Source organism: Cygnus olor, chromosome Z (assembly GCF_009769625.2).
Source record: "Cygnus olor isolate bCygOlo1 chromosome Z, bCygOlo1.pri.v2, whole genome shotgun sequence".
NCBI classification, from domain to species: domain Eukaryota; kingdom Metazoa; phylum Chordata; class Aves; order Anseriformes; family Anatidae; genus Cygnus; species Cygnus olor.
The window spans coordinates 17,571,569-18,139,163 of record NC_049198.1 but is presented as its reverse complement, the minus strand read 5'-3'; the positions used below and the strand labels follow the sequence as shown (position 1 = coordinate 18,139,163).

General features: G+C 38.9%; 6 protein-coding genes and 5 long non-coding RNA genes across 18 annotated transcripts; 7 read left to right on the top strand and 4 right to left on the bottom strand.

Annotated features, from left to right (window-relative positions):
* Window positions 1-1,312: 1,312 nt before the first annotated feature.
* Window positions 1,313-9,842, top strand: ESM1 (endothelial cell specific molecule 1). The gene is made up of 3 exons (XM_040542269.1): window positions 1,313-1,894; window positions 5,648-5,803; window positions 7,987-9,842. Exons 1-3 carry the CDS (start codon window positions 1,594-1,596, stop codon window positions 8,085-8,087), a joined length of 558 nt encoding a protein of 185 aa, XP_040398203.1. The 5' UTR covers window positions 1,313-1,593; the 3' UTR covers window positions 8,088-9,842.
* A 15,384-nt stretch (window positions 9,843-25,226) lies between these two features.
* On the bottom strand, window positions 25,227-40,707 carry LOC121062360. Its single transcript, XR_005815527.1, has 3 exons — window positions 40,566-40,707; window positions 27,300-27,475; window positions 25,227-25,705 (listed from the first exon to the last, which is right to left on the bottom strand). It is a non-coding gene; the product is annotated as an uncharacterized LOC121062360 (long non-coding RNA).
* On the top strand, window positions 29,251-36,104 carry LOC121062359. Its single transcript, XR_005815526.1, has 4 exons — window positions 29,251-29,294; window positions 29,773-29,959; window positions 31,441-31,549; window positions 35,941-36,104. It is a non-coding gene; the product is annotated as an uncharacterized LOC121062359 (long non-coding RNA).
* Window positions 40,708-42,539: 1,832 nt separating the features above from the next.
* Window positions 42,540-80,319, top strand: LOC121062358 (chondroitin sulfate proteoglycan 4-like). The gene is made up of 10 exons (XM_040542268.1): window positions 42,540-42,717; window positions 50,860-51,023; window positions 51,646-55,212; window positions 56,094-56,564; window positions 57,300-57,476; window positions 62,802-63,000; window positions 66,591-66,722; window positions 70,803-70,975; window positions 73,965-74,148; window positions 74,675-80,319. Exons 1-10 carry the CDS (start codon window positions 42,642-42,644, stop codon window positions 76,726-76,728), a joined length of 7,197 nt encoding a protein of 2,398 aa, XP_040398202.1. The 5' UTR covers window positions 42,540-42,641; the 3' UTR covers window positions 76,729-80,319.
* A 58,042-nt stretch (window positions 80,320-138,361) lies between these two features.
* Window positions 138,362-154,636, top strand: LOC121062357. Its single transcript, XR_005815525.1, has 3 exons — window positions 138,362-138,421; window positions 138,958-139,029; window positions 154,524-154,636. It is a non-coding gene; the product is annotated as an uncharacterized LOC121062357 (long non-coding RNA).
* Window positions 154,637-167,217: 12,581 nt separating this feature from the next.
* Window positions 167,218-188,921, bottom strand: SNX18 (sorting nexin 18). 2 transcript variants are annotated; one of them, XM_040542266.1, is made up of 2 exons: window positions 187,083-188,921; window positions 167,218-170,292 (listed from the first exon to the last, which is right to left on the bottom strand). In XM_040542266.1, exons 1-2 carry the CDS (start codon window positions 188,695-188,697, stop codon window positions 170,039-170,041), a joined length of 1,869 nt encoding a protein of 622 aa, XP_040398200.1. In that variant the 5' UTR covers window positions 188,698-188,921; the 3' UTR covers window positions 167,218-170,038. The 2 variants fall into 2 exon arrangements, with proteins under 2 accessions (XP_040398200.1, XP_040398201.1); XM_040542267.1 differs by lacking the exon at window positions 167,218-170,292 and adding an exon at window positions 184,771-185,383 and having other exon boundaries at window positions 187,083-188,802.
* Window positions 188,922-189,027: 106 nt separating this feature from the next.
* Window positions 189,028-196,579, top strand: LOC121062354. The gene is made up of 2 exons (XR_005815524.1): window positions 189,028-189,690; window positions 196,271-196,579. It is a non-coding gene; the product is annotated as an uncharacterized LOC121062354 (long non-coding RNA).
* Window positions 196,580-202,798: 6,219 nt separating this feature from the next.
* On the bottom strand, window positions 202,799-204,127 carry HSPB3 (heat shock protein family B (small) member 3). Its single transcript, XM_040542265.1, has one exon. The coding sequence runs from the start codon at window positions 203,332-203,334 to the stop codon at window positions 202,885-202,887; it is 450 nt and encodes a 149-aa protein (XP_040398199.1). The 5' UTR covers window positions 203,335-204,127; the 3' UTR covers window positions 202,799-202,884.
* A 23,680-nt stretch (window positions 204,128-227,807) lies between these two features.
* ARL15 (ADP ribosylation factor like GTPase 15) lies at window positions 227,808-443,184 on the top strand. Of its 6 annotated transcripts, XM_040542260.1 has the most exons (8): window positions 228,074-228,093; window positions 237,552-237,567; window positions 239,398-239,485; window positions 240,123-240,179; window positions 305,567-305,711; window positions 308,415-308,474; window positions 315,201-315,409; window positions 439,335-443,184. In XM_040542260.1, the coding sequence occupies exons 4-8, from the start codon at window positions 240,126-240,128 to the stop codon at window positions 439,485-439,487; spliced, it is 621 nt and encodes a 206-aa protein (XP_040398194.1). In that variant the 5' UTR covers window positions 228,074-228,093; window positions 237,552-237,567; window positions 239,398-239,485; window positions 240,123-240,125; the 3' UTR covers window positions 439,488-443,184. The 6 variants fall into 6 exon arrangements, with proteins under 6 accessions (XP_040398198.1, XP_040398193.1, XP_040398192.1 ...); XM_040542259.1 differs by lacking the exon at window positions 237,552-237,567 and having other exon boundaries at window positions 227,984-228,093; XM_040542258.1 differs by lacking the exons at window positions 237,552-237,567; window positions 239,398-239,485; window positions 240,123-240,179 and adding an exon at window positions 274,613-274,779 and having other exon boundaries at window positions 228,055-228,093.
* Window positions 443,185-493,979: 50,795 nt separating this feature from the next.
* On the bottom strand, window positions 493,980-541,909 carry NDUFS4 (NADH:ubiquinone oxidoreductase subunit S4). Its single transcript, XM_040541457.1, has 5 exons — window positions 541,641-541,909; window positions 518,474-518,552; window positions 501,220-501,392; window positions 497,464-497,537; window positions 493,980-494,186 (listed from the first exon to the last, which is right to left on the bottom strand). The coding sequence occupies exons 1-5, from the start codon at window positions 541,706-541,708 to the stop codon at window positions 494,083-494,085; spliced, it is 498 nt and encodes a 165-aa protein (XP_040397391.1). The 5' UTR covers window positions 541,709-541,909; the 3' UTR covers window positions 493,980-494,082.
* Window positions 541,910-542,700: 791 nt separating this feature from the next.
* Window positions 542,701-549,583, top strand: LOC121061963. 2 transcript variants are annotated; one of them, XR_005815352.1, is made up of 3 exons: window positions 542,701-544,514; window positions 547,825-547,906; window positions 548,625-549,583. It is a non-coding gene; the product is annotated as an uncharacterized LOC121061963 (long non-coding RNA). The 2 variants fall into 2 exon arrangements; XR_005815351.1 differs by lacking the exon at window positions 542,701-544,514 and adding an exon at window positions 546,314-546,718.
* Window positions 549,584-567,595: the final 18,012 nt, after the last annotated feature.

The following is a 567,595-nucleotide window of genomic DNA, read 5'->3' as shown; positions in this document are numbered from 1 at the left end:
CCTTCCCTTCCCTTCCCTTCCCTCCCTTCCCTTCCCTTCCCTTCCCTTCCCTATCCTATCCTATCCATCCAGGCTCTTATGGCCACATATACCACATATACCAAAAACATTTCCTAAAATGCAACAAACAGTATGTTGGTTTTCTTTGCCTCTTTGCAAGACAGAAGAGTCAAGCATTTTGTTTTGGACCTATCAATAAACATTTGCATTCATGAATAAAAGGCTTTCCTGATCTCCTGTATTTCCAGCATATTTCCAGTCTTTCCTTCAATTTGGCAGCCTGCTGGCAGCATCCTCAGCCCACGCGAGATGCAGGATTCCCAAATGGCAAGCTAGCCACATACAAGTTTACATTGACTCTCTTCCCACTAACTTTGGTGGCAGCAATTTTTGCTGTTCAGAGATTTCTTTATGTTTAGGTTTGTTCCTTTTCTCCTTTCCTGCAGATCTTTCTCTAGAGCAGAAATTTCCATCTCTCTGGTGGCTCATCTGTTGTGCTGAACTCCTAGCTTGTTTGCTGTTTCTTGTCAAGTCTCTGGCAGCGCGAATGAAGTCTAAGAGGGGGTGGGGGGAAATTGAGGCTTATTTTCAGTTTATTTACATTAGTTTCATTGAGGAGCAACACCAGGGCATCCCACAGAGCTTGGTCAGGGTAGAGGTGGTGTAAAGGAGAGGAGAATCAGTCCCTCCGGATCCACATTTGGGCTGTGCAGCCGGTGTTGGTGACAGATGGGGATTTCCCCCTTTGGCTGTGAGGTCAGGGGCATCTCATTGATCATTTTCCTCAACTTCCTGCGGAAGATCCCACAAAATCCTGGTTTCTGTCTGACCTGTTTCTAGCAATAACCTCTGAGTGAAATGTTTAATTCATCCCCACCTAAATACTTATTAAAAAGTACCATTTCAGAGCAGGCAGGAAAAGCACTGCTGAAATATCTGAACTCGGACATTAAATGTCATGATCTCACTTTGCGCTTTGCAGCAACTGCCCACCTCCCCTCGGAGGGGAAAGCGAAGGTTTGCTCTTTTCAAAATTATCCTTTCAGCTGGGAGGCGAGTCGGTGTGATTTTCCTCTGGCCACAGGAGCTGTGTGTGCAGGGCAGAGCGGTGCTGTCAGCAGCACCCGCCTCAGAGCCATCCCTATCCTGAAGGAAGGTATGCAACCTACTTGTCTCTTTTTTTTTTTTTTTTGGTTGTGTGTGGGTTTTTTTCTTTCCTTTTGGCAGACGTCCTTGAGCATTTGAGACGGATGTGAGAGAGTTTTCAGTCCTCATGCAAAACAACCAACTAAACATAACAGATTACATCAGCTCAGGCTTTTCAATTCCTGGATGGCAGCAGAGTGCTAATCCAACCTTCATCCTGGATTTCATAAACTGAAACAGGGGAGGCTGGCAGGAGCAGCGCTGCCGGATTGAGGAAGCTGACGACGGTGCAGCATGTGGGCAACACGCTGTATAAAGCTCATAAACTTGTAGGCTGATGTGTGCAGCTACCGCTTTGGATTCTGTACTGCTGCTTCCCTCAGCACCAGGCACCGGGCTGAACATTAAAACCTGCTCTTTGGGACCGAGCATTGACCCCTGCAAGACATGAAGGTCTTCCTGCTGCTCACACTCCTGCTGACACCCATGCACGCTGGAACCGCTTGGAGTGCGAAATACGCAGTAGATTGCCCCGAGCCCTGTGAGAGCAATGCGTGCAAAAGCACCTTGCGCTGTAAGCGGACGGTGCTGGATGACTGCGGCTGCTGCAGGGTGTGCGCGGCTGCACTGGGGGAGACTTGCTACCGCACCGTCTCCGGTATGGATGGTGTCAAGTGTGGCCCTGGGCTGAAGTGCCAGTTTTACACTGAGGAGGATGACTTTGGTGATGAATTTGGTATCTGCAAAGGTAACGACCTTCACTTTGCATGCACCCGCTGTGGCAGTTTGGCAGCAGCCTACCCGTAGGACTTGCCTCCTGCTTGGAAGGTCTGAAGCGGGCCCTTAGCCAAGAAGAAAGTGAAAAATACCTGCTGGTATTGACAGGTGTTACGTGTAGGAAGGAACAGCCTTGTTGATGGGAGAGTGTTGTTTAGAGCTGGGGACACCCGTGAGGAAATCTGGATGGGGTGTGCACAGAGATAAGGTTTGTGACGGGGACTTTGGAGACCCAGGTGCTAGTCCTGACCCTTCTGCTGAGCGGCTGGGTGCCTTTGCGTAACTTGCAAAGACCTTAATCTTGCACGTCCAACCTTGCCACGGGAGGTTGTCGTGTCTAATTCACTCCTGCCTTTGAGGTACCCAGCTGCTCCGGGGATGTGGTCAGGGGAGGCAGAGACCCTCCTGCGTGACGGGCAGGGATAAAGAGCAGGAGCTGGAGGGGAGAGGAGCAGGCAGCCACTGCTCCCAGCTGACGCCAGGTAGGCTGCATGCTGATGTTTTTCATCGTGATGGCATTTTTCAGTTAAGAGCTCTTGTTGTTCTGTGCAAAAAGGAGAATCTTCTAAAGGAGAGGGGGTATCAAGCTGCTGAGAGGTAGGAGGAAAGCTTTTAAAGTAAGTAATTAAAAATAATGCTTTGCAAAGCATGGAAGCAGTGAGTTTTCCTGTGTTCGTGTACCACTTCAGTAAGCAGATACAGATATGCCTCTGAATAACTTCCTTAAACACAGGGATGTTTTGGCAGTTAAATGTTAGGAGTATTAATAGTCTCAGTTAAAGGCACGACTTAGGACCAGATGCTGCAAAAATCATTCAGGATGACTTGCATAGAGCGCACATTTATTTACTTTGGTATGTAAAAACGTATTAACGTGCATGTTTGAGGGTGAAATTGAAAACACTCCTCTTGTCTCTAAAGGTTAGAATTTATGCATAAAGATCGTAACTTTGGTGCACCCATCAAAATAGTATTTTCCAGAGATAGCTGACTGATCTTCAGTTTATTAAAAATGCTGTAGTGCAAGGTACCATCTCTAGTTCTTTTAACAGTTTTTTGAACTATTCTGTACTTTTCAATATCCTCATATAAATGTATTTTCAATAGAAAGCTTAAAAAAGCAACATTGAGGGACATGAGATCTGAATCTCTGTAGCTGAGTCTTGGAAGCTCTGTAGAAAATGTAAAATCCTTTCTCCCAATGAGTCAATGAAAAAACTCTCATTGATTTCAATAAAGCCATAGCTAAACTTTGAGTTTTAAGCTGGTATTTAAGGCTTGTATTCCCCATATACAGATTTGCACTAGATATTATAGATATATAATATTAGATATATATCTCATTTCTAATTCTTCTTTTTCATCTCAGCTCTGAGATAGTACGATCTCTTTCTGTACCTATGTAAACTTCATCAGACCAAGTATTATTATTTTAGGTATGCATTTATAACCATGATAGTAGATCACTCACTCATTTTAATAACTTCCATGCTTGTAATAATTTATTTAGCCAGGGTGATTGGATTCTCTTTAATGGTATGTGACTGATTTACTTTGAACTTGTAGACAAATAACCTGAGTTCTCTTTTCTTCAATTTCTTAATTCTAGAATGGGTAGAATATGCACCGTGTGTGTCAGAGCAGTTTTCTGAGTATTAATTAACATTTCAGTGGTTCTTATCTAAAAAGTGTTATAAGAGTGTATCGTACTCTTATCAGTAGCAGTGTTATTATTGTCCAAAACAGACTAAGCAAGAAAGGTGCTCTGCACTTCTATTTGTAAATAGGCTCTTAATTAGGGATATTTCTGTCACAGTGAGAATCTGCTCTTGTTTCTCTTAAATCACTGTAGGCTACTTGCTAATTTATGTAGGAGCATGCTCCTGCTGAACATAACCTTTGAATGGCAGAATTGACTCAGGTCTCTCAGTCTCATCAGACCTGACGAGCATCATCGATGCTAGGATTCCTACACATGGAGCCAAGCACTGTGGACTCAGTCTTGTTTCCACTCTGTTGTGCCCAGCTTTGCAACCCGCATCGCTGAGCTGGGTGGCTGAGCAGACACAACACGCAGATTAATGCCCCATAGGGTGTGTGGTCTCAGCCCTCGCTGCTTGTCCTTCAGGGAGGACACTGCACAACCAGACTGTTTTGTTTTGTCAGGATCTGGGTTTTGTTTTATGTGGACAAACTGTAGATCAAAGAGCATCCTTGCTTGGGAAGGGAAGGGTGGCAAAGCTCAGTGAGGTCCTCTGGGCTGGAGGGATTCACTGCACAGTGCCCGGGAGGGAGCTGGTTGTTTTTAAGGTGCTTTTCCTTTACAAATGCATACCCATTGGGCATGCAGAGAACTGTCAAATGTTGGCTTCATTTTGGGGCTTTAGCCTGATTTTCCAGATAGTCTAGGTTGTATAGCAAAACTAAATATTTGCATTGGTTCAAGAGGAGACTGGACAGAGAAGGATAACCTTGTTGTGGGATGTTAAATGCACAGAAACCATGTCTGGCTTGGGAATTCCCAGAGCTTGAAATGGGGGAGGAAAGGAGGACATGACAGGGAGGTATCATATGTGCTATGATCATTGTCTTTCTGAAGTATTTTGTGGCAGCATGGGCTAGATGGATCCTTGGTCCAACACAGAATTCATCTGCTTTTACGACTTGAAAGGGAAAATCTCTGGGACTTGTCATTTAGGGTGACCATGCACCCTGGGTTGGGAAGGATAGTTTGAGCATACAGATCCTTCTCCTTGTACACCCCAAACATCACTTGGGATGATCTGTTCTTGGGGGGTTTGGAAAGGGAATGTTGGAGCTGGATTTTCCTTGTCTCCATCATTTAAGCTTGGGTCCTGGAAATGTACAAACAGTAAATGAGATGAAAACAGAAAAAGAGAGAATGACAAGGGCTGTGGTCTCAAACCTAAACACTCTGGAGAGTTACACAATCTAGCAAGGGCAAAGCATCCCCTATCGAGCAATCTGTATCTGTCATGGGATGGGGCAAACCTTCTGCACCCGATTTAATCTTTGCCAAGTAACTTTATTTTCCGACCTGACATTCTGCCTTCTGGTGCTTCTCTGCCAGCTTGCTCAGGGATGGGAGATCAGAAACGGGGCAGTATATGGCCAGATGCAGTATATCAGCAGGCAGACCTTTTAGTGCCGTGATCCTTTTCGAGCACATTCACTCTCTAGGCTGGAGATGTGTGAGAGCTCACTGCTGTTGGCCAGCGGAAGGCAGACCTTTGCTGTTTGAGAAGTCTTTTCATACGGGTGTGCACATCTCTGGGAGCGTTCCTCATCTCACCAGGGTGTGGGGACAGGAGGATGCACTGCCACCCTGGAGAGCTCCTCGAGGTCACGCTGGCGGCCATCTCCCAGCCGGTGCCGTGTTCCTGCTGCAGGCAGCCTCGGCGCTGGCAGCTCCGAGTCCTGCGGGTCCCCCAGGTCAGGTAAATTCGTGCCCAAGCAGCGGGCTCAGAAACTTTCGGAAGTGTTCTTTTCCTCTAAATGCAATGCTAATCCTTTAACGACATCCTCTGTGATTGCATGTTCGCATATGCATATTGCTTTATATTTGCAATTTAATACTACAGGAGTTTCAGGCCAGCTATTATATGCAGGACAGCTATTCAGAGTGCTGACTTGGTTCACTGATGACTGCAGTGATATACGACCTTACGATCTTTTTTTTTTTTTTTTTTAATTTTATTTTCAGAGTGTCCCTACGGTACCTATGGCATGGAGTGCAGGAAAACCTGCAATTGCCCGTCTGGCATCTGTGACAGAGTAACTGGGAAGTGCTTGAAGTTCCCGTTTTTTCAACTGTCTGCTTCAAAGCCTCCAAATCGACGAAAAATAATTTCACACACAGGTAAGACTTTGTGGGGCAAGTGATTTTAGCATAAATTGCCTTGTACGTGATCTACTAGCCCACTGTGCACGCTGTGCATGAGTGGTGTGTGCTTTTGTGGAGCTGTGCAAACAGCTAACAACACAAGCTACGTAGTTTTTTTTTTCTTTCTTTCTTTTTCTTTTTTTTTTTTTTTTTTTCATTTTCCCTTGTTGGCAGCTCTCTTAACATAAGACAAGGATTTATGTGAGCTGTAAAACATGGGAAAAGCATTTTGAACTCCTAACATGGGCAAAATACTTTGCAGCTGTTGAATGCACTAGCAGCGTGATGCCACCTGTGCAATGGGAGGATACGCTAGGACTTGCATTAGCCAGTTCAGATGAAATCCAAATACGACTTCACTAGATTACATTACCACTGTCAGCTATATACAGTAAAAATAATATCTTTTTCTCATGAAGACAGAGTTTTCTACATTTTCAGATGTCAATGAGCTGTTTTATGAAACGCCTTAGTTTAATTATTCCAATATCTTTGGAATAAATTATTATGTTTAAGACTATTTGTGAAGCCTGTAACAGATTTTTCAAGTGGTTTTTTGTTTGTTGTTTGTTTTTAAAAAAAGATGTGAAAAGCTGGAATATTTTCAGGCAGGAGGAAGTGACCACTGATTTTTTTGATAGCTGGGATTAATTTTTCTTCCTCTTTTGACTCTTTTTCTTGATGATACTGAGGTATATCTAACCAAACTATATTTACCCTAAATTTAAACACAAATCAAAATGAATAGAAATACAAGCATTTTAAATATCAGAGACTTAATCCTAGAACTACTGGCTTCTTTAAAATTTCACCCTAAAGTTTTTGAATTTTATTTCTCCTCCTGCTACAGTTTGTTTGTCTTGGTTTGATTTTCTCCTGTTATATTAAAGCATCTAGAGTTTGTTGCCTTGACACTTATCTTTCTCCCACTCTCTAGTTAGAAAAGCTTAGACGAAAACAAACTGCTTGAGGTTATGCTCCTACTACATTTAAAAGGATTTTTGAAAAACACTTTGCAAGATGGATCAGTCCTGATCCTTCCTGATTTTCCTCTGTGATTGTGTTCTTTTGCCTTTATTATTAGGTGCTAAGATACCATGAAAATCATTCCTGCCTTGCTTTTTTTCTGTGCCTAGTCTATATTCCAGGTCTTCCCAGGTAGCCTGTTTTCCTCGGTGCTTCCACCCCTTTCCTCTTCCTCGAGTTTTGTCCCAAGCCTTCTGCACGCTCAGTGTTTACCACATTGCCTGATAGCAGCCAGGATGAAATCCTGACCCCATGGAAACAAATGGAACTTTTTCACCCATGCAAAGATTTCACGCTGAAATCTGTCCCTCAGAAGTTCATCACTGGACCAGGACCTCTGTGTGCAGTAGTTCATGGGATGATCATGCAAGATTTGATTTGACTGTGGTCTTCAGAGTCAACTCTATAATCTAGAACAGATTCTCAGCTAATTAAAACAGCTGTGAATGCTTCTGTATTTTAACTGTATGAGTTTCTGGCCCGTATATTTTATAAAGGCATTATAGCTACATGTACTCCAGTGAATTAAAGGGTGCCAAAGTGTGTTCCTGTGTATTGCAATGTGATCACCTTCTTTGTCAAACAGTAGGGCAGCAGCTGGCGTGCTTTGCCCCAGGCCAGCCAGCCCTGCCAAGCAGCCTCAGCCGCAGCTCAGGAATTAGCGTGAGCCAGGAACCACTTCCAGTAGACAAATGGGATATCTTTTACTTTTTTATTTTTATTTTTTTTGGAGCACAAGAGAGCTTAATGGCATGGATCAAGCTATTGTATGCCAGCTGGCCTCAGCCAGAGAATAGCTGCAGGCATCTTTAATTTACTGCTGTAGCTATCCCTGTGAGGATGTGTGGTTTGGTCCCACGTCACATGTGAGTGCTACAGTGAGAACTGGAAACTGAACTCAGGTCACCTGCCTTATGCTTAAACTATTAGAAAACACATCTGACTTATGCCATAATTTAGCAGAAATTTTGTGACTGGCTAACTAGAGACATTCAGCTTGATTCCTGCAAGAAGAGTTGTCAACTGACCTTTTTCTAGGTGTTCCCCAAGACAGAAACATTGCTGCAGGAAAATATTCTATTTTTCTCATTACCATGAAATTTACTATTTATTTATTTTTATTATATTTTCAGAGAATGACATGGCATCAGGGGATGGCAATTCTGTAAAAGAGGAATTTGTTAAGGAGAAAGCAATTCGGTCTCCGGTAATGAAATGGCTAAATCCTCGCTGATATTTACTGACGCTAATAAGACTGTCAAGTGAATGCATTTCTCACAGATTATTGAATATGCAACAACACACTTTAAGAACAAAGTAGATCTATATCATATGAAAATGTAACCTCTGAAGGGCAATTGTGATTCTGTTTTTCATGAGAAAAATGTTTACTTAAAAATAGACTGTACAGTGTATATGATTTTTGATATTTGTTTTGATAAGTATTTGAACAGAGAAACATATTGCGGATTGCTGAATGTATAGTAATATTAAAAAAAAACACAACACAATTCATTTAAATAAAGTCAAAGGCTGATTCTTGCAGCCTCAGGCCAGGAAAGCTCTCACTGAATTCAGTGGACAGTTTGGGTGTGTGAAACCACTGCAAAAGAAATGCGCATCAACAAATGCCAGGATAGAAAGCAATGCCCCTCCTGAGTCACACTGACAAGAATAATAAATAACAATGTAGGAGCGCAAAGGTGTGAATGAAATAAGCCAATGTTAGTCACCCATCATTTTATGATTTTTTTTTTTTTTTTAAATTTGATGACAATCCCTTGGAGATAAATACACCTTTCTTCAGGAAGAAAACACCCAGCATTTAAGTTTATATCTTATGAAAAACTTAGTTGTTTACTGCAGTCATATATTGTATTAAGGTAGATTTCTAAAGTTAAATTCTGTACAGAGAAACAGATGCTCTGTAAATTATACAGATTTGTAGAGGAAGACCTGAAAAAAAAAAAAAAAAGCTGTTTAGCATTACTTATATGTATATGTTTCTACAAAGCAGCTATTTTGGTGCCATTAAGGCAATGCTTGCATTCCTTGGGGAAGAGTGGGACCAAGGCCAGACATCAGCAAGTGGGTCTTCGTACTTTCCATCCTCATCACTGGCTCCTGCCCCATAATTTATCTACTTTAGAGTGCTGTAGGAACTGGCAGTCCACCATTCAGCCCAAACTGGATTATGAATTTGCAACATAATAATCCACACTTTGATGGGTTTTCTAATACATTTAGAAACAACCGGATCCTCAGAAAATGGAAATGAATGCAGCTATATCTGAGTGACCCTGGATTGCATGAACTGCCTCCTAAGGCAGAGCACTCTCATTGGAAATGCAGTTTGAATTATTTCCTCTGAAAGCAACGTGAGCTTTGACAGTGACCTCAGTGAGAGAAGGAGCACGCAGTACCACAGGCAAGGTTTGGTGCAGAATCTCAAAACATACCTTAAAACTATGAACAGGAAACTTCAAAGACTTTCAAGAGTCCAAACCCTGATCCAAAGCCAGCTTCAGTGAAAGCAGTGTGCTCTCACCTGGGAGGGAAGCTCTGAGCCACGCCGTGTCAGAACTAACGGACAATGACAGCAGCGAACATCCAGACATCAGTAGGGCAACACGGGTCCTCTTGCCATGACAGTCAAAGAAACATAAATATAAGTCTTGAACTAGCATATACCACATTTTAACCTGTAGAGAGAGCATAATATTATCTGGGGATATTTACAGGCAAAGATATTGCTTCTCGTCTATTGATATAAAAAGTAATCTTTTCTCAATTTCAGTGAGAGCAGGATCAAAACCATGTTCCTTCAGCAGACTGAAGAGAATTATTTAAAGAATGTAGTAAATATTTGCATACATTATTACTATTTTGCAGGTGTCATAAATGACATTATGAGTTCTTGAATGTAAATCTAATAAGCTGGTTGATTTTTAAAAGTATATGTTATTATTGTTCAATAAAAAAAAAAGACTGAAAGCATCACTGTTGTGTCTATCCATTAGTGACAGAGTAAGACCGGTGATGGCAGAGCCACTACACATGCAGGCTCAGCACAGTTTTGCTCCCGAATCCATAGAAGTGATTTTACATTGCCTGCATCTACTTGGGTGAATTTGCTGGGGACCATTCTTTGCTGAAGCTGAGTGGCAGGGAACGGCTTGTGTCCAGAATGGCTTGTGTCACTTTCAACCACCTCCATCTCCAACACAAGGCATCTGGGCCAGGTTGCCCACTGGGGATGGTCCCTCCTTGGCCAAGCACACGAAAGGTCTGGGAGCCCTCTTGCTGGTCAGGCCACTGCCATGCCAGGGACCAGCAGCTGTGATTCCCTGGCACTGTTTGATCTACCATATGGGTGTAACTCATAGATTCACACGTGGCAAATAAAGGATGAAAGGAGAAAGAGGGGGACATCTGCAAACTGGTTTGGGATGCTTTCTTTTCTTTTCCATGCAATTTATAAAACGCTTTTGTATTTCCTCAGCTGCTCTTGTGAGAGATTGCTCCACACACAATAGCTTCCAACATGAAATTATAATGGAAAAAAATTGTACCCATTGTCATTTGAAACTTCTACCTGTTGGTACTAGTGGCAGTGAAATTAACGTCGTAGAAGAAATGATGCAAATGATGAAATGATGATCATGGGACCAAGGGCTCTTAGCCTGCCTCTTTATTTTCGACCCTTTCATCTTTTGACCTTTCTTTTCACGTCTGTCCTGGTTTCCCACTGCACACTCCCCTGTATTTGCGTATGTGGATTTTCTTAGACATTTTCCCTTTCTTCACCTAACCCTGTGTGTTTCAGGCATTCTCTTTTTAGCTGACCTTCCTTTCCTTCACAAGCCTCAAGTTAGGTAGTGTCCTGGTTTTAGCTGGGAGAGAGTTAATTTTCTTAGTAAACAGTGGGGTTCTGTGCTTTGGATTCACGACGAGAATAACTCTAACACACAGATGCATTAGCTGTTGCAGAGCAGTGCTTGCACAGAGCCCAGGACGTTTCAGCTCCTCGTGCTGCCCTGCCAGCGAGGAGGCTGGGGGTGCACCAGGAGCTGGGAGGGGACACAGCCAGGACAGTTGGCCCAGGCTGGCCAAAGGGGTGTCCCACACCGTGTGGTGTTGTGCTGAACAGCAAACTGGGGGGAGCTGGCCAAGGTGTGCTCTTCCTTGGGATATGTCTGGGCATTCGTCAATTGAACAATTACATTGTGCACCACTTGCTTTGTGTATTCTGGAATTATCGTTATTATTGTTATCATTGTTATCATTGTTATCATCATCATTATTATTATTATTATTATTATTGTTATTATTATTAATAATAATAATAATAATTATCATTATTATTATTATTATCATCACTTCCTTTTCTGTCCTATTAAACTGCCTTTATCTCAACCTATGAGTTTTTACCCTTTTTTCCCCCACTTCTCTATCTCATCCCGCTGTAGGAGGAGGTGAGCAAACAGCTGTGTCATGCTCAGCTGCCTGCTGGGTTAAACCACAACAGTCCTTTTTGTGTCCTATTTGGGGCTAGAAGTGTTGAGATAATGACAGGTCCGATCACAGCACGTTAGAACAAATTTTTTCTAAGCATTATATTAATTTAATAGTAGCTGGTCACAATGCTGAGGTTTTGCTCTCTGAGTTGTACTTGTTCTCAGAGTTCTTAGGTAACACCTTACTGGCTGTCTACACTCCCTGTCATGCTGTTTATCACTTCTTGGGGCTGATTTATGTTTGTCATTTACTGTATTGTGCAACACTGGCTTATGGTATGTAAGTATCATAAAAAGTACCAGTCATGCTGGACTAAAACTTGTGAGAAGATGCAGGTGGGCCACCAGTTCATGAAGTGACCAGGCTGAGGGCTGCCCAGTCTCTCCGCTCACAGCCAAGTCTTTCAGGGCTGTTTTGGGGCACAGCACAAGCATCTCTGCCACCTCCAGTGGTAGGTGCCATCCGGGATGGTTCCTTACCTGCTGGGAAAAAGAACGGCAGTCTGGCTGGATGTGAGAGAGCTAAGCGCCATTATGAAGAGAATATGGGGCTAGAAGGATCTTCAGCCTGTCCTGGTACAACCATTTTAACTCTCTCCTATGTTATACTGTTCACTGAAGTTAGCAGCAGTGTTGAAAGATGGCTCTACTTTACCTAATACCAGAACAGAGACCAGCTACCATGCACTTACTGTGTGAAATTTTCAGGTTTCTGGTGTCCCATTATTTCCCCTTATGCGTTGACCAAGCCCAATCTCACCTTCTTCTTAGTGTGTGTCCACCCTGGCAATCAATAAAAGCTTTTTAAAGTAAGGGGAGGAAAGGTTCAGGAGGGAAGCAGATACTTTCACTTCTTTGCTATGTACTCTGATTTCATAGTTACTGTTGGACAGTATCAATATTGCCAGCCCCAAGCTTTCAGTTTCTGTTGGAAGCCAAGTCCTAGAAATCATGATACCAATTTCAAAATCTTCCAGTTTTTGTTTTTGTTTTTTAACACCTTTTGGACTAAACAAGTGACTACAGATTTCTGAGTCTATTTGTGCACACTTGCAAGCCTTCCCCTGCAATTATGTTTATTGTTGGGGAAATTAAGTCTTTTCCCCACCCACCAGCCCCCAAATATCTTTTTTAGACCTCAACTGATGTTCTTAACAAATTCTGTGTGGATAGGTCCTGGCCTGAAAGCAAAGTACTCAGAAATGGGGTATTTGTAGTACAATTTTAAGGGGTGATAACATTTCCTGTTCTAAGACAAACTGTATGTCTGTACAAGATTGCAAATACTTCAATATATAAGTATGAAAGAAAAAAAAATAATAATCGTAATACAGTGTTTTAAAACCATTTTTGTTCCTTTTTTTTTTGTTAAATGCTGTCCTGGAACTGTAATATTGGTCCAGACACCATCAGTTTCCCAGGTGCAAAGTGGACCAGGACATACCAAAGTGCGGACTTGCATTCTCCTTGTGAGCTGATGTTTTTCTTATGCTTATAAAGCCTTATCATGTTCAAAGCTGAAAACTAGCAATGTAAATTTCCTAAATGCCTTCAGAAAACCAAGAACTCAACGACTGCCAGAAGAAACATAAGTTCCTGAAACTGGACAGTACTGCCTGGGTTTCCTTTGAAAAAAATAAATAAATAAATAAAGAGAGAAAAAAAAAAAAAAAGAGAGAAAAAAAGAGCCATGTGCCTGAAATATGTAAGAAAGAGCTATACAGGAGTTAAAGGGAAGCTGCATAGGAAGCAAAGCAAAGCCCAAAATAAAAAGCGGGAATAGAAAACTAAAAATAACAAACAGGAAAGTGTGACACAGCTGCAAGGGCTCTTGTGCATTCTCCCTCAGTATTGTACCTTTTTTTTTTTTTCAGGAACATACTAATATTGTGTTTGGATTTCAATGGCATTCCAATCCATTATTTGTTCTTCAAAAATAGATGTTTCTCTTGTGAGGAAGAAAGATTTTTTTCAAGTAATGTTCATATGATTTTGGCTGTCCTAATTTATCAAATAACTCTTTTGTATGCCTAACGTTTGCTCAAAGCAGAAGGACTGTGTGAATTATGTTGTTTCATGAAAAAATCAATTGAGTCTCATTAGAACAGTGAAGATCAGCTTATGCACAATTAACTGTTGCTCTGAATTTCAGTAGAGTATTTACTTGACAGCTTTCAAAAGCGAGAAGGGAGCCAGCACATGAGTCTGAACTGCGACTGCTTTGGGAGCGTGGTGGATGGGAGGGGATCAGGGAGGATCAGGAGGACAGCATACTAATAAAGTTAAGGAAATCTCTGCCTTGTTCTTCATCCAAACACAGGTTTGTTTGTTTACACGGAGCATCTTGCCTAACCCACAAATGCACATGGTGCTGCTTGAGAGACAGGAAGGAATGCTTCAGCTTTCAGAGATCTTGCTGTATTGTCACCTATATAATTGCTATACTCACCCATTCTGCAAAAATTAAGCCACGCAGCTGGGTTTTGCATCATTGGTGGCTGCCCAGAACATAGATACACGAATGACTATGCTTGAGTAGCACTGGTGCCTATTTTGGGAGAGCAAGAAAGCAAGAACATGCTGTTTTGTCAGCACAAGGATAATCCAGGGCTGTCCAGCCCTTGAATAGTCACAAACCCCAATGAAAACCACATTAAGACCTGCCAGACTGGGGATCATGGTGCCTGTCAAGTTATCTGTTCCAACTTGTAAAATTCCTATTTTCAACAGACACAACAAAAACAGGAAATATTTACCAACTCTGCAGGTGTCAGGAAATACCTTCAAAACACTGCTGTGACCTGACAGTCCATTTAAATAGATATCAAGCATGTACAGAGATGATAATAAATACATTTTCCTTTAAAACATATACTTTGGTGTGTTTGCACTAATGCATATGTCTGAGTAGATCACAGAGGCAAATTTATACTGTTAATCACACTCTGGTGATTAGGTAGTGATATGTCTCACAACACTTGCGTGAATGTATTTGTACAAGGAAATTGAACTTAGTGCATTAAAGATGTTTTGCACAGTTGAAGCTGATACAGCTGTTTGTCATTAAAAGTTGGTCTACGCTGGAAATATATTTTTGATGTATTATTTGAATTGTGGATGGGATATAGGCTTTTTTATTCCTCTGTGAATTTCAGATATCACTCTAAAATGGTATATTGTTTGTACTGTAATGGTGTCTGCAACATCCTATTGTTCCGGCTGTAATAGAAAGTATTATATTGCATTGCAGAGTACTTATCAGTGTCTTTACATATCAGGGGGAAAAAAAAAGGTAAGAGGTAGTAAATATATTGCTAGCTTACTGTTCAGTAATTGAGAAAATTAACGACTAAAAATGAGACCTATGGGTCCAGTCCAGAAATAGACTGCCATTCTTTTTCCCAGGACCTCTCCCGTATGCTGGTCAGCCTCTCCAGTGACCAGGTAAAAACATAACCAAGAAGGTAAGGAACCAACCTGCGTGGCACCTACCAGTGGAGGTGGCAGAGATGCTTGTGCTGTGCCCCAAAACAACCCTGAAAGACTTGGTTGTGAGCGGAGAGGCTGGGCAGCCCTCGGCCTGGTTACTTCATGAACTGGTGGCCCACCTGCATCTTCTCACAAGTTTTAGTCCAAGACAGGATGGATTCCTGGAAACCCTTGTTTTTCTGGTATCATAAGTGATTTATCTGGGAAAGAGGCACCATCCAACCTTAACCCCCAGCCCCACAGTGTTCATTCTTTGACGTGATCCCAGTAAGCCTCCCAGCTGCCCACGGCACATTAGCAAACGCAACTGTGGTGCCTGCAACTGGCCTGTTCCCCCTTGCCATCCAGCTAGGCAGAACCCACCACACAGCTTTGTGGGTGCCTTTGCAGGGGAGTGGGTGCTGAAACTCCCTTTCTAGCCACTTCAGTTTAAACTTCCTTTCTATTTTTTATTTTTAAACTTTTCTTTCTTTTCCTTAGGCTCTTAACTTTGCAGTAATAGAAAGAAAAGACCAGGCTTTAAGGCAGCTAAAAGGCTGCATTTCAGGGGCAGGCCGCAGCAAAGTGACACAGCAGTGGCTGGAATTAATGGGAGGCAAGAAGACGATAAACCTAATTCTCCACATAAGCCTGAGCCTATAACTGGCTCAATGGCCACACACTGGCCTTTCTTGTGATATACTGGATAAGAATTCCTTCTTAGGACACTTAATTCCCTAGGATCAAATTGATATGTCAAAAACATCTCTCTTGGCTGATATATATGTCTTACCTGGTTCAACATGTGAGAGTTTATGCCCACTCCATGTGTTACTATCCTGGAAACTGCTGCAATACCATAGTACTAAAATGTCTCATTTAAAAAAAAAAAAAAAAAAGTTACGTTTTTAAACACTGGGATGGAGAGAATAGCTCTTACCTTTATAATATTTTTCCCCATGATGTTAGGAGAAGCTGAAGAACTGAAAAACAATGTAGAAAGGAGAAAAGCATATCACGTCACGTAAGGGGACTCTTGCTCTACCAAGACATGATTAATTTTGTAATACATGGGGAATTTGGTGGAAGAAAAAAATAGATATAATAAGTGATATATCCACATAAACTGACATTTTACTATATACAGCATCTACCATCTTCCTTTTCCATTTGGGTTTGTAGGTTTCCAAATCTTTTGACTCCATCCTGCATCCAAAAAAGAAAATAGCAAAATTGCTGAAAGAGAAATAATGGGATCAGTAGCACAGCCTGAGGAAGATGAAACTGTCCAGAACTTCATATATTGTTAGTAGCAGAGAGGACCTGCTGCAAGAAATGCAACCATAAACCTGCGTTAAACATTTGATTGAGATAAATGCCCTTTACTTGCATTTATGTATATTTATTTGTGTTTATTACTTGGATATTCTTTATTTTCCTGCATGCATTTGAATATCCTTACTATCCCATTTTTTTTCTGGAACTCCTTGGATTTTCAGCCAGGAGTGAGAAGTACGATCTGTCCATTATGTTATGCAGGGAAAAGAATTTTTTTTTTTATGAATCAAAAAATGTGCTCTCCATTTAGAAAAACACAATATATCCTCACTCTATGTAAACAATCTGATCCTCAGGTGGAATGCAGCCAAAGGGGCTATAAATAGCATCCTTAATAAGGAAGGAGACAGAAGCATTTAGAGTTCATCTGGCAGCGCTCACATACAGAGAAATAGCAAATGAGCTACCTGTAGCTCTTGCGCTCTAAAAAGCACCGAAGTGATTTATAAAGAAACTCAGATGAGGCTGTGCTGACCAGACAAGAACATTTTACATGTGAAAACTACAGCAGGGAGCCCGATGGATAATAAAAAACTTTCATTACGTTATGGTGCTTCCTTTAACATTTCATGAGCATCTCACCGCTGTTAGAGTATTCCCCATTGCTGCTGTCATAGACAGGAAGGCACTACAGATTGCAGATGGCAAACTGAGGAAGAAGGAGGCCAGCTGTCCCACTCATGACTCCGCTGGTACCCTGTGCCAGGGCAAGGTCTCCCACCAGATAGCTATTGCAGGTGACCTTTATGTTGGATTATCCTCTTCCACGAAGTGCTTGCAGAACATTTGTGAGGCAAGCCTCCAACACTTTAATAATAAGAAGGATGTGTATTAGTCTGACTTCTGGTTTCTATGGTTTGGCATGGGGGGACTTGATTACAGAGGAGGATGTGTAGTTACTCTGTACCTTAGAGCCTTGCAATTTTAATGAAGAACCTCTAAGCAAGGCATGGATAATGTTGGTTTGATTTATTTCAGCTCAGTAAGTTTGCAAAAGAGTCACGAATGCTTTCTCCAGCTCTGGCCAGATGTTTGCTTCTAGCAGGCTTGTTCATTTACAAAACTGTTTCTCCAGGAAGATTCATGTGAAAGCATTCTTGTTCACATAGATATTTCGGGACCAGCATTTCTTCACACAAATATGCTTTTAGATAAGACAGAAGGTATAAGTGAATTTTGCTAATTGTCAGCTGCAATTAAATTTTATTTATTTCTTGGGGAATATAAATTAAATCACAGGAGGATCCTCTCTACTCCAAAATATATCCCTGTCCAGTATATCCTCCCTGCCCAAATATATCTCTGAGCCTGCTGAGACTTCAGAGGTGGAAAAGTCTAGAAGGACAGATAATAAAAACAATATCTGTTCCTGTTGTATTCCTCAGACATGCTGTAAAAAACACCACTGTATGTCCAATGTTTCATCTTATTTCCCAAACCATTGCAGTGGCATGGAAACCTGGAAGTCCTACTTCCCTCTTCAAAACCAGGCCTCCTTCTTCTATAAGGCAAACAACATCCTCCACATCAGAACAAAAACTGAATAGACAGACCATCAAAGCTGTGTAAAAGCAACAGCTGCCCGGACACATCCCAGGACAGTAAAGCTATTTACCCGAGGAGCCTTTCAGATGATTCAGGTCAATTCTATTGTACATGGAGTTGACTCACGTAACTGTGAGACCTCATTGTCCCTTTCCCTCTCTGCTTCCCTCCTTTTGTTTCATGCCATTGTTTCTACGTAGACATTAAAATGCTTTGGGACAAAGACCATGTCTTCCTGTGAGCTTATGGAGTGAAGTACAAAGAAGTCCCAGTCCTGTGCGGGGCTGTTCAAACCCCATGCTGCTCCGAGAAAAGCACACACGTATTAACCCCAGTAGCTGAGCATGCAAATGTGTGGCTACATACACTCGAAAAGTTAACATGCATGGGGACTTATCACACCTATAGCTCATAATCTTTATTCAATATTCCTGATATTCCCTCTATGACTCAATAGCATGAGTTGCAGGCAAGAAAAATCAGGCTAGCAGTATGTTCACATGTATGGATAACGTTATATTACTGTCGTCTGTATTGCAGGAGCTCTTCAGGGTCCTATCCAGTGTTCTCTTCTTGCCTCTTGCTGTGCTAAAGTAAATTCAGTCTCTCTACTATGCTAATTTGTTTCTTCCTGCCTGATTTTTTTTCCTAATTCTTGTTCTAAAAAGATCTTTTATATTTTTATAACCAGAGATGTTTTTCCAAGGTGCAAAGAAAGTAATTTCAGCAGAAAAACCATGTCTCCTTCACCTCAAATTCTGTACAACAGAAAGACATCGTAGTCTAAAATTCATTATCTATTTCCTCTCCCACACCACAAGTTTAAATTATTTACCTTAATTTAATTTAATTTAAAATGTTTACTTTTTATTCTATTTCTGTCCAATTTTTCCTGATAAAGGTAATTTTTCCTGATAAAGGTAAGTTTCCTTCCATGATCCGGAACACACAGTAAAGAAAACAGAAAAAAATAGAAAAATATTGAGCCAGTGTTTGAAGCTGAGAAGCTTTTAACGCTATAATGAAAAGACTATGTCCTGCACTGGTAATAAAATTTGTAGCCATATCTACCTCTTGTATAATAACTGCATCTTTATCTCTAAACCACAATTCCCTTTCCTGTTTAAAAAGAAAGAAAGTGAGACCCAAAATCCTGGTGCATCATAGCCAAGTTTACCCATCAGATGTGGGAGAGCTGGAAACAGACTCGGGTCTCCTGCTAATCCTTCAGATGTTGAAAATTGTCATTTTTTTTTTTTAAAACTGAAGCCAACACATTAGGATTTTTCTCCTTGAGAACAAATGGGTCTGTTTCTGCAGTGCTTCCCCCGTGAGTGCTTACAGAAGGCCAAGTGGAGTTTTGTATCAGGGAGTAAAGACTGCAAGAATGAGTCCCTTGGCCATGGTGCCAAGTTTCCAAGCAGCAGCTGAAAACGTCTCCAGAATCTTCTCATTGCCATCATGCCTTCATGAAAGGTAAATATTTTTCTTTCTGATTTGTACACTTAGCACTTTCAAATGTTTTCATCAGCCCCATGATGTCCTCCTGTTTGAAATAAATGATTCAGTCAAAAGTTATATTTGAGAAATAGTCTATTAATAATAAAGTACATTAAAAAAAAAAAAGCCAGACATCTTGCTTGAACTCAGACGCATTACCAACTAAACAGCAAGTCTTCTTGTGCCTGAGGTTTTTCATTTACCACTTATTTTGTTAAAATGAGGCATCATTTTGTGAAAAGAACTTTCTTTGTGTCTTGCAAGTTGGAATTTTGGAAAATCCCCAATCCTGTAGAGTATTTCCAAGTTTGGAAGAAAACGGACTTCCATTGAGTACCCACCCATCCTTGATCTTCTGAGAAGAAATAAAAACAAGCAAATATGTTTCCCAAACCTGTGCCCATGCTCCCCCCCTTGCACCTCATTCACAGCCCTCCTGAAGTGCTTTGGGTGTAGCTACATGGGCCGCAGAGGCGTTACCCTCCAGATGCAGCATACTGCCTGTATGTACCACAAACCCACAGTCCCACGTGGCCGCTCCTGGGCTGGAGGTGCCACCTCTGCAGTGTCTGGGCACCGCTGTGGGGTGATGTGAGCGCAGACAGCAGTGCTCTTGTGCATGTGGGTTGAGGGGAGGACGACCCATCCAAGCAGCCTGGCTGGGACGTGACAAGTGGGTCCTTCTGAAGTCCACCTGAAGCCATCTCTTAAGACAAAACAGACTAACCAAACCAAGAAAAGATTTCACCAACAGGCTGCGGTCAGGGTAGGCGCAAGGGACGACCATATTTCTGTGATGTGCTTTAAGCCACATCCACGCTGCACATCTTGGCAGGGGACCAGCCGGGCTGCATGCGTCCCCCAGGGCTCACCCCACGGGCATGTAATGCGAGCACGCTACAGGGCTATCTACACCTCAAAGGTGTTTTATTTCAGCAATACTGGCACCATCCCTTCACCTGAGCAAGAGAGTACTTTTCCTGGCATAGCTGAAATCAGTTTGAAAGTGGAACAAGGTCTGCTGGCAGGAGACTTTTTCTGGAATAACTGCATACCCATTAAGGCTTTTGTTGGCAATTTTCTTCAGGTTCGGAGCCAATGTTACCATGATGCACCAGCCCACTGTGGAGTGGCAATTTGATCAAATTATAATGCCAACAAAGCCTGTTTTCCAAGGGGAAGAACCAAGTGCTCTGCTCTCTTCTTGTCATTAAGAATGAAATCATTTATTTACCTGTGCAAACTTCCCTGGGACTGTACTGTACAACCTCTGCTGAAATGTATTGCTTAGCTCATGCTGATTTAAATCTCCTCTTTAAATTGGATTTTTGCTGGATGGCATCACAAGAATCTAAAATGCAACGGAAGACAGCGGGTAGGATCAAACAAAGAATCAACAAGTGATGCAACCTTGAAATTATGAATTATCAGTTTGTTATTTTTCCTTGAAATCAGCAGCAAAGGGTTCTGGGAACAGTGCAGGTTTGGATTCTGCTGGGCATTTTTTTCAGTAGTGGCTTCCTGAATTTTATGTGAAATTCAGTGAAAAAATAATGAAAAACATATATACTTGTATCATGACATAATTCACTCTAAGTGCAAATATGTATTTTGTGCTTTAAAGGGAAGTTCTATAAATAAAATCAACGCATATTACTGTGATAATATATATATTTTTTAAACTAAGATCTGTTTTAGCGGCATCCATATTGTTCTTCATTTTTCCCAGAATGTTTTTGGTAACATTCACGAGTGATTTGTGGTTATAATAACAATGGGTAACTATTTACTTTTGAAAAGAAAAAAAAAAAAAAAAAGACAACAGATAAAGGATTTTCTGTTTCTCTTTTCATTTGTTTGTTTTGTGTGGAAAGGAAGAGTTTAATATTGTACTCAGAGCCAGAATCATAGTAAAATGACATTGGCACCAATATCTGAAAAATGTTGGAGAAAAACAAAGCTTAGGAAAAGCAAGAATAAATATTTTGCAAGAGAAGAGATAGTGGGTTTTTATGTTTTAAAAATGGACTCTCTGTGGTAGACCTAAGTGCCTGGGAGTGCAGTTCTCCATTGGGACCATCTCTGACTGGTGTGTTTAGGTTTAAGCATATAAGTAATATCGTAAACCTTACTCAAATGTGAAACTTTAAAAAGTATTTGGACATTTCCCTCCACAAGATGAGAGTGCTTTGCAGCTCACAAGTGTGGGGCATCATGAACATCTCTGGAATGAATGGACAGAGTGTCTGCACACAAACACTCTAATTTCTGTGTCAATATCCCTATTGCTATGGCTCAGCTCTCATTAGCTAAGTAAGTCAGCAGAGGACATCACCACAGCTGAAACGTCTTCAGCGCTTGGACTGGAATAGACCTGTATTCTCCTTTCTCAGCTAAAACTAACGCTGTTTGGAAATGCTACATTTAAGCATTCAAACTGGCAGAGTTTCACAGAGACTTTTTTGGGTCCCAAGATCACTGAAATCCTTAAACAGAGCAGAGTGAATTTATATCCACTTTTCTTTTTCTGCGTTGGGTTTGAGCAGTGTCTCAATGCAACCTTGATGCCTGCTGGGAAACAAAGCTGGCAGCTTTGAGAGCCTCGCTAAGTAGGATGGTAACTCTTGGCTTTACGCTTTGCTTTGCTTGACTCAGGTCAAACTTCAGCCCACATTCATCTTCAGATCAACCAGTTCTACACACTAAGGGACACTGTCTTCAGCCTTCCTCTTTGCCAACAATACAGCAGATGAGGGGGATGCACGTGTCACCCATGGGTATTTGCATATCTAAAATCCCACCTGCGTAATTGCCCTTTCAGGTGGACCATAGATTTTTTAACTGTAAAACTGAGATCTTATTTAGGGATTTAAGTCAGCACACAAGTCCACCTAAGACTGGTCTGCTGTTCTTACCCCACACTTTGGATGCACTGGAAAAGGTATTTGCCATTCTTTATAACTGTGACTGAACCCTCCTAGCATTGATTTCAGAACCTGGAGAAAATGTTTGCAGAGAGAGCACTCCATTTGCACTGCCTGTGGTGTGCTGGGTACCTCTGCATGCTTGAGTTCACAGCTAAATCACACTTACTTGATGAACAATGCCAAAAACAAACAAACAAACAAACAAAAAAAAACAGCAATGATGAAAAACTGCCAAAATGAGAAGAAGGGAAAGCACATACACTTAGAGGAACCAGAGTGGGACTTACCACCCTGAACAGAGAGATGCAATGGAGACCAAGGGACTAAGAGAGGTCAATGGTGTGTCCAGTTTGTCTGTGTTAGTCCTAGGTCTACACATGGCTGCACAAAGCTATGGATGACCTGATCTAGTGATACTGAGCCTTGTCTGGAGTGGATGGGACTCAGGTGCTCCAGATGTCCCCTCCACCCAACACTTCCGGGTGTAAAACCTCCATATAGTTGCAGCCATAATCTCGTTTGCTTTCATGCTAAATCTCTATGCTTCTAAACCCACAACAGAGCTGTGACCTCTACACAAATCTTCTAACCTATTTTTGTGTCCTCTAGAGGGTGAGAGGATTGATAGCTCAGAACTCACTCTTCTTTACAGAATTTCAGCAGAACAGAAGAATAGATGGGCCGTAGCTGTCAACTCTGCAGTTGTTTGAGCTAGGTCACATGAATACCATCCAAAGCTTTCAACTTAGATATATACCACTGTATTCTTTTTCATTTCTGTGGTAAAATAGCTTTTGTAGGTATATCAAGGTTGGAAATGGTGAACAAATATCACGAGGGCAACACTGATTTAATCAGCTGATTTAACAGATAAGCGTACATCCTGTGTGAAGTTAATCTTTCCCCACAAGATAATGAACTGTGGAAACAGGAGAGACTTGTGAGCTTTTAGTTTCCCAGAATTCGGATATATCTGAAAATTGGAAGGGCTTGTAAATCTAACATTTCTTTTTATCTAACATTGCCCTCCAAATACCTTCTAGCCTTCATCAGTTATTTAGATCATTTGTCCTCCTAACTGTGACAAATATGAGAGCAAACAGTTGGTCAAACAAAACCAACCAAAGTGGCCACGAGCATCTATGCAGAGAGGAAGGTGTCCCTCTCTGGTGCCATGATTTTGTCATGATCCTAACTGATGTCTTTGCTTCCCAAAGGCACTTAGCAATAATAGAAATAACTTTTGACCATGCCAGGAAAAAATAATAACAATTAAAAAAAATAACAACAAATATCTCCAGAGAGATAATAAAAATACCCTAATCACAGACCATGTAGATATATAACAAAGTACAATCTAGTCTCACCATCTTGGTGGCAACGGCTCCTGAGGTAGCTAGCAGAGAACAAGAACCACAGAGCAACAACAACAAAGTGGTCAGTGACTCAGAGAAATGATGCAACCTTTCCCTTCCTCTTTGCTGAGGACTGGGCCCAAATACCAACCCCAAACATTCAGTCCAGGAGGAACGAAGAGCCTGAAACTTCTTGGATGAAATGTAATTCCGACTTCCTTCCACCCTGTCTGGAACTTAAATAGAAGATCTAGATTCCTATCTTAAACCCTTACCGAGGAAGGAAGAACTGTGTTAAAACTCTGAGCGTTCAGAGGGTGAGTAACTGCGGATATGACAACTGAATATGGAATTTCATTCATTTGTAAAACATTTTAACGAGGTCCATCTTCACCAGGTCGATCAGCTCTGATGGCAGGTTAAAGGACACTTCAACTGTATCAAGCAAATGCTAAGCCACAGTTTTATGCAGACCACACTATTGCTCAACCATAGCTAGGCCATGGAACTAAGTAGAAATCTGAACAGGTGCTAATAAAAGGGCAACATGCTGGAGAAAGTAAAAGGAGAACCCTTTTAGAGGTCTCCATGTGTCTCTGCAAGCAAACAAGGTCTTCAAGTGTGGTATAAAAGGGAAGGAGGTGAGCTTGCTGGTGCATGTGGGAGTTCCTCTGTCAGTGGTGAGTTTTACTTAGGATGGAAAGAACTTCATTTGTGGGAATGCATGCTTTTATGGTTTGAGTGATAAATGTGCTTGGAGAACAAAAACAGATAGGAAGTTTTGTTGTGGATTTCTTCATAATTTTATTTTATTTTTTTCTTTTTCTAGTGGGAATTTCCAGAAAGAAAAAGGTTTCTTTTGCTCAGGTTGTGAAATCTTAAACTGATGCTGCTGGGAGGAATGTCTGAAACAAATTGAAACAAATTGTTTTCAAGGCCTGGAATTACAGAAGATGAAATGTCACAACTAGAATAACCTTTTAACCTGAGATTTCTTAGAATTTCCTGATCCATGAAGTGGCCAGACAACACTTGGCTGAGCTTACAGACGAGGACAAATTGACAGGAATCCAGTAGAAGCAGGACTGTGCTCTTAATGTGCATAGAGAAAATTTTACAGAGCCTTTTGCGTTCCTTAGACTTCTGGAAAGAGTAAAAGTGAATGTTTAAAGAATTTAGATAAAATCTACAGGTGATCTAGAAGTTAAATACTCTGAAAGGAGACAGCAATGTACTTAAAAAATGTCATGTAACATGGATTTTTCTTCTGATTTTATCACGTACAGCTTTTGTTGGCTGATCCTTAGTAGTTCGCAGTGCTAGCAGCAGTAGTGAAGGAACATAATGGTGTCCGTCACTTAAAGCAGAGCGGTAAGCAGCAAACATGATGAATCTGCAGACACTAATAGGATACGGACATGTAGCCTTGATTGAGAGATTTTGCTCTAAATCTTACAACACAATTTCTCAGAAAGATGCTACTTACCAAGACATGAACCAAAAATATGAAACATTGAGGTTTTGGTAGTGAACCTGAATAGCTACTGTGTTGCTTGTGATATTCCTTGAATGACTTCTCAAAAGAATCTGCTGGCCAAAGCCAGCAGATCTGTTTGTCCCTCAGTGGTCTTGCTTGTGTGGGTTCTGTGGGAGATGCTGCCATTTTGCCTTTTACCACAAGATTTCTACAATCATTTCAAAGAAAAAGATCTAAATTTTCCAAACTCTGGTTTGATATTAAATTTCTTGGTTGCTCTGCTATAACTCTGTATTGCAAAATCAAGATACTATACAAAGGTCACTGGATAGGAGTGCACCACAGGTCCACAGAGACAGAAATAAAAGTAGGATAGCCAAAAACTGTGAAAAAAGATTTAAGATTTATGTGTTAGATATGTGTTACTACCCTGGTTATTATGCTGGTGCCTTTTGACATGCTAGTGAATATAATTTACACACTACCTTTCTGTAGAATGTAAATGGGCTCTCCACAACTGAAATCTTCATTTATCTATGAAGAAAAGAAATTGGCAAAGCATCTTGAAAAACACATTTTTTGGCCACATTTGCTAGTATTTGCTGAAAGAACTCAAGATTTTTGAATTACTTCTGTATCTGCACACGACCTGTATTATCTCTTCAAAGGACACAAATGCAAAACTTTCAAGGTTGTCTTCATAAACTTTTGAACCTCTTTGGCTCCTAAAAGGGAACACGATCACAAAAGAATTTTTAAGAATTATTGGAAACATTTGTCAGAATAGGAGACTCAGTAAGAAGGAACAACAACCAGTCACTGGTGCTCTGGAAAGATCCAAGCCCAGTTCACAGTTCCACACTGCTAGTATTTGTGAGACCTCCAATACGATACCCAAAGGAGTGTGATTAATGTCGTGTGCCTGTTTATTTTTCCCCTGAGAACCTGAAAGGGTAAAAAAAAGATCACAACTAAACAAAAGCATATCAATAACAGGAAACTGTTGGTGAGAAATACCCCGATCTTCCTGTAAATTCACGTCACCACATTCCCCAGGGACAAAGGTGCGTGAACAGCATGGTAAATAATTATGATTTAATATGAGGCCTTGCAATGCTGTTTACAGTTGAACAACAAAAAGGAATTGTTTCTCAAGGCGCAAAATAAGCAAATAATAGAAACACATATCAATATAATCAGGAAATGATGATGTTATGTCTGGGTCAGCTGCTGAAAACAGATTGCAATCTATCAAAGTATCAACCTGATATCTCCGTGCAGCCCACAGAGAAACATCAGGGATGGGAGAGAGTCTTTCCCTCTTCTGCATGCCAGTCATGTCACTTTGATCCAGTTATGGAGGTGCAGGAGACTGGCTTCTTGCAGAAGGCTCTCCATAGATATTTGCACTTGCTGATGTTTAGGGACATCAGTAGGGAATTTGATATATTTGTTGAAAGCATCTGAAAGGATTTATTGCACTTCACATTACAAAACTGAAAATAAAACGCTTTATGTTAAGTGAGGAGGAGAGATTGTAAGGAATAGTAACAGCTGGTCTCTTTCAGGAAGATTATGTTGTTGAATATAGCCAGCAAATAGAAGAAAATCTCATTGCAGAAACATCACAGTGAATTTCAACAGAGAGGAGTGAAGCTTCTTAGTTCCTCATTAAAAATACATTTTAGTGAGAAATATAAAAAGCACATAGGATGTCAGTTTGCAGCAATTTTTCCCTACAGAAATATTTTTAGGGATGCCAAGGCAAAATCCGCTATGCAAAACCCAAACAGAGCAATGAGTCTTGAATAGAAGACTAACATTTTTAGTAGAAGGCTTAAAGCATTTAAAAATGCATTCAATCCTTAGTTACAGAAACATAATTCCAGACTATGCTCGTCAGATTTTAAAGTTAAGCAGGGTCAGGTCAGGTCAAAGCCTGAATGTGAAAATATCAAGAATTTTCTTAGTGTTGTCTGAAATAGCACCAGTGACTGTGGAAGACTTTTCTCCATCACTCAGGGCTGAAATAAAGCATCAACACTTGCATCCTGATGAGTACCAGTTATAAGTTCTGGGACTTATAGACGTTCCCTAAAGCTCCCAGTGATGGACTAGTATTTGAAGATTTTTTTTTTTTTTTACCTTTATCCAAGCTATTATCTTCAGAAGTATTTTGGTGCTTAGCACCTATGTAAGTGTCAGCTCCTGCTGAATGAATCAGCGCGTGCACAACTGCCATGAATAGGATGTCTAGGAAATAAGCAACAAGCTTTGCACAGCCTCCTTGAATTACACCATATGCTTTATCATACTCACTGCAAATTGAAGCTGATGTTGATTTTGTTTGGATTGTGCCTGCTTGCCATCCCAAGCAGATGATTTTTACACTGTTGTCAGGATAATGCCAATCATCTTAACAGATGCTCGTGCTTTTATCTGTGCTCTGCATCACATTCCTCCGAGAGAAGGCTGCCAGCAACAAACAGGTTTTTCTGAAAGTACATAAGGGAACAATAGACAATAGGAGCTGTTTTATACCGCTGGGTATAAACAAGAACAAAACCCAGTTCACATGGAATGAAAAACATGATTTATCAAGATGTAAGTTGGTGGCTGGTAGGCTGCAGATGACTTTCGGGATCTGACAAACCACTGGAGCAGGCTGCAGACATCCAGTTTGTTAAAAAAGTCACTGCTGGGGCTGGATGGAGCTATCTGTGCATTTTAGGTTGATTCTCTAAACAGCCTTGGAATGAAAAAAAGCAGATGATTTCTATACTTTTAGAAAATTCAAAATGCGTCATTTAAAAATTTTCCATATTAAATTTTTCAAATGTTCTTTTGAAATGACACTTCAAGACACTTCTCTGTTTTCCAAATACTGGACTAGAAAGGATAAAAGTTTAAAAGAAATTAACGGTGGCTAGCAGATAAGCCGTCTTTCCCCTCTAAGGCAGGCAGGATGCTTAGAAAGTATATAATGATCAAGAGAAAACATCTCTATCCTCTCCATACCTCAAATGCTTTCATCTCCTCCCTCCCCAGCTGCCTTCCTGTGTGCTTCCAGGCCCCAGCCCCAGGGCTTGGTGGAAGACATGGCTGGATAGAGGAGAAAGAGAGGAAGGGAAGTGCTTTTCAGAGCTGGTTGGGAAAGGGAGGTGGTGTTGGCAACAGAGGTGTTATTTTTGGCTTTTGAGTTCTTAAAAGTATTCTTTCAATTGATTATTTGTTATGGTCAAAAACCAAAGCTGAAAGGCATGCTTAAGGTCAAGCTCAGCTAATGCAATTAAAAATGTTTTAAAGCTGCCTCTTATCCCTTCTGCCCCCGAGAAACAAGAAATTAGTGCTGCTGTGGTAAATGAAGTCTGCAAACTCATCTGCTTGGTATTTAGGAGAAATGCTTCAACATCCTTATGCTATAAGCAGACCAACTCTATTTCACCATGCTTACATTTTTTTTTCAAGGTAGACCCAAAACACTTTTCCTCATTTTTTTATTTATTTAGTCCCTGAATTGAAAAATCGAACAGTTCACACCATTCTGCAAGCATTTGTGGAAGAAACAAACACTTTAGAGCAAACTGCTTCTTTGACTGTTTTTAGTGTTTTCCAGAAAATCATTAACAAAGAGAGATAAACTATTTCAAGCTAAGCATTATTCTCCAGTAGCGGAAAAACAATGTGACAACCCTGCATGCTTCCTATGAATTTCTTAAAGCACCTAGTGAACAACACCTAGGTATCAAACCAGCCCTGAGAATTAGAAAGGACTGCATATATTTTCTGATTTCCATCTGTAGAAGTCAAGATGAGCAGAAGAGGGGAATGAGTCATCAGAAAAACTAGGAATGAATCACATATATGTCGGTAAATGAATGGTATATAATACCCTTAGATTTTGATCTTTTGCCAAGAGCTGTAGGTAGTAGATCCTGGAAAACACCAAAATATTTGCAGACAAATGTGGCCAAACATCCCAGCTTGCTGTGGCTATATCTCAACAAATGCAAGTTTGTAAAAGTTACTCATAAAATATTGTCTCAGTATTTCTTACCTCTTTTTCATGTTACTCTTCCTGTTGCTTGTAATATTAACAAGACAAAGAGAAAATGAAGAGCTCTCTCTTTTCTATTGGTAGGATCTGTAATTTGACTTAGTACTACTAGAAAAAATAAGAATTAAACCCCAGAATGCTATGTTATTCAGTTAGCTCTCTGGATCACTTTGCCACCATGGTAACACGTGGCAACACCAACACAGATGCTCAGATGGGATAAATCAGCATTGCTGCATTTGCTGGAGCAAAACTCAGTCAGTTTCTGTCGCAACTGGCTTTGGGGTCCTGTTAGTCTGATGCACAAGTTCTGCAAGGAAAAGCAAATCACTGTAGTGTTCAAATGCCAGTGATTAATTATTGGACGTTTTTTCATGAGTCTAGATGATTCCCACAGCATCTCCATTCATATTTACAAACATTTCTTTGCATGATACTGCTTTGATGCCTGCCACATCTGTGCTGGCTTGTGCATATCCTCACTAGTCAGTTACCAGTTACTCTAATTTTAAAAGCAGAAATACTGGATGACTTTGTGGTGTCTTTGACAAACTGCAAGTTTAGTACAAGTTCTTCCACTGAAAATTAACATAGGAGGGAGGTGTTAAACAGTCAAAATACCACAATTGCTTCATCTGGCCATCCGAAACAGCAGCAGCCAGGGAATATTAAGTTCCAAGACGTCATACCCTTTGGTTTCGATGTGTACAACTCCTAACGCCTTTCTCTCAGCAGGTGAACAGATTGCCTGGGTTTTGAAAACAGCTGAGCACACAGCAGTTTGATTAGGAGCTGGAAGGAGCTGGTGGATGCTCAACACTTTAGGGAAAAAGGGCTGGAAGCTCTAAGGAAATTCTTCCTTCTGCTGGATAATAGGGAGCTCAAGTCTTGCAGGCCCTGCATGGTGGTATTGTCAAAAGAGGTGAATAATAGAATAAGTACATTTCCCTTTGTTTTTCTTTTCTCTTGAGGACTACTACACAGATGTGGGAATATCATACAGAGAAGATTATATATCAGGGAAAGAAATGCTCTCACTGGGTCTTTTTTTGAAGTCACATTGCATTTAGAGGCTTCTGACCAGTTGCAAAATACAGCCCCAACTCTGCCTGTACTGGTAAAATCCCTATTTGACTATCAGGTGGAGGATTAAAACTACCTCGGTGAGTAAAACCAAATGTTATGAACATTTTTACAATAGATGGATTCTGATGGTCAAAACAGCAGGTACTCATGAAGTCAAAGAAACTTGGACTGCTACAATCCATAGGGATTCCCTTTCCTACTTCTAATTATTTTCATTGGATCACATGGCTAAAAGCTGTGGCTTTTTTTTTTTTTTAATTAAAAAAAAGCCTCCACACCATATTTGAGGGAAAAATGACTATCTGCAACATAACACTATTCAAATGTCAGCTATCAAATGACTAATTCTGTTTTTTCCATATGAAAAACCGCATTCACACAAAGGAAGGCAACCAATTGCTTTCTTTCAAAACTCTTCACTCTTTAAGAATTACAAAAATATCTCACTTGATCTATCAAGCATTTTATTTTATGAGCATCAGTTTTATAGTCCTGAAGCGGAGTCAGAAGCGGTTTGGAAAAAATTACTCAGACCTGTAAAATGCAGAGCAGTGGGGGGTTGGATTCTGCTCTTGTTGTCAGTGGATTTTGAATAGTGGGATTTGACTGGATTCAGTGGTGCCACACGAGTATGAGTGAGGAGGGAGTCAGGCAGTCTTCATGGGCAGTCTATTCTGTAGGAACCACCCACACAAGGAGTTAGGCTTGAGAAGTCCTTGCAGGGATCGTATTAGATTTGGCTGACCTCTGCCACTGTTAATGGGAAGATTGGGACGATACTGGGAAAACAAAACTTGTTCTAGTTTTGGGACATTTTGGTCAATATCTGCCTCAAAGGGGTCTCACTGGCAGCACAAGATCAACCCTGCCAGAAGAAGCAACCTTGTCTCCAGAAAATTGCACAGCTGTGTGCTGAGAACACAGAGCTGAGAAGAGCGCAGTGGAGATGCATGTCTATTTTCCTCATATCCTGGGCAAAAAAGTGTAAGGAAGCCAAAACAAACCAGACATGCTGTGCTTAAAAGTTAAAGTATTTGCAGAAGAAGCATGGCTGGAGTATGCTACAATAAAAAGTTTTGTTCTTCTACACAAACAATAGAGCTTCAGAAAACCATACTTCATTGGCAATGTGAAGAAGAGCGGACAGACTTTCTCTGCTTTCGAAGGGAGACAGGACTGTGACTGCCTAGGAAATAATTATAAACTGCCTATGAAATAATTATAAACTCTCTGTATTACCCCGGCCATAAAGAAGATGCTGACAGACAGTAGAAATAAATGATCAGTGAAACCTCTTCTGTTTTCTCTTCTTTCCAGTACCTACATCACAGCCACACACATATCTAGTACCTTCAAAGCAGACGGGAATGAAGGTAAGGAAGGAAACAAGGAAGCAAGCAAGGAGGAAAAGCAAGGAAGCAAGCAAGTAAGAAATTCTTTCACTTCTGCTCCTTTTTCCACTTTTTTTTTTTTTTCATTTCCTTGTCAACAACTCTTTCTCTTTATTTTCTTACCCACCACCCACAACCCTTTCCAGACCTCCCTGATTCCTGCAGAAGTTGGACAGACCACGAGCACCCAGGTTCTCTCTGTTTTGAAACAATTCATCTCTGGTTGCTTGTGACTCCTGTGGTGCTGATGTGAAGAATCTTATAATTTGAAACTGTCTCAGGGAGTGGACATATTTTCAAAGCTGCCTGGGTACAGTTCAGGATGTAGTACTGGCAGTCGGCTCATCTGGCCCTATTTCTGTTCTCAGCGCTAACTCAGGTCCACTTGCCATCCAGAGTGCTGCTGGGTCTCCAGGCTTCTGTTTCAGCCAGCATATCAATAAGTTGTTCTGGCTGGGAGGACCATACCTAGTGCTTTGGTTGTCACTGCAAGTTTAGAGATCTGGTTTAAAACAAGGACAGAAGTTTTACTAATGCTGATGGTGCTACTGATGGGTTGAGCACAGCTGGAAAGTGTGGAAAAGTCTTCTGAGATGAGAGCTGTCATTTCTAAACTACCGAAGAGAAAAGCAATCCCTGTCTTCATAGGACCTTGAAGGACTAGCTGAAGAACAGCAGGACCACACAGATCTGAGATGACCAGTAAAAGATGAAAGGAGTAACTAAATATCATACTATTTGATCAATATTTTGCATTGAATGGCATTGCAGATTCATCCTACCATCACCTCTGATCAGAGAGGGTTCGCACTCACATTTCTTTTTATACAAGCAGTCCTTCGTGAACACAAACGGGTGATTTGGCTATGGCAGCTCTCAAGGGTGAAACCTGATGTCTCTCAGAAGATCCTTTTGCCATACATTGTTTTGTGCCAAACTCTCCTAGCTGAATAACAGCAAGGGAACAAGCTTCCACCAGGGATCAGCCTAAAGCAGATGCACAGAATGGCATGTGACCAGACTCAGTTGGAAAAAAACAGAAGAACAGTGTTACTGATACTGGAGCAGATGCAGCCCCTACCTGAATGGGTGGCTGGGCAGGTGCGTAGGAGATGTGGGACTATGTGCACTGACACTGGGGCAGGCGATTGTTAGGTTTATCGACTGCTTACACACAAGCCGGGTAAGGAATTAAAAGTCCAGTATATCTCCTATAGCAGTCTACAGGTATACTACCTCAAGATATTCCATAAAATGGAGCAGGTACCATTGCCACCATTTATAGATGTGAAAGTCTGTGCTTATCCAAAACTGTAACTCATGCTGGTTTCAAAGTATGTCTTTCTCCCTCCCAGCTCCCACAGGGCCACCCAAACCACTAAAACATTCCTCAGTCGTAACAGTGCGGAGTGAACTGGCTCCCATTCAGATGGTCTGGACGGTGGGGTGGGATACAATAACCGGGCTGCTTCCAAAGTGTAATCTCAGGGTTGAATACCACACACCAGAACGAAGTGTTCACAGCGGGTTTATTAGGGCACTGAAGGATCTGCCAGACAGGATGAGTCAAACATGCTTGAAGTGTTAAGAGGTGGCTTTAAAAACTGATCTCCTCCTTCTTAAGGAAATTAAGGGATTAAAAATTAAAACAATCTTGTTCTTTTTTGTACGAGGAACTGACCTGGCTGGGAAACACTGAGAAACCTGAATGGATGACAAGTTAGCCACAGAGTGACAAAAACTGAAGCTATGAAAGGACTTGTCCCTCCAGCCTGCAAAATCTCTAGCTGTTTGGAATCAGCTTTTACTGGTGACCATGGCACCTCAAGACCTGCCATATCTCCGTTTCTGTGTGTACAAGATTCAAACATTCTGGATTAAATCCCAGCCCTGTCAATCTCAATGAAAATGTTTTTCCTGGTGTTAGGAGACCTTTAGTTCAGTCCTATTGTTTGTTTTCCCACTCAGACATACATCTCTGAGTTTGTAGTGTTTACTTGATCAAAGACGTTAATTTAACCTTCTTTTTGATGTTGTTCTTATCTCTTCTTCAGTCAAAGTCCTTCCTGTACTTTCCCAGATCCTCTCACCTGCTCCCAAACACCTTGGCACCGAGCCACCAGCCCAACCTTCAAATCCCACTCTTCCAAGTTCACTTCTGTGGCAAACCTAAACATATATAAAAAAACATTGCACAAACATATCCCCAACATATTCAAAACCTAGATACTGTTCTAAATACTGTCCACTCTGCAACTCAGTCCCCCACACCTCATTTCAGTCTACCATTTTACTATTTTACTATTCCCTGACCCACTGGGCTACAGTTGTTTCTCAACTGCTTACCAGAGCACTTTGGTTACCCAAGGCAAATAAATGTTTATGATGAAGTGACAAAGGAGAACTGGCAGAGTCCTCGAGAAAAAATTGCAGTGAGGCAACTTGTTTAGATATGGCAAAAAACAAACAGCAAGGCTTTGAAAATGCATGCGAAATAAACGGTGATGTCCAAACATTAAGGAATAAAGAGGCACAATAGTGCACATGATGCACTGTGTACTAAACAGGTTCCAGGTTGCTACAAAAAGTGTGCTAAATCCTACCATGGCACAAGGCCAACACCAGTCCCCGCGGTGCTTCACACATCCAGCTTTGGGAAGCATGGTTGTAGTCTGGCAATTCCTATCAGGGTGAACTGCCATGGGGAGACGGCTGTCAGCACAGAGACAGAAAACTGCAGCCTCTGGATAGCAGAGAGATGACAGCCATCAGGGTGATAACGGGAAGGGTATGGGGAGCCAAATTTACGAGAGGAGGTTAGGTGAGCTAGGCTTGCTCAGCCAGGCTGAGAGAAACCACTGCTCTCTACGAATACATTGAGGAAAGGTCTCAACACCAAGGGGCTGGTAACTGTTCTGATGAAAAAGAGTGTTGGCATAAGTGAGATACCAGCTGCCCATAAGGAACTTAAAATCAGAAGTTTCCAGACCATGAAGATAACCATGTCATGTGGCGGTTTTGTAGAGGGGGAGTCAGGCTTGGGACAGGGATGAGACCAAGCCATCTGAATGTTTTTAAGATAGAGCTCAATAAATGAAAAACAGAGATTATTACATGAGGTAATGTCTGCAGTAGTTGGGATTGGGATTTAATGATCCAGGTGGTCCTTTCCATCCTATGCTGTTATGCTTCCACAGCCAACACTATTCTGTACCCATGGCCAACAGAAAAAAGAGCTCATTACTTCCAATGCAAGTGCTTTAAAAGAGCAAAACAGTCAAAATTGTGGGGACTGTGAAAATACCTAGCATGAGTCAGAGATAATTTAGCAAGCCCAGCAGCACTTGTGTAAAATGGATGCACAACAGGAATCCAATTCAGATGTAAAAGCTACTATCAACGGAGGGTATTGATTTACAGGAAGAGACAGCTTTCTGCATAGTAATGGTGTGAACCTACTACAGCTGCAATTTGGTAAGTAATTTCAAAAGCAAAGCCATACAAAATACATTTGCAAATGCACTTTTTAAAATAGGCAACAAGAATTGGAGCCATGCGAGTATGAGAGCATAATGGCTGTAAAGACAGCAGTCATTTCCAACGATGTTAAAAGCAGCACATGCAAAGGCACCAGATGTTTAGACAGGATAACAATGATGCTGAGGACAATTCTCACTAATCTATGATTCACATGGTGAAAGAAAGATATATTCCCATTATTGGAAGAATCTGGATTGTTTGCACAGGCAAATGAGAAAAACAGGTCAGTATAGATGAATATTAATGATTTTCCTAGAGAGTAAGGGTCTGACTGAAGATGTATGAGTTACAAACAACAAAGTTATTGAGCAATCGGAGTAGCATAAAAAACCTTCAGAAACCAAAAAGATTAGTGCATCAGAAAAGAAAAAACAAAACAAAAACAAACAAGCAAAAATCAAAAACAAACAAACAAAAACAACAACAAAAAAAACAACTTAAAAGGCAACCTGTATGAAAGGTTCTTCTCAGTTTCACTACTTCTATTCAGTATTCTGATACATGTTGCTTGTAAATGGGCTGCTGCAGTGTCTGATCCCTAGGTAGTCACTAAATCAGCCATGCCATGGAATTAGATGATGTTTTTCACTAAAACCTAAGAACTTAATTTCCTCAGATGTCCTGAGGGAGTCCACGTGCCACTGCCCTGGAACTGAGGCCCTCCCTGGGGATTTGCTTCTCTCTTTCAGCGTGCTGAAGCCAGGGGAATGAAAGCATTTTCTTCAGCACCATCCCCTCAAGCTCCTCTCCCTCCTTTGACCTACACAAAGGCTGAATTCTAGTCGTCTCCCTGTGCTAAGATAATTTGCATAGTTTTGCTGTAGTTATTTTTCTGTTTTTCCTTTGTTGGACTTCTGGCTGACTGCAGGTTGTTTTGCTTTGGCAGACAGGGGTGAAGACCTTGTTCAAGACTCCCAGTTCCGAGAGATTCTCTCTGGGGAAACTTCTGGAGTCGGAAGCTTTACACAGGTTCCCTCAAAAGAAATGACCTGAGACTTGCATATGGATCTGCAGAGGAGAGGACGCTCAACTACAACACTTAACACTGAACTTGGGGCAAATAAATATTTTCTTTACGCCAGTGTGACTGTTCAGACTCTTGCACTTATGTCTGTAACTATCTGAGATAAAGAAACACATCTCCACATACTGAAACTGAACAAACAAGAAAAATAACACAAATTAAGGATGCTGCATCATTCAGTGCACTGAATGAATTACCACATCTGTTTTAATAATCACAGATTTTTTAATAACACTTATTATGCAAACTAATATACTCATTAGCATATCCTGTAAATTAAGAAAATGTGTTGCTAAGAAATGATTAGAGGTTGTGCTCAAAATCAAAATAAAAAGAAGGAAGTTTTAAGCTGTTGCTTTTAAAATAACTCTGGGTGGACAGATTCTTATGCCTAATTAATTTGAGCCGGTACCCCAAAATTCAGCTGACATTACTAACACCCTCTGATAGCATTACCGGATTTTCTAAGGACCTGATTTTGGGAACCAGTAGGCTGGGTGGGCTGTGATGATCTAAAGATATTCTGTCCAAACACAGTATCTGGTGTCCCAAAAGAAAGGCACCAAACACATGTACCTTTTCCTGTTAACTCCTGAATGGTCCTCCATTCCAAAGCTGCCTATAGGTCACACTCTGGCTCTTGGAGCTTCTTCAGGATTGTCAGGAGGGCATCCCCAACCCTTACCACAGGGGTGAAACCGCTACAGTACCCAGCCATTGCAATAAATCTGGCACTATGGTTGATCTTTCACTAGAAGAGACCACACATAGAGCACCCTGTGTTTGCTAACACATATCCTGTGGGGATTAAAGCAGAGTCTACACCATAGCAGCCTCATAATACAAACTCATGCTTCTTCATGGCATGTTTTTTCTAAAACTGTAGTGTACTGTCAGGAGGTGCATCTTTCAGTGGGGCAGTGAAGCAGCCGTGATAGTTGAAGCACAAACTTGAGGAGAGCAGGTCCATCACACAGCCTGTGTACACAGATGCAAACTGATTACTTGGGCCTTATTATGCACAGGGCAAAAACAAGGAGGAGGAGAATGCCTAGGCCCACACCCCATGATTAGCTAAAGAGAGAGAAAGGACATCAGCAGGCCTACTAGGTGGCTGTGACTTTCCTCTTGCCCTTGTAACATTACTACATCTCTTTTGGGCTGACCACATGAACAGTCCAGGGAGGACTACCATTGAGAACTTCCCAATGGCACACCGTTGCTGTGCAAAGGGCACTGCTGCCCACCAGTGTCATCCCACCAACTTCTTGTCTGTGTCCTGCAACAGCAAAACCACTTCCTCCTGGTAGCAGCTGCAGCCTCCTGTACTGAGCCTCTAATGTTGTGCCAGTCTGGCTGTAACAGAGGAATATTTTTCTTTTCTGGATGATCTATTACAGAACGCACCTTCAAATCTCTCTAATAGAGCTCACTCAACATCAGGAGAGGAGCAAGACCTGAGCACTCGCTCTGTGACGTCTTGGAAAGGGCAGGGATTGTATGGAGAATACCTGAAGCAGGCTAAGAAATCTTGGTTTGAGGCATGAGCCACCAAGGGGAAGAAAGGCCAACACTATCCTCTTCCTTTGTACAGAACACAGCATATTGCCTTGCTTTAGGCTATCTCACTGGCACACGATGAACTTTCAATCTGAGCTGCTGAGGACAGCCAGTCCTGGGTGCACACAAATTTCTCTTTCAGACACCTAAAACAGAATTTTCAAAGTTGCTGAAGTGGTTTAGGAACATGCATGGATCAGCATCCCACAGTAACCTGTGCTCCCAACTCACCTATGCAGTTCTTGGAAAATTATTTTTATTATAAATATGTAACCTGATCTTCAAGGTAAATAAGAGTTCAGTTGTCCAGCTTGAAAATTTACATGGTCTAACTTGCGTAGGATCACAAGATAATGAGGGATCACAAGAAGAGCACAGATTTTGTAGAGAGATTTTGTATCTCTAGTAAGACAATTCACAGAAAAAAAATCTAAGAGACTCTTTTACTACATTTTGAATGGTGACTTTAAATATTCTCTTTACTGGAAAAATAACGTCCTTATTAACAATGCCCTTTTTAAAATTCACTTGGCTTGGTAAAGAATCATTGGAAAACTTGGAATTTAGAATTTGAATACCATTTGATCCCACTTGAATCGAATGACCTCTTCATTTTTCCAAGAAGCTGTATTTTTAAGAAGTAACGTTTTTATTTATAAGGTACTATTTAATTAAGAAATTGTTACAGGAATAAGATTATCTTGCAGCCTCAGGACTCCCTCTAGTGTCTTTACAGCCAAGCTCTTTACGGAACTGCATGGACCACTGGAGTTTTGTGTCTGTTTTTGATGACTACGGAGCATACATCAGTAACTTCTTATTTGCGTCTAACATGCCTAGAAGCTTCAGTCCACTGTGTTGACCCTTCACTCAGAAAATCCAAGTGAATATTTACCACCTGATACAGTGTTAAATTAAAATTAAGACTGAAATAAATAAATAAATAAATAAATAAGCCATTTTAATGCAATAAAATATTCATTTTCCACTGTTTTTTTCTAAAGATTATTAATTTCTTCTGTTTAGCTGGAAATCTTTAAGTTATTAGGACAGGACATCTCCTGACTGCTTGCAGGCAGCATTCAATCTTTCCCATCAGAATAATTAATATTTGTTTTCTCAGTGTTTGTTATAATTACACTACTGTCATATCAGCATAAATTAACCAAAACCAAAGAAAACTGATATAATTTTTTTCAAAATGTGGGGACAGTTTTGGCTTCTGAAATTGGTTGAAAACCTATGAGGACCCTAAGAAAGTCTTGGCTGCAGCAACAATTTGCAAAGAGTACTGTTCGTTGAAAATTGAATAGAAACTAATTTCTAAAGTAGTTTCTGGTATGACATGAAACTGCTTTCTTCTCAGTAAAATCTTTATCCAACCAAATCCAATAGAAAGAAATTGATGTGCAGGGTATTATAGAGCTCAGTGATACCATGCATTCTGCTTTAACCGATATTCTGATTGACTGTCTCCTGCAAGCAGGCTTATCTTCATTATTAATAGGAAAGAATCTATTAACTAGCTGGAAAATTTTTCATATTTTCACAGAAATATTCCACATGGAGGTCAAGACTACAGGATATTCAGTTGGCATACAGGAACAATCCTACAGAGGAGGATGAATAAACAGAAAACAGAAAAAATTACATACTGGATTTCTGCCTGTCTGACTGCATGACCAGGAATTTTGTTTAGGGAACAAGTCCTGTTACACTTTGAAGACATAAGAAATCCTTCAGTAATAAATGCCAAAGATGATAAAAACAAAACAAACAAACAAAAACCCAAACCAAACCAACAAACCAAACCAACAAACAAGCAAAAAATAAATAAATAAAAGCTTTTCAGGAAATGCAGGTGCAAGGCTTAAAATCAAAGAATTCAGATTTACATTTCTTAAAAAAAACACAAAAGTCTCACTGAAAGCAAGTAGGACTTTGGTTTGGGAACTCCTGAAGGACTTAAGAAAATGTGGCTTAAAGCTATAGGTCATTCGGGCCATTGTCAGAATGTGGCCTTTCTTTTCTCAGAAGTCTCTTAATACTTGTTTTGCATGGCCGTGGAAGTACCTGCCTGAGTCACGGCATCACAGGACAGCAGAGGCTGGAAGGCACCTCTGGAGGCTATCTTGTCCGATTCCTCTTCTCAAAGTAGGGTCACCTACATCAGGTTTTCAGGGCTGTGTCCTGCAAAGTTTTGAACATCACTAAGGATGGAGTCTCTCCGGGAGACCTGTTCCAGCGTTTGATCACCCTCAATGTGAGAAAGATTCTTGTATTTAAATGGAATTTCCTTTATTTTTTTCCATTGTCTTTTATCTTTCCACTGGATACCGCTAAGTCTGGCTCCTTATTCTGCATACACTCTTATCAGATGTTTGTACCCATTGATGAGATTCCCACTGAGCCTTCTCTTCTCCAGGCTGAACTTTCACATATGTCAGAGTGGATTACTTTTCTTTGGACAAGAAGTAATGTCATAATGAGCATACTAAAAAATATTAATTTAATGACAAAATTAGTTCAATGATTGCTGAGTTACTCCGTAGAGGTACAGACAACATTGACTGAGTACATTTTTGTGACTATATCAGTGGAACTACAATGTGGAATAGACTTTAAATTGTACATACCTTAAAACAAATGTATCGTCCTCCAATTTCATCCTATGACATGAATCACAAAGTATTAAAAAATAATGTCTAGTTCTACACCTCCACAGGTACAGGATACTGCCATTTACCTGTCTCTTGCCTCTCATCCAAGTGTCTTGCTCAGCACTACCTTTCTCCTAACATGCTTAGAGAAGACAAATACTCCTAACTGGGGATACATTGCCATACCTGTGCAACACATGGTCAGTGCAAAAGCAATTTTTTTCCCAAGGTTTTTCATCAGAAGCACAGAGTTTCACTGCCACGCACCTGCAGGCCTGCTTTTCCAGCTTCAGTCACATTATGGATCTTTATTCCATGCTATATCCTTTTTGCTTTCGACCTTCTTGTTCGCATCTTGGACTCTCTTGATACTTTTTTAATATTTCCTTCTCAAAGTTTGCACAAAACTTCTTCTTAGAGCACCAGTCTGAAAAGAATGAAGTTTATCAGGTCTCTGCCTTTGAGATTTTTAATAAATCTGTTAAATAATATCTGGGTGAAGATCACTCCCTATGATTTCCCACTGGACATGGCTTCCCCCCAAGTACATTATTTTAAAATTGTGAAGACAGCAAAGCCTGCCAAAAATTGCTACGGAAAATCTAGACTAAATGATGACTACAAACCTCAAAGGAAGAGAGGAACCAGACGGCTGACCCAGAAGAGATTCATTCCATCACAACTTTTCTTATTTCTGCAGCCTTGGAATATTATCTAGGTTACTTATTCTGCTTATTTAGTGTAAGATTTCATCTCACAAATTCCAGTTCTATGTGTAAGTGGAGTAACAAGTTAAAAAAACAACTGACCTGTTGAGACACATTAGAAAGCACCCTGCCAGCTGATTATATCAGAGAAAATTTTATGACTGCAAGGCTGTTCCTGGCATGGATGATGTATGCAACTGAGGGTATGTCTGCATATTTGAATTAAGTATGATAAGTGGCTTATACACAAGTAGTTCAAGTATGCTCTTAAAAAAAATTTAAACTAGAACCTTGTGCTTTCAAGTACAGGGCACCATTGATAAGGTGAAAAATGCAGAATTTCCTCTGTCTAGTTTAAGTTCTGTACAGCTTATAATCATTTTACTTTGTTTTGTCTACTTGCTATATACTTATTCGACAACAAAACATGACTTACTTCTTTATGCAAGTATGATTGTAGTTACATACCGTATCTGGTACAAAAAGAATTAGTAAGAAAGCTGTATATAAGCTGTATAATACTTCTTATTTCACGATTATAAAAGCCAATAGTATTTACAAGGTTACAAGTACAACATACCTCCAGTACTTGCTTCTATTCTTTGAAGGGACTTTAAAGGCACTGTGATGTGCTGTTTATTACCTGTTATATGTCCATTTCAGACTTCTTTTCCTTGTATGTATATAGCACCCTCACTAGAGTATTCAATCAGTGTACAGTTTAATTTATTTATACATAAATAATTTTCTGAAGTACAAAAACCATAGTTTATCAATTTTAGATGTGAGGATCTGAGTCATACAGTGCCGTCAGAGAATTAGCAATCCAAAACTAAATTTTTGAAACAAAATGAAAACATAAAAATTACAGGTGAAATGTTTACTGATCCTAATGGTGTGCTTAAGACAACTCACCTACAGCACAAGGGCTGTGTGTGCCATCCATTCCCAGGACTGTCAGTTAATTATTCCCAGGTCTGTGGTTAATGGGTTGCATATCATGAGAGCTGGTTAAAGGTGGAGAACCAAAGGGGCTTAAAGGTTGGACCTGGTGATTGGGAACATGGTTTAGTGGGTGACATAGACATTGGTGGAAGGGAGATGGTTGAAACAGTTATCTTGAAGGTCTTTTCCAGCCTTAATGATTCTATGATCTTGTTAGGAATGATCTGGAGGGGACACCAGAACAGACCTTTGGAAACGCGTGAGGACAAGGCCACATTTGGGAGTGCTGACCACCAGTGGCCCCTTCCAGCCTGAGTGATGCGGCGATGGTGGCAGACTTTAAGTGTTTGCTGAGTGTTAGAACACAATAAAAACGGCGAGTGCTCTGCACAGGGCTTCACATCCTTCCCCTCCTGTGCTCAGCTGGAACAACCGGGGAACCGCCGGCAAGCCCTGCAACGCGTCCTGGGCGCTTGAAGGGAAAAAAAACTATGGAAATAAAGCGCGAGGAGCCACCCGTATTTCGGAGGACGCCTGTGGCAGCCCCGGGGCCGGCCCTCCACCCACACGGTGCCGCCCCCGCCGTGTTTCTGTAGCGGGAGGCGGGACTGGGTGCAGGGGGAGGGCGGCGAGCTCTGGGCCGGGCCCCCGGTTCCTCAGGGCGGCTGGTGGTGCCCGGCCGGTCAGCGGCATGGCGGGCGGGCCCAGCGCCCCGCTGCTGGCGGCGCTGCTGCTGCTGCTGGCCGCCGGCCGGCCGGCCCTCGCAGGTAGGGGCTGCCGCCATGTCGCGGGAAGCCGCCGGGCTCCGGGCAGGCCGGCACGGCGCCGGCTGACGGGGGGGGTCGCGGTGGGGCTTCGTCTGCGGTAGAGGAGCCCCCATGGAGGGGCACCCCACGGGGGTCAAGGCTCGGGGGCTGCGGCGGGGCGATCCCCGGACCCAGCCCCCGGCGTGTGAGGCCTGCGGTGGGAGTAGCCGGGCTTACCTGGCAGTAGGCGTGCAAAAATACCTTTGTTTTCGACAGCAGGCGTTTTGGGGGGGAAGGGGGAAGGTGTCTCTGTAAAGGGGAGGCCGAGCCTGTCAGCCGAGGTGTGATTCTCTTTTCGCCTGCTGCAGGGTTGATGCTGGGACTTGACAGAGTCCCAGAGTCTTTTTAATAAAAACAAATACCAAACAACTGGCATGAAATTCTTTTTTTAACAATCGTGAGTATGACTGTAATTATGTGCCATGAGAAAAGCTCTAAGGCATGTGCAAAGATATGCCCTGTGGTTCCTTCCACCGTTTTGGCTTGCAAAAAGCCTTGATGTTCATTACCGACCAGTGACAATGGGTGCTGGTTTTTGGCATCCAAATTGAGCTTACGTCTGGCTTCCCACACATGCCAAGGGCCTGCCACTCTTCCTGATGGTGGTGCAAGATCAGGTGCTACTCTAGAGCTGTCACCAAAACCACTGGCACAGCCAAAAACTTAAGTTTGAAATTTCTTTGTTTTCATCTTCAAGTGAACTGTAAGTACAGCATCAAGGAATCATAATCAAATTTACTATTTAAATATCCGCTTAAATATTTGACCAGTAAACAGTTGCGGAATCGACCTGTCTGGTATGCTTTGCAATCCCATGTGACATGAACTAACTGCTGTAACTCCCTTTCCTTAAAAATTAGAAGTGTCTCAGTGTCTATGATTGTACTGTGAATGTTTTCTCTAGATCAGTATACTAGCCAGGAACTAATGCCTAATGTTTAATTGTAACTTTAAAAAAACTATCTTCAGTTGTTCAGAGATTGATCAAGGCTTATTTGGTAATCTTAAAGGATTAACTTCAGATGTTACAAATGAAATATGCCTCTCTTGTCTTTTTGCAAGAGAATTTCAATGTATGTTGTTCTAAACAGTGTTCTTACAGGTTTTATGGACAAGAAGCGTGTATCCAGAGTAGGGAGGATATTTTATTGCTCATGGAAGTGTCTCTGAGCTATCACAGATGTGTGGGAGATCAGATTGCCACTAAAATTTCTCTAGTGCTGGTAGCATTGTCATAAATGTCATGGTCTAAAGGTTTCATCAATGATTTTGCTGGCAGGAATATTAGGCCAACTAGTATGGTTTTGCAAACAGTACTTTGAGAAATTGACAAACCACTTCATGCCTCACTGTTGCGGTAAGAGCCGTCCGTGCCCGGCATTCCGGGCAGTGCACGGTAAATCCAGAGCTGGAGGAAACATTTCCAGATTGCAAGGTAGGATGTCAGAATCACAGCCTGCTGCTTGTGCTAGCCCAAGTGCAGCAGCGTAGGATGCTTCAGCGGAGCTGTCATGCTGAGCTTTACCATCCCATGTGGGCTGGCATCTGTACCAGGCCAGAGTGTCAAAATCCAGCTCTTGTCTCTTTACTACAGTTGCTGCTATAACTGTAGCCATACTCAGAGACAGAGAGATTCTTGTCCCAAAGATCTTAGAGTGGAATTGAAAAACAATTGGAGGCTGGAAGGAAAACAAAGCACTGAAAACTTTTAGGCAGTAAACTGAAGTTAGGTGTTAAGTGATTCGCACAATTCTTTGGCATGTTTCTTTGATGGAACCAGAAATTAACATTACATTTGTTCATTTGATGTTCACTGCTTTGACTGTAGGACTATCTTTTATCTGTAAAGCTGGTGTGTTAAGCACATGTGGATGCAACACAGGGATGTGTCTTACTGTGTACGTTTTGCATTACATGCAAGTATCAGAGGCTTACAGACTTACTAGCATTTGATTTACCCACAAAATCTCATTGTAAATCCAACAGCGATAAAGTGTGAATCAGCCCTGAGAATTCACTTCAACATTATGGTTACATTACCTGTAAATGGCTTTCCCAGCAAATCTGGCAGTCCTTTTCCATGTCCATTCTTCCTGTGCCCCTAAAGTGCTGTCAGTGTCATCTGCTACTAGCTTGAATAAGAAATGAAAGAAGTAGTATTTTTCCATTATGAAGTGTCCTTTGGCTCTCTGTTTTCTTTCTGTCATTCTGCTGCATTATTTCTTCTGTTTGTCCTCATAGCAAAATTTCATTAACCAAACTCCTGTTCTATGAAGTATCGGGACTGTGTGTTGGAGAATGTAGTTTAGACTGTGTGATCTGGGAAGAGGCACTTCCAACATTAACCCAACAGTCCCATGCCATGGTATTTGTAAGTATCAGCATGTCTTCTGCTTTCAGGTCTTTAATAAATGCATCCTCCAAAGTGCAGTTTGACAGCTTCTGTTTTTTTTTTTTCTTTTTTTTTTCTTTTTTCTCCTGATTAATATTTTGATCACCCCCGGGCTGCTCGTGCAGGTGTGATCTTTGCATACCATTCAAGTGGAGCAGAACGCAAGCATTTTAATAATGAAATATGTTTGTACTTTTTAGACACGGTACCATGAAAGTGTTTAGGCAACCTTGCTAAAGAGAGAAGGAAGCAATGAGTATCTCCATGTAATTTAGTCATCAGGCATATTTGGAAGAAGCGCACCTGAATTCTGAGAGACTAAAGTTTAAATCCCCTTCCCCGTGTTTAGAACAAGGTTTTTAACCAGTTTCCCACCAAAGATTTGTGAGCATGCCATATGACATAAGATATTCAGTAGTGCTGATAGTGTTTTTCAATCTCACCAGTTGATTTAGATCATATCTATGATGTAGTAAGTACTTAGTTAAAAATGGAATATTTTAAATATGGTTCCATCCAGCTGTACGGTAAAATGAAGAAGACAAGAGTGTATTTTTAATTGTGAGGATAGAGGATATGTTCTGTGATTATTTTTCCAGGTGATTACTAGTGAGTGCTGCTGAATCAGGCTGGAAGGAGGTTCACATTTTCCTCTCACTGCAAGAGAGAGAGGCATTGAGATTCACTGTAAAAGACAGTGTTATTATCAACATCAGATTACACCTGTGTAAGGTTATTATTCACTTCATCGGGCTAATTATGTTCTGGTTAATATTCTTAAGCCCGTTCAATCTAGTTTTGACGGGCAGACACTAACGATAAGTTTTTCTAACATGAGGCCAAGTTTCAATCAGGAATGTGAGAAAAATCAGCTACCGATCTGATTCTTCTTCATTACTTATCAGAAGCAAAAAGAGAATGTGAAATTACTTAAAGTATTTGCTGTCGATTTTTATTTTTCCAACTTGTAGTTTGAGTGAGCTTTGAATAACCAGAACTGATCTAGAATTGTAGCATCATTTAGTTTGGAAAAAACCTCTAAGATCATCTAGTCCAACCTTTAACTTAGCACTGCCAACTCCACCACTAAACCATGTCACTAAGCACCACATCTGCACGTTTTTTGAAGACCTCCAGGGATGGCGACTCAGCTGCTTCTCTGGGCAGCCTGTTCTAATGCTTCACAACCCTTTCAGTGAAAACATTTTTCCTAATATCCAACCTAAACCTCCGCTAGTGCAACTTAAGGCCATTTCCTCTTGTCTTATTACTGTGCAGCTCTTGAGGACTCCATGAAACCTATGGTTTACTGTAATGGTAGTTTCTTTTACTATTTGTATTATATTTAAAAAAAAATAGTGATTTTTATCACCGATGTACTATAAAGTATATGTAAACCTTTCCAAAAGTTGCAAGAAAATGTTAGTCATGCTTGTGAACGTTAGTGAGAATATCCTGCCTGAAAGGATTATTTTTTAGTGAAGATTGCTTCATCTAACAAACACTTCACTTTATCCTAATTTATCGTCTTTTTCACATCACTCAGCAGGTGTATAATTCAAAAGGTTTAGTATAAATTACTAACTTTTAAATAGTTGTGTAATGGTGTTGGAGCCCAATATTTATTTCTCTGAATTATTTTTATGTACTCTGATATTAGGCTTCTCCTGTAGTCACAGTGATTTCAAATTTACTAATGGCAGCTTCAAGGTGAAAGGAAATACAACTGGATATGACAATAAACACACGAATCACAAAATTTTGGAAAGGATGCTTGCAGCATGTGAACGAATCACTTCATCTCTGTTGTTCTGATAAATGGTTCTGGCTACCTCAGCACAAGCGAAATATGCTAAAATATGCTATAAAATCTTATGGGAGTAGAGTCAGTATTTTGGACATTACGGAATTCCTTTTGGAGAGAGCTGACATCTCTTCTGGTGGTGCAGTAGCTGGATTCTCAGACCTGGATGTTAAGCTCTGTTACCTGGAAGCAGCTAGAGAAGTTGTTTTTGTGGGCCAGCTTTAGGCATGTTTATAGTGGAGACCATGTGCAATAGTTGCAGATGTATTTAATCCTTCATTCTGCTTTGTTTTCTGGTGGAGGGCTATAAGAAGTTTCGTACATTAGATACATGGAATTTGGTACACCTTCTCTGAAAGCATCTTCCTTTTTAATGTCTTCACTTGTGCTGTGCAATCAGAAGAAGCAGAGCTTTTAAAAGTTATTAATATCACAACAGCTTACATTTGGTATTAATAGGCTCCAAACACTTGCTTCCATCACTCAAATTCTATCCCAGGGTAGAGACTTCCTATTATATCTATGTGTGAGGTTGCATGCTGTTTTACCTCTAGCTTAATAGAAAAAGGGTTGGGACCTGCAGAATGTACAACTAGCAGTTCAGCCTGCATCGAGGGATATTTGGTGTTTATCACATCTGTTGATACAACTCTGCAATCCAATACCAGGAAGAAAAAACAAAACGGTAAGACGTAGTAAGGCACCATTGTTTTTTATACCCTGCGTGCTGGTGCTGCCCATTCTCTTGCTCTCCCTTGCCAGGCCGTTGTGTTTTTTCACTCCCATTTTTTCATCTTAGTTACAGCAGAAGCATGTTAGGACTAAAGGTGTCTCTCATTGTTTACCTCAGTTGCGTCACTGAGGGCATTTAATGGGACTTCAAGCTGTACTTTCATAAAGCCTGAAAGTATTTTTACCGATACCTCCTGAACACATTGAAGACAAAAACATTGTCCAAATACTCTCATGTATGAAAATACTCCAAATGTCCAAATACTCTCGTGTTGTCTTTTTCTTTTCTGCTTAAAGATCAAATCATGTATTTCAAGATTTTCATACAAAAGGTGGCAGGGAAAGCATCTAAAAATGCCCCTCTTTTTCAACTGACATGAATTTAAAAACCTCTGTGGCACAACTATAAAAGCCTTTTTGGGTTACAAGTCCAAGCCTAAGCCTTCTCTTACAACTTTCTTTGGGAAGAAAGGGTACAAGGGTACTAAGGAAGGGTATGGTTCAGATACGCAGAGCTTTGGCTGTTTTCTTCCAACAGTGGAGACTGAAAGGTGTTGAGCAATGTGAAGCCTGCATTAAATTACTTCCAGTTACGAAGTGAACATTGGATTGTGATTCCAAGATCAGTTCTTCCTTATACATTGCTGAGAACATGTGCCATTGAGTCTGTAGTGAGAAATACAGAAAGATGTGGAAAAAATAGCATCTTTCAGTTAGGTCTTTAGTCTTGATTTTGGTTTTGGATGTATGCGCACTGCACATGTAATAACTGTGTAGTGAGTTTGAGTTTGTTTCTTGTAGGTACATTTTGGAGGTTATTAGTTTTGGAAATGGAAAAGAGATGAGGCTTTGATTGCTTTGCACAATGAGGAGAGAAACCAAGAGAAAAATAATTCAAAGTGTAGCTGAATTCAGTAATTTTTTTCAGCAGCAGAGAAAAGAAGCTGAGCAAAAGGTTAAAGAGCCAGCCTAATGGTTCTTCTAGGTAACAAGAGTGAAGACTCCCTTGCTCTGTGATTCTGAAGCCTTTTGCTGTGTCTGGCCTGGCTTCTTGTGTTTACTTCTAAGAAAGGTTTTATGGATGGAGCTGGACAGGAATATTCAGTAAAATTACTTGAAACAAAATTCTCAAAACTTACGGTCTTCATATAAGTGTAACTTGTCATGATGGAAATATTAGGAAGGATTTGTAGCCCCTGTGTGGTTTTTCTAATCAGAGTTGGGAGTGTGCTCTAGTGAAGAAAGAAAGGAGATGGAGACCACAAATTAACCAGTAACTCAGGTTGAGCAGATCTTTAAATTTGTGTCCCAAGCGATTTGACCTCTGTTTTTGAGGCCTTGTATATCTGCGTTGGGAGATGCCAGTCTCTCTCCCTGGTAACTGATGGCAGGATGCACAGGATAGGCACAGAGCTGCAGCAGGGGAGGTTCAAACTGGACATTAAGAAAAATTTCTTGACCTTGAGCATGGTCAAACACTGGAACAGGCTTCCTAGAGAGGTGGCTGATGCCCCATGCCTGTCAGTGTTCAGGACATGTTTGGACAATGCCCTCACCAATATGCTTTAACTTCTGGTTAGCCCTGAATTGGTCAGGCAGTTGGACTTGAGGATCTTTGAGGGTTCCTTCCAACTGAACTGTTCTGTTCTATTGTATATATAGTATATATAAATACCCACAAAGGGAAATTATAGTTGAACTAGATCAAACTCTCAGCTGCTTCCACCCTTCTTTTTCCCTTTGGGGCGTGGATTGATATTGCAAAATGGATTGTCTGCCCACGCAGTCCGAAGGAATTGTTTCCTGTATGATATGCTGAATGCATGTGTTACAGCGTCAAGGGAGCTTTCGGGGATGGTATTGCTGGTGAACTCCACCTATTTTCCATGGTGGTACAGGTGGCATCAGATGGCTCAGGACATAATGTCCCCTTTTCTAAAACTGTGGCACCAGAGTCATTTTGAGGTCACTCATAATGTGGTTTCAGCCAGAAATCATTCTAAAAGAGGAACTTGATTCCCATATTGTAATAACATGCTGCCTAGTTTGGTGGGTACTGAAGCAGAAATCACGCCAAGGCACAGTAGGTGGTCTTGGCCCAAGATCTCCTTTGGTGTTGGATCACTGCCTAGGCTGATGTTGAGTTTCCAGTCCCACCTTCAGTGATGGATTCTGATGCTGAAGTGTTTTGTGGAAGGCAAAAGCTTTAGCTTACATTTATTTTTTTCTTTTTCAGGAAATGCAGTTTAAACACCAAACTGTTGCCCAGTGTCAGTGAAAAATATTGTCTCTGCAACTTCATATCTAGTTGTTCTAAATGGCACTGAGTGATAAGTTTTAGATTAAAAGGTAGGAAGAAGGGGTAAATGATATTTTGCATAGGAGAGAAGTTAACAGCTGGGCTCTGCAGGAGTAGCTCTTGCAATTTGTGCCGTTCAGTAATGAAGGAGATGGCAAAGGCAGTGAGTAGTCAAATGAGGAAGTTTACTGATATTACTGTTCAAGACAGTAAAGAGGGGAGAAGAGAGTGAAGTATTGCAGGAGTTCTATACAAAACTGAGTGACTGGGCAACAGGGTAGCGGGGATGGTTGCAGGAGGTTGAAGGCTGCATATAGGAACCAAGAGAGCAAGCTAGGACTCTTCAACCTAAAAAGAGACAGATGAGAACATCTGGAGGGATATGGTTCTGCAGGTGGCAGGAGACCTGTGCGTCTTCTCATCAGAGGTGACAGAGGATGTCTCTGACAGAGACATAGGGAAACATCTTAAAGATGAAGACGTTTACATATGCCCAAAGAGAAACTAGATGAATACTTCAGAGAGAAATCTTGTGGCAATTAGAAGACAGACGGACTGTGACAAGTTCATGAAAATCTGAAATAAAAAATAATTGGAAACTAGGAGAGTATTTGAAGGAAAATGTTAAATATGCTTCTGCCATGATTCCCTGTGGTCATTGTTGGAGATATTATACTGGGCTATATTCAGTTCTTGTTCAAACTGGTATGGCCACTGGGCTCTTACCCAGTTGCTTGAACTGGGTGAATTTAATATATGAGGTCTATTTTTATACATATATAAATAAATATATAGAGAGTTAATATGAGTTTTTGATATATGTATAAAAGAAATTCTGCATGTGTGACTAAATCTGCTTGTTTTCCTTTCTTTTAGTATCATTTTATGGTGATAGCTTTGTGACATTGAAGAAGGCAGAAACATCCTCACAGACAACCCTACAGTTGCGGTTTCGAACAAGCAAGCCACATGGAATGCTCTTTCTTGCAGCTGGGAGGACAGATTATTGTTTAATAGAGCTACAGTCAGGAAAGTTGCAGGTAAGATTTGTAGCTATGGTAAAAAAGAAACGCATAGCCTCTAATGTTTAGTGTTTTCTTTAAGATGTTGTCTCTAACAATTCTCAAAGCTTATGTTAAAAAGAATGGAAAATTTGTATAATATAATTGATAATTTCAAAACATGGTATGTGTTTCTTACAATGATAATTATTAAAAATCTAGTTACCTAGAAGCCTCTTAGATCTCTAGAAGATCTAAGATCAAGATCACTGTTCAATGCATGAGGTTCAGTAAGGACAAAATTTCAGATTTAATGCTGTTAGCATCTTAGAAAATGTTGGTTCCAAATAATAGTTATTATGCAAGGCAAGTTCTTGAAACATCATTGTTATAAGGGTTCTCAGGAGTTGTTGGTCCTAGCAGAACTGGAGTGTAGTTCATTCCCTCTTCTGCAATTACCCAAGTCAATTTTGTGATGGCAGGTAAACCCAGACAGAATTTTAATGGGATTTCTTTTTTATTTTTTTTCCAGTTACATTTGATAAATGATATGCTAAATATGAAAATTTATGAAAATCAACTGTTTAAGTCTATATGAATATATGATTGTAAAAATACGACATTGGATTTTGATGTATTTTAAATATTCTGTCTCTTGCAGTTGAGAATTAACTTTGGCATGGGGGAGCGAGTACTGCATTCTCAGCAAAGATCTCAGCTGAATGATTTAGCTTGGCATCTGGTTGAACTGCATCATGAACATGATAATGTCACCTTGGTAGTTGATAAATATGATAGAACAAGTGCAAAAATGCCTGGAATTCTCCATGACTTAAATATTGATCATGGCTTCTATGTAGGTGGTACTAGTGAACTTGACATTCCTTACCTTGTTGGAGCACTGCCCAACTTTCGAGGATGTATTGATGACGTGTCATTTAATCAGCTAGACATCCTGATGCCCCTGAGACCTTCTCCTGGCTTTAAAAGTATTCATGAAGTTTCGGTGGGATGCAGTGATGAATTCTTTGCAGGTGAAGATGAACCCATCAGTTTCTTCAGTTCCAGATCTTACGTGTCTTTCCCATTGTGGAATGTTGATGGTGAGGGAATCTTGGAGTATGCATTGCAAACCTCAACTGCACGTGGCTTGCTGCTTTATCATCCTGGACAAGCAGGAGATTTCATTGCAATGGAAATAGAAGATGGATTGATTAAAGCCTGTATTGGAAGGCATCAAAGTAGAACCCAGCTTTCCTCTCGTATGCCAGTCAACGATGGTCATTGGCACTATGTGAAGCTGAAATTTAGCACAGAATATTTACAGCTGACATTGGATGAAGAAACTGTGAAAGAATCATTCCCTCTGCAAAGCAAGCTGCTTCTGAAGGGGTCTCTCTTTGTAGGTGGTGTAGATGACAGTACACGATCAGAAGCGATTAAGTTAGAGCTAGCGTCAGTGTCTGGGAAATATGCCAGAGGAGGGTCCTTCAAAGGTTGCTTAAGAGACCTAAAAGTCAATTCAGAAAAGAAATCACTGAAGAATGTTCTGGTAACAAAGGACATTTCAGCTGGATGTGAAACGGAAAGTGCTTTTAATACAAATCTTTCTTTAGAGATGGCTTTAAAATATCCTACTGTGAAAGCAGCCCCAACATTTGCCATTTCTCTTGAAAGCTCTGTCTCACTGGGCCAGGGAGATAAAAGTCACCTTTTAGTTCTGAGTAACTTGATTGTGCTAGAGGGTGGACAAGCTTCACTTGAATCTAAACACGTTAAAGTCAACTTAGACTTTCAGAAACTTGGGATCCATCTGTCACAAGTTCTTTTTGAAATAAAGGAACCACCCTCACGTGGGAACTTGAAATTAGATATTGAAGCTGTGCAGGAGGTAAATAAATTTACTATGCAGGACCTGTGGCAAGGGAAGGTTCTGTATGTCCATGGTGGCTCTGAGGACACTTATGATCATTTTAATTTCTCTGTTTCTGCCAGCAGCAGAAATACTCTGCCCCTGTATTTGCAAGGAAATGAGCAGTATGTGTTTGGCATTACTATCGTTCCAGTAAACGATGCTCCTGAGATCACACTGCCTGAGGGAAACGTACTTCTTCTGTTAGAGAACTCAAAGAAACGTTTGACTAGTGACCTGATAAAAGTTTTAGATAATGATACAGATCCTCTGGACCTCAGTCTTTCAGTTCTTGGAAATATGAATGCAGATGCAGGATTTTTAGAAAATTCAAAGCATCCTGGAAAAGCTATTGCTACTTTTTCTAATGAGGACTTAAGAAAAGGCAGTATTTTCTTTGTTCACACAGGTGTCAAGAACTCGAGGATTGTTCTGAGGGCAAGTGATGGTGAGAAAGTGAGCAACACTGTTGTGTTACGTGTTATGGCAGTTCCTTTGGATTACAAAGTTGTCAGCAGCTCAGGAATTAAGCTGTTGCAGGGTTCTGCAGCCCTGATCACACCTAGGCATCTGGCAGTTGAGACAAATGCCAACCTCCAGGAGCTGGAGGTACGGTACGAGATCACAGAGCCGCCCCAGTTTGGGGAAGTCCAAAGGCAGCATTCAAGGGGGGAGTGGAAGCAAGTCAGCTCTTTTTCTCAACGCTCTGTTCAGCGCAACCGTGTGAGATACTGTAGCACTTTCAAAGAAGTTCAGCTGGAAAATGTTACTGACCAATTTAAATTCAAAGTTAGCTTAGGAAACAGAATCAGTGAAGAGTATGTGTTTCCAGTCCAAGTGAAATGGTTAAGGTACAGCTTGGTGAAATATACTCCTCTAGAAATTGAAAAATCAAAAAGGAAGTACTTGAATTCAGATCATCTTTTTGCTGTGCTGGTGGATCTAGAAATACCTGAAGATGAGCTTCATTTTAAACTACTGTCCCTACCAAAGAGTGGACAAATGCTGCTTAATGACCAGCCTTTGAAAAAATATTCAGTCTTTAGCCAGAAAGACATTACTGATCAAAAAGTGGCATATGAATTAATCAGCAGATACCATGAAGACAAATGTGATTCATTTAAATTCCTCATTTCAACAAAATATCTGGAATCAAATTTCTATGAATTTGAAGTCTGCATCAAATCAGATTTCAGAAACATTATGTTGATTAACAATGGCTTGACTGTTACTGAAGGTGAAGGAGAATTAATAACAAGCACAAAATTGTTTGTGCAAATGCTGGATAATAAAACTTTCAAATATAAAGTTTTAAAGTTTCCTAAGCATGGGAAATTAAAACTCATTAATTTTTCAGGTTCATTTGAGAGTAATGACAATCTCACCACTTTCACTAATGAAGATATAAGTAATAAGCGCCTTATGTATATGCATGATGATTCTGAGACAGTGTTTGATGAATTTGTTGTCAGAGCTTTCAGTGAAGAATCAGGGGAGTGGGCAAACTTTGATCCAGAAGCAGGATCTTTGTCAGTAGAAATTAGATTCAACATTTCTGTCCAGCTGAAGAATGATGAAAAACCAGTACGTGTAGTTGATAAAGTTTTTAGTGTAGTGAGAAATGGTCAGCGATTGTTAACTTTGGCAGATCTTTGCTATCACGATCCTGATTCTGACTTTGAAGATGGACAGCTGCTGTACACTAGACGTGGCATTTCCAATGGGGATTTGGTGCTAACAAATGATACATTGCACAGACTCTACCAATTCAGGCAAGCAGACCTGGAGCAAAAGCAAGTCCTGTTTATACACCGTGGTGCAGATTTTGGGCGTTTTGTGCTCTTTGTGACAGATGGCAAGCACTATACATCTTTCCTTCTAGAAGTTAATGCCACTGATCCTTATGTTAGGTTGGCAAATAATACGGGCCTGTTGGTTCAAAAAGGAAAAGAAGAAATTGTTACAACAGCTAACCTAAGTGCTGTTACAAACCAAGACATCAGAAATGATCATGAGATTACCTACGAGATATCCACTTTCCCAAAATATGGAAGAATATGTGTAAATAATTTAATGACAGATTCCTTCACTCAACTTGATCTGATAAAGGGATATGTGACCTACAGGCATGATGACAGCAACAACCTTATTGACACATTTAACTTTACAGTCCGTGCTAAAGATGTCCTTCTGGATGCTGGTGTACATGTTCGCATGTATTTGGAAAGTCATCAATGGCCACCCAGGATTGTGAACAATAACAATCTCTTAGTTGAAGAAGGAAAACCAGTTAAAATCAGTAAAGGAAAACTGCAAGTAAGTTAACTGTATTAAGTTAGTTAACTGTGTTGTCCATTTCTCCAATCTTGTAGTGGGTTTTCTTCTCTCCTTTCTCAGCCATTGCAGTCTGTACTCTCTCTGTTCACCAAAACTGTCTTTAGTTTTTAACTCTTTTTGTTTTCACTAGCATGTCTTTGTTCTGGATGCTTGATTCTATAAGGAAACTGACACTAGGTAGCTTCCACTCCTAGGAAAGAAATCCAGTTATGTTAAAGAAAGAGAAGGACTGACTGTATTCTTTGACTGTTACATACTGGTGCTTGAGAAAGTTAAGATTTGTAGATGCTTTACTTGTGTATTTGCTTTAGTTGTGGCAACTATTTGTATGTATGTTCATTAGTTGAACTGGTGGGATATGCCAAGGAAGAAAGAATTTCATTTCATTCAGTTTGGAGCTATCCCCATTAACATGGAGGATTAGATATAAGATTTTAAAAATATGAAATCATTAACAAGAGATTGTATTTTGTTGGTTAATACTTTCCTCCCTATTGTTTGCATGTAGCCTTACAGTAACCACCACGAGGGGGCAGCTGCAGCACATTGCTGTGCTGGCTGAGGTCTTCATTTCAAGCAGGAGTCTATAGGTCTTAGGCAATTAGTTAATTACACAGTGTGTTTCTTCAAAATCTGCAAAACATATTCGGAGTTACGAAACACTCCCATGCCATTTAATGCACGTGTACTTGAAGAATTTTTATATATTAGAAATGTGCAGATATACCTGTAACCAAACTAAGGATGCCGATTAATTAGGTAGACAATCCCAGTGTTAAAAATGAGAAATTTGGAAGATAATTAAATAATTTCTCGTGTTTCCATTTAAATAATCTTGGGGTGTGTTTTTCAAATTTAAGGTTGCTCATGAAAACAGCTCTTCATCTGAGATTGTGTTCACAGTAAGACAGCTACCAGTACATGGATACATTCGGAAATTTTCATCAGAAGGAAGTTATCTCGGTGCCGACCAAAAGCCAGTTCTGACCTTCACACAGCAAGATGTTGATGAGGGCAAGGTTCAGTATGTGCAGACAGTTTCTGACCAACTAAATGACCATTTTTCTCTGGATGCGACCAATGGTGTCCAAACAGTGAGTGGAATAGAAATATCTGTAGACATCATTCCCAGAGTGATTCCCTTGGAAGTACAGAACTTCACAGTAATTGAAGGTGGCTCAAAAGCCCTGTTGGAAGACTATCTAAAAATTTCCAGTAGACACTTTGCAGGACTCAGCTGTGAATTTATTTTAGTTGAGCAGCCAAAGCATGGGTATATTGAAAATTCTCGTGTTCCTGGAATAAAGTTAACCAAATTTAGCAGAAAACAGGTAATGCCTTTAGATTCACTGTGCTGTAGTAACGATTCTTGTTTGTTTGTATTGCTAAATGTGAATTTTTGTCTCAAGTGGGAGGGTTCGGTGGGAGGTGGTGAGATGCATGAGTTTGAGCTTTGTTTTTGTACCAGAGATAGTGCTGCAGTTGCTCTCTTGTCAATTTGAGTAGAGAGGTAGGTGGACAGTTTTCGTGCTTCACTCCCTTCTGTGCCACTGGTCACACATACTAGTGTGCCATAATCATAAGAAACCAATGAGCAGCTTACGCTAGGTAAAAGATGTTGGAACTGTGGAAACCTAAGGCAGGCAGAGATTACATCGTGGAAAAAGTTGACCAGAGGAAATGGTATGTAGATTGAACAAGGAGGGAAGTGGAAACAATATGTATATTTTTAAAGTTATTTCTTTGCTCACAGAGAATGTGTATATGCATGATAAGCTAATTTTCAGTTTGTTAGTTCTAAGAAGCAAAACTATATAATAAGTTACCATCTGTTACTACTCACTATTTTCAGTTTATAACTCCAAGGAAATGTTGTGGTAAACACAGTGGGATTGGATTTTCCGTTTTTCCTTGAAGGCGAGTGCAAATGAATTCTTGGAAGTCATAAAAAGTTGAGGCTATAAATCCAGATGGGCCTGACTAGATTTACATGCTTATTTTTTTTTTTTAATGTCACATTCATTTTCTTTTAGCTTCCTCATTTTTCAGTTTGTTCTATTTTTCAGGTGGAACAAGAATTAATCTACTATATTCACGATGACAGTGAGGAGCTGACGGACAATTTTACTGTTATAGTAAATAATACAGAATTGTGGAAACAAAGCTCGCCCCAGACTGTGTTTGTAACAGTTAAAGCAGTAAATGATGAAGCTCCTGTTATAAAAGTTAACAGAATTCTTCAGGTATGTTTGTCATCGTTTTAAAATGTTGATTTCTAATCTGGTATCATTGAATTTACTTTCATTAGCAGAATGTGAGGTTTGCATCTCTTGGAATATTCAGTGCAATAGTATTGGAATATTCGTTGGAATGCAGTCCTGGGATTTAAATCAAATAGTTTTAATGAAGGGATACAGTACATGGGTAATTTGTATTTAGGGTGAAGAATGAGGAATGTTTAGGGGAGGTCATGAGGAATGTTTTCTGCTGCCGTAGTGTAAAGCAGACTAAGTTTATCTAGAGGGCCCACTGAGCTTTTTTGTAACTTTAAGGATACATGAAGTCTCTTGGGCTAACAGAGGGCTTTTGGGGTTGGGCAGCTTGTACCTTGAGCAATGCTGTGTTTCCATGTTCTTCGCTAGGGTGTCTTCAGGGCTGTTAATAAAGACAGCTAAGAAAAGTACCAAGAGTACTGATAATGAGTACAAACATCTTACTGTTGCCTTTGCATGGCTTTCAGCTCCTGTGCATCTTGCTATTAAATATACCGAAGGGCCAGACCTGCTGAGGTCTGAGGAGCAACCTGCTGTTGCTCTTCCCTGAACCCCCAGTGGGACAGAACTGGAGAAGAGAACAGCATTCTCACTTGCACATCATTAGATAATTGACTACGTGTTGGGTATTCCTGATACAGAACAGGAATGTTCCCTTAGTAAGACTTTCACAGACTTTAAAAAAGTTCTAATTATATAATAACACAATGCAGTCAGTGAAAATCTAGGCTGGTGGAGATCACTGAGGTATTATTGCAGACACTGAAGCTATTATTGTTTGATATGGTGAGGTAAAAAAAGCATGTGTTAACTTGTTTCTAGTTCCTTCTCCCTGCCAATTACTGAAGAAAATTGTAAAATTGTAGGCTGATGCTATGTTTTTTACTCTTAATAACCATATCTGGCTTTTTAATCTTCCAGTCATGAAAAAAGTCACTACTGTCACTTCAGTGCTTTTGTGGTTTTGTTTTCTTTCTCTTTTGCTCTTTTGTTCTTTTATTGTCTCATTCTTCCTCATCCCCCTTTCTCTCCCCTTCCCCATCAGGTTATTTTGAGGCTGCGTCATTCCCAGTGCTGCAGTTTAAAAATTGGTGGCACCTAAAACAAACATTTAATTTTACATGTTTAGTCACGTGTGCCTTAGGCAGAATGGATTACTGTGGAGATGACCATAGCTTTGAGTTGTGTATGTAGCATTTTTGCAGCAGAAAAGACGTAATTTTTAAGCAGTGATAGTGGTAATACCGTGCATCTTCACAGTGATGGCAGCAAGCCTGTGATAAGCTGCAGATGCCCACAGCACAGGACACCCTACCCTATGCAGACAGTGCTGGTAGAAGGGCAAACTGTCTTCGCAAGCATTCAAGTGGTAAAGTAAAATCTTCCTTGGTTAAATTAATCACATTTTTACTCTGTAGATGTCAGCACAGCACATGGTAATGTTTAGTAGCAGACAAGGGGGATGTATGTCAGTCTGATCTCTTTCTGTGTCTCCCCTCTGGTACAGTGCAGGCTTTGAACTGCCCTCTGTTCAGAGCACTGAGCCAGTGTAGTGCACTGCAGTGCATCCTGTGGCTTTTTCTAAAAATGGCTTTTAAGTCCAGGCTTCACAAGAACAATGTAACACAGCTGAACTTAGCCAAAGCTGGTCCTCTCTGCTGTGCAGGCAGTTTGCATATCCAAAGCCATGATGCTGCCTTTGTGCCTGTGGCTCTGCCGGTCACGCGTAAGCTTTTGCTGAGAAATAAGCTTTAGTTTTGTTGTGAGTGTGTACTAATAACACACATATGTTGGATTTGTGTGCACGCTGAAATAAAGGTGGCAGTTGAGTTACGTACTGGGAGGAATACACTAAAATCATCCTTCTTCAAAGCAACCTTGCACATCCCAAATAGGTGGGAGAAAATGGATTTTCCATAGTGCTGCTAAATACTGAGATGAGCTGGGCATTCCTGTGTAGGGTGGTACTTGGTGGCCTGATGTTCTAGCCAAGCAGACTCTGCTCCTCAAGGACACTGCTAGCGGTGAATGAATGTTGAGTAATAAACTGTGCATTGCTTTCAAAAAGGCGGTACTTCTGGGCATCTGTAACATCCCTTATTCAAACCACTGTGTCACAGAATCACAGAATCATCTAGGTTGGAAGAGACCTCCAAGATCACCCAGTCCAACCTCTGACCTAACACTAACCAGTCCTTCACTAAACCATATCACTAAGCTCAACATCTAAACGTCTCTTAAAGACCTCCAGGGATGGCGACTCAACCACTTCCCTGGGCAGCCCATTCCAATGCCTAACAACCCTTTCAGTAAAGAAGTTCTTCCTAATATCCAACCTAAACCTCCCCTGGCGCAACTTTAGCCCATTTCCCCTCGTCCTGTCACCAGGCACGTGGGAGAATAGACCAACCCCCACCTCGCTACAGCCTCCTTTAAGGTACCTGTAGAGAGCGATGAGGTCGCCCCTGAGCCTCCTCTTCAACCATTGTATATGTTGAGGTTATGAACACCACAGAGGGTTTCAGAAGGAAACACAACCCAATATTTTTGGGGTTGTTTATGGTATTCTTTAGGAAGTGAAAGTAATTTATTTATTTTTTTCCTTTGGCTGAGAATTTATGACGTGCTGAAGTATTTACATTAATGTAACGTATGAGATACAGAAAGTTTTATTCTAGTGAAAGCTTTTGTTGTGCGTGCTAGTAATCCTTGCATTTATTCTATAGCTTTTCCATTAAAGCAATAAATGCTTGTGGGATTCATATACAGCAATTTATACATCATCTCCTAAAATTCTGGTTGGTTGTATTGTTTTTTTTTATGTTTTGTTTGTTTGCTGTAGTGGGGACGGGAAAGGGTAATGTGATAATTCTAAGATAATCAGTATCCTGGCCTTATTTGCTCCATTTATTTCTGCATTTAAACATATTTATCAGTAGTGATGCTCTGAAATGACTGCATCATCTTGTTGCCACAAGAGGGCCATATTTTCCTAATAATAGATTTGTTTTAAAAAAAATCAAACACTGATTTTTTTTTCTTTTCTTTAAATCATTCACTTAGTAGAGTTTTAAAATGGCTGTGAATATAGAGTGTCTGGTGGAGTATGTAGCACGGAAGGAATAACTGATAAGCTGAATGCTGTAAGCAGAGCAGAATGGATCATTTCCCAGTGGGCAGGGTCATGAGCCTTTTTTTGGACCAGGTCTGTGGAATGTGTTAGGCAAATGCACAATTAGTGTATTGCTACATCCTAGAAGTTCAGGTACAGTTTTCATGGTGCTCTTCAAGGAGGACTTGATCCCAGATGTGGAAAATAAGCCACTTGCACAGTATTTGCAGCACTCTGAGTGTCCGCTTCCCTGCAGCCCTTTCCAGCTCTTGTATCTCCTTTCATTCCTTGAGGATCATGTTACAGGTCACAGAGGACCTCAGTATGTACAGTACTTTAAAAAGCATTGTGTGTTAGTGTGCTGGAACAATTGAAATAAACACTGGCTTTATAGGAAAAAAAAGCTGATTGTTTCCTTTAATAAGATATTTTTTTTCGAACTTACATTTAACCCGAGTCATATGTAATAACATTTGCACGGTCCTTTCTTGTGCTTTTGCATATTCTGTATGTGATGTCTTATTTTCTGTGCAGAATAGTCTGAATTGAGTGCTACTGGCATGAGTCAGAAGGGTCTCATTATGAAACTAGTGACACTGATGTACTCATTTGGTGCTGCTTTTGGTCAATCAGCCTTTGCTTAGTTCTCATCCTGTGTTTTCACAGGTGGCATCTTCTGTCAAACCTAGATACTAGTAATTGCATTTCAGAGAAATACATATTTCAAGGGAGAAAACAATTTCCTGGTTGCAAGATGTTTTCTACTACAAAATGTAACGCATACGTTTCCAAACTTATTTTCCTAATTAGAAAATACATAATTTCATTTTAGTATCTCTTCTCCTGTGGAACATATTTTGAGCCACAATCTAGGCCAAAATCTTTCTTCTGTTGAAGTGTCATGGAAAAAATCCCAGTGTGTTTAAAAAGAAAAACCCACAGGGTTTCATCCATAGTTTTTATTAAAAAGTAATATTGATACTTAAGGAAAAATCTGACTGATGATTTTGTTTCTGGCAGAAGTAAAATGCCCTTTTCTCAAGGATCACATTTCCTCTTTAATCATTTGGTATGATGTTTCTACCAAATATTTGTTATGTGAGGCCCTATGAAGATAGAGAGGAATGATGCAGTATGTGTTTTGAACCTCAGTATAAGTTTTTTAAAGGCTCAGACTTTTAAGATTATACACTGTGATACGAACTCTGAATGGGAAGAATTGACATGGACATTCTGAATATTTAGAAATTTTACTTCACTTCGAGACAAATACATATTGTCCTTTGTTAGTCTTAGTACTTTTGTGTATATTCTAACAATATACAGAAGAGATGAAGAGCAAAGTGAGCTGTTGCTTATCGTTTCCAAATAAGAAATGATCTAGTGAGATGTGAATGAAGTTGAAACATCAGTTCTTTCTGCTCAAAAAAAGGATCTGTCAGTTTGTGTGTATCTTAAGCTAAAAATAAATAAATAAATAAATAAAGCATGTTGATTTACTAGAAATAAGTGCTAGGTTTTGTAGCATCTTCCCAAATACTAGTTATTTATTTTATCTGTCTGCATGACCTTGCAAAGTGCTAAGCAGCTGTTAGAGGTGATGGTTCTTTCCTCTGCCACTAGACTGAGCATCTCTGTGGTTTGGTACACTGAAAAAGGGCTTTTAGTGCACTGTTAAAAGGAAATAATGCAGCAACAAGTGTTCCATTTGTATTAGAGATTGTGCTGTCCTTGGACTGTTTTTCTTTCTTCTTTTTTTGCTAGTGAAAGTGGAGTGTATTGAATGCTGTGACTGCTGTGAAGTACATGACTCCAATATTCATGTGTATGTGTTGGATGGGAACTCCTTGACTCAGTTATCAAAATACAATTTTGCTATGTTTGTAAGAGTTTGGGTAGTGCTTGACAAATAGAGCACTTGTGCTTCAGCTTTCAAAAACCGAAACTGATGCAGTGTATGTTTGCTTGTCTTATTTTGTGATCTTGTTTTCTGAAAACCACATGCCAGCATTAACCATTCCAGTCCATAATCAGAAATTTGGATGGACAATAAGGAAATCTGTCATAGCTGCCAGTGCTGTACAGCATAAATCTTTATTCTTTTTTTTTTTTTTTTTTGTCTTCTGTGTTTCATTTGCATGCATTTCTTATTCTTTATTTTTTATTTATTTTTGTTTTTCTAGGTCTGGGTGGGTTCAGTCACAGAAATAACTGCTGATGACCTCTATGCAGAAGATAAGGACTCCTCACCATCAGAACTGATATATTCAATTACTCCACCTAGCAATGGGCACTTGGCTCTGAAGGATTCTCCAAACAAGAGCATCCTTAGTTTTACTCAGGCTCATATAATGGAAGGGCAGCTGTTATTTGTACACAATGGTATGTAGTTTCAAAAAATACCACCTGTTGACAGTATACTGCTCCTATTCAGTCTATTTGTGTTTGTAATCCTTTGAGGATCTCCTTGTCATGTCACAAAAATCTCAGACTGCTAGTTATGTGATACATGGTCTCACAACCTAGACAGGAAGGGTCTCATACACTTAAACATATGCTCACCAAGAAAGCCTGGTGTTCTGTTGGAAGAAGTACTAGTGGTTCAGTTGGTAGCAGTCTTCTCACTGAACCCTTTGTTTGCACTAAGGGAACATCACCATGCAGCTTTCAGAGATATAAAATCATTGTTTTTGACCATTGTCATTGAGAATCATGTGATTTTTTTATTTTTATTTTTGACTTGGTGCACCGCTGAGTTATTCATGGACTGGTAGTCTCTCAGATACATGTCACAGTACCCTCATGTTCCTAAGGAGCTCAAGGCAATAAAGTCATGGCTCACCTGGGTAATGTGAACCTCCCTTCACTCTGTGAATGAATTCAGCTTTAACCATTGACTCTTTTACGCCAGTGGTAAGAGCTAGAGATTGGGTTATTTATGCTGCTGCTACAGAAAGAATGTGTGGACCGTATGAAAGAAGTCAGAGTAGCCTCCTGGATCCTTAAGTGGCAGGCAGTGCTTAGAAGCTGCAGGAATGAACATCCCAGGGGGGTTCCAGTCTGAGGAACACGTGGGGCTTTTATGAGGCAGTAGCTGCTATTCTCCTGGCCCAGCTCTATTGCTGTATTGTACCAGCTGGAAGGAGGAGAAAGGAGGTGCTAGAGAGGGAATAAACCTTTCTGCTGTGGGCAAGGAGATGGAAGAGGTCCAGAACTGCCTCACCAGCCCTCGGGTGAGATGGAATTACTTCCAGGGCTCCCTTGGGTCCCGCAGTCACTTTCAGGTCTGTGTTGTGGCTCCATGAGGCTTGCTGCAGGTTAAAGTGCTCTAAAGTGCTCTTCCAGTGCAGTATCTTGCTGAGTGCATATGTGTTGTTGAGGTTGCTTTACAAGCAGCCGTTGGTGAGCTGTTACTATCCTACTCAAATAATTTGGTCAGGAGATGAAAGGTCAAGCACATAGCAAAAGTGAGCCAAGCTGTTTATGTTGTTCCAAGAGAGGCTTTGATATGTAAAAAAACTCAGTGGTGGTAGGAAGATGGTAGCCTGAGTGTGAGGAAATGAATTCACTCTGTGTTCCAGAAAGGGTGAATGCACATCTGTAGCCTTAGGAAGTGAATCTTGATTAACAAAAGTAAAAACAATAGCAAATTTCATTTTTCAGTGAGTGGGAGTGTGGGATGTACAGTAAATTTGAAATGTAAAATTTCCCAGGTCATGCATCAGCTCTTGCAGCTGCTCTGGCAGCATCATCACCTTCAGTGTTTCAGAAAGCACTCTTGACATTTCACTTCTTTTCCTTCCTCAGTCTGCAATTTTCTTTCCTTCTTCAATCTGGACTGTTGTTGTAAGTGTGCTTGCTATGCTAATCTTATTCCCAGCCTTGTCCTGGAGCCTTCCCTTACCTGTTGGTGTCACGATGCTTCTTAACCTCCTTTTCAGCTGCTCTGTCCCTCACCTTCAGTCTTCTGTTGCCTATGAGCTTCCTTGGCTCCTCCTGGGAAGTACGTCCATTTCATGTTCTCCACAGTCTGGCTTCTACTTTTCCTATTTACTGTGAGCCTTTCCAAGGGGAAGAGCAGCATCATCTCAGTTGACTGGCTCTTCCGCCCACTGGCATTGCTTGCTCCAGCTGTCAGAGGGCTTTTTTAACTGTACATGGCACTGACTCTCTATCCTCAGGGTCTTTTACAGTACAAAAGAAAGATTGCTTTTATGCCTTTAACATTAGTCTTCATAAATTTTTCCCTTCATCTTTGCTGCCTTGTGAATTACATTAAGCTGCTTATTGTCTGCTGTGAGTTTCAAATCTGCCCCTTTGTTCTTAGGTTTTCCCCTTAAATCTTTTGTTTGCTATTGCATAATACAGAACCAGATCATACCTTTCCTTTTCTGTACCACTCTTTCAGTGTGAGAATGCCTTCCCTTTTCCACCCTCGCTTCCCTCCAGGGTGATCCCGTCCAGCTTTTGCAGTTTGGGGTCCGCCCTTAAACCCTGCCGCTGTTTTTTCGTAGTGCAGAACTGAACTGACCTCTTGTGAGTTCTGAAGCCTCAGTGTCTTCTCAGTGCGGTTTTTACAACACTCATTCTGGTGTCCTTTTTATCACCTTTGATCAGATATCCCTTTAAAAATTAATTGTGTTAAAACAATGCATGCTCCTCCCTAGCAGCAGGATTTAGTTATCTTCCTGACTCTGTCAATGACAAAATGTCTGATTGTGTCAATCAGACAGTTGCTCTACATTAGCCAAAAAAACAAGTGAAGCTGAGTAAGCCTTTTTCGACCAACTTGAGGCAATTAGTAGACTCTTAAGTGCCTCTTTAAATGTGCAACTGCTTGTACATTTTTATGAAAAGAAAACATTAGAGAATAAAGACTTTAAAAATAAGAAAACAATATGGCATGATTTTTCAGAGCTGCTTTGGTGCCTGGCTGAATATAAGAGCATTGCTTAGGGGAGTTGTGAACTATAATCTTAGAACCCACATTTGATTCTTCTGGTAGGTTAATTTAGAGTTAGGCAAGGAGTTCTGATCTTTAAATTAAAATACGTGGCAACATTTCACTTTCAGGATACGTATTCATGTAGCAATATCTCGTAGCTACATTAGGCAAAACAAGCAGGAGGGTAATGGTACCCATTTGCAACAGTTAATATTTTAATTTTTCATTCTTTCTTTCTACCTAATTAATCACTCTGGGCACCGTCAACATAAAGCCAGTCTTAGGAAGCAGTATACACCTCAGTAAGTCAGTTTTGAAAGATGCACTTTTACAGGAATCTGCCCAGTCTCTTGGAGGTATTTTGCCATTACTGTGTGCCAAAGTACATATAGGTCCTAAGATTAAAGAAAAAAATGTGCATTTATTATGAGTAAACATAACCTCTGAAATAATTTAAGCTGTGACAACATATCCTATTCAACAAAGCTGAAGGAGAGCAAAGAAGCAAAGCAAACAACCTGTGATTTGATCCAGTCCTTTAAATGTAAATTGAGATGGAAGAATATTCTAATAGTTTTTCTCCCCAAATTACTTTTATGCCAAAAATGACTGCTTAAGTGCTTGGGTCCTTCTTAAGAGGTAAAAAGAGTAGAAAATTTGGGAGCCAGTGTCTCTCCAAATTTAACTGGGTATCATGTCTGCTGAGGTCAGTGAGGGAAAAAGGGAAGGGGCACTCTGCTTATTTGTAGCTGTGTTATATATGGCTTTCAGTGTAAGTAATAGCCAGTGGTTCCTCGTTGGTGTGCTGTTCTCTGCATTATGAATTTATGTAATTCTAGTTAAGATACAAAATTGCTGATCAAAAACTGCTTTAGAAGGATTCGGGATTTATTTCACTTGTAGCCTACAGCAAAAGGTGTCCAGTGTGTATGTGTTTGGATGAAAAATAGAAAAATAAAAATAAATGTAATTAAAAAAAAGAAAATAAGATTAAAAATAAATAAATTTATGTTTTTGTTATCTACAGGAGCAATGTCTGGAGGCTTCAACTTTCAGGTAACAGACGGCTTGAACTTTGCACCACGACAGATTTTTAGCATCACAGCTCGGACTTTAGTTGTTAGTCTTGAAGTGAACAAAGGACTCGGAGTCTTTCCAGGTCTGTGTTTAACACCTTATCATGATTTCGTGCACTTGATAAAATTACATAGGTGACCATGTATAGCTGTACTTGGAAAAAATCTATCTCTGTGCTTTTTAAAAGAACAGTTATGTTGTCTCAAATGTTTTTATTTTACGGTCTTTACATTTTTGATATGCCTGTGTGCTTGGGGTGATGGAATTTGGCAGTAAAATATATAAGCACAGTGTGACAATAAACACTGTCTGCCTAAGCTCTCAACATTCCTCATTCAGATTAATTTAAAAGCTCTATATAATATTCATAGAATTAGAGGTGCAAAGTGCTGCTTAGAGTATTCAGGCTGCTTTAGATGGTTGGGATTTTTGCCTGGCAAAAACAGTGAAGCTTGTGTCCATTGAACTCTGAATAGCACACTTAAGCTCACCAGGTTTCTAGTTCACTTTCGTACTGTTTGAGCAGAGTTATGGAGAGCGGTGGAGACTCGCTGATGGATCAGAGGGATTGAACAATTTTAATTTGTATTCATGCATTTGCAACAAGCTGTATCAGCAGCTAAGTACTATGTTTAAAGAAGTTGTACTCCTGCAGGAGTTGATGAGTATGGAGATTCTCACCAGAGCCATATATTGCTTTGCATTAGCAAGAGTAATCCCTCATTGAGTTAGTAATCTAACATTAATTGCAGAATTAAAGGAGAAAGAAAGATTAGCCTTCTCTCAGCAACATCTTGTATCACACTTCATGTTTGTGCTGCCTTCTTTTTTCTCTGAACATGGTTCATACAGCCAGAGGGAGATGGGAAAGCTCTATAGGTATTAATCTGTGTCTTGATTTATTAATTTCATGCAGAAGAGGAGCACGTCAGTTTCTAAGACTTCCTGAACATAAACTGCATAAACAAAGGCTTGCAGCAAAAGCTATTTAAACACAGGCAACAGAAAATGAGATTGTAGCAGCATGATCTTCTTCAGTCAATATAAATGAGATTCACATAAATCCACTTAAAAGGCTTATTAATCTGTGATTTCAGTGTGTAAGGTTGCCTCAGGCACAGGGATTTACAGGAATTCCATCTTAAACCAAAGATGGTTGTAAGAAAACTGTGCCTGATACTTCTATAGAAGGAATAGTTTCTAGATTTTCTGTCCATTCTCCAGCTTGGAAGATAACAGTACTTCCTTCAGCGCTGCAGGCTGTATTTGTCCAAGCCTACAGTTTCTGCTGAATTGTTGCTTGCTTAGAGTTAGCAGAATTCCTTTAGTGGTTTTAAAAAGTACTACTAGCTTTTGTACCTGTTCTCTTTCTGATATTTTTAAAGACATTCTGGAGCTGTACAGGTTTCAGTGGTACTTGCTCATTGTGGAATGACAATTAAAACGGTGATGGTGCCAGTTGCTTAACTCCTACACATAAAGACAATAGCCAGTGTTTTGCTATATTTTATAGCACTGTGGGAAATGTTAAGAAACAGCTTGAGGAATCTTCCCTATCGGGAAGTAAAACTTGAGTATTTTCTGAAGAATTTGCCGTGTTTTCATGACTGGGTATAAACTATTTTCTCAAGCATATTGTTTTGCAATTTTATAACAGCATGTACTGCTCTCTTCTTGTGAATTGAATATAGCAGGTTTGTTTATATGGTTTAGAGATTTCTTCTATCCAACAGCAGGTCATCTTATTCAGTGTGCTCAGTAAACAGACTGATAGATACATGAGTTTGTCTTACGTACACTAAATAGCTAAAATGTGAAGAATTGCTCTCTTCAGGGAAGCAATTGACTGAAGAAGGAATGAGATGAGTTGTGCCTAGAGAAGAAAAAACATGCAGGTATTCAAAAGCAGAGCTGTCAAGGCCAGTCAGCACACATGATGATCCATAAGTATTTAGCAGTGATAGGCAGAATGCTCATACCAGAATAGTTTCCCAATTGTAAAAGTAGGCAGTAAAAACAGAGGCCAAAATTATTAGGTACTGATAACAGCATTACGCCATTGTGTTCTGCATGTATACATTAGCTTGGCCCTACTCTGTCACCCATCCCCTGTCTTTGATTCTTTCTGCAGAATTTGGGTGGTGTTATTTTGTGATCTCTCTGCTCCTGCGTGGGGGAAGAGGCAGGCTGTGCTCTCACTTCCCTTTCCTTTACCCAGTCTGCTGGCTGGCAAATAACCGTCTCCTCCCTCTTGAGGTGTTGGACCAGAGCAGAACCCCTGCAGGTGCTGGAGAAGGTTTTTCATGTCTCAGGAGAAAAGTGTTCATCACTCACAGGAGACAGTTATATTTGGGGAGGTTCCCATTTCACAGGAGAGTGTGAGAGACTTCAGTGTCCATGGCCCTGCTTGGTATTTCAGCCTCTGCTGTGCAGTGAAGTCCCTCATGGTCGAGCCCCAGCTCCTGAGAGAGGTCAGGGCTGTTGGGAAGGACCAGGGGCTTTGTGAAAACTTGAAGTAGTTATATCCATCAGTACAGTGTAACCGTGTTTGCGATTTACTCTGTCTTAATTTGTTATGGCACTGGGGCCTGATTTGCATAAATAAAGTTATTGAGAAATAACTCTGTTTGCAGATACACGTGGTCTGATGAACTTTTGCTCTCTGTTCTACATTCCTGATCACATCTGGTGTAGACTGAACATGTGGTCAGGCTTCCCTTTCTGCCTGTCACATAGAAGAGGGAGAAGAACAGTAGAGAGAAAAGAAGGGAGACTTCTTGTATTGGATAGTGTGAGAGGATTTTTCAAGCCCTAACGGACTGCTTCACTTTTCTAAGCAATATGGATACAGAGTGGCAGGGGAAGGTAAAAATGGGAAAACAGCCAGAACATTTCATTTTGTAATAGCAACTCCATTTCAAAGTAGATGTGATTTGAGCCAGGGCACAACTATTTGTAAACACGCAGAATCCTGAGATTATGGGTGGCTTGCAAAACATTTGCATTCTCCAGTTTGCTTACTCACTCCCTCCTCCAGCCGCACCCCACCCCACCCCCCCGCCCCTGAATTTTACAGGAAAAAGATCTTATTTTGGTTTACTCATCTATAAACACTGAGCTTAAGTGGAGATGGATTGATAATGCAAACCTGAAGGATATGTATTGCTAGTGTCTGAAATTCTGCATTGATACCTATAAAAGCTTGTTGATGAGGAAAAAAATGTAAAAAGGGAGGCAGAATTGGGGTCAGGGAGAACAGGCTATTGCTCTTCTAAAAGTATTAGTTAACATCAGATTTAGTTTTCTGAGTGTATATCATCAGGAAACAGTACATCAAAAAATCACTAAACCATTTTTTTTTTTTTTCAATTTTATTCTAGGAAACTATTAAATTTGGTTTTATCACAGCTATGTCAAAAATTGTCATAGTTTGGCTAAATTCCAGAAAGCTCTTTATAATCTTTAAGTCAGAAGGTACTGGTTAATGCAGTGCTGTGTATTAAAAGGATCCCTCAGTCCTCCATCCATCTTAATAATACTTTATTTCAGGCCATTATTTCTATTGTACAGTGTCCTTCCTGTTTGTTTAATTCAGTATTTACTTTTAAACTTCATTTAATGAAAATTGTCTTTCATATTAATAAAGTGTTGTTCGAGTTTCAGATAATAATTTATTTTGGTGTGCGTGCATTCACTAAAAATTTGCTTTGTTAAGGCTTTTCTCAGCCAAATCACCCAGCCTTCTGTGCGCAACTGGGATTACTAAATACATTGCCAGTGGTCACTTCAGCTGGAGTTTGAATTCAGTTCTAGACATGTGATACAGGGACAGGGCTTCTTACATGTGCACTACTCCTCGCTTCGGGTTGCCTTTGCAGAAACTAGAATTTAGCAATTACATGTGCTGAAGAGAACTGTACTTTTTCATTGCTGTAAGACAAAGATACTTCATACTGATGTGCTTTTTGATTGAAAACATTGTGGAAGAATTGTGTTATTTGGAAGTAACTGGAAAAAGGGTAAACCTGCTGATCTTACAAAACATTATTAAAATGCTAAATAGAATAGCTAGATGAAAGGGTGATTTGTACATATAAAAGTTTACCATTTTGTGAAAAATTGCTGTTGCAAATCTAAGGTACTTTTAATTGATGGTTTTTAGGTTCCAGGAAACCTATTTCACAACGTGATCTGAAAGCTGTAACCAGTGATGTGACCAATGCAGGAAACAGAACTATAACTTTTATGATTGTAACTTCCCCCAAACTTGGAAGGCTGATCAGAGTAAATTCTGATAATACCACTCAGGAAATCCTCAGTTTTACACAGTCTATGGTAAGCATTTACTTTATACTGAATAGTTCAGTGGTAGATTGTTACTTCAAAGGGCATCCCAATTGCTTTTTCCTTGCCTGGTCCATGTATATCTGTTTAGTAACTGAGCATATGTGACCCATCAGTGCGATTGCCCGGATTTGCTGTGTCATTAAATATCTGGCATGTAGTAATGAACGCAAGAAGGGCCTTTGTTCCCCTCTCTTTGGATACTAGCAGAGTCTTGGCAATTTCCACTGTTTTGCTTGTAACAGTATTTTTTGAGAAGAGCTGTTTTGGTGCCGTTAACGGGCAGTCAGAGGTTGGAAGCCTTGACTTTCTGGCAGAAGGAGTAGCCTTGTGCCGTATGAAAAGTCCAAGTAACAGATTCATTTCAGCTGTGCACAGTCCTCATGGGTGTCCCCAAGAGGACTTTTATTGACTTGATTGGCTGTGATATTAAGTGTTTAAAGAATCTTAACTGTGATGCAGGGTCCCGTACTTGAATGACTAAAACATGGCAGCTCATGTAACTTGATGGAAAACATTCTTTTGCAACTGAAATGACTTACGTCTGTGTGCTAAGTCTTAATGTAGCTGTATGCTCTGCGCACTGTAAGTTGTTCTCAGAAAATCTTAGCAAGGGAGATAGAAGGAGCTCGACCATCTGACTTTACAGAAGGAAAAGTTAAGAAACAATTTGGATTTAATCTATGTTTACGGATTTAAAAAGTGACTGTTTGACCCGGTAAATGAAATCATTAGAAAATCTGTTGTTTAGAAATAGAAACTTGACCAACAAGACCGAGAAAAAAGTTGGCATTCTTATTAGTTATTACCAAACTTTGAAACAACCTGACTAATGACACTGTTTTCTTCTGTTCCTAAAATGAACGTTTTTTATGAGCATTAAATGAAACAGTTAAGCATGTCAGACAAGATCTTTCAGGTGGAGTTTTGAAGTTTAAATCTCTTTGCCTACAGATATAGTCTACATATGTTTATTTGATAGTGTCATGTCAGAACATGCCACTTTTTCTCTATAGCTTTAATTCTTACTAATGTGTAGATAACTTTGCTTTGAACTTTGTAAATTGTGTAAGGATCTGAGCTGTAATAATGTGCGTGCGTCTTTTCTCTGTTGGAGGTATTTGTATTGGCCACTTTCACTTCAAACAAGTAGAACTAAGTGATTTATTGCAGGTAAAATTAAGGTATCCTAACCAGCTCACTGTTTGTTCTGGCAGAGAATGAAGAATAAGAGGAAGAAAAAAGATCCAAAATAAACTTTCACTGTCTAGTGTGTTATAGCCACATGAAGTTAAATATCAGTGAAAAAATGACAATGATATTGCAAGCATTGTATATTCTCCATTACACAGAGAATAAGAATTTTGATTTCTGTTTGGTAATAAAAGGCTTGTAAATCTGATTTAATCTGAAAGTTTTTGAGTTAGTTTTGTTGTTTGGCTTCATTGGCTTCATTCTGTATTATAGAACTTGGAATTTTACTTCTGAAAAGTAGTATGCAACTAGATTAAAAAAGAATTTATTACTTTTGCTGAGGTGCATCTTCCTTATGTCCAGTGGCTTATTGCCTTGTGGCCAAAAAAAAAAAAAAAAAAAAGATAGAAAAAGAAGCTGAAATCAGTATTGCATTCCAATAGTTTTTCAAGAGCAGTTGCCAACATAAGGAAATTAATTGTTCTTTAAATTCAATTGAATAACAGTAGTTCCTGAGTTGTTTTTTCTCTTGGACAGGATGTTCTATGATAACTTAGAAGTATTTTCATTTTGCAGCAAGCCACAATTTCATCATTACATGTAAAGTCATGTCAGAGGTAAACAAGGCGATGCTAACCAATTCCATTTTCCTGTCAGTGCAGATATTAGCATGGACTTGCGACTTAGTAAAAAAAATTAGAAAGATTAACAGTTGATAGCTAAACACCACTGAATTTATAGGATGTCATGCCTATTCTTGTCACATTAATTTGCTTTCTCCAAATTGAAGTCCTAGAGGCATGCTTTGGAAGGTTATCTTGAAACAGCACAACATTTTAATACCACTTCTGTATGTTTTGTTTTAATAACCATTAAGGATTAAATCAGTATAGGGAAAGCATAAACCTGGTGAAGTGCATGTAGGATTTTATCACATCAGTCTGAATTCTATGGACAGTATGGTCAGATGGTTTTGAAACTGGTGAGAAAACTTGCTCCTGGAAGCCTGTTTCCCTATACTTGGAGGGGTCTGTTTCAGTGGTTTCAGGATTAACTCTGTCAGTAGTTACAGATTCTGTAGTGCTAAAGTGCTTCATCCATGATAGCAGCAGGGATTTTTGGATTTCTTTTTCGTACCTTTCAAGCATATGTCATGGGAACATGTGCTAATAAGTTCCTTCAGTTTGTTTGCAAAGCTGTGTAACCCGTGTTACAAGTTGTAGACTTAAAACTGACACCATCTTAGACAGGGATCTCTTTGGCAACTACAAACTAATACAGGCAAGCCAGGTCAGTAGTTGCCTGGGAAGTTGCCAAGGCTTTAATAGGTAGCTGTCTTTTCTCGAGGTCAGAGAAGAATTATCAGGCAAAGCTGGAATCTAGTGAATGAGATATAGCAAATGTTCTAGTCTTGTAGCTCTTAGGAATCCTATTGAAGTTTCAGTGTATGAAGGTATTGATCTTAAACTTCTGGTGTAGTTTCAGCTGATGAGAATCCTAGTATGATAATACTGGCTTTTGCTTTTGGGTCTGAACAGATGAGTGATTATATCCAGCATAAATCTGTTTTTCAAGTATGCTTGTCTGGCAACACTGAGTATGTTCAAAGAGAGAAATGCAGGATAAGAAAACTTCATAATATAAGCTACGTACACAGCCATTGTGTGTGAACTAAGCTACAAAACCCTTTCTTGAACAATGGTCTTACATTTTTTTTCTGTCCTTACACTTCTGTATTTAAATTTAATCTCCTCATATACCTATTACTGTCTTTACCCCAAAACAGGTGAATGAAGGTGTGATCATGTATGAGCACTTAGATGCAGAGTCAGCTGGCTGGAGTGCAGAAGATTTCTTTACGTTTACTGTCTCCTCTCCACCGTCAGCTCTGGACCTCCAGGTGTTCCATATTGTCATTTCATATGAAATTACCAGGCACGGTCAGAACAGTCGTCTTCTAGCAAATACCGGTAAAGATGCTGTGCTGTTTGGGCCTTCTGATTGTTTAGGATCTGTCAGCATTCCAACAAACAAATGAGAAAAAATGAAAGATAATTTTTCTTTGGTAGCAAATGACTGGAATACTTTCATCACAAAGTATAGTGTAGATAGTAGTTGCATCACTGCATCTTTAAAAATGCGATTAACCACCTATGTTAGATTCTTCCTACTGCTGTAGTGGGTACCCTCCACTTTGCTGTAATGATAGAGATAGTGAAAGAGAGTCGTCTGGAGATTTGAGATACTGATATTTCTTTAATCATGCTCTATGATCAATAGAATATGTAATCTCTTATATGCAAGTCTATTTTAAGAATAGTGATAATATATTTCTAGCCATGACGTTTGGGAATCAAGGATACCATGAAAGAGAAATATTTGATTCCATACTCTCTTTTTTGAGCGTCATAAATTTTTGAAACAGATTACCTAATTTCTGAAACGTTGCAACTATGAAACAAGCAGTTTCTAAGACTCTCTTTTTCTTTCTACTAGGTACCGTAGTCCAGGAAGGAGGTAGAGTGTTAATCAACAAAACAAATTTAGATGCCTCAAATCTGTTGATAAAGCTACCTGAGGTACAGCGCTCCATGTATGAAGTCTGGTATCAAGTTGTATCTTTACCCCTACATGGCGTGATTATTGTCGGAGAAAGAAATGTTACAAAAGAAAAACCTAATTTCTCCCAATACATACTGGACAAATTTGGAATTGTGTACGTGCATGATAATTCTGAATCACTTAGTGACAATTTCACTTTTGCTGTGTGGTTAAACCTAAAGACCAAGTCTGCAACAAAGCCCCAAAGTGAAGTTTTGGAGGAGATATTTAATATCACTGTTGTTCCAGTGAATGACCAAGCTCCAGAACTGAAGACTAAAAGGCTGCACTTGAAAGTCCTGCAGGGAGATGTGTCAGTGCTGGGGTCAGAGAATCTGAAAGTTGAAGACCTAGATAACAACCCAGCTGAGCTTAAATACACCATAGTTAGCAACCCCAATAATGGTTATTTAGCAATGAAGAGCAATCTCAGTGTCTCTATACAGGATTTCACACAAGCTGATGTCGACAATGGTATGGTTTGGTTTGTACAGGATGGCAGTTCTTCCTCTGGCGTGTTTTATTTCAGTGTGACTGATGGTAAACATCGTCCTGTATACAAACTTTTCAGTCTTGAAGTAATACCAATTGCTCTTGTCCTGGTCAACCTTACCAATGTTGCACTTCCACAGGGTCAGACATCTGTCACTATTACTAACGTGCAGCTTTCAGCTGTCTCAAATGGAAAACGCACTAATATCATGTATGAAATAACTCAGCCTCTAAAGAATGGGCACCTGATGATTGGAAATGAGAAGGTTAGTAAATTTGAGCAGGCAGATTTGTACTCAGGAAGACTGTCTTACCACCTGACAAATCTCACTGTGTTCAAAGAAGTCCTGGAGTTTATGATATTCACTGCAGAAAGTAATCTGACAGGACAAGTACTGAACATCACAATGAAGCCTTTAGTGCAAGTTGTATCTGACATGCAGATTTCAAATAAAGCAGTGTATAAATTCAGAAGCAGTGACCTGGATGCTTCTGAGCTAGCTAATTTAACAAACAGTAATCCTAGATTTGAAGTGTTGGTGCCCCCATCTCACGGAAGAATTGTAAAAAAAAGGTTTGTGAATGATGCAGAGTTTGAAGATATTCAGACATTCACCCAAGCTGACATTGATAGAGGTGTTGTGCTTCTTGACATAGATACAAATATGACAGATGTTGATCTGTTAAATGATTCATTCACATTTATGCTCAGGGCAGATGATGTTCAGCCTGCTGTCGGCCATTTTGAGTATTCCATAGTGCCATATAGTCCTCCACTTGGGCAGGGTTTTACAGCTGAAGTGCCTTTAATAACCAGCATGACCACTTTAAAAATTCACAGTACCTCAAAGGATGATGCACCAGTTTCCTCCCATAATGATGAACCCACAGTAGCACCACAGAAGACCGTCCCAAGCGTGTTCCCAGGTCAGAATCGCTGGGGAAATCTACACGAGGAGGGTCCCTTGCTGAATCTAGCACTGGGAACGAGGGGATCTGCAGGGATTGAGGCCACAGATCGGGCTGATGCCAAGAGTCCCAGAGGGCAAGCAGGTGAAAGCAGCAACCCTTGGTACATTATTATCCCCCTGGTCCTGGTTTCTGTGCTACTCATCATTGCTGTTATTTCTGTGTGCATTTTGCTAATGTGTCAGAAAAAAGAGAAGGCAAAACCACTTGTCAAAAATCAAATGGATGTAATCCTCAGTAGTCCAGGTCATTGTCTGGAACGAAGCTTGACTGTACCTACTGTTACGGTGACCCCTCTCTTGAAGGGAGCTGAGCAAACTACAGCCTCGACACCGATGGCAGTAAGACACGAACAGTTACTTCCTACAGTGGTTGCTCCGACTGTCGAACAGCCTTTGCAAAATAGCTGGTTAAACCTTGATCCTGAAATGATCCAATATTGTCGAAAAACAAACCCAACTTTGAAGCGCAATCAGTACTGGGTGTAGTTCATGGTCAGTTTTAGTCATGCTAATTGAGGTAGAATGGAAAAGAGAGTATACATTATTGACATATAATTTGTTCTTTATCATGCTTATTTATTATAAGTCAAATGATGCACTGTTTGTTAGGTGAAACCCAAATACCTGCGAAATAATAATAAAAATCCTACTGGTTACAGAGGCCATAAAATAAGATTTCCAGTTCATACTTCAGCAAAATTCCCACCTAATTCAGTGCAGAATTTGTCACCGTAGATTTTGAGTGCATCCTGTGTATACAATATTTTTTATTTCCCATGACAGGGGTAAAGTAGAACCTTCTGTTGTGGATTATATATATTTTAACATAATTATTATTTTGAAGAACTAAGTTTGCTATAAAGATTTTGTGTACTCTCCTGAACTGTCATTTCTATTGTAAGAACTTTCAACTGTTTTTACAAGTAATTGTCAAGGTGCTAATCTCTTTAATGTCATTTTGACCTGGAGGCTGTTCAAAGGCCAGTACTAAAGAAACAAAGCTGTTTTATTTTGCCAAGTGTTCATCCGGGTCAGCAAACTTGAAATCTAGAATTCATCTCAGCAATAATTCTACAACAGTGGCAGTGGATAAGTGTTCTGGTAAAACATTATGAGGTGGTTTTTTTTGTTTGTTTGTTTGTTGCTTTTTTCTTGTTGTTTGTTTTGTTTTCCTTATTTGTTGCTGAAATCTAGTCTGTGATGTCTGCAGACTGGTAAAATGCATCCGTGACCTCTAATCTACATGGCAAAAACTATGTATCTGACAGCCTGTCTGCTGATTTATCTTTAGCCTTAGGTTATGTCTGGAAGTACATATCAAGTTTTCTATTCCTGACTAAGGGCTACATTCTGCCTTCAGTGAAGCAAGCACATCTATCTCTCTCTAGAGTCTGTGAGTTCAGCTAGATGACAGTAGCATCAAGTCCTTTGCTGCACACTAGCATGTGTTGAGGAACTAGAGACAGAAACAATGCTGTGGCTAAAAACACTCCCTTCTGAAGTTTCGCAATTTACCCTTCATCTCCTAGAATGCAGATCAAATGTGCCTTATACCCTATGACAAATACTACCTACTCTAATTTAGCTCTGCTAATAAGATGTGCAATAATTTCTCTGTAAAGGGGATATTTTTATATTTATGGAAATCCAAGCTCAATAGTGATATGCAGTCTCCTGTTAAGGTCCGTTCTTTCTTCCACTGAAAACTGCAAAATTCTTGTTGACTTCAGAGGACAAATTGACCACTGAACTTCTCATCTATTTTTGTACTTTCCTTTACAGCTTCCAATTAGCTTGCCTGTAAAAACACTGTGCTCAGTACTAAGATGTCTCACTGCTGCATTATTATTATTCACACTGGAATGGCATTTTCATCTGAGCCCAAGTACTGCTGGTCTTGCTTTTATAGAGTGAATGTATGGGACTGAACATCCTTGGTGCTATTCATTTCATGGTACATATTTGTTGTTGTTGCTGCTTGATTGTGTTTTTGACATTTATATATTTCAGCTGAGGGAAATTTTCACCCATGAGGAGGGCCAGACTAAGTCACTGCTTACTGCTGTGTCCCAGGAACAAAACACATGTCCAGCGGGGGCAGTCCTTCTAATCTTTCCCTCTGCCGCAGGCAGCCTCAGTTGGCGCATTTTGAAGCAGCGCATTGTTCAGAGCCCACTTCCAGGAGAGAGGTCAGTGTCTATGAGAAATATACAGGACACATCTTCAGCTGGTTGAGTTAGTACAGCAATAGTGAGTAAGGATGTGAACCCTTTATATGCTCAAACTAAAATACATTTGAGCCCAAATACACAATTTTATTTGTCTGTCATTACCATTTTCCTTGGTGCCACTGTAAGCAGGCTTGAGCTCACCCAGCACTGCCAGTGTAAAAGGCTGGGATGTTGAGATGTTCCAGATGGACTGCTGCAGCCCTGTGTTATAAAACTCTATATAGAGACTTTTTTCCACTTTTCCAAAGAAAATCTTTGGGACTGTTTTTAGAAACTCTCAGTCAGAGGGGTGGTACTGTCAGCTGTTGAAAGAACAACCCAGGATCCTTTGTGGAGGTGCAGTTGCACATCTGCAATTTCCTGAGACCTCTTCTGCTAGCAGCAAGCAAACAGCAGCTTCCTCCAGATCCCAGCTGTCAGCGGAGCATTTGCAAAACCCTTCTTCCAAAGCCTTTTAGCTGGTAGCAGGAACCTGATCCCTTTGTACCTCCTTCAAGGCTCCACTCCAACAAGGAATAAAGAACTATAATCCAACACTTCCTGGACACTTAAAGAAGCATGTCTAACACTTCTCTACCACTGAGACCTTCCTGTCAACAGCAAAACAAGTCATACTCCAACACCTACCGTGAGACTAAGTGATGTGTTTCCAATGCGGTACCAAAATAATGCTGCTGGAGTCAGGTGACAAAGTCCTGTGGACCCCTGAAAAACTGAATATAAATATGGAAGTGAAATATGTTGCTAACTGTATCATTGTAAAGATGAAGAAGCCCAAAGCTGCTGTGTTCATTGTGCAGTGGAGATGTAACATAAAGCTGCAGTAACGATGATAATGGCAAAAAATGAGATCACAGCATAATATTGAGTGAATCAAAATAACAGCAATGGATTTAGAACTCCAGAACAGAATGGACCTGTTGAATGTCTGTATTTATATGCTCAGAGCAAGAAATTGTACGTGAAAAATACTGAAAAGGCTTGTGCTGGCTCTTTTTTATGTAAGCGTAATGGACTAAACCCTTGTTTTCTATTTCAGAACATGCTTTTGCCTGTCAACAGATATTCAAGTAGATCAGGCAGTATGGAATTGTATTTTGAGTATTGGCTCAATTTCAAAAGCACTGAGATTTATTTATTTTTTTAATTATTATAAACAATGTAAAGGCCTAATTCATCAGTGAAGTGTGCCAGCAATGAGTTTGCTCTCTCAGTTGGTGCTGCTGTGATACAGCGTTGCCATAATACCTGCCATAGGTTGGAACATTCTGATGAGAACTCTATATGGAGAAGTATATTGTATCAGTCGTTACTGGGTTTCATATAAAATATTCTATTGCAAATTGTATTTGATAATTACATATCGTTTTTACTTTAATATCCTATCCTGAATCTGTATTAAAAAATCTGAGTGCCTTCATGTAAGCTCTCCCTGTGGACAATACAGAATAGTCTCTGGCAGAGGAGAGTTCATCTTTTTTTTTAACGTAGATATTTAATACAGGTGAGGTGAGCTGTTCTTCTGAGGTGCCCATCTCTTCTTGTCAACTCTAAATGAGTAAGTCTCATCCTCTGTTTCCCAAATAACTATCAATCAAAAAAGTCTACTGGAAAACAAATGATTTGTACTTATGGATTCCTTCTGTGATTCCAGGAACATAGTTAGTTTATGGTCAAGATCTGGTTTGAATTTTTTGGTTGTTTCCTTAGCCCTGCAGCTGTGTGTTTTATTTCATGAAGATGTGGTTTATGAAGGAATTTCTTACCAAATGGAGTTTTAAACTGCAGCAAAAAAAGTGCCTTGAAAATATATATAAAATCAATAAATTGTTTTGTTTATAATCCACACAGTTAGGTTTTTGTGTTTTCTTTGAAGACATACAAAGAACTGCAACACAAGTAGAGAACAGGATCCCACTGCCAGTAACAGTGTTCTAACGAGCTTTCAGATGTTTCTTTTTTAAATTAGACACGTGCTGAGGTCTGTGTTGTACTGTGCCCAGCATTGTGCCTCTAACATAATGCACATGGCCGGAAAAAGAGAGAAACTTCATCATGCATCCACCTGGCTGTGTGCAGCACTGGCATGAACATAACATGAAAATTAACACATTCGTTTGAACTGGCACAAGCAGCACTGTGTTTGGTGTATTTCAGGATTAAATTTTTTTTTCTCTTTCAACGCACTTGCTTAGAAGGTCTTGAAATATCAGTTTCTTAAATATTAATATACTAGTGCTGGCTTGTCTCTCTTTCATAAGGCAGTAGAGAAGCCTCTCATTACCTGTCAGCCATTTGCCTCAGTAGTGCTGAATTACTAAGCTGTTTTAATATTAATTGTGGGCCCGGTGTCTAACCAGATACTGAGAAAACTTAAGCAGTTGGTCTTACGGAATAAACTGGTGTGCATCTTGCTTGGCTGCCTCTCTGGGGAAGATCTGAGCATCTGAACTCACACTGTGAGAGTCCTGGCCCAGTACTAGAGCTGATTATAAATCGTTCTTCAAATGTTTTAGGTCAGAAAATGCTGATCAGTTTGACTTCAACAATGAAGAGGCCTGATATTGTTCAAATAAACTTTCTACTCCCGTTATACAAGAGCAGGATTGTTAAACTGGAGGAAGAATGACAATTTGAACAATTACGTGTTTTAGGTTGATACAATTTTAAACTTAATTTACATTAAAACTGCCTCCCAACTTCAGGATACTAAATTAAGATATTATTACCCACTTACCACATTAAATGCTTTGTTTGAGCTGTTTCTCATTTTTATTTAATCAGAACTCAGATGGTTTGTGGTTGTTTCTGTAACTTGAGATGAGGAATTTCTTTTTTGAAATGTCAGAAATTTTGGTGGCAGCCAGAGAGCAGCTTCCCCTGCACCATGATGCATCTCCTTGACTGTCAGCAAACATAGAAATCCATAAGCACCAGCTACAGCTTTTTCTGCAACAGTCTGTTAAGACCTGAGAGGCCAAATTCAGAAGTGAATCCACTTCAGTGTCCTAAGCTACAGGCCTACATTCTGCTTGCACCATTTTTTTTTTCAAGTCCACCCTCGTGATGTTATGTTGAAGTACATTCTGTGAATATTTTTAAATGGGCTGAAAATAATTGTCCTGGCATATTCAATGGAAACTCTATTAATTTATCTTCACTTGTTCGAAACAATCATTCCTGCCAGAGCTTGCGTATCCCAAATGCAGTCCCAGAACAAAATGTTCTTTCATTGGAACTGGTGAAATCTATAGTTTCACATCTGTTTGTAGGGAGACTCGGTATGGTGAAATGCTTGCTTTGCACGCCCATTTCCTCAATTCCAGTCTTGCTTCTTAGTTATTTCTGTGGTAATGCTTTTTACGTGCTGGTAACCATTACCTAAACATGAAGTTGTTTGCAGACTGAGGTTTTAGCTGCCTCACATTTTCATGGCTTCACAGAGAGGCGTCAGATCTCATAAATTCATTGGGGAGAAATGAAGACTGAGTTGACTGAGCACTGGTATGGAACGGGACTGAGCCTCAGAGCTTCCTGAAAGAGTAGAGGCAATAGATCCGAATAAATAAGTTCAGTTAATAGCAGATGACTGATTAAACTTTATCTTACATATCAACTTTTATGTATAACACAGGAAAACATAATGCTGAGTGAGATTCTAGAGAAGATTACAGATAATCAGAAGCATCAAAAGTGTGTATTTTATATACAAGTATAAGCTCAAATATGTATAAATGAGGTTGAATCAGTAAGGCAGAGACACATAGGAAGTTGGTTTCAGACATGCAAAGCCACCAGGGAAGCTGCCTTGTTAGCAGGAGCACTGGGGAAGATGTTAATTAAAGTCGGGTAGCTAGGAGGACAGGACAGAAGTGAATTTGCTGGGGTAGATGGGAAGTTTTAAAACCACAGAAGGTCATTTAGCAGTAGAGCCATGGGCTTGTTTGAAAGGCAGAGGTGGTGTGCTGAGCTGTGCCTGTGGGAAGAGAGCTATGACACGCCACAGGGCTTGGTGAAATCACCTCACTGCCAGGGAAGACCTGGAATCAAGATGACGTTTTCTTGACATTCAAGGAAAAAAAGCAGTTTAGCATTTTGCCTTTTTTTTTTTTCTCTTTTTTTTTTTTTTTTTTTTTTTTTTATGCATCTCTTTGTGGCTGGCATAAGACTTAGTTGAATTAAACCTGCCATGGCATGAACATATTGAATGTTGACTTAGAAAGGCTGTCAAGATGTCCAGTTGTGGGGATTCATCAGATCACTAAAATCCTTCCTTACATAACCATTGCCCAGTCTTGCTGAGCAGGGTTGGACAGGGTATAACAGATATTAAAGCCTGTTGGCATGAATATTGCCTCAAAAATAGAGCTACAGTGTTCCCAGTGTCTTGGTCAAAGTGCAGAAAGGAGCAGGGTAAACTTTCCTGAGGTTTTGACTGATTGTAATCACAATTACTGATTAGTGGTAAATCTCGTTAGTTGTAAATGCTGGAAGGTATTTGAAAGCGTGGTGATAAAGGTCCTGACTTGGAGCACTGAACTAATGCAGATGGAGATGGACCTGAACTTGGCCCCTGAAAGAAATGAAAGTAGCTTGAGGACTATTCACATTTACACATGGCTGCACAAAACACTGTTAAAGATCAGCTCTAGGACTAAGATTAGATCAGGTGCAGAAGCAAGCAGAAGTGGTACGAATCAGCTGGAAGAGCAAACAGCTCCCTGCTTCATACTGTCTCTTGGTCAAACAGGATTATCCAGCCACGATCCTATATGCTGCTAGGAATGCTGCAGCTTAAGAATCAGTGAGACAAGTTACCGATTTTCCCACCCTAAATCACCTTGCTCCTGGTTGTAGGACTTAGGATCATATAGTCTTTCCCCTTTGTGCTAATTCCTGGGATGCTGGGATATCTGTTTGGTGGTTCTTGCCTCCAAGCATGGGATTTGGCCTCAGAAGCCCAGCACTTTTTACCACCTAAGAGCCAGCAGAGTGGTCATAACTGTTGGTCACCACTGAATGGAGATGTGTCCTGCCCTAATCTGAACCCACAAGTTACACTTAAAGACACGTTATACTCCATTCCCATTTCTTTGGTTCCCAAGCTACCTTAAAGTTTCTAAAATGGTGGGTTTGGGATGTCCCTCTCAGCAACTAAGGGCAAAGTCTTTGCTCTGTGAGACCTCTCTGCACCGCTTCAGGCGGCAGGGAGAGGTCCTCTCCTGCGCCCCGGTGAGCACAGCTGCGGAGGAAGGGGGTGCTCCGAGGGGCTATTGCGTAGCAGAGCTCCTTTGCTCTGGTTTCACAGATTTCCCACTTCCACCTTGCTGGGAAATTCTCAGGCTGACAGCTGTGACCAGAAGGCAGTTCTTTGCTAAGAAACCTAGACATACTCAGTTCCTGCTTTAGATTTTAACTTCCTTTTTGTGCTTTTAAAAAACTTTTAGTTATTCTTTCTTTTTTATTACGAGGAAGGCCTAGCACAAATTGAGAAAAAGAATTTTTAAACACATACATAAATCAGAGCTTTTGCCAGAAGAAATTGTAATAATCTATTTGTAAACTGTGCATCACCTCCCAGGCTTTAGAGATACGAGCTATGGATCTAATAGATCTACATATCTGAACTCATCTTCGCCCGTTACCTCACCGACACTGTCTGTCATGGTCAGTTGTGATTATTGCCATTTCCTTCAAACAGTTCTGGCTGCTGAGGGAGAGCATTTATTTGTCTCCACTATGGATCTGTCACACGGTTTAAAGTTCACTGTTCACAAGTCACCAATACACGTTACTTTTCCTTATGTAAGAGTTCAGTGAGAAGCAGTTCCAGTGCATAGATTTTGTAACAGTAAGTTTCTAATACTCTGATGACTGAAGGACTTTGTAGCTATCCCCCCAGGGCTCACAAGCATGGCTGCTGTTGGCAACTTCTCCGACCTTTATTCCTTTGGGGAAAAAAGGAGACCAGCTCTTCTACATATAGTTAACTCTGTCTTCCAGTGGAGTTGTTTTAAAATAAGTAGCAATAACCACCTTTTTTGTATTCCTTCCCGATGATGTGAAATATAGATGTTTTTCTTTCTTAGCATTTGATATCATCCATACATGAAAGCAAATATGATGAAGCTGGTTGTTTGTGTGACCTCTACAAACAGGTGAGACTACAAACAGGTGAGAGTGCGACTGCCCTTCTGTGGGAAGTGAGGAGCTGGAAATATCCCTTGGGTACCACATGGGGAAGTCATGCTACTGGTTGTGCTGACAGCACATGCTTAAGAAATGTCAAAGGTGGATCTAGCGAGTATCTCACGAAGCTATTTTATTTCCATTTTTACAGTTTCCATAGAGGAACGGAAGTTGTTGCTTTGTTTGCTTGCTTGTTTGTTTTTCTACCAGGAGGCATTTATATTTACAAAGAACTGCTCTGAGTTCAACCTTTTGTCCCCTTCTGGAACAAGTGACACAAGTGACTAATGGCTTCCGTACGAGCACGTGGCTTGGAGCAAAGGAGACGCCTGACGCAGGGCCTCTGCAGCCCGCCTTGAAGACTTCCCAGACACAGGAAATGGCCTGGTTTCTCACTCACCCTGGGCAGACACGCAGGACTGGTACGTCCTTTGAAAATCACACAGTGTTTGAAACACATGCAGTTACACAGCTGACTGGTAGCTTGGCTGGTTAGAAATACTTCTCTGTGCCAATTTTCTCTTTCAAACCCAGTGCAGAGAGGTCTGTCACAGGGGGTGAAACAGGAGTGAATGCTGTCGACACCAGGATTTTGCTCTGCGTTAACCACATACACTGTAAAAAGGATGAACATCTAATGATTGCTTACTGCATTCAGTTTTGGGTCTCTCACTACAAGAAAGACACCAAGGCCCTGGAGCATGTCCAGAGAAGGGCTACGAAGCTGGTGAAGGGCCTGGAACACAAGTCCTGTGAGGAGCGGCTGAGGGAACTGGGGTTGTTTCCTCTGGAGAAGAGGAGGCCCGGGGGAGACCTTATTGCTCTCTGCAACTACCTGAAAGGAAGGTGTGGGGAGCTGGGGGTCGGCCTCTTTTCACAGAGAACTTGTGATAGGACAAGAGGGAATAGCCTCAAGTTGCACCAAGGCAGGTTTAGGTTGGAAATTAGGCGACATTTCTCCTCAGAAAGAGAAGTCAGGCATTGGAACAGGTTGCCCAGGTAGGTGGTGGAGTCATCGTCCCTGGGGGTGTTCAAGGAAAGGTTGGACCTCATGCTTAGAGACATGGTTTAGTGGGTGATATTGGTAGTAGGGGGATGGTTGGACCAGATGAACTTGAAGGCCTTTTTCAACCTTAATGATTGTATGATTCTATGCTTCATTCAGAGGTAAATCAGGAAAAGGACTTGGGTGTCACTGCACCTGCTGCATCATCACTGTCCAGCAGAGAGTGGCACACATCAGCATGCATGAAACTGTGGGGAGAGGCTGCCATCACACTGGCCAGTTTTTGGGCTTGCCTTAGACTTGACTCTGGGCTGGGGCCCAGGACTAGCAATTCAGTGTAAAAAATGACCTGAATTTTTCATCATTCTGGCAAATTTACTGTCTGGCAGCAGTGACAATGAAGCTAGACAGCAATAACACGTCCCAAAATCTCTCAATAGTCCTATTTCTGCTACTGGGCATATAAATGCAGCAGCTGAAGAATAAGCAAAGTCTTGGCCCCTTGATGTAGCCTGCACCTTGGCTAGGTTAACAAAGTGAAATACAAGCTCCCTTGCCACTGTGTTTGCAAACCCCTACACTCAAGCAAAGTGGTGGTGGTGGCAGGTAGGGATGGTTTTCATACATGTAGTGACTGGGGCATCCATGCACCACTGGGGAAATCTGGATTTAAATCTTATTCCTCCCTGACTGAGAAAGGTGTCACACCCACCTTCTGAAAACCCACTAGTTTACAGACTTTATTAATTTATTTTTTATTATATACAAAACTGCTAACTGCCAGAGTGGTGGTGTCTGAGCATTCAAACACACTCTCACAAAGGCATTGCATAAAGTTCTTCTCCAGAGAACTGCCCTTAGATGTTAATGACGGGCTTTTTTCCCCATTGTTTTACAGCTTTTGATGTTTTTGTTTTCTACTTTCAGATAAACAGTCTCACAGAAATCATATCACAGCTTTCCTTGCAGTCTCAAGCAAAGCAAATTTTCTGACATTTTACTGTCACCCAGCAGTTACCCAACAGACACTTTTTCCCATTGCTTTTGCAACAATGCTTACTTTGTTTTCCAGTTTTAACGAGTTATATTAATCTATGCCTGCTTCTTTCTTGACAAATTGTTTTCCCATTGCAGCTCCAGCTTCTAATGTTATTCTAACACCCGATAAAAGAGCTCAGCTGGCAGCAGATGTGAATCTACCATAGCACATTCTCTCTGTCAGATGTGTGCAGTACGAAATCACTGTTTCATATAATCCATGCTGGTTTTGAGCTGCCTTGGGACCACTTTATAAGAAGGTATTTTGGATTGTTTTTAAAAATACAGGAGATAGCCTTAACAGAACACTGCCTGACCTTGCTGCAGACATAACTTTTATTAGAAGTTGCTTTTATGAATATAGAAATAATATTATGGAATCATAGAATTATAAAGGTGCTGGTTTCAATGTCAAAGTCCCTTGTGACTTCCCATCAGTTTTCTCTAGTCAGGGTATTTCAAAACCTGTTTCTGTATTAATTTGGAAGTGATACAAGCAGATGTATGTGTCTAAGCTACAAATAGATTAGCAACAATATTGCTAAGCACAAAGAAGGGAAGAAAGGCCCCTCACCAAGTATAATGAGAACAATATTTAATAGGAAACTGATGTAAAGTTTGGTCAGCTCAGACATTTCATGCACACTGCATAGCCAGCCATCTTTTGCATATGGCAACAACAGTGTGATGTGGTGACAGAATGCACTGGGACAGATGACACAGAATGTGTATTAGTATAATGCTGTCATCTTTTCATAGATTTTTGTGAGCTCCCAAGGAGTTTTCTAGTTTCTCATCTGTGCTGATACTCCTTTTCTGTTGTATGATAGCTAACTAAAACCAGTGGTGATCTGACATTGTAGCCAAAAGTTACCAGTGGTTCTCCTTTCCTTGTCCTCATGAAAAAGGTGGTCGTATCTTTAAAAGGAATCGCTGAAAGATGATGAACAGCAAGATGAACAAGACCTAGCTTCCCACAGAGTCGTGTTTTACAGGCTCTGCGTTTCTGCAGGGTCGCCTTCAACTCCTTCCTACGTATCTTGCACAGTGAAGTTTCAGTGTATTCTCTGGCTGATGCAGAGCTACCCGTCCTGCCAAATTGGCCAAAATCTGTGTATGCACTGGCCAGATGGCCGCTGCCTCTTCAAACAGAGAAGATGCTGATTTGACCATGTCTTTCACTCATCAGGAGATACTAAACTGGGCTTCTTTCCTCCTTCCAGCTGCCGTTTTTCATGGAGTTTGCAAGAACATAATATCTTATTGATCTTTGCACCACTTTCAAAGTTGGATGAAGTTGGCTGTAGCACTGATACTGGAGTTGGGAGGCAGGTAAATGGCACAGTTGCACAGGGGTTGTTCCCGTAGCAAACCAGGCTAAAAATGGAGAAGGAGAATTTTTAGTTCAAAGAAGTTTTCAAGTGTTGCATATGTTGAAAGACTGAAATGTGTAAAACAGCTACACAGAAGCAATATGCTAGAATGGTGTTTTGTAGGTGGCTGAAGAATGAGGAATTAAGTTCTAAAATGTGTTCTCTGTGATTGTCAAAGATAATGGTACCATGCTGCTACAGTTTCTCCTCTTCCCTGTGATACTCTGTGGTGGTTTCACCCATCTGGGCAGCTGAACTCCACCACAACCACACTCTCGCTCCTCCTCCTCAAAGGGAAAGGGAGAGAAAATATGATGAAAAGGGCTCAAGGGTTGAGATAAGAACAGGGAGATCTCTCAACAATTATCATAACAGGCAAAAGAGACTCAGCATAGGGAGATTGATGTCATTTATTGCCTATCACTAACAAGTGAGAAACTAGAAGCAAACCAAAAACACCTTCCCCCATCCACCCTCTCCTACCTCCTCCCCCCGAGTGGCGCAGGGGAACAAGGAATGGGTTCTGCGGTCAGTCCCTGATGCTTTGTCTCTCTGGTCACCGTCACTCTCTGCCCCTGCCCCATGAGGGGTCCCTCCCACGGGATGCCGTCCTTCCTGAACTGAGCCTGTGGGGGCTGCCCACAGGCAGCAGCTCTTCAAGACCTGCTCCCACACAGCTCCGTACCACGGGGTCCATCCATCCCCCAGGAGCAAACTGCTCCAGCACGGGTCCCCCACGGGTGGGCGGCAGCTCCCCCCAGAGCCCCTGCTCCTGCGTGGGCTCCTCTCCACGGGCTGCAGCTCCGGCCCGGGGCCTGCTCCTCCGGGGGCTCTCCATGGGCCGCAGCCTCCTCCAGGCCACATCCACCTGCTCCACCGGGGGCTCCTCCACGGGGGGGCTGCAGCGTGGAGATCTGCTCCGTGTGGGACCCATGGGCTGCAGGGGGACAGCCTACTCCACCAGGGGCCTCTCCACAGGCCGCAGGGGAACTGCTGCTGCATGCCTGGAGCACCTCCTGCCCTCCTTCTGTGCTGACCTGGGGAGCTGCAGTGCTGGTTCTCACTCCCCACTCTCCCAGGGAACTGGCCCTTATCTAACACAGGGCAGCTGCTGGGCTCTTCTTATTGTGGCCTCCCCTGCAGCCCCCCGCTACCAAAACCTTGCCATGTAAACCCAATACAGGTTGGTATTGAGAGACTGAACTTCTGAAAAACCTGCAACCAGCTTCACACATAACCATGTCTGAAGGAAGACTATAAGTCAGAGTGGAGTTTGTCTCCTAGAAAGCAGTGACATTGACCAGGAACTGCAGATGACTATAGATGACAGCAAAAAAGCAGTTCAACCTGGTCTGCAATGTCTTGCATTAGATCAAAGACAAGGATAATCCTTGGCCTTATAAGCAGAAGAACATCCAAGTGGCTTAAGGATGAATTATTATCTCAGTACTGGATTAAGAAGAGCAGAAAGGAGCAGATTTTTCCAAGCTGTTGTGCATGTTTGGTAAAAAAGCTAAAGTAGGAAAGGAATATAAAACAGGGTGATTTGGTGAAGGGGAATACTTGAGGAAATCAAACCTCACGCTCTTAGGAGAAGACTAATAAGTGGTTTTCTCTTCACAGGGAAAAAAGTGACCGAAGTCATTTGCATTGATGATGGCCTAGAAGATTACAATTCTGGAGAAGAGATTTCTGACTACCGGTGACTCTTCACAAAATCAAAACAAAACAAAAAAGCAGAGTAAAATTTGAAGCTGACTGTGAAGAAATGATGGGAAACATTTCTGGGTGCAAAACTTAACCATTGCAAAAATATACTTGGGAATGTCATCCTGCTTGTGTTTACTTGAAAGTCTTCAAATTAAGCCTGAAAGTCTTTCTTAAATATGTATTGTAGCTCCAAGAGAGTTACAGGCTTAAACAGGCTTAGAGCCTTAAATAGGCTTAGAGTCTTAAAATCTATGAATTCATGAAAAGCCTTGTCAAACAGAAGTGCTCTAGTGATACAATGAGGTAGAAAAAGGAATGCCAGAAGCCAAACAAAGGGATCCTGCCCACCTCATCTGTCTGGGGAAGAGGAAATGAACAGGCTGGCATATCTCAGTGCCCAAACACATCCCTGCTTCCTGATCTGCACTTTCTCCCACCCTGACAGTCTTCTGCCTCTGACTTGAGCTGTGATGGGAATTGTCTACCTGAATATATGGACTTCTGAAGTGGTAGGATGAAAGTGCAGCCTTTCACTAGGTTCTTGCCTAGTTCACACCTTGCTGTGGCAAGTAAAATTATCCTGACGTCCTCCAAAATTCATAAAAGAGCTATAGTATGCCCTTTACATTTTTGTATTTGACTATTGTATAGGTATCCTGCTAAGGATTTTGATGCCTAGCTGAAGATGCCTTAGGTTTTGAATGGGAGCCCCAGTGCACATATTCACTGTCATCCCAGATGTTTTTCTCAATCTAGCAAGGCTCTGGTTTGGAAAGGAAAAAGCATAATGGGAAAGGTTGCCTAATACTTGCTTGGAATTTTGTTAACTAATGATTACACTGAAAGAGTTAATTTGCCTTCTGGTTGCAACCACTTGCCTGTGCCACAGTTCAGCAATGTCCTCACAGTGCAGTACTTCAAGAGCACAGCTCTTCTTCTCCTGCCCTGTTGGACACATTTCAGGTGCTTCAGCACTTCTAAACAGAAGAAATTAATAATCCTTTTGAAAATGAAATGGCATTGGCATTTATTCATGAAATAACTTATTTATTACCCTAGAAAGTCAGGCTAGAAAATGTCCGTTTCACATGAGGAAAATGTTTTAGCTGTTTTGTACGGGATTTTCACAGTATGAATGCAGCTCACTCTCTTGGGAAACTCAGAAAAGCATACTTTGTTTCCCACTTTGGATTCAAATTCCTAAAAAGCTTATAATATGTAGCCATCTGGCTGCTGTTTAGTGTCCCAGATGAAATAAGGATGGTAGCCTGAACCATGTGTCCAGAGAACAGGTGTCCCTATCATTGAAATTACCACAGTAATTGGTAAAGAGACCAGAATCTCTGGGGTATATGCAGTCTAAGTAACCTTTCCATAATGAATGGGGTTAATTTAATTTTTTAGGCCATTGAACTATGGAGGTTTTCTGTTTGATTTATTTAATTTGCAAACAGAAGCATCCTGAGTGCCCCTAATGCCAAGTTTTTGATATTGTTGTATTTCTAATATTAAACCTCACATGACGGGTGCTGTGTGCCTGTCCTGAGATTCCTATTCTGGAAATAAATGTACTTGTCAAATTAAAGGAGACAAAATACATAGGCAAGATGATACTTTTTTAAAAAAAAATCTCACATTCTTCCTCATTGCTATTTTAAATTGTGATAGTTGAACTGTTGAGATGAAAACAATTGAGAGAATTCTTTTAACACATAAATCACAAATTAACATTAAAAGCCTATTTTTAGGAAGAACATATTTGTAACAGGTTTTCTACCTGATCTCTGAGTGGAGTTTAAATAGATTCAGTAACTCAGTAGTTTTACGCTTTTTAGAGCCATTTGATGGTAATGCTATCCAGAAGAAACCTTTTTGCACTTCAATTAGAAAGACAAGCAACCCCAAATGGGGTATTCTTCAACACTCTGAAGAGCCTGGATTACATTGCTAATGTCCAGAACTGTGTACTTTAACATATATATAGAGGGCAGGGTATTTATATTTCAGGGGGTTATAGCAGAAGAAAGAACCACAATTTTACTAATAACCTGAAAATGTTTTGAATATGACCTTTAGCTTTGAAATGTTAAAGGCAGACTAGCTTTCCCCTCTCAGCCTCACAGTGAATAATGAATGACACACGCTTGTGGTTAGTCCTGTCTGAGACCTCTCCACCATGAAACCTATCCTTTTCATTACCCAGAAATTACTGGTGGTCACTTACTGTCACAGGAAAATTTATCTTCTATTTCATTCATGCTTACTTCAGTTGAAGTTGATGTACTAATGTCCTTTTTAAACAAGAAGAATGTTTTTATTCAAGGACTCAAGCTTAACAGTATGCAGTAACAGAAGAGAAAGAACTCAGATTTTTTCCATATACTACTCACATACCAGTTCAATATAAAACCCAAATATTTCATTGTTTTAACACGTGGGCAAAATGTGTAGCTCTTTGGTTCCTCTGTGATCGCATGATCTGAAAAGGGGGGAATAGATAAATAGAGGTAGTTAAACAGGAAAATGACGATTTTGGAAATCTTGGCTTCTAATCCTAACTGGCACTGACTTAGTCCGTGTCTTTAGATAAAGTGCTTTATTGGGGACCATTTACACACATCTTCTGACCCTAACAATGAAGTTATAAGAAAGCAATAAGCCTAGGAAATGAAGGTGTTAAAAAGCAATGGCTAAATAAACTCCTTAACTTTTCTTTGCCTCAAATTTTTCAATTCTGAGCAAGAACCTTCATCTTCATTGAACTTTGAACTTGAAAGCTTTATATACTAACATTAAAAAAAAATATTTTTTTTTGGAGTTCTTTTTTTTGTGTAAAGCGGTGTAGTTCGGCCATATTCCTTTCTTGGGAAAATGGGAGATGATGAAAAATGAATTGCTGCAAATAGGGAAACATAAGGGAGAGGATAAAACTGGTCAGAAAGTAGAGGTAGCTGTAGCAGACTTAGCAGTGGACTGGGATGCAAGGGCAGGTGTACAGGCTCAGCTGTCCTGCCTTTGCACCTCTCACTCCCACTGCCACTTGCACAAACCACACCAATGTGCTGCACGCAGATGGTCCCATGCCTGCAGTGACACTCACCCCCTCCTTTCTCACCACAAAGGGAAGAAGCTACCCATAACACCAGAACTCTGTAAGGTCCCACATCTGCTATTTCTTTTTCTATTCATGTCCTTGCCTTGTTCATTCTTGTCAAATAATGCAGCTCATTCTTCTTTTCCTCTCCTCGGTTCATGACACAGAGCCCTCATACAACATATATCCAGTTCTGTAACTGCATTTAACTGATTCAGTCTTCCATATATCCAGTTACTGCTGCTTCAGTGATGACTTCTAGTTATCAAAGTGTGGTGTAGGCATAAAGGCATTTAATTGTTCAGGCTTTTGATATTAAAAGAGAATTCTTGAATATAGGACTAATGTCTCTTCATGGTCATTTAAATTCCTTTAGATGTATATTAACAATAGGAGCTGGAGGAATAAGATACCCACCCATATCTGAACATGTCCTGGCAATTCTCTGCAATGCACCCTTCCTTGCCATAAACCTATTCTCTTTTCACAAGGTACATCCTACCACAGGCTCAACATTCCCTTTCAACGTATTCAAGGAAGACACTGTTTTGTTTCATGCACGAACAAAAAAGTTGGTGCCTGAGTGTCACAATTGATGTCAAGACAAACGAAAAGTTGGTATTAATGTGAATAATGTTTGTGCAACCTTGCTTGTGATGCATCTAGTTTGGAGAATGACTAATGTTTAGGTTTTCTTACTAACTCCATTATGTCAACATTTCCTGGTTGCAAGAGTCATGGGTTTTTCTTTCATTGAAACAAGCCAAGTTGGGCAATGTGGCCTTTTGCTGGGCAGTCTGGAAAGGCAAGGCTACAAACTGCATGAATTTACAGCTGAATCCACTGTTGTGCCTTCCCTCCATCCTCCACCCACATGGTGTTTATTTTTCCTGGTTGTTCCACGGGCACCTCTCCTTCTCAATTTTATTTTTCCTTGACCTGATGTAGGGTTAAAGAATGAAAGGGAAACACAGAGGGAAAAAAATGAGAGTGGAAATGATCAGGACAAGAAATATGACCAGCTGTTTAAATAACAAAGCACTCTGGAAGCACACAAAGAATAAATTACTCCTTTTCTATTTTTAATTTTTTCTTAATCTATTTATTTCTATAGCATCCTAGATGATTTATGTGAATGATAAAGTGACCAAAGAAGACTATCTTCACGCTACTCCCTTTTTCTGAAAGTTGTACAGCATTGCTGTACATAAGCCAAGTTGTTAAAAGAATGTTTGCCACAATTGTACCTAAAGAGCTGTACAATTGAAAATTTGAAAAACAGCTACCATCCATTGAGTTTTTCTAAGAATTATTCATCTTATATATGCAGTCTGCTCATTAAAAAAAAAAAAAGAAAAATCAACAAAATTGGCTTCACTGGATCATGCTGCTGTTGACTGCATTTGTGCTCTCTTCCCATCCAGGAAAAATAAGTTTTATGTTTCATTCCAAAGGCACAATAACTTGTCAGTGTTTCTAGTTTTTTTCCAAAGGCAAGTTCCATTTTCCTGTGTTAGCTGCCCAGAAAGCTGTGTGCTGGGGCTCGCAAATCCCCCTGGTGCACTTAGACGTTCTGGTGTTCCAGTGGAAGGTGCGGGTGGAGAGAGAAGGCCTCTCATCATTTGCATCAACTTCAGAAGGAAGAAGGAAAAGTTGGGAGGAAAAAAGGAGGAAAAAAAGGAAAAGTTCTGGGAGTCCTCTGGAGCAGGTTTAGGAGCTATAGTAACATCTATAGACACCAGATTTTGAAAAAAATCTGAAGATCTCAATTATAGAAATCAGGTGGGAGCTCCGCTTGCAGCTATCCTGGTAAATTAAACATGACAGAGATCTTTACCTGGAACAGGAGCCAATTCTCTTAGGAGAGCTCACAATCTATTAACCCCTCTTGCCTTCCCAGACACGATGGCTACAACACTCTCCTAGGAAAGGCTCCTAGCCAAGGAAATTGCTATGTCTAGGAAGTTTGGGAAGTCTTTCAGTTGTCCTGGACCAAAGCCTTGCTGAGGACAATTCTGGTGATGTAATAACATTGAGTGCCAGTGCCTGGAACATCCCATGGCATTGGTCTAGCTAACACCACGTTTGCCTCGTACTTCAATGCAGTACACAGCAAGTACAACACAGGACAGAACCCCTTTACATAACTTTTTCGGTGAGCCTGCGTTCTTGGACCCAATATATAAGTAAGTACACAAGCTCCAAATACTTAAGCCTTTTTGAAAAGATAACTTTTCCCTGTGCACTGGAGAACTGTACTCTAAGAGGTTACAACATAGAAACTTCAGAGTCCTGTGGCTCACAGCTGTGTGATGCACTGATCTGGTATCGTCAAGAATCAGAAAACAATAACCCCATCTTCTGCTGGTGTACAAAGTCCCCAAGGAGATCTCCTCTTATAAAACCAGGCTGGGATTCTGTTTATTGTCACACACACGAGAGAGAGAGAGAGAAAGAGAGAGAGAGAGTTCACACCAACATAATACATGGACAAAATGTCTAAACTGGGTTACTTGTGGTAGAGGAGGAGAATATAAAATACCAGTAGCTTCACAGACATGTATAGTTGTTGTGGTCTATCCCAGCAGGCAGCTCCTCAGCATCACACAGCCATATCCTCACTCTGCACACCCCTGCAGTGGGATGGGGGAGAGAACTGGAAAAAAAAAAAAAAAAAAAAAAAAGGTAAAAATACTTCTGGGTTAAGATAAGGACAGTTTAATAGGAAATAAAAGGAAGATTAATAATAATAATACTAATAGCAAAAGAATATGTGATATGTAAGTGATGCAGAATGCAAATGTTCACTACCCACTGACCAGGACCCAGCCAGACCTTGAAGACTGCCCCATCTCCATCCCAGCCTGTCACCCCAGTTTCATTTCTGAGCCACATGGTGTACGACATCACTTCGGTCAGTTTGGGCCAGCTGTCCTGTCTGTGTCCCCTCCCAGCTCCTGGTGCACCCCCAGCCTCCTCGCTGGCAGGGCAGCACAAGGAGCTGAAAAGCCATGGGCTTTGTGTAAGCGCTGCTCTGCAACAACTAAAGAACCAGGATGTTATCAACCTTATTCTTATCCTAGACCCAAAACACAAGACTATGCCAGCTACTAGGAAGAAAATTAACTTATCCCAGCTGAAACCAGGACAATAGCTTACTTTTGTGTGCTGCTTAAAAAACACGTCTTCTCATGTACAGTTTAGCTTCCCTTTAGAAGATGTTATTTCTCACACTAAATGCTTATTTCACACATTAGATGCTTATTTCTCACACTAAATTCTCATGCAAGACAAGGAGGGAATGGCTGTTGTACTTTTTTTATTTGTGAAGTAAGTCCACTGGTCAGTTATGCACTAAAGGATATCAAGTGTGAAGGAAGTAAGAGAGAAATGAGTGATCGGAGTGGTTGTCATGACTGGAAGAGCAAGGAAGACAAGTGACTTGTGTCCTGTTACTCACAAATACTCCGTCTAGGGAAAATGAGTCCTGTGAAACTACTTGATTTTAGGGCAGAAAAAGAAGAAACAGCTGAGTCACTGAAAATAAACAGGAATTTGAGATTGTGACCACAGATATCCATCATCTGATGCGAAATGCTGAGTAAGGTTGAAAAGATTGCTCTGCTAGCAAGCAGGAACTGTTTACTAACCTAATGGCTTTGCTCTGATATATTTTTAAATGAAATGTCATAATCCTTGGGGCTGGTGGTTGTTCTGACAAAATAAAGTCCAGAACCTACCAGTTGCCACACGTCACAAGCGCTGCTGGGGCTGTCTGCACTAAATTCAGCTTATGCCACTGAGTACTATTCTCAGGGTAATTTTTCTCAGGTGGAAGAAAACAGATAAAGTGAGTTCCTGTAGAAACAAGGAGAGGTTGATCACTTAAACACAACTGAACTGAATGACCAGGTACACCTGTAGTATTGTCTAACAGTTCTGGTGATAGGAAACCTGACCCATGCTTGAGAATGAAGAACGTAAGTGTTCGTTTCCTGGGGAATTCAGATTATTTCACTTCAGTGGAAAGAACCTGATACATGCAGTTCCTGATCCCATACTGGTCTATTCTGTCCTTCACTAGGTACAGAAGTTTAAAAGTATGGTTTAAATATTCAGAATTAATACTGCAGTTATCGCATTGTTTGAGAGTGATCAGATTTTTGAAGAGACAGCTGGGAGCCTGGCATAGGGGTTTCAATGATGTAAAATTATTTAATGGAGTTTGATGAATTATTCATTGTGAATCATTCATCTGACCAATGTGGGAACTTCTCTGTCTATAAATTATTCATATATTTTTTTTAAATTTTAAAATTAATATTCAACCTGCTTTCACATTTATCAAGGCTTAGAATTCAGCTGTGCATGCATTTGGTATGTTAAAAGGTACAAATTAAAGAACTTTTACTTTACACTAGCTGCCTAATTTTATTTTTCTTTCTTCCATTTGTCATGATATTTCGAGGTAGCATGAACAAAAAAAACCCACGAGTTCCAAACTGAAAGAAACAAGTGAGAGAGCATGAAAGTTCCTTGTCCAGACGTTAGGTCATGAATGTTTGTGCTGTTTTATGCATTAACAGCTAAAATGCAGGGAAGGAATTAATTTCCATATGCAGCTTCCCTTATTGAGCATTGCTTAACAAAAGCACAGTGCACCCCTTCCTGCTTCTCTGCAGTTGTAGTAGTATTGAATTAATTGGTAAGTCACTTCCTTGGTCCCTTGAATTAAACAGGGGCTGCTTTTGGAGAAAATGATGTATTTAGTAAATTCTGTCTGAGGTGGCACAATTTAATCCTACTTGATTTTCTGATTTGCTGAGCTCCCCAGTCTTTCCAGTGGACATGTAGTTCATTTAGAGGGAATTTAAGCCTGCTGACAATTGGCTTGCTCTTCTGTTTCTGTTTGTGAGTATCATAGAAAGAGTTCACAGATCATAAACTAAAGACAGTAAACCAGGAAACAGTGTTGGAAAATGCTTTTAAATGACTTTTGTGGTTTCGTCTGTAGGGCACACTGATTTCATACACAGGACACAGATGAAAACGATGAAGAGAGTGCTTCCTGTCATATAACTGTAGTGCTTAAAGTGCTAATTCAGGAAGGCTGAGACATTCATACACTAAATGACACTGGGAGTAGTTATCTATCTTCACTGATGTTCAAAAAAAAAAAAAAAAAAAACAAATCACAAACCAACCAACTAAACAAAAAAACAACCAATAGTAATTATGCATCCCAAACTCTACTGTAAAACGTGCTGAATCACTACATTAAGAAGTCATGATTTGCATAACAAAATCAAAGTATTTTCAGTTGTTGCTGGACAGTACCAAAACCTGCATGCATCTTTGTGCATCTGTGCTCTCCTGGGACCATTTTCATCACAGCCCAATAATCCGATTAATCCATTATCTGCACTTAGCCTTTATCAAGATAAAGTGACATATTGATTTTCAAGCATTACACAAACTGAAAAAGCAGAGAGTGCCATTTGAATGCAAGTATGCCAGAAGTCACATTTATCCCTGAGGTTCACAAGGCCTTTCTTATTCTAGACCTGTTTCCTTCTGAGTAAACAGACTCATTTATAGAGAAAATGTGTAATATATGACAGAGGCATAGCATGTCATGTTAATGTCAAAACTCTCACTTGCGTGACTGTTTTAAGATATTTGGGTGTGCAGTTCACACCAATAGCATAAAAAATTCTGCCCATTTCTTCCATGTTAGCAGCAATTTACTAAGATGCCATGTTCTGCACTGAGTGCATGTATGATAAATATATATGTGAAGAGTGCGATAATTCCAACAGACCAATGCAACAGTGATTTAAGAATGTAGATATGTAACATACTGGCACAAAGGTCCATCTACTCCATTATCCTGTGTCCAGCACTGGCTGATCTTGGAAAACTTCTGAAAATGTAAATCAAGAGAGGAACCTTATATAGTATTTGTCCACACGCTCCAACAATCTGTGGATTTTCAGAGGCAAAGGAGTGATTTTATATTCAAAAAAAAAAAAAGCCTGTGATGGTTTTCTGTTCCATAAATATGTTTAGTCCCTCCTTAAATACATATATACATATATATATATGTATATTTGCATACATAAGATCTTATGGTGAGGAGCTCCACAACTGTACTTTGTTCAGATAATAGGAAAGAGAACAGTCTAATCCCAAATCTCTTCATGGTACTTGTGACTTTATTGGTGTTTACAGTATCACTTCTGATTTGCCTCTTTCCAGTCCAAGTCTATATTGCCCTTCTATATTTTCAGTCACTTGAGTCTGTTCAGGATCTTATCTATTAGATAGCATTATATCTGTCTAAATGCATGTTGAATGCCTTGCAACCTTCAAAGTAGGTAGTCTTGTCCATGACAAGGGAATGGAGACACAACAATCCACAAAAAAAATGAATTCAAGTGCTTTGTCTCATGTGGAATCCCTGTAAGTGAAAATGTGCTTGCTGACAGAGACGATTTGCAGGCTAATCCCACCTATATGACTTTCTCTACAAAACAACCCCTCCAACCCCAAAAGGTAGAGTGTGTAGAGAATTCTATGCTCAGCTGCTAAGCTCTTTTTAGAATTGGCAGTGAACGTGCACTGCTGTGCTTTTTCAACCAAGCTTGAATATTAAGCCCAGCTTCAATGACACCGCTGTTCAGCAGAGGCCCACCACCAGCAACAAACTCAGACTCAGAACAGTGACTGAACTATTTATTCACAAACACAATTTCTGGTTACACATGGTTGGTCATTGCACATGCGTTTCCAGTTGCATGGAAATGACTTGTTTCCTACTAGGTGTTATTTCTACTTCAGTTGCTTGGCTCTGACTTATGCTCCTGGAGCCAGACTGCCAAGGGAACAAAGACCAGTGCCAGATCTTGGAGACAGATGCATTCTTTTCAGGCAGATCAATGAGCAAGGTGGAGGGCAGAGCAACTGTCTTGTACTGTTGCTCACAAAGCTGTGATTTATGGTCACAGCTCTAAGAGATAAATGAGGTCCTGAGTCAAAGTGAATCTTCTAATTGAATTATGTCACTTCCCAGATGGCGATGACCTTAAAAGCCCAGACTACGCAAAGATACAATCTGAACGGAAATCTGGCTCACATTGCACATTAACCTGTGCATCTTCCTGGGTTTTAGTCTATTTATGTCTCAATGAAACCAGCAGCTGCTATTTTTAATGTAGTAAGATAAACATTATTTCTATTTCTGGTACTGAGCAGATAGGAAGCCCTTTTGCTCAAACAAGGGAAAGCCTACAGTGATCTCTTGAGCCATTGGCAGCTCTCAAGCAGTTCAGGTGGGACTGCCACCCAGAGCTCATTTGAGTGCCCAGCAATGTCTTCAGTGATGGAACAAGGTGAGGCTGGGAATGTAGTGAGGCCTGCGCTGCCTGGTCCAGCTGCACACCCTGCACAGTGCAATGCAACCTGTCTCTGTCCCAGGCTCCAAACCCAGCATTTGAGCAGCTGTCAACCCTAATTATTGCTCCTGCTTGCAAATCCTTCCAGGATATCCTTGTCCCCTGGTATGGTCACTTGTCCTCCTGAACCTCTGACTCCGTGGCACTTATCCACATGGGAAAGTTTGGGATGCAGCTTGTGGACTCAGGGAGATTGGCCACAAGCTTTGTAAATGTTGTGGCCCTGTCCTATAAAGCAATCAATGCTGGCAGAATTTTATGACCAAGTCTTGCCATAAGGGCAGAGGCTGCCTGTGTGCCATAAGGTTCAGGAGCAAGGAAGGTAGAGTTGATCCTGTAGGAGGTAAAATCAGACAACAAGCATTCTTATCTTACTATGAGGAACCTGAGGCACCAAACTCACAGGACTTGCCATTTCATGTGATTAGACCACACCATTCCTGACAATTTCCTTCAGATGTTTACCATCCAGAATGCTAGAAAAATAAAGTTCCTCATTTATCACACATAGTTGTTTAGCTCCAGCTTTCTGCCACAGAAACATTTGCTGTTTGTGTTTACCAAGGTAACAATGTTATCCAAATTTCTGCATAGTTGTTCTGGTTAATATTTTTGTTAATTTTACTTTTGTGATATTTGTTTTGGTTAATATTTCTTGCCATGTGTACATCATCTACTTCCAGTGACACAAATGAGAAGCATGAAAATAGTAACCTTTATAAATAAAAAGTGAAGTAAATCCATTTTCAATCAATGTGATGTTAAATATTAGAACTCCCCATGTGGAAAAACACACACAACTCAAAGATGTATCAGCAAAAAGTAGAAAGAAAGATTCTCTGGGGTTTTTAGCTGGTCATTTTAAACTACTAGAAGGTTTGAAGTGAAAAAGATAAATCCTGCTCTACAGAACTCAACACACCTTTTAGATGGTGACTCAAAAAGTCTTCAGAACCTGCAAGTTCATTTAATCTCCCCCCTCCCATCCCCTCTTTTTTTTTTTTTTTTTTTTTTTTTTTTTAAGGAAAAAGGGGAAAGGCAAAAATTCATTTTTTTTTTTTTTTTTTTTTTTTTTTTTTTTTTCAGGAAAAAGGGGAAAGGCACAAAGTCCTTTTGCCTTTTTTTTTTTTTTCTAAATAATCTTTTGGAGTGTGGTGGTTTTGCACAATTTTCGTTTGTAAAAATTTAAAAACTATATGTAAAAAACATTTATGTTACACGCAGGTGCCAGCTAAAGGAGGCCACAGAGCAATACTCTAAAGAGTCTGTTTTGCTGTCCTCTGAAAAACACATTTCTCTTGATTATGGCAAACTACTTGTGAGCTGCTAAATATTAGCAGCTATGTATCACATAAATATTTAAAAAGCTTAGACTTGTTCTTATCATCCCCAAATCTCTGAAGCAAGGTTTCTGTAAAGAGGGGACTTGGCAGGTGTATCAAACATTCTCTAAATATTCATCCAATTGTATTAATGTATGTTAAGATCAAAGCTTAGGGAAGGGGAATGAATGATTTTTTAAAAGCAGTGGATAACACCTGAGACTGGGTTATTTCATAGTGCTATGTCTGAAAGCATGCCAATTTTTCAGTCTACATGGTACAAAGACATACCATGTAGATTAAAATACTACAGAAGGTTTGACTTAAAACAATAAAGACTGGAAAATTAAACAGTTGATCTCTGCCTTTAAACCATTCACTGAAACAATAAAACCGCTGTCTTGGACTTCCGGAGGGCTGACTTTGAGCTGTTCAGGACACTGGTTGGCAGAGTCCCTTGGGAGGAGGTTCTGAAGGGCAGAAGAGTCCAGGAAGGCTGGGCACTCTTCAAGAAGGAAATCTTAATGGCTCAGGAGCGGTCTGTCCCCATGTGCCCAAAGACGAGCCGGCGCGGAAGAAGACCGGCCTGGCTGAACAGAGAGTTGTGGCTCGAGCTTAGGAGAAAAAAGAGGGTTTATAATCTTTGGAAAAGAGGGCAGGCCACTCAGGAGGACTATAAGGCTGTTGTGAGGCTATGCAGGGACAAAATTAGAAAGGCCAAAGCTCATCTGGAGCTCAATCTGGCTACTGCCGTTAAAGACAACAAAAAATGTTTTTACAAATACATCAACACAGAAAGGAGGACTAAGGAGAATCTCCATCCTTTACTGGATGCGGGGGGAAACTTAGCGACGAGAGACGAGGAAAAGGCTGAGGTGCTTAATGCCTTCTTTGCCTCAGTCTTTAGCGGCAAGACCTGTTGTTCTCTGGATACCCGGTACCCTGAGCTGGTGGAAGGGGATGGGGAGCAGAATGTGGCCCTCACTATCCATGAGGAAATGGTTGGTGACCTGCTACAGCACTTGGATGTATGCAAGTCGATGGCGCCAGATGGGATCCACCCAAGGGTACTGAGAGAACTGGCAGAGGAGCTGGCCAAGCCGCTTTCCATCATTTATCAGCAGTCCTGGCTATCAGGGGAGGTTCCTATCAACTGGCGGCTAGCAAATGTGACGCCCATCTACAAGAAGGGCCGGAGGGTAGACCCGGGGAACTATAGGCCTGTCAGTTTGACCTCAGTGCCAGGGAAGCTCATGGAGCAGATTATCTTGAGTGTCGTCACGTGGCACTTACAGGGCAGCCAGGCGATCAGGCCCAGTCAGCATGGGTTTATGAAAGGCAGGTCCTGTTTGACTAACCTGATCTCCTTCTATGACAAAGTGACACGCTTAGTGGATGAGGGAAAGGCTGTGGATGTGGTCTACCTTGACTTCAGTAAGGATTTTGGTACCGTTTCCCACAACATTCTCCTCAAGAAACTGGCTGCTCGTGGCTTGGACTGGCGTAGGCTTCGTTGGGTTAAAAACTGGCTGGATGGCCGGGCCCAAAGAGTTGTGGTGAATGGAGCCAAATCCAGTTGGAGGCCGGTCACTAGTGGAGTCCCCCAGGGCTCAGTACTGGGGCCAGTCCTCTTCAATATCTTTATCAATGATCTGGATGAGGGGATTGAGTGCACCCTCAGTAAGTTTGCAGATGACACCAAGTTAGGTGCGTGTGTTGATCTGCCCACGGGAAGGAAGGCTCTGCAGGAGGGTCTGGATAGGCTGGACCGATGGGCTGAGGCCAACTGGATGAAGTTCAACAAGGCCAAGTGCTGCGTCTTGCACCTGGGGTGCAACAACCCCAACCAGATCTACAGGCTGGGAGATGAGTGGTTAGAAAGCTGCCTGGCAGAGAAGGACCTGGGAGTGCCGGTTGATAGTCGGCTGAATATGAGCCAGCAGTGTGCTCAGGTGGCCAAGAAGGCCAACAGCATCCTGGCTTGTATAAGAAGCAGTGTGGCCAGCAGGGCTAGGGAAGTGATTGTCCCCCTCTACTCGGCTCTGGTGAGGCCGCACCTCGAGTACTGTGTTCAGTTTTGGGCCCCTCGTTACAAGAAGGACATCGAGGTGCTCGAGTGAGTCCAGAGAAGGGCGACGAGGCTGGTGAGGGGTCTGGAGAACAAGTCTTACGAGGAGCGGCTGAGGGAGCTGGGATTGTTCAGTCTGGAGAAGAGGAGGCTCAGGGGCGACCTTATAGCACTCTACAGGTACCTTAAAGGAGGCTGTAGTGAGGTGGGGGTTGGTCTATTCTCCCACGTGCCTGGTGACAGGACGAGGGGGAATGGGCTCAAGTTGTGCCAGGAGAGGTTTAGGTTGGATATTAGGAAGAACTTCTTTACTGAAAGGGTTGTTAGGCATTGGAATGGGCTGCCCAGGGAAGTGGTTGAGTCACCATCCCTGGAGGTCTTTAAGAGACGTTTAGATGTAGCCCTTAGTGATATGGTTTAGTGGAGGACTTGTTAGTGTTAGGTCAGAGGTTGGACTAGGTGATCTTGGAGGTCTCTTCCAACCTAGATAATTCTGTGATTCTGATTCTGTGAAATAGTGCCCACCAACAACGCCTACTCTGTTGGATGTGGTGCATGTGACAGGGCAGCTCTGGAGCCTGAACTTCTACACATACCAAAAGGAGAAATAGAAAATGCTTAGTGGCAGTGAGGCGTTTTGAGTATTTTTAACAATGCAGCTGAGCCCTGATCTGGTGCAATCATTTCACAGGTCCCTCTTTGAACATGTTCAGTACTGAGCTGAGTCTAAACGTGATGGCTCTTTCAGTGGCTATAGCAGTGTACATTCATTCCCTTTGGTGATTTGAGTTCAAGCCACAAAATATGGGAAAGCAAAATGACTTTTTACTCATTTTTACTTATTGGCTCTAACCTGGAATGAAGTTAAACTACCAGGTATTGAAGTGTTCCAGTCGTAATCCCAACTACAGAACAGCAAAGCTGCATCACTGCCAATCCCTGAACACTGGATGGCACTTGAAATCCTGTCCAGCTCATGACCCTTCCCCTAATGGGGTCTTAGCCAGTCCCTTTATTTCAGTCTTTTTCAATGCACAGACTTTCATGTTCTTTTTTTTTTTTTCTTTCTTTTTTCTTTTTCCTTCTTTTTCTGAAAGGGTAGTGTTTCCCTTAGAAATTTCACAAATATGTAGAGATATATAGAATGCATATGGACTTACTTATTTCAGTTGTCATTTCATGGCCTCTTAGAAGTACACACACATTCACATAATTGAAAATTATGTGTCCTTTTTGGTAAGAGAAAAAACTCTTCTGTGTCTATGGCAATACACATTCACAAAGCAGTGGATTAAGGGTGATCCTTCCTTTCCGGCTTGTCCTGTTTTCTGCTGCTGTTTGCTGGGTATCCGTTGATTACTAAGGAAGGACATGTGAGCATAATTCTAGTGTGCTTCCCTTTCTGAAAGGACCTAATCCTGCTGGCACTGTGGTTGCCCAAAGCTCCTTTGGGTGCCATGCCATGTTGCTGGACCTACTGGGACATAGTGATGGTTTAGGCAATATTATTTGTATACAGCTGTACAGCATGTGATGGCTGCAAAATTATCTTGGGTTGTGGATGTAATAATATAACATTTTCGAGTCTTGGGACATTGGCACTTTGGGATGGGTTGTGTCTTATAGGTACTTTCAGTAGGTCTACTGAGTGAACTGTTGGAGTCCTTGTGGTTGGCCACGTCTCTGCATCTGTCCATAGCAAGGGCTCTAGACCCCAGTGAACTCACTGGGAGTCTGGACGATAACAGAATAGGTCTGATGTCAGACCTTGATTTCCAATTAAAAAAAAAAAAAAAAAAAGAGAGAGAGAGAGAGAATAACGAGTAAAACAAAACAATTAAAATGCTTGCTGAATTTGAATTTTGCTGTGCAAGATGGACCAGATATGTTTTCTCAGTTACAGTACCAGGGTATCCAGGAGGCAAGTTATTTCTCATACACTACAAAAATGTTTTGCTCACTTGATTTCAAATGCAAACATTAAGACTGTATATAATTTTTCATTAAGTCTGTGGGATTTAATGGAGGTGTCTCTTTTTGTAGTAGTGCAGACAGTAAATAGGAAAATACAGAAAATAGCCAGAAGATAATGCAGAGAGATATCAGAGAAAACATGGAGAGCGTGATGGAAGTCACTGCAAGTTCAATGTGGTTTGCTGATAGCAGAGGAGAAGCTTGTGACTCTAACTGAGACTGGAGAAAGCCTTGACCAGGGATTGGACAAAAGTAGAAATAGTGCAATGAATAGGAAGGACATGGACGTGCTCGAGTGAGTCCAGAGAAGGGCGACCAATCTGGTGAGGGGTCTGGAGAACAAGTCTTACGAGGAGCGGCTGAGGGAGCTGGGATTGTTCAGCCTGGAGAAGAGGAGGCTCAGGGGCGACCTTATCGCTCTCTACCTTAAAGGAGGCTGTAGAGAGGTGGGGGTTGGTCTATTCTCCCACGTGCCTGGTGACAGGACGAGGGGGAATGGGCGAAAGTTGCGACAGGGGAGTTTTAGGTTGGATGTTAGGAAGTACTTCTTTACCGAAAGGGTTATTAAGCACTGGAATGGGCTGCCCAGGGAGGTGGTGGAGTCACCATCCCTGGAGGTCTTTAAAAGACGTTTAGATGTAGAGCTTAGCGATATGGTTTAGTGGAGTACTTAGTGTTAGGTCGGAGGTTGGACTCGATGATCTTGAGGTCTCTTCCAACCTAGAAATCTGTGTCTGTGTCTGTGAATACTCATAGCTTTTAGGTGAGAAATGGGAGTCCTGGGCCTGAGTTCAGTCTCCTCACATATCTACTGATGGTGACAAGGCACAAAGTAGCAATTTTTAGCAGTGCCTTGGTGTCATCACCGGTTTCAACTGGCACAAGCTACCTCTGCAGCCTCAGAGCTGGCTGGGGAGGCACTGCCACCCACCCCTCCTGGTGGATCTCCTTCCTCATGCCCCACTTCTGCCCTTGTGCTTATCACGACTGTGTGCTGCACCCAGCCACATAACTGACTTTGGCCAAAAATAATCTTTGCTTCAGTTGTATGTTCCCTGGGTCAGAGCACAGCCCCGTGAGCTCAGGGGAGGGAGGAAGTAGCCAAGGATGCTGTGCTGAGGGACGAGGTGAGAGAAACTGTGCTAGGTCAACATACGCATTCCTAGCTGGAATGATTTTCTATTTCAGAAAAATAAAATGTGGTGAGTAGTAGCAAATGGTTGTCATAATCAGATGAGGGGACTGCTTGTGAGGAAGAAACTGTTTTTGTTTCTAGATGTTTTTGATGAATCACATTCATATCATGATGCCCAAATATTCAAAGTTTATGAGTAGACAATGGGCTAAAATGTGGAGGGAAGCAAGGAAAACTTAGAATTACATAGGAAATTGACAGAAAAAATAGGAAAGAGGAAGGAAAAAACAACTAAATTAAGCATAGGGGTGAACAAGGAGGAAGTATGAAGCAGTGAGTAGATAGCAGAATGCCTCAAGGAAAAAAATAAAAAATAAAAAAAAATAACAGGAAGAATAATACCAGGAGAAAAATGGCAGGATAAAGGGCAAGCTCCAAAAGGCAGTGGAAAAAGGTCATTGTGAAGTCATCTCTGAGCATCAATAAATAAAAGCAGATAACCATGAAGCCTGGAGATACTGGTGGAAGCATGTTATGGCTGATGCCTGTCAAACTATCCTTTTCTGTATTCACGTTATCACAATAGAGGGAAATGTATGCTGTTCTACCAGTAACATCTACATACCATCATGTTTTTTTCTTTTAGTTCTATTTCCTTTGCATACTTGAGAGAACTATAATTAGCTTTTGATGGGGTTAGCATCTCTGACTGCAACACCATTTAAGCAATAAAAACACTTTACAATCCCCACCTTGATGAGCATCTGAAATAGTCTCAAGGTTGTCAAGCCCCACCTTGCTGATGAGGGCTTGAGACATTTCTGGCAACATGAGCCCTCTAGAAGTAGCACTAGATAGAGATCCCACGGCAAAACTCTCCCAGGGCTACACAAATGCACATCAGGGCAGCCTGAGGAAGCAGCAGGCATTGTTTGAAAAAAGGCATCTAATGAGAAGAGCACAAGGCAGTGCATACCAGTGATAAATTTGGGAGTTACTACACCATGAAAGGGAGAGTTGAGCAGCTATCTTGGTCCTTGGGGAAATTAAGGGGTAGTATGGGCACTCAGTGCTAAACGAAGAGGTGCTATTATAAACTTCACAGCCAAACATCAATATATGGAGGAGACCACAAGGACAAAGGCAACAAAAAATCAGGTCTAAGGAGCATGAGAGAAAGTGCTTCTTTTCTTCCAGACCATCTGAGACTGTCTGGACAGAGGCGCTTCCAGCTCAGCCCTGGCATGTGCTGTTACAGCATCTCACCCTGTCCACCTCTCCCTCTAGTGACCTATTCAGCATTGCTGTTTCCTTTAGTTGTGCCTTTGCTACTCTGCTTTTGACTTAGAGATGCAGATAGAGCAAACACTATAATATGTTCTAGGGTAAAAAGCTTTGTAAGAGGTATACAAAATGTATTAAGGTATATTAGGGGTAAATCTGGTGGAAGGTGTGGTTTGTATTGAAGCTGTGTTAGCATTTGCAGGAGTAACAACTCAGCTACAAGCTACACCTCTATGTGAGGTATCATCCCTCAACCACCTCTGGGATGGGACTGAGCAAGTACTGGAAGTACTACACTAGGGAGAAAAGGAAGTGAAGGCAAAAATTTCCAGTCTGAAAAGCTGACAGCATGCTATCTAACTTGAATTTTGGCCGTGGAAGTGAATACATATGATTTTTAAAAAGTACTATGAAACTTTGAATCACCATAACTGACAAGGGCCTAATTTTTTCCCCCATCATGTATACTCTGGATGCCTTCATCCTTTAAATAGCATTTATCATCATTATATCTAAATGCTGGCATCTAAGAGGCACTTATTTCCCATGAAAGGAATAAGACTGTATGAAGGAAATCCAAGAGTTTGTGAAAGGAAGTTTGTGGCAATGAGCTAGTAAGGGATTTTGTGGCAGCGATCTGGTCCAATTGAATGGGCATGAGTTGCAGCGCACAGATCTTTTTTTCTGTAACATGCACAGCCACTTCAAACTCCGTCAAACTGAGAGTCTGAAGAGCTTTCCACTTGCAAACAAAACTATTGTGTTTGATGAACTTAGATTTTTTTTTTCTAAATATACGTTTAACTTTTGTTACTCAGCCAGTTTCCTCCAGATCTGCTATCAGAGATGAGCATAAACTGGCCAAGGTAGGATGCTTCACATTCATTTTTCCTGGAGGCACAGACTGCTTCATACTTGTTGGGGCCATGACCTCCTCTATGGAACTGACCTGAAAAATCACCTCTCACAAAGAAGTGCACTAGCTGCCCCTGTGCTAGGTGCAGGTGAAGGGTTTATCCCACTCCCTGGGATGCGTACAGAACAGATCTATTCACCGAATGAAAATGTGGGTAAGAGATGTGCACAGAGTGATGTGTGGAAACTAATGATATCAGCCTTTGTTCCCAAGGAGTCAAGAGGTAACAGATGTTGGAAACTAATGTAGATTTCCCAAGGGAAAAAAATAAATAAAAATAAATAATAAAGGAATAGAGCTGTCATCAAAGTCATTAAAATTACAGGGTCGTACAGGAACACCTCAGATTAGAATGTGTGTATAAACTATCTTTTTCCACAGGAGAGATACTGGTGTTTTTTGTAAGATGGAAGGAGCCTGCCAGAGCAGCAAGACAACTTCCATAATTTAGAAAAGGCACCGTTGAAGCTTAGCTTGCACTATGTGGGAAGATACTCTGTGGTCTTTAAAACATAAATTTTCAGCTTAGTAAACTAAAATTTAAATGTTTAGTCATATGTTACTCTGAAAAAAACACTTTGTGTACATCAATACTCAGCTGTGTGGTTAAAAGGGCCTATGTCATAGCATAAATATAGTATCTATACCAGAAAATCTGAAAAATAAAAGACTTATTCAAATTATCTTGAATTATATCAACATGCAAAGGTAACTCAAACTTTGGCAAGTTGCAAAGCTCAATGTCTGCCTTCCTCTGAGCCTTTGATAATGTTTGCTACCCAACAGTAGGCATGACCACCAAAAGGAGACATGTCATGTCACAACAGGCTAACAGCTCCTGCTTTCCTAAATCCAGTAATCAGTGTGGACCTGGGGTTCCGTGTCCAAACAAGCTCATACATATTCTCCGTTAGTGACATTTGTCAATCTTTGCCATGATTCATCCGTCTTCTGTTGTATACAGTTGTAGTATGTTACTGCATAGCAGGATGCCAAAAGGGACTAAAACTTCCAGAAAACCAAAACCAAAACCAAAACCAAACCAAACCAAACAAAAAAAAAACAACTTTGATGTAAAACAACTTGATCTTTTATGAAAATCCACCAGCCTACAAAGTACACTGACATTTTTAATAATTTATGATAAAGTGAAGATTAGCTTACAGAGTTTGTTGTTGTTGTTGGGTTTTTTGTTTGTTTGTTTTTTGGGGCAGACTTGAAAATAAAAACAACAGTAACCAGTGATTTTGAGTAACAATCCAAACTGCTTGTAAGTCTAAAGATAGCCTCATGGGATCTGGGTGAAGCATGTGTGTGTGAGGGAGAGGGCAAACATGAGAGAAAAAAGTATAAATAAATTCTGGGCCGCTGCTGAAGTCTCAAGATAGAACTTTTGAGGACTTTGTGACTTTGTCTCAACAGCAGAAATGAAACGATTAGTATCAGTCAGGTGACTTCCTACTAGTGAGATTTCAAAAAATAAATGGGATTGATAGTTATCCTGTCCTATCTAAACACCCTGAAACTAGTGGATACATGATTAATGCACACTGGTACGCTTGGATGTTTTATTATCCCTGACACAACATTAATTGTTGTTTCTCCTGTGGTTGGTCCCATGGATTTAAATTGAGTTAATGATGATGTCCATGGTGTTCTTGAATCTGATCACTCTGAACAGGATCTTGCTATCTCGGTAGATATTGAAAGCCCAGGGACATTAGGTACATCCTCCACTTTGCTGTAAATTGCCTGCAATGGCACTGTGTCAACCTATATGCTGGGGAGTCCCACTGAAACCCTGCCTGTGTCTCTGGGATACGAAGAAAAGGAGGACATAAGGGGGAGAGGCTGCAGTTTCATTTTGTGTCCAATAAACACCCAGACGCCTTCCAAGTTAAGCTGTTCTTCAGAAACTAATAATGCCCCACATGCCTCCACCCAGAAACCCTGTGGCAGCTCTGGGAGGCAGGAGAGGCAGCTGAGGCCTTCCATCCCTGAGGCCTTCCCTTCCACTGCCTGCCAGAGCCGTGGCTCTGCACAAAAGTCCCTGGGGCCCTGGGGGCCAGCAGCAAGGGCCAGCAGCATCGGGTGTGCAGCCAGGAGGTGGAGGGAGGTGGCAATCCCCTTCACTTGGCACTTCTTAAGCCATACCTAGATGCTGCATCCTCTGGTTTGTGCTCCCTGATCCAAGGGGGACATTGCAAAACTAGAGTGAGCCCAGCAGAGGCCCACCAGGATGTTCGGAGACTGGAGCACCTGACCTCTGGGGGAAGCCTGAGGGATGGGGCTGCTTCTGCCTGGAGAAAGGAAAGGTTTAGGGGCACCTCAGAGCAGCCTTCCCCTGCCTATGAGCAGGTCACTGCCAAGGTGGAGCCAGGCTTTTTTTCAGTAAAAAAGAGAGAGCCTGTGGATGAGGCCTTCTTGCTTCAGCTACAAGAAGCATCGTGCTCGCATGCTCTCATCCTGATGGGGGACTTCAACCTCCCAGATGTCTGCTGGAAGGCAATACAGAAAGCTGTAAGCAATCTAGAAGATTTCTAGAGTGCGTTGAAGATAAATTCCTGGTCCAGGTATCAGACAAACCAACCAGCGGAGAAGTGTTACCGGACCTGGTGCCCACCAGTGTGGATGAACTCATTAAGAAGGTTAAGACTGGAGGCAGTCTGGGCTGCAGCTACCACTCCCTGACTGAGTTTGTGATCTCAAGGAATACAGGCCTGGTGAAGAGCAGAGTCAGAGCCCTGAATTTTAGAAAACCAAACTTCAAGCTATTTAAATACCTTGTAGATGAGATCCCCTGGAGCACTGTCCTTAAGGACAAAGGAGCTGGACAGAGCTGGCAACTCGTTAAGGATGTTTTCCTTAGAGCACAAGAACTCTCCATCCCCCTGTGTAAGAAAGCGGGCAGGGACCGCGAGGGACCTCCTGAAGTTCTTTCCAGACTGAATTTTCCCATGAGCCCGTGATTTTCCTTCTCTCTTTCCACACTGATTCCTCACTCATCTGTCTGGACCCATCCCATTCCCCCACCTCAGGGCCTTCCCCAAGACATCCTGGTATGAGCCTTACACACTTCCAAAAGCTCCTTAAAAGCTTTCCCTTGTAACATTTATCAGCCCCAAACACTTTTGTCCCTCTCCCTCCTCAGAAATCTTAAAATACCTGCAAAATACCATAACCCCCAGAGCCACATGTGCTCCCCCTGCCCAGGCCCCTTTGCCCAATGCCAGCCTTGTTCTGGTACAGGCACAAGAGTTTACGCTGGTGTTTCTGGATTCTGTATTTGACATTTTGTGCCAGTTGTCACCTCACCAAAGATACTGGGTCCCTCTGAGTGCGGTCTGGGGTGAACATAAGGGAAGTCGAGACTAGAAAGCTGGGAAGAAAATGTTCGATTGTTTATGGTCTCTGTTTTTTACCCTCAGTACCCAAATCAGTGCTCAGAAGTTGGTGTGGTAGAAGTAGTAGTTATTAATGAAATAAAAATCCCCTGTGTGGAGATTATTTTGCTCACAGCATAAGCACTGAGGAAGCTCTGGAGCACAGTGACTCTGCTGCAATGGACAACGTGACCCAGCTGCACCAGGCAGGGCAGTCAGAGTAATCAGCAGGCTGCTCATGGCCCTTCTGCCTGGGCACCATCACCAGCTCAGCCTACATGGTCTTCTTCCATTGCATCTGCTTTGCTGGCATCCAGAGGAGGGCCACAAGAAAGTCTGCATGCCTTCTGACCACGTCCTGCTCATGGTGTACCCATGAATTAGAAGACAGTTCTTCTCCTGCCATGGGAAGAATGCTTGTGGCTGGGCCGGAGACAGACACCAGGTCTGGTGCTGGAAAGAGGGCCTGGAATAGAACACCATGGTGGGACATCACCTGCACAGCCAGTTTGTGGCCACTGAGGGGTGTGACAGGGAAGCTGCAAGGAGGAGGAAGAGGCAAAGGAGACCTACAGGAGTGACCAAGCTTTCCGAGATGATGCAACTCAAGAGCCTTCAAATGCCATGTCCCAGCATGCTCCTGTAGACAATGCTTCTCCAATGCAAACCCTGCCAAGTGCTGACAAATGAGCAGAAAAAGACAGTTTATCCATTTTCAAACTAAACTTTATCTGATTGTTTTTTGGGTAGTAATTCCACTGCCAGCATTTGCTGAGCAAATCCAGCTATCTAAAGAATTGGTGAAACAACAAAGGAAAGTTACTCAGACTTCTTAATTCCTTTTCCTATTTTTATTCTACTCTGTACTTGTAAGATTACACTTACACTTGGTCGCTAACTAAAACACAGATTTTTAAAAGAAAAATACAACATTGTCTGGAGTGCCTTCCTAAATTCATCTGAAAAGAATTCTGGGAGAAAGGATTACAAAACCCTTAAGTTGAAAAGCTTTGTAGTCAAGCAGTGACCACAAAGCCTGCAGTCCAAATTCTGATCTCAGAGCAACATAAATCTAGTGTAATACCAATGGTTTTGGTGGAGTTACTCCAGTTTTACACAGCAGCAACTGGGAATTGAAATTGGGACTTTGCCTTTAATTTTGTCCAAAAAAATTGAAAGTAGAAAAGTATCATTTTTTCATGGAGTCCCACAGGAATTTAGAGGGTCATCACATTGAATCATTTTCCCAACCTCTCCCCATGCCTCCCCACAAAAAAAAAAAAAAAAAAAAAAAAAAAAAAAAAAAGCACTCAGAAAACTTACTGTTTTATAATTTTCCTGATATTCACATTTAGAGGTTAAACATAGTTCTGAAACATTTGCAGTGTGATACATCTGATAGTCTTCTCTACGATTTGATATCCTTCTCTACAGTAGTGTTGTGGAGATTAATTAGTTAATTTTTCAAAGGCTTTTTAAAATGGCTGTGTGAAGTATGACAGCTATCACATTAATAATTGTTGTAAAGTCTTGAAGTTAATAGTAGATCTCTGGGTACCTACCCTTTGACCTTTGTTAAGTTTGAATGCTCAGGTTTAGACTGTAGCATAAAATCACGGTGCTGAGGGAGCCTGTAGCAAAGTACCCAGGATGTGGTTAGAGGCCTCAGCATCTTTTAGAGTGGTACATTTAGCGTGAGGGCTTGTCTGCATTGGGACTTACCCCTGATTAACTCCATGTGTGGACACTCCTATTCCAGAATAGTGGGAGGAGAACAGGCCTTAGGCTTGGGAAGCATTGTCTCCCTCTTGGTATTATCCTTGGCCGTGACCCCAGTGAGGGGTCGACACATCTGCTGAGGAAGCTGAGGATAATCTGGCAAGCGAACACAAGGATCAGCTCCCCAGGCAGTAGAAAGGACCCATAGGCTGGGGTGCGCTCCGAAACAAAAGCCTGTCATGATTGCTTTTACATACAGGAATATGGCAGGCTTCCCCAAATTGCTATGCATGAAAAGGAAAATTGGAACCGGCTGTGTCTACATGTCCCATAAATAGAATACATTTCTCAGGGAAACAGCCAGCAAAAATAGAGTATAATAATCTTCACTTAGTATTTGCGTATTACTAATGCCAGAATAAAGTATTAGAAGGGACAATGGAAGAGGATTATTCTCATTCAAAGAACAAAACATTAACAGGGATGATGACCATGGTATTAGGCCACAGTAAGTCTTGACAAAGAGTGAGCAAGTCTGTGACAACAGATAAAAATTCAAGAGCAGTATTATGGTTATTAGGAATAGCTCAAATCACTATAGACCTGAAGAATTTAGCTGGGAATCCACCCACTGTGGCATTTAGCCAAGACGAGCTTTTGAACTTCCAAATCCTTTAAAGAAGCAGTTTATAAAACAGAATGAAAAAGAGACTGCGGTCTTTTATCAGAATCTCTTCTGTGAGACTATTGAATCTAGGTGGTGGATCCCCAAAGGAAAGAAACAGCCCAACCCAATACATAGGCATCGGCATGACCTCGCAGCTGTAACCTCCTTGGTTGTAGTTTCTGCAGTGTGAATTTCTGGATGTTTTCATCTTCGTTACCAGCTGGCTACTTGGTCTTGCATCTGAGCACACCTTACAGCAGTTTTGTGTGTTATTATGGGAATGTTTGCTACAGGAAGAGGGAAATGAAAGGCGAGGCCATAGCATTTTTCTTCTCTGTTGAGGATGCTGAAGGTGGCACTTGTGTTGATTTTTCCTTTTCAGTGCTGCAGCATGAGATGCAGATGCAATGGAAAGACAGTTTTGTTGAGTTATTTTCACAGGGAATAAGACTGCTACTTCCTCTATACACACTAGAGAAATTGACTCTGCTTAAAAAAAATAAGGTAAGCAGATATTTTCTGAGCTAGTTGTCTCTCTAAAGTAACTTTATGACACCCGCACATTCAAATCTAGAAAAAGGTTGTCAGTGACTGTAAATAGATTGGCTTTATTGTTATGCTAAGCAGCAGAAGAGGAATTTGGATTTATTGTGAAGGTGGGAAAATGGCAACCAGCCCAGTGGTGCAGCCACTGACTGATAGCATGGCCCCATTTTCTTACATCTCTTGTAGCAGGCTTGAGTAGCTAATTCATTTGATGGAACAGCATATGATATCGCCCAGTTTTAAAGATAATCACATTTTGTGTTTCATTCACTAAGCTGTGGTTAGAGCTAGTCTAATGAATGATTATTCATTTGAAGTAATTCAGGTTTTTATGCATCTAGCACTCCTGTTTGGGGACTAAACACATACAAAAGCTGATTTCAACAGTGGATTACTCATTTGGAATTGCATGACTCATACAGTGTGTGTAGATATTTCTCTGTCTGGTTTTGGGTAGTTTATGCAAACTTTTGCTATTTATGACTGGTACTGGCTATCAAAGTCAAACAGTGTCTTCAGCTTCAGAAGGAGGAGGAAACCCATTCTAATTCTTTGATCTTGGAAGATGATTGTAGAGTCTGATGCTTATAAATTTCATTAAAATTTGAAGGATTTAATTTAAAGTAAAACATTAATTACTTAAACCATAGACAATTAAAAGTACAAGAGCGTATCTCTTTTCATCTCCCTAAACCAAAATCTTACACAGTGAATCAGTGGGAGAGGCTCCCCAGATACAGACTAAGGGGTTATGGCCAGGGGGCAGGGGACGCTGTGGAAGATTACGGGATGTTCAGGGGAGGAAACAAAGGCATGTAAAGGGAGGGATCAAGGTGGTTTGGGAGGAACAGCATGGGGAAATTGAAGGACAAGTGCATGAAGGAGGCTGGACCTGTGTAAAGGTGTTGTTTGGTCAGTACACTTGGCTGGCCAGCTGGCTTCACACAACATTAAAAGAAGAGTGAAAGAAATAGGGAACTTGTCTCTTTTTATTAAAGATACAGAAAATGCAGAGTTGTCTAAATAATAACATTGAAGGTACTGGTACCATTAGCCATAATAGGAAGTCCAGGTGGATCATAGAATCACAGAATCACAGAATTGTAGGGGTTGGAAGGGACCTCTAGAGATCGTTGGGTCCAACCCCCCTGCCAAAGCAGGTTCCCTAGAGCAGGTTGCCCAGGTAGGCGTCCAGACGGGCCTTGAATATCTCCAGAGAAGGAGACTCCACAACCTTCCTGGGCAGCCTGTTCCAGTGCTCCGTCACCCTCACCGTGAAGAAGTTCTTTCACATGTTGGTGCAGAACTTCCTGTGATCCATTTTTTTGACCATTGCCCGCTGTCCTGTCCCCACAAACTACTGAAAAGAGGTTGGCCAAATCCCTCTGTCTCCCACACTTAAGATATTTGTAAACATTGATAAGATCCCCTCTCAGTCTTCTCTTCTCCAGGCTGAACAGACCCAGGTCACTCAGTCTTTCCTCATAGGGAAGATGCTCCAGGCCCCGTATCATCTTTGTTGCCCTCGGCTGGACTCTTTCCAGAAGATCCCTGTATTTCTTCTGGGGAGCCCAGAACTGGACACAGTGCTCCAGATGAGGCCTGACCAGGGCAGAGTAGAGGGGGAGGATCACCTCCCTTGACCTGCTGACCACGCTCCTTTTTATGCACGCCAGGATCCCATTGGCCTTCTTGGCCATCAGGGCACACTTCTGGCTCATGGTCAACCTGTCGTCCACCAGGACCCCCAGGTCCTTCTCCACAGAGCTCCTCTCCAGCAGGTCATCCCCCAGCCTGTACTGATACATGCGGTTGTTCCTTCCCAGGTACAGGACTCTACGCTTGCTCTTGTTAAACCTCATTAGGTTTCTTCCTGCCCATCTCTACAGCCGGTCCAGGTCTCGCTGAATGGCAGTACAGCCTTCTGGCATGTCAGCCAGTCCTCGCAGCTTTGTATCATCAGCAGGGCAGACACTATTCCCTAATCAAGGTCGTTGATGAAGATGTTGAACAAGACCGGGCCCAGCACCGACCCCTGGGGAACACCACTAGTCACAGGTCTCCAGCTGGACTCTGTGCTGCCGATCACCACCATCTAAGCTCAGCCAGTCAGCCAGTTCTCAACCCACCTTACTGTCCACTCAACTATCCCACACTTTCTCAGCCTTTCTAGCAGGATGTTGTGGGAGACAGTATCAAAAGCCTTGCTAAAGTCAAGGTAGATGACATCCACTGCTCTCCCCCCATCTACCCAGCTGGTGATGCCATCATAGAAGGCAACGAGGTTGGTCAAGCACAACTTCTTGGTGAGTCCATGCTGACTACTCCTCATAACCTTCTTCTCTTCCAGTTGCTTGGAGATGGCATCCAGAACAAGCTGTTCCAACACCTTTCCAGGGACAGAGGTGGGACTGACTGGCCTGTAGTTTCCCGGATCCTCCTTGCCCTTCTTGAAGACTGGAGCGACACTGGCTACCCTCCAGTATTCAGGCACCCCTCCTGTTCTCCAGGACTTTTCAAAGATGATAGAGAGCGGTTCAGCAATCACCTCCACTAACTCCCTCAGCACACATCGATGCATCCCATTGGGACCCATGGATTTGTATGCATTGAGCCCACTCAGAACGGTTGGTTTCAGTGAATTCTTCATTTTCCCGAAGAAGGTTAGATGTGAAGAGCCAAGTTTCTTCTGATCATCCGGTGGCTAATATTCCTACATTGCAGAGATAGCAGAGCAAACAAACACCTGCTGACATCAGGTTGAGAAGTCAGAGGAATACTTTTTAGGTAAAAGGAAAAGTAGTCAAATCCCTTACTGAATACTTAATATTTGGTATTTTAAGACCTGATTTTTCAAGACTTGATATAGTTATTTTGAACACCTGGTAACATTTTAGTCATAGTGGATGGGAATTATCTCACCTTGTTTGTGGTTTAAGCTAATGCCTCTAAGCTGTCACTATAGTCGTGGATGACAGAGAAGAAAGAGGTAAGGATTTAATAGGATTTAATTTACCTATTTCCTCAGATGGACAAGGTGAATTACATCTAAAATGTGTTTCTCTTCATTAGCACTAAAAAGAAGCCCAGGTTTATTTGTTCACCTGCAGACATACTCATTTGCAGGCGTCAAGCAAGATGATCCGTTGCTGTTCAACTTGCCCTGGAGGAAGAAGTTTGCTTTTCATGCCATGCTCTTAATTAAGTGTATTAAGTAGCATGTACAGAATTTGGTAACAGCCAAGGAAGATATCATAATCATATTTTATGTTTTTTATTAAATTCCAGAAAAAAAAATCTATTCTGAATTATATATTATGCAACTTTTAAAATTTAAAAGTGTAGGAATATATTGGACCTCAATTTTATTTTGTGTTTCACACTAATTAGGCTGCCTTTGCCAAGCTCTTTTGGAGCCTGTCCCATGTCCCCCTCCATCCCACCCACCTCTTTTTTTTTAAAATAAAAGTTTTTTTAGAGATTGCTATGGCACTGTGTTTTAAATTGACAGTTATCATTTTTCTTCAGGAGATTTTGAACCTTTCTAGCCTGATTATCTTTAATTTCCTAGGAGGCAGTTTCTGTCATGACCCTAGCTGCCAGAAATTCTCCAGGCAAAATGATGAGTTTGCATAATATTAATTGGGACATCTGCATTTGATTGATGACACAATGGAGCCCTTAAAGTAGCTATTATTTTGGCCTGACAGTATTTAATATTTTACTGTGGCAATTCCCAAAGCGAATCCCCATGCAAATGAATATACTTCTGAAACACTTGGCCTATATTCTGTGCTTTAGATGATGCACAGAGAAACATCTTGTTCACAACAACAGGCCACATCAAGAGAGGTTCATGCTAATCATAGCCAGAATATATTTCCATTATAGTAACAAAGATAATCCTAGAGAGAGGAATGGATGTCAACAAAAACTCTTTGAAAGCTCCCATCTTGTGATAAAATCAGTTAGCAGAGTGTTTCACACAGTTAACAGAGCAGTCTGTACCACCACATTTGGAGTAGATATTTCCCAAGTGCAAGATGTGTCAAACTCTTTGGCAGTTCACCAGCTGGCAACAACTAGCAACCACTCTTCATGGTTACTTTGCACCTGCACCTGCATGCACTGACTTCTTGTCATCTTCCAAAAATGTCTGTAATTTGCTGGGGTAATTTTAAATTTTATAAAATCTTACAAGTCTGAGATACATGCAGCAGCCATGGCAATGTATGTTTGCAAAGCGTCTGTGAGAGATGATGTCTTTATTCTGCTCATAAGATGATGGATGGTATTTCCTGTATGTGTTTGGGAAGGGATTATTTTCAGCAATAGCAGTTAGTTCAGTGCTGCCCAAAATGTACAGAAAAACAGCGGAGTTAGAATCATAGAATCATGGAAAAATTAAGGTTGGAAAAGACCTTTAAGATCACCTGGTCCAACCATCACCCTACTACCAATGTCACCCACTAAACCATGTCTCTACGCACCAGGTCCAACCTTTCCTTGAACACCCCCAGGGACGGTGACTCAACCACTTCCCTGGGCAACCTGTTCCAATGCCTGACCACTCTTTCTGAGAAGAAATGTCTTTTATTTGTTTTAATTGTTGAAGAAGAGTGCTCTTTGTTCGATTCTTTGTTTTAATCGTTGAAGAGTAGGGGCATGACATTTACATTTTTCCACTCACCAGGGACATCACCCAAATGCCAGGACTTTTCAGCTATGATGGAGAGAGGCTTGGCAACTACATCAGCCAGTTCCCTCAGGACCCTGGGATTCATGTCATCAGGTCCCATAGACTTGTACCTGTTTAGATTCATCAGGTGGTCTCAAACCTGCTCTTCACTTACAGTGGGTGGGACTTTGATCCCCCAGCCTCCATCTATGGGTTCATGGAAATGAAAGACTTGGGAAGCCCGTCTACCAGTGCAGATGGAGGCAAAGAAGTTGTTGAGTACCTCAACCTTCTCCATGTCTGCCATTACCAATTACTCAGATATAGAAACTCACTCCTAATATAAGAAATTAGCCACCTTTAATCGCTTACACACTACTATTTTCACCCCTCAGTCTATTTTCACAAATGTGAAAGGTGCATGGTGGCCCTCGGGGACTCCTCCTGTCACCCCAACATAGCAGTCCGAAGGAAGCTGGGTCCTCTCTTGTGTTCTTCCTCGAGGCTCTGTGCAGAAGGGATGCCACCTCTCACACAAGGGCTGGGGAATGGGAAAGAAGCACTCACGCAACCCCTGAGAATTGGCAACAGAGTTCTTTATTGCCGGGACATCTTGCAAGTGAGCCTGCAGGATGTCCATGGCGTTTGGCGGCTCCAAGCTAATGCTTGGGATGGAGCTTGAGCGACGAGTAGGGAGCTCACCGGGCACTCCTGCGATGCTGTTGGTGCACTCGCATGGCAGAGAGCGAAGACATGGTGGGGTAGTCAGAGGTCTGGTCTGGCCGAGGGGGATCCACTTCTGTCGGTTCCTCCACATCTTCTGGTGGAACCAACTCCATGGACTCCACAGTGTTTGGCAGAAGGATGAGCCAGTCCTTTCCTGGGACTGCCCAGACAGGATGCCTTCCATCTGGAATGTTTTCAGGCCAGGGTGCCGAACCAGGAGGTTGTCCAGTTCCACGCACAGGTCCCATGACACTGTCTGGTTCATTTCCATGCACGGTTTCAACACTGCTGTCTGGTTTACGGCCATGGCTGAGTCCCACGCTGTATTCTGGACGATAGACATGTCTCTGCTCCACATGGCTGTCTGCCTGATGTTCCTGCCTTCGCCCCACGCCACCATAGTGCCAGTGGGAAGGCCCAGGCCCCCTGTCGCTGCATGGCTGCAGGGTTCTGTTGCTGCAAGGGTCCTGTTTTATAGGGCCCGCAGCAAAGGCGGGGCAGTGGTGGCCACTGTGACCTCAGCAAGCCTCTGTGATGGAGTGGCCCACGCGTGGCCAAAGGAGGCTGTGTTGGGAGCAGCCTGGAAGATGCCCTCATATGGAAGACGGAGGAGGGTTGTGGGGGGCTGAGGGCCCCTTTTGTGGGGCTGGCTCCCCTGGGCCAGTAGGGCTAGTTGTCCCAGAGAACTTCTCTTTGTTTCTTTGTACACCACCTGAGCCACAGCTTACTAGGTGATGTAATCACCTTGCAATGCAAGCACATTTTATGAAATCTGACCTAAGCTTCACACACTAGCAGGCTGGTTCTTCATGGTGTATGTTTTATAAGTGTACCACTGCACCAGTCTCTGTAAGAGAGAAAGGCAGGACTAGAGCTGCGTTTGAAGACCTCTTATATTTTCAAGCTCCTGCAAGATTTAAAGTAAAGCATGGCACTCCCTACATGTTTCGTTCAAGGTATTTCGTTCATGGAGGTGTATTTCTTCCTGAAGTTTTGAAAGCTTCACTGTTTTCCTTTTAGAAATACGACTGTGTATTCCAAGGGAAGTGTTTGCTCATTAAAGTCAAGGGAAAAAAGGAACTGCGGTACCCAATGGAGGTTTAGGATCACAGACATTGAACTTAAAATAACAAAGTTCATTGTCAGATCCTGAAGTTTCCATTGTCTTGTTGATGACAGTGGTGGATGGAAGACATATGGCCCGCAGTGAACACACTTCTCAGCTAAGTGGTACCCACAACACCTAAAATCCACACATTCTTCCTTTTGAGCAATTACCAAAATCCAACACTTTCAAAAGTCAAAGCATTCCTATAAATAGGTCAAGTAAGTCCAGCTTTTTGACTCCAACATATGTTCCCAGTCAGAGTTTCTATTTAAGAGCCAAGTTCTTATATAAAGTGGCAAAACTTTGTCAGCACTTTGTGACAAAGAGTCTAGCTCTTTTAGAAGCTTGCCATCATTGAAAACAGCAGTAGAGGACACCAGATCTGTCCACTCATTCTCAAGCTGTCACTAGTTTAAGTTGTTTTGCTGAACAGCAGCTGAAGGTGTTCAATGCAATACGGTGAGCAGACAGAACAGCTCATCCCTGTCAAAGAAGAAATTCCACTTCCCTCTCTGTCCTTGGTATGGCTGGTGGGTGCTTATCTCCCTTCCCTTGTTCTAGTCCTGACACTTGCCTGATCTCCCAGTTCAGCTCTCCCATGCAGCATAAGGGGGGCAACAGCAAGCTGTAGCTCAGCAGTCAGAGGTGAGTCTTACCTAGCAGCAGCCCAAAGTTATGGCTCTGCAGATGTATCACGAGAATTACTAATTTACTTGCATAAAAGACTGCCCTAGGAAGGAGGAAAAATACTTTACTGCTTGGCTGGTTGCCCACATTGCATTTTTAAGATAACCTGGTGGAGAAAAGGCACTGCATCCTTTCCTGCACACCATGTGTACCCCATGTAAAGAGTACCTGGTCACCAACTGATGGATGACCCTGCATCTCCCTCAGTAACTTGCCTTCACCTTCCCAGCCACAACACTGTTTCTGCCTCTGCTCTTCTCTGAGTGCATACCCTGATGAGTCATTAGCAGAGAAATTTTGAGAAGCAAGTGTTATTGCATAAATCAGTACGACTTCAAACATATGCATTTACATTTGAGGCATGAAATAATCTTAACAGTAAGACACATTATATGTCAATTCACCTTAATAATTATCAACCACAGCACATCAGGTGTGTTTTGAGTAATCTTATGATTTTGCACTGGGCACTGGAAATTTATTTATTTATTTTTTACTTATTTATTTGTTTGTTTTCTCCTGTGTTGTATATTTATGTTGATTGAAATATCTGTGCTAAGAAACTCATCTCCAGTTTATATATCATGGCCATTTCTGACATCAGTAGTCTTCATACAACGTGAAAGTTACAGTACTGAAGTAGTTCAGTAAATAGAGATCTATAACTCCAGGAGCCTAGGTTTTGATTCAGGCCTCAGTGACCAGGTTTAGCCACAAATTGAAAGACTGACACTGAACCTGGATCTGAAAGCTCAGAATGCTCACACAAGTCTTGTGGTTCAAGAATATCCTCAGGTAAAATTTGACCAGACAAAGTTAGCACATTGGCATCTGGTCGCCATCAAACTGCAATGGTGAATCTGGGTGTCTGAAAAACTCTTAGAAATTCAGAAGCTCAGCTGCCTTAGAATGAACTTTAGAATTATTCCTGCTGTTTCTGGCCTTGAAAAGAAAGAGTCAGATAGTCTCCTTTCTCTTATTACTCATTTCCAACATAATTATAATACCTGTGGTTCCCAGAAACATCATGAATGTTTCCATACTGTAGCTATATATGTTAGGGAAGTGTGACAATTTTCATTTTATAAACAGAGGCTAAGGTGTAGAGGTGATACAGCCAGCCTGATTGACAGAAAGATTGTTTTGGAGTATGGAACTCAAGTTTTACCTCCAAGAGAGAGAGAGTAACTTATGCTAATATAAAGCTGGTTTTTGTGTGTTTTTTTTTTTCCTTGTTGTTGTTTTTGTTTGTTTGTTTTGTTTGTTTGTGTGTTTGTTTGTTTGTTTTGGTGTAAGTTTATACTAGTGCTCCAGGACAGCTTTATCAATCTTTAACACTGGCTTCTGAACTGTTTGCAAAGTTACAGAAGTTACAGAGATTCTGTGGAGATAACAGTCTCTGCTTACTGCTTAACTCTTGCCATTTTTTCCCTACTTCTAGCATTGCATGTAGAACAGGCCTGAAAAAGAGCCTTATTCCTCAGGAAAAAAAAAAAAATTAAAAAATTATATGAGCTAAGAAGACAAAGCAAAAATCTTCTCTTTAGATAAAACATTAGTTAATGTAGTTAAAATGGAAAAGCAAGAGTTTAAAAAGCTTTAATTAGACCTGAGCTATCCTCAATATTACAAATAAATTTCAATTCACCCTAGGCATTTCAAGTAAATACAGATGGCAAGGCAAAGGGAAGTGGAATTAAAAACAGTCCTCAGGAAGTATTTTTCTTGAGAATAAGCTATAGAAGACAATTCACAGAATGAGAAACATAGGATTAGTTATGAAACATATGAAAGTATTCTGAAATATTTTAACAGTATTTGCATATCAAAAAGTACGTACAGAAAATAATATTTTTTCAAAACTCATCCTGAAGAAGAAATGTGTTTATTACAAAGCTACAAAAAGGAAAGTTTTAGAGCAAGACAGAGCAAGACCCTTCACTGAAGAGCACAGCAAACGGACAAGAGGCTAAAGGCACCTATCCAAATTTCAGTTGGATCTAAGGCAAGAAAATCTCATGATGAGTGCTATTAAGCATTGGCGCATGTTCCCAGAAAGGCTGTGGAATCTCCCTCCTTGGAGACTGTTAAAACTCAGCTGATAAAAGCGCTGAGAAGCCTGTCTTATCTTTGAAGCTGGCCCTGCTTTGAGCTGGGAGGTGGACTAGATGAGCTGCAGAGGTCCCTCAGAGCCTGGAGAACTACGTGTTTTCATGGCCAAATTCTGAAATAGTCAAGCAGAAGATAATCTCTGGTAAATCTCCAGTAGAGAAACCAGATTTCAAACACTTGAACAACTTGTGGAAGAGTAATATGTGAACATGTGTTGACCACGTCATTGCAGTATACCCCCCATACATTCATTTTCTGTTGAGTTACGTGGCTAAAGAAAGGTAAAAAGCACAAACTTAACCCTTTGTGAAAGAGACTTCAGCTAATTATTGTCATCTGTAGTTCTGGCATCTTGAGAGATGTTAGATTATGTGAACAAATGGTTTGAATAACAGAATATGTTCTTACTAGAGAGTTTAGCTCCATAATTCATTTAAATTCAAACACATCCAAACACTTCTAGTCCTCCTGAATTCATACACCATCAGCACGAACAAGGATTTTTTTTTCTTCTGAAAAGCAGGGACAGGTAACATGGATGTCTTAAAAGAAGAGCCCCTGCTCCAGCATCACCCACAGCAGTGACCGAGCAGCAACTGTCGCACTGCAGCAGATCCTTGCTCAGCCACCACTGTGGCACGGCAGTCCTGTGTTCTGCTCACAAACCATCAAAGCCTTTGTAAAGAGAGGTCCCTGCTGCAGCAAGGGTCTCTTGATGGCTTTGCAAACACTTGCCATTTGAGGCTTTTTCAGTCTCCACAGAAATGTTTCCTGTAGTGATTTCCACAGACAGGAAACGTGCTCGAGAAAGAGAAGTTGGCGGTTGTTGATTACACAAAGCATGATGAGTAAAAATGCTTGCTTTTGCAATTCATGTAATGTAATTTATCAGCAAATTAGAGGACAAATGGGTGAAATGATTAGAGAAATCATTAAACACATACAAGATATTTTACTGTGGGAAGCTCCCAGACACCTCAGCTGTGCACTTGTGTAGGATTACACATTTCTCTTGGCAAAGAGCAGCCTGTGACACACCAGTTCTGCATCATGAATTCACAGTGACCCCAGTATTCCAGGAAGGAGTGGTGACAGGGAGGATCCATGACCTAATAGCAATGATACACTTATATTTAGTAAAATCTTTTTGTTTTCTGCTAAGTATCCTTCAAAGCCATGTAATTCAAAGCCCAGGTATTTAATTAACATCTAAACTGCCTCTCATTTGGCTGCAAAGTCATGTATGTAATGTCTTCTATCCAGTAGATAAAGATTCGAGAAATGGAAGGTCTAGCACGTATTACTGCAGTTGTTTATGGCTAATGAGCAGGGCACAGAACTCCCAATGTCCCTGACAGCTGCTTTGCAAACACAGCAAAAAGTGGTCTGTACCCTTAGTTTTTCATTTCTTTGAGGGTACTGATGTAATGCAGCACAGATGCCAATGGGTACCACGATTTCAAATTGAATTGAGTTTAGTACAATCCATTTTTAAAGTACAAAATGCAACTAATACGTCTCCAGATTGAGAAAACACACTCAGAGTAATCCCAAGTACACATTTTCAGAGATTTCGCTAGTTTCAATTTATTTAGATCTAAATGTGACTGCTTCACTTGATCAAGATAAGAAGATAGATTGAGGCAAGGACCCAGGCAGATGCTTGGGTGCAGCCCTGTAGTTCCTGGATCCATGTCTTATCTGAAAACTCTGGGTTGCCATACAAAGACTTCTCTTTCCCTAGGGAGCTTGTGAATTATTGTGAACAGCAGATGCGGCCAGTACCAGGGATTTCTTTTTGTGTGGATGTCTTGTTAAACAGGAAGGTTGGATTTTTGTCCAGAAACTCTGTGTGTATTTTAAATCTTGACGGGAAAAAAAAAAAAAAAAAAAAAAAAAAAAAAGTTTATTCTTTGCATTCTCTTAGTGCTCCTGTTTTGTGGAGGAAAAGCAACTTTGATTTTAAATAATTTCCTTCATTTGAGAAACAAAGTGGGGAAAGGGAACAGTTTCCCCTTATATTTGTCATCATCAAGTCAGAGACTTCTCTGTGTGATTTTTTACCTTTAAAAATATACAGCTACTAAATCATTTCACATTTTAAACACATTTTCTAACAGAAATAGAAGGGAAATGGAATTGGAAAGGAAAAAAAAAAAAGAGATTTTTTTTTCCTAATTAATAATGATTTTTTTTCTAGGATATTTACATGTTAGATCCTTTTGAAGAATTACATTGCTTGTGAATAATTTATAAAGCGGATCTTAGATTAAATCCTGTTGAAATATTCATTGGAAAGTATTCAGCCAGCTCTTACAAATAGCCTTGAGCTTTATAAATTTCATTACAGTCTGTTTTGTTATCTAATCAGCAAAAGCAGTGAAGCAGATCCCATCTACATACCAGGCATGCAAAGAGAGAATATCTCAGTGATGCGATGCAAAACACAAATGCAGCCTAAAAATGCATCTACAGAATTAACTGGACAGATTTCATTACTTCTATTTTTAAAGGAGGGGTTCTAGCTCCTGTTACAAGTAACACTAACTTCCCTTTTAAGGTCACTCAATGTTTTCGGCAACATTCTCCTGTTCTTCAACACCACATCGATGGAAGCATGTTTCAGCAAGCTTAGATAAAGCCTATGTTCCCTGCTTCCTGCCTTTGTTAGCTTAAAGCTAAATTGCTGTTGGCCTGTTTCCAGCCTTGACGTGATGCTGTGCACTGGCAGTGCTCTAAGAACTTGGTGTAAAAGCCAGAAAATCTGGAAGTGATGACAGGCACCTGTTTAGAGGCAGCCAGATCTGATACTTGAAGTCACTGGTACCACTACCAGTTCAGAGAAGGATTTCAGGATTTAATCAAGTGGTTAATCACAATTTCACAAACTCTCTCCACGGTATATATACTTGAATGCTTTGTTGGGTAGCAAACATTTCAATTAGTGTTTCAGAATCTCTGATAAAATATTTGTATTTCAGATAGATCCTAATGTTCTTCCATATTATCTGTGTGATTAACAAACCAGAGGTTGAATATGCTGTAAAGTGAATGATTCCTTAAGGAACTGACGGGCTTGCAGGAAACCAGCAAGGGAAATGTGCATCAGCTCTAAGCTATGCATGACGTTTCCCTCTGAATTAAATAGCTGAAAGTGTGCTTGGAAGGATTTTCCTTGGGGAATTTTATGAATAAAAATGAAGGTCCTAAGCAGCTTATCTTAAAAGTAAAAGACTCTGACCTGGACAGGAAGAAATAATATTTACTTTTACTGCTTTGGATTTGACACTGTGGTGCTTATTGAATGACTTCACTGGGAATTTTATTCAGCTTTAAACTACAGGAAGAAATTTTTATAGTTAGCACCAAATGTACACGGAATTTGGAGAGGATGGGTGATGACTATTTCCTACCTCTGTGCAACATCCTTTTGAAGTTGGTCCTTTTCTCCTTTATCATTTTAAAGCTTTTCCTCTAAGAATTTACACATTTTCTCAAAAGGATAGGCCTATAGGTCTTCAGAGAGAATAAGGATATTTATTCTGTAACTGAAGTTTATCCAAATTTAAAGCCATTTTCTTGGATGCCATGATAAGGAAAGTTAGGATGCAAGGACCTGCTATGAATTATATTAGCAACCACTATTTCTGCACCCTTGATTTCATTCTGATAATAGCTGTCAAGGTTAAACCAACTCATTACCTCATTCTTACTGCCAACAAAAATTAAAAGAATTTTAGTAGAAATAAGATAGGATGTCATTGTGCAAAATGTGAGGGAACATATTACAGAGCAAAAATATTTTTTTTACAAAGTCACAGACTTCCTCTTCTAGAGGAAAAGAATAATATATATGTATATATATACAGAAAAACAAACAAACAATAAATCAGACTGCAAAATACAAAATGCAGCAAGATACGATAAATCAAACTACATTCCACCAGTCTCTCCTTATAATGTATGTTTTAGAACTGATATACACAGCAGCTGCAAAGTTCATCCAGGAAGAAACTAAAGACCTTCTATATAAGTTTACTGCAACTTGTTATCCAGTAGTCCGTCCTTGAGGAATGCTTTTTGGAAAACATAAGACTTTGTACCAAAATCTTATATTAATTTCTCTAATTGTGGAATTTAAATTTTGAAAAAATGCTTTGGAAAACACTCAGTACTTTCTGCTTCACGTAGCTAAGTCAACAATAGAAAAAGACGTGCTAGCTAGTCTGCTCCTTCTGCTGCAGAATGGTGTGATTGGTACTGGAACCTCACTGAGAAAGGGTTGCCTGCCTATATGCAAAAGCCACAGCAAGGAAGCAGGACAAGACAGAATGAAATGAAACTCAGGGATCTGAGCTATTATTTGACTATTCTTCCTGTGGTACAGTGTGCCACAAATGTTCCTGTCTACCTCAAGGTCTCGTATGTGCAACAAAAATAGGAGCAGGGATGTTAGAGTCTGAATCCAATAATAGGTAGACTTTGATTTATCTAGTAGGGAAAGACCACTCTCTGAATGTTACCTTAGCGGTTCTGTACGTAAGGCCGTGTGATTAGGAAAGAAAAAAATCTACTTGTAGAAATTATTCTGTGTTGTGGTTTAACCCAGCAGGCAGCTAAACACCATACAGCCATTCATTCACTTCATCCCCTTGTAGTGGGATGGGGTAGAGAATCAGAAAAATGTAAAACCCTTGGTTTGGGATAAAAGTTGTTTAATAAAACAAAAAAGGAAGGGAAAGTAATAATAATAATAATAATAATTATTATTATTATTATTATTATTATAATTATATATGTATATATATATATACACAGAACAAGTGATGCACAATGCAATTGCTCACCACCTGCTGACTGATGCAAGGCATCAAGCAGCAGCTGCCCCTCACACACCCCCAGCCAACTCCCCACGTTACTGTTCAGCAGGACACCATACGGTGTGGGACACCCCTTTGGCCAGCCTGGGCCAGCAGTCCTGGCTGTGTCCCCTCGCAGCTCCTGGGGCATCCCCAGCCTCCTCGCTGGCAGGGCAGCACAAGGAGCTAAACTATCCTTTACTTAGCGTAAGTACTGCTCTGCAATAACTAAAACATCTGTGTGTTATCAGTATTATTCTCATCCTAAATCCAAAACAAGGTGTCATACCAGTCACTATGAAGAAAATTATCTCAGCTGAAACCAGGACACTGCTACCAGCTTTTCCATGATGTGTAATCTTCAGGAAGAAAATGATTCAAAATTATTTAAACCAGGCGTTTTGTTCAGGTAATCAGGGACATTCTAGTCTAATCCAGCCATCTGTCTCAGTTGAAGTTTAGGGCTTTACTGCTGCAACCATATCCCCCTTTCTTCTCAAGAAGGACGCAACTTTTGGTGTTGGAAATTATGTCAGCATTGTGCAATGCTGTTCTGAGACAATTGAGTGGTTCCATTGCCAGTCTAGAAACAGTCCTCTAATTGCCCTGTGCATCTCATTATAAAATTCAGTGTTAATGCATATTGTAGAAATGATGAAAGTAAAGGTGGTGGACTCCAAAAAATTGAATATTTAATGGGAATCCTGAAAGGGGGAAAAAGGGACTTGTTTTTACAAGTGATGTAAATCCTGCTGTTAAAATGAGTCAATATAATGCAACAGGCTGAGTAATATTTGTCATGCACAGTCATATAATATTCACTTCTGAACCTAACAAGGAGTACACCAGCAAATTACACAGTGACATTCCTAGACACCAGTGAGAGAAGAAAGCATACTGAAACTTTTGCTTAGAGCGTATCACAGTGAGTATATTTTTATCTTCCAGTTTAAGACAGAGGAAAAGGAAGTACCTAGGGCTCTGTGCATTCCCAGACAGCTTCTGAGTTAATACTAGCACAATGATCTGAAATTTTCATGGTTTGTGCTTCTGCGGGTGATGTACACAGTGTGTCGGCACAAAACACTATCCCTAGAAAACATCCAGTGTTTCCTGCTGTCCTCAAAAAGCATAAAACTAATGCCATGATGGCTATTAACTGGTCTTTATTCAAGCTTACCTGCTTCAGAGAGTGTGACTTTCGCATTAATAGCTTTACTATTTATGTAAACAGGCAGAATTTTGCATCCCACTAGAGGTATTTGACTACAGTTTCCCAGAAACTCTGAAATATATAGCCATGTTCTTAGAACTTTAGAACAAAAAATATGAAAGAAGATTTTGCAGTTACCCTGAACTGGAACAGAAAACTATTTACAGTTCTAAATCATACTTAGATTTCTATTATTCCTATTATTATTTCAGGCTTCCATAAGTTTCCTGCTGATAATTGCAGCAATTCCCTCCCCCTAACATTTGGGAGGCTGTGTTTTTCAATAGCTCTTGACATACAGCCACATATTCTCATTCTTGCTACAAATACATGCTCTGGGTTTTAAATACTTGTTAAACACAGATGGAGTAACATTGGGTGGAAGCATCCAGAACAACCTCTGCAAGCTTGAAACAAAGCATTCAGTATACAATAGGCAGTGGACAAAGTTTCCCAGAAGAATGAGCTTTACACGTGATACAATGGATTTCTGTGGCTTAAAAACCACTTTTTTTTTTACCAGGAAGTAAGTTGTAAAAGGCTTGGTTTATTTATTAATAGAACATAAATGTTTGGATGTTCATGTGATCAACAGCATGAATTGCTCAAAGCAGATGCTCGTAAAGATCAGTCCAAATTCTCCTCTCTCTTGCATCAGTGTACACCTTCAGTGACACCCCTATTTTATGATAATTATGATGATTAATGGCTTTTATGAAAATTTTGCAGCAATGGGAGAAGAAAACCAGGATCAATATCATAGCTGGCCTTTTTATGCAGTATTATTTAAGATAGGAATTTGCTTAATGGTGGTCTCCTTTCTTGGTTTCTGTTATCCCTTAAATAATGTTGAAACAAGCATGACTGTTTTTTGTTTTGTTTTGTTCTGTTTTTTAGGTATCTCAGCTTTTGCTGACATCAACAGATTCAATCATCAGGAAAAGCTCCATAAAAAGAGTAGGCCTAATTCTTCTCTCATTTCTTTCTGTTTTTAGTGAGTCTGGAAGTCTTGATTTCGGCAGACTGACTCCTGAGTTAGTCCTGTCCCAGCCAAGTGCTGAAGTGCTTTTGCTTAACCTCAAGTACATAGGAGATCCCCTTCCTGTTCAGCAAAGTGCCTGAGCACAAATTAAAAGTTAAGCACATGATTTAGTCCCACCGGAGTCCCAGGGACTGACTCATGTGCCCAGAAGTTAACCACATGCTTGAAAGTTTGGCTGAATAAGCACAGAGCAGCTCAACCACAGCTTTAAGCCAGCATGGGGAGAAGTCTTGCATCGGCGTTTGAGGTCTGCTAGGAAGAGGCAGAGCACATTACAGCTGCTTGGCTGTCCCACTGCACCTGGCCACATTTCCACACAGATCTGGAGCAGTGGCTGGGGCCCAGGCCCACAGACACCCTTCCTCCTCAGTGCCTGCGGCTCTGCAACTGGCAAGGCCCTGGACCATTTGCCTCCCTCCGGCACATCCCACATGGCTGCACTCTGCTCCCATCTCCTTTAATGCAAGAGCTCCTGGTTGAATTTCCCTCACAGCGTGTTTTGCAGGCCCCACTCAGTCCTTCCCTTTCCCAACAGCTTCATCTAAACCTCTCGTCTCTAAATACTACCAGTACCCACCACGGGCAGGCCCTCTGCTGCCGCTCCCTCAGACGCCCAGCTGTGAAGGCAGGCCACTGCCCTACTGGGGATGTAGTCCTTCCTTCCACCCTCCTGTGTGTTGTCCTCCTCTTTCCTCATGGTTCCCCTCTCCCTGCTAGCAGCAGGCTCCCCAAGCCCTCCATGGTGCATTTCCTATACATCAGAGCTCAGGAAAATCAGGGTGCCCAAGCCCTGCAGCCTGCCCTGTTCCTTGGGTGCTGGTAGGGCCAGGGAGTGCATGCAGCCTTCATGGACTTGGCCAAAAGATGGTCAGAGGTCTAGTCTGTCCTGCCCAGCAGAGCAGAGCTTTGTGTTTGTTGTGACCATGGCTGAAAATCAAAAAGCCCAAGTGCCATCCTTCTCCTCTTCCACCTCAAGTCTTTGCCCTTGTGAAGAGTGGGAAATCCTCACACATGCACACACACAAAACCAAACCAAACCAACCAACCAACCAAAAAAAACAAAGTAAAAAAAAAAAAAAAAAAAGCTCTCTGGGTTTGAACTAATCATACTTTGGTTTTACTCAAACCATTGTAGGAAGTGCTCACTCTGATCATGCATCAGTTTCAAAGTTTTGAAATTAAACCAGTGCAAAATACCATGAATTGGTGGGTGGCTTGTATATAGCACACATATCGGAGCATGGTTGGGTTCAGAGTTTGGAAGAGTATTAGCTGTGGAGTGTTAAGTTTGTTAACTGTATGTGGTCAAGATTTGATGTAATCCAGAATAATAAAATTATACACAGAGCAAACTCAGTTGTTATTGTGCCACCGTATGCTTGACTGACATCCATAAATATATTAGCAAACTCTAAAATGCTATTTCTCAACTTTGTTTACAGCAGATTTTTTTTTTTTCAGTTATGTTCAATTAATTAAATAGGTATATTAACCTTTATTTTGAGCACAGCTGGACTATACACTATTTCTTCTAAGGAAAAGTACTTCAGAAAAAAGAATCATGATGATTCATACAGAACATGTTTCTGCCTGCAACCATTTTGGCCAGCAAGAACCTTAGGTCTGTCTAGAATGCCCTGTAGTCCTCAAGACCCCCTTGCTGGAGTCCACGTCAGAGTACCTGGGGAGCACATCTCAGATCCCTGCCAGGGGGGCACACAACTACATCCCACCCCAGCACAGGCTTGGGATGTGGCTGGGACACATCTCCAGGCACTTCTCATTGTTACAAAACAGGTAAGGAAGTAAACAATGGAGGAAAAGGGAAAATCCAGGCAAATGATATGTAGAGCTGGGGGAAACAAAGAGCAGCAAATAAATATTGAGTATGAAGACAGGGCCCAAAAGACAAGGCTCACAACCTTTTTCAGGTTGAAGAGGCACACAAGAGCTGTGTTGCAGCTGGCCTCTGAAAAGAACCACTCTTGGGAGAAAGAAACTATTTTAAACTGCCCTCGTGCTCCTGTCCTTTCCCAGTGACTCATGCTGTCCCGCCTGCTCTGTTTCAAGGTTTAATTCTGTACTAGGACATCAATTGAAAACAGCTGGAGGCCTGTCCATACCTACTGACAACATGCTCATTTTGACTCCTACAGAAACAGGGAGAGGGAGCTTGAAGGACCCCAAGCAATTCAAAAAACAAAACAAAACAAAACAAAACAAAAACAGACATAAAATTTTAAAAATAAAATTACTGACTGCTAAGGAGTGCAAAGTGCTTTGTCAACCCTGGCACTGTGCTTGCCTACTGCACTGGCAAAGGTTAGGGAGGGCAAATAACTTTGTTTGTAGCCACAGGGTGAGACCTTACTGCAACTGTGAATAGCCTGTTCTGGACCCTAAGAAGTAGCTAGAGCAGTATCATTTAGGTAAAAATGAAGTCAGGAGCTTAAAACTGCAGGATTCTTTTTGCTATATTGGTCTGGGGAGAAAACGATTTAAAGTCCCATTTCCCATCAACTTTTAGAGTAGAAAGTGTTTAACCGTTAAATGCTGAATGAAATAACTTTAGCCATGTGGTTAGGTCTAGTACAGAGTGTCTGCTCTGAAATAATCTTCCACAGAAATAGTGGTATATAAAGAGTTGAAGAAAGAAAATGCCAAAGAGCAATAAAATATATGCCCTGACTCTTATGGTACAGCTGCCTTTGCATGCAGTCAGCCAGTGCCAGCAGTTATACTGTTGCCACTGTTAAATCATTTTCTAAATTCTGACAGTTTTTGTTATTGTAGCAAATCTGACCTCATCGTCATCCCATGCCAGGACCAAAGAGCTGCTCTATTTACCCACTGTTGATGCAATATTTAAACTCAAAAGCTTTCCAATAGCCATTTTGGATGGAGAAGAAAAAAGCAGTTCTAGAACAGCAACTTCTGCCTGAAACATAATTTAAGGTATTAGCCATTTTGTCTCATCTAAGATGGTGAGTAAAGCCTTCTTTTTCTTTTTTCTAGAAGCCCATACTTCTAGAACAATTTTCTGTCTTTTCAGTTCAAAAAGACTTTGCAGGGGAGGAGGGATGCTTCAAAACCAGATTTAAGTCCAAATTAAAATCCTGGGTCCTAGCAAAGAGCTGTTTTATTTACTTCCTTGTGCTTTTTTTTTTTTCTTTTTTTTTTCTTTTTTTTCTTACATATTTTAAAAGACCAAAAGAACCACTAGAACACTTTATTTGACCTCTTGTATCACTTTTTTTGACCACAGAATTTTTGTCTGTTAAAGACATGCTTGTCTGGGGAGCATCTTCTGGGTATTTTGCTCTCGATCTGAAGATCTCAGATCACTACTTGTCTTGACAGTGACAATAATACAGCTATGGTAATCACCCTTTTCTCTCCTCTGATCAGATAGAGATTCAGTATCCTTCATCTGACTGGGACACCAATGGTAGCCTACTGTGAAATAGAATAAGGCTACCCACCATCTCAATGGCACAAAAAGTGCTGCTCCGCCTCTCCTATCACCTTGTGCCCAATTCTTCCCAAGCAATTAAATTCAGCAATTGAATAACAAACAAACGAACTAACTAACTAACAAAAACACCTCAGATTGGTTTAGTCTGATTATGGAAGGGTCAGACAAGCACCAGCACCTCAGTCTAGGAGCAGTGATGGCAAAGCAAACCCTTCCCTTACACTTGTTGGATTGGCTCTGCTGTAGCCTCAAATTGCCAGGAGTGAGGGGGAAAGGCTTTTGAGCTCAAGGTTCCTTAACACACATGCAGAAAACGGTAAAATCCAAGCTAAATTCAGGCTCTACAGGACTGCTGTTAGTTATATTTAATTACATCAACTGAGTAGAAAAAAAGTGCTGTTGCATCCTGAGTGATACAGAGGGGAAATCAGGAAGGTCATAACAAATACTTAAACTAGTATCTCTCTTGAGTCCTTAATTTTCAGTACAATCCAGGATTTTAGTACCTGAGATGCCTATTTTAATTTCCTCCTCTGAAGATTATGACCAAGAAATCTGATATTGCATGGCTGTTTTTCAAAGAGAAATTCTCTGAGTGGTAAGTGTATGTCTGTTTTTTTGGCTCGGTATGAGTTTGCTGTAGTGGTTGATGAGTTTCAGCCACATCATTTCCTTGGGTCTTTGGTATACTGGAAATACACCACACTTCAGAGTAAATGTGATAAATTATATATCATCACTCTTTTTGTGTGTTCACAGCTTACTATGTGTATGATGTGTGGTGGCTTTCATTAAAAGGGTGCATCTGAGCAGCAGGGCAGCAGGGCTGCAATTGCCCTTTTTGGCTTCTCTTTGTGAAGTCAGATAAACCCCTGGGGAGGAAACTGTGACTGTTCTGAGACCTGAGGGTTCAGCAGGGGGATGGAGAGCCGGGGGAGGCCACGACACATTACAGCAGTTACAGAGCCCTGTCTGTGGCAAAGAACAAGCTGCAGCCAAGCCTCAGAGGTGCTGAAAGAACAAACAGATGTCCTCAAGAGCTAACAAAGACTCTGTACTCTTTATTACAAAGCCATCAGGCTGCTGGAGGTTGTTAGAGTGAGAGCAGAAACAAAAAAGTATGGACACTGCAGGGTTACTATGGGTGGAAAGAAACATGGTGTTTGGGATGCTTGGTTTTGGCTACTCATCATGTTTTTAAAGTTTGTCCTTACACAGTTTTAAAAACTTTCAATAGTTTTAAAAAATATTTTAATAGGCAATTTTTAGTGCTTCTGGAAGCATTCTGAGTCCATATTTGTATAATTAAATTTAAGCATTGACTTTGCAATAACTTCATATAACACTCTTTGGCTCTTTGATGGGCTTTATTTTAAGTAGTAAAACTTGCAAGTCAGGGAGCAACAAGACACTCTTTTTGAGGCTGGTGTGCTTCCAAAAACTAGAAAGAAGGTGGTAAAGAGAATCAGAAGAGCTATGCGTGTCTATCCCTACCTCCAAACCAGGTCCCACGTGTGCTGTCCAGGCCATTTGATTCTCTCTCTTGCTTGACCCAGGCCCTTAGTCCCCAGATCCTCCAGGTTCCCATTCTGCAACCTCTCCCAATCCAGAAGCTGTACCACTTGTATCACTTGCCCTCCAAACTTTCTTCCAAACCCTGTCCCAGTTTAAATCTGCCCCAGCTCCTAGCCTGGTAGAGGCTCTTGTGCTCCACCACTGCTGTCCACCGATATACCCCTCGCCCGCCAATAATGTCCCCCATTGCCAGGTTCTCCAGGGACCCAAGCCTCTACCAGCTCAAAGCTGAGCTTCTCTGACAGTCTGTGCCCAGAAGAGACTCTGGAAACTAAAGCTAGGGTACAGGCAGATAGAAAGTGAAGTGCTTATTTTACTCATGTGAAATATAGAAAGTTTTAAAGCGGACTCCCTTTTAAGTTTAAGCTCTGAGAATTCCTAAGGATATTTTCATCCTTTCGTCTTTTCTTCTGCTTGAGCTAGACCACTTCACAAAAGGAACAATCCTCCTGCATCGATGCATGCACTGAGCACTCTGCCAACCCTCTATCTTCTAGCTTGGCACATTTTTCCTTCTGTGCAAATTCCAGTAAATGTTTTTGTTAAACAGAGAGGAAAATGTTTGATAGATGCCATGAAAAACACTTTCTCTCTCTTAGCCAAACCACAGTAACTTTTTAAAATGAATTAAATTTCCATAATGCATCAGAGAGACTGTGATCAATAAAATTGAGTGGAAAATAATCTTTTTTTTTTTTTTTTTTTGACAAGGGAATTACAAAAAGAGCAAGAATGAATGTAATCTATATCTGATAATTAGCACAAGACTTAACACACACTCACACTATATCACAAAATCTCTGAAGCTGAAACTGAGATCATCTGAATCACAAATGGTGTGTGAACCTAATGAAAGTATAAGGTATATATGATAATTCAGTTATTTTATCACAGAGAGGTGGTTGTTGTTATTATTATTATTATTGTGACTGTTACTGTTACTGTTATAATACTTTGGAAATTCATTTTTATCTGGTCAGATCATCCTGTTATTCAAATCAAGCTTATATTATCACTGTCATCTTGTTATAAGTTAATGACTTTGTAGCTTGTATTGATTTTTTTAAGAGCAAAAATATACAACAAATGCTCAAGTTCCTTCTGCTGATGTTACCCTGCTAACTCTACAAAGACCCAAGCAGGTTATTATATTTGCTCCTAGTAAGGAGCAGAAGTAAAAAACAAAATATTTTCAAAATATTTTCAAATTCCATGCCCACTGATTTGCAGAATAAATCTAAATTCCCTACTCTTTTCTGTGAATATTGGCATAGCAAAGAAATGAGCAAAAAATCAGCAGAAATAGTGCTTCAGGCTGGAAAATAATTAATTAATTAAATAAAAGGTCTAGAATGCTCACATGACAAACTTTTCAAGGCTACTATGTTACCCAGTCTTTGCAGTGACTTCGTTTCTTATTTTGTTGTTGTTTTTCATAAATATATGAAATACATTTATAACATCATATAAATTCTTCTGAAATTTTCCTTCCTTTGCAGATTGGTGATCATCTGCAAATATGCTTGTGTTTTTCAGCATCCAGAAAATGTGTGCATTTGCCACTTGCATTTGCAAAGCCTAAGTCCTTCATCAGTGTAAGTAATGATACCTCTGCAGAACTGCCTGTCCCAAAATCACAGAATCACAGAATCAAAGGGGTTGGAAGGGACCTTGAAAGATCATCGGGTCCAACCCCCCTGCCAAAGCAGGTTCCTTAGAGCAGGATGCCAAATCAGTGTGCAGCCGGACACCACCACTACCTGCTCTGTTTCCTTTTGCTATTTTTCCATTCTGTTTCTAACTGATGCAACTGCTAACCTGCTACTCAGTGACATTTGACAATCATAACCTTTCCCAAGCATTTCATCTAGGTTGAAATTTTGTTAGTGGGTGTGTAGCACCCAGGAAAAAAAAAAAAAAAGCTCCAGGGATCTTCTTCCTCAGTTCCCTCTAGTGTGTCAGCAGGACAGCAGATTATAGAGATGAAGCCAGTAATAGTTATTTTCTAATTCTTAGTCCTAAAAACCTCTGCACAGCAGAACTTTGTTCTGTCTCAAAATGCTTTGTCTCTCCTCAGGGCTTTTAACACCCTAAGCCTTTCTGGTTTGCTTCAGATCCTTTCCTCCATCAGGTAATCTTGCCTGGACTCCTAGCAGCTCCAGTGCTCCTTCAGTGAACTCCTGGCTCAGTTAAAACCAATGATGTAAGTTCTCTGGCCTGCAGGAAAGTCAGGGTTTTATCTCTCATTCTTGTAAACTTTTTTCACTCTACCCCTTCATTCTTATTTTTCATTTCCTCTTGAAATTTCATAAACCTCGTTCTTCATTGCTGGTTCACAGACATTTGCCTCAAATTCTCCATTTCCTTTGTTTTCTTTGCTCTTCAGAGGCTCCACGTCTCATAAGCTTTGAAAAACAAAACAAAACAAAATGTTGTCCATGTCCTGTTTCAAATACTATCAACGGAGCCCTTTTATTGGCTGGGTACATATAGTGCCAAGTCTCATTGCAAAAGTGAATGTTTGCTCACCTTCCAGGACTAGCTGTCTGTTCCTTTATAACACCATACAGCTCCCATTTTCACATCCTTGCCTGACTATTTTATTGGGTTTTAGGCCATTTCTAAAATACTGTTTCTTACAAATGCAAACAATTCTTGGCATTTTCTTTCCTGAATGCAAACTAAACTTCTGATATCCAGACCCACGCACATTTTTAGTTTATGATGCCCAAATGATGCAATAGGCACAGTCTCAAAGAATGACCTTTTGCTTTGCTGGAAGGATGCCCAAGCCTCCTCCTCTTCATGGTTCTCTGTTTAGAGGTGGTTTAAGTGCCATGGTTTTGAGGGTGTTATTTTGTGAATTGTTTTGACTGCCAGTCCACAGCATGATAACCACGTGTCCTTAGTGATTGCTCCTTGGATAAAGCAAATTAGACTGAAGGTCTTTCAAGCAGGAGCTTACAGTTATGTGTAAAAGCAAGCAAGGAGAAAGCAAAGAGTAATACTGCAAGCCCGAATGGTGACCTGCTGTATTCTTATGTGAAAGGGAGGAGGTTTGGGAAAGATTGATTCAATCAATCAGCTAGTGGGTAAATAGTTACTTCTGTAGATGCAGAAAGGATGTTTATTAATGAAGATCTCTGTACTTAGAACACACTTGTTTTATCTTTAAAACCATCAAGCTGTGAGCTTGCAGCACTGCTCCTCCTGTTTACCCTACAGACTTGGAATTTTCTCTTGGGAGAAGCCTTCACACCACAGCAAGATCCAGAACTTTCTTTGAAATGCCTCCAAAAAGTATCTCTCTGTCCTATCCATATTCTGACTCTTTGAGAATTCAAAATCACTGCTCCTGTGGATAAGGAGCTTGTAGGTGCTGTTTGAAACTTGAGTTTCAATTCCTGACTCAAACAGCAGTTGGCTTAAAATAAATGGCAGTTCTGTGAACGTGTGTTTTCTGGTTAGGAAAATATCACCTCCTTCCCTGCAGGGATCAGAATAAAAGAGTTTTCTCTCCCTTTCTCTCTGCCCTTTCCCACCAATATTCATGTTCTTGAGGAAATTTCCTGTTTAATTTAGTTTACACTTGCTGCTTTTTCAGAGTTTGAAGCTTGTTAGCATTTCTACCAGCCTTTGCAAATGCTAGAAAACAGTGATCACCTTTGGGGTGTGGGATGTGATAACCAGAACTGTGCTACAGTCTGAAAACAAATTTAGAAAATGATAATTATAGATGTTGTGGCTGAAGTTACAGCTGCATGATTTTGATTCCAACTTCTCACTTCAGAATTACACTATAGCTTGAAAACCAAGAGCTGGCTGAAGGATCTTTTAAGAACTTTGTGCTGTGCTTGTCATACCTTCTTAAGACACATTACAGATACCTAGGGATTTATGTCTAGATCATTTTACTCTTAACACCTGGGTACAGGCCTATAAAAATGATTAATTACGAGTCTGGTCATTTCCATTTTCTGCTCAGAACAAACATGATCAGTTATAAAACAGTAATTAGTAATCAGTAGTTAATTAAAATGCAATCTGATTGAACAGGTGGTAAGAAACTAGGAATGAGTCATGCTTGTCAAGTCTAGGATAGACTCAGAAGTATAAGCTTCTTCACTCCTTTGCTGTCAGGTGTTGACAGCCTGTATCAGATTTTGTAGCATCATTTAGACTGTTTCTGAGTTTTCCTCCTTGCTTTCAAGTCAAAACTGGCAGAATCTGGACACCAACAAATATCCCAGCCACACTGTGAGTAGTGATGCCAATGGTGCTTGTACTTGACAGTCTCCTACTGAAGAGCAAACACAGTTGTTTGGTGCCTCTGAGGTACCACTTTATTTGACTTGTCTTTTGGGAGTGGTCCTTGGAGTCAGCCATCTCCCTGCCTGTGTCCAAACCTTGCTTTGTAGGGACTTGGCTGGAAGAGCCCTGAGCTGAGCCAGATGCAGACAGTGTAGACAATTAGGCTGCCAGCATTCAGACTCACTTCTGGCCCTCTTTTATTTGGCAGATAGGCATAGCCTTTGACTCATCTTCTAATGATGCCCTAGGGTTTATGTTTATTGTTTCTGCAGCTCCGATACTTAAAACTAGGTTAACAAGATTAAGTCTGTGTACTTCATTCAGACTGAACTCTTCACAAGTCCTTGAATTGTAAATGAATAGTGGCTGTAGGCCAGAGTATTGTAAGAGGCCACACCTGGAGTGCTCTGTCCAGCTCAGGGCTGCTAAGCACAAGAAAGGCAGACCTCTAGCAGTGTGAGGCCAGCAAGGGGCAATGAAGACGATGAATGAATCAGAGCATCTGATATACAAGGAGAGGATGACAGAGCTGACAAGTCTACACTTTTGTTAACCTATTTGACACACGTGAAAGTGCATTCACAAACCTGTTAGATACTTAGGTGGAGAAAAACCCAGCTTTGCTGAGCTCATCCAGATTATTTACATCCAAATACTTTGGACATAATACTTTGGTATTTTAGCTTTGAAAATCAGTGTCAGCTGTATGTTCTGCAGAATATTTTTCTCCCTCCCTCTCCTTTTGATGGAATTGCTCTCCACAGACAGCATTTTCAACCACACTGGGCTGAGGAAGTAATTTTCATAGAATCCCAAAATGGCTTGGGTTGGAAGGGACCTTAAAGATCATCTAGTTCCAATCCCTCTGCTAGGGGCAGGGATGCCACCCACTAGATCAGGTTGCCCAGGGCCTCATCTAACCTGGTCTTGAACACTTCCTGGGACAGGGCATCCACAGCCTCTCAACAACCTCACCACCTCCTGAGTGAAGAATTTCCTCCTAACATCTAATCTAAATATCCCCTCATTTAGTTTAAAACCATTCCTCCTTGCCCTGTCATTATCTGACTGAGCAAAAAGTTGTTCTTCATCTGTTTTATAAGCTCCCTTTAAATATTGAAAAGCTGCAATAAGGTCGCCCCAGAGCCTACTCTTTTTTAGGCTGAACAGCCCCAGCTCTCTCAGCCTTTCTTCATAGAAGAACACAGGCTCCTTTAAGGAGGGGTGAGGAGAAGCCACATCTCCTCTGATATGCTGTGTGTTGCAACCAGCCCTGCAGGGTTTCCTTTCCCAAGCTCGAGCTCTGACTGGTACCAGCAGCAAAAATTTGTGCTCACAAGTGAAAGGGGCAACCTTTGTAAGGGTGGTAAGGGGCAGCTTTTTTACAAAAGCTGGAAGCAGCAACAAGCTGTACTGCTGCTACTCTTCCTTGAATTTCCTCCAGATAGAAACTTTTGAAAGATTTAACATGTGAGCATTCATTTAAAAAAGTTAATAGCCTGGGGTCCAAAGCTGACTACAAGCTTACAGGCTGCCTGCAAGGTCATCATGGAAGGTCGTAAACCGAAGAACTGCTATGGATATGATATGCCCAGGAGTGATGGACAGAACAAAAACAGGAGCTGTCAGACCCAGAGAGACAGTCACAAGGAAAATAATGAATGATATTCACAAAAAAAGTAAGGTGTAGGAACTAGGAAGACTAGTTCTGATATTAAAACAATGTGGTCATTTGTAGGAAAAGGGCAGGGATAGAAAATTTTTTAATGACAGTCATGTGCTTTTTCTGCATTTTCCCCAAGGGCAGTGGAGTATTTTCATAGATCTACAACTAATTTTCGAGTTCTGGATTTCAAGCCAACTCTTCAATTAGCTAAACACTTCAGTATTTTTAGAAAGAGTACTAAATGTGTGCTTTCAGCCAAGTTAGTCACACACATGAGCACATTTTTTTTTTTTAAACTAAACAGTCTATTATTCATGAAAGGCTAATAAGTACATTTGGGGAGATAGGGAAGGAATTAATACTTCTTTCTGTAACAGCAATGATCATATACTTAATGTGGTATGTCAAAACCTACCCAGAACTAGGGCAGAAAATAAACAATGTTTTTACAAACAAAATGCCTATCCTGAAAGACTTGGCTTCTTCCACACAAACATTACAGAAGATGGGAGGGGTTTCTTTTGAATGAAGTAAAGCTGAGTATTTCTCTGTGTAATTAACTGGTGAAGATAACAGTGAAGCTATTACTAAACAGAAGTGATCTAGTGTGCTGGTATTACCTGGCTGAATGTGAATCTACTTAGGATGCCAACCATTTTAGCAATATGACTTCAATACTAGTTTTATCTCATTTCAAATTAGTCTTTTAATTTTTCTGTAACATTATGTTATTATATGATTGAATTCCTATATTTAATGATAGACCTCACTTTTATTTTTTTCTCATCTTTAAGTTAACTTTTTTAAACTCCAAGTTTTCTTCTGAAGTCTTTCAAATCTGTGAAGCTCCATAAAGATCTTTTTCTCATGAGCATACTGAAGTGACTGAGTTATGTTGTGTCTTGAGAAGTTTTAGCAACTATTTCAACAAACGAAAGTCTTACCAGATGCATATCTTCCATAACACTGAAAATTATTATGCTGTTTAAAAAAATAACATTGTGAGTAAGTAGCACGATTCTCACGGTTAAGGCATTTAAAATTTATTACAGGACAAAGCAGTAAAATTTTACATTAGACTATGTCTTGGCAAAGACACCTCATGGATTTAGTTCCTGTGTAGGAGTGATTTATTTAGTTCAGGCTTCTTGGGTCCCTGCTCACTGTTCTTTTTAGGAATTCCATACTGTTAGTAGCTACCCTATATCCTAGTAAAAGGAATTGTTATGAGGACTGTTCCCAGATCAGTTTATTTAGAGGTATCTAATTCTGTGCTCCTACTACAAAAACAACTAGGCTTGAGGGCTGTAAAATTTGAACTTCAAACTTGTTTTATCTGTACTGTATTAAAAATATGATCCAGAGTTTGAGTTACATTCACACAGAGTGTACAGATTTATTTTCTGCCATTAGGGCATCTTACATGCCCTTGCTAAAATTCTTAGTGCGAAACTTATATTACAAAATGGGAATTTAGAAAGCAGAAAAAATGTGGTGATATATGAATTCTCACAGCAAGTGTGGTGTCTTTGCTGCTACAGACTTTGTTACCTTGGTCCTCTGTAGACCAGTAGAGCTCAGCATGGTCCCCTGAGTTGTATCTTGATCACAACTTGTCTCTTCTTAAAGCACAAACACTAGATGAAAGTGAGCAGAGAACTGAAACCCTCTACTATGCTCTCTCCCATGATCATTAAATTGAAAACTCAGTCTTCTCAGCTCAGTTGGCAAGTGTAAATATCCTATATGGCAAATCCAAGACCCTGGAGTATTTGAGAGATGTAAATGAAACACAATAGATGCTTCACAGCAGGAAAAGGTCTTGTTTAGTAGTTTCTGTTTTTCCTATTGAGAGTGTTTCCAAACCCATGCTGCTGTTTTGTTCATGGTCATGTTATAAGGTTCTTAATTAATCCCTCTTTGCTCATACTGCAGCAGCACTGACATGCTCCAGCGTCATACATTGCACTGAGAAAACCCATAACAAAGGGCTGGAGATCCTTTCCTCCTCTCAAATGACACCAAGTGAACAGCTCCAACAGATGGAAAAGGTACAAGGGATAGGAGGCAATGTATGGACAATATATAATGTATATATGTTTAATATATGGACAAGTTTGGGCCCATTTTTGTGGGTAACCATGGCAGTGGAGAGGTGGTGACTCAGTTCAACGTGTACCGGCGATGAAAGTAAAATAACCCTTCGGCCAATATAGCTACTAAGAGCTAAAACATGGGTCGCTGTGACTTCACAGGGGCTAGATGAAGACAACACAATTTTAGCAGCTGACATGGCTTTATCTTCATTTTTGTCTTGTATATGTATATAACACCAAGTAATAAACTGACAGGCCTCTGCATGCCAGCTGTCTAATGACTCAGTGTTTTGTCGGCTTTAAGGCAGAGGCAACTGAAGGAGGAAAGTGAGGGAAGATGAAGAGAGTGATGACTTGACTTTAATCGTTTTTATTTTCCCTCCACCGCTGCCTGGGTTCAACAGCCTAAGGCTGGGGTGTTGAGCTGATGATATTGTTGCAGCTGTATGGTTTGTCCTGCACATCCACAAAGAGCAATTTCTTGATTTAGGGTGAGAGCTTGACTTATTTACTGCCTTGATATTGAAAGGTGCTTTTTGCCTTTTAAAGCAGAACAGAAGATTTCCAGTAACTTACAAAGGGATTAAAGAATAAAACATTTTTTTTTTTGCACAGATTAATAAAGAGGAATTTGTGAGAGAGCCTTCCTTAATTAAAGTAATGAGATTATGTAAGCATTCTTTTTTATTTTTTATTAAAAAAAAAAAAAAAAGAAGAAGAAGTTGTTCTTCTCTGGTAAAACTCATGTGCTGTTGAATATGGTCTTTCCTAAATCTGACAAGATTTGGGAATTGTTGGGCTTCAACAACTGCTTTGCAAGGCACAACTTGGGTCCAAGTTCACATTATTTGAGGTAAAATATTTTTCTGAAATAGAGTAAGTTTTTATTTTTTATTTTTGGGGGGGGATTCTTGTGGAAATGACAACAAATGTGAAGCCTGTAAGAGAAACCTTGAGCTCAGATCACCTTACCTTTAGCAAATGCAATCCGAATAATTATTACTGGGAGATCATATATAAGATTCATGATAATAAAATCATGTGATAACCTACCATACTGTAGTGATCGTGTAGCATCTTTTTGTGATTCATAACACAGACATTTTATTCTGGCAGTCAGACTAATCTTAAACGTTTCCAGCATTTCTGCTGGCCAAACTAATAAAAAATATGTATATATCCTGCCAACTAACTGGCCTAATTAAGAATGAAATCTTGAAAGTACACCTCACTAAAAACAATTGGTAGTAGAAGATAATCTTTCTTACACATAGGCCAAATACTGTAAATTCTACTTGATGATAAAGCTCATCTTTCCTGGAAGCCTCCACTTTCCTGTGGATCCCAAAACCTGTGTGTAAGGTTGTGCCTGTCCCATGCTGATATCTGCTTTGGCTTCTGGCCCGCCTGATTTAGTCACATCTCCTGCTGGTGGGTGCATGAACCATCAGCAGGTCCAGTTGGATATCTTCTTAAGGGCATCAGGGACCTGACTCGCACACTTATCCTTCACTTTTTGCCATGGTGCTTGCAGTACCAGGAGGGAATGGGCTGTAGGATTTCCTTTTGGGAAGCCAGTAGGAGAACTGACTGAACTGGGGAAACTTGGGTGTAGATAAGCAGCAGTTGTCAGCTAAGCATAACAGATGACTGTGTAGTCTTTATTTCACATTCAGTGTACTGTGTATACATACTGGCAAACATTTAATCTGCAAATTACTTCGTTTCAAAGATTAAAATCTTCAATAAACTCAAGAATAAGAATACTGATACACTTTGTTTAATCTCTAACTGGGTTCTTTTTTGGAAGTCCAAACATTCCTAGACAAAGATTGTTTTTCACCCTGTACACTTCTTGGGAAAAAATCTTCCCACTTGAAATATTAGTTCTGCTTTATATGCTCTACATCATTAGAGATCTGGTTTCTTTAGATATAGCAGCATTAGAAATGATTCCTGGAGCAAATATCTAAAGTCTGGAGGAGGGCTGGAAGCTTAAACCTATTCTTATCCTCAGAGATTTTAATTTTAGGCATCTCCCAGATCAGCATGTAGTGTTTTGGGATTGTTTGTCTGAGGCAGTGAAATGATATGAAAAGATTCTTATGTTTTATTTGGAGACTAATGCAGGGAATATGAAGTTATTTGGGGTCAACTAGCAGCACGATGGTATGGGACACTGTGTGTCCACCAGGACAGGTGGGCAAAGGCAAGCATGCAGAGCAAACGTGGGTGGGCACTTGGGCTTCCCCTCCTGTGCCATCCCAGTGCTGCCAGCCCAGCCCAGCCCAGCAGCTGGCTGCCTGCAAACTGCCTGATTCTAATTCATTTCCCAAGCTGTGGGGAGGAGGCTGTGACCAGTGACAAGACGGTGTCCTCTTCTGCCAAAGCCCAAGTCCTGAGGAAAAATATTTGTTAACCACTTAGGCTGTTTTGTAAAAGCATGTGATGAAAGAAAATGCTTCCTTCAATGACTTCTACAAACATCACAAAACCTGTTACTGGACCAATGCTATTTAGCTAATTCATTTACCACTGGTGTCAAACCTTTCTTTCTTTTGTTTTCTAGCATAACTCCATCTCACCTTACTCATTTGACATATTAACTGAACTCATTAGTGAAGAAGAGATCTGAGCCAGCTGGACTTCACTCAAACTGGATTACTTCATAGGGACATGCAATCCATCAGACAGGATAAAGTAAACACTCTGTTGGGTCATAGTCTTCCTGCAGTCCAGTCCATTTAAAATCCTGTATGAGATCATTGCAGTCACTAAGCAGATTACACACTTGCCATTGCAACATGGGGGAATGTGTCAGGAGCAAAAGGTTTGCATCTAGGAACAGATGATTGGCTGTTCTCACCCTGGGCAGCCCTGCTCCTGCTGGTGCTGTCAGACTGTGCCTGCCTGAGGCATTTAGAGTGTCCCCATCTGATGGCAATGCATCATTTAAACAGAAATGGGATATTACTATTTCAGTTTTATGGATGTATGTTTTATTATATTGAAATATTTTAAAAGATTGACCTGCTTCCTATTCTTCCATCAACACAAGGCAAATCTTAAAGATGCATATGACCAAATACCCACTAATCAAATGCCAGTGGCAGATGGAAAGCAAACAGAGAAATAGTTGCTGTCAACGCGTTATTAGCAAAGAGTATTATAGTCATGGAAGCTAGTCCTGCCAAACCAGGTGCTCAGGTATCCCTGCTTGCCCCTGTGAGCCCTCTGAGGTCAGTGGAGGCCCTTGCAAGGCTCTATCTATCTTGTGCCACTGGCTATGGCTCTGACGGGAAAGCCCTCCTGCTGCACCAACATTCATGTGCATCGTTAGCCTAATTTGCTAAATCGTCCATAAATAATGCCTACCAGCTGCACATTGCTCAACACCACACCTCAGTATCTATGGTGGCAGGCTGCAATGTGGACAGGGTCTCTGCTCCATGCGGGGCTCTCACAGCCGTGGTGGGAGTTGTTCCTTTGTGCCTGGCTGAGGACCAGACTGGCTGCAGCCCAGCTGAGAGCATTCAATGGCACTGTCTCTCTTTTTCCTGCCTCCGGGGCTGCCAAGGCAGCAGCTTCTTCGTATGGCAGGAACATGAATTATTTGAGTATTTATATTTCAGCCAATGAGAATGTTCAAAATACCATACTGGTATTCACTAAGAAAAGACTCTTCTTAAGCACATACTAAAATCACTGTAAGGATCTATTTTTTTCTTTTTATTTTTTTCCCCTCCCCCCTGCCCCAGTTGTAGAGAGCAACAGTTTGGGGAAATCCGGAGCAATGAGACATAAAAGATCTGCTTAGAGCTCACTAGAGGGACGTTGTAGAACAGCATTTCTCTGAAATGTGCAATTGCAACAAAATCCTTTATAAAGGAAACAAAGTACACTGGAATTGTTTAAAAATGGAAAAAATGTAGTTGTTTTCATTGTCTTTTTGGAACAGCTTTTTAAAAAGTATATTATATTGAAACCTAGCAGCTTGGAAAATGCTTTGGCATTTCACTAGGAAGAAACCTGAATTTTTGGGCTTTTATCCAGCTTAAAATGAAGTTAAACTTCAAAATGTGAAAAACTTTTCTAGCTAGAATTTCCGTTCTTCATATGACTGTCGTATTTTCCGTGTCCTACTTACACTGCAAGAACAGGACATGAAAGCAGTTGCAAGCTAAGATTTTGTTAGCAGGCAGATTCCCGGAGAGTTTGTTCTTCCATACATTAAAATTGCCTAATTCTATTCTCTAATTACTTTTTCCAGCTGCTGAGAGATTTTGTACTGATTTCCTATTGGCAAGGAAATTCCACTTGAATGTGGAAAGAAGGAAAATCAGAATGGGAAGCCAGTGGCAGATTAAAGAAAAAATGTTTTGTCAGTATTACACATGTGGCAAGAAAGGAGCATAATTCTTTTTAAGCAGCAAGTCTATCACAGATGCCATGTCAAACTCTGTTCTTCCACATTTATGAGAGTTTCCACATGGTATTTCAAAGGACAACACAAATTTGTCAGATACTTTTTTTCTGTATGAAATCCTTTGGTTTTGCCCATTTTATGGTCCTAGCCTTGTGTTACAGTCTTGATGATATACAGGAATATTCCATACAGCACCCCTTTTCTCCCATTCAGGAATACTCCTTGTAAAGGGTCTGTATGCAAATCCTTCTTAACTGAAGTCATTGGAAACAAAAATTCCTCTGTCTCTCTTATCAAATTGCACTGTGGGATAAGATATATATTCACCTCACCCGTAAGCTTACTGATTGATTTAATTGCTTATTATTGCTATTATTTTTTATTGCTTATTATCAACCATTGCAATCAAAACCAAATGCAAAGGGAAGATGTGCAACGTCCTCACTCCTTGCACTAATCAGCCCAGACTCCGTGCCTTGGAGAGGCCCCAACTCCATGGGTGCTTCTGACAGCATCTGTAGTTTATAGAAGCCCGAAAAAGCAGCTAAAACTTTAGAGTTAACGTTCATCTCTACATGCCAGAGTAAGGTTACCACAGTGCTGCACAGCCAGGTTTTTGTGATGGGATACTCTCTCTGATTGTGTTTATGTGTGGTTACATCTTAAATGTGTTTGCAAGCCTTCTGCTTGCTAGAGGTGGCTCCACTGAAATGAACTTATCCCACATCTTTTAAAATTCCTCTCTATAGACTCCCTTTCAATAGGACACATTCACCTTCTTTTTCAATATGTTCAGAAAAACCACATTCCTCAGTAGACTGTCTTCTCGTTTGTGCTGGTTTTGCTGGTATGGCTTCTCCTCTGCATTTTCTCTAATGTCAGCCCAATACATATTCTGAATGACTTGGAAGCTCTCCCCTCCCTGGATGCCTCAAACATTTGACAAATCACGCACATAATCAACAACGTATCATCCAATTGCCAAAAGCTGACTCTTCTTCAGCTTGACCAAATCACAAATCCCATGTGAATCCATCTCCTATCTAGGCCAAGGATTTAAAAGGCAGCTGTATCATGACTGTTAATCAGTTGTCTGAAGTATTACACAAACCATACAAACAATTACATAATTTATCCTTTGTTTAACATTAACAGATAACCCTTATTGATCATGGGCTACTCTTTCTTTGAATAATCTGTATGCAAAGTTATTTAAATATGTACCCACATTTAATATCTTTTCAGGGAACTATCATAGAAACCTGTCCAATAGGAGTCCCTTAATAGACTCATTTTACAGTATCTTTTCTCAAAACTCAGCTCATTCCCTTCATTGACAAAACCACAATGGAACATTCTTTAAGTGAGTGCAAATTATTTGAATGTTGGGGTTTTGTTTGGTCCTTGGCAGGCTTGGCATCCTGTGGTAGCAGTGGCATTACCAGCTGACTCTTCCCACCGCAGGGGAAGCGTCAGTGCACACTGGTGAGGTTTTGGTCTCCGTGCCCCCCCTCTAGTTAGGAAGGATCCAAAAATAGGGTGTAGTAATGCCTCACCTTTTTTACAGATGGGACTTACTGCAGCCTCATTGTGTGGGCAAAACAAATGCAGCAAGATTTAGACTACAAACCCCAGCTCAGCTGTCCAGAGCTGCTTGTGGATCCCTGATCCAACAGCATCCCTGCTCCCAGGCAGCAAGCAGTCCTGCAGCCTGCCAAGAAGCTCCTCCACAGCTTTGCATCTGGACTCATGGGATCCAGATGTGCCCCTCACCTCCGTAGAGTGGTCCTGCCACTTCTGCACCTGCTGAGCTGGCAGCAGGGGTGGCGTGGAAGTCAGCTGTTGGGTCCTTGTTCATCTGGACCAGTGCACTGTCAGCTAAGTGAGCTCATCTCCACCAATTGTTGTTGAAAAAGGGCTTTCACAGTCTGTAGGGGGATGGATCCCATCTGCCTCCGAGCAGCGACACGCCTGTCCTTGCTGAGATGTTGGATCCGTTCTGGTGCCAGATGTTTTGTTAGCTGGGCTGGCCAGCCGGAAAAATTCTCGTGGTTTCATGGGGAGTGTGATAGCTCTTCCGTCAGCTGGGTCTGCTTGTCTACCGGGCAGAATTTAATCAGCGTCAAAGGTACTAAAGAAGAGCACAGGAAATACTGCCTGCTTTTTGGCTTTATAGGTAAAATCTGATATGCGTCAGGTCTATTTAGCTGCTTTAGTAAGGTTAAGTTGAGGTAACATCAAATTTCAGGTTTGATCCTAGGGTTCTCTTGATATGCCAACTTTATATTGCTTGCCAACAGCCAACTACTCATAAAGAGGTTAAGTTCTGTGAACCTGGAAAGAAATTAACTCCTTCCATTACACTGCCTCACTTCTTCCATCACTTGTCCTGGCAGAAGTGTTAGTGTCAAGACTCTTTTGACATTTTTCATGTGTCCGGCCACAGATGTCCTCAACATATTAAAGCTCTTTTGAAATAGTCATTGTGAATATATATAGTCCTGCCCTTGCTATATACATTCTTAAGAGTATTCCTGTACCTCATCTAGGCAAGGTGTGTAGATAGGATGGACTTACACAAGTCCTGAATGTTTGGTGTGTATGTGTGTCATGAGGCAAAGTTTTCTCAGTCCTACTTATATCTTAGCAAGTCACAGTTTTCTATAGGTACTTGGCAGGGCTCTGGTGAAAAGATATTGACATAGAAACCATAATTTGTAAAATAATGGTAATCTCAAAGAGGGCTGGTTATGGCAGAAATTTCAGGTGCCTGGCAGAGTGCTCCCATGCAGCAGTGAGACGAAGATGGAAGAAGCCATTCAGAGAGCAGAACAAAGACTTGCTCACTGCTTGGGGCTGCAAAGAAGCTGTAGTTTGCAAAGGAGAGGTGTTTCTAGGAGACATCTGCTGTTTCCGCCTGTGTGCAGCTCTTCACAAGGCAGTAAGGGGGTTTCTATGACCCATCAGTGAGCTGGCTTAGCTCTGTATACCAGGCTGGAAATATCAACTCTGTTACTGTCAAATGAGGTGTTCTGGACAAAAGATAACAAATTGCAACCTCAAAGTTTGAGATCACTTGAGATGGTCACAGCGACACAACAAGCAAAAGGAAAAAAGCTGAATCCTGATTTTGGTTTCCTTTTCCTTCTCTAGTGCTGGGGAAGTGCTGCTCCAAGCAGAGGAGCCTTTCAGCTGCAGATACTGCAGGAAGGATACAGGGCCAAAAGGAAATCACAAGAAGCAGCAGCGAGATTGAGGCCCAAACCCCACACGCTCATTCTGCAGTGTCTGACTGTATACGTATTAACCAGGCACAGTTTAAGTAGTGAGGTATGTGTTAATTGACATGAAACAAGCACTTGCATGTATATAAGGGGCAATGTGATTGTATCTGTAGCACAAGATGGAGCAGAAGTGCTCTGGCTCCTGAAGGCAGCCAGATTGTCCAGCAGATGTTATAGCCTGTTGCCGTTCATTCACCTGCTCATGTGAGGTCCCATTCTTGTGCTCCTGTAAAAGGCCCTGTTTGAGTTTACTACATAGCTGATTTGCTTGACCTTTGTTCTTGCCTTTTTTTTTTTTTCTCTCTTTGTTTACTCATCTTTAAGCTTGAAAATGCTCTCATCTACAGCTGAAAATCTAACCATACCTGTCTCTCACATTACATGCCATACAATACACATGCCATATAGACCCATTCAGGCCTATAAATCTCCTCAGCTTCAGCTTGGCTGATACAAGATCAGGTTTTCCCCAGTGGGCCAGAGGACCAGGCTGACATACTTTACAGGACTGGAGACCTTCTACAGCCCAGGCAGGAGGATCTGCTGCTTGTTGCAAGCTCTGCTGCCCCCTGACCACCTCTGCTCCACCAGCACAATGACGCCCTCTGCTCCGTGATGCAACAAGTTTTAGCTCATCATGAATTTATTCCTTCTTCCCTGTCAAGGGAAGACCAAGGGGAGGGCAGCTTGTGCTCCCTCCAGGGGAAAGAAGAGCCAAGAGCATCTCTGCCTGTAGACAAGGATTTTTGCATTTAGCACAGAGTGAGCTTTTCATTTTCCTCAGCTAACATAGGAAACAGCCAAAAAAAATTCTTCTTATGCCAACTTGAGCTCATCGAGACACTGTTTAATGCAGAGTTTTTTTGGTTGGAGTTGTTTCTATTTAGTTATGTCTCTTACAAATTCTTGCCAAAGTATAAAATTTTCTGTTGATAACTTCAGCACTGGCACTGTGACCTTACGAGCAAATATCAAGGTTTGAAACCTATAACAGTTGTGGTTGCATTTGCTTGTGCTAATCCCTCTACCATCTTGTTTAACACACAGCAAAGCTGAGCGCTATGTTATTGCGGCACATCTAATTTGAAATAATCCTCAAACTTGTTACAGAGATTCAAAGTAAGATTTCAAGTGTGCAAAGTCTGAGAAGTGTTTAGATTTATGTTCTGATTGGTGAACTCCCAACTGAAAAAATCAGGTTCAAGTTCGCTGTTCCTCCAAGGTTTCTGAGCATTTAACTTCTGTGGTTTCAGATATATTGCCAGCCACCTCAACCAGGCAAGGTTCCTACTTCTGTTTCCCATCCTGTCTTATTTCAGTAATTATGAAGTGAGGAAAAACTTCAAGGAAAAATATATTTTGGGAAGTAAATAACTTCTGTCAGGAACAAAATATGATTTCTGAACAGGCACTACAGAGGAATGAATGTATTCATCAGCCTGTTAATATCTCGTCATGGATGATGGCCCTACCCTTGAATGTGGTTTTGAACAGTGCATGCCCCTGAATATTTTTCTCTCCCGGTCCTGTTCTCTCTTTCCTTCTCCGCCCATGCAGTTCCTCCCCAAATGTTGCACAGATTGTCACTTTAAGATATAAGGTTAAATCCATGCTCCATGAACAACAAAGCAATTTAGGCTTTCCCCTTTATTTGAGGCCAAAAGTTAGAGCACTGTTAGTATCCAAAAAGAAAAATATAAAGCCATCTGAAATAACCTTGAATTTTTCCAAGAACTCAGTATAGAAATTAGCATTGTCTGTAGATGCAATTTTCCCTCATATATTTGTCTGCTATTGCAACACAAACACTGCAAAGATTTATGAAGGTGTTTCTTGCCCATACTGTTTATTTCATTGTTGAAAATGAAGAATTTGCTGAGTAACCTCTTTACAAATGTGTCTATTTTCATACAGGAGGTTCAGTTTGGACAGCAGCCAATCCATTAATGCAGGAAACTGGTCAGCTGGTACGTAATATTTGCTAGTCCCTGCAAGATTTATGCTCCTCTAAAACACTCCCCATACATTAACTGCAATACCAGAGAAAACACTCACATTTTTCTTTATGTAGCCATGAAAAAGAACACATTTTAATTGTCAGCACAGATTACACTAAAAGCATCACATGACTCAGGTTCTGTCCTAGCCTGCTTTATCTGGTTGTCCTGGTGTGCTCCTCTTACAGCAACCACAGATGTCTTCATGAAACAGCTGTTTTGGGGAGACCAAATATTCAAAATGGATACTCTCGACAGAAGTATCGATAAGCAAAAATTTCACTTAGTAAATTATCCATTAAATGCATCTAGCAGATTTCTTACACTGGCTTTGATGAGGTCCGTGTGGGTGCTGCAGTGAGCATGAGGAAAGAGTGGGCCTTCAGCAGAACCTCCTTCTTCTGCCCTGCATGCCTCCCTCCACTTTGTGCAGTAAGATACCTGCTGATAATTTTAACAATGATGTGAGGAATGAGGTCTGTGCAATGCAGAGCAAGTGGATCCATTCGCTACAAATTACGAATTGTTGTTTGTATTTTCCTAGCAGTTGTAGCGCTGCGCTTCATCCCTGGCTGCTGAGTTGCTGGAGCTGGAAGTGGCTCACCTGTGCCTGATGCCAAGCTCCATTTCCTTACTAGGAGCAGACTTGCTCCCTTCTTACAGTGGTTCATAGGTAGAGCAAAGCCAGACTCGCTGAGCAGAGCCTGAGCTTTCTGCATTGTTGAAGGAGCACCCCAATATTTTTTGGGCTTCTTCCAACCCAAAAAATCCTCAGCTGTGGATCCAGCCCTGGAAAACTAGTGTGTGTGTTTGTTTGCTTTTAAAGATATGCTTTGTTCATGCATATTTGCAATCTGCCACTATTGAAGCTTCCTCTCGTTAATATTAACTCAGATATCTGACTAGTACACACTTTTATGAAATAAAAACTCAGCTAACTCAGCAGTGCAACTAAATGAAATGGTAAGGCATACTCTGCTTCCATCATACCATTCATTGTACCTGCATACATCTCAGTTTTGGCTTTAGAGAAAGACAATTTAGTGAGTACATCTTTCAAAAGCTAATATAGATGCAAAATACGTGTTTCAGGCTAGATGGCATGTATCATTTGTTTGCACCAGATCCTAATGCAAGTAGATTTTATTAATTATTATTTATTTAATTATTTTTTTTATTGAGAAATACATCTAAACCCACGAAACTTAATACCGATCCTGAAGACATTGTATTCTATTCTGGTTCTTTCTCAAAGTGCCGTATATAGGACTTCTGGCATATGTATAGAATGAAGTAATTAACTTCAAATCTAGGAGACCACAAATCAGGACTAAATTTAAATTATGTGCATATTTGGAGAAAAAAAAATGGAAGAAAAAGAAAACTGCACTTGTGCAGTGGGTGGATATGCAGTAGGATTCTGCATTTTTTGGGAGACGTTGCTCAGTAATCAGAATGGTGCACAAAACATCTGCTGGCGACAATTATTATGTATAAGCATTTATTTTGCACATGCATCTATTTTCAAAGTGCACCAAATGGATATGAACATGTGGATATAACAGTGCAGGCATTCATAACTTGAAATCGTGGCCCTGGTATTTCAGGCGACATAAAAGGCGATATGAAATAGAGGTTCGTTTCCCTGTAACCTTGCTCTGCACCCTGCCTGCACACCCTGCATGCATGTCTGTATCCACGTACATGCTGTGTGATGATGTGCTCTGTTTGAGCAAAGCCCTCACTTTGCATGACAGCACAATTGTGCCTTTATGGCAAGCGGTGCAGCGCGTGGCATTCTCAGAGGCATAGAAGCTCTCAAAGGACAGCAATAGTAGCATTATTAGGCTGGAAACCTGCCTTCAAAAATACAAATATACAGTTATTTCCTGGTAAGGCTACCATCAGACGGTATCTGTAATGAAAACCCTCTCTTCCCACATCCATCTCCTTCTGCCAAAGCTGTAATGAATTTTCCACTCTTCCCTGACATTTCAAACAGACCTCTGGTCCTCTGATGTTTCCAGCTGCACAGCAGTATTTCTTGCAGTTGAACTCAGTTTAACATATAAACACATCTTTTCCCAAATGGAAGCGCAGCTCTTTCAGACGTGGCCAAAATTTCCTGTTGGTCACCCCACTGTGACTTCAGCATCTTGTTTTTACTGGTAAGAAAGTTGTACTTTGACCTTGAGGTATTCCTGTGGATGACAACTCCTGGGGCAGAACCAGGGAAGAGACAAAATACTTTGTCTTCAAAGGTCATGGCCAGGCAACTCCCTGGGATGTTCAGTTTATATCCTCCCATTCCTGTAGACAAGGATCAATGTGATTATTATAATTTTTTTGCCTGCCTATGACTCCCCAGCCCAAAAGATTGAAGTTAAATCTCTCTTTTTCTGCACCTGCAGCCCACAAACTCACCAATAGCTGTGGTTTTCTGGGGTGGTTCAAGACAGGAAATATTTTGCTTCTTTGGGAAACAGGGTCTACAAATTAATTCACACACACACACACACACACACACAAAAAAAAAAAAGACCTGGCAAATAGCTTTTAGAGGACAATTGTTCTGCGTAGCCATGCAGTCTTTCTAGGTACTGGGACAATGAGCTCAGAGGGCTTGTCCGTCTTGGCTTAGGCACTCCCAAAATGCCAACAAACTTTTCATTTTGTGGGCGTGAAATAACAAACTGCTACATTCGAAGTCTTGTTTGTGGGCAAAGAGGAAGCATGCCCTATATATATAAATAAAGGCAATAATTTATTGTTATTTAATGTAAATCTTATCAGTCTAATTAATGAATCATTATTACTCTATAAGTTATTATGGCAGAAACAGGGAGACTAATAATGCAGTTAGAGCATTTCTTTACAGAAAATGTCTCAATAACAGCAGTAATAGAATTAAAATTGCAACACATATATTTCTCAGTTTGTGTCACATTTCTTAGAGGTGTGGTCACCCTTCCTCTGCTCCTCTGGATCTTTAAGTCAGGGGCAGGTCAAGAGAAGTTCAGACAGAACAAGCCTGGCAAGTCTCAGTCTGAAGGTCTTGCAAATTCACTGCTAAACTTATGGCCTCTTACTAGAAGGCAGTGTAGCTACACAAAATATAGTTACACAAAAAATAGACAAAATGTGGTTGTCTCTGGAGGTACTTGTGTTTCCATAACAATTCTCTAATAGCAATACATTTGCTCAGTTTGTGAAACATTTCTGAGTGTCATCATCCAGCTGTGAAGTGTGTGCAGGAACTGGGAAAGCTCTCTTAGAGGTGGCCAGGACCCAAATCCTGCAACAGAGAAGCAGAAATCGCCCTCTGAAATGCTGGTTTGGGAAGAGCCCTGTGCAGATGGAGTGCCCTACATCCAGGAGCAATGAGAAGCAAGTTGGCATGGACGACCTGAAAACAGGAGGAGACGCAGTTGAGAGAGAAGTGGAGAAGTGGGATTCATTGTACTGAGCAAAGTCATCTCTAATGAAGACCTGCTTTACTTATTTGTGATACTTTTCATGAAACTGAATGTCCTCTGTTCAGATTTTCTAGTCCAAAAACACGTTTTTCAATATCTGGTTTCTTTTCTTAATTTTTTTAAGCAAATGGGTTGCACAAAAAATCCATGCAGTGAATTTCAGTCTTGTGTCTCTAAGAGGTAAAGCTTAGCTATTTTTGCAAAAAATGACTATGGTCTAAGATAGCCCTAAGCCATGGTGGTACTCGCGTGGTCTGGGAAGTTCTGGGGGCAGCAATATCCCCTGCAGAACCTGTTGTACTCAGTTTTTCCCTCTGGATATTCCTTGCTTTTCTTAGTCACCCCTTTAGCATATAGTCTAGGCCACTGTTTTTGGAGAAGTCTCTTGTGGTTAAGTATAAATATTTCAAAGCCCTTTCATGTTGTTCCATTCCTAGCAAGGATAAATACATAAATAAATAAATAAATAAATAAATAAATAAATAAAGCTTCTAATTCCAGTGGTTTATCACATGAAAGAAATCATATGACTTACTCAGAAAGCATTAAGACTTTGGAGAAAAGTGTTTCTACAAGATCACACGATCAGCTTGCCTGGCCCAGCACATTTTGAACTCTTCACAGAACAGGACTTGAAGTCTAGAGCTGCAACTGCTGGATATCGTGCAGGAGGGCAGCCTGGTGCCCTGTGCCACCCAGCTCCAGGCGAGTGGAGCTGGTCCGCCAGATCTGCCTGCCCACCGCTCACCCACCAAGGCAAGGACCAGCAACCTGCTCTGCCTCTCTGAGCATTTCTCTTCACCTTTTCCACCCCAGATTTACTTGGGAGTGAAGGGAAATGCACTGTGGAAGGGCATGGCCTGTCCTGGCATTCCAGAAATACCACAGAAAGTGTAATTACAGTGTTTCCCAAAACAATCCCCACTTCTACTCATCAGTCCAAGTCTTTCCTGCATTTTTGTCAAATGCAGCACCCATATTTTCAGCCTGTCGTTTGCATGTCTTAATCATCTTTCAAAAAACTTAAACTCCATCTTAATTGCAATTAACTTAAATTGTTCTTTCATAACAAACACACAATATAGTCTGCATTACTTTACATCATATCAGAATTTCAAATTGGTTTGATTTGCTGTCATATTATTCAACTGCTTTGGTTATATTTTATACATATGCATTTAAGACATGGAGAACTCTGTTCTTTGTTGCTGAAAAGATCCCTGTAATTAACAGTTAGAAGGAGCAGGAGAAAAACAAACACACCTTATAAAATATTTAAAAGTTGTTGTTTTCTTATTAGGATGCAATATGTGAAAAGACCTCTACAAGAAACACATAACAGGCTTGCATGTGTTTAAACACAAGTCTATTAAAAAATAATAAATCTGATCATTTTTATTCCATCTCAGAAGGCTTTGAAAGGTTTCTCACATGCTATACTTGCCACATAACCACATGCTTCCATAAAAAATGAATTCAAGAGAGAAAATATAATTTATTACCCCAGAGTAATACGAAATGTGGTGATTCATCTCATCTAAAAGCAGCTGCTTTCTTTGTCATCTTTGCAAGTAGCATTCATTTTCCTGGCATGAGCACAATTTACAAACTCATCCCGATCCTCCCAAGATTCAGATAGCATCATTAGCATATATTTAGTAGTAGCAGACAGTGAGCAGCAGGTACAAATGGCTGGCTGATGAGCTAATGCTTTGGGCGCTTTTCCAGCTTGTATGATAAGAGAAAAATGCACCGCTTCAAAGCCTGTCAGTCGCAAAGCAATTAACAGAAAAGAATAATAAAGTGACCTAAAATTTCAGCACTGAGGGACGGATATAGATGTATGGAGGTGTTGTTAATGTATAGAATTCTAGTTAAGACAAGGAGTTACCACCTAAGTGAGGAGATGCTTCACCATGTTTTCTTTTCATTTAGCCTTTTTGTCTTCCTATTCAGTGATTAGTCAGTAATAGAAACGTACTGTACATCTGCTGCCTGCTGGCAGCGTGGGTAATAAATATCCAACAAACCAAGCTGGCAGGTCCTGCTGTCAACACAGATTGATTATTTTTATTTTGGCAGATGATTGTAACATATGTTGCTAAATAAATGTGCACAGGAGCTGAGCAAGTGTGTCCCTTACGTTGTTTTCAGCCAGTGTTAAAACGGAGGTGTTACCTGCTGCTGAGGGACAGCAAGCCCTTTTCACCAGTGGGCTTCAGCAGGAACTCAGAGACCCCCAGATCAACACCCCTCTGGCACAGGGTCAGACTCCAATTCGAATCATGCCAATAATTAGCCTTCTAATATCTTATAAATACACACCTACAGGATTACAGCCTGTGTTTTACTCTAATCCATTTTCTAATGGTTGTGACATGATAGCCAACAAAACCTCTGGTGGTTTATAGGTATGTTAAGTCTATGATTTTTATTTGCACCACTATGAGCGGTAACATCAAAAGGAAAACTGGACGGAAAACAGCTCAATGGCCCTTGTTTGTTCCGTGTAATGTCAGTGACCAAGGAGGTATACCTGAATTTGAATTTGTTTTGCTTCAGAATTTTATTTTTATTTTATATTATTTTATTTTATTTTATTTTATTTTATTTTATTTATTTTTTATTTAATTATTCTATTTTACTCAGTAAGAACATTTCAAACATATGCACTGTCCTCAGACAGACTGGAAACCTTTCTAGAGGAAATTCTCTTTTGTAAACACTTGAAATTTTGGTCACTAGTTTCAGAAGTACTTGCTGTCTGAGTCAGAATGAGGCAAAGTCACAGCATTTCATATGTGAAATACTGGGTGTTAGTCTCTTTAGCTATCATGCTGTGCTTGGCAGTTCTAGTAATTACTTGATAACAAGTTTGATACACACGACTTCATTCTTTTTTCCTAGACTCAGAGAAATCATTTCACAAAGTTTTAGTCTAAGACCTATCTTGAAGAAGGTTAATTGAGAAGGAAGTGAAAAATCAATACAAGTGCTTGCTATGATGCTATGAACCAGATGTACAAAAAGAAAGGAGCAGCATAGTTCACACTGCAGGCACTTCAGTACTCTTTAATCTAGACTTTGTCTTCTTTTAGATGGCCACAACCAGGCACAACCATCATAACTGTAAGGAACTCCAGCAGAGAAACACCCAGTTAACCTGGACTGATGGGTCTGAGGGACACGTTAAGCAATCAGATGCTTGACCATACAAAGATCTGAGCAACCTTCAGGGAGGCGCGCAGTGCACCTGCAGCAGCCCAGTGTTAAGGATTAGGCGCTTCCAAGACTGAGCGTTGGCTGATGAGGGTTTTTAAAGTACATAATTTGGGAATTAGGTGCCTAATTGCCTCCTTGAATGTAGTCCCAAACATTCAAGTTCTGCAGCTCACTCCTGTGCATTGGCTTTGCTGCATCACTGCCCTGCAATCCAGGACACACCTCTGGTCTAGCGTGCTTGGTGTTCATTAGGACCTTGAGATGGGGGAAAAAAAATAATAATATATATATATGCGTATATGTATATATATAAACTGGGTTATCTCCCTTCTTATTGATAGAAATTAGGTTCTGCTAATCAAAATACAATTAGATTCCGCTAATTAAATAAAATGCTTTTAAATTACCAATCACTGAGCAGGAATTAAAAATAAACTAAGAAAGACTTCAAATTCACCACTGAAACAATATCTCAATGACAGTTATACACGACACAAAATAGTATCCGAAACGTAAAAGCTTGAAAAAAAGGTTTCACGAACACTTAATGTAAGTTCCAATTAAGAATGTTACATGCCAAACTGGAGTAAAAAAAGTGAATGCAGAAGAGATGTTTATAAGGTAAATTTATATAAAAACAGAGTTGCTACAGCCAGAACATTACTGGTGCACCAATAATTAGGAAAAAGTTAAGTCACCTCTGCCCACACTCATAGCCCACTTTGCCAAGTGCCACAGACCACAGGTTTTGTGGGCATGGTGACAGCTCTGTGGGAATGCGGTCCAGCAGGGCGTTAGCAGAAGCGTGGCATAGTGGTGGGAAGGGCAGAATGCAGGACATACCTTTTATGTGAGGAAGTGGTGTTTAGAAAGATGTTAGCCTGAAATCCCAGTGTAGAAAAGGTGCTCAGATTTTGCAAAAATCCCGGAATATATGGCAAACTACCCGGGGGGTTTTCTATGCAGGAATTTTCAGTATGCTGTTGTCAACTAGGGATGTGAATTTAGGTTATTGGAGCTGTGGACATTCTTGTTCAGAATTGAAGTAAACTTAATTTGATTTGCTTTAATTCATTAGCCGAGTAAATTAACCCAAATGGAAATAACATTAATTCTGAATGAAAACATGCACACAAGGCTTTAACAAGGTTTAGCTAATCTACTTTAGATCTAATATGGACAAATTTTCTTGAGCCTCCAAGTAGACAACTCATTAGGGCCAGATCCTGTAAAGAATGCAGATTTTGTAAGCCTAACTTAGGGTACCTGGCTTGAGGAGGGGACCTCTGTGTCAGGCGACTTGGCTTCCTAAATATGTTGCCTTCACAGTCCTGAAGAAGACAAGCAAAAGGACTCCTAGAAGCAGCCCACAAAGGACCGAGCACTGGGGCCATGGCCAGTGCTGCCCCTCTGGGAACTTACACGTCTTTCCCTTATGGCTTTAGAAGAATGTTTTTGATAACCCTGGGACACAGTCTGGTGTCCTCTTTGGCAGGTGGTCACCTTCAGCAGCAATATCTGTGATCAAAGAGCTGGCCAGGGCTCTTCCTTCCCTCGTTGCCTCCCAGTGCAGAGAAGAGTGCAAAGGGAGGCTGGGAGTTGAGAGCCTGACCTAGAGGCCCATCGCCTTGAGTACGTACTGCCAGGAGTTCCTGCTCCCAGGGCCTCTCCTGCATTTTACACCGTGGTTATTCAATAATGGATTTTAAAGAGAAAGTGGCCACAACTGCCTCCTGTAGGAAGCTTCATCCTTTGGGTGGGCACTCATGGTCTCAGTGTGGCCTAGACGGAAACCCGCAGTGTCCTCTGGCTTCTTTCCCTGGCCATCAACACATTGCTCCCCAGCCTGCTGCCTACTTGGGCTGCACGGGAAGAGAAAATCGCTTCCTCCTTCCTGTCCTCCTGCCCTAACAAGTTCCAGTCTTTTCTGGCCAGCGGAATACTGAGAGCAATGCTCCTGGATGCAGAGGCTGCCCTTTATCTGGTTACCACTGCGAGCTTCCCTCCCCACCCCCAGGCACGGGACGCATGTTGCTCAACCCTGTCGGCCAGCCACATTCTTTAGCTATGTTTCAAAGTGTGAGTAATCGATTCGTGAACTCTGGTGTGCTTCTTGTGCTAGTGGCGTCCCTCTATGCTATGGACAGCTAAGCCTGGAAAACCACATCCACCTGGACAGGGAGACAGGCAGAGCAGGGTAACAGCCCCAGCGCAAACAGTGCAGGTGGATGCATAAGCCACTGCTTTATTCAGGGTTCAACCTGTGCCATTTCAGGTAGTGGGGAAAATAAATACATAAAATATAATAATAATTAAAAAAGCATATGCTGTATTTTTGAAATTTAAGTCTCTGCTAAAGAAGGCACTTGAGCTTGTAGTCAGGTTTTTGTTAGCATCTAGCCATCTTTCAGCCTTGTTTGCCTGAATCCAGTATTTCCATATTTCCATTTTCATAGCTACACATGGAAACAGCACCCAACTGGTGCAACACACTGACAGCAGACACGTTGCCTCTGGTGCAGCTCACCTTATGGATGCTGAACAACAAGCTGTTTTGCTTGCATCCCCAAGGTGCTCTCCTGAAACAGCTGAGAGCTCCTCAAGGTCAGAGGAGGAACAGAACCACCTCCTACAACTCTTACCTAAGAGTTAGTGACCAATCCCCCTCCTCCCTCCCTCCCTCCCTCCCTCACAAAGATTTTTAGTGAAAGAACCAGTTCTTGCATTTTTTCCCCCTGAAAATAAGAATCTTAAAAAACAGCATGGGGTGAATCAACACCAACTGTGAGAAGTACTTGCTAAAAATAGAAGTTTATGCTACCTCAGCTCTTTAACTTTTTGTGTATACTCTCCTCATCTGCACTGTTATTCATCAATAAAATCCTAGCTCTTAAGGTCAATCATATGGATCAAAAAAGAAAAAAAAATCAAATTAAAAATTCCTGATTTTATCTTCTGACAGAGGATGTTTTCCTGCTCCTTGGAAATGTTTTCTAAAACTACAAGAGGAGGGGACGGAGGAGGGAAGAAGGGGAACAAAAAAAAACACCTTGTTCCTTCAGATTCTTTATTTCAAATGATAATTTCATATATCCTAAAACAGCCAGAGATTTTTATTAAAATTATGTGAAAGAGCTTTATAACGGGGAACTTTAGAATCTTTGGCTTAGATTGAATTGTACCTTAGCAAGGAGAGGAACACCGCACTGTGTTGACAGGGAGAGCCTAATATTCTTCCCAGGGGAGTCAAGCAGAAAAAAAATTCCCCTGGATTTCAAAATGGAACCATGTTAAGTGCTTAGTTTTAAATGGGGTTGCAAAGCAGCATGGCTATCAGACAGTCTGGATAAGAATGCCTTTTAACTTTTAAATCAGAGCTTTTTACTCTATCCAAAAGTCTTATGTATTAATTTCATGCATGCCTGAGCTCTGCTGCCAACTGTGTAAGTTCAAAATAGAGTGAACTTACACTGCTTGTATTTATTACACATATTACCCAATTTATGTTCTTGTGATAGTACTTACTATACTGCATTGTGTTACGTTAAGAATTTACCGAAGCTACAAAAGCAGTATCTCATAAACAAGGCAATGACAGAAGTAAGGTAACCCATGCAACTCAATTCAGCTTTCCTGTGGATATGCATCAAAATTGTGCTGCAATGACACAGTCACACAGGATTTTCCTGTGAAAGTCTTCTTCGTTTTCAGTTCACTGTATGAATAGTAACTGAGTGAGTTTCCTCTAGAGGCTTATTTTATCCCAAATAATACTCACACCTCATTCTGAAGACAGAGTATTAATTTCCTTATGAGGTTTTTATTTTTTATTTTTTTTAACTTAATAATGCAGTGTCTAAAAACTATTTCTTGTTAGTAACATTCCAGAAAAATGAACTGGGTTTACTTTTCTCTTTTGCAGCTGATAGAATAGAAGTGTCCTCTAACTTGTGGTGCTCTGCTTAGAGAACAAATCCAAGAGCTGTGCATTTTGTAGCATTTTCTCTATTCAAAGCAGAATGTCCACAATCTGCAGTGAAAACTGTGAATTCTAAGCACCTTTTTTTTCAGGTTTTAGCTTTAATCTCAAGCCTACACAAAAATTGATATAAGTAATTTAAATGACTTTTGCAGCTTACATTGCATAGAAGAGCATGGGTGCAGGCAGGGATGGACTCTAGCTCTCTAAGTACCTCTCTACAGGCTGGAGACCCTTACTTTTCTTTCTCACTGCACACAGTACAACCAGTGCTGCAAAAGAGGTAAGGATGATACAGACAACACCCTCCCTGACAGATCTCCACAGGCCAGCAGACCTCTGTATATGCTGTGCACTCAAAATAGGCATGGAAATGATGGAAAAACATTCATATGATGGCGTTATCAAGGTGTGTCTTGATACACTAGTTACACAGGCAACTGTATTTTTAATTTTTTTTTTTCAAATCATTGGTCAAACTTAGCATTTTTTGTTATTTAACTTTCTAGTGTGCAGACTCCTAAAACAATTTAGAACATAAATTGTGGTATGGATACTCAGAACTCCAGCACAATCCTTCAGTCCCCAAATTACCAGAGTTTATCAACTGAGTCAAAACTTTTCAACTAACGTATCAGACCTTTGACCACTGAACAAATAAATTTATACATATATATATAATTTATAATGAGAAAAACGAGCTGTTGCCATCCTCAACACCAGAAGAACTTAAATTATCCATTTTGCATCAAAAAAAAAATTTGCATATTTTGGCTCCCTGGTGACAGCAAAAGGCCAAGATGCTTTGGAAGCCCAAGGTATAACGAGGGACTGGAGGAACTTTCTGCCCTAGCCTTTCCCTTATCTTTGTCCCCATGTTCCCCTGTATCAGCCCCGATGTCCACATTGCTGTAGCTGCCAACCTGCCTTCCAGGCTGCCACTTCTCTTCTCCCAGAGCCAGGTACCAAGAACAGCAACGCCAGGACCTACTGACAGCTTCTTTGCTCAGCTTCTGCTCTGGGAGGCTCAGCCCCTTCTAGATGAAGGGACAAAACAATGACAGAGAAAGTCTCATGTAGCTGCTGCTGACTGAGGTTAGACAAAAAGATGGCTTGAAGCAAATGGGAGCTACAGAATAATTATCTGTCAAACTTTAGCTGAAGTGAGTCTGAAGAAACCTTAGTTTAACTTTGAAATATTTGGGCAAATTTTCACAGTGCAGCAAGGCGTATCTGAGGATGCAAAAGGTAAAAAGTCTGCCAAATTTCAAGTCCTTGTTCCAAAGCATGAGAGAACTAAAGCTTTTCAGCCAAAGGATCTAAGAAGAAGAAAAACTTATTTTAATTTTTTATATTTTTATGATCTCCTTCTCAGAAATAGCTGAACAGCTTGAAGTTTCCCTGAAGAATTCAAGCTGGAGCAGACAACCAGCATGGAAGATATTAGCTGGAATCGTGAAAGTTTGACAAAATAATAATATAGTGCATACAGTGTCTTGTAATTCACCAAAAATATATCTGTACCTCACAAAATAACATAGGTATTTTCAGTGTACGCAGTTCATTAACATCTTATAAAAGCGTATGAATTTTATGTCACATATACTTCCATTTTGATTTTTTTTTCAGATTTTGTTGGTGCTTGTCTTAAATGTTTCATCATCACAATTTTACTGCTGATCTCTCTAAGCTGGGTTGTGCAACGCTCCTAAAACAAATGTACTCTGCCATTGGATCATGAAACTGGTGGGGAGTATCTAGAAAATGTGCACAGGTCACAAACCGAGACAACTGTTTTCTTTGCAAGCATCACACAACAGCAGGGCTACAACACAAACATGAAAATGATTAGATAATCATTTTCACAGGTTGTTAATTTCTAAATGTAAAGCCTCTAATTTAAAAAGAAACATTACTCACTCACCATTTGCTGATCATTTTAAGTAGCTATATTCCACTGATGGGTTTATTCTACATTTTTCATTGGATACAGCACTTTCACAGAAACCAATACATCAGTGAATCTTTTTGCAGCTTTCAATTAATCCCCCTAAACTCCCAGTAAATATAACAGACACATATTACTATCAGCACAAAAATTGTAATGCATCAAACACAAATTACAGGAATGGAATAAAACAAATGCGTTTATGTTATGGAGCTCATTTCCTCTCTTCCACATTTATTCATTTAAGAGGTTTTGTTAGATTTCCCTCGATACCTCCACAGTCCCACACAATATACATTCACCTTCCTGTAGAGTACATTCGGACCTCAGGTCGCACCATCCAGTAGTCTGTCAGCATGGGTGGTCAATGTGACACTTGGTTCCAAGTAAAACTAAAATAGTAGATCTCACGGAGTGCAGTAAGCATGAACTGAGTTCTGGCTCCCTACATCTGCTTAACTCCAACTCTCTCTAAGCGAGAATAAAAGCAAGATGCTAATGTGCTAATACCTTTTCAAACTTTGCAACACCTCAGATCCAGGACTGCAGTCAAGCATTTTGGTACATCAAGTTTAACAAATTAGCACCCCTACTCTCCCTCTACCCCAAAAATTCACAAATGAGAAAGTAAGGTGAAGGCCATGACAGTTTATTTGGGAAAACTGTACCTGTCTGATAATGTTTTATGTATACATATCACAGCTTAATTTCCCCTGGGCATGTACACTTCATTAATACTAACCTCCTAGAATACCTCAACTGGACCAAGATAAATTTCTGATCAGGTCTTAATACCTCTACATAGAATTACTTCAATTGTAGCCTGATCTAATTACTGTAAAGTCATTTAACAAAATACTATCTGGCTTAAGCAAACGTAAGCCACAGAACAGCTCAAACCCAGCTCACTGCTGTCTCAGGTAATTAAACAGTATGTGGGAAGTTGGAGCACTGGTGGGAAGAGCTGTTATGGGAAGTGGTGAGTTTTGAATGTAGAACAAGACACCATGAGGAAGATAAAGAGCAAATCAGCCCTATGACTATGATCCTTATTTTACAGTCAACATTGCTGTTTGCAGCACACTTTAGCCTGCAAATGGATTCTTCCCTCACTGATTGTCCTTCTGTTACAAACACTGTTGTTTTTTCTTCCTCTTCACTCTGTATTTCATTTCTTTGGGTATGTATTAGCAGCACTGCTGAATGCAAAGTGGTCAAAATAGCAATCTTCCAAGCATTTTGGGGCAAATCTTAAACCCAAAACTACATTCTTACATTTATTCCTCTGAAACAGAGGTGTGGGGTTAAGCTACAGAATCTCCCATGATTGAATAAAAGAACTGTACGTTTCTGCTGCATAGGTGAGGAATGATTTGTACTTAAATGTAACTATTGCTTAACTTCCTTTTCCAGGCTTTAATTTGTTTAAGCTATCTTTGATTAATTTAATTAAAAAAAATAAAGTAAACATTTTGCTTCCTTTGAAGGTTTTGTTATTTTTGTTTAGGACAAGAAGGCTAGGATAAATAAAAATCCTCTCTCATACTGACCTCTAAGAAGGGAACCAATAGGTTATAAACACAGACTTCAGACTTAATTCAAGGGAAATAAGCCAGAAAACTCCTTAAAAGATAGTGTTTACATACATATAAATGCACCCTGCTTGTCAAAAATATTTATACAAAAATTAAGACAATTGTTAATTCTTGAGTGTTATAAACATAAAAATGCCACCTGTTTTCCAAGTCAGTTCAGCCAAGACTGATTTCAGATCATTTGTATTACTGAACATCCCTGAAAATTTGTAACCGAGTAAACTAATGAATCACAGTGGAGTCTCAACTCAGACAACCGGCAATGTAGATGCAAGTCTGAAGTTAAACTGAATCAGCAACTGAGCAATGAGCAGATCTTTTCCTACTTATAATAAAAAAAATGTTCTAGCCACATAGCCTGCATTCATATCCTTTTGATAAACATCACTTTTATTAGGCTATTTCTTCAAATTTCCACTCACAGTAATGCTTTATCCTAAAAAAAAAAACCCTCACTGTAATATTCATTTCAGAAAGGGAATTCAATGGTGTATATTTGTATATGTGCTTAACAACCTAGTACATGTAACAAGTAGTCTCCATTTTCAAGGAAAGTGTGAATAGATTTAATTTCTCCTTTTTGAGCCAACGTTTGTCATAAGACAGTACTTGCTGTGCAAACTGGATGGCAGCTGATTTTTTTCCAGTTAATATGAGGTTTCATTATCAGTTCCTCTCATAGGCATCAACCCTTCATTCATTCAATCATAAAAATGTGACTTACTAGAAAAGGAAAAATAGAGTCTAAAGGCACAGAATCACATAGCTGCTCTAGTAGGAGTCTGTAAACAGAGAATTGTTTGAATTTAGGAAATCCAAATCTAGGAAAGTAAAAAGGCATCTGAAGCAGGCTTATCTAGCCAACTTCCTTAAAGACCCAAAGGGTTTTGAGGTCTACAAAGTATGCACTAAAATACCGTATTTCAAAAAGCAATAAGGCAAATAGTATATTCATTATTTCAAAAAAGTTACAATGGTAGTGTAGGCATACACAGTATAACTTAGTTACAATGTGTGGTACTGTTTCTACTACATAGCCCTATAACTGTTTCCTTCCTACATATCAGAGATTAAACCGGGATTCCAGGTAAACACAAACCATCCTTGTACCACCATCTACCACTGGCAATAGCTCTTTAACAGCAGCGATGTTTGCTTCGCTGCTTAAGTCATGTTCAAATTGAGCAAAGTCCACAAATCAATGTTCAGAGATTAAACACTGTCATACTTGTGAAGAGCTTCTTCTAGCTTTTGTGTCACTTTTTGAAAAAAGAGTATTTGCTGTTGCAAGAAATGCTGCATCTGTGATTTAAAGTCCCTCACACGGATTTTGTGGAAATGATTAATTTCTGCTAGGGTTGCAAAAGAAATAATGTTACAGCGTTCTTGAATGCCCTCTGCTTTTTGGAGCTCCATCTTCCCCTCTTCGACATGCCGCTTGCTCTCCTTTACTTTGGTAAGGGCTCCTGTGTAAAGAAGAAAACACAAGAGTACAACTGTGAGGAAAATGTAGACTTTACCGCACTTTAACAGGTCATTTAACAACAACAAGGATTTGTATAAGGCTCATTCTGAATGTATTCACGTGTTTATATGAATGAAAAGTTCTTTCAAATAAAATCACAAAACAGTGTATCTTGCTAAAAAAAAAGCAATTTTTAAGGCTGTAGCTTGCAAAAGTCAGTAAGAGAAAAACATGCCTATTTCATAATCTTAAGAAATCAGATGGTGTCCTTCAGAGAATAACTGATAAATACACCGGCAGTGGAGAAAAGCACTACAAAACGAGTCAGATTTAAGCCTACATAAACACCAGAAGAGTAACATCATTCAGAAACCTTTGTGAAACACCATACACTTTCACAATCTTTGTGAAACATCAAAAGGAGATCCGAATACACAAAATAACAGTATACCATTCTGCTTCTACACTACAGAAACCCCAAAATACACTGAATACTAGAGAATCTAAGAGTTTATTTCAAAGTTGTAGACTCCAGATAGAGATAACACAATTTTGGAAGAGCCTGAAGAAAAACAAAGCAAGAAGGTTGATAGCCTTCCTCCTCCAAACAGCTGATTAAAGCACACACGCTACAAAAACACAACATCACCAAAACAGACTCATATAGTGACGCAGAACACCGAGAAGCATCTTGAACATTCATTTTCATGAGCTCAGTTTCCCACAGAAGCAACTTCTTTGCCTTAGATATCACACATATATCTTCATAGAATATCCAAGCTGGAAGGGTCTCATTGAGTCCTACTCCTGGGTCCCCAAAGGACCACCCAATAAATAAATAAATAAATAAATAAACAAAATCAGACCAATCAGATCATGTGTCTGAGAGCATTGACCAAATACTTCTTGAACTCTGGCAGGCTTGGTGCCATGACCACTGCCGCCCTGGGAATGTATCTTATTCATATACATAAGAACAGTCAGATCAATACATCTTTATCTTCTCAAAAATATTATAGTGATACATTTGTCAAAACTCTTATGATCACACAAGTTTCTTGTTCCTTCAGCTACTTGTAATGTCTCAAATGACTCTCTCCTTTCATATTACGCTTTACATCATACAAGTGCCTACAGTTCATGAACAGGACTCCCTTTACGTTGCCTTGAAGAAATGCATTTCTGTACTCCCTACAGCAAGCTTACAGAGGAACCAAGCTAACAGAGGAGACTCTCTACCTCTGTCTTTAAGGAGGAGGACCTCCAATTTGTCTGTTGGAGGACTAATTTCATCTTGTCAGCCTGAATCTCTGTTTGTAGTGAACATTATTCACCAGCAAAAAGAGTTCAGCAGCAGTCACATCACCTTCCATCTTTTCCTTGCCTGTTTAGTTGAACACCCGTCACCCTGGCATTTCTCACAGCCTGGTGCAGTTGTCCCTTGTCTCAACTCTAAGGTCACAGAATCATTAAGGTTGGAAAAGACCTTCAGGATGACCACGTCCAACTGTGCACCTGAGCTGCTGAGCCCCTCCACCAAACCATATGTCACTTAAATACCTGCAGGGGTGGGGACTCCGCCACTTCTCCGTGCAGCCTGTTCCAATGCCTAACCACTGTGTCAGAGTGTGCTCTTACTAGAGGCAAGTGAGAATACCAGAGGATTTAGAGAGGACCTGGGGAAAAAGAGTTTGTTTCAGACCCAGTATGTGCTCTCCATCAGGAGCTTCAGAAAATCCTCTCTGGTGTGCAGGAACCATATGGACTGTTCCTGCTAGGGCAGCAGGAAAGTCATGAGCACGACAAGTTTAGACCAAAGACTGCTTCACAGAAAGCGCAGGTATTTGAGCGATGGTCCCCAGGACAGTGTGGGGTGGTTAGTGCAGCCTGGCCCCTCCACACCTTTCCCGATGCCACAGCCCTCAGGCGTGAGGGCCAAAAGCTTGGCACCGGATGCTACAGCTGACTGACATCATCCCCAGCCTGTCCCAAAAAAACAGAACTGAAAAAACACAGGCAGTGCTGCAAGTGGCAGGCCGCGCCAGAAGATCTGTGCTTTCCCCTTCAAAGACTAAGTAATCTGGGAGGCAGGATACAATGTAAAAAAACAGTCAATCTATTCTACAAAAAGGACATTGCTTTCAGGAAACAAAACCTAACTGGGCTTTTTTTTTCTTCTCTGCATTCTGTTTGCATTGCAGGAATCTGTACAGGGCTGTGAAAAAATATGAAATTTGTGACTTAACTGGGAGCCAGATGGAGGTGGTTAAATAAACATGACAACTCTTTGGTTGTGATGTGTGGAAATAGCTTTAGATGTTATTTCTAGAATGACCAAACTGGAAGAAAAAATACTGAAATTTTACAGCATCAGCAGCCGAATGTATAACTAGATTCTGGAGCGTGCATAATCTTCGAATTATTTTACATCAATACAACCATACATTACCAAACACTAAACCCCTTGAGACTACAAATATTATACATTGTGACTTTTTTTTTCTGGAAAAAAAAAAGGTAAAAAAAGATTTATAATTAGAGAAAGGAATCCAAGGGGAAAACTTCCAACCGTTAACACTGTTCTCATAATGCATGTGTTTTCATGCTGGTACTATAGTGGAATTTCCTTTAAAGTCTAGGCAGACTACAACTGGAAGTCAGCGATGTATAACAAGAGCTTATACATATACTTATACACAAAATTCTTATTATTTCTTTTCAAGTACCTTAAATGAAGTACTGAATTAACAGTGAAAGAATGAACCTTGAAATAACTTCATACAGGGAAACATTTAGGTTATTTTCGGACAATCAACAAACCTTCCCCAAACACAGAGAAAAAAAAACAACAACCCACGTGCTTTATATTAAAAAGTAAGCAATCATTTGTTCTAAAACACCATTTTTAATTTGTTCATCACCTACCGAAGCTCGCAAGCCTTAGTTTAGTAAACGTTCAGGAAAAAAAAGCGCTCTTAGCTTGCACTGCTTTGCAAGCACCTTCACTAACAGCAACACACCATGTTTCACCTCCCATTTTCTCAAAACATTCTCCTAGCTGCTGCTGCACCCCTCTCCTCTGCCTGCCTGGCACCTCTGCACCTTCCCTTCCGCCCCACACCCTGCGGAGGCTGAGCGAGCCCCCTCTGGCCGGGCACACCTGCAGCTGGATGCAGCTCCCTCCACCTGGACTGCTCTGCTCCATTCCCCCAGCTCCTGGATTCAAAGGTCCAAACGTCAAGCATTGGTTTGGACAATCCAAAAAAGCAAGGCGTATTTAAAAGCAAACAAACAGAACAACAGTAGCAATCACAGAATTCTGGCAGCCCTAGAAAAGAATACCACATGTTTTAGGGAGGAGGAGAAGGCACAGAAAGAGGCACCTCCCAATGCATATTAGCTCAAAGAAATCTCCTGCTGAATGTGTCTGGGATAAGTATCTGCAAAGGCACGGTTCCAAGAGGGATGGAACACATTCAAAAATATATATATATATATATGTATATATATTTTTTCTGTTTAGCTCCATTTCTAAAGATTCCCTTACAACTTGTCAGCGAATTTAAAGCTTCTGGTCTGACGAAAAGCCCTTCTGTTAGGAGAGCAGGTTCCAGTGGTCAGGGATAGCTTTCAATCAACAACAAAGGCCTGGGTCACAGACACTGCAAAAAGCTGTGCTACATCTATTTCTGTTCTTAAAGGTGGGGAAAAGCAGATGTGAATGCTATTTTTCATCACCCAAAGACTGAAGTTAAACAGACAGGGGTGCTCGATGAATGCTGTTTAAGGGCTTTTAGAAACTCACAGTTTTCAGTACTTGTTTTGAAGTCTGTGATTAGACAACCCTAGGTTACATGAACACATTTAATAAGGGACATTTATAGTAATACTAGCAGCCAAGAATATACGGACAACATAAAATTCCTGCTAGAAACAAATACTTGCAAGCTGTGAAACATGCTGTATAAACAGCAACTTAAATAGGTGCTGAGGAGTTACCAGGAAAAAATGAAGTGTATTGAGTCAGGAAGCTCCTATGCAAGCATGAGGTTGCAATGAGGTAGAAAGAATCAAATACATTCAGGAAAGTAAAACCAAAAAAAAAAAGTCCTGAACCTGAGAGCACTCAAGTTTGGGTCAAGCAATATATTTTCCTATCACCTGCAGTTTTATTATGCTCAGAAATGCTTTGAGCATGTGTGAACAATGAACCAAGGGTGGGTTTGCGCCTATACGTGAGCTTGTACTCACTTCCCCTCACCCTGTAAGTATGTGTACAGAGACGTGTAAGTGGATCACATCATGTGGATGCATATGTGTCTACAAGCTCCCGTTCATGCATGGGGAATGGATCACAACCGACTGCATGTGATCGGCCTGCCAGCAGCCAGCCCTGCCCGGGTTCTTGGCGCTGAGGGTGCACGACAGCAGCCCAGACTGCAGCCTGCAACGTGACCAGAAAGCAGAAGTCTTGGGGCTCAGCTCATGAAGACCAACTTCCCACTGCCCACCTCCTCTTCTAGAAGTAGCACCTGGACGTCAGCTTTGGAGTTCTGCATGCAGTAGTCAGGAGTGAAATTTCAGCTGCATACGAAGTTATGAGTCCACATGAAGACAAAGCGAGAGAAAGGGAAACCTCTGGGGCAGCAGCCCTTCTTTGCTCTGCTTTTGTACAGTGCTTAGTACAGCAGACATCTGCCCCATGGCTGGGCTTGCTCGATTCTTAAAAAATATGAGCAGTCCTTACTGATGCTGTTCAGAAAGGTATTCCTCTTTTCTGAAAAAGAGCTAAAAAATTGCTGTAACAGCAATGACTTAACTTCATACAGCAGTACTGCATAGGGGCTTGCAATATGGGATTAAACACGAAGGCCTGTCAGCTCGGTGTCACTAACACGTGGCACTTGCAGCAGCAGTGAGGATCGGTGGAGGTCAGGGGGTCTGCAATTCACTGTCGCTCTCAGGAATGTGTATCATCCACTAAGTCACCTATATATCACTGTCTGCAGTATCTGAGAACAAAATACTGAACTGGAAAACTCACCTAGCACGTAGAAGTTTTAGATAGCTTTTTAGATCCTGTATTTGTAATGCCTTTATGACTACAGATACTCAAATATGTACTTCACTTTAGTGATGAATTATGCTAAACCAGAGCAAATAGCTTTCTCCCACTAGTAGTGAGATAACTGACACATATGTAAACTGTTATGATAGTGTAAGACTTCCTTTCAAATACACCCATTCCTGTTATTTTTTACACCTCAAGTTAAGGAATTATTGTAAAATAACTGCAGAAGATACGTGAGACAAAGAAAGAAAAGTTATTCCTCTGGTTGTCCTTGATACATTAAGCAGAAAGCTACTTTCTGGAATAGGTCCTTAATGTGGGAGGGAGGCGTTAGCCTTGCGCCTGCCCTGCTCTGCTCTGCTCTGCCCCTGGCGTGAAGGCTGCTGGTGCCGCAGGTGGGAAGCAGCGGTGGCTCCACAGGACAGGAACACGGCACGTGGCCACCAGCCGCCCCGGACGTAAATCCATACCCACTCTGCTCAAAAACGATACCCGAAAAGACAATAGATGGCAGAGCGGAAAAGGTCTGGGGAGGGCGATTGTTCTGGCCTTTGTATCAGTGGTAAGCGTGGCAAAAACAAAGAGCACCAGATTCCTGAATGCCTCCTTTGAGAAGTCCCCTGGCCAATAAGCTTCGGTACACCAGCCTCCCTGAAGAATTTGTGTCAAAGTACAAAGGTTCCTCTGAAAAACGGCTCCCTCGTGAGGGAAGAAAGCTAGTCAGAAAACATTGTGTTCTTTACAGAAACTCGGAAGATTAACAAAGAAAACTGTTCAGCAGTTTCATCTGATAGATCTTGTGAAAATGATAAGACCTGTGTGATACATACGTACAATTTATTTTGTCTTCCTACTGTCTGCAAACTACAAAATCAGATTTGGTGCATCACTTACTGGAAAGAAAAATAACTTGTGTTTCCGTGCCATCCAGCTGCCCTTCATATTAAATTGCCTAACAGTAGGCATCAATGATGTCTCCTTTAAAGTGTGCTACTCGATACTGAAGGGAGAACTTTGAATGCAAACAATTCCCTTTGCTTTACTTCTATTACGAGACACCACCTCTAAAAACAAGTGAGAAAACAATACTCATCACATTGCTTTTAGCAGCTTTCATAAAAGGATGCAAAAGCATAAAAAGTAACTAGAAATGATAATTACACTTTTCTTACCACTGACCTGATGATGTTTATTCATGTTATTTATTTGTTATTTAATTACAGCTCTTTGCCTAAAGATTTGAAAAGGCAAACGCCGGGCAGCCCACGTGCACGTAGCCACAGTTTTGATTTACCCCGTGGAAGACAGAGCCGTCTCCGTAACCCATCTGACTGCTGCCAAGCGAAGCCATCTACGTGGCCGTCCCGCTTACACCGCAGCTAGCAGAGATGTTACAGGATGACTCAGATGACTAACCCAATTAAACACTGCTCTGGGCCTGGAGGGCTTGGCTTTACCGATGGCTTAGCAATTCCATCCAGCTCAGCCCACGGCTATGCAATTGCTCGCTCCAACACAAGGGAAGGATCAGAAGCACCGCGCAAGATTACACCTAACGTGAAATCCTGCTCTGAAACAAACCCCTACACTTCCCCTCTCTCGATTCAAAGAGAAACGACGAAACTGTGTGTAGTAGAATAGAGATTGTACTACGTTGATGGATTATTTGCTTAAGAATGCTGTGAGCACAGATTAACAAAAGAAGCCTACATTAAGTTAAGATTCTGCAAATTCTTTACATTTTCTGGCTGAGATTTAGAAGGGAGAGCAGCATAATGGGAATTTGCCTGAAATTAAAAACAGAAGGCTTCTCCAGTAGAGACTTAACTGCATAAAAGAATGTCACAGGGAAAATGTAGCATTACTGAAACTAATGAAGGAACGGCTCACTACTTTGAAATCTGATTTTAGTGTTTTGAACATAACAAAGCAAGCAATCTTCAACATCAAAGGCAAAAGGATGAAGTCACTTGTATTTTCTAAAAGTGTCAACACAGTTTTCAAAACCAAGCTTTCTAATTTAATGATGATATTTTTCTTGATGGTGCAAAACTATTTTAAGAAAGTTCTGCTTTTCATAATGAAAGTGATTTAAAAATGCAAAAATAAAATTACAATTACTTTAGTATTGCAGGTTTTTGTATACATATGGGAACATGGCTGTAACGCTTTTAGAATATGCATCCTAACAACAACTATAAAAACCTCAGATTTTTCATTATTTTTTGCTCATTGCTCAAAAAATATCAGAGTAAGATAGTACTATCCTATAAATCTAGGCTCACAAATTATAGGTCTCTGCTAACATCCAGGTTAACGTTGACTGACTGTGGCATTATTAGACAGAATTATTTGTTCTTCCAGCTACCCTGTTACAAAGCTCATCAAAAGCTGTCACTCAGAGATTCATTCTTCAGTTCAAAATAAAGTCACCCTCTAATCTGCACAATGCAGATATCATGCAAAAATAGAAGTCTTTGCCAGAGATTTCAGAAACATGACAAATTCTGATCTTATCTGGTGGTTTTAAATATAGACATTGATTTAATTCCTATATAACTGATTAATGATGGTGATAGAATGCACAGCGTCAAATGCCACTCAATTTTCAAGAATTAGTGCTGTTAATGGATACTATACATGTCTAACTGCTATCTTTTTTTTTTTATTTTTAAATAATGCCATAGTTAAGGTCTGATTAAATCATTGTAGATCACTGTGTATACAAAGGCAAGTTCGTGTACACACACACAAGAAGAGTATACATGACTCATTTTTTTATCCAGAGAAACAAGGTCTGTAATCATACCTAGGCATGTTCAGAATCTCCAAAATGTTTATGCTACTGAAAAATACTTCCATTATCACATTGGCAATGCACACTTCAGCTCTAGAGTCCTCCAGATAAATCCAGCAGCTCCAGCAAGAACGTTTCACTAAGCTAAGCTACAGCGCACTGCTATACAAGCTACAAGCCACACTTTGCCCTTAAAACAGCTGACAACAGGAGGTGTGAGTAAGGTGGCAAAATAAATGAAAGCAACACTATGGAACAACAGGTCTGCCACACCTACCACTCTGCATAACCCCATTAAAAAAAGGAAACCCATACTGCTACGTTACCAAAGGCAAAAATTATGCAAAATCAGTTGAAAGGTGCTTGGTTTTTTTTCCTCCTGAATGCTGAATGTAGCAATTTTAAAAGAAATATATTTTAGATGTATTGTATGCAGACAATGTTTTCTGCAAATGAACAAGCTTATTGTAGCCACTGCAGGATGTGTTTACAAAGTATTTCTACTGACTGTTTATGTACCTATAGTGATGTCTGAAAGAAAGCCCGTAAGATCAATGAGTTAATTTTAAAATCCAGCTGAACTGTGTACACGGCTTTCCATTATTACAAACATAGCATTGTGCATCACAGCCCGAGAGGCAAACATTCAGTAACACAGGTTTTGCCCAATTCTAAGACAGCCTGCACTTTTCAGCACTCCTATCTACAAGTTAAGGAGGTTTGACAGCACTTCAGCTGATGCTACAGACTGGGCTATAGAAAGGAGTGACCCCACAGATCAGGCTGGTTGTTAGAAATGCATAACATCCGCCCCTCGAAAAGCAGCTCACGCTGAACAATTTCAGGGTGGACACTTGAAAATGTAAGCGATCACAACTGGCAGGAGTGCCAAGACGAAAACTTACAGTGATTTTAAGTACATCTTACGAGCCTGCATTTAAGAGTGGCACCAAGCAGGCTTTTAAAATAAATGTTTGTTCTTCCAAAAATTTAAGTTGCCTTTTACAATTTAATCATCACAGTTTCTGAACATGGGTTTCTCCCATTCAGCGCGTTCAGAACAGGTACTTTTCTGCCAGAAGAATGCCACTAAATCTTAACAGCTTTTATAAATGCCACGTTCATAATGCCTAAGTCAAGAAAACAACCTCAATCAGAAATGATGTTGTGCATGCATGAGAAATTAATTTTCAGTACAATTGGTACAATTAATTTTCAGTACAATTGGCAGCATATGAGCAGAAATGTCTCCTCTAAATCTATAGAAGACAAATACAAGTTATTATCAAAATGGATGTAGGCGTCATAATACTAAATGGCAACCTCAAAAATTTCTTGAGATTTATGGGATGTGGGTGGACAGGAGAATACAGGCTACACAGCATAGCAATATCCATATGACATTGTCAAGAAAAGCCAGTATAAATGCAGGTTTCACCTACTCTCATAACCCTGCTTTACTGGGGTCCTATGCAAGTCCTGCTTTTGGATGCTGGTCTCCATAAAGGCTGAAGAGATGCAAAAGGTGAGCACAGTTTATGGTATTTGACTGTTCACCATCATCTGCATAGTTCCACGACTGTCCTAGGATCAGCAAATACAACACGCAGAGACACTTTACATTAAGTGCAAATTACGTGCAGATCCTTCTCCACTTTTTCCCTAGAGCACCTTAAATGCTCTCTCTTAGAAACATGAATGCTGCAGCATCTCTGTGAGGACAGAAAGGACATTCCTTGTTGCAGTATAAACAGCCAAAGTAAACCAACACTAATGTAACTGATCGAAATATAACATAAAAGCAGAACTTTACAATTGCATAGTATAATGCTATATACACATCATATACAAAAATGCTGTAACAGATACTATTGTATTATATGTTAACTAAAATTGTAAGTAAATATATTTATATATTCTAATGTATAGACAGTATTATAGAATTACTGAGGCAGAAGAGAATTGTCTGCCTTTTTGGAGGATGTGATCTACTCCTCTGAGTACCTTGACTTACCTAAACTCCAAGCAATTTGAAAATGTGGTAAAATGGATTTTTCTTCAGTATATTGTCACTTGGCTGGAACAGCTATTCATGCCTATGATTTGAAATGGTAGCTCTGAAAAAAACTAGACTAGTAAGTTGGTTTTTATCACAGGGTGAAAATGCAGTGTAAACTCCCAATGACAGCATTAACCTGCTTTCACATTGCTCTGAAAGAATCGCAAGCAGGCATAAAAAGGGTGGTTCAGTCCATCACTATTACAGAAGTTATTTATATGTGATGTGTGCCTACCCAAAGCATAGGCTGAACAGCCCAAGACAAGGCCTAAGCATGGTCAAGACCTGAGCAGACTTTTAACACACACATATATATATAGTTACTGATTTCATGAAATACCAACTCAAAAGTTTTAAATGCATTTTTAACTTTTTAAAATTTTTTTTTTGTTTTATTTAAATCCTCGTGGCCTTCATGAAAGATATAAACAAGACTATAGAAAGCATTTGCTATTTCCTCAAATCTGTTGATAAAGCTAATATCTTGGGGGCTCAGCCAAATGTGATTTCATTTCTTTAATTAAAATTTCAGTTTCTGTGCTATTTGAATCAGGCAATTCAAAATAAGTAAGGTACCAGCTGGATGAGTTTATACAGTCTGCACACATTAACTTGGCATTTTAACTGTTCAAACAAAGTCTAACAATGAAGTCATGGAAAAGATGTTGGAAAGGCTGAAACGTGTCCTTGTTTCAAAGGTGACTTGCAAAAATAGAAAATTCGGCCAGCTTGTTTGTTTTTGATAATGTGCTTACAAAGACTTGGAAGAGCTCTAGGAGTAGCTTTCTGTTTTCAGTCTACCAATTCTGGCCATCCCTGTTTTGACAGAAGTCCTTCTAGCATGACCTGCATTTCCCTAGCCGTAAGAGGACAAGGAACCCTTTCTCAGCATATAGATTCTTCAGAAACTTCAACCTGAAAAGCTATTGCATAGTCTTTGAAATAAAACTGCTTCCTCCTCCTACAAAATAATTTCTACTTCTTTAATATCTGCACTCTTATCTTGTAGTCTTGTGGCTTTTTTCCCTTTTTGAAATTAGTTGGAAACGGAAGTGCTGAGATACTAAAAAGCCAGCTCCAGTTCTTACCTCTGCCATCAGAGTGGTTCCCAAGAGTGCGTATCAATATGGTGACAGGCGTTATATATATATATATATCCTGCTACCCTCTTCTCTCTGCCATTCATAAGGTCTTCCCAGTACACAGAGCCTTAATTCTTGTGGTAAGCAAGAACACAAGAGCTGGGAGTCTACTACCTGTGGTCAAAAATGTAAGTGTGAGCTCTGGTCAAAACTTCTCCAGCCTGCTGGTAGTAAATGCCTGCTGGATACAGGCTTGCTGGTGTGCAGCAGTGCATGCAGTCCTTCCCACAGGTGGAACAGCGATCTTCTTCCTCTGCTACCAGCTGTTTGCTGAAAAACTATCATTGGGATTTTACCACCTACGAAATGTCTTGCCATCGTCAGATTTGTGTGATATCACGCTAAGAGAGGTTCCAAAAGGTACCAGGAAAGAGAAACATCATACCTGCATGAATCTTGCTCACTTAGAAAGATAAGGTACGAAGAGACTGGGGAGTGGGAGGAAGAAAAAGAACAATCCATGCAAGATCCATGCATCTTTTTGGCAGACAAGACACACAAGTTCTTTTTTTTTCTTTCTTTCTTTCTGTTTAATCCCCTTCAAGTAAGGGCATTGCTCAATTTTAGTCTTGCTTATTATTGTCCTCTCTGTGATTTACACAGACCAAGGAAGCTGTAATTTTATACTGTTGCTAAAAGTGAGGATTCCTTCACGGTTTAGCCATCTAGAAGTCTGTTTCCCTCAGGCTTCTTTCAAACACTACCAGGTTCAAACTGGGTGATTCAGGAGCAAGTAGACAAATACTACATCACTGCTGTAACAGCAGTGCGAAAGCTGAGAGGGGTGACAACAGTCATCCTAAGGAAATCCACCCTTTTTCATCGAAGTCCTTAAATAGATGGAAGATGGGTACCCATCTCTTTTTACTATTATAGAAGGCATCTGGCAAGGATTACAAGAGAATACAAGTCTGTGCAGTGAACTTAAGAGGCTTGAAAGCAAGCAAGGGAGAAGGGCACTGATTTTACACCGTGTTATAAAATATTAGGTGTGAATTCTGACCAGTTTCATTCGTTCAAGGACACACAGAGACTCCTTCCTTCTCCCCTCCCTGCAAGAACTGCTGAAAACGTTATAGAGACCTCCAGATTTCTGTCTGGGTTTTTTCCATGCTTGAAATTCCAATGCATTACTATCTGGAATGTTTTTTCACCTATAATTTTGTTATTCTAAAAGCACACCCAGTACATTTTTATAGCCAATGTCTAGGATGACGTTTGCTCCAGATAAGTAAGGACATTTGCCTCAATTTATTTTTCACAAACTTATCAAGAAGTAAATGGGTAGGGTCACTCAGATCTTTTTAAATAATTCTTTTAGATCTTGGTGTGCTGAGGAAATGAATTGCTGCCTACATCTCAGAAAACATTTAGAAAACACTTTCTTAAGTCTGTTTTGCAAAAATCATACCAGAAGTTAACAACGTCATGGTAAGATAAAGAAACAATTTTGGAAAGCAGAGATGAAACATCAAGTTAGCCAGTGTTTCTTCCTCTTTCAGAAAACAAGAGGCCAATTATAGTAATTCCTCAAGGAAGACTTCAAAAAAAGAAAGAAACAAAGAAAAAAAAAAACTAAATTCTGTACTCTCACTAAGCAAGTATCACGATGAGATAGCCAGACAAGCATGAACTACAGCACTAGCATACACTCACACACTATCTCAAATTCTCACATGTGCACAAAGTTCCCAAACCTGAACTTGCATGGGCCTGCAGCAAACATTTAGGTTGAAGATTATGGAAGTCAGAAGATTTCATCACTTGAGTGAAGCTCTAGCAATTAATACGTAGGAATTATTTTGCCAAGAATGCCTAGGGAATTTCCATGACTAGACCTTAAAAAGCACAGAAACGAAGATGTGAGTGTGCTTTTCTTCTCAAGCTTAAAGCAACTGAATCTAGCATTTCTTGAAAGGTACATCAGTTCTGCAAAAAGAAAATGACAAGGTGCAGTTTTGGTTTTAAGCCTCGTGAACTAAACACTCTTCTTCTACCTATGTTTTGCCAGAGGCTAAAGAACACTAAGTATAAGTATAGCTGTCTAACACACTTGGATCCTCTATTCCGAAACACACAGGTACGCACAGGAAAACTTTAATGTAAGCATGTTAGATGCACTTCCCTGTGGATGAGGGCTAGATTTGTAAAAGTATTTGGGTGCTGAGAGTCTCGGAGACACTTCTCTGCCATCATCTACCCCTACAAATGTCAGTTTTCCCCTAAGTGCTCAGTTTTATTTTGAAAACGTCTAAAAGAGCAACCGTTTGTAAGGAAACCATGTCTTGGGACTGAAATGGTCTGTTGCCAGTCCCAGTGGGACTCTCATGCCAAGCACTTCCAAATGGAAACGTGGGATTTCCAGCTCGGTGTGCTCTTCACTGTAGGGCTTGTTTCAGTGAACCTTCAGACCTGGATGGGTGCACACACAAAGCCAAGTAAGGTTTCTCACAAAGCACTGCCAAGCTGGTCCTCAACCGGACTGTGGGAGAAAAGCACTTCGAACCCCTCCTCTGTCTCTTTTGGAGCATGAACCTGAACTCCTCCTTCCCTCACAGAAAATTCCTTAAACACTGAGTGCTCAACATCAAGGAGGCAGAGAGACAGGAATCTTTAAATCTCCTATTGAAGTTATTGCCATTCCATCACGTGCTTACCCTATTAAACACGTTGAACATATTCCCATGGCTTTCCATCTTTACCTAAGTGACCGAAATGACAATCACTCTCTGCACACCACAGATCACGTACGATGCCCTCAACATGGGAGGCAGAAAGACCGGGATCCCTGAGCAGTAACAAGCACAATGTTTAACCCATTTCCCTGCTGATACACAGAAAAAGCAACAGTGGGCTTTTGTGTCTTTGGTTCATAACTTTAGACAAACAGATAAAGGCCAAATGGAAGAAAATTCTTGCCTCTAGTTCAGATTCTTTGGCTTTCTTTTGGCAGAAAAAACTTTGCAGAAATTATTCAAAAACCTCAGACACGCAGACTTCTCAGTCCACTGCACAAAACACGCCTCCAATCACATTAAGCAGCTGTTCAACTATCTGCAGTAGATCAAACCCTTAACAAGACAAGGCAGTCTAAGGTTCTACCACCACATATATGTTTGGGGCACAGCTGCCTTTATTTTTTTGGTCCTTCTCAGGTCTAGAGGGATACAGAGATGGAGTCTAGAAAAGGCTTCGCTTTTTACCCCAAGTGGACAATCCATCTGCACTATGTAGAGAAAAATGGAGGAAGCACTCGTAACTGTAGAGTTCATCTTTTTAAAGCCAAGCCCATGTTGGCAATGTATCAAAAGGCTGCTGTTTCTGCCACCTCTAAAGGCACTTTTGGGTTATTTTACTGCACAAAGTTGTACACTAGAAAATAAAACACTGAAAGAAAGACACGTCGACTCTGTTTTCAGATGATCTATTATCACCAACAGATTTTTGTTTGGTCTGTACAGACAATAATAATCCTTACATACTGGCAACTATCCCAGACTGTAAATTTAAAAGAAAGGTCTTATGTTGTAAGAACACCAAACAGTTCATGTTTTCATCTGAAGTTTACAATTTGGAATTGAAGAGTTATACCCTGCTAGAAATAACTGTTAAGAGCAATAAAACAGCCATAAAATGGAGAGAGAAAAAAAAAAAAAAAAGCTTTCTTCTAGTTTGTCTCTTTTCTACAGGGAACAAAAGCAACAAATGCATAACCCAGCCCTAACCCTGTTCCTGTGATGAATATGGACACTCAGGAGACCAAACTCTCAAACCCATGCCATTTTCTGATTGCAAATATGCACCAGGGATAATAATTGTGTTAGCTCAGAGGTGCTGGAGCATTAGCATGTGAAGGCAGGCTGGCTGTATGTTTCTCCATCCAGCTCCAGCACAGTCTTCTGGCACCAAATCAGCTCTATGTATGTCATCATACTTCTGCACTGCTATGGTGGAAGCTCGCTTAGATGAATTTTCCCCAGTTCAAGAAGGTAAACCGTCTTGTAAGTGCAAATTCAAACACAACTGAAAGAGAAATAGAGATGTGCAAGCTAAAGGAAATATGGGTTGAATCAAGCACATATCCTACTATTCCCAATCCTCTCCTCAAAGTAAACTCTATAATATATCTTAAAGTTTTAAGACTATATTTAAATAGTGTATATCATCTGCTGTTTTATTGCACCTGATAAAAAAATCTTTCCCCTTCCCAAGTGTAAGACATTGCCAAGGTCACGCTTTTCTCCAAATTTAAAATACTTGAGAGCTGTCATCAGAACACAATGCCACACCAGCTAGCGGAGCAAATTCTCAAAGGTCAGACTGCACTTTTCAGTTTTCTCTTCAAAATAATATCAGGATTATTTAAGTTTCCACCCACAATTTTCAAGATTCAGCAGGAGAATGAAAATCTGAACTTGATGCATCTACTTGAAACGAAACTCTTGCTTTCTTAAACAAGTTGTGGACTTTATATCAACTCTGCCTCCTCAGAATTTCCTAGCAATAGTGTGCACCTCCAGAAAGCCTGCCTTTTTTGATCTGTTGTAAAAACTCTTCCAACCATTTCATCAAAAATCTCAAGATTTCAAGGCCTTGAAAAAGGCAGATAAGGGCATGAAAGACTGAATCACTGTGGGTCACAGTTAAGGCTCTGCCTCTCTGGATACAGACCACCACTTATAAATCTCGAAAATAATTTCCAGTGAAGAAGCTCTCGCATTTTGTTGTACAACTGTTACACACACAAATTTCTGTACAGCCTAGGTGGTGTTTTCCTAGGTCTCTTTACTTCTAATCTTTGAGTTGAAAGCCATAGGTCAGCGATATAACAGGAAAAAGGATGAATGATGGGCTATTCTTCTCACAACAGTGATGAATGCATGAATAGCATTAACTTCAGAGCAGGGAAATCATCTACACTTATTCAATGCTACAAACCTGTATTTATCTGAATGCGTATCCCTAGTTATATAGCAGATGATTCTTTCATTTTCTGAGTTTCCTTCCCTCTAATGGATCACAAAGTGCCAAACAAGCAGCAATGTGAACCTCAGAAGCATGTTTCAGGTAGAAAGATGCCGAAAGAGTACCACATGAGCAACATCTCTTCAGGATAATAAAGGCAAGGGATGAAAAACCCCAACTAGGAACACTGTGGCAGACCACTGTCCTCACAAAGGTGCAAAGGGAGTTTAATGTACAGCCAAACTGACAAACACCAACGCTTTTAAACTTCTCATCTGAATGTCCACCACTGCAAAATGCATGTAACGCTTCCAACAATAAGGTCAGTTGGTGTATCTGCATCTTCAGATTACTTATCTATTACCTGCTAGATCAGAGATTTAAGATACCTGACATACGTCAAAGAGTAATAGATGTTTTCATACCAGTTGATCTCTGGGGGTTGTAAACAAGCTCATTAATCTTTAATGTATCAGCCGCACAGGTAGATATGGTTTCTTTCAGAGGCACACAGTCACACTCAGTAACCTCTGACAAACAGAAATCCCAACAAAGTCTAGACCTTTGGCACAGAATGAAAGCTGTCACTGATGTGTTTTGGGTATTTTTAGCAACAGACTACCTGAGTAAACACTGAAAAGTTTAACCGAAGGCCAAGAAGCCATACATGGAGAAAGTTTAGCTCCTGGTTCCTACCTCTGTCTGCATGGCACCAATACATTAAACTATAATTTCAGAAAATAAGTAAGGGTGTTACCTTTCTGGACGTGGATGATGTCCGGAAAGTTGGCCAAATGCCCCTGATACAGCGCTAACAAATCCATCACGGGATCTAGGTCCTGTCGGGGCTGATCTGCAAAGAGGTCCCCGATGGCATCGTAGGCTTCCGCAGTGAAGGCTATGGCTTGGTTGAGGCCAGCTGAAAAGGCCTGCTGGTCCAGCTCAAACGCCTGGCTGAGGCACTTGAAGGAGTGCCCCACCTTCTGGTATTCCTTCTTGAAGCCAGTGACTTGTTTGCGGGCGAACTCGTTGGCGGTGTGATTGAGCTGCAGGGCGCTCTCGTCCATCTTCTTCGTGAAGGCTTTGAAGCCGTCCACCTGGCTTTCCACCTCCTGCAAGTCCAGGCCGGCCCCAGGGCCAGTGGGGACACTGATGGTCAGGAAGAAGTTGGCACCCACCATCTCGTCTTTCTCAGCCTTGCGCTTGCCCTGCTTCCAGGCCTTCTCATCCGTGCTGGGACAGGTGAGGAAGTGCTGGAAGGCATCGCACTGCGCCAGCACGGGGTGGCTGCACATGTGGTCCATCCACCAGGCCAGACCTTTGCGACGTTTGGAGATGAAGTCCTCCTCGAAGCGGCCGGTGGCCTGCTTCTCGGGCAAGTGGGGCACAGAGATGACGGGGAACTTCTCGGCCAGGCGCCCGTAGAGCCAGTCGAAGTGCTTGTAGCGGCGGTGCACCTGCTGCCCGGTGTGGCTGGGCACCAGCTTGTAGGCAATGTAGCTCTTCATGCCCTTGAACTTGGTCTGCTTGGTGGGGTCCTCGATGGAGCACTGGAAGGGGTAGGGGTTCTCCTGCCACTCGGGGCCGCGCGGGCCAAGCACCACGCACAGCTTGTCCCCATCCTTCACGAAGCCCGACGCCTCGCCCAGCACGAAGGCCTCCCCGCCGGACTTGACGAAGGTGGAGAACCGGTTGAGGTTGCGGCTCACCGTGGCCGAGCTCTTGGCTCCTCCACCGGCCGGGTGCGGGTGTCCGGCTACGTGCCCACCACCGCCGCCACCACCTCCGCCACCACCGCGGGATCCCAGGGACAGCTCGGACCGCGTGGACAGCCGGTAGCGCCCCGCTGCCCCGCCGCCCCCCGCCGCCTCGTAGTCGGGGTAGGAGCTTCCCAGCGCTCCCGGCTCGTCCGCCACCGTCGAGCTGTCGTCCCAGTCGTCGTCCCAGTCGTCGTCGCTGCCCTGGCTGGGCTGGTAGGGGCCGCCGTAGGGCGCCATAGGGAAGGGGTACCCGGCGGCGGGCGGCACCGGGAAGGGCTCGGGGGGCTGCTGCGCCGCCGGGGGCTGCTGCTGCTGCTGCTGCTGCTGCTGCTGCGCCGCCGGCTTGAAGGCGGCGGGCGGCGGCAGCGGCTCGAAGCCGGCGGCGGGGACGTTGGCGTAGCGGGCGGGCGGCGGCGGCTCGGCGGCGGGGGCGCGGATCACCTGCACGTAGGAGGCCGGGAAGAGGCCGCGGTCGCCGCGGCTGTTGACGCCCTCCAGCCAGCCCTCGATGTCCTGCTCGCTGCACAGGCTCAGCACCTCGTGCTCCCGCAGCGAGATCTCGCCGGGGTTCTCCGACCTGAAGTCGTACAGCGCCCGGGCCCGCAGCGCCATGGCCGCGGCGCGCTGCCGGCGGTGCGGTGCTGCGGTGCGGAGCGGAGCCGCGGAGCCCCGGCGCGGCGCGGTGCCGGCGGGCGGCGAGTCCCGGCTTCACCCCGCGGGGCGCGGCGGGGCCGGCCCGGTCCCACGTCGCCAGTTTCGCTAATCCAGAGCCGAGAGGCAGGGCGGAGGAGCCGAGCGCAGAGCGGCCGCCCCCATCGATGGGCCCGGCCCGCACCGACCCTCGCCTCCCGCCCCCTGGCGGCCTCCGGGTCGGGCCGGGCCGGCCCAGCCGCGGGGCAGCCGCGGGGCGTCCGCGGGGCGTCCGCGGGGCGTCCGCGGGGCTGGGGCTGCCCCCGGCGGTGGAGGGGTCTGGGTGCTGCGCCAGGCTTGGCAGGCCCGCCTCGCCTCCCGGAGGCTCCGTTTCATGGCCAGAGGGAGGAATTTGAACCCCGGGTCCTGCGCGGTGTAGTGCAGAGGTGCTGGGTGAGGTGGCACGGTGTGGGTGAGGGGGCCGTGCCTCCCCATCACACACATTCCTCTGGGTCACCCCTGACCTGGCTGCCCTTGCTTACAGTCAGGAAAGCCCGTGTTTTAGTCGGGGATAATGTGTATTCTGTCCCTCTTCAAAAATTCGATCATCCTGCCCGCGTTCGCTTTCTGCAGAGCAGCCTCAGTCCCATCCCTACGCTTCTTTTCCTACCCTGGCCATTTCCCTTCATAACTCCTGTGGCACCTGGCCCTGTGTTGTCCACTCACACACACCCCATCCATGGCCTTTTAGCCGTCCTGTATCCCAGGACATGCATTTCCCTCACGACTTCTACCTGGTGGAAGAAAGGCAGGGCAGCAAATGCTGACTGCACTCCCCTTTCTGCCTGCTGTCTTCCTCCCAGGTGTGCCACTGCCTTTGCCGTGCCTTGCTGACCATTCTTGACCCTGCTGGGAAAGCAGTGTGTGCCTGGTTGGTTTCCAGTTCTTCGTGTTTTCCCTTCAACACCCTGCCAGGTAGTAAGCTCTAGCTCATTTCTCTGACTTAGTTCAAAGTCTATGTCACCTTTCAAAGGTCTTTGTGTCAAATAATTTCTGTGAATTTGGGAGCAATTTATTGGAATGCTACAAGACCCGCTCCTTGCTTTCATTAGATGTAAATGTAGAACTGAGCAGCATGGTTTAGTGGTGGACTTGTCAGTGCTAGGTTAAAGGTTGGACGAGATGATCTTAGAGGTCTTTTGCATCGTAAATGATTCTGCGAGTCTACGATCGCTGTTCTTAATGTTGTTTGATACCTGAGTTTTGCTTTTGCTCACTTTTTTTTTTCTGACATCCATTTTTCCCATTTGACGTATTATCACAGCACTTTTATGTAGTGTTGCTTAACATTTTTTGAATGCATCAGTTCACCCCAGACTAATACGTCACTCCCAGTACTCCGCATCTGCCTAGCTCTGGAAGTCTGTTTTAATTAGGCAATACCAATAGTGCCCAAAGAGCCTCAGAGTTCACAGCATAAGCAGCTCCTGCATGGCCAGCCCAGGGGCATATGTTCACATTATATCGCTTGTGCCTTCATCTCCAAACCTGAGCACAGAATGTGGAGCAGCCATTTACTCAGAGCAGTATTGAGTATCCGCATCAGTGATAAAGCAAGAAGCATCAGTCTCCTTCCAAGGGACAGCTGGCAGTTGCTCAGGGCTGTGCAGCTGAAGACCTTGACTTCAGACAGCTCCCTATCAAGGCTGCTGGATTTTCCCCATCAGCACACTGACCTAGCCTCGTTATCATTGACCCACCCAGCAGGACCAGAGGTGTTCCTCAGGCCCTGCGTCAGCATTTGTCAGCGCCCTTGGAACCACCACAGCTCTTTTTCCACTAGGGCTAGTGGTCATTATCTTTTGGCCACTGCAGTCAGTGCCTGCCATCCATGCAGACAGGATTTTCTTCTCCTGAACACAGGAACTTCTGTGGTATGTAGTCCAGGCTCCAGCACGCTGCCCTCAGCCCGTGTGGCCAGCTTAGAGTGAGGACTAAAACCCCAATGGGAGGTACTTATGGATCAGTTTAACCTCTGTCACAGATTTTATCCCTAATTCTCACTACTGCAAGAAACAAAGATAAGCGATCTAGGTTTTATATTCCTTCAAAGTTACTCCTAATACTGATCACAGTTTGATCTGAGCAGGCTTTGCATTCACATGAATCCTCACAGGTTAAACTACAGGAAAATTACTTCCCATTCAGCCTTTTCTGTACTACTTATTGTTTTATATGTGTTTTATTGCATCTTATTCTCTCGTTTCCCAAACTTTTCGGTCCCTATTCATCTTAATTTTCAATTCCTTTAATCATTACTGCTGTTTTCTCTGAAACAGTTTTTTTTTTTTTTTTTCATGAGTTGATCAGTACTGTAAATAATGCTGACCTGCTAGAGTTGTATAGGCAGATGATTTGAATTTTTTCTTCATTGAACACCCAGGAGTGACCAAGAGATGTCATTCTCAGCTACAAAAGCAGCTCAGGAACTGGATTTTGCTGCCCCAAGTGGTGAGAAGTTGTGTTTTTAGTGCCTGGCAGGCTGCCTCTGTCCGAGGAAGGGAAGGAAGCAGCGACAGAGCTGAGCTGGGGGCCTGCTGTACTTCACAGGGTCCAGTGCTGGAGAGGACAGCTGCCCTACTTTCTGCCTTTACCCCCCTTAGTGTTTTCTTAATAATTTCTAGCTCATTATTTGTATCTAAAACAGACACAAGCAAAGGTGTCAACTTCAAAAGGTGCAAAAACTGCTACAATGAGGATTTTGAGTCATAAAATCTGTAAAACTAATAAAAACTTTTTTTTTTTTTTTACGTAAGTGTAAACTAGTTAAGTGGTTACTCTCTAAAATGTTCCATCTTTGAGACCTTAACAAAAATTAAATAACATGAAATTAAATTATGGCTTTTCAGGCACTATATTAGGCAAACATATGAAGGGAGAAAGTATGTTATATTATTTCTCTAGTGGACAAAACTGCAAAGAGAACTTGGAACAATAACTAGCTTGAAATTATATTTTCCATTTGTCTCCCATCAGTGAGCCAGCTCTGATGACCCTTGTGTGCAAAGACTGTTGTGGGTTTTAAAATGAACTTTTATTTTTTTTTTTTTAATCAAGAAAACTGACCTGCAAAATTAGAAACCACCCTAAAAAAAAAGATTTTTGAAGGTTTTGAAAACACCAACTTCTTAGGCCCTCAGTAACCATCTATAGTGCTAAGTGGAAAGGCTGGATTGATTAAGCCTTACTTTTTTGTTCAGACTACCAGAGGCAAGGGTTTTAAAATCAGAATAGCACATATTGATTTCTGTCATTTTATCTGCATGAAACATGTATCTGAGTGCTTTCTTTGGTAGCGAATCTCTACCATCTTCATTGGGAATCAAATTTTCAGAGTGAATGTTATTCTGATTCTGTTGAGCTCAGAACCTGTAACTCAGTGAAAAGGATTAATGTTTAATGTGTTCCTAGAGATTTGTAATTTAGGGGTGGAAAAGAAAGCCAAACTAAAGCAAAAAGGGTGCAGATGCCTAAGTACAGGATGCCTCAGTGTTTTCATTTGGAGTTTGCTATCTCAAGACTCCTGAGAATCTATGCTGAAAGAGTTGTTTGAAAGCATTGTGATTTATTTTTCTGCTCAGGTGCAGAAGCTTATAGTAAAAAATTTGGGAACATGAAGGAAAAGGTAAGGATTTTGAGCTATCTTTCCTAAGAAAGCGAGTTAGTAGAGGCCCAGCAAACAAAAATAATAAAATTGTGTATCAACCCAGATTTAATTTTCCTTCAAGTCCTCAAATATTTCCTTCTTTCTTTTGTGGATTTTCCTCTGTGCTATAACTTTGTTGCTTTAGTAAGGAAAAGAAAGTGATTTTTCCAGGAGGGAAGATGAAGCTCTGGTGGGATTTAGCCTTTTCACTGTCACCATTATGAAGGTATCAACTTCGAAAAACCGTAATCCAGGATGTTGGACAGTGTCCTGGTAGGAAACAACCAGAATGGTGCTTTGTGCAAGGAAGTGTTCATCAATACCATTTCTGAGAGCAAACTCAGTCAAACACTGAGTATGTGCTTTTTATTGTTGCTATTTATGTTGTAACCCAAGATTGTTTAGCTTTGTTGTCAGTAATATCTCATCATAACTAGAAACCGATGTAATTTATTTTTTTTTAAACTGTAGAGATGGATAGAAATTTCACTTTAAAGGTAAATGAAGCGGCTTTATTCCATTTCAACATTGTCTGTAACTGTAATGTCTAATTCTGAACGGTATGAGGACTTGCCAGAGCAGCAGTTACCATGCCTAACAAATCTGCCACTAGAGGGCACGAAATGATTTTAAAAACAAATTATCATTCTGAAAGATTAAAGATTTCAAACTAGCAAAGCAGTGAAGTAAATACAATGAATGTGACAAATAATTATAGTTTCTTTTTCATTTTCAGCTTTAAAAAGATCAAATAGTATTAGCTTTTAAATGTTCTGTAAAATCATACTTGAAAATATATATCGATTTTCAGGTATCAGAAATGGAGATACTTTATATTGTGCTATTGAATTTAGGGAAAGATGCAGTGGAGTTTAGGAGAAAACAAAATCTTTTTTTTTTTTTTTTTTCCAACCAGGAACATAAATTCATCAGAAGTTGCATAACGTTTTTGAAACTAGGTTGTGTAAAATAAGAGATAACTGAGCAGAAAGACAGAGGTTCTTTTTGACCTTTGCAATACGTTAGTTACCTCAGCCCCTGTCCGCTTAATAGGTGGCTGGTACTCAGAAATTCTCAACCCTGCATTTAATATTGCTGGGAATGCATGTCTGTCTCTGTTCCCTGTCTGAAGAGATATCATTTCACAGCTATGCAAGGATGGCCATTAAGATAAATCCGCTGTGTATGCTGTCCTTCTATGCTGTGTAATGGAGGCATGCACTAGACAGATATTCAGGTGGTGCTGAGAGTCTTTCATGGTCACAGAGAAACAGGCACAGGTCAACTGCCGGTCCTTGTCATACACACAGTCTGAATTTACCTCCAGAATTTAAAGACTGAGATACATTAGCAAAAGCAAACATATGAGCCAGATGTGCTTTAGCCCAAGCTGCACAAGTCTTTGAGGAATAATATCGGTCCTAATAGATTGCAATCTAATACCTGTCATGGCAATCCCAAGCACAAACAGGCTGGGCGGAGAATGGATTGAAAACACTTGACCAATTTATGGAGGGTTGTGATGGGTTTTCCATGAAATGAAGTCTTTAAGTACATGTTCTTTCTCAAACATGCTACAGGTTTCTCAAGGAAATTAGCAGGTGGGATGACATGTAGTCTTTTGTCGAGGGGATCACAGTGGAGATCATCATTGATCTTCTAACCTTTAGACCTATGAATCTGGAAACCTTGACTGTCTCCATGCTGTAACCAGTTCAGGCTGAAGTTTCTAGGTGGTCTCAGCTAATGCCTTTTGAAAACAAGATTAGGTAAAAAATCCCTTTTTTTTTTTCCCTCCACAGGTTCATGTGTGTGTGTATAAAATCTCTCTTTGTGTTCACATACACAGGAGGAAGCTGGTGTAAATGGTAGAAGGACCAGTGATCAGTATCAGAAAGTACTATTAGACTGAAATCAAGACACTTCTTAGGTTAAATCTTAAGTTGCTGAGATGGTTTCACTTTGACATTTTCAAAATGAAAATTTCAGTTTTACAGAAAGTAGATGTTTTTGAGATAGCTAATAAAAGTTTAAGACAACTATTCATCTCTGATCCTGAATATTTGAAATTACTGAAATCATGTGTCTTATCAAACAAAATAGACTTCCTCCATCTTTGGATTTTTGTCTGCATGTTTTACTTATTCAGGACAGATATCTCAGGTTTCTGTCGATTGGGAGAAATTGTTCTCCTCCTACCTTTCCCATTTACTAGGTTACAGCAAGCACTGATAAATTACAAGCATCTACCAAATTTGCCTCAGTTCCCTTCATGCATCTAGAAATCACAAGCCCTATGCTGTCTGTATACACAGTTCTTGAACTGCATGCTGTACATGTCATTTTGTGACACTTCATTTTTTATTATTTCCCATATGTCAAAGGAAGTGACTGGGATTTTTGCTTCAAGCTGAGCTCTGTCTGACTTTTGACAAGCAAGGGCGGCAAAGGATGTCTTTAGATGCATTCAGCTAACAGCTAAGAGTTAAAAAATTTTAGCTCTTCTGGCCATGCTTAGTGCTCAGAAGATGTTTCATGATGGTCAGATACAGTTAATGAAAGATAAATAAATAAATAAATACAGCTGTATTTATAGAAACCTCAGTCAGAGATTTCAACATTATTCTAACCAGAAGTGGCCCTATCAACAGCAGGGTGTTTGATAAGCTGTGAGATTCTGCAAGTTCAGCGTACAGCGAAATGGCACACACACGAATACAAGTTTTTGATTCTCCCCGTACAGTTTTTCACTCTCTTTCCTGCTTGTTTCCCCTTTTCCCCCTTTGTTAAGCTGTACAGCTTGTGCATCTCCTTTCTTGAACATTTGAATTATAAATTGTTTCATGACTGGTGTCTGTGTCGAGGATGCCAAGAGCAATTCTTCTACCTGATTATTTGAGAGGTGTTGGTGGAAGTTTCATTTCTTCTTACAACGTCTTCCATTGAAGCATAACCCCCCTTTTTTTTTTTTCATTAGCTTTAATCTCCAAAATTTGAAAATATGGTTTCTTGTAAAAGTTGTTTTCTAGCACTGAGTTGTACTCAGTTGAATTGTACTCAGTTGAATTGTACTGAGTAACTTATTTCTGAAATGCAGATCTCTCCAGTCTCTTTGACTTGATGACCCCATGATCAAGTACAAATTTTTCTTGATCAGACTCTCTTGATCCGGATTAAATCAATATTTTAAAATCTAATTTAGGGGTTAGAATGCATAAGAATTCCCTCGTGGTAAGAAAGTTACAGAGAAGAACAAAGTGACCACCTAAAATATCTCCTTTTAAGTAAAATCTTTACCGCAAGATGTGACATTTTGATTTACAAAGATAACCTCAGTGATCAATGAACTCACTTGAAAGAGTAAGGAATTGAACAGTTCATGCGCTGTGTTCCTTGGATCCTGTACTGGATTTAGCTCACCAAAATGTGTTTTTCTTGGCCTTTATCGTAAATATTTAGGCAGTAGTTCCCCAACAAACTCTTACAGAGGCTGTGGTTTGCAAACATGGGCTGGATTAACAATCTTCATGTAGATATCTTTGCTTTAGAATTCCAGACTTGAGTCTCTACTTTCTCTGCTAGTAACAAAAATCTTCATTTAGCCACAATTATCAAAATTCTTCTGCTTTCCCAGTAGTTAAAAATGTTCTATAACAAACAAACAAACAAAAAAACATACTAAAGGTGCATGTGAAACTGTTGGCATTGCATACTGCTGGTTACTGGACCTATTCCAGCTATATATAATTTAGCGAAGTAAAATATATCATTTACATACTCTAATCTGCTTCTTTTCCGTGTCCTATCCAACGTGAACATTGCTCATGGCAGATCTTTTTGTGCCTACAGGGACGCAAATCTGGAGTCATGGCACTGTGTCCCAGTCCCAGCCCCTTCACCCTACTGGAAAAGCACAAAGGGGTTCCTGTATGGTAATGAAGTGGTAATGAAATGGTGTGAATTGAGATGCCCAGGAATCAGAGGTGGCCTGTTGAAGGAAGGATGGTGTGCGACTGAGTAGTCTGAACACAGCTGTAAAGTCTCTTGAAATCACAGTGTAGGTCAATGTAATCTGATTTTCCTTTTATTTTAATTAACATAAATCATAATCACTGCCATGGCAACATAGTGTGGAAACTAGTAAAAAGAAGGACGCTCTCTTTAGGCTAATTTCTCATTTCTCTCTGTCTGTTTCCCCCCACCTTGCATCACAGAAAAGTGATTTTGCAGGGGCAGGATTAAATCACAGCAAAATAAGCTTGCCTTAACCTTTGAGTTTGGATCCTCTGCTGTTTTTGAGGGTGGAGACCCCTCCAAGTGAGCATTTCAGGCACAGAATAATGCTGGAATGGGGCATACAGGTTACAGCCCTTTTGATCACTTCTTCCCACTACTTTTTTGAAAGTCTGACTTTGTCCCCCTGCGCTAAGTTATTTACTGCTAATATATTTTATTGAGAGATCCTTAAGATCTTAAGAGATTCACCAAAACCACCACGGATTTGTGGATAAAGTATAAATTCAGAATGCTTTCTGTTTATATAGGAGCCATCTAGTCAACTTCCTGCAAAATATTGCTAATTTGCTAAACTTTTTTGTTGATTTTGGTATTTCAGTTCCACATTACACTGAAAAATAAGAAAAATAAACACACCTTTTAAGTTTGTGCTGACTGCCTTGCAGAAATGTCCAAGATAAATATTGATATATATGGCACAATAAAATGAGGCTCAGAATTCGTATTACTGCTTATGTTTGCTTCAAAAGTCTCCTAATCCGCATTGAGTCCTTACCAGTTTCTTTCTGGTATCAAGCCTTCAGGCTTCACATATGCATCAAGGCAAGGACTGCCTTTATGGTGCATCTTTTACAGTGTATTTTGATCATGACATCAGGACTTGGAAAATTATGACAGAGTTACACAAAATATATATTTAAAGTACTATTAAAATACATATGGCTTTCACCACTGCAGGTAGATCATGGGTTTCTGGCAATCTTGTAATATAGAGCATTGTCAAACCATGCACTGCAAATCATTTCACTTGATTAATTTTTCAGTGTAGCTCTGATGTAATGCTATCACTTTTATTTAAGACTTGGATTTATTTAAACCCAGCATCCGAATTCAAAATCAGTTCATCCACACCAAAATGCTTCACCTACTTTTAGTGCTTGCACCGCTGCACTGCTGCAGCATTTTTGGAGCACTGCACTCTAGCTTCCAGGCTAAGAGGAGAGCAAGATCTCCCAGAAAATGAGGACGGGAACAAATATTAAAGGAATTGTTGCCAGTGGACCCTGTGAACGTCTTCTGATCCCATCTTGCTGCTCAGGCAGCATCACGTAAGTGCAGGGAACCCCTTACACTGAACCCTCATGCTGTGCCACCCGGCAACATGTGGCACCAGCTGGCTGCTTCCACACTGTGTTTCCCAAGCTCCTCCGTCTGCAGGAGCCCCGTTTGGACATCTCAATTATCTGCACAAACTGCCAGCTGAGCTCCGTGCTGCATCGATACTGTGGTATGAGACAGCTGGGTGCCAGATGGCCCTGGAGGCTGCAGAGTGGCACCTGCATCAGTAAGTCTTGATGGATCAAAGCAATTCCAAGCAGAGCTGAGAGGGACGGCTTCACCTGTTGATTAGTTTACTGTGAATCAGTACACCAGCTTGAGGAAAGGAGGATTTGGACTGTGGAGTGGCTAGTTTAGATAGGGCTCACACTCTAACCCTTACGCCATCCAGCTGTGCTAGGAGTTTGTGAACTTTGGAGACTGTGTGGTAGTATCCATCCTTACCTGATGGGAGTGTAGAACTAGTGGGTGGGAAAATTAACAGGATGTGCAATTGGAAAGAAATGTAGCTGAAGATTATATGTGACTTATTCTCTCATTCCTTTTCTATTAACAACCTAAATTTGTCAGTTAAGGTTATTTTGAAATGTCTTTCTTAGCCCTTTAAAGATGACCATCTTATACAAAAGTAAATTCTTTCTAATAAGAGATTGAGTATTATACCTCAAAATATTGAAATATGTAAGTATATATTCCAAATCAGTTGGAGAGTTTTTCCTGTTCCCCATCCTTGCTGGAGCCCACCTCTGGTGGACATCCTCATGTGCCCAGGCCGACCATGGTGCTAAAATTTTCTGTCTCCTCTTTGTGCACAGAGCTCTGCATGCTGCTGCTTCCGTATTAGCTTGCAGGGCTGGGGAGTGACATGGTTCATCAGCAGAACAGTGCTACTCACTGGCATCAGGGTCAGCCAAAAGCACTGAAACAAGCTGAAGAACACGGGGGAAAATGAAAATGATTCTGTCCTTGCATCAGTCCTGCTTGTGCAAGCAGCTACTGGAAATACTTCCCCCTGAAAATATGGTCATCAGAGTTATTAACGTGTGGTTAAAGAGTGTGTGAGAAATACTTGACTTCTTTATAAAAAGTGCATTTTTAAGGGCTGAGAAAGACATTCCAAAGATTGATGGGGCTTGTGAGGCTATAACCCACAGTGGAACGGAGAGCCGAGGCCCCCAGTCTAGCACCAAACTGAATGGGGGTCCTGAGCTGCAGTGCCTCGTTTCTCCTGTCTCTCCATCCATAAAAGTATTTTTAATAAGGGATGATTTTTTATCTTGCACACAGCAATGGACGCTCCAGGCTTTCTGGACCTGAAGTGGCAAAGGGGGATGATACTTCTGGCTCGAGCATGAGCAGGTCCACCTCAGGTATCTCTGATGCAATGCGCAGGTAGATCTAATCCCTTAGGCTTAACCCCTGCCTTCAGTGTAGGGCCATGGAGATGCTGTCCTCTGGATGATCGGGGCCAGCTGTTGTCTCTGGCAGTCAGCAAGTCTAAGGCCAGCATCTCTCTCAAATGAGAAAGCACACCCAGTATTTTCAGAAATATTCCTACTCCCATTAGAAGCCAAATCTCATAGTGTTAGTCAGATAAAAATGCATATTTTGATTTCCAGCTATGAACTGTATAAGGAATGAAAGACGTGCCCTTCTTAATGGGAATTTTGCTGTCATGATTACCTCAGGGGTTTCTTTTCCTCTCTTCCAATATCCATAGCTGTAGCTGAGTGGTTACGCAGTGAATGATGAGTGCTGTGTCAGCCTCAGTTCCCTTTACTGCAAGTATCAGATTGTGTTGAGACATCTCAAATGCCCTGGATACAGCAGATACTATAAAAAGACAAGGCAATGTCTCAAAGTTCAAGGCATTTGTAGGCTTTCTGCCCACAGGGGTCACACAGATATGTGTTTGTGACCTTGCTTTTGGCAACCTGTTCTGATACTGAGACATTTTCTTCTATGAAAGCATTTTTTACAGTGCTTAGATCCATGCATGAAATCATCTTTACCCAATTTGGAGGAGCAGCCTGATCAATTACAAAGGTAATCCTTCACGGACAGATACTGAGAAAGTTCAATAACTTGCTCTGCAGTGCTTGCAGCAGCATATATTGTTTATTCTGGGCCAGGATTTTGTGGCCAGCCAATATCAGGGTTCTTAATTTAATCAAATCAGTGTGTATTAAACCTGCCTTAAGCTGTAACTGTTCAAAAATTCTTTGCTGTTTACAGATGTCTCATTGTGCTGTTCGTGAGCAATATTAACAGCTCTCTCCTCGATGTTCAAATTCGGTTCTAATTGAATTACGAAGTCAAACATCACATACAAATGAAAACAGCTCCTTACAGAAAATTCAGAAGTGCTCTGCCACATACTTTGAGGCTGTTCTGGTTAACATATAAAAAGCATTCATCCCAAAACTTTCAATAAGCTGCCACTAAACAGATGACAGAAACACTTCCCTGTGCTGTACCTGGAGCTAAAAGAGGGGGAGCGAGTGGCACATCCATATTCCAGCACGGTCTCACTTATCCACCACACTGGTGTGGGGCCGGGGCACATGGCCATTCATGAAGGAGCATGGGCTTAGGCCTCTGTACTGGGTTCCTCTGGGTGCTAGGGAAGAAGAAACCTGGCCGCGTGCATCCCTGACATGTTTGGGTCAGTACTTTCTGCTGGTTTATGACAGACAGTGTCATCAGCAAGTACACAATCGGGCGCAGAGATGCCAAACCCCTTATCCAGTTTTGTGAGGCAGGCCTGTACACGTAGGAAGGGCTCTGTGTAAACGTGGTATTTACATATATAGAACAGACGATGTGATTTTGGCTGTCTGATCTAATTCCTTGCCAAGTTTCCAGTAATTTAATCATCATCTAATTTAGAATAATTAAGTCAGGTGGTTTTTTTTGTTTTGTTTTTTGTTTTGTTTTTTTTAACTGCTTTTTCATCTCTAGAGCTATAAATACCATCACCACATACATAGGTAAAATCATTTTTATAACAACTTGGAATTTTAAATGGTCAGATGTACAAAATTCTCTGTAAAGAGAAAGTCAGCAGAGGTCAGCAAAGCAGGTTACTCACTGGTGACTCTGAGCTATATCCCAGCAGTTGTGCCATAAAATGATATGGAAACCAAGGGTATAAACGTGAGTTTTTATAAAGTTGGCATGCAAAGTTTAAATCTAGACCTGTATCTAGACTTCACAGTTTTTAGTCCATGTTACATGTTCCATCAGATTCCTGGCTGAGAAAGCTCCTTGACCTAGAAGTGTATAAAATCTAGACCTAATTTTCTAGTGTGATTGATCTCTCACTACCTTAAACCAATATACAAATTAGACACAGGCAATATAAGGTGGAAGTGTGAGTTAAATGGAAATGTAGGGACATATGTTTTTTATTTAGCTTGGTTTGTTAAAAAATAGCAGTTTCTTGACTTGTGCTCTATTCCAAAAAAAAATAATAAGAATAATTAGTACATTACGGAAATTTACAATCCAGGTCTTATTCTGCACTTCTTGTACAAATTTCTTGTTAGTACAAATAATAAATAAAATGCAAGAATGCAACTCTCCAGTTTTCTAAAGTGAACTGCTTTCAAATGCCTTCAAGTCTAAACAATCACAACAAAAGTCTTTCTGATGAATGGACATGTGCAGAAGTGCAAGCTTCAGGCTTTCATTTCAGAGTTAAAGAACTCTCTGGCTTCAGCTGGTGAGTGCCAGGGTTTTGTTCATCAGATTTTTTCATAGTCTTAAAATTGTATTTGTATTCAATTTCATTTGAATATGTTTTTAATTTGGGCAACCGGCAGATGGCTATTGTAAAGAGTCTGTATTTAACTTGGCACTTTCCATCCCACATTCCTCTACTATTCATAGCAGAGCAGTCAAACTTATCTCCAGTGTGCATGAAAGGAGGCACTTTCATTTGCAGCTGCAGATCTCAAATTTTTGAGCACTTGCAAACTTGTGTAGAGCATTTTTTTGTTAAAATGTTGAGAAGACCAATTACAAGGTATAGTGGGCAGATGTTATTTTCATCTCTACTACTCTTTTTTAAATCAGAGAAACTGAGAGAGAAATTAGACTTGTGTCTGTAGTAAGGAACCCCCACACTAAAATTGGATCCATATTGGTACAGAAAGAGGGGGAGAAAAAAACAGCAGAAAAATTTGATCTTGAAAGTACAGTTGGAGGATGTCAGTCTAAACTGTCAAGCAACATGAAGAATTAAGTATTCAGCTTATTGATCTACAAGACAGTGAATAATAATAAAGGCATCCATGCTAGAGTAATGCCTTTTTATTAGCAGGGGTTCACAAAGAAGAACTTGATGCTTTTGAGTATTTGTAAGCAATATATTTCTTCTTTAGTTGCAAATAGATAGCAGAATGTGTTAAGCAACAACAAATTTCTAAATCTCTTGCAGTATTTTATTTCTGTCATTGATAGAAGGTTTCATTTCTATGTACTGTATTCTCAAACATATATAGTCAGTGAATATTCTGGTTTTCTATATTTTCAAACATGTAACACACTTCTAAAAAGTGCTTTTTCAAGGCTATTTTATATATAAACATTAACTGTGGATTTTTTTTCTTGATAGTATCCTTCAGTTTGTGTGCTTCTCCAGAGCCTAGGAAGAAGAACTGAATCTAAAAAACTAGAAAACAACATTTTTGGTATGTAAATTAAATTTCAAAAAAAACTCACAACCTGTCTATTGCTTCTTTAATGATTATGAATATATATTACAAGTGCTTATTGCAAGAAATACAATTCCTTCTTCACTGAACTCTTAAATGTGTTTTATTTTCAATAATATCAAATAGATTTTTTTCTCTTGCTGTGATTAGCCTAAATTTTCTACTGTTCAAAAAGCCTAGCTTTCCAGGATACATGTAGCCTGAGACAAGTAGTCTAACATTTCACATCAAACAATAAATTCAGCATACTGAAAAATATATACAGAGATTTTCCTTTCCTGTAATATAAATACAGCCACATGCTTTCTACACTCTACAGCATTACTTGAATGATATTGTCTTGTTATATTAAGAATAATTTTATCTCACCAATAAACTATGGACAAGGTTCTAATTCATTTCCACCGAGTTCTTCATTTCAACAACCAAAATGCCATCATGGCAGAAGAGTGCAGACAAATCTTTGTTCTCCACTCCGTCAGGCAATTTGTACTGTCTGGTAAAGCTTCTCGATATGAAACCATGTTCATCCATCCTGGGTCCATGCTGAGCTTTGATCAGGAGCCAGCCTTCAAAAGTCTGAATGATGATATCTTCAGGGCGGAACTGCACAACATCCAGCAAGACCTGAAAGCCTGTGTTTCCGTGCTCCTGGCCACTGGTCTCGGCCCCAGCTGTACTTTCTACCATTCGCCTTCTGTTGCTCAGTGCTGCTGTAGAAGGGCCCGGCAAAGCATACAGAGAGTGATCCAGTTTGTGTGCTTCCAGCTCCTGGGCAGCAAACTGCTCTTGATAGCGTACAGGAGTTTCCACCCAGTGTCTTATAACAGCTTCTGCCATTGCTGAGGCAGAAAGATAAGTTGCTGCGTTTGTGTTGCCTGAGGGAAGCTATGGAGTCAGACCGAACTCTTCCCAGGCATGTGCCTTACCCTCAGGCTCGTTGATCACTTGATGTAGCCTCTCACTTTTGGCAGGGAGAGCTTAACGCTTAATCGGACATGCCATGCTCAGTGAGACTCGTTTCATCTCCTATCTGCTAACAATAGAGCACTATTTATAGTGCTAGGGTCTTCAGTGGCTGTAACAGTTTTCACATGTGCAGCTTCCATGCGTAAGTAGTAAAAGCAAAAGTGTAAGGCACTGCTGTTTATTGCAATACTGTGCTGTTTGTTCTTGTGAATAATGAGCAGACATATAATGTGAAAGACTCATTTATTTAAATGGACATTTAATGATTCAATTTTTCCAAGGTATACATTGCAATAGATACAAACCGTATTTCTTCTAATTGAAATACAAAGTTATTGTACTGTACAAAGGGAAAAAGTTTAAGTAGCTTGACAGTAGGAACAGAGTAAATTTTAGGTTAGGTGAATTATAAAATCAAATGCATTAGATGTTGTTGCTTAGGTTGTTCATAGGTGAAATATGGGCTTTGTGAACAGCCTTACTGGAGGGAGGAAGGAAACACAATCATCCCTGCCTAGAAAGGGGGTGGCTAATGGCTGACCCTGCAGTCTTAGTGACCTACAAACACAGCAGAGTCTTCTGCAGTGTGTCAGGGAGTCGGACTCAAGAGCACAGGGGAAATTAAAGGGAAAGTTCATGTTTCACAGCTTCCAGCAGAGCACAGAGTTATTTTTCCCTAGGAGAATAGTAAAGAAAACTCCAAATCCTTAATGGTATCCCGCTGTCCCAGCAGCCTTCATCTTCTGGGGTTTAACAGCGTGAACCTGTGATCCCATCTACCACATGTTTGGGGAGCAGGAATGAGGACCTCAAAGACTTTCTATGGTGTAATCTTGCTACTGTGTGATCTCAGGGCAAATAATGCCTAGAAGTATTAATAGTTTGATTAACAAGACTAAAGATGAAAGTGCAGTGAAAAGGGAAAAGCATTTCCTGTTTGCTGGAAAATGGTTTGTTTTCCCATGTTGCACTGATGCTTGAAATAATCAGACAAGATACCTTAATTCCTTTTTATTTGGCTTTTGTTCTTCTGAGCTCTCTCTCTTGCCCTTACATCTTTCATTATCCTGAAAATGGCAAGCCAGTTCATATGGCATTTTTGGTTGCTAATGGACTGTAGACTCATACAGAATGAGGTAGCTGAATTTCAACAGTAATCAGAAATGAACTTCTGTATTGAATCGATAACAGAGCAGGATTGCTGGACATATCTATAATTAAGGTTCTAAGGTTGCAATTTTATTTTAGACTCATGAAGGCTACACTGCAAGGTAAGGAGATTTTCAAAGATACATCAAAGGTTCAAGATAACTTAGATTAATGGCCTCTTGTTTAATCGAGTATTGAGGGGCAGGAGAATTATGCTACTTTATTTAACTATTGGCTCTTCTCTTGTCAAACTGTCCTCCAGAAATCATTTTAAAATGCAATTCCAAACGTATGGTTTGCTAGAATAGGGATAAAAATAACCTGGGACGTTGCCCGTTATCTGCTCAGCAGCTGTTTTCTGTTTCACAAGCCACTGATTCACTTGATGAGGAAAACTTAACCCTGAAGTGCAGCAGTATGCATGGCTGTTTGTTATATGCTTTTAGAAACTGCTGAAAGTTATTGCTCTCCCTACTGAATTCTCTGATGATAGACTCAATTCATTTTACTTCAGTTTCACACTTCATTAATAAATGCGTTATGCAGGAATACCACATTTTCTCTCTTTCTCTCCCTGTCTAATTATTCCCATCTTCTCCAGGGGAGGGAAAAAAAAAAAAAAAAAAAAAGTGAACTTGCATATACTTACCCTTTACATGCAAACAGAAACAACCCCAGTATAGCTCACTGTTCCAGAAACAGTTGTGTTAGTATTTCAAATATCTGTGTTAAGCACACTTGGAAGTAAGTGTGGTCTAATTAGCATGAAAGATGCTTTGAATGCCCTTTAAATTCATATATATTATGCAGAGCTCTTCAAATGTTTATAGGATCCCTTTCTACTCCGCAGGACTGGGGAAGATTTTGGTAATGCAGCCATGTAGTCTCACCTCTTTCTGCTCTCTCATCCTGGTCTCTCCTAGGTCCCAGTCCCCTTTTCTCTCTCTTTTCCACCCAAAGACTCAGGAATTAGCTCCATCTCTTTGTTGCTAAAAAGGAGGATACATCAACCACAAAACAAAAACCCTCTCCAAACACAAACATCACATCAATTTGGAATGTACTTCCAGGCCTTCAAATTTAAATATGCACACAGTGCTGCAACACTGAGGGACTTCAGATGTTTAGGTCATGCTCTTCAAATACACATCACACACTAGCGATGCATTTTTATAACAGGTGACTCCTGAGGTGATTTTGGAGAGGGACTTTTTATAAGGGCATGTAGCAATAGGACAAAGGGAAATGGCTTTAAACTAATAGAGGGTAGATTTACATTAGATATAAGGAGGAAATTCTTCACTGTGAGGGTGGTGAGGCCCTGGCACAGATTGCCCAGAGAAGCTGTGGATACCCCATCCCTGGAGGTGCTCAAGGCCAGGCTGGATGGGGCTTTGGGCAACCTGGTCTGGTGGGAGGTGTCCCTGCCCATGGCAGGGGGTTGGAACTGGGTGGTCTTTAAGGTCCCTTCCAACCCAAACCATTCTGTGATTCTAGGATTTTATGATTTTAAATCTTCAGCCTAAAAAGGGTGTTCCTACCCTCTGGTGTGTGAGGCTGGTACTGCATGCTCGGCCTGTCGATGCCTTCAGCTCCCCAGCGAGGGATCCCATCTCGTTCACATCCCCACCAGGGCACTGAGAGGCCTCCCTGGGCTGGGGGTGCTCCCCCAGGCACCAGGCACCACGCTGGGGACGGGGACAGGCCACAACATGGGCCCGTGGGTGGGCCTGGGCCTGCAGGGCCCATGGCAGGGCAAGGACATGCTGTGGGGGCTGGACGTGTCACTGGTGCCAGGGAGATGGCCGTGAAATGGGGCTGCAGGAAGGATAAAGCACACTTCTCTTGGAAACAGCAGGTGCACAAAAGCAAGGGGAAAAATAAATAAATAAAATCACCGAGCTGTTGCATGGATTGAGCGGTTATGATGGGAATAGGATGGATGTCCTTAATTGCCAGCTCAGCAACTCGAATCTTTCTGGTTTTCTTTTCCAGGTGTTGCACGCAGCACAGAATTGCATCCGAACAACTTGCCCCGTGTCACACACCGTGTTGAGCACAGAGGCTGCATCATGCGTGATTTACAGCACACACAGGAAACCACCAAATAATTTGGGAAGTATTGCAGAGCTGCTCTGTGCAAAATTGGTTTGAAGTGAGGCAACTAGTTATAGTTGCCTTGTACTTGTCAACCCTTGCTTTCTTTTGCTGTTATGGTTTCAATATATATATATATATATTTTTGCATTGTTTCGTTTTGTTTTTAAAGAAAAAAAAATAGATCCATTGGCAACAGCTATGTATGAGAAAGAGTGCTAGTATAAACGTGTTACACTGACATCTTGTGGTGAGGCAGGAAAATATCAGCTAAAAGAAAATTAATTTTACAAGCCCCTACTGTGTGTACAGTGCATACAGATATCATTACCAGTCTGTGAAATACTTCTATGGAGAGACAAAGGGGAAAAACACACACACACACACACAATTTTTTAACTTACAACAGGCTTTTTATGAGCTAATATAATCTTCTTTCTCAGTAATTTGGAGGGGAGTATAAATACTCAATTCATGTTGAACACCTGGAAAATACATAAAGCAGCCATCCTGTTAAAGCTGTATTGTAAACTGCAAAAATGTAATGTGCTTGAACTCACTAGAACAACAAATTTTTGATGCATATCTAAAAGAAATACAGGCATTGTGCCTGACACAACTTTAAAATAATTGATTGCTTTGTTGCAATTCTCTGAACGCCTGATTTCCCAAAGAGATATATTTCAACTACCATTGAAATTCAATAACTGCTGGAAGGGGAAAAAAGTGAAAATCCTTGCAGGATGAAGTGAACAAAAATGCTTCCAGCAAAAGCCGACAAGCTAAATTCAAATGAAAAACATGTAATTACCCAAATGAATTTAGGCAGAATATTGCAATTTATTTTTCCAAAAGTATCTAAGGATGCCACTCATGATCTACTTCACATGTCATGCAGAAGGGATGCTGTCAATTCAAACTTGGCATTGCATAAGAAATGTAAGGAAGAGTAGGACTGTACAGGTTTTAATATTGTTGGCTCTGTTATACTCAATAAAGGAGATTAAGCTTTGTGGTGATACTGACAAGGTACATAGCAAAATAAAATGTATGTGAGAAAGGCACTTGGAGTGACACATATGGAAACTGGAGGATAAACACCAGTTTTCTACAAGGTAATTAATATATTTTTTTTTAGATTGAGAAAATTACTGTCTGCTATTTGTGTTACTTTGGGTCCATTACTTCTCAGACCTGTGAGTTGTCCTTTTCACCAGATTGTTGGATTTGGATGTGTGTTTGAAACATTCAGAAACTTAACTACAACTATTGCAATTGTCTAGTCATCAGGCATCAGGTGGTTTGTTTTCAATAAATACTGAGGGATTCTTTTCAATAATGTTTCATTCCAACCATGTAATATTTGCATTGAGCAGTGACTTACAGACAAATTCTTCCCACAGCATACTCTGTTATAAAACTACTTTCAGGTTATAAGGGCTATGTTTTTACACAGCCAACTTAACTGAAAGAAGTCTGTGGGTCATGTCCTTCAAAACCTGGAAAAGGCTGGGTCTGCCCAACCTCTTGGAAAATCTCTTCAGGGCACTGATGTCACTTTTAACTGTAAATTTCATCTCCTGATTTTAGAGGCCTCTTAAGAAATGGAAAGCTAATCTCAGTTTTTGCACTAAGAATTGAGTTTTGCTTGTTTGTTAGGAAACTGTGTAAGAAATATAACTAATACGGAAAGGGCTATCATTTTGACACATTGCATCCACTATCATACGACTTCTGTTTGATGTGTTGAGATAAAAGAGGGGCAGATGAAGAATGAGGATGAGGAACAATAGGAACACAGCAGCTTCTGTTGGAGCAGATTCTGTATAGAAAGATGAAGGAATGAAAATGCAACTTGTATAATAATGATTTTTGAATTTCAAGTTACTATAAAATTTATATTTATTTTTTTTTAAAGATTCATGGAACTCTTTACAAATGTATTTGTTTTGCTATTCACATGGCTTGTTTTCTATAAATTTTTATGCTTGTTAGGGGAAATGCATCTGCATGTCACAAATTCTTGAGGAAGTGTGATAAAAAACAAACTACTTTATTTTATTTAGAATGATACTAATCTGTTAACTTCTTGCACACAGAAAAGCAGCAGAGAAGAAAAGAACAATTAAAAGAGAATAATGTGCCAAAGGACTTGAATGTTCTGTTTTGCCACTGATAGGTGGGATCTAATGCACGCTTGCTGTAGAAACAATCTTGTTTTTCATCAGTTAAAAATTAACTAGTGTTCCAAGAAGAATGTTACTTTTCAGATTTCCTGCTCCTCTCCCTCACTGAAGTCTTGCCTTGAGACTTGGTAGGAATAACTCAAAGCAGTTGAGTGCAATAATGCTGGTTTATTTATTTTGGATCTGTTTAAATTTCACAGCAAGTGCTCACTTGCTTCATTAGAATGTGAAATTCCTATTCCAGGGATCAGATCTTCAGCTTTTTATGTTTTGAAGTTGACCACTTAATTAAAAGCAATATGAGTACTGAAAATCTTACCTATTAAATCCTGGCAGTAGGAACATTTCTGCTGTTTATAGTTAGGTACCGTCTAAGAATTCCACAGATAAGGGCTGGAAAATCTACAACCTCTATTACACACAGAACATGTTAACCAATAATTAGCACAGAGAAAATCTGATCTCACTTTTTACAATTTTCCTTAGAACAAAGTTATTGCTAAAGTTAAATAGCTACAGTAAATTGAACATCTATGGTACACTGAAGCTCTGGACTTGTTTGTCAAAACATTTATTTGGAAGAATATAATTCAACTTGCTAACTGAATTTTGAGATTGAAAATTTTCACTATGTTGAGGTGTATGAGGGAACCAAAGGTATAACTGAACACACTTCATTCAACACCTACCATGAAAATATTGTATTAAGACATGACTTTAGGAGTGAAAACTGAAGAGCTATGATATAGAATACAAATTCCCATGTATGCAGGAAATTTTAGAGTTAAAAGCAATACTTTCTGAGTATTTGCTAGCAATGAGATACCAGCTGAATAGCCCTTGATCTTGTGGCTATAACTAATGTCTGCAACTTTGGCACTGGATGCTAAGTGAAGCCACTCATTTAAGGCATTGTGCATTGCTGCATCCTGCATCCTTTGTGACTGTGTCTTATAGGTGTAACTCAAATCAGTTCATTGTTTTTCTTCTTTAACATCAAGATTCCATTAAAATTTCTCCAAATGCCATGAGTCTTCCACCACCATGTGTCACCAAGATGGGTGATGGCTCTGTGGCCAAGCTAGAATCCCAAAGCCCAAAACTCATTGAGTCTGAGAGCTGAAATGTTGGTCTGGAAAGTGGCCAGCTATGGATTCCAGGGTAGAGGTGCCTTAAAGAGTAACTGCTGTGATTTGTGAGGGATTTACAGGACGAGTTTGCTGTGGTTAGTGAACAATTCCTTTCTGAAGTGACATAAATAAGTTGTTTGCTGTCAATTTACCTTGGGAATTAACTTGTATTATAAGCATCTATAACTGACAAGGACGAGCAGGAGACTGAGAATGGGGGAAGTGTGAGTGGAAGGCTTACCCCAAACACACAAAATCACAGGAGTGACTGATATTGAATTGATGGTGAACCAACACTGTTGTCTTCATATGCTGACTCAGTGGATGATGTGAAATACGTTGGTAGTCAAGTCTCAATTCTATGGACCACCTATTTTTATCACAGTCAGCCCCCCACAAGTTTCCAGTCTTAGAAGGAGAGCCAGTAATTCATTGGCAAAAATACTACTTCCCTTTGCCCATCCACATGGAAAAAAGACAAACAGAATTTGGCTTCTATGTCAATTGTTACTTCTTTCAGTGTTGGAATTATAACAATATTCTCAGACTTTCTTAATTTTCTGACTTCAGTGATGTCTGGAAGGCTGCAGAGGTTGCAAAATCTCAGATGCTACAAATACTTTTTTTATAGATAGAATTTCAGTTAAGTCTGAGGACCAAATTCTGCTATATGAACCTCCTTTTGTCTTTACTGGACTTGTACATAGTGGATATAAATGCAGAATTTACATTGTTAATTGTAAATTTATCATCCATACTAGTTCTGAAATTGCATGTTCTTTAATAGTACAGGTTCAGCTCAGAAGACAGCATTTGGCCACGCTTCTCTTCAATATCACAGAAAAAATTACACAGACAAGAGTAGCAAACACTTTAATAAATTGTTTATTAAAAACTGATGGGAGACTTGCTTTTCTCAGAAAAATCTTCATATCATGTAACAACAATACTGGCAGAATCTCACTCAGTGTTTGCCACACCCTCTAAGCAATGATCTGTATACATGTAAACATTTATAAAGTATAACCACATACCTCATAAACACGTATGGTAACACACTTTCTCTCCATTACTAAAATATTTTCCTTCCAAAAAATATTTATAAATACAGCTATTTTTATAATATTCTCGAGCAAAAAAAAAATGTTTTGCAAGATCTACTGCTTGTATGTTATTTTTACTGAAAGTCAGAAGACCCTTAATTAAACTTTATTGTGCCAAGGTTTATGTTTAGATAGTATGTTGTGCAAGAAATAAAATATTTGTAGTGAGATCATGAGAGCACTCTACTGTTTATAAAGGCAGATTTAACTCCCGTGTTATAGAAACTCTTCTATTTTCACAGTAGAAGCTCTTTTTTTCATATTAGTCTTTGCTGTACTGAAGGTAAATTAGGTCTGTGCAGACTAATAGCCAGTTCAGTAGTCAGATTTGTAATACCGGATTTTTAAATGATTACCTATTCTTGGAGACAAGTTTTCAAAATAATTCTGATCTTTGCTGGGCTTTTTAAAGTATGTTAGATATTTCATATACACTGTAGTGTTTTTTTGTGGCTTGTCAAAACTGCTTACAGATGGCCAAAAAGTACAGAGTCTGTTGTTTATGAAGTGAGGTGGGGCTTCTCTGTGCGAGGCATGAACAAAGCCACAGGAAGACCATTCAGAGAGCTAACCATAAGCAGAATCCCAAGCCATAGAGAGGGCTCTGATACAGGGTCAAATTAGTTAGTGTTGTTGGCATTTTCTTTCAATTCAAAACATATTAAAAAGTTAGAAGTTAGAGGTAGAGGTTGAGAGTGAAATATGTGATGGATAGAGAGAAATGTTCTAAAACAGAGGAAATGTGATTTGTAGTGCGCAAGCAAGCTTTCACTCAGCAAAATGTACTGGGTGATAGCAGCCGAAGGCAGCTGGATGTTGAATAATGAGTGACCGACTGTCCAGTTTGCCAACTCGCTACTCACATCGCTGTTCCCATAGTATTCAGTGGAGATACCAGAGAAGTGAAGGTTGAAGGAATAAACATTATTCTAGCAACAAACTAGGACAGAAAGAACCACCAGGCAGTTTTGGATGGGCTCCACCGTCTCTCATTGCTATTCCTATTCTATCACTGCTGGAATTTTGCTGTGGAAACAAATAGCAAAGAAAACAATAACAGGATTAAGAACAATGAGAGACTATTAAGTCACATGCTAGTGGTTTACAGCCTATGACATTTTTTTCCACTGGTGCAATGTTAGATTTCTTTTTGGCAATGTTTTTTGTGCTTTTTATGTATAACACTTCAGGGTTAAGCACATGACCTAAATGAGGAGGTGATGCTTCTTAGTTCTTCCCTGGGAGGTAAAGTAGCAGGGTCCACTTTGTTACTGTCCATCTGCTTATTATTTTTGATTTAGTTCTCCTGCCTGAATCTGCGTAATTTGGAGAGAGGCCCCTTTTCTGCTCAGGAACAAGAATTAGTGCCTCAGTTGCCAAACCATGCTTCATACTTCCTGGGTATACAAACCCATAGAGAGCAGTTAGTAATCAGTGAGCAAACAACAGTAATGAGCTGATCTCTTTCATGAGCTGCAACTCTGTGAAGGCTAATGTGCAAAGACTACATAGCAATAGACGTTTGGGACCAACTTGCAAATGACTGGTAATCCTGTAACCCAGAGACTGTTCTAGCAGTTTAGAAAAGCAGCGTTCTCTAAGGTTAGCTACTTATATTGTGCTGGAGGACACTGTTATTGCCAGAGATCAGATTCAGTTTCCTGTTCTTAATTTACTTGTTCCCAGAGCCACTGATATATCCTGACTGTACCATAGTAAGACACTGAATTACTCTGTAAACTGGAAAGGTGTTTTATTCTACTACTGCAGTTCTACACTCTGATTACACAAAAGCTAGAAGTTAATATTTCTTCTCAGCAGAAGTCCAACTTATTTTAGTCTTTAATGTCATCTTGATACTCTGATTTTAATTTCCTGATCTAAAAAGTCCAGTTTTATTTTCACGTATTTTAAACTTGTTTTTATCCGTGTCTAAGTGTGAAGTAACCATTTAGATACCCAGGTACTGTGGTTACAAAAGATGCTTGTGACACACCAGTTACATATCATGTGCCTGACCACTTGCAAAACTCAGCTTCATTTGAGCATGTTAAAGGCATTAGTGGTTTCCGAAATGTAGCCGCTACAGTTGCTTGTCTTCCAGAACTTGTTACTAATAATGTCCAAATCTCACACCTGGGTCATTTTATTAAGGGGTGGCTTTCTGCCTCTGAAGTGACTGCTATAGCCAATTGCATGGCACGCTACATGTCAGCTATGCCTTTTGCACAAACTAATGGGGAGTTAATTGCCTGCATTTGTAGAACGACTGGACTGATGCCTTATGTTACCAGATGCAACTCCCCTCCAGATGTGGGGAGAAAGGCTAGCAGAAATACCTGGCTCCATTAGCCCAGTCTTTGACTACAACGAGTCTGACCTAGAAGGCCTGGTCTGCAGCAGCAGTGGGCACTCAGACAGTACTTGAAGATAATATTAAAAGCAGTCTGGCTGGACATGATACTCGATGCTAAATATTGCAGAATCCTGTCTGTCTTGTATTAGGTACCCAAAATCAATACACTTTGACGTTTAACTTTCTGTGTCTTGTTCCTACTTCTGAAAGGAAGTGATAATAATATTCTCTCATCTTAAAGGATTGTTATGAAAATGAACTAATTAATAACTGTGAACATTTTGATAGTATCATACTGCATGCCAAAACAATAAATAATTCTGTCCTCAAACAGGATTTGACAAGTAGTGAGTAAATGATACATGGGGCCACACACATCAATAATAGTAGTAAAGAAAAAGGAAAATTGAATACTGAATAAGATAATAGACAAATGGAAAATACACAGTGGTTATGTAATTAGACATTAAGTCTAATTATAGATAGGCACATGCAGACCGAATTACAGCTGCACAGTAAATCTTAAATCCAGCATTGTCTTTTTAAGTGTCTGATTTCAACAGCATTTTTAATGTTGTGTTTTGAGCATTTACTGTACTATAGCCACAACTGTTATGTATCTATTACTTTTGTGGTTTTTCAGCATGATACCTAATTAGCTATGAGGATGTGGGATGTGTAAACAGATAAAATCTCATTTGGAAAATAATTCAGATAGTAATGTAAAGTTATCTGAAATGAAATTAGAACTGACCACACTGCAGCTCCCATCTACCCCTGCTCCAAGAGAATTATGAGTCGGCTGGTGTAGTATATTGAAACCTCTTGACAGTTCCCTGTCTCGAGCCTGAATCCACTGTCCATTTTCTGCCCATTGTCACAGCTGAGATAAACCAGAACTTCCTGATCTGTAGCAGGAATGATATCAGAAATGATAGATGGGACCTGGTAGGATCTAAGTTAAAGTATCACTACCAGAATTTTCCATTTGCATCCCACTGACATTATTGTGAATTTTACCAATATCTGTTTGTACGTAGAAAATATGTCTTGGATCTCTGAAAGATAAATATTGAAAAAGGAACATGTGAAAAGCTTTAATTTTGCCCAAGTCTTACTCAGTTCTGAGACAGTAAATTAATATGTGTGTCAAACAGATGAACAGGGTAGAAATGAAGAATTAGTGATCAACACTAATAAGGATCATTTGCTCTAAACACAAACATACTGTGCTTTTTGCTCACAATATACGTAGCTTTACTTGAAATGATTCCCCCAGTCTCTGGTTATTTTAGTATCATTACTTATGATTTTTCGTGTGTTCAGAGTAATGTTAATCCTTAACCTTAATTTCTTCAGAAAGTATTAACAGTTTCATGTCGAGGAATTAAAATACTCACCTTCCTTTTCTTAAACCCTACATATAGAAGCAAGTGACCAAATTCATGTTACTTATATAGAAAGCCTTAATTTATTACTTAATCAAGACTGCAAAAATAGATATGAACCAAATCTGTCCTTCATATTGAGTAAAATAGAAAGAAAATAAAGCTGGTATTCCTTCCATGTATTCTTCATATAGGTTAAAAACATGAAGCCTATACTCGTCCTACCCCCCTAAGGAAAAAAGAAAAGCACTTTAGTGAAAGTCAAAGGACTCTATAAAGCATGCTTTGGATGTGTGCACATAGCCAGAATCTATGGAGCTACCACGTAAAGTACCTAGCTCTTACGGAGAGCTTTTTAAAAAAACCTGACCTGTTTGTCTGATCTGAGATTCACTTTGACTGCGAGGTCTCTCAAAGACTTTTAAATTATGATTCTCTTATGATTCTCTTCATAATTCTCTTCTTTATTGGCCAGCTAATTGCTGGTGGTTGTTGTTGTTTTTACCATCCTCAAAAATAAGTGGAGGATGATCAAAGGAGAAATGTAGTTTATTCCTAACCAAGAATTCTTCGAGATGGACTCAGTATATTCACACCCTTGCCCTGCTTTTCCTTTGGAGCTGTAGTTACCTGTACAATAGAAAAAGGAATGTACTAAAGAGGCTGAATTCACATGCTGTCTTTAGATCCTCATCCTTAAAACACTTTGGAACAGTGTGAAAGGGTGAACAGTGTTAGTTTAAAATTTCCACCCATACAGTAAATTGCTTGAGTGGAAACACATTTTGAAGCATTCATGACTCTCTGTCATATTTACTCCTATATTCTTGACTGTCATGCAGCTGAGAATCTCGTAAGTCTACTGCCTAGCATGTCTGCAGTGTCACCGCGTTTGTGCTGTTTAGCCAATGGTCACTAACTGGTTTTGTTACTCACAAACTAGGTTTATAACCGAGCTGCCAAGACATAAGCAAGAAAGGATGGCTGGACATGTTGTTAGGGCACTGACTTGGTAGTTAAGAAATACAGCCCTGGCTCTCCTGCAGGCTTTTCTCTATGACATCTGGCAAACCACAGTCTTTCTGTTCCACTTTCAAAGAGCGGGAAAGAGGTATCAGGATCCTAGTACTATTTATATTATCAAGCTTTTCAAGAGAGTCACTATTTTCTAACGCATATATGCAGAAACTCTTACACGCAGACATGATAACATATCAGGTCTTCAGAGGAAAGAGGCAAACCGGAATCATAATTCTAAGTATGAAGGTGCCTCCCTAATAACAAAGATGAAATTAACTTTAGCAAGAATACACCTTTAATATTCTTAGTGAAACCAAAGAACAGATTGTTGACTTAGGTATCAGAGGCAGACTTCCTGGAAGGGATAAGCACTCCCCTCTCCTCTAATATGTCACTAAGTATGTCGCTTGCTTCATGAGACGTGACAGTGTAGTATCAGTTTATGCGTCCAGTGCTAGTCCTGGTCATCATCATAACGCACCTGAAAATACAGGGTATAGCAAGTATTCAGAGTATACAGACAATAAGAAAGCATGTAGTAACTAACCCAGGTTTGTCAAATGGATGCATATTCAGTAGAAGCAAAGATGGTTTCAGCAGATTTAGCTTTTGCTGCTAATAATAAAGTAAATTTAGTTGTGTTGTTGTCCTGTCTGTATGGCTGATAATTTTGCTTTTGTTTTATTCACCATATATTGGTTTGCAAACAAAAAATAAACGAATGCCCATTCTGGACTTAGCACAGTATAATACTGGTAATGTATTTATTCTACTAAAAAGCTTTGTGGGATGAAATTGCTTGAGTTCAATTTAAAGTTAACAATTATAGGCTCACCTTTCAGGCCTCTCTTGAGCAAAGTTCATTGAAACACTTTTTCATGCATGAGGACTGAAAAGGAGCAAAAGGACAAAAGGATTAAATATTTATATACTCTATACTCTAGAAAGGATAAAAGACATAAGCCTCAGAGACCTGTTAGACATCACTATGAAAAAGTGTTGCTGTGGTATTAAGTGAGATATGTGGCTGTAATTTTGAATGTGCTAAATTTCATATGTGAAAATTTTTGAGAATATTTGTGGATAATTGCCAACACACAAGCACAACAGTAAATTTACTGATGGAGTTTATTTTTGTTTAAACTATCTCAGAATGTCACATGTTAGGTTTAACCCTAAACGACTTGTGCAGTTGAGGTACAATAAATACTGTCAGAAGCAATCACATCTCTTTTAGTGCATATTATATACAGTGATTATTCTATAGATATTACAACTCACACTTCTGTAGTACCTGCTAATAAGATAGACAATGAAGATTTACATAAATTGCAAAAATGAGACTTTCTGAGTAGAGACTGAAAGAAAATTCAGATCTATTTGTATGAAATGTGCCCAGGTGTATGTGTATGATTATTAGCACTCAAGTATTAAAAAAGGAGCTTTGCTGTAGTTTCACTCAAAACCTCTCAAAAGATGTTTCACTCAAAACCTCTCAAAAGATGTATTTCAGGTAAGCAATCCTGGCCAAGCAAAACCCATGTTGGTAAGTAAGTACTGGCCAGATCTTGCATCCCTTTTCCTTATACCCAAATATTTATCTTTTTCTTAAGTCTGTTCTTTGTTGGCTGGCTTTCTGTCACAGGAGATAGAAAGTTATTCATGTACTACTCTAGTTGTTTCCATTGCACTTGAAAGTGGGAGATGCTTGGAAGCCCTGATTGTCTCCCAAAACATTCTTGGTGTTTCTAAGAATTCCTTCATTGCTTTTTTTTTTTTTCTTTAATATATTTTTTTCAAGTTTTATCTGGAAAGATAAGGATTTTTAAAACATCGTTTATTTATGAGTTGCTGAAAATTATAGTTCAAAGCATAGGTTCTCTCTCTTGGTTTAAAGATGTTCTTACACTTAAAACAGACTGTAGGTACTGGAAAATCCCTAACTCCACCTCATTAGCTACAGTAGTTCAGGACTTAACCCAACGTTAATTAACGTCAATAGGAGTCTATTTATGTCTTTGGATCAAATGGTCAAAAATTTACTACCTTGTCAGATTGCAATCTCTCTGAGGAGTATGCATAAAAAACCAGGTTCCTTCATATCTTCTTGTAACTTTTCAGGTTACCTTGATGTTTTTCTGGGTAACATGCAAGGGAGTGAAAAGAGCTGACTGGTACTACAAAATTTCCACACTCATTGAAGTCAAAACTCATATAGTGTTTCCTTTGGCAGGCAATGGTGGCTCTGTAGCATTAGCTCCTAGACAGATGTTTTTGTACTCATCATCACCTAAAGAGATTTGTGTTATATGATATCAGACCAGGTAAAGATAACAAAAGTGTATGAAACATTGAGATCTATAATTTTAATTATTTTTTCTTAAAAAATCAAAACGTAGGTATTTGTATTTAAGAGCAACTTGATACAGAAAAATAGCCCTGAAACCAACTGTTAGCAAAATGCTTTCTTTGGTCAGTTTCTAACCAACAAACAAGCAAACAAACAAAAAGCAGAAGCACAACCATGGTAATTAAGTACAATTTAATTTATATCTGGTTTATAAGGAAATTTTAAACTAAGAGAGACAGTGACCACAATATGAAAAGTGTACAATAAAGTTTTATCCAGGATTACAGCAGGTATAGCTGACGTAGAATCATAGAATCATAGAAGTGTTTGGTTTGGAAGAGGCTTTAAACATCATCTAATTCCAACCCCCCTGCCATGGGCAGGGACACCTCCCACCAGACCAGGTTGCCCAAAGCCCCATCCAGCCTGGCCTTGAGCACCTCCAGGGATGGGGCATCCACAGCTTCTCTGGGCAGCCTGTGCCACTGCCTAACCTCCCTCACAGTGAAGAATTTCCTCCTAACATCTCAGCTAAATCTCCTCTCTATTAGTTTAAAGCCATTCCCCCTTGTCCTGTCATTATCTGCCTGAGCAAAAGTTGCCCTCCATCTTTTTTATAAGCCCTCTTTAAGTACTGAGAAGTTGCAGTAAAGTCTCCCTGGAGCCTTCTCTTTTCCAGGCTGAACATCCCCAGCTCTCTCAGCCCTTCTTTGTAGGAGAGGTGCTCCAGCCCTCTGATCATCTCTGTGGCCCTCCTCTGGACCCCCTCTAACAGCCCCACATCCTTCTTGTGCTGGGGGCCGCAGACCAGGACGCAGCAGAGGGGCACAATCCCCTCCCTCCACCTGCTGCCCACCCCTCTGTTGGTGCAGCCCAGGACGCAGTTGGCCTTCTGGGCTGCAAGCACACGCTGCTGGCTCATGTCGAGCTTTTGTCCACCAGAGCCCCCAAGTCCTTCTCTGCAGGGCTGCTATCAATGGGTTCTCCCAGTCTGTGCTCATGTCTGGGATTGCCCCGACCCAGGTGCAGCACCTTGCACTTGGACTCATTGAACTTCACTAGTTCCACATGGGCCCACTTCTCCAGCTTGTCCAGGTCCCTCTGGGTGGCATCCCTGGCATCCCTTCCTTCTGGTGTATCGACTGCACTACTCAGCTTGGTGTCATCTGCAAACTTGCTGAGGATGCACTCGATCCCACTGCCTGTGTCATTGATGAAGATATTAAATAGCACCGGTCCCAGGACAGACCCCTGAGGGACACCACTAGTCACCAGCCTCCACCTGGACACATTGACCACCACTCTCTGGGTGCAACCTTCAAGCCAACTCCTTATCCACTGAATGGCCCACCCATCAAATCCGTATCTGTCCAATTTGGAGACCAGGATGTTGTGTGGGACCATGTCAAAGGTCTTGCAGAAGTCCAGGTAGATGACATTGATCAGTCTTCCCTTGTCAACTGATGCAGTCACTCCATCACAGAAGGCCACCAGACTGGTCAGGCACAATTTGCCCTTGGTGAAGCCTTGCTGGCTGTCTCAGATCACCTTTTTGTCTTGCATATGCCTTGACATTGCTTCCAGGAGGATCTTTTCCATGATCTTCCTAGGCACAGAGGTGATTTTATCTGCTAACTATATACTTGCAATTTCCTCTAAATAATAATATAGAATAGTAGATAATCATTTATGGTTTATATAAAATAAACAGGTTATAAATGAGATGATCATTCTCTCTATTCTTTGTTTGTAATTACATTTTACTATAAAGTCTATAAAATTGGTTTCATGCCTGAGTGTCTGCAAGTGTAAATGCATACTTAATGGTACAGACATATTGCAGAAAGTCTGTCAGAAGGGAGCATTATCCTGACACAAAAAAAAATCCCTAGTGAAAAAACTAGTTACATGTTTGTACATCTTAATTCCCAGAGCAGGTTAACAGAGCCTGAAAAGTAAAAGGCAGTGATGAGGAATGCTAAGAGATGCCTTGATTCGAGACAACTTGCTTGTGCCCTCCAACAGAACGGCTTTTTTAGGATCCCCTGCTGATATTTAAAATCAGCTATTTGGCATTCCCTTTGCCCGTTTGAATCCCTCTGGTTGGAAAACATTAAATTAACTTACCTTTTAAGGTAGTAAGACACCATGATTTTAAATATGGTGCCTAATTGTAATAATATCAGATAAAAGCAGTTAACACAGATCTGCCCTTGCCCATAGTAAGGACAAATTCACCATTTAGTATAATAGTCTATTAACCTCTGTATTGGTTTGGCATGTCTTCCCAATACAAACAAGCCATTGACAGCAGAGCACACACTGTTCTTCCCAGACCGAATGCTTCCCTGCCAGTGAACTGTTCTTTGGGGCAAAGAAATTGTTGTCCCTTTGAAAAATGGCAATAAGCCTTAGTTCATGATTTCATATGAGGAATTAATTATATATGTTTTACACCCTTAAAAAATCTAGATGTCATAGTTAATAAGCTACAGGGTTACAACTGGCTTTGCCTCTAGCTGTTTTCTACACCTAATTTTGGGCAGCACGCATATGCAGAATGAAATTGTTTGAATAGCATAATGCTGCCCAGCTGGTTCAGTCAATAATGTCCTTAACTCTTGCTACACCAGATTTTTTCCCAAAGGTTTATGTGCGGTTTACCCTAATTATAATTATGTCTCACTTGAGAGGGGAAGAAAAATTTCTCAAAGATGTTGTTCTGCAGGGAGCAATAAAGAAGAACATAAACAATGTACATTGCTGTATGTTCTAGCTGCTGATGGAGGCATCTTAAAACTGCTGTATAAATACCACCAACATCTAAACAGTTTTGCAAAAAAAATGTGGTAATGAATGCTTCCTTGACCTTCCTTTAAACACCCCAGGAAAAGGGAAATTATTCAAGTTTTACTCATTGAAATCAGATTAAATCAGTGGAAGCTTTCTCACTAATACCAGTGGCAACAGGCAAGTTTAACTCCTAGGCACAGCCAAAGTAAACAACAGTATGTGACCTTGCTACCTGTTTTGCAAGATCTCAGGGAACTGAATTTGCTAGGGGAGGCAGATGGAGTGTGTGAAGTGTGGGCTGTTTGTGTGAGAACAGGCAACAAGCTGCATGTTTATTTCTGGCCATCCCTTCCCTACCTGGTCTGTGCAGAACCAGGTAAATGCTTCTTGCGAGGATGAAAGCAGACAAGCATTGAATTGGAGAAAGCACAAGGAAGTTGCAAAGAAGCCTCTAGATCTTTAGACAGTGGATTGAGTGGATTATGGAAGGACAAGAGGCCACTGGGAAGTGGGAGAAGGCTTCCAGTTCCTCTTTCGCTGCTTTCAATCAGTTCTAAATAACAAGACCCTCAAGTACACTTGCCAAGCACTTCTTTTCTTCACCACTGCAGAACTGGACATTGATTTTTTCATTTATTACTGATCAATCCTAAGCTTCTGAGACTTCAGAAAATTCTTTTCCTGACTCCCTCTGGGTGCCTACTCTGACTTGAGAACTAAAATATTATTTATATTACTCCTGAAGAATTCTGTCAGTCAATGTATTAAACCAAGCATGTTTTCCCCAATACCTACTTGTTGCCATATTCCTATGTATAAAAGATACGGGGTACCCCACTTGGTACTTTTATAATCTTGTCTCACTCTTGGATATTGGCTTCCAGTTATTCTGGAATAATATTAGTGGAAGGATCTTCTAGGTAATGAACAAGATATAGTACAGAGAGCTGTCAGAGTGACTGTTTCAGTCATCTTGTAATGTTAACTTAGCCTAAATCCAAAGGTAAAATATGTATTCCAAAAATATGTAGGCTATATGGTCAGTGCAAAACACGTTTTTTGATTGGTCTGTTAGCTATGTGACACATAAATATGTCACCTCGGTTTCATTTTGGCTGTTTAGTTTTGATTGGACCAACATATCTAAGCTACTTCACTTGTTTGCTTTGCATTTCCCCATTGGCCATGGATAAGCTCTGTAACTATCAAGTGGTGCACATGCATGACAGAGCATGGCTAAGAGTACATGAATTCTGGACAGTCAGGAATTCAGGAACAGCATTTCTCTCTGGTGATAGTCTGCCTAGCTGTAAAAATGAGCATGTACGGCCTATAGAAAATCCAGTTCAATTACTGGGAAGACCTCTGAAGGAAACACAAAGGTCAGGTAGCCAATGTTGCTCCTACTGGGGGTAGAAGCAACGAAGCCATTGTTTTTATTGGGAACATGATTTGGGTGTTCAAGTACCTGGACCTTTGCAAACAGGGGGATAGGCTTTTCTGCCCTTCCTGAGACACATGTTCCAGCCTTGCAATAAGAAGGATAAATGGAATATGTTTGTTCTCACTATTGCTATAATATACAAAGACTATGATACGGATGCAAATATTGTTTATATTTTTAAGTAGCTTTCTGCATGGGATTTCAGAATGGGCACCCATTCTCTTTTATGAATATCACCCGTTTTGCATGGGGATCCTTTCCCACTTGCACTCACACTATCAGAATAATTTCTTAAAAAACTGTGATCCAAAACAGTGAGAATCTGACCTGTGGCTTTTCAAAAGGAAAATCAATTGAGAAAAAAAAAAAAAAAAAACAAAAACAGAACCAACTTAACTTTCTAATTCTACAAGCATTTGAACCAAGCCTCTACTTATTGGTAACTGAAGCACTTAAATAAGCATCTCTTGAATCAACTTTTATTATGCAGTATGTTAACAGCCTGCTGCATTCAACATTAGTTACTCATCATAACTTTAGAAAAGACAATAGGAAAACTTGCTTCAACATAAAACATTCTACCTTTTGTTGGGCCTACATAAGTGCACCCAGTACTGAAACCACTCTATATAAAATACAGCTTTTGTAGAGCAGCCAGCAGTCAACCAAACTGCTTTATGGAAAAAAACAATGTAATTGGAACTGAATATCTCCAGTGTTATATTCCACAGGTATTAACCTTGCATGAGCAGTTCGTGTGAAGGCGGAGGTAGTTATACAGGTATTTAATTGGAAGCTCTCAAACCTAGAAGGCATGGTGCTTAAAAACATTTACATAACCTTCAATTCACATTATTTCTACAATACAGATGCCATTCAGATTTCTGTATGTGAGCTGGAAGTCAAGGAGACAGATACGTAATTTATAAATGCGATTTTTAAAAAGGCTACTTTTTCAATATCCCCACTACAGAGATAATAGTGAAGCTGAAAAGGAAACAACACTTTCTGTTACTCACATTTGCTCTCCTGTTTAGTGGCATATTTTCTGGTGTAGCACTATCTCCTTAGTTTTTCAGTTTAAAATTACATCTGCTGTCCTACTAGGGAAGCATGAAGTTGATTTATCAGGATTCTTTTGGACTGTCACCGCTTCAGACTTTGGTTACCTCGGGTGTATAGAACCTTACATACAAAAACATCCCCAAATACCTTAGGAACAGTTACAACTGAAACAAACAAAAAAAAATTGAGAGATATGATTCATTTCCAAGACTTCCTAATTAACTTGTCGATTACTGTTCACAGTATCTTCTTTCTTGCTACATCTGTTTTTTCCTCAAGAATTTGTACGTTGGCCCATATTTCCTCCTTTTAAAATAAATGGGAATCCTTTCAGATGATCTGCAGTTGATATAATCTTTTCCATATTCCTTGTCTTCAAAAAGTGGCTAAACTACAATCATTTTCATAAACACATCTGACCAACACAAAATTCTCCTTCTGGACTGATATTGTTCAAGATGTTTTTTTTCTTGAGGGTCTGATATCTATATCTCAGATTTGCTTCTAGATTCTGCTTTTTAATCCTATTTCAGTTGTATGTTGATACGTGTGCCTTATCACTAATTGCATACTTTAATTCACCAGAAATATGCAGTAAAGTGTTTAAAAACTTTAATCAGTGGGACTTCAGGATGTGCTTTAAAGGAAAAAAAAAAAAAAAAAGAGCTCCTAAGGATATGCTACATGGCAAAATGCAGGTTTAATTATAACTTGTGTTCACATGTCTGCATAGCTTAAATTAGCTAACATGAATAAAATAATGAAAGAATTACTTCTGTGTGAACTTGTTACGGGAGTTCAAACTCTAAGGCGTGTGTTACTAAATCAACATTTCTCTTCTAGCATATGTTACCTAGAGTAGGCTAAAACACTGTTCTATCTTCCTTTCTTCCATAAAGATACATCTATACCAACAAATTATTTCTTACTTGCTTGATTTTCATTTAAGATTCCAAAAATATTTCAACCACCTAGCTTTGTATCTGATGTTCATTATTTCTAGGCAGAGATGAAATGGTCATTCCCACTGATAGGCGCAACGCTTTGCTGAGCATATTCTCAATATATGTTGTAATTTGACTACAGGGAAAATTTAGTTGTACAGGTTTGTATTCACACCGATTAATCTGGAAGATGCGACTGTTAAGGAACATATAAAGCTAGAATATATTCAGTAAATTAACCTACCTTATATGACATACAAGGTCATAAGCAAAGTGCAATTACTTTTGTTTCTGAATTGGCTGTTCTTTCAATTGCTTTGACACTCCATATTTCTTCTCACCAATTCATATGTGCCATTATTGAATCTTGTTCTTTTGCAGTGAAGGGCTCTGTTCCAAGTCATTGTACAGCTTAAGTCGAAGTACTGCACTGCTATCCTTCAGACAGGCAGACCTACAGGATGGTCACTGTTATTACATATTATTATATTATACCCACAGGTATTATGTACATCATAAAATGTCTTTTACTATTGTAATGGCATTTCTTCACACCTTCACAAGACTATGGTTTGAGAAGTTCTGACAAATATGATTTTTCCAACACCAAGTGGAAAGATGAAAGGCTTTAACAACTGGATCCCAAAACAGCCCACGTTATAGTTTGAGACACATAGAATATTTTCTCTCTAGGTGTTTTCTTCTTAGGGGTAAATCTGGAACATAACTGTAGTTCTGGCCTAACAGAATTCTCATCCTGTGGTCAAAGCCAAGGGAGAAGGCCACTGATGAAAACATGTATTTGAATGTAAATACTACAGTAAAGACCATAGTGTCATTGTATTGCTTCCGTTTATTTATTCATTACAAGAGGCAAAAACAATCTCAACATAAAGACAGAAATATTTGAATGCTTTGTAAACACTACTTGTACTAGAAAGATGTATTGCAAACCTTAATCAGAATTGTAATCCTCATAACATGTACCGCACAGATGTTGCAAAAGTCCAAATGCTTAGCTCATCCAAGAAAGTCAGGTGGAACAGGACTGGAATTCTTAGTGTTTGCCTCCTCATTGTTTTTCAACAGGGATGTGAAAGTACAACTTCTAATCCATCTCTTGAAGGTATTTACACAGTGGCCCAAGCAGTATCAGGTCTGAACTGCTAGCAACCATGATTTTTGTTTTTTAACTTCACAAGACCTTGCTATTGGAAAATGCTATTTTCTTCATCTCAAAAACAACAACAAAAAAACAACAACAAAAAAAACCACACAAGCGCAGAAGAGTCATTTGATTTGTCGAGTGTGTGTGGGAAGAAACTGAACAAAGCAGTAAATCTAGGGCTCCAAATTTCCACAGTTTCTTAAAGACAGAACCCCTGCTACCAAAGGGAGATTCCCTGTCTATGCTCATTTGGTCCTCAAACTCTGTTAATAATTCAAAGGATGGGTGTCAGTTTAAGACTGGGACACTTAGCTATTTTTCTTCCTTGCTGTTGGACTGTTTCATGACCTTCCCTTGAAGAGTCATGAAATGAAAAATGAGTCCACAACACTAACAGCATGGGTGGCAGTGACTTAGAAAGGTAAGTGCCCGTCTGCTTAGCAATATAATCTATTGACTAATCTATTCAAAAATTTTCATGCAAATCTTCTTGCATTGCTTTATCAACAGTAACATTTTTGTGGTACAAGGAAGAATAAATAATAATCTATATAAAATCAGATGTAATATTGCAATTACTTTATATCCCACGGGCTAAAATTCTTCAGCCTTCATTGAAATTATGATATATTTGCATCAGTGTAACTGTAGTTGGAACTTGTTTTCTCCTTTTAACCTTTTTTCACCATTAGCCTTTCCTTTTATACTTCTTGTTGTTATTTTGCTAGTAAGATTACCTGAAGGACCTACAACTATTCCAGAAAGCAAGAAATGGGAGGGGAACAAGTGGAAAACCCTTTCCAAAATCTGCTTGCTTGCTTTCATAACTATGCATTCTTTTGTAGGAAAAACATCTAGCCTTGACAGACAGAGTGACCCTACTGCCAGGACGTAACAAAGCATTAGAGCACAGAAAAATGAAGGGAAGATTTTTGATTGAGAGGTCTTGCTTCTCCCATTGCAGTCATTCATCTTTGTTTGTAGTATCTCCGCATGTTGACATTTGTCAATATTTCAGATAAAGAGCTGCAAATTGCTTCAAGTTTTATTTACTCAGAGCAGTCTCTCCCTGTCCCTGGTAACAGTTACATGAGTTTGCTCAACAGCAGGCTCCAAGTTACCCACTGAGATCAGAGCTGCAAATACAGCTGCTGACTGTTCTTGGCTCCCAGTGCTCAAATTCTCCTCATGAAAAATCCATTCTGCGTCCAGTCCTTTTTCCATTTCCATACCCTTCTGGATCTTTCTAGGAAATAATTTTGGTGGCGGTTAATACGTGACCACGGATATTTATGGTTCAAGTTTATACTTTGAAATCCATTATCATCAGACCTTTTGTATTTTCTCTCTGCCAGTTTTCAACCTGCTGAACCTCAGAATTCCTCTAACTGGTCTCACTTCTTAGTTCTAGCTTCTTGTGTGTACTGCCACTGAAGCAGGAGGCTGTTTTATTGCATGGTAGGTCCTTTTGAACTGACTAGAATTTGTGTCTTGTAGGGCATCAGATTCCAAACCGTCTATCCCCAATAAAGACGCGCGGTAGCATTTTCATTGCCTCGGGGTCTTCACGCCAGCAAGCGCTCCGTATTTTTATGGGAACTTTTTTTTTTTTCTTTTTTTCTTCTTTTTTTTCTTTTACAGACCCTATTCCTGACTAAGGGTACGGCATCAGCAGGGGGCTGCGGACGCTGTAACGCATGAGTAAGGTCGGCTTTCGGTACGCTCACAGGCGCTGGCTGCTCGAGCGGGGCTTCTCAGCTTTCATCAGAAGCGTGACATCCACCGAGTGACATATATTTTCTTTGAGGTCCCCGGGCACCGCAGGCCAGCACCGCTGAGGGCTGGACCCCGCCCCCCCCGAGGCGCCCAGCCCTCTCCCGCCCCTCCCCTCCCCTCCCGCCGCCGCCACCCCCCCCCCACCTCCGCGCCTTCCCCTTTAAGCGCACCCCCCCCCCCCTCCGCGCCCCACGTGTGCGATCAGCTGACGCTGACGCCGCGCGGGGGGGGGGCGGGGCCGCTCGGTGCTGCGGGGCCGGGGTTGGCTGCGCCGCTCCCGCCCCTCCCTCCCCGCTCCCCCCTCCCCTCCCTCCCCGCTTCCCCCTCCCTCCCCCCCCCCCCCCCTCCCCGCCCCTCCCCGCCCCTCCCGCGCCGGCCGCGCGCAGGCAGGGCCGGGCCGGGCCGGGCCGGTGCGGCGCGAGCAGCGGCGGCAGCAGCGGGAGCGGCGGTGACAGCGCCCGCGCAGCCCCCGCCCCGCTGCACCTTGCGGCGCCGCCAGCCCCGCTCCGCTCCCTTCCCCTCCCCGCCCGGCGGCAGGAAGCGGAGCCGCCGCTCACCCCCCCCACCTCCACACACACACGCACACAGAGACACAGGCGCACACGGGGCGGCCCCGCGGAGCTCGGCGCGGCGCGGCGCGGCTCGGTACATGGATTACCTGGTAGGTGCCGCGAGGCGCGCGCGCGTTCGGGCGGCTAATGAGGGCGGCCCGCGCCGTGACCCTGAACGGCCGCGGCGCGGGGCACGCTCCCCGCGGGGGATTTATCGCTCCGTAATGACGGCCGGCACAGCGATGCTATCGCGGCGGCGACCGGGCGGCACCCGCCGCACCTGCTCGGCCGGGCGCGGCCGTTGCGGCCGTTGGGGTCCGCCTGCCCGCCGCCCCCCAGCCCCGCCGAGCGGTCCGGGGGCACCCTCGGCGCTCCCTCACGCCCCCCCTCGGGGTGCCCCGCTGGTGCCAGCGCCTCCCCGGGCTTCCCTCCCCGGGCTGCCCTTCCCTGCGCGGCCGGCGGGCTGCTCCCAGGACCCGGTTAACGAAACTTGCCGGCTGGCTTCGTGGGAGCCCCGAGCTGCTCCTTGCGTCTCTCTCCCTTAGGAACTCACGCCCAGGTGAGGCTGGGCGCCTCTCGCAGCGCCTGGCGTTAACCTCCGTGACTGCCGCAGGCTGCTGCGCGGAAGGCCGGCCGCTCGGAGGACGATAGGTTTAACCAGCCCTGATAACTGTGAGCGTGCTTCTGTGCCAGCTCAGTGGGGGCTAGATACCTCTGCATCGTTTCTCCTACGCTTTTTGTCCAGTTCATCCTTTTACTTTTTTTTTCTTTTTTTTTTTTTCTTCCTGTTTTGCAGGCTTACACTAAAAATAAAATAAAAATCTTCAGCGTAGCGATAACCTGAGTGACCGTGCAGTTCTTGCTTACCGTTCCTGTGGTATCAGGAGTATCTTGGATGACAGAATTTCTCCAGGCCTAATCTATCTCACTGGGCATGGTATAGTCCCGCATGAAACCTAGAGGATTCCTTTGCTGTAGAAGTTGCTACAGATCACCCAGGCTATTTTTTGTAGGTGGTGAAAGCAAGGGTCTGGGAATAATAGCTTAAACAGGATGCTGATCCACTGAAGCTCTGGGACGATCCAAGATGCCTTCATCCATCGCTGACCACCCCTTGTCGCTAGGGTTAGCACCGCTTCCTACGCAGCAGAAGGAATCCTTTGGATCTTTGGGATACTTGTTGCAACTGGCATCAACCCTTTGAACCAAAGGAGCAAAAATCTAAAAGGCCTTAATTTTTTGAGTCTGTGTTTCACTTGGAAGGAAAACAAATTCTGCTTGGCGGTTCAAATATTTTATCATGCATTTGTGCAGAGCCCCTTTCAACTCTCATCTCTGTTGCATGCAGGAGATTGGTCCTCTTTCCTCTTCCTCTGCTAATGGTGGTAAATGGAGAGGCTTTTTGGTGCTGTGCAGGAGGTTCAGGCACCTCGGGAAGTCTGCTTGGGCAGGAAGAATTGGTGGAAGAGAGTTAGGCAAGCGCTTTTCTGCGGCGCACTGTCAGCCTGGAGGACCAAGCTGTTGCTGCAGGCTGCCCCAGCGTACCGACAGGCCTACGCTTTATTTATGCAAGACCTGCAGTTACAGTAAGATATTAATCTGCAGGTGTAGAAGCGCCATCTTTTTGTTACGTTCATAAAAGCAAGAGCTGCATATGTTCAGAAAGTTTTACACTCTCAAGCTTTATGCGTTTATGTTGGTGTCTTTCACCTTCAGCACTTAAGCAGAAGGTCCCTCCCTTACTGATTCCTTGTGCTGAGCAACTGCGTGGAAGCCTGGAGGCACAGGGGTTTTCTCCTTGGCCTTGAGTGTGAAGCACCCAGCAGGGCCAAGGATGCAGCTGTTTCTGACTGCAGCAGCCCCCTGACGGAGCATTGCACAAAGTTTTGGTTGGAGGTGGGGCGGAATGAAGGAGCTTGGTGGAAGGAGGCTCCGATAGCCGAGGTCAGGTTTGCTGCAGCATGGACTCCGGAGCAGTACTTTCTTGACGCGGGGTCTGCCTTCAGCGTTGTCTTCCCAGGCTTGCACAGGAAGCATCTTTTCCTGATGTTCCTTGATGAGGCTGACTTTGACAGAGACTTTGATCTCCTTTAAGGAGCTGAACCCCCAAAATACCGAACAGATAAAGTTAGTATTAGGCACGTATCTTCTGTGGTGCTCTGGTCTCGTTTTGTGTTGTAACAGAACAGTGGGACTAGTCTCTATCTTAATAGCTAGTAGAGCTGTTGCCTGTTTTATTTCTGTATTGATATAATTACAGTGTTAGGAGTGGTTTTTTTTTTTTTTTTTCTGTGTGTTTTTATTCTAATCAGCATAGCTGAGCAAGGTTCAACCTCTAAAAGAAAATCCATCCTCACTCAGTTAAGGGCACCTTTTATGCATACAGTTTATTGTGCTTGTATTGCAGTGAACTACTTTAAAACAGACTGCGCTAACAGAGCTGCATCGATATAGAGTAGTATGTTTTTTGGGGCTGCGTAATCCTCTAGTGTATCTGCAACCATCTTCTTCTTCGTTCTTGCTGCGTTATGTCTGGAAGGATTATAGTGCATACAGAGACTTGTGTTGGCTGGCCTACGTTCAGTAGACTGTGCTTAATTTAAGAAATTATGGCATGATGCATCTTGTGAAGAGTATGGCTTGTGACCAACCTTACAATATTTGCTTGGAGAACCTGTGGGGAAACAATGGCAGTGCTTCAGTTTTCATAAGTGAGACTTGGAATGCAAATTTTAAGCTGCTGAGTAGACTTTCACAATACACTTCTTCGGTGGCATCCTCTGCGCTAGATAATGATCTTGCACTAAACAAGTGCATGTATCAGCCTGATCTGTGTACAGCCTTTAGACGCAACTTCAGAGCATGATACAGAAATTTGAATGTGACTGAAACAACACCAAAAGAACTAGCCTTAGTACTTTTAATATGAAAACTGAAATTGAGTCCTATACTACGTAGTATCTCATTCACATATATGAGAGTTCCTTGGGCAGATCATGAAGAGTCTTCTCCAACCTGAGACTAAAGAGAACTCTTCTTGCATGAGCAATTGCTTCGAGTTCAGTGGCTTCTTCATCCTTAAAGTTAAGCATGAATATTGAAAAAGGCACACGCATTACTTTTAGCGCAGTGCAGTCTTGTTGCTTTGATTGGGACTGTTTTCTTTCACTGTTCTAACAGAGAACCAAAAGGACTTTTTTGGTTCTCTGTACATTTGCTAGCTATACTGATCAATTTTTGATTCTGTATGTGTGCACAGATGGTTTTGCATAAATAGAACTAAATTTTAGATGAATAGGCCTTGAAGTAACTTCAGAATTTTTATTATTTTTTTAATGACTGGGGAAAGCAGCATATAAAGAGCTGGTGTTTTTAAAAATGCTAGCAGGTAGACAGATTTGATTTGGGAAGTGGGAATACAGGATGGATTGTGACCTCTTAATAGTTCTGGGCAACTTCGTATCAGGTCTGACCATTCCTGTTACATTGTTTAGTACTGGCAGGCCTTGAGAAACATTTTTGTGTTTACTACAAATGCCTTAATGGAACCATCTGTTTGAAGGTCAGGGTGTTCATCCACTGAAACATTGTCAGCCAGTAGCTGCTGTTCTTTGAATAAGCCAAGATGGGGAAAGGTCTATGCTGTGTGCTCTGGGCTTTTCCTCCGAGGTACATACAGGTGTTTTACATGTCACCTGCAGCATGAGCAGCAAAGGTCAGCGTGGCCTTGCCGCAACTCGTACCATATGCTGAACTTCCCTCTCATGATATGAATTCTGTCTTTTGTCATGTAGTTTTAAAGATTCTTGGTCTGTCTTCTGACTCCTCTATCAGGTATATCATCCTTGAAATTTCTACCCTCTGTAGAGCACAATGACTTGTATCGTAAGATATTATCCTTCCTTCAGTTTGTAAGGCTGACTGGGCACGACTGTGAGGGGTCTGACCGTTTTTTCAAGATTAAGAAATCGCTTAATGCAGAAAAGAAGCCAACTACCATATAGAAGATCAACTAGCATACAGGGTGTGTTCAGCTGTGTTAGTGTTTGGATCATGTCTGAACTTTTGAAGTGAACCTTAGTCATCCCAACTTGGTGTATATAGGTTTGCATTGCAGAGTTATCACAGGTACCTGATTTTTTTCAGATGAAACCAGATTGGAACTCAACTAATAAGTTTTCAGTCCACAGGACCAGGTCAGAACTAGTCTGAAGTAAAATGCCTGAAGTACTCAGTACTTGTCTTCAGTACAAGCTCTTGCTCTGCTGCACTACTTGCTATTATATGCATAGCCCAGGTCACTTAATCTGGAAGTGAGATTGCTGCTGCTTCTGATTGTTTCCTGCATCAACATAGTAATATAGAAAGAAACCTCAAACAAATATGGAGACCCTAACTCAAAGCAGTTGTTTTGGCTAGGTTCCCATTGGCATTTCAGCTCTGTGAAGCATAGTATTCAAATCTAAATCAACTGGGAGTGGCAAATGGAATTAATTCTGGTAGACAACCTTCCCTGAATGAGCATGCTTCTGATTTAACTGAGCTTGGAAGTTCAAGAACCTGATTTGGCTGATGACCTGGAAGAGGTGCTCTGGAAAAGCAAATCTTCCTCCTTGGTAGACTCTACCTAGCCAGTATCGCGAGCACTTTCTGCTGAATGAAAGATGTTGTCAGCTATATAGAAAGGGCAACAAAAATATTGGTGACTTAACTCAGTTGAATCACCTGGCTGAAGACAGATGAGTGAGCAGAAGAGGTGCAGGATTTCTTTGTAGAAGATGGTAAAAGTGAAATGCTGCATTGGCTCATCCTGCAGGAGGAAGCATTCCTCAGGTAAACTTTTGATTCAAAGGTGGCTGTTACAAAAACTGAAACTTGACACAGCTACCTAGGGAACCCAAAAGAATGCTTTAATGTGTTTATAATTTTGACTGCAAGATGCTGTGAATTAATGGAGGTATTGCAGCTCAGAAATTTCATTCTCCTTAGATAACACATGCTGAACAAACAAGTGAATTGGATGTTTAAAATCAAATTACTTTACCATTTTGCCTTTTTCTTGATGAGGATTGCGTTCAAGCAGTAGGTGCTATTACATCCAAAAGTGTGTCTCAGTTTCTGAGAATGTGCTGGTCCATTTAGTACAAATAGCCCTGTCCTGTCCTTGTGAATTTTTCCCAAGGTTCAATATGGGCCGGACCCCATATTGTTCTGCAGAATGCTGCTCCTAAATTCTTCAGTCAGAGCTTCTAGTTTGAGGCAGAATGGTGATGAATTTTACAAAAGGTTAGAAACACAAGCTTTTAATAAGTGAGAAAAATCTGCATTTTAGTAAGGACAGAATATTCTTCCTAATACCTCATGCTGATTACTATTTTTGGCTCGTTGTCAGTATCGTCAGTTCATATTTTTTAATACTGACAGCCTGTGATGTTTCTTCTCTTAAAGCCTGAGTTCTGAAGTTTTGTGATTATGTGAGGGTATCAGCTTTCCATCAACAAAGGAAACATTTAATGTTTCAAACTTAAAAGCTTGAATGTGGGCCCATTCAACTGTAAAGCTATAAGGAAAAAAATATATGCAGTACTGAATCTTGTGATTGTTTCATTTACCTTATAGTATTTTGGAGTATGTTGGTTTTGCCTTTTTTTTTTTTTTTTTCCACTTTTCGTGCAGCAAAGCTTTCTGAAGGGCAAGCTGTCTTACTGTCCAAAAGTTCCTGGGGACATAAGTAGGGTATTTGCAATTGAATGACTGGCTCGTCTCATACTGGGGCTTTTCAGAGCACAGAACTTTTCTTTTGGCTGTCTGGCAGCCTGGTAAGGTGACTATTAGTTGCCAACACGAGGATGTAAGTAGCTTCCTGCTAGCTGAGGAAGAGGCACAAGGCAGGAAACCTAGCTGACAAGTCCTCTTGTGTTCAGACATGGTCCTGCCCTGTGGCTTTGTTGCTTACAAGGACAAACAACAGGAAGAACATGAATCTTTGTGCAATGTTTTGTATTTATGATGCATGTTTTGGTGGAGTAGTAGAAGAAAAACTTATTCACAGGACCAAGTTTGCTTTTGGCATGGAAGAGTCAGAAGAAGCAAGGTGGCATCCAAGAGCTAGTAGGAATTTTTCATGTGTGAGAAGTGAGTTTGCAGATCTTGTTTTTATTTTTTATTTTTTTTATTTTTTTTTTCCTCCTGGTTATGACTCGGAGCTTTTTGATGGAAGAAGCATCTGTTTTCTACATTCTTATTAGCTTTTACAGTAACTATTGCCTAGTTTTCCATTATATGGTTTTGCACCTAACAGAGATACAAAACTTTGAAGCAATTAAATGAAGTAATCGTTCTCTACACTGTCAGTAGTAAGTTTCATAAACGAGAGTTAATAACGCTGTCCTGGCAGTGAGTAAGAGGGAGAGGAGAATGCAGGGGTTATAAGGGAATTTCGTGTTCATGTTAAGGTGTATGAACTGCGTGTGCTTTGAATGGGGTGATGCAGAGGCAAATATTAGGCGTGCATATTGTATCTGGGAAAGGAAAAAAACATACTGCTCCTTTTGCTATTGGTAATAAATTGGCATGTGAAATTTGGTGTAGATAAATGCAAAGTTATATATATTTATAGTAGAGGGAATAAATCTGACAATACAGATGAATGGGTAGGCTCTGAAATACCATCAGTGCTCAGGATGGGGAAAGAGGATCTTTAAAATGTCATTTCAAACCCTGACAGCTGTCAACAAATTAGCTACAGAATTAAGAAAGAAAAAGAAAGAAAATGCCATTTTGACACTACTTAAATGCAAGGTTTGCTGTTGTCTTAAATGCTACATTTCTGGTTGCATCATCTCAGAAAGAATATTGTAAAACCAAAGAGGATATGGAGAAGGATGACAGGGTACTGAAAAGAAAACAATTGCTACCTTACAAAGAGGCATTAAGTACTTATAGGCTTTCAGCCTGAAGAAGAGGCAGCTGGATGGTGTGGGGAAGCAATGCTATGGATGTCTCTGAAAACATAAAGAGAGTCAATAGGCAATAAGTCATTTCTCCCAGTACAACAACTTGATGACAATTATAATCCAGGAATTGCTTTTTCCCATGAGTATAGTTGAATTCTGGACCTCGCTTTGCAGTAGCGGTAAAGAGACCAAAAAAATCTGACTTTGTACAGTTTCTTGGAAGATGGATCCATTGGGGAATATTAAGCTTGAGGTTCAGGTGTGATGGTAGGCGTGTGGAGATCCTGAAGGTGTGTTTGCTGGATCCTGAGAAGGATGTATCAATGAAAGATGGTTCCCTGCGTGCTTACACTATGTGCTAAACATCTCCATGTCCCCTCTCTGAGGGGAGAGCTAGATCTAGTTCCAGAGTAGGAAATTGCTCTCAGAAAATGGAAATGTTCTGGATCGTGTCCAGGAATGCTCCCCAGTGTAAGCAGAGTTGTGCACAGGAGGTGAGACTTTTTATTGAGCAGGATTTATGAAGATACTTAATCTGCTCCAGGGACGTGTAGCTAAAGGATTCCTTCTGCTTGGAGGTGCTGCTTTGACATACGAGCAGAGGCTGTTGGACTTCCAACATTTGTATCCGAGCCAATTTATGACTTTATATATAAAGGGCCACAATGCTGAGTGAACCTGAAACTGCCTGACAGCTTGTACAGAGTGCAGAGTGATGATGAACGTTAATGAGTGATCTCTTCCCTCAGTGCTTTATTCTTGCCTAGAAACTTACATAATTTCAGGTTTCAGCAAGACTGGAAAAAAGGTCCAGGATTCTTGAGAAATGTTTGTGCTGTTCTTGCAGCTATTAATTGTGTGTTGGCTAATCTGCATCTTTCACTGTCTGAACCATTGCAGTCCTGGAAACAGTCATGGAAAACTGTTCTAGTGAGAATATTGCCTAAAAGAGGGGGGAACATTGTTCTCTAGTTCATCCATTTGATTACTTTTTATGATGACAAGAGCGTTCTTGGAACCAATCCTATTTCCTGTTCACATATCACTGGCTTTCCATCAGCATCAGGTTTCTCCTAGTCCCTAAACTCAGATTTATCTAACGATTGTATGCAAAAACGTTAGTATTCCAAAAATCTATTTATGCAGCATTAAAGGAGAAAGTGAAAATATTTGGTGTCTTTTTTCCCCTACGAACAGTATTAAAAAATTGGGAGTTTAATTTGGAGATGTTATTAATGGAATGTGCTGAAGGGCTGTGTCATCTTGTGCAGAAAGGGAAGCCTTCAGATTACTGCTTGGAGTTCAGTGCACAAGCTTAGCAAACAGCAGTTCTGGTCAAAGTTCCTGCCACCTGTACTGTAGCGTAGTTGTGTGTGCTTTTTGGTGTATACAAGTTCTTTAAGACACGTGAGCTCTGAGAATTTGTTTCAGGCTGCCTCCAGAGAGGTACCTTAAATTCTGGGTGTTTACAGGTGTGTTGCTGATTATCATATATCTTATTAACTGAAAAAGATACAGAGAGGAGTGGAGGGGGAAGAGACTTTTACCTGGAAGGTCCAGTAATTACACGTGATTCCTGTGTTAGATCATTTATTTGTAAATGAGCAAGTAGACACAACAATCTTCATTTTAATAAAGAAACATATCACCAGAAAAAAAAAAAAAAAGAAAAAAAAACCAACAATACAACAATGTCACATTGCTTTCTGGTTTTGTGACCTTGGAACTACACTTGGTGCTGTAATTTATTAAGGATTATGGCAAAGCAAGCTGATGTCAAGATAAGTATTTCTGTTTGTTGGCAGAATGAGGATGACAGCTCCTGCAGTTGTTAGGTGTTGAGCCTTTTGCTTCCTTTCCAAGAAGCTGGTTAGGGTCCCCCCTTGGCCCACCAAAGCTGCCAAAACAAGTGTTATGAATGCTTTCAACCTAGTTATTTCAGCTTCAGGTGATCAACTGTAAAACATGCTCTAATTAGTCTCTTTAAAATTTGCTGTCCTGTTAATAGAAGTAGAAGCTTCATTTTTGTTTTTGGTGAAGATGTAGATATGAAATCAATGAATTCATTCAGTTGCAGACTGACGTGTGCATGTATTAGACTTGTACAAGTTTTTTGGTTTTAAACAACAAATACAGAAACTATTTTGTACTGTTACTTATACTGGTAGCTGAGTGTTTGGAAAAAAAAATGGGCAGAACACATGCTTGTGGTGAATGAAAGGTTGTATAGTTGCAAGGCAGATGTCTTTCTAAGTCATTTTGAAGAGTGACGTTTTTAGAACACATGATCAAACTAGCAAAGCTTTGGGAAAATATGTATTTATTCTCTTAGCCATAAGTTGAGTTGCCAGCTGGAGAAATAATTTAATGTTTGTGAGATGACCCTTTTTCTAAGCAAAAGGGTGCATGTTGACAGAAGTGTGTTTATTTTATTTGACATACTCAACCTGAAGACTCCTGTTCTTGCTTTAGACATTTTAAATGACTTCTGTTAAGAGTAAGTCCTTTCAGAGTTGTATCAAATAAGGTATCTTTCTTTGCAATATTTGTAGTTATATTTTAAAATTATTTTTTTCTTTTACTTTCATGCTTACCATGTAAAATCCTTTCAGAAAGCAACAATAAACTGTAAGTAAACAAAATGCAAATTGTCCAACAATTGTTTTGTTGCTCAATTGTATGGTGCAAAATGAGTTGCAAAACCAAAGTAATGAAAGATTACAAGTATCAAGAATAAATTCCACATTGTAGCAGTAGATTATCATATATATTGCAATTTTGTGATCTGAGTGATAGTCTGTAGTTTAGTATCACTAGATATGTGATTATTCAAATTAATTCATTTGAGTTATCTGGTGATTAAATGGAAATAATATTTGGAGGAGAATGTTAATTTTCTGGGAGGGGGGAGGGATGAATCTAAAAGTCTAAAAACAGCATTGGAATTAATGATTTTTTTTTAATGCTATATGTTGCAGATCAGAAGTGTTATCTTGGAGACTTGGGGAAGGGATTTGATTAATATTTAATAGGGGAAAGGTTCACTGGTACTGTACATGACAGTAGGAAGAGGAGATAATTTTAGAGTTCATGGCCTGTAATAATAGCTGGTTGATTTCAAAACATTCACAATAGCAAGCCCCGTGATAAGCCCCGGTAAGGTAACTGAGACGTAGCCTTCTCTCTTCTGCTGAAGCTAGGGTTCACAGGCACTTGTGGGATTTGAGCTGCACTTTAATTCTCCTAACAATGTAAAGTCTGGAAGTACTGAACAAAAATAAAAAAGGAAAATAATTTGTAATACGGCACTTCTTTAGAAAAGAGCAATCTATATACACTGACAAGCTGCAATGTTATGCTGCTGCTGCACGTTTACTTCCTTTGCAAACAGAAGCACACTTTTACGTCATGTGTAACAATGGGACTGTCATCGACATAGAGTCTGTCATGATACTGAGAAGAGAAATCAATATATGCATCATCCTGTGTTTAAGTAGCAGTTTAAGTTGCAGCAGACTCAGGTTAAACATTAAGAAACTTTCTAGCAGTGAGGATAATGAAGCACTGGACTAGATTGCTTGGGGAAATCATCACTGGAACCTTTACAGCAAGGTAGGTGGATTTTGTCAGGAGCGACCTGGGTACAGTTCATTCCCCCACACAGTGTGTAACATGGGATCTCTCAAAATCAGTTCTACTATTTTTCTATGATTTTTTTTTTTCTATGGGAAACTCAGAGTGTGAGTAATAGAATTTTGTTTGTTCTGAAAGCTGAAAACGACAACAAAAAAGCATCCTGGCAATTTAAATAACATTTGGAAGCAGCATTCCTTGTCAGCAATAATACTGTAGCCTGAAATATAGAAAACAAGATCAACCATGTTGTTGATGTTTGCGTTCAGGTTGTGCTGCATGTTTTGACTTTCACACAGTTTAATGAAATATTACTTGTTTAAAATTTAAATATAACAGTTATAGCAAAAGAAAAATGATGCTATGTATTTTTTTCTCATAATTCATGAGATGTTTATATATAAATTTCACTCATAAATCTGATTAAATTGCTTATTCAGTTGTAGTTTGAAGGTGAGTTGAAAGCAGAGGCAGAATTTTTTTTTTTCACTGAAAATGTTTGTACTCTGTAGCATCCAGCACATCACCTTCTACATGTTAAAATATATGCGGATGAGTGTGTGAAATTCGGAAACATCGAGTAAAAATGTTCTATGTGGTTGCTTTAATTTTTGCCTGCAGTGAGAAGAGATTTCATACCTTATATAAAGGAATTCCTCATTTACTGTTTTGAACAGATCATTGTAAGCCTGGTTTATTGTGCTTGCCCATCTATCAAAATGGCAAACCAACAATAGATTTTTGCTTTGGTGAGGGGAGAAGATGCGTGTATTTTCTGTCTTTGTTATGCTTTTTACAGAAGATGTTTTTCATCTGTTTTATCAGAAATTCATAGCCCATCAGCATCTCTGGGTGACTGCAGATGACATAGAATTGTGGCATCACAACAGGCTGGAAGTTGAGCAAGTGGAGGGTAAAAACTTTTAATGTGATTATTGACAACTGTGACAGATTACATAAAATATTTATTCAAAACAGTAGAGAGTTCTATTTTAAACATGAAAATGTCAGAAAATTAAAGGAGTGTGACTTCAGAAATGTAGAAAGTTAAAGGAATATACGCTACTTTGGCATATGGAAGAAGAGGGTTTGAATGATGGTACATTATCATGATCGATGATATCATGATGATACACTCTTACATACCACTAAAAATCTATAAAATGCATTACCCTGTTAAAATGTCTCCTGTAGGATCTTTTTAAGCCAGAATAGATAAAAATAAATGAGACTGGAAGCTTGCATGAAAATGTTAATGCTGTGTTTGAGCATTTGGGGAGCATTGGGTAATTTGAAGCCTATAATGAAATACCGAGTAAATGCAATAGTGTTGGCAGTTGCTGCTTTGTGAAAGGTAATAAGTGTTTGAATAATCTGAATTTTTTTTTATGGCATTTTTCTCAGTCTGTTTAGTACAGTCTTAGAGGAGAAACATCAAGTAGTATACCATCAGATATTTCTTTCGGGGAGAGGGGAGAGATGTCAGAGAAAAAAAGATTAATTTTTAATAAATGGAATTCTTAGTAATGTCTTTATTTTAATTTCTTTAGACTATGTCTGAATGTATCCAGCTCTCATTTGCTGTTTGTAGAATTGGCATTTACACGGTAAGGCAATGTTCTAACTAAATAAATAACTTTTGTTAGTGTTAATGCCATTTTACTGAAAAGAAGTTACACAGTATTTTGGGATCAGGATTAAGTAATGCAGTTAGCAAAAGGGATTTGTCATATTAGTTTACATAAGCAGAATACAGCATGGTTTATCCTGTCCAGCTTTATTAATACCAGGACAGAAAGTGTTCTCCACTTTAATTAAAAAGTAATGAAAAATCCAGCCAACCTCTTAAGGTAAGAAAATTTGGAATTCTTATGTGTGAGTTACTGAGAATTCACGCATAATATAATGGCTGAAGGGTTTGTATACATTTGCTTTTAAGTATCCATTATGCGTGATTAATGTGTTGTATTAAAACATATTAGGTAAACGTACTTGTTGTTGTAAGCTTTGCCTGGAGTGCCTTAATATTTTCCAAATACTGTTAAGTCAAGTCTCCTGAACCTTAATTGAAAGAAACTTGAAAGAAATACAAGGTTTATTTCAAACATGAATGTCCCAAAGATGCTAAGAACTCTTTAAAATTTCACCTTCCTCCTACTTGCTGCTTGTATTAATGATGAGAACAGATAGAAATTCATTAAGTAAGCACGTTTCAAATCTTGGAGCTTTCGGAGTGGGGTTGCTGCTCCCACTGTTAGTGCTTTCCAGCAGGAAACCTGGCACACACCACTTTCCATTTTATTAGGTTCTACAGTCAAAGGGTATGTGCCTTGTGAACAGCTGTAATGAGGCCTGTGTAGCACCAGTGACCCTTACCTGGGGGACCAAATCGCAAAGCTTAAGATTTTTTTATTCCTAGAATTTAGTTTCAGTTATGGCTTCATGTCTGCATGTCTGTGCTCCCCCCTCCCCTGACATTTGCCTGTGTTCGGTTTTCATAATCTAAAAGACTCTTTTCTAAATGGTAGAACGTAACAGATTTGGGTAATATGTACAAAATCCTCATGGAGGAAACTACCACTTGCAGTTAAAAGCATGCTTTCCTGTGGTATTTAAGATCCTTAGCAAGACCTTCTTTCTCCAAATTCCTATGTGATAAGAGAATGCTTATCTTGAAGGATCGGAGTGGGCTACGGTATGAGGTTTTAATGGCTGTGAAGTATGCAGACCATCTGCCAGCTCTTTAGAAGGCTGTATTAAGCTGTCCAAATTAATTTGAGAAGATGTCCAAGTATAATTTTGTGTGTATTGCAGAATTGGGTATAAGCAGTTGTAATGTATAGCAGAATATACCCTCTGATAATAACTGATTCTGTTTAGGTTTAAAATAGGTAAGTGTAGTGGGTCTGCTGCAGTTCACTGCTAAGTCGTGGTAGCTGCAGTTATAGTGGTAGTTGGATAATTGGTATTTTATTGTGAAATTTGATCAGCATAATTTTTAATTTCATCAAGTATTTTAAATTACAAAGATAGCTTAATTTAGGAAAATGCTGAGAGAAACTGGTTTCCCTGACTGCTGGGACCTCAAGCAAGGAGTGTGGTGAGTAGGCTTGAGAGCATCCAGAGATGCACTGCTGTGGCCACAGTATAGAGCAAAGGTATGTCACATATAAAGTGTATGTGAAGGCTAAAACCGCTGTTTTAGGAAACTGCTAGGTGCCTGGAGTACTTGCTTGTATAGAATGCCTGTCATTAGAAAGGTGAGTTTCAGATGATCTGCTTGGTGAGTGGGTTTGAACTGTTTTTGTGTCAGAGATAAGGGAGAGACCTGCCGAAGTGAATGCTATGCGGAAATGAAGTGTGGTTGTTCCTCTCTCCACTCTTTGCCTTGTTCTTGCTCAGTCATGTAACTCAGTCTCTGGATTTGTTGCTCAGGTATGCAAGCAATCTGGCAGCTAGCAAGTATAGTGCTCTGTACAGATGGTCAAGAAGCAAAACACAAAACTCCAGTTCATATTTCCCATTTAATCAATTCATTATAACTTGTATTGTGTGCTTTCTACTGCATGCTGTTTTGCAGATTTAATAGATTTTTTTTTTAAAAAAAAGATTGATTATTACCCAAAAGCTAAGCAGTCTGTGAAGTGCCAGTCCTTAGCAGCGGCATGTGTTCAGTTTGTCCTGTATTTGGGCACTTCCTGTTCTGCATGTCCTCGTTGTACAGCACCATAAGTATCTCACGAAGACTTGTAGTCCTTTGGACTAAAGACATCTCAATTGTTAGTCTGTTATCAAGCTGCTTATCAGTAACACTCTTTGAGTGCCCATTACTTCAGCTGTACTACTGCATTAAATAGGCTTCCTGTTTTTCAGGCCTGCACAGATTACGAGAAGGAGGAAGGGTTTATATAGATATCTATAGCAAAAGAGTCTGTTTTGCCTTCAGTTGACATGATTAGGAGGATAAAGCTTTGTTCTCTCAAGCTAGGAAGAACATAGGTCCTTGGAAGACTTCAGAAAGATGTGACGCTCATTTTGGGAGATTAAACCAGATGAGATTTAGAGGTATGCACCTAGTCCAAGGGGGAAGTACAAAAGCAGAGGTGGTTAATATGAAAACTGCATAGGTATTTGTAAGGAACTGAAGCTGAAAGATGCATATCCTGAAATGAAAACATTATCATGTGCTTAAATGAAAACTTTTGGAATAGAAACCAACCAAAGTAAAACTCCATATCTTCTGTGTGCCTTACACAGCTAGTACCTTCTGGCAGAAATTCCAGCCTTTTCAGACTTCTTGTTTCTGCTTCTTCCACTGTGCTTGTGTCTGAGACAGATATGTCAGTGGCAGCATGGGAACAGGTAGATAAGTTACTTCTTGACTCTCTGTGGTTGTGGAGATTGTACGCGTATGACAGCTTGTAGCAAAGCTTGACAGAAATGTGTGTCGTCATTGTTAATGTCTTTTCTGCTTCTATTTTATTTTTCTTAAGCAGGCGAAAATAGTATGGAAATAACTGTGGAGACCTCAACCTACACAAACTTAAGAGGGAAAATACATTGAATTTTGTTCTTTCTTGTAAGATAGTTTTTATGGTGGTATGTTTGCTACCTTTATAGCTACCTAGGTCTCCACATGAGAAAGTGTGGAAACATGATTGTATGCCTATACGTGAGCTCCAGAAGGTTTTCTGATATGCTTTACTGGGCTTTGAGGCTTTGTTCCCCTAAACTGTTTGTATATAATAGTAATCTTTTTTGAACATGGGTTATAGGATATTCTTCTTCATCTTCCTCTTCTCCCCTCTTACCCAGGTGACCTCAGGAATAAACAAAAGACTACTAACATTCCTATTGCTTGTTGTTCTGGATGACATAACAAGGAAAGAAGCCTCTGCAGGGATGAGAACCATGCAGAAAAAAACTAAGGAAGCTTCGTGGAAGTGTGATTCTTGGCTGATATGCATTAGGAATAAAGAGTGTAGAAAATAACATTTTATGTTCTTGGAAAATCAGAGCGTAAGAGTTTTCCCTGATTGCAGAATATGGCATCAGCAGATAAACAATTAGAAAACACTCACTTAAAACCAAAACAATATGGATAACAACAAAGCCTCTGTAGAGCTTTCTGGATCTCAGATGCTGGGTATAGCAAAACCAGTGCACTTTAGCACCATTGCATCAATACTGGCAACTTCCTGAAAATGGTGAGCCATGGATATTTTGGTATTAGTAGCCTCTTGACTTGAATTTGCGCAGTGAGATGTGGAAATAAATGATGCATTTATAAAGCTGTGCTTACTATAGTTTATGTATGGTAAGCGTAGTAAATGATTCAAATGTTGTGCTTTTTGTTCTCTAGTTTACTTTGGATTAATTTACATTTGTCTTTGTTTATAATGATAAATTCATGTCCTGAAAATGGTTTGACTAGAAACAGCTGGTATGCTAAAGAATTTTTCTGACGTTAAGACAAAACAGAATTAACATTTATTCATGAAGTGGTGGAGGGGAAGCGCTTAAGAGAAGCCAACTGTGGTGGTAACTAAAGGCAGTAGTGGAGTAGGAGGTAATCATGGGAGCATGTTTGGAACGGTTCATGAGCCAGCCTGTGACTTACAGTATAGAAGGCTTCCTCTGAGACTCTTTCCCTCCCTGATGAGGTTTCCCATTGGAAAATGCAAAGTTAAAGTAATAACAGAGCTTATATAGCATATCCTGTCTACTCCTCCCTTTCCCATGTTGTGTCCTTGACATGAGCAGCAAAACAAAGGCACAAAAAGGGAGCAGGAAAAAATCCTTTTATGTTCTACCCTTTGGGAAATGCAGACAGTTCCATTCACGTTCACTATTGATATTCTATGGGTAGACTGCTGGAAAGGAAAGGTATAAATATTTTCAACTTCCAGCCATAAATAAAAGGCATTTACTATGACCAGAGTATTTATTGGCAGTGACTTGTGTTTGATGAGATGGTGGTGTGTTTGAGAGTATGTCCAGTTTGTTGTTGCAAATGTATAGTCAAGCTGCTTTAATCATGTTTGTTTATCTTCTGATAATTTTTTTCTTTGCTACCAATATAAATAGTATAAAGGGAGAATGATACGATGCATGTGTTATCCTGTACGTGTAAATGTTAGATATATCAAGGATTATTTTTTTTTTTTATAAAAGCTGTTAGAGGTTTCCTTCTACTTTTCCGAAATGAAGAAAGAATTTTAACTTTTTTTTTTTTTTAATCACATGGGGAAAGCTCAGACAGGTTGAATGGGAAATTACCCATGCTGGGCCAGGGGTGAGGATAAGAACACAATTCTCTCTCCTTCCCCTATGCAGAGTTCATTTGTTAAATTAAATTTATTTGAATTGCTGAGTAGCTGCTCCTTGAGGCCAGAGCTTACGTTATCTGTTCAAAGAGCTCAGCAGCTTGGTCCAACCAATGCTCGTGTGACAGCATTGCTTCCCTGAGATATTAACTGACACAGTCTGTATTTACAGCCCTTTGACAACCTCTGACAACTAGTAATTGATTTGATTGGGAAATGCATGGTTTACCGAATTAGCCTGTTAATTTTTGTTGGAATTAGATGTCTGTTTGACAAACTTGCAGACTGGAATGGAGTTTTTTTTCTGAACTAGAGAAATGATGAACTCAGACTGAACAGTAAGGGTCCAAAAAGCAGACCATCTAGATGAAACCGTCTCCTTGCTTTAGGAAAAAAAAACAGATGTAGCATGGACAATTAACTTGAAGGAGGACTAGAAAAAAAGCCTAGATCCTTATTACAAGAGTCTCATGTCTTTGCTATTGAGTCAAGTTGCCATTCAGTTTGTATGTATCAAAGCTATGTGGTTAGTTATCCTGTACATAAACACTGTTTTGTCTTCCTTTTGGAAATCAGGATTCCTGATCTGCAAGCGCTCTTTCCAGAAAACAGTTGTGTAATATACTGGCAAAATGTCATGTTTTGCCTTCAGTAGCTGGTCCACATGGAACATAAACTATTCCTTTAGGCTCAAGTGGTTCAGGGGTTTATTGTGTGAGCATGGAAATTTCCTGATGACTTCTGCTGAGCATCCCTTTATGGTGCAGTATGGTGTAGAATAGTGTTCTTAATTACAAAAATGAAAAATAACTATTTGAAATGATTAATAGGTTTAAAGTAGAAATTGCAAATACATAGCAAAGTACAGATATTCAATATCCTGACAGACTCTTATTAGCAATATCACATGCTTGAAATTCGAGTTTCCCTACGACTGTGGACTTGGAAAGACAGTAATGGAGCATGTTGAATTACTAAGTGGCAAGTGTACAAATCCAGAAGTTAGCTGTGTCCTTTGGATTATTAAGGGGATATAAAGACAAGAAATGGCTTTTCAGTGAAAGTGAAGCTTTTCTTTCATGTTCTGTAATCTAAAAATAGGGATTGTGCATAGCCATGATTTTTGCAACAAAGCAAATTAATTTTCAGGGTGTCTGGAGTCTGTCTGGGCAGTTTGAAATTGTGGCAAAAGATTGCCTTATGAATATGCTAAAAATTGCACGCACTGCTCTGTGTGTGTGCAGTCACATCCTCTACTTCGTACAGTTGCATAAATAAGAATCAAACAGGTGATTTGTAAATGGAAATGGTATTAGCAATATATACTATTCTTAGTAATAGCATACAGCTGTTATTACTCTCAGTATTATTTTCTTGAAAGTGATGTAGATTGTTTCTGGTTTGTCTGCAGTTTGCCTTTACTAGCAGCTGGACATCTACACTGTATTAGAAATTACATTTCTTTTTGCAGGATAATTATCTTTTTCACAAGATGACATGTTAGAGCAGAAGGGGGATCAGTCTGTTCATCAGGTCTTAGACTTGTTTCATTACTGTGAGGTCAAAAGCTTGTCTGTTTTTCTTAGACTGATAGAATATTGCTTTTGCCTATGAACACGCTTGCACTGTAGCCTGAGGGTATTACAGATATAATAGTGTTACTATTATGATTGCTATTGTAAATAGTTCGAGTGTGTTTTCTAAAGACATCCTCCATTTGTTTAAGAATAGGTATATTATAAGGGAAGAGGTCATACAAGCAGGTAGCAGATCAAATAAATTTAAGGAAATGCATCAACTGCCACAAAACTTGATCTGTTATGAGTTAGCTTTATGAGGGTGAAGGACCTTTATAATTCTCTCCATGAGTATGTGTCTTTGTTTTTATGTTTCTCCGCACTGTAAAGTTGAAAATTTTTGCTCAGGTATTGAAGTTAAAGTGGCTTGCTGAATTCCATGCTGCTACAGCTTCTGTATAATTATAGGCTAGTGTTTTCAACATGCTTTGAGATTCTTTATTGATCTGCATAAAACTGTAGATGTTGGGAAAAGTTGTTCTACAGCATCCTGTACATCCTTTTAAATAAATAGCCCTTTTTAGATCATTTTTACTTTATTGCAATGTTTGTATTTGTATCACTTTGATTATATTTCACACAAATCTTGAAATTATATTCTGTAATGTGTAGGCCTTTAAAGAACGCCACTTCATTTTTATTAGCAAGGATTTCTATAGCATGAAACTGTACTACATTTTAATGGTCTTATACGGCTAGGTATTATGTTATCAAAGAGGAGAAATAACTGTAGTGTTTAAAAGATACTGTAACTTAGCACAATGGTACATTGGTATTAATGTGTATAAATTCACATATTTCTAAAGGTAGCTTTCAAGTAACTACATGTATTAGTATCTTAAAAGCCATTCTGGGACATAATCTTTTAGGGATCATTAAGATGTGAGAAATGTCTCGGATGCCTTGCATCCTGGAAAGTAGAGGTTACTTATAGTGTGTTGTAACTAAGATTTTAAAATTCCGTTTCTTGTATTGTTGCAGCTGCCTGTGTGAGTGTTGGCAAATCTCTTGTACCTCTCTTTGCAGCAGTATTTATTCCAAGGCTTCCCAAACTTGCAACTTCTGTTTCTTAGCTAGATTCAATACTGTCAGTTAAAGCTGCTGGCCCACTTTGTTTCATTCAATGCTTTTAATGTCCTCTTTCAGAGCACACAAAAACTAATTCAAATCATCACAACTTACCATGTAGTTATTTTACTAAATGTTGTATTTCAGGCCAAAACATGACCTACCCTTTTTTTCTTACCTTGTCTCTCTGAGGAGCAGTACACCTGTCTGCTTTCAGTATTGTGGCTTCTTGTTGAAGGCAAGCTTGTAGTTCAGTGCTTGGGTCTTCCTAAGTCTAAGCTGTGTGAAATATATCTGCATGTCCTTTTTGAGATAACTAGACATGGCAGAAGAGGGGTGCAAGGCTTCACAGAAGTGATTTCATTTGCAGGTGTTTCAGCTAGCACAGGGAGACAACTGAAGGACAATGTGGCCATTGGTCATGGCCAACACAGGTTCACGAGGGGAAGGTCCTGCTTAACAAATTTAATTTCCTTTTATGACAAGGTTACCCACCTAATTTACTAAGGGAAGCCAGCTGATCTAATCTTTTTCGATTCCCCAAGCTTTCAATACAGTTTCTCACAGTATCCTTCTGAACAAAATGTCCATCACACAGCTTGACAAATACATAATGTGATGGTTGAACAATTGGCTGACAGGTTGGCTTCAAAGGGTTGTAGTAAATAGGGTTACATCAGGCTGGCGGCCAGTCACTAATGGGGTTCCATAGGTCTCCATTGTAGGGCCAGTTCTCTTCAATGTTTTCATAAATGACTTGGATGTAGGACTAGAAGGTGTTTTGAGAAAGTTTGCAGGTGACACTAAATTGGGAGGAGCTGTTAAATCCCTTGGGAGTAGAGAGGCCTTGCAGAGAGATCTTGATGAATTAGGGAGCTGGGCAATTCCCAGTAATAAGAAATTTAACAAGAGCAAGTGATGGATTCTGCACCTGGAACAGGGCAACCCTGGATATTTGTACAGAATGGAGGAACCCTGCGGAAATGGATCTGGGGGTTTTGGTTGATAGCAAGCTGAACATGAGCCAGCAGTGTGCCCTAGCAGCCAGGAGGGCCAACCATACCCTGGGATGCATCAAGCACGGCATTGGTAGTTGGTCAAGGGAAGTGATTGTCCTGCTCTGCTCTGCGCTGGTGTGGCCTCACCTCCAGCACTGGGTGCAGATTTGGACACCACAATGCCAGAAGGACATAAAACCATTAGAGAGCCTCCAAAGGAGGGCTACAAAGATGGTGAAAGGTCTAGAGGGGAAGCTGTCTGAGGAGAAGCTGATGTCCCTTGGTTTGTTCAGCCCAGAGCAGGCTGAGGGGAGGCCTCATGGCGGCCTGCAGCTCCCTCACGAGAGGAGCGGAGGGGCAGGCGCTGAGCTCTGCTCTCTGGGGCCAGTGACAGGACCCGAGGGAACGGCATGGAGCTGGGACAGGGGAGGGTCAGGCTGGGGGTTAGAGAAAGGTTCTGCACCCAGAGGGTGGTCGGACACTGGGGCAGGCTCCCCAGGGCAGTGGTCACAGCAACAAGCTGTTGGAGTTCAAGATGCTGTTTTGGACACAGCTGGTTTGATTTTTGGGTGGTCTTATGTGGAGCCAGGAGTTGGACTTGATGATCCTTGCAGGTCCCTTCCATTGCAAGTTATTCTGTGGTTCTGTAATTCTATACGCTCTGGCTCTAGCCACTGTGTGGCAGCATGTCTGTTCCCCTCATTTGGAAAATTTCCGTAAGACTCCTGGCACCTCTTCAAAACTCTTCAACATCAACCAATTAGCGTTGTTCTGCATGTTAAATTTTTCTTCAGTTCAGCCATTTTTGGAATTGCCTTAATGTAAGCTGCTACTCTTTGTCACTGTTTTTTTGTCACTCTTTCTTTTTTTTTTTTTTTCCTGCTACAAAAAGGACAGGGATCTCCTGGAAAGAATCCAGCAGAGGGCCACAAAGATGATACGGGGCCTGGAGCATCCTGTCTATGAGGAAAGGCTGAGAGGCCTGGGTCTGTTCAGCCTTGAGAAAAGAAGACTGAAAGGGGATTTTATCAATGTTTACAAATATCTTAAGTGTGGGAGACAGAGGGATTTGGCCAACCTCTTTTCAGTGGTTTGTGGGCACAGGACAAGGGGCAATGGCCACAAAGTGGATCACAGGAAGTTCTGCACCAACATGTGAAAGAACTTCTTCACGGTGAGGGTGACGGAGCACTGGAACAGGCTGCCCAGGGAGGTTGTGGAGTCTCCTTCTCTGGAGATATTCAAGGCCCGTCTGGACGCCTACCTGGGCAGCCTGCTCTAGGGAACCTGCTTTGGCAGGGGGGTTGGACCCGGTGCTCTCTTGAGGTCCCTTCCAACTCCGACAATTGTCATTCTGTGATTTCAGGATTCATTATTTATTATAAAATATAACTTATTCATTATTTTACCTATTTTCTGTGCTCCCTTAACTGTCAGATATGGTTTCCTCACCTCTCTGATGTCATTCTGCTTCATCCTGGCCATCTTAGTCACTTATGTCATGACAAAAATAATACTTTTTTATTCTCCTCAGTTCACTTTCCTTGTACCTTGTACTTGTTTCTTACTGTTGCTTTGTTCATTTCCTCCAGTTTTAGCACAGAGTATTTTAACTTCTGTAGTTGTTTGTTGGGGTGGGTGTGGTAGTGGAAAAGTGCATGTGCATAGATAAAATGTTTTGAGGTAAGTTGTATGCTAGAATCTTTCTCTCAAATTCCCTTAGTAACTACTTTTTAAAGTACTGTTCACACTGTAGTGACTTTTTATGTCAGCAAACATACGCTTCAGCTTACAAATGATGATTTGCTGTTCCCTGGTAACCTGGCTATTGTAGTCTTTCTTTCTCATTTTGTCGTACTGTGAATTTTTGTGAAGTATGTTAGTCTTGTAGCTTAGAAGTGTAGAAGGTTGGTAGCATATCACCACTGTTGATAGTTTAGGATAGTTTGCCTTTATGGAACTTGGTTGTTCAGAGCATGGATATTTCCCAGAATCCAGGGTGGATTGCTGGCAGAATTTTTGCTTTTATTTTTTTTCCTTCCTTTTTTATCCATTCCTACCCCAGTTACTACTGCTTAAGAAGCCTAGAACTTGTTCGATTATGGACAAAAGTCAGTCTTTATAACTGCATGCATTTTCCAAATGTGGGAGGTTTTGTTTTTCAGCCAGGCCTGTGTTGTGTTAGAGTTCTCTTGATGATCTGCTTAGTTCATTTTGTTGTCATCTTGGATTATATGGAAGATACGCCAGTGCATTTGTCTGGATTATATAGTCTTAAATAATAACCTCCATGGTATATGATTGTACCTAGAGGCCTGACAGAAGGTGATAGTTCGATTCCTAGCGTAGTCTCTGTTATGACAATCAGACTACGTGTAGAAGGGGAATGTGTCAAACACAGCAGTGTTGTGGGAATCATGAAAGTTCTGTGCCATGTTCACTTCTCGTCTGTATGTGGGAAAACAAGGTGGGATCTATTGTGAAGGTGAATCAACAGAGACAGACGATCATGGAACGATGAAAGGAAAGTGGAATGAGAATATATAGAGTAAAAGTTGGCAAAACCTTTTGATAATTGATATCAAGGTTTGTGTTTTAGATGTTTTGCCTTGCTGTTGTATCACAATTGTTTTATTTTTTTCTTGGTTATTTTCTCTTCTTAAATTTATTGGCTATGGAAGACAACAAATACAGTAAGAAAGAGGGTCCTAGGTGCGGGTTGGATCAGTGCTTTTGTAAGATGCTAGATGGAGGTGAGTCTTGGTTTCAAAGGTTCTTAAAGTGCTTTTTTACTCTAACATCTCTGAAGTTTGAACAGGAAGGTAACTCTGAAAGGAACCAAATGGGAAAATCTACATCTCTACACATCACAGATCAAAAAGCAGAGCCTATGGTAGGATGAGAATTCTAAATTTCTGGCAGTGGCTGCTACAGGCTAGAATACTGTGAAGGTCATGAAAGGGAGTTCTAAACTAAACACCTCAAGAAAAAGAAAGTTAAAATGTGTCCCCAAAAGAAAACGTTGCTCTGGACTGAGCTGTGCTGAGCTAGTGGAAATGTGAAGCTCCGAGACTATTGGATAATGAGCAAGAAAACCACAATAAAAAAAACTGAGGTTTTAGGTGTGTGCCCTACTGAAGCTGTAATGTAATGTGAATTAATGTTAAATAAGCTTCTACCCACTAATAATCTAGTGGATGGTAAATCAGCTTCAGGTAGAGAAAAGGAGTAAAGCCCCTAGTAAATATGAAACCTGAATGTATTTGGAAATGTCTCTGAATCTATTCGTCATAATGCTTGTATTATTCTGTCTGCTTATGTTCCTGAATCTTGCAGCTAGTGGCTTAGTTTTCAAACTTTGTATGAGATGTAAGCTAATTTTTTTTTAGCAGGGTAAACTAAGGTGTAAAACACACACAGCTAACATTCCCTAGCAAGTTCTAGACAAGTAATCTAGTAGTTCTGAATCACGATGCCTTGCGTTGTGACTTGCTACATGCTCTCAACTCATTGACGTGTGCGTTTTAATTATGACATTTAATTAGCCTTCTGCTATCTTTACTATTGAAATTCTCTTTTCAAATTCTGTACTCCAGTGCAGGAAACTGTTCCCCAAAAAGGGAAGATGTCAGCAATTTGCTCTATTTCTTGAATAACATTGCAAAGAATGCTGTTTGTTTTCATGTTGTGACTACTCTGTCACTTTTCTGACCTTCAAGCTTTCCTTTCAAGGGTTCTTTAGGTGAAGTATGCCAAGTGAGCTGACACCTGTCCTCTCTTACCACACAGTTTTAACCATGGGATTCTGTATTTTTAATCTCCCATTCTCTCTGTGCTAGAATATTTTTGATAAAAACCACTTTGGTTATATTTCAGTTTGTGTATTGCCTACTTACTGTAACAACTACTGCTGAGAGGGTCTTCTGCTCTTAATAAGGAAAAAGAATTCAGTGCAGAACTGAAAAGGGAGAGTGCATAGCAAATGCTGTGCCAAAACTTGTATTTATGTATGAAAGTTGTATGTACGTTTTTTAGTTTTGTATACTCAGTATGTTGAACTACTACAGGCCTTTGCGTTGCTGTGTAGGCACCAGACACTGTAGTCCATAGCTCTTAAATGGACTTCAGTTACTTTTTGATGGTTAAATCATTGTTTTGAACTGAAAACAGATTAGTTATTTGAAGAATTATCCTTTGATTCTTGGTGGAGCTTTTCAAAAATTATTTTGGATACAAAAAAGAAGCATGCCTCTAAGAGGGCTTTTCAGGGACTGCTTAGGGTTTGTCAATGTTTAAATACTGCCTTTTTAAAGAAGGCCTTAATTGAGAAAAGTGCTTTATCGACAGATGAATTAATGGATTAATGTGTTGCTTATGCAAGATTTCATGGCTCAGATTGGTAAGGTGTAAGAAGCCTCAAACATTCTGCCTTTCTGCACAAATGATTGTGGTTTTCATGTTCACATGACAGAATCATAGCAAATAGGGCTGAAAGGAGTGAGAGTCATCTAATGCATCCCTGGCTCAGAAGAAGCAGGATGAGCTATGGCCAAACCAGCTCTGACCAGACTGGTTCTCAGAAAAAGCCTTAGCAGATTCCATAATCTTCTCCTTTAATCTCTTCCCTAGCTCAACTGGCCTTACTCTTCTACATGCTGTTTTTCTAAGATGTAGCCTAAATCTCCTGTTAATCTCTCTTGCTGCAGTTTAAGCTCTTCTTTGTTGTACACACAGCAAACAAGGACAAAAGTCTGTTCCTTTGTTGTTTGAAAGTAATCACATACTTTTTCAGCTTTCTGAAAAGTTAACAGATTGGTCATGTGGTACAGAATCCCAAAGTTACAAATAGAGTGAGGAGTTATGTCTTGTGGCAGTTTACAATTGAAAGATGCAGCCATGTAGCTCCCATTTCTTCTTTTGCTTTATTTGCGTCACTAAAACAGGGATCAGAGGCAGCTTATTAATTTCATGCTGAACATACTGAATTACTTGCTGAGGATCATTTACTGGGTATTCATTCTCCTGTCAAGGACACCTGGAAAAGACTCTTAGAAGATGAGTTAACCAAGCTTTTGCTTGGTTAAGCTCTATCTTATTGAACAATAGAAACAACATAGGTATACCATTATGTTCCTAAAGCAGCAGGAGAAACTATGAAACAGATGCAATGTTTTTTTTCTTTTATCTTACCAGTTATGACTCAGCAACTCTTTCGTGGAAGATGCAATTTTTTCATGACAGGATTCTCTCCCCTGAAGATTAGTATGCTTTGAACAAAAGAGCATTGTAAAGGTTTCCATCATATGGTCTTTGCTTGACAACGAGCCTGAATTGCCAAGAAATCCACAGACTGAGAGAGATCTGAGACTTTAACTTCTTGTATTACTTTTAGAACAGCTAACTCCAGTGCAGCTGTTAGCTGTCGTCTTTTGTGCCACTGTACAACCCCAATATACAGATTTCCAGGTTTTAATGTGATTTTTATGGAATGTGATGCTGTTTCTGTATATAGGTTAAAAAAAAAAGGTAAATTTAAACAAATTTTAACTTGATTCATGTTTTGTTTGCATGCAACCGAAGGACAGCAGCTGTTAGCTCTAGGACTCTTGTCAGTTGATTGAGGACAACCTAGTTAGCTGGAAAGGTAGTCTACTAGAACTATTTCTTACTTGGTTGAGCTTTTAGGAAGAGGCAAGAACTATGGGGCTTTCAGTGAAAGTATGCTTTGTTACTTCGTTTAGAGAAGTTAATTCACTTTCTGTGCAGAAGCATTAATACAGTTATGGTGATTAGACTGTAATACTAAATAATTGGTGTTTGTTCAAGTGTTTGTTGCTTCATATAAAATAAATTAAACAGTTATTCACCTTGCTGTATTCAAAGGAGTAAACAAAGTACAGATTTCAAACCAATTAAGGTGGCTGCTTTTCTACTTACTGTTATTTGCAAGGTTCTGTTTAGACTAATCTGCAAGCTAAGAAGTTTCTCTTCTGTCTCAGTTGTTTTCTTTGGAGTTTATCCAAAATGCACTTGCTGAAGTAGTTTCTCATAGCTTTCAGAAATCTATGTTCCAGTTGAAAAAAAAATATTTTAATTTGTTTATATTAATCTAGGTACATCATTTGTAATAGAATTCTGTGCTCTGTCAATCTAGGTTCATGTAATAAGTGATGAATAATGTCTATTTTAAATTTTCACAGATGCCTTCAGTAACCATGGAATGTACAGTCAGAAACAGACACTGCTGTCAGAACACCAAAAAATACTGAGAAAACATATTTCCAAGACACGGATTTTTTCTTAAAGAACAAGAAGCTGCATAGTTCAAAGGACACGCTGAGTTAAATCATCCTCAGAACTCTGAATTATGCTTAGCTTCAGCTTTCAGTAAATCTGTGTTCTAATAAACTCTAATAAAGTTGAGGGGTGGCAGTCAAAAAGTGTGTTAGATAGACCAGCTAATAAAATGGATGTTTTAACACCTGTTGAACAGATAGCTCTGGGATACTTACAAGTTCATCATATTTTAAGTGATCTTATTGAAAAATAAGAAGTTGATGTCACACACAGGTTCTGATGGTGCTAGTAAAACTTTCAGCCATACATCACGGGTATATGCAAATGTAAAAGGTTTTCTACTGGAAGAGCAAGCATTAATATTTAGGGGTCATGCTCCCCGTGTTACTTGATCAGACATTTCTTGTTGTCTTTCATAACTGAATGTTGGCATAATGTTAATTTACAAAATTATTAGCAGTTTTCTAGGTTTCCCTTTAAGTAAGACTGTTGTTAAACTACAAGTTATCATCTGTGTTTAAATAATCTATTTGAAGTTTAAATAGTAATTTTTTTTGGAGGGCAGTTTCTTAATGTCTCACTGATTTTTGAATTGTCCCTGTGTGCTGAAGAGAATCAGATATTAATACTCATAAGAGAATATGATTTTCATCAGAGAATATGATTTTCAGTGCTTTCCATTATAATGGAAAATCTGACTGAACCATCTGGATTTGAGCTGGATAGCTGTGTTTAGGAGACAAGAGATTGTGCAGCTGGATTTAGAATCTCCTGAAGTGGAAATGCCTATGTACAGCCTCTGAACAGCAGTTCCAAAATATTTTATGTGGTGGAATTAATGTCTGATTGCTGTATTTTTGCAGAGAAGTTAATGTTAATTCCCTTGTTTAAAAAAAAATAAAAATCCCAAATAAACAAGCAGAAGTGGAATGAAGTTCAGAGCAAAGAGAAACAGCAGCAATATGTTCACAAAGGGGAAGAAAATAATTCTTTTTTTTGCCTGCATCATGGAATTGTAGAATGTTCAGAACAGGGTAAAACCAAACTCAGAAAACTGAAAACCACATCAATGAACGCTAATTTCCAAATAATAAATTTGTTGGCATCTTTTTTGAACAGCTTTTGTAAATAACTTTTTTGGGGGTAGCAGGTTGAGGCTTCCTGTACAGTAGAATTAAAATAGAGATTGATTGTATTGTTATGGATTCAACTGTCTTCTATATTTAATTTTGAATGGCATCTTTATTTAAAATTAATACAGAGTATACAAGAGTCAGCTTCTTTTGTGTGGTGCCAGGTGAGAGGATTATGCAATCTGAGCGGATTGCTATATGAAGTTTTAGGCAGAAGTACACCAGTAAATGTGGAAAAAAGTTAAATTTTTAGAACTCAGTGTCATAGAAAAGCTTTTTCATAAAGCCTGAAAGCAGAATGTAAATTTCAGAATGGTAGTTAAATAAAATGAAATACATTTCACAGTGATTATGCCACTGAAGTAATTTAAGAAAAAAAATATTGTGTGTGCTGAGGAGTTAACTGTTTTGATTGTGTGCTCTTCAGTCGTTTTTTTTTTTTTTCATTTTTATGAGTTGATATTTTTTTTCTTTAATTCCTTTTGCTCTGCCAGATAAGGCTTGTTCCGGTCTTTTCTCATATAGTATGTAAGTTGTACTTCAAGTCATATTTATTGTGGTGAAATACAGGATTATTCTAGTGTCTGACCTTGTACTTGGTCAGCCAACGGTACTGATTAATGAAATTAAAAGCAGTAATATATGAGACTATAAAGATACCATGCTAGTAGATAAATACAGTCTGTGTATGTGGTGAATATCTGTGCCTGTAGTACCTGCCTTCTGTGCAATAAAAGTGCTTTAGGACTTTTAGGACCTGGCAGGGTTTTCAGAATGTAATACGAAACAAAATTGGTTAGCTTTAATAGTTTGTCCTCAGGTTTCAGAAAATAGGAGTAAGTCTATACTGGTTAGTTTCTTTGCTGACTAATTTATTTAATTGCTGGCCATTGTCTCTTGTGCTCACTTAGTGTGGATGAGGGGTTTCCACTGGTTCTTCTATCTCCTGCTCTGCTTTGCATGAACTGTGGCTGTTTCATTTTTGACAGCAACCTAACTGCCCTTGCATGCAGAAGGATGCAGATAAAGGGAAAGCATGCAGTCTCATTAAAGAATAACTTGAGTTATTAGCTTGCTTCAAGCTCTAAAATACCTAATACCTAGTTTAGGGACACCACACATGTGTATGCTGGGACATCCTTGTAAGGCAGCGCGAGAAGGTGTACTTTCCTTGCAACACTGGTTTGAAGATTATGAGCACATCGATGTAAGCCATAACTTCTTGAAGCAGCCTGACCCCTTTTGCCAGTGTGTATAGGTGTCCAAAGTGCAACTAAAGTTCAATTATATGGCAATGCACTGCTGCTATGATTAAGCCAGAAAAGAGCACGGTTGTCTCTGTTGCCCAGTCCTATCTCTTTCAGAAGTTGAGTCTTAGAAACATGCAGAAAGCCCTAAAAAGCACTTTTGCAGAGCTGTTGCTTGATGAACATAGCCTTCTCTGGCAAAGCTTGTTTTTGGCTTAGTCAAAATATTTTGATGAAGTTATGTAGAACTCTAAACAATAACATGACTATTTTTTTTCTATAGTTCAACATCCCTTTTATATTTCTTTGTTTAAAGCTTGAAACCAACCACTTCATGAGGAAATGATAAGGATGGCTTTATTTTTGCCGTGGAAATCCAGGTTGAAGGTTCTGATTTGCTGTACAGTGTGAATTGGAGGATATAAGTACTGGGGCCCTCCCTCTTTCAGCAGAATCCTTTTTAAAGCTTTACACAAAGGGGTCTACAGAACATGAACTAAACTTTTTTTCCTAAATGGCTAAACAGGATGTAGATATAAATAATAATTCAATACAAACTTATTTTGATGGAGTTTTCTCACACACAACTTCTTGTATGTTGAGAAATGTAGTTTCCTTTTAGAAATAGTTCTTTCATTAGTTTCCGGACAGTGCTTAAGATGAATTCATAAAATTAATAAAATAAAGAAAAATTAAAGTAATGTTCCAAGGTGGTATAATTTCTCTATGTCAGCAGTAGCATTTCAGGTTTTTAATAACAGTGAAGTACATGCTACGTTACATAAAATTAGATTTTCACCTTGTGAAATTAGAAAATTGTGAAAATTAGATTTTCACCTTGTGATGGCAGTAATAGGCCATACTTTTCTAAACATGAAAACCAAAATCATCCCTTGTGTCTGGATTTATGAATGATTTTGTAATTTGATGTGTTTAAAATGCATTATTCGTAATCAAAAATTAAGATTTTTCTTAACTCTGTCTGGAATATTCAGAATGGTTGAGCAAAGAGGTGATAATGTGCTTGAGTAGTGACTTCTTGCGTATGCAGATTTAATAAAACAACTCTGTAGATTCTCTTTTTAGATCACTCCTATTCAACAGTTGGACACACAACCACTGACTGTGGTGCCCCCAAAATGTTATGCGTGTCTGTTTTGACAAATACCACTTTTTTGACCTGAAATCTATTTATTTTTGTTTCATTTAAATGTACCTGTTTAGTTTTACAGTGATCTGTTCCATACAGCCAGTTTCTCTTGCTGACCTGCACGTTCAAGGTAGCAACGGGGAAATACTTTTTGAACCTACCACTGACAGAGTTTCAAGGGCAGTGGCAGAACGTGAAACCACAAATAATTCGTGGTTATAAGCTTGACTCTTTGTTTAATCTTTATCTTGGAGAGGCTGTCCTAACTTGAGGGCAAGCCATGGTTGATAAAACCTTCTGAAGGAAATAGTAAAACCCAAGATTGCCTGTCACAGGGCAGTTGGGAAATACCTTCATATGAAGGCAGGAAAGAAATCCTTGTTAATCTTGCTGATACTAGGTTATTGTTACCTCTTGTTCAGACAGGCTGGCTCTGAATCACTGGTGTGTCTTCAGACTTAACATACACTGGAAATGAACTTGAACTTGTTTTTTTCTAAATAGCCTTTCTAGTTAAGAACTTGCCTTTATGTGTGTTGGTATAGAAATTTCTTTGACAAGTGGCAGTCCCATTCAGCTATTTTATTCATTCTGTTTCAAGTGTGAGCCTCTGTAAATCCCTTTTGTCAGCGGAGTAGTTTGTACTATTTCTTGTTTTGAGTGGTGTTACAACACAATAGGCTTTGTTTATTTTTATTCTTTTATATTCTTCCATAAATTCGTGTTCTCAAATTCTGTAAAGGTAACTAACTGCCTTTCCTTTGAAACGTTTCTTTTGCCACGTGTTTGCCTTTCCCAGTTAAAATTGAGATCATTCGCACAGCAATAGTATGCTTGGCTAACCATATAGGTGTGCTAATATCCTGTCTAATTCTTTCACCTGTGGACCATGTTATCTCAGCAGAATTGATTTCTGCATCTAGTTTGGACTAGTTTTTAGCACCTGTTTCTTTCATGTGAATATCTGAATCAGTGAGTGGAGGCAGGATCACCTTTTTTGTCAGTGCTGATAAGGGCTTTGTGCTTTGCACTCTGTTTGCTTTGCTTGGTATAATAGATTGATGTATCTATTTACTTTTGCATGTCAAAGCTTTTGCTTCACTCAGTCTTCTGGTTTGACATATTTCAGCCTTCTACTTGTCGGACTGTGTCTAAATGGCAGGTCTGTTGTGGTACTCAAGCTAAAGTGTTTTGTCTGTGGGCCAAAATCATTGTGCATTACTTCACCTCTGGCCCCAAAGGATGTATGCATGCAATATGCACCCTCCTTCCCCCCCTGCCTTTGCCTTTTCTTTGATGGCTTCTTCTTAACTTTTGTGACTCTAGTGCTTGCTTTTTTTTTTTTTTTTTTTAAGTGCTTACCTTTTTTTCTTCTTTGAAGTCAGTTTCTTGTCCAGGCTCTGAATTGTGAGGCCATACCTTCTGCAAGCTACTGACTGCTAGAAGTTCCCTGTGGCTCTCTACCTGATTATCTTTTTTTTTTTTTCCTACCATGTTTCTTGACTGTTTTGAGAAAGAAGTTGTTCATCAAAGAGTTGTTCTGGTATTGGGAAGCTCAAAACATTGGCAATTACTTCTTTTTATTTTCTGGACAAATGCTGTTTTTCTGTCTTTGGAATTTTAATACTGGCAATCTTTATTCTGTGATGGGGAACTGGGAGGTGATTTGTAGTGCAGTGTTTGCCAAGGGATGGGAGAACATGAAGTGAATGTTCAGTTGTCCCTCTCAAATCTTTATGTGGATATCTGCTATTGCAGAAGGTGGAAATTAGTGACTCACTAACTTAGTCCTGTGTTCCCAACGGAAAGTGGGAAGTGTCAACACGATGCTTAATCTTGAATTTACAAACAGTGTTTTTTACCTTGTTCTTAAGTTGTGCGGAATGTCTCTGAAGTTTCTGTCCTTATTCACAGCCTTTCAAATGTGCAATGTTGTTAGGTTTTCTTCCATTAATACTGAGTAAAAACTTTCTGAAGGGCTATGGCTCTCAGAAATTGGTAACTGAAGTCATCAAGGAATGAATGCTGATATGCCTCATATCCATGTATGCTGATAATTGTTGTAGTTTATATATATACACACAAAATTACACACAAGTAATTTAAATATATATATATATTTTAAATAACTTTTGTGTTTTGGCATTTTATCTTGTCATCTGTAGGGTTTGGGGAAGACACTCTTCTAAGCAATTGTTTGTGTTTTTTTTCATTATCCTTTTCTGACGTGCTGGGAGAAGAACATTGAGAATGGTGGACAATGATCTCTGTATTCTTGGATGCTTGCCTGGACTCTGGTTCATGTGGCTGGAATTGACTTGACTGGTAGATTTGAGATCAAGATGTTTTTTCTGAGGTCAGACTGTCAGGTACTTGTTACTTCTTCCATTCCCAGTATGTTGGGAAGTAATTTGCTTACTGGGTAGCATATTTCACCTACTTGGCTCCCTGTACATATTGCTCAGGCATTGATGACACCCTGCACATTTTCATTTTGTGGTATTTGATCTCGTCTCTTGATGACTGAAGTATATTAGTCCAACTGAAGCCCTGGGATCTGCTTTATAGCCATGTTTGGGTAAAATTGATGGCCTACAGGTTAATGCACTGAATATTCTGGTGATCATTTCCATCTTGCAGCTACAGCATAATTGTACTTTGTTTGGAAAATTAGTACCAGAAGCAGTGACGATACTTGTAAGCAAATTACTCGGCTGAACATGATTCGTTTTTCTGCTTGAGCTCCAGTCATTATTTTGCCTAATGCTTGTGCATTGCTAATTTGACTGTTTCATACCGTGTATTGTTAAATCACTGTCTGCTTCAGTTGTCTTGCTGCTCACTGTCTGTGCTGCATGACTTGTCACAAAAAATGCATCCTGCAGAGCTTTTCCATGAAGATTGCATGCTGCTTTAACATGAAGATGTTGACTGATGGCTGTGTGACACACTATGGTGGCAAAGCAGTCTTTGTTAAACCTCAGAAGAGACCGGCACTGGCAGTATGTGTGGTTTCATGTAAAATTACTAAGAAAAATCCCATGAAATTTGAGAGCGATTATAAAGCACTAATTTTGTGCATGAGGAATGCCGATGATTGTGCTATCCCTTCCAGGAGCACGGGTTGGATATTGAGATATTGTGTGGTCCTTCTCTGCATTTGGTTTTCAACTGCACGTATAGCTATTAAATATTGGTAGTTTCTTTTTCCTAAGCCCTCCAGGCCTTTTCAGAAATTTATAGAGAATTTAGAAAAAAAAAAAAAAAAAGCATTACTTTTTCTTCTTAAACTTAGACCAGTGGTTCTCAAATAAAATTAAATAAAATTTGGATTCATTTGGTGGTCTGGATGACTGTATCTTTAAATAATCCTATCTGTTCCCCACCTCTGTCTAATGAGAACTTACATTAGTGAGAAACAGCTGCAATTTCTCGATGTAGGTGTAAAAGTTCACTACCTTGTCATGAAGTGGCTGAGCTATCACCAGCAAATGTATTTAGTTAATTATTCCCTGGATAATGTAAGTACTTCAGTAAGTGTGTTTTAAGTTTTAAACTGTGTGTTTTAAGTCTTGTTTAATATTTTTGTTTCTGCTGACTGACAGACTCTGGACATAAAAATTAATACTAAAATGCTATTTCAACTTTCATGAGTTTAAATGAGTGGGTGTACGGAAATTTGAAAGACTGTGACATATGCTATGATACCAATATAGTATTTGAAAGGTGTAATTCAGTGCAGGAGTTGGGCTCTTATTGATGACATTGAATTGAGTGTTATACGGAATATGTCAGACCATGCTTTTATATATAGATAAGTTTAGTTATTTAAACAGCTCACAAATAGATTTTCTAGATACCAGTTCAATGCAGAAGGTTAACAAAGCCCATAGATTGGATATGTTGCTATTAAAAATAGATTATCTGTGTTTAAAGAAGAAACATGCACCCACTCAAAAATTAAATCCTTTGGGCTTTAGTAAATTTTAAATAAATGACCACTGCAGCATGAATGCATGCTAAATAAAATGCCTCCAAGTGCAGGTCAGAACCATACTAGAGGGTGTGTGTTTTGTTGAGTTACACAAATATTTCAAGGATATTAGCTTGACATGCAAACTGAGAACCTGCAAAGCTGTGACTGTTCAGAAAAACAGTCTTGTATCATTGGGCAAAGCTTCCTAGCCTCGTTTTTTAGCAGAAACCGGAGATGGAGGCAAAAAATGTAATAATGATGAAGTGATAAGATAAAAAGATAAATAAGTTTAAAGATAAATAAGTTTATAAGATTAAAGATAAATAAGTGCTGTTCCTTTGTGTACAACTACTGCAAAATCTGGGACCCTTGTCTTAGAAGGGTGACATGACAGAGGAAAAATAATAATTAGCTCAGAAGTGATAAATCAGATGCTCCTGGATGACCTTCTTTAAAGCCAAGGAGACATAACATTTCAGTTTATATATATTTTTCCTTTTAAGAAATGTTGCTTTTTCATAGTATGTAACTAAATTATGGGACGTTTTTCTACAAAATAGTTGTGGAGTTAAGAAGTTAATAGCATTTGAAGGATTAATTTTTTTAAGAGTAATATTGGCACTGAACAGCAAACATTTTCAGAGAAGACGTTAAATCTCAGGTTTTAAAAATATAACCTAGAAACAGTATTTCATATTCCTGTACGTGTATGATCATGTATAATTCACCTCTACTTTGTACATTTTCTCTTAGCAGCCACCATCAAACATTAGAAACTTCTATGTAAATTAGCTTTTTGTTGCTCCTGTTAAAACAAAATCCCTAAATGCTATCCCTAAAAGCAATCAACTTTTGTGAAGTTGTAATCTACGTGTACTTACTCAGCCCCATTTAACATTTGCTACTCTCTCCTGAAGGTTTTGTCTTATAAAAGACCCCAGGATTGAAAAACAAAACAAAACATATATATATATACATATATTTTAATATATATAACATACATGTTATATAACATTCAATATAATGTATATATTATATGTGTATATATATATAACACATGTTTATATGACACTTGATTCCTTCTTGTTCAATAATACCTCTGTGTAGGGTCATATGAACTTTGGATCTGTCTGAAATGGATGGAGCAATGTACGGATGCCCAGCTTAGCTGCTAGAATGCAGTTTGAATGCTCCTTCATCTACTTCATACAAGGTCAGCCATTTTAGCATAAAGCACCATCTTTGATAGTTTAGCCAGTAGTCTCCTTCCAGTGAAGCAGGTGAGATTCTTGGCATATTCCATTCCATTGATTCTGATATGTGAATAACATCCTTCATAAGAAGACCCATATATCAAGCTGTTCCAGGCCAGTGGAAACTTATCTAAGCCATTTTAGAGGCACAGGACCTTTACACAGATGTTAGAACTGTGGTGGCAAAGCCAAGCTGTCATAGATTGGGAAACGTTACAAGCAAGTTAATCCTGCCTAATTTGCCTTCTGTGTTTCATGTGTGTTTTGGTGTAGTCTTTAATTACTTACATTGCTTAGTTTTCCTTCTTCCTTTTCCCCATAGGACCCATGAGTCATTCATTACACAGGATGGGTGGTGGTAATTTAATTAGCTTCTGTTAAGTATGTTTTTCTCCACAATTGTTAGATGTCTTTGCTTCATGTTCTGTCTGCTATCTGAACGCTATTCTGAAGACAGAATTAGAACACAGAAATGGACATACTGGGTCAGACCAAATACATCCCTTGAACAGTAACCTGTTTTTTTACAATAAGCATAAACAAGTGTCTGTGAAGGAGTAAGGACAGGAAAAGCATGTGTGCTACTGTTACCTGACCTCTGACAAGTTTCTGACTTGTTCAGTGCAGGCAATTTCAGAGTTAGATGTGGTTTATGCTCTTACATCTGTGGATGTCAATGCTCTGAATGTTATCTGTTATGATGTTCTAGATCTGACTATTTCTAGTTTCTTTGTGAAGTCAGGCAGAATCCACAGTCGCATTTGGCAATGAACTGGTGGTTTTTCAGGTCAACAACCAATGACATGTAAAAATACTTCTTATCCTTTTGAAGCTGCCTCTGATTAACTCAATTCAATGGCACTTAATTCTTGCACTTGAAGAGACAGTGTACAGTTATTTGATATCACCACCGTGTAGAACCTACTTGCAACTTTTAAAATTTGTCATGTTGCTCCAAAGTTGTCTTTTCAGACTGGAAAATCTAAGATTGCATTGATTGTGTCTTGAAGAGAAAGCTGTTTCATATTTTGGTCATCTTTTTTGTCCTTTCAAGGAACCTCTTCCAGTTGCCTTACCCTTTCAGAGATAAAAATGAAAATAAAAAATACAGTGATACATTTAAAGTGGCAACATGGATGTATACAATTACTCTATGGCATTTCCTTTCCTTATTTCTAACACTTGATTTATTTTTTTGAGATCTAGAAACAAGCTCCTGTTTTTATGGGGCTCTCAGAACTCAAAATTTCATTCCTGAGTCATATAATGGGGAGCTCAGATGCCATTAGCTTTTTAGGACTGCAGGCTTTTTCCCTCCACGTAGATCAGTTTTTTGATTGTCACCTGCCATTCCACTGTCTACTCAGTGAAAGCAGAATGTGCTCACTCATTGTGAATGTCCCTCCATGTATCCTTAGTCTGTACTGTTTTGAATAACTAGATATTACCAGCAATTTCTGTCATCTTACAGCTCACCTTTTTCACAGCAGATCCATCACAGATCCCTGAGATATTTCACAGGTGGCCTCCTTCCATTCCAGGAATTGATAATTTACTCTCATCCTCTGTTTCCCATTTCTTAACCAATTACTTGTCCATGCAAGGCTTTTCCCTCTTTTGTCATGACTACTTGGTTGAGTATGTTTTTAAAGTGCTTGAAGAACTTTGTAGAAAGCTTTCTGAAAATTCATTTTGACTATTTTATGGGTCTTTCTGTGATGGTCAAGGCTGCTGCTATCTGGGCAGATCACAAATGCTGGATTTTATTTTACTGTGTCTGAGGTAATAACATTTCTTCAGTTATAGAACAGTGTGAAGAACTAACTGAAGCCTGAACTGTGTCCTAACTTAGTATTTGCTTCGACTCATTCTTTTTTTTTTTTCAGAATACATTTTTTTTCCCCCCAGAATTCTCAACCTCATAGAACATGCCATCCACGCACTGTATGGTTCTATAGCAATGAGTAATTTTTCTCTAAATCACACTCCAGCTTAGCATGTTGAGTATCAAAAATAGCATCCATGTTTTAAATATGTAAGTGTTACAACAGAGCCACTCCGTGGCAGATGCAGTCATAGAATTATATTTACCAAGCTGGCATTCTTCTGTTACTGATGAGAAAAGCCCTTGCCTTGTTCAAATTTCTGCAACAAATGATGTTGCAGAGTCTACAGATTTGTATGACAGATGAATTTGCTGTGATTTGCCCTGTGTGAGTCAAGGATTGTTGCACTACCATTGTCTTTGCTGTCAAAAAACTTTAAAAGGACAAGTTTACATCATTGCCATAGATGTTTCCTTGTCACTTCAAATCTGAGGTTAGTGTTTATGACACCAGCGGGTTGTTTGGCACCATCCAGCAGAGTATGTTGTGTGAAGAGTTCAGCAAAGGACAAATGCACATATTGATCTAAGTAATCAAATAGCTGAAGTGTAGCAGTGTGACACTGAAGTGTTTTAAAATTTTATGCACTGACTGTGCTCTTTTACTTTGGCCAGGATTTGTGTAAAAACATTGGTGTGCTGTAAATTATTTGTGCTCTTGTATTATGAACTACACATGCTCTTCTGAGAGAATTTGAGAAAAATAAAGTTGAAATATTATGTTGACATTGCTGGAGAACAGAAAATAAAATAGAATGTATAATGGGAAATAACATGGCCAATTCTCATTTTCCCACTGTTTTAGTGCAGTGGAAAAATGGCTTGGAAAGAGAGGTGTGGTATGCACATGTTTTGTTTTTTTTTTTAGATGCATATCCGGAGTAGAACTGAATTTGATGGCTGTGTCCTGACATCCTGAAGCGAGGTCTTCTGGTCCCCAATGGTCTTTGGTAGCCAGCAAATGCTGGGGTGTGCACAGAAGGTCATGGTAGCCCAGCCAGTCAAAAGGTTTCTGCCTGATTCAATCTTGCAGCTATAGGAGAGCAGTAAATTAAGGCTGAATATAGAGTATATAATTGTCAATAGATAATAAAATACAGTAGATAGATAGATATCTGATTTACTGCTTCTGTGCTGCAGCAGGGAGTAGGTACGGAATAAGGGAAAAGGAATGGGCAGAAGGAAGGAAGTAGGGAAACTGAGATGTCATCCAGTAGCATCCCCTCATGCTTCTGCTCATTGTGGCATTTATCCAGGGGACATCTAAAAAAATAATTTGTAAGATTTCTATTAACATTGTTAGAGTGTATTAAGACCTGTACTGTTCCAGTATTACCTTGTGTAAAGCTGTTTTACCACATGCAGTGATGGTGTTCTTCACTGATATGTTTTGAATACTTGAAAACTTACTGTAATTAGCAAAGAGAACAGAAAAGCAAGAAAAGTAGAGGAGGTTAGGAAAGGGAAGAACTGATAGGTAAAAATCTAGGGAGCAAATGTGAATACCCTGATTTGTAGGAATGATCACATTCGACCACGTACATATTTTTGTACAAATCTTTTTTTTTTTCCATGTCTGTGGCAATGATTTTTGCCTTGGCAACGGAGAACTTCCTATTAAGGGTGGCTTTTTAGGATCTTTTTAGTATAGGACAAATAACTGGCAGTACAATAGGAGAAACAGGGAAGCATAGACTTGGTGCAGCTGTGGAGGAAAGACAACCTTTTTGTTTGGTTTTAATGTGTTGACTTGTTGCAATTTTTTTTATATGTAGTCATTAATTTGTCTGAGTGGAATTTTAAGTTCATGTGTGGATAGACTACATCTAAGTAAAGAAAAGGAAGGTCAAACACTAAGTCTTCCTTCCTCCCGTGGTCATTCTCATTTTCACGGTAACATCCATTTTTGCCCAGGCTGTGATGGATATATGTCAGATACTGTACCTTAGCTTGGATGAAGCGCAAGATGATGACTCACAAGTAGGGCTGATAAATGCAGTTACTATTGCTCTGCTTCTGGATCTTGGACACTCTGGAGTCTGGAGGCAGATAACCAGCAACGATTGATGCAGATGTTTGGAATCTGATGACTTCTATTGTAGTTTGAAAACATAATGTCCAATAAATTGTAAATCTAAAAAAAACCCCTTTTAGTTATCAGGAATTATATTGATTTTGTGTTATTTGTTCCCCTTTGTGAGCCAGCCTCAAACTGTTGAGGACTTGTATGTTGTGTTAATGCTGGGTTGGGGTTTTCAAGGTTACTCTTAAGGGCTGGTATTTATGCAGTCCCTTCCACTTTTCTTTAAAATAAAAGACTCCTGTAAATTGCAGCTGTCTCAGAGTCCTGCAAACTGTTTCTTACATCTTTTCATCTGACTGCTGTAGAGCTTGTTAGCTGACTGCACTCTCTCAACCTTCCCTCCCTCCTGAGGAGATTGGAGGATTAATGGCTCTTTCATATGCCACTTTTCATCCAAAGAACTTCATACACGCTACCAGGTCTTAATCAGTTTACTTGTACAAGAATCAAGTCCTCCTTTTCTGAAGTTCAGTAATCTCTGGCATGAGGACTACACACAGCAAACCTTTTTAAAAGCAAATGTCATGGTTCTACTAATGAGTTGGGTGGTTTGAGGAAACTCTCTCAGGCCTGCATTGTTATTTAAGAGTTGTGATGTACTTCTTGCTGCTGCTGCTGTGACAATTTAATTTTCTAATACAGGGGCTCTGTTATCGCTCTACATGCCAGCAGCACATCTGCTTCCTGTTTTCTCTGATCTAGATGAATGTAGGCCTTTTCATTTATACTCCACCTGTGTTAAAGGTTCTGCGATCTATGGACTTACTGTTATTATTTTTAATTTTTTTTGGCCATATATTTAAGAGATTGAGTCTAGGTTTAGATCCAAAAAGCGAATGTGTTTTGTGTCCAGTACAGATTTTATTTGTATTTTACACTGCCTTTAGGTGAAACAGAACTGAGCTCTGGAAGATGAACTCTGTAACTGAGCTCTGGTGACTTTGTCTTGTTAGTCTATTATCTGCTTGAAGAGTCATGCAGTTCTCTTCATACTTGTGGTGAAAATAAGTAACAGGCAGTGTGATGCTACTTATGAAGGCCTCTCTTCCCCGGTCTCAAAGAGAATGGAAAGTGATAGCATTCAGGCTTGTGGATCCAAATTAATAGGCTGATCAAATTTTCCTGTGTTTTATTTTCATGCCAATGGCTTTGCAAAAATACTGTCAACTTAGAAATCGTATTTGTTGTAGAATTCTTGTCACATACTGAATTAACAAGTAAGACTTCTGTAAATGAAATGTTCAAGAGGAGTTTGCTAGATTTGCAGTTTTGTCTTGAAGCTTGGCAGGTAGACTCAGTCACAGAACAGTTAAAGCTGAAGAGAATCATGGGGTTCTCTAGGCTGTCTTCACACAAAAAGCAATGAGGAGACCAGAAAGTGCAGTTTCTTTATGCAGTCTATCTTGAGAACCTTCAAGAATAGAGACCATACAGATCTTTTAGGCATCCTGCACCACTGTTGCCATCTGTGGGGCAGAAGGCTTCCCTTTGTCTGGTCTGGACTTCTCTTGTTTCAGCTTATGCCTCACGTCTGTCATCCAGCCATCATGCATGACTGTGGAGGGCGTGGCTCCATCTTCTCTGTGACTGTCCCATAGGCAGGGGAAGGCTGCTTGGAGGTGCCTCCAAACCCTACTTTTCCACAGGCAGAAGCAGCCCCATCCTTCAGGCTCCCCTCACAGGGTAGGTGCTCCAGCCCCTTAGCATCTGGTGGGCCTCTGCTGGGCTGTCTCTGGCTTGACAAAGTCTCTCCTGGACTGGGGAGCCCAAACCAGAGGACTCAGTATCTAGGTGTGGTCTAAGAAGTGTTGAGTTGGGGCGGGATCATCACATCCCTCCATCTCCTGGTTGTGCCACATGCTGCTGGCCTTTGCTGCTGCTGGCCCCAGGTGGCTCCTGTGCACCTCACTGTCCCCCAGGGCCCTGAAGACTTCTCCACAAAGCTGCTGCCCAGGCCCGCAGTGCCCAGCCTGGAAAACTGCCCGTGGCTATGCCTTCCCAGGGGCAGGGCTTGGTGTTTCTCTGGGCTGAGCTGCACGAGTGCTATTCCTCCAGTCTGCCCAGCTCCCTCTGTGCTTGAGTAAATTAGTTGGTTCCCCCAGCTTGGGGTCACCTGTAGACATGACAGGAGTGGCTCCTCCTAGGTCACTGATGTTAAGCAGAACAGGTCACAGGTGGGATCCTTTTGGTACTCCACATTGTCACTGGGGTGCAGGTAGCGTACAACCAAAACTGATGCTTCCAAGCCCAGTTGTGTAACCAGTTTTGCCCATTTAAGTTGTCTGCTTGCCTGGACTGTAATGTTTTTCCTCGTTCATAGATCTTGCCCCATGACTTTCTCAGGAACCAAAATTAGACTTAATCAGCTTGCAGACATCTGGACAATCCTTTTGGCTTTTTGTGAAGATGGGCATGGCATTTGCATTTTTTCACTTGCCGGGGACCTCTTCCACCTCAGTCACCATCAAGATGAGCCAGCACCACCTTCAGGTGCAGCCCATCTGGTCCTGGGGGCTTCTGTGGTTAGGTTTCCTCACCTAACCCCCTGACTATGGTCTCATGTGATGCTGCAAGTTCTCATGTATAGTCTGTGGGCAGTCATTTTGGCAGAGCAGTTGTTTTAGAATCATAGAATATCCCGAGTTGGAAGGGACCCATAAGGATCATCGAGTCCAACTCCTGGCACTGCACAGGTCTGCCCAAAAGTTTAGACCATGTGACTAAGTGCACAGTCCAATCGCTTCTTAAATTGAGACAGGCTTGGTGCAGTGACTACTTCCCTGGGGAGCCTGTTCCAGTGTGCAACCACCCTCTCGGTGAAGAACCTCTTCCTGATGTCCAGCCTAAACTTCCCCTGCCTCAGCTTAACGCCGTTCCCACGGGTCCTGTCACTGGTGATAACGGAGAATAGGTCACCTGCCTTTCCACTCCCCCTCGCGAGGAAGTTGTAGACTGTGATGAGGTCCCCCCTCAGCCTCCTCTTCTCCAGGCTGAACAGGCCCAGTGACCTCAGCCGCTCCTCGTATGTCTTCCCCTCTAGGCCCTTCACCATCTTCGTCGCCCTCCTCTGGACACTCTCCAACAGTTTAATGTCCTTTTTGTACTGTGGTGCCCAGAACTGCACACGAGGTGAGGCTGCACCAGCGCAGAGTAGAGCGGGACAATCACTTCCTCGACTGACTAGCGATGCCGTGCTTGATGCACCCCAGGATATGGTTGGCCCTCCTGGCTGCCAGGGCACACTGCTGGCTCATATTCAGCTTGCTGTCAACCACAACCCCCAGATCCCTCTCTGTGGGGCTGCTCTCCAGCGTCTCGTCGCCCAGTCTGTACGTATAGCCAGGGTTGCCCCGTCCCAGGTGCAGGAAGGGAAAAGGGTTTAAGTTTCTTAAATGTGCAGGGCAGCAGAAGAAACTAAGGCATAGCAAAGATGTGAACTGCAAGTAACTTCTATAACATAAACATTTCAAGTTTGTTTTCTGACCGCTTATCATATTCCCTTAACATTGTTGTAGTCTTTAAATTTAATAACATTCCTGAAATTCTAGAACACTAAATATAACTAAGGTTTGTAACAGGTACAGATACTTAGGATACCTCATTGCTGGGTTTAAATATGTGAAAGCCAAGGTAGTTATTCAATCATCCAGACTGCTCTCACTTCTTCTTGTGAAGAAATCTTTAAGCTGTCTTAACTTTTCTGTTGTCTGATACTGACAGGTGAGACCCAAGAGTTCAGTCAAGAACTTTTAGAAGCCATGTTAGTAAAAACTGCCTACTTTCTTTTTGTGTGACTGGAGTGCAAAGTGCTTCCAGTGGTATATATGTTATATAGGTTTGCATGCTCGTCTTGAGTTCACCTGGAGGTCCCACTAGGTTGAACTGACTTTCTGTAGTTGGCTTTACAATTCACTGTTTTGTATGGGACTTCCAGTTGTGGATCTGTTCTGTTAGGAAGTGCTTAGGAAACAACAGCACTAAGAAACCACTTCAGAACTTAATTAGCAAACTTTTATTTTGTAAATTAAAATGTTGTACACGGGCAAATGCAACGGTACAAACAGTATTCATCAAGCCAAGTCCCCTAAGTAGGCTGTGCAGACACCAGCTGCATCTTCTAAAATGCCAGTTGCCTATCATTAGTAGGCCACTAAGGCTGCAATTTGTAAATCTTCTCGGTTCAGTGTGTTTCTGGGGAGCTTTTATGAGCCTGCAAATAAACAAAGAAAGGTTTTGCTTCTGAGCCCGAATTCTCGTCGCGTACCGTGTCTCGCAGAAAGAGCGGAGCCCGTGCCCCGCCCCAGCGCTGTAGCGTGCCAGGGGGGGGTCCCCAGCTGCCGGGGGGTCCCCAGCTGCCGGTGGTGCCGCCGCCTGCGCTCCCTGCCGGCTGCTGCGGGCCGTGCAGGCGGGCGCCGTTCTGCAGTGCGCCGCCAGAGGGTGCGGGCAGCCCGGCGTGGGGAGTGTGCCGCGGGTGTTGGGTGCCTTAGTGCAGTCTAGTTCATTACTAGTTCATTCTAGTTCATTACTATCATGGCAGAGGGACATAGAATCTAGGAACAGCAAGGCAACCTTTGTACCTGCAGTCCAGAAGATTCCTAAGTTTTTGTCGTGTGGTAAGCCAAGAGAGCTGCCCTCTACTGTGCTGTTGCTTATGACATCCTGCAACAGCCTTCCCCACTGTCAAAAATAGGATGAAAAAGGAGGAAGGAGAGTGCTAGGGAGAGTCTGTCGTTCCTCCCACAGTGATCTGTTCATTTGCTGTTGCTTTGCAAATCTGTACAGCTGTTAAGCTCTATATGCTTTGACTTGGTTTTATTGTTTGTTTTCTCTAATGTGATTTTTATAGAAATAAACTGCCTGTGTCATGTGGGTAATGCATAGTAGAGCTGTAATTCCCTGTAGCACTTACACAGGTGATAAGAACATAAAAACTGTCATACTCTGAATTTGTCCAGCTGAGAGCATTGTCTCCAGCATTCAGTAAAAACAAAATAAACAAACAAACAAAACAAAACAACAACAAAAAACAACAACACCAAAACCAACTCCTGTAGCGAACAAACATTGGAATAATCTGCTTGTTTATGAAGATTTTATGTAATGCCTAATGGTTAAAGGTTGGTTTTAAACATTTTGTTTTCTTTGTAATCTGTTTCAGAGAGCTGCAACACTAGAAAGAATGTGCTTGCTGATATGTAAATGCCTACAACCTGATTGATTCTGTCAAATTAGTGCCCTCTAAAGTATCTGACAACAGATACTTTCGCTGTCTTAGTTATATTTTGCTGGGGAGGGACGGGACATTTTGTTTATTTTTTGAAGTAGCTACCTTTTACACCTACTTCAGTAATCGGTACTTCTGACTGTTTTCAGAACAGCTTAATTTTGGGTTCATTGTGCAATTTTACTTAGAAGGTAACCTTATGCATCTTTTATTCTCTGATTATAGAGCATTTACAGGAGAGAGCAAAGTGGTCACTGTGACTTTTCAGGATAGGATTGTACTATCACAAGCACATAGCTAATTATTTGAAATAGGTACAGGATTTTTGAGATGAGAAAATGTTGACCATGACACCTTTACTCCTTTGTTTGCCTTCCTGCCATTTCCATTGCCTTGACTGAGCTATTAGGCACTCCAGAAAAAGACGTGCCAGGAAAAGATAGATTTGTCTGGTTTGGAAACAGGAGCAATGTAAATCCCTTCCAGTTAGAGTTGTGTCCTTGGGGGGCCCAGTTCTGAATTGTCTCACCTTAGGTCTTGTATTGTGCAGTTCATGAAGATATGGTGCTGATGACTGCCAAGGACTACATAGGAGAAAGATCCCAGATATATTTGAAAACAAACAGGAAACCTCAGGATGCAAGCAAACAAATTAGGCCAGCACTGAAATCCAGCAGTGGCTCCAAATGAGATAGAATGGGTTTTATCTGGAAAAAAAAAATAAACAACTGAAAACCAGGAGTACTAAACTCTTACGTTAACACTTCGTTGTTCAACAGTAAATGTGTTTTCACACTTGTGGGAATGAGAATTAAGGGAAAAACATCTAGGCAGTTCTGGATAGAGCTTGGAGAGCTTCCTGATTCACTGAAACACCTATTTACTTCATGCTGTTACTGACAGCTGTCTCATGACTTTTTTTTTCCCCTTGCCTTGGCATCAGGGATGAAGTGTGTGTGTATGGTGGTCGTTTTCTTCATGACCTGTCAAGTCATAGAATCACAGAGTCAGAGAATATTTGAGTTGGAAGGGACCCACAAGGATCATCAAGTCCAATTCCTGGGTTCCCAAAGGACCAACCAAAAATCAGACCATATGTCTGATGGAAGCATTGTTGTCCAAACACTTTGTGAACTCCAGCATCTCGGTGCCATGACCACTGCCCTGGGGAGCCTGTCCCAGTGCCCGACCACCCTCTGGGTGTAGAACCTTTCCCTAACCCCCAGCCTGACCCTCCCCTGTCCCAGCTCCATGCCGTTCCCTCGGGTCCTGTCGCTGTCCCCAGAGAGCAGAGCTCAGCGCCTGCCCCTCCTCTCCCCTCGTGAGGGAGCTGCAGGCTGCCATGAGGCCTCCCCTCAGCCTGCTCTGCTCTGGGCTGAACAAACCAAGGGACCTCAGCTGCTCCTCAGACATCTTGCCCTCCAGACCCTTCACCATCTTTGTAGCTCTCCTTTGGACACTCCAACAGCTTTACGTCTTTCTTATACTATGGCACCCAAAACTGCACACGGTGCTGGAGGTGAGGCTGCACCTCCAGAGCAGAGCAGAACAACCCCTTCCCTCAACCGACTAGCCTGATGCACCCCAGGGTATGGTTGGCCATTTTGGCTGCCAGGGCACACTGCTGGCTCATGTTCACATTGCTTTCAATCAAAACCCCTAGATTCTTTTCTGTGGGGCTTCTCTCCAGCATCTCATTCCCCAGTCTGTACGTATAATCAGGGCTGCCCTGTACCAGGTGCAGAATCCATCACTTGTTCTTGTTAAACTTCATATTGCTGGGGATTGCCCAGCTCTCTGATTTGTCCACATCTCTCTGCAAGGTTTCACCTCGACAGAGTCAACAGCTCCACCCAGTTTGGTATCATCTGCGAACTTGCTCAAGAAACCTTCAAGTCCTTCATCTAAATCGTTTATGAAAACGTTGAAGAGGACTGGTCCTAAAATGGAGCCCTGGGGAACCCCCCTAGTGACAGGTCATCAGCTTGATGTAATGCCATTTACAAAAATCTGACCAATGACTGCATTGTCCTTTAGGTGTTTTCAGTAACTTCTAGAATAATCTTCTCCATAATTTTACCAGACACTGAAGTGAGACTTAAAGTGTCTTAAAGTGATTTAAAGAGTCCTCTTAAAACTATTTGTATATTACTTTTTTATGAAAGTGGGTCAGTCTTCGTAAGGCTTTCATGAATGCTTTTGTATTCTGGCATTTTCCAAATACTTGTTGCCTATGTGTTGAAAGATTTTTCCTTGTTTGTGTGAGGTTGCTTCACTGTTGATATTAAACCTACAAGCATCTGGTCCAAATCAGGATGTTAACCAAAGCAGCATTCCAGTGCCAACTTTGCATCACCTGGTTCAGTATAAATTGCTGAGAAATTCTCATGGGCTTTTCTTTCATTCTTTTTGGTTTCACACTTAAAGGAGAAGCCTTGTCTCAAATTGGGCTGTTGTGTCTAGGAATCCTTTATAATCAGTCATCAAGGCACACATTTGGTAAGGAATATATGCCAATGTATGTTCTCAGATGTCTTTTATCATCTGTCTGGGCATTACTGTTTGGGTTTTTCCAGATCATGAATTAGTCTCGGTCTTTTCAGAGTAGTAAGTGACAAATGCCATACTCCAAACTGGAATTGTTTGCTACATATGGGAACTGAAGATCATCCCATGGGATTAATGTGTGCTAAATAATCCGTAAATACTGAAATAAAACAGAGCAAGGTAGAAGCATGTGTCTTCTTGTCTGCAAACTATTTCAAGTATGATAATTTGTATTTCAGCCTGATGATAAATTGTTCTAGGTAGCATGTTTAAGCTTCCTTATGGAAAAAGTGTGGCTTCCACATTTATATGCAAATTTTTAAATGCGAAATGAATTTTCAGAGGGTATTTCCTTAGGATACTATGTTGTCCATCTCTCTCTTTTCTTATTTTACTACATAGAGTACTGACAACATCTGTGTTGTGGCTCGCTGAGAGTTTCATGCCAGGGAGTTTTGTTGCTTTCTGCATTTATTTTTTTTAATCCACATTGGTTCAACCTATAGTAGCCTCTGTAACCTCAGATTAATCTCATATTTAAAATTCTCTTTTGTTTATGCCTGTTTGGCTCATGAGAACATCCCCCAAACTCCTGTAGTTCGGGATCATTCGAGGCTTTTCTAACTAAACTGTTCTGAATTTGACCTGATTATCTTTACAAATGACTTTGTGTATTTTTCACTATTTTTCTATTCCCACACTGTGCTTGGTACAAACTTGATATTAAATAGCATAACAAACTAGAAAGCTGTTGACATCTTATGTTTTCGTTGTTAGCAAGTATTGTTTGCATAAGATTTATCTCCTGAGAGGAGAAGGGATTGCTTTAGAGAAACATGCTTGCCTTCACTAGTCTAACAATTGGTAATCTGTTCCAATGTGGGTGTGTATATGCACTCTTCTCTGAAATGTTTTCTCAATTGTGAGGTTTCCCTGTAATAAGTTCCCAGCTGGGAAAAGGAAATGTGTTTTCAGCAGGAACTGATCTTGTCATATTTCTGAATGACAGTTTGGTGACTCTTCTTCCTTGCATACTTCCTGCATTTAAGGTAGATTTACTCTGCTGTGTTGGTTTGAATAAAAGCTTTCTAAACTGTTACCTAATAATAGTCACATACAGACAGCTTTTCGTTTCAATTCCTGAGTTAGTGCAGGCCCTCTAGACCTGTTTGTGTGTGTGCATAGGTTATTTTTGGATCTAAACTACAAATTTATAGTTTAGTGCTTCTCTTCTGAGAATGGACTAGGTAAAAGCTTTTACTGTTTAAGACAAACTGCCTGCTCTCTATGCGTTTGTAGTTGGTTCTGCTTGCTTCCCGGACTAAAGTACTGCAATTGTTGGAGCTCTGTGCATTTCTGGGTGCTCCCAGGGCAGTTTACTGAACTCCAGTATAAGTTGGCCAAATCCATTAAAATCATAGGGATTTCATGCATGTGACCAGCGGGATAAGTTAGCCTGGAGAACCTTTTACTATTTGACGTAAGAGGGGTGAACAGCACATCTTTACTCTTGGATCTGAAGTCCTTTGGAGTGATGCCTGCAAGTAATGCTGAATTTCTTCCACAGAAATCTGTATGCATTTTCTGTGTAGTTGGTGAGATGCAGAAAATTTGGACAAAGAATTTCATGCTTATAAAAAGGTTTCTGCAGTGGACAGCTAGATGAAGTACACTGAAGTCAGTGTGGTCTATCCTTTGGTAGGCAGGCCTTTTCTGTCCTACAGGTTTATCCGATGTCCCACAGGAGGAGAAGAACAAAATGCTTCCTCGCTTGTATTCAGCTGTGGGGATAAAGGACTGTGCTGTGGCTTCTAAGCAGCAGCAGGAGTAGCAAGCAAACATCTCACTCAAGACACCTGCAGATCTCTTTCCTTTCCTTAAACAGCTCCTGCTGCTGGCTTCATGGCTGGAGAAGGGAAAGAGAGGGAAAATTACAAGACAGTGTTCCTAAGCCTCCCCCCCTTCTTTCTTGCTTCTTCCTCTTGCAGTAGTGATTACTGCTTCTGCATGTTTCGCAGTCCCTGTCACAGACCAGGTAAGCAGGAAGCTTTCTCTGCTGCTGTGTCCCTGAGGAAATGCCATTGCCTCTGTGGAAGATTGGTGTTTCCTCATGGCAGACATGCATTGGTGTCCCGAAAGAGGTATTTCTCTCAGCATTGAAAAGACTGGGCTGCTGTGTTGTAAATGGGAAATAGCATATATTCTGTTCTGTTTGCTGTGTCTGAACGGCCTTAAGCACAAGGAGCCAAATGCAGCCTATAGTAGCTGCAATGTAGTGAACTCTATATTATTTGAGTTAGAGTTACTTCTGCTCTGAACGTAAGTTGATCTCACGTCTGGGATGCTTCAGCATAATACAGGGCCACACCATGAGATGTTGAGCAGCATGCAGTGGCACTTGTGGAACCAAGCACAGGAAATACACATCTCAGGGACATCCTCTGACTTCTGTCAAATTTAGTAAAGCTGCATTTATTGGTTACTCAGTATAAGTGAGTATATGTAAATCCAGAAGGTTTTGTTTTGATTACCTTGTCTGTCTTCATTCATGATAAAATTTAGAGGTATCTTCTAAGCTGTTTCAGAGGAGAGATCAGAACATCTATTTATGATCTGAATATTTTCAGTAGTAGAGACTCCACTACAATCTGGGAAAGATGTTCTAATGTTTAACTTCATCCAATTTAATGGTTGCCTATTGCATTTTTTATCCCATTCTGTATGCTTCAAGGGAGTTTTTTGTTGCTTTTTTTTTTTAAATATGATAAATATTAGAAGTTTCTCAAGCCTTGGCATTATCAGAGATTTTTTCTTCTCGTCCTTCACTCAGTCTACTGACTCTTCGCTGACCTCTTTGATTCTATTTTTCTACACATTTGAACACTCTTCTTTGGGGACATCAGGACAGACAACAGTAGTGTGATGGGAATTATTCTTGTGTCAACTACAGACATCATAAAATCTTTCTTCTCCAACTTGGTAATTCCCTAATCTCCAAAGCAGACATCAGTCCTTTGAGGCTATGACTGATCCTCACAGATGCACCATGAAAATTTACCAACCATGCCCCAAAGCATTTTCACAGGCATTTTTTTTTTTCCTTGGGGTAGAAACCACCACCTTCTCTCTTGTAGCTAGGTGCAAATATGTATACCCTTGGGTGTCTTGTAATCACCACCATTACCTATGTTCAGTTTATTAAATCAAACCTCATGCCTGAATAGTCAACGTGGCCTCTAATTTGCTTTCTGCTCCCTTCTTTCCAGGAAACACTTTGCACATCCAGTCACTTGAAACAGTACTATTTTTCTGTAGATTTGAACAAGAATTTTTTCTTGTTCAGGGAGCATCTATTCCAAATTACATGGCTTTACTGGCAGTCACCCAGTAATATATCAGTGACTTTTTTCATTACTTATCAGTATTCTTTCACTGTTGTTGATAATTTTGGGTTTCTTTGGGACAGGTACTGTTAAATGACAAATAGCATGGGCAGGTCCCATGGGATGGTACCAGAAATGTATCACTGGATGAAAACTCCATATTTACATGTATATCCTGGAGCCCATAAATCAAATACATTTATACAGTTTTGGAAGTGCTTTACTGATACTGGATCGTTTTTATGGATTAAGCCAAGTATCCTACGCTGCAAAACAGTATCTTGCAGAAGACTGAGAATATTACATAAAATCGTACTTCTAAAACCCAGATTGAAAACTGTAAGTCTGTTGTATACAGATCTGTTGATTGGCATTCATTGTATAACTTAGCTTAATTGTTCATAATCAATCTCTCATCAATCCCTCATCAGTTTTTCTACTACATAAAAATTATTTTTGCTTCACAAAATCTACTTCTGGCTGACAGGCCTATAATTCTTTAGGGCATCTAATTTGTCTTTTGTAAATATTGACATAGCATTTGTGTTCTTTCTGTTCTTTTGAACTTTTCCAGTTCCATTTTTCCAAACCATAATGACGATAAGCATTACCAATCCAGCCAGTACCTATGCCATCTCTTTCAACACACTTGGATAGAAGTTATCCAACTTTGCTGATGTAAAAATGTCCAATTAGTAGCTGCTGTTTAACATCTTCTTGAGTTACTGTTGGAATGGAAACTATTTCATCATCATAATATGAATGTTATTTGCTTTTTCTCAGACAGATGTGTGTATTAAACTCCTCCTGCTTTTCTTTGTTACTGCTGCCAATCCTACAATTTCCATCCAATACTGGAAATCTTTTTTAAAAATGACCTTTTTGGAGGTGTGGGGGATTTTGTCTAACAGCTCAAGCCACTCATTTGTGTCCAGGTCTGGGTTCCCCAGTACAAGAGGGACTTGGAGCTACTGGGGCGAGTCCAGAGGAGGGCTACGAAGATGATGAGGGGACTGGAGCACCTGTCGTACGAGGACAGGCTGAGAGAGTTGGGCCTGTTTAGCCTGGAAAAGAGAAGACTGAGGGGAGACCTCATCAATGTGTATAAATATCTGAGGGGAGAGTGTCGAGAGGATGGAGCCGGTCTCTTTTCAGTTGTGCCCAGCACAACAGGACGAGAGGCAACGGGCACAAACTGAAGCACAGAAGGTTCTGGCTGAATATGAAGGGGCACTTCTTTACTGTGAGGGTGACAGAGCACTGGGACAGGTTGCCCAGAGAGGCTGTGGAGTCTCCTTCTCTGGAGATACTCAAAACCCGCCTGCATGCCATCCTGTGCAATGTGCTGTAGGTGATCCTGCATGGCAGGGGGGTTGGACTAGATGATCTTCAGAGGTCCCTTCCAACCTCAGCCATTCTGTGATTCTGCTACCTGTTGTTTTGTAAGTTTTTTATTTTTTTATACCCCCCCCCCAGTAGTTCTCAATCAGAAATCCTAACCTGTTGAGGGGGCAACTGATAGCCTGCTAATGAAGAGAGATTTCTGTCAGGCTGCCATGGATGAATTCACATCTTTTGCCAAAGAAAAATGAAATACCCTATCTCACCTCATCTAAGTATCCTGCTGACAACTGTTTCTATACTGTAGTGGCTATATAGGTGGGATTGATTTCCACTAAATCTAAACATAGAAGAGGTAGAGCTGTGTCTTTAGCTGTCCATTGTAGAATGAGGGGAGGCTTGCTTTCATGCTGCCTGCCTATATTTACTGGCTCTAAAGGGCACCTCGACAACCAGATTTCTGGTTCTTAGATGACTTAGGGCAGGTGTACAGCTGATCAGCTGTCTGTAGACATTAAACCCCAAAAAGGGGGGTGGGAGGAGGGAACTATCAAGAGAAACATCATCAAGATTTCAGTTCCCAAATTTTGCTTTCTTTAAATCAAAATTTAAAAAGTACCTCCTTACAGATAGTGTTTGCCTTGGCTATTGTTCATTGGTGATTACAAGTCAAAAACTGAATGTGTCATTTAAGAAAGCCACTAATTTATATATACCAACCTGACATCTGAAGTTAATTTCTTTGTTCCTGATGGATTCTGAAGGCTGAATTTGATAGTCTAGCTGCTTGCAAATTAAAACCTGTTCCCAGATCTGTTGTTCATGAGAGAGACTGATTAATGTGGTCAGCACTTTCTGATCAGAACTGTATAAAAATTGGTTCTTTTTTATTTCCCAATTCAGCTGTATTTTCATTTAACAGGTATAGAATATAGATAGAAAACTATAACTTTTGTGTGTTATACAAAGTAAGTTTTTACAAGTAAGAGGAATAGAGTGACTACAGAGGTCTTATCTTCTTATCTTCTTCTGTTATCACTGAAAGAGAAATATGCAAAACAAGCTACAGGTTCAACAATAAAGGAAAAGAGAGGGAAAGATCTTAAGGTGATCTTTGCATTGTTTCACAAAGCCAGAATTAATGTTGATATTTTAGCTTTGTTTTGATAACAGATTGTTTTGTTTAAGAAGTTTCAAGACCACCATACCTATAACATCTCTGCAGATCTCTAGGTGAAAGCTGCACCTGTGCTTTCTGAAAGGTCATTCACATTTTGATAGTGTGTTTTAAAAAAAAGACATAACAGAAACAAACAACCAAGAAAATCCTCTGAGTATGTAGCTTTACAATATTGCAATTACAGATTTCACACAGTTATTCTGACCTTATTAAAATTGTCTTCAACATCTGCCAGCTGTCACTGTCAACTGCAAATTACTACATATGGTAACAGGTAACGTGTTTTTATTGCCATGTAATCTGTGAGACGTAAATAGCTTTGTACTGTAATTACATGGCACTTACCTTATGATTGAAGTAATTACATGGCTGCTTGTACCCTGTAAAATAGTGATAACTTTTTTGTTTTTCGTTTTGGAGTTGTTCAATTTGTCCTCAGCACATTTACATATTAAGTTTCAGTAGTCTCAGCATTATGATTATAATGTACAGTCCATTAATGAGACGCTCATCCCTCTCTCTTTTTTTTTTAAAGGAGGTGCATGAATGATTTCTAGGGGATCCAAGTTTGTTGTTAATTGTCAGAACACTTTTGGAGTGGAATTCTGAAATATAACCCTTAAAGCAAACAATTTTCTTTTATTTCTGTGAGAAAGTCAGCAGCACAAATAAATACTTATGCTTTTTTAAAAAACTAAATTCGTTCTCATATCAAAATTTTGATTGAAATGAATTAGGCATATCAGTAACTTGCTGGCAGCTCTTTGAGGCAGCAAAATGATGTATCTTTTTATTAGCTGATGCATGGTTTTATCTGCCAGCTATATTTTAAATGGAGGTACAATCTGAGTCTGTAGCATTTGGTAGAAATAAATTTGCTATGTTAAAATTGGAAACATTAATGATTGTGCTTTCAGCAGTGGGTATGTAATTTGGGTGGCCATGTAATGTTTGTATGTGGGGAAATTGATAGCTTCTCAGGATACGAACATTTATGGTTGACATACTTCAATGTCTATACCCTGAAAAGGACAGAAAAAATGGAAATGCTGCAAAGGACTGAAGCATGGAAGACTGCGTATCCAGACGGGGTACAGCAATGTTGTGGGAAAGCAGAAGAGGGCACTCTACAGCTGTCTGGTGACCCGGAGTGCTATGTGCCACTGGAAGAACTGCTCGTGGGAGCAGTTACAGCTCTTTTAGCCCTGCTCTTCGCTTCTGTGCTTCTGTGCATTACATTAAAAAACCCTTCCCTTTTATTCCCTTTTTTTTTTTTTTTTTTTTTTTGTAGAATTATAGAATTACCCGAAGAGTTTACTGATGCGGGTGCATCTCTTGATACTGTCAAGGTTCAGTCTTCGATCCTTCCCTGTCTCGTGTGCTGGTTAGGAGAGGTGGTGTTTTCAAGTCAGAGACTTTGTAGGGTAGGTCAGATTGTGAAAGGTTTCTGGTGTGGCAGTGAACGGTAGATGGCAGTGCTGTCCTGTTGCACTGCTTGAATGTGTATTATCAGAAATGTTAAATCCTGTGTAACATGCCCTTCACTACACGTCTGCTGTTGAAATATGAATAGTTAGGTTAAATATCGCTCTATCTAGAAGTAGGTCAGTTCCCTAAAGACTATGATCCGTGTTGAAATTTGGAGCGAGGGGATGATGGTATAGGTATTTTATTAATAGATGCTAAGTGCATTTGTATTCTTTGGTTACCTGTTCTGGATGTAATTCACAGATGAAAAAAACTAATGTTAGTGTAACGCCACTTAATGCCATTCCAAATGTAATCAGAAGCCACTGCAGTATATATGTTCCTAACTTTTATTTTTTTTTCCCTCTAGGGGAATTTGCTTTTTGCAGAAATAACTTGGTTAGTGATACATGGTGCATTCCTGTAAATTTCCCATTTCCCCATACTGAAACATCTCTACAGTCTGAAAACTTGATGACTCATAGTTTATCAGTCTTTTGAGTCTTAAATCGGAGCCAGTCCCTCTTGACTTTTCTAGTACCGGAAACTGGAGATTTTTTTGCTGTCTGCCCATGAGCACACTTTGAAGGGAAAGGCTAATTGATCAATTTTTTTGCCCTAAAATCATCTGATTGAAAAAAATAAATAAATAAAAATTCCTCCTGGAGTTAGTCCACTAGAGAAAAAAAAAATAGTATTTAATCCACATCATTAAAAAAAAAGTTATTAGAATTGGCCCTTCTGATAGCACATTAGCAGAAAGTTCCTCAGTGTGTGTAATCTCTGTAAAAGTCCAAACTTATTTCTCTCCTGAAGTTTTTATTAAGAATCGTGTAGAGAACTTAGACCTTTAAATTTTAATTAATTTAATTTAATTTTTAATTTCCATGGAAGTACTGAATCAGAATATGTGGGGAATGTAGAGTGTACTTCTGCACAATTGTATTTGTGATGCACCAGAGTAGAACTGTTATGACTTAATAACTGTACTCATAAAAGTATCTGTTTTTCAAGTTAGACTGAGTGTTTTATTAAATAATTTGTTTAGATGTTGTTTCTTTAACTTTTTTTTCTTCATGCATGCGTGTGTAGACTTACAGGATCTTTGCAGGTTCTGTGAAGGAACTGAGGAGCTTATTTTTCTAGATTCATTTTATGAAACATTAGGAATACAGTATTTTATAGCAAGCTCTTCTTGCTAATGTGTAACTTCTGTTTCTGCGAATATGGAAGTTGCTGGCATTACATTACTGTAAACACTTAAAATGGGGTTTTAGTAGTTTTTTAACTCGCATTGAACTGCTTATGATGGCAGAAATAAATTTTGCCAGTTGTTATTTTAAAATCTACAAAGAAAAGTATTTGAGGAGGTAGAATTGTGGTCTTGCCGTAATGTTTTCTATATGAAATACTTGCATATTAATATTTTGATTGCTTTGAAAAGATTAGAGAAAAGGGCTTTCAAATCATAGGTTGCAAATTTTTACAGCTTGTATCAAACTTTTACCATAACCTGCCTTTGCTGATAGTGAAGATGATCAGGACAAAAAGCAAAACTAGCTTCATAATATAGTTTTTTCCAAAATTCTTAAAGACTGCTTGCCATAAACATTTACAAATTGATTTGTGAAAAAAAAACGTAACAAAGTTAAATGAGAGATAGCACATACAGTTTCAATGGTCAAAAGGCTGCGAAGAAATTTTTACAGGAAGTTTAGTATTAGCAGATACTTTACGGGGGGGGGGGGGGTGGAGATGAAAAGGTGGATATTATTAAAAAGCCAAATGTCTTGTGGGTTGTTTAATTTGTTACACAATGCATTACATTAAACAAAAATTAAAAGATCTCTTGACTGGCAGTACTTTAAAAGCACCCTGCAGAAATTCTTGGTTAGCTGTAGAGGAAAAAAAAAATCGGTAGCTTTTTTTTCTTTTTGGAGTGGATGAAGTTTTGTCAATCTAAGTTTGCAGTATAGCTATATAGTACTTTCTCTACAGTTCTTAAGCTGTATCATGGGAAGCCATGTTTTATTTTTTGGAGGCAGAATTAAAATTGGCTTTACATTTAGTTTCTGCATAGCCAGACTTGCTCTTATGTTTGTAATATTTAGAGAAGTTCAATAGGGGGCCCTTGGTGCTTTGATCTAGTGCCACAGTGCAGTTTAATGAGAGGGGTTCTCAATATTGTCTGCAATATTAAAAATTCTGCTGGTTCTGTCTTCAATAATAAAATGCGAGATTTACACCTTGGAAACCTTCTTGTATTTCTGGGCGCTCTTTCTGTTTGAAACAGGTAATTACAAAAACCTCCGGATCAATTTTTGTAAAGGGGCACCCTGATGGGTGCCATGACTGAAGTGTGACATGAGCCTTTTCCAATACAATGGGTGGCCTAACATTCCTCGGGAAGGCCAAGCTCATTAAATATTCTCTTCTTTTTTTCCACCCTCTCCCCCTCTTCATGCACTTAGCTTGAGTTGCGCTAAGTCTGAGGTTTCCTCACTGAGGACTTAGGAAAATTGCATAGAGTTCTCAGATTGAATTTTTTATGTGTATGACTTCATGATGGCATTAGCATGTGCTTTGATCCATGTGTGAATGGCACTGGGTCGGCTCTTATTGCCATATCCAGATGGTGTTACAGGGAACAAACAGTTGTGTTTTAGGATTTCTCAATAGACTGTCTAGACTGGTCTTGCAGCAGACAGATACAGCCACCCATCAAATTAGCGTTTGTCAGATTTATGGTAATGGTTCACCAAAGCCTTCCTGTCATTGACATTAAGATTTACGCCTCCGAAGTTATTTTGCCTTCCGCAGAGTGTAAAGTCTGATCGTGTGTATGTGTGTGATTATCTACATGTAGATGTATATTTGCATAAATAAATTTTTAACTAAAAGAAAAAAAAAGTAATTACTATGGTAAGAGGCAGAATTTTTCAAGGATTTTTTTAAGAGTCTGGTTCGTACAGCTGGATTGATTAAGGAAACTTTCCCTTTCCTGTCCATCCCCTCCCTTCAAATGATAATATGGATGTTCTGTTCCAGTCAGTGTCTCCCATATGCCCCTTTTGGAAAGAAAAACATGTATGTGGATTACTATGGCTAGATTTTGCACTTTCATGTTACACTGCAGTAATATGAGCTGCTCCCCGTACACAGTGGGAATAACCTTTTGACAGGCAGTATGTCCATTCTCAGTGGAAATGTTTTTCCAAGTCTGGCCAGGGCTCCTTTGATCATGCCACCTCAAATGTAGGGGTCATAGCTACTATGCAATGTAAGAACCACTGATGGTTGACCAGGGGAGAGATAATTTTGAGAAGAGCATATTTAAAATAAGCCAAATGTGGTGTATTTTTTGTTTGCTTCTTTTGTTTTTTAATTATTTTTAAGTGCATGAAGAATTTGTGTTGTGGTGGCAAGGCTAAGCAGGAGTGTTGTGGAAGTTTGTAGAGGTAGCTGAACATGCATATACACTTGATGGTGGAAATGAGATTGTGGAAATTTCAAACAGCTGAACTGCAGTGGTGACCTGTGGGCTTGAACATGCCAGAGCATGTTCTGAAAATGTTTGCTTGTTATAAGGATATTTCAGAAATAGCAAAGGGAGTAATGGGCTGATGAAACAATCCAGATGTTATAGTAAACTGTATATTTGGAGAATGCTACCACTTAATTAACAACCAATTTTACAAAACACTTGTATTGATTTGCAAGTCTTTCTATGGTACGTGCTTTGGAAAGTCTCCCCCCTGTTTGCTATAAATGAGAATAATTACCACTGATCATGAATAAGAACAAGAATTTGATCAAATATAAAGCCATTTTCTAGACAGCTTAATTCTCTGCTCTTGCTGTTTCCCTTGTTTGAAGGGAGCTTTGTGACATTGGAAGAAAGTAAATATGTCTGATACATTCATTGACAAGAGGCAGCTCCAGGAAGTCAGAGCCGGTTCTCTAGAAGGCAGTTCACGATCCTTGAGAAGCACACACGTGATCCCTGTGCCATCTTTTTTAGGGGCTCACAACCTCCCTGTTACACAGCGGCAGCATACCCCTGTATCTTGCAAAAATCGGCTAGTTTGTTCTTCACAAATCTGTGATCAGAGATTGTGATGGTGTAACCTTTGTTTATTGGATAGATTTCTGTGATTTATGTGTGCTGAACATCTTTCGCTGTTACACAACTTTCCTCTGTGCAAGTATTTCAGTGAAAGGAACTCAAGATATCAGAGAAGTAAATCTTGAACAGCAGAATAAGAACTCATTTCCTTTATGAGGAGAGTGTGGAGAGCTGTTCTTGTTTTTTCCCTTTTTAAAAAATAAAAATCTTAGGGATGTTATCTATGACTGCTGGGAAGAACAGTTTGTCAAACTTTGTCTCCACACAGTATCTTTTCATACCTCAGTGGAGGGAGGATACAACATTGTTTTCTTTCTTTAGGTAGAGCAAGACAGACTTCTTTGGTTTTGATTTTTCTTCTTGTAGTCTGACTTTATCAGAATAAGCATATGATACACTGAGATATTTTAGTTGGTAAATTTTCTATATACAGTTAAAATTAATACAGCATTTTAACAGTTGAGTAGGCATTTTAACTTCACTATAGTGCTGTTCTGGTTTTAACCAGACATTGTGAAATGTGTACCTATATACACTAGATACAGATGGTATTTCTTTCAAGACTGTTATACTTGGTTACTTCTTATTTCTTACTCAAGCAGCATTAGAAAACCTTACCTGGCCTTGGAGGCTTTACATGAGATATTTTTCTTTGAAGTTTGGGAATTGAAACTTTCCTTTTAGCATACTTCTGGTTTTAGTTTGATACGGTGAAAACCTGGGATGAAGTCTTTCTTTCTTTATGCTGTCTTAACTTGTCTCAATCAACTAAAAGATACTATATGGCCAGTTTTAAGTTTTTGAGAATCATTACTTCTCCAGGAGGACAATAGATTATTTATAGAGACATTACTACCTCAGTGGATATGACTTACTGATATGAACAAAACTTTCTTGCTTATTAGAAATGAATTTATAAGAGATGAGCTAAAAGGTGCATGCTTTATTTTCCTTATTTCCCTAAAGTACGTTTTTAGGGTAGCCTAAACTTACGGAAGGTAGTAGAGGGGGTAATAACACACTTGGCCTAGCTAAGACCCAGACGAGGACTGTATGTTGCACTGTCTGCATCCATGTAAGTGCTGTAGGTTGGTGCGTTACAAAACATCATTAGTTCTGCAAGTGAAAGACCCATGGTGCCATGGTGGCAGAGGATCTGCACCATGAGCACGCAGCTGAAGCAGAGAGGAAAAGCTGAGGAGCTGCTGGCTGTGTGTTGTTGTAATGGCCAGAGGCATGCAGCGGGATGAGGCTGTGTTGGGCATCTCCTCTACAGTGTGTTCTTTGGGACGGAGATGGCCAACAGTGTGGCCTGCCGCAGGAGGTGTGCAAGTAGCACACATTAGGATGTTTTGATGGGCTTTGTGTTTGGGGGAGTCACTATCATCTGTTTGTCTTTTTGGGGGGAGATTTTGATGACAGGTGATGAGCTAAGAATGAACATGGTGTCATCTCCCCTTTCTTCCCAAAGCAAAGAGTGTAAGTCGTGACTTGGGAGGGGAAAACAATCTGTGGAAACTGCATGAGGAATGGAGGCAGAGGAGTGTGGTAAGTGGTGAACAGCAGGCAGGCAGCTGAGAGGTGGATCTGATTTTTAAAAATCAGAAGAACAGCCTGACCCTGCCAGCACAAAGATGCTCACAGGACCTTGCCCTCTGTGGTCCTAGCAGGGAGCATGGAGCTGGGGCATCCCAGCCCTTAGCGCTTCCACCACCACCTCTCTCAGCAGGCTGGCACTGCTGCCCCAGCCCCTCGCTGCTCTTCTCTGCCCTCACTCAGGGGAAAACAGGGTGAGAGGGACAGTGGAGCTGCCTGAGTGGATTCTGAATTGAAAGAAGAGTTCTCTAGTACCATGGCCTAATTCCCTTGTCAACGCACACAGCCCTCACACCCAAATTTACAAGTGTTTTAAATCCTAGCTAGTTGGCCCAGCTGGGAATATAAACTAGACCTCAGGTATTGTTTTAACTTGGGCTGGCAACCTGCCTACCCTGCAAACGAGGATACAGAATAAATCTGGCAATCCTTCAGAGCTGTCCCACAGCTCCCCCAGAAGCACAGACAGATGCTTGATGATTCCTTTCCAGTTAGTGTGGGAGGCTTCTCTTTCCCCCTTACCGTAAAAACAAAGAAGAAAAAAAAAAACACACCATTGTGATACATCTCTAGAAATGCTTTCACTGGTAAAGGAACAGTAACTTGGGCAGTGGCTACTCACCCTGTGACTAAGCTGATGTGGGTGCTTAGGTTTGAGCACCTGGGCAAAACTGGCTGTGAATAAACATGCCTACACTGGAGCCAGTAGGCTGTGGGAGTCTGCCCAAATCAATAAGTAGCTCAACCTCCTTTGATTTTATTTTATATTTTATTTTTCTTCAGCAATGGTAGCTTTGTAAGGACACTATCAATTACAAACTGTATTTGTTGGAAAATGTTGTCACATAGATGTCTTACATAGATGAAAGATCAGAGGAGAGCTCTGTAGAATTTGTACTGTGTTCACAGGACAGTTGAGGTTGGAAGGGATCTTGGAAGATCTATAGCCCAGCCTCATAGTCAAAATAGTGGGGTGTGTGTGTGTGTCAGCTTGAGGTCTGACCAGGTTGCTCAAGGTTTTATCCAGTTCAGTTCTGGTTTTGAAAACCAAGGGGAAAAAACCTCAAAAGATAAGGACTGCAGAGCCTCTGGGCAACATGTTCCACTGCTGGACTGTTTTTCCCTCGGGGAAAAAGTATTTTCTTATATCCAGTCTGAACCTCTCGGGTTTCAATTTGTCCATTGTTTCTTGTCCTCGCTGCATTTACAGCTGCAAGTATCTCTTCTGAAAGTTCCCACTACATTTATCCGGATATCTCAATAGCTTTAGATTGTCTGGAAGATTATTCTGTGTTTGTACTGCTGTGGTCTTGTTAGATTTTATAAATGAGATTTCTCTTAGCAGAGGGTGCAGCTTAGGCTGCAGTATGATTTTTGAGATTTGGCACTTTCTTTACGCCACATGCAGTATAAGTACAAAATACATTTGAACAAACAGAAATATGTACTTTTGGCAATATTGTAGTCTGAAACATAAGGCGAAAGTGTGATGCCTGATGCATTTGCATTAACAAATGCCTGTTCTGAAAGCGGGGAATGGTAGTGCTTTTGTAAGTAACAAAGGGAAATCAAGATATTTATTTTTTTTAATGTGGTTCTGCATTTAGGGCTCTGAGTTGTGAGACTGACTGATCTTAATTTCACATTTCAAATAGGAAACTTCGGGGCATCAACAAAGACACTAAAAAGCCTACAGAACCAGAAGACAGCAACATGTTAGTATGCTGCTATCTTCACATAGCCGGGCAGCCTCAATTTCATGGTAAAATAATCAACTGTATGAAAATAGATGTCTTAATTCCTTCTGGTCTCCAGGTAGATTTTTCTCTAATTGCTATCAAGTGGATAAGTGGTGTTTTCAAGATCTTCATAGATTTCTGTTTTGTTTCCTTATGCTTTTTTTTTTGGTAGTAAGTACGTGCTGAGCTACAGCCTAGTCTGAGCACATGTTACAGCTTAATTAAAATTGATTTAAAAGCAGTTTAGGTAAATAAGCACTCAGTGAATTTTCAAACATAGGTTAGTTAATTTAGGCTGACTTGCATCACGCATTTGTGTAATGTATGGGAGTAGTAAGAATCCACTTCCTAATTCATATTTGCTTCTTTTTGTGTGTTATCGAAATGGCTCAAGTATCACTTGTTGTTAGTGTGTAGCTTGGCATTTTCAGTTAAGCTGTCTAGGCCCACCATGGCTGTGTAATGTACATGACTTGTTTTATTTCTAAAACAGTAAAATCCAGCATTTGAAAAGGTACAACATTGCATTCTCTTCCTGTGCCTGGTCCAGATGCACTCGAGTTTTTGAAATATTGCACAGGATCTACAATGACTGTTTTCTAAAACCTGTGCAAGGTAGTTGTTTTTCTGCAGTGGTACAATAGCGTTCTTCGTGTCTAGAGTTACATATGAATTGCAAGTATTACAAATCTGGTATCAAGGCTGAAAAATAAATCTTAATACAAGACTTGATTAACAAAAGTGCAGATTAGTGAAGTGAGTAGCTTCTCTAATAAAGCAGAAAACTAGAACCAGCTGGAGGGTTGGGGGGAGGTGAAGAGGGGTGAAGGGACATGGGGAATGTAAATTGTGGAATGGTCTCTGCTTTGATTTTTTTTTTTTTTAACCTGTGTTGTATTAGCTACTTTCCAACCGGCAAATTGTAGAAATGGGCAAAAGAAATCTTCTACCTTTTTTTTGGCCCCTCCATGCTCTTCTATATGAGGAAGCATTTTTTGTGTGTTTCATAAGCTTTCTGCACAACTTCTTAAATACCATTTTTCATTCAGACAAAAATGTTGCAGGCATACATGCTCAAAATATGCAGTAACGTGATACGAATGCCTAGTGAAACTGGGTATAGTACTCTGAGATGGTGATTTCCATTCTTCTCTTTGTAGGCATTGAAACTATTCCTATAATCACAATGCTATCGCAAATGAAATTTTGCTGAACTAATAATTGTTTTGTGGTTGAGAGAACACCACAAGAATTTCATTGCTGAAGTCAGCTGCTGTGGAAATGAGACTCACTCCCCTGACTTGGCCCATACCAGTGATCTCTCAACTGCCATCATCACAGAAATTCATGGAGAAATGGATCCACTCCCATTCATTAGCATGAAATCAAGAAGCAGATCTTGGAAAGAATCTGGTAGTAGACCAGAAGCCAGCCTGGCGCGGATGAGCAATCTCCACGCGCTGTTTAGCTGAGTGCTCTGCCTGTTGATTCAGTTGAAACGTCTCATCCCCGGGGTGTAGCGCGTGGTGATACTCGGCCTGGAGGTGATGAATACATGGATAACTATGCTTGAATCCACATTCCTTGAGAAGGGGTGCAGTCTCTAGGACAGCCAAAGATGGCAAGGGTTTTTAGCTACTGTTACTATGTAAGCATCCAGGAGTACTACAAATAGTTCCCAATTAAACAAAACAAAACAAAAAAAACCCTCCTCCGCTTTTGAGGGTGTGGCAGTCCTTTCAGTAGTCTGATCTGGAAGCCTCAGCGTACCAGTGTCTAAAATTGGCTATTGCGAAATAAAATTAAAAAAAAAAAGACCCTGCCAACAGCAGAGCAACACCACCACCACCAGCCCCCTGCCTGCCCAAAGGAATGAGGCTACACCATAGGTAAGGGTCTCCTCTGCCTCACACGTACAGTTGGTTTTGGTGGGCCCCATTTACATGTAGGTGCTGAAAAGGAACACTTGGTCCTTACCATGCAGTACAGCTTAAAATGGCATAATGTGACTGCAGGATAACCACAACAGGGAAATAGCAGTCTTGCAATAGTGAAACATTTTTCTTGGGGTATTCAGATTGAAGCTTTGACTCAGGTGAAGGAAGCACAATTTCCCATGTTATTATGCGATATATATGTTTAGAAAAAATGGTGGGAACTTGCTGCGGTGTTTTAAAATCTTTTTTTTTTTTTTTAAACAGAATTTAAAATTCTGTAATTGCCTCAGCTGGTACAGAGAAAAGTATAATTTCTAGATTATGTATCGAAAACCCCTGAAGTAGTGTAGAAGACCTCACCCTCATGACACTGAATATTTCCTAAGCTTGCTCAGTTTTCTGAGTGAAACTTTTACATCGTTCAACAGGTCCCTAGTTCCATGTGTTGAGGATGGGCAAAGTTACATGTCAAAGAGTAAGATTCATGATGCGGACAATGCCTAATCCAATGAGTATGAAATGCTAACGGGTATATCCAAAGCTTCTGCCACATGATAAACAATGTAAAATAGCCCAAACCTGCATGATTTTTCATGTTTTTAAGTTTTGACTTTTAATGGCAAAAACTAAGTCAAGAAATTCTTTAAAAAGAAATCCATGCAGTCTGTATTTTGTTTTAACTGTCCTAAGATATCAGTAATGAAGACATTTTAATGAGCAGCTAATGAGTCTCTGAAATGGTTGCATTTGCTGAGATTCTTTCTGGGAAGATTGACTAAATCCCTCTATATTCTACAGTATCAAAGTAGATCTATAGTACATCCAACACAGGAAACGTTACAAGACAAGCAGTCTTTTGCTTATGATGCTTCTTACAATGGAACTAATGAATATTGCAGAAATTTAAAATACAGAGTGAGACTAATATTAGTTTTTAAATATGGTTAGCATTTGTGGAATTTTAAGTGTTGGAGATCTTGCTTGTTTTTTTGCTCTATTGTCACTGGCAAAGAATTTCTTTTAAAATTTTCTTTAGCTCTTACTGTGCTGACCAGAGATACAAAGCACACAAACCAAGCATATGGAGACAGTCTTACTCTGCTTTAGAAGGATTAATAGTTTCAAATTAAGATCAAAAGAATGTCCAGTATGTGTAACATATAATGCATATTAATTTACCTTAAGCAAATACCACATTGTCCTTCACTTGGCATGCTAGCAATGCACAAAAAAAAAAAAAAAAAAGAAAGTTTAGATAGTGTCTGAGCTACAAGGTAGCGTTAATTCCAGTTAAAATAAGTCTTCTATAATAAGCACTTAGGGGAAATTCAAAGCTACTACCGAGGATGGCCTGCCAAAAATCTTAACTCATTGATGACAAATAAATAAGTCAAATAATGTTAAATTCTTTGAACATGTGTAAAGATGGGAAAACGGGCAGGTCTAATTCCTGAAAATATGGGCAACACAGAATGAGCACGCTGATCAATGAGTTGCTCTGAAATTTTTAATTTAAATGGAGTGTTTAATCGTTGATGGATGAAAGTATAGTAGCTTCTCAAAGAAAGAATATGTCTGAATAGAATTGTGTGTGTCACTTGCACGGTAAAGTTTTTGTCACTGTTTTTTTCTGATCAGGTACCACTGAATGATTTTAACTAGAAAATAATGAAAAGGACTCCACTCTTCTACAATTCCACTTATAAGTTGGCTTTTTTTTTTTTTCAATTGAAACATACGTGATCATGTAGTAGTGCAATTCCATACTGCTTTTTGTGTATAGACTTTTTCAGTTTATTTTATTATAGTCGGCCTTTCACCAGCATGACTTTTCTGCTCCTTCTGAATCAATTATTTAAAATTATGGAGTGAAATTCAAGTTGCATGCTTGGTAGAATTGAGTTTTGCTGAAATGCCTATGGTTTTACCCCGTTTTTTGTGCTGGTGGGTTTACTAAGGAAATTCTTAATTTCTTGTTTCAGTATTATTTCAACTGGAATCTGTGGTATATCAAGCTGTCCCTGAAGGATTTTCTTCTCTATTTATCTGACAGAAGAAAATTTTTTCTAGGAAATACCACTGAATAGTATGGTTGATTGGAGTAGAAAATATGTTGCTATTAGGCTGGAATGCAAGTCTTAAGCAGAAGAGAAAAGTGGTAGACAGCAGGAAGAAGACTCATGATACATTTGTCATTAAAATACTTAAGTTTGCCTGGAAGTCCAAGTAGGTTTTAGTGTTTATACTATGGACTTCATATGGATGCTTAGTGAAAAAATATTTACCTGGTTTTATACTGTTTAACACTTTGCTTGCTGCTGTCAATATGTTTTTTTCAGTGAATGTTTTCAAGTCAATTTATGGTCTCGTAGAACTTTATCTTCATTTTATTTGTAAAGGTTATTTTTCTAGGATTTTTAATGGAGACGGCTTAACTGCTTTTACTGTTTAAGGGTGCAAAATGTCCCCAGCTGAAAAATCTTCAAATATTTAAACTGCAGCTAAATAGTACATTTTTATTCCTGCTTATGGATAAGAGTCAAATATGAGACCTCTCAGCTTACTTGTGTACTTGAACAATAAGCTATTTTAAATGACTGTAGTTTATTTGTTCTAGATGGACATCTCAGTCATGCTAGAAAACAAGCACTGAAATTATTATTATTAGACCATGTTGCTATGCCAAGGAACTTCTTTTCTTTTGAACAAAGAAGGTTGAATCTGTACCAAAACCAAATTCCAGGTCTGAACAAAAAAATAATGATAAAAATGCTGTGTAGTTGTTACTTCTCTGTAGCTTATGGGACTTGGTCTTTGCTGCTTTGCTCACAGTGTGGTGTGGTTTGGATCACACTGCACTTCAGTGGTATTTCACTAGAAGTAATACATTAATAACAACTGTGTTTTTCCCTTTCCTGCACCTACTCCTATTATTTTTTTTCAGCTTTTGGCTGACATTTACATCCTATTCAGAATTACATTATCCTCAGCTTTGTGAGGATAGCTAGATGTAAAAATAGTTGTAATAAAATTTGCTGGCTTGTTTCTAAGAATAAAGTTTTTATTTTATTTTTTTTTTTTTTAAAGCCAATTCATTGTAGTTTCTCAATTTAAAGAATTGGGTAATGGCTCATTAATTTTGGAATGCACAGTTTGCAACATAATAATCAAAGGCCTTTCACGTTTTTTTAGGAAAATGTATTTAGATTTGTGAACTTCAATAAACATATGCTCCCATGAATTACGTATGTTTTGCTGGATGTTGAAATGTCTGCCTGAGTATTCTGTTCTTTTCCATCAAAATATCAAAATGTTTAGAGAGTACACTTGATTGCTTAAAAGATCTAAGTTTTTTTAATTTCCTTTACTAAGGATCTTAGGAAGTTCAACAGGAAAACAGAAGCTGTTGAGGTAAAGTTTAAGATTTAAGCAGCATAGTTAGGAGTGGGAGGAGAATTTCTGCTTCAGCATTGTGCCTGACTGGATGAGGTTTGTGCAGTGGTCAGGCTTGCACTTTTTAAATGTATATATATATTTTGCTCTATGTTTTTTAGTTTGATTTCCATGGCATTTTAAAGGTGAAGGTAGTGCTATGTAATAAGTTGCACATATCAGTTCTGTTTCGGGAGACAGAAACGACCAAGGCTCATACTTTACATCAGGCACCAGAAATTTTCTCTCTTGCCAGAGAACAGTGAACAGCATGCTTTTTCTTGTTTATTTCAGCTTTATAACTAACTGCAGAAAATGAGTAGGAAACAAGAACAAGTGAAGGTTCACCTGTGTGCACAATGATGCTACCTAGGTGCCAGGTGAGGATCTTGTACAGCCCACTAGGAAACAACGGTTAATGTCTCTTAATTTTATGAATGCTTTTGATAAGACATTTTTCCTGAAATATTTTTTTTTATGTCTTTCCCTACTTTTATAGCTTGTCATTTCTTCCTGATTAAGCACTGATCTCTATAGGGTGTAATTTGTGATTGTATGCTTTTGTAGCAATAAACTCGATGATGCAAGCTTAAAAATTTGTTGCAAGGATGAAAAAACGTGACTACTCAAATATTGATTCAAATAAAGAAGACTGTGTTATTATTATTTAGGACAGTAAAATACTTCCGGTGTTTTTATCAGTATTAGGATCTGTGTTTGATGTTTTACTGCAGTTTGTTTCTTTTTAAATCTTACACTTCTGCATTTTATTACTGAATAACATAATCAGACTGTTCTGCACTCCTTGTGTAAAGTGGTATAATATGTTCTGTACCTTATCATCTTTCTTCATTGTTATAAATTGCTTTGGAGAAATACTTCTGAGCTATAAATGCTTCCTCTTAAGTGAAAAATCCCTATGGCATGAGAAGAACTATGTGCATCTCTTCTCATACTCTGTATGCAATCCTTACATTTCAAAAATACTGATCTTATGGTATGTGGGTGACTGGCCGTTACCTAAGCCTGGCTGTAAAAGCTGTTATATGTCATATGTTTGATATATGTGATATATCAAACTTCCTTTTAAAACAAACAAACAAACAAACAAAAATCACAAACCTATTCTGTCAGTCTTTAATTAGGGAAGCGAGTGTAAAAGAAGGGAAAAATAAAACAACAACCAACTTTAAACACAAAAAGGTTGAGTTAAATTCTGCTTTTACAACTGATCATATGTCTTAGTCTTAAAACCAGCCATCTTCCATTTCTTAAGCCTGTTTTTATTCATTGTCTTAATCTGAATTATGCCACCAACTCCAGATTGCTTATGTTTCACTGATAGAATCTCATCATTATTGCAGTTCTCCCTGGTTGTTGGTGAAATTTTCTCTCTAGCCAGTGGAAGGAGGAGTTTCCCATCTTGGCAAGATTTACACTGATCTAGATTAAATGGTAAAATTTTTGTTCCAGTAAGCAGCAGTGAGTCAGTTTTTACTGAGGTGTCTGCAGGTTCCTTAAAATAAATATTAAATCTCTTACAGCTGTGCATTAAAGCAGACAAGGGACTGAGCACCCCAGAGCTGTGCTCAGTTATCTGAATTACATGTTGAGTTTATTTCTGGTTGGATTTGTGATTATATTTCACCAACATGAGATATTCTTAAGCAGCAACCTGTTGCCTTTTTAACTTAAGAGAATTTTTATAGAAGTACTGTGTAATTATTACCTGAAAAACAGACACCCAACAACTTGTCAGTAAAAGCAATAGCATTGGGAAAGTGGTGGCACAGGAATGTTTCAGGCTGGGGACATTTGCTCCCTGTGAAAGTGCTTGCTATAATGCAAAGTACTTGCACCTACGCAAAGATGAAAGATTCTGAATCAACCCAGAAGATTTGCAGTAGCTCTGAGACTAAAAGCAGATTTTTTTCCACAAAAATAAAAATAAAAATCTGGCATAGTAATACCTTTGTGTGGCTTGAAGTATCTCATGCCTCTTAACTGATAAGGAGTGGTTATAGTTACACTAGCAGAAACTTGTTGGTTTGGGTTGTCTGTGCTGCAAAGAGGGTATGCTGACGTACCTGTGAGTAGGCATAGATGTGTGGCAGGCTGTCTCATGAGTAAGGCCTTGATAGTCTGTTTTTTAATGAAAAATAAACCTTTTTCTTGCCAGCTCCCATTTTTCTCCCCTGCAAAAGTTAAAATCCAGTTGTGGCCTCTGAGAGGCAGCTTAACCTTTAAGAGTGTCCAGAATTTATCTGCAAAACATTCTTTACCCTTTTCTTTCTTTTCCTTTTTTTTTTTTTTTTAACCTGACTCAAATAGATGAAGAGGTTTTGGTCAATATTTATTAAACAAATTCTTGTTTGAACAAGAATGGTATTTTTTGTTTGTTTTGTTTTTGTTTTAATGGTGCAAGCCTGTGAGCACAGCATATATTTACTGTTGTCTTGCCTCCATATGGTCCATTCTCCTTCCTGTCAACTGAGAATCCCCATCTCAAATTGTGTTCCCCAGATATTCAAGGACTACAAGCAGAGCTCCTGTTTGGTTTCTGTTTGAGACAGTTTAAAGGCTGTAGTCCTTGATCCATGTATGATCAGCAGTGACAAATTGGACAGTTCTGATTTTACAGTACTAGAAGTACAAAACAACCAATAAATAGAGAGGTCTTCATTAGAAAACAGATTGGTGACAATTGAGAAACTTGGTGGGAGATAGAGATACTTAACCAGGAAAACAAAATAAAACAAAAACCAAAACCAACCAAGCAAAAAACAACCCCAAAACCTTGCAGCTGGAGAGATTAAAAGTGCACAATGCCTGTGTTGGAGCATGAGATGTTCTAAATAGCTGAAGTTTTTCAAATCTAACTTCCTCAGAGTTTGGTCAAGGCAAAAACTTTTACATTCAAAGAAGCTGTCATTGATTAAAATTTGAAGAATTTTTAATGGTACTTCAGATTTGTATGCCTTCCTCCAATTGTATATTTTGGATTAATGGTTTTTGTTTAGGTTGGTCTTCTATTTCCTCCCACAGTAGTAATGTGCTGTGCTAGCCAAGTAAAACTTCTGCTATATAGGGGAGGAAGAGAGGTTCCTGTATATGTTACTACATATTTCCTATTCCCTAGGTCTTTTGGTCAAAATACATACCTTTTTAGAGGTTCTTATTTTTGTAAATATAGTATGCTGTGATAGTTGTATATTGCGATAGTAAATTGAAAAATGCATGTAAGAATGAAAGCATGCAAAGAGAGCCTAAAGAATAAGAGATACCCATTGCTCGTGACTATGTAGTACTTCAAATCCAAGTATGCCATGAATTGATAGTAGAGCATATCCCTTAGATCTCCCATTTGTGCCTCTGCCCACATCAGTGTAATTTTTACTTCATTTTGTAGAGCTGGAAGGCAGTCTGGTTTTAAATGTTCCAGGCAGCAGAATTCTTTGGCTGTAAAACTTGCGCCGCCTGCAAAATCAAGCTATCGTTATTCTCTGGTCCACTTCTTCCTTTTATCTAAATCTTCCCATTAATTCCTGTTAGACTGTATATACATTTGTAAAGCGTACTCCTTATATTTCAATGTTAACTGCATAGACTGTTTCTAATTTAGTAACATTTTTATTTTTTTTACATCAGTCTTAACTAGTATCTTCTTTCCTTTGCCTCCTGTTAATTTTTAGAGCAACCAAACATTCATCAGTTTGCTAACTTCTTGGTTGGTCAGTACCTAAATTTGTGTCCTGGTTTTGGCTGGTATAGTTACGCTATATTTCTTTTATGATATGAGCAAAGAGAGAATTATTATCTGAGCAAATAGATTTAAAAATGACAGTAGAAACTATACTTTTATTTTTAACGTACTGTCACACTATCCCAATTCTGTTTAATTTTGCTCTCTGGTAGTTTCCCAAGTAATTCTAGTATTCCTTATCAATGGGATATTTGGGTCCTTCTCCACTATTTTGTTCTGTACAGTTTTTCTTTGACTGGTACCCACAATCTCCTTTTACTTGCCTTTCTACCTAGCTATGTACGTGTTCAGTAGGACTGGACTTCAGAGGAAATAGTCTGGTCTCTTGTCTCTAGAGATTTGTCCTCTTTGCTTTCAGATTTGATGGCAAATGTTAGTTTTGAATTCTTTCATAAGAAAGAACAAGACATATCCTGGGGATAAATCTCAGAGGAAACATTGCCTCAGGTAAACATGAAATATTTCTTCTTTTTCCCTCAAAACTCATTTGGAATTTCTTGAGGTTTCTTTTTTTAAAATTATGTATATATGTATATATATATATTTATATATATACACTCAGACTCGCACACAACCTATGAGTTGTTTATTTTTAATTTTGCTTATGATGCCCAACAATTCTGGAAGCGTGGGCTGAAGCTTGATAGAAAAAAAATCTCTGGCGCTTGTCTATTTCTATAATGTTACTGAAATTTTACAATATATTGTATTCTTTCGTATACCTCAGTATATGAAAATTCAGATCTTGTTACTTTTCTCAGGTATGTATTAAATGGTATCACCTATGCCTTCACTGAGACACTTCTGCACACTTCTCACTTGTCATCCTGGGTCATTTCTTGGCCATCTCCTTTTCTGCTTTTTCCAACTACATTTCAAATGAATTTATTTGTGTTTATTTTACCATAGTTGAAATTTCTTCAGACCCTCTTGCTGCATAAGTCCCAGTGTGATCCCATAAATCTCACTTCATGTATGATGAGGGAGCTTTTACCATGAGGACTGAGACTCCTATTGCAGTTTGAATTAGGGCAGCAGCAGGTTTGTTTTTTTTCTTTTAAATAAGTAATACAATGCAAGTTTTAATTTTTTGCACCTGAAGTATTTCTCTAATTTTTGTTTCTTTTAGGTTCCTATACCCATTTGGAAATGGGATTTGAATTGTACTATTACCATAAATTCTTTCTTACAGTATTACAGAAGTAATACCGTGTCTAGTGTGTGTATAAAGTAAGGCTGTCTAGGGTCTTGGGTACCAAATATTTTTTCTGGGCGAAGAAAGAAAAAACAGTGTGCTGTTGACATTTAGTCAGCGTTACTTAGAGAAATTAAAAGATACCAGGTGGTCAATATGATTTTTTCTGGATTTTGTGATCCAGTATGGAACACAAATAATTCCTGCTTTGCTGAACAAAAGAAAACACAGTTCTGTAACACACCTTGTAACATAAGTGAATCATGGAAAAGCTTTTTTTTTTTTTTTTTTTTTTTTTTTTTTTTTTTGTGGCTGGGAACCTGTAAAGAGATGGCTTTTAGCAAGCCTGATACCTCTAGGCTATTTTTTTTTTGGGGGGGGGGATGGGGTCTGTATGTATTTTTTATCTTTACTAGAAATTAGAAATGACGGGTAGTGTTACATCCTTAACTTTCCATTTAACTTAACTATCCATTTTTGTGTTGTTGCTACTGCCTTTTGTGCAATGATTTTTAGGACTTTTTCAATATTTCCTTAGGTTGTGAAACTGCAAAGGCTTTTGTTCATCAGGCTTCTGTTCATCTTTTTTGTTACTTTTGTCTCTTGCTGTTAGATTTGAATGGACTGAAGGGTTGAAATGTGAGTTATTCCTGTGCAGGGAAATAAATGGAAAGCAAACTGTCAGAAAGGATGAAACAACTTGAGCAATAGTTCTACACTTGATGAAACTTAGAAGTGTTGGAGAACCCCCTTGGAGCTTGATCTGTCACTGCCGTGAAGTCTCCTGTTCAGAGTAGCACCTGTGCCTATGTTCAGATCTTTTGTTGACTCAGCATGACCTGTGCATATGCTGTTTTATTTTGGTAGGCTTTTACATCATACTTCTACAGTGAATATCTAACCACATCCAGAACCTGATGTTTGTTTTTCTCAGTGCTTTCTTTGAGGACAGTATGAATGGAGTGGAGGGTTGTAATTTTGTTCCTGCTCTTCTGTTATATATGGGGAAGTGCCTGAGAGGTTAAGGTCAGAGAGTTACATTTTCCACTTTGAGCATGAGGTTTAGTGATTTGTTTTGGCTTATAGTTTCAAGGAGAAGGACTACCATTGCCTTACAGTTTTTTTTCCAGGATTATTAGTCCATACTGTGATGGAGGAGCCTGAGCATAGTGATCATTGTTAAATCAGGTTGTGGTCTGTCAAAGAAGGCTACTGATTACAGTTTTAGTATTTTTATCTGTGCTGAAGGTCGCTTCTGGATGGCAGTGCCTATGTGAGTATTAATTTCTGGTGGTAGCCACAAATGAGTAGTGACCTGGTCAGTTTTGCCGTCATCATTGTTATGTAGATGAAGATGGGCCTTATCATCCTGTTGATTAGAAAACAAAAAAGCATTTTCACTGTTTGCGTGCCTTAAAGGAGGTAGCTTTTTCCTCTTCCCATCATTTTTTTTTCCAGCAGTTAATACCACCTGTGCAGCAGTATGGAAACTGAAGTGTCTATGGCTGTAACTGACACAGTCAAATGCACAGATCCCAGTGTACTGTTTTAACACCAAGGCATTCATAGAATCATTGAATCATTTAGGTTGGAAAAGGCCTCTAAGATCACTGAGTCCAATCTTTAACCTAGCACTGGTTAACTATGCATGTATTGACACAGTTTAAATGTAGTTTATTATATATCCGTTTTTCCTCTCTCCTAGCTGTGCGTAACTTTATTCAAGTGCCTTGAATGTTTCATTATTTGCATTCAATTACTCTGCTGCTTTCTCCAGTTGTTTCCTATCTTTAGTATTGTAATTGTCCACTTTTTTTCTCCCTATCTTTTATATCATCTCTTGTTTTGAGATTCCTTTGTGCTTATGTGATCTCGTACAATATCAGAATTATGGAGCCTAATATGTGTAAACTTTACTTTTTTTTTTTCTCCTTGGTATTTTGGTAGCAACTTCAGATGATTAACCAGTCCTCTGAATAGAAATGCATGCTGGGTACTAAAAGTCTATTTGTTCAATAACGTCTTAATTGAAAAATAAAAAGTGAAGGGAGGCTATATTCATAAATACAGGCAAGAGGAGGAGGGGAGCAGAGCAGAATTATGGTTGAGCTTTACAGCCTTAATTCTGGATTTCAAGAACCCTGGACGTTTGGTTTGTTAGCATTAGATGTTGCACTAACTTAGGGTATTTTTGCGTGAATGTGAGTGTGTTTAACCAACTAAGCATGAAATCCCTTGCTTCTGTTTGTCCCTATTAAATAGTGGCAACAAAAGAAACAGACAGGAGATGGGTCCAGAACAAAACAGAAATAATAGAGTATTTCACCCCAAAATGGAGAGTGAAACGAGAAGTACAATGAGTAGGCGAAGACAGACTCAATGACCGGAGGCAGTGTAATGTGTTGGAGAGAGTAGTAATTCAGGAATGTTCGCTGCCCAAAGCTTCAATCTCTGAGCGGCACATATGTCAGAAGGGTTTGGCCACCCCTGCTATAGATGCAATATTTAATGCTTTTCTCAGAAGAAACCTCTGTGGGGCTTTAAAGGGCCACTGTCTAGGATTGTCAGCTCAAATGCTGATCGACCTAAAACTGGAATAATCTGGTTGGGATAGAAATCCCTAAGCAAGAGGAAGACTGGCTGACTTCTTCCCTTACCTCTTACATATCATTAAACTTGCGCGCGCAGCATGTGCACACACGCTAGTAAAATGAAAGTAACAGTGGGACTGAATATTGTACATTTTCCTGCAGACTGCAGCACCTAATTGCTCCCAGTTTCCTGGGTTAATAGATGCTTTTTTCCAAAACTGGCTAAACACATACATTTTTGCAAGATACTGTATTGTTCTATTTTAAGTACTTTCAAATCCACTCTTTCCTTTTTTTTTTTTTCTTTTTTCTCCAGAAACAATTAACTCTTACCTCTCTTTTCTTGTTTCTTCTCCCATCCAGTAGCTATAGTTGTTGAACATACCAGGTTTGGGTATTTATGAAAGAGAACTGCAGTTCCTATACGAGAAGTATCTGAAGACCAGTTAGGCTATTAATACGCATTTCTCTTACATCCTTTGTATTGTTCAAATGGAGCACCCTGGTTTTGGAAACAACTGAGAGCTAATAGTGGATTGAACAACTCTAAATATTTTTTATATGTTTGTGCTTTGGGTTTTAGGAATGGCTTCTTTACACCTTACACGATACTTGCAACGCTGTGCATTTCTGACTGTACTGTAATATATGGTGACATCTTAAATAATAGTGTAGCTTTAGTCCATGCTTCAGGAAATATCTCAGGATGCACTTTCTGTTCATAACCAAAAATAGAATATAGGATGTAATTTTATTTCTTGGTCTGTGACCACTGAATTTTCTCCTCTTCCACAGTTCTTGTGGAACTGCTGGATGCAGCTGCCAAAGTGCTTAAATATCCCTCGTTTTGTTTGGAGCCATGCAACTTTAAGCTGCTGAGAAAACAGGACTGCAGTTACCGCTCTGTTTGTATAGTGATGTTTTTGATGGTAGAGTTGTTCATTGAGCTTGAGCAGGAGGACTGTGAAACAAGTTTATAAAATTAAAATATATTATTAAAAGTATCCATTAAAATGTGACACATTGCACATTAAGAATTCTCTTGAAAAAAAGCCTCAGTCATGCTGCTGGTATGGCTACAATACATATATAATAATTTAACATCTGTGCAGAAGGAAACCAATAAAACTTCTGTAATCATAATGAACTATCTCTTCATAATCACGTTATCTTTAGATGACCTGCTTATGGTCCCAGAACCTGCTATTTGCTGCAGTGTCTTACTAACTTCTCTTCAGTTTCTTGTTTCCTGCAGTTGTCATCAGTGAAAGGGGATGGATAGTCACAAAGACAAGTACTAGAATGTGTTTGTAAAGACTGGGCTTCTTTACCCAGTGCTGTGATTAGTTGTGGTTAAGATGGTAAAAATGAATTAAATCTAGTAATCGGCCGCACCCTCAGCATAGTTGTGGAGATTCAGATATCTGTTGCTGGAGGTTCAAAAGGTAGGACTATGTAAAGACAAAAGGCATGAGAGAGAGGAGGAACGGCTGCACAAACACATTTTCGGGTACTTGTTATAGTAGATGTATTCTTATGTGAAGATAGCAGATATTGGGGAAAAGTACTTACATATTTTGGGGTGGAGAGGATATATCTTGGACTTACACCTTAAATACAGAATTGCTAGCTATCCCACAATGGTATGATTTTAGTTTTTTATGTAAAAGTTTTCCATACAATGTATAAAGAAGTATATAATGAGCCTTACTAAGGGCTTAAGAGACCTGTTGGATGGGTCTGGCCTATTTTGGCAATATTATTTAAGAGACGTGAGCAGAACTCTAAAGTAGGCTTTGTGTAAGTGATTTATATTCTTTGTTCTGATTAATTCACTTCTCCAGGGAACAGTGAGAGATCTGCATTTTTATGGCCAGAACTATGTCCAGCAAAATATATTTCTCTCAAGCTATATTCTTTAACAGCTTAAATTGTTGGGTAGGACAAGTACTTTCCTCCTTCTACACACATGACAAAGCAAGCCCAGGAAGGAAATCAGTAGAGCAATGCTCTCTGATTCTTTCTTGTGACAACAGGGTAAGCCTGGTCAGCAGTTGTTCAGAAGCTGCTTTGATGTTCACAGCAGGTACTGCATTAAGTTAGCACAGGAGTTTTCTACCAGTTTCCTTCTGGAAGAAAACTCTTGAATACCCAACTGTAGAGTAAAGTAGAGCCCATACATTTCACTGTATGTGCACTGTTCATGCTATTCAAGAAATTCAAGTCGCTTTCTTCAATCCAGCTCCATGAGGTTTAGGTGAAAAGTTAACAGGTATATTTAAATTTTGTTGTAAAGCTGTTCTAGATTTTAGTTGAGCTGATCTCACTCTATTAACTGCTGATTTTGCCAATACAGTAAGTTAGAATAATATTTTGCTTCTGTCTAGCACCTTTCAACTTATAAATCTGATTTTAAAATCTTGTTGAATAAATAGTTGCAAAAAAAAGTAACTTCTTCCTCTTGTGTTTCCTCCTGGCAGTGTTTTAGAGCACTTTGCTGCAAGGGACCACCACCACCACGACCTGAATATGACTTGGTTTGCATAGGCCTCACTGGTTCCGGCAAGACAAGTCTTCTGTCACAGCTTTGCAGCGAAAGCCCGGAGAATATAGTGTCTACCACAGGTAGGATGCTGCCTTTATTCCATGGTGTGTACTTTTGGTGTTGCCAGAAGTAAACTTCTGAAACACACAGCAATGGCAGTAGAGAACTTCAGCTTAATCTTGCTTTTGAAGATAAATAATGTATTGTTTTGAAGCTAACCCAACTTTACTCTCCATGTTTGGCTGTACATTGGGAAATATCCATGAAAGCATACAACTTGGAATATGTCAAAAGTCAGAGCAGACATTGTGGTCTAATAAAATAGAACCTTATGAAACAGACAATAGCAGTTTACTGGAGACAGACATTAAAAGGTTTCTTTCTTCTCTTTAGTTTTGGCTTTTGAGCAGTCTTGTTATACAATCAGAATAGAGAACATAATATAAATTAGAATGGGGTAGTGAAGCTCTGAAAATTACATCATACTTAATTTCTTATAATTGGTCAGTTCTTCTTTGTGGTATATGCTAGCATACAAAAGACTAACATAATGGGAATTATTTCTGGTGATAATCCTTCCTTTTAGATCAGCAAAGAGAGTTGTTTATGTAGTAAGAGCAGATTATTTACAAAAAGTTTGAGTGGTATTGAAAAGATGCATAGAAACAGGCACAACAACAGCTAAAAGGCATCTTAGCTGCAAAAATTTGAATATGAATGCTGATGTAAAAGAACCAGAAGGACTTAATATTGCAAAGGCAAAAAAAAAAAGCCCAAGACAAAACAAACAAACAAAAACCCTTGTAGAATAAGAAAAAGGAATAAAAGGAATATCTGCCTGCCAAGTTCAAAAAGAAGACAGATTAGGACCATTGAGATGGAAGAAATCTGGATGCGTGGCTACAGGAGTTTATTAAGATTGAATTGCAGAGGGAACAGATAGTGAGTGTTGTGGGAGTAACTTGTGTGTATAGTTAGTTTTATGGCTTTATAATGAAGCTGTGCTTCGTGGACTTGAATTTTACATAACCATCCCTTAGCAACCCTAGCTGGTTTTCAATGTGTCTTTGCTTAAATTACAAGAACATAAGGTTATTTAATAAAACAGTAAGTAAACAAAGTAAAACAGGTACAAGAAAATACCTTTTTTTTTTTTCTGTGATGCATAATTAACCCATTATCTTGGTGTAATTAGGAATGCTAAAAAATATGACACCTCATTGTGTGGAGAAGATGTCAATGCCTAATTCAAAAGGTTAGAAGGAAATTGTTGAGCAATTTAGTCTTTTTTTCTCTTTATTTTTGGAGTTCACCTGAAATTAGTGCAAATTAAATATTAACACTTTGGACCCTGAAAGAAATAGTAACCGCAATGTAAACAGCAATATAGGTCTATCAAAGGAAATAATGAAAATACAACTCATTTTAAAATTAAGTTTCTTACATGTTTCTAGATAGTAGCATCAAAATTCTATCGTGTAGTTAGGCAACTTGAGCAATGCAAATGGACTCCAGAGAAAACTGGGTAGCATCCAAATCAAAATGATAATTAGCTAGGATACTCAGCTTATAATAAATATATCTATTTGTAACCTTTGCTATATTAGAAAATATGATTGAGAATCAGTAAATACGTGACAGCTTCTCCATTTGGTTTTCAAACTATACCCTGTATTTTTGATTTTCTCATCAAGTCCATTCATGTCCATTCCAGTTTTTAGTTTTCTAGGAAGAGTTTAGGAATTATTTTAAGACAACAAGCCATTACAAAATTATTCCCTTCAGAATTTCTTGCACTTTCCTGTACTGCACCTTACACTGATCAGGGTTGGAGTTAGGGCACGAGAATAGCTTATTGGTCTGATCTGGGAGAACAAATTCCTTGTGTCTGTTAAATGATAGCTAATGAACCCAGAGTGACACACATTCTTCAAAACTGGTTAACTTAGTTCGTAGGTATGTAATCATCTTGAAACTGCTTGTGATAGATGGAAATAAATTCAATGTCTACTAATAGTTTATGCTGAAAGAACAGATGTAGTTTTTCTTATATACACGTACATGTCCGTATGTATCTACAGTTTAGGATGTAGTACATTGATGGTTTGCCGCAAGCCTTGCTAATTCCCTTTCTTTTGGCTGTCTTCATTTTCAGGTAGAAGAAAACATCAATTACTATTTATTTTTTTAAGCATTTAACAGGCTAATAGAAGATTCACAGATATTAGAGTGGGCTTGGAACCTCTTTAGTAAATACCAGTCAGGTCTGCAAAAGGATCTTTCTGTTAATATTTATAGACAGGATTAATACTCTAAGTGTAACTAAAACCTGTGAAGTTTAAATGTAAGACAAAGTGATTTAAATAACACATCGTCTTCCACGTTTCCTAAAAAATTGTACAAGAGTCACTTCATATTATTGGTAATTTGAAATCTAAGCTTCAGTTACAGATACATTAAAAGATTATTTTATAAAAATGTATTTCATTCCATCTACCTACCAAATGGTAGATGACCTGGGTGGAAATTTTGTGCTGTATTTAATGTGTGCCAGCTATTAAATTGTATCTCTGTAAATGTCTTAGCTCTTGCTGATTTGTCTCCCTGCATCCTGCAACTGATATTTTTAAAACATCATATTTAAACAGAATTTCATATGCAAAATATTGTTTTTTGTTTGTTTGTTTGTTTTTGGTGAAAAATGTAGTCTTTTCTAAATGTATGGAATTGATTTCAAATGGCCTCATTGATAAATCACATTTTAATCTCTTTTCTGTTTTCAGGTTTTAGCATAAAAGCAGTGCCATTCCAGAATGCCATTTTGAATGTAAAAGAACTTGGAGGTATAGCATTTATTCTTTTGATTATAAAAAGATACAGTGTCTAAATCTCATCATACCAAAATATTAGCTATTTTAAATTTAAAAATGATAAATCATTGGGGCTGGAATTTAAAATCCGTTTTTCACAACAGTACATAAAGTTGAGAAAGATTGAAAAGAAAGTAAAAAGTAGTAGTTTCTGCCTTTGGTGTTATCAAAGAGAAGCCTATGTTTTTTTCTTATTCATTTGTTAAGGCATCGTTATCTAAGTTCCCTTTAGTTTGAAGGTCTAGTCCAGGCATATGATCTTGGAAACCTGGAGGAAGACAGAGGGGCATCTGTTTCTAACAATCACCGTCCATTCTTGCATGCTATTCAAAGCATGAAATTCAATATAGTTTTAATTTTTGATACTCTATTTTAAAATTACCTTTTAGGTTTAGGTAACTGAAAATTGAAAGCTTCATATATGTTTGTACAGCAAAGTAGTAACAGCTAATATTTAAGGAACTTAGAGCCAAAGTCATACTGTTTAAGGTTCTTGGATTCAGCAGCCAAGAAGTTATGTGAAACAGATGCTGACTGTGTAGTATCCTTTTTGTTTGGCTGAACCAATATCCTTCCTCGAGGTCGAAAATGGTGCTAGTATTGAGTGTGCTGGTTGACTGCTGGAGCTGCTAATGAAGCCAGATTTTGGTTCTTCATTTCTGTAGGTATTGTAAAACCTCATGCAAAGCATATAGAAAACAGTTGTCTTCTTTCATCTGTTATGGTTTGATTATTTCTTCATCGGTCTTCAAGGTTTGGGACATGGAACAAAGTTTGCTGTGCTTTTTGCATTTTTTTTAAGAACACGGTACTAGAATATTAAAACAAAACAAAAATCCTCGTTTTGCTTATTTATTTATTTATTTATTTTTAAAGCTAGACTGCCTCCCTGTCAGAAATCAGTGTTTTTATCCAATTCCATAAATATTAAATGCTTAATTTATAAACATTTGATTCTGATTAAGAATATATAGCTTTCAAATCAAACTTAGGCCTGCTTGAATTACTTGAAAAAGAACTCTTCCTTTATTTGCTTGAATTATTTGAAAAAGAAATCTTCCTTTAGGTACTGACCAAGCTGAACTTTCCATTCTGTAACTTTTTATTTTGATACACCACAATTCCTTCCTGCTTTTTGTGAAATTAAAGTACCACTTTCTTCCAAAAACTTTGTCCATAAAATACTGTCTGTAGTTTGAATTGCTGTGAAGATGTGGTGTGCCCCAAACCATGTTCTTTCAGAATGCACTCTTACCGTGGTAACTTGAAACATCTCTCTGAATTACACAACTTTACTGAGTAATGGTGCAAAAAGAAATTACAGATTTGATGATTTTCTGCTATGGTGCAGTAATCTCTGGTGAAAACTCTGAATGAAATTGTGTTTGATGAACATAAGGAAGAATGGGGAAAGAATGGAAAAATAAAGCATGCTAATGTATTGTTTGAAATTTTTAACACTGTTTTAATAGAAGAAATTTGGGATACTGAATGCTGAAGTTTATTCTCAAGATAGATAATGAAGGTGCAAAGGCACTAAGAAGCTTTTAATTTTTTTTTTGACTCTAAGAAGTTTATTTCCAGCCTTGAGACCCAGCACCTGCAGCCACCATTTATTCAGTATGTTTATTCAGTCATTCACTGCTGTAATGCTGTCAGAGCAGAATATAAAATCAGGGCAGTTGTCATGATGTGGATACTTAGGCCTATGTCAAGATTATAGGCCCAAACTGGAGGCCACCTAATAATTTACAGTTGTGGGTGGTTTTTTTGTTTGTTTTTGTTTGTTTTTGTTTAGTTTTGTTTTTTGAATAAGCCTATTTGAACCTGGTCAAATTTAAATGAATAATTTTGGAAGAGAATAGCTCTTTTTATTCTTACTGATTCCAAAAAATACTAACAACATGTTATAGGATTTATTAACTTTCTCTGTTTTATGTACTAAGATGCATTGTCACGTGTTTGTGTTAGGTTTTTGTAAGCTACCTAAAGGCTTTTTGCATGAGCATAGATAACCAACATGTTGTGTAATCGTCTTTTAAATTCCATTTAAGACGAAACGTATTAACCAGTTAGCAAAAGTGGAGTCCTTAGTATCAGGGATGCTTGAAGTTCCATGCAGTTGAGCAAGCCCAGGATAAGAGAACTGTCCTCCCCACTGCTGTTTCTCCTTAAGCTTCATGACCAAAGTAATAAATTCACACCCTTAAACCAGCCAAATTAATTGTGTAGGTGAGAGCTCGAGAACCAATAACTTTTAAACAGGATTGGTTAAACAAAGCATGCGTATTTTATCCTAATTTGGAAGTAAAGAGCCAGAGAGTAGTCATACTGTCATGCAAACCACGTTGAATGGAAAATGTAAACACCTGGAGAAGACGGCAGTAGCTGTCAGGTAGTAAAGAAAAAGATGAGGTAGGAGGGGAGTATGTTGACCTGTTAATTAGCATTTAAATTTTAAATAGGTATGGGCAAACCACCTTCCTTTGTTCTGTGGAGAAAGGGGGGAAGACTGAACGCTCTTTTAACATAGGCTGGTAGAGCAGCTAAATTTCATCTATTTAGTCATCAGAAAACTGATCCCACAAGTAAATGCCAGCCTAAGTAATCCTCACAGGGACATACTAAAACAAAGCAATAAAATCTCATTACTGTATTTGACTAAAAGGCAGTTGACACCTCTACAAAATCTAGTCATGGGGTGTATGTAATGCCATCTGTGACATATCTGCATCTAACAGTTTACAGAACATCTTAGCAGATGACATTTTCAGATGACCCTGATGAGCTGTCCAAGCTGTGAGTTGCACAGAGATGTTCAGCTTCTGAAAGCATTAAAGATGGATCTGTTTGCTATCAATCATACTCAAGACTTCTGTTCAAATGGTGCCTAAGCTCTTTCACATAGTTTCCTCATTTCATAGATAAGAGATCATTTACACCTGTTTACTGACTTTGTTAACTTGAGTCCTGATGAAATTCAGACAAGGATTGAGCAGTAGTGATCTTTCCACTGTTCTGGGAAAATATTCTTCTACAATTAGCTTTTTACAGTGTGAATAGAAATTTACTATTTAACTCAAAGCAAATTGGAGTCATGTAAGCACTGCCTGCCTATCTACAATAGGATAAGCAAAAAAAACCCACAAATTTTCTAGTTTCACTTTCTGCAGAGTAGGGGCTGTTTTTTATTGAGTAGGATTTTTGTGAGAAGTAGAAATTTCTTGGTTTGCTTAAAAACAAAACAAACAAACAAAAAACCTCTGTCTCCTGATGGATTTGCTACTCGGTTTTCTTCAGGCTGAATCAAAGGGTGGAATAGAGATAGCATCCTAGTTTATCATCATAAACTACACCTACATTTTATGAACAGTGCCCACCCACCCCTTCAACCCCCCCCCCCCCAAAAAAAAAAAAAAGAAAAAAAAGTTTTGAGTTTTTGATTCTAGCCAGAAACAGCTTTGAAAGGCTAAAGCTGATTCAAAGTTTTGTGGGCCAGTCAGCAGAAGGGCTAGACAGACAGAAATAACACAGCTGTGGTAGACTTCCTGCATTCTTTATATGCTTGCTGGTGTCAAGTGCCGTAGAGATAGATGCATAAAGAGCTTTCCATAGGAGATTATCTGTGGTGTAGCCGAAGGTGTGACTCCAGTTAAGATGAGGTTGCATCTGAGACGCTGGGCACTGGTAGCACTCTTCAGTCTGGGAAGTTGTGTTGCTTCATCTGTGATCTTAGCTGCTGTGGAGTCTACAGGACAGGTGGAGGGAGAGTAGATATGGCATAGTGGGTAGAGAAGAAACTGGTGGATGCTTTTCTAGTTGCCAACTTTTCTTTCCTTGCTCTAGAGGACTTACTGTGTGTTTAGATAGAGGGGAAAAAAGGTGGGGGGGAAGGGAGAGGAAAGGCTGAGAACAATTGTCATCTATAAAGTCCAGTTTACTGTGGTGTGTCACCTACTGCAGGCTATTAAAGCTTCAGGCTTAAGGCTTTAATAAATGTTAGAGCATATTGCAGGACACGTGTTTTCTTTTCATCCTTTTCTCTGACTAGAGCGGGAGATTTTTATTTTAAATTCCACATTTTAAGATGGCAGTACAACATACCTAAGGAGATGCTTAAGGAGATCGAACTGCCTCTTCACAGACAAGTGTATATATGGTGTTTTTAAAACTTGCACGTACTTGCAACCTAAATGTTGTTCTAAAAGTTTTAAATATCAGAATAGCTGGAAATTCAAAGCTGGAGACGGCACCTGTGTTAGCTAATAGGGAAAATACTGAAGGCCTGACTTCTCAGTGGGGAAGCATGGAAGGCAGAGAAGAGGTGAGAGAGATGTTTTTTATAAACTTGAGTTTAATGGAAGCTTTCATGCACAGGCTAGATTATCTTGATGCAAAGGCTGTGTGGCATTTATGCTGTCAATGCAGACTAGCTGCAAGTTTGACAGCTAACAAATTTGACACCTTCAAGTTCTTTTCAGTGAAATTCTTCTGTGATGCTATGTTCTGTTCTCTTACAAGCACTGAAAAGGAGGGAAATAAAGGTAGCCTCATATTGCCATGAATGAAGCACAGCGTTTTTTTTCCTTAGAAATAGTCAGTATTCTTACTAAGATAATACTCCGGGTTTGGCAGCAACATGTGGTTGAAAAGAAGCTGGCTGAATCTTAGGGTAGGTGAGAGTTGTTATATTACTACGACAAAAAAAAAAAAAAAAAGGCACAAAAAGCACCTTCAAAGAACTGGTCATGGTGTTGGCCTTTTAGCTCCCTGAAAATTATAATCTTTTTTTTTTTTAAAGTAATGTGATACTCAGATGGCTGTGGCTGACACTGCTGTGCGTTGCTGTGTTAAGTAGAGTCTCTCAGGCTGAAAACTCCTGTGGCCGCTAGTTCTCCTTGGTTCTGATACAGTGAGTTGTTTGGAGGGACTGGTGTATATAATAGGTGCTATGAAATTCTTTCATTTCTGTACAAATACAATTGATAGATATTACAGTGGTAAGGAAACATACAATTAACTTCCAATGCAATCCCTCTCCTGTATAAGTAATGTTGATCTTCAGAAGTTGACAATAAAATAAAAGAAATACATGTCCTGTTTGTACAGCATTACTTCATGAGCCTGGTTAAATTAGTAAAGAAATTAAGCAAGGTCTTGGCTAAATCCCATGACTGTCAAGTAACCAATCCTTTAGGTCTTTTGCAGAAAGCCAGCGTTCAGATCTGAATCCAGTATTCTCTATAGGAGAAAGTGTGTATTCACGATGGTAATTAGCCACCTAGATTGTGCTGGGTGCAAGACAGAGACTGAGTGCTTCAGGTTCCAGTGTCATCAGAACAGTGAAGGGAGTAACTCCATGGAGTGAGATTTGAATACTCAGTGTTGGATGCGTAAAGCATAATGGTGTGAATTCCTTCTTAAATTTTGATTTCTTCACCTGTTTTTTAGTGTCTCTTCTCAGTTGTACAATGCACAAATTAACTTAATATTTTAAGTGTCATAGCAAAGTTATAGTAATTGTATTGCATTAAATTCTCATTTTATGACTACATGTTGGTCAAAAACTTTGTAGTCAGTTGTTTTGTTCCATCGGAAAATGGAGTTTTCTTATTATCAGAACTTGGTATCCATGTCTACCTTATAGTTCACTTTTCCCTATCTCGACGTAAGAATAGTGTATGTAAAGTGTATGTATCCAAAAAAATTCAGCACATTTCTTCAAATCACTGTCTTGCAGACATGTCAAGTTTTCTCCTACCGTATTGCTGTTCTTGTTCACTTTTTAATGATAGTCCCCATGAGTGTAGTGCCAGATTCAGACATTCAAAGAATAGCCCATGTCCAAATTGTTGTTTAGATAGGTTGACAGCTGTCAAATAATTTTTTTTTTCCTACCTCAATGTTACAACATATGCTGCTCTCCAGGGGAGACAAAAGCTTTCTATAGATAACCTTGTTGCTTGGCTTCTGTTGTGTTGGCTGAGTGCCACTGAACTGTGTCCTAAAATTTACTGTGGCACATAAGCCTGTACAGTCTGTCACGTGTCTAGTGTTGGGCTCTTCCAGAATCTGTCATGTGGCTGAGATAGTAAAAGTAGTTGAAATTAATACCTTTGCAAACTGTCATCCTATCCCCTCATTCCCTGTTCAACTCACTATTGAATCACGATTTTCCTCATTAAATGTGTAATTGCAACTTTAGTAGGTTTTCCTGACACCTCTTTTCACTGATTATGAAGTATTTGATGGTTTGGAGGTGAACTGAAAGACCTTACCATACTTAATAATGAACAACTGACATAACAGGAACCACAGGTTAAGCTACATGGCTAAGGAATAAAGAATGGACAAAGGATGTCCAGTTTACTTGTTATTATCAGGATATTTCAGTGAGAAAGTATGGGATTAGCCTAGCCAACATTAAAAATGTAGTAGTTCTGCCAGTAATTGTTTATGGAGCAGAAACTTTCAATGCCTTGAGTCACATTCTTTCCTTATTTAAACGATGTTAGTTTCTATGTTTGTGTTTGTGTACGTGTGTCCCGGATTTATGGTTGCTTTTTTTAATGTATGTTTATGAGAGAAAATTTAGTAGATTGCTTTGATTGTTCTAAGTAGAAGGATTATTTTTGGTTATAAGTGTTAAAACTGTTTAATTATATTTATTTTAATTAGCTCTTATTATTGTCTTGAAAGGGGCTGACAATATCAGGAAATACTGGAGTCGTTATTACCAAGGATCCCAAGGGGTAATATTTGTATTAGACAGTGCCTCCTCTGAAGATGACCTAGAAACTGCTAGGAATGAACTGCATTCAGCTCTCCAGCACCCCCAGTTATGTACTTTGCCGTTTTTAATACTGGCCAATCATCAAGACAAGCCAGCAGCTCGCTCCGTACAAGAGGTATGTTAACGTGGCAGCATCTTGCCTGTTTGTATTTACTGTCTGCACACCACTGACCCATTATTACTTATTACCCAGACATCCTAGTTATGAACTGGCCTCAGTTAGCCTTCATTGTAAGTACACAGACCAAGAACAGCCCCTGCCCCTAAGAATTTAGTCCAATGCACTCTATACAGGCTTAGTTGCTCTGGAAAACAAACAAGTAATACTTGGATACAAATACAGTTCTGCTTTTTCGCTGTATTTTGCTGAAGGGAGAAAAGACATTTTAACTACTCTTATCAAAAGCTGCTGGGACGGTGTTTTTTGTTGTTGTTTTGCTTTTTTTTTTTTTCCTATTACTTTTAATCTTCTAGTATCCCATTATTCTATGCAACTGCTTAAAGCAATAGATTGTTTGCAGCCATGGGTAGCCTTTATATAAAAGCTTTTTTTGTGAAGTTTTATGTAATGAAGTGAGGGCAGAGTTGCAATTCCTGTTGTGAAGTTCTTGAGCTGTTCTGATTTTCTTCTTTTAAGCAGTAATGTTTTTGTCTAATTTCTAGCTATCACATGGTAAATTACATAATTCTTCTTTTCAGTGTACTGAAAAGTGCTCTTAACTTTCTTAAGTTTACAGTGCTCTTAAGTTTCTGAAAAATTCTTCTCTCACACATTCTAATGAAATTGAGGAAATGCTGAAAGTTACTTAGTCTTCTTGAAAAACTTTTCTTCTGAAGTTGTAGGAAGAAATTAAAATCCTGTTGTGTCATTCTGTTCATAACTATGTCATTTAAAGAACTCTTCATATTAAAGATTGTACGTGAAATCTTGTTTGTTCTGTGAGTGGTGTTTTTCATACATCAGAATCAAAACTGTTTCAGCACTTTACTGTGTTGCTGATTGGTATTTGAAATTCTTCCTTTCTTAGGTGTACATCTTTGTCTAAAATACGATATTTCTGAAGAATGCATATTTAATTCAATGCAAAACTTAATCATCTGTAGGATAACTGCTATTTGTGCAGTATATTTGCATGTACTTTCTCTGCTGCTTTATGCTTTCTATGCCAAAAGAGACAATATAGTTAAGTTTATTATGTGTTAAGTAGGAGAAATGTAAATAGTGATGTTTTTAATGAGAGGAAGAAAGTAAGTGAAAATTGTGTAAATTGAAATGTAAAAATCTGTATTAAATCGCTGATACTTTCCTCCAAGATTCTGTGTTTAAAAGAGAAAAAGAAAAAAAAAAAAAAGGATTTGGATTTTAAGTTGCATAAAAAAGTAAGCTGAAATGATGCAGGGATTGAATCTACAATTCTAGGTCTTGTTCACCTAAAAATAGATGTGGGAAGAAGTAATGAATATTTGGAGGAAATGTAATGTGTATTTTAATATATCAAGCTATTAATTTATTCTAGTTTATTGTGCAAGGTAAAAACAAACCATATATTCCTCAGCCTTTCACTTGAAAAATGACATTATCCGAAAACATGACTGGTTTCATTTAGTTCTTCAAATATGCCCAAGGTATTTTGATTTTACCCTTTTTTTTCATAGAGTAACACAGATTAGTTTCCATCAATGGATTTTTTTTCATGATTTAACTATTTTCAAGCATTTATTGTTTTACTATTTTTTTCCTTTTTGAAATGGCCATATTGGGTTTAACGATAATTGAAAGTTTGGTTATAAATCTTGTTTAAGAAATGTTCCTTCTCTGGTTTCATATGAAAAGTGAATATAGGAGAGGAATGATGTCTTTGTGCCATGTGCTATATGCCAGTTGGTTTGCTTCATAGCAAGTTATAGATGTAACTCTTCATTTTGCATTTGAGCCCATTTGGGTAGACTTTTGGGCATATACCAAATCCTTTGTGTATTTAGAGGTAATGTTTCTTCTCTTTTATTGACAGTACCCTCTTTCTCTCCTTATCCCTCCACATCATTACCAATTGTTTGATATCTCAGTGGAGTAACAGATCTTTATATGCTTACAGCAGTATTTAAATACATTTCTACTGAATGCTTTTAAAAAAATCTTGGTTTATACTTATAGCAAACAAGTCTTGATTGCTACTTTGAGTCTGTATGAAATGCTGAATACAATAATTTTGTTGAATGCACACAGCTAATGCATATCTTCAGAACAAAAATCCTGTATCGTGGGGTGTATGTCTGTGAATTTTTTACTTAAGAACACTGGAGGAAAAAAAAAAAGTATTTTGAACTGAAGGGGGCTGTCACAAAGTTATTCCTGGTATTTCATCCCTGAAAAAAGTGATGTCATGTGCTTGCTGTGAATGCAAAGTGGGAGTCTTACTTAATTTTGCAGATGTTGAAATAGAAATTTCTTGCTTTCTTAGAGGTTTTGCTGTGCTTTTGTCCTCATTAGTGAGGTCTGACGTGAAAGGAAAATGCTGACTCATCATATCACCATTTCTTATTCCTAAAAAGAGCATTTTTAAAAATTTAATAAAGAAAATCTGTTAAGCATTGGCAGCTTTATTAGACTTTTTTTGCAGAACTACATGAAGTTTAGGTAGTTTCATGCTTTTTTTTGTGTCATAAGATAAATGAAACACAGTTGAAATTTAAAATTATGTATGCCTTCTTTTAGACAACAAGTGGCCTTTCTTTAATGGATATGATAGGACCCCTTGGAGTATAATTAAAGAAAATGTCTGAGTTGAGTTGTGTGTAATAGGAATTGTAGAAAAATATTTATCTACAACAAAAATCCTTCACAAAACTGTAAAACTGCCAAGCACTTTCTGCAACAGATGTTAGTTATATTTATTGTTGGGAAGTGCAGTTGCTTTAGCTTTTCAGAATTTTATATTTTATTTTAAGTCTTTTTTCTATGCATTGCATAGGTTAAAACAATATCATAGAAGCTATATACATTAAGTATTAAACAATATCATGAATAGCTCAATTCGAAATTACAATAGCTTTTTGGAAGTATATCCAGTCAGTTTGTTTAATCATGAAATGTAATTGAACATTTTCAGTCATGATTGGAGTATATACTTCATGTTACTGAAGTGATCAGGAGAAACTAAACTGAAATACTGATCAGAAATGTGATCTTATCTTCCTCTATTCAGTTGCTGGTTGGGTTTCCTTTTTTTATTTTTTTTTTTATTTTTTAAATCATAGAGTCACAGAATGGTTTGCGTTGGAAAGAACCTTAAAGATCATCCAGTTTCAATCCCTTGTCATGGGCAGGGACACTTCCCACTAGAAGGACAGTAAACCAAAAAAAGTACATTTGACATTTCATTCTAGAAGCTGTGAATGAAGATGTACCTCTTAATTCTGTTATGTCAACTTGCATGGTATTTATTCCATCTTCCCATATTAAAGATATTTGTAAGTTGTTTTGATGTTTGTTGTAGCATTAGCGCATATTTAAATGATTTCAAATAGCTGCTAAGTGCATTAACTGGAGCATAAAACTGAGGCAATAATATTTAAGTTAATAGGTATATTGCAAAATAACCTTATTTTAGTTTAAAATTACAGTATTGAAGAATTAATCATGTGGAAGTCTGTTCTTACTGCTGTATTGGAACCCTCCTGTATTAAAAAATTTAGAGTTGCAAACAAAACAAAAATTAGTTACTCAACAGATGGGGAAGATCGTGTGAGAGTGGCATAGCAGTTTGGCCACTGTTTCCAAAATACTGGGTGCAATTCTAGAACAGTGTACCTAATTATATATGTGTATATTACATAAATGCATAAAATTAAATACATTATATATATATAAACCATAATATATAGATAGATAGATATTTTTCTGATGGAGTGTATTTCTGGTGTTCCATCAAAAGTTGCTTTTGGTTATAGACAAGTGGTTTTGATTAGTCAAATTTCTTTAAAGGCTTAAAATATAACAGGAGGTTTTTGGTGTTAAGAGTATTGTAAATTGCTTTGCAAGTGAACCTGTTCACTTGTTGATTTTTATTTTGGAATCTGTGTTGCTTTGTGTGCTAATACTGGAAGCTGGATTTTTCAGTACATTCCTATGATTTGAACCGGTATGCAAACTGTGAGTCGCTTACCTCCAAAGTCGCAAAAATATTTAGGAGTTTAGGATGAGTTGGAAGTTGTTGGCGGCCATCGTGCTTCAGGAACAGGCAAACACTTATCTGAATGTGTTGAAGAATTGTAGAAGCCCCATCAGACTGATGAAAGCAGAAACTGTATTGGACCGTGAAGCTTTGCCAGTTCAGTAGTGAAGCTACATATTTGGTGGTGGAATGTTGATTTTGAGGAGTTTCTGGTTTTGGGTTTTGTGGTGTTTTTTTGTTGTTTGTTTGTTTTGTTTGTTTGTTTCAAGATATAAGGCTGTTTGCAAGATCACATATGTGAAGACATCCATAGAGTTTAATTTTTGTTGTGTTTTCTTTTAGTTATCCAAAAGTGCACATAATTAACACATTTCTTTCATATCTTTAGATTTTTGACCACTTGTTCCAGGGGAAATCATTGAAGAAGTCTTCTAAATTTCCTTTTTTAGAAATGCCAGCACATTTAATATGCAATGAGAAGCAGACAGTCTTCTCAGTCTGTTTTAAGATTATCTTTCTTTGTTATCTTTCTAAATATTGTCAGGAAAAAAGGTGAAAAAATATTATGTGAGCTGATCACACGTGCTTTTTTCTCTTGTGTAGGAGGTCTTGCTTTAAAGTTGAAGTACTGATGGGTGTGTGAAACTCCTGAGGAAAGTCTTCCCAGTTTTCTTTTTTCTTCATTAGAGCATGATTAAAAGTGTCTTTGAATTACGAACAGTATTTTCAAAACAAAATGTGAAAGATTGGTCCCTTGATTGCATAAATTGTGGTGTTTTTATTTATTTGACAGTATTTTAAGGTGTTTGGGTTTTCAGTTGTGGATGGTGTCCAGTTTGGTTTTCTGCTAGTGGAAAAGCAGAGGGTGGCTCTCCTTGTTAAGTGAACCACTACAGTGATGTAGGGACTGTTACACTGCAAGCTTTTCCTCTCTTGTTTAAGTCTGGAACTAATTGTGTAGATAAACAATGTTGTCTTGATGCCTTAAGTTTCTTTAAACTAAATTGTTGGAGTGCAATGGCCAGGTTTATCAGGGGCTGTGCAGGGAATCTGGAGAGCTATAGAAACTGTTCTTTCTGGGCCTGACGCTTTATAGTCCAAGATGGCTGCACATGACACACTTAATTCCAGGACTTAATTACTTCTTCTTATTGTGTGTAAGGTAGATCAGTGTCCTAGTGCTATTTTGCCATAGTTTTTCTTGTATGTTCTGTTAGTTAGGTAAAAATAGTTTCTTTTTGGAAAACCTTTCAACTTACCGATGTGTGAATATTATTATAGATGTCACTACTAACAGTCTGAAAAATTGCATTGATAAGTTGGTAAGAGGTTAAGTTTCAGAGAGAGTTCAGTATCTCAGCTAACAGCTTTGAAAAGATAGTGCCTCCAGAAGCAGAAAATAATAATAATAAAACAAACAAACAAACAAACAAACAAAAAAAAAGCCTGAAGCCAAGAGCAAAAATGGAAGTACTGGCTGCACTCAGTCCCATTCTTGCCCTGCTCAAACCTTGCAAATTAGTTCACCTACCCAAACTCTGAAAGACCAGCTGTTGCAAATCTGTGTACTTTGACCGGGACGACATCTATAGCAAAGTTAAATTGCGGGCAGATTTTTAGTTCCTCAAAAAACTATTTGCAAAATAATTTATCTTCAAATTACTGCAGCAAATAGCCAAAATATGGATTCCTACCCTGTTTTGAGATCACAGTGACCTAAATGACCTTAATATTTGCAATCCCTTCACAGCAAATACTTCTCGTCCAAGGTGTATCCCCTGATATTTGAAGATTGTTTTGGAACTGGACTCTGCTATTTTAAGTATTGGCTGTTTCCTTCACAACTGTGGCCTCTGCAAGAACTGTGGAGTTATTTGTCAGGCTTCAGTTATGAATACATTTGCAGGAGAGGACAACATTTATAAACTGATGTTTAGGAAATACTAATTTTGCCATGCTTAGAACAATGCTGAAATGATTCCTATTTACACATCTCATAGAAAATCTCCCTTTCTGATAAAAGAATTTCTTCAGAACAGTTAGAGCACTTACGTATAAAAAGATCCTAAAATAAAGTAATATAAACAAAATATAATACAGGAATATAAAAATCAGTATAAAATAATCTCTAAGTAGATCCATGCCCTAGTTGGATGTGAACAACAAAACAGGTTTATAGGGTTGCAAGTCTGTGTCCAATGTAAATATTTAGGAGGTAGAGTATGCTTTAATCATTGCATTGTTAGAATAATTATACTAATAGCAAGTTGGATAGTAAATATTTACTGCTGCAAAATGCAAGTGACCTTTTAAAGAAATTGAAATAAGAAATTGCAAATCTGGAAGAAGCTGTATTTTTTCTGTTCTCTTTGAATCACTAGCATGGTAGGAAATAATGGTGAGCAAAGGAAAAATTAAGATGAGCCGAAAAGGAATTGTAAAGGCTGTTTAAGGATTTGTAAATAAATAAATCTGTCCAGAAGGTCTCTTTGTATGAAAATCCTTTTATAAAAAGGTGAAGAATGACATGGAGGATCCAAACAGTAAGCACCCTTTTCTTTAGATGGATTTGTTTCAATTACTGTTTTATAATAAACGAGGCCATGGCAGATACCTCCTGCTCCCCTCCTCCCCTCCCACCATATTTTCATAAGATCAGATGGTAATTTGGAGTTGTTGATAACAGGTGAATAATATAGCTTACAAGTAACCAAACTGTACAAATGTGCGTGTCTGTTTTAACAAAGTATAAATCTCTGAGTGGTAAATTCCTTGATGAATACATCTGCAAGGAACTGAGCTGCTTTCACAAACAAAAAACATTTGCTAAAAGATGAATACAGATTTTTATATATATTTGTATACTTCTGAATGCTTATGTGGTATTCATTAAGTAAGGACTGTGGGAGCTGAGAAAAGCACAGCTTCCTGGAGTTCTGTCTGAAACCTTTTTTGTTTGGTCAAAAGTTGCTGAGATTTAGTTGAGAATTATTAAATGAAATCCTGAGGCCCGTTGGATACAAATCTGACTACATGATCATAATGATCCTTTTGGGCCTCTACGTCTGTGAAACTGCTCTTCAGAGGAATTCCTGAGTGCTCAGAAATTTAATTACTGTTTGAGACATCTTGCATAAGCAAGAGAAGTTGTATTTCCTTCAGAGTAAATAACTACTTCAAATGGAACTCACTAGTGGCTGTACAAATGATCTCTAAATAGAACTCTACATGTTTTATAAAAAAAAAAAAAAAATAGGAAAAAAGAAAGTTTCCCGATCAGATGAAAAAAACGGAAAAGTATTTAGTAATGCACTGGATCAAGTTTGTGAAAGCTCTGCAATTGTGTAAGTGATTTAGGATGTGTTTTCCTTTCAGACATCCTTATTTTTAGTAGAATTAATTCTTAAGCACAACAATATAAGCTTCTGCTGCTTAAAAGATGAAGACATGCCCTTCCTCCCTTAATGCCTTTTTTTTTTTTTTAAGTGAAAGTAATAAAATGTCTTTAGTACTAAAATATATTTGGTAATAAAATATATCATGAATCTTTTATTTACTGCATAGTTAAACTCTTTTCTGTATCATTTATATTTGGTACTCAGTGTAACAGAAGAATTTTTAAAAAAGCTTGATTATGATCACATAATAATTGTTTTATTTGAATAGGTACACAGTGTATGAAATGAATTTCTGGTCTCTTTGCATTCCATGAAAATTAGATGCTTACCCTTCATGGAGGATCATGATGTGAGCATCTTTGTTGGTCATTCCAGAATGGGAAGGAGGTTGAGTATGGGATTCTTTTGGTGCCTCTGAACACTCAGCATTTCTTAAGATGCTTGATGGGAGTTACTCCTGAGAATAAGGGGTATGTACCGTAAGGGAAAGAAGAACCGAAAATTGATGCACCATTGGCCCATCAGAGTTGAAGTGCATTAAGTGGGCAAGCATAAAATTCCTATGATTATGAGAGGGAAAGAGCCATGCTGCTCTGGAAGTGGAGATGGTAGCATGTGTTTGAGACATTGCAAAGCAATGGCGTGTTCCAAGTGACAGGGTGAGGAAAGGATCATTTTATATCAGCATTCTGGATGCATATGACTGGGACGACACTGCATTTGTCAAGGACCAAGAAAGAATGATGTATCATTATAAAGCGAGATTAGATCCTTTCCTATTCCTTAATGTTGCTGAATTCTTTTTTTTTTTTTTTTTTTTAATTTCTCTTCCTGGGTTGTCTTCAAGCCATTGTGCTTCTGGAAGAAAATCTGAGATGTTCAGGGGTATGAGTTAAACCAAAATCAGAGATTGTTGCCAGGTTATGAGCTTGCATGTCAGACAGGATATTGTGGCTTTTGAAAATGAAATAATTCAGAGAGAAGGGATAGCAGGAGGGATAGAAAGAGGGACCACTGTCAAACTTTGTGCACCTCCCTCTCATCCATTCCCATAAACTCTGCTGGCGGTAAAGCAAAAGAGATGAGTAGAGAGCAGCTGGGGATGAAACAGAAAGGAAGAATGGAAGGGAGTTCAGCAGGTTCAAAAGTGGTTAAGTGACAGGTCAAGGAGGCTGAGGATGAAATACTATGGTGTTTTTGGTTTTCTCTGGAGGCATTCTTCTACAGGGATGTATATTGAGAACAGTGTCCATTACTTCTTCAGAATCTGTCCAATATATAATGTCATTTGATTCAAAAAGTGGACCCATTCTCCCATCCCCTTCTTCCAGTGACTCAGCAGACATACCCTGAAAGAAAGATGAATTATCCGCTCTCTAGCATCTGGGAACAATCTTCTTCATAAGACTAGAAGCAGAGTTTTGAATATAATGACATTATTCTAATGATGATTTGTTGATACTACATCATATCATTAGTCATGCCGGAATCTTTATAATCATAAATGTTTTCTCAAAATAGTTTAGAAAATCTGCAGCAGTCTGACATGAAACAGTAACTTGTTCCACTGGAATCTGTACAGCTCAAAATTTTGAGTTAGTATAGCGAAGGATCTTATTAGAATCTTATTCTTCATTTATTAGTGAAGAATAAACTAGAAGACATTAAAATACATGATGAAATTATTTTTTCTTGAAAACTTATTAGTGCATTATTTAGATTTACTCAGGTAATCCTTGAAATTGTCCAACCCCCATGTGCTGGTTAGAAAAATAGAATATTAGCAGTGCACAGAATACTTAATGACAATGCACGCACGCAATTTCTCAACATCTTTACTTTTCCCGTGTTTTCTGTTGTCTTTGGTTGTTGAAAATCTGCTCACATATAGAGTTGAAAGGGCCAGAAATACTGTCTTAAAAATAAAACCTCAATGTACATGCACATACACCTTTTTAAAGTTAATGCAGGCTGAAATTCCTTATTCAATATGCACTGTAAGACATCTAGGAAACTTAAAAACAAAAAAAATTGCATTAGTTGATGAGTTTTTCTTATGAAGACCATCAACTCATACACATGTATGTAAAGAGGAGGATAATTGGGATTACTGCATATATTATTAAATATTTGTTACAGTTACATTATTTACTTAAAATTAAGTTGTCCCATCTGTCTCTGTCAATGCAAGCTTGTTCTCTAATCTTTTTCCAAGACTTGTTCATAATGTATTATCATACCACTTGTATTGTCATTTTTGTTTTTGTTATTGTGGTAATAATGGCTAGGTAATAAAGGCTAATAAATTTTTATTGACATTCTGTGAAACATTCAAATATTTATAGGATTTGTATTTCCTTTGCGTCCCTATTGCTTTGTTATATTGCAGCAAGACCTTTGGAGCAGACCATATAGTAACTAAAAACTTAACATAGATTCTATTCCAAATTAGATACCTTCGTGCCTCTATCCTAATTCTGCCTTTACTTGCAGCAGAGGATAAAGGAAATAAGAGTGAAATTTTAGTTACTCTTTAGGACAGAAAACTAAAGCTCTTCAGAGCTGTAAATGAAAAGATGTTCTGTCACCAATATTGCAGGAAACATTGGGATCCCTTTAGCTGCAGCACTGTCTTCATTCATGGCACAATGTATGTGTGTCATTTGTGAAAACACATAGTTCATTTTGATTAAGCACAATTATCTGTGATTTTTAAATACACTGTTTAGATTCTTTTTTGTTTGTTTTTCATTCATCTCAGGGTAAGTAAAGACTATCCAATGTTGTTTTCAAAAATGTGTGTGCACAGAACTTTATTATATAGGCAATACTCTTCGAGTAATTTCATCTGTTCTGTGTATACAGACTCATTAGTTACAGATAAAATTGTTGTTATTTCATTGTAAGATTATTTTCTTTGTTTCTTACTTTATGGTGGTTTTCTTAGTTGTCCATAGTGAATTGCTGTATGTTCTTTAAAGCGGAACAGAGGCTATAGAAATGGTGCTGCACATTCTTCAAGTATTTGGTATGGCTGTACGTCTGTCATGTAATAGAATCGTTGTAATGTAATTATTAATGTAATGTAACTGTGTAATTCTGGTTGACTACTTTTTCTGCAGATATACCACCTATATCATTTTTCATGAAGTTCAGAATGTATCAGCTGTTTAAATTAAAATCATAGTTGAGTTTAAATCGATTTAAATTACATTTTTGAATAATTAAATATATAATGAAGAGGAAATCCTTAATATTTTCCATGATTATTTCTCTTGTTAATTTTGTTAAGGTAATTTTGAGTTTTATTGAAATCTCAGTTGTAATACTTAAAAATAATCTTATATTTAGAAAATCTTTTGAAAATCAAGGTATTCTATTTTAAAGTGAAAATAGGGTGTTGTTAAGGGGGAGAAAAAGCTTAGTATCTTTGTATTCTGATTTATTATACGGAAGGCTGTTTTTAACAAAAAAAAAAAGGGCTTTTTTTTTTTTCCTTTTTTCCCCTCCACTATTCTCAGTCTCTTTTGATCATTGATCTGGGTGACCCCACGCTCAGGGGTTTTTTCTTCATTTGACATGGACAGATTTTTGAAGTATAGCTCTCCTTTGGGAACCTCGGGCAGTTCCACTTGACTAACCTGTGATCTAATGAGCAGTAACGCAGGGTTACAGTGACCATTTTGTTTGCTTTGAGGGAGGATGGCTAGACAGAGAGTGGGAGAGAGGCGTTGTCTGCGGAGAAAAAAGATGCAGGGTGATCGAACAGTGTGAAAAAGACTTGTTAGCCCACATTAGTGTGCCTGATTTACTTCACAACAGGTCAGGAAAGGCCAAAGGCAGGGTTGTCATTAAATTGCAAAGTTGAAAATCCCAGTATTCTAAAGCATTCAGATTTCTGAAAGTTGTAAATTAGAAAGTTTGTGGTTCATGATGAATTTGCCAGGAAGATATACAGGAGTACCAGCTTCTTTTAAACATTATAAGGTACCTTACGTACTCATGCTGTAAATATTAAAAGAAAACCAGCTTTTTAAAGTACTTTCATGGTTGACTGTTTTACAATGAGACTGGGTGCCAAAGAAAGGCCAAACACTAACAAGGTCGTTGCACTTTCTTTATGAGCCCTGGGGACCCCTTAATTATGTGCCCGTGCTGCTTATTTTGAGATCTGTGGAGAGTATGTATGCGTGTGTTTGCATAATATATAATTTTTATTTGTATTTATTGTTTATATACATACATAGACATAGATATATTAAAAATAAAAAAATAAAAATCTAGCACCAGTTGCCCGGGAATGTAGATTTCTAGTATTCTGCAGCACATTATGATTCTTTTCTCCTGTCATTTATTGTTTCTCTTAGAGTGAACATTAAACACAAATCATGCCATTGGTGACCAAATGAATATAATTTTATCTTTAATTTACGTTTAATATTGCAGGGACCAAAAGAACCTATTGTCTTTATGTTCCGAAGAATTGTTTCTCCTAGTGGTAAATGGTGCTTTTCGACACTTGAATTGGACTTGACAGCCTGTCTTAAAGACAGGCTAATATCTTTCATCTTCTTTGGCTAATATTTGCAGATATTTTATGGCTGCTTTGCAATTTCAAAAATAAAAAGTTGGAACTACATATTTCTGAATTTGTATTTGCCCTTTTGCTTCATTTGCTTATTGTTAATTGGCAATGGCCTGAATCTCTGATTTGAAGGGTACAGCTATCAGGCAGAATGTCCTTTCACATTGTTCTATAGACAGTCTTTAACTCATAGCAAACTCTTGTTATTTCGTTTTCTAATCTGTCTGGCTTTAGTAAAAATCAAAATTCAGCCTTTTAGTTATATTATCATTGTGCATTGAAGCAGTGGATAATAAAACAAATGGGTGGTCTTAGTGGTGAGGTACTTTTTCTCTGTGTGCTACCAGAAGTTTCGCTAATTGATTCTTACTCCTGCTGGCTGTCAAAAATCAGTTTTCCACAATTGGCATACAACTGTGTTAACTTTTAGGTTGTGCTGCAGGGACGGTTTTTGTTGTCTTGATCTTGTTGAATCTTATTACAGCTAGTAAATATACAAAATTGTATTTTTGAGAACAGCTGACCATAATTAAGAGAATTTTTATTATCTGACTCTAGGAACTGTGCTCCCCTTGATCATTCAAATGATCTTGATGTTAAGGGGGTGTCTTGGTTAAAAGTAACAGAAAACAATAGGATGTCAGGCTAATCATGCTGAACACTAGCTTTTGTTTTTTACTTGCATTGGATTCATACATGGTGCCAGATTATTTTAGTTTATCTTAGTCCTTTTTTTTGTTGGCAGTGAACATATGGTGTACTTTTACATCCTTATAAACTGAAGTTGAATGTGGGAAACAAAGTACATTTTTTTATCTACAATGCTGCATTTCACAGTGACTTTCTCAATGTCAGTCCTGTTTTTACCACATTGTAAAATTTGCTCAAGATGAGAATTTTGATATTGAACTAATTCATTTCCAAGCAGTGCAGTGTCCAAAGGTGCTTAGGGATTTCTGCAAACTAGACTGGAAGAATTTCACCCAGGTATATTTTCATTTACAGGTTATTTTAACATATGTTTAGTTGCAGCAACTTGGTAGAGATGCAGTCTAAGAAACTCTGCACTTGACTAGCTTTTTTTGTAGCTTCAGGTCATGTTAGTCAATGGAAACTTATTAGGGCATAAAATGATGGGAAAATGCTAAATAAATCAGAATGCTGAATCAAAATACACTTAAGCTTTGCAACTATTCTTTTTCCATTGACTTCATCCATTGCCTAAATTACATTGTCTGTGCAGTCTGTATGCACTCTTTATTAGCTCTTCTGTTTGATTTAATTATTCAGTTACTCAGTGTGTCTGAATTAAGTCATCTCTGCCAATCTGCTTATTACAAAGTGTTTGGTCAGTGAGTAGAGACTAATGCCATCTCACTGGATTAATTTTTGAAGGTGTTTGTTTAGGAAGCAAGACATTGGAACACTATTTCAAAATTGGCCTATAAATAAGTCAACCAAGACCCTGCCAATCACAGGCAGTGAAAGGGCAAGCGTTACTTAACCATCTGAAGAACATGATAAATTTTCACTTATTCTTGTTGGCTGCCTTTAAATCGTGAGTAGATTTTGCAGCTTGGTTTCTGGACATTCTGTTTAAAACCAACTAACCAAATAAAAACCACCACCACCAGCAATAAAACAAACACAAAAAAAAATACAAGTTTGCTGCCATGTAAGTTGTTTTTACATAAGCTTTCTATGTATTTTATGAAAAAAAAGATTAAAAACTTTTGTGATGGTAATGTTGGTGGTTTGTTCAGGAGACTTCTTCAAAAATGGGGGGTTACTGCCAAATACAGGCTTTTGGAAAACTATACTTCCACTTCATAATTGCCTCTTTAATAAAGCATTTATTTTAAGATAGGGATGTTTAACTTTTTATGTAGGTACTAAACTGCAACATAAAAGATTTTACTGTTTATCTGTATGTTGTGATATATAACCTGCAGCAAAACTTTATACTCTGCTTCAGGTTAAGATATCATTCCTGTAAGTTATCTGCTATAAAACCCCTAATGGTGTAACATTGTGATTCAATCCACATCACAGACAGGATGCAACCAGTAATGTTTAGCAAAATAGGAGAAACAAAATATAAAGTTAATTGCAGGTGCTCTTTTACTAAAGAAAATGGGTGTGTCTTTTTGCAATTCTCTTAAGTAATTTTTCGTGTCTTCAGGCTATATTTGAGAAATATACCTCTAAAAATGTTCTAAACTGGGAACGCAGTAGCTAATACCTTACATAAAAATAAATGTCTTGCTATGTCAATGGACTCTGACAATTCAGATTTCAGTAACTGTAAAATGGGCTTAAAACGCTCCCCAGGTGTATCTGTCCTTTTGGAAATCATTCTTTCTGTGCAATAGGAAAAAATTCTTGCTTAACTAAGAAAATGAATTCAATAATGCCACCCTTCCCCTGCATAAATAAGAAGGTGGGGGTGGTAATACTATGTCTGGGAAAGGAAGCAAAAATGTATGCTTAGATATCCCATTGCCTGCTGTTATAGGGGTTGTGCTTGCCAGCAGTTTCTGGCAAGCGCGTTCCTTCCAAACCCTCTCCAAACTCTCCAGGCATATAAAAAAGTCTTGTGCCTGTGTTAGTCAACTTTCACTTACTTGAAGTATAGAAGGAATGTTTATTGACTGACAAACTGCCTGTTTTGAAATTAGGAAACTTGAATTAAGTTTTTGTTTTGGTACATGTTAGTTTGTTGTTGTTTAATTGACAATGCAATTGAGTTAGGAAGATGGCTGCTAGTGTCCAAACTGGGTGAGAGCTTATAAAGTCTGCTCTTGTGGGCAGTAAGGCCTGGGATTTGGCTGATGTTTTTCTGGATACAGAAAGCAACAGATCATCAAGTCTCTGACCAACATGCAGGAGTTTGGATGCTCCAATTGTAATCTATGTTCAAAGGGTAGGTCAGCAAAGTGACATCTTCATTTTTGGTAGAACCTAGCCATAAAGCCGTTTAAAAGTCTAGTGTGTCTGACAGTGGGGCACCATGCAGGGGTGCAGACTGGAGAGCTAAGGACAGTGCCTTAGAATGGAGTTGTCTTCGACAACAGTAGTACCATTAAAGGTACTACTTAAGTAGTAGTAGGAGGAACTAAACTATGTCCTAGAAAGAACCATGACTGAAGGGAGACTAGAAATCTAGCTTATTGAATACAACATATTTTTGTACACCTGTCTTTCTCAGGAAAGTTCAAACCCACGTTCTTTCCACTCTGTTTTGTTCTTGAACACATAAAAAAAATAAATTTAAAAGATGCCTTGATTATAAACTGTCATCCAACAGACAGCTGGAGTTACATCTGGACACTGGCCCTTCCTGGTTTTTAGGCAGAAGGTTGTCTGGATCTTTTCATGTGTCTTGCTCCCAGTACTTGTGTCTTTAACTGAAATAGCTACCATTGTAGTATTAGAACATACCAGTCTTTTGATGTATTTGCTTGTCACCTTTGAGGTGAAGAAAGAGTCTCATATTCAGTGTACAGGATTTAAGAATAGGCAGACTATCATCTACAACCTCAAAGATAATGGCCATCTAATTATTGGTGATTCCAATGAGAGTGTGAATTTAAAGCAGGAATTAAGAGCTTAACAGAAGGGGAAAAAAGGCTGTTGTCTCCCAACTGGTGTTATCACCTTTCTCACTGAGTATTTCCATTTTTCTCCTTTTCCAAGATGCCTCTGATTCAGTCAACATTACAGTGCTTTTATATGCATAGACCCTGCCGTACTCAATTTAAAGAAGTGTGATACCAATCCTAACAATTGTGGTCATTAGGAATCCTGCACTTGTACATACGTTACTGCTACTGTGTTGTGGTATTGGCTTAGCTGACTGGAGAAGTTACACAAATCATTTTATCAATAAACTAGGATGGCAGTTTTCTAGTTCTTGGCCTTCACAATTATTTCAACCTCTGTATTCTGAAAAGTACAATTTTAAGTATTCTTAGAGTCTGCAAACAATTAAAAATTCTTCAGAATACAATATGTGTTATCTGAGCATTGTGATCAAACAGTGAAAGAAGGATGATTTACACTGCTCAGGATTATCATTCAGGGACTGACTATGTGATGAAGTGACTAAAATATGTCAAATGCTAGAATGTGTCAAAGCTGCCCATGGACAACATTAGTTTAGTGTGACTGAAAAATAATTTTGATTTTTGAATTAAGATTAGAATTACATTTTGAAGATATATAACCTGTCAGTTTGTAACCTGTTTCACAATAGCTGCAAATTATTTTAAAGGGGTGGAGTTGCTTTGACACTTGAGCATTGTGTAATTCCAAACCTTTTTGACCCTTTGAAAAAGACTTTGATATCAGTTTGGGTTCCCTTATATTATGATAATTGGAAATAAATACAGCACTTCAAGTTCTGAAATGGCATTCCAGAGCTATCTAATATAGATAATATACATTAATTCTTAGTTATTTGCTATAAATATATATGTATGTACATATACATGTATATATGTTCTGCATCCTGCATCCATTTCCATAAGTAGAATGAGTTTTATTATCATCTTTCTCTGGCTGTCTGGTCCAGAAACTGCTGAGTCTTTCTGAGATTTGTGTGATTTTGAGATTCATGGTGATTTAACATTGTCTTTGTGTGATTGTTCTTCCTCTGTAACTCAGTGATGAGGTATGAGCATTCTTAAAAAAATAATTTAAACCCTAAAAACTTCTTGCACTGAGATGTCAGGGTAACATACTACTTTGTTCTCTTAATATTCATAATATTTTGTGTTAATCCACATATGGTGTTAAGTAATGCAGAAATAGTATTGCTATAAGATATATTTTTAAGTATGTTAAGAGCCCATTCTGAAGTGGTTGTTTTGTTAGTATACCCACTGAAGACCATAATTTTTTCTATCTTGCAGGATTAAAATTCTTTTACTGTTTAGATTATTTCAGTTGCTTTAAATTTCTTTTTCTTGATTGCATTCTCCTAATAGAATTTTAATTAATCTTTTTTTATGCAAAAAAATTTCTCTTTAGAAGTATAATTCGGACTTAAGTCAGAATATAGATGTTGACATAACATTCAGAGTATGTGTTAATATTTTGAACCTAAGTGCTAAGAGATAAATATTCATTAAGTTTGTATTAAAAGTGATCTTGGCTAGTTTACATAGTGGAATTGTTTGCAAGCTTTGATTCAATTCTGCATTTTTCCAGAGATGAAAAAAAAGCTTTAAATCTGATTCCCCATTCTTTTATTAGACCTTATTTGTTGCTTCATCGGTAATTTCCTTCTTAATTTAAACCAATGAGGCTCTTCAGAATTCAAGTTTATGGGAGTTTTGTGAAGATTGGTATAAAGTACTACTGCTGAAAAGTGTGGCAGTCCTGTACCTATTAAAGGAATTTGCAATTTGAGCTCCACAAAGGGCTCAGCAAGAAATCGATGTAGTTCTATAGAAATGCAGGAAAACTCTGCCAGAAATCCTGCAAAACACCACAGGATTCCACAAATTTAGCATTTTTCAGCTGACTGCATTCTGGACAACTGCCCTCCCTCTACAACAGAGACAGATCTAGGCTGGATCATCAGTCTCACAACCTCTATCAAACTGTTCTCTGTTGCATCTTGAGACTGCTTAGATGGCTGTTTTGTGCGGTGGTTGGAAACAGAGAAATGTTTTCTTATCTGCAGGTTTTGTTGCTGGGACAGATGCAAACAGTTACTCATCACCATAATAATGAGAAGGGAAGAGTTATACATACCACCATCATAGTCTTCCTGTTCAGGAGCTTTGAGGTGCCAGGAATAATTTTCAACATAGAGCTTCGGTTCACATTATTTTCTCTTTTAGTTGTGGGTCAGTACCAGAAACCTTCCAAAAACCCCATTCTACTTCTCCTTTAAATTCTGTGCTGCAAGCACGTTTTGGATCCTGCAAACTTTGTCTGTGCTGTGGTACAATATTTTAGGGCTATATCAGCTCTTTAGTATTTCATAGTACTTAGGCAAAAATTATTTACACATAGTATCTAAAGTTTTGGCTTGGAAGGGCCAAGCCACATGTTTCTTATACTCTGTCTCTGAGGCTGGCAGGCTATTGTTAGAAAAGACAAGCTTTGTTTTTGTCATGCAGTAATAATCTGCTGCTTGTCTTTGCAGACCTGCATATTTCATCTTAAATTTTACAGGCAAACAACAAGGGAGAAGAGATGAAGAGAAGAAAAGCAAACTAGAGTCCTAGAAAATTCCTTTTCTTTTTTGTCCATGAAACTTGTTCCGCAGCGAAAGGAGTGCTTACAGACAGAGCGTGCCAGCTGATGTCACCCAGCATTGAGTGGGGAAGTAGAATGCTAAAAAGCAAAAAATGAGAGTTGTACTTGCCTGTTTGCTCCCCAAAAAGAATTTAAATTCAGTGCTTGCTACTTGTCAGATGCCCAGAGCCTCACCTGTCTTTGGTGCTTGCAAATCTGCTCCAGTGATCATTGCCCCTCACAAATGTCTGCCTGAGAGCAATTAAAATTTTACCAAAGAATACTGGGGAAAAAAAAAAAAGTAATTGTGTGTCATGTAGTTACTGAATTCTTTAAAGGTAAAAACAAAGGCCATCACAGAAGCAAATTAAAGCCCCTGGGAGCTGACATGGTTATTGAAAGCTTTAACAGAGCTGCCCTACCATAGAAACCTGCTTTCTATTGTCGTTCATTTTGGTCTTTGAAAAGGAATTTATGATCAAAGTTTTGTTTGAGTGCAACACAATGGCACTGTTAAACATTCTGCTTATATTTTGGCAAAGTTAGTCCAAGATTTAGGCTTTTTTTTTTATTTTTTTATTTTTTTTAACATGGCACTCATCCTGCATCAAGAAAAGCATTTTACTGGTTATAATGTTTACCTCTTAAAATAGCAAGCTTCACTTGGGTTGGGTGTTTAAGGATGCTTTTAATCTTAGCTCCATTAAAAAAAAAAAAAAAAAAAAGCCACAACACTTTAAAAATGTATTCATCTTTAATTATACTGGATCTGTGTTTCTTGTTTTATATCTGTTCCTACTATTTTGTGATAAACACTGATCTAGAGCACTTTTGTGGGTGACATCTCACAAAATGAAAGAAAAACTGTGTAGTTAAAATATTTAAGATTGTACGCAGCTTTTATATCTAAAGTTTCCAACTTGATGACTATCAAGCAAAATCATTGAAGCCTACTATCCAATATTTCAATTGCTGTCTACAGAAAGATGTTAGGTCTTTGTCAATTAATATACCATAATATGATTCTTTTCCATCTTAAAAGCTAATTATCAGTTACTTCATTTGATGACACATACAGCCTGCTTTAATCCAAGGGGGGGGAGGAGGGAGGATAGGGTTGGAAATAGATGATACTTACAGTTGAAGAAGTAATTACAGTTATTTAGATGTTGGAAAATATGGGTTCATTTCTTGTCTTTGCTGTGGACTTGCTGCACAAGTCCTCAGCTAGCTTTGTGGAAGTCAGGTATTTCTGCTCTTCATCTTAGAGAAAAGTCTTGTAAGTGCTCTAGGGTTGTAATGGCAATCTGTAGTTTTGAGTACTTGGAGACCTAAGTGCAGCTGGAAAAAAAACACGTTGATCTCTGTGATAGACAAACAAAGCTCCTAAGACTGTGATGGTGAAATGGGTTATATAAACTGATAAGAGGTCATTTAAATTAATGGTGAAGAAAAATCTATGTATGCACGGTTCCCTTAACATACAGTTTTGCAGGTATTCGTCGGACTTTTAGAAGCAGCTTTAGAAATGCTGTCTTGTGGTGTGATCTTGATGTGATCAAAGCAAAATGAACAGTCGGCCAATTTAAGTTTTCCATCTTTAATGTCTGTGGGAAATAGACATATTTGCTTAGTCCTATATATGAGGTTTGTAAGAAGAACGCATTGAAGTTAACTAATGGGTTTAGAAGAGTTTCTTTCGAGTGGGTTGAAAGAAAGATATCACAATAGAGGTCCCCCTCTGCTGGTGGAGAGTTTAATGTTCGTCTTGAACATTGAAATGTATCTGGACACCAGTGTAAAGTCAATTGACTCTGAATGTATTTATGCAATAAAAAACCACTGTTACACAGTGAAAACTATAAGGAATCTACTGAAAACATTTTAAAGTGAAATACCATACTACTGCAGTTATCAAGTTCCCTGTCTACTCATCTTAGCTCTGAAAGACAATTCATGTCGTGTCCAATAGAAAGTGTATGCTGTATTGTCAGTTTGTATAGCCTTTGGCACTGTTAAGCTTGTTGTTGAACCCTTTCCAGAACTGTTTAAGAATTTTGTGCTGGTAAGCAACAGATTCCATTTCTCATTTTTAAGAGATTTCTTTTTACTCAGTTTAATAAACTGCTTCAAATATGTTTGTATGCATACCTGTCAGGAGAATTTGTCTTCTTTGGTAGGAAATGTATGTACCGAATTTTGCATGTATACTAAGTATTCATAAAGAAGAGTGAAAATTGTAGGGCTACGAGAATTGTTTACAGTGATCCACTAAGAAATGAACCAGCAGGAAAATACAAATGAACAAACAAAAAGCCATCCGAAATAAATGTCTAGAGAAGACTACTTTGAATTCCTTCAGCCTAGTGTGTTTGTCTAGTGCAACTTCTGTTTTCCTGATTGCTGCAGGGCGGTACTTTTTCCTGTAACAGAGAAGATTGCCCATCAGGATGGGAAATAATTCTGCTGTCTCTTTGCTTGCTTCTTCCATCTTTTCTCTTTCATGTTTGACCAGATGGGTTAAAACTCACTCATAGCTGTGCATTTAGTTTTCAGTAAGATGGTGAATTAATTCCTTATTTTAAAATCTAGAACATTGTGGCTGGTTATTTACTTGTATGTTTGTGTGTGTGTGAAATAAAATGTAAGTGGTGACTGCTTTTATAAAACAGATGCAAATGGAAAAGGGTTCTAAAATGTATTACAGAATTGTTTAATTTCAGTATGGCAAATATTAAAGTAACTTGGATTAAACACTTGAAATAAATACTGTAATCTATTTCAAGTAGTTTCCATTTCTTATGAATATAAATAAGGATCTATTAACAACTGTAAATCAAAACCTTTCTATATTTCATGAATTCATATACAAATACAAGGGTGTGAGAATGAGTGTTCTCACTGTATGATGCATACAAAACACAATTACTTTTTTTATGAAGTTGGGATTTTAATGTTAGGCTTAGAAGTACTTACACGGGCATAATGTTTTCTCTCTGTATATCTAGCTAGTGTAAATGAAACAGAATAAGAGAATGAAGTTTTCTTGTCCTTGGAAATATAAATCACAAGAGGAGCGTGAATGAGTTTAGTATGATCATTCAGTTAAACCTGAATGGAATTTCCTATAGCAAAGAAACAGCACCATCAGCCAAAGGGGTTTTCACCTTCTCTTAAGCAACAGGAAGTTATGGCATTCTAACAAATTCTTTTTGTAGATTTCATTAAATGATAGGCAATGCTAATGCTGTCCCTCTGCTTCCCCTGACCCCCTCCATTTTCAGTATGAGTTGAATAATTTTAATATCTAAAAAAAAAAAGCAAATAGTCTTTTTGCCACAAAATCTTTTTTTTTTTTTTTTTTTTTTTTTTAATACTTAGAGATTTATAAAGGTCTTTTTGGTCATACTGTTGTTTTGAGAAAAATAGCTCTGGCTTTTTAATCACTTGATTCAATTTTATAAAAGTTGGTGTTGGCTATGTCTATCCATACCTATAGAGTCTGTTCGTTTGCTTGTATTAGATTTAAATTCAGAGCAAGCATGACTTCTCAATTGACAGCTTTATGCTTACCTTTTAAGATGGTGTAAGCCGTGTCAGGCACTAATCTGTTGTTTTGTTTTGGCCTAACAAGTTAGATATGAGGTCGTATAGTTTCTCATTAAACTATCACTAAAAATAAACAACTACAGTAAACAAATTAGGTTGTAATTGCAACTTTTCTGATGATTTCATTTTGTTTTGTTTTCTTGGAATTACCACGTTGTTTTAACAACTTGTAGTTAAGTTTTGAGGCTGGCCTTGTCGGTATACTAGATTTTAGTATAAACTAATGAAAAATAGAGTTGACTTGAAAAATTTGGCTACTCTTATATGCATGGTGAGTTCAAAATTATCCCTGTTTATACAGCCTGTGGCAATTTAAGCAATGTGTTTTGTCACCTGCTTTGCTGTCTCATGAAGCGCTGGAACATTTATGAAGAAATAGAAAATATGACTTTGAATCCTTGACATCTTTTAAATAAATGCACATATTGATAGTGACAGATTGCTAAACTTGGCTTTAGACACTTAGCTGTGTTTCTTGCCAAAAGTAATCCAGATGTGCATAATTTATCCGCCTGCCATATGTGCACTGACATGTCTTTCTATAATCAACTGTCTGTTGAGTATTGTTAAACAGTTAAATGTTCTTTATCAACTATATCTTTTTGAATAATGCTAATAAGTTCTTTAAAAACAACTTTTATAAACTGAAGAAACCAACTTCAGATTTTTAATTGTCGAGAAGGCATGCATATTTAGGAAAAAAAAAGCATTGGTAAAAGAAGCTTATGTAAAGACCATCTTAAGTGGTGTTATACAACTAAGGAGGATGCATATTTTATGTAATCTCATTAGAATGGGACAGATCTTTGTTGTGGCAATGTAAAGGAAGTTGCTATGGAATAATAACATTAATTAATAAGGATATTTTTTGTATGAGCTGCTTGTTGAAAGGAGAAAATGAATTTAACTTGACAAGCAGTAACCAAACATGTCCTGGCATTAAGTTCAGAAAGAGTTGTAGGAGGACATTTGTGTCATTTGGAATATTTCCTCACATCATCACAAGAAACAACCCCATTATACAGTGTCTGTTGCACTGGGTATTTGTGCTTCAGCTGTCCTCAGAAAGTTATTTCTTGATTTGTATTATTGCATTACCTGGAAAAAATCCTGTTTTAAAAAGTGTTCTGTCCAAGGAGTTTGCTATCAACAAATTCTGTTTTCAAAGGAAACAGCAATCCGTAGAAATATTCCATTTGTTTCCTATATGCCTTTCCTTTCACTCCATTGACACAAAGTTATCAGAATATTAACATGGATAATCTGGCTTTCATTGATCTGTGAGGTATATATATTGATCTTTGAGGTGTGTGGTGGTCATTAGACCAAAATGCAGTGTCTCATGGCTCTGAGTTTTCCCTGAGGAGAAGGGTGTCTGGCTCTGTCTGATGTTCCTGTGTATACAGGTAAGTATTTATCCCTACAGTTATATAGATATCTATCTGTTGTACATAGGCCTGTCTTTGTAGCAATCTGCTTTTGTTTTTGAACTCCCCCCCAGCAGTTGCATAACTTGTGGCATGATTAGTAGCTCTTCATCATCCTGGGAGGTCTCAGTCATGACCTCTCCAACTGCTGATCTTTGTCATTAAGATGAGAATAGGTGTACATAAGCTGTTGAGAGCACCAACTCTATGATGCTTATTTCCATCAGGTCATTCAGATTTGAGCAACTCATTTTGGTTTATACAAGGGATGACATAGAACTCCAATATAATGTGCTGAAATAAGGTTACAGTGGGAGACACAGTAATGCAGCAAACAGTCCTTACTACCTACCATCCTATTAGAACCCATCATTGCTGGAATGGTAGAAAGAAGCTGCATGCTCCTAGTTTCTAGACTTTGATGTTTAAAATTTAAGATTTCATCTTGTCTCTCTGACCAGCACGTGATCTAAATGGTTAGCAGTGTTCCAAGATGTTATACTGCTGTAGTTACCAAAGTTAGTGGCTGTGTGGATATGGTCTCACAGAGTACCCTCACACAAACCCTGGCAGAAAGTTGGGAGGTTTCTTAAGGAAAGTGGGTTGATTGTTGGTGAATTGCCTAGAGTTGCTAGGGTCGATCATGGATCGACAGCGATCCATGCTACTTGAACTTCTGTGCTTGCTGAACCGTGCTGCAGCTACTATATTAGGATCTCTGCTCTTTCAAAACAAACTAACCCCCAAAATCAAAGGTCTGTGGTGGTATGAGTTTAGCTGCTTTTGGGAACCGATCATATAAGCTGTTTCCTGAAGTATACAATTCACCTCTCTCTCTCTTTCTCTCTCTCTGTCTCCCTCTCTTGAGTCACTTAATGTTTACCTGTCTAATTCAAAACTAGTTGCATGCAAAATATGGGGAAGCATGTTTTCTGAAGACTTTCTTCTTGATGAGCATACAGTTTCTTGCACGTGAGAACAACTATGGAATCTCAGTATTCCATAACCAACCAGAAATTTGCTCCACTCTCTGCCCACCTCGGGAAACCCAAACGTACTTCAACAATTACTCCTTGTAATGTAAGTTTTCTTAAATAGAGTAAATACGTATTGTTGAAAACACAGAGATTTTGTGGTCTTCTGATGATCTCAGAATTTTCAGCATATTTTTTCGTCATTGATTCTTTGTGTTTTGCCTTCCCTTAGTCATTAGTAAAACAATGGGTGTAATTTTTCCCCTTACTTTAAAAACAAAACATAAAAACTACCAAATCTCATTATAATTTGTGATACTCCTTCAGGCAACATATTTTACAGATTTATTCACTCTTATTAATCTATGTTCAGCATAGTATCCTACCTCTTGTTTATAATAATTTAATAAGATACATTATTAGATTACTTCAGTTACTAAGAGAATAGCATCTTTGTAAGAATTTCAGGTGAGAAAGTACATTTTTTCATTTTAGTCAGATGCTATGTGAATCTTAAAATATACACTGTTGCTTGTGCTTTGTGAAATACTGTAATATTTTTCGTTACTCATTTCTTAGCTGGATTTATAAGTCTCTGAGAAGCTTTCAGCCTCCACAAGCTATTGACATAACATGGCTTTTATGAAAAACCTTTTATGCTCTGATTACTTGTATCCAGAGTTTATTAGGGCTGTCATTGTTTGCCACAGAATTATGCTTCAGAATCTTGGCTTTTAATTTTCTTTCTTAAACTGTTTTTGTCTCAGTTCTGGAAGTCATAAACTCTTAAAAAGTACAAATGGAGTTTAATAAATGTTACTACATTACTACATTACATGACCTTCTTAAAATTAAGGATTGTAGCAATTTTAAACTCTGTCACTGATCATTTCATCAATATCAGTGACATCTTTGCCAATTGTAACATAGCAGTTTTGTCATTCCAGGTGTTTTCTGGTGGGCAGATGAAAACGGGGAGAGGAGAAGGGAGAGGTGATTCAAAATTAACCTGGATGTGTGCATGCATGCTTGCATACATCCTACAGACAGTGCTGCAGTGAATATCAGCTGAAATACAGTATATCTGTATACTGTCCTTTTCCTGCCCAGAAGCATTTACTTATTTTAGTTTCTCCTGTTACATTTACGAAAAGACTAATTAACATAATAGAAAAGTGTTTTGGCCAAAGAAGAGCTAGTCTGACAACTGAACTCTCTCATTACATTTCCATCTATCTATCTTGCTAGAGTAGACAGGACCCTGGATTAACTACAATTTGAAAGGTTAGTTGAAAAGATTAAAGGTGACTTGTAAATGGAAAATGGCAACTTTGCTCTTTTGGATTCTAAGCACATCTGGTCTAGTGTTCCTCATGTTGAGTGGTAGGTTTGCCAAGACTTGTTGCAGACTTTGTAGAGTAGTAATAATAAACCTGTTCAGAGAGTTTAAAAGAACTTGGCATGCCATATGACAGGTTCTCGAGTAGTTCCGTCAGGAGCCAAGTGTACTGTAATAGACCCCTTTTAAATTGTTGGCTTACACGAAAACTGGAGATGTCTGCATTTTCTCCTTTTCTCCTCCCTTCCCCTGAAGTACAAAAGGCAGATGAATTTATTAAAATGCTTCTTTAGTGTATGTTATTGAGCTGCGAAAGAGACCAATAGATAAACATTATTGTAAGTTTGCAGATGTGCTCTCATTTATGCCTGTAGGCAAGATAAATTTATCTACTTATGTAAGAGGAGCCTTTAATCAGATAATCTGTTATTGCAAGTAGTTTAGATCATGAGGTGAGTAGTTTTTAAACAGGCCTTTTCAGTGTGTGTTGACTTTACTGGTCCTGTTCTTCATCATGAGAAACATAAAAACACAATCAGGTATAAAGAAAATAAGCTGTATCCTTTTCTCTCTTATCTTCAATATAGTATATGTAACTGCAGACATATGCAATATTTCTATATGAATATACAGCCCATAAAATATTGCTCATTAGATTATAGAGAAAAGAATAGATCCAGATGTTTCGATAATAGCATCCTTCAAGACAAGTGAAAAAGTGGCAGAAGGATCGAAATATATATAAATAACATGGTATGAAAAATCTGTCCTCCTATACGTAGGGGTAAAAGAAATAGAGATTATAATGGAGGCCTAAGCTTGTTATGTCCAGCATGAATTTGCTGTAAAAATCTATGCTTTTATGAACAGTAAGTTGTCTGACTTCAATGTACGTTTTCGTGTTGCTCTTCAGGTCTGGTCTTTATACTACTCTTAGAGAACTTCTACTTCATATGAGAAAAGGTATTGTTTAATACAGAAACATTGACCACCTTTGACATTGACATCTTCTACTGCTGTACTAGAAAGGGTCTGCTTTTCTGAAAGCATCTTCATCGTATTCAAGACGTGACAGGAAGTGACTGACATACAGAGATGCATTAAGTGGTTGGGTACAAATTAACTTTGAGAAGAAATCCTGTGTTCCTGCCTCTTCCTTGCATACAGGCCAAGCATTTAATGGGTTGCAGTGCAGGGTTGTATAGTTGAGCCAAAAACGTCAGGGGCCGAATCACTTCAGCCTCATACTGACTCATCTTGCTTTTGATCTTGTCTGCTTTCCTTTCTGAGTGAGGGAGAGGTCACTAGCAAGGGGATAGCTCAGAAGCCACCAGAGAAATCCCAGACCTCATTTATCTCTGAGAATCAGTACTGTATTTTTTTTTTTTCACTTTATTTGCAGTGGTTACTGCTTACAGTAAACTTAACTATCTTAATTTTCCCAATATTTTCAAATCGTGTTGCATTCAACCAAGTGATATCACTGTAATGCTTCCAAGAAAGTATTTAGTGGTGTTTTTTTGGGGGGCGGCTGGGGTCGGTATTGGGTTATTTGTTTGTTTTGCATATGCTTTTTTTTTTTTTCTTTAAAGCCACTGGAAACTCAGCTATTGACAGGAAAAATACCATTGTCATCCCAATAATGATTGTTTAACATAATGGTATCTTGAAGGAAACTACCTACTAGCTTGGCATGGAAGGAGGACAAGACAGCTCGTAAAGGAGAGAGGATTTGAAAAGCATAGGAGACTTTAGAGGATTAGGAGAATGCTTGAGGACTGATCAGCTAATCAGCTCTTCCCAGATAATATAAAAGAGAAAACAAGAGGAGACCTAGCAGGAGTACTGTTTTATAGCAATTCCGTGTAAGGGAAAAACTATTCATGTGTCCCTTCTCAGAGACTTCCAGTGATCTGGTAATTAATAGTGATTTTAATTACAGTAGAAAAAAAAAATCTACAATCGGTTTCCCTTTGGTCACCTAGAAGAACTCTCTTATCAAAATATTTGGGAAAAGGAAGACCATTTAACAGTCCGTGCATCTCTGCAACCCCAAAACCTCAGAATCCTCATCGTCTCAGTGAAATGTAGAGTACAGCGGACTTTGGGCAAAAGAGCAAGATCTAGCACAAAGGCAGAACTGATGGATATGAATGATGAAAGCTCACTCATGAGTTCCAAGCTGGTGAATGGAGTGCACTCCATTCAAGAAGTTTTTAGAGGAAGGTGAAACACTTCTTGCAGTACAAATTGCACCTGAATTACAATAGTATTACGTTCTCTTAACATTACTCAGAATGGAAATCTGCTCTTTTAAGAAAGGTTTTCAGAAACATTCTAAAGGTTCTGAAACTGAAGTAAAATACACAAGTCTTCGCCTCAGGCTGTAGAAAATGGTGGGGAGAAAAGTTGTTGTGTGTTTTGCAGGGATCAGTCAATCACATTTGTTGCAGCTATAGAGCTGTTTTGCTTCTGTGCTCTGCCAGGTGCTGATGAGAAGAGAAACATCTGACTGGCTGTGAGAAGGCGTCTTGCATCAGTTCCCTTGCAAGAGTGAGAATAGGATACAAAACTGGTGGATTTAGGTCCAGTGATCAAGACCCAGAACAAATGTTTCAGGAAACTAATAGTTTAATTGCTGTGTATCTTTGACTTCATTCATAGTGCAGCTGAATTGAAAAAGCCTTCAAAAATAGTCTTTTTCTTCTGACTTCTATTTAGTAGCGTGTGTGTGATGGTACATACAGACAGGAAGCAGGATTTTCTGGCTGTGTTTCTGACCCTGTGGTTCTTTACCCAGATTCATATTCCTTCTCTTTTCTCCCTCATCCTATTAATAATATTCCCATTTCGTTGTTTTTTACTTGGTATTCTTTATTTTCAGGAGGAGTAATCTGTGTTCAGCGAAGGTCAGCATCAGCACCAAAGTAGTACCACTTTTCCAAGAAGAAGTTTCACTTAGTAGCCTGGTTATTTTCTTCTGACTATCTCCTTGTACAAGAACCTGTTACAGTGCTGCTTTGACTGGTTTTATGGAGATGCACTGTGTCAAAGCAGGAAGTGGGCAGAGTTGTTTCTGAAGTACAGAGCACAGGCTTGTCATTTGCTAAATACAAACATTTTAGTGAATCTTACAAATTCTTCATATTTATAAAGAACTTTACAAATGTCATGCAATCTTCGTTATTGTAAAAAGCAGGTGTTTGTAGTTAGTATTTTCTTGCTTCAGCTGTATCATTGTGAAAAGTAAGCTATGAAAGTGGACTGTGAAGAAAATGCTACCGTAAGCTACTAAACTCTCCAAAGAGTATTAAGAAACAGTCTAGTTTCCCTACCCTCATGAAGCTGGTGGTCTATTTTTAGAGCTTGTTAAGGTGCCATGTTTAATTGAAATTACTCCTTTCAGAAGCCATGCATGTGTGGTTACTGTGACTCGAACGTATCTTAGGTCATGTTGCCCCTTGTAGACTTTGGCTAGATCCCTCTGAATTGCTGTTCAGATCTTTGTACTCCTTCCTAACATTTGTCTTTAGGTGCACAATTTTCCATTTCAGCACTCCTATTACTAAGTATTGCTTGGAATAAGAATAATTTCTAAGTATTACTTAGTAATACTTATTTAGGGGTAGCTAAAATATTTGTATTCAATCTGCATCATGATCAATGTTGCTTCACTTACTATTTTTATTTATGTGTTTATTTGTTAATGCAATATTCATATTTAACATCATTATTCATACATACACAAATTATTATCTGCAGAAAATTATTTTACTCTAATATCTTAACCAAAAATACGTAAGTTCTTCACATCCATTTGGTGCTGAGTACTAGTTCTGTGAACACAGTCTCATTGTTGAAGGACTGGTTTCGTGACATCTTAAAGTTTTTCTGTTAAATTTCAGTTTATCCTATTTTTAAGAGAGATCGAGGTGGCATTTAAAGTACAGAGATAGCTTCCTTTCAGTATGATGTAATACTGGGAAAATAAAAAGCAGTCAAACTTTTCATATGGTAGCCAGTTAGGTCCTTCCAGTCCTTTTCAGGGAGGTGCAGGCAGACTCTGGGTGCAGAAGTTACAGAGTCATGTTAGTGTCACGCTGAGCTCGGGGTGTCCTGGCACTCTGCACAATACTGCAGGCACCCTCCTCTTGGACTGAAGTCATGACTCAGCTCCATGTGGTTGAGGTCCAGGCGAACGAAGATCAGGTCTGCCTTCAAGAAAAAATTTTGGATATACCTGTAATAGTGATCACTGTGATGTATTGGCACAAAATACATAGTAATAAAAATAATTTGGGATTATATTTCTGTGCATATTGTCATGGTGCAGAATTGAGATCAAATTAATTTAGATATCTCCTGGTTCAACTGAAAGATGGAGCCTCTGGATTCATTAACGTCATTAGTTTTTTACATACTGTGTAGAGACTTTTTCTGCTACTGGTTGCTGAGCCTGTAATTAATAGAGAACAGAAGATTATACTGTATTCAAAGAAACAAGTGTTCTGCAAAGTATAGAACTGGCAGATGAATGGCAATGCTGCCTCAGCACTTACAGTGCAGTCACTTGCAAAGTGAAACTCTTCTATGGTCTGAATGCAGTTTGGTACTGTGCCCACTATTGTTGCCCAGCCTGGTTTCAAGATGAAGATGCATTTTAGAGAGAGGTTGCAAGATAATTGTGGTGTGAAAACATTAATTATTTTATTATTTACTTCCCCTAAATGCCTTCTGGAGGGGAGTTAAGAGAAAAAAAAAAAAAAAAAAGCTGTGCAGGAAGCTTGATCGTTAGTTAAAAGAACACTAAGGGGTTTTTATTATTATTATTTTTCTTGGTGTTTTGTTTTTTTTTAATTTGTCGTTAGGACTAGAAAATAATTTTTAAAAGTACTTCCTATTTTTTAAGAGCTTTAAAGTTGCTTGGCTTTTACTGGGTTTAGCAGCCTTGAAAATATTTGCCTAGAGGTGACCAAAATCTGGAGGTAAAGGGAAGAAACTTAGTCTTGTGTTATATTAATCAATCTAGTTTTCTGTCATGCAGCATCACTGCAAACGGAGATGCCTTGTGATGCGATGGGCAGCCTACAAATAGCTAATTGAGCCTGATCTCTCTTAATTAGTGCAAGCAAATCTTGTAATGAAGCTTTGAAGAGATCGTCTGAACCAGATGAAAGCTGAGGCTTTACTCAGTGTCAGGGCCTTGATGTTAATTATTGAGTCCTGTGACCCAGCAAAAGGAAGATTCACTGATAACGTAGTCTTATAGAAATTTTTATTCTTCTAGTATTTTGCAATTCACGTGAATTGTATCATCGGCTCTGTTTCACCATACCTGTACTTCAACACACAATATAAAATAATTAAAACCTGAGGAATGGGACTTGTATTTTATACTTAAGTCACAGTTTAAATACATAAATCAGCTTTTCTAGCATAAAGAAAAATTAAAATCTTAGAATAGTGTATTTATATTAAAATAGCATATTTTGAACACACACACACACAAAAATTAGTCTTCTGTTACTGAAAAAGCCCTTGTCTTCTTTTCCTCTAAGATTTGAGATGAGTCTCTAACAGTCAGGCAGTAGACGGATCATATTTTCATTTTATCAGCCTAACCTTCTAGGTATAGACGGTAATACTTTGTAAGCTAAGTTCTCAGGTAATTTTCATTCTTTTTCTTGCTATATAATTTGCTTGTTCTATAAAAGTACACATTCCAAGTTTTATAAATGAGTAACATTTTTATTTTTTTTAATTGCTATAAGCTGTTTTCAGGTGTCAGATTTCAGTGATCAGAATGGTTAAAATGAAAGTGGAACACTCTCAATCCCAAATAGTCATTGTGATGGAAAATATTCATATGCTTTGAATCTAAAGGGGTTAGATATTTCCCAGAAATATCAAGTAGTAAGGTTGAGAAAGACTAAGCATTATAATACAAATGGGAAAGACTGCAGGTCATCTTTCCTGGAAACTCCTGATGATATGTTGTTTGCTCTCTGCAACCTGGTGATTTGAAATGGGAATTTTTTTTTTTATCTAGCTATGTCTTCTGTATAAGGGCTTAATTGGTGCATGCTAGACAGCAAAAGATCAGTCTTGCATCTCTGAAGTTGAACACTTTTTGATAGTGTCTGTCTGATCAGGCTTGTTGCATTCTTTCACTTAAATAGACTGACTTTGTTAAATCGGAGGTGGCCACATGAGATACTTTTGGAATTTCTTTTTTTTTTTTTTTTCAGGATTTTATATTCACTGCAGATGTCAAAGAAGAAAGTTGTTCCAGAAGAGTTAGGGAGTAAGAACAATTTTAATGGACTCTGATTTTTGAAAGCTGGTTTTGAAAACTTTTTTTTTTTTTTAATCTATTTAGAGTAATATCATGATGTAAATTATTAAATTGCATTTCTGTGTAGAAATGGCCTCTGCAAATAAGTTCTCAATGCTCATTCATAGGAGCTGGGGTAAAGAACCCAGCTGACAGCTAAGGAATTGGTCCTCATTTTCAGGTGTAATAAAACGTGAACTGCTAATATTGTTAGTCTGGGAAAAATGCCATAAAATCAATGCTTGCATCAAGATAACTTTAATATGCAGAAGTTGTTTATTCATCTAGGACCTACAGAAGATAAGGGTTTTATTTTTCAAATAACTATTATAAACAATTTTACTGTAATATATATACAATATAGATATACTGTAATATATATATGTGTGTTTTTATGTTTATTAATGAGCATTACCTCCTAGTAGTAAGGTGGCTGGCCATAGCAGAGCACCTGGATAGAATAATTTATAAATAAGTATTTGTAGTTAGAATGCTCTTTCCACACTATAATTTCTAGCAATTTTCATAGCAAAAGGACACAACTGTAAGAGATTCTTATATTTTAACAAAATCTAGAGAAATCTGCCTTACAAACATACAAAATACGCTAAAGGAAACTGTGTTTATTTAAGTTAATTAAGTTAGTGTGTATAAAATAGATTATAACCAATGTCAAAGCAGGGATTTCCCAAATTACAGCAGTGGAATTTCAGAGTATAGTAGAAAAGAGGCTGGAAACTCTGGTGTGTATTCTGCTCAGTCATAAACTGGATTATATATGAGAATAGTGCAACCTTAAAGAATGTTGTAGAATGTGGCTGAAATAGCATTCCACAGCTAGATGCAGAAAGACAGAGAAATGTGCCTGGCAAAAATATGGTTTCATGAAACGTGTACTTTATATGACTGAGACATGGTTTTGAGTATTTCCTTTTACTGTTAGCACAAGGAGTTGAGATGCACCATTCACTGAAGCTGTGGTTTGGTCAGATCTAGGAGCTCACATGGTGAAGGTCATGCTTATTTCCTAATTGTTCCTGACTGGTTAATCTGGCATCACTTGTCGTTGGCTTGTTCCTGACACCTGTTTGCCAGGCTGAGGGAACAGGGGATGATGCACAACTCCCCCTTCAGTTGGATAAGTATGTTATCTTAGTACATCAAATGACAAGAATAGGGTCATTTTTCTGTCTCTGTGCTTTAGATGGAAAATTACCAGTTTTTAACCAGGTGGTTGTCTCCTGGCTATGGCTTACGACGGCTACATGTCTAATTTGTGCTTTTCCTATCCTCAGAGGTATGGACAGTTTTTAATATGCTATGTCTTACCTGCCTTCTTACCACAACAACAAAGTAGTATCTGTCTCCTCAGCTTTGGTCTCCAATTTTGCCTGGTTTGAATTAGCATGGCATTGAACTATTTCCCCCTGTACCAGCTGAAGATGGTTTGATGGGTTACAGTTTCTCTCTGTGTGGATGCTGGCTGGACTTGGAAACTTTTTGCGTTTCCTTAGCTGTGTCCAAGCTAAAAGTTTTACAGAAAAATGTCCTGATTAACTTGATGCCAAAACCAGTGAGCTAATTCCTGGACACTGTTTGGTAGTCAGTGTTCCAGAGATCATTCCCCAAAGGCAGTTTCTCTGAGGCCACTCTGTTTTGCAGACTAGGGAAGTTTACCAACCTAGACATGTGTCATTTTGTACCAGTTGGCCTCAGTTCCCCAGAATACTCATGAACAAATTTAATTTGCTGCTACAGAAGGAATTATGATTTGAAACTCATCTACACTTGGTGTTAGTGAACAGGTAGTCTCTAGTAATTTCATCTAGTTACTCTATAAACAGCGTGGATGAAACTGCTCATGTATACAGAACTGCATATATGGGGTGGCTTTTCTAACCTACATGATGCTTGCATAAATATTATTGTTCCCTTCATTTTATTTTCTTCTTCTTTTGGAAGTCAAAATGTCTGTTGTGTTTTCCTTTGCTCATTTTAGTTCAAATTTTACCCTCTTGATTTCAGCTGGTTATCAGAATTCATGCATCCCAATTCAAGTCAGCATAGAAATACCAGTTTCTAACAAAACTTCATACAAATGTTTGCATTTTAATTAAGCAATGAAAGATCTGTATCAGATATTTTGACTCAGGTATAAATATTATTAAAAAAAAAAAACACTCTAAGGTGATTTAAAAAAAAATAATTAAACTTCTGACCATTCTAAACAGCTTCTAAAGCAAAAAGAGTGGACATGCATAGACATTTGCTTATTTCTTATTTACAGGAATACAAGTAGCACTAGCGCTTGATCTCCTCTGTACTTTTGTATGAAAGCTAGAGTTCTGTCCAAATATTTTCACTGACTTGGCTGTAGAAGGAAATGCTGGCTTGGATTCTAAACTCTAAATAGGACCACTGTGAGTAAATTGGTCTTGTGCACATTTTATATACGCAAGAGTTAAGTCTTTGGTGTAATATAGCACCAGTTATAAGTAAACAGGCTATGATTTCAGTGCTAGACACTGCCTTAAGGCAGAAGAAATTACACTGTCATGCAGAGGATATGTAGCTGCTGCTATTTTGGTGTTTGATTTCTTCACTGTCACATAGTTGAAAGCTCTCCAGGAGAGGAAAAAGTATAAACCTTTAAGGGAAGAAAATGACCATCTTATAGAGGATATAGAAGTGAGGAATAGCATATATACTTTAGTACTTGTAACTCACTTCTATATATCTATTAATTCTTAGTGAAAGCATTTGCTCCCAAGCACAATATGCTTCCAAAACCTGCAGATATACTGGTTAAATATTTTAATCAATTACAGGGCTAGTTATCATCTGACCAATGGAAGTGCTCTTCACGCTCTTAAAAATGCATGTTTTAATCATAGATATGGCTTTTAATGTACAAATACAGTTGTCACACGTTTTGAAGAAAATTCCTGGAAGTACACAGTGTTGAAAAATGTTTGTAATAGCATATGTAAATATATAAACATCACCTGTGTCATTGTATATTTCTCCAAAAGAGTTAGGGGTTTTAGTCCTAAATTTATAAGTTGGAGATGTGAGTTACTAGGTTGTTTTAAATATAGTGCTGCTACTAATGAGTGAATGAATCACTGACAAACTTCTGGGAAAATATCCTTAAAAAGTTCTAAAACACCTGGGAGGTACAAGGCATATGTAACAGAAGCCTTCAGAAAGTATTACAGAATCTAGAGTTAGCTGCCAGTAAATCTCACTCAGGAACTAAACCATCTCTGACCTACCTGAGGATGAAGTATAATTGTAAGCAACAATACCCAAGATCACTTTGCATGTCTTGCCCAGGCACTTTCAAACATCTTGATGCCAGAATAACTGCCTGCATTCTTGCATAGAAATTGACCCCACTTTAGAGAGGATGCTGGGACCAATTTGTGAGGAATGAGTAACAGGGCTTAATATATACAGTTTAGCTGCGTGTAGACTAAGAAGGAAACAGCTGTCTGTAAATATTTGAAGAATATTAAGAAAGGAAAAGGGACTGTTCTGATATGTATCGTGATTGAAATGAATATTGATGACATTAAACAAAAGGAAGATGTTCGTGTATGGGGTATTGTAACTATGCTGATGGATTCTTCTCTCAAATACTAAGGAATCTCAAGAGAAATGTTATAAAGCCCGAGAATTATAAACTTTAAAATTAGAGCAGGAAAAGTATTAGAGTTTTATTGTAAGAAGTTGTCTAGCATTAGGAAGGTGACAAAAAAAATGTTCCTCAAAATACTTTGCTACATTTTTATTGCCTTTTCTTCAGTGTTTCCAAAATACAGATAGGAATGACTCCCAGTAGCTTTGAAAGGGAACTGAAAACTCTTCTTTTCAAAATGGGGTGGAAAGCTAAGAAGCTGACTGGGGGAAGAGGAAGAGGAGATATGCTGACAAACTTCTGAAATTTTGTTTTCACATGGAAACAAGAGGTTTCCTAACACAAACAAGTTGTTCAGAATCAATGGTAACTGCTGGTGGAAAAATACCTGTGCTGCTTTCACAATATATTCAACTATATAGGGAGTGAAATATTGAGATAAACATAGTTTTCCATCACCCTGTAGTGTTTGATTTTTATATTACCAGGAAACCTTGTTATTAGCAATGAGAATGTATTCCTAAAAAGTAGATTTCAGCCTCTGATTTCTTTAAGGGAGATTTTTTTGGAACGAAGTGTTTTGCTGAATTTAAAGGAACTGGACCGAGCAAATCCATTCTGTCTGGGGAAGTAGTGTTAAAACTAGAGCAAAAGAAATCTGCAGAAAATCTTGCTTGAGCAAAAATAGCTAAATGGACAAATATATCTGTCGGGTATGCCTGAGACTTTTCATTTTTAATTGTAATATCACATAAAACTGTTTCTTTTTAATGTGGGAAATAGCAGAGTATGTGTTTTGTAGTCTTTCAAAATTATGACAGGAAGAGCATTACTTTATGACAAGGGATATGCGGAGTGCCACAGAACACATCTAAATGCTTTTTCTCTGAATTAACAAATTAATCCCAATACTTTAATTTTGGAGTGTACTTGGTGGTCATCTTGGTAGAATAAAGTCCAACCGCCTGATGAGTTCAGGGCTAACCAAAAAATTAACTATATTACTGAGGGCATTATCCAAATGCCCCTTGAACACAGACAGGCATGGGGCATCAGGCACCTCTCTAGGAAGCCTGTTCCAGTGTTTGACCACCCTCACGGTAAAGAAATTTTTTCACAATATGCAGTCTGAACCTCCCCCAGTGCTGCTTTGTGCTGTTCCCTCGCGTCTGTGTTCAGGAAGTTGCAGAGAGCAGTGAGGCTGCCTCTGAGCCTTCTTTTCTCCACTATTCACAGTACACTATAAATTTCCATCCCTAAAAAGAATTAGGGGAAAAAATGCAATCGGAAGTATGTTTTGTGTGGAGGCTTAAATTTTCACTGTAGTTGCTGGGACCAGTTCGTTGCAGGGAATAAATAGTAACGGTTCTGTTCTCAGTTCTCCCTCATCAGTTGTTATTAACGCTGTAACTTGGGTTATTAGCTTAGTCTTGTCCAAAACCTTTTCATTCACTTAATCATATCACAGGCTTACATTCCCCACTTCCTTGCCACTTTGTTTCTACCATCTTTTTGTCATAATATATCTTAAGAGTGATAGACAGATATCTCATGTAATGAAAGAGGTTTAGCCCGAGTGAATGAATCCTGCTCTAATATTTTCAGTGACTGTATTTTTTAATACAACAAAAACAGTTCCATATTTGTCTTTTAAATCTCGTGCTAATTTCAAATGGGGTAAAGGTATCTCCTTCTGCATTGTGAATGACAGACGTTGTATCATTCTGATAATTTTACAAAGGATGCTAAGTTCCTTCACTGTGGCTCAGAAGATACTTTGCAGCAAACTGATGTGGTTCTGATCTTGTGTTGTATGGTTATTGTTTTTAAGCCATAAAAAGAATGGATTTTATCTTCCAGTCATGCCAATGTATCCTCTAACTCCCCAGCTCTCTGGAAGGAGGAAAAATAGAAGATGGCTTCCTTATCCTGTCAGATTTGGACCATATTTTTTTGTTATTTCACTTTTCCATCTTGTGCTGTCTGTTGAACTGAGAGAATGTTTTTATCCACAGTTTGATCACAATTTCATGAAGAAGTAAATGTTGTATAGAATAATGGTTTCTCCCCAATGTCTGCGAATACTGTTTTTCTAATATTTAGAAATAACTTGTTTCTATATAGTTATATTTCTATTTAACCAAAATTTTAATGAGGCGGTATATTTCTGCTATAGAAGAGTAAACTCTGAAATATTTATTGACTCATCTGGAAAAAGTGTGTGCATATCTGAGTTGTGTGTGTGTATATGTATGTATACACTTTTTTAAATCACAGTTAAAGTCATCAACATGAACTTGAAACAGATTACATCAGTCTAGCTATTAGTATTGTCAAGCACTATCCTTCATAATAATGTAATGTATTATACATTTCAGGATACTGGTGATATATCCAGGCTAATGTTTTTCTCCTCTATTTTCCATCATTATTCTGTCATTTAAATGAAGTCAGTATTTCATATGTAACTTTGAGCTGACAAATGCAGACTTTAAGCTTTGGCTTGAAGCAAAAATTAATAAATACTTCTGTACCAAATTGTGTTCGTTATGTGTATCAAAGTGTCACTGAGCTGCATTCAGTTTGCTAAAAAGGGGAAGGCAAAGAGAAGATGGTAGACAGATTTTGTAACAGATAAATAAATAGGTGCAAAGTGTTATGGTGTATTTAGGTTATGCCAAGCTTTGTGGAGTAGATTGGATTAGCCCATTTTCTTTCCAAACAAAAGCATGTGTAAAAATTGTATGGATACCTGTTTTAATGCCCTTGTTTCTTCACAAATGGAGATACGCTGTTACAGATGTACTCTTTGTTCCAGCAGCTGCTGTTTTAGGCTGAGAAACCATGCTAGAGCATCAACAGAGTTGCTGAGATAACCACTCAATTGCTGACCTTTATTTTTCAAACCTATTTACACTTTTAAACTGACATTTAAATAAGACAAGTACTTCTAGTGTTATTAGAAAAACTGAAGTCTTACTATGTGTTAGTATGAAATAGCATTGGGAAATTCCTCAGCTTGTACAGAATACGCTGTACAAATTCTCACGCCTCTCCATCAGCCCCCATTTTACGGACAACTTGAAAGTATTTTTCACTTGGCATAATTATTAGGGTGGAGTCCTTTTAAAATGCATTCAGCTGTTGTTTTGGGAATTTAGTGATCGGTCTGTTTCAGCATCCAGAAATGGAACAACCTATATAATGACTGAGTGAAACTATTTCTTTTGCAATGCTGAGGTGAGGTCTGAGTTCTCAATTTCAGTCAGGATGTGTCGAGGGAACTGTCAGGGCGGGGGGGGGAGAGGGGGAAGCTTTGAATAAGGACACGTTGTTTTAAGTAAATTTCAGGACAAATTGAACTTGAACAGTCCACTCAGATCTGAATCCATAAGAGAATGAAGCATTTCAGATTAAAAGTCAATTCTCCCAGAGTAAAATTTCTCTTACATGAAACTTTGTGGAGTTTATAGATTTCAAGATCCAAGCTAAGGGTTGTATCTACTCCTGTATCTGTGTTCTATAATGATCACACTTAGGAGGATAGTTGATGATATGACACATTCATAATACCTTGAGAAAACTATAAGGCATCTGCAAAACATAGTCAAATAACAATATTTCTGGCCCATACTGGGTGGAAGAAGGACTTTCAGTGTGTCTCAAGATGCATATTCTCAGCATATGTGTTGTTTTCAGGTACTGTTAAAATACAAGTTCCTCAGTAGTACTGAAAGATCTGTCAAAGCTGATTATTTCACTGTTTTTCAGTACTAGTTTAGAGGATTGCAAGCTTTTTCTGTTGCATTGACTTATTGAGATTTGTTTCTTTTTGTGTATGCGGAACCGAATGTGTAACAGACGTCTGGGTCACTGTGCTGTTATAACTTTGTGCTGCTCTACACATTACATGAAAGAAGCAAGACCTTTCTATATACGTAGGTAAACAGTGTCTTTTAAAGAAGTATAATCATGTTGGTACTTAGTTTTTTAGCTCTTCCATAGAAATATCCAGCTAGCAGTATTCTGGTGTCATATCTGGAGGTTACAGAGAAAACTACCACTCTTCTCCAATGTTTTCAGTCATCCTAGGAAAAACTACTGGAAGGAAGACCATGCAGCTCCCCACCACATCCCTTTTTTCCCCCACTATGTTTTGTATTAAAGATGATAGCTAACATCTTTACTGTCTCAAGTAGTGTCTATTTTAAGATAAATGCAAATTGATAAGAAGGGGCGAAGTTCTGGAAAAAAAAAAAAGGAAGTAAAAGATCTTAGATTTGATGTCTTTGAGTAGGATTTTGTCTGGAATATGTTTGCATGAACCTGAGAAAACTGCATGCAGTATCAGGATGGCCAGGTACAATGCTGTCGTTATCGAGGTAAAAGCAAATGAATGGAGGAGAGGAGTCTGCAGTCTGTGCATGGGCTGCTGTTGGCATGTGACAAAATCACTTGTCAGTATACATCCCTCTTACCTGTGGTTAGTTTGAGCTTTTATTTGAACCTGAACTCTTAAAACCATTTGGCTAGTTTATGCTGAAGATCCTGATGGCAGTATCTGTGAGATAATTAAGCTCCTGCATGTGTAGAAATAGGTGGCCGGGTGGAGATGAGCCTACGAAGTGTCCTAGACAAGGGGACAATGCAGCATGGATGCCAGTGGTCATAGCTGTACAGAAAGTCTCAGCCTGTGCGCAGGAGTGATGCTCCAGAAAATCTGGCCTTGTGTCAGTGATTTGGGTTTAATTTTTTTTCTTAAATAACTCTCACACAAATACCCTATTGACTTTGTTGTTTAAGGATGGTTTGAAATACACATATACACACACCCCTCTGAATTCATCCCCTAAAAAGTAGCTTGTTCCAGCTTGTTTTCCTGTCTTTATTTCCCCATCAAGCGTATTTGGCCTGGTCTTGTAGTTAAAAATGAAAAAAACAAAACAAAACAAAAAAAACCAGAGCAGTCTCTCTAAAAGCCTGGATTGTTGCTCCTATTGACCTTGGCAAAAAGAAAATGCTTTGAACTTAGTAACACGAGTTTTTTTTTATTAACCTTTTAATTGCACATTACACGTGTTCCCAGATGCAGCCTGTGAAAGTACTGGTACACAAGCAATGACAATCTGTATAACAGGAGGGCGCTGTGCTCCCCAGATACCTGTCTGGGTGAGCTGTGTCAGGTCAGCTGCCTGGCTGTGTCTCTCCCTTTAATTTTGGGGCTTGCCTGCCTTTTTCAAAAGTCCCTTACTCCTGTTGATTTCTTCACAGTTTTAATAAACTGTGGCATGCTACAGGAATTAATCCCAAATACTCGTACAAGTCTACATCTAAAACACCTTGTGGAAACCTAAGCTTGATCTTGGCAAATGTGAGGAGGTTTCCTCAGGAAAAACAAAGATAAAAACTTAAATATTGTAATTAAAATGAACTGGGTAAAAGGTGAAAACTATAAAAAAATCCTCAGTCTCACATTAAAACAAAGGAGTAAATACAAAGGCTCCATATACAATCTTTCTTGGCTTTGCAGGTTGCTTATAGAAGTTTGAAGGTCATCCAGTGAAAAGTGGTTGATTTTGGATTTAACTTATTACTTTATTGTGCAATTACTTTTACTGGCTCTACTGCTTGGACTGTACTGGTTGGTTGGTGTCTGCTGCTTCCAATTTGCAAAAGGCAATGGAGGTATTTCCAAGGTTTGCGGGTTTTTTCACAGCAAGCTGGGACATACAGTAGCTGTCACAGTGAGAATAGATGCAAAATTAAAGCATATTTAATACAGGAATTGGGTGACGAAAGCTTCCTCTGTGCGTGCTTAAAAATGAAATGTAGTGTGTTCTAATAGCCATTTGACAATTTGATTTATTACCAATTTATAAGTTCTAAAAGGTTTTGGCTATTAGAATAACATCTGTATATTTTGTGTTACATTATCCTGAAGAATTTGATGTTCATGGATTATGTTAACTGTTTCTGGACCTTCTCCTGGAGAAGGGCAGGGATCGGTTATTTTCTTCATCTGGTCACCCCATCAGTCATTACAGGTGCCTTTCTCTGTAGTTACAGTGTTGAAGCAGAATCATATTGTTAGCCTTTTGCTCACCCTCGTAGTTCCTTTTTCAACTTGGGTAAACAGTGAGCAGGTTCTTGCTTTTTGATCTATATAAAGCCTCCCCTCTTAGACCTTGACAGTTAGGCTATAAAATTAGCACAGGAGCTGGGAAAAATACTGCTGTTAGCAGTTTGTTTGTTCATATATACAAGTGAGAGGCAAGACAACTCTATAGAGATTAAATATTACTTTGTTTTTTCCTCCTGACCCCTTATCTATCTGTTTTCATGTGGATTCACATCACAGGGGGCTTCGGAATAACACTTTTTCCCATTAGCTAAATGAAAGAACATGAATTTTATTGTTACCCTTTCTTTATCAAATACAATTCTGAATTGATCAGTTGATACATTATATTGAAATGCCATTATTAGCACCAGGTCCCTGTGAGTCTTACAGTCATGAAGGTCTATAGGAAGGCAAGGTTTGTAGAGAGAGATCAGCTTTGGGTGGATCAGGAATACAGAGGCTCTTCTCCATGTTAATAATACTGTAAGTTTTAAAATACGTCAGTTATTGCTTCAGTCAGGCTTCCCTGCAAACATAGTCTGTGTAATAGGAAATATGCAAAATACGGACTTTTAGTAGAATTATAAATGTAGATGTAGCACATAACTTGTAGCTTTCCTCTACCTAAAGGACTTTTGTTTAAATTACATTTCAATGTCAAATTAGATTTTCTACATCAATACCAGTACATTGAAGTTATTTTATCTTCTCTCTTCATCTGTGGCTTTTTCTGCTCTGTTCATTTAAGAAAATCCTCCACCACTACCTCCTTCACAGTGGTGCATCTTAGAATCAGGTAAGAGGATTTAATTTGGAGCATTTAAGAAAGAATAATAAACATACCTAGGTGATGAAAGAAGTGAAAACTATGTTTCATTTTGTCTGTAAATGAAGGCTTAAGAATGTATAGGTTGAGCTAAAGTAATCAAGCATTTTCAACACTGATTCTTCTGTGTTTTGTTTTTTTTATTTTCCCCTACCATTTTAAACCTTTTAAAATCTGGGTATGTAGAGGAATACAGAGTGGGACTACAGTGATTTCTTTATCTCAGGCAGTTACATTACTGATTAGTTGCATTGAGATTTGCATTAGGTTTTACAGTGCCTGGGTAAGAAAACAGTAAGCTGAATAAGAGAACCTGGAAAAGCTCTAGGTTGTAGGTATTTAGAGATCACGTACCTTTTTTCTTGGCATTGAGTTTCCATGCAGAAACACCTGCCTTAACTGATTCTGTAGATGTCTTGTTTGTACTTTTTGTCAGTCAGTTTGTAACTTTCTCTCTAAAGAATGACTTTTTTACTTTAACTGTAATATTTCAATATTTTTAGGATTTCAGAAGTGTGAAAGTGAAACATCAGCTATTTTTGAGGCTATTTGTCTGAAATGTGCAGCACAGGTATAACATGTTCCTGAAGCCAAAGAAGGGAAGGGCTACTCTTAATAACATCCATTCAGAGCATTACATTTAAAGCTATTCCTCCATTATTTTCCTGTAGTCAATATTTGTACTTTTACTTTTGTTACTTACACACATGCTCTGGCTAGCAACAAATAGCAGTCTCAGACCCCATGGACTACTAGAATGCTCTGAGTACTGCATACATTATGGTCCCAAGTGGGAGAGGATGGATTGACAGGCTGAAAGTATTAAAAAAGAAAAAAAAAAAAGTGAAAACAAGCTACTGGGAAATATGTGTTGCTCAAAAGAGATAAAGGGCAGTTATGCCTCTCTGCTTCATACCTAACCTAGGCTGCATGAAAAGTATTGGAGGAACATAACCTTACCAAAATGGTATTCCTGGATATGGCTTTCTCTTCAAGAAAAGGAAGAAGGAGAGAGCAAATTGAGCCAAATGTTGGTTGGGCTCCATTGTGTGCTGGTGGAAAACCTCTATGGATCAAACCACAGACTGTGTTGTGGCAATACTGGAGAAGAATCAAGCCTTTTGTTTCCCATAAGTATGTATCTTCTTTATCAGTGAGTTGATCAGAGGGGTTTATGCTTCGCATTTGCTATAGATAGTCTTAGAAAACTTTTGATACATCAAGGATAGAACAGAGCAAGAGCAGGTGTTCATACTGTAATCGACCTTACTAAAATTCACACTAATGAAACTGAAGTCTTTCTAATCTTAAATACATTTCCCAATGTATTTTATAAATTGTTTATATTTTCTTCCTTGGTGAATTTTAAGTTGAGTGTATTTTTTTAAATGTGTTTTAAATAGTGGCTCTAGACTTGTTGGTATTCATAGTAGACACATCTAAACATAATAAATCCCCTTTTGGCAAATACCATATTCTGTAGTTGAGCTAAAGATACTCTTTGCTATAGAGCCTTAGGGATTACACCTGAATTTCATTAAGGAAGTCTAAGTAATATCCAGAGGAATCTCCCCATGTAGAATTGCTTCGGACTGGTTAGGACAAGATGGGATGCAGCTACCAGCACCGCACCGCACGCCCCCCCCCCCCCCCCCCCCCCCCCCCAAGGAGTTGTATTGTTTGCTTTTGGTAAGAATAAAAATTGTATTGAGATGAGCAGGATATTGTCTGTGAATAATTCGGAGAGTGAAGACAGATCTATTGTGCTGGAGTCACATTTTCAAGGAACCATATGTTTTATACATATTTTTGGAAATAAAACGGTCAGATTTTAAATGAATACAAATTGTTGATGTACAATACAGGATATTGGGAAATAGGTTTGCTATAAGAACACCAGTTAAACTCAGTCTGTGTAGGAGAGTGATAATTCGGGAACTTTATTCATTGATCATATTATGGTCCATTTATCTCCAGAAGTGTTGATGCTAGAGGCTGTTCACCATAGATCATTTGTTTACTCTCTGAATGCTCAGGAAGGGTCCCTGGTTCTTTCATCATCTGTTTCCCTTTTCAGGAAAAAGATGCAAAAATGATTAAGGCCTTTACTCTATGATTTTGTTTTGTTTATTTATTTAGGAAGTCCTAGTCATGGTAGTCTTAGGTGGAGAAAGGAAAAAGGGAAGACTAATTTACCTGCTGCTATGCATAACAGAGCCCACTTTTAGAACTGAATTATGTACGACAGGTGTTAAGGGTATTGCCTGTGCTTAATCTCCTGCCAATTTAGAAACATGAGAGGAAATTTTCATCTTGTCTGAAACAAAGTGCTTGACACGGAGTTCGAGATATTCATTATTAATCTTATGTGCTGAGTTTTCACTGTGCACCATATATAATCTCTATCCTGGGATTTTACATTTTAAATCTGGAGAGCTGTTGAAGACCAATAGATCAGTCTACTGGACTCTGTTGGAGATCAGTCCAAAGCTTGAAGTCTCTTGATGCTTCCTTTCTCACAACCTCCTTTTGCATGCTGTAGAAAAATTCTTTGTCACAGTTTTCTGTAGAGAATTCAGTTCTGAAACTGAACATTCAACTACCTGGATTGGAAATTTATAAACAGATTTCTTTTCTGGGAACACTTACTTTCAATGTTTGTCAATTTTTTATAGCTTGGACTAGACACAACTCTGTGATGATGATATCGGTTGTGCAAATGTACTCTTGCAGGGAAGACCTTTAAAAGTTTACAGAAGAATTCTGTACAGAAGGTCTGTTTAAGATTCTAACTAGGTCAAATCAAGGCTTATAGACAGAAAACTTTTTTTTTTTTTTTTTGGGTGTGGGGGGAGTCTTCGTTTTCTGCTTGTTTGGCCAACAATTCCAGGTTGTCATGCAATAATGAATTGCCTTTCATCAAGCTGATTGCTTCTGTAACTAAATAGATACATTTTTCTCCATCTGAGAAAATGCATTGAAAAAGTATAAAGTGGCAAGTAATGAAAGTTAATGTAATTAATAGCTCTATTGTATATAAAGTTGGATAGTGATAATGTGCTGAAGACTCAGGTAAGCCCTGTTTATTCTACATGATATTTCATAGTTAATGAGCAGCTCTATTTAATTAGTTGTTAGAAGTTGTAATCTTAATAGTTTTATTACCTCTAAATCACATTCACATTCGAAGTCCTTTGTGTTTAAACAACTTATGGCGTTTTTACAAATGTATCATCAGAACCATAGATTTGGTTGTGTAGCAAGATGAAGATTCATGAGAAAAATGACCCTGAGAAGTCAGGGTTTGCTGTTTTATCATGAAGATGATTTCCAGCTTTTCAGGAAGAAGCACAGATTTGCTGTACTTCTGGTAATCAATGGTAGTGCTTTCTGCTTTGAAAAGCTCTTAGTTACTTCCAGTTACTTCTATTTACTTCCTTTTCATCAAAAGAAAGGTAGAAAGTAGGAGGGAATCTTGTGCTGGCCCCTTCAAAAGTTTTGGAGATTTGAGCAAGTTATAAGCTGTTGAAAATTGTCATAGTCTGTCTAGCTTTTCTTTTGTACAGTGTGTTCCTGGCTTGCTGCCAAAATCACTAAGCATTATTAGCACAACACTTGAACCATCTTAGTGCCTTACGTCAGTATGACACACAAAATTTAAACTCCAGACAGAACGCAGATAAAATAGTGGTGGCTACGACTGCAGCTGCTTTCCTCCTTCTAAATACCCTTTGGCCCAGACAAAGGTGTCCTGGGGCAGGTAATCAGAAAAGCATGAGATCAAGTGTCATGTCTGCTGACTGATGTTAATAATCTGTGCTTTCATAATCACTTGTTACTGAGAAAGGAATTCTGACCTACCCAAGGCTGTTCTGCTCACCCTGCTGTAAATCCTGCTCCTCTTCCTCTGAAGGTACCTAAACACCTTTCAAAGCCTAGCCCATAAACTGGGAATAAAGCCCTAGGGAGGGGTTTTGCCGAGCATCGAGCGTTGTTCCCACTGAAGTCAGATGCGTTCTTGTAATTGTGAATTTTAGTGTAGGATAATTAAACTAACATTGAGAACTTCACGCTTTCTAGATGGTTGACAGAAAAGAAGATCCCTGCTGGTTAGCCACAGAATGTCAGGCAAATTACATGATTAGACTTTCTTAATTTGGTCTAGCCTGTACATATAAATGAAGAAATCATTCTTTGCCAGAGGCTGGCCAGTTGCATGGAATCAAGGAGACAACTTTATAGAAAATAGTGTTTGATGTATATTATTTTACTATCTTATTGGCAATTAGGAAAGCAAAATGCAGATTACATAAGCATCTGTCATTTTTGTCACTTTGAGTCCTTGTTTCTACAACCTTGCTGAAATTTCAGGAGAAGATGATAACTGGTACAGAGTCTTCAGGTCAATTTGTGAGATTTAACTGCTGATTCTTGCAGATTTGCTTTTAGAGAAAGACCTTTATATTTGTTTCAAGCGGTGAGACAGATGGAGGATTTTGGCAACTGGTTTGATCCACATTCAATAATTTTTATTAAAATATGAATGGCAAAAGAATGATGTTAAAGCCGGCTTGAACCTACATGCAGCAAAAGGCTTTTTGGAAAGACTTGTTAGGTTAGATAAAGAAGGAGTGAACCTGACAATGCTGCTTCTGATTCTGACGTGTTGCATTCATTCATGGAGCATGTGCCAGTTTACTAGTTTGAGTTTGTGGCTTTGTGTTGTACGTTTTTTTTCTTATGTCTACAAATTCATAGAAATCTTGTAGGCCAGATGAAATCATTTAGTGGGGTAGGTGTGACCAACAGGCTGTATGCTTGGCATACCTGCTTTAGAAGAGAAATCTTCAATGATAATGCCTGGGAGTTAGGACTGCTCTGGTCATATTTCCATTTTAACAATCAGGTTGTATCTTACAGAAAATAACCATTAGAAAAACACTAGAAGCCTTTTAAGAATATGGCATGGAATGAAGGAAACAGGAGACTGGAGTGTAAAATATCTAGATGTCAAATTTATCTATTTATCACAAAATGTAGATGAGAGGATGAAGATGAAGAGAATGAATAAACAGCAGATGGAAATCATGTGGACTGGAGCAGGCTAGGAAAATAATTACTTTCTCATTAAGTATGACTCCTTGCATTTGTTTTTTCAAGATTCCCCGTGCCTTTTTGAGCATCTTCTCTAACCAAGTCATGAAGAGCCTCATGATGATGTCCAGAACATGTCTTTTGTTTTCTGCAGTGCCCCATTTCTTGTCATGTTGGGAACATTTTTCTAATAAATGGTTTTAGTATTTTGGCCTTACCATCCTCTGGGAGTGAATAATTCATTTCCAGCAGACCTGCTTTTTGTGTGCTCAAACTTAGGTTAACATGTGCCAAAATAACTATGATGTGCCAATGTCTCTTGAATTTGTTTATGAGCAAAGAGAAACATTGGCTGTGATGCTTTTTTTTTTAAGTGTATGTGGCAATATATTTCATAGTATATCTGAAACGGAAGTAAACATTGCAATTCCAGGTTAACAGTTTCAAACTTATAATTAAGTAAAATAAGTTCATTTTAATGTAATGATAATGCTGGCAGATAAGATACAGTTTTCTATGACAAATTAGGTCTTTTCACTGATATGTTCTGTTACTTTGGCTGAAGTTGGCTGCCTGGACAAATTTTTTCCCCTTTTGAAAAGGGAGAGACATCTTGCTTACCTGTTCTCCAGTTCACCATTTGATAAAGTATGTTATTACAGTTTGTGGTGTTTTTTCTTCCCTGTAAGTCTAGAGTTTGCTGTTCTCAATCTAAAAAATATTGGATACCTTTCTCCTGATGGATGTGTCTGTGCTGTTGCACATGGTTTGTGTCAGCATAGACTAGATTTAATGCACAGAGTTAAGTTTTGGATTAGCAATGTAACTACCACATCAAAATCAATAATTTCCTGTTACAGAGGTGAGGAAGAATAATAATTGCAAGTCAAGGCCTAAGTTTACGCAAATGCCTCTGAAATTCTAAACACATCATGTCCTAAATCAAAATAGTGAGTTTATTCTGATAGTTGTCTTAAAAAACAAACACACACACACACACACACACACAAAAAAAAAAAACTTGGAAATTTCCTTTTTAATCTGAGTGGAAAATTTCCTTGTATGAAAGAAAGATAATAGGGAAAACCTTCAGAATAGGACAGGAATGGTCAGTTTTCACATTTCATGTTCAAATGCTTGATGAAAACCCACGTGCGTACACCAGACCTTCTATAAATTAAAAATATAGAAGAGTTTAAAGGCTCTAGAATGCAGAATACCTGGATCTACCCACAAAGTTGTTTCCAAATGACAGTGAAGCATCATGGTGGATGATGTAACCTTAGGAAGTATGCCAGTAAAGCTATCATTTAAGGCTTGTCTACATAGAGAAATAACCCAAAATAGATACCAAGGAATAGCTCTTCTACAGTAGCTCTCTGAAAAGATGTCAAGAATGCTTTTTTTAGTCCACTTTGAAAGTGGATTAAGCTAAACTACAGAAAGACTTTTAGTAGGATTGTCTGTGGGGGAGTTAGAGTGGAATAGCTGTGGTACTTCCATGTTTTTACAATCACTTCCCCACCTACACATGTCTGCAGAACAGTTTTGAACATTTTATACCTATTCTTATTTGAATTTGTCATTTTAGTACTTAGGAGAATTTTTCTTTTGAGTTTGTGACAGTGTACTACTTCCAAAAACGTTTCAACTGTATTTATGAAGTAATTAAGAGACATATGAAGGCTCTGAGTGGATACTATTGTAATTTAATGCTGGTCATTAGTAGTTAAGTAAGCCACATAAAAACATTGATTCTAAATTTCCACCTCATATCTGACAGCAGAATACAGGGAACCCACTTCAACGTGTATAATTTTCAGAATGTTAATAAAGCCCCTGTATTCTTGGCACAGAGGAAGACAAAACCTTTACAAATAAGCCATGAGTCGGGTTCTGAACTTCTTCATCCTTAAGGCTGAATCCAGGTAGCAAAGCAAAATATGTGTCATGAACATGGGTTCAGGAACAGTAGCCTAATACATTTTAACACCAGCCTAAGAAAAGTATCATTACATATTTAATGGACAAACAGAAGGAAAAAAGATGATGCTCAGCATCCTCACTATAAGAACTGAAACTGTGAACAGGATTCAACTTAGTTTATCATCCTTGTGGTTAAAATCCCAAGAGATCCTCCCAATACTCAAAAGTGTAATTTTGTAAGTGCATCAAAAACAATGTTTACCATTTCCATCAAAGATGCCTTGTAGGTGGATATATTATTCTAATGTATCATTTTGCATGTTCTCAATAAGATTAGCTTGCTTCATAGTAAAAATGCCATGTTATGTACAGTTGAAAGCTTATTATATTAGGGTTCAAAATATGATTCATAAACAGAAGAGAGCCTATTTCATAATGAATCCTTTTCAAAAAGTGGATTAAATATGTTCTTCTGTGCATAAAGGAAATTCCTTGTTATTCCAGTAGCACTTCCTCATATTGTCCTTCAAATTGGATGCTTCAACCTCTTCAGCAGAAGAGATCTCATGTGCCAGTAAGTGTTCAGGACAAACAGAACCTAAATAACACTAGAAAGGCACATCATCCCATTGGGAAACTACAAACTGTTTTCTATGTTCCTTTGCAAAGACACAGACCCCAACCCATAAGTCGGGTACTGTGTGAAAAATACTGGTGGAGACTCAGCAATGGGGAAGATGCCCATAAAATTTCTAGATGGGTCCCATCTAGGAATGAGACTTTTAAACCTGGACAAATGTTGGCTGTATTGTTCTTATGCTGCCAAATTCCAAAACCTTTGGTGCAAAGGCGCTCCAAGCGCTGGTTGAGAACTGACAGATTTTGGTGTTTGGAGCTTTGGACCTGCACTGACCACAGCAGCCTGCTGCAGCCAGGGCTTTGCAGTGATCCAAGTGCACAAGGCGACATGGCTGCAGCATCTTTCAGGCTTTCCCTCCATGAAAACCCCGCTGCTGTACAGTTCTTCCTGACGTTCTTTTTAGATGGTAAAATCTTCATCCTTCATTTTTGTTTGCAAAATAATTCTGCAAAATACATCATTTGTATATAACAGGCAGTCTCAGCCTTAGTGATAGGATACAAATGGCTATTAATGATGAGGAAATTGTCAAAGAACAAAGTTTAGTAAAGCCAAAATAGTAAAGAAATTGATCCTACTCTATGGCCAGTTTAGTCTGCACATATTATCTGAATGTGATGCCGTTCATAGTCAAAACAACACAGGCAGCTATAATAGATTAAAACTGCTTTTCCTCTTTTTCTTCTTGAAAGACCATACTTTTACTGTGTTTGTTACTTTGCTTCAAGAACATAGGGGTAGACTTTACGGTTTGTTTAGCTATGAAGGGATGACAGACTAGGGGGGTGGTAAGGGGAGCTTAGTTTTGGAATGTAAATACATGTAGAGCTCTTCTCCTTTTGTTTAGCATCTCTTTAAACTAAGACAAAAAAAATCAGTGAATGAATGAATAGCAGCATGGTGAAATACCTAAATGTTTGAGTTAAAATTTTTGGATGTTTGAAATCCTATTTGGATCCTTTTCCCAGATCGCAGTGCATTCATATGCACTCAGCAGGAAACTTCATGGAGATGCACATTTGGGCAGAAGGTCTTTGGCGGTGCCTTTTTCTTAACTTGTGTCTTTTCTTCTTTTGAAGAAAGTAATGGCTTAAGTCTGACTGAAGAACAATCTTTTTTTGTATGTTCCTTATAAGAATTTACTTATGGTTCACAGATTTTACCCACCGTCTATGTCTGCAATCCTTTGGATTTAAAACAGCATATATCCCACTGCATACAACAGGAAACGCCAAATTAAAGACTTAATGACATACTGCTGAAAGAAGACAAAAGGTGACAAATTATAAAACAGCCAGCTAAACTTTTAAAGAAAACGCTGAAAAAACCCTACATTCCAACAGCTTGAAAAGGATAAGGATATTGTTACACTTGCAGACATATTAACAGAAATTAGAATGAACCATGCTGAATATAAATTTAAGCATTTTTTTGAAAAAGTTAATGTGTTTCATTAAAAATCGTAATTTCCTAGGATAGTGAAAACAGAGTTCTGAGCTTAAAAAAAAAAGAAAGAAAGAAAAAGAAGAAAACTGAATATATTTTAACCTTGTTCTTATTGGCTACTAAATCACAGACTTCATTTTTGTAATTGTGAAACCAGTGAATGTGTGACTTCTACCCTTTAGAAATGATTAACCTCTGCTGCTGCTGCAACTGCAGTAGTGTCAGCTTTCTCCGCGACAGCACGGTGGCTGTGTGCTCTGGCCTTCCACCCTCTGGCTTGATTTACAATGGGTGGTGCGTTCTTTGATCTGTTGGAGTTGTGCAGAGATGGTGGAAGAGGAGGAGTGAAATGAGTGGCAAAGAGAAAAGAGGGGTCATATACAGATGAAAAAGCAAGGTGGCAGACCTTTCCAATCCCAGTGATGGTCTTGATCCTGTCATTTATTTAACCACTTAAATATTTGCACTCTGATGATAGATACTCTGTATTAATATCCTTGATGTCATTAATTTAGTTTTGGACCATAGCTCTTTGTTGGTAGCTTGGGATGTACTGCTTCTGTTTGGGAAACGGCAAGAGGAGTTCAACTAGTAGTTACGAGAACAGCAGTGTTGCATTTGCTTTAGATACTGCTCCCAGTTCACGGTAAGAGTTCATACTTAGAGGTTACCTGCTCAGCAGTTTATCAGCACTACTCTGAAATCAGATCAGAGGGAATCTGTCACGATCTTCAGCATGAACTATAATCATGGTAGGATTGTGGTGAATCTTCTTATTCATATGCTCCAAAAATTATTTGTATATTCCCATCACTGCGGCTGACATATTTAGAAATGCACAGCACCCATTTGGTTGATAAACACTACTGATGTTTTACTTTGGAGATTTTTCTTACCTTTCGGAAAAACAGAGGAATGATTACTTGGGGGTTTGCTAGTGGAGTCAAATTACATACTAGAGAAAGAGCTCTGTATTCATGATCCCATTTCTCGTGAAATGTTTAAATAGGAACACTTACAGGCCTTTGTGAAGTGTAGTATTTACCTAGTTCAACTTGTGATGCTAAATTTCATTGCTCACCTAATAATAAAACAAGCTTTTTTGTCCTCCATGTATGCCTCTAGACTCAAGAAGAACTTGCCATGTACATATATAAACATACGTATAAACACCTATCTATATTTATAAACAGTCATCTGTCAACATGCTGGGAATACTCTGGCCAGTTTTATCTCCTTTTATGTATTGTCTGCATCCATCTGGTGCTTGTGTTCTTAGGTGCATTGTAAGCTTGGGGCTGGGCCGTCTTGTATAGGCAGCACCTACTGCAATGGATGCAAGTCAACAGCTGCACATGGGGCAACGCACTAAAACAAAATAATGAGTGACTGACTGGTTGTGTCAGACGAACCACTGTCACTGTGAGTGTGCAGCACTGACTGAGAAATATCAGCACTGCACACTGATGGGATGAGTGAAATAGAGAAGAGCTATTGAGTTATTTTATTTGGCGCTGCTCTGGATAATATGAGAAGCCAATTTTATTTCTTTGGTTTAAAGCTGGACTGAAACTTTTACCTCCTCATATATGGAAAAAAAATTTGCCATTGCAAAATTGCTGCTTTTTGACTGCTGCTATTAAGCAGCTTGGTTTTTCAGTAAGGCTTGGTTTTATAAAGTGTCAAAGTCCATTCGATGTTCTTGTTTTAACATAGTGTTCCTCATAATTTTTTAAGCCAAAGTGCTACTAGTCTTTTTAATAAATACATGGATAGTCGAACTCAAAAGTATAGACGTTGCTCGACGGTCTGTGTTCTCAAGGCTGTTATGCAGGCTAGTTCTGAAGAACTGAACAGCCACTCTATATTTATGTGCATCGTAAGAGAAACATGGATTTTTGAGCTCTCATGGGGTGGAGCTGAGTTCTTAAAGAGTTGTCTGTACAGTGTACCATACAGTGGGGCCCCAGCCTTTAGTGGGGTTTGTAAATTCTGTCATGATAAAAATTAATAAAGGAGAATATTGTTGAAAAGATAATTTAGCCTTAGAGTATTGCCTTTTAGTGCATATATATATATGCACGTATATACATATATATATATATATAAAATAAACCCAGCTATTTAGCTATTAGTTCAGCCAAATTTTTTGTTTTAATACATATAGAACCATTAATTTGTCATTTAAAATAAAGGAAATGTTCAAATTGAGAAAAATATTCCAAATTTAATTTACAAAAAGTGAAAAGCAAAGATGAAGCATGGGAACTGATTATGAAAAAAAGTTTGTTTCTCTTATTCATATGACAAAAATTATTAATCAGAGTATTCCCTAATGATTTGCAGCATCTGGTAGAAATGGAGCAGCAGCTAAAGCCTGCAATATGATAATCTTGTGGAAGAAATGAGTAACCATGAACAGTATTTAGTAAGAGAATTTAAGTTTAAAAATATAGGCTTTCTTCTTGTGTAGTTCTGCCAGAAAACAAAAACAAACAAAAAAATCAGTAATCTGAGACAGTAGCTACAGTGAAGGAAGCTTCCTCTTGATGAGCACATCTTGCAGCAGCAAGGAAAGGGGCAGTAATGCCTTTAGAGGGAGACAGTGAATGTAATTGGGTTTGAGGTGGTTGGCTTGGAGTGGTAGAAGGGGAAAAAAGATGCAGAGGAACAGGAGTAACAAGATTAGGGCCCTTTCTTCTTTAGGACTTTCCACCTTTCCATTTGTGGTTGGAGGAAGATGAGAGCTGGCTGTTGTCTCACCTGGGTTTTGGGAGCCAGAGGCTCCTAAAATTAAACTTTATGGGTGTGGAGAACATTTGTTGTTGTTGTTATGTTTATGTACTAGTAAAAATAAATAGTTTGTAGGTTCTGCTGAAATACAAATAATAGTTACACCCAGAGCTAATTTTGTGTTAAAGGAAGGTATATACTTTCCGAGCAAGTTCAGGTACAATATTCCAACCATACTTGCATAAAAATAGCCCTGTTTACACCTATAGTTTCAGTTGATGCAAATATTGTTTTAAACTTAGGTTAGAGTCTGTGGAGAGTGCTTGGTGGTTAGTCCTAAAAACTGTCTTCTGTTTATGCCCAGAAGTTGTCAGTGCAGGCAGCATTCAGTACAGGCTTCCTTCTGTTGGCTGCCCAGCATGTTACAGGCATGACTTCAAAAGCCAATCTGCAGGAGGGAGAAACTTTTTATTCCTGTGCCACCTCAGCCTTGGGTCTGAACTGTGAGGCTGCAAAAATTGCTGCTGATCATGGTAGTGTGAATCAGGGTTTTGCTTTCTGTATTACTGAGAATACCAGCTAATCCAGAAATTAAGCAAGACCCTTGATTAAATTTGAATGGGCTATCAAACTATCATCAAATGGCATCAACTTTTAGTAAGATATGGTCAGAATTATCTTCTGCAGTGAAATCCCTACAGGCATCGAAGGAATGGTGCCGTGAAGAACAGACCTGCCACTGGCAACTCTCCAGTCCTGCAGATGTGAGGCGGAGGAGGTTCTGCAGGATTAGGGGAGTGGAGAATAAGCTGTGTTCAGCTCAATAACTCTACCCTGGTTTAAAATCTTAGATTGCTCAATATGGGTGGAAGGTGGCAGAAGTTAAGATTGTTTCATAAAGATGTTTATGCAAAAAGTGAAAGCAAAAGATGAAAAACAAAACAAAAGTTGAACCATGTTTGCAGTAATGTAGAAAGTAATCATATGTTTAGTTGACATACAAAAGGGCTTGTGATTTCTCAAAAATGCTTAAATAAATTTTAAACATGTCCATGATCTTGGCTGACCACATGAAAACTGCCAAATTTGTTTTAAATGAGCGATTTTAATGGTTAGTTTGCCATATCATTTTGATGTCAAAACCAACTCTCTCGCAGTGTAATGGACATTTTAAAGTGGTATTATCGCTATTATCTTGGCCACCAGTGCTATACTATGCTGAGCCACTGGGACCCTTCACTGCTACACTGAAGTTTTCTAGCCACCAAAATGCAGAGTAACACAAAGCCTAACCAAACATAAAATAAATTACCATAAGCATTTCTGAAAAAGTAGAGCCAGGGTCCTTACTGCCTTGTCTGAATCTTGAAAGCCATAAGTGATTTTTTGCTTTTGTTTTGTCTTGGTGTTGCTTCAATGGCATCCTAAATGCAGCAAAGTAAACATTTAAAAAAAAAAAAAAGCGGCAAACACACACACACACAAAAACAAACAAACAAAAAACAAACAAAAACCAGCACCACCACAACAAAGATTTTTATTAACTGGAAAATGCAAGGTGTGTATTTTGAAATTAAGACTTGCATATCTTGTTTTGTAATTAAGAAGCTCTCACCTCGCTTTTAACCAGATTGCTTGCTCTCACATATGAGACTTACTGCGTTTTCTTACAGTACCTTTGCCCTGTGATGGCCTCTTGTTTAGTGATATTCAATTCGGCTGCCATTCGCTGGAAGTTCACCCCCTGGTCCCTGACTGTTGGTTCTTGAAATTTGCCAGCAATGCCGATAGAGACATAAAGTAGCCATTTGTTACTTGGCTGGTGTCTACTTCCTCTCTTTTCCTCCCACATGAGATGTTTTCCTCTTGTGTTTTCACTCTTTAATATGTTTGTGTAGCACTTATCAAAACAGACCCAAACAATGTAATGGGTGTTATGTGTCGATGATAATCAAAGCCATGGTGCGTAAACCACTTTACAAAGGTTTAGGTTTCATCAGTATTCTGAGGTGTATTTGGAAACAATTAGGTCTGTTCTTAGAAAAGACATCCTTCTGACTCTGAACAGTTTTTCTTACTCCAGGCAGAAAAATTCCAACAAAAACAAGTCTTCTCTTGAGTGGTTTAAATAGTTCTGGGAATGACAATCTAGATTAATTTTATATACTCCAAGTTTGCTGCAAAATCATCTGAAAGATACTGTACCTCAACACTAATTAAATGTGTAATATTAGACTCCTCAGACAAATGCTGAGTTTTATAGGCAAGTTTGTATCTTCACCGTGTCTCTACCAGGACACAGGTTTCAATCAGGGTTTGGAGATGTGGGGGGAGTCTTGTCATGTGTAGTATGTATGTTTTGCTGAAATCATTTGCAAATAACCACATCTGTTAGCTATCGGTGTCCTTGCTTAATAGGCAAGTTTAAAATAACTGCTTATACTTGTGTGCTTCTGATTCTTTCTTTTGCAAAACAGATGAACCTCTGTATTCCAAGAATTGTTCCAAATCATATTTTCTGGCACTGTTCTTACTTTTAGTCATTGTATGAATTAAAATGTGCTTTCCAGCTCTTGCCTAAGTTGTCAAAAAAAGTCTCTATAGAATTAACATGCATACAGTTTTTGCAATCTTTTTTTTTTTTTTTTAAAGCAATGTTAAATTTGCTTGAGCAACATTTCTTGTTTTGACTAGTGGGAGATCTAAAAATACGCTACTGTATTGACTGAACTAATTACATTTCAGTTCTAGCCACTACCATCTGGATCTCTGTCTTTCTGGTTACATTTTCATTGCACAGATTGCACACGAGCGATTAGCACCAAGAGCTGATTGTCCAAATTTTGTTCTGGGTATTAGCAGCAGCTCTGCAGAACCACATTCAAGTTACTGTGCCCTTCATTTTCCTCGATGGGTGCTGTGGTCTGGTCTGGGGGTCGCCAGTTCAGCAGGGATGTGGAGAAGGTGGGGACAGTCCAGTAGCGAGCTGCTGAGTTGGCCAGAGGCCTGTAGCCACCTGGCTTACCAAGAGAGGCTTTGAGGGAGCTGGACTTCTCTAGTCTGGCAAAGAGAGGGCTAAAATGCAATCAAAATAGATGCTTACTTGAAGAGCACTTAGTCAACCTCTTCTTGGTAGAGCCAGGTGACATGACATAAGGAGTAGCCAGAAGTAGTAGCTTGGATGTCTCATGCTAGACATCAGGAAGGAAATCTTGTGAATTAGAGGCAGAATTTTCTGCTCGAGTCAAGTGATCTACCAGGCCATGGGTTTCAGAGTTGGTAAAAAGCGAGTATGTAATCGATACTTTCTTCCTCAACCTTTTCATTCCATGGATCAACTAAATCGAGATTTTTTTGTGCCTTGCTTTAGTATAGCAAAGGAGTATGCTACCTGAAGGAAGAAGAGCTAAAGCTATCAAGTTGAGTTCAGGCTGAAGGCACTCCTGGGCATGGTGAAAAGTTCACTCAGGTGGATGTAGATCAGGCAGCAGGGCTTGCATAAGTCTTAGGTTAACACTCCACAACACCCTGTGCTTTCTCTGTTCGTTCAGCTGCTCCTAAGGTCTTCTGTGCCATCTCCCTCTGGCATGATGGTATGTTTTATCCTGGAGTATGATCAGTTTTACCTAGTCTTCTTTCTCTCAGTGTTGTAGCACATAGTTTTCTGCTGTTAGCAGAATATCTCAGGGAATAGCTTATTGATAAAACATTGGGAGAAAGTGGGATGTCATGACAGTGAAAAGCAAAGGGCTTTTATTTAGGTGCCTAATAAGGATTTAGATAGCAAGCTTTGCCTCTGAAAGGTCTATTGAAAGCTTTCAAAACACAGGAGAAGATTAAATTGTACCAAACCAAGTCACAGAATTAGATGTAGTAAGTGTTTGAAAAGCAGCAAAAGAGTATTTTAAGATCCAAGATATTGCCGATCATCGCTGTTAGTATAAATGATGGCATTCTCCCAAGTAACTTGTAGAAAAATGATTGACATTATGACCTAGGACTCTGTCTGTTCTATAATACAAACTAATTCTTTCAAAGACATCTCAACATACAAGCTTATCTAATCATAGTGTTTGAACAGCTGTCTTTCCTCCTCTTAACTCTTCTTTTAAGTTCTCACCTGATTTTAGAGACTAACTTCTCAGATATGGATGCTGTCACATACATAAAGTTTGTCCAGTTTATTCAGCCTTATTGACTGTCTTTTGTCCATATGTTCATGTACACTATACTGGTACTATATTTGATACTATGGTACAGATAATAGGAATGGTCTTATTCACTGCAGAAATCTTGGTGGGGTTTTCTTGGTGTTTTTTTTTTTTTTTTTTTTTTTGTTTGTTTGTTTTCTTAACCAGCCAGTAATTTAGAAATGAGCACATTTTAGGGGAGGCTGTCAACAGCAAATAAGGTATGAAGCAGTGCTGATCAGCTGGGAACTATGTACTACTGCAAGGAGTGAAAAATGCTCCAACAATTTCAGTGTTGCATAGTTTGAAAAGCTTGACAGAGAAAGTTTCAGTTACCTACTGGATTTAATAAGTTAACTTGATTTTTATTCTTTATTTCAATTTCTGTCCCCCCTCCGTCTCTGCCCACCCTGTCCTTGATAGCTGTTTCCTCACTCCATAACTGAAAATTTGCATTCCCAATAGCTGTATTAACACTGCAGAATTTTCAGTAATTCTGTTTTAAGCACCTTTTGGTATGCTCTCCTCTCTTTTCAGGGAGAGGTGTTTGTTCTAGGGTGCCACTATGATCCATTTTATAGTGCAGCCACACAGCATTGTCACACAGGAAGGTTGGGAACTTCTTCCAGTTGCTGCTGCAGAAATTGGCAAGTTGGATACCTCCTGAGAAGTGAAAATTTTAGTTCTGCTTCCACATTGTAAGCTGTGTTCTGTCTCATTATACTACCCAGCTGTTTGCCAGGCAATACTGCATTAACATTTAATACTCTTTTTTCCATCTGATTATTTTTTTTGTTGTTTACAAAGGAGGACTAAAGCTTTTTTTTTTTTTTTTTTCGTTTGTATAGGTCTGTTTTCTGTAGCTAGTCATTGGACCAAAGCAGCTTCTCTTCAAGAGGGATAAAAAACAGTTTGTCAGTGATAGCACAAGGTTTATGACCTGTTCCATGGGGCATAATTAAAAATGGAATTCAGCCCCTTTTTGCAGAATAACTTTGACACATCTGGTTTAAACAGTTTTAGTGCAGAGAGGAGATAAATAGAAGTTTCTTTACACAGTAGATTAGTTTCAGATGAGATATAGGATCCCCTCAAATTCAGGTTCATATAAAAAGTACACCAATGGGACAGCCACCCATGAAATGTGCGTAGTCATCCACTGAATATGTGAAAATAAATGGTAGGCCTTATAGCACTAAATAAATAAATAATAATAATAAAAAAATCTTGTCACAGCCCCAGAAGAAAATGTAAGGTAATCACGCAGAAAAGGAGGAGGACCAGGGCTGAATTCCTTTACAAAATCCCTATTCTTTCCCTGCTCTCTCTGCCAGAGCACCTCTGATCCAGTTTTATTCCATGTTCCCCATCAGAATGTTCATGTTTTTACAGATATAGCACATTTTATGACACCCACTAAAGTTATCTGCTGTGAAATTCAATTGTTTAAATACTTTGTCCTTTTGTTACCCTTTTCTAATGGATTGCCAATACATATTGCTTTCTCATCAGATGCTGATAGTCCCTTTAGTAGACATTACTATTCTGTGAAATGGTGATGAACACACAATACTGGCTTATAGATAGTGAAGTACAAAGTAGTTGTTTCAGCACTTTGCTCTTGAATAGAAAAATACAGTCTGTGTCTGTTTAATATTCACTAGGATACCCTGTTTTTTAAGGAATGTTGCTGGTAGATACCTCTCTAAACATTCAGGTACATTGTTGCTGTATGCATTTTAGTAAATTATTTTTATGCATTTTGAGAGAATTAAGATATGGAGGAGAGATTTAGTCATATACACTTAAATTAAGGCATTTGTGAAGGCCGTATGAAGTTTTAACAAGAAGTGTGCTTTGCTGCATTGACAGGTGGGAGACCTGATCTGAATCGGGAGCTAGATTACTGGAGCAGTTTAATTTTGATGTAAATTATTTCTAACTTAAAACAGGGCATCAATTAATTAGTAAAATGTATGTTTTCTCAAAGTAGCATGGTTGTGAATCTGAGATACCAGGTTTTAATGTCTTCAGAATATCCCAAGAATTATCTCACTTCTTCCACAGACTGCAGCAATACAGTAGTTCTTGACCAATTTGCATGGGGAAATTGAAATGATATAAAATAACAGTTGAAAGAATACAAGTATTTTTAACTTTAGCTGGAAGTACATACATTTTAAGTCACTGTAGGTGGTCTCAGCAAAGCCATTTCAGATGCAGAAAAGGGGTAGTGTTTTCATTCCCTTGTGTTATATGTACATTATCATGGTTCAAGTTAAACTATTTCCAAAATAATTGGAACATGAGGAAATTGGTTACTAGCAAAGTTAATTCAACCCACCTCCTGCTGTAAACCTTTTACTCTCTAGAGAGGATACATTTTGTTGGGAAGAAAAGAGAGAGAGAGAGAAGTAGAAATGTGTTGCTCTATCATGTAATTAAGTAACTGACATCTTTTTATGATAATACATTTGGGTGGTCTGTTCTTGAAACACTTGATTTGTTAGGAAACATAACCATTTCCGCAAGTAATCTCTAAGTCCTAAATATTTTGAAAAAAATTTGCATTGCGGTATTGCATCAGTGCATTACTCACCAGTTAAACTCTCTAAACTGCTGTCGCTTGGCATTGGAGAGGGCTTCCAGGTTTTTTTATATCAGCAAAAACTTCTGTAAATTATAATATTGTTTGGCAGAGCATAAGGAGTAAATACTGGAAAACTAGATGATTTAAGAGAAAACAAATGGAAAAAGTTGAATCTCATTTTGCTTTTCCTTGGGAAAAAAAAAAATAAAAATCCTAGTAGTTTACAAAACATAGAAAGTTTGAAATTGACTTCAGTCACAGTGTTTGTTTAGGTGTTGTGACCCTTTTGTATCCTTGTTGTAGTTTCCTCCCAATCAGCACAATTCTGATTGTCCCCACTGGACACTGTGGAGATTTAGAGACTTGCTTGCTGCAGTGAACCTCAATGATTTTGAGGTTAGGCATGCTGCCACCGAGTCTAGGATCATTTTAACTGCCAGTGGTAATGAGCTGCTGAGTTTTTCAGATTAAAAGAAAACCAGCTTGAATACATTTAAATATTATGCTAATATACATAAACACTAATATATTGAATAAAGTTCCTGTAACCAGAGCAATCTACCCCAAACTAATTTTTGTAGACTCAGCTGACTGTCAGGTTAGTGATTCCATGCACAAATGTTTAAACTTTAGGTACCAGCAGGAAATAGCTAATGCACTCTATAGTTTACAGTTGATGAAGGGTCAATATGAAAATATTTCTGTGTTGCAGTTGGTGAATAGAGTCTATGATGGTTTTTCCCAAGCCTGGTTTGAAACACTATTACTTTTCTAAAATCATAAGCATCTAGAATCACCTTTTGAAAAAGCAAATGTACTTATGGAAACCCAACTGACCTTTTTAAAAATGTGAGAGAAACACAAATAAAAATAAAATTAAGTTATACCTATTTGGTTAAAGATTTTAAAGATAACATTCTTCTCAGTTTATTTTCCATGTGGTTCCACAGCTATTAACTTGCAGATTTTTGTTGTAAAACAAAAATGACAATTTGAATTGAAGTAACCTGATGCTTGAGTTATTAGGAAATATGGGACACTATTAGCTTTCCTTCTTAAGGACATTCAGGAACCATTATGTCGTTATTCCCTTATTCAGAATAAGAGCAAAGGTAGGACGTGAAACTAGAACCCTCTGCTTCCCTCTCTTGTGCTCTGCGCATGCTGTTGTAACTGCAGCCAAACTACTGGCCCTAAGTAGTTAAATGCTGTGGCCGTGCCTTCAGAATAGGGATTTGGTCGCTCACAGGCAGGGCCATAGCTCGCACAGTAGGCAGGACCTGTCAAGAGAGCTTAGGAGGTTGTGGAGTGATTATGCGTTTTGTTCATAGGTGGGAACTCTGCTCAAGAGAGGAGTCTCTCTAGGGAAAGGGCAAAATCCTCTCTTGTCATAGCTCAGAGGCATGCTGATGCCTCCTGCTAATGCTCAAGTTTCTGCTGACTGTCTAGACAGTTCCCATTCTGTAACTCTTCTTTTGTTTCTTACGATGCTCTGTGTCTGCAAAGACCACGCTCATCTCTGACAAGAACATTCTCTATGGCTTGATTAAGTCAAAGTGATCAAAATCTGTAGAGGCAGATTTTCCCTATAAGGTTTGTCTCAAATCCTTAGTCATATGCCTTTGGCAAGCTGTTTGTCATTCTCCAAGTTAGGAGTAAAGGTTTAGATTTAAATATGAAGATCAGACAGTGCACAGTTCCTACTATTCTGCAGTAATTTTGCCTCTTCTGAGGGGAAAAATGCCAGTGCTGGAAACTCTTAACTATATTATTTCTCAAGCCAGTAGAATTTAATTGTGTCTACTATGTGTACACTTACTACTGTAGAGCCTGACTTATGGTGACTATACAACAGAAAACCATTGCACATTCTGAATGATTCTTGACAGGTATCTCTGGAAACTGTTAATACCAGCAGTTCAAGAAAGTATAATTCTGTATCAGAGGTGGGAAAAAATAGACAAATATTGATGCATTTTGATACAAAGTTTTTGCTTTAGTTTCTAGGCTTGAGCTACAGACTCTTAACTGTATTTTTCTAAAATCCTAGACTCAGAAGATTCCTGATATAGGTGCTGATTAGAACCTCCTTTGGGAGTGGTACTGTTCGTTTTCCTTTGAAAGATTGAATTTCTGACAATAGCAGCTGTATCTTCATAGCTTTGTCTGCTAATACCAAGAATATAAAATAGTGGGCTTGCTGTAGCAAAAGTGGGCCATCTTTCTTACTGTCTACAACTGTAAATATAATTGCAACAGCCAGAAGGAAAATGGGGCCAAATCAGATTCTGTGTGGAACAGCCACAAGCTGTTTCAGAAGTTGCCCCACAAAACATTTATGGCTGGCCCTGAACAGAGGTGGCATAGCCAGCAATATAAGTTCACCTCATTGTTATCTGAGCCAAGTACAATGTGTTAGTGAAACCTATGGATGAAGACAGTTTAAACTAACCTTTTCTTTGAGCTAGAAAGTACTGGAGCTTGCACAATTAACTATTCCATCTTGCTCAAAGTTTGTGTAGGGGGGAATGACAGTAGAAACATCTGCAGCACAGTAACTTTATATCCTGCTACAGCTGTTAAGCAAGAAGATATCTCATTCCCCTTGGATCCGTTTATATCTGAGATTTGAAGAAGGAAGCCACTTGTAACTACATCAAATGCTATGTAAGAGTTGGGATATGCCACATTCAAGCATTATGATGCTGCATGCTTCAAAGGCAGCTTGAAAGCAATGCATCTTGCACAGCAAGACTGTTTAATCTTGCTGTGGTATTTTGCTCTGTATAAAATAAAGTCACTTGTGCAAAAACAGGATCCCTCGTCCTGTTTTGTATCATGTGAAGTAATTTACTTTTTTAATTCTAAAAGGAGGATTATTATTTTAAGTATGTTTGAATTCGTTCATATGTTTTAGTGACAATTCATGTAATTACACCTGAAATACTCTATAAATACCATTTTCTTTCTGTGCACTAGGTGTTTTCTCAGAATATGCAACTAAAGAGAATTTTTGAAATTCAGTCTCCTCATTGGGTCACTTACATTCGTACCGCATAGAAGTACTTATATTTGGATCAGATGGTTTTCATGTTTTCACAGAAATGTCTAAACAGGCATAGGTGCAGAACAAAGCTGTCCCCCGCATCTTTGAACCTTATGGGCAGTGTTGCTTCCTCAATGGGTGGTTTTGCAATGTGCCGAGCTGGAGCAGCGACAGCTCTAGTGACCTGAACATGTACAATAACGTATAGCAGAGATCTGCAATGCTGAAGCTCAGCATCCATTTTTACTCAGCACTTCTTTGGCTCTGTCAGTCACTAGGATTGCTCGAGACAGGAAAACAGCCCTCCAGATAAGCACTGCCCAGCTTGTGGATGTGTGAGCACTGCTCGGGAGCCTGCTAGGCTGAGGGTCTACAGAAACAGCACGGGGGAGGGAAGGAGATTCACCACTAACTGGAAATGCATTGCAGCTGCAATGTCATATTCTCCCTCCCTCTGACAACTTTTCAAAGTGAAATACTGAACAGAGGGGAAGAAATGGGGCCTCTTGTGTCCTTAGACCAGAATGTCTTCAAGTCCACATGCTTACTGACAGACTGCTTGGAAATTGGGTTGAGTCACGCTGTATGCAGCTCATATATATCAGCAAGGAGGCAAGCATATCAAACGTACAATTAGTAATGTTTTGTTTGCTTCCCTACCCCCACCCACCATAACTCAAATGAAATGCAGTTTCAGACAAATTTTGTTTACTTACTTTGAACTTAGCTTATTGCAATAAGCACTGACCTGCTTTTCTTTATTACTTAGAGAGTGTGCTCTTAAGGTTTTGTCAGGTAGTTCAGTGGATGTTTGCCTTTTTTTCTTTTTTTTTTTTTTTTTTTAGAAAATGATGGAAAAATTACTTTTATTTGGGTTGAAATATGTTCATCAATTGTAAAACTTCAACTGCAGGCTAGTTTCTGGATACAGTACATGAAACAAGGCTGTCCTGTATCTCTTAAGGATAGCATGTATACCCAGGCATGCAGCAGAGGATTAAACAGACATGCAGCTAAATCTCTCCCATAAAAAAGATATTGTGTTATATTGTATATGACCTGTAGCCCAAGACACTTTTATGAACTGCTTATCCACTGCCATCCCAACCCCTACTCCCCTATCTGGTACCAGCACTCATTATAAATCATCGGTGTTTCTCTCTTTCTCTTAATATCTTCCTGCTCAAGTTGCATTCTATTTTTTTTGTAATCCTTGAGATTAACATTTAGAAAAAAGATTTAAAAAATATTTTCCTGGGTTTTGCCTTTAGGTTATGCTTTGTCCAAGTGATTACCCTAATTTTAAGGATAGCCGGGGTAAGAGAACTGCTGCAAGAACCATCTGTCCGGACTTACTAAATGACCGAGAGGGTGTCTGTCTGGGTGATCTGCATTTAAATTGTATCATCTTATCCTCATTATCTTTTTGTGTGATTGTCTGGGGATTTTTCTGAAAGATTCCTTTAGCATAAATCACAATGTATGATTTCTGATACCTCATTTTTGTCTGTGTGGCTTAAACCAGAAATATATTAAATTTGGTCCTTAGAGTCCTCCTGGGTCATTCTTTTTTGTGCCTTTATGAATTAAATCCCTTTCTCCTTTTTTTTTTTTTTTTTTCATCCCTGGATTATTGTTTGTCCACTGGAAATAGCTGATGTCTGAAATTTACAGGGTGTGTGTGTTCCACAAGCTTTCAGTGTATATTTGCGTACAGCTTGTTTTAACATGTTAATGTTTTTTTTTTTTTTCTCATATAATCTAATGATGGTGGCATTTTAATCAGTTTTGAAGGACCACTCTGAAACAGCCTGTGAAATCTGAAAAATACTCCAAAAGGAGCTGACTAGGTCTGAGATACTCATTAACAAACATCCATAAATTCATAATTGCAGACTTGCTTCCTTGTTTACCATTTTTCTTTCATAACGACGATGAGACATGACAGCTAGTCCCAGGGGATTCCTGCACTTCTCAGCTGGTTGATGTCACACTGCCTTTAGACCTGCATCTCGCGAAGTAACCAAGGGACTCACTGATCTCCCACAAATGTGCTACCTGTCACGTCTGATTGTCTTAAAACATGTGCATCTTAGTACTGAAATGGAGAAATATTTGTGCATGAGGGTTTGAACTCTTCTTACAAAGACTGCCTCATTTTCTGCAATAGATCCAAAACTGGGATATGGTTTAAATTGAGAACATAGTAAAAACATTTTGGTTTTAATTGTAAAGATTTTGTTTGTGGATCAGTGTACCTTTGTTTTGGTGTCAGGGAAAAAAAACAACAGTGACTTTCAAATAGATTGAGGTCTTTCACCGTACCAAAAGTATTCTAATTACATGTTTGATACTGAATTTCTACTCAGAATTACAATTCTCCTGTTCAGTTGGTAATTTCTCAAGGTGCAGTGAAAGCTCAGTTCCAGGCTTTTTCTAATTTAACTGTCTGCTGCAGAATTTGGTCAGAATTCTGTATCTTGGTAAATAGAATGTCTTTTTTGGGCCTTTCATGCTTTTGTACATTTATTATGATTATTAAGTAAATGCTGTTTTTGTGTTATAAATTCTTTGGACTGATCTAGATGTCCCAGGATACTTCTCTGTTGGCTGCTGTGATCTGGATTCTGGACTGAATTTTAAACTGGTGTTTGGATCTGCTCAACTCTGCCGCTTAAACTCTAATTGTCATATTTGGACTAAAAGAGCAAGCAAAATTTTTCCCTGAAGGTTTGGATGTGTTCATCATTCAGCCTTAAAACTGTTAAGCTTGCAAACAATTTGAACTTGATTGCTCTTCTGCAGAGTTGCATCCTGCTCCAAACAAAATTAACAGCAAGAACACTTTTGAAATTTCCTGGGAACAGAATTGGACTCTGACAACCTTGTCCAATGTGCTCGTCTTGCCTAAATTTTCTCAGAATTGGTATGACCGGTGTATTTGCACCGATGCTTCGGCTTCCATGCCCAGTGGCTGGTGAGTCCATCAGTTTGGCTGTATCATATTAATCAATCCTAGTGCATTTGATCTCAGTGCCGCTTGCCGTCACATCGTCATGGTCTCTTTTGCTCTCTGGAGCTCCCATCAGGCTGAACATGGTTGTTTGGTCAATGGTTTAATTTCCTTGTCAGCTCCGTTGGCATGTGGGACTGTGATACCAGTACAGTGTGGAAGCACAGCTTGGGGTGGGGGGTGTTGTGTCACCCCAGGGCTCTGTGTCTGGGGACACTGCTGGGGCATGGTGTCCCTCACCAAGCCCGTCTGCACCCCTTCCTGCCTGGGTGGGCTTCACCAGACACATTCCTTCTTGCAGGGAAGTGACTGTCACTGGCTCCTGTCAATCAGCTGTTCCTGCCAGAAGCACCCGGTATGGTCTTTTTCCCCCTCACCAAATATGAAATGTTGGGTGACTTAAATAGAAGTAAAAACTCTACACCTTATCGCTCTAACAAGAGGTAATAGTTTGTGAGTAGTTTCCAAATATTTACCTTTATTAATAAATTTTCCAGACACACAGCACGCATTCTAGTTTGACACCTCTCAAAACTGAGCGCCGTTTTTAAGGGAAGACCGTAACTTTTGCCTGGAAGAGTGATGTAGTGAGCCATTCTAGCCACATCTATAATTATGTAAAGCTGGCATCTAAGATGACAACATGTAATTGCAGAAAGAAACAAAATATCTACATAATTACCAGTTTCATAAAGTACTAGAAAATGATGAGAGAGAGCATATTGCAAATCTCCAAAAATAAATAATTTTTAAAGTCATAATCATTATAAAACAGATTTACTTGTGAAGACAGTATTACACATGTTGTAGGTGACAGACTACCCTTAACGTGTAGCACATATGTGGCTTGAAAAAAATGTCAATGTGAGCTGTATTAATAATGAATTTTATTTCTCTTCTATCATCTTAATGGATGTAAGTGGACTGATTGTGAAAATTAGGAAGGAATGGATATTCTTCTTTTTTTTTTTTTTTTAAATTGATTTGATTTTAAAAACATTTTTTGAAAGGAAACCCGGGTTTTGAAAACATGACCTTACATGTATTTGGTGAAGCCAAAGCAAAAGAATACCCTTCATTAGTAGATAAGCTCTCATTTTGACCGCTCCATCAATTATTTTCTTTTTCTTTCCCTTTTCCTCTTTTCTTTCCCTTTTCCTCTTTTCTTTCCCTTTTCCTCTTTTCTTTCCCTTTTTCTCTTTTTCTTTTCTTCTTTTTCTTTTTTCTTTATTCTATTGCTGGCTATCTTGGAAAACTAGTAAAATACTATCATTTTCCAGATAATGTTCTTAACTTCTTGGCATATGTTCCTCCTTTCAAACCCCTCAGGATAATCCACAGCTCCACAAAAACATGAGTCAAATACATTACAAAGTTCCCTCAGAGAATCAACATCTTTTCCAGCTGTTTGGATACTCTGTCTAAAACCTGACCAGACCTCTCATCTCCCAGTATTGTTTTGAGCTTTTATTTTTCAACTTTGATTTGTTCAATGTTATAATTTCTAAACTGAGCCAATAATTTTGAGTCTCTTCGGTTTTCTTTACAATACTTACACTGGACAATAAAATGATCTATTATCCAAAGAAGATTGCATTGTTTTCAACTATTTCTATTCACTAGTGCAAAATTTCTTACCCATGTCAACAAAAGCCTTTTTAAAATCCTCCCTAGGCAGTTTCATATATTATTTATGGATTAAAGTGTCTCCCAACCATATTCCTAAATAGACTTCTAGTTGTTTTGATTGGTTTCAGATAGGTGTACAGCAATTATGGGGGCCATATAAAACTCTTGGTAGATGTGCTTATTTTAAATATAGTTCTGGCAACTGGATAAGTTACATATTTATTTATTTATTTTTAAAGAATGCATTTGTGACCATTCCAGTTAATTCCTTGTGCATTTTGTCTGGCGAAGTAGTATAAATCTAGTTGTAACAGCTTTGAAGATTGGCAAGTTACCTAGTAAGCAGCCTAAGGTGGGAATTGGGCCTCAAAAGTTTTCCATCTCAATTAGCAAAAATAAGCTTATCCCCTGCCCTATCTACATAGAACCATTTATTTTCTTCTAACCTTTAATAAACCTGCATTGACTATGGAGAGAGAGAGCGTTATGTTAAGAGAATCCAGTGCTGAACCTCTTAATATCCGTGAACAGTATGATCTCCCGCTCTATTTTTCATTTGTTGCCTGCAAAGGGAACAAAGCAGAGGAGCCTATAACCATAGTAACACAACGTCCCAAATCTCACAATATATTAGATCATACTTTTAAAATAAAGTGCTCTATAAAATATTATAGCCAGAGATTGTGAAAGTGTTTGTCACTAGAGTTGCCCGGGTGCAGCAGAGGTGCTAATTGTGTGTTTTTGTGCTTGCTGGTGGAACTTTGTAGCTGAAGGTGGAGAGGAACGTGATGAAGGCACTTTGACATGATCAGCTGCGAGCTCCTCTGATGCTCAGCAAGCTGGCAGGTGGCTTGTAGCTCTGGGACGTGGTGCTGCTCCACTGGCACCCCAGCTGAAGATCCCAGTCCTGTGCCTGGCCCAGTGTGGATGACCCTGAGCAGTCGTGCCAGCAGTCAGTCCTGGGACTCTGTGCTAGTGGGCTTCAGCCTCTACCTTCCCTCCTCTTCCTCCCTCCTCTCTCTGGCTGCTGACCCTCTTCTGTATCAGCTGAGTGGGAGGCTTGCATGGTATCCACAGCTCCATCCTTGCCTCCCTGTACCTGATGCAGCTCACCACCATGGCATAACCCAGTTCAGTCTGTAGGCTTAAAAAGAATAACAATAATAATTAAGAAAAAGAATCCTACTGATGTTGAAGCTATCCCAGATCATTCTAACTGAACTAAGTTAGCAAACAATTACATAAGCAGTTATGCCAGCAGATTGTGGGGAGAGGAAACCTCTGGCACGCTGAGGGAAGGAGCTGACAGGCAGTGATGACAGCAGGGCTAAGGAATCAGTCATCTTCTCACAGCGCTCAGCTGCAGGCAGCACCGGCCCCACGGTCACCGGGCTGCCTCCCGCAGCTGGCTGGCCATCCCTCCCTCCCTCACCCTGGCAGGGACACGGCGCTCGCCGGCAGCTGAGGACACCCTGCAGCCCTGCACCGCAGTGTTTGACCGCAATTTGCCATGCTTGCAAGTTCAGCAGCTTCCAGTTTTACTGTTGTCTTCCAGCAATGTTTAAAAAGTTGGCACCTGTGCACTTGCCTCAAAAAAAAAAAAAAAAGGCAACAAAACATTCTGCAGAAAAAAAAAATTGGCTAACTGTAGTGAATCCTTTCCCTTGCCTCCCTCATCTGCACATAATCACACTTGCTTCTGCATCACCTGTGGGCGACTCAGCAAAATCTGGGAGAGTGAGTTTAAGAGCCATCCAGATGACTCTCTGTAGTGCCTAGCTTCTCTGAGATAGTGTACGTACTATGTCTTAAATGTGCTACAGGTTGGGCTTTTGTATATGTATAAATGAGCAGAGAGAGTTCTTCAGAGGAGAACTTTTTGCTTTGCTAGTGAGTCTGAGACGAGCACAGTTAGAAGGCCGAAGCGCACTCTACATATCTGCATTAATACTTGCCAGTTGCTAAAATGCAATGTGCAAATATTGTCATGACAACGTTTGAGTGTAGGTAGAATTAAGTGTGGATCTGATGTAGTGTGTGTTTCTAAAATGTAATAAATAATGGGTTTTCCATGTAGTAAAAATTTGAACTTCCTTGTCAATCTAGACACCCTGAATTGTGTCAGTGACTATATCGTGAATTTAGGAGGCCCAATAAAATTTTACTCAGTGCTATTCATTTGGGAATTAAGGCTTTACTGTTATTTATGGTGTCCTTTAAAAATAGTCTTACTTGGTGGTGTTTCAAAGGAGTGCAAAAATCCTCAGGGCTCGAGGTCCTGCAGTCAGGAGATGATTTGGTTAAGCTGAAGAGGTTGTAGTATTGACCTATTAGTAAGAAAGTGAACACTTGCTATTTGATCAGACTTCAAATTAGGAAAAAAAAAAAAAAGAGGTTTTATAGAATAGGTATTCTCTGGCTTTTGGGAATGTGAGTGGCTATTTGATAAAGGCTTTAGCATTTGTGACTCTGATTGAGGAAACTTCCTAATTTCGTGAATCTAGATGATTTAGTTTGGCAAAACTTAATATTAATCTCTTTCATTATAAAGACTGTTTAGCTTCTGACAGTGTGCAGAAGTCATTATTGTCACATGGTTCTAATTTCTGAAAATTAATCTTTTAAAGATAAACACGGAAAGAAAAAACTCTGGACACTTCATTAACAGGAAAGTAGTTGAAGTTCTGCCATAAACGCATATGAAAAACGGTATAAAACTGTTTGGCCCCATATAATTTCCTGGGGAATTGAAATCCTTGAACAAGTAATAGTAGTTTTATAATATTCTGTGACAGACAGAGCATGCTTGTTATGTAAACATAGTTACTAAAGATACTAGGATACATGTGTGTAATACTATAAATTGAGATTACTTGAGCATGAGTGACTGAAGTCCTTTCGAATATTTTCTAATACACCTAATGCTTATGCCAAAAGTGCAGAATTTATCTGAATCTTTGACCTTTGTTAAGCCTTTGTCATGAGTATACAGTTCTAAGCTTAGTGTCTCAAGTTGCAAACTGCTTGCTTTAGAAAATCAGCCCACAAACTTTTCCTAATGTGTAATTGGATCTCATTTCCTATGCAGATGAAAAATAATACTAGGTGAGCATTAAGATACTAAACATTTTAGATGGTTCCTCTTCCTATGTTGTCTTATAAGAAACATGAATTCTCTCACATTTTTGCTCTGAGTTCCTTGGATTTATAAAATATGTGTGTGAAGCATGTTCTGAAAGAATTTGCTGATATGACTAACTGCACTTGCCATGAGGAGAAAGAAAAATTAAAGCTGAGACTACACAGTCAAACCTCCAATAAAATTCTTCATGTTAATCTAGCTCACACTGATAAGTGACACACTCCTCTCCTCCATTAGTAGGATGGTGATGCTGTCTAGGGGTCAATGTCATTTTCTCATTTTTTTCCCCCAGATTTCAGATTGTGACTTCTGGATAGTTATTTGTTTCTGTATTTTGGAGTTTCTTATTACTACAGTAGTAGTAATTGAGCTTGCCTCTGTTTATGTAGATGCATCCTCTTGTCTTATGGCTATTATCCTTACCAATAGCAGCTGACTGATTTTTTTTTTTTAAGACAAAAATAAATATCTAAAATTTGTGATTCTAGCACTTTTTTTTTATTAATTCTTTTGAGGTAGAAGGGAATAGATTAAACCTTAAACAATACTAAATATTTCCAGTTATTAATAATTACAATCAATGACAATCTGTATTTTAGCAGTCTTAATGTGATACTTTCGTGTGTTAACTATTTAGTTGTTGACACTTTTTAAAAGATTAATTGGGCAACTATACTGAACCTCGCCTAAACTGGTCACTGTCTGCTCCAAGAACTGTGTCTGCTGCTTCTGGATTCATAGCAGTTGTAACCATGCTACTGGCAGATGTGTTTTTAGTTAGGATGTTGTACCTACTGTGTACTGTTTCTTCTTACTTCATTACCCCCGTATGGGGGTTTTGGTGGTCAAGAAACTTTGACTACTTTGGTGTTGGACTAAGTCGATAAAGTCACCCAAATAATTATGCTGGAATAGTTCTTTGTTTAAAAACAAACAAACAAACAAAACTTTTGCAGTTATGAGTTGTGGAAACCAGTGCAGCTACTGAAAACTTGATATTTTATTTTATATTCATAGAATCATGGAATCATAGAATATCCCGAGTTGGAAGGGACCCATAAGGATCATCAAGTCCAACTCCTAATATTGGAAAGATTGTTCTAGTGTTCTCTGCAGTAAGATAATATTGAAGATGAAAAAATGTTATATTTTGAAACCTAAAACCAGTGCTAGCATTTTTTTTCAAAACAGCTGGGAATGAGAATTTTGTGGCAGAGACTACCACAATCTCAGTTCTTGAATTATCTTTTATTAAATTTCCAAGTATTGGAGTTAAGTCAAGAAAGAAGTAGTTCTAGCTCTTGATTATAGTATTGTGAGCTCTTCATATTCCTACAGTTGTCCAGTAAATAAAACGTGATCATTATGGTGTAAAATATATTCAGTGATTGATACAATTTTGCTTTCCTCTGTGCACCTGAAGGTCACCGTATGACTGAAGATTTAATTACAGGATGTTTGGTAAGGGAGTTCTCAGATTCTGTAAAGAATTATTTCAATCAGTTAATTAACAGAGGGCCAGGAAGAACCTTTTTGTTTGTTTGTTTGTTTAAAATTTCTGTTTCTCCATGTAATCCTTTGTAACTGAGTGCAGAGAGGAGATGGGGATTCAGATAATTTTGGGACTTGGGTTCTGGGATACCAAAACAATTAGGAATTTTAATGATTCCTCTATTTCTGAAATTAAATACTTCAGGCCCCAGAAAATCAGAAAAAGTTCTTTTGTTTTTGGTTTTTACTTCAAATTTACTAATCCCTAAAATTTGCTTTTAGATTTTTGTCCCAGGAATGTGGTGGGAACTTGTTATTAAAGAAATAACTCGTGTTATGAAAGAAGTACAGAAGTGGTATTTCTTTATCATTATGTTTTAAAATAAGTATCCTTTGAGGAATTGTTTTTAAACATGGTTTCCTAAGAAAACAAAGCTCATGTAATCGTGCTTTCTGCATGTGTATACTTGTCTGGGTGCCCTACTAACAATGACCTCTGAAACTTTCAACATCACTAAACTCTCCTGAAAAAACTTCTAGCATCTGCTAGAAATTCTGTAAATTTAGCAAGGACCTTGATAATGCAATGACTGTGGCAGAGGAGGATGCACAAATTCACCCTATGCTAGATACCAACAAATCAGTGCAAAGTACAAATCTGTATTTTGCAGAAAAACGAGTTTTACTCATTCAGCAGCTTATGGAACCACTAGTTTCTTGTGAAGCATATGGATTTAATTTGTTTCACTTCCAAGTTGGTGAAAGACTATTCTTTTTAAACCAGTTTTTGCATGACTTTGTATTGGTCCAGGCTGGATAGTTTAGGTAGTGAGTTGTGAGATGACAGATACAGTTCTCATATAGGTGTGCAAGCCAGGAGATCTGGCTTTTTTTATATATAGACTTTGTGTTACTGATATTCCCGATTTTCCTACACAATACTTTCTGAAAGTGTGGATACTTGTCTGATATTAATGGCTATATCATCTGTCCTTCGGTCTTTTGATTTTAAAAATATATTTTAGATTTTCTGTAATCAGTTTTAAGATGTGTTGATATCATGAGCATGATTCACAAGCTGTTGATATATACATCCTTGCAAGCCCTACCTATTCAGTTATACCTGCTTTGGAGTTTCAACTGAAAACTAAGGGAGGAGACTTACATTTCTCCGTTCAATCACATTTACGTTCCACTTTTAAATCCAGTGTACCACCCACATCGGTCCTGAGGAAGCTAAGGGAGTTCTGCCGCTCTCTGGTTATTCTACATAATTGCTACTTACTGTTTTTGTCTCCTTTTTGTAACAGTTTTACCCCAGACATTCCGTTCTTCCATCCCCGTAAGGGTAATATTTTCCATTTGCCTTTGCCTTCCCAGAAAGGCTGCGTGCAGCGGGCATGCAGCCGGGGAGGCGGGCACACTGCCTCCAGCGTGGGGGCACTGCTTCTCCCCATTGCACTTTTATAACCTATATTTTGTGTGTTTTTTTGCTGCAGCCAATGGACTTTCCTTAAAAAGGAATCACTTGTATCATTATGTGGACAGTATTTTAATCCACTACCTAAAATATAAAGACATGATTGTTTGAAGTTGTTTTTTTTTAGTCTTCCCAAAAATAAGTTGTCTGTCTTTGAAAACCAAAGAATATTTCTTTAATTAAAAATACATAGTTTTAAAATTTGTTACACTGCTATTGTGTGTCAATAAAAATAGGACTTTTAAACTGCATCTGGTAATGTTGTGAAATTGTTATTCAACAAATTATCGAATAATAGATCTCCCTCTCTCTCTCTTTTTTTTTTTTTTTTTAATTAAAATACCATAACATGGAAACTATCACTATCTGTGAGGAGAGGTAACATTTCTTTCTTACTACTCATACTGCAGTAATGCAAAGAGCTCATCAGGTACTTTTGTCCCTAGGGACACAGTTTTTGCTTCTGTTCATTTAATTTGTAATTAGCTAACGTTTTTGAGTTATCCACTGTCTTAAGAAGATGGGTAAATGCTTTCTAATAAAATTTTACCATTTGACTATAATTTTGAGGAAGTGTTTCCAAAATGCTATTGTTCAGAGGAAAGTATGCTCTTTTAAATGCTGTCCTCTTACAGTTGAGACTCTCAGTCAAGTCTGTGCTGAGTACCTTGATCTCAGGCTTGTTCTGTTTTGTTTGGTTTTGTTAATTTTCCGCCACAGCTACAATGCCAATGTTTTGTCTAGTAGGAAGAGTGCTATGAGCTCCTGCATGGAAAAGTATGTCTTATTTTATTTATGCAGAGAGGTTTCATGGATTATTTCCTTCTTTATCTACCATCTGTTGTTCACTCTCATTCTTTCTGGAGGTTCTTCCCCTCCACCCCTTCCAAGTATTTCCTTTTTTAGCAAATCCATCCTGCAGCTCTTTTTTTGTGTGACCCTGATGAATCTTCAGTAGTTTGTTCAATGTATTTGCCACTCGGTTAAAAAAATGTTTGAATAACAATGACCGGAGTTTTCAAAATTAAGTGCATTGCTTTAGAAACCTGGCCAATAGAAATAAAATTTATGAGTGCCTAATATCTTCTGCTGAAACTGAAAATATTTTTTGTTTTCAAGAATCAAAATAAGGTGTCCATGGAGGCAGGTGGGACGCATCTTGTATTCATTAACAAGAGGCAAGTTACTGATACATAAACTCACTTTTGAAATCCATAAAATCAGGTCTTAATTCATCTAGCTTTGTTTATTTAACTTAATGTATAAGCTACGTATTTTGAAGACAGAAGTATAAATTAGAAAAAGTAAGGAATCTGCATGGCATGACCATTTCAGTTTTTTATTTCCCTGCTTTTTGCATTCTGTCATATAAAATTGGTGTATTTTTTATGTAGTGTAGTATTAAGCATAAATCAATATAATTAGTTCATGCTATTGCAAAAAATGTAGTTTTGAGAAGTAATCTGTTGTTAAAGAAAACTAAGTTGAACATTTGAATGTCAATTCGTTATAATGTGTTGCATTAAAACACAAAAAACACACCCAAATGTTGTTTGTGATGAACATTTTCTCTTATTGGTAGGTCTGGCATAACCAGGAGTAGAATATATCTGAAACCTAAGTTTTTAATTCTTGTATCTGGGATCTCTTATTTTGTTACAGGTATATTGTTTGCAGTAATGTTAGTACAATAGTAATAAATGTATTGATTTGCATGAGGATCAAATACTGCTCTTGGGATAAATACACTACAAGTTACATTTGACATTATATTTCAGCAGTAGAGAGGTTGACTGTGGCTTCAGTTATTCTTAACACTAAGTGATGAATGACCATATTCTTGGTCAAAGGAGCGTAATTATCAGAGAAATGAGTCTTAAATTGTGATGGTGAAGTAGTTTTATCAAATTACAATCAACCAATGTAACAGACGATTGTTTTGTGAATTGACAGTGCTGTCCTCTAACACCTATGGCAAGATATATGATGGATCAAAAACCATTTTGATCTGCTGTCTTTATCAGAGAAGAATGGATTTCTCTGTGAGGCTTTGTAATTGATTTCAATTAAGTTATAGCTCTGGTGACAAAATTCTTCATTTTAGTGCTTTTAGGTCAGATGAGTGTGTGCCTTTGAATGCTGGAGTGATGCAGAAAGCATTGTGCCAAAGTAACTGAGACTCATGTGTCCAAATTGGCAGGAAATTTTCAAATATCATGCAAAAGTCAGTGCAGAATTAAGTTGCCATCAGTGTACAAAGCTAAACTCAGAGGTCTGACATTTGTTCAGTGGTTAATGGGCATCTGCGAATCCCTCTTTTGGGAGTATGCTGGTGGACAAGTGCCTGGTGTGGGGTGGTTGCTCCTTTGAGCAGGTTCAAGAACCAAATGTGCCCAGTGCTGGCCATAACACCAGGGTGGTCTTACCACCGTCCCGCCACTATACCAGAGCTGTGGCATGTGCATCCACACTCATCAAATACTGCAGTTTGCCAAAAACATTTAAACTGGCCTGCAAAAAATGAACCCCAGATCAGTAAAGGCAAGCAGCAACTAAGAATACAAGGAATCTGAATGGGTGTGTAACATTACAGGAATTTCTCTTATTTTTAAGCTACGCTATGAGGTTTTGAGTGCTCAGGTGTTTAAAAATAGCAGTCCAGAGAGCTTTGCTACTCTTAACAGGCCAGCATAAACAACTTTTTTATGATTAACACTTCATTTGTTGGCATATTATCTTTTCAACGTGCTAGTTCAGTGTCTACAATTACTAAGGATTATTTGGGGGAATTTTCTGTTTCTTACAGAAATGAAGGTGTATAAACATGGCTGGCCAATTTGGACCAGCTACTAGTTGTTTTGCATCCCCTGAGGCCTTCCAGTGAAAACAAACAAACAGACAACAAAACACTCCATGGACTACCACTTCATTTTGTCCGTGTGTCTTCGATCAGGTTTAGACAAGCTTAATCATTTATTTCCCCTCAAATTCATTCTTCTAGTGAGGCAAGCAGAGGCAAGCAGAATTACTGAGTTGGAGGACTCTTAAACTGTCTTTGCAAGATACCCCCTACTCACTGAAAGAGTTTAATTAAAATAAATTAATTCCTTTCACATAATGGAAAAGTTATTTAAAAAAGCAGGACCCTCCTCCTCTCCCCTCAGAAAATCATTAAAACAGATTAAGCAGGTGTAATCAATCAGTGGTGATTGTCCAAAAGTGGAGACTAGGCAGGTGGTTTTTTTTTTTTTTTTTTTTTTTTTTTTTTTTTTTTTTTACTTTTCCTGTGAAAACTGGGGCAATTCCCTTAAAGCAACAAAAGAATTTGCATTGATTCTTTCAGACAGTTGCTGCAGAAGAGATATTGGAAAAAATGTACAAATCAAAGTCATTAGAGAAGATCAGAAGCATCTGACCATACTTCAGAGAAAATATTCAGATAGCAGAGATGTGGCACAATGAGACCTCAGAGAAAAGAATACGTTTCTTTAGCATCACTCCCTTTATATTAGGAGCAATTAAACACTCAGTGAGTGTATTTGTACTTATTTTTGCAAAAGAGCTTGCTACTGTGGTAGCAGATTAGAAGTCACACCCAAACAAATGATAGGAGTTAGACAAAGAGCTGCTCTTTCTAGAAGTGATGTTGATCATTCAGTTGTCCTGAAGTGACTGTTACAGCTGTAAAATCTTAAAAGTATTTCCCCAAAACTTTCCATTAACTCTTCTCTCTCATTCTCTCCTGATGAGTCTTACATCAGTTTGGTATTTCATCAGTTATCAAAAAGTAATCCAAATAAGCAAAAGAGGCCTGCTTGGAAAATAGCATGCCTTTAGAAGCAACATAGTAAAATTTGTTGTTTAGTGTTATATCAACCTCCATGGTTTATTGCTGTGGGACCTACAAAAGTAGCTGTAAAACAGTAGCTGTGCTGGAAGCTCCACAATTCAGGAATTCCCAGAATTTTTGATGCTGAGCTAAGTACAATAATTTAAAGTTAGCATGAACGCCGCTTTTAGGTAGTTAGGTGGCAGGGTATGCTGTTGCAGAACTATGTCTATTGTTAGGTTTATGTAAGGGCCCACCAACTATTCCCATCCTATGGCTTGCTTTCTTGATTTCTTTTTTAAATCATTTTCATTTATTTATTTATTTAAAGGTACTATATAATACAGTGGTCAGATAACACAAATGAAATTTCCTAAGGGATGTCTAATTGCTTGTTAGGGTAACTTAGAGGTCTAGCACTGAAACAAACAGGCAAGCTTTTGTGCCTGAAGCCCACTTTACCAAGAAATGTGAAATCGTAGTGCTTCCCCAGATGAGTATGCAGCTTTGGTTCCCTGATTATATCCAAATCTGACATACTGGTCTTATTCTTTTGCTCGATTACGCTCATGTCATTAACATATTACTAAATAGGGTAGCTGGAAAGAACTTCAGACTAGCAGTCATCAAATATATTGCATTACATAATTTTATTATATATAATGATATTTGAAGATGAAATATTTTTCAAACATAACTTCTATTAAAGAATAATGTGGCACGTGATATTCTATTAGTTTTACAGTGTGACCATATAAACCCTGTGCGTTAAATGAACACTAACACTTCCACCTAACACTTTGTCTGCAAGTTAGGCAGTTGTTTTTCTAAGGTACGATATGGGAAGAGGTGTCTGCTTCAGTATTTTGCCTTATTGCTTAATGTCGTTGCTTTTATAGGTTTAAACCAGACCCTTTATATTGCTTTAATGTATTTTTTGCATGTATTAAAACACACCCACACATGCATCAGTTCAACATTCCAGTAAGGCAGCTGATTTGAAAAAAATGTTGTTAAACAAGCTGAAACTGGTTGGCACATATCTGAAGACAGAAATCAAATAAAACTGGCAACTAAAGAGAAAGGGAAGTTGATATTGGCACTTCATCACAGAGGTCTCTAGGTAAAACATATGCAAAAGCCCTTAAAATGTAGTTCTACTTTGAAAAGTGACTATGTAAAAATGTCACCTTACTCAACAAATCTATTCCATATATGTACTCAGTGTTGCATCTGCTTGCCCCTGTAATAAAATACACAGCTTTTCTTTGTTTGCTTCTCCTGTTAACTGTACAGGATCAACACAAATCTGACTTCCATTTTGACATTTGTACTACCAAAGGTCAGTCACTTGACACAGATTGCCACAGATCTTAGGGAATATGACTGATGGACGGCAAGAAAAAATAATACTGAAGCTGTCAAATTCCAGCCTCAGTTGGAATTCCTGTTACCTTAAACTTAATGTCTCCTTCTTTACCTTTTTGAATTGAAGTAACCCCAGCTGCTTTTAGAGTAATGCTCAGACTGAATTTTTAGCTTCAGTTTTTCATGACATAGCATAGAGAATGAATCCTTGGAATTTAAGCTCATGATTGCAAACTTAATACATTGGATCTAGAGAGTATGGTATAGAAACAAGGACCTTCTCTCAGCTATTTCTAGAATTACTTTATACAGCATGAAAATACTTTAAGGTACAACTTGTATAGATCTTGCTCAAATTACATGCACAGTTACTGGTTTGGGTTTTTAAACGTTTGGTAATATAGTATTGAGAGTAAATCTTCAGTCTCTTTTCCTTAAGTACAAAGTTTTTCCGAACATATTACTAGTTATCATTTTGAAGAATTAGTTTTGTTAAGGTAAGTTTTTTTATCCTTTATCATGATAGACACTTTGTTAGGCATGCTGGAAATATGATTATGTTTGGTCACATATTTCTTACACCCCTGAACTGATCTTGCCATTGCATGGATATTCATTTGTGTATCCACTTAACCTGTCTGTATACTGACTTAAGTTTATTACCCTTATACCATATGTAAAGTAAGACTGAAACAGGCAAATAAATGAGAGGTATCTAACTAGATTAGTCAGCACTATTAAAATCTAATTATCAGTGTTATTTGTAAATAAGATAGCCTATCTTCCAGTGTCTTTGTATCATAGTGCTTCCCTTTTCAATTACATGAAGAAAAACAAAACAAAACAAAACAAAAAAAACTGTCCAGAACTGTCTTTGAATGAATTAAAAAAGTAATAATACTGACAAAACAAAGTAAAGAATTTCGTGCTGGACAATTGACAATATAGTTATTACAGCACTTTTATAAGCTTTAAGTATAAAACTTGAGGTTATAGTAATGCATAAGTACAAATGTTGTTTTCAGTTCTTTTTTGGAAGTGAGATGTTCCAGGAATTTTGAATTATCTGAAATGAGTAAATAAGGCAAAGATAGGTAAGTTAAGTGCTTGTTTGGGGTATCTTTTCACAGAGAAAAATTGCTGAGTAGTGTTAGGTTCTCTAGACATTGACATATCAGCTAGCGCAGTGCAAACACTCCTAGACGATGCTTTTGCTCCTGATGGGAACATAAAAGGGCTCAAAATTGCCTGTAGAGTGTTAGAAAAGGCTTTAAAAATGTTTTATGGTATTGTTAAAAAAAAAAAAAAGAAAAGAAAGAACAAAAAAAAACATAGAACATAACCAAAATGACTATTTTTCTCTTGGCATTTTAAGTATGGAAGTTAGGGTGGTGTGAAAAACACTTCTGTTCATGTCTGTCTTTAATGTTGTGACTCTGGAAGTCATCCCTTGTATATGGTTCCTCAGGTGTGATCTAATGAGCTAAAAAGCCGTGCACTTTCACAAAGTTTGAGAAACACTGCAGTGAAGCAATTGTATGCTTGTAGAGAACGTTGGCCTAGGCACCTTTACTTCTTTTCTTTTACTGACATGCTCATAGTCAACAGTTGACTGCTGATAAAAGCCATCACTTTGGTTCATGGAGGGGAACCACATACATGCAGAATGCTTTTCTCGACTATGCCTTTTGTCCTGGTCCATTTTTCTTACAGCTCTAGGAAGGTTTTCTAGGTGATGAATGTGCTCTGAAAGAGGCCCCTATGTGCTCATATCTTTCGTTTCTACACTTATGAAACAATAGCAGTTTGTTTGTGAAACTAAACAGCAATTTTTAAGGGTCAGGCAAAGTACTTTGGGATGAAGATTTGGATTATTCATATACAGATACACACAGCCCAAACTTTAAACATGTTTTCTGACCTGGCTTTCTGTTTATGCGATATAGAAAATACACCAGCGAATTCATGACAGTCATGATTTTTTTTTTCTTTCAAACAAAAAACTAAATCTGGTGAAAATTTCTTAATCTGGTGCCCGTTACCATGGCAACCTAAAGTATGGCTGTGTGTGTGTTTGTACAATAAGCTGACATGAGATGCTAACGTTAGTCAAAGTATGTTAAATTATTTTGCTTCCGTTCTCCCTGCTGTTTCTCTTCCAGCCTTCCTATGCCTAACACTTACTTTTGGATAGTATCTGATTGTACCTCTGAGAAATAGAAGTGTTGCACGTATCTTCTAGCGTCAATTTTCTGAATCCTAGGAGGATGTGGTCCATGATTTACCAGTTACAAGTATGTTGTGCAGACTGTGAAATCAGACAATCTGATGATCCCACTGAATCTTAAATCTTTGGTCTGTAATCTTACTAGACCTTTCAAGACTTTGGGGTTTTTAATGCATTCAATTCAGTAATACTGAAAATCTGAGATGTCGTATCTTTGACACACTGGACTTTTATTGGTCTCAAAAAGAAAATGTCACACATGGTTTTTGGGGGATTTTTTTTCATTGTAATGTGGGATCTGTCATGGCTATGCCAAAAATCTGTTGATGCAGTTTCTGTTGCCAGTGCTTTGAGTCAAGGAGGGGGAAAAACTCAAAATAAAAACATATGTCATAGAATTTAGGATTTAGATCTAAATGCCAGCTTCTCATGATGTCCATATAGACATTATCTGTCTGTGGAAAAAAATCTACGCCCACCAACTTGAGTTATTGTGACGTGCATATTTTTCAAACAAGATACGGTTTTAGCAGATGGAGGGGCATTGTCTACTTCTCTTGTCCACTTTAGAGCCACAGAAAGACACTTTGCAAAACAGTCCCCTATGAAGACTGAAGAGCGATGTTTATGTTCCTTCTGTTCATAATAAATGCATTGTAGTGTTTTCCTAGCTACTTACAGCTCTTCAGAAACAACCAAAACTGATAGCAGTTAGTTTTCTTGAGCTGCACTAGAGTAATTCTAATAATAATTACTGCAGATCATTTTCTTCTTGTTTGATATTTGGCAACCGTTTTCTTCTGTAGCTTTGAATTGAAATTGGCTTGAGGAGAAGGAGAGTTCTGCATTGGGTCCAAGTGTGTAGAAATTTAAGGAAAATGTACAAAGGTCTAAAGTAATTGCCAGGTTGTTCAATTGGAAAATACCCATTAGATGCCTAAAAATACAGGTATGTAGTACTCCGCAGCTCCTGAAAACATGCACAATTCTGAACTATTTGTCTTTTCTATTAGTGCTGGTATTGATGGCATAAGTTTTTGTTCTTTGTAGTTTATTTCTGTCCATTATTTTCACCATGATAATCAGTAATAGTTTGTTACCATTCAAGACTAACTCCAAAAGCATCTGGAGAAAGTCAGTTATCCATTTAGATTCTATCTGTATTTCCATATGGTAGAGAGCCCAAATGATGAACTGACTAGTATACTTGGCAATTTTTTGTTGGGGGACTTCAGATGCCTTAAAAAATACATGAAAATTATCTAAACTAAATAAAGCTTTGAATCTTGAAAAGCAGCCACTGGGAGTCACCCCCTAATTCAAACGAAATTCAAAGTGCAGTAGCAATATTCAGAGCTACAAGGACTTGCATGCCAGCCATGTTTTATGTCCTGAAACTGCTTTTGATTGATATTATTGGCAGGCAAGCTCTTTCAATGTCTGAACACTCTTATTTATGCTTATTTGTCTGCAGCTTCCTTCCTTCACTGTATTCCCAGTTGGTTCCCTTTAAACCATAGGAACTTGACATCTCACTGCCAGCTGTGTTGACATACAGGGCTCTTTGCTCCGTTCTTGCTTAAGTGCCCTCATAGAGCTGCAGATGAGGGATCTCAGGTTTTATACTTGTTGCTCACATAAGTAACCTCCACATAAATTGATCCCACCATTTTTTTTTTCTTCTAGAGTCAGGCAACAAATTTCATATTTGTCATGTATTAAATGGCTTATTTTTTAGAGAGAAATTTAGAGAGATTTGAAAACCCAGTCTTCCTTATGGAAGAAATTATTCTTATAAAGGGCTGTGCTTTTGCAGACACATCAAATTCTGTGAACAGAACTGGTATTGAATATAGTCTTGTTTTCTAGTATGATGTTGGTAAATCGTCTTCTTGCAATGTTTTAATTTAAATGATTATTCATTATAGTCTGAAATAAATACTGTGGCTCTCTGCTACGTTCAGTTATTTTTCTATATTCCTAATTATTACAAAAATACATTAAAAAATCACATTGAGTTTTGTAGTCCATATTTTGTTGACTACTTTACCAATACTGCTGTGGTGGGACTTTGAACATTTTCCCAGTTTTTCTTCTCATCACATCCTTTACAATTCAAATACCTTTGCAGTTTTGATCAAATGTATGTTTTTATAGAAGGTTAGAGACTTAGTGTTTTGCATGCCACTGCTCCGTCTCCTGTCTTCTTTGTGTTGATAGGAGACATTTTGGTTTTGTCTGTTTATTCTGTGTGTTTGTTTGTGCAGTTTATTTTTTAAACTGACTTCATAAAGATTGACTCTCTGAAAGTAAGTGGTAAACTTCTAGAAATTTGAGGATAATCATGTATGAGGATAACACAAAACTTGAGGGCTTCTTTTCCTATATTTATACTCAGATGTTACTATTGACTGAGTGTAAATGATTTAGGTTTTCTTATGGATTTCAGTTGATTGTGTTCAGAAATTTGCTCAGATTTACACCTCTGCCTTCATTATTTGAGTTGTAGACATTATTTGTAGACATTATTTGTAGACACTATTTTTTAAAATACCTCGTCACCCCATTCACCTCACTAGAATAATTTGTATCTTGGATACAGTATTGGATTGAGGTTGAGCTTTTTTTTCTTAACAGGAATTGGACATGTCTTGTTAGTTTTATTTACTGATAGTGTCTGAATTTTTAGCTGAAAAAGTTAGTAAGGAGAACATGTGAAATGTAAAGAGGAAATAACCCTACGCAGAGGCCCAAGAAAGAAGAAGGAGATGACTAAAACTGAAGGGAGGAGGATTGCACAATTAACATGTGGTAAGCTTGTACTTTTAAGTAAGTAGAAATAACAATGTCATGAAAGTGAGTAATCCCTTTACAGGCTGTCCAAAAGATGTTGACAATATATGGAGATAACGGAAGAGTGGGAAGGATCAAATAGAAAGAATAATCTAGAAGAAAAAAATGATGGGCTCTCTGGGACATGTACAGATAGATTTTAAATCTGGTAAATGTAATTGGGAAGTATGAAAATGTAGATAAAACAGAAGTCTGAACTTGTGGGGAGTTTGGGGGAGAAGGATATAAAGAGATCTGGCAGATATCATCAAAAGGATAAAACAAGCAGAAAGAAAACTGATTATAAACTTGATTGAGGTTTTACTGCTTAGTGATGGAAGGAGAGACATACAGAAGGGTAACTGGCTTCATGGGTACACAAATCATAGAAAATAAACTTTCAAATTGTTCAACAGTATAGATAGGCAGACAGAAAGGATGGAAACAAAAAAGGCGATGAGCAATCCTCAGATGCTACATTAACATTGAGAAGATGAGACAGACTCTGGAAGGAAGTGTTCCATAAGGTACGGACTTCTAATGGACTTGAGTCTTACAGTTGATCTGAGGATTATCTGAGGCTTTTCCGTAGCTAAAGCGTGTACACTGTTACATTCCTCTGTGGGTTCTCCAGTTACTAATGAGGATTGGATCTGGGCTGCATTCTTTTAGAGCGTGGGTCCATTAATGGGATTACGATCCTCTGCACACTCGTTCATTTTCATGAAACTCAGAGGTTTAATATATTGGAGACATGTCTCCTCTGCCAAATTACTTGGGGGATAGAGTCAGACAGATGAAGTCTCTTTTCAGCTGGAGAGAGAGAGAGGGAAAAGGAGGGAGGGAGACAACTAATTTGCCTTAGATCCTTATCACAGAATCTTTTTTAAGTGTTCAGGGATTGGCATTTCAAAGTAACTATTGGTTGATGTAAATTGTGAAATGAGGCCGTGAGAATGTTGGATTATATACCCCAAACCACAAGTACCCAGTCCAAGTCCATTTTATGTGTTAGAAAGTGGGAAAATATATGAAGTTTTTTAGGAACTATGGTAAAAAGGTGTGTTTGACTGAGAAAGTCAACATGTATGATAATGGGTATTACAAAACTACCAAGTTCTTAGACATCTAGGTTAAATGTTTATTTATGTTCATGCAACAGAGAACTGACTCTAAAAAGTAAACATACACATTGTAAAATTTCCAGCCGTGACAGTGCATGGAAACGTTAAGATGAAAAATGCAGAAGTTTTCTACTCTTATACCATGGAGTCATACACACATAGTAAGCAAAAAATATGATGCGAGAGAGGAAGGGAGGTGTGTATATTTCATTGTATTAAAGCAAATGTACACAATGATATAATTAATATCATGGAAGGACATAAAATATGCCTTGTAAGTGAAATAAAAGAAGATCCACACACACAAAAAAATGTAATTGTTGGCAAAACAGATGTATATTTATGGTAAATATAGTAGTCAGGTAATTCTTGGATAGAATAAAAGGTAGGCAATTAAAACAAGTAGAACAGGATATACATTAAAGACAAACTTAGACAGCAATGCGAATAACTGCTCATATAAAGCTTCGGGACCAAAAATTTGGGCAGCATGCTTTGAGCTAGTGAAGGATTACGTTCTTAGTTCAATGGTCTAGACAGCTGGAGGCCATCCTAGACATCAGCCAATTAAACAAATTAAGTATGAGACATAGGATGCAAAGATTACAGTTAATTATGAAAAGAAATGGATGAAGCAGATTGTATAGACAGAACTTCATTGCATCTCATTCGCTGAGCCGTGTAACATGGTTGTTACTTCCAGGAAGCCATTCTGTGGTTATTTTGCTTAAATGGCACATCTAGTTTGATCTGTCATCTGACAGATACAGGCTGCCCTTCTCAAGTGTCTGGAAAGCAGCTACTACATTGAAGGTGTGAAGCGGATGCGTAAATATTAGCAGTGTGCAGAATAGGATCCAGCCTTGCACGGCTAGTTTGTGTATTATTCTAGAAATGCACAGGTTTGCTTTCCTTCCAAGGAGCTGTCTTTGAGAAAATCTGCAAGGTATCTTTTCAGCAGTTCTTGTAATTACATAGGTGAAGCGTCTATAGCAGAAGCTGAGAGAGCAAATTATGTTCTACATCTAATCAGAACAACAATATTGACTAGAGTAACTTAAGAAGAAGAAAAGGATCACAAAATAATATCCCAAAGCAATCGCTCTAAATATTCTACAACCTTACATATTAACTTTCTTGATCAGATGTGGCAGTTTCTTAAGATCTAATCCTATCACACAGTACTTTGTATACGGAGTATTGTAAAGGATATACTCATTTTTCCTGTCTTTATTTGCCACATCAAGGACTTTTATTGTATGTCTGAACAGCCTATTTTAATTGAAAGTTTAATTTAAAATATAATGTGATATTGTCACTTAAATGAAATATAGCAATTGAGGATTAGTGTTAGATGAAAGGGAATTTCAAGGGAAAGAATCTAACTGGATGAAATTCAAACATTTTAAAAGGAAAAAGTTAATTAGGGACAACCAACATGAATTTGTGTGAAGGCCAGCCTGCTTAGGATGTTGAGATGGCAAACAAAGAAAATTGAGTAGATGTTTATTTTGACTTCCAAAAGAATGTTAGAAATTAATCACATCCAATACCATTGGCTAAGGTAAGAAATCTTGTTGCCAATGTAATACAGTTTGTTAAATAGAAAACTGGCTTGCAATATTAAGCAAATCACAGCAATAGAATATAACAATTATTTGAATAGTCAGAAATTACTAGTGCTTACTGTAGGGAACGATTGTGGGTCATCTAACTTATAAACACAGAAAAGTTTCCATTATTGCATCACTGTGGTTATGAATTCAGGAAATGAAAACGATATGATTTATAAAGTAAAGTTACTTGGCTGTGCTGTACTTCATGTGTTTCTTACAGTGTTCGAACAGACTTTTTAACTGTTGATTCAGTGGACAAATCTGATTTTAAATGTTCCTTTCCTGCAAAACATTCCCCCAGGGAGTTTAAAGAAGTTCTTCTTCCTTAGGGGAACTCTTCTGGCATCAAAAATCCATCAGGAATAGAGAGCTACAGGCTTGTTGCTGTCAGAATCCTATCAACATGAGGTTTTCTTTGAGATGGTCTGAGCAGTCTGTCACTATATTTTTGAGGGCTGGTTGATGCACAAAAGTAAGTTGTCTGGCAGAAGCTCAGTCAAAAGAAAAGAAAGAAAATAGTGGTTCTAGTTTAAGGAAAACTACCAGAAAATTTGGTGAACTATTCATGAGTTAAGAATCCTGCTAGATTCCTAGCTGTTGGCAATGATCAAGTAGCAGCAATGGCCAAAAAACATTTTTCCATCTGTATTTTTGTAGGAGACTGAGAGTTGAGCACTGTTTAGTGCAGATCTCTTTTGTCTACTTGTGGTTAGATATTTGTATCATGCGTTGTATTGATCTGAATTTTAATACCTTTCATAACCCAAAGCTGTTAAGGAACATGGTAGCCTGATTATTTAGCTGGCTGCATCTCCAACAGCCCTTTTCATTTAATATAACAGGTGAGTTTTTCTTGTCATCGCATGACTCTGGAAACTGGGGTGTGAAAAGAAAAGTCTTGAAACTCATGATAAAATCATAAGTTAATAACACAGTTAGTGTTTTTTTGCAGCAATACTTAAAATATTGTCTTTGGCCTGTAGAACACCTGAAGGATTCGAACTTGTCTAGGCAGTTTATTCTAGCAGTGAGCAACAGGGGAGCTTGAACAACTTAAAGGAGAGGAGCTACTGGCAATGTTCCATCAATATTGCATTTCAGTTTTCTCATTGTCCCTATTTTTATCTTCCTGAATTTATTGCTGGAATGAGAAGAACTTGTAGAGATTATGTGGACCTCAGTTTTTTTGTTTGTTTGTTTGTTTTTCTTACAACAAAACTGAGAATTGTACACCGTTAACAATCCTGAATCTGCCTTCTTGTCAGATCTGCAGAGTGTTTCTTGCAAACTTTTAATACTTATTTGCTCATATTCATGGTTTGTCATAGATTTATTTTGCAAATAAAATTAAGGATCTTAACTTTAGTCCAGGTAGCAGTAAAAATGGTTTTTCTTTAATGCATTTTGGTGAACTACAGGGAACACTGGGTGTTGAATGGAAGCGTAGCTCAGGAGCTTCATGCTTATTACTAAGCTGTATAATTAGTATTTAATAATACACCTAATGAGAAGCATTTGAACTCTCAAATGTCATTCTTGATTTCAGATCAAAAATAATATCCATTACCTGATAGAACTTTCAGAAAGGACAAGAAAACTAATAGTTTAAAAATATAATCTCTTGCTGTGTTATAGCTGAGACACACCTACGACTCTGAAAGAAATTATCAAAAATAATTACCTTTAGTTAGAAATAGTCCCAATTTATGTGGATAGCTGACATTGCACTTCCCTCATAGACTCTTTTGGACAGAAAGAGGTGCATAACGATTGATAAATCCTCTCAAAGACATAGTATGTGTCATCCAAGCCCTGTATCCACATTCTTAGGTATGTTCTGCAAGTCTTTGAGATCTGAAAAGTCCTTTCACCTATGTATCAGAGGAGGGTACTGACTTCAGGCCCAAAAAATGGTGTGTGAAAGAGAAAAGCCAACTTGATTAGCCTTGGTCATGGTGTGTCACAAGTATACTACAAAATTGCTAATAACAAACAACTGTAGATTTAGCAAACAAGAAACAGTTCAACTGTATTATGTCAAGTGATCTAGATATCCAGGCCAGTGTAAAGAAATTGCAGCTTCATTAGACATTCATTATGTAAAGGCTTGCGGCGTAAAGCAAAAGAGCTGTAAGGTGTGGTTAAGTTACACTTAAAGGGTACAGGCTTGTTTGTGGTGATATTTAATCTGCCGACTGCTCATAGTCAAACAGAATTTTGCTTATTGCTTCTACTTGGCAATAAATTAAATATTGAAATCAACAACTTGTTACTACTTATCTCTCTCATGAGCAGCTATCTAAGTGACAAGCAGACTTTGCTTCTGGGTGAGAGTGGGAGGACGGAAAATAGCTCACTGTTGCAGTATGTGGAAAAGGAATCCAAAAGAGATTTGAAGGTCTACTATATGCCAGCAACACTTTTTTCCTTTTTTTTTCTTTCTTTTTCTTTTTTTTTTTTTCCCCTAACAGAGAAGTTAGATAGAAAATGAAGAATACCACTTAAGCTTATAATGTCACTTGATATGCAGTCACGGTAAGATGAAACATAGCACAGAAAAAGTGAGATGAGGTTTGTAACTTTGGCATATTTATCTTCTCTCTGACACTTCGGCTTTGCCTTAAGACAGCAGACTTCCTTGGGCAATGACGACAGCAGGGCTTACTTTGAATACCAAAGCTTGTACTGCCATTCTTATTTCAGCTAAAGAAAGCGTTGTCTTCTTAGGTCCAAATACTTTCTAGTGTTTTTTGTCCCCATTACTAACAGATCTTTAGCCAGCTTTTTAGAGTCAAGTGTTAGAGTAACTGATTTGAGGTATAGTAAAATCCCTAGATATTAAGTAAGATAAGAAGCTGTCTCTTGCTTAGTCAAATAAAACATCTAGAAGTGACTGTACTTTCATCTGTAAGTACGTGGAAGATTTTGAATAGAAGAGGAATCTTCAACATGATGGTGAGGGTGTTAATGACAGATATAATTTCCCATGCTCCAGTTAGGGCTTGGGAAAAAATCAAGTTGCAATGGAATAGGAACTTACTACATGTCAGTTCATTCATGCTGATAGTCCATGCCCACTTAGCCTTCAGCAAACACAAAGTAATTTGAATGAGCTTAGTTCTCAGAGGATGTAAACTATCCTGAATTTGTCATGGGCCAGGATAAGTGCATGGATTGTCGGCATGATGCTCTGATGCATAGTAACTCTTTGTTCCACTGTAACTTGTTCCCATCTCAAAGCTTCTGCAATTTTTAAAACTAGACCAGATATCTTGCTTAAAGTTTGGTCCTAATTCAAACAGTAATAGATGAGATTTGTACAGAAACTCTGTGGATTGTGTGTAAGACCTGAGAATGTTATAATTGATGTAACTGTCAGTCTGTCAAATCAGTAATTGACATAACTGTCCTTTCTAGCTCAGTTACTTTTCCTGCAGAAAGGATTTTAAGGCCGAATCTAGTTAACATTCTAAGCGGAAGTTTTTTATGTGATTTTTACTGTGGACTATGCAAGACATATTCACTCCACATATGTTTACATTATAAATATGAGCTTCATTATATACCCTTTCTCTGGGTATTGATTTGTAAATATGTCCCTTTTCAAACATAGAGCTAGATATTAGAAAAAAAAAAAACCAACCAATTCATTTGTAAGAAATTAATTTCTGCATAATTACATGTCCCAGTGTTTTTAACCCTGAAGCAATACAAATTTTTAAATTGAAATTGAAGCAGTAAATCTTTCCTTAGAAAGATGCATATTGTACTGTGAGCATCATTACTGAAACCATTTTACTTTGAAGCACAGAAGGAACACTTAATTTTTATTTACTATTATGAAGGAAACCCTTTGATTACAGGAAAAAAAACTGACAAATATGAAAATATGACTGTGATTTGGGCAAAGTTCCAGAGATGGGAGAGAGTGTTGCTTTTATCTTCAGAGGGTCTTTGACTGCTGCATTTATTCCATTAATAGCTCTAGTATGGCTAATGTCATACTTTGTGCATTTGCCTCTGTGTCTGGCCTTTGTATAAACTGCAGGGGAAGGTGTTTTGATGTTCAGCTCTGCTGGGAAATATGGTGGACAAATATGCTGTTTCTTATTTTCTTGGATTGCATGGAACACCATAGTAAAGTTTGTTTTCATAAGTTTGCTTCAAATTTTATTCTTCCCAATTTGAATATTAAAGCCAATACGTTAAGAAAATAATTGAACAAAATGCATTGCAAGTTATGTATACTTTTGAATACTTTCAAAACTTCACGCGAAAAGGCTGTAGTGAAATTATTTGACCAGACATACTTAAACAGTGCTGGCCAGTCTGAAGGAAAGGACAGATCCTACCCTTATATAGAGAGGGAACTGAGGAATGAAAGCACGTAACTGTGAGCTTCAGTAAAGACTATGTGCTTTAAAATCAAACATGCCCTCATTCTATTCTCATTCAGTATTTATTATGTACGGTTTTGCCTGCTGAACACAGAGATTTAATAAGCAAATGCACTATAGTTCCTATTCAGCTTTTTCCTGTCTTAATTTCTGCCAAATATATGAGTAGAGAATGTCTATGGATGTACATACAGATTTAATGCTGAATAAAAGCATTATAACTTGTAAATTAATTTTAAAAAACAGGTGAAGAAAAAAATCTGTCAGCTAAAGTTATTTTCCATTTTATACTTTAGTTCAAGTGACAGGATTCCATCTACGCATACTAATTTATGTGTACTGGAGGAGGATAAATCACAAGACCTGGAACTTATATGTCATTGGCTATGCCAGGATTTTGGAATGCTCTGCAGATGTTACTATGAAAATATAACCTACCTAACCTTGTCTTCCAAAATCAACGATCAATGAGATCACTGTATAACTCAATGAACTTCAGTCTGATCTCATTGCATTGAGTCTTAGCCATATGCTTCATGGTGATACAAAGGCTTTAGAAAGTGTATTGCTGAAACATGCCACCATCTCTTGCAAGTACCTGAAAAGCTATTCTGCTTAGCTGAAGACTAAATATTTAGTATTTTGTTATACCATACCACTTTCATCAAAGGTGTGTTTTTCAAAAGTTCTAATAAGGTTGTTTTGGATGCTTTCAATTTTAAGTCTTTTTCTGAAAGTAAGGTAACCATACCTCTGAAAGGTAGGTCAAAATAAGCATTATTTATGCATTACAGACAGGCAAATAGTATTTCCATTCCTCTTTGCTGAGGATTGGATAACCAAGCAAAATGAATTCATCCAAAACAATTCACGGTGGCACAAGAAGGGTTAGCGCTACAGAACTAATAATCAGTCTTTTTTAAATAGAGTACTCACTAATTCCATATCCTGAAGGGTGCTCCTGAAAAAGGTGGTCATTTCTAATGATTCCCTTCTGAGCTTTTCAATTCAAAATTGTATTTTGTAAAAGTATCTCTTCATGATGTGATTTGGAAAAGTCATTCTGCACAGGAAAAAAAAAATCAAATAACAACTTGTAAATCACAAAATCTATGATGTGAAACTGTGCTGAAATAGCCATGTGATTATTATGGGGAATGGGTTAAAAAACATGAAAATACATGAGAGAAAATACATGGACTATTAACACCATTTTAATCATCCCTAAACATCTCTGGCAGCCATGGATTTTCAGTCTTAATTTTTTCATATTTTTTTCTGCCCATGCACCAACCACAATGAGAAAAAAATCAGAATGCGGGGGACATATGGCCAAGGAATGTCGTGAACAAATCCACATCATGTTCTGGTGATGATACCTCCAGCAAAGCAATCCTTTGCAGCAAAGCAAAACATTTGCCTCTTACAGAGATCCAAAGTAAGATCACATGGGCTTATTTTATACCTTAGTATTTCTAATCTGTTTGATTCCCAAGCCTGTTGTTGGTGAAAACAATGTAAGATTTAGTCTCACTTCATACATAATGCTTTACATAAATTCAGTTTAGTTCTGTTATCCATCATATGAAAATAATCTCCATATAACTGACCCAGGGCTGACTGCTAAGAAAGCCGGTCTGTAAATTTGAAACATTTTCCTTTGTTTTCCTTTTTTTCCTTATACCCAAAGTGAGGGAAAAAACAACCAGGAAGTTTGGCAGGTCTGAGCTTTGTTTGCTGCAAAGGGTGTGCTGTGAATGTGAGTTCTTCCACTTTGGTTTGTATCTCAGTGTGGATATCTTTTGGTAGCTCTGCGTGATGCTTAAACTATTTATGACCACTCACACTGTGTTGAGTAGCCTGCACTCAGAAATCCTCTGAAAGTCACATCCAACAGCCAGCTAGCTGAAGTATAAGTTTAAAGCACATATTACTATTGTTTTTAAGCAATATAACATTAATAATATGAGGCGGAATGGTATGTGATAGAAATCTAGAAGCTGCCATGCTCATCATATAGCAACCTAGTTACTGATGTTTTATACCTGAAGAATGTTCCCTTCTTCTGTGCAAGGGCACTCTAACTACATCCTATCACAATATCATTTATTCAGGCTCAACATCACCATCTTCCCCTGAAGCACAGGGATTTATACCCCTTAATGTTTTAACCTACCAGTCCTGCTTTTTATAATTTATTTGTGTTGGTAGAAACCTGCACTTGGCTTCCAGAGATTAATATTTTCCCTAATGATTTTTAATCTTGTTTAATTTTTATTTCATAACATCATGTATTTGGTTTGCTTCCTCGTTCAAAAAGAAAAAGGAAAACTTTGAATATCATTCAATTCTTTCAGGTTCTACCTTATTTTTCCCCTTAAGAGGTTGAAAACCAACGTCATAAATTCTGATTCTTAGCTCTGCTTCATTACAATGATTTTAGTTCTTAGTGCATGAGAGGAGTGGAGCCCCACGCAAACATTTGGTATGAGTTGTTGGTTTGATTGCATTTTTGCTCTTTTAAAATAATTACATTTTAATGATAATCAAATCTGTACTCCATTCTTATCATTTAGTGTAATCTTCTTGTTCAGAAATAATTGGATTTTTTGAATCTGATTTTATAAGGGTTGCTTTTTATTTATATTCAAATACTACTTAGGAAATGATAGCTCTATTTTCTTTCTTATGGGAGATGATGCCTGATGCAGTTGTGTAATTGGAATTACTCATACTCCAAGGTGCTCTGTTCTCTGACAATTTTTGTGTATTGCCATGTTCAGAGACTGCCTTCCTTCCTGTGATCATCTCAGATATTTCAGCATCACTTCCTGTACTCAGGAAGAATGAGGAATTTTTGTGTTTATAAAATGTCTCATTATGGACTTGCATTGTGGCCAAAATGACTTCTAATTATTAAAAGGACCTTATAAATTATTCTTAAAAAAAAAAATAGGTTTTGGAAGATAATTAACATTATTACATTTTATGAATATGAGTACAGAATGGGCATTTTGATATGCAAAACAATATAATGTGTTTAATGGGGGGGTTGCATTTGTTTAAAGTCTTGTTTGTTGATAAAAATTTAGACCAACTTTCTTAATTTTGTAATATTCTTCCTAGTAAACTTCCATTAAATCTTGTTTAGTTTCACCCAGATCTTATTTGTAGTCCTATACTGTATTAGTATAGGTGCAGTTTGTAGGTGAACAATACCTTACACAGAGTTGTTAGTGGTGAAGCTACACAGAGTGACTGTGAGGTTCACTCAGTCATCTGAATAGTGGCTTCACTACTTATTTCATCATTCTAATTAGCGTTACATTTCGGCTAATGTATAAGATACAATATGTAACATACATAAATATGTATGATGTACAAGTTAAAATGGCATAAAGTGCATTACATCTCAGATATAAACTTTAATTTGGAACTGAAAGACTAGAAATGTCATTCACATAAGGAACCTAAGAGCTGCTGCACTGGGCTTATTTTCCAAGGGCTTATTTTCTCAGTGTCCCCTTTCTGACAATGGTCTTGGACCCAACATATGAGTGTAAGAACGTGCTAGGTATGCAGTGGTGCTTCACCTGTTATCCTCTCCCAGCATCCAGTACTCTTCAGGGATTTCCTGAACATGAAGGTTAAATTCACAACTTTCTGTCTAGTAGGATGTTTCTTCCATCGACTTGCCAAATTAATTAATGAATGTGTTTATGCATCTGGCATTGATAATATTCTGCGGCACTGAGTTTCACAGGTTGATTTTACGTTGGGGGGGGACGACACTACACTTCCTTTAAAGAACAGATATTCATGGATAGGTAGATAATTTGACTGAGGGAAACCTAGACACTGAAAGCCCTAGCTGGAAAAAAAAATGTTTACAGCATGAAGTCTGATTTTTCTAGATCAGTCTGATGTGTCTGTATTTGTTTTTAGATATCTAATTTTCCTTCACTGAGCTTTGGTCATTTTGACATATTATTTACTCTTTGTGTAAGAGAAAACAGATGTGGTGAAAAACACTGAAAATTTACTTCACTCCAAAACTTTATATTTTAAAGTGTATTTTGTCTTCAAAAAAAGGTTTGTTAATTCCAGTTACAAATAAGAATGAAGAAATAATGCTAGGCACCAAAAATTCATCATATTACATTTTTTTTGGCAGATGGAAGGGAAGCAAATGTTCAAGTATGTGGGCTATCCTAAAATTGGCAATTTATTAGAAATATTGCAAACATTCCAGGTGTCTTCTGATACAACAGTATATGAAGTCATTTATTTCTCTATAGATGTGTGTAAATTGGTATTATGTATAATGTGACATTTGAATTGTGGGAGGGAGAGAATTTTCCCTCTTAACTCCATGAGAAGCTGTTTTTATGCAGATAGATGTGTACTTCTGTATAAAGGATTAAAAATAATACTCTAATCTAAAGTAATAGTTTATCTTTTGAGTATGTAGATAAATGTATAGAAAAAACATGGGAGAACATGCGTACATTAGCTCCATTAATACTGTTTTTAAGGGTTTTTTTTTCTCGCCTCTATTACCTATCATTCTGCTGCCACGTAATGTGATTACAGATTCACCCTGATATCGCATTAGGAACAGATGATTGTTGGTGGATGATTTTTGATGGTCAGTATTGCCACGTTAAGAATAGTCTTCCTGTTTCATAGACATTCATTCTACAGCTACTGATTGTTCAATAAATTAATTTCAAAAATAGTTAATTTGCTTTTTGGAACCTGTGCTAAAGTTCTGCCCTGTGTACGTGGCTTCCAGGAGTACACTAGATAGGATCGTGGTGGTATGTGGGAGAGAGGGCTTATGCTTCTGGCGAATTTCTATCGGTCATGGTCTGCTTCTCTGCTAATGTTTTGCATCAACGCAAATGACAGTGACTAGTTGTAGTGAAGTCTTGCGTGGACATGTGTCTAGGGGGGTTCTGTATAATCATGTTTTGTAGTTATAGCCATTGCTCTTACATTATCAGTTGGTAGCATGTAGGATGGTGTGGTCTCCCTTTCAAGCATGCTATGGTTTGTGTTCACTGTAAGCTGCATTCTTTTTGCTCTTTGTAACAGATAACACTTACATTAGTTGGATGCATAATTCCTGTTTTATTTTTAGTTTTTGTGTGGATGCATTTCATCTGTGGGGTGATTTGGCCATCTATGGAAATGTTTTCTTTGCCTGAATGATTTACAATCATATTTCCAAAAAAACTCAATTGAGAGAGGAAAAAATGATTCAAAATCGTGTACAACAAAGAATGTCAGTACTCTTTTTTTTCTGTTTTCCATGTTAAAAATTAACTGTATCCAAGATCAACAAAATACTGTTGAAAGTAGCTTTCTAGATACTGAAATTTGGTTTCAGGTAGATACAGTGTTGGGGCAGTGTACTGCTATAAAATGGGAAGTCGACGCATGGTTTTGGATACTCCTGTTAGCCATTCCATTGGAATAAAGTACTCACATATGAATTTTATTATCATAAAAATATTAAAACAAAGCATTTGTCGGTCTAGCCTAAAGTTATGTTACATAATTTATATTTAGGCACTTTAACAAATGGCATGATGTTTCAGTGATGTTGAAGTCCTGAAACCCTAATCTTTGCAAGTTCTCAACACCTCTGAAAACTGGCCAGTGCTCAAGGATCTGGTTTAGGAACCTAACTGTAGGCATCTCATTTGAATAAACTGGCCTAAATTCATTGCTGATAATTTTTGGCATTACATATTTGTGAAATGTATCAATCATGACATTGTGCTTTTGACATTCCAGGATATCAGCTTCCTTCTGCAGCTTCTTCTGCAGTGTCTGTGAAAGACATTCTTCATGGAACTTAATACCAAACATGGAGGGCAAAAAATGGGCTGTCAGGAGGCTAGTGCATGCAGATACTTGTGGGATAAGGGAAAAGAGCAAGATTCAGCAAGGATTCTTTCGGGAAGCAGCAGTTTATATTTCTTAAGGCATGTCCTGTGAGGAGATGCCTTAAATGGATGATGATTCTTCCTTCCATTTTAAGTTTGGTACAATAAAGCTCTTTTTAGAAATGATAATGGTCCCGTAAATGATAATGGTCCTACCTCTGTTCCGTAAAGCTCTTCAATGTGTTTTTAAATACTCAATAGTTAGTAATTTGATCTCCTTCTATGATAAGGTCACCCTCTTGGTGGATGAAGGGAAGGTGGTGGACGTAATCCTTCTGAGTTTTAGTAAGGCCTTTGATACTGTCCCTCACAGCATTCTTCTGGACAACCATGAGATAAGCAGGTTTACCCTGTGCTGGGTGATGAACTGGTTCAACAGCAGAGCTCAAAGAGTTGTAGTGAGTGGGGCTACATCTGGTTGGTGGCCCATCACTGTCAGTGTTGCCCAGGGCTCAATTCTAGGGCCAGTCCTGTTCATTTTTATCGATAATCTGGATGCAGCAGCTGAATACATCATCATCAGGTTTGGTGATGGTACTAAACTAGGAAGTGCTGTTGGCTCTCTGGAGGGATAAGAGAGATCCATTGTAGAGGGATATAGGTACCCTGAATGCCGGACACAGGCACAGTCTGGGAGACGAGTGGCTGGGGAGCAGCTCAGAGGAAAGGGACCTGCAGGTACTGGTCAACAGCAGGCTCCACGTGAGCCAGCAGCATGCGCTGGCAGACAAAGGGGGCAAATTGCATTTTGGGGTCCATTAACCACAGCATAGCCCGCCGGTCAGAAGAGGTGAGTCTCCCAGTGTATTTGGTGCTGGTGCGGCCTCACCTTGAATATGGTGTGCAGCTCTGGGCTCCACAATATAGTGAGGATGACAGGGTCCTTGAAAGCATCCAGGGGAGGGCAACAAACGTGGTAACAGGGCTGGAAGGCATGTCCCGTGAGGAGAGGCTGAGGACACTTGGGTTGTCCAGTATGGAGAAGAGGAAGCTCAGCAGCAGCCTCATTGCTTGCTGCGACTTCCTGAGGAGGGGAGGTGGAGAGGGAGGTGCTGGTCTCTGCTCCCTGGGAACTGATCACAGGATGCTACAGAATGGCACAAAGCTACACCAGGAGAGGTGCAGACTGGATATTGTGAAAAATTTCTTTACTGTGAGGGTGGTCAAACACTGAAACAGGCTTCCAAGAGAGGTGGCTGATGCCCCATGCCTGTCAGTGTTCAAGGGGCACCAATATGCTTTAACTTCTAGTTAGCCCTGAAGTGGTCAGGAGGTCGGACTTGATGATTTTCATAGGACTTTTCCAACTGAACTCTTCTATAGGACTATTTAAATACTTGAAATTCAGTATGCGCTTAGAAGTCATACTGAATGTGGGAATTTTACATAGTGTTTTATTTAATCCTGGTCTTTGCTGATGCTCCTTGGTGTAATGGGAAACGTAAGATCTTTGGAGGAAGGAGAAGCAAGGATGTGTGAGGCAGAGCACGAAGAATATGGTTAAAGTGAACTAATGCTTCTCTATTTGAGTGCTTTTGCTGTAGAATCTTTGTTTAATGCTTAATAAATCTGTGAAATCTGATGTTTTGTTTTGCTTTTGTGGTTCTTTATTCTGTGCTTTTCCAGTTCTCTTTTCTTGATACCCAACTGGAGAGAACTTTTTTATGCTAAATGTTGCCAGCCAAAGACTACATATAGGCACTTCGTTTGAATCTGGAAAGTGCTATAAAATGCTAACAACTTCAACAAATCAGACAATTAATGTCTGGAGCTTGGCATAAGTGTGAAATTTTGCCTTTCATGTCTGTAGCACAGTTTTTTAAGATAGTTGCTTTGTTCATTTCACAGGTGGTACTCTTTCCGTAGTTTCTTTGTGTGTTTATCTGTTTCTTTTCCATACAAAAAAAAAAAAAAAAGCAAACAAACAAACAAAAAATACAAGTCAACTGAACTCTTAATTAAAAAAAAAAAAAAGTCTCACATAACGATATTTGGGAGAGTTTCCACCAGGATACTCCCATCAGAAAATCCCACTCTTTTCAGGTAGACATTTCTTTCTTTTCATGTGAAAGCACTCCCTCCTCAGCTAGGAGCTCTTGCACTCAGCCATTTTGTCATTGCACAAGGAGTTTGTAAGCAAGCCTAACCCGGCAGAGCTTCCTGAATGAATGGTTGCAGTTGAACTTGCAGCTGCTCTCAGAGGGAGAAAGGGAGGACGCAGTCTGTGAAAAATTCTTCCTTCATTTTTCCAGCAACTTATGGTAGTTGATGTGAAAAAGAGAAAAAGAACAAGTGAAGAAGAGTGAAAGAGACTCAGTACTCTTTTTTTGGAGTTTTTACTTTGGGCCTTCAACAGAGAAAATAAACTCCTCTGAGCTTGAGTTATATGACTGCAGAAAGTCATGGATGGCCTATATGCAGAAATAGTTGCTTGGGCAGCACAGTAGCTGTCCAGTTTCATTCTGCTGGTTGTGTTGTACTCTTCCTTCCTGTGTTCCTCAGTAGTCCTAGGGTGGACAAGGTCCCTTATCCCTAGCAGGAGAAACAGGAATAGCCACCAGTTGCAGCCAACAGATTAGTAAAACTAATGTCTTGCTTGGCGCCCATTACCTGAAAGTTTCTCACTTTGTGACCCATGCTGTTTATCTCATTCGTAAATGCAGTTATTAAACTTCTGTTGTCGTTAGCACCAAAGCATTTTTACCTTTGAAATAGGAAGACTGCTGTAGTTCAACAGCCAGGTACCTTGCAGTGTTAAAGGAAAAACAATCCTCTACATTGGAGCAAGAACTTTGTTCTCTGAGATATGACCTCCACTGTACCAGACGAAGAGTTTTTCCCATATTTCCTGACACTCATGTTCAGGTCAGCTAGCAATGCTTCAAGTCTTCATCTTGTTTTTTTTAGTTTACAGATCAGCTTTATGGTATTGCTTTTAAGGAAACACACCTGTCAACAGCAAAAGACTGACTAACAGCCAGCAACTTTCAGAGTTTCTGTAAGTACTTCTGTATTTGGAACTGCTGGAATCCCTTTTAAGAGTTAAAAAGCACTGCTGACAGTAATTTGTCATTTGCTATGGAGTTGTACAGTGTCTTCCCAGACTCCTATTGATTGCTTTTCCTTGATGCAACTGGTCACTTTCCTTCAGTCATTTAGCAGACTTTGCTAACTCTCAGGGAAATAGTGCCTTTGTTTGTTTGTTTGTTTGTTTTTCTAGCCTTCTTTTTCTGATTCTACAGTTAACATCAGTGATGTTTTATTGAAATAAATTTGGTTGTTGCTGCCTTGCTCTGGTGTTCCAAAATTTCTTACTGGCTTTTAAAATAGTTTTGAAAGTAGAGCAACAAAACTTTTATATGCTCCTGTACTTCAGTGCATGTATCTCCAACTTGTCTTAATATATGAACTGTAATACAATTAAAGTTTTAATGCGACTGTTGGTCATATTTTTAATTGCAAAAATAAACCATGTTTGTGAGACTACTTACGTATTCATGGTATTGCTTTATATCAGATGCTCTGGATGCATTTTTGATACTGCCATGGTTAGAATAGTAGCAGATGGAGGCTGTGGTGAACCTCTTAAGTTACAGAACATAAAGAACACCAAAGAGAAAGGCACAGTTATTTTACTCACTTATTACAGCTGTCTTTCTATGTGAGTATTTCATATCTAAGTTCCTTCTGTGTAAAATATCAATAGCAAAGTATCTCTGTCAACTTCAGCTGGTACCTAGCTCTTTTTCAAGAAAATGGTTTTGAAAATATTTGGGGAGTTGTTAGGCTTTTTTACTGTTCGGTTGATTTCGGTGTTGTCTTTATGTGTGTATTTAGGTAGAGGATGAGGAGAGCATAAGGGAAGTTCAGTATATAGGCATCTTTTTTGCAATATTCTTTTGCTAGTTGTCAATAATTTCTACTACATAGTAAGTAGGAAACAAAAAGGAAGCATACGTTATAATTTCATTTAAGTTCTTCTGCTTTGGAGTCTATTCATTTTTATTATGTAAAGATGTTGTCTAGCAGTTGCCACTCCTGTTATCTGTATCATTCTTATTATCTGCTTCTGAGGTCAACATAAATATGTGGATGCTTTTCTGACCTAGAATTACTTGATCAACTTGCTAAATAATCATTGCTTTAGCCCAGCAAGGTGCTAGAACTCCAGGTTTTGGAAATACATTTGTTTTAAGAGGTACTCAAGAAATGCAAAGAAAATATGTTTATGTGATATGACTAGTTTGTTTAGTGTAGCTTGATGAAGCATCATTTAAAGAAACATTAACAAAAAACATTACTCTCTCCCAGTTGTCCATAGTTAAACTGAATTAACATCTGTTTTCATTGAACATCCCAAAGTTTCATTTTGGGCTGCTAAAAAGCATTTGTTTTTCATAGCTGCCTGTCAGAACATACTTACATGCTTTGAAAATAGGATTTGCAGAGTGGCCTGAAGATGGGTGCATTGATTCTGTGTATGGAAGAAGCAGGTTGGCCCGGCTGACTTCTTTTGACCCATAAGGATCCTGAGTCACCACAATCTGTTCTGTGGGAGATGGAAGGCAGTATGACCTGGCTCTTGGACATGTTTTCAGCAGTCGTGAAAAAACAGCCTGTGGGCTAAGTGATGCTATGGTTCTCCATGCTATTCCTGTTCTTGTGGGCTGCAGTGCTGCAGCAGATCGTTCTTGTCCAGTTGGGTGGATTTGAAAGATCAGAGCAAGGTAAGCACAGGACAGGCACTTGGTTGAGGGGGAGAGGGAAGGGATGAAGAGGGGTAAACAGGCCATGTTTATTTTCTCTTTTTTCTTTGATTTTTTGCCTTTCTATCTTTAAATTCTGTATAAGTATATATAAATATCTTAACAAGTAAATAGTAAGGCCACTTTGGTGGGGGAGGTGGACAACAAAAACTTAGTGTCAATGTTTCCAATACTCAACGAATGTTCTGATGCTCTGTTTGTATTTATTTGGAGAATTTTCAGCTATTTTCATAAACTCTTTGTCTACGAGCTTCTCAAATGCATTAATAGCTAAAATGAATTAATATTAGCTTTTTAATATCACAAAAGGTAAATGGGAAAGCCAGAAAAAGAGCCTGGACCTAAAACATCCTTGATTTTTTCCTGTATTTAAATACAAGATTTTCTACATCCATAAAATCTGACTTCTCAGTACTGAAGTGTTTGAGGAAGTATAAAACTTACAAGATATTCTATACTCATTTTATAATATGTTATGAAAAAAGTAGTAATTTTATTCCTGAAACTTGCTGTAATATTCTTGACTCATGGTCCAGACATACTTAGAAATATTACTTTTCGCAGCCACTGACATAGCTTACAGAGTCATAGCACTCGCTTACAGCATTCATCTCGTGGACAGGGCACATTTCTATGCAAGGAACAGCTATTTTTACCTTGTTTAGACAGAGTCTGGGGAGGGTCAGGGTGTTGCGTTTTGAGCTTTGTAGATAGTTTGGGACTTAAAAGTGAGAATTCCAGTTTCCCAGTAGCGTTTGCTATTTAATTATTGTCATTGATAGCCTGGAAGCATTCTGCAATGTTTGATTCCTTTAGAGAATCTCCAGATTTCAGAGAATATCAACTTGAGAAGTACAGAGAAAAACTATGTTAAGTCTAGTCAGGTTCTTTTTTTTTTTTTATTAGCTATAAATACTTGACTGTCTGCAGACTTTTTCACTGCTATGCATCTGACACGAGTCAGTTATATTGTTGTACACATTTAAATGGTCTATTACTAGTCTGCTGCCAGGCACTAATAAAAATATATTAACCCTCTGATCAAATTTTATTATTTTTCTCATTTTCTTTGTAGACAGTTTATGGTTCCACAGGATTCTTTAATTCACAGTCATGATGCACTGTTAATAGGTTTTAGTATCTTGTCTTCCTGGCTCTGTGCCAAGGAGAAGTTTCAGCTATCCTTTGAATAGCTATTTGTGTAGCAAATAAATAGCAATGTGACTCCTAACACAGCTGTAAATGTGGGGTAATAGGACAAAATTTGTTCACCACATTGCAGTTCTTTATATTAAACTTACCCATGAGAATAAGAAATATATTTGCCAACAAAACATCATTTATATAAATTCGGTCTTACCCTATTTTAACTCCCTTGAAATTTGCATATTCAATCTGATCTGGAAGAGAAAAGAAAATTATCACTCTGTATGCCACAGAGGTGCGAAGAAGTTGAGAGACATAGATAAGAAGGAGTATTTTGTTTATAACTGATATAATTCAATATATATTGGGGAAAAGAGTCAAAAATTCTAAATTTCCATAATTCCAAATTATTGTAATTTAATGTTTCCCAATATTTGATCTAAAGAGAGACAGGTTATGTTTGTCTTAGGAACAAGCCAGCCTTCTACACCCTTTTTCTGTTGTTACCTCCCTTGTCAGTCTAACATGGCAAGTTAACTGAGAGTCTGGATGTATTCACTCCTTTACAAGGAATTTACTGAATAGCTAGATGATAAGCCCTTATAATTCCCAATATTTTCCCAAAAAAGGGCATAAGGAAAGCCAAAAAATAGTCACAGGTCCTTACCAACTCAGCTATCTCATTCCTTTTCTGGTGTCACAAGATGTGGCAAATACAGGTGCTGCCAGAGTCAATTCATAACTGAATCTATTTTAGGTTCTTTATGGAGGAGATTATTTCTGTGTAGAAATGACAAGTTTCCTGAACTTCTCCAAGGCACAGACTCAGAAAACAAGAGCAAGTCTGAGCTAGTGTCAGTTCCTAAAAAGAAGTTTTGTTTCTCTTATGGCTAGCCATTGCCTAGCTTATTTCAAAAGGCTTGGAATGAGGATGGGAGGGAAGAAGTGGAAAAATTGCATTGCAGTCAGAAGTATGTACTCACCTGAGTGGGACTGCTCACAGCTGACAATCAAACACTTGGTGAAGTAACTTGCCAGTTTGAAGATGTTAATCTTAAACTTCAGCTTTCCTTCTGTGAAACTGGGAAAATACTTTTTAGTTCATACGGATATATGATGTTTCTTTCATTACTCTCTCTAATGTCAAATGGGATTCTTTCAAAAGCCTTGTAGAATCCAACAGTTCTGTTTGAGAATGTTCTTGTGTCTCTATCATAATTTGTATCATTCCAGAGATGATTTATGCCTGCTTAAGTGCAGTCTGAAATATGAAAGGAAGATAGGCCCTTAAATACCAAAGGAAGCAATGTAGCAGCAAATAAACCAATTTTGCTGAACTCATAGTGCTCTCTGGTTGTGTTTTTGTTTGTTTGTTTGTTTCTTTAAAAAAAAAAAAAAAAAAGAAAGAAAAAAAGAAATTCCAAGATCTGAAATTTAATGTCAGTGAAGCCATGCCTTGAATGTTTTACCTTCTTTTTGATTATGGTATATGATTGTAGATATGCTGTTGGCTGAATATTAGATCCTGTAATTGGGTATGACAATGGTAAATGTTACCATATGGTTTTATTAGCCATGTTTTCATATGGTTTTATTAGCCATGTTTTTAAGGCCTGCCATGATGTTGATTTGCAATTGGTAGTGGTATTATTGAAGTAGCATGAATAATATAGTGATTTGCAATTGGTAGCAGCATTCTTGATCTAGCGTGAATAATGTCTCTGCTCACTTTAAAGCCTTTTTTAGGCTAAGGTGGATCTGAAATAATAGTATGGTGTTATTTTAACACCTTGGTACAATTTGCAAAAAATATTTTTTTTGCAGGTCTGGCTTGTGTGTCAAAACAGGCTTTAGGGAATGAGACCTTTCAGGTGACTTCTGAAATGACTAGGAAGCAGCAGAGATGCAAGAGTAGCTCTGAGGGAAGCTGCAGATACAACATCACCTGCTATCAACCTTTTGCAACTAGCAGTAAAAACAAAACTAATAATGATTGAAACTCTTTCTACTTTTAAGTTCTGTGTCTTTCTGTCTATCTTGGTATGTTCCTAATGAAGCATTTATTTATTTATTTATTTATTTATTTATTTTTACTGCTTATTGCCTTTGTCCTTCACTGTTTTTTTCTCCTGTTCCTGCCACCTGTGGTCTCTATTTTAGAGACTTTATTTTTTTCAGATTTTTTTTGTTTACCACTTTATTTTCTTCTGAATTAGGTGAAGAGAAAAATTAAAAGACGAATAAAAACACACAACTGTGTAGTCCCCTTAGCCCTTTTTCCTTACATTTCATCTATCCATATCTGACTTCTTTTTGATATATGCCCGCAACTGGTTCTCCAGGCACCATGAGTTGTGATGGCTTAGTCCTGCAGTGTTCACCTTTCTCCAAGAGCCATGTGGATGATTCTACTGGTGCAGTAAAGTCTGCATAGCAGATGAAGCTGACTAAGCTTATAAACAGCGAATGTTAAAAAAAATAAAATAAAATTGCCCCCTTTACTCCAGCTGGACAGTCACAGTAAAGCAGGTGATCCTTTATCTTTGACTTTGAACTTCAATCAGGAGGGAAGCAACAAGGCTTTCTGGGAAAACCTGATCAAGAAACTGGGCATAACTGTACAGATGCAAGACAGCAATTGTGTGCATGCTATTTAATTATCATATGTAGCAACAACATCTCTGTGCATTTTTTTTTGTTCTTTGAAAGCTAATGTTGAAAAATTGGTTTCTTGGTCACTAGGACAGAACAAATCAGACTTTCAAAAAGCCAGAATATAGCGGCATTATTTCAAATTAATTGTCACATCATTACATGTGGGGTGCTTTTGCACTGCAGACAAGTCTGAAAAATGGAGTACTCCTAAAGATGCAGATGCACAGTCACATTAGCGCTCTGTCAAGCATCTGAGATATACATGACTATGGGATGAGTTTCAGAAGCACAGGCTCCACTCGGGTGCCTGGTTCCTGTTGCAGGTTGGCAGTAATTATCAGCTGGCCTAACTGCTAACCTGCCATTACGATCTATGCCTTTGTTGTTAATTTTGAATGAAGTCAATAAAAGCATAGGTTTGTCTGATCACCTCAGTACCTGAGTCCACTGAGAAGGTTGGTTGGGTCTGCCAGGTAATATTCTGCTCTTAGCAGTAGTATCATAGAGTACTTAATGAACTGGAGTGTCCTAAACGTCATGGGAGAGCACTGCTGTCCAGAATCTTTCCCATCTGCTAACTTGGAAATCAGTTGTAGAGAACAACCCACTGCTAGTTGGTCCAGAGGGACCAATTTCTTGTCTACGGTTCTATAGTTTCAAAAAACATTCTCTTTGTGCTGGCCTAATGAATTTGATAAATTGTCTCTATTACACGGATTTTTAATAGCAAATTTGCTCTAATAGTTTTTTGATCAGTTGATGAAAATTAAATGATCAATTTGAGATAGATTTTATTTTGCTAAATAGACTGTTTGCTAACCAGAAATTCAGCATATACCTAATACAGGTAGGTATATGATGAATTTCTTATGCTTTTTGCTTTTTTTTCAAATGTATTAATTTTAAATTCTTTTTCTACATAGTGGTATCAGGATTATGCTGATGAAGTGATTGTTGGAAGTAATAAAAATCTGACTAGCCTCTAACCATCAGCAAAACCACAGTTTAATCATATAATGGTGAAAAGCTGTTATGACTATGGTAAAAAATAAAAATAAAAAATGAAGCAGTGGCATTTCAGAATGCATGCTATCATACTATTACCATTGAAGTTTAGTAGATAATTCTGATATTGTTGTGCTGTAAATCATCTGCTCTGTGAAAGTTGCTCAGGGACAGAGATAGTCTATGCTGTTTTGAAACAGATATTTACCCCCATAATTACTGTAATTGGAAGCGGTACTTAGGGGAGCAGCTTAAGCATAAAGCTGTTGGTTAGTTTTCCAAAGCAAGTCTCATCTTTCTCCTTTGAACCGTGTTTTTTAGAATTAGTAGAAACCTCCTTGCCAACACTGAATTAACACACTCGTGCAAAATGCTTGTTCCATATCTTTTTAACTGTGGTCCTGCCTTCAGGAGTAGATATGTTTTAATTGCCTTACTTGTATACGGAAACACAGTAGTTCAGGATTTTTTTAATGTACAACTGATATTAGAACTCTGTGAAATTGAGTAGCTTACGGTGGGTTGTAATCTCTTTTATAGTACAAGGTTAGCAGCAAATACACTTTTATTGTAAACAGTGACAACGGATTTTAATTTTCAGTTTGCCACCTTGTTGATTCTGTTCGCTTTCACTCTGACTTTTCTGCTGTTAGTAGTTGGCTGTCAGCGTGGTTCTATGTTGCTGATGGTTTTCAAATCATCTGAGGAAAGACAGCATGTTTTGCTTCATTTAGATGTGAGGAATCATAGTATATGCACATTGACAATGAATTCAAGATATTAAAGTCTGTATGACAAATACAAAGCTTTTTGCCTGTGCAGAAAGTTACCTGCTGTCAGGTAGGACAGACATGTAAAAAACATTCAAATATGACCAACCTGGCTAAACCATTGACAGAGAATTTAAAGTGTTTTCTGAAATTAAAACTGTTGTACTGGATAGCCAGTGAGCTTGAGGCATCCCCAGGTGGACTTGGAAGCATCCAAACCAAATATGAAAAGGAGAGTTAGTTTCCAAAATAAATTATTAACAGTAGACATTTGTAGTAGACAAAGCCAAATATGTTTTCCCTCTTCTGCTTTTATATCAAGAGATGATGGAAGTTACTTAGTTTATACTGAAAATATTGGAATGTGATAGTAGGGCAGAGTTGTCACACCTGTGTTATGCTTTCCTGGTAGTCTAGACATTCCAGCCTCTGTTCATTCCTGTGGATCTGAATCCATCACCTGTGCTTAATACTTACGTCTGTTGAAAAAAGTAAATACTCCAAATGGTGTGTCATGTACATGCTCTTCTAACTTCAAACAGGCCCTTAATTCTCTTGGGTTATATGAAGTATATTGGTGTCAAGATAGAAAGATTACTTACAAGGAACCAGGTGTTCATTTTCTGAGATTTTTTTTTCAGACCTACCCTTACCTCTCCTGCTGTTTTAGCTATACTGGAGTGAGGAAGTGTGTATTTGTAACTATGGTACTGCAACCTTTTTGAACATATCTGCAAAAGATGCTATCCAACTTGCTTTAATGAACATCCATTTTTATGTCCTTGCTTGTTGCAATATGGTTTGGAATAGCTGACTCAATTTTCTTCTCTTGAAAATGGATCTCAACATCATCTTCAGAATGATAAATTTATTCTTTGTACTGGAGATACTGTTACCATAGTCCACTCCTCTTTTCAGTACCTCGGTCATCTGTCATCTTTCCAAAGCTTCAAATCCCCCAAGATAGTACAATTCGCATTGGATGTGAGAAGAGTGCAGTTCACTGAGATTGACCTGATCAGGAAAATTCCTGTCTTCTTTTCTTCTCCTCCCCTTTCACCCAAAATGACTCCTTCAGGAAACATCCAATCCTTCTGTAGCCCAGCGGATCAAAGTGCTGTATTGTTGGGTCTTAATCACATATGAATGGTTCCAGAAGGGATCAGAGCTCTCTTTGTTCATTAGAGGCTTCTAGGCCAAAACCAGTGCCAGCAGCCATAAAGGAAATATGTAAACCTCTATTTGGTCATTCAGTGAACCATGTCACTCTAGGCTTGACCTCCACTTCTTTGCACAAACTTCCTCCTGCAGGAAGGTGGCCTAGATCATGCTCCTAAAATATATTAATGGTAGCAATTGTATGGGAAGGCATTTTTTTTTCCTTCTGTTTGATGTCCCTCTACTAATTTTTCTCCCCACAGTTTCCTGATTCAGAATATCTCCAGCTGGAAGTACAAACTAGGACTCAAAATTTTCCACGTTTATCTGTATCAGAAACAGTCATTGCCTATATCACTGCAGTACCACACAGTCTTGCAATTTGTAGTGTTTAAATAAAATAAAATTAATCCCATAAACTGTTGTTAGCTGGGAGATGTGGTGTCACCCTCTTCTCTCCCTTCTGGTTTTGGAAGAGTGCCTGCTGTGAAGTTAGTAGTGTGTAGCCAAGCCCAGTCCACTACAGGGATATCTGAACAGTAGCTATTTCTACCAGTAAAAAAAAAAAAAAAAAAAAAAAGCCTTAAAATATGTTTGAATGGGCAATGAGGAGTAAAGTATTACTGTTCACCCACAAAGAATACTTAGTACTTATTTAGAAAGACTCTAAAAACTTTTTGAATCATGCACTTCCCAAACAATTTTATTATTTCTAGCAGACAGCTCCTGATTTACTCTCTCTTCCTTATCCTTAATTTTCCATGCAATCTTATTGTTGTACTTATTGTTCAGGTTGTACAAGTGATTACAAATGAACTTGAGTCTTCTACACACAAGTATGTGCCAATATCAAACTATAAGACCCCGGATATTTTTATCTTCCTTTAAAATGAGTTTCTGTTGAACTGGATGCATATGTATCTCCACTAATTGGGATCGGTGATAGGAAGGTGAACTGTTTGTGATTTGAAATTTATTTGATCAAGTGTTTTTAGTTCTTTATAGCCCATCAAGTTGTTGGAAGTGCTTAATGAGGCGAAGCAATACTGGAAATTACATTAACAAGACATGCCTCTGTATTTCTCCTTCAGCGGACATTTTTGTGCAACCATTTTAATGATAATGTCCCTTTTCCTTTCTATATGATATAAATTGAGATGTTCTTCTTGCCTGTATATTAACATGGGTAGTTAGATGTGTCCAGTATAGCTGAAGTGCAATTCTGCATCTTTCTCATACTTTTGTATCAAGCATGCGTGAAATGCATAATTGATATTAAACTTACTGCTATCTCTGGAAGTAGTGAAAGGAACATAAAGAATGAGAAGTTCACATGTTAACCTCTGATATAAATGGAAAATACAAATCCTACTGGAAATGTTAAGATGTTTCATGTGTTTTGTATAAAATAAGCAGAAGTGCCCTTGCTTCCCCAAGAAAAGCTGTAGATCCAATTAGACCCCTAACCTCTGGAGTTTTTGGTAGGATCCAGTTGTACTTGTTTGTCCTGCATTTGCCTTTAATCTAAACACAGTTGATACCTTATTTTTACTGATAGCCTGTTAATGCGTAATAACTCTTTTCAAGGGAACAAATGAGCCATTTTTTGTTTCCTGAGATGAATGTCCCTGTTTCACCTTAATTTTCTGACTGTTGTCATCTCAAGTCAACTTGCAGGTTTCTAGCTGGCAAATATCAATCTGATACACTAGCAGTTGGATTGGTTTGTTTGTTGTTTTTTTTTTTCTTTTAATAAAATCATTTTTACTGTGATGCTTCAGACATCCATAGAAAGAGGATGTCTTATTTCATGTAAGCCATCTGAAGCCATTTTATGAGGTTGATGTCTTCACACCTCTCTTTATTTCCCCTCTCCAATTCCTTCCACACTGCCTGTGGTCTGACTGACATGTTGATGACGCTGTCCTTTCTATTAATCTGTCTACAACTGGGCTTATAAAACAGCATGGCTGGTGGCACTCTTTGCTGGATATTGAGTAAACTGCTGTATGATGTGCAAATACTTTATTCAGTCTGAGAATTTGATTCTTCTCCAAAACTGCTGTTCAGTAGGCAGCATAGTATCTTTTCCGGTTTTTCTGGGCCAATGTATAAAACACTACATTTGTTGTACTGATTTTTAAAAAACTATTCTTACTGTTTTATCTCATAACAAGGTCATTTCTTGTTTTGAGAGGACAATTGGAAATGTTCCATTAGCAAGATTTCAAATTTTAACTAGTACCAAGTAGACTTTCCTTTTTGGTTTTAAGTGACCAAGCATCTGTGAAATATTAGCAACATACCATTGGCATGTTAATTCATAATAAACCAATAGTAACATTTTTTGGTTATGGGAGCAAACATAAGACACTACTTTGCAAACTCTAATCTGTTCAGTAACCCTGGCTTGCTATGTCTGTATTTATATGGCCATGCTAAATATTCAGATCTAAAAAATGTTATTGAAGAACATATTGTTAGCAGTGTTTTTTTATTTGTCTGTTTATACATATAAATATAAATATATATATATGTGTATATATACATATATATATATATATATTCAGCTCCAGGACCTTCTTGCAGTGGTTTGTTCTTTTTCTTTGAAATCTGGATCACTGAAAAGTTGAGCAGCTGAGTGCCTGAGCTGGAGATTGAGGAATATTCAGTGGTCTGTTGCTAGTTATCCACTTTTTATGCCACCTGCTGCCGAAAGGCATAACAGAATTGTAATACTAAAACCAGTTGTAAAACCACAATATAGTACTACTTTCAGAAAAATAGCAATTCAGATGTATTTTTGGTGCTTATAGCTGAAAGATGTTCTATCTGTTGTGGGATAACACTAGATACTGTACCATACATCTTAGCATTGAAATGGCAGAATAGTTTAATTGCATTAAACCTTTCAATTACCTCCCTACAAATGACTGTTTGTTCTTGATGAATTTCTCATTCAAGTGACACTCAACCTCATAAAGTAGTAAACTCATACTAAAACATATGCTTTATAATGCTAGATTTTTTCCCCTTTTTCAGTTCACACAGTTAACTTGCATCAAGTTTAAAAATAATGCTTTAAAAGAATCAATTTCATGGTGAATGCATCTAGTCAAACAAGTCATTTAAACAACATCTTACTCGTGTGTAGCAGACCGTTTTACAAGTAACTGAGAGTTTTACAAGCCTGTGTTTCAGACGGGATAATTGGTTGTTTCTTATATGTGAGTTTAGCATTTAAACTCATTAACTTAAATATACAGAACCTTTCTTGGTTGGTATGGAAGTGCTTTGCTACATTCTTTTTAGCTGTATTCATATCAATAGTTCATTATTAGGAAGTGGTGAAATGGTACAAATTTCAAGTACGTTCTCAAAAAGCCAATAATGCATTATGAGCCTTTGCATTGCTGCTACTGGTCAGCAATCATCATATGGTGATATCTAATGTAAAGGAAACTCAGTAATTGTAAACATGCAGTATTGAGACTTTCAGTGAGCACCAACACCCCCAAATTTAAAGAATTGATTATACCTTCATTAGACAACAGTTTTGAATAGGTAAGGTATTTTGTCAGGGGAATGGAAGGGAGAATGCTTAGAAAAATCTGTTGCTTGAAAATATTTTAATCAACTGGCATTAATCTTCCCATCTGCTTAAAAATTTATGTCATCCGTATATTTGCTTTATACAATTTTGTTTACAGTGAGAAACTTACCCAAGATGTAATGCTAGGAACTGTTGACAAAACTGGACATCAAATTCAGAGGCAGAGGGAAGAAGCTGATTTGTCAGCCCACAGAATCTGTGCTTTCCTCCTCTTTTCCCACTCTGCTGGAATCACTTGACATGTGCCTGCTTTTTTTTTTTTTTTTTTTTTTTTTTTTTTTGGTATCTTTTATACTATCATGAAAATTGAGGCATCACCATGACTAATCTTCCGGCCTTCAGATGCTTTTCTTTGGAAGAAACTTGGCTGTTTAGTGACACTACAGAGGAAACTTCATAGTCACAGGCATACAAGGGCAATCCTTAATTCACTTCATCACAATAACAATAGCTTTATTGATCCCATTTTAAGTATCATCAATTTTATTATCAGTAGCCATCATTCAAGAAGGCCATAAGTTTTATGTATGTTGTGTGTCTGTCCTAGAATTTGAGCATTCATTGGAGAGCAATGTGGTTATGTAGTTTCTCTGGGTATGTTTTTTTGTTGCTGCTTTGTTTGTTTTTAATGTAAGGGTTGATACTCTGCCTGAGATATCAATGTATCTTTCTTTTATGTGTATGAAAATCTTGATCTACTGCCTATTATTTCTTCTTTTTGCTTGAAGTGTGGGTCAGGATAAGGTAGGGCAAGTGGTGTCTTAATGCACTTAGTGAAGAATATTAATTACTCTTTTTTTTGTCCCTTCCCATGGGACCTTTTCACCAATAGACTTCTCAAACAGGTATAACTCCCTACTACAACCTACGATGATGGAAGGAGAGATTACCTGTCACCTTAAAGTTTGAAAGCCAGAAGGAAGCTGGAGACCTATACAGTTCTTCAGCATCTCTTTGAAAATTCACCCATTTTCTCAAATGCTTTTGGTCGTCCCTAGCTTTTCCAGTATCATCTGCAGACCTCCACAGTTGTTCAGTGTTATTGCCTCCCAACACTGGAAACAGCTCCATTACGTGGTTAAAAAAATCCTCTCTCAGTGTAAAGTGCTCATTTTTTGTCCTATCTGTAATTCTTCGTGCACTCACTAACATTTTAGAGGTAGTGGTGAATTGGTTGTGCACATGGGTGTTCTCTATATCCCTGTGTACAGGACTGTTTCTGAATCGAGTCGTGTAATCTTACTCTTTATATCCCTGTGCTTTATGCAGGGATCTGAAAGCTGTGAAAGGCTTTACTCAAGCAAGGCATGAAGTCAGGGCGTGAGAGGGTTTTGCCATATTTCTAAATGGAGAGTCATTTAATATCAAGAAATGGAGATGAGTCTGGAGCAGCTGGAATACCTGGTTTAGAGCAGTGGCTTCATTCCAAAACGGATTTATTTTGCATTTTCTGCTTTTGGACCAGAAATGGTTAGATGCAGGTAGTTATGAGCATGTTAAAACACATGGCACTGTGCAGACTGCATAATAGACACTCTCACCAGCAAAGGACCTGAAAGGAGCTTGAAACTATTCTGCATTTATCCAGTCTGCTCTATAACTGAGAAAGAACAAGTGAAATAGGCAGGACCACTGTCTGAACCTATATGCATGAGTACATATTGTAGAACCACAACCACTGCTGAATAAATGGTTTTTCTTTGTGTTCCCACTGGTTGTTGGCTTGGAATGATTTCAGCAGTGTGAATGTGGGGAACCAACCACAGAGCCCTTAGAAACTCTGTTCTTTGCTGTTGATACAAGAATACGTGTCCATACAGTGTTCTGGTGCTTTGCAGACATGGGCACAGAATACAGATGTTATTTATTCAAGTACTAGATGTATATACATGTTCAGGCAGATGCAGATGAATCATCACATATGTATCTCTCCAGAAAATACTGTTTAACTGTTATCTGAACAGAAAACATGCCATTTGCAGAAGGGATGTCATAATAAGGACTGATCGTTGGATTTCTGATTATTCTAAAGGGTTTTTTTGACGTTCAATGACACAGGTAAACTTTTTCTTTGGGCGGAGGGAGGGCGTAAAAATTCAGCACTTGAGTACCTGTGGCTCAGGTTTTGTTACTAGTTGAAGCCACAGTCTGTATTTAAAACTAGTATATTTTGCTGCTGAAATCACCACGCTCTGTTGTTAGTGTTATTGTCTGAAGTGAACCGTGAATATCTACAGTCTATTCAAAACAAAATTAAACAAAATCTATAAAATCTGTGAAAGGCTAACAGATATGTGGTTAAAGGTCTTGAGTGTTGAATTTCTACTAGCTATTTGTGTTTCTAGAGTTATTTAACTGACGATGTAATAAAGCTGTGAAGTTAGAGGGGAGATGAGTTGTGATATAGTAAAAGCTTTTAATATGTTTCTTTTAAAATTATCTTTGGATATGTTCTGTGTTTTTTAACAGATTTGGGCAGTGTTCTCAATTTAAACCAATTATTTTAAATTTTAATTGATCTTAAATGCAATCAGTTATTTTAGAGTATCTTAAGAATGTGTTAGGATATGCTAAGAATACACTTGTATAGAAAATTGTCCATATATATAGGAAATCAACATTTCAGTCACTGTGTAATATGTGAAAATATATATATATATATATATGTGAATTTTAGATGTCCTCCAAAGATCTGACTTTAACCAGGGCTAATTTACAGCCTTACTCTTTAAGATTTGATATTCTAACACTTTAACTGAGACTTCTTGGTGACAAAAGAACTAATGCTGCGTCTCCATTAATGCTAGGTATTGTACAAGCACATAGCTCCCGGTATCTTCTGCAACCCAAAGTACCGAGTGGGTAGTTGATGAAGTAATAGGATCAGTGACCTACAGGATTAGTTGTGAGGCAAAAACATGCAGTCTGATACAGAGAAGTTACACGTTAATAGTGTGTCTGAAAATCTGATACTTGATGTCCCCTTTTCTCCACATTAAGTCTTTGCAATAAATTAAATAATTTTAGCTGTAGATAATAAAGTAAAATGTTGTTCTACTGTGCTTTCATTGCACATTTTTTTTTTTTGTACAATCCTTTCTTCTCTGTTCTCATTGTTTCACTCATCACTCAAGAATGGATGTTGTGGTTTGAGTTTGGATGTTGTGTGACCCATTCTTGGTTGCAATTGCAGCACTGTTTGTATGAATCTTCATCTAGAATAGTCTGGTTTTCTCGACAGAGATGTGGTGCTCCTATTCTCATGTTATCTGTGTGTCTCCCAGTTGTAGGAAAAGTAGAGGCTTAGATAAACAGAATATGTTGGGTAAATAAAACATGGAAGGCCAAAGTATGGGTGTATCTTTTGCCATTTACCTAATTCTTTCTATTCCTTTTGAACAAATTAATAAAATGTAACCAAAGAAATCTAATAAGCCATTGTGTGTTGTTGCATGGTAAAGAATTGCATGAAAAGATGCAGGTGCTGGTAGCTCCTTAAAGCCTATCTTTGCTTTCATCCAAACAAAGTTTCTCATGCAAACCTCAGTAGTGCCTTTGCACCCTCACTAGTTTTCCGTCCTCATTCTCATCTGCCCTATTGTCATCAACCCATCATACCACAATTATATGCATCTGTATAAAAAACACCTACACATTTAAAAATAAGCTGCCACTCTCTACATCCTGATACATTATACAATATTTTATTTTATTTTTTTCAGTAAGCACCCAACTGTATTCTTCCAGCTTTCAAGCTCACTCCCCTTTCCTTGTCTCGCACTTGCATTTGCCAGTACTGCATGCTCTGTTTGGAACAACATGTCTGTGCTGATTTGCCAGGCATCATATTTCTTCATTCAGAACAGTTAGGAATCTTTTTTTAAAATACATTTCTTTAAGCAATTGTTTGCAATCTGAAAAGGGTAGTGTCTTGTGGACACTAAATATAACAAGGATGGAAAAGAGCATCTGTTCCACAAGCCACTGTGTAAATTATTTTGTGGAATATGTGTAGAAGTGACTGTATTCCTCTCTGTAAAGACTTAGCAGCCAAAATATCAGCCATGTATATTAAAAAGCTAAGTACAAGGCGCAGCTGGAAGTGTTTCAGATAGTATTTCGTAAAACCAAAATAATAATAATAATAATAATAATAATAATAATAATGGTTTGGAAAGCTGTAGAAATTAGAAATACTAATTTCTAAAGCATCTTCCACTACCTATGAGGATTTGAACAAAAAGTCTTCTGCTGGTTTTGAAATCAAGTCTAGAGAAATTGCTTGCCTTGCCATCACACAGACATGCTGAAGAAGCCAGTCTTGGGTTTTGTTGTGTTGTTGCTTCAGCAAGTCATACTTTAGAAAACAAACAAACAAAAAAAAAATAAAACAACACATTAAAAAAAAAAAACAGTTGCAGAGTGCTGGTTATCATAATACACATTTAATTGATTCATTGCAAATTTTGACGTTGTACTTACAGACTTTGGATCCAGTGACACATTCAGCTCAGCTGACAGTAAGAAATTTAATTTCAAAGAACTAGAATTTAAGAGCATTTTGATGGCTGATAGTGTTGTTCAATGTCAAACTGGCATTCCTAGAAATAACCCCATGCACAGGTTGCTGAGCAGGTCTGTTTTAGATCCCAGCAGCATTGCCACCCCTTCCCATCAGCTGAGGCACTTTCATTCCCATCCCCACTGGGTTAGAGGTGCTCCATATGGAGTCCATAAAGATGAGCTACAGGTGTTTTATGAGGAGTGCTCACTAGACACGGGTGCATTACACAGACCCTTCTAGACGTGGATGAGGTCACTGTTCTGAAGAAGCATACAGTCAGGCACACGTGAAGTATCATTACATGAGAATATGAAGTGTCTCTATAGAAAGAATAAACATTATGAAACTTCTGCTGACAGTTGTGCAGGTTCAAGGAGCTGTTCTGGTCAGACAAGGGGTTGTTGTTTGCCAAATGAGGTGTCAGATAAAAAGGTTACCAGCAGATTTTTAGGGAAAAGCATGCAAGTGTTCACTTGTACAACACTGGATTGAGCTGGTTGATTTAAGATGAAGTGGCTAAAGATCCTTCTACCCACTCTTATAAATCACTGTATTCACAACAGGATCAGCAGGAAAGCATGTATAGCTGCTCAAGAGGCTGTGCAGTTGCAGTCCAGCACACTAACATAACCTAGAGTGGATTTCAATTTACTTTTTAGCATCGGTGGTGATTTAAGCAACGGGTTGCACTCTATGGTTAGGAGGTCAACATTTGTGGTTTCTATTTAATTTGCCAGAATTTCCTTTCTTTTGTTTTCTGTTTTCCTTCTTTAGACATGACTTCTTTTACCTCTAATACCATCCTTTTCCTTATTGCAACTGTTGAAAGCTTATTTTGTTTCTTTTAAAGTCTTCTGTAGTGATATAAATATACTCTGAGTCTCTAATTATGGTATTTTTTTCTATGCCACCTGCAAGCATTTACCTTTTTAGCTGCACAGTTAATTTTCTTTAAGTTACTCATTTTATGTAGTTTCCCTTTTTAAAACTTAATGCTATGTGATGGGCTTTTTTGGCCTTTTCTCTTCTCCAAAGGTATTGAATTTGAACATGTTTGGTCACTGTTACAGGCAGCTTTTCTGTTGTTCGTGGACCCAGCTCTCAAATTTACCTCTCTCTTGTGGGTTTTCTAAACAGTTGCTCTAAAAGGCAGGCTTTTGTGATGTCTGAAAATGTAACCTCAGCATCACAGCCCAATGAAATACTTACAGTGTCAATATGGGGAGCTCCATGTCCTACTACTGCTACAGTTCTTGTCCATGCAGATTTGAGATTAATGAACCATTCCTTGTGGCTAATATATGGATTCAGCAGTTAGGTAATTTTAGTTTAATTCATACCTCCACCAGTTGTAGGAATGCTTGCTTAATCCTGTAAAAGTCTTTGAAAAATTCAGACTAGTGGGGTCACTGACATGACTCTGTAGCTTTTGATTAGTTATAATGTACATACATTATTACAATCCATTATTCCCAGTACAATTGTTCAATAAAGCAGCAATGGATGAAAAAAAAAAATATTAAATTCTCCAAATACAGCCTGATAAGTATAAGTGACTGGCTGCATCTTGCATTTGTTTGCAACAGATTAGAGTGGGTTGGAAGGCTTTCTGTACTGATGAACTTCAGAATTAAAGTTGGGAATTCAGATGAAAAATAATGCTTTCAAGCAGCTTTTTTCATCTTCAGTAATAGATACAAATGACTCTGTATTCATGTATTCATACAGTATCTAAGTTTCCCTGGATGTCTTGTGTTGTGAACTGGCTAGATGAGGTTCAGTAATAGAACATATAAAAGCTTTCAGCAGGGGCTGGTTAGGCAGCTTACGTAGATCAATTTAGTAACATCAGTTCCACGCTGCTGTGCTAATTTACCCCAGCTGAGGTTTTGGGCATCAATCCTTTTATTGTGTCTTGACTTTTCCAGCACATAGGTTAAGCAACATTTGATAACCATATGCTTAGCGTATTGTGCCAGCAGAATAGGACTTAGAAGGTGGAGTGTGGGAAGAGTGGGAATAATTGCAAACGTGTATTGTTAGGTTTTATTGACTTCAGTATGTGGCATAAATACAATGTCAGCTTCTCTATAAAACAAGGCCCCATGTGGAGTCAAGACACAGTGAAATCCTTTAAAGTAGTAGTAAAGGAGTCTTGAAATGATGTGGATTTAATTGATTGTATTTTCTTCTAAGGTTATGTCTTAAAAATTTAGCAGTCCCAAAGTAAACACTTAAAAATGCAAAGCCAGTATGTAAATGCATGTCTGATGTGTCAGACATCTGAAGCGTGTCTGAGTCTTAATGTTTTGCTTTGGCATCCATGAGTAGGCAGAAAGCTTTTCATCAGTTATGCAAGAGAGCAAGACAAAAAGCTTCTCTTAATAACTGCCCCCTGTTGTACTTGTGCTCTTGGAGGAGCTGTAAAATAGTTACTGCTGCTTATCTGGTTATGCAGGGACTACCGAGATGAGTAGTCAGAGAATTTTAACTTCCTTCAGACATTTTGATGATTAGCATGCATCCTCCTAGGAAGTCTGGTAGGGAACGAGTGTGAATGATCGTCATCCAGGCAAAAAGCAGCTACAGAGAGAGGACCGAAAGAAAAGTGGATTGAGAGCTGAGAGCGTGGCAGTGGAAAACCCAACAGTGTAAACAGTGTCGGGCATCTGATTGTGCTGGTCTATTTTTGTGTAGTTTTATCTCTTACATGTAACAAAGGGTTCCTTTTCAAGTCTGAAAACAACTTGTTTTTAGAACTGAATGACATCTCCTGAGTGGGGGGAGAAATTGCAGTACATTGCAGGGAAAAATATTTGTGCCTGCAAACTTCTTCCTGGGAGTTTCAAGATAATAGAGCCTGTTTGCAGAGCTCTGGGCTTTAGTAAAAGTTTAAAGGAGGAAATACAGTAACATACCGCAAAATGTCCCTTGGCTTGTGGAAGATCCTTCTGTGCTACTTTCTGGTTTAGTTACTATTTGTAAGCTGATTGGTGTTATTTTTCTATATTTGCATTAGGGACAAGTCACCTAGCAAATCTTTTGTCTCTGTAGGTGTGAAAAAATAGGTGTTACTTATGAATACAAGCAGTTGTGCCTTTATGCCATTATCAAAACTTCTCATTTCAAAAGCCACCACTCGCTAAGCATTTTAATTTAAGCATTCGTTCAGGATCTGTTAATGCAGAGACTCCGAACTGGTCCTAAGGGGTGGAAAATGATGACAGCACACCACTGATTTTGTTACATCTTGATTACACACCAAGAAATAGTAAAAAAATAGATTTTAGTCAACAGTGGTCATCCAAATCAAAGATGTCTCTTCAAAAATTGTTTTACTAAATCAGTTCCTGCTGTTTTACTACTGCAATAGAAATTATATCTTGGAGTCTGCAGGCATGGAAATATAGCTTGAAGTCATTGTGTTTTTGTTGGCTAGAAGCTGCCTTGGTAAGCAGTGTTGTATTTGCTCATGAACACACAAGATTCAGTGCAAGTCTGCTTACTGCCATCATTTCCTTTTGTATACATTCCTAGATGCTTTAATGCTTTTAAACCCAAGTACTCTCATTAAAATGTAATTACCTTTTCCTCATCATTTCCTCACATGGCACAGCATTAATTCAAGAGGATATGTAAATAAGATTGCGGACAGACTTCATTGAACTCAAGGGACTGATGGCAATAGTCTTCCAGTAGAGGGGGTGTGGTGGACATCCTCTGGGTTATGGGTCTGAAACATCTCAAGTTACTCAGCCATATTTGTCAGCTTAACACCAGCCGGCTGCTCCATCAGCTAGCCACTCTGACACCTTGCTTTGTTATGTTTCTGTGCCGCTTTTACTTTCTCCCCTTGTTTAGCAGTCAAAGAGGCTGTTACTGAGAGGAACGAGAGAGCTTTCTTACCCTGCTTCCCCAATACTGTGATTGGTGACATTCAATTAATTTATTAATGAGGGTAGATTCAATTTGGTGTCACTTCACCTGCAGGAAGCATTGCAGTATATCCCTTATAGAGATTACTATTTATATTCTGATCACATGCAACCATGCTAACATATCAGTTATTAATATGGCACTATGACAGCAATGCTAAAAAGTTGGTGTTAAAATACCGGTTGTTGCAGACTTGTGTTTTTTTCTGAAATATGTTTGATGTGAAGTAAATGTCTACTACTGTGCTTTATTTTCTACATGTTTGCAGGTTGTTACTGATACAATTTTGCTTTGTTAGAAATAGATTTTTAAAGTTTTCACCTATATCTTAGCTGGAGGAAGCAGAAGTTCTGCTCTCAAAACCAGATCACTCTTTCTTATATTTGTTACTAGAAGCTCTGCTCTAAAATCCTTACTAGAAAATGAGAAACCTTCCTGACACATTGTCACAGTTGAATTCTGATTTATGTGAGTTGATACAACCACACTCAGTTTCTTCTGTTAGAATACATTATTGATAAATAAAACTGTTGTGTAGACACTATACAGAGCTGTATAGAGATGTTGCAGGGTTTTATTCCCCTGCACATGGAGCCTCTCACAGTTTGGCTCCAGTTGCCTGTCTAGGGCCTCAACTACCTACCAGAATACAAGTAACTGTTCCTGTTGTTGTGCATACTTGTGGCTCAGTCTGTGATAGAAGAGAATTAAGAATATTTGGCAAGAATTATAGAGAACAAGAATGTGCAAACTAAGTCAGGACTAAATATTTCTGCTGGTATGTTGACAATAGCAAGTATTGATGGATATGATTTTGGATTTAAAAACTATTTTGACAAGTCACAAATGAGTAGACTTTTGGATCAAATACTATTAAAGACTGAAAGTCTGATGAGAACAGCTTAAGGTTAATATATTGACCAACATGACCTTCAAGCTGCTGTCTTTTTCTAACAGGCATTAATAGGATCAAAAATATGTTTTGATACACTACTTGCTGATTTGAAAAGCGAGTAGAGAATACTAGTAAATTCAAATATTTTATTCGACAGTCTTCCTGTGGGTCTGTGTTTCTAACTTGATAGTCAGTGTACTTAGTGTCAGTAACAACTGGTCTTTCCAAGAATCTGCACCTTCCTCAGTACATCTTGTCAAGGCTTGTAATGACCCTAAAAGCTGCAGTTCTATATTGCATCGTAGGCTGCCTCCTTGATGCATGGTTGCTGCAGAAATAAAAATTGAATTAGTCATTATTATGTATTGTTCGTAAGCAGCTGAAGGCTGATGGAACGTGCTGGATTTTGAATGAAGACCATCACAAAAAAAATTGTGTCCCACATTTATTATTATTATTCTAATCACATTAGTATGCTAGTAGTCCATGAAGATGTTGAAATTAAATGTTGAATTTTTAAAAACTAACTGATTTTGGAAGATTTTTTATTTTTCTGAAAGTCATTAAGAAACACTCTTTAGCTTACCTTGAATACAGTGTTTAAATTATGTATATTTTTAACAGTTCATTTGTGTTGTTATAGTAATTTAATAAAAAAATCTGCATTTTAGGTGTTTACTAATAATGTTCTGACAGAATCTACAGCTTTAGCATTAAAGTTTGAATGTAAACTAGAATTTCTTTATGTTATGTTGGCTGTTTGGAAACTTACTTCATCTGCTTTGCTCTTTGCCTTAAGTACATATAATTCTTCCCCAGACCTCCCATGCTGCTAAATGTATGGGTGGAATGGTAGCTTCCAAGCAGGTCACTCACCCCTAAAGAAAACACTTTCAGGTCACAACATATAACCTGTATTATAAGAACAGCTGTGGGTACGATTCTAAAAATTAGCGTCCTGATTTTTTACATGTTGTTTTTCTGATGGTTTTGAATTTATTTATTTATTTATTTTTAGTTGAGAGGTAGAGTCAGTTTTCATAGTATTAATACATTTGTCTCTCTCTCTTTTTTTTTTTTCTTCATAGATCAAAAAATACTTTGAACTTGAGCCACTTGCACGTGGAAAGCGCTGGATTCTTAAACCCTGCTCCTTGGACGATATGGAGGCAGTAAAAGACAGCTTCTCCCTTCTAATAAACTTATTGGAGGAGAGAGACTTCGAACCTTCAAGAATGTGAAACGCGAGAGAGAAGAGTGGTTCTCCAGGCATCACTGTACCTGTTCATTCTGCTCACAGCTTAATTATGGTGTGGCATCAAGGCAATGCTGTGATATGTTGTTCATACATAGTTAGTGCAGAATATACTTTTGTTAAAATAAATACTCTGTGAACCAGGTACATGACTATTTCCAGTAAAGTTGTCTACACTACTGAAATAGGGAGTTCCTCTTTGTTTACCACTAGTTCTGCGTACTGCTTGTTGCTTTCTTGCGTTGCCATCATCTTTGACAGGAAATTTTGCACGCACAAGAATAACATAGTCTGTAAAAGAGGAATTCTACCTGCTACTTATTTTTTAAAAATAACTCATGTCTTAAGGATTCATGAGACTAATTTGTATTAGCTTGTTTACTGACTCCACATTCTGGAAAGCACAGCCACTGAGAACCTAAATATGATACTTTAAAACAAGTAGTTTCATGTTAATGCAAAGGTTACTCTGAAGTTTTACTAAATGAAAACACAATCGACATGTTAGTTGATTCCTCGCCTAAAGTCACTGCATAACCTTGTCTAAGGCAGAACCATTACCTTGCTGGAAGTTCCCTGAAAGAGAAATTTTCACGCAGATGTGTGCGGGTAACAGTATTTGAGAAGAATAGGTTACATAAAAATGTTGGCCTAAGTAACCCTATTCTTAGAAAACATACAGAAGTTGGGTAAAGTAATAATTCTCACTGAAAGCATTTTTTCAACAGAGAAGCAAAGCAAATGTCTGTTAATTCAGCTTTGGAGGCTTTACTACTAGTTAGAATTGTAACTGATTTTAAATAAGGATTGCCTCCTTTATCACTCAAGCATTGCATGCTACTGTTATCGAAACAGTGCCAAGAAGGCATCTATACCAAAATGAAGGGCCTTCCAGTGTTTGTACTATAAGCTTCCCTTTTCAAGGGATTATAACTTGTTCTTTCAAACTTCCTCTGGGCTGCATGTTACTTAGAAGACAAAAAAGTATTCATTGGAAACAACATTTGTAATACATTTGGAAATATCCCATTTGGTTCCAGTAACATAGTGCATATTTCCTCTTTCCAAGTTTTCCCCATTGTGGGTTTGCAGTTTTTTTGGCTGCCTTTTGTTGACTTTTAAAACTGATCTTATCTGTTAAAGAAACATGCCAGGTTGCTGGTTCACCATGAAGTCAGTCACAACAGGGTATGTGCAGATCAGTCACTTGACTGGTGCACACCTTGAATGTTGTGCCTTGTGCGTGAGTGTCTGCAAACATAAACTGTAGTGATGTGTCAGTGGTTCCTCATTGATTCTGCCTATGTTTTGAAACTCTTAGCTTCTTTTTCAGGGCTTTAAGCAACATATCTTTCCACTCTGAGCATTTATTTTTTAAGTTTAAAGTTTATTGTAGTTTTTCACTAGTTTATTTGAGAATAAGAAAATAACAAGGATCAGCTTTTAAGGCTTATAAAAGCCATTTCTCTATTGCAATTATACTCTTTGTTAAACAAAATGTTTTTACAGTTTTTGTTTACTTTTCTATTTCCATGGATTTCTTGCATTGCTCCCTCAGAACTGTTTCTGCTCAAATGCATGGCCTAATGATCACTGTTTTAACTCACTTCCTAATATCAGAATGAAGCTGGGAAAACTGGTAAGCTACTTGTTTTATGTTGTGACAGAATAGGCAGAAAGCTTTGCTCATAAGCCTGAAGGACATCTTGCGTTGTTTTTCTCTTTCATGCCAGGCCAATTGTCTCACTCCTCCTACTCTTGGAAAAACCCAAGAACTGGAACTGTTCATTTCAAAATACAAAGGGGATCCCAATGGCTGTGCCAGCTCTCTCCCCCCATTGAAGTGACCCAGTTGCCCATCAGTTTCTTGTGTATAGGCAACAGTCTCCTTTCCCTGAATTTGTAGAGGAATGAGATCTGATGTGCAGTTCCACTCTCTCTCTTAGCTTATGTGAGTTTAGAGGTTACAGAGTCCCCAGATTTCCACAAGGTCTCCAGATTTCTTTCCTGGTCAGGCACAATGAAAAAATAAGAGATGGTGAAGAGGAGCAAGAGATTATTTCCCAGAGAAGGTAGACGGTTTGGGGAGGCAAAAAGAGGGATTCAGAGCTTTTACTGTTTTTTCATTGAGCATTAGCATATGAGAAATTAAATCTTGTTACTGTTTCCTCCCTTCTTTCCCATATTAAAGTTATGGACCAAAAAGTACAAAAAGTTAAAATAATCTCAACTGTATTGCATTCTTGGAACTGTACTTATTCGTACCATCAATGTTTCTGGTCCAAAGACTTTAGAGTTCCTGACTTATATTTTGGTCATGATTTCCCAACTATGCACTGTTGGAAGGTGCTACACAAGTAACATCCAAAAGGACCAACTAGTCAATGAAAACATGGCTTTGACATGTGCCAAGGTGCAGTCAGACTAGGACCTTTTGATGCTTAATGCATTTTCTTTAGGAAAATACCAGCTGCACAGGAGCAGTGATTTATTTTTCACAATGATTTTGAATGTTTTTTCTTACTAATACAGTGATCATTCCTCACCACAGGTTAAAACAATACCTCATAATTGCTTAAGGCTAAGACCAACCCTTAACTTTACTTTGAATGTAGTTCTTCTGTGGTTTTGTGTTGTGGATGGACTTAATGGATATGTACCTTTTTAATGTCTATAAACCCCTTCACCTTTTTATGGAGGGATTAAAAATGCTCATAGTGGCTCACAACATCACACTTCCTTGTCTAAAGTGTTTTTGAATACTCTGGTTATGGTAGAATATGTAACCACCATGCAATTTTTATTCGGATGACCAATTTTTTTTTTTTTTTTTAATCTTTTCACATCTGTTCATCATTTAGATGAAATAAACTTGGGCACTAGGCTCTACTTTCCATGCAAGTTCATTAAGGAGTGAACATTGTCTTTTTAAAAAAGATACTGTGCTTTAATGTTCTTTAGACATCTGTTAAATTACTTTGTGTGTGTATGTGTATGCGTGTGTACGTGTATGTGCCCACATTGGGCTTCTCAGACCTGTGGCTGTCTGCAGCATCTCAGCCGTCAGAATGAAAACATTATCAATCAGTATCCAACAACAGCTGGTTTTGACAAGCCTCTGTCTGCTGCCTAATGCTTTACGACCTGTCAATAAGACTTCTTTGTCTATCCACTCTGAGCTGGTAATCTTACTGCTTCCATGTTGCATCCTGTACTTGTGTTTCTAGCATTTGTATAGGGGAAAAAAAAAAGTTAGAACTTAGTGCGTTTTGATATTATTTCTTGCTATATAATGTTCCATGTGTATCTTAGCTTGCCTCTGTACAAAAATCTGTGATGTATTATTTCATTTAACTTCTTGCATTTCATTATATTTATAGAGTTGCAGATTTTTGTACCGTATTAGTTAATACAGTTGCCTTTTTTGTAATGGCAATTAATTTATATTACAAAAGTTTGTATCTTTACTGTAGTTGAGAGTATTAGTTAACTGCCATATTATCTTGACTTTATACTAAAAATACAGTGTCTTTACACAAAAGTTGACCCATTCAGGTGGGCAACTGATAGACATGAGGAACTTGTACTGTTTGTGATTTATACATGATTTCCACTATCCAAAAAAAAAAAGTATGAAAGAAAAAAGAAAGAAAAAAGAGAAAATAAACACTGTGTAGAATTGAGTTGCTAAGTTTGGATTTCTTGAGTAGTAACCAAGTCTAGGAACATGGTGTATTACTTCAATATTGAATCGTCAAAGTAATTTATTTACTCTTAGATGAAAACAAATGATTACTGCATAATCACTGCTAAGTTATACATACCTACACATTTCTGTGTATATAAAAAATTGAAACTCCTGAAAGCTGGCTGATTTATTTCCAAAGCAAGATGGTGTTACCTGGGAAATATACCTGAAAGATACTGCAGATTTTTTTGCTAGAACAGAAACTGGAATAATATTTATGCAATTATTCCATAATGGTAAACCAAGGAACATGTTTATGTGACTAGAAAATGGTTTTAAATAAAATGGCATGGCATAGTACATATTAAAAAAAGATGCTGCAGAAGTTGAGCAAAGTAAAATACTACAGGAAAAACAAAAAGTTACTGAGAAAACTCTATGCTATGCTATCACTGTTTGAGAAGAAAAAACACTTACAGCACAAGTCATAACACAGCACTGCTGAGCCGGACTGAAGATTTCTGATTCAGCTCCTGAGGTATGTTTTTTTTTTCATTTTATTATTTTAAAATCTGCCTCTTAACCTGACACCGGGACGGAAATGAAAGATTTGTAAACTCAGAATATTTTCTTCATTCTTTTTTGTTATATAAATAGGAACTGAAAATCTGCTAATCATGCCTCATTTGATAGCTCTTTAAAGAATTTTCATTAGCTCATTAGCCCTTTGACCTAATAGTTCAAACAAATAAAAACATCTGTTTCTGTCAGCTGTAGGGTTAGTCATTCAGGGCCTAGGTTAACACAAAGATGAGAGAGTCCCATATCCTACATGAAAACAGAAACCATTCCCTTTTCAGTATCTGCAGCTGAAAAAGAGCCCTGAAATCAAGTAAGGCTGCTGAGATCTGTTAGGGAAAGATACTGAAAAAAATCATTACCCTGCTCAGCTCTCATGGGTGAACTGACTAACGTTATTGTGTGGGTTGGACTGAAGATTGAGGCTAATGGAACTAGTTAGACATTTATGCTTAATGCTAGCTGCTTTTAATATATTTTAGCTTTTATCACAGCTGTATTTATAGAAGCCAAAATATGTTGTCTATACTGCTTGTTCATTCACCAGATTTCATAGGAAAATGGGTTCTAGTGGGTTTTGATGAAATATATTCAGGACAGCCTCATTTGTGGAGTGAGTGTTTGTATATCAAACATGCTGAGCACTTCCATTTATGATGTCTCAAATATGCCTTCATTTTTGAATCACTGAAACTGTCTAGAAAAGGCAGACGTTCCAATGGGAATACTGGTGTTAACAGTAGTCTGTGCAGCTCTGATTATCTGTGGCAATAAGGTGGGGAAAACAGAAGGAACACATTTTAATCTTCTGTTTGTCTGGTTTACAGTAAACCCAACAAGAATGCTTAGTGAATGGTCCTACCCTGGTTTGGGATTACTACAGAAAAAGAAGTAGGAACGGAACGTGTGAAAAGGGAGGATGAGTGGTAATCCATGCTCAGCCATTCTAGTATTATGGGAATGGAGGGGCTCACTGCCTGAAAATAGCATGGTTTTGGTAAGGAGAATATTTGTGATGGAAAGCTGATATATAGTTAACTTCTAAATACAGAAACATTTCTTATACGAAAACTCTATACATGTATTTGAGAACCTGCCCAAATGCTAGTAAGATAGATGCATGTTGTATCTTTCTATTACACTTGTGTTCAACATGAAAAAAGCAAATCACAATTAATTTTCTCAGTTCTCACTATTAGGTTGTGAGCTAAAACTGAGAAAAAATAAAACCAGGAATCACAGCACTCTTTTTATATCTGTCACCATGAAACAGCGAAATGCTGTTGTTCATTTTTATTACTATGCCATGTAACTATAATATATTGCATTTCAGTGTGCCCTGGAAGGAATTTGCATGTATTAAGTAAAACAAGATAAAAATAAATCCTTTTGTGGTTTGGCAGCTTCCATACATGAAGAACTGCCCTCTTTCTAAGGAGACATTTACTGTTGGAGTACAGAAGTCTCATATTATAGCTTTGTTATAAATTATTGCTAACTGAAATGCTAAATCATGGCAATCCCAAACAAAAGATCCAGCACTGGATGCTATTAATATCTTGCACAGTCCCAAAGATACTGTGGAGGAGAGAGCAAAATCATGACTTGCATATACGCGCTGCAAAACCGAACCAAGTTTAATGGCCAATCACACAGCAAAGTATTTGGTATTTTAACAATGTGACAGTCTTGGATTTGGAAGGTTGATAGATTTTTCAAGATCAAAAGGGCATTTCGTAAAAAGTTTAATTTTATGGTAGGTTACATTTTGGGCTTGTCAACTTTGACACAGTCCCTTTAAAGCAACAATTCCTGCTGTGTGTTAAGGCTGTCACTTTAAAAAATTTCTATTATAGAAATGAATACATTCTGCACTCTGTTAGCACATGCTAAAACAGCATTTCCTTTCCAGTGTCACCCTATCTCATTTCCACATTTCACATACCTATTTTCCACTAATACACAGCTTGCTATTTTTTGAAACAAAAGGTCAACATACATCTCATAAAAGACTGTGTGCTACAATGTTTGATAGCATGTCCTCAGAGAAGATTATGCTCCAAATTACGAATAGATTCCATTTTTAAACTTCTATGTAGTACTATTATATAACATTCGTAGACTACATTTCTGTCAGCATCAAAATCATGTAGTTTTAATGCTTCTAACAACAAATGTCTATTAGCAGAACTATGTCAGAATTATTTTATTATAGCATTCACATGTGTGGTGTCTTAGGAAGATGTAGAGATTCAGGATGTAAATGAGATTATATCATTTAGAATTAACACTGATTAAATGGCAGTATCTTGGAAATAGCTTTTTTGTTTAACAGTGAAGTGAACAATGGAGCCTCATCATTGCCTCAGTATTTATCTTCCCACAGAAAAGAAATGAGCACTTAATAATGTAAATTATAACAGCTTTAGTCTATCTTTACTAAATTGCTTTCTTGCCAATGAGATAGTTTGAATCCTCCATGGTTTATTTGTATGTCGGTCGAAGTTGAAAGCCTGAAAGCTTTCCTTCAAGTATATGAAACTAACGTTAATAAACAAGCAAAACAAACAAACCAATAAAAATCCCAAAATTCTAATTGCCTTTTCTAAAACTTTTTATTATTTTTATGCATGATTTGCAGGAGTGTGACTGATGTAGAAAAGTTCATTGTTTATCATTAAAATAAAGAGCATGACCTTTTGGTTACAGTAAATACAGTACTGCAAGTCTGGTAAAGTCATCACACATACTAAAGGTATTGAGACCATTTACCTCACATTCCTCTCTATTAGCTTCCACAATTAACATGATCCACAGCTGAAAAAATAATTCTAGTTGTCAGTGATAAATGGGGTGAAATCGTCAATCACTGTGGTTGACAGGTTTTTGTTTTTTTTTTAAGATATTGCAAACAAATGTTTACCCAAAGATAGCAGCAATATGTTGTTGAGATTTTGTTCCCTGGGGTTCCCTCATTTCATTTACATGGCAAGCTGACTTTAGTGTTCACTTTCAGACTAAAGAAGGTTGGTGGTTGTTTTTGTTTGCTTGTTTTTTCCTTTTTTCCTGTAGAGTCAAGAGTACCTATCATTCAAACACCAAAGTCTTTTGCAGAACCAGGAACATTCCTGGTAGCCCTAGCTCTGAGATCTGAAACAGAACCCTAGCTTTTTGTTTGTTTGTTTTCCTTTCTTATTCTGTTGTTTGGACCTGAGATTTTGGTTCAGCCCTGCCTCCACTGAGAGGTGCTAGTAATATAGGATTCTCCTACTGTGGGCTTTATAAATGCATTGGTTATTTTTAGCACTTGCTTTTGATCTCCAAATAATTTTAATATCAAGGTCAAATGCTGTATGATATTTTCATATGTTGATATATTGGTGACAGACATTAAAGAAATGGAAACTGTAGAAAAGAAATTTTTTATTTTTTTTATCCTTCTTGATGTTGAGAAATCTTCCATAAAACTGCCTTGGAATCATGAATCTTGTTCTGGTTGATTGTGAGTGATTCAGCAGGCAGTTTTGCCTTCAGATTTGGGTCAAATTAAATGGAAGAAAACTGTTTCCTCTTCTAAGTTTGTCATTTTATAATATCAATACCGGTGATTTGCATGTTCTCAAACAGATCATATGTGGGCACCACTTCATGTCTAACCTGTTTAAGACCTGAAGGAGGTGGTTAAGCTCACTAAGCTCAATGTTTCCAGTTGCTGGTTTGAACCTTAAATTCCTGCCTGCATGTAACATTTAAAAAAATACACTTGATATTAAAAGACTTGTTTTTAAATAGGTATTAAATATACCCTTGATACACCCTTGATATAAATATGCTCTTGATATTAAAATATCTGTTTACGCAATTCCCTTCTGTGTCATGTAAGTGTGCCTTCAAAGTGGTAGTTGAGGCAAACATAGAGTTCCCCTTGCACTCAAAAGAATCAGTTATCTCCAGATGAGCCACAGTATTGTGGCCTCTCTCCATCTGAGAGTGCATGAAGACACATTTCTCACCATCTTTTTTTTCTGTATTTGCATTTTTTGTTTGAATCTGTCTACTTTTAAGACAGTGAAGAACTCTAATTCATTCAATAACTTATCTGTGATGATGGGTTCGCCTTTTTGTAATGCAGGAGTTGGGATTAAAACTACAGTTTACAACGCAAATAGTAACTAGAATATGTTACAATTAGTGGACTGGCTATCATATCAACTAAAGTGATCAGATATGCTTGAACCCAGCTGGCTGATGCTGAAAATTGATTCGCATTTGCTAATATTGGGATTAAACCAGAAAAAGTTGGCTGTACATGTAACGCAGATAGGAAAGGTGGTTCTACCCCCCAAAATTACTTGACAATTCATTCCATTTTCCATATAGACAAGTGCCACAAATAGACATAGGCTAGTTGAGCAAGAGGGGAGCGGAAGGTTAGCCCAGTGTAATTGGAGACACAGACCACAACCAGGCACTGACTTCTCTGGCTCTCTGGTGTGAAGTGGGGATAACCATCTGCCTGAGCCTACGACCTGTAGGCCATATGGTTTTTACTACGTACATCACAGCACTGATGGCAGACGCCAGTTTGAGGAGATACTGGTAGTGGTTCCACCTCACCCGGTCATACTGACAAGCTCTTCCTCCAGAGAGGGGCTCCAAAGTCCATGCTGCTCACCGGCAGCATGCCTCTGCCGCAGAAGCCACACGTAAATTGTTGTGAACCTGTGGGGTTCAAGAGGCTCAAGCCAGCCATGCTGGCTTCCTGAGATGAGCCCTTTTCAAAACGATGAAAGAAATACCGAATTGGGAAAAATGGTAACGGTTGAATGCCTCCACACCTGTCACACTGTGTTACAATTTCAGTCTTTGACTGTTGGTCCCATAAAGGTGTCGTTTTTTTCATGTTATTAAAGCAATTACAGTTATTATACTAAATTTGTCCTTTCTGAAGGGAGCAAGAACAAATGAGGGAGGATTTGCATACAAATTGAGCCTGGGTGTGGGGGGAACTCACAGCAGGCCTGCTCAGCAGACAGGCGAGGCGGTGAGGAGGTATTACAAAGGAGCGGGGCCTGGGGCCACTCTCCCTCATGGCCCTTTGCTGGTGACCCTTTGAGGAATGTCTCCCAGCTGTCTGGTGGATTCATCTGAAGGAGAGGCGGTCTGGTGTACTGTCATCCCATGCAGATCAAAGCCTGTTCCTCTGTCAGAGGAGACAGGAAGACCTTGTGCTGCCCCAGGGGCAAATCCTGTCCTCTGATGGGTGACTCAGGCTTCGGCGCTGCTTCTGACAGAGAAGTTCTGCCCTGTGTCAGGATTACTGGTACATAACTGTCCCCCTATGTTCTGGGGAGTACCGGCTCACCTCAGTTATGAGAACAGCCGTGTTTGAGCACACAGTGCACCCCAGTGAGTTGCCAAGCCAGGCAGGTCTTCAACATGCGTTGCCTCCTGGGAATTGTGTCAGGAAGGGCGTCAGATCACCCGTGTGAGTGTCTGTGGTTGTGAAGTGATGCTTCAAAGCTGTTTTAAATGGAAATGAGTTGGCTTTGGGGCATGGGAAACCATTTGGGATGTCCTGGTTTCCTGCTGTGCTTACCCTTGTGACAGGAGGAGGCTGCTACTAACTCACCCAAATGTTAATGAAAACTTAGGAAACATTTTTGTTTTATCCGGGGATGAAGTTTTATACGTCAAGTCACTGTTACACAAAGTGTGCTGCCATTAAGATCAGTGGAGCAAATGTAATGCAAGCGCTTGGTCCCCTGCAATGAATTGGTGATCTCAGAGACATGCCGTGAGCATTGTCACCTACAGCCTTTCTGTTGCTGGAAGGTCCCTGCATCCTTGACTTGAAAAGCAAGCATTTATAAGGGGGGCGAAATACAGATGTGAATGACATTTTTTAAATATTAGTGCTGTCTCCGGCCATTTCTATAATACTGAATTGCTGCTGCTTTGAACATAGGTAAGGTGCACTAACTTTTGTGAAGTACTCAAACAGACCAGAATGGGATTTTCTGGTGGCTGTGGGCTCATGCCTTTATTAGCGTGTAGAGAGATATGCTATACACTTTGTGCTGGCCATCTCCCACCCAGAGTTGGAGAAGTTTTTAAGTACTTTGGATATTCCACAGCTGCTTCTTTACAAGAGCGACAGCTGTGTAACACAGAAACTAAAAGTTTTGCCACTTCAAGCAATTTTTTTTTTTTTTTGGAAAAGTTTTTGATCTGGTTTAAATTGAACCCATTGTTAGATTTTTACTGTTTTCAGCCCAACAGGCCTGGTAGTAACTAATTGATCTGTAAATTAGCTTTCTGATACCACCAGTAACTGAATAATGTAGCTGCAAAATACATAACATGCAAATAAACCTCTGGATCACTAGGTTTTTCACACTGACGCTGCTTGCTGTTTAATGACATACTGTTGTGTTTTAAATAATGTCATTTGGTGCTGAATGAGATGCTTTGACTTCCTATAGACGTAAAAATTGCAGCCTTTCTTTCTTTCTTTCTTTCTTTTTCTCTCTTTCTTTCTTTCTTTCTTTCTCTCTCTCTCTCTTTCTTTCTCTCTCCTCTATTTCTCTTTCTCTCTTTCTTTTTCTTTCTTTTTTTTTTTCTTCTTAGGAAAAAATGTTTTTACAGGGTTGTTTTGTTTGTTTGTTTGTTTTTAAGTGGAAGAAAGATGTGTCTTTGTTGATCAGCATTTTCAGCTATGTTATAGGGCAAGAAACAAGTTGCCTTCCTGTCTTAATTTTTACAACCCTTAGAATGCCCAAACCGCTAAAGGTATGTTGCATTTATTATTAAAATTAAACTTGCAAAAGTCCATCTGCTAGAAGGTACATACTACTTTTTTAAAAGTATTTAACAGTAATAAATGTAGCAAACACCCTAAATTAAGAACATGCAGGTGATGTCGGATCATCTCCTTAACTATTTTGAAGAGTTCTCTGTGTTTCAATGCTAGATCTGTTTCAGAAATAAGAGTAACTGGTTAGAGTAGGAGTTAAGAGTCATGGCTGTTGCTGAGTACCTGCTCCTTAACCATGATGACCGTTCTGCCTTGCAGTTGTGGTTCAGGATTGACCCAGAAATACTTATTTCCATAAATATATAAATTAATACAGGTTTAGTTAAAGTAAAACCAATAGTATAGAAGTTACTGGCTGAGCATTCAAATGCAGGATTTTTAATATGGGGATACCAGTTTTTTACTGAGTTACCTTCCTCCGTAGTGAAAGAAAAGAAGAAAGGAAGGAAGAAAGGAAGAAAAAAAGAGTAAGAAAGAAAGAAAGAGTACAAAAGGAAGAAAGAGTAAGAAAGGAAGACAAAAAAAATCCTTCTCTTCACTATGTTATTCACATTTGAGAAAAATAACTAAAAGGGTAAATAGCCAGGAAAGCTAACTTTCCTCTTCCGGGCAATGAAAACAGTTGGCAGGTAAGACATCCTTCTTGAGAAATGTTGTTGGACTCATTGATTTACAAAGATCTATTCAGTTCTCACTATGACTAAACTAGAGGTATTAAGATTTGAAGGCCATTACCAATTGGTCTTAGTCACAGTGCAAGTTATCAGATTTCTCTAACAAACAAACAAATCTTTACTACTGACCACTCCATGGGTCAGTGACCTAATAATTAAGAAAAAGCTGAGGCTTCTGAATCTCAGAGATGTTTGTGAATATATTTTTCCTTATACAGTATTTGATCTTCTAAGAATGCAGGCATATTTTTCTCTTTTTTGATCAATATTTTAAAATGTTTTACTTGCTATATTCAGTGCTAATGTTGCCCAGTTAAGGATTTTTTCATAGATCATTCCCATAAATAGCAACAATGCTAATTTTTGGATTGTAACTGTATGAACATATTTGGAAAGCATTTTATGCCATGACCTGTCCCATCAGAAATCTATTTTGTTTCTTTTTGTCTACATCTGTTGCCCAGTACTAACCCTTATATTATGCCCACTTAAGTATTCCCCCTCTACACAAGGTTCCACAATGCAAAAACACTTTGAACTATATTCCTGCATTCCTAGTGAAAAAAACATATCTCAGGATGTTCAAATAACATGCAGTATGTTTTCATTTAATGCAAAGAGTGCGATAGAAGGAACAACAACAACAACAAAAAACATGTTGACCTCTCTCCAGTAAGTTTTCTCAAGAACATTGCAAAATACATGTGAACTCCCTTGGCCTATTCAACCTTTCCAGATGCATCGTTCTCCTGGGTAGCTAGACAGATGCAGAGTTAAGTGGGAGTGCAGATAAGCATGTTGGATACCACCACTGTACTGAGACACGTAGGCCTCCATATGGTAAGGTAAATGCCATCATTTTTTCTCAATTGTAGTATCCTTTGATAAAAGTTTGCTGTTTAGCCATACCTGTGTTTACAAAATAAAGGAAATATTTTTTTCTATATGCATTTTATGAAATAACTCTTTCATTTAATCATTTATGGGATATTATAGCTGGAATACATAAAATATCACAATATTTATTTATCCTTCAGATTTTTTTTTCCTCCTCCATGGAAATTATTTGTTCTCGCAGAGCAGTGTCTAACCTACATGTCCATATTCTATGGTTACTTAACACTACAATATATCATATTCAGTTTCTTAAACTAGTAAGTATATGAAATTCAGAGAAAAAAAAGTATTACCAGAATATCTTCATTAAAGAATTTTGTAGGGAAGACCAATGTGGAAACTCAAAACGGCACTTGGAGAAAATGTTGTGTTGGAAAACAAAAAATATTACATTGAAGTTTCAGAGGATAAAATTGTGTGATTCTGTATTATCAGAATTGCTTTTGTGTCAGATATACTTACCTACAGTCAATTTTATTTTGAAACTTTGTCATCTATCCTCATTTCTCTATCTGCCTTTGTAATACGTCTTTCCCAAACAGTGCCTGGTCAGGATTTCATTCTCAGCACAATTCTCCATCCTGCTGTAGTTATCCCCAGTGTCAGAGTTAGGACATAGATGGCCCACTGTCATGCTGAAGTGGTTGATGGCCCTCTTATGGGGACTCACAGCTCTTGTTTTTCAGAGCTATGGGGACTGTGGTGCTGATGGTCTCAAAAAACATTGGGATTGCACCTTTTCCTCTGCATCTCTGAATTCTATTTGTCTGCAGCATTTACTGCAGCATGTAATGAGTCTCCGGTGACTTTCAATGGATGAAAAGACAGAGTAGAAATATTTGGAGCAAGGGATCATTTCTGCAGCAGGGAGACAGAGTGTGGGGTGAACTTGGCAAATCCATACAAACTGACTAGAGGGAATGATGGGTTTCACCTTCCCTCACTTAGGGCAGATATGTTTCATAAACAGAGAATTGGTTTCTTGTTCCAGCACTTGCAAAACAACCCTCTGATCCTTGGTCATGGTATCCTGGACTTGTTTCTTGAACCCAGATAGAAGGGGTGAAGTTCTCTCATTGTTGGGCCAGATCTTGCCTCCGTTCCCCTGAGCAGACAGTTCTACTTTTTTTTTTTTTTTTTTTTTTTTTTTTCAGCTTAAGGCCATCGTGCAGTGCCCATCCAGAAACTTGGACAGGTTCAGAACACTGATCCTCATCTCATCTCATCTGAACAGCTGAAAATGTAGAAACCCAATAAACTGACTTCTTCCCTCCTTCCTGCATGCACTGGCATCCAAAGGACCTTACCCCCTTATCATACAGCCCCAGCAGCTCCGAGGGCTGGGAGTGCCTTGAGCAGTGACCTCTGGGTGGCTGCAGGCAGCAAGTTCTGAATGCGGGGTGTCATCTGTGGCACAGTTCAGTGCAAGGGCTGACTAACATCACAGTTTAACGCACTCCTTTAACAGCATGGCACAATGCCAGCAGCTCTGATCAGACCACTGCTGACAACGTCTCAAAATCATTTGGGGAAATGTTAATTTTGTTGGCTGCTTATCTCAGTTTCTCTCTCCCCCTTTCAAGCAATCAGAAAATCTTTCTGGGAAAAAAAAAGGGAATTTTTTGAGAATTTGACATCAAACTCAGTATTGGGAGTGTTAATGAAGTGTTGTTGTCTTACAAGGGTGTCAGTTATGTCTGGAGCTTCCACAGAATCTCCATTGCCTGTCTGATAGGAGCCGAGACCCATCACGCTGCTGACATCCAGGCTATCATCACATGAACAATTGTTTACAGGCATATTAACACATTGAAGTATGCATGTTTTTAGAGGGTGACTGCTACATGACCTGTAGCTAAAATATTTTGCCATCCAGACAGAACAATGGTTAAAAAGAGATGAAACCATGTCAATATTTCCCTGTTTTTATCTAGGTTTTATGCAGTGCCCTTGAATGTGCTGTCTGCGCAGTACAAGATGCTAGCTGTCTAGGGAAGAGGTTTTGTCTGATAATTAATCTATTCTGGTAGTTAATCTATTTCCAGCACTTCTCCTCACATCAATACTTAATCAATTATGGCACAGTTTTGTGTGGTTGGAACATCCTGACTTATCATAATTCTCCCACAGCTCATTCTCCTTTGTTATCCAAATAGCTTTACAAGCTCACCAAATTAAGCCTCACAAAATTCTCTCCACAATTGAAGACTTCTTTTCCATTCCAATTTGCAGAGATGGAGTTCAAATGCACAGAAATGTTGGCTTGAAGTTCATCCAGACTATGAAGCAAAGCTGGTGTTTGAACATTGACTCTCACTGTAGTGCTTTCCCTTTGCAAGTAAGGCCTTCCAAAGATGAGACCACCAAATCAAGGCTGTAATCCTTTAATATTAAGCTTCCCAAAGCACTTTCACTTTGGTAACCCAGGCAAAGTCATCTGGTAACAAGGGGCTTGATTTCACTAATCTCAAGTAGCACATGGTTTTGTGGTACCTTGTAAACAGTTACAGATCTCTTCTGCAGCAGTTTCAGAGGAGACCTGGTGGAGTCCCGGCATGGCCTGGATTTTATTTTTCTCAGAGACTCCTTTGGGATAAAGGCTAAATTTTGCATCATAGTACTACGGTTTTATGAAGAAAATGTGTGTACAATAGAGTAATTTCACCTGATACAGGAATTGTACACTTACATCTTGGCTCATACTAAGAAGATGATTGAACAATTGCTTTCATGAAAGACTAATTTTAAAGAGTCTTTTGTCTAAGCATTTCATAGATTTTGGCATTGTCTTTTTGATGTATTCTGTACAAGAAAGGATCTATTGGATGTAGTTCGTTTCTTTCAGCTGTAGCTAAACATTCACACGTATCTTTTGAACAATGTGAACCCAAACCCAGACAGCCACAAAGAAAGGATATCTGTTCACAGTTTAGAGTCTGTTCTACTACATATTTCAAACTCTTGCTATTGGATTAAATTATACTATCAGCTATTTCAGATTTATGGGCAGTTCATGTTGTCATTTAAATGTATTATTCATCTTTACTATAATTCACATCAATTAGTTTCTAATTTTCAGACAATCTGAAGTTCAGATTAGATAAGTTGAGTTGTGTAATTGCATGCTGTAGTTTTCAAAGTTCATATTGATTCTATTTAAATCAAATGGGTCCATGTGGCTATTTCAGCCCCAAATACTTTGTACTGTGTTAAATTTATTTAGTCTTAGTGAAAAATTAGTGATAGGGATTAAAAGTTTCTTTAACAGTAAGTTATTTAAGACAAAGTAACTTATTTTTAAATGAAAATATACTTGCAAATGAGCCATGCTGCTGTTCTATATCTCTTCTGAATGTGATATATCCATCTGTACAGTTATCCCTGACTCACTAGAGCTGAATAGCAATTGAGCAGTGGTAGGACCAGACAGTGAATCACCATTACCACTTCTTGCAAACCATACTTGGTTTTTCATTAGATCTCTCTCTACCTGTTGGTCTTCATAATATGAAAGATCTGAAAGGCCAGCATTCTAATGCTTGATTTAGGAAAACATGAGGAATGTATAAGCCTAGTTTCTTTCTGGTTTCCTTCTGGATTCACTTTCTGCATACTACTTCATACAAGATTAATTTCCATCTGTCATATTTTCCCTGTCCTAATCCTTTCCAGTGTAATGTTTTGGGATGACTAATAACACACAGGTGAACCTTCATGCTCCATCTGGCTTCTTTGATAGGGGCTTACAGGGAGATGTGTATTTCTCCCATATTGCCTTTCCTCATTTCATCTTCAGACCTTGGTGTTTGTACCCATGCTGCAGTTCCCACTTGGTTTCTGCTGTGGCGATGGGGAGCAGTACCAGGAAACAACATTAATTTTGAGTAGTGTATTCCTTTCTCAGAGCAACTCACTCTAAATAACCTACCACACTCTGACGTTTTATAAACTTTTGTCCTTCTTCACAGTTTTCAAGCCAAAATAAACTGGTTGACTGATTAAGTGTAGCTTTATTGTAAATCTTCTAACAGTCATCTGTCTTCTACAGCCTGCACACACCAGGGCAACAGAGCTTCGCCAAAAGCAGATATGTTTGCTGCAGATTCTAAACATATGACACAATTTTTGTGCTGTATCATTTCAATTTTGTGCTGTTATCCTTTCAGTTAAGAGACTGCTGTTTCTTTTGTTCCTGGGGACAAAAGGAGAAAAAGCCAACACATAACAGACAGTCTCTGGTCTGCAGTACTGAAACAGATGAAGCATGTTTCGCTATCTTGACTGTATCACTGCACTCAAGCTGGATAAACGAACTGAAGAGGCCTATGACCCTAAATAATGGTGTTAAAAATGCCTTCTTGAGTTATACTGAATAAGAACCAACTCTATTTTTAAGAGGTTGTATCTACTCTCTCTGCCTCTCTGTGTTCAGTCCTGTCTCCCCCCCTACCCTCCCACCCCACCCGCTGCCTTTCCTTCTTAATTCATTTAAAGAGGTTTCTTTCAGTTCAATTTGCATTCAAATGACTGTCAGGGGAATTTATGGAAATAATATAAGTGCTTTTATCATTGTGTATTTAGTCACATGTGCTAATTTTCAAAAGATGAACTTGTCTAGCATCTTAGCCAAAAAGCAAAAAAGAGAGTCATGCACCATCCTTGTCATGGCTACAGAGCCAACAATGCCCAGATCAGCACAGATTAAAATTAAAAATAAAACCAGAAAGCCCAACAAATGATTTCTTGTCTCAAATGATGCATCTTTGTCTGTTTTTAACTTTGTCTGATGCCCATCCCATCTATGGCCTGGGAGATCTTTTCTGATTCTCCCTCCTCATTAGCTGCAAGAGCTACCCATCACTAGGCCCACAATACAATGACTACTCTTCTTTGTCTTCAGTAGTGAAACATAAGTTTTCCGATTTTTAGAAATTTCACTATGCTTTTTTTTTTTTCCTTAACTGGTGTCACAGCAATGGTTTTCTCTTAATTAGCAGAAACTCCACAAAGACCATCATGAAATACTAGTAGTTACCTGTGTGTCACTGAGTCTCTGAATGCTGACTCTGTCCTCTTTTATTCTCAAAGTGGCAATCAGCAGGCTTCCCAGCCCTCACTACATTTGGTAACATCTTCAGCAGTTTCACAGCCAAGATGAACTTGATTTGACCAACCTGGCAGCAATGGCTTGTCAACTTGAGTATTTTGCATAGGCAACATGAGGGACTTTTTGGTCTGGCTCATTTCAAACCGGAGTAACTTTGCCTGTTCTTTTTGGCACTTGAGGACAAATATTTTCTTCTTCCTTTTCATGAAAACTGCAGAAACTAGAACAAAATAAGACTTGCATGAAGCATTTAAGTCCTTAATAAAAATAATTGGTCACAGGAGAGTGGTGGTTTCTCAGTAAATAGCCAGAGATTTCTTTTTAAAGATGTTTTTCTGATCTGCCATCCTGGTACAAAGATGGCAAATTGTTGAGAATACTTTTATATATTTTCTAAAAGAAATGAGAAATTATGCGGTGTAAGTATGAAAATAAAAACATTTCAAGCCTTTCAACCTAGTGACCTGAGTTAGATTATGTGTGTTACTCTGCACTGCCTATTTAATATTAAATAACTATTATATAATTTTAAAAGAGAGCAATTAATTATGGGAGTGCCAGTTAATGATTTATTTGTGAAGTTCCTAAAAGGGAGGAAGGGTCAAAAGGGGAGCCACAAACGCTATTGAATCCACAGATCAAGAAAAATAATACTATGTCCAAATATATTTAGTGAATGATAAGGCAAACCACAGGAAAATACAGAGAAGAGGAGAAAATATATTCATTGGCTCAAGCTGGGAATTTATTGAATGCTTAGAGCCAGAGAAACAATAATTTAGAGGGGAGTATTTCCCTGGATTCTCCACTACTAATAAATCATTGCTGGTCATGCAATTTTTAGTGGTCCCAACAATGATTACTTCTTGTATATGTTGGTCACACTTAGGAACTACATATTTTTCTTTGTTCTACTCTCTGTATCACTAATGCTTTGTGTGCTTTCAGATACTGAGGAAAAACGTTTTCCATATACAAAGAAAGACGTGTGTTTGTCTTTATACACATATGTTCACACCACCCCTCAGGTCTAAGAAAAATATTATATATGATTTTTTTTTTCCCGAATTATTATCATAAAACATTATCAAATGTCATATAATGGGTAGAAGTCCTAAAATTTAAATGAATTTTTATCTATGAGCATATTTCCCCTGTAAAGAGGACAAGAAGCAACTATTACAAAACCTGCCAATCTACCTCAGCTGGTGAGAAAATGGGTTGCATTGTGTTCATAAATACCTTAAGATTCTTAGGAGAAAGGCAGTTAACAAACAAAAGTATTATAACATTAGACTTGTGATATATGAAGCCTTTCCCTTAAGCAATTGTGATTCCTTGGGGTGTCAATGTTGGTAAAGAAAGTGCTGTAGGAAAATGGGGGGAGCAGCTTCCAGAGGAAGTAGGTTACAGCTGGTATATTTCTCTGGTATATTACCAGCTGTAAGAGCACAAAGCCTACAAAGTGATGGAGGAAAGAATGAGAGTATCTCACTTACTCTCATTAGGGGTGAGGGTAAGTGTAATATAGGCAAGAAACAACTACAAAGCTATATACATCTTCCAAGTCTCTGGGAGAGCTATCAATAATGCAGTTATGGATGAAGTTCATGAAAGGTTGTAATTATTGTTTGTTGGGTCAGAAAACCTTTCTTCCAGAAGGGACAAAATGTAAAACTACCCAGTACCTAATCAGGTCAAGAATGAAGGAAGTCACAAGAGATTGGGTAGTAGAAAGTTTTAAAAACATCCTTATGAACATCTGTGAAGGACACCAAGTACTTTCTGGAAGGCAGAGGTGTTCCTTCTTCCCTGGGGAGCTGATGGAAGGACAGCCCAGAGACTGCAGATGAAAATCCTGGCACCAAGTGGTGAGACCGCCATTCAAAGAGAACCTGCCGAGAGGAACAGCAAACCTGCAGCCAAGCCCCAGCAGTGAAGGAGAAAAATTTCTGCAGATTATACAAGACTGCCAGGTGTGCTGCTGCTAGGGAAGCCACTGGATTGACTGGAACAAAGCCTGGAATCAAGATTTGATCTTCCTTTGAAAATTCACCAAGATGAAAAGTCAAGTCATTTCTACTCCAAAACTGTATCTGACTTAGGTGTTGCCACGGTGTTGAAGAAGTGTCATTGATTCAAGTTCCAGCAGAGCAGGTCACAAATTAAAGGAAAAAATATTTTTTCTTAAGTTTGTCTGGTAAGCGGCTCACTAATTTGCTTAAAACGTAGACACAGATGAGCGATCTTTTAGAGCTTCTTCCAGTATTAGACTGAAGAGGTATAATAGCTATTGATAAGGGGGAAAAAGAAGGACAGAGATAGTAAAAGTCTAGTAGTCTCCAAGCTGAATCGACTAGGTGCAAATCACTAAAGAGCTGAGGAATGATAAATGATATTTTAAGTCAGAACTGCCTGAGTGTTGAGAAATTTCAGTGCCTTTGACTGAAATGTCCAGTTTCCAGGTTTCTGTGGAACATCTAAACTGGACTGAAGATTACTCCAGCCCACAATCACCCTATTTGCACCTTTCCCAGACACATGGAAGAGCAATCAGGTCCTATGCTTGGATCCTGTTTCGTTAAAATGGGTAGCCTCATGCAGTTAGTTGAAATGAACTGACAAACGTGTTCTGCTGAATATCAAAATGCTTTTCCTTATAGAAGAAACCCTTAGCTAGGCCAGCTAATAAAGCCAAGTGGAAGATGTATCGTATTTGGGCATCTTGGTGTTAACTAGCTCCCTTGACAACACCCATTTCAGAAATACTGAAGTATTTAGTGTCTCTGAACATCTGGACTTTCTACTTGTTTCATAAGTCTCTAACAAAAAGTATCTACACATCATCCATCAATCCATGGCCACATTCTTTTCTCACCCTATCATGATTAGATTCCTAGGGAGCTTTTAGGTAAATTCTTTTTTTTTTCTTCTTTTTTTTTTTTTTCCTAATGTTTTCTCCCAGTTTTTCTTGGACATCCTTGTATTATTAATGGGCTCGATACGTGCTCACTTTGAGCCATTAGGAATTAAGTTAGTGTTTTTAGTAGTCATTATATAAGCTGGAAAGAGCGGGGACATTTATCATAGAATGGAATTATCATCATTTGGGGCCCTGACCTCCTTACTTATCAGCCACACCTGACCATTCTGGCAAAACTGAGAGAAATCTCATTCACTTTTTGAGGAAAGCACCCCCCCCCCCCCCCCCCCCCCCCCCCCCCCGGCGATGTGAAGAGCAGTGGTGCCATGTCTTGTCCATGGCAATTTTTTTGATAGGAACATCCAGGTCAGATGCTGTGTTGCTAGGGCTGTTCTGCAATTCCTGAACTCCTTCAGAACTCCTAAATAGTATATTTACTCTCTGAGCAAGTGGCTAGCTGCTTGCTGTAGACCAAAGTCCTCACAGTCCAAGGACTGGAAAAGGAGCTGCTAAGGACAGCTGGACCTTTCTTTCCTCACCACATGAGTGGACTGGGGGGCATGGCAAGGAGAGATCCGTGGAAGAAACTCAGTTCTGCCAGACATTTGTGACCTGCAGTGCAACAGAGATATCGTGCATTCGGCCTGGTGTGGGCCTGGTCTCAAGGAACTTTAGGTTGGATGTTAGGAAGAACTTCTTTACTGAAAGGCTTTTTAGGTATTGGAATGGGCTGCCCAGGGAAGTGGTTGAGTCACCATCCCTGGAGGTCTTTAAAAGACGTTTAGATTTAGAGCTTAGTGATATGGTTTAGTGGAGGACTTGTTAGTGTTAGGTCAGAGGTTGGGCTAGATGATCTTGGAGGTCTCTTCCAACCTAGATGATTCTGTGATTCTGTGAACTCCTCCTGTACAGCCAGCTGTTGGTACATACCTGAGCCACCGCTCTTGCCCTGCTGCAGCACTCTGTGGAAGTCTGCCCCATCCACATGGGTGTCCCTGGGCAGCGTCTCCAGCAGGAACAGGAGGGCAGCCAGGCAGTTGGGTGGCTTTGTGCAGATGCTAGGCCCTGCAGGCCAGCGCACCTTCCTCCCCAGCGTGTGCTGATGGGCACTCCACCTCACTCCACCGCCTGCCCACCAGTGCCAATGTCTCCTTTTTCCAAGAGAGTTTTCAGCCAGATTAGTTCTCTGACCCGTCTCAGTAAGTAATTGCTTGAGTACGGTGCAAGGTAGCTGTAAAATTAGTTAGCTGTAAAATTCCTGAATGGGGAGCAGGAGGGAAGGTGAAGGCAGAGCAATCCGGACTGAGACCACCCAGGGCTGCTGTGGCAGGGTTTCTCATACCCTGAGCAACCCCTTGGAGCTGGCCAGTTTGCTGCCAGGTAACGTGAGGAGTGGGCTGATAGTGGAGTGTTGTGTGGGGATTGTTTCATCTGTCAGGCTGCCAGTGGATACAAAACAATTGCAATTTCCACCACTCCTCCCTGCCACAAAGATTAAGGGAGTTAGTCATGTGGAGCTGGGCTGGGAGACTGTTAAGAGAGATGATAACAATGCGCAAACATTGGACCGGTGTAAATAGAAGGAGAAAAAGAATGGTTCAAGGATATGTGTAGTCGAGAATAATAGGTTGAAGAAAGAGCTTTTTTTTTTTTTCATATGTGTCTATTTTTATACAACCTCTGTCTGGAACTCAGCAAATAAAACTAAAGAGGAATACACAGTCTCCTCAAACAATATTGCAAAGTGAGACCTTGCTCCTGAAAATAAATCAGTGTGCCAGACTTCAGCTCATTGATTTTATTTGTCTGAATCTCAGGCTAATTAAGAAAAAACAGTCTGAAAAGCAGACCCTGCTTTCTGATCAGCCTGTGAAATAGTCCTGTAGGGGGAAATTGAGAGATGTTTTGTATGGTTAAAAACCCTAGAAACCCTGTTGTGAGTATCAGGTATTTTGTCTATGTTCAGTAATAATCTTCATAATAAAAGTGATCTGAAAAATAGGATATGTCTGACAAACAGAGAGAGCAATGTGAAATAGTATTTTCCCTTCTGACCTTTTTTTCTGATAGGCAAGAGATTTCAGAAAAAAAACATTGGCAACAATATCTGGGGAAAAAAAAAAAAAAAAAAAAAGCTTTTTATTTTACTATTAATCAGAAACACCTTGTAAGAGCCCAGACCACAGGATGAGAACCTCACACCTCTCCCTGACCCCAGCCTGGAACATAAGAATGAACCCTTTCCATGTGGCAGAAGTAAAAGGGGGGAAGATATTGTGGACTGAGGAGGACAAAGGTAGCCTAGGTGTGGCTGATGAGCCCCAGTGATCCATCCAGGAGCTCTTAACTCATGATGCTGTCTGTTAGCACTCACCACTGGAAAGCCAGGCCAGCTCTTTAATGAGACACTTGCCTGGGCTCCTGTTTTGTTGGGCACCAGGATGGTGATCTCGCCAGACACATGAAATCCAAACGTGTGCTGCTCCCCACATGTGGTAGGTCTTGGAGATCTGGAAAAGGGATGTAGGGTCTGAGACATTCTCTGAGGATGTAGGTCAGGGCACAAGGTGTGGAAAAGACAGGAAAAGGAAACAGAGAAGAGGAGGAAAGGTGAAAGAAATATGGAGGGCATTGAGAGCAGTGGCAGTGTGTTAGCAAGTAAAAAAGGAGAAGGGTGGACAAAGAGAGAAACACATTTTGCCAACACCACGCTTCAGATATGAAGTCATATGAGATACTCTCATCCATGCTTTCTACGCCATATAACTGTTCCTAAGTGCCTTTACCCACCAAACACTGCAAAACAGTCAGCTCTGCATGCACTGGGCTCGTATTGCACCAAGGCAGCTGCAGCTACCCATCCAGGCTGCACTGGAAACTCAGGAAAAGGGGAAAAATAAAAAGAAGTTGCATTCTGCAAGACGGGATGTTCCAAGAACTTGAGCCAGAAAATAGGTAAGTGTAATAGAGATTTAATATCTTGTCAACACTAATTAAAGCCATGCCTTTGCCAGCAAAGCCATTACAGACCACCTTTTCAGACACATAGAACTTGGCTATAATAACTTGTTCTGGGAATAACAAATTTTCTTTAGTTATAGAATAAAAAGTCATTGTGGGACTGTTGAAACAATGGAAGCTGGGAAGGATAAAATGTGAGCATCAGTGGGGGAAGATGGCAAGGTGCAGGAAGAGGAATAGTCCCTTCTCACAACACCTTTAAGATACTGAATACTAAGTAGAGCATAGATAAAAAGTTAGGCTCAAACTTAGGCAACTACCTTAAACTGATAACTCTAAGGATTGCAGTAAGATTTAGTTAAAAGATGGTATAAACAAATATGATTTTCACTGTCTTCTGAAACCTGATAACCACATGATAACCACAAGGCTTTGGCACATTACCAGAACAACCAGTCTCATCAGTGGGGAGCCCAGAATTGCTTTGCTTCTACTTCTGAAAGATGAAACACCATGAACTTGAAGAAAAATGAATGCAGCAGATTGTGGAAGCTGTGCAATGAGAGATAGTCACCACCTGAGGTAGGTGACTCTAGGATTGCTCAGTGATTAAGAAATGAATCGTCAATACCTTTTATTGCACCACAAAACTGCAATAGCAAAGGGCTGAGCAAAGGGTTTTCCTCTGCTTCAGGTTAAGTGTTCTTAAACCAAGGTTTATGAGTGAGAACAGGGAGCTTATCCTTCCAGATTTGTGGAATAGCAGGTACTAAGCATAAAACTCATTAACTTCACTCTGCCCTACATCCCCCCTCAGGTAGGGTTGGATCTCACCTGCTTTCACACTACTGAAGAGAGTCTCATTAAAAATCATAAGCTCCAGTTGCAACCTGACATTGAAGTCTATCTAACCTCTGACTTAATGCTACTTCCTTCTTTGGGAAGGTGCCCTTTAACAGTAGGAGCCTCGTTTTATGCTGGATAAGACAGACAAGTGACTTGCCACAGAGCAACTGAGAACCGACCAATGTGCAGCAGTTGTAGCTGTTTGTCTCAGGGATCACTAAGTACGAACAAAGTCATACCTTGATCATCCACCTAATTCAATGTGGGACACTTCAGAACACTTCCGTCATATTAGTTATGCCACACTATATGAAATTCATGCTAGCTTTATGCTTGCTGCAGAAGGTAATATATACCTCATGTGGCACAAAGCCTGTAGTTACAGCAGTAGCACAGTAACACTCTTTAGACAAACTGGACCTCGAAGCATGAGCTTCCACTGCATCACAGCTTTGCAGCATGTGGCATTTCTGGTCCAGTATGAGAAGTACCACAGCTGGATCTAGCTGGGCCATGGTCTGATCTATCAGCAAAGCTCATTTAATGCTGAAGAAATACACCAGCATAACAAATATATGTATGCATTATATATATATATATATATATATATATACAGGCAGAGAGAGAAAGAGGTTAATGAGTTAAGGATTTTAAAATTAGGCAAGATGTGAATCACTGGCAGATGGCCTCAGTAAAGTGGCCAGCCTAATTGTATTATACTGTATCATCAATAATCCATTAGGAGAGTGGCAATAGTTTAAATGCAGCAACAGTTTGCTAAGAGAATTCCATGTATTTCATAGCAATGGAATTCATGATTATGTTCAGAGGGGAAAACAAACAAACAACCCTTTTAGTTTTGAAGGAAAAATTTAAAAATGCATGGTGTAATTCAGAGCACTGTCATGTGCTTCACTCCAACGAGAATCTGAAACAGTACCCCTGACTTGCGTGAACCGTTCCAAATAATCTTAGTCTTGGTCCCCAGACTCAGGCCCTGCGCTCAGCAAGTAGCATTACAAGTGGCTATGTAATTTGGCATTTCGTCAGGATGCCACCAAATTCAGCATTCCCTCGTGGAATTCCCTATTTTGCTGCAGGCAGTTGCTCAATCTTTTCTTTTCTGTCTCCTGACCTGCCTCTTGCCTTCTCTCCTTTCCCCATGGGGAGGAGGTAATAGGATTACAACGCACGTTCCCTCCACTCCTTCATGGAGGCAGGCAGCAGGGGGTTGGAAAGCGACCATCCAAGCCCAGCCTGTGGCCACAGAGCAAAGAGCCAAGTGTATAGGATGGCACACTGGGCCTTGCGGGGTGCTGAGCAGCCGTGGGGAGCTGGGGAAGGGCTCCTGAAACTGGCTGCAGATCCCTGCTTCCCTGGCACACATGAGTAAAGAAGTTCGAGTTAGGTTTCCAAGACAACGTCATGGGAACTGAGACCTGGGGTATAGGCTGGGGCCATCAAAAGCACGATGGAAAAAATCCCACCCTTGGGAGTAATGGGGGTGAGGAGGGAGGGGATTTTGAAAAATAATCAAGTGTTGCCAAACCCTAAACCTAGCCAGTAGTCATCCTCCCCCTCCTCCCAAATTTTGACACAGAATATGATATTTTAGGATGCTTACATTGTTGTTTCTTTTTCCACGTTTCTTTATCTTTAGAATATACATGTATATGTTTGTGTGTGTGGCAATCCATTAATCGTCTCACAGCTCTCCTGCATGTATAGAGCCAAGTGATTTTTTTGGCTTGTGTTGTGAAAAACTTAAGGGCTGCCTCGTAATGCAGAGCCTCAGCCTCCTCCCTTCCAGGTTTTCACTCGTTCCTCCAGCAGACACACACTTGTCCATCCTCCATCTTAACAATTAAACAATCCACAGCAACTGTTCTCCCCTCACCCCAGCTCCTCCGGTTGCTGCCCACCTGGCTCCATGTGGTGTCGTGTCTTGGCTCCAATATCCATCTTCAGCTGGGGCTGCATTGTTCCTCCTGGTCTTGTAACATTAGCCTTCACTTTTACATCAGGGAACAGCACTCTGCTTTGGAAATCCCAAAAACAGCTAGCACATTTTACACTACTTAGTGGATATAAACATTACTGAGTTTGTGTGGGGATGGAGTACAAGGAAAAAGAATACTTCAGGGTCCTGAAAAATGTCTAGAGACTGGTAAAATGGAATTTAGTCCCATTTTGCCAAAGGAAGGCTTTTTCCTCTGGAATTCTTGCAACGAAGCCATTCTGAGAAAGAAATTATGATTAGCTTCTACATTGTCATAGCTTTGTGAAACACCATGCTATGAATAGGCTCTTTATGCTCATGACTGTACATTCATATTAGGAAAAAAAAAAAAAAAAAAGTAGTTCTTGCACCACAGTCATTTTCTCTCCTTCTCATTTCACTATGACCTAATAAAATTGGAATTGAAGGAACAGGATGGCATCCTGAGGGTCTTCTCAGTTCTGCTTCTTCAAGCTCAGGTTAATGACAGGTATTTGCAACAGTACAAGTTTCACCTTTAGACTTACCAGCCACGGGGAGTTTGAAATCAGATTTTAACAGATAGGTTTCAAAATAAATTTCTTAGTAGAACTACTGGGCTGAAAAAAATGCATATATATATATTATACAGTAACTGCCTATTGTCAGAATGTTGTGTCTCTGCAGGGCAGGGGGCTGAGGATGTACAGGGGCTGTGAGGTGAGTGTGGATGGTCCAACAAACAGCCCTGTTGTCTTTCGCTGTATAGCTGTGAAGTCCAACTCAACCTTGAAAGTCTCTTGTTTTTCTGTAGGGATATAAAAGACTAAACAGTTCAAACTTCATTTTGTCTGACACTATAACTTACCACCAGTGTTGTTCATCTAAGCATTCTTGGTTTGTGATTGCATTTTCATAAGGAATAGCAGCATTTACAGCTTGCAGAAGAAAACAAAACTCTCTGGGTTTTGTTTTATGCGTGTTTTTGTGTGGATGTTTGCAGACATGAATGGCTATTAGTAGGGTATTGACTGCTAACAAGATCCTAGCATGGTCAAGGCACAGTAAGCACAAATGTCACACCTAAATATCAGGAAAGAGGACTTGCAGGGAGTGTGAGTTGTGAGAGTGTGTGTGAGAGTGTGTTGTGTCAGTGAGCTATGATTTCAGGTACTTTGAACTGGGCTGCAAATCAGTTCTTGCAATATGTTGCACAAAGCATCCCCAGATAAGAAATTCCCTTTAGTATCCTAATGCAACAGCAACCAGTTGTTTTGTATAAATTGCCTAAGGTTTGGCTGCATCTCCTGCTCTTACTTTGAGAAAACATTGGTATAATGTCAACAAACAACAATTTCTCCAGGGAAAATGATATCCATTTAATTAACATAAATTGCCTGTTACTCCCAACCCTTAAAAAGAATGGAAATTCTAACATAGTTTAGGACATTTTACTTGTAAGATCTGGCTCTTGTGCACATGCTCACCTTCAGTTTTGTCAAAGTCTCAGGAACTTAACGGATGAAGTTAAATGTGTGTGTAGAATTTGACCACTGCTCTTGAAAGCCTCAAGCAAGTTTAGCAAACAAAGCCAAATATAGAAAGATTAAGATTTATTCTGACAAGTACAATATATATTTGGTTGGACTGCATCAACAGAAAGAATTTTGTTTAAGTGGTTTCAACAAAATTTAGTAAATGTCTTTAAAGCCCTCTGCATTTTTTAACAGTGCAAATCTCTTCCTGCTGGGGGAGGGAGAGTGATGTGAGGACCCTTTAATTTCTGGGATGTGTTTTTTCAAAATGCATAATATTATAAAAATGTCCTAATAGCATTTTTTTTTCATTAGTGTTTCTTTGTTCATTTCTGATGCGTTTCAACTGAGCATACATTGATAAAAGAATCCATTTCCTATAAATCATCTTACGCAGGCTTGTTTATTCTCTTTAACATTCTCTGCATTTTGCTAAAGGAGTAATGCTGAGAAATACATGAAACAATCTTAAAGATCAAAAGGGAAATTAACAATCTGAACTGTAAGAAATCTCATATGGTCTGTGTTGATGTGTATACTTTTAATTACATTTCATTTATTAAAATACAGTTATGAGCCCAAGGCAAAAAAATATTCAACAGTTGGACTTTGTCAAGTTTATTAAATAAATCAAATTTTAAAACATTCTGTAAATGATTTTTTTAAACCATTGACATAAATTGTACACTTACTGAGATTAAGTTGCTAGCCCTTCCCTGCAGCTTTGCTGAAACAAAAAACAATCAGAAAATAACAGCTGCTCATTTAAAAGCTGTAAGGTGTCTGAGAATTTCCTTATTAAAAATAGTAATAAATAAATAAAATAAGATAGCTTTGTGACACTTCCACAGAAGTGATTCATCATTCAGGTTATATCTTCTGTCTTCCTCCAAAGGGCATAGAAATTAGTTGGCTGAAAAACAACAACAACAACAACAAAAAAAACAGTGAAGTGGCTGCTATTCCCATAGCTTGTTACAAGTCTTTGTGTAAAATCACATTTTCTTCCTTTAAAGTGCCACTTAGATCTGAGGAAAAATGCTTTAAAAAATGCACAGAATGGAGCTTCCCCCCCCCTTTTTTTTTTTTTTTCTTTTTCCCCAAACTGAATAGGTCTACATAATTGGTGAGGGCACAGTCATCTCATAGTAGCTGTTTTTTAGGTGCCAGTATTTAAGTATTTGTGTGCCACAATAGTAGTGTTGGTGTTTTGTCTGGGACATTATTTCTTGCTAGAAGTTTGCATGATACAGTTTAAGCTTTTCAAATGTGATTTTTTTTTTTTTAAATATTAGAATACTTTATAATAGATACATCCTGTGTCAAGTTGGCTAAGTGTTATCTATTGTAGACAATTTTCTATCATGAGAGAGAAGCTAATCTGTATGGCATCAAAGCACACCTTATTATTTAGATGCTTTGAAGGTTCAAATGTTAACTTCCAGTGTTTTCAAATGTTAACTCCCAGACTGTTGGAGTTCTGCTTGGGTTTTTGATTGTAGACTGATTAGCTGTGTTATGCCACTAGTATAATGAGAAATTATCTTTTTTTTTTTTTTTTTTTTTTTAATAAAAAGGGGGAAATTCATATTTCTAGCATTCAGTTTGGGATATGAAGCAAATTTCACAAACTATTGTGGACTGCTGTTTCTGTTTGCTACTATCTCTAGGTTGCCGTAGATGGTACAACATGGATGAAAGATAAGGAAGAACTCGACTTGAAATTCTGGGATTAAAAAAAGAATCAGATGTCTTTTCCAAGACAGTCACCATATGATTGCACTGCAGATGGAGAAAAAAGACTTAAGTTTTTGTCTCCCATGCCCCCCTTTATATACTACAAGGGAAAATGCATCATGTTGACTGAGTGGGAGATGTATTGCATTTTTAAAGAGTACGTAAGGTTTTTTTTTTTCTGCTCAGCAAGGAAAGTATGTAACACATAAATTGTTAACTCTCCAACGAATCTTCATCTTGCAAACAGAAATCAATCAATTCAAAGAAAAAAATCAACACAAGCATCTCACAGACAGTGAGGTGATATTAAATGACAATATTATCTAGCGATGTTTCCATTGGAGTATAAACATGTCTCGGTTTCATGCTCTGGGAAGCAGCTGGAGGAGAGTAAGGGATACTTGCTCCTCCTCACTTTTGGTGTTTAAAGAGTATCCTAACCACGACGGGTTTCATTGGATGGGGCTACTAATTATTTTGTAGTCAGAAAGTGCTCTGTAAAAGGCATAAGAGAGTAATTCAATGCAGTTTCCTTTTATCTGCCTTCCCAATTGATGTCTATACAGAGCAAGCGGGGCTCCCCAAACACGTCAGTCTGTTTCAGATACACAAGATTAAGTAGCAAGTGACATTCAAGAGCAATCGGCCCACCCAGGAGGAGTGAAACCAGCGGAAAAGCTGTCAGATTCCGCCTTTTCTCCATTAATCTTGAAGCTTTTCAATGCTGCCAGGTCGCATCTCCATCAAACAAGCTGGGAAGAGTGTCGGGCTATTTTCTTTTGGCTCACCCCCTCCCCTCCCCATTGCCCCCATTAACCCCTGCAGTGCCAGGGTCGCGTTTGGGAACAGCTCTTGTTGTACCCCCAATAGGTGGGGCAGCATGTAGGGCTGGATGGAGCCCATGGTAGACTTTGTCTTAGCTGCAGGCTGATATTTAGGTGGCTGGAGAAGAGACAGGCAGGGATTTCTTCCAAGATGGAACAGTTTTGAACACTTGTACAAGAAGGAGGGAAATAGCAGGTGTGTTTATCTTCTATAGACAGACCATATAATAAAGTCCTCTCTTCCAGGTCTTCCAGGTTTGGGGAATGAGCTGTATTTTCAATCATGTTAGCTTAGAAGAGGGAGGCAGTTATGCTTTCCTTCACTTAGGGGTAAATTTTTGCCAGTTACAGTTGAGTTGGTTGCATCAGGCGAGATCAAGGATCTGACCATGACACAGAGGTATAATTCATTCTTGCCCTGGGTGGTTCCCGCAGTGTGCAGAACACGTTGTGTAGCTGTCACAGAGGAGGCGTTCAGGCTGGCGGCAACCTTCAGAAGTTGAATCATAGAAGCAGAGGGTGGCTGAGTGGCCGGAAAGTGGCACAGATTGTGAAGTGCACATGGCAGGGATAAGTGATAATACACGTTGGAACAGGAGCCAAGTGACTGTGTTCTTCTGATATGAGAGGATGGGTCTGTTTGAAAGGAAAGAGGCCTCTTTCCTTCAGTTCGTAGGGATGGCAGCCTGAGGATGATACTGGAGAGGGTGTGGTGTTGAGAGGGAGGAAACTATGGTGGAGGTAAAGTCCAGCTCTGAGAAGCTACACACGTGAGCATAACAGTTGGAGCTGTGAAACCAATGATCCATGTAGACTGAATCTCAAATCAAATGTCTTGGGAAGATGATATGGATAGATATCACAGAGTGATAGCTCGTTGGATAGTCTTCTGTCTTGCAGCTTACAGATAAGGAATTCCCCTAGGCAGAGGTGGCATCTCTCTCTCTCCACCTCCCCCTTTTTCCTGTTTTGTGATTTTATTTGTGATGTTGGTGTTTATTATTTTTGCTCAAGAAACCTCTTATGTTCCTCTCTCTACAAGTGATGTTTGGATTTCTAACGATAGCAGATATAGGGACTGTGGATTAGTTTCTACCATATTCTTCTGCTCTACTCTGCGCTGGTGCAGCCTCACCTCGAGTACTGTGTGCAGTTCTGGGCACCACAGTACAAAAAGGACATTAAACTGTTGGAGAGTGTCCAGAGGAGGGCGACGAAGATGGTGAAGGGCCTAGAGGGGAAGACATACGAGGAGCGGCTGAGGTCACTGGGCCTGTTCAGCCTGGAGAAGAGGAGGCTGAGGGGGGACCTCATCACAGTCTACAACTTCCTCGCGAGGGGGAGTGGAAAGGCAGGTGACCTATTCTCCGTTATCACCAGTGACAGGACCCGTGGGAACGGCGTTAAGCTGAGGCAAGGGAAGTTCAGGCTGGACATCAGGAAGAGGTTCTTCACCAAGAGGGTGGTTGCACACTGGAACAGGCTCCCCAGGGAAGTAGTCACTGCACCAAGCCTGTCTGAATTTAAGAAGAGATTGGACTGTGCGCTTAGTCACATGGTCTAAACTTTCGGGCAGACCTGTGCAGTGCCAGGAGTTGGACTTGATGATCCTTATGGGTCCCTTCCAACTCGGGATATTCTATGATTCTATGATTCTATAAATCAGAGAGTGAGAATTATGATGAAAGGAAGTCCAATGTGTGCTCTGATACAATTAATATATTGGTATTCCCTTCCTCATTTTCAGGCATGATCAAAGCCAGAAATGGTCAGAGGCTGCAAACTAAAATGATCTCAAGTCTCCAACACCTGAGCTGATGAGCCTCGGGGTGAGATTATCAGGATTATCAGGAGATGATGACAATGGTTCGTCTCCAGGAGACCAGAGCCTGCAGCCTTGGATGTGCTTTGAGAGTTTCCACCAGATCTCACCTTGAAGGTTAGAAAGCGAAATCTGTTCTCAGCAATTCACTTGCAAACAGTTTTTTTTTCCTTTTTTATCTTTTAAGCATTTTATGAAGAGTTCTTTTATTAATGTTATCTAAATCACTTCTAGTTTCTCCTTGTTAGCTACTGTCTTACCATATGTATTTTATTTAAACATGCAAAAATTGCATTTTAAAATACATTTTTCAATTTCTGCTTAAGTATGCCAGCAGTTAATATGTTTCAACATACCTGGTTTCTTAGGCTAAGCATGGAGATAACAGGCCTTCATCATTTTTCTAGACAGCTGCTTTTGGTGGCTAACTGTGCATAGCATTCTGCTCTGGCTCTTTATAAGTCCCCTGGCTGAGTAGTTCCATTGAATTTTTACCGATATAAATAAATTGGTCACTCTCCCAATACTGTACAACACTGCCTGGTTGACAGCCTGTGTAAACTTAGTTAATTTTGTATGCAGACAGCACAATCTTCAGCAAATGGGCTATTAACACCTTTAATGGTTGTGACAGAGGAAGCAGGTTATTGGAAAAACAGTTGTGTCATTATCAAATGCGCATGCAGAAGGACAACTGAAGTGATGTACAGAATACTGGGGGGAAAAGCAGCCAAAGCTGAGAAAAGCCAAAATGGATACTTAAAAAACAATAGGTGTATTGCATACCACCCTGACTTTGTTCAGACTGCACTGGGTGAAGGGAAAAGATGCCTCATAAAACAATATATAAAACAATAAATACCCATTAGCTACTGTGCTGGCTGCAAGAGCCAAATACCACTGTTCAGTATAAAAGCAAAAGGGAGACCTGCTATTCCATGAAAGAAGGAGACATGAAGAGTTTGGTACATCTAAGAGCACAAACAGGCTTAAAGACTTAATACTTTCATGAGGAAGGCTGAAGATTTCTAGATTTGGCAAACCAACATTAACCTATTAAATACTGAATTTAGGTAGGGAGAATTTGTCTGTCAGAAGAGATAAAGACTTTAATATTAAACCAGGTTTAATCTCTAATTGACTGCTTGGATCTGTGGTAGCCTGTTGTCTGTTGTGAACTGGTGTGGTGCAGTTTCGCTAGCAGGTGTGATAGCAGAGGTCTTTATGAACAATCATCTGATTAAAGTCAAGCCTCCCCCCCCCCCCCCCCCCCCCCCCCCCCCGCTCCTCACTGTTTTGTTGAACATGCAGGCAGAAACATATGGACGTGCTGAGATAGTCACCAATGTACTTCATGTTTACTATTCTTTGGTTTGTACTCAGAAGTCAGAGCAGGAAAAAATAATGACATTACAGTGCTAGTGTAAGAGCTGAATAGCCCACTTGAATAGGACACCCTTTCCCCATGCTCACTACTCACCCACGCACCTGGCATTCACCAGGCCCACACAGCCAGTATGTCCCACTCCTAATTTTACACAATGGCTAGACATGAAGTTTTTCCATTATGTTCATCTATAATTCAATGACATTTATCTTTACTAACAACTACAGTAGCTGTCTGTTCTCCACAATGGATTACTGCCAATATACAGAATTGAATGACCTTAAAATGTCTCCCTAAATATCTCTCTGCTGTTTCTTTTCCCATGCACAGTCTCCACCATACTCTCCCCTTTCAAACTGCCTCCCCATCCCGTGCTGAAAAATAAACTGATATCAATTTCTTCCTTCTAAAATAAAATTGTTCTCCCACCTTCCTCTTTCTTTCCATTTTCTAACTTCATAACTCATGTCCTTTCCTCACTCTTTTTTTTTTTTTCCTCCTGTTGTATCTATTTATTTCTTGTTTTGACTGCCTGGTTCTGCATGGCCTCTTAAGATAACTGATCTGTTCTGTAGCCCTTACAGCATCTATACTCACTTTATGCCACACACCTTTCTATAGTCATAAGTACTTCTGTACCGCTAATTGCTCAGTCTGCTCACATTGCCATTTCCATTCAGATCTTTCATCATGTGCCATGAGCTTTAGGCTCCAATGCCCTTCCTTTCAGTCACTGGAGTTATATTTCTTTGTTTCTTCAGCTTCATTTTTACAGCTATAAGCTAAACACAGGGTTTGGGACATTTCGTTTGTGCCTGCTAGGCCATGCTAATTAAGGCCAGAAGATCTTCATGACTTGTAACCTCAGTGGTACTTCTGGGTAATCCTATAGGATAGCAGTATATTTTGGAACCAAATTTGTTTCTGAATTTCCATGCAAAATCTCCCCTTAAAAAAGAAAAGAAGGTGGTAGGGGGGGGTGGCTTTGACATCATCTCCACATAAGTGTCAGTGCTCAGATGTGGTCATTCTCTTTGAAACAGCTCCTTTCCACAGAGTGTAATATGTTCCATTTCCACCAGTTTATCTTCCTGGATAGTCTCAGTGTTGTATAATGAAAAACAACCAGAAATTCCAAAGGTCATGAAAAAAAAGTTCATTACATTCCTGCCTCTGTTTAACTTTCTTCCACCCTTCTTTTACTTCCTTCTTTAATCTTTTTATTTACAGCATAGTTCAGATGTGTAGGTTAACTATATATATCTTTATTTAATCTAAAACTGCAATCTGTGAACTGAAAAAGATCTTGCTTTCATCAAAATGGTCTTTTGAAACCTGCACTATTTTTTCCAGAAGCACAAAACCAGCCTGGAAAGAACTACATTGCTACTTTATTCTCTGTCCTCTTCTAGTGTTTCCTAAAAGAATCAGACTTCACTGGATCAACAGATTCAGACGTGTTTTCCTGATAACATTATTAAGTTACTATCTAATGTATATGACTAGAATAAGTGATGTTCTGAATAATTGCCAGTAATCATACCTTAGACCAGACTGACTCACAAATAAATATAAGTAGGGCCAATGTTGGTATGTTTAACATCTTATCTAGCTATTTATGAAATTCAGCAATGTTTCCTGTGTCATTATCAGGAAAATGTAAGTAAACTTCTGGCAGAGAAAAATATTTAGGAACACTGTGACACTGTTAATACTTATTTCTAGGGGGAATCATTATGTTCTCGCAATGATACTTAGAGCAACATGTTCCAAGAAATTTCTTTTCTTGTGGAGAAGCTCAGAGGAAGTTCAGCCGTAACTTTCATACACTTACAGTGTAAAGGAAGGTAAATTGAGCATACTTTGCAACTTCAAATAGAAAAAATAGAAGTCGCGAGTCTACCTGAGCAAGTAATAATTCTTTTCTTTTTTTTTCTTTTTTCTTTTTGTCTCAAGTGGCATAAAGTAACATAATAAATAACTGCTCTAGAGCAGCTTTTATCTCTGTTTGGGTAGTAAGTCAGGAATGAACTCTGAGAAAGTGTGTGTAATTTTATGGAAAAAAATCTAGATCTAGCAGACAAAAGGTAGGAAAATAAAGTTGAATGTCTAGTAGACTTCTAAATCTCTCCAACCTTACACTCAACAGGATTTGAAAATCCTTTTATTATCAAATTTCAAAAATATTTGTGATTTTTTCATAAACTGTTTTATTGTTCTTAGCTCCATTTCAGTTACTGCAGCTGATTTATATACATATATTCAGTTATAGTTTAGAGGCTTTAAAATATTGTTTGTCAGCCTATACAGAAATGGTTACATTTTCTATTATTCCACTATAACAGTGATGCAAACAGGAGCTGCTCTGGACCACAGAATGTACAAAAACCAGCATAGTCTGGCTGCTGTCTAATGCTGTGAGAAAAAAACGGAAGACTGGTTTTGAAAATGGATTTTTCCATATAGGTATCATTGATCACTTTGTTTTATGTTTACATTTCTAACCCGTCCACCCCTCTCAGTTTTAAAAGAAAGCTTGTGCAAAGTAATAAAAGAAAGACAACTCAAAGCTACAGCCTCTGGGGTTTCAGAGCAACTGCTATATATTGCATTACAGGAGCCAGAAACCATGAAAAACCTCAATTTTTATGTTGGACGTACTTTCTAATAGAAGAGTATATTGACACTACTCTCTTAGTAAAGTGGAATTCTCCATGTCACTCTAGCTGGGGACTTGTGATGTGTTCAAGCACCTGCACAGGATTCATATTCTACACACGTAGCAAAAGTTTCAACGTCTGACTTTGAAATCATAACTTACCTACAGTAAAGTAGTAATGTAGTAGCAGAGTAGCTAAAATGATAGACCCGAATTGTATGTCTTTTTTCTTTTTTCTTTTTTTTTTCCAGATGACGACAAAGAAATTCCCCTGGCACCTGCTGCCAAAGGTATTTTGTGTTCTGATCATTGTCCTTCTTCCTCATCGGTACACATGCCTGCTTTGTTATGCACATATAGTCTGACCAAAGAGTAAGCACATTTGCAAAGACATTTTTGGCAGCAGGTTTGCTATTTTCTGAGACAGTAGATTTTAATACCAGAAAATGTGACAGGACCTTCGCTGTAATGGTGCTGTGCAGTCTCAGGGAACTTAACACAAAATTTTATAGTAGAGGTGTGAGAGACTGCATGTTGCATGTATGTGAGGCAGTGGAGGGTTTAAAGAGCGATAGTGTAAAAAACAAGAATAGCGCAAATTATTCATTATCAGGATAATAGTTACAAGATAAGAGTAATTTGTTATTATACATTGGAGCTTAAGAAAAATGTCAGTTACCTTGTAACTTCTTCCTATGTACCCCTTTCCAAGAGCAGTGCAAGCTGCTGCATGCTCACCTCTGCAAGCCAAGGGACAGCCATTGAAATCCCCACAGACAGCTACTGCACACTGGGATTCTTTCACATTAAGAATGAAACATATCCAGATTGATCAGTTTATCATCACTCCATCCATCCTGAGGTTCTGCTACACCTTGACAGACAGGTATCAGTGAGGAGCTCAGCACTAGATACACCCAGCAGCGTAAGATATCAAATGGGAAAGAACACCGAGGCAGGCAGAACTCAGTTGAGTTAACATCCTTTGGTTTGTTTGGTTGGTTGGTTTCGGGGGTGTCGTTTTGTTTGTTTGCTTGCTTGCTTTAAGATAAAATGTTTAGTTTTCTAAATCAGCCAAAAAGCTTTTAATTCTAGATCTTATTTGAAAAATAGCATCCATTGTGATAAGAGAATTCAGGCGATGGAGTCATACCCTTACTGGCTTACCACATGAGGTTGAAAGGTTGTGCCTGTTCATAGTAGTGGAGAAGGCACTCACAGGGTGTATTCACTAGTATAGCATTACACCATTTTTTCTGGTCTGTGACTTCCTGGCCCGCTATCATGGGTTCATGGCACCAACAACTACATTTTTAATGCCACCTGGAAAGAAATGCTTGCTGGTGCTGTGTTTTGAAAGGCAGACCTGCCTTGGCTGTTTAGGCCAGATGTTTTTTGGGAAAGTGATGCAAGAGCAACAGAATTTACTGTGATGATTGCACTTGCAGTGCAGCCATCACAGTAAATTCTTGTTTACCAGATATGGATGCTCTTCAAGACAGCATGTTCAAAAAACAACAGGAGCAACTTTGTAATTCAGCAATAAATCAACCATGCAAAGCCTGGTTTGGTGATTTCATCTATACTTTCTCTCACTTCTGGAGTCCTTCAGCTTGCTCTTCAGAGTGTCCACTGTCAGTACCATGAGACAAAGTTTAGCACCTCACATCCACGGTAACCAAACATTTAATTCCTTGATACAAGTTTTTGATCACACACACACACGCATGTTGCTAATACCATCTGATTGATCAGTAGTTTCCAAACCCACTTTAATGCTAGAACAAATGCTAAACCTACTTTAATGCTAGAACAGAATGGAAATTCTTGTGCCTGTAGCCAAGCTTCAGCTCTTCCAACACTTCCCTTGCCCCTTCCCTCATCTAAGATATATATATACACTTGTATATATATGTATCATCTGGTATCTCCCCCTGTACAAAACTTCCTCTAGTCATTACACTGCAATGTATTTGAAGGACTTGTTCTTGAAAGCTGTTTTAGTAAAGCAACTGTCTAATTAAAATAGTTATGTGCTACACAGTAATCTATTCAGCATTTCTCTGTTGCCAGTTTTTAAGAACCAGCAACCTCAAAGGATAAATTTTGCCACAGGACTTAGGAATTTCATGTTAAAGCTCATACTCTGTTTGGCACCTGGACAAAAATTGTTTCCTTGAATTCTGTTGAAAATTTTTAAAAATGAACTTTGTTTACATTCTTTGTTTCTTTTAGAAGAAACTGTTGTTGTCACTGTTGTAGAAGAAAAGAAAATTTTGATCCACTGGAAAAAGTTAGTCTAATGATTTAACTGAGTTGTTAATATTAATTTCATTCAACTCTACAAATTTATCTATGTTTTTTTTTTTTTCTTTTTTTTTTTTTTTTTAGATCTGTAAAGTTAAATTACATTTCATTTAGCTTCATGACAAGGGAATATACTTTCAATAAAAATTTACACTTTTTGTTATAAAAACTTAGTTTGTCAGTCCTTAAATGAGGAACAGAAAAGCAAAGCTATCTAAAGAATATCTTAACACATTGCCTTTCCTAAACAATTTGGGCTTAGCAAATCAGCATTTGTTGCAATCCTGATATACATTGACCATTGTCGCACTGCAGTCTGCAATCTTGATGAATAACTTCCCTTTCTCCTTCATCTATCTTATTTGTGACTACACACAAATAACCACCAGATTAGCAAGCTGTGTTGAAAATGGAAGGTAAATAATAGTAGTACAATCACCACCATGGGCACTGTCATTCTAGTATGAAAACAACTCCCATTTGTTATTTGTTGACTATAGTCAGCTGACTTTTCCTTGTTGTTTTAAAGTTTATACGTAAGACAAAGTATGTAGGGAGAGGTGATAACATTTTTAGGCCACCTGATGATAGATTTCTCTTTAAAAAAAAAAAAAAAAATTGAAAAGAGAGATTTATCCTCAGTAATTCTAATGCTTCACATTTCTCTGTTTTAAGATAAGTTTCTATTAGTCTAATCTAGTTCCATGGAAATGTCTCATGTATCAAAATACATTGAAACTGAAAGAGTTTCAAAACCATCAGAAGACAATTAAAAACTACTGGATTAATCAACTTTATGATTGACTACAATTTACTTGTTAATGAATTAACAGTGTTTATCTGAAATTTTCCTTGAAAACAACATCAACAAAATTCAGAGCACAAATTTCTTTTTTCCCAGTGTTTATCTGAAATTTTCAGTGTTTCCATTTGATCAGACTGATATCCCAGGTTCCTTACAAGCAAAGTTCAGAGTCTGACTGGTAAGTCACTGCCAACTTTTATACATTTCCTACTTCTGAGAAAATTATTTGACAGTGATGTCTTATACTTACATTATCAAATGCTGGTGTGAGTTAACTGCAGTAACACATTTCCTTCACCTCCAGAGCATCATCAACTCTAATGATAACAAACCAATTTCCACTCCTATTTCAAATAATCTTTTTGGCTTTGCATTGGACAGTATTTATAGTTGGAAGCAAACTGGTTGAATAGAAACCTTCAGTTAAGCCTTCCGTTTTGTCTTCAGACTGAAATGTACTTTCAGTATTGGAAGAGGCTCATTCTTTATGTATGGCCCTGTAAAGCAAAATATGTTTTATAGATACACTTATCTTGTAACAACACCTGGAGACAAAGCTATAGAGAATACTCTTGTCAAAAGAAATATTGCCAGCGGTTAAAATTGGGTATGCTCAACTTGGTCCTGCTTATCTTGTAGCTCTCTGTTAGAGTAGCTGGTCTTAATAATATTGAAGAAAACTATACTCTGCCATGAGATTATTAGTGCTCTGAAAGTGGACAGCATCCAAGGCAAGATAAGGTTTTGTTTAGAATATGTCCATTGATTACCACTTATGTTACAAAAGGAATAGTTTAAGATGGAAATGGCTATTGTAACAATTTGGGAAATGGAACAAGAGTGAGATAGAAAGTGATCAATGTGTTTAGTAATCAAATGCTGAAAAGTAATCTGATAGTTTTATTATTAGTAGTAGTATTAAAACAGAAAACACTTACCAGAGAGGAAGTATTGGCTAAATAGGTGTATGAACTGGTTATAGGCCAAATTAGTAAGGCAACTGGAATAGAAAAATCAGTATTTCAGAGGTAAGCCATTCTGGACTGGTATTTGAAATGCCATAAGGAATATAATTTTTCATGCGAGCAACTCACAAGTGTGTAAGTGGGATTTGATGCCAGGATAGAAGTCATTCTGATGTTGAAAATTAAAACTTGTGATTTGTATCTTGGGGTGGTTAACTTCTTGTATCTGTAACGGAGGCTTGAAAGGAGACTGAATTTCCATATATGTATTTTGCACTGTATTTTAAATACTTTAATCCTGCCAGCTGTTTACCTGCAGGGGCCAGAGAGATTTACATTTTCCCTCAGTGCATAATTTGGCTTTTGGGGAATGAGGGTAGGCAGGGTTACTTTCTTTTGAAGCATCAGACAATGGCTGCAGAAAGTGATGGGATATTGGGGCTGAAATCGTTGGTATTTTTTTATGCTGGACAAAAACCTTTTCGGCCCTGCTCAGTTGTTTAGGAAAACCCTGACTGCCCAGGTCAATCAAGTTAAGTCCATTATTAAGTATAATACAATATTAAGCATGACCATTAAGTACAATATGCATTCCTCTCCCAGGTTCAGCATGTGTTGGCAGACTGTTGACAGTCTTTTCTGTTTTCTGCCTTTCTTTGTGGTATGAAGTAGTGTTCATTTTCTAGAATCCCCTACACATTTTCTTTAAACAAATGCCCCGTTACTGCTAAGGCCGTGGCAGGGATGTTCATGACATCTTTATTTTTTTCCTACTTCATTCTTGCATATTATCCTCCCTGACAATTTTTTTTGTCTGTATGCTGAAAGTTTTGGGTTAGATACAGAGTGGCAGAAGCTTTTATATAGGATTTTGAAGTTTCATGGGGAAGTGCCATACTTACATATTTAGGGCAGTCAGAGCAGATAGTTTTGTAGACAATTGTGGAATTTGTGGTTAGCTCAGATTGTTCCTTAGCCCTTCAATCTCACCAAATAATTGTCAAATCTAAGATTTTTAATTTGCTTTGGGAAAGACTGAAAAAAGAACTGTGTCTGAAATCCAAAGGCAGGACTGAATCCCCAAGCAGGCACTTCAGTTCAAGAAAGAATTAATTTGACTGGAACATTAGTCATGAAAAGTCCTGCTCTGATGGACTAGAGCTATTCCTGTGGGAAGCAGACTGAAGTTCAAGGTGCTCTGTGACAGTAACTATTTAGAATAGGTTTGCTGTCCTAAAGAACATTAAGTATAGGCAATTGCTCCATATGTCCTTTTATTGAACATACCGAGAACATACAGTTTACAACAGACACTTTATTTTTTACTTTTTTTAATTTTCTTTTTAATGTAGTCATTCATATGCCCTTCTCTGTTTCACTCGTTCATCAGCTGGAAGAGTAAGTTCTAGCTTCTGATGGTGCAGGAATATAATAATCACTTATCTTAGTTTCCATTCTGACTTCATTGTGTGCACAGGTTGGCAGCATAGCAGGATTTTGTCTTTGGACAGTGATGCTGAAGATGTGATGTTAATGGTCACAACCTTCTATGCTAAATGGCATTAAAAGCATTACTGCAACTTACCTATCACTATTTTTGGTACTGTTCCAAAAACAGCCCAGAAGATTGGACAGCCTACAGTAGGGTCCTTGCTCAGCTTTGTAAGACGTCACTCAACACCTGCTATCCTCAGGCTTGACACTTGGAGACTACAGGCCACTTCATTTATTTCTTCCAGATGTATAAAGCCAACCACTAGTTCTACAAGAAGATTTATGTTCAATGAGCTATTTTTGGAGGAGGAACTCCTACTGAACCACCTCGGTCTTACATCTGCACCTTGATGGTGCAGCAAGGTGCACCTTGAGTGCTATGCACACAGCAATAGAAAACCCTATTCTTCCTAGAAGGGAAGAAATACTGGATAGGGCTAAAATAAAAGTGCTTATCCCATTTATTATGAATTCCCTGACAAACATACTGGCTGGCCAGAACAGATTTGTTATTCAGGAAAGGATCAGTCTTGTAAAACCACAATGATCCAACCTGCTGGAGCTAATAGGATATCTATTCCCTGAGCAGAATTGTGATGATCCCTTAAAAGAAAAAGCACCTATATATCCTTAGTTGTTATTGAGTGAGTAAGTTATATTTGGAATTACAGCTCAGATGTGGATAAGACAGTATAGGATGTAGAGAGAATACCCAGCAATGGTTAACAGTATGCAGACATCAAACCAGTTGGATGCCCTCAGGGAAACATTTGAACATAAGCTTATTTGATTAAGCAGCATTTCAATCTTTATTTAGCTAGATGGTAAGCATCTCTTTCCTATCACTGGATTAGCATTTGCAAGGGACCAACAGTGAAAAACACAAATACTCACTCAAAGGAGACCAAATTGTTTCTTCTCCTACAGTTGCTGTTTTATTAAATCTATTTGTGCAACAAATCTTCATCTGTTGTGCATAAGAATACTTAATCCAGAGCTGTTACATGTTCCTCATTTGAGTCTTAGGTATCCCCACATCACATTCAGGGATGTGTAAAGGGACAGATCAAAGCCAAAGGCCTTTTATTTCCTTCCCTTATAAATCTGTTAAAAGCTTTTTAATAGCAGGGCATGGAATACGTGTGTGTGTGTACACACACACTCACAATACAAAAAACAGTTAATTTGTGGAAGTAATTCAAAGGAAGGAGAAAAAAGTATCATGTATTTTACTCTTGGACATGACTTCAGTGGCAGGAGGTAATTGCTGAGAGTCTGACTGAAGATTAAAGTACCACTCTGTCAAAATAAGCATACATCCTAGACTTGTCCCGCAGGGAGCAGTGTTTCATAAATGCATAAACAGGTGGTATAGTGCATACTCCAAAGATGGGAGTATTTCCAAAAGAAGCTGCAGAAGCTTTTATGGAGTAAATCCTTATCTGTCTGGGGAGAAGATTCTCATTTAGCTATCTGTTAACATAGTGTATTTGAGTTAGCAATCCATATGGATTAGGTTTGGGGAGAAAATGTGCAGCACTGCTTGCAAAAATGGTTTCCTTTTTTTACTTTTTCAACAAAACCAGTCACCTCAATTGGGTTGTGAATGTTTTGGTAAGATGTAAGTCATCAAAAAGTCTTCTAACATATACAGCATATGAAGCCTTTTTATAGTATTTAAGTGATTGACATGGAAGGCTTACAAATATTTGAAGGAGAAATTTTTGCTTGAGTATTAAGGTAAAATGGAATTTTATTGATTCTCAAGAAGCAGAATTAAAATACTCATAAAAGGTCCTATATTCACATAAAGGCAATTTAATAAACAAAATTAATGAGTCAAAAAACAGCCCCCATTCATTTCACCTCTGATGCTAGAAAGGAAGTGCTCAGTAACTGCAGAGTAACCACACAGCAATTCTTTCAAGCATCTAAGAAGCTGGATGGATTGCTGTCAAGTACAAAGAAAAGCTGATACTTGATCAGACTCCCTGAGTCTCAGGGAAATAGGAGGAGCACTTATTTGGATGAACATAAGATTGCAAATTTTTATCACCAGCATCACTACAGGTGAAGGTTGTGAGAACAGCCTTAAACACTGTAACACGATCCTTCCACCAGACATGACAGAATGTTTTATTCTCTGAATCAGGATGTCAGGCCAGAAATTCTTGCATATAACAAAGACAAAATTTGGCTTCAAGAGAAAAGGATGTGCCCAGTGGCACGTGACTAAGTATTCTTAGATCCAGGGTTATTGCTGCCTACGGATTTCTATAAAATTGAAGCTAGTTTTACTGATTCCTGTTGATGCTCTGAAATCCAGAGTTTGCAAATTCTATTCTGCAGGATGGCATTAGAAATTATATTATTTTTCATTCTAAGCCAAAATTTGGCAGAGATTTGAGAGACAGCATATTCTGCCTGTGATCTGGCAAAGAAGATACCCTAAATTAACTAGAAGTGGGTGGGGAAATATTATCCCTGAGGATCTTGCCTGGAAATAAAACATGGAGCTTTTGAAGTTCCTTGCAAAGAAAAAAAAAAAAAAAAGTGCAACAGATAAATAAACTAGAGCAACTAATAGTCACACCAGCTTCCTAGGATACATAAAATCTATACTGAAGTTCTGGCTCCAAATCAGACCTAGGTCATTCTCATAGGAGACAAGTACCCTAACCATATTTAGAGTCATTGCCAGCTTCTGTCCCTTGATTGGAGCAGTCCTATTCTATACAGATAACTAGGTACTCGTTGGGCCAGGAAAATGGAGAGGAATTCCTTAAAATTCCTTAGAGCTTGGGAGTTCACCTGGGATGTAGCAGCAGCAGGTGCAAGTCCTTCGAGTGTGCCTTCCCAGATAGTATACTTTCCAGCTATTGGCTCATCTTATGCAAGTTCAGTGATTTGATCTGAAGTGCCTGGGCTGCAAAATATTTCAAAACTCATGTTTACTTAAGCCAGAATTTCCTCATAAATCACAATGATTTCAACGAATCCACATTTCCCAACATTATTTCATTTTTTTTCAGAGAATATTTCGCAAGCTGCCAAGACTGAGAGCTGTTTATGTTGCTGACAACTTAAATAGCAGGCCTCTGATAGGTTAAAAATAATTCAAAATGAAGCCTAAAAATAAAACCTTCTTGAGTTACTCTAGTACTAGATTAATGATATGCCACAGATAAAGAGAGTTAAGTGCCTAGACACTACTAGCAATTCTAATCGCAGATGAGACGGTTGGCTACACTGCCATTTTATGCCCTCAGGATATGGAGAAGGTCATTCAAGTGCACAGATGTGGGATGCTGAGCCTACTGGCCAAAAAAGAAATTCCAAACTCCAAAAAACGTTGCGCCAGGATGGAATACATATAACCACATCACTCAAAGAATGACTGTGAGTCTTTAAGGCAATGCCTATGGAAAAGAATAAAAGGCCCAACAGGCGCCGGTAAGAACTGGATTTTTGTGTGACACCATTTGTTTTCTATTATGGATATTTGCGTCTTAGGTTAACATTCCTCTGAGATAAGACTTCATACCTGATAACATTCATCCTCAGGCCAGGCCACAGATATATGTCCCTGGCACCATACAACTATTTCTATCTGGAATCCAAAATACTCCCAAGAACCACATCACTTTGTCTTTCAGTTTTTGTTGTTGTTGTTGTTTCTTTCTCTCTCTCTCTTTTTTTTTTTTTTTTTTTGGTGTAGAGACCTTGTCAGAAAAAATTGCCCAGGAATAGAAAAATGAATCGTGATCCTGGAAAGAGACCCTGAGCACATATGAAAGACCATATGGTAATGATCAAAGTTGAGGAAAAACAAAAAGCTGTCTTCCACCTGCAAAACAGAATTGTCTGAAGATAGCGAAATGGGAATGCTTTGAAGATAAGCCATCATGCAGTGTGGGAAAAGGAGGCAAGAAGTGAAACCTGGTTTTGAGACAATTTCCTAAGGTGCACTCTGTGATTGGGGAGTGGGGGAGCCAGGTGCTGATTATTTTCTACTCTGTTCTAACATGTAAAAGTCAGCAGCAGAAGTGCTAATTGCATTTGTTACCTGCTTTTCCTCATAACCTGCCTTCCAGCGGATAGAAAGCAGGCAAGGGAGAAACTGAAAATGATCTCAGCTCTTTCTCTGAAAAATATTTCAGGTCGTCTGTCATCTCCCCTTCCTGAAATGGGATTCCTGTATTGCCTCCCATGTTCTTCTCCTGGAGCTCTTTGGGAAAATAAAGGTTTAAGTTCAAACATGGGTTCTGCATTTTCTCTCTCACGTTTCTTAGTCCGAAATCTGAAGGTAGGCACTGATGGGAAGTGAGGATGCTATTTTGGAGGTCACATTCAGAGAAGTGAGTATACCTAACTGCACTCCTGTTGTGTTTACTCGTAGAATCTATGCCTCCGTCAGAAAATATGTAGAATCTTCAGACATTGGCAGGACTTCATTACTGAACCAAACTACTAGTGTGAGAAAAAAGAAAGGTAAAGAAGTCATTTCCTAGCCCATCTTTGTAGCAGGGACAGCTGCCTTAGCCATCTTTTTTAATGGCGGCAGGAAAATACCTGGAACTTGAGATATGACAAAATAAAAATACATCTGTAATTCAGGCTTAAGCTGCACAAGAGAGTCAGATCTAGTGATGTCATTTTGACAGTTTAAACATCCCTCAGTTAGTTACATAATATTTTACGGATCAAAAATTAATCATCGCTCAGACACGAAGAGTGGTACTGATGACTGATCTTGACATGCTTACAGTGGAGATAGCAGCAGCTTAACTAGTCTCTGTTTATAGTCATATAAGTGATTATAAGAACATAAAGGTGGTTACCGTGGCTCCATCTAGCCCACGTCCTGTTTCTGATGGCGAATGAATGTAGGCAGCCGTCTAGGTCTGCAGGGATGCCTGCTGAGTCGTATACCTTCGAGTATTCTCACAGCCTCCAGTCATTTATGCATAAGGGATTTCTAAGCTGGAGGTGGCTTCTATGTGTTTAATAACCTTTAATGATCTCTCCCCCCCCGCCCCCCAATAGCTTGTTTAGTCTCTCTTTTGAGACATATAAACACTTAGCATTCACATCACGCCTATGGGAGTAGACAAAAACGTACCTCTGAAGCTCAGTGCATCTCAGCTCTTCCGATTTCTACACTAGGTAAATGGATCAAAACCTACCAGCTATTAAAGGAATCCAGTTTAAGTGTGGATATCCGCATTGTGGACAGGTGGGTAGTTCTCACATCACCTCACGTAGAAGCAGATACTGTACAAGTTACAGTGATGGGCTGCAGCAAAGTTGTTTCCGATTTACCTTTCTTTTTAAAATTTGGATTATATTGACAGTGGCAGGTTTTGCTTTTTTATAGCTTAGTTACTTAAAAATAATTTTGTTTAAGTCATTTGATTTACATAGTTATAACACTTGCACAAGTACAAAATGTGGAATCTAGTTACTGCATGTTTTCACTGATGTTATTTAGCACTACTCCCTGTTGAGCCAAATGAACCATTCTCTCCTCTGAGTTGCTCTATGTATAGCTGCAAAGAGCGACTGCAAACCAGGGATCATGAAAGTGTTAAAGAAAACATATTTAATTGTAGTGGTAACATATTTAATAGTTTCTTTTATAGTGTTTCAGTTTTTTTTTTTTTTTTTTTTTTTTTTTTTTTTAATCTGATCTTATGCCAGTTGTAATTTTGGGGTATTTTACATGTTTAAAGTCTACACTTCAGGATGTTGACTGGTGAAGGAACTTTGCTATCAGTACCCCTATAATAAACTCGAAATCTGTCTTGCCAAAAAGAGAGAAAAAATGCACCATATAAAGCTAAAAATCTCATGACCTATGCAATATAATAAGTGAGACAGTCTACAATGCAAAGGCCATGCGACTGCAACATTTCCCCAGCCATGTCTAACACTCAAAAAGATTTTCTCAAGCACTGTGCAGACACCCCAGATGAGGCAATAAAAGTGGTCAGGTGGGGGTGAGGGGGAAGAAAGCAAAAATACATTTCATTTCTGAGCAGCTCTCTATGTAATTTTGACAAAACACCTACTTGGCAACAACTTATCAGATTGTCTGTAAACCAAAATGGTGCAACATCCAAGCACTGACCAGAGAATATATCAGGGACTGCTTGTAGTAAGTGTTCTGTTCAGATTTTACATTTACAGTGTTTCTCAGTTTGATGTTTTACTTCCCTTAGCTGGTTAAAGCAGAAGGCAGCAATGACAAGCCTGCATTTGATTAGAAAAATCATCTCAATAGACTGACTAGAACTTTGCATACGTATTCCTGTAACAGACATCCAAGGCAGGCTAAAAGACAACTGCTTTACTTGATAGACACGCTAAGAATTTTCTCATCTTCTCTACATAATGCAGGAAAATTTAAATATCTTTCAGTATTTATATCTGCAATAGCTGGGTAAACAGTATCGTCGAGTCTTCCTTGCTACTTCTAATTATAGTGATACCTGTTAAGAATAATTGTACTTACTGTATCGAGTACTGTAAAGCCACTGTTTTACTGGGATATTTTAGGAAGGTAAGCTGTACGTATACGAAAATACTTAATATTCATTTAAATATTTCTGCAATATTAAAAAAAATTTTTGAATCTGTGAAGTTTAGCCACATGTAAGTACCTGAGTATGATAACTGGCTTTTAAAAAGCTGATGATCACTACTGTGAAAAAAGAAACACCCTACTTATTCTTTTTTTGCCCCTAAATATCCAGCAGTTCCAGCTCTCCAAAAAATGCACAAACTAGAAGTTTCTTGCAAAGTGACATGTATATACATGGTTGATCCTGTAGTTCACATACACTAGCAAAATCCTAGGTGTAAATTACATCCCCAAATCCAAGCAAGAACTTGACAGTTTGTATCCAGAATAAACACACATATATGTGTTTGTATTCTCCACTTAGTAGTTAAGATAGACAAACTTTCTGTTGGTCTGTTGTTACCTTTTCTTGCCTATTGTTTTTAGGTGCTACACTAATTCAATTCCACACATAATGTGATATTAAAGTACGCAGTGATGAGTCAGGAGTGTCTAGAGCTCCCACAGACATATTAACTTTACCACTCCGAGGTGTCACCTCAGAACTTTATGCACAGTTTGGCAGGTGCAACACCCCAAGCAATGTATACCACTGAATACATGCTAGCTAAGTTAGTCTGGGAAGCCCAAAAGTTCTTTGCCACTGAATTCCAAAATTTGCTATGTGAAAACCCTCTGTAAATCCAGATGGATTACTGGAGTCACTTTGTTCACTGACTCCCCTGAAGGACATGAGAAAGTGGGCTACGAAGATGGTGAAGGACCTACAGGGAAAGACACGTGAGGAGTGGCTGAGGTTGCTAGGCCTGTTCAGCCTGGAAAAGAGGAGGCCAAGGGGAGACCTCATCGTGGCCTACAGCTTCCTCACGAGTGGCAGTGGAGGGGCAGGCGTCGATCTATTTCCTTTAGTGACCAGTGATAGGACCCGCAGGAATGGTGTCAAGCTGCAACAGGGGAGGTTCACGCTGGACATCAGGAAGAGGTTCTTCACTGAGAGGGTTGTCACGCACTGGAACAGGCTCTGCAGGGACGTAATCATGGCACCAAGCCTGTCAGAATTTAAGAAGCATTTGGACTGTGCACTTAGTCATGTGGTCTGAATTTTTGGGTAGACCTGTGTGGTGCCAGGAGTTGGACTCGATGATCCTTGTGGGTCCCTTCCAACTCTGGATATTCTACATGTGTAAAGTGAGTTACTTTCTTAAACAGTCAAATTGACCCATCCTTTTTATATTGTATCTGTGCATGGCAGTATATACAGAGACCACTGGAGGGGAATAAAACAAACAAACAAAACAAACCTGACATCAGATTTGTCACATTCTGTTATCCAGGTCAAGAAATAGTTTTAAGCAAAATGTTTAAGCTACAGATAATAGTTCCACAATTTCAAGTTTCTTTAGGCCAGACAGCCTTCCTATTTATTCTAATCACTTCTCCAAAAAGTTTTCATTTATATTTTCTGTGCAGGAAAGCTTCCAGGCAGGCACATTTCTATGATCAGTCATGATAAATGTGGATGAGAAGAATCCTTATTTTAAATCCAACCGAAATTCAACTTTCAATACAATGTCAAAATAATTTACCTTTTTGTTGTTATTATTGTTGAGTTACTGTAGACACATTTACTTCAGAAATCTTCTGCTGTTGCTGATACTCTCTAGCATTAGCCAAGTACTTAAAAAAAAATCCTCCTCAGAATGTAAGGAGAAGACGACAAGGACTTACCAAAGAAAGCTACATTGCCAGACATACTGTAACTTATCATATGACTGTCTAAAATTATTTTGTAGGTTACCTCAGGTTTATTTGTAGTTTTGTTCTTTTTGGAATAATAAAATATGCTGGCATGCCCAGTAACCAAATGTAAGGTCAGATATCTGTATGTCTGGCAACAACAAACTACACAAGTTCCTGGTGTGAAATTACAAGTAAAAGCTAAAATTAGTCCAAATTAACTTTTCCTTCTCTACCATGACAAAACTTTGCAGATAAGGGTAATTAAATTTTCCATTTCATAATATCACTTAATAGTCTGATTTGTTTTAAATTATCCATCAAACTGCACAGTTAAGGAATATACTAGATAGAAATCTGAAACTGTGCTCTTAGGTCCCTGACAGTCTTTAGGTTCCATTACAACATCGTAATTTTAAGAGTTTTAAATATTTTTAATAAAAATGTATTCATAGGAAATATGAATGCTACCCTATCTTCAAAATAATTGGTGTTCCACAAAAACCTTTAAAATACCTTTTTTTTTTTTTTTTTTCCACAACACAAGGAAAATATATCAAAGCATACATAGGTACACACCCACATTTAGTAGGGAATCTAATACTGCAAAGAGTATATTAAGTATTTGTATGTGAATTCAGCAATAGGATGGGGAGCATTTACCTGCAGCATTTTAATTTTGTTTAGGTAAGAGAAAAGACAGCATAGTATGTAGATTAGGGCACTTCCGAGCATTCCCAAGACAGATAATGTTGGTTGGTATGGTTTTTTTTTGTTTGTTTGTTTTTTTCCTATGACAAAAGATGACAGGAAGAGGGAAATGCAAATGCAGGGTAAAAGAAAAAAAAAAGAGCTAAAATTCTAAAATTTAGCCAAAATATTCCTGGTTTTAAGCAGAAATTATAGTACTGCAGTGGCCAATCTTCCAAAAACCCATGCATTAAAGCTTCCACATGGTCAAGAGGCATAAAATAAAATGTACCACATACCTTGTAGACCTGATAGGAGTAAAAGTAGTAAAGTTATGAATGTGTGAAGCCACACGCTATTCTAACAAGCTATAGTTACACAGAAGTGCATGCACACAAAGTAATGACTTCAAAACTTTCTTAAAAGCAAGCACATTCACCCATATGTAACACAAATACTCCAGATCTCATTGTGACATGCAACTTCCCAAGAAACCAACGAAAGATAAGCCTTTTTTTTTTTTTTTTCAGAAAATTGGTGATACTGTAGAATGATTTGATAAAACTGAGACAGGACTTAGGTAGCAGATTTCTGCCTCCAGAACTCCTTCACGTAACAAATAAGCAGAAGTCTGCGTGTAGACTTCTAAACCTTAAAGGTGTAAACCTTAAAGGTGTAAACCTTCAGGTTAGGCCTTGCTATTTTTTGTGTAACCCTTCCCATAATAATGGATGCTACTGAACTGCAAGAAAAAGTTCCCAAATCTACACAGTTCAATGCAAAAGTAACACCTATGTAAGGCATCTCTACAATGCTGGCATGCAATTGTCTTGTGATTCTTTAATATTTTGTTCGTTGTTTAAGATTGTAAGATATCTTAGATGCATGCAAATTCCACTGGGTAAATAATGTGCTTTATTTGTTGGGAACTTTAAAGTCTTCTTTCTTCCATGAAGAATTCTGATGCTTCCAGAATTCTCAAACATCACTACCAGGAAAAGATCTGATTAGTTGTATACAGCACAGCTACATCCACCACCACCAAGATGAATCTCTAACCTCATTCAGCATGTACACTGGACTCCTGAAAATCACTTTAGATTTCCAATGTCAGATCAATGGTTGAGGATACTCAGAAGACTAATTATGGTACCTGTTGTCTTTTGTTTTGATATATTCTGTATATGTGAACAATTTTACCTGTCGTAACACAGGTAAAATCCACATGTGGATAAAAGCTGGTGTTCAACAATGAAGCATTCACTTCTGAAGGAATGTAACTAAAGCTGGTCAGATCATCTTGTACAATTTAAGTTTAAGTCTAGTTCTGTAGTACTCTGAGTACTCTGTCACTCTGTATGTTAGTGAAAGGGGAATGAAGTTTAGTATCTAGTGTTGTTTTTTTTTAATATATCTAAAATATAATCCCATTGGCACTAATCTTTTGTCTCTTGCAAACTGTAGCACTCAATTTTACTCCTATGTTTCAAAAACTATAGCAACAATAATCAACTCTACCAGTGTCAGCATGCTCATTCTCAAGAACCCCTACATCCTAGATCAAAAAAATGCCCAAGTCCTAGGAAAGTGGTTGGAGGAAAAGAAGGGCTTGGCTCAAACCTCACTGAATAACTTCAAGGTGGGGTGCATGTTAGAGAACCATAACGAAGATGTGTGTGAGTATATGTATATGTATAGATAGATAAAACAAATGAACAGCAGCAACTTTCTCTGGCCTCTTTGAAATTTAACAAATGCTCTTTTGAATATTGTCATTATCTTAGCTGAAGAACCAAAAAAACTCTGCTCTATGTGAAGCTGTTTCTAATTACGAGCGGTATGGATTAACATAAAGCAGCTCCATAGATTAGGCTTCCAATAATCACGACAGATATTTAATGTTTGTCAGTCATTACTTTGGACTACGTAATTTCAAAAATCAAGTTGTGCATCTGCTGCATTAGATACTCAAGCACTTTTCTATTTTAATGTTGACAACTATCTCACAAAGCTTGAAGACAAAGTAAGATCTTCCTGATCTTCACTTGCAAAACACAAAAGGAAGAAAAAAAAGTCACCGAATAGCCTTTCTTATTACTGTCCCATTAGTAAGGACAGCATACTTAGCTTAGCTGAAATACAAAGAGATGCAGTAGATTCTGGACTGTTAAGATTCTAGTTTGGTGCACTTTGGTGTTCCTGGAGGAATGTAGGCTCCACTGCACAATGCAGTGTTCAAAATTCAATAGGAAGATGAATTGAAGTAATAGTTTTTGTCTGTGGTAGGAAAACAGCGACATCAGCCAACTGACTGGTTGATTACACTGAAACTGGGTCAAAAACAATGGTTTAAACAAATGTTAGCCAGCATATAGGGCAGCTGGTTAAAACTGAAACAAGTATATAAGCAAATGCAGACAACATAAGGTAGTTTTATGCCTTCTTTTTGCTAACATGCAGTGGATAGCGCTTCCACCATTCTTGAGCTGTGTGAAGAGAGCTCAACTGTTTCTTTTGTGAGAGCTGGTTAGGATAAAATTCTAAGCTGCACGTGAACAAGGTATACCCTTTCCCCGCTTTGTAATAAATTTCTCTGATCTTGTGTTGATACCTCAATTTGTTAAGTACAATATAAAGGAAAAAATAAATAAATCAAAAGCCGCAGACATGTAAGACCAAGGATTCCAAACATAATGTTGTACATTATTATAATTAATGATTTAATGTCTTGTAACACAGACTGAGTTTAGACTATATATTCAATGTTAAGTCTGAGATGCTATCACGACATCTTTTGTTAGGCAACAGGAAACTTCAATGCAGATAAATATGCAACCAGCAATAAAAAAAAGTATAATTATATAATTAGTGTATGCTGATGCTGTGTGAGGCACCTGACACTCTTTGGACTTAATTTGTGAATATTTAACTGGTTTAGTTTCATGCTGGAAGAGCACCACAGAGAAATAATTATAATCTCAGTCTTTTGGACTAAGCCTCCTGTATATTCAACACAAACCCACTGGTTTATATTGAAGTTATTCTATCTTCTTATTCTGGAATAATGTCAGTATTGATTTGAGCAGAAAGGACCTTATATAACATATTTATGAAGAATTGTGTCAATTATGGTCAAATGTTAATTTTTGTATATCACACTGCTATTCATCCAACAGATTTATCTTGTATATAATGAGAAAAATACACTTCTATTGAGAGATTGTACATGCAGAGTTGATAAGTTTAAACAAGATATTGAATATAAAATTACCCTGAAAGATAAACCACAATCTTTCTTTAAAGTTGCAGCTGATTTCGAGCATTCCTTCTGATAGATTCCTAATGCAGCAAATTTTTAGAAGTATGAACACCCCAAATCTCCTCTACATATAAGGAAGTTTGTAACAGGTTCAACTGGAGACATCAAAAACATTTTAAATAGACATCACAAGATGCATCTGTAGTTTAAAGGTCAAATTTATTAGGAGATTAAGAGATGTATTATACGTGGACTATAAATACAGCACAGCTGACTTTATTCACATTCAGAGACAGCCAATGCCAACTTATTTTGTAGACACCCTTGTTCTTTTGTTCCAAGAAAAGTTTGCACCATAAGACTTGGATTTAGGTTTTGGAACCTTCTTCTCTTCAACGTCATAGTTCCAGCCTGGGGGTTGTAGGGGAAATGGTCAGGGGCAGGGGGGAGAAAAAAAAAAAAAAAAAAAAAAAAGGAATTTTAAATATTCACAGCATATAATATAGAGCAAATACAACTTAAACCTTTTAACTTTAGTATCTTTTTCTCCAGATAAGCATCCACTAGGTTCTTCCTTTGCAGCTGGCAGCAGAGAATACAGAAATGCCATGCACGTGATACATGCTTGTTCTCACAATTGAGATACTTCACCATACTGCATACCTCAACTTTCACTACTCCTCCAGAAACCTTGACAATCATCAGTGAAAAGCTCAACAGGGAAAAACAACCATTTCTGTATGCAGCCCTGCAAGTTCACGGCTTCACAAGCTCTATAGCATCTATGTTACTCTATAGCATCACAAAGGCACTCTGTGTATGCTGGGACAGGAAATGAAATAGCTAGGACAGAAATAAAGGTGAAGTGACATAAAAAATAGCATACAGGAGACCAATACAGTAACTTTGGGAGTTAATGGAGACATTGGAGACAACGGATATTGGAGAAAAAAAGAAAGGTGGGAGGACCAAAGTAAGGAACAGCAAAGAAAAAAAAAAAGTCAACATTAAAAGGGAGTATAATACTTAACCTTTTTACAAGAACATAAAAAATTAGGAGTAAAAGAGAAGGGAATGAAGTGATAGAAGACAAGTAAATTATGTGATAGTTAAGCCAGAGAAATGCTAAAAAAATGTCAGAAAAGAGGAGGTGAAGATATTAGTGTTTATGTAAATCAAAATGCAAATTGGTTGCACCCTCCAGGTGCCTGGAAAGTTGCCAGGGCAGCACTCAGTATTCCAAAGTTTGGTCTCTTTAACTGCAACATTTCACTCAAAGTTGAAATTCTTGAGTTGAAGCTAGAAGTGGATAAGAATGCAGTTTTAACTGCTACTAATAAGATGATACACTTCTTTAGTTTTAAAACAAAAATTCGATAAATCTGAAAAGGCTTAACATATATCTGAAATTCTACATTTGTTAAGATATTCACAAAAACACTCAAAATGTGTCTACACATCAAGACATGTTTTTTAAGATACACAAGTCGCCCTGTCACTGTGCCTCAATTTTGTGTATTCACAAATGCCAAGATTTTCTTTGTTTATTAGGTTGAACCAATGTTAATTTCCAAGTTAACTATTCTCCATAAGAAATACTGGAATACGGGTGAGGTTTTAAAAACATATTCTTTCCATGTGTGAGAACACTGACTTTTGCCTACTATGATTAACAATTTAAGCTTGAGTGAACAGCCAGAACTACATCCAGAGACAGACTGTGGTATTGCAACATTCGGCATAACAACACCTAACTTTGAGGCACTTGGTTGCTGCAAAGGAATCTACAGCCCCAAGTTATTGCTTCATCTTTTTATACACTAGATAGAGAGGCACTGAATACCTCCAAAAGAGATTTGCAACTGCCAGCACAATGACTTGCCCTGCCATAGCTATCCAAAATCCACAAAGTTAGTTACATTTACCTTTGGATTGCAATAGACAGCCATATGTGATAAGGTTTCACACTCTGGTACACGCTCCTTGAGTTAGGAACCGTCAGTTTTTCACAACAAAGAGCAGAGGTCAGTTTTATAAAGATATTACAATGCTGTAAGAGATTATTTTTGCCCATAACTCTGCCATACGAGCTAAGTGGATAGAAAGCAGATTTCACTGCCTGTTGAAGAACATCCTCTGGAAGAACATCCTCATCATGTGACGAAAGGTTACTTTGGAGTAGAAAAACTCTGTCTTTGTTATGAAAACTGTATGTTTTTCAACAGTGATGTCAGACAGGACAAATTTAAGTCCACAGGCTAAACTTTTAATTTCACCCAGTAATGAATGCTTCCTCCTTGATTCAACTTCAGACCATCCTGAGCAGTCACATTTTGGACAGAGATCTCTCCTGTTACTGTATTCTGTGCTCTTATTCCTACTAAAGAAGATGCTTCAGAACGGACAGGCACAAAGACAGCTTGCCTGAGGTTCCTCAAGTCATTCAGTGAGAACTGTATCAAAATCATATCCCAATCTTATAAAAATACCTGCAATATCCAGGATTTGCAGAAGCTAAACATGAGGTTTTCAAGGAATTTTGTTAAGCAAAACTTGGGTAATTCTTACTGAAAGGACAGAGAAGTTACCTGTGTTCCCAGACTTCGACGTATTTCAATAATACCAGTTCAGATATCAGTTCAGTTTCAATAATATCAGTTCAGTGCCATTTTAAATGAGTGCCTACGTTCCTCATTTCTTTCTAAAAGTACATTTGTAAAATTTCTATTTCCAGCTGCATCTGATACTGAAGCTACTACTACAGAAAATATGATGCACATGTCATACATATAATCCTATGCCACCTTAATTTAGGTAACACAGTATCAGCAGAAAATTTTCATATACCTTATGGTAAAATTATGGGTGCAAATTAAGTAAATATTGAACTAATAAATACAAGTCACAGCCTTAGTTTAGCTGGTAAAATTTCTTTGTAGCTTTCTGCACAACGGAGATTCATTACTAATTCAGTGAATGCATAGATTTCCTACACTGAACATATGGAATATTTAACTTGAATACGCATACCAAAAGGGTAAAATATATCATGTCCAAAGAGATAACATAACTAGCTCATTAACATAATGGCCAGGATTCAGTTTTTTTCTTACAGACTGAATTTCCTAAGAAGCAGCATTAACAATACACAAGTGCAAGTAAAGCAACACTAGATTTTCCATAATTTCTTATTATTTGCAAAACATTACACAATATTATTAAAAATTTCACAAGAGTTTATATATCCAATGCAAATATGATGATCCTATTCATGTCTTAATGAATAAAATTTATTTTTCAATAGTTAAGACCATTAAGTTTAAAAATGATCCCCTCTAAGAGCAACAGGGAAATTTAATATACCAGACTTTAAGTAGTGCAAATAAACTGCACTGGTCTGAATGGTTTAGCTTTTTAACTGTAAAAGTTAATGGATTCCTCTTTTTATGGGTGCATAGTAGAGATCAACCAACAACTTCATACAATTTAGTCTGATCAAGAAATTTTACTTTTTAATTACCCTAGACTAAATATAGATGCAAGCTGCACACCACTGGAAAAGCTGCTGAAGAAGCTTTATGCCCCATGTGCGTTATTCCTGGCTTTAAGTCAGTGCTACTAATTTGTCACATCCACGAGGACTAAGCATCAAGCCGAATCTATCATACTTCATAAATGTAATACGCACCGTTTTTTTCAGCAAAGGCAATGGCATCTTCTTTAGTAGCGAAAGTAAGAACCATGTTAGATAAAGGATCAGCTCTGTAAGAAATCAGATGACAAATTCTAAGAACATTTGAAATAAAAAATAATTGTATTTGTATCTGTGCTAGCCAAAAGCTATATTACACAAGTCATTGTAGTACAGCACCTAAAAAGCAGCCTGAATTTCAACCATTCAAAATCCCTAACATTTTTAATTAGTTCCAGGATTAACATTTACATTGTGGAGAATATTGTTTCCACTTTTCAGTTTAAAATTCCCTCCCAACTTTCTGCTGAAATTAATGTTTTAAGGTTTTTTACTCAATAAATATGTCTAACTACCTGCTGAATTTATAATAAATGCACTGCAACAATCTTTTTGATTCTGAAAGCTGTGTGGACACTCTCTTTTTGGGTGACTGGGAGGCTTACGGCAATCTCGAACAATTCATGGAGGCCAGAAGTCTGAGCAGCTAATGAGAGAATAATCTTATGCAGAAGAGAGCAGAATTTCAAACTGAACAGAGCAGGAATTAATCAAAGACTGAAAAGATGTGAACAAATTCATAGTTCCGATTTGGCTGAAGTCACATGACCACCAAAAATTATTCCAGTACATCACTCAGATCTCAGGCCACCAGTGAAAACAAAGTTCAGAAACTCAAAGTGCTAACTAAGTAATTACACAGTGGTTATTTTTAGATTATCAGCTATTCTCAACCACATTTCTGAAAGGAAGCAAATAAGCAAAATGTTTTTTGAAACAAATTGAAATCTCAGTAAAAAACAAACTTCCTTATTTGTTGCTATAAAAAACTAACTTAATAGCAATGACAAAGGTTTAAAAAAGAAGGACCTTAAAAACTAATCCACAGGACTTTTGCAGACATAAGATAGGGGCTGTAGGAGTGCAATGATTGCATAATGCTTCCGAGAGCCAGCCACCACACATGAGCCTGGGAGACAACTGCAAGACAAGACCAAATTGCAACGAACTATTGAAGGAGCTGCCTCTGACTGCTCTCTCTTTGAAGCTATATGGGTAAATGAAGAGAAAAAGCAACCAAAGAAACACTGAACTCTACAATAAAGGACAAAGCCTGTGACTGGCAGAGGGGGAAGGGAAGAGGGGGAATCTAGCTTCCAGCAAAGACAACAATGTAATTTTATCTGATGTACACATGGAAAAATGGAGTTCACTATACATCCAATATATTCCCCAAGAAAAAAAAGAATAACAGGATAAAGGCAGAAATTACACTTTGACATGCCACTGTGATGGGCTTTCTTAAAAACATGTAAAGATTTATCTTACAAAGGCAGTACAGAGAATTAGGGACTATGAATTAGTCCATTGTGTGATCATGCAACCAAGTATATTGCAATATTGTGATAGCTTTTGCTTATTGGTCGTTTCTTCTGTGATTGAGGTTGGAAAAATGTAGTCAACTCACTACTAAGTGGAAAACAAAGAATTTAAGTTTGATGTGTAGCGAGGAACTTGTACCTGTTCAGTACTGAAAGTTTACTGAAAAACTTCCAGGATACAGGCAGTTTGGAAATGAGGACTGTGCAGAATTGGTGTGTTCTGCTCTCTGGTAAGATCATCCATCATACAATTTAAATACAGCTTTTTGATTTCTTTTCCTCAATGTGCAATCCATGTATTTAAATTTGAGATAATCTGTGAACAAATGCTAGAGTTCAGAACAGCCAGCAGGATGTCCTGGTGGTAGTAACACTGCCACAGCATTTCCTATGCTCTAGGCTATCTATCAGCAATTATGAATTGGGATTCTAAATTTTGTTCTTCTGAGATACTGTACAATGGAAACAATACGATTCCTGTGTCTCTTTGTTTACAGCTTCATATTAGGAGGTGCTCAAAAACTACCCATAAGTATTCTTGTAACCAAAGTTCCCAACTGAAAAAAAAAAAGCCATGAATCTATTTTATTCAGATCTACAACTGGATAATTTGCATTGAAAAAACTACAACCAAGAAGAGATGACAATGACAAAAAAAAATGAAATGAGATTGTAAAATCACAGAAATACAGCAAAGACCTACAGTAAGTAAGCGTATGGAGTTCAGAGGAAAGGGGCTCACCAATAATTACATCGCATTATTCAAAAAGAAAGGGTAAACACAGAATCCTACCCAGAAAAATAATTTGTCTGAAGAAGTTAAAGTCAGCTGAAAACCAAAGGGGAATTGAAGAAAAGTTCAATTCAACCTGAAATATAAAGCTGGTGTTACTGGCACTGGTTACAGTACTCTAATCTGTGCAGGGGTATAAATGGACTGGACACTGGTGGCTACACACTTTGGGGGCTCACAAGACAGGTGGAAAGGTGTATTGCTTGTCAACAGTCTGTAAGTTAATTTAGGCCACTGTGAAACAACCCAGTCATTACTTGCTAAACATAGCGACTACTGGCAGTAGTGGAATCATCCAAGCTGTAACTGTATTAAAGCACTGAAATCTTATTTTGAAACAGTAATTTTAATATGCTTAAGATGAGACGGTGAAAAACCCCACAAATTGCTTAAGATGAGGTCATTGTTGTATAGAAGCTTAAAGTTTTAAAACAGGTATTTTAACAGGGTATTTCAATACAATTGATATATTAATTTGTAATTACTATTTCTTCCTCATCTAGTCAACAGTTTAGCTTCGCTTCCATAATTCCTTTGCAGTTATAGTACCACCAAGACATTACAGGTTTTAAGTCTCAATATTTTATGGAAAGCCAAAATAATAGAACGACTTGATTCCGGAGTTATTTTCAACTAATATTTCATAATTTATTTGATTTTTTTTTTAATCTCAAGTTGGTCATAGACTGACTACATCTTCAGGAAAAAAATGCATTCCCAAAATATTTCATAGTTAAGCATTTAGCTTTTTTATCAGAATTTTGTGTCGATTGTAAATGCCAGTATGATTGCCAGACATTTTCAGTACACACTGCATCCTTTCTGAAGTTTGAAAGTTAATTTCCAGTGTTTAATTTTTGTTTACAGATAATGATTAACTTTCCTGATAATGCCTCTACAAAACAGCTTCGTAACAAAATTACAGTATCATGAGAAAAATTGCTGTCCAGTTTACAGGAATTCTAACCACATTGTAAAATGTAGGTAGTACATTTAGAAAAAAAAATTAACTACATCTAAGTTATACTTACATCTCTAAATTGTAGCATTACTCCTTTTCTGGATTTCGGTGCATTTAAGATTTTTTACTACTCCTAATAGCAACATTGAAACAAACTCATTTTTTAAATTGTTTGTTAAAAATTAACTGTATCTCCTCATTTCAGATCTTCAGGGTATTTATATAACTTTGTAAAAAAAAATTAGAGAAGCTAGGTATCATTAGTTTATGTTTAAACAAATTTTAAATTTGGCATGCAACTGACAGTTGAGAAGGGATTCGCTGTTTCAGGTACCTAATAGCCTTCTCTTCTTGATGCTGGCATACAGTAACATCACCACAAATGTAATAGTTGAAATTTCTGTTTAACACTTACCAAACTCTTCCAGATGATTTCGTGAGCTAAAATCTGTTTTTACCCAATCATTAATCATATGACCAACAAACTCAACCACCGTAAGTAATGTTAAAACACTAGTAGATTTACAGGTAGGAAGACGATTTCAGACTTGAAACTTACATGACTAGTACGAGCCAAATATAGAAGAAAATTATCTCAAAATTCAGTAACTACTCACGTAGATGCCCAACCCATTAGAGGGTTCTCCCAGCGCTCCCTGTTATCAAATTCCATCTTCCATTTCTTCGTGTTGTTAACTCCCGCCTGCATCGCATTACGTGCCGGAACAAAAATGTGAACTTTCCTGGTTTTGATGTGCTCATCTGGAACACCAGTTAAAGAAGTGATATCCTGTGAAAAATACAATTGGACTTGTTAAAAAAGAATTCACGTAAAAGACAGACTTCTAAAATAATACTCCTTATGCTTTTTACACAATTTCTTCTTTTTTCTTTTTTTTATTACAATAAGAGAAGTTTTGCAGAAATGTATGAGTCTAGCTTTATAAAGCTGAAGCAGATTCACACTGGGACAGCTCTCATCCTACTTCCTTTGGCTGAATTAGATTTAACATGGATCAGCTACCTGAACCTGCTCATCTCTCAGCTACACAACTGATAGTGCCGGACGATAGGCAGGAGATATTCCCTCCAACTCTTGGACTGCAGCTGTGAAGGCAGGACTGCTCCAACTTGTACCGGTAAAGCACCCATGGAAATATATCGTGAATTCTTCTTTCCCCCTTAAACAAAGAATTAGAGCATAGACTGAAGCATCAACAAATCTGGAAATTTTACATTAACATTAGGAGCCTACACCTAATACAAACAGATCTATTCACCAAGATCCTGGTCAGCCATCTATCTGATGTAGTATAAATGCTTTCACTTGGGCTTAAGTTTGCATATATATATATATATATATATATATATATATATATATATATTTATATAATCAAGAGGCACCAACATCCACAATGAATGAAAAAGGTATGCTTAGTATGAAGGAAGAAACAGAAGTTATCTTTTCCACAATAATCTATTCACTGTAGAGCAGGTTACCAGAACTCAGCTCTCTTATTTCTCTAACCATTCACTATTACACAAAGTTGACCTCTCCTCTTTAAAAAATAAGGCCAAGTGCATTTCAAGCTCTGAATATCTGCTTTGAGAGTCACATCTTCTCGAGACTACAAGTTGATATCCAAGATCAAAAGAGGAACAAAATTTCACATACATCAGGGCTCTTCAGCTGACTTACTTACCCCCCTCTCAGAGTGCAGACCTATTTTTTTTTCACTCTAATTCAACATATGCAGATTATAAGGCTACCTAACTTAGCACTACTCATTCTAGACCAACAGTAGGGACTCAATCTTTTAGGCTGAGTAATAACAACGCTCAACAACCAGTGGTGTCAGTTTGAGTACATGTCTTTTAAACAGGTATTATACAGTAATTTGATTTTTTTTTAAAGGGATGTTCTTCACTTATTTGCACCGTTTGACACTGGTAACGCTCATAGGTATTTTTGTGAAGGATAAAAGTATTCAGGAGATTCCAGCCTTCACAAAACTGGCTTATAACGTGTTATATTGTCAGAAGTAGGTTGCCCTCCTCAACTAAGGTTTGGCTTGTAAGCGTTCTACAAATAAACCTAACAAAGATAAAAACTGAAGGATCACAAAAAACAGCCTAAAAATATTTTTTTTTATGTTGAAGCTGACTTCAACACAGAATAAAAAGGAAAAACCTCACTAGAATTGCTACACAAAATTACTCTCAGTAGCATCTGATAAAGTGAACTTTCTCTTTAAAAACTAAACAGTAATTACATAAAATTAACCTGTCAGTTCACCCTAGTACAGTAAAGAGAGTAAAATCAAACATCAAATCCTGAACTACTCCTGTTCCTTACATACTTAAAAGGCCAGTGGGAGCTCCTTGGTCTCCCTCCCTTCCCTCCTCTCTCCAGGAACAAGCTGTAAAGTGGTTAAAGTCCAAAAAAGAGTAGCAGAAGTCTGGGCATATTGAATTCATCACACCAGCAGTGGCATGAATTGAATGAAAAGGCAAACAAATTTAGACAAAATACTGTGGCTTTACATGTCTGTAGCTACTAACTTTATGGGATTTTGTTTTGTGGCAAACTTAAAAGCTCTTGGTGCTGTCACCAGATAATCCTTTGAAATATGGCAAGTCTCATTTTTTGTTTTACTTCAGAAAATAGACTTTGGGAGATCAATCCCTCAAAACTGCAGCAGGGAGCATGTTTAAAGCATTTGACTTGTATTTGCAATTAGAACAGAAGGCGACACAAACAAACATAAAAACTGATTTTCCAAATTTTAAATTTTCTACCCAGACTACCAAAAGGCAACTGTCAAAATATCTTAACAATTCCATTATAAATGCTTTCATTAGGATCAAATAATGTTTATTTTTAAAATAAGTCTAGCAATGATATGAAAAAGAAAGACTACCAATTACTGAACTGTTGCAACACACACAAGAAACACCTCCTGACTGACTGGCATTTCTGACTGCTGAAGCTTGAACCACAGTTACAGAAGGAAATAGCTTCAAGTCTTCTTATTTGAGCTGGCAAACTGCTTTGTTTAACCCAATTTTTTTTTTTAAATGCAGTAAAAGTTTGGTGGGACTTCAATGCCTTTTATATAATACCTCCAAGCTTGCCTTTTAGAGACCTGGACAAGTGTATTATCCTTTACATCTGTATTTTAACAAACATGTTTCTATTGAGAAAATGTAAGAGTATTCCCTAATATTTCATCTTCCCTTCTGAAATAATCTGGATCCTGCTACACTGATAGATTCTGGTTTAGTTAGCAATCAAATACCTCTAAATTTGCAAGCTTGAAAATAGCACTAAATCTTTTTTTTTTTAATTATTATTATTTAACTCAGCAACTTGTATGTCCATTATGAATTTTATGCTTCGGACTTACAGGTTTGTGAATTGCTTCTGAATTCTCTGTGATTAAATACTATACTAACTAGCATTATAGACATATTACATTTTCTCTTTTGAAGCCTCCACACCAGAAAACCATAAAAACACTACATATTAGTGCGTACAGAACACTATTTAAAAAAAACATTATTAAAAACCAGCAAATGCTATATATATGAGGTAACTGTGGTAAAGAAATGCCTAGACTTGTTCATCTGGATGAAAACAAAACCAATAACCCAGACAAATCCCAAACTCCTTCAAGCCATGTTTTTTTGGGAACTTGTTCGGCTCTAAATCAAAGTTATTTTACTAATAATATAGGATTCATCCCATAAAAAATCTTTTCAAGGTGAAAACTAAAACCTGCCTACTTTCAAAAACTAAAATATCTACATGATGTTGCTAGCTCTTCACACTTTGATTCATTATAGCTAAAGTTTCCATGCCTTCTGGGAATCTAGCAATTGTTTATTGATATCTTCCCCATTTTAAAGCTGGCAATTGAACAGACAGTTGTTAGGACAATGAGTTTCTGGTTTCTGAAGCCCAAGTTGTCCTGACATAAAATCACTGTTTTTGCTTGCTGTAGACATGTAAGGTACTGTAGCATAGCTGAGCTGTTGCCAAAGATATGGAATAAAAAGGCTTGGCATCTATCACATACTTGACACCTAAAGAGCACAGAAGCTCTAAAATTCCTATTCCCTGTAGGCGCACTCTTAGTCTAGACAAACTGATTTCTCACACTTTTAAAATGCATTACAACACTCTATTGTGATCATTTCATCCACACAGCTCCAGCTAGTGACAGAAGAACCTGTCCTTTAAGCGACATTTCAATGGGCTAAAGCTCCCGCTCCAAGATTCCATTAAAACAATATAATACTTGAAAAGAACTGTGCTGCACTGGGTTGAACTCTCTACTGTGTCTTCAGAGCTTTGTTCTGAGTTCAAGTTTTCATTGAAACTACCTGTGAACCAACTTTCCAAAACAATGATGTTTTTGACAGCTAGTTTCACACTACTATCTTTTCCTTTTTAAGTGTTCCTTACTGAATTTTGCTCTATTAGCATATAAAAATATTAGTGAGGTGTTCAGCATTACAAATTCTAAATAATAATGTGATGACATAAAAGACTTGGGATTTGAACTGCATAACTTTGCAGTACTAAAAATTAACAATTCTGCTTCATGTTTTTAATGCATGCTACCATCTAAAAGATGAATTCTGACCGTTTCGTTTTTGGATTATTTATCTATACTCTGTTTTTTTTAATAGTAAGTTCAATTTTTTTTCAATAACCATTTGTGGAAATTTTGCTCTTGAAATAAGCTCAGAGAGACAAAACATTTATTTAAGCAGCAGAAATAACATCAAATTGCTTACAAACCAAGAGGAGTTTGTGTCTTTATTACAACTTACACTACTTAAGAACACTTGTCATGGTGGAAAGGCTGGTAAAACTGTCCTGGAAGGAGTAATAAAAATGATGAAAGTGCTATACAGGGGGGAGAAAAACTCATACACAGGCAGAGAGTCAACAAAAGCAGGATTCGGCATAAAAATAACTTTTAAAGGAAAGGAAAATTTCTTTAAGTGCTCCACTAGTAACACAAACTCCGAAGACGACAAGGAACTGAACTCTGTAATTCAAGGCAAATAGAGAAACGATAGAAAATCTCTCTGAAAATAAGTATTTTTGAATGGATGAGTCAGGTGTTCGCAAAGGTATCATATTTCAGCTCTGACATTTCTCCCCATGCATAGGCAAAAACTGTACATAACTGCTATCAACTATACTGTTTAGCATCACCCTTTTTTTTTTTTTTAAATAAAGGAAACAGGGAACAAGCAATGGGAAGTTGATGTCAAAACACAGAAAAACCTCCCAGCAAGCTTCCCGCAACCACCCAGGATTTAGAGTCTTGCTAGCCGCTCTCTTTTCAATACGAGAATTTCACACATTTCAATGACCATTATGACTTCAAAGAATCAAATTTTCATCATTGTCCGTCATCTGCCAGTTGATTTGTATAAAGGAGTTCTTCTGCATGCACTCCGGACAAAGGGCTCCTTACTTTCGTGGCTATATATCAAGTTTAAAAGTTCTGTTTGTGACAGTTGTGTCTGTGGTAAATTAGGGTAACACTGAAGGAGTGCAGCTGCTCGGCAGGAACCTCCTTTTTGGCATCATTTCACTTAAATAAAAACTGAATAATTAGCTTCTGCCTTTATTAAACCGCAAAAATGCCACTGGCCTTAGTAATTACTTCCGGTTGCCCCACCTACTTAACCTCAAGAGTTTACACTTGTTAGAAAGGAGGGAAAGGAGAAGTTTTCTGTACTTTACAGGAGTTCACAGCAGCTTGCTTACTTCCCCACCCCCAACCTGTTTTACCAGCCTAAGTTCATGAAGTTTTGCTCTAAATTCAGGTTTCACATCGCAATACACTTTCTGTATGAGCTGCTGTATCAAAGCATGGACCGGCTTGCACAATACCCATCAAATAGCAGCTGTGAAAGAGGCTTTTTATTTGGTGGGCTCAGCTGCTTAGGCTGGAAGTCAGGATGAGGATATTTACATTTCTACATTTCACTACAGTGTTTTTGAAATACTTGCAAGAGAACAAAGTCTGCTATGCAAATTGTGAATGGAAAAATGGAGCAGAATGAACTCAACATGGTCAGACAACATTTATCTAACAGCTACAGACATAACGGAAAAAAGCGTATTTGCCCTTAGGAAAGTCTGTATCACACAGAATACAGTTTTCTTTCAGGCTTCACAATCTTTTTGCATTATCACAGTAATCTGTGAACAACGTGTGTTACCCATACTATGTCCTCCCATCTAACCGTGCTGCAGAACAATTAATAAAAAAGTTGAAAAGCAGTGAAAGAACCACATTAAAACAAATAGAAAACCAAACACTGTAAACATGAGACAGGATTCAATAATAATAATGACGGCAAGAAAGCTTTTATTTAAAGAAAATCTCTTTACATAGACAGTTTTGCAGAAAACACTGAAGAGAAACTGGGTATAGAGAGAAGGATATGCCAAGAAGTGGGTCTAAGAGAAGCAGAAATCGTCACACTGCTGGAATCACCATAAGTTCATTTAATACTTTTAAATCTACACACTGCCACTATGGAAAGGAGGAGTCAGTTTCCAAAACAGTTCCATAGGCGATGGGACTTCGGCAAATCCCATGTGGTTTGTACAAATTTGAAATGGACTTCATAGCAATAAGTAGAAAACTTCTTCCTCACCAACCCATCTTTCAATTCTTGAAGCACTTTATTTATAAGCTGTTACATTCCCAAACTGTGTATTCACATTTGTGTCCTGCCAGAGTAATAGAAAAATTGTATTTATAGACGTGATTAATGCTAAAATTTACGTAAAAAGCTGCAGAGTTGTGCTTTTGTGAGTTTAAACCATAATGCTCAAAATAAAGACAGAAATATGAGATTTGGCATCTACTGTTACACTGAAAAACCTCAAAGCAGAGAGGAATTTTTCTTGACAAATCATAATGCATGACAAAAATGCAGAAAATACTTACCATTCAGCCTGTACTTTTTTGATGGACAGGTAAACAACATTTTAGAAACTTAAAAATAAAGTATTCAAAACAAAGTCCCATTTTCAGCATAGACAGATATTTCATGCTTAGTATAGGTTTTTCAGCCAAGAAAGAATCAAAGGGCAAGACAAAAGCTACTATTTAATTATTAAGAACGCATTTTTTCCTGTAACAGTACCTCCTAGTTTTACAAATGTCGTCTGAGTAAATGTCATGAAATTAAAGAAAAGAGGAATCAAGTATCTGATTTTACATTTCACAGTTAGTCTGTAACATATACAACTGTAATTAAGAAAATCATTATTAAATAGAGGGAGTACAGGTAATCAGGGAAGGAAAAATGGAAAAAGAATGTATTTGTATGAAATATATTGATATTGCTACTGCTAGCCCTTTAAGAGACTTCAGTGTGTCATGACATTCTTTAGATTGAGGAAATTATAAACCGCGTGCTTATCTTTAATGAGGTAGAAAAAAGTCTCTGAGTTATTTATAGCATATCTTGTAAACTACTTTTTCTTACAACAAAGTAAGATTTAGATAGCACATATTACCTAGAACTCATTCAAAGCATATGTAAAAGCAAACCTTACACTTCCACACACACAGGTGGCTGGCTCTTTTACTGTCATTACCTGTAAGGCATTTAAAAATACATGTGTTTCTACAGTCACTCCTCAGATTAATATAAGAGCAAAAAATAAGAGAACAGTGGAGTTTTTAGAGCATAAACCTTCAAATAAAAGGAGAGGCACTTTTAGTTTACCTGCATTTAAAAAAGCTTCCAGTGTATAAGTAGTAGTTTTGATAATGGACAGCCAAATCACCAGTCAGCAGCACAGTGACATTAGGAATAATTTCTGTACTTTTTGTGTGTTTCTGATGCTATTTTAGTGAAGTCCTTATTTTTAACATTCATTAAAAGTTACCTGTACTTATGTGTATGTATTTACAAAATAAATCATACGCATATGACCTAAGTATATTTCATAAAGTTACCATTTTCTAGAAATTCTGTCACAAATGAGAAAATGAACAGTTCTGACCAGCTCTGGGCCCATCTGAAAACCTTACAAAACCTCACATTAAGAAATTTTCCAAATAAGGCCCTGGTAGAGCCCCCCGATACTGACACCACTTGTTTTATCATCTCCAGCCTTTGGAGGGGACAGGGTCTATCTAATACGTGTAAGATGTGTGGTCAGTGTGCCTTCTCCAGATTTGTGGAAAAGCTACACAGTTCAAGCTGCAAAAGACTCGAGGGAACACAGCATTCAGGGGCTGACAGTGAACTGGGACACTACTTATGTATAAGCTGTGCAATTGCTGCAGCGAAGCAGAACACCTGTGCTTTTATTGAGACAATTCATAATCTAGACAGCAAAGACCTGAGCTGTTGAGTTCAAATTTGGATGCATGACCAAATTTTAAGACTTGATAACTCTAGTAAGATTTCTTATGATGAAGTTGTAAGTAACATCATCACTACAGTATATAAAACAGCTACTGTGGATTCAGTTTAATTAGCCATTAATCTCCCTAAGCCGGTAGCTAGAGCACAGAATGCTACAATATTTTTAAAGAACTCCACTATTGTGCATTCCAGTGTTCTTTCCCTTTCACCTCCCAACTACCTATTTATTCTGTCCTTAGTGGTAATTGTAGAACGCTGTTTAACTTGAAGGGTTAAAACTTTACAAGCTATTTAGGCTTTTTATTAAAAAAATATCTTCATCAAAGGGGGGGATGGGGGAGCAAAAAGTAGCATTTTCAAATTTAATTTGACAATACTGTCACAGTAGTGCATGGTCTGCTACTAAGAACAATATCCTGAAATCCTGAGTTCATGTAAACCGATGCCTGCCTCCATTGTGATGCATGTTCTCTATTCTTTACATCTCCTTTATAATTAAAGTGATTTCTGTAACAGATCTTTGTCACAAAGTAGCAAGTGGGATGAGGCACACGGGAGAAAAACAGAAAGCACAAAACCCCAATCAAGAAATGCAAATTTAGAGCAAGATCATTGCCGGTGCATGCTTTTTAGAAGAGAAGTTGCATTTAAGAAGTTACAAGGAAGCAAGACTATTAAAAGCTGTCCCTTACCCTAATGCAAGATGCAATTCTTCTATGTAATATGCATGGACTTAAAAGCGGGTGCTAAATAGCGTACACGATTTCCATACGCAGCAGGTAGTGAAGCAAGAAAAGAAGGGACACAGTTACCCTCTTTAAAGAGATGCACAATAGAGACCTGTTATGCAGTGTTAGCATACTGAAGGTCTATGCAGCAGGGATGCTGCGGCTATTAGCAGCTTAAATGTTCACTGTATTTTGTTAATTAGTGCACACAGCTTTTAAGCCTTCGATGTGTTTTAGGAGGATCTTTTCTAACAGTAACACATTCATTATTCCCTGGTAGGTTCATGAGGCCTCAACTGGTTAATCATAATCCATAAATACATGGCTGAATTCCACTGGACAAAAGCTATTTCTTTAAATTTACCTATATGGCTAAAATGGAAGCTTTCTACAATCTCTCTGTAAAAAGCAGAATCACAAATAGAATGTATTAGTGTTATTTTACAAGCTGTTTTTAGCTTGCTCTATCTAGACGTTTGTCGCTGTAATTTGTGCTTTGGCTTTTACATACTTGGCCTTAAAGGTTACTTACAGGACAGAAATCATGGTCTTGTACATTCTAATACAATAGAGAAACCTGTCATGAAAATAAAAAACTAGGTATTCAAATTCAGTAATTCAACTTGATCGACTACAGCCTTCCTTTTCAGTTTTCTATTACTGTGGGAAAAAAAAAACAACAAAGGAGACTACAATGCACTATTATGTTTACTAAACAATGATAAAATAGTAAGAAATTGTTTTGGAAACAGACATCACAGAAGATGATATTCAACTTCTGACTTATCAGACAGCTAGAATTATTTGACCCAAGAATGCTTTCAAATGGAGTAGGCATGGTGGCAAAAATGTGGTCACTTACAAAAGAATAAAAACCAGAAGAATAAAGAATAAAACTATATTTAAAAAAGTTGTGCCTGGTTAACATGCTACTTGATGAAACCTTTCAAATACATGATTGATGACGACGATGATGTTGGCCTATATAGAAAATAATGTTATCTATTTTTTCACATAAATATTTCATAACATATATAAAATGAGTCTGTAAAGGAAAAATTATCCAATTTTCATATGCTGCTAACAGGAATTGCTCTTCATATCCCCCCCTCTTTTTTTTTTGTCATTTGTGACATAATTATAACATCTCAAAAAAAATACTGCATTCATTCAGTATGCCTTTGTCAGTGTTTTTTCAGTCAGCACTTGGTACAAATTCATAATAGCTCATGCTCTTCCCATTTCTTAACCTAGTGTTCAAGCTCATAGTTAACAGGATGAAAGTTATTTCCCCATCAAGCAAAGATTTTCCTTTACACAAAAAAATAAATGGCTAGGCTTTATGGAATGAATAGCACTGAGTATGTCAAGACCAAACAAGAGATTGAGAACTTCCCTACAGTGCATGCAAGACTTCACAAGACAAGAACTAAAAAACTCTGTGGTCTGAATATCAGTTGCTCTCTCCATGGTCCATGTCCTCACTTAACACAGTTTAACATTCCTGATTTGAGAAAGCAACCCCTAAAGTAATTCAAAGGCACACAACAAGCTGTGAAGAACTGGAAGAACATCAGTTTCCATTTCATCATTGATCGTCTGAGTAGAAATGGGTAGTAGTTAAAAAGCACCAAGCTCTTCTGCAGCATGCCCAATCTTATGGGATTACTGTGCTGAAACTTTCCCTTCCAGACAAGGAAAGCTTTTTCCTTCTGACTAATAAAACAATTCAGCTAGAACTTCAAGACTAGAAACCGCTTTCAAGTCTGTAAACAGAATTTTCTCAGAGAGTAAGCAGAATGTGTGTCTTATCTATCTAAATTTGGATTTACTACACAAATGAGGAAAGAGACATTTTAGTGGACAGAAAAACAAGGTCTCTACAAGGACTTGTTTATTCACTATTCCTCACAAGACAAAAAGAATTCACGTCATCTACAGAAATATTCAATAACAGGGGATACTAACTTAAGCATTCTAGACAAGGCCAGGGTAATGGCATTGTTTATGAGAACATGAAAACATGACCTAGTCTTTAAAAAGCAAAACTACTAAACAAAACAGCTCCAAAACTGAAGTTACTTCTTACTCCTCTAGATTACTAGACTGTATCAACAGCTTACTTTTATTCTTTCTAGCAGATTAGAAACACTGCTTGCATATTTAGACTTACAAAACCAAACAAGTATTTGCATGTTGAATAACCCCTTGGAAACCAGACAAACTAAACATAATATACTCCTTTTATTTTTCTGAACAGCCATCGTAGCAAGCACTTCAGAACAAGTATTCCTTGATAGAAAATAAAATACTGTGTAATGAAACAAATCTCCTGCATACTCTTCAAGCAGACATATTCTTTGACCCAGTGCTCCCAGACTAAAGCCTTGAAATTTTTGCACAAGAATGCTGCATGAAGGAAGTCCAGACAAAACAGACACTCGAGATGTTAGGAGGTTGTGTAAGCTCAATCTCAGTCACTCCTCCTTCCAATACCCAGCAGAGACAGCGCTACCATCCACCAGAAGAAAAGGCTCTCAGAGGAAGAAATCCAAATCATCTACCCTATCCTAAAGCTAAACAAACCTATACAGGGATAAGGGTGCAACTGCAGCTCATTGATAAAACTATGCAGCACTTCACACTAGGTTCAAGGCCATGTGCAAAATGTAAAGTTTTCTGTATTTAAAAAAATATATATATACATGCTAAGCTTCAGTTTATTTAAAAGCTCTTAAAAGAGGCTAAATGTGAGGACAATTTATGTAGTTTCTATAACCATTCAGAGGTAACAGGAGGCTTCTTCATCTTGTGGAGTAACTTGTTGCCTGCAGACATTCTTACAGAAAGCCGTCTATCAGTATTCACCCAACCAGGTTTTCCAAACCACTGCAAGCTTCATCAAACTACAATTGCTTACAAAAACAAGTTGTAGCAAGCAGTACAGGCTGAACTAAGATAGGATATTCCAATTACTTAATTACAAAACATACTGAATTAGCACTGCTGAAAACGTGTAAATGGCTAGATAATCTGTAGCTCCACACACACACCTTACACCTGAGCTTGTACTGTACTAAAGACCAAATGCAACTACCAGTCAAAACTACAATAGAAACTGACGTGTCATTTAAACCGAGTATCACTGTTTAGAAATAAACAGTGCTCTGGTAGACAGACCAGCACGGTGTACGTGAAGTGAGAAAGATTATCACCATTCCCCAAACCATTAAAACCTTTAAATGTTAAGCATCATATCAACAGCTTGACAAAGTCATCCAAGACGGTCTTTTTCTCCCCACGGCAGAATTTGTTAATCTTCACTGAAGAAAAAAAGGAAATAGAAAAATGTTTTTAAAGATTATGTTTTCCAGTAAAAAATGCACACACACAAACGATTAGTGATTCTAAAAAGAGTAAAAGTGTTTAAGTATTTAACTCAGCCTAAGTTCACACTTAAATTAGACACAATTCAAGTAGATGGATATGTATTTTTACTTGCAAACACTTAAAATTTTGAATATTTCATTTATATTGAAAAAATTCATTTAATTTTGAAGTACTTCTAGAACGTGACTTAATATCTTAAACATCTTCTGCACTGGCAACTAATACCATTCAAGTGTCAGACATCACAGCTACAGATGACTAAATGTAATCTAAACACAAAGCATTGAATATGAAGTGAAACAAGACAAAACACACTGCACTAAACATTTTCTATACCAGCACCAAACCACTTTTCATCTACCCTGAATCCTGAGTACAATACAGAATTCAAATAACCTGGCCACCTGCTTATGTGACACAACTGTGATGGTATAAAGTACCTCTTCAAGCCACGGGACATACACAAGGCCATTTTGGCCAAAGTATAAGGCACACAAAATTTTTTGAAGTTACATTCCTCATCTAAAGAGGAACGCTATCCTAAACTGAATTCTTTATGGTAACCAGTTGAATAAATATTGCAGTTAGAGTGGATTAAATGAAGAAAAGATTATTCTAAATTCTTTCATCCTGTTAAAATGCTTTATGAACAGCTTGAACTAACCCTCAAGGAATCACCCACAAGGGGTTAACAGAATTTTGGAAAACCAAAACACAGAACATCCATGATATCCGTATTATCTAACACAGTGGTAATGCTTGGAGAATTCTTGGCTGAATAGTAGTTTCAAGAAAAGGAAATCTAGTAAGCCTGTCTTTAATAAATGGATGCTTTGCCAAGTATTTCTTTTCACTGAGTTGCAAAAACAGCTCCTATAAGCAGTCTTCAAATGCAATGTCTCACTGTCTTGCACGTAACCTTATGATACATTACTGCCTTGTTTTTCAGAGTGCAGTATATTATATACTCTCGGTTCTTGGGAAAGGCTGATAGGAACAATCACACTTCAAAAAGCATGTTAAAGCTTGATTTACTGTGTCCTTTATTTCACAGCACTGTAGACTATCAGATTGATATCCAAATAAGTTTCATCATTCCAGGCTATTTTTCACTTGTTTGTATATTTTATTTTGAGCTGCAGTATTATCCCTGTTTATTATAATATACATATAGTCCACACTTCACTCTTCAAACTGAGATCATACAATTTCATTACGTCCCAAGCCTCGCCAAAACTGGGATTTGGATGAAGGTGAACAAACTATGACTCAATCCTGAAAACACCGTGTGATGTTTGCTAATATTGCAGTCTTGTAGAAAAAATGGACTGGAGTATTTCCTCAACTAGTTATTGAAAGTCCATGCATACCTTTTTTCCCCAAAGAGGTTTGTATTCCGAGAACCCTACTAATACTGCTACTCCTGGATTATCCCATAGTAAACACTAACTGTTGTTACCTATGGACAGCCAAGAGGAAGCTGCTAAGACTCTTGATCCTCATTTCACAATAGTTACTAAACAGTTTTGGCCTAGGCTGCTGCAGGATGCAGCACTGACTGCTAATCGTGAACATGATCTGAAAAATATGAACTGCTCATCTCCTAAAAAGGGTCAGATTTTTCTGTGCCAAATTCAACATATACTGCAGCATGCAAGGTATTGTCGATGATAGCTACATGCAAGTTTGTCTACAATCAGAAGAAAACTGTCCCTCTACTAATTTTCAGAACTGAGACTTCTGAACCACTGCTGAAAAAAGCTTAATTAACAGTATTGACAAAATTTAACAGTTTCAGGACAGCAGCTGAAGTGTCAATAGCATTATTGCGGTTAGCCTGCCATGCTTGTGATATAGCCTACATGTTCCCGAATGCTGCAAAAATCACTTTAGTACCATGTCAATTGCACTTGATAGTACTGCTCTCAAATGCTTAACCCTGTGTAGCAACCCATCCTACTTCATCTTGGCCTAATGCAGAATAAAAACATCTGTGAGACGGCTGCAACTAATAGCTGATCCTTAACCACTGTTCCACAATGTTTCTAGCATCTCCCCAGTGACCAAACTCTACAACTGTGCTTACGTTCATTTTTGCTTTGAGTCACTGCATATATGTTACCGGTGGAATATCCTAATTTTGAGATGCATAAGATACCTTCTGCCCTAATTTTGAAATACTAATTTGTATATTTAGATATAGTCTAATTTTGAAATACTAATGCAATACTGGTATCACTTAACCATTACAGAAAAGTTCTTTTAGTGGCAAATATTTGGGAGGAATTTGCTATGGCACCTTCCCTATGTAGACAGCTACTTCCATGAGTGTGTCTAGCCTCTAGAAACTCCACACTAGACAACCACAATGCAGTGTCACCTGTGCTGACTAGGAGCCTGCTTAAAGCACACATGCTGGACTTCTTCTAGCTAAAACCAATAGCATTGATGCATCGTAATTATAATGACTGAAACAAATCATGGTAATTTTGAACAGTTTAAATCCCAATTTTAGGCAAAACCACCAAAGCCTGATGTCATGATCATGGACATTAAGTTACTCCATACACACAAACAGTTAAGCTGTTTGTAACATCACCTGAGGGAGATTTGCTGCCAGCAGCCGTTGTCCTCTATAGCCCAAATTTCCTAACACAAGCAGGGTCTTGAGAGACTACTTTTCACCCAGCTATTTGTCCAGACTCTTGGAACATGACCTAATCGGTGGCCAGAGATTCAAAATATGATGCAAGAACTGTATTTTTGTTTAGCTTTGTTCAATTTGTATTACTTTCTTTGGATTTAACTGTCCATAAAATATATTTTACTCAACATTCACAGAAAACGACTAATAATTGTGACAAAAACATCACTTCTTGGATTAGTTATATATAAGCGGAGCATTTAACTCCTTTTACATTTAAAAGTCCCATTTTCTTCTGATATCCACAATATAGCTTTTAGACCACGTTCATTTTCCACTATTTCATTAGAGCTCATTTTTCTGTTGTATTCAACACATGCTGGGCTGCAGCAAGAAGGCAACTGACTACTGCTTAATAATTCAGTGTTATGATACTCTTCCTCCTCCAATTTCATTTGCGTTTACCAAGACAAGGAATGTTTCAATACTTTCAGATTCAAACAGGACTCAAGGTAATTCAAAGGAATCCACATTGATCTAGTTCTAGCAAGTGTATGCACATGTAGGAATACAAGGCCCACAGAAGTACGGGGAACTCAATTACAATAGGCAATTAGACTCTTTTAATAACCACAGTGTTACTCTGTTACCTTGCAAGCATCTACTCATGGAGGAGTTCAGTTTCAAAATACAAGTTACAAAAGGAATACAGCAAATGGATAACCCCAACCCATTTTCCACCTGTTCTTGCTGCTCCTTTCTGATGTGCACAGAAAAGCCACCTGTAAGTTGATGTCAGACTATATCTAAATATACAAAATTAAACCTTATAAATGTTATTCTAATTTGACATCATTTTGTTTCAGGCCCCACAAGAGTCTGGAGGAAAGGATTTGTGCATCTAGAATGCGTGCCTACATGCACAATACTGTAGGAAAATAATATTGTCTGACATTTAACTTAATGCTGGAAAGAACTGAGGATAAAAAGATCATTTAGTTTATATATACCAAAAGCTGACAAACAAACAGTAGTATTGAGCAAAATGATTCAATGGCTGCTAGTATCAGATCTGAAAAAAAAACAAACCAACAACTATGTTAAGAGTGCCTTCAACTTGATGAGAACACATAATGACATTAGAAATAGCCACCTCATTTATGGTTCATTTACACTAGCACTGAGAGAACAGAACAGTTGTATTTCAAATTAGTATCACTAACTCAACTGAAAGGATAAACTTTCATAGTTAGACAGACAGGGAAATGAAAAACCCTGACTTAGAATAGTGTACATTTAAATACAAAACGGAAGATAGGAGAGTATTTATTTTGCGGGTCTGTCTTTGCACTGCAGTCTCTTTCAGACCCATGTATCTATCTATCACCTGAGGTTACATTAGGGAAATGTGACGCTGTAAATTAAGGCATTATAAAAATGTTATTTAGATTTTTTTTAGTATTAAAGAACAGTGCTACAATACACAAACACAACTCATAATATGTTTAGGGAAATGTAGGTCTATTGACTTGGTGCATCTTGTTTACATAGTGACTCATGAACTCTTGTACATCTAATGAAATTTCCTGAATTCCAAATTATGAAATTATGTAAGCAAATAACCACCCTCACTGAAATACAGTATTATTTTTCTTCCCTTATTTGTGAACCTGACATGATGTTACTAATTTTTAAATTTAAAAAAAAAAAGTATATAAAAAAGCTGAATGCACAGGCAGGTAAAAAAAAAAAACTCTCTATATCTGTACTAGAAAACATTAGAAATAAAAGCCCTAAGGAGTTGCTATAATAGGCGCATTTTTTCCTAATAATCTGTTAAAGTTGAGCTGTCTCCACTCGTAGTTATCATTACGAATATTCAATTTATAAATACAAATCCCAAATATTTCCTCTTGTTCGTAAGCAGTTAACATAGCTTCAGGGATACAAGAGAGCAGATAAATATGAACTGTCTGGTACATATGATGGGATTTTTTTTTTCTTGAAGATTCAAAAGCAGTATGAAAACCAATGAAAAGCATGCTTTTGCTGTGACGCATTCCCTCCAGAAGTCTTACAAAAATTATACTATTGAATAATGTAAACATAAGTGTCAGGTTGCATCTAGAGTAACAGACCACACATTATGGAAGAACTTACAAGAAAAGATTGCCAAATTTCTGATCTGCTACTGATTAGCAGAAGAATGTTATGCATTTGTTCCTAGTTGTAATCTAACCTTCATGCATATTCAAAAGCTAGAGTATATGTACATAGTAACAATAACCTTGCATGCTTCTTTACACACTCTCTTTAGTAATATGGGTCCCAATGAAGATAATTTTAGGAAGCTGGCAAATCCTGTATGATTTCACTACACAGAAGAATATCCAGATTTCAAAAACAGCAAATTTGTTACAAATTACAGCTCATACTAGTCCTTGACCACAATACAATAATAAACAAGGTACTCATCATTTTATATTGCTTAATACTTGGAATGCCTTATTTCCTTCACATACTTGTTTTACTAATGCTGCCTTTTTAAAAATGTATGAAGGATTTTTGCTTTGTAGTTCACATTTGTATGGCTTTCCTAGAAGAGCGGAGAATACCATACTGAACGCCTATTGTGCAGAAATAACCCTGAAGGCTGTATCATAGCAGTATGCAGTAGAAAACCCTTACCAATTTTTCATCAACTGTGATGAGTTGCGTGTCTCGAGTTTGGTTCTGTGCCAGACGCCATGTGGAAGTGCTCAGTGACCTGCGGTGCAAGACTTGAAGTTAAAAAATGATTCATGCAATGAGAAAATAGAGGCAGACAAATCTTACATAAACAAGTTACTTTAACAATATCCGTCTTGTAAAAAAAAATGGAAGAGAGAGAGATGAGGGCACAAAAATCCTTTTTCTCCCCAATTAGTTCTGTCTGCTGAGTTTTTGGCAGACTCCCACTTAGCAGTTCACAACAGGCTGCACTTTATGTCAGCCTACAGGCTCTCTGTCACAGAGAGACTGCCAGTGGCAAGGACTGTACTGCTCTATATGAATGTACAGTAGCTGGTTTGTCACGAACAGACAGAAAAATACAAGGCTGCTGCAAGCATTCTGGAACTCTGATCCTTAAAATGATGGCATCAGAGGAAAAAAATCTTAAACGTATTTGTAATGGGAAAGCTCCAGTTCTAGGCTTCAACAACAGAAATTAACCTTTTTTTTTTTTTTTAAGGAAAAAACAATAAACAGCACGAAAACATTAAGCTGGTAATTCAAACACCATTTTTTATCTCTAAGTGGGCAAAGCTCACAACTATTTTGCTGCACTCCTGAATCAGTATGGGCCAGCTTATTAGCTTCCAAGAAATATGATTAATCCTTCTGCATAATTGCTAAACCTGCAAAGTGAAGATGGAAATATGGAACCCAATCCCCCATCACTGAATTGAGAAACAAAATTTGTCATCAATTTGCATTATGTCACTGATGTCAGGATAAGGTCTTTTGAGTGCAAATCATCTTTTGGCAAAATAATTCAACAGCAAGTGAAACAAGCCAGAAAGCACAGTTCTCTGAGCTAGTAGTGTGCTTCACATTTAATTAAGGTCACTTTAAACAAATAAGGCACAATAGTGCAAGAATACAAATAACTGAACAGTAAGAGGGGCTAAGCCACTTCAGTTTCAACTATTCTTCAGATTACCAGACTTGGGAAACAAGACATACTTGCAAATGCAAATGAACTTTTGAGATTTTGTCTATGGGATGCTTACAACTGTACTTCTAGTAATTTAACACTACTGATAACATTTACCTCTCTTTTGAGGAAACCATCCACAACTGCCTCCACAAAAAACTCCACAGCTTTTAAAGCAGAGTTCCAAGACACTAAAAAATCTGCAACACTATCAAAATTCGACGCCCCCCACTTTGCCCAGTTCACATTCAGTAATTTGAAGGGCATATTGGGATGAGGTAACTTGCATGAAGTCATTCAAAACCCGAAGAATTACAACAGTGTACTTTACATAGCATTTTATTAAGCCAATGAGAACATAGAAGGTGTAGCCAGGGGAAAAGTCCCTATAATGCTTGCATCCACCCACATCTTCTAGTCTTAAATCCCTCTCCAATTTTTGTGGATTCTGGTGAAAATGCACTTCATAGACTCTACAACCACAGAATGAGCTAGGTTGGAAAAGACCTTCAAGATTACCAAGTCTAACCATCAACCAGAACTACTGAGTCCTATCACTAAACCATGTCCCTCAGTGTCCCCACATCTGTGTCCTAAACCATGTCCCTCCGTGCCACATTTGAAGATATTAAGTTGATCTCTTGGAAAAAGCCACTCATAATTCCACATAACAAAAGGATAGCTGTACTGGATTTAACACATTAACTAAATGAGCATTCAATTTTCAGACAATGCTGGCATGGTAAAGTTTTGAAGAGGTAAAACCTACACTAGAAGGAAATTTAAAATCAGTGACTATCAAGTAAGCCACAAAAATCTTACAGATCTACGCAAATGGAACAAAGTTCAGTCCAGTAATATTTCAAATGCAGATTCCCACCAATCTATACCTCTAACACAGAATACATGCTACTAAATTATCTTTGATTTGAAAATAGCAACAACAGAAAGCCTCCATGTCAAGAAAAACGAACTCAAAGCACAAAGTTTGTAGAACACCCTACTTTCTGGTATGGACAGACGCACATTTGAAATGACAAAATTTGCCTGCAAGGGTACTTTGAAGTAGTAGTTTTGGGAGAAGCCAGGGAATGCAAGAATTTCACATCTAAATGATAACTACTCTGTTAGCTCAAAAGCTCTGTTTCAGAGAACAACACAGCTGTCATTTTTTAATTTGCACATATCGAACAAGTATGTCATGTGAACAGGATACAACGATAACTGCAATATACTATGAAGATGCTTTTAGATGATCCTTCTTCAAAATCGTGCCCAATTTGAAGTTATCCTAAAAGTTTCTCGAACAGGAGTATTACACAAGTTCCAGTGGAAAGCAGCTGAAAGCACACATTAAACAAGGCAAAACACTGTGATAGGAAAATAAGTTTCTTCCTCCATCCCAGGCATTTTAGTATCAAAATAGTATTCCATGGTTATTCTAGAGCACCGTGTGATATGGTATTCACTACGTTATTAAATATATGGCCAAAGAATATTAGCCCATACAATCAAATTGGTCCTTTCTGAACAGAAAATCTGATATAAATCAAGAAGTTCTCAGAACCTTGCTCTGTGAAAAGGTCTGATGAACACGTGAAGGGTTTATGTAAGCCAAGACTGGAGTAACTAGGCTGATCAGAATCACACATTATCCTTGTAATGTAGATGCAATTTGAACAAAATTTAATGTATTTCATGCCATGCCCTTCCAAACTTATTTCCACTCAGCATTATGTCGCCTGACATCCTTATTATTCAGGTGATTGTTCATTTTGAAAATTTCTGTCTTTTTAGAAAAAAATAAACGTTAACAGGAAAGAACTGATACTGGTAAAAATCCCACCAGATTAAAGGTGGGCAAAACTGCATACAGAAGGAACTAATTTATTTGCACAAGGTGTCTCTGTCAGATGGGATGAATTGGAAGGCTCTCTGAGATGTTTTAGCTCTTCTTCTTCAAAAGCAGACAGACAGTTTACTAGCCTAAGTCAATTTCTGCTACTCTTCATCATTTTTCAAAGGCCACTTCACTTGACTACACAATTTTTGAAAAAGCCCACCTGCCACTGGAATTTGCAACCTCGTTCCCTTAAATATGCAGACTTCTGCCCAGCCCCAGATTACAGTGAGTTGGAACTTTCTGTAAGTACTCCATGTTTGAAAACTTGTTGAAAATGGGCATTTGGACTAGACTAAGAATCTGGAGCTGGAGTCCATGGAGGTCTCTCTGTGTAAGACTACACAAAATACCAGCTTTGCTTTAATGATGACAGACTATTGACACTGCCATTTGTTGCATCTCTCATAGGAAAGTACCCTGGAGCTTTCGTATGTACCAACAACTTTGAAATATCATGTGATCTGAAATATTACTATTCCAAAGTTAATAGAAAGCGTTACTTGATTCCCAGAGCACTCGTTTCATTTTCAACAAGTTTCATTCATTGCATGTTTGTCCCTAGTGTCAGACACTTAATCACAAAATCACAGAATACCCTGAGCTTGAAGGAGACCCACAAGGATCATCAAGTCCCACTCCTGGCTCTGCACAGGACCACCCAAAAATCAGACCATGTGTCTGAGAGCGTTGTCCAAACACTTCCTGAACTCCAGCAACTCAGTGCTGTGACCACTGCCCTGGGGAGCCTGCCCCAGTGCCCGAGCACCCTCTGGGTGCAGAGCCTTTCCCTAACACCCAGCTTGACCCTCCCCTGTCCCAGCTCCATGCCATTCCCTCAGGTCCTGTCACTGGCCCCAGAGAGCAGAGCTCAGCACCTGCCTCTCTGCTCCCCTTGTGAGGGAGCTCCAGGCCGCCATGAGGCCTCCCCTCAGCCTGCTCTGCTCTGGGCTGAACAAACCAAAGGACCTCAGCCGTTCCTCATGCATCTTGCCATGTAGACCCTTTGCCATGTTTGTAGCCCTCCCTTGGACACTCTCTAATAGTCTAATGCCCTTTTTATATCGTGGTGCCATAAACTGCACACAGTGCTGGAGGTGAGGCAGCAGCAGCACAGAGCAGAGCGGGACAATCCCCTCCCTCGACTGGCTAGCCATGCTGTGCCTGATGCACCCTCGGGTATGACTGACCCTCCTGGCTGCAAGGGTTGTGTTCAACTTGCCGTCAACCTAGACCCCTTTCCACAGAGCTGCTCTCCAGCCTCTCATCCCTCAGTCTGTACATATAGCAAGGCTTGCCTCTTCCCAGGTACAGAATCTGGCATGTACTCTTGTTAAAATTTCATATTGGTGATTGCCCAGCCCTCTAACTGGTCAAGATCCCTCTGCAAGGCCTCTCTACCCCCACTGGACTCAACAGCTCCTCCCCATTTAGTGACACAAACTTCGAGCACTTTCAAGTCCTAACTTAACTGAGGAGATAACCATGAAACAAACCTCTTTCACGCAATCTTTTCTTTTCAAACTCCCACGACAAGAAATATCATTTCATCACTCATATCTCCCCTTAATCTTGACAACACTTATTTAACCTTCAAACTAAATGAATATAAAATCTAAATCACTTAGGTGACTACTCTGTTTCAACCTTTTATTCTGTCCCCAACAATAAAGTAACTCACACAAAATTCCCAATTACTACTTGCCTCTGCCCACATACACCACGGACCTTTAGGTGGCTTTTTGTGACAGACCGAATTGCAGAAGTATAAAATATACTTTTTACTGTTCCATTCTCATACGATTCTCCTTTCTTTGACCTCTGAAACAGTAATCTGTTTTCCTCCTTTCTCTTTCTAAGCAAAACGGCTTCACGTTACAACATCATGCCTTTCTTGACTGCTTATGCTTTTTTTTTTTCCCGTGCTGGTATCTTAAGAGTTCCATTTTTTACCATTCCATGACAAACCAAGCTCTGTTTTAAAATTACCATAAACAGAATATTTTAAATAAACAGACCAACAATTTAATTCTAAAGTTCAGAAACTCTGCAGGAAGTTTTAGATATAGCAACAATAAACCCTGCTATCTTCCAGGCTAATTCATCTCCTATTCAAAATACAGATCAAACTACCTTCAAACTTAACTATCTAATAAAAACTGTGATGAGATTCCAAGCTGGCCAGATCCATTGTGAATCTGCCCAAGCATTTTTCTTGCAGTGAGATACTGATGAACAAACAAGCTTTTAAATGCAAAAGCCTGGTTTCATAGAATCCCAAAATGGTTTGCTTTGGAAGGGACCTTAAAAATCATCTAATTCCAATCCCCCTTCTGTGGGCAGGGACACCTCCCACTAAACCAGGTTGCTCAAAGCCCCATCCAACCTGGCCTTGAACACTTCTAGTGACGGGGCATCCACAACTTCTCTGGGCAACCTGCTCCACTCTCTTAGTAAAAAAAAATTTCTTCCTTCTATCTAATCTAAATCTCCCCTCCTTTCACTTAAAGTCATGATTCTTTGTCCTATCACACCACTCCCAAATAAGAGTCCCTTCCCAGCTTTCCTGTAGGCCCCTTTTAGGTACTGGAAGGCTGCTGTAAGGTCTCCCCAGAGCCTTCTCTTCTTCAGGCTGAAAAAAAACCCCAACTCCCTCAGCCTGTCTTTGTAGGAGAGGTGCTCCAACCCTCAGACCATCCTCATGGCCCCCCTCAGGACTTGATCCATGTCCTTCTCGTGCTGGGGCACCAGAGCTGAACGCAGGACTCCAGGTGGGGTATCATGAGAGCAGAGCAGAGGGGGAGAATCACCACCCTCACGCTGCTGGCCATGCTTCTTTTGATGCAGCCCAGGATATGGTTGGCTTTCTGGGCTGCAAGCGCACATTGCCGGCTCACATCAAGCTTCTCATCAACCAACACGCCCAGGTCCTTCTCCTTAGGGCTGCTCTCAATCCATTCTCCACCCAACCTGTATTGGTGGTTGGGATCACCCTGACCCAGGACCTTGAACTTGGCCTCATTAAACTCCATGAGGTTTGCACAGGACCACCTCTTAAGCTTGCCCAGGTCCCTCTGGACGGTATCCCTTCCCTCCACCGTCTCAACTGCACCACAAAGCTTGGTGTCATTGGCAAATTCACTGAGGGTGCACTCGATCCCACTGTTCATGTCACCAACAAAGATGCTAAACAGCACTGGTCCCAATACCAACCCCTGATGAACACCACTCATTACTAATCTCGTTATTGAACACTGAGCTGTTGACTGCAACTCTTTGAGTGCAACCATCCAGCCAATTCCTTACCCACCATTGTCCATCTGTCAAATCCACGTCTCTCCCATTTAGAGCCAAGGATATCAGGGAGGACAGCGTCAAATACTTTGCACAAATCCTTATAGATTATGTCAGATGCTCTCCCCCCATCCACCAATGCTGTAACACCATCATAGAAAGCTACCAGATTTGTCAGGCACGATCTGCCTTTAGTGAAGCCATGTTGGCTGTCACCAATCACCTCCTTATTTTCCATGTACTTTAGTACAATTTCTGGGAGGATGTGACCCATGACCTTGCCACAAATAGAGGTGTGACTTTTAATAGAATAATTAGTCTTTTAAAACAAAAGAAACAAAAAAACTCAAAATGACTTAGAATTAAAATTAATATTTTATAAAAAAATCACTCATGTCCTCTATAATCTTCCTGGTACTTCCTCACATGCTCATTACGCAGCTGATCAACTCTGCAGCTTCGTGGATTGTAGCAAACCAAGGTCTCCTAGTCTCTAAGAAGTTTTTATTTCTGCCATTAAAGAGGACTGGCTACAGCTGGTTAAGATGCATCTAGCACCATCTCCCTTCTCCCCAAGGATACTTTCTCTCTTAAATCTCCTAGCCATTGTCTTAATGGAAGATACCTTTTTTGTTCTTTACACATTAGTCTGTCACACAAACAAGGTATATTTGTCTTTCCACAAACATGACTAACTTGGAATGAACCTATAGCAAGTTCTTTTGCTCAAAAAAAAAAAAAAAAAAAACACAATTCAAAATGTCATTTGGTTTACAATTACAAAAGTGGTATTTTCTCCCTTCCCACCCCCCAGAGTACTGTGTTGGGCATTTAAATTCCTTAAAATTGATCTATATGATCCTGCATAATCAATTCCAAAATTATCATTTAATCCTATCATTTATTATCATTTTATTATATTACTTTCTGCATTTCCCTTAAAAATAACTATAATACTTTTTTTTTTTTTTTTAAAAAAAACATGAGTTTAATAATGGCCCAGCACAGCATGAACTCAGCTTTAAGATCTGGTATAAAACAATACATGTTATGACATTTCTGGGTTTTGGTGTTAGGAATTTAAAAAAAAAGCTAAGGTCACTTTTTCTTTCATAATGCACTGTTCTTGAGAATGGCGTTACAGGCTAGAACATTACATCCAGACTGGGTTATGGCTACAACTTATTGTTTTAGAGTCCCACAGTAAATTCAAAGTTATTTTATACTCAATAGAAAGAGTAGAAACATAGACAATTGGCATAAAGTACACTAAATGGTTTTCTTGTTAAATACTTGTAAAAAGACTCACACACTAGCTCAGTAACAGTGAATGAATTAATGATGAATACTAGTGAAAATGTGAATTTGCAGAATTCAAAAAATTATGTAAGTTTCACTTATTTTGGAAAAACAAATTCTGTGATCAACTAACCACATGCATGTCTTCTATGAGAAAAGGTTATTTTCCATCCACAGTCAGTGAAGTCACAAATAGGTTCTGCATCTCACCTTCACAAATAGGTTCTGCATCTCACCTTCACAAATGGAGAGGTCAATTACGAAGCCATTTGAAATTCTTTAGTCTTCACCACAATGTATGTCAGGTTTTAGTCTCTCAACTATCTTATCCTGCCATAGAATAAGGAGGTAGCAGAGTTCCTTGCTTTCAGGGACGTCTTCTCCTCCCTTCTGACAATTAAGAGGTCACTGCTCTGTTGATGGCATTAATTAACCAGTTCTGTTGAACTGGAGAAACCAAACAGTCAAAAACAGAAGTCTTCCGTGATATTTGGATGAAGGAAACTAAGGCATCTGGCTTAAACATTTATTTCGGTAACTTTGGATATCTACAGTCAACTTGTAAAAATTACCAAATTTGAAGTTCTCAGTTATCTGCCAACAACCGATGTTTAACACTTATATGCTTTTGTTTATTTAACCACATACGCAGCAAAATACATTGAAGTCTTGCAGAAGAGAACACCAGGAAGTGTCACAAGGAAGTCCCACAAGCCTAGCAAAAGGTGACAAGCAGCCATATTCTCAACACATGAATCTGCCTTCCACAAAGCAACACTGCTACTAGCATGTTATATATGACACCCAGATGCAAAAACTTGTATTTACCTGTACTAATCTAGGCCTTCAGATTGAATTCGTTGCAGGAAAAAAAGGCTCCTTAACCTCTTCATGCAACACATCTGACTGTTTGATCTATTAGCACCCCCTTTTGGTCAACTGCTGGAGATATATTAAAGAAAACTAGGTATCATGGCACATGTAACCAGATCACAACAGAGATGAAACAATGTCCTAGAGAAAACTTCGTGCACCTCATAAAAAATGAAAGCACTCATTAAGAATTAAGTCTAAATGGAGTTTTAAGTATTCTCATAATGAATGACCATAGCACCAGAGGATGCACATATGCAGAAGCGGAACTGAATCCTTTGATGCACAAATGAGATAACCATTCTTAGAAAAGCAACTTTTTTTTTTTATGGTAAGGCATTCATGAGGAATAATAGAAGCTTCACAGCATATAGCCACCCTAAAAACTTTGAAATTCTCAACAAGAACATGGAAAAACTGTCAACTCAGAACTTTCCACAGCATCCAACCTAGTCACACGCTACAATTAAGTAGACTAAAAACAAATTAGTATAATGTTCGTTCATGTAAAATGCAGACAATGACTGCCTGTTACATGATGTCAGATACAGTACAGACCATGGTATTCAGGCCCAATATAATGCATTTTTATACAGACAGCTTATAAACTTGTGAGAGACGAACTTAAATACAGTGGGATAGTGCTTCCTTGGTAGTAAATTTACTACTGTAATACTGTAATTAAAGTGACAATGCCTTATCAGAGTCACTGATATTTTATTTTTTACCAGGATTCTTTTATTATTTTTACAACATCCCAACATAAATACAATATGGGATAGTTTATAATACCAAACAGTCCATGTGGAGACCATGAAGGTCTATTTTGCAGTATGAACTGAAGGTCTATTTTGCAGTATGAACCCACATGAATAACTTTTGGGTTTGGAAGAGAAGCAAGTTCCCCATTTATAGCTACATTTTCAGACAATATTGGCACATCGTAATTTTTACTTTGCCTGCAAAATGATGTTGAATTATAAACACTGTCAGTTCTGTTTCTGAATGAATGAATACTGACTTACTTAATCTAAAGTACTGAAATTCCTATATTATGTACCAAAAAAAAAAAAGACCAAAATTTAAATAGGAATATATAAATACTGCATAAGAACATAAACATAGAAGGTCATATGAAAAAACATATATTTCTGGTGTGGGTTTGGAAATCAGGGCACGAACTGATTGTGCTTTATTGTTAGAAAAATCTATTTATGAGAAGAAGCACTGGGCATCTAACTGTACTGAATAAACAAGAGAATAACTTCTAGCATTCAAGTTGTGGTTTGTAACTTAGTGTGTATTACCAAAGCAAAATATTAAGTTGGTTTACTTTTGGAAATTGAATTAATGTAATACTTCTAAATATTTTAAGAAGAAAACAGTCAGATTTTAGTTCTTTGGGATTTTACTTTAATTACCCCATGGATAAAAAAATTCTAGTGATGGCCATGGCACCAGTTGAACCACAGCACTATGCAAGCACAGCTCCAGTTCCCAATACTGACCCACCATTACAGCCACTTGTGGCACCCCAGTGAAGTCCCCAGGACAAATGCCAGTTCTGTTAGCCGCCACCAGCTGGAACACAGCAAAGAGCAGTGCAGCCCTTCCTGTGGCTCAGCAAAAGCCTGACAGAAAGCACAGGCAGGCTCAAACTATTCCTGCAGTTACACAAGTGTCTCTACCATGTTCCAGAGCACTGCCAAACAGCAGAATTAACTAGGTGGCACGTGCAGGGCACAAGCATTTACACATTGAAAACTGCTTGACCTAAGGAATATTTGGGGCAAAAATCCACACTCACTCCAGTTCATGTCAGCACCCAGGAAAACAAGGGCTCTAAGTCCTGAAACAGCTCTGAGCCAGCCCCAGGCTGATACCAGACTGTTTTCTCAAACCTCTAGGATGTAAACTCAGTCTTTGTTTGCAAATAAACTTCATAACAAAGTCATGCAAGTGCTTTTAGATCCCTATATGCACGTAATTCAAAGTATCCTAGCCAACAGCGGTGAAAAGACTGGAAACACTTTTGACAGAGGAGATTTACATGCTAAGAATGACCCAAAAATATTTACGTATTTTTTGTAGTTGAAATCACAAAACTCACTAGGAAAGAAAGGAGATTTTGTCTACTACTTTTTCAGCAATAGAATATATAATTTATAAGATGTCCATCTGCTGTCAGGTGGCAGAGGAGCTCTAAGCTGTTACCACCTGTACAGCTGCTGATCAGCAATTCCATTACATGTTAGTCTAAAGAATAAGACCTAATCTTAGAAATTTCATTGCAGATCACAATTTGAAAATCGCAGCTTGCTGAGGACCACTAAACCTTCTGTAGGCAAGTCATCTGAAAGACAAATAATACTAGAAATGCTGCACAGCTTATTATCAAGTATCAATTGAATTTTACGTTATCTAGTTAGAAAACCTAATAAAGTTAAGAAGGAAGAGGGAAAAAATTCTGTTGGGAGTAAACACAAAATACACAGGTGACATATTTGCTTTGTTTGTGCTTACTAAATGTCAAATTTCTCCCCACACATACACATTCAGGCATTCACATAACTAGACAGTAACTAAAAACTGTGCTCTCTTTATAGCAAGAACAACAAAAGTCAAAGGGTTTAATTCCAAAACTGTGAGGAATGAAACTAATGTTCCACAGCCCACCTCTGTGTTAGGGAAGACTATGCATTTCGAACAAGAGCCTTTTAATTATGTAAAACTAAACAAAAAATGAAACATGCAAGAATCTTTACTCAAAATGTTTTACGGCATAGTGTGGTCTTGTATTTTGTCCCTGTCCTCTTAATTTTGCCTTCCTATTTGACTGAGCACACAGGTTTATGTAATAGATATTCTAACAATCCTACGCTAATCTCAATCTACAAAATATAGCATACACATTAAGGCAACTTTTCTTATTTTACTGTCACCAAACATTTCAACTGTAAACTATTGAACTGTAGTAAAAAAGAGAATCAATCCCTTGAAGTGCTAATGCAAAACTACAGTTTATAACATTTCACAAAAGTCAATGAATCTATGTGGCTAGTATGCCTCAGCTGTTGGGCAGCTATAAAAAAATGTATTCAAGAGCTGTTTATTCATTTTTGTTTGTAGTACTTCATAAACATCACAGCCAAATGGCTCACAAATGGAACATGACATACAGAAGGTCACTTTCGGAACTATATGCTCTCAGCAGTTGTTCTAGATGACGATGGAATAATCTAGTTAACATTGTGGATAATTTTATTTCACCCTTGCTTTGTCCAATTTACCTCATCTCAGCCACCTTACTCTTCAATTTCGTTTCTGAGGTCAAACTATTGTCCTCAATTCCTCCTCGAACTGTCACCATTCCACAATTATCATCTGCCTTTGCTACTTTCCACAATACCACACGGCTTAATTAACCACAGCCCATTCTTTCTTCTTCTGCCTGTACATATTCCTTCATTGAAATAATTCCAACTCATCTATTCCACACACCTCTGAGTGGAAAAAATATGTTATTTGTTATTGTCAGCTCTCATGAGACCTACCCCCATGGCGGGGGGGTGTGGGGTGGGGTGGGAACTGGGTGATCTTAATGTCCCTTCCAACCCAAACTATTCTGATTCTATGATAACACTTCAATAACTCTTTGCCTACTGAGTTATACACGGAGAAGAAAACCAATGGTGCCATCTTATATGCCAGAATAATTATGATTTGAGTTTTCAAGTCAGCTTGCTCTCTAACATTAAAAGCATGAAGACCAAGGCTGCCAGACCATGTGTCAGGGCCCTGAGGGCACTAACAGGCCGTAGTAACTCTGGTCAGTTTCACCCACAGCCTCCATGAACACCAGAAGCTCCATTTAAGCTCAGCTCTGGGTCTTCCTTCCCTGCCTGAGTGACAGGATTAACTGTACCAGTCTCCAGTCCTGATTTAGGCTCCTGTCTCAATCCCTCAATCCCCAAACCTGCAGTATGGCTCCAACCATGTTTCTACCCTGTTGCCTGAATGGACTTGAGACACACATTGTAGCTTGTCTTCAAACTGGTCTCTGGCTCCTTTTGCTCCTGACTGGTCTCCCTGGATGGACCCTGGACCTGGCTTTTATCACTTAGCTGTGTCTGGGACTGTTGACAGACTTATCAATTGCCCTAGCTCTGCTCATGCTGAGATGCTGAAGGACTGTGTCCTGGTCAGTGAGGGCCCTGTTCTTGCTGAGATCACCTTTGCTTTCCAACTTGCCTTCCATTCAGGCAAGAAGGGAAGACTTTGCTGCTTCCTACTAGCCATTAATTTCTATCAAATTCAGATTCATCAACTGCATGTAATATATTTGCATGTGTTTTTCAGCCTCATTACTTTGCAGTCAAACCAAAGGACAATTTTTATCTAGTTTCTCTATAATGACCGATCTTATATCTTACCACTTTCTCAAAAGATACTAACCACACATTTTTTTCTTTGTGTGGGAACCAGCGTGATTAATTAGCTTCTACAAAACCCACCCATCCTTAGGTTAAAACAAATGGTTGGCTGCAACCTATGTGGCCTATGTAAGTGTCTCCAAATTAAGTTTTACAGAACTTATCACATCAGAACTTCAAATGCTATTCTACACTTAAGTGCAAGTAGTGATTACATAGCTCTAGTTCATAAACAGAAGTACTTCCTTCTACAGCATACCATACGAACATTTGCAGTCCTCAGACAATTACTGATGAGGGATAAACTATGCTGTGGTACAAGGGTAATGTGAAACTGTCAAGTTCCTTAAATGAAGTCTGCTTTAAAAGAATGGCTGACTGCACTGTTGTTCCAAAATTATCTTACTGCATTTTCTTTCCATTTAAAGCTATTAATGTAAACACATCTTACAATCAATTTTTGAGAATTCACCTTTGAGATAAAAATAATTTTATTGGCTACCATATTTATATGTTTCCTTGTACTCTTATTTATACATCGACTCTATTCTCTTCCACTGGTACTGTTCTTTGCTTTTGCTAGTCTCTTTTCACAGTCCTACTAGCTGAGTAGCTATTAGCACCCTGAAAGTAGACTACTAGCCTTGCTATCACTCACTCTATTCTTAAGTGGAATAAACCCTTAACGCAAAACTGGTGCTTCAAATGCAAACCTTATTCTTGAATTGCAGTTCAGACAACAACATTCAGATTATTTGTCTCTTTCTCTGGTAGGCACAATCAACATTGACGTATGACAAAACATCGCTGCTGCAGAATTCCCCTTGATAACTTATGCAGCACATACAAATATGCCTTGAATACATGACAGAACAGTCAAAACTACTGCATGAAGAGCTGTTTCTTTCCTTAATTTAAAATATAGTAGTTCTAACTGAAGGTAGTAAGACACTTGTTTATTGTTGGGTCTTTAAATAGCTACAAAATACAACTCTAGTTTTGTAAAGAAAAAATGGTACTTATGAAGATTACTGAATTCAGATACAATATTCATAAAAATCTCTAACTAAAACTATTTAAATACACAGAAAAGATGAAGAATTAAACAGTTATTCTGTGGCTCAAGAATTTGTTTTGGACTTTATGGCTTCACTAACATTAGTAGGACGTTACCTCATTAGATTTATAGCAAATGACAATATCAGAATAATTATATTTGCACTGTACACATTCAAAAAAGATCAGACTTCAAATATTTTATATAAAATACATTAAATGGGAGTTTTAAAAATAAGAAGAAGCTGTTCATGAGATGTTTCATGTTAATACTGCAAGAATAAACAGCTGCAAGAAATGTTTGCCCACACACATTCTAGAGCTGCCTACAGTCTGTCTAGTCAAGTCAGAAGTTAATTTACTTCCTCAGTCACGGGTCAAGGGAAGATTAAGTCATACACAGATTACTGCTGCTTGAAAGTGGCTTGTTAATAAAATAGTACCTAAACATACTTTTATACTGGGCAGTAGGGAGCAACTGCACTTAAAAACTCAGACAAAAGTATGCCATTAATTTCTCAGGACATGCGTATTATAAAGAAGGCAATGGTAAATTTTCAGCTTGCCTCCTGCTAGCTTAACGGTATTTTCATTAGAAACAATAATGCATGTAATCTTAAAACTGCTTGGATGTGTAGTTTGTGACATACTCAGAATCCAATTCTTACAAAAATTTTAAAAAGCATATCAAAATCCACTGTATTGTTGTGAGAATGAAAACATGTACATGGATGAAACTATGAAAATAAGCTCTGGTGGATTATAAAATATTCTGAAGCTGTTAGTATAAAAGAAGATTTTTTTAAACTTGTTCTCATTTTTTAAAAATACTATTTATAATAGGCTTTATCTTCCCTGCTTAGCATTTCAATACAAATAACTTTTCTCTTAAAACAGCCAATTTTGTATACAACAGCCAATTTGCTCGATAGCATAAAAATCAATAGCTGCTGCAGGAGGTAGAATATCTTTCATTTCCAAATTTTCTCTGAATACTACAAGTTTAATTTCTTACGGTAACAAAAAAAAATGCAGAGTTCGCTTTTAAATAATCAAAAATACACAAGCTTAAAAACAAATACTTTCCTGCATCACTAAGATCAGTATAAAGCATAATAACTACGAACAAGACTACCTGTTACGCCCAGACAGAACTGGGTAGTGATTTTGCTTTTGTATTCCCAGAAATTTATCTTACACCTAACATTGTTTTCAAGCATGTTTAATGTCCACAGATTCCTTAAAAAAAATAAAATTGACAGACACTGCCACAGATTGCAGATGATTAGAAATTATTACTATTCTAACTAGATGATTTGTCACTAAGATGTCAGCAAGAGGAATACTGAAAATCGAGAACACGACCGAAAGTTTAAAATATCAATCAAATTAACTGTAATTAGTGTTTCTATCCTCACCATTTGTCAACATGAGCTTAAGAACAGGTGAAATTACCAACAATGCCACAGAGGAGACTTAGTACATTGGTCTAACATACTGAGACCTACACATTGGTCTAACAATTCTTACTGTATTTACTTCCGTGCAAAACAGAAATGCTAGATATATAGCATGAATGCTAGACATATTATAAATAATTTGGCTGTAGCAAGTTGCAAGTGAAAGGCCAGAGCAGCATGCTATTGAGATAGATGGCAATTAAATTCTTGAGTTACTTCATTTTTGGAACTTAAGTTCTTTTGAATCTCACTTGTACATTTTGCTAGTACCTGCTTTTGTGAAGAACAGCTTTAAAGGTGACAGCTCCTACCAGTCAGAAATACAAGCCCAAAACAATCATCTCTTGGGCAACCATATATAGATACTGCATTGAGTTTAAGATTTACAGTGGAAAAAGATAGTTAACTGAATCATAAATATCAAACCTACGTTAAGGGAATATCAAGGTTATTTTGTAACCCAAAAAGTTTTTTCCCAGTCTATACATACTGAACAGTATATATTAAACCACTGCAACTAAAGCAAATTTTATTATTTTGTTCACATAGATTTGAAATGCTATCTATTGACAGCTGGCATTCAAATTCCCCTTCTTCTTGTATCCATATGGCATTTCTTAATCTATAAATTTCATTTTTGAAGTCACTGTAACATGTTGTACAAAAACACTTCTCTTAAACTTAGAGACACCAAATATTTGGTATTAGGAAATACCACCATAAAAACCTCTTCCATGAAAGAATTTGTTTATTTTTGTTTTTGTATTTTAAACCAAAATAGGCATCATTTTCAAACACAGTATCAAAATCTATTTTAAACTGTTTAGTCCCTAAGGAAAATATTATGTCCTTCTGTTTTAGGATATTAGTGCCAACAAACTTCACCTCTGCCCCCTTCTTTTCTTTTTTTTTTTTCCCTCTCATTCTCCACTCCTCTTCAAATCCTCAAAGTAGAAGGAAGACCACTAGGTGGACAGACCAGTAGATATACGAAAAAGTATATTTTAGAATGAAATAATGTTTTTTTAAAGATATGCAGTGACCAGTGGTTCTGAACTCAAACTGACTAGTTGCACTGAGCTGGTAATAAAAGCTTTCAACTGTTTTAGTGCAGAAGCAAACCCACACCTTATTTACTTGCTATCTTCCCATACAAACATACCTTAAAGGTCTTCCTTCTTTTCTCTATTAAACCTTCTCTTGCTAAAGAGTTTGTCATTCCTTCTATCTTCCTCTTTGGGGTTCTAATTCCAAAAGTGAAGGAAACAATAAAATGAAAATAAGTCATTCCACGTTACATGCTCAACTGTGAGCAGCAGTTTAAGAAGTCTCATCAGGTATGCTTTGCTATCATCACCTCCTGCACTATTTACTTTTCTCCGATTACATTAGAAAAACAGTCATCCCGTAGAACATTAAGGACAAGAACTAGAAGAAGGCTAAATAATATGAAACGGTATTTTTCAGTTGTGTGTTTCTCTCATCTCTGACAGAATTCTTCATTTTGACAGCAACATTATAATGTTCCTAATGTTTCATTACATTTCCTGTTCTCCGTGTGGCCTTTCCGAAGCATCCTCTTTCCATCCTAAAGGAACCAGGGAACAGTCCTTCACCCTGCTCCCCATACTGCCAAAGGCAGGAGATTGAAAACACTACTCTGGTTCACCAGAGCTGCTCTGGCCAGGTACAGATATGCATGGTACTAGGTTCATGCATATCCATGAACAATACACCAGTCATGAACAACACAGTACGCTGTTGGCCTGTCAAATATTGCAGGACAGAAGCAAGTAAGGATTATCGATTTTGACATCCTACATAATGTACTGCAAAAAGACTTGAGTTATCCTACTTGTCAGAAACCTGTCAAAGCATGAAAAATTGATGCAGGAAGAGGTTCTTCCTTCATAAGAAAGAGAGACCAGATGATGATACAAGAGGCATGTGACAATAAAAAATAACCACTGACGATGCTTTCAGACACAGTGAATACTCAAGATGTGACTGCTAGACTCTTTTATCCACACAATCATTGTTTGAACAGTGTGGACAGAGTCAAAAAGAATGGATTTTACATTAACTATACACTTAGATATATGTAACACCTACTTCTTCCAAACTGGTGCCTGAGGCTGTCTGCAAGATCAGATGAAGATTCACTGCTGCCTGGAGTCTTGTTTTAAAACTTATCTTCATTATCTGTACAAGCTACAGTGTTTTTCATCTTTTTCTCCCCTCGCTGTGTCCGTTTGTCTCTCCACATCTTTCACCTTGAGTGTGCTCCAAACCTCCACGTCACTGTAATCTTATGACTAAGAAACTCCCTGGAGCTTTGTTCTGCATTTCAGTCTGCAGTTGTACTACTGTGGTAGTGTAGTTTGACTCACCATTATTTCTCTGATATGCATTAAAAACAAAATAAAATTTAAATTAATTAAATAAAATTGTAAAATCCAAGTTAACTATATACTTCAAAGGTCTTTTTCTCCCATAAACAACCAAAAGAAACTTACACTGCAAGGTTAAGATATCTGTGAACTTTATCCCCTGATTGTATTTTGAAATTTTAACCCATACAGTATATGCAGATGTGGTTAGTCACTGGTATCAATTTTGGTTAAGTTAAATGCCGCAAAACTACTGTTTGTTAAAGAAAAATCAGAGTTTCTGATTTGTCTGAACCTGACAACACCACATGTACATTTTCTTGTAAAGCATATGACAGTACGTGGCTGGCATGCACAACAGGTGAGTGAAATAATAATAATAAAAAAGAATTGCTGCCAAATGTTACTTATTCAAAGTCTGAAAAAAAGTCACACTGGCTAGCACTAACATTAGCTAAACAGTGCTTCTATTAGCCAGGAACAGCAAGAGCTTTGTGAATTATTGTGCAGCTCTCTGGTCAACGCAGATCTGTCTCTGGGAAGTCTGAAGTCTGCCTACTAAGACATACTTTAAGAACATGCAACAAAAGCTAATGCTATTTTGAAGAAAATAAATAATAATGATAAAAAAGTAATTTGAAAAAGTCAGTTAATCTGAGGAAAAAAATTTTTTAAAAAATCTGTTACTGATGAAAGAGCAAGATAGTAATTGAACAATTTGATAGGCTTCTTCTGCATTTAGAAGTTATTTTCCCACAAAAATGGCTTCCTGTCTCATTCTGTTCTGAGCAAACCCTCTTGCTAAGATAAATGCCAACTCAAAAATATGATTTAAATGGTGTCCCAAGTTGCTGGATTCTCTTCAGCATACAGCATGAACTGAGTAACTGCCTTCCTACTACACAAATGTCCTTATTTCTTCAATCTCATAACCTCAGGTGTCCATTACAATGAACTAGCAAAACATTTCTGATCATCCTCAGAGTCTTTACAACACAATTACAAGAGGCAGGGAATACATTCTGAAGAACCATCATTTATCACTGATAAGTGACAAGAAAAATCCATTATTAAGAAACGTATGGACAGTATAACCAGGTATTACACCTCCATACACAAAATATTCCACTTCTGCAACAGAAATGAGAATCTTTGTATCTTGACTGCAATACATTGTGAAACAACGAGACTCTCAAATGCTAAGTGGTTTTGGAATGAATAGCTCCAAAGTTCAGTAGAAATTGGTTTGCTGTCAAACACAGAACACAGAACCACAGAATTGTTTGGGTTGGAAGGGACCTTAAAGATCAACGAATTCCACCCTCCTGCCATAGGCAGGGACACCTCCCACCAGACCAGGTTGCCCAAAGCCCCATCCAGCCTGGCCTTGAGCACCTCCAGGGATGGGGCATCCACAGCTTCTCTGGGCAGCCTGTGCCAGCGCCTCACCACCCTCTGAGTGAAGAATTCCCTCTCAATATCTAATGTAAATCTCCCCTCTTTCAGTTTAAAGCCATTCCCCCTTGTCCTATCTGCTCATGTAAAAAGTTTTACAAGTCCCAATAAGGTCTCCCCAGAGCCTTCTCTTCTCCAGGCTGACCAATCCCAACTTCATCCGCTTGTCTCTGTAGGAGAGGTGCTCCATCCCTTTGATCATCTTTGTGGCCTTCCCTTGGACTCAGTCTAATAGGCCTGAGTCCTTCTTGTGCTGGGGGCCCCAGAGCTGAACACAGGACTCCAGGTGGGGTATCATGAGAGCAGAGCAGAGGGGGAGAATCCTGTCCCTCAACCTGCTGACCATGCTTCTCTTGATGTAGCCCCGGACAAGCTTCGCTTTCTGGGCTGCAAGCGCACATTACCAGCTCACGTTGAGCTTCTCATCAACCAACATACCCAGGTCCTTCTCTGCAGTCTCAATGGGTTCTTCTCCCAGTCTGTGCTCATGTCTGGGATTGCCCCGACCCAGGTGCAGCACCTTGCACTTGGACTTGTTGAACCTCATCAGGTTCACATGGGCCCACTTCTCCAGCTTGTCCAGGTCCCTCCGGGTGGCATCCCTGGCATCCCTTCCTTCTGGTGTATCGACTGCACCACTGAGCTTGGTGACGTGCAAACTTGCTGAGGGTGCACTCGATCCCACTGCCTCTGTCATTGATGAAGACACTAAACAGCACCGGTCCCACGACAGACCCCTGAGGGACACCACTCGTCACCGGCCTCCACCTGGACAGAGAGCCACTGACCACCACTCTCTGGCTGCAGCCATCCATACAATTAGCTAATCACTGAAAAGCCCACCTTCAAATCCATCTCTCTCCAGTTCAGAGATAAGAACATTGTGTGCAGACCGTGTCAAAGGCCTTACAGAAGTCCAGGTAGATGACATCGGTCCGTCTTCCCTTGTCAACTGAAGCAGTCACTCCATCACAGAAGTTCAAGTGCTCTCTTCCCAGTTCAGCCTATCCGCATTCTCTAACGCATGACAAAACTGCAATCTTTCCCAAGACATTTAAGACAGTCCCTCCTTTGTTTTCCTTCTACTGTTTTTCTTTCTATTTCTATTCACATGAAACTTGAAAAAATGTGCTATTTAAATTATACCCTTAAATCAAATTTTGGCTGAGCATAACTTAAGAGGTCAAATTTGAAGTAATTCAGTGAGACAGACAAGCTAGGTACGCCCTTCTTCCCAGAGAGGTCAAACTCGGAACATATTCAACATAATTTTAAAATCATTAAACTTGATAGATCTCACAGTATAAAAGTTTCAAAACTGTGATCTAAGCAAAAAAGGCACTTCTACTTTCTGTATCAGCTCAAGCCACTTGTTAATGGTCACCACTAGAGAGAAGAGTGATGGACTCAGTAACTGCTGCTTCAGTGATTTAAACTAGACATACACTATTTCCTAAAGGTATCAGGAATACTGTTGTGTGTGCTCCTAATTTATGACTAAACACTTATTTCCCTGTTGTGTTAGCAGTCAACACTTCAGAAACACCAAGCAACTTTGGCATGTGTATTCTGAAGTGCTTAAACATGCACTGATAAATTCAGTTTTGCATTACAGGAAGACATAGTACTTGCAAGGATCAAATATAACTCATGGAAATCAGAACATAATCTTTTCTGACTACTGGAAAATGATCTTGGGAACTGTTTTCAAAATCAGAAGGAAACTACTATTCTGTTCCAAAAACTGGAGAACTTGTTGGAGAAACTTGTTTTGCATGAAAAACAAACAAAAAACAAACAAACAAAAAAAAACAAGAAAGAAAACAAAACAAACCCTCTAATAGAACTGCAAAACAAACCCACTGCAAATAGAACTGCTGCTTTAAGGTTTTAACTTTAATCCTACAGTGGTCAAACAACAAACTGTATTACTCCCATAATTTCAGCAAACAACATGAATCTGTAATTCAATGGTTTCACAGAAACCCAGAAGGGCTGAGGCTGGCAGGGACCTCTGGGTCCATCTGGCCCAACCCCTGCCCGAGCAGGGACACCCAGAGCAGGCTGCCCAGGACCACGTCCTGGCATTTTCGGAGATCTCCAAGGAGGAGACCCCACAGCCTGTCTGGGCAGCCTGTGCCAGGGCTCCCTCACCCGCACAGGACAGAAGGGCTCCTGGTGCTCGGATGGAGCCTCCTGTGTGCCAGGTTGTGCCCACTGCTTCTCATCCCATCACTGAACACTCCTGGGTAGAAACTGACCCATCTTCTTCTCATCCTCCCTTCAGACAGTTATATAATGATAAGATCCCACCAAGCGAGACTCTCTTCTCCTAGTGAGCAGTCCTGTTCCACACAGGACAGAGGTTGCAGTTCCTTTCTCATCTTCGTGACCTTTCACCGAACTCTCTCTGGTAGCTCCATGTCTCTCCTATACTGGACAGCCCAGAATTTGACACAGTACTCCAGGTTTCCTGGTTCCAAGGAAAATTTAATTCTCACTTTTCTAACATGTAATGATTGCAAAAACGTGTCAAATTCTACATAAGAGAGACTCACGGTGCTTCTCCCTGCCTCTTCTCCCAAGCCACCTGAAGATTTATGATCAGGTGACTTTCCCAAAGAACGTGAAACACAAGTTTAACTTCCTCTGAGATGAGCATCTCCAATTTCTCTTTTACTGAAAAAAATAAGGACACTAACACTCCAATCTCCTTCTGTGGCAGAGAAGGAACCTGGGGCATGATTTCAAAGACCCTGTTCCTGGAAGAAGCACCAACCTGACAGTCCCTACCTCACACCTCCATGCTGCTCCTTTCCAACCCCTGCTACATCCTACTACTTGTTTTGGAATAAATGCTTATGAGGTAGGGTGGTAAAACTTCCAAACAAACAAACAAAGCTATTTTTAGCCTGGATCAGTTGACTGACACAGTTTACAAGGTACAGGAGACAGTTGTATCAGCACCACAGAGGACCAAACAGAGGGCAGAAACAAGTGAACATGAACAGTAAGTTTCTGCATTATCACAGAGGAATTCCTAAATTTGTATTTGGGTTCCAAAGTGTTTTTATGAGACTGAAGATTAATTTTCAGCACTGCAAAACAGGTGTCATTTTAAGGAATAAGCACAAGTGACTAAAGGGACAGTCAACATAAAATGCGTAAAAGAATAGTATGATTGTAGTCCTTTTTTTTCCTCTGTATGTATGTACAGTTTTCTGGGTGTACGCTTACATATGCATATATAAACATACACATTTAAAAGAGTCACTGTAACTTTCTACAACCCATTTTTATACTTAAAAATTGATGTAGCACTGAAAGCCCTCGAAATCGCAGTAGAGTGCCTTGAACTACATCTTTCTGGCTGATCAGAGGAGCTCTCAGAAAAGCTTGTCTCGTGGCGCGCACAGAACACGCGCACAGACCTTCAGCTACAGCTTGGGCCATGCACTGGACCTTCGATACAGGCCTCTACAATGAAAAAAAAAATAATAAAAAATAAAAAAAATAAAATAAAAAACAACACAGCAGCACCAAAAATTACAAGGTGATTTCCAGTGTTATTTCGGGGCGAGTGGGGAGACAGCCGAAGGGCAGACACGCGTCCTCTAAAAAAAATAACATAAAATTAAGAGACGTCGGGGAGGGGAAGTGGGCAAAGCCACGGCGCCCGTACGGGGGCAGGGGTCCCCGGGAAGGCGGCGCCGCAAGGAGCCGCGGCGGCTGCCCACAAGCCGGGCAGGGCCAGCGCCGACCCCCCCGTGCCCCTCCTGGAGGTCCGGCGGCGGTCGGGAGGCCGAGCTCGGACGCACGGACACCCGGACGGACACCCGGCCCGGCTGTGCCCTCACGGCGCCCGCGGCGGCCCCGGCCAGGCCGCAGGCACCGGGCAGCGCGGCCTCCCCCGCGGGCCGCCGCCTCCGCCGCCCCTCGGTGCCGCCGGTGCCGGGCGTTACGTGGCGGCGGCCGGCGAGCGCCCGCGGTGCCGTTACCTGGCGGGCGGCAGGCGGGCCGCCGCGCGGAGCCTCGCAGCCGCTGACATTGAGAGGGACGCCGCCATGACGCTCGGCGTAGCCGCTGGGGGACGGACGGCGGCGGCACTGGGACAAACCTCCTCCGCCCGGACACAGGAAACGCGAAGGCGGGCGGGGAGGGATGGAGGGGGCGGGAGGGGCCTGGGGAGGGCAGGCACCGGCAGGGAGGGGAGAGCACCCTCTTCACACCGCCCTCCCGCCCTGCTCCTGCCTTCCTCCTGCTGTCCTCAGCGAAGGACGTGGGGCCTGAAGCGCTTCGGAAGGGCCCTGCCAGGCCTCACGGCACCCTTGGGTGCGGGACACCCCGGGGTGGTAGGGGCTGAGCCCTGCTGCCCCTCATTAGGTGTCCCCAAGAAAAGGGCACTCTCCGTGCAGAGAAAGCAGAGCTCTGGTGTGTCTTCTTGCACGTCTTGACCTATTTCTTATTTTTTCTGCTTAAAATACACTCAGGTGCTTGCTGCACTAAGATAAACAAGTATCTAACATGCTGTGCTTGTAGGAGCCCTGTTTTGACTTTACACCAATCTAGACTTAACTTCCTATAGTCACACAAGGACGATAAACCACTTCTAGACTTATTCCCGTAGTCAGACAAGGAAGATAAACCAATTCTAGACGTATTTCCTATAGTCAGACAAGGAAGATAGACAAGGCCCCTGTTCTCTTAAAGTTGAGTCATATTTTTAACACATTAACTGTAAAAAGGCAAGTAAATAACAGTGCACACATCCTGGAATATGACGCTTCATTCACGGTTAAGGAAGATAGATTGCTGTAAAGGAAGAGTCAAACGCTGTGGTACTCAGTGTCAAAACCTCAAATGACCTACACTTTCCAGAAACACATGGTGCGAAAGTGCAGGGTTAGAGAGGGATCTGAAATGCTGTGAAGGACTGAAAAGTTTCTGGTTCTGGGGAAGAAAAGTCTGCATTCTAAACATCATTTTAATTATTTTGAAATCTGTTGCCATTTTTTAAAAAAGAAAAAGAAAAACCCTTATCTCAAGTTTCAATTTTACTGAAAAACTGGAAAAATTGTAAGAAGCGTTAAACAAAAAGTTGTGAAACTCCTACAGGAGATGTTAGTTTTGTCTAACGGTTTGTGAGTTGCTCCAGGAGAAGCCTGCCTTTTTCTCTATTGCGCAGTTTGACAAGATCAAATACAAAAATTCTACACAAGCAAGTTAATTCAGTGCTTTCTTGTCCCAAATAAAAGACAGAAGAATAATAGTTCTAGTGAAAAGTTAAAGAAACTTTGAACAAATGTTTTCTGCAGTTATCAAATCAACAGAACATTAATTTCCAATGAGAACAAACAAACAACACCCTTGTATTATATAATCCTAATTAAACGTCAGACCTGGAGCCACTATTTCATAGTCTTTGTATTAGGCAAAGGTTGCAAAACAGTTTCTGTTGTAAATCATCCTGTTAGAATGTTCCACTCAAATACGTAATTTTCTACACTTTCTTCCCGTCAAACATTTCCGACTTACAGGGAAATGAAAAGTATACTATTTTTCTCTTTCAAAATAACAGCAGCTATGCAGAAAAAGAGGAAAAATGAAAAATCATTCTGGGCAGCATAGTACAAAGACAGTAAGGACAGTGCTTTACAAATTGGGTGCTTTTACGGATAGGAGTATTTAAAAGGAATTTTTCCATCATTAGTAAATATGGTCAAAGTCACATGTAGTAAGACAGACAGCAGGAGTAATTCTGTAGCAATGATTAATTGAACATGGCCTATATGGAAAGGTGACAGCTTGCGTTAAATGTCAGTGGGAGACTACACCGAACCTTTGCGCTTACTAGTTTTATTTCATGTGTTTTGAGAGGTCTTGAAAAACTTCCCTGAGGTTCTGTGATTTTTTCAACTGTATCAGTTACCAACCTAATAATACACGTTCTCTCTCACACCGAACCTTCATGCACGTTCAGATAGACAGAGTAGGAATATCTGCCTCTCGGAAAACTCAAGAACTTTTATCCCTCTGTTCCAAAATCTTTTTCCAGTGGCCTCAATGATGGTAGGTTATAGGAGGCCTTCACACCAACTCACGTTTATTTCAGTTAATCTAAACTTGTACCTTTTGTGGTGCCTCAGCTAGGAAAAATCTGTCTTTCCCTGGAAGCAGGGGAAGATTAATGCTGTTCAAAGGCATCAGCTGGTGAAGAGTGGTTTGCTGAGGCCAGTTGCCCTTGAAGGTCTGAATGTAAACTGAGGCAAGCTGTGTGAGTCTGTCTATTCTCCGTCAGTTGTCAGATAATCAGAGCTCATCTGAAGACCTCTGGGGTAGACCCTGCTTTCAGGGTTTTTGCATCTGCTGTCTTCTTTCACTGTCAGAGATGGAAACGGCAGTTTGGGCAGCATGTGAGTGCATCACACGGCTCTCTTCTTCGAACTCAAGCTCTTCCTGCTACCTCTCCTGTGGGTGATGGGGAAAGGACAGGGTAGTAGCATGGGGCAGCTGGAGCTTGGAGCTGACGCTTTATTAACTGAATCCATAAAAGGAAGGTGCCAAAATCAGGAGCTGCCTTTGGCAGCTGCGGGGAAAGGACTGTCTTGTGCTAGATCACAGCGACTGATGGGTTTGAGCATGTGTGCAAGTGAACGTGCTGCTAATTGCCAGCACAGTCCCTGGAAAGGTTTTGGCCCAGGCCAATTAGCACCGTCCCAAACAATGTCTGAGCACAGTCTGGGAACCAGCGTGAGCCTGGGACTGTTCCTAATAAGCAGTGTGGATGAGGCCATTCTGGGTTTTGGATTGTGTTTTTGGAGCTGGGGAGAAGAGGAGAAAGAGTTTAGTTCTACGGATGTGAGCTGTGCCACGTAAGCTGAGCTGTATCAGGGGTACAAAAGGGTCTTTGGACTGTTTATTTACTAATATAAATGTAACCATAGCATTTGTTGCTGAAGTATTATTGTATAGTAGTCACAAACACGAGAGACTATTTCTAGACAAATAACCATAGCTCTCCAGAGACAGCATGTGTGGCAATTCCAAGCACACAGTTTACCGTGAAATTAATATGCACCAACAGTCCCTTGCAGTCTGGTGCCTCGGAAAGGGCGAGAGATACGAGTTTTTCTCTTTCCCACTTTTAACAGGAAATAGACCTTAGAAATAGACCTCTAAGATATTCCTGTAAAGTTTTAAATTAGGTATGTACGGTTTTATCTGATTGGCTTCACTTTGTGTAAATGTATTCTTATATATGATATAAGACCTTCTTAATCGTTGCGTCTTAGGTCGAACTAATCAATTTGTGTGCGTATACACAGTCTTAGAAAATAAAACTTTACATGCAGTATTCCTCCAAATAATACAGTAAGTTGGTTTTTGAGGTGACCGCAAAAGAATCATTCGAAGTCCATACTTCCATGAAGGCTTAAACTTTTCATTCATAATTCTGGCTGCAAGCTGGTCTTCTGTCACTGATATACTGTGAAACACTGTCCCTCAAGACTGAAACAGTTTATGTGCCAGCACTTATTGTGCTGTACAGTATGCTCACAGTTTCTATTGTCTCACTCTATGAGAAAGCTTATTAGCTTAACTATGCAGGGTTAGAGTCATATTTTCTCTTCACATATGTGATCACCACACATTGTGAGAATCTGAGAGGAAAATCTAACCTTTTACTTTTTTTCTGTGAGAGTAAGGTTGTACAATTTTACTCTATGCCCAAGGAAATCGATTCAGATACAAATAATTTCATAGTCTCAAATAAACTGCAGTTAGAAGTGAGAAATCTAGAGATACTCCTTAGTGAATTGTTGTTTTGAATTGTTGCATTTTTTCCTGGGTGGCTTGTAGGAACTATTCAGGAAACAAAGTCAACATTCTCAGAGATCTTGACAGCCCTATGTGGCAAAGCAGTGGTAGAAAAGGGGTACAAGACACAAGCAAGCTGATTATACTGGTTACTGCTACATGTATTCTTACTCAGTTCCATGTTGTGTGTTGGCTGTATTGATTTTACGTACAGAAACGATCATTTCAGTGTTGGACAACTCTCGGATTCTGACCCTTCATATATCTAAGCATGGCGGTAGCTTAACATGTACTTAGTTATTCACATTAACTTTTACAGGACTGGAATTTAGTCTTTCAAATACCAATTTTTAGTTTGAAAAGCATGTTTTGGCTTTGTAAGAGCTCACTGTGTAAGTAGTGACTCTGTTGGCTCCGTTTTACCCACAGTAATTTCTTTTGCTGGTGAAGTATCAGCTGCAGTTACCCTTAGAGGTTTTTTGTTTGTTTGTTTGTTTTTCCAAGCATTGGTAGTGGGACAAAGACTATTTCTCTTATATAGTTATTTACAAACCTTAACATGCTTTCAGTGCCAAGATAAATTTGATGGAAGATTTTGTCCCAAATGTCAATTTCTGCGTTAAAAGATGAGTGATCATAAGAACATGATGTTTGGGGATTTCAGTATTTATTTACATTCTCTACATGGTAGCCAGGTTGGTAAGGAAGATGACAATATTCTCAAAGTCTGTTTGATTGCAAATGAAATTTAAAATGCAGTCGGAGCTGTCTGGATTTAATTTCTCTCTCTCCCGCCCCCCCTCCCCCCCCCCCCCATATGGGAGAATAAAACATCTCAGCTCATACAGGAGAAAAAAATTAAAACCAGGCAACGCCAGCTCCATTGTAAGCTTCACATGCAATCACACAGTCTCGCAGGGAAACTCCCCTTCCTGACTGCACTGCTGCCACTTGTGAACTACAATTAAAAAAAAATCACTTTTTATACTCCCTGCTTTCAGGCTAGACATTGACATGTGAACCAAAATCTTCTTTTTAACTATTGCCCGGGAGGCCACCAAAGAATCCCAGCTGACCCCCTGCCATCAGAGTGAGTGATGGTAGGCTGCTGGTGTTGCAGCTCGCTTCCCTCGGGCTGCCACCCTGAGAGATCCCACCATCCACCCTCGGTGTGAGTGACATTAGCCCACTGGGCTTTGAAAACACTTTTCAGGTCGGTCATCGCGGAGAGATAGCTTCCTTCACACACAGCATCAGGGTGAGTGACGTCAGGCCGCTGGGGTTTAAAATACAGACCCTCAGGCTTGCTAAGCTGACACTGCTGAGAAAACTGCTTTTATTGTTTTACATCAGCAGGGACCTCTTTGTCTTTTTTTGTATTGTTTACTTAGAAGCCAGCCTCCCCCTTCCCCGTCTCCCACCCCAGACAATTATTAACATCTGTAGGGTAATTTCTAGTGGTTTTTTTTTTTTTTTTTTTTTTTTTTTTTTTTTTTTTTTTTTTTTTAAACTGGAGGTGAAGCAGATTTTAGTCTTTGAATTTTTATAGCCATCTGCTTTCTCATATGATTTTTGAAAGATCCTGGGTGTGCCTGAGTACTTGTTAGTGGGAGTGTCTTAGCATAATAAAAGGAGAGCAGTTCTTAGAGATTCTGTTCCTTTTAGCCATCCTGGATAGATAATGCTAATATTAATTATTCTTCCATCAGAACTTTTCCTGAGGTTCATGGACTTCAGGAAATGTTCCTCTCTAGTCTTAACTGAATATAAGTCTGGCTGGCACTTGGTCTTTCAATTCGTGATACTAAAATTAAAAGGTTCCTTTGTAGTCAACCATCATAGGAAACCTGATCAGGTTTCATCAGGAAACCTGATGTTTCTGATATTATTTTATCAGCTCTAAATTATGGTGATGAGATTTTAGGGGCTTTGTGAAGTAATACATAGGATTTAGGATAAACCCCCCTAAACTGGTTAATGTGAAAGATAAAGTTTTAAAACTGTAATTATATAATACCGCTGAACAGACTAAATCATTGAATGGTAAGTAGTGCGTTGGAACTGCCATTTTTCTGAACTCTATTTCCATTTCATTCAAAATTAGGAACTATTTCTTAACGTATTACTGAAAAGAAGTAATTAAAAAAATACATATATTTTAAAGTTTCTAATTCTTTATGAAAACAGCAGCCAGGTGAGCTAAAATAAAGATTTGAGAATTTAGAAGAATAAAGTCTGAGAAAGATTACTTGGTTAAATGATAATTTAGTTAAAGGTATATAATAAGTTTATATTGAAACTAACATTTTTATCTTTTTCTCTCTCTCTCTTTTTTTTTTTTTTTTTACTGTTTGCCATTTGAAGCTCACTTTATCAGTGACCTGATCCTCACTTGGATGTATAAACACATTTCGTAGTCAGATTTCACAAGAGGTACCATCACTCTGTAAGAGAAATTTAAGTTCTTTTAAAACTAGTTTTAAAGTATTCTCTCTCTTCTTACCTAATTTTTTGAATAGCATCTACCATGGATACTAAATGTCACCAGTTTCATTGAAGGAAGAGGCTTTTTAGTGGTTTTGGTAGATTAGCAGAGAATTATTAAAATATGTAGTAACAATTAATTTTTATGAAGCAGCTAGGCTGTCCAATAAGAAACGTGAAAATAATTTGCTTTAGCCCTGTGAGAATTTCTAAGGTGCTTCTAATGATAGGAATGCAGGAGAAGATGTCATCGAGTCCTCCAAGCTGGAGTTATCATCCTCAATAATATCCTTAAATTTAAGTTTTCTTCAACTCAGAAATGTTCTCTGAAAGACACAGTTTTCATGAGCTTGATGATATTCAGTGGTAGGAAACACCATAAGACAGTTACGTGTTGTGTGGCATTTTTTGAAATTATATTCCTAACTTTTTCATTATCTCCACATCACTTTCATATAAACAGGACTTCAAGGCTGGCTGCTTTTTTATGCCCCATACGAAATGAAGCAGGAGCTGGATCCTGGACTTCTGCAGTTCAGAACCAGAGTCTAACTACTGTGCTGCAAAATTTACAAAAGTTTTTTTTCTTTCTCCTGGTGTGACAGTCCATGTGCTATTCGCCATTGTGCTCCTGTTTTCTTGACCAGACTGAAGAAAACCCTATTTCTTGCTCTTTGCAGGCATTGGTGTGTTGCTCAGAGCTCACTGATGAGCAGGCTTTCATGCTGCCAACATATCCCAACAGCTTCCATGGCTCAGTTCTTCTGGGAAAGGGCAAGTGTTCAGATCTCTGCAGTTTCGTGGTTCCCCTCTCATGGAAATCCCCAGGTCTCCATCTGCTGAGAAGACTGACCGTAGTATACTTTATATGGGGATGGAGTCTATCACAGACCTGGTGTTACAAACCCTTCTGTTCAGAAATGTGAAGTTGGGCTCAGAGTGTCATGAGTTTTTTTGTTTTGCTTTGTTTTGTTTTGTTTTTTAATAATAAAAATATGGGTTACCTCCAGATTTTAGGGCCTTTTTGTCTTACTCAGTTTGCATATTCAAATTATCCTACAGAACCATGAATATTATTTTGGATTTTTGTTGTAAAATGAAATTTAAATTGTCTCTTAAACACACAGTTTGACGGTCTAAGATTCACAAGAGTTGCCAAAAAGTCTGTAATATCTGTGACTGTCCATATAGAAATGAGGGGTGGATGTCCCTGTAGTAACTGGAATCTGAAATCAAGAGACGGCAAAAAAAGGAAGGCATCATCCCAATTGGGTTATGCTTGCTTTGTCTCTGAGTGCTTTGGTTAAGGAATTACAGATTCTGTAATGGTCTTAAGCAGTGGCATGCTGGTCTAGAAAAGGCCATACATGCATTTATACACCTTCTGTATTTGGAAGGAAGTGATCAAAATCTTACACTGTAGTACAGCCCACTGTATTGTACTTCAATTGTGACCATCACTGTATTAACTGTACAGGGTATGTGGTTTTGGTGACACAATGAGTTTCTACAAAAAGGATTGTGGTGCCAGGAAAATAATATGATTTCTGTAAAGCAGCTGTTGGAATTCTTAAGGATTAATGATTCTGTTTCCATGGAAGTAAATGATGAAAGTATATATTGGCAGAATATTTTCTAAATAGAATATTTAGAAAAATTCCAGGAGAAAAGAAATTCTGGCTCATTTGTAAGAGGAGATATTGAAGAATGTCCTGGTTTTATTTACTACACTGGTGGAAGACCATTATAGCCTCTTCAAAATAACTACCGGACAGATTACGTGCTGAGGAATACATTTTTAATACAGATTCTTGGCAGTGGCAGCTTTAGCTTGCATGCCACACCTTTCCCAAAATGTGTTGTTATTTTTATAAATTAAGATACCTGATTGCTTATTCTCAATTAATTTTCTATTTTCTTCTCTAAATGGCTTTCTTTAAACACTTTTTTAGTGATTGAATCACAATGACACCTGTGATGCACATCATGTTTCCTACTTGCTAAGATACTATAGCCTGTATAAAGCTAATCACAAAAACATTCAGAAAAAGGATGTCTGCTTACCTATATAGTTTTGTACTAAGGCCTGAGGTGTACTTTGTCATTAGTAGTGTACATATTTGATTATGGGATTATCATTCTGGTAGTCATGCAATTTCTATTGGATACTAAAATTTGTTTTCATGATTGAAAAAAGTGCTATAAATTAGTTATTTCACTCCATTTCTTTTTTTCTTTTCAAGGTAATAATCACGTAATCTAACAATTACAGTAGGACTATGAATGCCACAAGGTTTCTACTTACAAGAAATAGGTAAGTTCTTAATTTTGGAGAGTATAGCTTGATGTTTATCAAATCAAACTTCAGAGTCTTAACATGAAATAAGTTGTAGGCCTGTTTTAGCATCAGGGTAAAATGGGATGGTTCAGTCCTATGCCACTAAAAGGCTTAACGTATTAATTGGTCCTATCAGCCATTCAGCTGCAGGATACTGTTATATTGAGGAAGAGAATACTTACATCCAACAGGAAGCAGTGGCAAAGCAAAAGTGATATTAATTCCCTGACAAATAAAATGGAACTATTATTTTGAGATAAAATAAATCATTTAAATATATTTTAAAATCCCTAATCATATAATTAATTAGTTCTTTTAATTTGGGGTCATTTTTATTTCAATTTCTATGACATTTTCTTGATAAAATTGTTGTCTTGGTTTTGTATCAGATTTAGTTTTCACCAAAGGCAGTTCTATTTAAACACCAAAAAATATATATATATATATTTCATCTGAAAAAGAAAGTGTTAGACACAAAATAGTTCTTTTCCACCCAGTTCAGTATTACTGGTGAGTTTAATTTTAGCTAATACAGTAAAGTTATTCATATTTGTAATACTACTTCAAATACTACCATGTCAGGATCAAATAGGGGAGGACCTAACTCACCCATGTGTTGTTTCGTATGAACGGCTCATATCAATGATCATATAGATCATCACTTTTTCTCTTTCTGCTCTTCAGTGAAACAGTTAAGCATTTGCTAGATTAATTGGCTTGTGAAATTACCTCATCCTGGACCTTTCCTAATTTTATCTGTATATTTAGTATTCCTCTCCTTACCTCTTTTCACACATTTGTTCTGACCTCTAAGCCTTACATTAGCAATTACCTTTTGAGTCATTTCATAGAATATATTTTTTTGAGAGACTAGCTCATTCCACGAAGAAAGCAGAAACAGGTTTAAATAGAGACTTTATCAAAGAGACTTGTAATCCCTGTTGTGTCTGTGTATTCTTCTTGTCAATTCAGAAAACATAAAAAAAAAACCACACCCTTTTAAGACTACTTGTCTCATATATTTTCCATTATATACCCTTGAAGTTTACAATTTATTCCCTTTTTATAAACAGCAGGCTAAATATTACTATAGTTCTCATATTCCTTTCTTCACTCTTTATTTGCCATGTGAGGCTTCGGAGACCCTTCCTCTTTCTCATTTTCTATTTCCCTCATAAGAAGGTGAAGGGTAGTAATACCACAACAGGGTAATAAATTCCCTGTACACATGTACATGTCAGTGGTCACAGAAATTGTGACTAAAATGACAGATACAATAAGTATTCTTCAGGGTCTTTTGTTAGTTTGGATTTAGGTCACAAAGTGTATTTCCCAGGCTGTCATTCTACGATGAGCCAGTCTGACGACATAAATGTTGTTTTAGCTTTTTCAGAGCCTCAGCTATGTAACAGCATTGAATTAATAGTTTTCAGAACTTTTTAAGTATTCCTAACAATCCGCATTAAGCCATAAAGATTAAATTAAACAGTACTTTTCCTGCTTAAATCCTCAGCCCATGTTTCCATACGGTTTCATTTTAATGCCCATGATTCCATACTTCTATTATAGCTTGCCCCCTTTTACTGGAATTCACTGGAGGAAAGTGCTATTAGGGTTTTCCTTTTGCAGAAGGGAGTAGCTGTTCTGAAAAGAGAGCACAAGATGAAATAGAAGGGTACATTTATGAACAAAATGGACATAATGGTCAAGGTTTTCTAGTGAATCTTTGTGGTCTAGAGAGGATCACTGGCATTCTGAATGAGAACAAAGGCTCTCAGAAAAAATAAATAAATTTCTGGAAGTCTAAATTTTATCTTATGCCTCATGCTTCTTTCTAGTTGTGTGAATCGTAGAAATGGTAAATATATCTATTCACAAAGATTATTTTTGTTAAGCTGCACGACAACTGTGTAAGTAGTATCTAACAGGTTCAGAGAGTTTAGAGAGCTTTTACCTTCTTATTTGGATACTAGAGGTACCACTAAGTTATATTACCTCATTAGAAATGCATCTTAAAAAATAGACACATTTTGAGCACATTTTAGCCTAAAAGACTTTATAAAGTCTCCTCAGGTGTGTTTCAAACCCAACGGTATTTCTCACATTCACATAATAAAAGTCCTCTGTATGTTCAGTGGAGGTATTCATGGCCCTAAAGAAATTTGGAACATGCTAAAATGCATTGCTGAATTGACCTATCTGATTCCACTGAACTGAAATGTAAACCAAAACTAAAATCCTCAAATGACAAGGAATGAATACAAAAAAGTACAACTTCCAAAAGAAAATGATTAAAAAAAAAAAAAAAAAAGCTTGTCACAATTTTCTGCTTGGATTAAAAAAAAAAAATGCAAAATTTTGCAGTGACTTCAAATACACTCTTTATTTACAAACTTAGAAATTGCACTTCAGAAGGATTATTAGTATCTCCTTCACAGAGGAGTTTTCCCTTTCCTTAGTTTTCTGTCTTTAAAAAAAACGACAAAAGTGTTGAACCTTGTTCTTACATGTTTCTGATTTTCAATTTCTAGTGATAATTCTTGAAAAATGTCCAAGTTACAAAGTCCATACACAGCATTCACAATTTCTGTATCTGAATAGCAATCACCGTGTGACTTGTTAGCAGGGAAAATTAGATATTCAGAAAAAAAAATGACATTGATATTCAACTGTGTTTAGCTGCTAATTATTTACTACAAAATAAAAGTGAATTTGAGGAATTCTTCTGTAAATTAATTTGAGCTTTGCCTTGAATAATTATCGTTATGGCCCTTTCCATCACCACAGCCTTCAGCCGTAAGGGTCTCCCAAAGAAGGAAAAGCCCATGTTTTCTTTCCCTCATTCTTTCCTAAATCTTCTAGTGGCAGGTGTCTCTGCCCATGTCAGGGGGTTGGAACTAGATGATCTGTAGAATCATAGAATCACTTAGGTTGGAAAAGACCTCTAAGATCATCAAGTCCAACTGTTAACTTAGAACTCCCAAGTCTACCGCTAAATCATGTCCCTAAACACCGTATCTATGTCTTTTGAATACCTCCAGGCCTGGTGACTCAACCACTTCCCTGGGCAGCCTGGTTCAATGCTTCACAACATTTTCAGTGAAGAAATTTTTCCTAATATCCAACCCAAACCTCTCCTGTCACAACTTGAGGCCATTTCCTCTGATCCTATCACTTGCTCCCTGGGAGAAGACACTGACCCGCACCCCACTACAGCTTCCTTTGAGGCAGTCGTGGAGAGCAGTAAGGTCTCCCCTGAGCCTCCTTTTCTCCAGGCTAAATAACCCCAGTTCCATCAGCTGCTCCTCATAAGTCTTGTTCTCTAGACCCTTCACTAGCTTTGTTGCCCTGCTCCAGCACCTCCATGTTCTTCTTGTAGTGAGGGGCCAAAACTGAACTTAGCATTTGAGGTACAGCCTCACCAGAGCCAAGTACAGTGGGACAATCATTCCCCTACCCCAGCTGGCCACACTACTTCTCAAAGGGGCCATGATGCCATTGGTCTTCGTGGCCACCTGGGCACACTGCTAGCTCACGTTCAGCCAGCTGTCAACCAGTATCTCTAGGTCCTTTTCTGCCAGGCAGCTGTAAAGTCCATTCCAACTCAAACCATTCTATGATTCTGTGATTTATTATGGTTTAACTGTTGCCTTAAAAGGTTAAAGCTGTTGCCTTTAAAAGGTTAAAAGTTTTCCATAGCAACTCAGATTTCTGTATTCAGATTTTCCTTTTTTTCAAATGGCTAAAGAGTTTTGCATTTATAGCTTCTCATTTTGAAGAACTGTAATAAGAAAATTAACTGCAATAGAAAATTGTTGAATACAGGTTATTGTGCTTTGAAGTCATATTTCTAGAAATAGTGGCAAGGTGTTATGGTCTTTTAAAACATATATAGGGACTGAAAGGGATCTTCTAGCTCATCCAATCTCCTCCTATTTTAGGAAACTACATCATGTAATCTTTTTAATAAATTGATGGAATTCTGTTTTAAGATTATCTATGCTATTTTTGCCCCAGTGCTCCTTCTGGAAGACTGTTGAAGAACTTCGTGCTCTTTGTATCCTGTCCTGGGATTGTGTTTGACTTATGGGATGTCGGGATCACACGATTGTCTTGTATTGTTAGTAGTCGCTCAGTCTAGAGTCTCATTCTTTTTTCTCTCTTGTAAATTTACTGGTCCAGTTCTTTGTAGGTGCTATCTGTGGTGTCTTGTGTAGTGGCTATATATCCTAACTTTTGTTATGAACATATATATGCGTGGACTTTTGTCAGATCTTTACAAATATTTTAAGCATGATTTTTGAGGAACACTCTGGTCTGATACTTCCTTTCTCAGGAATACTTGTAATCATCTCCTTTTTCATCTTTCTGGACATTTTCTTTTACCTGTCTTACTGTTCTTCTAGTAATCCTCACCTTCCTCCGCCATAACTTAGGCTTTCCTTTATGGTGTCATACCACATTTTTTTTCTGGTGACCAAGTGGGTTACTGCTATTGCATTTCCTTTCTCTGAAAATACATTATCTCATCAAAGAGTGACAGTATCTGACCACTCAATATCAGTATGACAAAATGTTTGTCTAGCATTTTACCCATCTCTTCTTGGTTTCCTTTTATATTAATTAATTTAGTTATTGCCTTCTGCTGTGACATTTTGCACATTGGTAGGGTCATTCTAGCAAACCCATAGAAACCATCTGAAATACATAAGACAGAAATTAAACGTTGCTTACTGATGGAAAAAGACCATGTTGGGATGTCTACAACTGTAAATATCAGTGAAAGTTTAAATACCTTCATATAAAAATAAGCTCCAAACTCAGATTTCCTAGGGAATGTTTTTTATTTTGAGTTGATTCTAGCCTAGTCCAATTCTATGCTTGTTTTTGTATTATTCATTCCTGTTTTGACAAGGCACCAAGTTCTGCTTTTTTTTCTCCCTTTTTTTTTTTCTTTTTCTTTTTTTTCTGGCATAGGTCATCCTCCTTTGTTTATAGCAAAAGTAGGTGGAGAGGAGTCATCAGAAGGAAATAACACAAGGTCATTTTTATTTCCATATCATTCCACCTAAATATTTGGAAGAAGGTTGTATTTCTTTCTAGTATCCTGGGCCCTGATTTCCCTATCACCAGTTTCTGACAATAGAATTACAGTTAGAATACGATTACCATGCAGCCTGTTAAAAGATGTCTCGAAGACCTCTTGCAGAAGTGTCTCATGATGACTGAAAAGGTAGTCTGTTTTCAGCAAAATATGTGAAGAGGATATATTTCTATTTGTTTATTTTCAGTGTTTTTTAGATGAGAGGGCTTTTTCGTAAGATTAATCACAACAACCTAAACGCTTAATGACTCCTGTTTTCTAACATCTAAGACCCCATAGTTTTGTGGATTTTGACTGTAAAACACTACAAAAAAGATCTCTGTTGTTTTGCAGGATGATTGTAGTCAGTTTTCAAAACTCCCTTCCTTTTCATCTTATTTTTATATAGACAGCAAAAAGTTACAGCTTTTGAAAATATGGGTGGCATTTTCTTTTATTTAAAGAGCATAATTTTTAGGGATGAATGTAACTTCTTTAGTAAAGGACTTCTTGACCAAATCTTTTAATGGTGTGCAAGCAGTCTGGATTCCTTGATGGCAAAAAAGACATCTTTCCCTCAAATCATCATGTCAGTAGAAAAATAGAACAGTCTTTTCTTCCACCATGCAAGGACCACTAAGTGAGTGAGACCAAGACTTAATTTTCAGATGATATCAAGAGAATTTTATGGCAGATGTCTTTATTGGCAGTTAGGTCTGCTGAAATAATTAATGAATCTAAGCAAATCACACTGCTAAAATTAGCCTGAGAAATGCAAGTCGCTATTTGGTAGGAGTTTTCCCTTTCCTTTCTTACCACTTACCTTTATATTGCTAGAGCCTGGATGTCACTTTTAGCAAGGCTGGTTGCCCATGTCCTTTGCAGTGAAAAGCTAAGCTAAGATCATCAGCATGCCAGTAGCTAATACTTTCAAGTGGTTCTACCCAAGACAGGAAGTTCTCCCGCTGGAAGAATTTAGAGAACAACTCATCTTATTGCAGGAAAAAAAGTACGAGATCTTCCTAAGAACACCACACTTCACACGCACAAAGCTCTCATGAGTAGAGGAGTAATACTGCACAGTGGCTCACTGGGCTTGGGCTAAGCTGGGTGCCCAAATTTACTGTAGATTTCTCCAGCTAGCAATACAGTGAAGGTTCAGAAGCTGTGTTTTCACTTCTTTCTCTTTTGCTCTTTTTTTTTTTTTTCCTCCAGTCAATCAGCTAGTACCTGCTAACTATGTCTGTGAAATCCTGATAGAGACAAAGTAGTTCTTTTGCTGCTCTGTAGTATGAAGGTAATAGCATAGTCTCTGCTTAGTTAATTCTGGAAAACTAGCTTTCTGTCCACTGGGGTGTTACAAGACGGTACCTTTTAATTACTTGCTGTAAAATCAACTTTCTGGAATAAAAACAAAGCCACATAAGCCTTGTTTGTGTGTTTTAACTCCTCTTGCTTGCAAGGACTAGTAGTCCATCTGGCTATTTTAATATGATTTATTGTCATACATTTTTCCTTTTTTCATTCTTTTACTGATATATTTTGGTATTTTTCTTAACCTTGTAAAAATTGCTGTGATCTTTTCTAAAGCAAAGCTTCTTGATGTGTTTATGTTTAGCAGGTCAGATAAATTGTTCTAATGCAGACAGATCAGTGACACACAAGAAAGGAAATGTGAATTATCTGCCCACATCCCATAGTTTAGATAGCATCTCAGACTGAACTATGCACCTGGGATATTCCTAGTGATATCAGGAACCCACGAGGTGTGTCCAATAGTGCTTCATTCCTTCTTATTCTTTGTTTCAGTCCTCCTAGCTATGTTTGTGCATACAGCAGCTCTTTAATTTCAGCATGAAAGAAATTATTCCAAACAATTATTTACTACGAGTGTCTCCACTCTTGAAGTAACATGTTGATTCCATGTACCATTGAGATTGTGTTTTGCAGTTCATTACTCAGAGTATCAAGACAGAATTGCCTAATAAGAGAAGCACAAGACAGGATGATTTGCATAGCTCAGTTGAACTTCACAGTTTGCATTTCTGAACAGGAGAAAACGCCAAGACTCCATAAGGCAACTACTTATTCCAAATCTGGCACTTCTCCTATTCGGAAACACAGCTTGTGAAGTTCACTCGAGTTATTCAAATCAATCAATTTTTTTTCCTGAGCACTTTAATAACAAGAACGTTTTCTGTTATTAGTATATTACTTGTATAATATTTGCATATTAAGATACTAATTGAATATATTCACTTACCTGCTATCTCTTTTTTCTGATTCTCCAAGAAAAATCTCAGCAGTGCTGTTAAAGGAGTAAGGAACATGGACAGGTTGATACATGTGTGCCTCTGCTAGTGAATTAAGATGAGTATCGTGCACAACTCATTTGTGGCTTTGTCTTATGTCATTCCATCACTTGCAAGTTATACAAGTAACTCCTGGACCTTATAAGTGAGAGGCTTCACACATGCAGCATGTAAATCCAACTTTAAGGCTCTGTCTGTATTAGTGAATAAAATGGACTGAGGACTGTTCTTTGATCCCAAAGCTAACAGGAATGGCAAGGCCTCTGTCTGTGTGATTAGCATGTCTGCCCCTCGCACTGTGTGAGCTGTATTTGAACTGCCTGCTGGGGATGACCCTTGGCCTGGGTGAATCTCTGGAATATGACTTTGAGTTGTGGGAGAGCAGTAGCTGGCCTAACAATGATACAACAAAATATAACAATTTCATGCTGCACTTGCTCACTCATGCTCTAGCCATTTAGCTCATCAGTGCAGCGTTCTCAGAAGATTTCACTGCACACTCACCTGCCCCTGAATACCACCTAGGGTTCCTTTCCAGCTCAGTAACCTAAGCCCCACACAGTTCTCCGTACTGAGCATAGCAGCTTAGGGCTACTTGCCTTCACAGAAGGTGTGGAAGGGTGAAAAACACCACCTCCTTCCTCAAACCAGCTTTCTTTGTTGGCAGCAGTGCTCCTCCTTAACCTGGGAAAGGGAAGAAGACTGCACATAACAGTGACTCTGTCTCACCTCCCTCACGAAAATAAGCAACAGTTGGTTAAGCCACCGTCCCCCTTGAAGGCTTTAAACAAAGATGTCATCTACGGTTTGCAGTTTCTGTGAAACTCAAGGAAATTCAAAGAATGCTGTGAACAGGATAGTGCAGCCAATTTGCCTGAGACAGACATCAAACTGACTGTATGTGCAAGAAAATGACAGTTATTTGGCCTGAATATGCAAATAATATGTGCAAGCTTTTTTCCATGAGTTGTTGAAAAATTGACCTTAAATATTTTGCTTTTCATTAAAGAAGATGAGGATTTCACAATGACAGGCATATTCAACTCTTCTCTGTATCAGATATGTCAAAATATTATGTTGTGGAGTTTTTATTTTGTATGTTGTTGTTTTTTCCCTTTATTAACATAATCAGAACAAAGACTGAGAATGTAGGTTCTGGGCTTGATACATGCTGTTGACTATTTTACAAGACTACTATAAAAGCTTATTTGATATATTCCTATATGACTTGCTACTGTAGTGAAAAACATAGCTATTAAAACTTTATAAGCAGCTGTGGCTACTTGCTCCTGTGAAAAAGCAAATCCCAAATGTCAGCTTGGTTTCTGCGGTTCTTCAGAAAATAGTGTATTCAAGTCTGGTCTATACTTAATAAGTTTTACTAGAATGATTATGTTTACTAGTGGTGCAATTTTTTTCATCATTGTAACTGTGCTTCACATTGCCCTAGTGCAGATAGATGCTGGCACTCATGCTGACGATTCAGCTCTTGCTATGACCAGAAGTAGGATATACCTTCAAAATCATGTTTCAGCTAGAATTACCACTTCTGGATAGGGAGAATGATTGCCCAATGCGGGACCAATAAAAAGAGATGTTCTTAAGTGCAGACAAGGCTTCGGTTTCATAGACACAGAACAGTTCTGAATAAATAAAATCCTCTCTGTTTGGCAGTCAGCCCTGCTGACTCTTACGACTTTATTGTGTTTTTCAATATTTGTTTTTGTTTAGTTTTTTAAAATCCTCAAGTTCTTGCATAACATGAATACATAGAAGCCTGTGCTTTGTATTAAAACATCTTTCTAGCCTTAATACTAGTGGAGAAAAAGCTTGGAAACATAACAAATACAAATATCTCAAATTTGCAGCATTATAATAATTTTGTAAGTTTGAATAACTTCTACAAATTTTAGTTGCCTAAGGTGACTTGAAATATGTTGGATCTCATGTATCAAAGTGTTCAGGCAAGAATGTAAATAAGATTTACTTTTCAATAGGATTGCATATATTATAAAAGTATGTTTTGGAGTTTTAGGGGCTTCTGTTCAAAATTGTGGCTATTTTGGTTTTGGATCTGTATTACAGTATGTGCACTTATACTTTTTCAGATGTGCTTTGTGAACTGAAATTTAGAACTTGAGCTCACTTCAGAATACTGGTTAATAACATTTTGAAATGAGTAGATTTGGACCAAATTTCACAAGCACAAGATATCTCACAATTTTGTTAAAATAAACAGTGCTCACACAGCTCCTCAGATGTTGCATCAAGAAGGAGCTTTCTGCCTGTATGTGACTGTACACATCTGTTAATTCAAAAATCTAAATGTGAAATCCAGCACTCAGGGACACCAGGTGGATATCTGATACTCTCAGAGGAATTTGGGCTTCATAAACCATTGTGTGGATTATTCACAGCCATGCATTTTTTCCCCTGATTGTGACAGAAAAAATATGGGTGAAATATTTGCATCAATAATTAATCCTGGTATAAATCAATACAAGTTACTAATAAATGAGAAATAGACACATCACTGCCAAAAATCAGCTGTTAATGTCTCTTCGCTTACTGAAATGGCATGCTACATATCACAACTGTTCTATTAATAGCTACAAAATATTTCATTAGGTGGAAGTCAGGAATACTCTCCAGTTCTACCATGAATGCTGCATTCATAGCACACTATAATTTGAGATTGGAATAAATGTTCATAGAGCATGAGAAATAAAGAGATACAACTCTCTGCATCTACATTTAATGACTGCATTCAGAAGTACTCATGTGATTTAGCTCAATTCACTTTTCCACATGTAGGGATCTTGTGACATTTAAAATTCATTACTGTATCCCTGGATTCCTCATGGGGCTGTCAAATGTGGCACAGGAGTTTTGGGAAACTGTGCCCTTTGGGAACAGCAGCTGGAGGCCAACCAGGACGTCCTAGGGTGCCTGAAGTGGTACGAGGTGAATGTGTAGTGGCAGCTGAACTGCAAACCTTCAAAGTCCAGGCTGAATTCAAGCTTAGGATCTGTTCTTGAAGACAGTATATGTGCTGCTCCTTCTAAAGAGTAGAGTAAGACTCAGTCTTTTTTTTTTTTTTTTTTCAGAGTGGGTTTCCCTTTCAATGTAGTATGCTCGCTCACCATTACTGACCCATTCCTTAATGAAACATACTCTTTCCATGCCCCAAAATAATGCAGGTGGTGAGGGAGGGACAACCCCCACCTCCTCTGGTCACACTGCAGAGTGAAGCAAAAATACGTAAGTTTAGCTGCATCCCACAGTGATACTCTGGTGGTGATCACCCTTCTGAAAAATGGCAGATTTTGGTGTGATGGGTGTGATTTCTTCAAGCCAAGGATTGTCAGGGGAAATGCTCTGATCAGTAGACTAATGCGACTGATGGATGTTTTAAAGAAAATGGTGGGTCTGTCCTTACTGGCCTGATCTTTTCAAGGTGTAGCACGTACAATTCTGAATTTAATTCTCAAATCTTTCTTTATGTACCTGAGACCTGTACTTGAATCCGGCAGTAAATCAGTCAGAAAGTTTCTGAGAAATATAGGCATTGTTAAAAACTTTATCCCTCATCAGTGATTAAACTCACCGTCCACACAGGGGTCTCACCTAGTAGCACAGCATCAGGGCTTCCCAAAGTTTTCCCTTAGCAACCCTACTTCCAGGGTCACAACCCCACTTTCATTTTCACTTCCAGGCTTGTGGGCCCCAAGTGGGGTCATGACCCTAACTTGGGAACTGTTCTATAACACATTGAAAAAATTAACATACCAGCCAGTAAATACATCAGCAAAACAAACCCATCCAGGCTACCCAAGACCCTGCGTAGTCTGCCATCCCTGGAGGCCTTACCTATTAAACATGGGTCAGATTTTCAAAAATGTGTATCTACTTGCAAGCTCACACACTGCTTTGGGTATGGGTTACCATTGTCTTGTAGTCTTCCTTTGTGCTATTTAGCTAAGTTGGGTGTTGACAAATATGTGCTAACACATCTGAAAATATGACCCTCTTTTTCTTGCTCATTCATATGTTGGAGGTGCTGCTTAGATTTATTATTGCACATAATGGAGTTCACAGTTATTGTGTGTCAGAAACAAGATCTGGAGAGTCTGTTGTTCCCACAGCTGGAACAACACATACACATCTGCTAAAACTGCAGTGTAAATTGTATTGTCCTTACCAATTAATCACTTACAGTGTGTTCTATCAACTCTCCTCCTGCTTAACTCCTACTGGTCTTTACCCTCTTCTCCCTTCATCTTCCTCTGATGTATTCTGTTCTCCTTTCCTTCTGTGTCTCCCACTTCATTTTTTAACCTTTTCTACTGGTGTGCCCTGTTTGGACAAGGAGGTGGTCCTATAGGAGTTCCTGCTTCTCTTGCAGAACTTTCTACCATTATATCTCAAAAAGCTTTGCATGGGATGTGAAATCCCACAGGTTATGAAATCTTAATATCCTTTTTTCACAGTGGGGAGACTGGCACACTGTTCTGGCAAGGGCTGTTACTCACAGTCACCAAAAAGACAGTGGCAGCAAAAAAGATGAAACTTCAGTTTCCTGTGTCCCATGGTGGGCTCCAAGGAATGTCTTTAGTTAATACAGGACATACCAGTAGATGGCACTTCAGCGTTCACAGCATTGCTTATACATCTGAGGGGCTGATAAATTTTTTTTGTGTGTAGTTATTCAAGTACAACTTTTAGCATTGTTGGCATTTAGAGAGAAATAACTCTTCAGTCTTGTGCTGTTTTCCTGGGACCTTTACTCTGCCCTTCTTATTTTTTTTTTCCTTTTTCTTTTTTCCCCTTGCTATGACACTTTTCTGTTTCTCCCAGTTTTCCATATGGAATATCTTATTCTTGAGAAAAAAAATAGAAAAGGAAATCTTATCAAGTGAAAAACTCTCACATATTTTTTTCAGAAAAGAGTTATTTAAATCCTGAATGACTGAGTAATGAGGAGACCTGAGGTGGGGGGCAGTGGGTAAAATCTATTTCCAAATGTTTATAAGGTCCTAAGCATGTATCTGAATACCTGACTCCAAAATAGCACTGCAGTCACCCCACCCAGTCTGCTTTTACAGACAAAATGGTAATAATACCAAGATCAGTGCATACTGCTAAGCCTCAGCACATATTTTTTGAAGTATAGGATAAGCAATTATTTACAAACTTGCAGTATATTTGTGAAATATATCCAAATGAAGACACTGTATGACCCCAAGCCTAGCTGTTGTGCTACCTTTGCTGTACACCGTCTGCAACTAAACACTTCAGATCCTGCCCAGGACTTTCTTCCAGATAGGAAATGAGGGCTTCTGCTGTGGGCCTTGGCTGGGTTTCACCACGTCAGCACATGTGGTGCTGCTTGCTAGGTTGCTGACAGTGGCAAGTGCCTTTCAATTAAGGCTGAAGTTCCATCAGAGCCCGTAAATGGAGGCTGCCAGGGAGATTAATAAATGAATTGTCACAGCTTCCAGGCATGCTGGGTTGGGAAGTGTGACTCTCAAGTCTGTGGGCTGCTTAAATTTGGAGCTCTGTGTCTGTATCATTAGAGAGATAGACTGAGTCCCTTTTTAGTTTCCCATAAAATGAATGAAAAATAATTTCTCTGAAGTTTGAGTCCAAATGTGGAAGTACTCAATATTTGTGTATCTTTATGCCAAGCATTTTAGACTTTTTGCAGTTTTTTTGGTGGAGTCACCATTTGAAACAAGGATTTGAATTGCTCCAACTAAACCATCTGTATGTGGGAAAAGATTATGGGAAACTTCCCTGCAGGGCTCTTTTTAGTTCCTCCAGTGGGCATTATCCATTATTTTTCCAAGTGTCTTGCCTTAGGGTTTTTTTGCTTTCCTTGCTGTCTTGACCAATATAGCTTGTACTTGTTATTGTCTCTTTGAGAATTATTGTCAGTCCTAAAAAAAATATTGCAATCTGAACAATACAATAGTTTAAAGTTGCATTTTAACTACTTCACTCTTTCATCTTATTTACTTTTTTCACTTAAAAATACGGAGAGAAACTTTTGTATGTTTGCTTGCCTTTTCTCCGCTATGCATTCTAATCTACATAGAATGAATATTCTAGAGAACAGCTACTGCACTCCTTGCACAGCAAAAAGTTTTGCTAAAATCAATGGGAAAATAGCATTTATGAGGAATTTTAGGATCACTTAAGGATCGTGTAAGGGAAAGACATATTAAAGAGGAACACTCTATGTTCCTCCTGATGATTACATCCAGCAGCTGTGGTGATATGGTTCCATAAATGTTTCTTTAGGGAATTGTTTGTTTTTAAACTGGACATTCCTTTTTGATTCTGGAGTCTGTAATACTTAAAAATGGGTGGACTTACTTCTTCATAGGATCATAGGATAATTCAGGTTGGAAGGGGTGTCAGGAGATCATCTGCTGGATTGTCCTCGTGGGAAAAAAAGCTTCCTTTATACCCGGTATGAACTTCTCTCATTTCATCTGATTCCTGTTGTCTCTTGTCCTGCCACCACGCACTGCTGTGGAGATCTTCCCTCCATCTTCTCCATGACCTTCCTGCAGGTAGAAGGCTGCCCCCAAATCCTTCCTTTCTCCAGGCAGAAGCAGCCCCATCCCTCAGGCTTCCCTCTTAGGGCAGGTGCTCCAGTCCCTGAGCATCCTGGTGGGCCTCTGCTGGGCTTTCTTGTCCTCAGTGACACTTTCTTCCATGTTGTTTAAGGATTTGCATAACTACCTACCTGCTTTATCTATGTGTCTTGCCATATGACTTCTTTCAGCAATGCTTCTAATTCAAAAAATCAAATGGTAGCACATATTAGTACCTTCTACGAGTTTCTAACAATGGTCACTTATCAACATCATCCTTGTATTTCCAGGTGACTCTTAAAATGTGAAGTGCTTAAAACTTAAAATAAGAGTAAATAACATGAAGCCCAGCAAAAGACTGATAGGAATGTTGTTATCTGAATGACAACATTCCAAGCTGCTAAGGAATCTTGAAAAATATATTAAAACTTATGTAAAACTGTATTTTTGCATACAATCCTGCTACAGAGGAAAATATTTTATTTTTTTTAATGTTGTCTTTGTTGTGAACCTCTAACATACCATCAAGAAAGGTTCCAACATTAATTTAAAAATATTTCAAAAATCTTTAAAACCAGGTTAGTAAAATTTAACTCTTCAATGGGAATGAAGTGATTTCAGTTTTGGGGAGTTCTGACTATCTATAGACCTCACTGGAAGCACTGAGAGGCTCTCAGTTGCTGATTTGCCCAGGTGGAAATTCATCAGCCTTCAGGCATTCTGATCTACACTGGACCACTTTGGTAAATTCCTTATCCTGTAACTGCATCTAGTAAATCTGATAACCTGTTGTCACAGCCCAGAGTTTCTTTACAGTTTTCTGACACGATAGTGCTCTTCAATCCAAAAGGAAAGTGGAACAAATCAATTTAAAGTTTAAGAGATCATAAGAAGGTACTTATGAATTAGAGGAAAATGAACTGTATGTGTTTTAACTCCAAATCAGTCTCTAAGCTGAACACAATGGCTCTCATCTTGCTTTCATATTATATTTCTACACTGCTTGATAATTTCATTGGCCATATTTTTTAAGAGTAATCTAACTGAATTATACAGATAATCCCAAATGAGCATCAGCAAAATTCAGCCACTGAAGTCCATTATTTATTTACACCTATCACAAATAAATAAATAAATACATAGTTAACTTCTGAGTTAACTATTTTTCACATACCCCTACCTGTAAAATTCATGCTGCCATAATGGGTCAGGCAGGCCTTGGAATTACAGAAATATCAAACAAACAAAGAAAAAAAGTAATTGCCTTATCTTCAGGGGGTTATGAATTTAAAATCTGATAGCTTGTGAACCTCTTGGTCTATGTACAAATGCTTTGCTTCACCAGAAAGCATGGAATCCTAGTTCTTCAAAGGGATAAGATACAGATGTTTCTGTGCTGGTGATTCGTTATATAGTAAAATGTCACTGCCTAGAGAACAACACTGCATACTGAAATTTAATTTCACCTGATTCCCATTTGGAGGGAAAGAAGGAAACATTTTTATGTAATAAAAAAAAGAAATGGCAGCTGTTTGAAATTTGCTGAGGGGCTTGGAATGTAGTTCTAGGTGAGGTGCATTAGCAGGCAGAAAGCAAGCAAAGAGGTAAAAGGTGCAAAAGAGGTCCATTATATTGTTCTTAAGTCTATCATATGAACATAGCTATCAGGAATGCTTTTGAGTGTGATCAAAACTGTCTACACTCGCTTGCATGTATTGCATGGATGAATACATTTGGGAACCAGGGCTTTAGAAGCAATATTCTTATCATTCAAATGCCTCAAACCGAGTCTCTTGGAATTAAGCTGATTTTGCTTAAGAGCCAGAGCATGGGTTTCTGTTTTCAAACATATACACTTTGACATTTAAGTGCCTGCGTTTGTGAATGTATTTCGAGGCCTGGGATTCAGTACGTTAGTATATGCCATGGTGAACTAGTTGTTCACTAGGAGTTTCAGAAATGTGATTTACAGCAAGGGAAATACATATGCCAGCTGACAGAAAACACCGAAGAGGAAAGATATTCCTGAAAATTTATTTCTCTTCTGGATTTAGGAGCTTGTGCAAGATGGTTTCAGAGCTGGAAACTACCTTCTTGAACCCCACAGAAAGGAAAGGAATTAGAAAAAACAGATTCAGCACCTTCCTTAGAGTGAGGGAATTAAGACCACATTTCCACTTCCCAGGACGTTCCCCACATACAAGTCTGGAGGAGAGAAAAGGAAAAAGCAAAGCCTCTCATGCTGTAACTATGACTCAGTGTAGAAAGAGATGTGATATTTGTAATCTTGATTTAAACAGAGGGTTAAACATGATTTCATAGCTCAAGGATGGAAGCACTTACATACTAGGGGAAGGAAAAGGGGAGGCAACCTGGATTCTGTCCCCTGCTTCAAGCACTATTTATGTATGTTACTCAATTACAAATGCAAAACGTGTAGGCAGCCCCTGGGGCAAGAACCCAAGACTTCCTCTTCAAAAGGAGCACCATTAGGGTTGCAAATTATCCTCTCTCAAAGAATCTTGCTTCCTCTCCGACACAAGCATGGCTTCAGGAGGCATGACAGACAGTTCTCTGAGCTTCACCTTGAGCTGCTGGTGGATGTGCTCTTGGGAGATGTGGGAAAGATCTCCTCAGGAAGAGACCGGCGATGAACCTGCATCTCCCACTTCATCAGCAAGCACCTTATCTCCAAGTATGATATTATGTAAAACGTTGGCAGCTGTGCTGCCACTACCTCTGGACGTGTTTCTAGGAGAAAGGCTCTGGGGCCATCGTGCCTGATGCTGAGGCTGGTGTCTATTAGACATGCTCAGAAGACACCCACCTCATGAAGCTTCTCGGGAGATGCCTCACCTGTACACCACAGGCAGGCTTTGGTGCAAGGGAGGTTTTGAGGTTTTCAGCTGCATGGAAATAGCAGTAGCGATGGAAAATGCCATGGCAGAACTTTTAGATAATTTTATCAGCAAAACCCTAATGTAGATATATCTATCTATTTATTTATTTATTTTTATGTGTGTGGCTGTTTCGTGTACATGTACATACATAAATATAGCTTCCTGGCATTTTTGATGCTTTTTTGAATTTGGCTGTGACTTTGCGAAGCAGGACGCAAAATTAGAACCCAGAAATCCTGCTCTGCTACAGTAAGACATGTAAATATATTTACAATTAAAAGCAGCCTTTTAATGTTGTCGTTTTGTTGGAAATGAGGTAGCTGGCACCTACCTGAAGCTGAGAAAACTCTCCCCTTGTACTCGCCACATCTATTAAGCATTTCATCTCTATTTCATTGTCATGTGTTTATTAGTTC

Bases quoted from the DNA above. Each gene is read 5' to 3' on its own strand.
- ESM1 (XM_040542269.1), top strand. From the start codon at position 1,594: ATGAAGGTCTTCCTGCTGCTCACACTCCTGCTGACACCCATGCACGCT. The intron at 1,895-5,647 runs GTAACGACCTTC...TTTTATTTTCAG, and splicing joins TGAATTTGGTATCTGCAAAG to AGTGTCCCTACGGTACCTAT. The intron at 5,804-7,986 runs GTAAGACTTTGT...TTATATTTTCAG, and splicing joins AAAAATAATTTCACACACAG to AGAATGACATGGCATCAGGG.
- LOC121062358 (XM_040542268.1), top strand. From the start codon at position 42,642: ATGGCGGGCGGGCCCAGCGCCCCGCTGCTGGCGGCGCTGCTGCTGCTG. The intron at 55,213-56,093 runs GTAAGTTAACTG...TTCAAATTTAAG, and splicing joins TCAGTAAAGGAAAACTGCAA to GTTGCTCATGAAAACAGCTC. The intron at 74,149-74,674 runs GTAAAGATGCTG...TCTTTCTACTAG, and splicing joins TCGTCTTCTAGCAAATACCG to GTACCGTAGTCCAGGAAGGA.
- SNX18 (XM_040542266.1), bottom strand. From the start codon at position 188,697: ATGGCGCTGCGGGCCCGGGCGCTGTACGACTTCAGGTCGGAGAACCCC. The intron at 170,293-187,082 runs GTAACACCCTTA...TTCTTTACACAG, and splicing joins CATCATCCACGTCCAGAAAG to GAGCCCTTACCAAAGTAAAG.
- HSPB3 (XM_040542265.1), bottom strand. From the start codon at position 203,334: ATGGCAGAAGCTGTTATAAGACACTGGGTGGAAACTCCTGTACGCTAT.
- ARL15 (XM_040542258.1), top strand. From the start codon at position 274,705: ATGAAAACGTTGAAGAGGACTGGTCCTAAAATGGAGCCCTGGGGAACC. The intron at 274,780-305,566 runs GTAATGCCATTT...TCCTCCTGGCAG, and splicing joins TGACAGGTCATCAGCTTGAT to TGTTTTAGAGCACTTTGCTG. The intron at 305,712-308,414 runs GTAGGATGCTGC...TTCTGTTTTCAG, and splicing joins GAATATAGTGTCTACCACAG to GTTTTAGCATAAAAGCAGTG.
- NDUFS4 (XM_040541457.1), bottom strand. From the start codon at position 541,708: ATGGCGGCGTCCCTCTCAATGTCAGCGGCTGCGAGGCTCCGCGCGGCG. The intron at 518,553-541,640 runs GTAACGGCACCG...CTTGCACCGCAG, and splicing joins GCCCGCCTGCCGCCCGCCAG to GTCACTGAGCACTTCCACAT. The intron at 497,538-501,219 runs GTGAGTAGTTAC...GATTTCTTACAG, and splicing joins CTAATGGGTTGGGCATCTAC to AGCTGATCCTTTATCTAACA.